This window comes from Acinonyx jubatus, chromosome D2, assembly GCF_027475565.1.
Source record: "Acinonyx jubatus isolate Ajub_Pintada_27869175 chromosome D2, VMU_Ajub_asm_v1.0, whole genome shotgun sequence".
NCBI lineage: Eukaryota > Metazoa > Chordata > Mammalia > Carnivora > Felidae > Acinonyx > Acinonyx jubatus.
This window is the reverse complement of record NC_069393.1, coordinates 49934679-50511394: the sequence shown is the minus strand read 5'-3', so window position 1 is coordinate 50511394 and position 576716 is coordinate 49934679. Positions and strand designations below refer to the sequence as shown.

Genomic DNA, 576716 nt, shown 5'->3' with positions numbered 1-576716 from the left:
TTCAATAGCCTTCAGTAGTCTGGTGGGATGAGTATTACTATCCCCATTGGGCTCAGAGATGTTAACAGGCACAGAGTCACACAGCAGGAAGTGGAAGATTTACATCTGGTCTGCCCAGCCCGAGGCCTTGGTCTTCATCTTTCTACTCTCCTCATCCTTTCTGAGCCGGCCCAGATCTACTCACTTCAAACTGATCACTCCTTGGGATTCCCTGGCTCTTCGAGGATTCTCTCCTACAGCACATGCCACCATGCAATCTATGGTTTTAGAATACATAGGTCCTATCTCTCTACCAGGTGGAGAGCTTAGCAAGGGTGGGGCTGGGCTCTTCTATCATTTCTGTGTTTTCCGTGCTCCCCATGCCAACAGAGCAGAGAAGGCAGTCCAGAGCTGCATTATAAAAAAGCTTAGTGTAGAGTCCTTGGGCAGAATTTTGGGGGCTGACACAAGCAGGAAGGATCCTGGGATCTTATGGGCAGAGCCTGGTAAATTGGGACAAAGGTCCTTTGGCAGGAGTTAGGGGGTGGTGTGGAGATCCTAAGGCTTTGAAGATTAAATGCCTGGACAGGATTTAGGGAGGAATTTAGAGACACGCATCATTCCCACATTCTTGTGCGGACTGCTCTTTCAGGGATGCCAGTAAGGTCAACCCATCATCCCTGCGCCCCCCCCCCCCCCCCCCGTCTGTCCACACAGTGTTTCATCAGTGTCCTGCAGTGGCTTGGTTACAGGCATCAGGCAGTGTGACTGGGAGACAGGAAGGGCAGCCTTCATCCCCACCATGTGCTTCAGTGTTGGGCCACATGGCATGGAGAAGCCTAGATGTAAACACTTAGGGCCAGTAATGATGTGCCCATAGGCCTTGCTGCAAGAGGATATGGCTGTCAGAGCTCCAAGAAACCCTGAAAAGAGGAAGAGTGGCCCAAGGGAGCCAAGGTGGAGCCCAGAGGGCCTGGCCCGGAATGTGTTTGGTGTGGGGCAAGTGGTCCCTTCCCCCACTCCTCCCCCCACTCCTCTTGAAGTCACTCCCCAAGGACACTGGATTGGATGGATGACATTTTCAACCCCGGGCTTTGGAGGGCCTGAGGTTCTTGCAGAGGCCTCGGGGGAATTGCATGACAGAAGCCAAGTAGCCAGAGCCCTGAGTCCCTTGTAGCTCGTTTCAAAGGAAGTAGCTCTTCTCTTAGCTAATTTCTGTGCTTGGATCTCTGGGTGCTGTCTTCTCCTCACCACCTTTCTCTGCTCGTACCCTGGGCCCTGGCCTATTTCAGCTCCTTCCACAGTTCCTAGACAGGAAATCATCAGGCCTTGGGAAGGGAAGGAAGGTGTTGTGATGAGTCATTTCACTCCTCAGAGTGGAGGAAGGAGGGAAGACTGCCAAGATGGTCAGGGCATCTCGGGACCATCTGCCTTTTCTTGCTTTCTGGAACACCCTGGATATTGAAACCGAAATCTGATGTGGAAAAGTGGTCGCTCTCTTTTGCAGACTCCTGGAGCTCTGGGGCCTTATGTGCCATAAGATCATCCATTTCCTTTGCAATCGTGTGTATAAAGCCCCAGATGGTATGGCTGTGTTCCTCACTAGGTGGCCTCTGAGTTCTGACCCAGCTTACAAGATTTCTGCTTCTATGGCCTCTTGTTCCCTTATAGCCGGGCTATGATACTGTCCACAATGAGGAGGAAAGAAAGAAGCTGGCCTTCAACAAATCAACCTTTAGTAGTACACAATGGCTTCCTCATAATCCCCAGGCATTTGAACATAGGAACCCAGAAGGAACAGAATGCTTCCATTGGAAGGTAGAGCTTCCTGGTGTCTGAGGTCTGGTCTCACATGTGCCCTACACTCCAAAACCTGCCATCCTAGATAGAATTCTAGGTGGAAGACCTGGGGGTAGGACGATCTCCACTTACCAAACACAGGCCTATAAGCAATGGGGGGAAGGATGAGGGGCTCTTTTCCTAAGGACCTTTCTGTGCTCTTGGTTGCATAGAAGGACCAGCCCTCTGGCACACAGATTAGCTGGTTGGCTTTCCACACTGATGAATCCTTGAAAATTGGAACTGATGAGAACAACTCTGGAAGGCTCTGGAGGAGATGCTTCTGAATTCTGAGTTGGAGTAGATGCTTCAGTCCTTGTTCACCCCACCCCCATAGAACAAAGCACATGTTTCCAGCTTTCAAGGGAATGTAGCAGTGTAGTAGCTGGATCTATATGGTGTGGCACTGGGATCCCACTTCATTTGAGAGAAAGCTTGGTGACTTTCTGTAGTCAGGCTTTGCTCATAGGTAGTGACACCCTGGAGGTGTCACACAGAAGCAGCTCGGCCCCCTTCACCAATGCTATGTGTCCTTAGCATCTTCCACTGTATGCCTTGTCCTGATAGGAGGAGAGTATGGTGACCACACCAACACTAGCAAAGAGTCTGGTGAGAAAATAGCAAGCAGCATTTCCAGGCTGGCTACCAGCTGGGCCACCTTTCTTCATAGATTTCTGCCAACTGGTGAGCCTTGGAGCAAATGCTACTATATCCTGGGACCTCCTGTCCTGACTCTCTGGGTGAATCTCAGGATTTTCTGCATGTGAATTTTCCAACTCACCTGGTGCTTGGTGGGTGGTGTAAACACCCCCAGTGATTTTCTAAAGCTACTCCAATTTGTCTGCACTGATATTCTCACTGGCCAGAACCATTCTGGGGTCTACGAGCCATAACATATTCAGTTCACTCAAGAGAATGGCTTTGTTGTAAAAGTCTACATTTAAGGGGCCAACGGTTACTTAAGAAATCATCAAGACAGTAGCATTAACACAGATGGTGCTGCTTTGCAGCAGGAGCAGTCCAGCCACCCTCCAGGCTCACCCACCCTCAACCAGCCTTTGACCCATTTGCAACATGTGTATTCTGGGCTAACTGTTTGGGTAACCAATGCACCCAATTACTCCCCATGGTCACTAGTGTCCCAGCCTAAGGTGAAACAGGGCATGAGAGGAGCCATTCCTGCACATCTGGACCCTGGCAGTTCTCTGGAGCCCTAGTTGGAATCCCAGGAAGGGCCGTGTTCAGTATTTGACCAGGGGGCAGTCAAGTGGCAAGAACAAGGCTTCCCAGAGTCCCATAGAGCTCACTTGAATCCCGCACTGCTGCTTCCTACCGGTGACCTAGCTCTGTGTCTCAGGGTACAATGAGGGGCCTGCTTTCAGTGACTTTAGGGTCCTTCTTCTGTCAAAAGCCCTAGGATACTGTCCTGAGGAATGGGAACTGACCTATTTTTCCTGAGTGTACTGAGTGTTTTCCAAAGTATACAAACCCTGGTTACTAATTACCTGACCTACATTCCCTGTGATTGCAATGGTAGGGAACAGATCTCAAATTTCTAATGAGGAATTGGAAAGGAGGTAATAGGAAGTACCTAGAGGTGAGGCCTAAGGTTCTCATTGATTGGGCAGAATCCTGAAGTTTTGGTTCATGCTATTCTCTAGCAAAAACTATATTTTAGGAGAGCCCCTTAGTCTTTAAACATAAGCAAGTACTACCTTATTTTCCCCTGGTTATAAAAAATAATGGGTTTATTACATATATATTGTATTATTGTATTACAGACAATATTTTACACACACACACACACATATACACACTATATATACACATGTATGTATATATATGTACATGTACAATCAAACGTTATTGAAGTTGTATATATGTATATACACATGTATATATATATACATATATATGTGTATATATATATATATATATACACACACACACACACACACACAATCAAACCTTATTGAAATTGTAACTCAGTAAGTGAAAATCTGGAATCCTATTGCCTCTTCTTCCCTGGATAACACAATTAATAGTTTGGTTTATATTCTTGTAGGTATTTGCTCTGTAGAAACAAACACAAATCTGTTATTTTGTGGAACGGGGATCATACCAAACATGCTGCTCTGAAGGTCGCTTTTCATACTTAACCACGAATTTTCGACATCGGTCTATGTTAGCACAAGAAGAGGTCTTCTTAATGCATTGGGGACTTTAGGAAAGGGAGGAAACCATGAAGTATATAAAGCTTACTTTCTTTCATTTTCAATATTATTTGTGCTGTATTTAGGCACAGGATAATATCTAAAATTAGTTTTCAAATACTTCAGATATAGTCAAATAAAAAAAGTCACAAGAATGACACTTGGATCACTGAAGAAAAACAGTGAATGAGAAAGACCTGCTTTACCATTCTGACCATTCTTTATTCTTGTGTCCATTTGGTCTTCAACTGGACTGGTTGAGCAATGGAAAGCTTTCTGTGGTAGGCAGAACAATGACCACCAAAGATCCATGTCTGAATCCCAGGAATTTGTGAATATGTTGCCTTAGCTGGCCATTGGGACATTGCCCATATGATTAAGTGAAGGATCTTGAGGTGGGCAGATTATCCTGGATAAGTTGGGTGGGCCTGATATAAGCACAGGGGCCTTTATAAATGAAAGATGGAGGCTGGAGGGTCAGAGTGAGAGATTAGAAGATGCTACATTGCTGGCTTTGAAGATGAAGGACGGGGTCACAAGCCAAGGAATGTGGGCAGCCTCCAGAAGCTTGAAAAGGCCAGGAAACCAATTCTCCCCTAGAGCCTCCGGAAGAAATGTAGCACTTCTGACACCTTGATTTTAGCTTGGAAGACCCATTTCACACTTCTGATCTTGAGAACTAGAAGAAAATAAAGTTGTTGTTTTAAGCCTCTAAGTTTGTGGTAATTTGTCAGAGCAGCAATAAGAAACTAATACACCTTCATTCATTTGTCTTACATGTTGAGACGTTGTTTGGTCTCCCCTGGATTCAAACATAAACACTGTCTGAAATCATGACACCTCCAGTACTCAGTAAGACATGGCCCTCAGGTAAGCCAGAGTCATCTTGCAGAAATTATTTTAGGTTATCAAAATCAAAAAGAAAGGTGACAAAGGAGAGCTGATTGGCCTCAAGAAGAATGCACACAGAGCCTGGAGGTCTACAAACCCAAGGTTTAAAAAGTCACCAGAAAAGATAAATAAAAATAAAAATCCACCACAGAGGTCGGTGGACTTGATATTCTTCCTCCCCCCCCCCCCCGCCCCATTTGATGGCTACAACATGGAGGCTCTGCAAAATCACTTGCCCAAGGTCACAGAGCAGGTGAGGGCCTGAGCAGGGCTGAGATGGTCTTTTCCTCTCAGTTCTGTGATGGTTTCTCATCTTTTTTTAAAAAAATGTTTATTTATTTTTGAGAGTACTAGCAGGATAGTGGCAGAGAGAGAGGGAGACACAGAATCCTAAGCAGGCTCCAGGCTCTGAGCTGCCCGCACAGAGCCCGATGTGGGGCTCAAACTCATGAACCTCAAGGTCATGACCTGAGCCGAAGTCAGATGCTTAACCAACTGAGCCACCCAGGCGCCCCTCTCTTTTCTTCAAAGGGAGCACCAGACTTAAGATGCCACTGAGGAGTGGCACTGAGGAGAAAGAATGGTGGGCCCAGATTTGCCCATCCCACCACGCCCTCCTCTGCAACCCTCCTGCTCCTCACCCACCTGGGCTGGCAGCCTATCAGATTCCCTGCTCAGGGAGGAGGTAGCTACCCAGGGCTAGTTGCCTATGGTTCTGGATGACCAGACCTGGGTTAACCCAGGCAGCCTCCCTGGCTAGGACTTATGTTTGGCTTGAATTTCCCAATGTTCTCATGTGAGGGATCAAAGAGGAGGGCTTGGCAGCTGTGCTCTCAGCTGTGACCTACACAGAAAACTTCCCAATTCTTCCTTTGACCATTGGAACTTCAGAAATGACAGTCAAAAGAGAAAAGTAGTTCACTTGGTATAAAGTGGGGGATTTATTTCTAGGTTTCCAGATTTCTCTCTTGGACCTAGAAAGTGATCATAGGCCCTCAGCAGCTTGGAGGTCAAGGCCGATGGGCCCACACATAAACAAGGGCAGTTGTGTAATTCAGAGGCCATTTTCATCTCCCCCTTTCACTTAATAAATCACTCCCAATGCTGATAAGCAAGGCTCCAGATGGGGCTGTTCATACTCTCAACGAAGTCCAATGCAGCAGGCAAACCCGGAGACGGAAGCCACATTGATCAGGCACCTTCTGTTTGGGTACTTTCTGGACGTTATTGCCAGGGTTAGGTTCCTGTGCCCATTACCCACCCTCCTCAGGGCTGTAGCAGATGGAGTAAACACACGTGGCTAAATGGAAATCAGACTACCTGCTGTGTCGTTTAGCTCCCAAGTACAGGCCCCTCCTGGGTTTGGAGAACGTGCTGAGATCTTGCCTGACTGTTGGGTATCACAGCATTCTGCTTTCCCCTTTTTTTGGGCCTGGAGCTGGATCACATTTTTCAGACTCCCTGGAAGTTAGGTGTGGTCATGTATGGCAGACACGCAGGTGTGCCTCCAGACACCGCTTCCAGGAAGTGTAGTCAGTAGACAGACTGCAGCTGTCAGCTCCTTCAGGTTCAGCTTGAAGTACATGGAGCCACCTCACCTAATGTCACACCCTTCCCAGGGCTGTCCTGACTGCCCGAGGCATGGAAGAAAGGCCTGGCCATTTTGAACGAAAAAGGACAAGTCTGACATGCAATATTTGCTCCAGAGCTCCCCATGGGTTTGGCCATTGCACTGTCAGATTGTGCTATCATGGCCTGGTTTCTCCCTCTGCCTAGTTCTGCTTCCCCCATTTTCCTTCCATAGGCACTGCTTTCTAAAGACTTTCGTGCACCCCTGAACTTCACATCAGCATCTGCTTCTTGAGAATCCAGCCTGTGGCTCTGTGACTGAGTTCTCTCCCGTGTAGTGTGTGCTATTTTTTGGCCTGGCCCATGAAAATCTTCTGGGTGGATCTGCCACACTTTCTCCTTCAGCCCACTGGATACGGACATCAGTGATGCACTAGGGGATGGTGGAGCCACAACATGGAAGTGGCCTGGGCATCATGATGGTGACAGCTGCCTGATGACCTGATTATCCTCCCAGAACTGTTAAGTGAGTTAGAAATTAACTTCTACTGGGCAAAGCCACTGAGTTTAGGGCATCTGTTTTGTTACTCTAGCTTGATCTTCACTGACCTATCTCCCCTCTGCACTTACTTCCCCACAAATGGAGGAGCTTGAGAATGGTGGGTCTCCATGGGCGTGGCCATTGACTGAGGAGTCTGAAAGCTCACATGCCCATGGTGGCTAGGCCACTCAGAGCACTAGAGAGAAGAACAAGGCCTGGGGAAGCTTTTCCGTGCATAGATCCATACTCCAGTGAACCATGGCCCAATGTGCCCAGGCACTCATCAATCAAAAAGCAGCTGCCCCAGTCCCCTGCCCCCAGAGATTGGAGAGAAGTTCTCATTCTAACACTCCCTGAATGAAGAGGAGAATCAAAGGCCTTTTGTGTGTGTGGGTGTGTTGGGGGGGAGGGTGAGGTGGGTGGGAGGGAGGGGTCAGTATGGGTATATAGGAAAAGAAGCAGGATTTCCCCAACAATGGAATAATTCAGTTGTTTCATAATTCATGGATAGCTAGGTGACAGGTGACAAACAGAAGTGAGGTGGAGAGGTAGATGATAGATGGTATATAGATAGATTTTAGACAATGAATAGATGCAGTAGATAGATGAAGATAGGTAAGTAAGTAGGTAGACAGGTAGGAAATCGAGGCCCAGAGACGTTGAGGTATGTTTCCATAGTCCCATAACTAGTATAGAGTAGAGGAGGATTTAAATCCAGGTCTAGTTTGACTCAGAGCTGGGACTTAAAACCTGGCTCTATATCCTTCTGTCTGCTGAGGATTGCAATGAACATGTCTTGTTTGCCCCATACACAGGGTTTCACTTGCCCCATCAGACATTATGTTTGCTTTTGTTTTCTTACGTTTAGGATTCATCTACTTGTAGCTTGGATTTGCCATCTAGTAGTTTTTGTTCATCTGGTTAAGACAGGCATTTGAAGGGATGCATTCCCTAAATTCTTGCATACCCAAATATGTTTATTGCTCTTTTGTTTGAGGAACAAGTTGGGTGCCGACACAATTTCTTAGTAACACTCTCAGAACTCTTGCCATAGCTTTCCAGCAAGTCTGTTTGGGAGGATTATGGCACATTTGAAGGAGAAGCGTAGGCGTTAAGGTTGAGAAAATTGGGTTGAACAATGGAAAGCCTCCAATCTGCTGCCATGTTTTGACCTTGTGTTGTGGGCAACAGAGAGCTGTTGAGGGTTTTGGAGCAAAGTGGTGATGGTAGCTTGTGTGTACACGGATTTGGGAAGAAAGAGGCCACAGAGAGACCAGGTTGGAGTTCCCAACGTGATTAGGGGGTCGACGCCTGGACCAGTAAACACACACTGTACAGACAAAATTTTCAGGGCTCAGCAACTGCTCAGACAAGGACAAGGACAAAGGGGAAAGCTGGAGTGACCAGGTAGGTGGTGTCATTTCTAGAACCAGAGAAAAAAGGTGGAGGAGAAGAGAGATGAAGGACAGAGGGGGGGATGAGAGGAGGAAGGGAGGATCTGAGATCTGAGAACCAAGTGGCTGCATTTTTTTTTTTAATTTTTTTTTCAACGTTTATTTATTTTTGGGACAGAGAGAGACAGAGCATGAACGGGGGAGGGGCAGAGAGAGAGGGAGACACAGAATCGGAAACAGGCTCCAGGCTCTGAGCCATCAGCCCAGAGCCTGATGCGGGGCTCGAACTCACAGACCGCGAGATCGTGACCTGGCTGAAGTCGGACGCTTAACCGACTGCGCCCCCCAGGCGCCCCCCAAGTGGCTGCATTTTGAAGGAGCTGTTAGGACCCTGAGGGGAGCACTTGGGCTGCTGCTGAAATCTGCAAGTGGAGTTCAGAGGAGAGGTTAGGGCAAAGGACAGAGCATAACCGGAAGGAGTCCCCCGGTGTGATTAGGTCCAATGCGGTTTCTTTCTCCTTAGCCATGTTTCTGGAGGGTGTTGTGAGAACAGTCTCTGACATCTGTCCTGTCCAACCTGTTTTTGTCCAGTGACGAAACTGCAGCCTCTGCTGAGCAGGATAAACGTGGGCTCTATGACACACCTCACCACTTGCAACTGCTTCTCCTGTCTAAGCTGGTGTGGTTTTCTGTTTTCCCTTAACGTTGCTAGAAGTTTATTGATTGTATCAGCCTCTTCAAGGGACCTGCTATTGGGTTAATGTCTCACTCATACTGTTTCTATCTTTTCTGATTTAGTTCTTTATTGATGCTTTTCTCCTTTTCTCTTTATTTTTCTTTGTGCCACCCCCCCAACTGAAATTTTAATTTCTTTGTCAAATCAACTAATTTTATCTTTTGGCAATAAAGATATTTAGAACTATAAATTTCCCCACTAATACTCTTTGCCTATATTCCAGATGATCGGATATACAATGTTTCACTATTGAGGTTTTCCTAGACATTATTACAGACTAAATTTCTTCCTTCACCCAAAGAAAATTATTTTTCGGTACTATATTTTAAAATTCCAAAAATATTTGTAATTTTTTTTGAAGACAAAAAAAAAAAAAAGCAAATAAAGGAATCATCTAAGGTTACCCAGCCATTAAGTGTCAGATTTAGGATGAGAACAGAGACTGACTGACTCCTGGGCCAATCAATGAGGAAATATTTTGTCCACATCTAGCAGCATAGTTTGAGCTTAGGAGTTTCTGGAAAGTCTCACTAATTGGGGAAGTATTTGAAATGGAAAATCATAATGTTTTGAGTCAGACAAACATGAGTTCAAATTCTGCCTTGGTTCCTGTGTGACCTGGGGCAAACTTCCAGACTTCTCTGAGTTTCAATTTTCGTCTCAATTTTTATGTCGTTGTTGTAAAGATTGAATGTGAAATGTATATGTCTCATACATCATAAGTGTCCATAAATATTTATCTCTGTTCCTTCATTTAATATTCTGTAGGCACTTAGAGTACTGGATAGCTGGCTTAGAAAATTAAAAAAGTTTTTTTTCCCCTTATTAGGAAGTATTCATGCAGAGAAATTAAAAACACATGAGCAAAAAGACAAAAGTAAAATTATACATAATCCCAGAGATAACTACTATTAAAAAAGTGCAATATAACACACACATACACAGGCACATACATATTCACACACATACGTACACTCATAACCAAAATTTGGATTATATCACAGAACTAATTCGCAGTCATTTTTTTCTTCCCTTTCACAGTGAATGTATGATGACCACCACTGCTCCTTGGTTTTGTTTCATTTGGTAAATGAACCACTTGGTAATTGCAGGCAGGCAGGCTAAGGCTCTGTGTAGTTTGGTGTGGAAAGGTGGGCCTAGGCTGATGGGAACATGGTGGTAGGTGGGGGTTCAAAAGCTGTTTCTCCAAGGCCTACACACGGGAGTCTTGCCAGCCCAGAGTGTGAAAGGGTTTGCGTGAATCAGGACAATAGGCCACGATTAACGATGAAACTACCCAAGCAGGGGAAGTAGTTTTCTGGTTCACTCCACTGATTTGATGACTGTTTCACCTGTCCAGTCAAGTCAACAAGTCAGGTAGGATTTTATCTGAGTTTACTGACCCAGCACTGTGCTAGGTGCTAGGTGCTAGGTGGGGACATGAGAAATATCTTCCGTTCTCAAGCTGCTGGTATGCACATACTGACCCACACAACAGTTTGAAAACATGAAGCGCCACCTGAGGAATGAAGATAGGTGGGGTGGTGTGAAAAAGAGTGAGATGTGCCTTCAAGCTAGCTTTTTTGTTTGGTGGGTGGGGGATGATGGTTCAGGGAAAGGTTCGGCCGGGGACAGAAAATTCGAGTCTGGGAGGCTATGGAGGACAGGAGACTGTGGAGTTGATTTGGGGTAGAGCTGAGGGAGGACTTGGCTGGAGAGGATCAGGAAGTGCACTTCAGAAGCACTAGGCTGAGCAGGGATGGGACTGAGTAGGGTGTTCAGTAAAGGAGGATCCTCTTGGAAGCTGGTTTTGGGGAATATGCAAAATAGAAGTGGAATGCATGTCAGACTCTGGAGTTGGAAGGTGGTCAGATAAGCACCAGATATATCTTTGACATTTGATGGTGAGGCACGTTAAAAACAGAATTTTATAAAGATTAACTGTAGGAGCCTTAGGATAAATGGGGAAAGAGTGAGCCTACAGTCAGGGAGGCCAGTTAGATGTCAAGGTTGAGTGTCTAAACCAAGGAGGAGGCTGTAGGACTGGAGTAGAAAGAAGGGTGAAATTGGGAGATAAAACATAAAGGTGAAGCTTGCTGATAGGAGGTTGAAGAGAAAGAAAAGTCAAAATGAGACCAATGTTTACCAGTCAAGTCAATCAGGAGAGTAAGAGAGAAAGAGACGAATAGGGAAGGCAAATTGAGAGGTGGGCTATATACAAGTGGAAACACAGTACAAGACTGTGCTTCTGGAGAAATTCTACTGAAATAATTCCTTTTTTTCTCTTTTGTGGTGTGTGTGTGTGTGTGTGTGTTCATACACATAGAAAAAAACAAGTTTTGTTGCTGGAAAACCCAGCAGCTAAACTTGATGGGGACTAATGCTCCTATTGTATGTATACCCATGGGTGCAGTCATAATATCTAAATGGCATGAAAACATTGAGTTGTATAATTGCTATGAAAATCCTGGAGAAGTTTTTTTTTTTTTTTTTTTGCTATAATACATATTTTAATGCTTCATAAATATTTAAAATTACATCTGCTTTGTATGTTTGTAAAGAATAACCAAGAGGTGTATGGAGTGGAAGATCAGCCTCCAGCTGAATATAATAGTAACTCAATAAACAAGTGTTAAATCAACAAATTAATAAGGCTTGTTGCAAATAAGCTACAGAAAACAATGTTTTTAAAAGTTTCATGCATTGGATGGGGTAAAAGAACCAAGGGGCACGCTTATATAGGCTGAGCTGAAATGGAAGAGGCCATTGACTACTGTAAAATTTTATAAATTTTGGAAACGTATCTATAAAAATCTTAAAATATAAATGTCCAAGATTGAAAGGAAGGGAAATCATTAGTTATAGGAAATGAGGATGAAATGAAAAGCTGAAAGCAGTAAGCAGGATTAGGTGACTCATGGGGTGATGAGACCTCTCATGGATTTCCATGTGCATGAGTTGAGTAGACATGCCTCAGGCCTATTCAAGGAGAGGAGCCAAAAACTAACCCCACTTTATAAAGCCTAGAATTTAAAAGGGTTGTTATGTGTATGAAAAGGGGATAGAAAAATTCTACTCATAAACCCACCACAGTTGAGGGTATCCACATTTACATGGAAAGAGAACCCTAATCTAAGAAGTTAACATAAATTGGTGTGGGAAATATGTGCGGCCTTGGTTGAGAATAACATGAAATTACTGTGCTAGGGCACTTGCACGATTCAGGACCCAAAATTAAATAGAAAATGCAAAAATACAAAATTACAAATTACATGAGGAAGCAAATCACTACGAGAGCCAGCAGATGAAGAAATACAAGAATTAGGGGCACCTGGCTGGCTCAGTCGGTGGAGCATGTGACTCTTGATTTCGAGGCTGTGGGTTTTACCCATGTTGATGTAGAGAATCCTTAAAAAGAAAATCCTAAAAAGAAAACAAGAAATATGAGAATTAGTACTTCAAGAACTGAAGAGTAGAACCATCTACAGGAATATCAAACAGGTACGCTGAAAATTGTTAAAGAAATAAAACCATATGAAGGAAAGAACAGTATGAAAAAAGAGTAGGTGAACTTGAAAAGGAACTAAAAAAATTTCTAGAAATAAAAAGTATAGCCATTGAAAAAAAAAACCAAAACCAAAAACTCAGTGAGTTGGTTAAACAACAGATTGGGCACACAGAGAGATGGAATGGTTGAATGAGATGTTCCATTATACGCTTAATAGGAGATATTAGAGAGAAAAGGGAAGAAATAATATTCAAAGAGGAAATGGCTGAAGAATTTTCTAGAATTGAAAGTTACAAATCCATAGATATAAGAACCATAATGAATTCTAAGTGGGATAAAAAATACACTGCATATATATATATAAACATCTCAACATCATTTTAATGCCTCAGAAGCTCTGTGTTTTTATATATGTGTGTATATATATCTATATATGTCATTGATGTTCAGCAGTGTCATGAGAAAATATTAAAAGTAGAGAAAAAGAGATTATCTACCAAGGAATGGCAATTACACCGACAGCTAACTTCATATCAACAATGAAACCCAAAGATAGTAGATTAATATATTAAAAGTCCTAAGAGAAAAAAACCACAGAAAGCATCAACATAAAAATGCATGCTAAATGAATCTTTCATGAATAAAAGTGAAAGAAAGTCATTTTCAGACAAATGAAAAAAGAATTTACTACCAACAAACATTAAAAGAGCTTTTAATAATTGTAACTTAGGAGGAAGAAAATTGATCCCGGAGGTAAGTGTGAGGAACAACAGACAAGGGAATGGTGTGCAAGGAGATTGTAAATACGTGGTTAAATCTAAACAAACTATATAATGTTTTATTTTATGGACTACAGTAACAGTTAAAAATTTGCATCATGAAAGTCAGGCCTCATACTAGAAGATCTCTGCGATGCATAATCTATACTAATAATAGTCATCATACAAACACATAAATGATTATGGGATAAATTCTGACGCTGTTTCTAGAATAAGAAATATTCTTTTAACATCATTTCAATGCCTCAGAAGCTCTTTGTGTTCTTTAATCTGTGGTTGGCCCTCATGTCTGATAGACCAAAACCTCCAGAAGGCTTCAGAAGCCAGGGTTTTAAGATGTTACCCCATTACCACCATGGTTCCTCTTGCACCACATCATACGGTTTACTATATGCCAGGCACTGTGAGTGCTTTACACACATTAATGCATTTAATCTTCCTACAACCCTATCTACGAGGTAGGTAGGTTTGTTAGCTCCATTAACAAATTATTTTCAAGCAGCAATCAAGGTGTGAGGAGAGTAAGTAACTGGCCCAAGGAAACAAAAGTAGTACATAGTAAACCCCAACCCAGGCAGTCTGGCTCCAAAGCACGACTGGTAAACCTAAAGGATTAACGGCTGTGTGGCCATCTGGGTGAACTGATCTTGTATTTGCTCCTGTGAAAGACCACCCTGGTCTTTCTCTCACCCTCTCTTCTGTTATTCACCCTATCTTCTGTTAATCAGTTATCTACCTTCTTCCATTAATCACCCATAATATTCTCCCCTACATTCTCACAATCTCCTCTCTCTTTTCCTTAAGCATAGGAGATGTGGGCAAGGGGGAAATGGCCAAACTAATGGTTTTGGGGAGGAACACATAAGATCTGAAGCTAGCCAATGAAATGCCATACTTAGTTTGTTTCCAGTGGTCTCCATGGCATTTTAACATTCATTTGGCAGAATATCTGTGACCATCCAGACACTGGATATACATTGTTTCATACTGAAAATAATGTGAAAGAAGTTGGTTTTATTTGGTGTCAATATTAACACATAGCTTTTGAAGCTGTATGTATTGGCAGTTTTCCTAAGCACTAGTTTAAGAGTGTAGTGAAAAGAATAGTTTGCTTTTATAATGTATTTTAAACTAATGGTTTTAAGTAATTGCCAAATGTTAAAAAATTGAGCTGAAGCCTGACTGATTGCATAACTTTAATATTTGAAAATTTTTCTTCCAGAAATGAACAACTTAATACAATACAGATTTGTACAAAAAAGACAGACCATTAAAAACTTTTGATCATACAGACAAAAATATGATTAAGCAAAGATTTAAAAAGGACAGGACATTTTGTAAATACTGATAAATACTGTGCAATGCTTTAATTTACTGTGGCGGATATAAAAATCAAGAATTCCTTAACAGATTATATTTAAAAAAGCAACTACATGAATTTTCTAGCTATTTAAATTAATGAAATAGAACAGTAGTGATTTTTTTAAAAAAATGAGGTATTATTACACTGTAAACCAAAAACAGAACATAAATAAATAAAGGCAATGTGTAAGTAAGTGATAAATGGTTACAAATTTCAACTTATTAACAACAGACAACAATAGTTTTCCAGTTATTTATGGACTTTGTCATTTAAAAATTTGGCTTGCTTGTGTACTTATTTAAAAGTGACATAGCTATCGATATACAAGCACATCATTAAACATGCAGACCAAGCCAGCACAATTTTCCCGTCTCTACCAAATAAAAACTGTTTACATTTTATTTAAAACACTTAAGTCTGATTTCTTATACATGATTCTTTTGTGCTTACTAGTAAGCAGTAACCTACATTAAACATCTTACGTTCTATTTCAAGCAGAGTAACCGAGAAGCAGTTTTATTTGCATATGGATAAAAAACAGAGCAAACGAAACAAAACCAACATGCCTTGAACTTTCTTAGGATTTTCCAAGGTTTTTAAGAAGAAAAATCCTTGACATAGTATACCCTATGGAAAAGCAGAGTCACTTCCGTCTTAAAGAGAATAGTAAACAAAGTAATTAACTCCTTTTCCTTGAAGATTGGCGAATTGGCTTTCGAACTACAGGAGAATGAGTTAATTCGTTCCTCCACCCTAAAAGAATTCTGCTGGTTGGGTGCAGGAAGCAGAGCAGTAAGAAAACAGTGTAACTGAGAAAAAATTGGGGGACAGTATTATTTGCCTGTGAACCATATGCTGGTACTAAATGCTGGCTTCATTATTATTGCAAATACATCTTCAGAGTTTTCTGAAGGAAAGCTATTCAAAGTATAATAAAGAAGTCTTGATTCGAAAATATTTGTAACATGCTAATAAAACTGCTTCATTTGCTGTAAATAAAAAGAAAACCATTTACTGTCTCACTTAAAATGTAGTTTCTTTTTACATGCTGCTTTTTTAAGAAACTCCAAAAAGGGAACTTTTGAATTTACTACATTCAGAATCCAGTGAAATACAAACATTTTGGCCAAAATGTTGAACTTTATTTTTACACCAAGCTATATCATTTTGACACAGATGTTATTATTGTATTCACTTTTGTCAAATATCTTATCCTAGCCTTTAGCAAAAATTAGTGTTTCAGTACAACTGGTGATCAAAAATACTAGAAATAAGCCTTGTATGTCAAAGTATGTATAAAAACAGTTCTTTTCTTTTGTGCTTGTAATTGACTTAATTTATCAACAATTAGTTAGATCTGATTTCCTAATATTCTGACCCTTAAGAAGAAATGATCATTATACAAATATTACAGAATACTCTAACTAGTTTACTGCCAACGTGCATGCAGACTAACGTTACTTAAAAGAACATAACCTCGAACCCAATGGTCTGAAAATAGTTAACACTCCTGTACAGTCATCTTTATTGATTTGTAAAAGCTGTATACACATCTAAAACCCTGAATTTACTTTGTAAAAATAAATCTTTTAGCAATAAATGGCACTATCAAAATCCCATTATTCTCAGGCTAGTTTGTAGTTATTTACATGCTTTTCAGCAACAGTTGAAAAGAATCTTATAGGACCAAAGCCAGTATATCAAAAAACCCTGTAAACTGCATTTATACTGCTGTTTGTTGTTGCCCTCAGGTGTATGAAAATATGGCTACATGCCTTACATGAATGAGAATGGAGCTATGTGCGTTGCTACGTGTGCTGGCAGCACGCAATCTGCCACTGGGCTCCGCGACGGGGTCAACGCGTGCTTCACTGTGCTTTGCTTTCCCAGTGGAACACCTGTGAGAAGCTACTTACAGAGAATCATAAAGTGCTATAAAAAAGAGGGGCCGGACCCACACCTGTCTCTGCTGTCTGGTCTCTTCCTTACTCGAGCGATTTCTGTGTTTTTAGAAAATCGTGCCTCCCCCATTGAACATACTTCATACTCGATTTAAAAAAAAAAAATCAGTATTTTAAAGTTGGTGAGCTTTGTCAAGGTGTTGTGAGACAGAGACATGAAAAGGTTAAAGGCACAATAAGAGGGAAGTGAATGCTACATATAAAATATATTTCAAGTCTTCTAGGTTACTCAAGTCCAAAACCTTCTGAATTTGAAATTCCAATGATCAATTTCTGCTTCAGGTCCTTTTTGCTCTTGTAGGGGGGAAGGCAAAGTTGATTGAAGCAGGTGTGGGCCACAGGCAACCTAGGGGAAAAAATGTATTTTAAAGATACTAAGTCTCAAAATACATACAGGATAGCTGCTAAACTACTTTCAAACAGGGCAATTCAAATCTATTTCACTATGGTAGGAGGCGGCTCATCAATCCCTTCGCTGAACAGATACTTACAGAGTACTACTACCTATCGGCACCAGTCTAGACACTGAGGCAGCCTCTGAAGACAAGGCAGTCAATGTCCCCGTGCTCCTGGGAAACTTTCATCCTAGAGGCATTATGTTTGGAGTCAGACTGAATTTGAATGCTGTCTCCCCGACTACTGGCCATGGGACCTTGTTCCAGTAGCTTCATGTCTCCAAATCTTAGTGTCCTTGCCACCATGACAGGATAAGCCATCCAAGTGGGTTGTTTAAAAGATTTAAACAGGCAGGATGGTAGACAATATAACTGTTACTATAATTTCAGTCTTGACCGTCAAAAAGTAATAAAAAGATCACTCCTGGATACTTGATATCTGTACTCTCCATGCCGCAGCCCTCAGCGCAGCACCCCCCCCCCCCCCATCCTCTCCTCCATGACACTGTGTATCTATCTTCACCCTAGAGGCTACGGATTTCTTAGGCCCTTCCTTCAGTCTTTATGAACATCACAGCATCACAAAGGTTGTCAGAGAAGTCCGTGAATAAAAATAGGGAATGTACCAGGGAAAAGGAGAACATTTTAAAAGAAGTTTATATTATTAGAAACTAAACTTTGACAGCCCTCTGTACTGAAAGACTTAAAATTGTTATAGTCAGTTTGCATTTACTGAGTGCTTGGTCGATGATAAGCATTGTGCCAAGTGCTTTTATATGCAGTGTTTAAGACTCAAAGCAATCTAAAAAACAGATTTTTGTTATCCTCAATTTACCGATGAGGAAAACTAAACATGGGAATATACGAGTTAAGTAATCTGTTCCAGGTTGTAGAGCCGGTGAAGTCACACACCCGAAAATCAAATTCAGATCAGTCTGACTTTACACCAATATTGTTACCATGTAAAAATTTAACATTCTTATTTAACAAAAACCTAGTGGGTCTATGACAGTGATGTATACATCTTTGACGGTCACTTATATTTAATCTTTGTGAATGTCTTACTGCAAATCCTAGAGTTGTGGAAGATTCATGCCTAAACCATGGGAACTCATAAAATAATCCCTGAAATAATAATAGGAAAAGTTTAGATGTAATGTCACCTTTGTATTAAATTACATAACTCAGATTACCTTTTTTTTTTTTTTTAACTTTGAGAGAGAGAGAGAAAGCGAGCTGGGGAGGGCAGAGAAAGGGGGAGAAAGAATCCCAAGCAGTCAGCACAGAGCCCAATGCAGGGCTTGAACTCATGAAACATGAGATCATGATCTGAGCTGAAATCAAGAGTTGGACGCTTAACTGACTGAGCCACCCAGGCACTCCTCACCTTAATATTTTTTAATAAAAAAAAAAAACCTTTAAATAAAAATGAACATTACACAATATTCTACTAAAAGCCAGCTAGATTTTAAAAGGGACTACAAAGCAGTTGACTTAGCATTGTAAAAAAGGCAATAGGTTATCAGTCAGCATTGGCAAGTCTCAAAAATTAACAGAGAACTTTAAAGCACACTCTCTCATTTCAGGCTTGTTTTTACTCCCAAGATTTTTCTATGAAAATGACTTCAGACTGAAAGACTCCTCTAAGTCCAAGCATATTATTATTAGCAAACTTTACAGATTAAAAATAAAATTACAATCTGGAAAGTTACCAGTTAGTAGAAGTTTCATTCTTTGAGATTTTAAAGTTCAAGTCAGCCATTCCTCCTACAGGCACTCTGTCACTTCCTGTAGTAAAATGTAGCAACTTCTTTTGAAGATCAAGAGGAAATCCAAGCACAACATCCCAAAAATATCTAAAGAACACCAAAGGAAATTTATATAAAATGTCTTGTCAGAAATCCTGCAGGTCAGAGTAAAGTAACATAAAGTAAGCTCTGAGGATAAAAATTCCCTTAAACATACATAATACTCCTTAATGTGAGATTGACAAATGACAAGCCTCTATGTATGACTTATTTCTAACATTATTATAAAAGTAACATTTTTATAAAATTATAAAAGTAGTCCAACAGGGTATAGTACAAAAGCCATTTCTCTATTATATAACTTACAATTCTTATTTCTTCAGTACAGTGCTATTAAAATTCTACTTATAAGTATAGCATCCCTAAAATTCTAGAACCAAAGTCATTTTTTAAAATTTAAAATCTATCCTTTTATTTATTTTTTAATTTTTTTAAATTTTATTTTTTTAATTTACATCCAAATTAGTTAGCATGTAGTGCAACAATGATTTCAGGAGTACATTCCTTAATGCCCTTTACCCATTTAGCCCATCCCCCCTCCCAAAACCCCTCCAGTAACCCTCTGTTTGTTCTCCATATTTAAGAGTCTCTTATATTTTGTCCCCCTTCCTGCTTTTATATTATTTTTGCTTCCATTCCCTTAAGTTCATCTTTTTTATATCTTAAATTCCACATATCAATGAAGTCATATGATGTTTGTCTTTCTCTAATTTCGCTTAGCATAATACCCTCCAGTTTCATCCACATAGTTGCAAATGGCAAGATTTCATTTCTTCTGATTGCCGAGTAATACTCCATTGTGTGTGTGTGCGTGTGCGTGTGTGTATACTACTTCTTCTTTATCCATTCATCCATGAATGGACATTTGGGCTCTTTCCATACTTTGGATACTGTTGATAGTGCTGCTATAAACATTGGCGTGCAGGTGTCCCTTCGGAACAGCATACCTGTATCCCTTGGATAAATACCTGGTAGTGCAATTGCTGGGTTGTAGGGTAGTTCTATTTTTAATTTTTTGAGGAACCTCCATACTGTTTTCCAGAGTGGCTGCACCCACTTGCATTCCCACCCACAATGCAAGAGATCCTCTTTCTCCGCATCCTTGCCAACATCTGTTGCTACCTGAGTTGTTAATGTTAGCCATTCTGACAGGTGTAAGGTGGTATCTCCTTGTAGTTTTGATTTATATTTCGCTGATGATGAGTGAGTGATGTTGAGCATTTTTCATGTGTTGGTTGGCCATCTGGATATCTTCTTTGGAGAAGTGTCTATTCATGTCTTTTGCCCATTTCTTCACTGGATTATTTGTTTTTTAGGTGTTGAGTTTGATAAGTTCTTTATAGATTTTGGATACTAACCCTTTGTCTGATATGTCGTTTGCAAATATCTTCTCCCATTCTGTCAGTTGCCTTTTAGTTTTGCTGTTTCCTTCGCTGTGCAGAAGCTTTTTATTTTGATGAGGTCCCAATAGTTCATTTTTACTTTGGTTTCCCTTATCTCCAGAGACATGTTGAGTAAGAAGTTGCTGCAGGCAAGATCAAAGAGGTTTTTGCCTGCTTTCTCCTCGAGGATTTTGATGGCTTCCTGTCTTACATTGAGGTCTTTCATCCATTTTGAATTTATTTTTCTGAATGGTGTAAGAAAGTGGTCCAAGGTTCATTTTTCTGCATGTCGCTGTCCAGTTTTCCCAGCACCACTTGCTGAAGAGACTCTTTATTCCAGTGGATATTCTTTCCTGCTTTGTCAAAAATTAGTTGGCCGTACGTGTATGGTCCATTTCTGGGTTCTCTATTCTGTTCCATTGATCTGAATGTCTGTTTTTGTGCCAGAACCATACTGTCTTGATGATTACAACTTTGTAATACAGCTTGAAGCCCAGGATTGTGATGCCTCCAGCTTTGGTTTTCTTTCTCAAGATTGCTTTGGCTATTCGGGGTCTTTTCTGGTTCCATACAAATTTTAGGATTGTTTGTTCTAGCTCTGTGAAGAATGCTGCTGGTGTTATTTTGATAGGGATTGCATTGAATATGTAGATTGCTTTGGGTAGCATTGACATTTTAACAATATTTGTTCTTCCTATCCAGGAGCATGGAATATTTTTCCCTTTTTTTGTGTCTTCTTCAATTTCTTTCATAAGTTTTCTATAGTTTTCAGCATATAGATTTTTCACCTCTTTGGTTAGATTTATTCCTAGGTATTTTATGTTTTGTGGTGCGATTGTAAATAGGATCGATTCCTTGATTTCTCTTTCTGTTGCTTCATTGTTGGTGTATAGGAATGCAACCGATTTCTGTGCATTGATTTTATATCCTGCAACTTTGCTGAATTCATGAATCAGTTCTAGCAGTTTTTTGGTAGAATCTTTTGATTGGTAGAGTATCATGTCATCTGTGAAGAGTGAAAGTTTGACCTCCTCCTGGCTGATTTGGATGCCTTTTATTTCTTTGTGTTATCTGATTGCTGAGGCTAAGACTTCCAATACTATGTTGAATAACAGTGGCAAGAATGGACATCCCTGTCTTGTTCCTGACCTTAGGGGGAAAGCTCTCAGTTTTTCCCCATTGAGGATGATATTAGTGTTGGGTCTTTCACACATGGCTTTTATGATCTTGAAGTATGATCCTTCTGTCCCTACTTTCTTGAGGGTTTTTAGCAAGAAAGGATGTTGTATCTTGTCAAATGCTTTCTCTGCATCTATTGAGAGGATCAGATGGTTCTTGTCCTTTCTTTTATTGATGTGATGAATCATGTTGATTGTTTTGTAGATATTGAACCAGCCCTGCATCCCAGGTATAAATCCCAGTTGGTCATGGTGAATAATTTTTTAAAATGTATTGTTGGATCCAGTTGGCTAGTATCTTGTTGAGGATTTTTGCATCCATGTTCATCAGGGAAATTGGTCTATAGTTCTCCTTTTTAGTGGGTCTCTGTCTGGTTTTGGAATCAAGGTAATGCTGGCTTCATAGAAAGAATTTGGAAGTTTTCCTCCCATTTCTATTTTTTAGAACAGCTTCAAGAGAATTGGTGTTAACTCTCTCTTAAATGTTTGGTAGAATTCCCCTGGAAAGCCATCTGGCCCCAGACTCTTATTTTTTGGGAGATTTTGATTACTAATTCGATTTCTTTACTGGTTATGGGTCTGTTCAAATTTTCTATGTCTTCCTACTTCAGTTTTGGTAGTATATATGTTTCTAGGAATTTGTCCATTTCTTCCAGATTGCCCATTTTATTGGTGTATAATTGCTCATAATATTCTCTTATTATTGTTTTTATTTCTGCTGTGTTGGTTGTGATCTCTCTTCTTTCATTCTTGATTTTATTTATTTGGGTCCTTTCCTTTTTCTTTTTGATCAAACTGGCTAGTGGTTTATCAATTTTGTTAATTCTTTCAAAGAACCAGCTTCTGGTTTCATTGATCTGTTCTACTATTTTTTTGGTTTTGATAGCATTAATTTCTGCTCTAATTTTTATTATTTCTTGTCTCCTGCTGGTTTTGGGTTTTATTTGCTGTTCTCAGTTTTTTTTTTTTTAATTTTTTTTTTCAATGTTTATTTATTTTTGGGACAGAGAGAGACAGAGCATGAATGGGGGAGGGGCAGAGAGAGAGGGAGACACAGAATCGGAAACAGGCTCCAGGCTCTGAGCCATCAGCCCAGAGCCTGACGCGGGGCTCGAACTCACGGACCGCGAGATCGTGACCTGGCTGAAGTCGGACGCTTAACCGACTGCGCCACCCAGGCGCCCCTCAGTTCTTTAAGGCATAAGGTTAGGTTGTGTATCTGAGATATTTTTTCCTTCTTTAGGAAGGTCTGGATTGCTATATACTTCCCTCTTATGATGGCCTTTCCTGCGTCCCAGAGGTTTTGGTTTGTGGTGTTACCATTTTCATTGGCGTCCATGAACTTTTTAATTTCCTCTTTAACTTCTTGGTTAGCCCATTCATTCTTTAGGGGGATGTTCTTTAGTCTCCAAGTATTTGTTACCTTTCCAAATTTTTTCTTGTGGTTGATTTAGAGTTTCATAGCGTTGTGATCTGAAAATATGCACGGCATGATCTCGATCTTTTTGTACTTGTTGACGGCTGTTTTGTGTCCCAGTATGTGGTCTATTCTGGAGAAATTTCCACGTGCACTGGAGAAGAATGTATATTCCGCTGCTTTAGGATAAAATGCTCTGAATATATCTGTTAAGTCCATCTGGTCCAGTGTGTCATTCAAAGCCATTGTTACCTTGTTGATTTTTGATTAGATGATCTGTCTATTGCTGTGAGTGGAGGGTTGAAGTCCCCTACTATTATGGTATTACTACAATGAGTTTCTTTATGTTTGTGATTAATTGATTTATATATTTGGGTGCTTCCACATTTGGCACATAAATATTTACATTGTTAGGTCTTCTTGGTGGATAGACCCCCTTAATTATGATATAATGCCCTTCTTTATCTCTTGATACAGTCTTCACTTTAAAGTCTAGATTGTTGGGGCGCCTGGGTGGCTCAGTCGGTTGGGCGTCCGACTTCAGCTCAGGTCATGATCTCACGGTCTGTGGGTTCAAGCCCCGCGTTGGGCTCTGTGCTGACAGCTCAGAGCCTGGAGCCTGTTTCAGATTCTGTGTCTCCCTCTTTCTCTGACCCTCCCCTGTTCATGCTCTCTCTGTCTCAAAAATAAATAAATGCTAAAAAAAAATTTAAAAAAAACTTCTAGATTGTTGGATATAAGTATGGCTTTTCCAGCTTTCTTTTGCTGATCATTAGCATGATAGATGGTTCTCCATCCCCTTACTTTCAATCTGAAGGTGTCTTTAGGTCCAAAGTGGGTCTCTTGTAAACAGCTTATAGATGGATCTTGTTTTCTTATCCATTCTATTACCCTGTGTCTTTTGATTGGAGCATTTAGTCCACTGATGTTTAGAGTTAGTACTGAAAGATATGAATTTATTGCCATTATGTCGCTTGTAGAGCTGGAGTTTCTGGTGGTGTTCTCTGGTCCTTTCCAGTCTTTGTTGCTTTTGGTCTTTATTTATTGTTTTTTATTTTTATTTTTTCATCTTTTCTCCCCTCCGAGAGTCCCCCTTAAAATTTCTTGCAGGGCTGGTTTAGTGGTCACGAACTCCTTTAATTTTTGTTTGTCTGGGAAACCTTTTATCTCTCCTTCTATTTTGAATGACAGCCTTGCTGGATAAAGAATTCTTGGCTGCATATTTTACGATTCAGCACATTGAATATATCCTGCCACTCCTTTCTGGCCTGCACATAACCCTTCTACCCCTATTTCTCTCTCTTCCTCTTCTAGGACCCTTATGATTCTGATGTTGTTCCTTTTTAATGAGTCACTGATTTCTCTAATTCTTAAATCGTGCTATTTTGCCTTAATCTCCCTCTTTTTTTCTGCTTCATTATTTTCCATAAGTTTGTCCTCTGTATCACTGATTCTCTGTTCTGCCTCATCCGTCCTTGCCACTGTGGCCTCCATTCGAGATTGCAGCTCAGTTATACCATTTTTTATTTCATCCTGACTAGCTTTTACTTCTTTTATCTCTGCATAAAGGGATTCTAATCTATTTTCGACTCCAGTTAGTATTTTTATTATTGTGATTCTAAATTCTGGTTCAGACACCTTTCTTGTATCTGTGTTGTTTAAGTCCCTGGCTGTTGTTTCTTCCTGCTCTTTCTTTTGGGGTGAATTCCTTCGTTTCATCATTTCAAAGGGAGAAAAGGAATTAATGAGGTAGAAAAATTAAAATAAAAAATTGAAATTAAAAACAATATTAAAATTAAAAAATTAAAAACAAGCACACACACACACAAAATCAAATAAATGATGCTAGATCCTAGGTGTGTTTTGGTCTGGGTGTTCAAAGTGGCCTGATAGACTAGAGAAAAAAGGGGGGAAAAAAGAAAAATTGTTTGAATATTTGAAAAAAATGAATACACTGAAGTAGACTAAAATGAAATGACTGCAGTAAAATAGAATTTGAAAATATTTACACAAAAGTAAAAAATACAGTAGAAAAAAATTAAAGAAAAATATTTTTAATAAAAATTGAAAATAGAAATGAATTTTCTTTTTCTGTATTCAAGAAAAAGAAGAGAAACAAAAAAGAGAAAAAAGAAAAAAAACAAAGAAAATTGGACAGACTGGCTAACAGACTGAAATACGACTTAAATTACTTCATTTTCCACTAGAAGTCAAACTATGAAGTGCTTTATAGTCCATAAACTAAGCAGCAGTGAGACTTGTGTTCTTGAAGAGCGAGGTTGGCCCAGTTGGGTGTGGCTTAGTGTAATGGTTCCGTTCTCCACTAGATGGCGCTGCTTAGCTTACTGGGGTGGATTGTTATGGCGCTTGTAGTTGCGTATACACCGGAGTGGTGAAAATTGCGTCACCCAGCTACCCAGTCTCTACTATTGGAACTCTGTTCTCAATCAGCAACTGTGCACCTGTCCTTTGTCCTTGGCTTCCGTCCACTCCCTGCTTTTACACAGTCCATGACCAAGCCCCAGGCAGCACCTCCCTCCCGAGTTTTGTCTCAGATGTGGCTGTTTCTCCTGGCCCCTTTCATCTGAGGGACTGTGCCTTTGACCCGTTCAGCCCCTATGTGGAGGGTCTCACCGAGCAATGGCCGGGTGCTGGCCGCACCCAGGAGCGCTTGCGGGACCGTGCTGCTGCACATGCCCAGAGACTGTGACCAGGTGCCAGCCCGCCCCAGAAAAAGTTTGCAAAATAGTGTAGCAGCAGCATTTCAAGGCTTATGAGAAATCACAACACACATCTGGCACCAGGCTTCACCCTTAATGACCTTGTTCCAGCACCAGTGAATGTGGCTGTTCTCTGGGGTCTGCTGGGACCAGATGGCCTCACATCCTCTACCAAATGTCCTTCCAGCAGTGGAACTGGTTATCCCCGTGTGGCCTGAGAACCTCCCAGACCCCACTCTGCTCCTGGGGATTCGCCCTTCCCAACAGAGCACCTCCAGGTATCAGCTGTGGAGTTTCAGACTCTGTGCTCCCTGTTTATAGTCTTAATGGAATTTAAACTTTCTCCTTTCTCCCTTTTTAGTTCAGTCCCTGTGGCTGTTTCCAATTTTCCACTTTCTCTCCAGCTGCTTTCAGCGGGGGGTACTTTTCCCATATTCTCTCCCATGGTCTCCGCCCTCTCTCTGCATGCAAAAGCAGCTCCCTGTCCTCTGCGGCTTCTCTTTCCCCAAGTTTATCTCTCCGTGTCATGTACCTGCTGAATTCTGTGGTTCAGGCTGTGCAGATTGTTGTGTTAATCCTCAGATCAGTTTTCTAGGTGTGAAGGATGGTTTAGTGTTGGTCTGGCTGTATTTCATGGATGTGAGACACACAAAAAACCTCCATGCTGTTCTGCCATCTTGGCTCCTCCCCAAAGTCATTTTTTTTAAAGTAAAGTCTCTAGGGGGTGCCTGGGTGGCTCAGTAGGCTAAGCATCCTACTCTTGATTTCAGCTTAGGTCATGGTCTCATTGTTTGTGAGTTCGAGCCCCAAGTTGGGCTCTGTGCTGACAGCTTGGAGCTTGCTTAGGATTCTTGCGCTCTCTCTCTGCCCCTTCCCTGTGCTCATTCATGCTCTCTCTCTCCCTCTCTCTCAAAATAAATAAATAAACTTAAAAAAAGAGTAAATTTTCTATAGTCTTATAGAAACTTACTTAGATCACTTTCTCCCAAGGGGATTGCTAAGTGATTTCATATTTAATAGTCTCACCTTACTTTCTAAAGATAAAATAAGGTAGGGTGGGACTCTACAATATTTGAGCTAACTTAACTTGATTCAAAGACTGTGAATTTGACAAATAAGTCACATTCTCTTTCATTCCCTCTCTGCAATCTCACTTTCAGAAGGAAATGAGCTCACCGTATAGTTAAGTCTGTTTTCGCGTAGCCATCATACTGAGTGCTTCTCTGCAGAGCATGCATATCCAGCTCAGGACTTCCACAGACCAGAATTTCAACCTCTTCTGGACGAAGCAGCTGCCAACAGTCATTTCCCCAAAATAATAATAAAAAGTGATGATTAAAAAAGTGAAATTGGAACTATCTTCCCTGAATCAAATTACATAACATGTCTTCTAGTAAATCAAGCCATTTTTGTTAAAGAAAAATCTCCATTTTTATTTTTCTACCGAGGTTAAGATATTTTTGCTTCTGCAAGTTTATAAATCTTGTCAAACTATTAGGCTCTCCCTTTTGCAAATAGTAATTAGCTGTTTGCCAGAAAAACAAGCAGATGACTAAGCATGAATCCAAATTACAATTCTCCCCCCACAGCCTGCTTGAAACTCTGAGTTACTCCAGCCTCCTCCCGATACCCCACGCACCTTCTAGGTGCATGCAGAATTTGGGTACTTGGGTTACAGTCTGTCTCATGTCGCCTACTTGTTTTTTCACCCATATAAATTGTCTCCCACCTAAAGAGATTAAAACTTAAGAACAGAGACCATGCTACGCCATTTCATTCTTATTTTCCCTCCTTCCACCCCCACAACTACCAGTGCGTCACAGCCAAAATCCACTTAGAACTCAATAAAGTGCTCCATTTTCAAAGGTGTTTTTAACAACAAGTATGTGACAAAGGTTACTCTAAAACAAGCTCTCTTCTATAAAAATAACTCAAATGGAAGACCTTACTCCAAACCCTCATAATAAAACCGAGGGGAGATATAAGTGGCATGATGCAGTGCACCCTACGTAGCTTGGGTGGAGAGCAGTGCTTCTTTAGAAAGCTATGCTTTTATCTTAGGATATTTCCGACACAGTGTTCTATATAGCAGCTGACCCATATTCACATAGCTAAGGCAAGCCAAACCAACGAGAGTTCATCATGATTCTGAAGACAAACTATTTCCTATGGGTAAATGATAACTCCAAGCTGCAGCCAGAAGCAGTTTCAATATGTTCCTTAATCAGAAGAAGTTGTGGCTTTCGCCCGGGAGCTTGTGTTGACTCCGTTAAGACCTTGAGCCTATGGGATCTCTTCATCTACTCTTGAGGAAAATTCTTAAAGCCCCAAAAGAGACAGTATAAGACACAGCACAAGGAAAGAAAAATAGAGTTGACTGGCCTTTTTTCCTATTAGAGAATTAAGGCTGAAATGAGAAAATTCTTTTTATTTCTAGCTCTACCTTTAAAAAGTAGAAATTATTTTCTATTTTAGAAGCTTATCTATTAAAATACTTAAGGACTTATTTGTCACTATTATAGTATTACAAAACCTAATTAAAAGCCTAAATTAGTTTTAAACTCACCATCAGGGCATTTGAAGCACACACACTATGAAATCCATAATAAAATGCAGCAAACTGCTTATAGATGGATTTGTTGAGAAGAAAGTCAACATAAAGCTGTACATATTCTGGAAAGCAATTTTATATCTGTTAAACAGTAAAAGTAAATGGTAAACATTAATGCATTTTAATTAAGAAATGGTGTCTAACTTACCTTTCCTATTTTGATTGGTAACTGGAATTTTATCACCACCTGGCTTTAAATTATAGGACTTAATTATTCCAAATTCTTCTTGAAAAACCTGATGGGAGATTCCAACACACGGTATTTATTGCTATGGTTAATTTAATAGTAGGATCCAGTGAACTGGCCTGTGACATTTAAGAACAGTTTTCTTCCTGGTTTTAAATATAGAAACTACAGGGACAAATCCTCTCTGTTGAATACAGTTAAACACCTAACAGCTGTTCATAAACTTGTGTGGCCATTTAGATAATACACAGGTCTTTGGAGCTTTTGGAGCTATGTGGATTACTCTGATTTCCATCTCCCAATTATTGTTAGGGGAATGGAAATGAGACCATTTTGGTCTGAACCATTAGTTCCCGCTTCTAACTTTTTTCTTGTAAATATTTAGTCATTTTTGAGAGGTGGTGGCGGGGGGGGGGGGGAAGAGGGGGAAGGGATGAGAGGGGAAGGGGCAGAGAGAGAGGGACAGAGGATCTCAAGCAGGCTCTGTGCTAACAGCAGCAACAGCAAGACTAATGTGGGGCTTGAACTCACAAACCGTGACATATGACCCAAGACGAAGTTAGATGCTCAACTAACTGAGCCACCCAAGTGCCCCATGCTCCTATCTTCTTGTATAAAGCTAAAATAGAGGCTTATTTTTATTTTTGTTTGAGAGAAAGAGAGAGCATGCGTGCACAAGACAGGGAGGGGCAAAGAGAGAGGGAGAGAGAGAATCCCAAGCAAGCTCTGCACCACCAGCCCAGAGCCCGACCTCATGAACCATGAGGTCATGACCTGACCCGAAACCAAGAGCTGGATGCTTAACTAACAGGGTCACCCAGGCTTCCCGTTTGTTTCTTTTAGTTTTTATTAGGAGAGGCTTATTTTTAGAAGCTGAAAACTGTGAAAAAGTAACTGAGTCAAGGAAATATGACAGTTGTCTAGCAGAGTCATAGGAATTTCTTTAGGCACTCTCTTAACTGCTCATCTACAGGTGTCTACTTCACTGTCTCTGCTTTATCGAGTTAAGATCCTTTATGACAAGGAATGGTGTGTACTGATTAATCCTTGTTCATCTTTTCTAATGATAGGTGTTAAATAACAAATGACATTTTTTCATATATGAAATACATGGTTAACAGAAAGCTATTTGCCTTTAATAGTACCTGGAATGTTGAATAGAAATCTTCTTCAACATTGCCTTCATATGATAGGAGTTCACTTAACCCATGGGCCAACTCCTGTAAAAAGAAATCTGTTACCCGTGTTTTTAAATCAAATAATGTTACCTAAAATAGTTAAGCACGTCTACTTCAGTTAACTTACATGTGAGTAGAGTCGATACACTCCAATTTTGAACTAAAGGTAGTATTTGGGATATATTTTCCAAGGAATGTAATGTTTGTTAGTGATTTCTACGACATAAAAGGCTTGGAAAAACTCACTAGAAAAAGTCATATAAGAGGAAAACATCCAGTTGAGATGATGGAGGCATGACTCTGGGATCTGTTCTTAGGTAGCAAGAGTGCAGTTTCCATAGTAAATCACTGCTTTCTGCAACATTACTACTTACGAACTTGTAGTATTTAAAAAATCTACTGTATTAGGATTCATCTTTTAAGCATAAATACACACAGTTCATATATGTTAAGTGGTTCCTACATTTGTTACAGTGCTCTCCTCTGCCCCCCAAAAGTGAGAACAGTGGAAGAAATAGTTTCCTGTAACTCATGTTATCCATGAACAAATATTTACAAACAGAAAAATTAATGCATTATTAAAAAATGTTTCATGTTTTATGAAAAACATTATAGTTTATTTTAAATTATTAGAAGAAAAGGTAAACAACAGAATAGTTAGATTTTACATACATAATACATTTTCCATTCCATTAAAGTCAGAAAATTTTATACAAATCTAGGCTGGCACAGATTTGGTATGCTTGTCATCCTTCAATTATTAATAAAAATTATGGATGCTGAAAATTATAATTGGGAGTTTGAAATTTTTAAGAACTCCAGGGACTAGTAGGTGAACCCAAGGGAAAGGACTTCTCATCTTTCAGAAGTGAAACTTTTAATGACAAAGTTAATAGGTCATGAAGTTATATATTCAGATCTGTTTTATTTAGGACTACAGGCCCTTTATTTCCAGACTTTGTAGTTTCAAACCCCTATTTTTGTGGAGAATTTTTTTTTTTACCTGTACTGTCAGTCTTAGACTCTTAACTATAATATACTATTTCTAAAATATTAGTTACCCACATAAACTTTTAATGATTTTGTAAACGTGTAATTAAAAAAGAGTATGTGAATACTATTTTTATACACCATTTGAATACCCTGGTCTTGTTTAATACAACATATTCGGGAGTGACTTAAGCAGAAGAGATATTACAGTTGCTGATTCAAGGTTATTCTGGACTCTCTTCTATTCTCATCTAACACCCTCAAGTGTAATTTTCACAAGACTGTGTTGGGAAGATTTCTTATTGTTGCCACTGGACAATTCTAGTGCTTTGTCTAAGGAAACAGTTGAGTATTACTGCACTTATTACTGTATTTATTAACAGCACACACTAGGCTCCATCGTTGAATATTTCACTTACTTTCTGTACTTTTCATCCTGTGTTCACATATACTGTCCTTAAATTAAGAAACCGGTCTACTTCTACATGTTTCTCTTTGCTTTCCTGTTACTCTTCTTAGAAACATACAGTGTACAAATGGGTAAACAAAGATTTGAATAAAAAAGCATTAAAAATTTTTATGGATATATTTACCCCATGTGAAATGGAAATTAGGTAGCAACGTTTAATAGGTGCTATTAATAAATAATCCATTCATAAAAATTAAAAAAAATTACCCACATTCCACTACTCTAACACAGCAGTTTTTCTACATCCTTTTAATCTTGATTAATGCATGTACAGAAACTTAATTTCTTCTACAGCTGATCTCCTGGTATATGCAGAATCTTGATTCATTAAAGAGCCAACATAAGAATATGAAATTAGTGCAGTGAAATCTTCAGCTCCATAATATAAAACAATGTTTTGGTATGGTTATTCATAAAATATCCATTATTATTGACAACAACAATAAAATTGGACCTAAATGAGCCAAATTTGAATAACTTTAATCATAAAATTCGGCAATTTATTGGCCAAAACCAGTAATAAAATGAGAAGACTGGTAACAAATTTGACAAAAACTGGATATGTGAGACAAAAAAAATCACAAAAATCTAAAATGAGACAGTAACTCAGATATCAGTCTACTCCCAACATTTTACAGATAAAAAATTAAGTGAATCATCCAGAGTCATAGCTAGTGTGTTGCAGATACAAGACCATAAAAGGGAGACCTTTCAGTTTCTTAATCAGATCCTACTCTATTAACTTGAGTAAACTCTCATATCATACTTTTTTTTCTAACTACTAAGTCTAATAAAAATGTGGTTTTATGCTCTTAATTGAAAATATCCCAAACTAACTTCCAAAAATGTGCCTTGTATCAACCCACTGAGGAGTATAAAGAGTAGTTTTCTAACCAAACACGTGTTCTGGACACGTTTCTCAACTTTCACAGGAAGGCGCCAACCCTGCACCAAACTCATCGGGCCATTAAAACACCGGGGTATTTAGATAGGAATACTTAGCAACAGAGATTCTCCACATCTAGGCTATTTGCCAAAGACTTTACTGAGAATTTCCTGCTGACCGATAGTTATGAAAACTCAGCTGTAAAAAACATGATCATAGGGGTTTGTCAGAAGGATATGGATAGTATCCACTCCTCTACTAAATTTTAATCTTGGATTAAATCTGATGATCAGAAATCTAATTTCTGAATTGAGGAATGTTATAAGAGACAGTACCATGAAATTCATTTGTTGTCTTCATTTTAGAGACATTTTTGCAGATACTATTAACGATACTGCACAGTATCACCTTAATAAGAATCCACAGAAGTAATCAAGTACCAAGAACTTTATTATCCCATGTAATCCCCCATATATAAGTTTTGCTATCCCATTGTTCACATAAGGAAACTAGAGTTCAGAAAGATTAAACAACCTATCCAAGTTCACAGGACTGTAAGTGGCAGAGCTCACTTCAAAGCCTGTTCCACTATGCTGCAAGAGCTTAGGGGTGCTGCAAAGTGGGTGATGTGTCTCTGAGGAAGGAAAAAGACGAAAAAGGAGATGGGTTCCAAAGGTAGAGAGAAACCATATTTAAAAATAAGAATAGCATTAGAAGGATAAAGGCTTCAGGTAGAAGAGAGATGATTTAGCATTAAGGAATAAGATGCTAATGACTTTATACTTACAGGCATAATTTGACATAAGTCGTCAGTGGTCACACTGCAGATACCTACTGGTGTATTCTGATCACTAGGAATGATGGGAGGGCTCAACAGTTTCTTGTAACAGCAGGGGGGGAAACGAATATCCAAGGTAATGCTGTTATAAACAGCTAGTCCCATAAGCTATGCATACTGAATGTTAAGCATTAACATTAAAATCCATGACAACAAATGAGTTTTGAATTATGCATCAGTATATTTCTTGCACAGTTTTTTCAGATCTAACACCGACTTTAATTAATCCCACATACTTCCTTTCCTTTATTTTCCATAATATAATTCCTTGATTACCAAAAGTCATGTGAAAAGAGGGAAGGGTTCAGGTGGCAGTATTTGACGATTTCCCTAGAAAAATTCATCTAAGATCATAGTAGATAACAACTTCAGACATTTCATAAATTGTTTAACATACAAGGAAACATTTTCTAAATTTAAACAATTTTGGTGATTTTATAAGTAGCAGCAATTTATTCAGAACTCGATGCAGAACACACTACTAATTCTGGTGATCATTTTGCTATTTTAAAACTAACTACAGACTATGTAAAGACAGCTGAACTGAGTAAACCATATGGATACACACACACAAACGCACACACATGCTACTGGTAAGCTAATAAGACGATCAGTTTCCTACAGAAATAGTTGAAAGGGCTTTATTACCTGGGGTTTACTCAAAGCGCTGAAGTTAAAAAGCTAGAGATGTTTTATATCTAAACCCTGCCCCACTATATATTATTTATTACTTATATGGAAGAATTTAACTTATCCATTTGCTGAAAGAGGTTTTTAAAAAATTTTTTCAATGTTTATTAATTTTTGAGAGAGAGAGAGAGAGAGAGAGAGAGAGAGCGCGAGCGCATGCGCATAAGCAGGGGAAGGACCGAGATAGAGACACAGGATCCAAAGCAGGCTCTGGACGGTCAGCACAGGGCCTGACTTGGGGTTTGAACCCACGAAAAGAGGGGTTTTAAATGTCATATTTCAACCATCAAATAAAGACTACTATATCAAGTTATTAAGGAAATCATTAATTTTATAGGTTCAAAAGGAAATCTAAACATATGGGCTGGCTAAATTACTGAAAATCATTTTTAGAAATTGGAAGGGGCGCCTGGGTGGGTCAGTCGGTTAAGCATCTGACTCTTGATTTCAGCTCAGGTCATGATCTCACAGTTGTGAGATCGAGCCCCAAGTTGGGCTCTGCACTGAGCACGGAGCCTGGTTAAGATTCTCTTCCTCTTGTGCATGTGTGTGCTGTCTCTCTCAAAAAAAAAATGTTTAATCGGAAGACAAGCAGTATTTCAATTTACTAAGGCAGAACAAAAGTTAATAACAATTTAAGGAATAGATAAGTTATTTTATAGGTAGCCATATCGACAGAGACTGAGCAGTGTATTCAAGGGACAGATAGTGAAAATGAGCTATAACATACTTCTGTAATTGCGATAATAACAATAATGATAATGACCATAATATACTTATAGTTACCATTTATGATCATCTACCAGAGTGACAAGTTCCAAGCATTTTTGATTAAAAAATTAAAAAAAAATCTTAACTCTGAAGGCCGGTTTTTAAGGGTAGGCTCATAAGATTTGCTACAGGGCACTTTCATATGCAGAGTACAGTGTTTCATTTCACAGTAAGTCAGCTGCGCTGGTTGAAGCAGGGGCGAGACAAGGATAGGGAGGTTCTGCTGGGCCACTGAGGGAGGCATCATGTAGTGCAAACAGGGTAGGGTTTGAATACCATGCGTCAATGCCCTTTTTGGTAAAAGCCATTCTAGTTTTTAAAAACTGGTATACTATGGCTCTTCATGCAATCTTCGAAACACTTTTATAATTATTGTTATAGGTTTCTCTATAACATTTCTTGTAAACTCCAAAGCCTTACTGTATATAAAAATGAACTATTTGGAATGCAATGCTGTCAGAACTACTAGCACAACAAATCTTTGGAATTGAAATTTATAAAGTGAAAATACGTTATAGAATCAACTACATCTTCTCAATTGTCATGTGTGTTCTCAATTTTTACTTCTCCTCACCTTTGGTAGATCTCTCACCTACGTAGATGATCACAATCCATGTGATCTCACAACCATCTCACATTTTTCCTATATATTATCGTGCTTTTTGGGCATCAATCTCACTTTCCATAGTTTTGTCATGTGTGTGCATGTGAGATAAAGACACATAATAATGAGATAGTAGTGGCTATAATAATTTAATTTAGATTTAATAAATTAACTTGAAATATGCAGCATATGTAAATATGCTTACTGTGCTTGCTCTTTTGGGTAATGACTGGATAGAAACTAATGCCTATTTGCCAAAGAAGCTAATTAGTAAGCTCATGACTTAATGTATAATACCATTCTAAAAATGTGATGGCTAAGTAAGCCCTAATACTTCATTATAAATATTAGAAAGTCAAAATATCACCCAAATCTAAGCTGTGATAAGAATGTAAAGTATAATAAACATATATATCAGGGAATTCAAATAGCTCATACTCATAGTTTAGTGAGAAGCATCTGTGACTCAGGCCTTCAATGAAACTGGAACGTGCAACAAATGATTACTGTAGATAATACAAAATAAAACCATAGGTCTAAGAACTGGTAAGTGTTCCATTTTGTGGAACTTGGCACTTCAGACCTTTGGACATAACAACATATACAAAATTTCAAATTAAGTTTATTCTCTTAATGTGTGGTTTTCTCCCTACTACCTTTTCTTCCATCTACTCTCTCAGTTTTAATATACAATCCTCAGGATTTATTACAAGTATAAGAGACATTCCAAGCCCTCTCTAAGGTCATTCCTGACTGCTGAAGGTGTCCTCCCTAACTCCTGGGGTGCCCTCTGCTTCAATCAAGGGCCCCCACACTGCTCTGTAACAAGCCCAGCACAATGCAGCCTGTTTTCTAGCCATTCTCCCAGTCACTCCAGCCCTGTGCTAATCAGATAGAATGGTTCCATTTTTAAATCTCTATCTTGTCTGGGAAGAATACACTGACCCTTCCTTCTCCAAACTCCTTACCACTTCGTGTCAAATAATCATGTGACTCTGAGAATTGATGACCTTGAATTGGTGGTCATCTGCCCATCTAGAGGGTAACCTTCTTAAAGGTGGATATTCTTCTCTCTTTTAAGCTAGTTATCTCCAGTGCTAGCTCACTTATTTACTCTTCCCTCCTTTCTTCCACCGACGATTATATTTCTTAGAATTAAAAGAGCTAATGCGGTAGGTATCTTTTCCAATCTCCTACCCAATGCAGGAATGCCATCTTTAATACACCGGAGAAGCATCAGAGGATGGCACAGAGAATGTGAATTAATTTACATAATTAAAAAAACACTTTAAATAACAACATATACTTTAAATATTCCCACTCTATTCAATTTAAAATTTTTATGGATGTCTCAGGATTTGGGGGAATATTAAAGACGTAGATTTAATTTCCACAATTTCAATTTATTAAACTCAGTGAAATAAGCACAAGGTAAAAGAACAGAAAAATAGTGCATTATGAATGGGAAAGATACTTTTGTTTTAAAAATATCTTAATTTTCTAATAATTTAAATAATAGATGAAACAAGAACTGTTTTTATTTTGAGATCATGTTTTCAGAGAAAAATATAAAAAATTCATAATTCCTTTCAATTAAGTCTGCTGACATATAACTGTGATATACTGTGATACTGCAAATGATTAAAAGTCTATTAGCAAATTTGACAAGAATATTTAATCTGCAAGACTTAATGAGAAGTTTTCCAAAATTCTGATAAAATTTAAAATTTCTAGTCTACTAGCACCTCCTAGTGGAAAGTTTAAAGGATACAATTCCAACCAATCGGAATTCAGAATAGTTATCACATTTAAAACTGCTAAACCAATGGCAGTGTGAATCCTTGTGATATGTAAACATGCCTGGAAAAAAAAAAAAAAAGAAACATTTCATTAACATGACTGATTAAAAAAAATCAAAGTACTAAAAATGTACATGATATCTCAACTATTAGAAGCAAAACATTTCAGCAACAGTTATTGTTATAAACCATCTTTCATGGTAAAATATATAAAATATATACACAAAGAGTGTGTAAGAACCTTTTACTGTTTATTGGTATCCTGAACCAAGGGTATATATGCATTAAAAAGATAGAAACTAAATTAACCAGTTGATTTTCTTTTATAAAAACAACAATGTATAATTTATAAGTTATGATCAAAATTAATTATGAGGATTATCTGGAGATTTTAATTTATCCATGTCATCTCTATTTTCCATTGCCAGAAAGAGGTTATATCTACATATATACAAAATAAAAAGAAAAACACTTAAAACTGTTTGAAGAAAACTATTTTATAGATACTAAGGACTGTATAGGTGTTTTCTCTAAATAAAAAATAAAATTTAAATTTCAAGTTTACTTTTGTCTTAAAAAATTAATGAATTCTTATTTATGAAAATGGCTCACAATCTAACAAAAAAGCCCTCAGCTATTAGTGTAAAGCAAGCTGCCATCTTGTTTCTAATTCTGAATGTTCTTTTTTCAATGACAAATTTTCATGAGTTTGATTTATTCAGGAAAGAGGTGGATGTTGCCTTGCAAATATATACTTACAGTCTTTATACATTTTGTGTATGATTCCCAGTAAGGTAACAAACATTTTGATCATCAATTTGGTCACTTTTAAAAATATAAACAAAAATCCTTAAATTATTCAACATTTTTGGTTGACAAAAAAAAAAAAAAACCAAACAAACCTATAAAGTCATAGGGTAGGTGAAAAATAAGTCACTACTTGAATCTAACAATTATGAAGAAACACCAGTTCATAAAAATTAAATGCTCACCATAATCTGGATGAAAAATTTGGCGAATTAGAAGAAGGAACCATTCTTTGGTCAAGCCACCCATATCCAAACCAGCTTCCCCTACAAACGTAACTTTCAACTTCTTTTTTAAGTCTGCTCTTTTCCGGGTTAACTATTTGAAGAAATTATATTATAGAGAAGAACAAAGAGCAGTAAAAAGGAAATTAACTTTTTTAATTCTGGGAAATGTGGTAAGCAATCTTTATCTTTCTTTACAATGTCATAAAACTCACTCCATTCATCCATTCATCCAGTAATTTGTCAGATACTACGTGAATTAAGCATTATTATGTCTGTCATATAGATGAAGAGAAAGATTAAGAGAGATCAAGTACTTTGCCCAAAGTTACTGTCTCCTGGGTTCCTACACTGCCTCCAAGATTTTAATTTAACAGGTTATATCATAAAATAATTAATTTCCTTTTCTTTAACTTTCCTTCCTGATTTTAAAAATCACATAATGACATCAGCCATTATCTTATAACAGCCACATGAAGATCTGGCTGAAGCACTGTAAACACATGAAGCTCTGTAATATACACACATACATACAATCAAAGTACCTCTGAGCCTGAGTATATTTAATATACCCTGTAGGTCAGACCTCTATAGATGAGTAATCTCAGGCCTGGAGAAGTTAAAATGACTTGTTACCCACCCAACCAGTAACAAAGGTGGGTCTAGAATCTAAGTTACATATTCAGAAACACGAATTACTCATTTTCAGTGTTCAACACAAAATCCTTTTCTGGGGAGTTAACAACAAACCATTAAGAAACATAAATAATGAACATAAGGCTTAATTGTGAATACACGACTGATTTTAACTATGGTATCAAAATATAAGGATGCACACCTACCGACATACAGAAATGAAAAACAGATTACTAAGATTTCAGTAATACACCATGTTGTAGAATTTATTTAAAGTTTTAATCAATTAGTTCCATGTTGGAATAAATGATCTATACCTCATCAAGCGAATCACTAACCAGATGTGTCCGTCTTACTTTCATATTTAGAAATAGCATGTTCATATCAGGTCTCTGTCTTCGAGATACTTTATCCACCAGACTTTGCTGATTAAAAAAGAAAAGCAAACATTTTACTTTTTAGTTTTTACTTAGACTATAATTTCATTTAAAACATTTAAGCACTTGACTAAAAATCAGTTGTATCCTTCTCTATGCCCTCTCTCATATAAATATTTTCATAAACTCAATTATACAAATTATTATTATTATACATTTATATATTTTTTCATTTTGAAATAATGATAACCAAACGGGGTCCAAAAGGGAGGGCCAAAAATAATTCACCTTCTATAGTAAAGTATGTTGCATATCAGTTTCCATATGTCTCATCTTTTAAATGGTAAGTCTTTCTGTCCAATAGATACAAACAAAGTGGGAACATTTGAAATGAGGTACATACTACTGATGACAAGCTTGGCTTAAGCTTTTTAAATAGTACTGAATTTACTCTAAAAGCACAATTAGTCTACTTTTAGAAAATAATATGTCAACATTTATCAGAAACATTAATAAGGTCCATACCCTTTGTCCCAATAATTCCAATTCTGGGAATTCTAAACACAAAAACTATTTTATACAGTGAGATGTTCATCACAGCATCACCTATAAAAGTGGAACTTTAGAAATATTCTATATATGAATTTATATAATGGAATCTAATACTATTAAAATGGATGGTTATAATTATATAAATACCATGAAAATATTCAAGAAAGGTACAAGTGAAAAAATAAGGGAACAAAACTGTGTATACAGAATGGTTTCAACTCTATTGCCTTTTAAAAATAATACAGAGAAGGAATAGCAGAAGAAAATTTACCAAAATATTAACAATTGTTATGTTTGGCTAATGGAAATGTAATTTAAAAAAATCTTTTTTTCATGGTTTTTCAAAATATAAGTAATGAGTATGTAAAAAACATTAAAGATATCTATTAGAAATACATAAATATTTATCATATAGCATCTACAAGCTTGTATAATTTATTTAATTAATTTTATATAATTTATCTAAATAATTTTTATCAGACTACTTCATCTTCTTTGGTAGCAAAGGAAAATTACTCTACAGACTAGAGATGAACATTTCAGATATTTTAAATACATGCAGCAAAGTGCTTTAGTAGATAAAATTTTAATACCAAAAATCTACAGAACACTATACTCACGATTTTATAGATTACTATAATAAAACACTCTAATTCAGAGCACTTCATCTCTGTATTTCCAATTCTAAAGACTTTTACTTTTTATTTTTGTTTCCTATTTTACAAATTTTATTCTTTTTAAAAATTTATTTGTCTAAGTGATATAACGTACAGCATAGGGAATATAGTCATGACACTGTAAAAACTTCATATGGTGACAGATGGCAACTAGACTTATCATGGCGATCATTTCATAATGGGTAAAAATATCGAATTACTATGATATACATCTAAAACGAATAGGATGCCGTTTGTCAGTTACACTCCAATTAAAAAAATTATTATTTTTTTTAGTTTCACATTTACAGGGTAAATATTAGTTAACATACAGGGTAATATTAGTTTCAGGTGTAGAATTTAGTGACTCATCACTTATATACAAACCCAGTGCTCATCACAAGTGTCCTCCTTAATGCCCATCATTCATTTAACCCATCTCCTCCAACCTCCCCTCCAGCAACCCTCAGTTTGTTCTCTATTGTTAAGAGTCAGTTTTATGGTTAACAATAAACCATAAAACCACGTTTTATGAACCACGTTCATTTGTTTCGTTTCTTAAATTCCAAGTAGGAGTGAAATCACATGGTATTTGTCTTTCTCTAAAGGTTTTTAATAGTGTTTTTCCTCCTTCCTTGGGTCTTCCCTTTGATACTCAAAAAGATCTATACTCCTGGGGTAGTATCCTACTGTCCTCTTTCCTATGTTCTGTTCCCAGTCTAGCTCCTGGAAAGCCATAGCTCTGGAAATAATCCGCAAACAAATTTATACTAAGATGCTAATGGTAGACAAGGTTTAGTGGCTACTCCTCCCATCAGGAACTAATATTTAATAGAAAATACTTCAAACAAAAGAAGTAACCCCCAAATGGTAGAATTTGGGACACAGTCTGATGAGGAAGTTATTTTTGTTGGGCAATCTCTTTCGCAACTTCAGATAAGCTCTTGTTTACATTAACTACTTGTAAGGCTGTCTGTCCTTGGGTCAAAATGATCACCAGTCATTAATTCCAAGTGGTGTGACAATTTACAAGTTAAAATGTTGGGAAACACCCATGATAACACATAATTCCACTTAAGTCTTCGATCTCTACTCATTTGTGTCCATTCTCTGTGGAAGACGCCTGTGACAGCGTCTACAGCTGCCACTCTCCTTTTAATTAGAAAAAAGTTCCACAGAAGATACCTGATGTTTCAAAAATGAGTGCCACAGCAGAAAACTGCTCAGAGGAACTAAGGGAAACTTCTAGCTCTTTCAGACTTTTTGTTTTTACAAATGTACAAAATCATAGCCCTAGGCAAAAAAAAGTACTAAAATTGCATAAAATTGTAACTATTGGCTGCATTTATGTTCTGTTCCCAGTCTACCTCCTGGAAAGCCATCACACTGGAAATATCCAGCAAACCAAGTTATATTAAGATGCTAATGGGAGACAAGGTTTAGTGGCATGAAATTGCATAAATGCAACTAATAGAAACTGCCAAAATGAGTAGCTCTATAGACTAATATTTGAACCAATATCTACCCGAGATTAAGTAATAATTCTGATGCCAAATATACCTGTTTAAATTTACTTTTCAGGGGGGTTAGTGGCTTTGGAACTCCCTTGGTACACACAGGCAATAACGTTTCTTCTAATATTCTCATAGTCAGTGTAAGCTGACTCTGGGGTGTCACCAGTCACTCAAATCTTTTGTCCTGCTCTGTGACAGAAAAAAATACTCACCTTCTGGGAACTGAATTACTTAAGAATAAACATTTCTTATTTTTAAAAGCATTTTGAAGTATTATAAATTATACTTTAGAATTGTTTTTATATTCTTGGAGAAGACATGGAAATCATTTCTTTTTATTCTGAGGATCTCTTTTTATCTTTAGAAGACTACAGCCAACCTTTCTTCTAATTTTTAAAGTAGTGTCATGAAAGCAGATACTCCAAATATATGAGCATTTAAATATATAGTCTAGCATTCTAATAAAAGAAAATCTGCTCCTTCAGAGCAGTATCTATTAGATAGATCTGTATCTATTAGATAAAATACGTAGTTTTCCTGCACTGTGCTGAACCACAGGTGGCAGGGGTGGTAAGGATAGGCCTAGAGATCAACTTCATCCGAACGCACGATCTGCCTACAGCCAGTCTGACTACCATCCCAGTTTCTATGGGTCTCCATGCATTTTGGTCCCCTGAGAATCGATAAAATGTCTTTCACTGTTTTTGGACTTATTTCCCAGTTTCCCAACATTGTACATCTTATAACTTTCGGGTTATTTCTGTTGGATTTTCATAAAACCTAGGGAATATTCCAGTGGTTTGAGAGGTTTGCTCGTAAGGACACGCCTGGCCTTCCTATAGTTCCCACCAGTGCTCTGACGGCTGCCATGGAGCTGGAATATGGTCTCCACAGAATGGCATCCAACAAGTTCCCAGTACTTTGGATCTGTGAGAGGCTTCTAATCTTCCTGCTCTACTCATAATACAGTGAGAATTTGATGAGGGTTATCTCTTTCTTGTACAGTGAATAGGTTTAAGCACTTCTGGGGAGAGTTAGAAAATGAATTTTACTTTGAACATTTCCTGATTATGCTAGAACAATTCACAAGACACTTGATTTATTTATCAAATTATGTACTATATTGCTTATAGTCAGCATAAATACGTTTTTGTAGCTGGCTTACCCTTGCGATGCTTATCATCTGTTGCTCTGAGTCTCTTTGAATAATGATTTTTTTTGCAGCTATAGAAATAACGAATGGGTACTGACAGAAGGAAAACCTGCTCAACAAGTGAAAACAGAAAAAGCAAAATGGTGTATTTTTAGCAAAATTATACTAAGGGAATCTAAGGTACCCCTCCTAACAATATAAAACATTACGTTTGTATTGTGTTTTACCATTTACAAAATGATTTTATGTGTATCATCTCTTTCAATCCCCACAGCCTTGTGAAGCATAGATCATTACTAGATGCACTATGCTTTCATCCTCTAGAGCAAGCTACATCGAACGTTCTGAAACGTGCTCATCACTTACATGGTTTATACAGAAAATTTCAGTTTATGAATAGTCACCTGTAGATCATTACCTGTGAAAATATGGCCGACACCAAAACCAGGAGGCAGAAGTGCTAATGAAGGAGGATTAGGACAGAAAATTCATGTGTGGAAATTATTATAAAAATCCATTATTACATGGATATTTCTGATGTGCAAGCTTCATTGTATTTAATGATGTAGTTGAATTGAATGGTATGTATTTGTAAAGACACACAACATTATGATCAAAGGTCATGAATATAACTAACTTCCTTCCTGGATCAGAGCTGATCTTATGTTAATAAAAGAGCCACAAACTATCCCAAGAGAAATGCCTTTAGAGAGAACTACTATGGCAACCGTGACACTTCAGGAGCCAGCCTTTCACCAGAAGTGGCTGCAATCACTCCATCAGTTACAGCTGGAAGCCACTCAAGTACAGTCAAACCCTGGGTGCAAAGAAGGCATTATGAGGAAAAAGGAGATAGCCCTAGTGTGAACCACAAATAAAGCAGCTTTCTCCAAGAGGCGACTGTCAATTAATGAGAGCTGTTCAGTACTAATGTGTAATAGTTTTGAATCACTAAGTGCTAACTAAAAATCTGGAAATAAAACAGGTACAATGAGCTTAGCAGGATATATAACGGTCTTATTCTGTACTTTCAAACAGTGTGTCTCAACCTTGTCCTAGTCATGCACATAAAAAAATGGTACTAAGCAAATAAACTGATGTGGCTGCTCATGGCCAAAGGTGACTTGCTCTAGGGCTCCAGGTCCCCCTCTAAGTCCAGGCTGGCTTCCCCAAACTGAAAGGATCATAGGATCAAAACTCCCCTGTAACTCATTCTGGTACACCAATGCTGTAGCCCAGTGGTTAGAAGAGCTCTGTATTAAAAGATGTCACTGAAATATGCACAGTAACTTTTGGAATTGTTCTGTCTACAACATTACAATTATATTAAAGGTGGAGAAAAAAAGTATCTTTGTAAAATAAGTCAGCTTTGCCAAAAGAACATCCATCAGACAGAACAAGGTCCCCAGAAACAGTTCTTATCTGGTTCTGAGTGTTCAGATATGGACTGGGATATGTCCATAAGGCCAGTCTATAGTTTTGGCCAATTCTAGTAGAAAGGGTCCCTGGTGGACTGAACCAATTTATAAAGTAATCTGGGGTTTTGAGGATACTTATATCCACACTATATCTCTTAATCTCCTTTAGAATAAACACACTCTCCAGGATATCACATGGTCTGGGATTAAATTATGTTTGGGACAGTCTCACTGGTTTAATTCAAATTATGAATGTGGATATAGGTGCAGTGTATTAAAGAATTTGGTCAAGTGTTTAAAAAATCTATTATACTATTGTAGTAAGTACTTTGTGGTGAAGCCCCTTTGCTGTAACACCCCTTCGTTTTATATTGTGTATAAAGGATACATTTTCTGCAGAATAAAGTAGAAAAGGAATGAAATGTATGTGTGTATGTGCACATGTGTGTGATTGCTGTGTTAGATCAGGCACTGGCAAACTCAGGCCCATGGAACAAATATGGCCTACCACCTGTGTTTGTATAGAAAGTTTTCTGGGACACTGATGCATGCATTTATCTATATATTATCTAACACTGTTTTTGTGTTACAGTGGTACACTAGAGTTGGTATAGTTCAAAGAGCCAAAAATATTTACCATCTAGTTCTTTAGAGAGAAAGTTTGTGACCACTGTGCTGGATGATAGCATATAGAAGAAGACGACGTAAGAAACTTGCATACTAAGATACAACTTTTCCCTTCTTAAAAAGATGTTGTTAATCAAACCAAAGCCAAATTAACATGTATATAAACTCAAAATGTAAGAAAAAGATGCCTTAAGAAATATAATAATGTTTCAGGACTGGATATCCAAAGTTTATATATAAAGTCATATGCAGATTTAAATTTACTTTTACAAATTTAACATCCAGTCATTGTTTTGAACAGTATTTCATTTAGGTAAGTAACCAAAATGAGCTTTTGAGCGTACCTGTGAGAGTTTCCAAAGCTCTGCCAGGTGTGGTATTCTTCCATGAGATCAATGTGATCCAATGTAGAATTATAGAAATCAGTATAAGGAATAAGGGGAGGGTGAACCAAACTGTTTGCAGTATCTGTAAAGATAAATTCTAACAATGATCTTTTCCAAAATACACGTGATTCACTCTAATAAGAACACTTGAATGTCCACCAGATAGACTTTATCTAGAAATTCCTATTTTAAGCAATTGTAGTTCCGAAGTTAAAAGGTAGTTTTAAAACTATGGTCCAAATGCAGCCAACAGTTTCTTGCTTTTATAAAATAACTTGTGGTGGGGACTAGAAGACTATAGTAAAGGGAGTACACAGATGGTCACCTTCTCCCACCACTTCCCTGTCAGCGTGTTCTCTCCTAGGAATTCTCAGGAATCAATGCAAGTTCCTGTTTCCTTATGGGTCACTACTTAGCAGGTCACGTGCAGCAGATGGCCATAACACAGAACACTGCCCAATAAAATGCATAAAGCTTTTCCATGCTTATAAATTAACTGTGAAATCTGTTATCAAAACAAGTAGATTACAACTCTTCACTTCAAAGGCAAGTTTTAAAATTTAAGAGAATGCCTCTACAGTACTTTGAGATCCTTATAGAAACGTCCCTAATATTTCACAAAATAGAAGATAAAATCATAAAACCTACTGAGTAAAGACAACACTTTAGATGCTGATGGGATCCACCAGGAGCACTTTGTTATAGGTGGAAATTCTTCAGGCTTTGCAGGAAACAGGCGTAAGGAAATAAATTGCAGCAATCTCTCTACCAATTGTTTGAACCTCTTCTGGGACAATCTGGTAAAGATTTTGAAAGAATTCCAATAAAATTCACATTTTCTATTTTGGCAATATATTTGTTAGATATCAAAGTGCATCTTGTACACATAAAATTTTAGAATATCCCCTCAAATTTTATTTCTTAAATTGCCAAACATTTGAAAAGATGCAAAATCTTACCTTGAATAGTGTTTCTTGGTTAAATAAGAAATAAACACCAAAATTACTATAAAGTTAGTCTTAAGCATTTCATTTTTAAGGCTTTCAATATGCAGTCAATCCTTGTTATTCACACTCAGTATTTGCAAATTCGCCTACTTGCTAAAATTTAATGGCAACCCCCAAAACCGGTATTGGTGGAGCTTTCATGTGTGGTCATTTGCAGATGTGGAGAAGGGCAAAGAATGTGAGTTGCTAGATGTGCATCTTCCCAGCTGAGGTCGAACAAAGAAACACTCTCCCTTCTTGTTTTAGCTTTCATACTGTAAACAGGTATCCTTTATACAATTTACTCAGTGTCATGTTTTCCACACTTTTGTGCTTTTTGCTGTAATTCTGGTGTTTTAAAAGTTCCCCAAATGCAGTGCTGACATTCTGTCCAGTGTTCCTAAGTACAAGGGGAATGTGAGGTACCTTATGGAGAATAAACTTGTGTTAGACAAAGTTTGTTCAGACATTATAGTGCTGTTGGTCATAAGTTCAATGTTAATGAATTGACAACTTATATTAAATAAGATATCTTTACAGAGAATGGAGATAAAGCAAGATTATGTATTCATTGGTTGATGGAAATGCTATGACCAACAGCTCACATGAACCTAACCATGTCATGTCTCATGGGAACAATGGTTCAGTATTTGTTAATTCACTGTTGGCAGCAACTTTACAGAACACGAATATCATGAGTAATGAGAATCCACTGTATTTAAAAATAATTTTGAAAATATTTTGCCTCTAATAGTTTCTCAATCATAGAGAAAAGTCACTGTTTATGTGAGTATAGTTCTATGAAAAAACATACTGTATTTTTAAAAAATTGATATTGATGGCTAATCTATATTTTATGATGATGTTATTAGGTAAGGAAAAGACACTATGTGTCTTTACTGACATAAAGATAGGAAATTAAAAAAAACACACTGAAATAGTAGTATCTGAGCAAATCCAGTCACCATCTTTGAGATATATGAAAACCAATGACAGGAAGGTGAGAGCAGTGGACAGAAATCTCAACAGCTTGCACCAGCAAGTGGTTACCTGCCCTCTCTGTGGTACTAACATATATGTTTATAACTGGCTTTGAAATACTGTTAATTAGAAGATCATTTCTAAAGACCTGAAAACATTTAAATATATTTGGTTATAAAAGCACTAATATCAAACTTGCAACTGTACGATTATAAGAGTTCTTATTAGTATCATAGAATGATTTACTTTTTAAACCAGTGAACTAGGAAATGATGATCAGCTTCCACTAAGGTAGCTATCTGTCGTAGCAAGTGAGCATAGATGACATACGTAGATGTGTTATTAAATTGAGGATTCTGAAAAAGATATTAAAGATAATTGTGTTAAAATTTTGTTAACATGTAAAAGGAAAGACACTATGCTTAATGAGCTAAGTGGTAAATTAGGAAACTACATTTGAGATTAGGAAATACTGGGTGAAATTCTAGAAAACAATAATCTATTTGTTTGATTATTTAATTAACAGGTTCTTAGATTTTGGCTATGGTACAGCAGAAAGAGCATGGGCTTTGAAATTAAGACAGATCTGGGTCTGAGGACTGATTCTACCACTTAGGCATGTTTCTTAAACTTTGATTCTCAATTTCCTCATCTGCAGAACAGGAATGATAATACCTATCTTACTTGTTTTAAGTAGTAAAAAAGAAAATGTATGTAAGGCTCCTAGCTCAGTGGCTGTTATAAGTGATGGCAAAATCACTGTCATCCAATTTAAAAACCTGGTTCTTCCTTGATTAAAAAAAAAAAAAAAACAATGCTGGAAAAATGAAATAAAAGCTGGTTGTGAAACTTTCGCCATTATGAAATGAGTTAGTTGCATATCTCACAAAGAACAAGGAGAGAACCATATAACAGCTTTCGACAACTTTCAGATGTTAAAGGGACACTGAAGGAGTACCTGAAGGCTAAGCAAAACCTCTAGTTATATTTCCAAAATCTAACACTCTTCTCACGATGTGCATTTCAAAACGTCATGGAAGAAAGGATTATTATTGAAAAATAAACTGAAATTGTGGGAAATAAGAGAGCACCATGTATTTTCAAAATTGACTTACTGGCAAGCACAAATTCAAATTCAGAGAATGCCCTCAGTTGATAGCCTCACCTAGTGGTGCTCAAGAGAAGGTATCATGGGCAGAGGGGACTGCTAATTAATATACTCACTTAACAAATCTGAACAAGCTGTCATTTCTCTGGCTTTTACTATCTACATATGTTTCCTCTCTTTCTTCTACCTTTGCCTTTGTCCTCCTACTTCTCTCTTTCCCTTTTTTCATCTCTCAACTACCTCTTTTCCATCTTCCTCTTTTTTTCCATTTTTCCCTTCTCCCCTTTCTTTTAGTCCTACCATGCAGGTTTCCTTTTACTGGACATAAAATTGAATTGAACACCATATCTTATTTAACATAATTTTTTCTTACCTTTAAATGAGATAAGTACATACACAAGCACCTTTTGTAAATTGTAAAGACTATACAAAAGCAGTATGCTTGCTATGTAATAACATATTTCTTTTTCAAAAAATAATACAAACTAAAAATTGCTTTTCATTTGTATCTCTCACGAGGAAAAAGTTCATCACCTTTGTAGAGCAAATATAAGCAACCGCTTTGATTTTTCCATTAGAACTCTAACAGAAGCATTTACTGAAAATACCTACAGAAGTTAGAAACCTACTAGTTGGGAAATACAGTAAAGTTTTGGAGCCCGTTAGAACTAGTGACAAGAAAAGAGGTTGGCTGGAGGAGGAAGAGGTGCTTCCATGCTGCTTGTTACCCAACACCACAGCAGAAAGGCAAGAACTACATTAAAATTTTAATCTCCAAGATAATTTAGCTTCCCATTGTTTATCCGTTATAACTTTAATGTTCTGGTTATATTATAATCTAAAAAGTATCAATAATGTTGCCCAAAATACTACTTAGTACTTGATATCATTTCCCTTAACACATGCATAGACCAAGATCTGAGTTAGACAACTTCGATTCTTGCTTTCTTACCTGTAGAAGTATAAAATATGCTCTAAGATCATCTTTTGTTCGTGGACTGTAAAAGAAACAAGCATAATTGATTACAGATTCATATTTGATCTTATAGCATCGAACAAAAAATGATCACTACATGTTTCTGCGAGAACTGAGTTGGTAAAAGCCAAAAATGAGACTTAAGTTAATATGTATGATTACTGAGACAGTAACATTCACGATATGCTGGGAATATAGGTTCCTCTGTGCTTACCCTTGGCTGGTTCTGAAGATAACTACAAAGTGAATTAAGTAGGCTATAACATTTTTGGGGGTAAATATCATGACTAACTCAGGAAGGAGTTAAAAATCTATGAACAATCAACAATTTTAGAACACTTATGTTTTTGTTTTAATAAAGGATAGCTGATATCTCACTTAAAAATACTGATGCACTGAAGTAAGAAAATATGTTTGTGTTTACAGGTCTATTTCTGAAGAGATAGATCTAGAAATGTCTGCAAATCAAATCACACTTTAAATATATCTAGTATGTTTCAAATTAAATTCTAAATTAAATTCATATTTTAATACCTCTGAAAAATGACTAACTGGTAGTTGTCTTCCATGTTAATCTGGATTGTCACATTATCAAATCTGACCAAGAGTTTTTGATATTCCAAAACTGGTAAGGGTTTCTTTTTCACCCTCTCGGGATCGATTGAATACGTTCTCGCAAATACCCGGAAGTAACTTCTTGAATTAAAAATGGTTCACCTGTATGTTAACCAGATGCAATTCATGATCCTTGACTGGGTCCTTGATTGAAAAACAAAACCCAGATATTAAAGAACACTTTTGAGACAACAGGGGGAAATGTAAATGTGGACTGCATTTGAGAGAGTCCTATTAGAAAAATGTTAAATTTGTTTGGTGCGACACAGTGTTATGGTGATGTAGGAGAATGTTATTAGGGAATACACGCTGAAGTAATTAGAGGTGAAGTGTCTTCCACTTGCTAAAAAAATAATTACGCATGTACTCACATACATAGGGCAAGAAGGCAAAAAGCAAATGTGGCATTAAATTAACAACTGGTGAATCTAGGTGAAAGATGTACGGAGTTTTCATCATCTTTAAGTTTTCTGTGGTTTGAAAATTTTCAAAATTAAATGCTGGGGGAAAAATGGTTCCCCTCCCCGTATCTCCTTGAATTTCCTTTAAGAAAATAAAATCACTAAATAATTATTTACTTTTCTGTTATAGTTACAAAATAAATCTAAAAACATAAACCATTACCCCAAATGTCCTAAACGACCTTTACAAAATGTGAAGCTACATAATCTGAAAATAAATATATAACATATGTATTAAAATGTGAAAAATGTATACACATATTTTTATAAAAATGTTTAGTCAGTAACATTTCTTTGTAGAATAACTATCTTGACTGAATGAGGATTTAAACTGTTTACGCTTAAAACAAATCTAAACTATTTCTGTCTGTAATATTCTAAATAATTGTCATACTATTTTCTGAATGGGGCTATTGTTATGTTTTAGAAATTATATTTGGAAGTATTTTAGGGGTGCCTGGGTGGCTCAGTCGGTTAAGTATCCGACTTCAGCTCAGGTCACGGTCTCGTGGTTCATGAGTTTGAGCCCCACGTTGGGATCCGTGATGACAGCTCAGAGCCTAGAGCCTGCTTTGGACTCTGTGACTCCCTTTCTTTCTGCCTGTCTCCTGCTCACACTCTGTGTCTCTCAAAAAATAAATAAATGTTAAAAAAATTTTTTTTTAAATGCTCAAGGCAATTCATAAATACTAAAATTCCTGGTGACAGGCGAACGCTATTTTTTCCATTTTATGGCAATACCATGCCAATTTCCAATTTTCTGTCCTGGGGACTAGTAATCCAATGCAGTACACAGTTCTGCGCACTCAAGTTGTGGCGGGAGATCACAGCTCTAGGCCAGACTGCTTGGGTTCTAGTCCTGACTCCAGCACTTACTGTGTTAACTTGGGCCATTTATGTAACTTTTCTGTAAATTAGTTTCCTCTACTGTGAAATGAAAATAATTGTATTACCCACTTCACAGGCTTGTAGTGAAGATTCAATGAGAAACACATGGATGATTATTAGAAAGGTGCCTAGCCCATAATAGTCAGCGAGCTTTAGACCTTGTTGTTATTCTAATAAACCCAAAACAAAACAAGATTTTTGGGTAAAGACCACACGCTCTTTAGATAGATCAATGGAATTATCATTTAATGTGTCTCAGGCACGCTTCGGCAGGGCATGTGCTAGGCTAGAAAGCACTGAGTATGCTGAACGCGGACTGAGGCCGGGCAGGGTCAGGCCCCTGGGCTTCCTCATCTCTCCGGAACGCTCCGCATGTGCTAAATCTCTCCATTTTCAGTAAAGCACTACGTGTTTGATCACAACCATACAATCCAAGGAAATGCAAACTTATTACTGGAATGATAAATTAGGAAAAACACTGTTAAGTTAAAAATCACATGAAACTACACAGTGTGATGTCAATTGTTTAAAAAAGGTGACTAGGAAAAAAGATGGCAAAATGTTAACATGTTATACTTTTAAAAAAATGTTTTAATGTTTTATTTTTTGACAGCGTAGAAACAGAGTGTGAGTGGGGGAGGGGCAGAGAGAGAGGGAGACACAGAATTCAAAGCAGGCTCCAGACTCTGAGCTGTCAGCACAGAGCCCGATGTGGGGCTCGAACACACGAACTGTGAGATCATGCCCTGATCCAAAATCTGACGCTTACCCAACGAGCCACCCAGGCGCCTCAACAATTTTATGCTTTTAAATAATACTAGTAGTGCTTTCTCTAAATTTTCTGTAACAACCATGAATTTCTTTGAAAATCAGAGCAATGTTACTTAAAACTACGGAGCACATTTAACATTTAATAATTTTGATATTTTTAAATGGGGCTTAATATAAACATTCGGATTATAATTTAATGGTATTTCTTTGGCTTCAAAAGAAGCTATTATTTATATTATATCCTACTTAAATAATATCATTTTAAATAATATGGACTTTTCAAAGTATATTGTTGTGTTATGCATATCCACAGTTTCAACGTTATCAATCACATGGCCCATCATTCCTTATATAACGATTCAAGATTTAGTTCTAAGAAAAAAATACTTCAGTAGCCAAACTTATATTTCCTTATATTAGAAAGAAGAAAAATTTTGCTCTAGTTACCAAGAAGTCCAAAGCTAAATTTAATGTCCACGTTATTTAATTCTAGATTACAATGTAACTACCCATCCCGTTTTTGTTCCACACACATATCTGTACATAACAAATTTTATATGTAATTTTTTTAATGTTTATTTATTTTTGAGAGAGAGATAGAGTGCAAGTGGGCAAGGGGCAGAGAGGGAGACACAGAATCTGAAGCAGGCTTCAGGCTCTTGAGCTGTCATCACAGAGCCCAAAGCGGGGCTCGAACTCACGAACTGCAAGATCATGACCTGGGCTGAAGTTGGATGCGCAACTGACTGAGGCACCCAGGTGCCCCTATATGCAATTTTAAAGGACTCACAGATCCTCTGAAGCTCACCTATGGACCTTCCTGAGAAGTCACAAATCTCAAGTTAGAAAGCTTTGTCATAAACAGTTTATAATTTCTTTCTGATCTTTGTTTTTATAACAACTAAAATTTTTTTCTGAGAGTAAACCACATACATATATATTAAAGACGTATGGGATGTAGAAATTATCTGTATCAATTCGCTAAATGTAAGTTACAATTACCCTTTCCATTCTCGTAATAGGCTGTTAATGATTCCCTTTAATACCGTCTTCTGAATGTCTTGAGGCTGTAGGCAAAAGAAAATCATAAAATAATTAGGATTAACTACTTAGGTGACTTTTATATGTTAATTATAGTGACAGATCTGTTTCAATAGTTAAAATCTGACTTGAGGACCCAGAACTGCCACTTATGGTGGTATCACTTTCACATCTGAGAGGGCTAGAGCACCAATGACATAAGATTACAATGAGAACGCTCCCCGGGATGGGTCATGCACCACCAACTGCACAAACACATATGGTGGCCCTTTGATGACCAACATCAGTTTTGTATGACTGAAAAACAATTTCACTTTCCCTGGATTAACAGGATAAAATCACGAGCACAAGTCCAAGAGTAGCATGTTTAACAGTATAAAATGGCTGCATATATTTAAATATATGAATACCACCAGAACCAAGTTATAATTAGCAGTTAAACCCACAATCCTATTAAGTGCAATGAAATTATGTTCAATAAAAAAATAAGACTTTTTTTCAGGGGCGCTTGGGTGGCTCAGTCGGTTGAGCGTCCAACTTCGGCTCAGGTCATGATCTCATGGTTTGTGAGTGGGAGCCCCCGATCGGGCTCTGTGCTGACACAGCTCAGAGCCTGGAGCCTGCTTCAGATTCTGTGTCTCCCTCTCTCTCTGCCCCTCCCCTGCTCATGCTCTGTCTCTCTCTCTCTCTCACTCTCTCTAAAAAATAAAACATTAACAAAAAGACTTTTTTCATTGTTGGATTTGGAAAAGGCATTAAAAAAAATTCCTACATAGTTTAATAATTCAAATACTAAAAAAAATCGTATTTCCATTTTAGAGAGTTTTCCCCTTGTGTTGTAGATTTAATTTTTTAGTGTCTATAAAACACTGACAATATTCCAAGTCAAAAAAGGTCAGACAAATGTCCTAGGAGTGGAACTTTTTGGGTCACAGTATATATGTATATGCTTAAGAGTTAGTGAATAATGCCAAGCAATTTTCCAAAGTGGTTGTACTAGTTTATCCGTCCCTCATCAAGGTATGAAAGTTCCATCTGCTCCACAATATTGTCAATTCATGGTAAGGTGCTTAAAAAACTTTTTACTCATTTTGAACAAATATGTAATGCTATTTACATTTCTCTCATGACAAATATTATTATGTACCTTTTTATATATATTAAACAGTAAAGTACTCAGGTATCTATTACTTCTTTTATTTGAAAGTGTACAAGAGGTCCTAGCCAGTGCAAGATAAAAGGACTAAAGAGGTCAAAGTCTCCTTTTTCACAAATGACAGGATTGTCCATACAGAAATCCAAATAAATCTACTGATGCACTATTAGAATTAGTGAGTGAATTTGGCATGGTAAGTAAATAAAGATAAATATATGAAAGTATTTCTATGTACTAGTAATTAGAATATGAATAGCAAATTACAATAGCATCAGAAAAAAATCAAGTACTAGAAATAAATGTAACAATACACAGGTAAGACCTTTATCCAGAAAACTACAAGGAATCACCAAGAAAAACTAAAGACGATCCAAGTCATTGGAGGGATATATCATGCTTACGGATTTAAAAAATGTCAGTTCTTCACAAATTCATCTATTGTACTGTGGTTCTCAAAATGTGGTCCCTGGATCAGGAGCATCAATATATCCTGGGAATTTGTTAGAAACACAAATGCTTGGGCTCTACCCAGACCTACTGAATCTGAAACTTTGTATTCTAAAAAACCCTTCCTGTGATTGCCATACATGGTAAAGTTTGAGAACCACTATAAATTCAATGCAATGCCAGTACAATCAAATAATTTTTAATCTTTTGCTGACTAAGTGAAGCGTGATTTTATTTCAGCAAGCCTTAGATGAACTGGACACAGAAGTATTTTCTGCTTAATTCTTTTTTAATTAAATAAATCTAATTTTCTGAGAATTCCAACTAAACTTACTGTAAAATTATATCAGAATTTCTAATATAATTATGTTGCAAAGTGATTATTACAATATTTCTGTGGCTGCTTTTGAAATACAGAAGAGATAGAGAGTTATGCTATTTGCATCTGTTCACAATCAATACTTACAGTATTAAGTAAGGCATCATATACAGCATTCACAAACTTAGCATTAATCCCAGAGTCTTCAATGGTATTAAATGAGGTGGTGGCATCTTTCTGCAAATTCAATTAATAAGTTTAGTGTATATATAACATTTAAGGACTGTTCTTAGTAATATCTGAGCCCTAACCATTACTTCATAATTTCTTGGTAGGATGTTGAAAAAGGACTTTCAGGGCCAAGTTGCTAAAAATAAAAATGAATGTATGAGAATTATTTTAGTCACTTTCCTTTTTAAAACTGAAAGAGTGGCGTGAAACATCAGCATTAGTACAAATACAAACAACCTTTAAGATATCAGTTAAGTAATATTTATTTGTGATATGCATAATTTCAGAAATTAATACCTATAAATGTTTCTTTAGACGGCTGCTCAAGTCAATATTGGGTAGGGAAAGAGCTGAATTATCGTATCTTCTTTGGAAAATTGAAAACTAGGGGCACCTGGGTGGCTCAGTTAGTTAAGCATCTGAAGGGCTCAGGTCATGATCTTGCAATTCGTGAGTTCAAGCCCCACATCAGGCTCTGTGCTGACAGCTCGGAGCCTGGAGCCCGCTTTGCATTCTGTTTCTCCCTCTCTCTCTGCCCCTCCCCTGCTCATGCTCTGTTTCTCGGTCTCTCGAAAATAAATAAAAACATTAAAAAAGTAATAAAAGAAAAAAAAGAAAAGAAAAAAAGAAAACTAAAATTGAAAAATGTGTTTTATGTGTAATTACCTTAAATGCAGCATTTAGTTCTGGGAAAGAATCAAATGTTGTCAGATAAAAATCATGTACTGCTTTCCAATCTCCTGACGACTTAGCTTTTTCTGTATCTTCCCTAAAAGGAAAACATACATCGACTATGACAGAAAATACTACCCGGATAAAACAGCACTTCTTCTTTACAAATGTCACCCAGCATGTAACTTGAAACACTGAAGCCGTTCAGTATGTTCCAGTTAATGTAAATATAGTTTATGAATCTATAATTCTTAATTAGCTCATGATATCAATTCAGCTTTCCCATCTACATGCTTTTGAAAAAGGTCATTCTTGACACGCTCCTTACAATTAACACTTCCTTTCCTCCACTTCACAGCTAAGCTTCTTGAAAGATTTGTTTACATTCTCTCTCTACTTTCCCATTATCACTCAGCCCTTCAAGTATCCATTTGGACTTTCTTCAGTAGTGACATAGGTTTTAGAGTTTATGTGTTACATAGTAGATGAAATGCTATTTTTTTTAAAAGGCAACATTTTATTATTTTATCACCACCTTCATCTCCTTTTTGTCTATTTTAACTCATATTCTGTTATTTAGTGTTTCTACTATATTCTATTATTTAGTGTTGCTGCCACATTGTCTACCCCTTCCCTGTTATTTATACATTTGTTTTCACCTTCAACTTTTGTGTCTTCCCTCTTGACCAATGCCTTACAAACAGCCACGAGTCCAATTTCTCACACAAAAATGTTAAAACATGGAAAGTACTAGCACGCAGATATCCATATGTCTACATGTAACAGTGAGCTGAAACTTACTGAAAGTCTTTCATGGTCTTGGGCTGGTTAGGAAGAACAGGTTCTGGAAGAACTGGGGCCTTCGTTTCAGATGATGATGATGCTTCTGTAGAGATACGCTGTTTTTGTCTAACATCAAGGCAAATTGGTGGTAGGTCTCTCACTGTGAAGTATAAAAAAAGCATTCAATGTAATTAATGGTAAAACTTTTCCAAATTATAAAATGCCAGGCTACCTCAACGTGAACAGAAAACAAATGAATTATTTAGTAATACATTTGCCTTGGGATCACATAACAGAAAACCCACCACAGTTAAAGGGCGCCTACTGTAGGCTCTATTGCCACCAGTCCCCTCTAACCCCAACTTCACTCACAACAAATATTAGGCCGTATCTTAATTAAAAGTTATCTACAGATATAATCTACTAAATTTAAAGTTTCTTTCCTTGCTCCTTTCCAGAAAGGTGTGTTTCGGGGAGTATTTCAGTGAGACTCAATGTTTTTAATGTTTATTACCTTCTTGAATATATGCAAACCATTTATTTACATCCTCTGTAATTATTGACTGTAGTTTTAGTTTTTTTTAAAAAAAAACCTATTTGCATGACACTTTTCCATATTTTCCTTTTTCTTTTTGCAAATATTTGCCAGCTCACTGTTTGCTTTTTTTGTTGCATTTCATAATCTTTTAATTGCAAAACAAAACAAATACAGAAGAATCTCACAAAAGGAATGCATGGCTTAATGAATTATTAGAAGACAAATAGCTTTGAAATCATGAATCAGTTGAGTGACAGAGTCTTACCAAGCCCCTCCTTTCTCCAATTACCCAGATGTGAGCCTCTGCCTGTTTCAATTTTAGTTAATTTCTGTCAAATTTTTTATCGATTTCTTCATTTCTTTTTAAATTTTAAACATTTCCTCCTTTTCATCTTCTAGTTCTCTTAGGGCATTATCTGGTATGTATGTTTGCTTTTGTGTTCCCTCTGGTTTATTTCTAAAATTAAAAAAAATATTTCTAATTCTTTCCTTATAATTCTGATTTTATCATTATATAATATTTCTCTCTCTCTCCAGGATTTTCTTTGTTCTAGGTCTACTTAGATTATCTGATATTAATACAGCCGCTACTGTATATCTTTTCCCATCCTTTTACGTTTATCCTGCCTGTATTGTTATATTTGAATTGAATTTCTTACAGATGACATACAGTCAGGTCAGATTTTTAATCTACTCTGCCAATCTCTTTTTTCTGATGTATTTTAGACCATTTACAATCAATGTAATTATTGATCCATCAGGGCTTAAGTCTGTTGTTTTATTTTTTTGTTTTCTATTTGTTTTATTTTTTTCCTACCTTCTTGTGGGTTATTTTGAACATTTTTTAGAATTCCATTTTGATTCATCTGTAGTGTTTCTGAAAGGTTGCTCTAGATATTATATACATACAACTTATCATAGTCTACTGGTGTTACCATTTTACCAGTTGGAGTGAAGTATAGAAATGGTACCTTTTACTTCCCTTCACTGTTTTCTGTTTATAGTGATCTTACCCTATAGGTAAGGTGCTGTGTTTGGCTGCTTTTCAGAGGCCTTTAGTTTTCAGAGATGTGATTATCGAATGTCTTGACGTAGATTTCTTTGGGTTTATCCTGTATGTGGTTCACAGTTTCTTGAACCTGTTTATGTCTCTTCCCAAATATAGGAAGCTTTCAGTCATTTCCAAGTACTTTTTCAGCCTACCCTCTTTCTCCTGTCCTTCTAAGACATCAATGACAAGAAAGTAACCTCTTTTGTTACAGTCCCACAGGTCTCTGAGATAATTCATGTTTTCCTTCTAGTCTATTTTCTGCCTATTGCTCAGAGGGGGTAACTTCCATTGTTCTATGTTCCAGCTAATTTATTCCTGTCTCCTCCATTCTGCTTTCGAGCCCATCAACTAAGCATTTTATTTTGGTTATTTTACTTTATGAATTATTAATACTTCCAAGCCAATAGAGTAAATGAATATTTTTCATATCCTAAATTCTACAATAATGAAATGTACACATATAGAATTTAATTCTCCTCTTATGTAATCAGGATATATCTTCAACTAAGCAAACATAGCTGTATCAATCATCACAGTAGTAACATAGCTATAAGGTCTTTCCTTCCTTAACCACTCCCCCAGTCTAGTATCTGCCCTTGCATCTATGACTAACATCAATAACCTAGGATAAATTTCATTAGTGTCAGGGTGCATTTTAAAGTAAAATATCTTTCATATTAGAGGATACTTCAGACATGCCAATTTCTTATAATTAACAGCAATGATTTTCAAACTTTACTGTGTATCAGAACCACCTGGAGAGCTTGTTAAAACACAGGTTACTAGCTCCTTCCCCAAGGTTTGCGATTGAGTAGGTCTGGGGTGGGGCCCAAGAATCTGTATTTCTAACATGTTACCAGATGATGCTGATGCCACCGGTCCGAGGATCGCACAGAGAAACATTGTTCAGTGGGTACTAAGAAAGACCAGTGATGCTGACAGTACGAGACGATTAAATTTCTTTCATTCAGTTCCAGAACTGATTTTTATACACTTTATTCAATATGGAAATACCCAATTTCTAGCAATTTTTACTTTAGGCATATATTGGACTGAGGTTCAATTTATTAGCAAGTAAAATTAGGTATCTCTACAAATGATATCTTGTTGTGTTTGGAAACCTATAACCATAAGAAAGAAATGGGCATCTCAGCAGCAAAGAAACAGATGATAGTCTCCTCTCTCCAACACCGGTCTTGTTACTGTTGTCTTGAGGCTCCTCTACAGTTTCTCTTCTTCTTCACCAGGCTCACCCTTTCCTATCCCTTCCCACACACCTTTCCCAACCTGGGCTATAAACACCCACTATTAGATACACACAGACTCATTCAAATATAAATTAACTTACTCACAAAGCGTATATATACATTTTTATACCCACTCATTTTTATTAATACCATGCTGAGGTGGAAGAAGAGTGAAAAAGTCTAGTTAGTAAGATAGCTGGATTTTGGCAAAGCCCGAGAGTGGGAAGATTCTTATATAAGAGAAATAGTAATGCTGAGACCGAGAGGATTATAGGGTGAGATTAGATCCAGAGGCCCAGATGGGATTTATTTTTAGGTCAGAAGGTAACTTGGACAGAAGAGTAACACATAGAATGTTAATGTACTATGTAAATGGAACTTGAGTCAGAAAGAAAGGCAGATCATTTGCTCACATTAGTGAATGAAAGCCAAACTACAGGATGTGACTTTCAACTATTAAGAAAGGAAGAACAACAGCTCACAGCTGCTCTCATGTCCCTAAATATCAAGGCATTGTTTCCAGAGACAGGCTTTCAGTCTGTTCTCACAGATGGTTATTAAAGTCTAATTCAAGAGAGAAAATCAATAAATGTGGTGATGAGAGATTAATTAAATCTCAAACTGATATTATAAATAGAACAATTCTTTGTTCCATCACATGCAGGCTTTTCTGCAATATAGAATACTGTAATACGCTGAAAAAAGCCAAAATATGTTTATCAGTGAAAACCTGTCATTTTGGTTTCATTCAGCCAATACTTGGGAACAATCTGTGCTAAATTGATAAGCAGTAATCGTCTTCCCTAGCTTTTAATATAGTGCTGCCAATTTTAGTTGGTTGCTTAGAAACATTAAGTGAAACACTTGAAGCCAGTGCAAAAAGATTAAGGGTTCTGGTGGGGGCTGGAAGTATATTGGGGGGGGGGAATGAAGATCATAATACAACTATGTATAAGGGTGGGAGATTATCAGCCAAATTTCGCCAGCTCACTCACTGTTTTCAAGAAGCGATCATAAGCTGACTCTGGTTGGAAACTAGTAATACGTGGTTTGCCACAAGTGGAGCCACCAAAATTAAGACTGACATTTTAAATTGGCCACATGATTAGGACACTGAAGATTGTTCCTGGCCATCCAGCACAGATGGCAATGGCAGCATCAGAGGTAAACACGAGTCTCTGTGGAGGCTGGGCGTTCAGGAGGAGAACCTGGGCCTGTTCCTTATCCCTCTACTGATGGAAAGGAAACACTAGTTTAAAAGGTTTGCTGCTGGTGACACGGTGTTGCAAAATGCCATCCTCTAAGTGTCATCCCAAATAATTTACACTCAAGTAATAATAAAAAAGTAAGGACTTGGTCCCATTGTTGGCTCACTTACTCCTATAATCTTAGACATGTCACTGAAACTCCTTAGACCACACTTTTGACACTACAATATGAAAGACATGGCGGGGGGGGGGGGGGGGGTGGCGCCTGGGTTACTCAGTGAGTTGAGCATCCAACTTCGGCTCAGGTCGTGATCTCGCAGTCTGTGGGTTCAAGACTTGTGTCGGGCTCTGTGCTGATATCTCAGAGCCTGGAGCCTGCTTCAGATTCTGTGTCTCCTCTCTTTGCTCCTTTCCTGCTCACACTGTCTGTCTGTCTGTCTGTCTGTCTCTCTCTCTCTCAAAAATAAATAAACCTAAGAAATAATAATGATAATATGAAAGAGATAACCTAAGTTAGTTATTCCCAAGGTTCCAAAGAACTTCAAGGACCACCTCATGGGACTGGTGCTGGTGGATATGTTTGCTCGGAGCAGCTTAGCTTTTCTCTGCTTTTAATATAATGATGCCCCAAGAAAAATTTTAGTTTTCAAAAAAGTGTTTTCTATGAAAATAAAAAATAAAAATAAGTTTGAAAACCACTAGTTTAATAATTTCTAATGTCCATCTCTACAACTACTTAAGAACAAAAGGGATAGAACTTACAAACCAATCAAAAAAGTTGAAAAAAATTCTCTATTAATAGAGTGAACTATACGATGACATTATGACAGAAACTGAAGCAGCATGGAAACGTAACATGCATATGTCTTCTAAACACCTGATTTTAGTTATGATTTCCTGTCCTACAACAGGGTATAAGAAAAAGTTCTAAAACAAGAGTCAAAAGACCTGGCTCCTCTTTGAGGATTTTACACTCACATGGTGTGGTCATTTTAAAATACATAGATGAACATAGGGGAAGGGAAGGAAAAATAAGAGAAAAACAGAAAGGGAGACAAAGCATAAGAGAGTCTTAAATATGGCGAACAAGCTGAGGGTTGCTGAAGGGGAGGTGCGTGGGAGGATGGGTTAAATGGGTGATGGGCATTAAGGAGGGCACTTCTGGGGATGAGCACTGGGTGTTACCCGTAAGAGATGAATCACCAGGTTCTACTCCCGAAGCCAAGACTACAATGTACGTTAACTTGAATTTAAATTAAAAAAAAATAATAAAATACATCTATAAATCCTTTTATATTTCCCCCATGAAAAGATGGAGTCTTAACTCTTCTCCCTTGGAATACGGGCCAGCTTTAGTTAATCCTTGCTAATGAAAAACTGTGACAGAGTGATGCTGTATGACTAGGTTACGAAAGGTAATAAAACTTCTGCTTGGTTGTCTCTTTTTGGGGTGCTTGACCCTGGGATCCAGTCACCATGCCGTGAGGAAGCCAAGCAGTCCATGAAAAGGCCAGGTGCAGGTGTTCCATCTAGAACCTATTTAAAGTCCAAGACTACAGCCAGCATCAGTCATAGGAGTGAACAAGCCTTCAAGGGATTCCAATATTGTAGAAACCAAAACAAATAAACAAAAGCAACCTGGAAGAGTCAGAAATCATGCAGGGAGGGGAAAAATTTAAAAGCCTATCACCAGCCTTTCAGCTGGAACCGCCATCTTCTAGTGATTCGCTAAAATGACCAACTCAAAGGGAACGGGGAGAGGCACCTGCCATATGTTCCCTAGGCCTTTTAGAAAACATGGAGTTGTTCCTTTGGCCACATACATGTGAATATACAAGAAAGGTGATGTTGTTGACATCAAGGGAATGGACATTACTCAAAAAGGAATGCCCCACAAATGTTACCAGGGCAAAACTGGAAGTCTACAGTGTTACCCATCTTGCTGTTGGCACTGTCGTAAACAAACAAGCTAAAGGCAAGATTCTTGCCAAGAGAATGAATCTAAGTATTGAGCATATTAAGCACTCAAAGAGCCAAGACAGCTTCCTGAAACCCGTGAAGGAAAATGAGCAGAAAAAGAAGGAAGCCAAAGAGAAAGGTACTTAGGTCCAGATGAAATTTCTTGCTGTGGTATCTGAATCAGCTGAGGGCACTCAGTGTACCTCACTGCTTTAACCTGGGGAACTGGTGACAGCTGGAGAGACCATATTTCTGCCAGACATTTACTACATAGTCCAAATCACAGCTCTGTCAGATATGCCAATGGTTCTTTTGTTTCCCAGGGCTCACTCATGACCTGGAAGCCCACTGACTTCCCCAGAAAGGACTCATAAATTCTTGGGGAAGTTGGAGCCAGATTTGATTCAGAGACTCTGTTCAGACTATCATCTCCTGGGAATCTTCACCTAATAGTGGCAATATTGTCCCTTAAACATCCAAGGTTTATGCTCACTATTCAGTTTTTCAGAACTAAGCAGTGTGTGTGTGTGTGTGTGTGTGTGTGTGCGTGTGTGAGAGAGAGAGAGAGAGAGAGAGAGAGAGAGAGAGTCTGTATAATTATATAATTTAGGCAGTATATTGTTTACAGGAATGTATAAAAACAAAACTATTTTTTTTAAATCAAGGGAGGGTGCCTGGGTTTGTGAGTTCAAGCCCCATGTCAGGCTCTGTGCTGACAGCTCAGAGCCTGGACCCTGCTTCAGATTCTGTCTCTCTCTCTCTCTCTCAAAAATAAAAATAAACATTAAGAAAAATAAATAAAAATTTAAAAAAATCAAGGGAATAGTAGTTACCTCTGGACACAAAGGCAGGGCAATGCAACTGGGGTGGGCTCAATGGGGCTTTTAAGGGACCCATAATGTTCTTTTTCTTGATTTGAGTGCTAAGTTCGCGTGCTTTCCCTTTATTATTATCAAAACCATACACAAATGTTGATGACATTTTTCTATATGTGTGATGTTTCAAATTTTAAAAAATTTGTGCAGTTACTCATGAAATAAGTAAAGGAAACGCCTGCCCATTGTAATCCCTTCCCTCCGATGTAACTGCTTGTCGTATTATCACTCACACTTACTGAATTTCATAAGGCACAGAAGTGAATGCTTAAAAAAATTTTTTTTTAACATTTATTCATTTTTGAGAGACAGAGACAGAGCGTGAGTAGGGGAGGGGCAGAGAGAGAGGGAGACCCAGAATTAGAAGCAGGCTCCAAGCTCTGAGCTGTCAGCACAGAGCCTGATGTGGGACTCAAACCCATGTACTGCGAGATCATGACCTGAGCCAAAACTGGACACTTGACCAACTGAGCCGCCTAGGCGCCCCACAACTGAATGCTTTTTAAATGCTTTTTTTCATTAATCCTTACAAACTTATGAGGCGATTTCTTTATTACGCTATTTTATAGATGGAAAAACAAGCACAGAGAGGTTAAATAACTTTTCCAGGATCATACAGCTGGTAAGTTACAGAGCCAGGATTCAAACACACCCTGATAAGTCATAACATCCATGTTTTTTCCACTGTCCAATAATGCCAAACCTTCTACCATGCAGGAAAACAAGTAGCAAAACTAAAGCCTAAAGTGCATGAAGTAGGGGCTGGTAAACTACGAAATGTCAAACAAAACTCAGCAAGGACCGAACAAAATCAATAGGTTAGAAAATTAACCCTTTAAATCATAAAACTTCGAGGTAGAAGATATTTTCAACACATAACACCCCATTTCCTCACTCTATAAATGAGTAAAAGAAGGCTCATGAGCGCTATGTGTAATGTCTAAGGTCGCAATGACAATTACTGGTAGTAGTTAACTCAAAAATTCAATTCTTATTTAATATCATAATTTACAATGTGTGGATACCAGGCAGTGATAAATGAGCTACAATTTGAAGGATCCCTCTCTCAATTCAGTACTTTTATTGCTTTTGATTACTTTAGTAGTGGCAGGCAACTGAAACAGAAAGAGACCAGAGTGGATTAGTCATAACAGGTGGTGTTTACATCATTGTCTATAGGATGACTTTTCTGAACATTTGGCAAAAAATAAAATGGAAGGTGGGAGAGAGAAAGGAAGAGAGAGGGGGAAAAAATCCTCTGATTCATAGGACTTTAGCCACCAGAACCAAATATACTGCAATATATTCATTAGTTTTTAGAGATGTACTTTTTACTAAGTTCAATGATGTTTATGTTTGTAAAACTGCAACAAAAGCATAGGCGAAATGTTCTCTTGTGGGTCTACTTATAAAAATATTAAAAAGTCCTTTTGATGTGCTACTGGACATATCTTTGAAAATTTATTATAGGGATGAGTCTGACATTCCAACAGGGAAAACTGACCAGAAACCCAGAAAAAAACGGTCTCCCATGTATTTCCGCACTGAGTAAAGACACCATGTACCGTGGAGGCTGGATCCTGATGCACAGATGTATTAAAAACTCAAGGAGATTGTAGATGCATTTGCTCTCAGACCCAACAATCCCACTTCTAGGAATATCCTAGAAACACCGGCCTATGAACAAAAAGACACGTACAAATTCATTCAGTGTGACATTGTTTACACTAAAAGAATGGACACAACTCATTAAATTTCTTTTAATATCATCTTATTAAATAAGCTATAGTATAGTATGTCCAATACAGGGGAAGAAAACTATAAAAAAGAATACGGGTGCTCTTTATGTACTGATACAGAAAAACACACAGGATACACGAACTAAAAAAAAATAAGGTGCAAGACAATGCACATGCAGTTACTTTTTCTTTAAGAAAAGGTAGGAAGTGAAAATGTGTATTTGTATTTGATTTCATTTCCATAAAGCAGCACAGGAAAGAATACAACAGACAGCAGGGAGGAATGTAAAACTGAGACGTCCAAAACATAACTTATTTTTTATAGTACCGATTTTTGAAACACACAAATGTGCTTGCTACCTATTCAAAAAATTACCTTCAGTATAAAAAATAGAAAGGATAGATAGCCCTTTCCCTCTCCAAAATAGAGGCTTAAGAAGCCTACAGACTAGTAAAGAGACAGATGAATAAACAAATAAATGCAGCAAGGTACTCTGAGTTCACGATAGATGTACTTCTCCCCTAGGTAGAGTTAGGAAAAGTCAAGTCCGAGGTACGCACTCTGACCTAGGGAAAGATTTTGGAGATTTAGTCGAAAATCAGTTCATTCTCCCCAGAAACCTGGAAACGGGGTCATCTGAGGCTTTGGAGATACTTCTAGGGTAAGATTCCGAAAGCAGCTATTTCAGATCCTTTTCTCTCTCCCAGATGGCAAGTCCTGCGCTGGATTTCTCCTAACAGCTTGTGGCTTGGTCGGCCTCTGAAGCCGCTGTTGGAGAAACAGTGCAAACTCTGTGGTGCTTCACCTGTTCACCTGTGTAGAGGTCACAGGACCCTGCCACACACGGCTCCAGCCACCATTTGAGCTGAGGACCACTCTGTGTTTCCCAGAGCTATTTCAGAGGGGCAAAGCTCACAGGACGCCTTTCTCCGGAGTTACGCCTAAAACTGCAGAGCTCACGGTGTCACCTCAGGGCTCTTCTAGATTAAACTCACCAAATGCACTGAGCCGGGAGAGGGACAGTGACCCTGAGGGAAATGTCAGGGTTCCTGTCTACTCTTTTCTGAATTACCGGAAGTGCAAAGACATTTTAAAAGATACGGGGAGGATACTGCTTCATTTCTTTTAAATCTTTCTGTGTTTAAAGATGTTTTAAGTAAGTCTGAAAGGGGACATAACCACTTTAGAAAGGAAGATACAAAAGAATAAGAGAGAAGGTAGTGCTAATCCCCCTCCACCATTACTTACCACTTATATTGTTTCTCTGAAGATGTATCATCCCCAGCAGCTGTTGTAGTAGGTAAAACTCCTACACTTCCCTGATCTCCAAAAGGACAGCCAACTCGACACACATACCTAGTCATGTGATCTCCAGGGAGGAAAGGCATCCCTCAGCTGTTAGGTAAACCCACGCTGGGCTTTTGCAGCTTCTCTAATACCACTTGAAGATCAGATGGGGAGACAAGCTGTTAGAGAATACCCAGCATAGGTCCTGCTACCAGAGGGAGGAGATTGTAATAACTGCCAAGAATGATGCATCTTTGAGGAAACCATCTTACTGGCAAGTAAAAGAGGCTTCCCAAAAGATCAAGGAATTATAAACATGCTTACATTTGTCAGACTTAGTCTAACTTCCCATTCAAGAAAGTAATTCTGTCTACAGCATCCCTGACATATGAACTCCAGGTCATGCCTGAATCCAGCCGGCATCCAGACAGAACAGCTAGAAGTCAGCACTAGGAATTCCAAGAGGGTAAAAGAAGTCTGCTAAGAGGTCTTTTCCTCTAGAGTGGTGCATACAAATACTCCAAGTTCAGGTTGGGGCTGAGCCCAGATTCCACACGACTGGCACAGATGAGAGGGCCTCAGACAAGCAGTGGGGGCTCAAACACATGGACCATATTCAGAGTCAACGCACCCACCCAAGGAGGAGGCAGGTAGGTTGTGGGCAAATGAGTTGGTTCAGACATCAGGATTTTAGTATGGACAGAATGGAATACAGGAATCAGTGTGGAAGCAAAGGCTAATGAATTTGAACAAACAGTCCAAACAAAGAAGGTCACAGCTAATCATGACTTTCTTTTTGACTGTCATTCTCCACAGCAGACATTTCAATGTTCTTAAGGTTCTTGACACTGTTGTGGACTGAACTGTGCCTTTCAAATAGATAGGTTTGAAGATATACTGAAGTCCTAAATTCTAGGACCTGTGAATGTAACCTTGATTGGAAAAAGGGTCTCTGTAGATGTAATCAAATTAAGATGAGGTCATACTGGATTGGGGTGGGCCCTAATTCAATGACTGGCATCCTTACAAGAAGAGGGAAATGTGGACACAAAAAGGCATACACGAGATAATGCCATGTGAAGACAGAGGCAGAGATTGGAGACAGGCATCTCCAAGCCAAGGGACACCAAGGATTGCTGGTAACCACCAGGGGCCGGGACAGAGGCATGGAACACATTCTCTCTCAGAACCTTCAAAAGGAATCAATTCCCCCAATGCCTGGATTTGAGACTTCTAGCCTCCAGGACCTTGAAAGAATAAAGTTCTGTTGTTTTAAGCTATCATGTTTATGTTCTATGTTACAGCAGCAGGAAGAAACTAATATACCCTCCACAGAGAGAAGTGAATTCAAGGCGAGAAGTGAGTTTCCTACTTCCATTTCCTCTTCCTACTTCCTCTCTTCCTTCTAATTCCACAGTGTGAGTAAGAGGTGCTCTTCTCTCCTCACTGGAGCTGACGTCTCAATCCCTACGCTTTGCATTTTTCCTTGATCCCATCCTCATACCGCTCACTTCTCTAGTCTACTAGTTCATTTTATTATTCTATGTTCCTACTGAAACTTTAGTCTCCCTCTGTATTAGATCCTTGCCCTTGACAACACTACCCTGCAAGATCCTGCTTTTCTTTCAGTTCAAGCTACTCTAAAGGCAGTCTACGTTGCTCTTACATCCTCGCCACTAGTCCACCCCTTAACTTTTACAATTTGCACTGTCCTCACACCATCCTACTGAAACTGTTCTGTTAAGTCACCCATGCACACATTAACCAACAAATCTTTGGCTTTGTCTCAGTGCTTACTCATCTTATCCTCACTTAGCAATGACACTATAGACTATATCCTCTCCTTTAATTTTTTCCCCCTTGATTTCTAAGTCACAGCGCAACATGATTTTTTCCCTCTTTCAGGACTCACTTCCTTTTCTTTCACCAACTCTTCTTTCAATGAAGGCATTACACAAAACTACTTTTGGCTTTCTTTTCCTTTTTCTATTTCTGCCATTCATTAGCTATGTACATTCAAGCAGGGCAAGTCACTTAAAAGTCTCTGTGGCTTAAGTTTCCTTAGCCTTGAAATGGGAAAAGAATTCCAACATCAGACTGCTGTAAGGACTAAAGGAATTCATACATATGTACAGTGCTTAGAACTGTGAGTGGCACACAGTAAGCACTACATGAAGTTGCTGCTGTGGCTGCTGCTGTTACTGCTTGGGGACATCCACTCCGACAGCCATTTCCTCTGTTCTGAATTCTCTTTTGTTTTACTCTATGTAGTATATACAGGTGACCACTTAACAATGTGGGGGTTAGGGGCAACCAACCCCTCATTCGGTTGAAAATCCATATATAACTTTTGACTCCCCCAAAACTTAACTACTAATAGTGTACTGTCGACTGGAAGCCTTACTGATAACATAAACAGTTGGTTAACACATATTTTGTATGTCAGATGTATTATATACTGTATTCTTACAATAAGATAGAGAAGATAAAACGTTAAAAAAATCATAAGGAAAATATATTCGCTGTACTGTATTTATTTTAAAAATCTGGGGGCGCCTGGGTGGCTCAGTCGGTTAAGCGGCCGACTTCGGCTCAGGTCATGATCTCGCGGTCCATGAGTTTGAGCCCCATGTCGGGCTCTGTGCTGACAGCTCAGAGCCTGGAGCCTGTTTCGGATTCTGTGTCTCCCTCTCTCTGACCCTCCGCCGTTCATGCTCTGTTTCTCTCTGTCTCAAAAATAAATAAACGTTAAAAAAAATTTTTTTTTTAAAAATCTGCATATAAGTGGATCTATACGGTTCAAACCTGTGTTGTTTAAGAGTCAACTCTACTTGCTAAGAACCTCTAATGGACAAGGGAACTGCCTAGGGCCTGTGGGGATTACAAAGGTATTTATTCCCTCATGGAACATACAGTCTAAGAGATTATAGTATACAAGTGATATTTCATAAGACTGGGAGACTAATAAGAGGAAACAACAAAAGAAAACCTAAATGGAGCGTCAAAGAAGGGAAGAACTGTATCTGGTTGGAGAGAATCAGCAAAGGTTTGGTAAAGAAGTAGCTTGGAAGGACAGGATCTCTCTCAGGTGGAGATGAGGGGAGAGTGCATTCCAGGCAGTGGGATCAAACTGGCAAAAAAACCCCTCTGAGGTAAGGTGTGAGGAGGCATCCAGGAGAAGAGTTGAAATGTAAGTTATATGTAGGGGAAAAGTGGGACATAATGACGAAAAGCTGTCATATTTTGAACATCCTTGAGTGTCATGGTAAAAAATTTTTTTAATTTAATTTTGGAAGCGTTAGGGAATATGAAGATGATGTAATAAGAGTTGTATGATTAATGTGATATGATTAATCAGGCAAGAGAAACAAGTCAATCAGGAGTTTCCTCTATCTGTCAGAGGAACAAGAGTTTTGTTGTCAGAAATTGTGGACTGAATTTTGGTTCTGACACTTAGCGGTGACCTCGGCCTAGTCATTTACCCTCTCTGAGCCTGTTTCCTTACTTATAAAATGGTGTTATAAACAGAAACTAAGATGGCCCCCATGAGTCTCAGCTTTCTAATATTCCATCGGGATTACATGACAAAAGGGACTGCAGAGAAATAAGTACTTAAGGTTACTAATTGGTTGACCTTAAAATAGGGAGATTATCCAGGTAGGCAAACCTAATGACTGAGACCTTTAGAGGCAGAGAGTTTCCTCCCACTGGTTGCAAAAGATAAAGTCAGAGAGACTGGAAGCAGGAAGAGGATTCAACACAAGGGCGCCGGCTGCCAGCCTTAAAACAGGAAGCTGTGATACTCCAGGGTCTATGAGCGGAGGTGGAGGGTGCAAGTGGTCTCTAGAAGCTGAGAGCATCCCTGGCTTATGGCCACCAGGGAGGCGGGACGTTGGCCTTACAACTGCAAACAATGAATTCTGCCAGCAGCCTGAAGGTGCCTGAAGGATTCTTCCCCAGGGTCTAGCCCAGCCAACACCTTGTGAGGCTCTGAGTAGAAAACCCTGCTCACCCACCAAGACCTCTGACTTAAAGAGCCATCAGCTAATAAATAGGTGTTGTTTAAAACAATTAGGTTTATGGTAATTTGTTATACAGCAATAGATAACTAATACAACAGGGATTCTAATATCTATTCTATTTTATGTGACTGTTGTGAGGCTCAAATAAAATAATGTATACACAAATAATACACAAATAAAATTTATAGCTGGTATGCAGTTAACATGTCTTATATACATATCATTTCTCTCAACTCCACTCCCTCATCAAACAGGCTCATTTTCTTTGTTTGTTTAATGGTACCAAACTACAGGTTTATTTTATTTTGTTGTGGGCTAGGGGACTGTGACATAAAGGGCACAAGTGCCTCCTTGGAGTAAGCCTGAGATGACAGAATATGAATTTATGTATGTGTGCACACTGTTGAGTATATAAATAAAGGAAAAAAGAAGTTATCAAAGGCAAAGGTTGATAAATCAGATAATGTAAATACTAACCTGCAAAAGTGTAAATTATTGTGTAAATTAAGTAAAAGTGTAAATCAACAGGTCGAGCACTAGTGTGGAATGTCACCTAAAAATCTGTGTAAGAATAATTTACGCCAGGGGTGCCTGGATGGCTCAGTCGGTTAAGTGTCCAACTTTGGCTCAGGTCATGATCTCATGGTTCATGAGTTCGAGCCCCACGTCGGGCTCTATGCTGACAGCTCAGAGCCTGGAGCCTGTTTTGGATTCTGTGTCTCCCTCTCTCTCTCTCTGCCCCTCCCTGGCGTGTGCGCGCGCGCTCTCTCTCTCTCTCTCTCTCAAAAATAAATAATCATTTTAAAAAATTTAAAAAAAAGAATAATTTATGTCACATGCACCTGATGGACACAATAATTTACCAAAAACTGTGTCCTTAAACATTTCTAGGTTTGTTTTCTTTTGTTTAGATGCAAGGGACATTTAAACCTTTGCAGATTTCTTTTGTTACAGGCCAGGGGAACTCAAAATTATGCAAGTAATGGATGTTTCCTGTGACAAAACAATACAGAGTTGTATAAAGAAATAAAGCATATTTATAATATACACCCAATTCTACTTTTCTGAGAAAACCATTAACTGATTGGTGGGTATCCTTCCATGCCTCTTCATATGCTCAAAGAAGTAAAAAAGGTTTCCCTATTCTTAGAAAATTGGAGTCGTATTATGTGTAACTTGGGTTTTTCATTTTACAGTGTATTGTGTGGCTCTTTCTCCTAGACACTTTATATACATATCACATTTTTCTTAATAGAGGCATAGTATTCCAAGCCATCCATTCATAAAAGTGCCAATTTTCACACTCCCTAGACAACATCACAGATATAAATCCTTTCACTCTTTGCAACTGAAGAGGAAAATGTTAAATTCTTGTTATAATTTGTACTTCTTTAAATACAAGTGAGACTGAGCATCCTTTCACATGCGTGTTAACTGCTCATATCTCCTCTTTTGACTGGTCTGCTCATACCCCTCGCCTTTTTTTTATTGGAATATTCCTTTTATTGATTTATTCATAATCTTTATGATTAAGGATATGTTTTTCACCAACTGTGACATTTATAGACATTTATATTTTAACTTTATGACTTTTAAAAATTCCTACGGAAGTTTTGAATTTTCTTATGTACTCAAACTTGTCAATTTTTTGTTTTATGGCTCTTGGCATTGTTGTCATGCCAGGAGACCGTATAGAAACAACCTCCTGCCTTTTCTTCTGGTATTTTTTAGTTTTAAAAATCTCAAGTTATTATTTTTGATAGGTTAACCAGTCATCCTGATTCCATTTTTTGAACAGCTGAATACCACTTATACACTGCATTTTTACTGTCCATTTGGCTACTTTTGATGCAAGTAGAATAGCTTTATAATATGTGTCCTCTGGAGGAATGGGCTTCCTCAGTGTTTTTGCTTGCATTTTCTTGGACAATGACTCTTCTAGATCACATAGGGTACCATTTTCTTAAGTTCCCCCCCCAAAGAACTGCCCAAAATTTGATTAAATGTAGAGAGTAAACCAGGTATACCTGACATCTTTATGATATTCATGACATTTTTCCATCCCACGACCTTTTAGTCTTTTGATAAAGTATTACACTTTTCTCCACGTAGGTTTTGCTTGTTTCCTTTTAGGTTTATTTCTAAGTATTTCATTGTTTTCCATCAAGTCTTCTAATTGATTATTCCTCAAATAAAGGAAATCTAGTGAATTTTCGTGTATTTGTTTTGTGTCCGGCTGTCTAGCCAAACGTTATTATTCATGAGATTTATATGTCATTCATACCTTACCCTATGTAACAATCACCTACAAATAACAATTTTGCTTCTTTCTGTAAATATTTATACAGCTTATTTCTTTTTCATACTGTATTAATTAACTTCACCTACCAGATGACTCTTTAATAGTTTGATAATATACTTTCAACCAAAATATCCAGACTATGTGTACTTTCAATTATTATTAATTTACCATTCTTGATGTTAGGGAAAACAAGATGTGTAGGTGAACTTCTGTTTTCAGCAGCTTCTTTCTTCTGGTTAACAGTTGAAATAAAACTGCTAAAAGTGGAAATTTGGCCTTTGGATCCTCTGTCCAAACCCTAAAAACAGAAAAATTAACATTGCAGCACAATTCCCACTGGCTATATTTAAATTATTTTATTGCAGAAATCATAAACACTTATAACAGAGATTTTAATTTGATGATAGATGTATGATAATAGACAAAATATATAACATCGACTTACCTTTTCTAGGACCAAATTGTTTTAAATATACAATGAAAATAGTCATATCATGCTATAAACTGACAGAGTTTGGAAACAGGGGTATTAACAGTATCTTCCTCACAGGGTTACTGTGCGGTTTCACTGAGATAATGCACAGAAAGTAACCGGCATAGCTCCTCGCACAACACGCTCCATTCATGTTAACTGCTCTTTTCATTTTGTATTTAGATAACTTTATTTTTATGAGCTCCACAAATATTATTTCCAATAGGTAACATGCATGTGATACTTCACACATCAATTCATTGAAGGTTTTGTTGTCTTTTGATGCAGCAACTTGAAAACTTCAGGCAAAAAGATAAACCTTTTATTAGAGTTCATTTCTTTTCAAGCACTGTGACTATACCTTGGGTGTGCCAGAATTTAAAAAGATAATGCTAACATAATAAAGGTCACATGTGAAAAACTCACAGCTAATATCATCCCAAATGGGGAAAAACTGAGAGCTTTTCCTCTACGGTCAGGAACAAGAGAGGGATGTGCGCTCTCACCACTTTTATTCAACATAGTACTGGAAGTCCTAGCCTCAGCAATCACACAACAGAAAGAAACAAAAGACATCCAAATCAGCAGGGAAGAAGTAAAACCTTCACTATTTGCAAAAGACATGATACTATATATAAAAAACCTGAAAGACTCCACCAAAAAAACTGCTAGAACTGAAAAACGAATTCAGAAGTTGCAGGACAGAAAATCAACATACAGAAATCTGTTGCATTTCTACAGACCAATAATGAAGCAATAGAAAGAGAAATTAAGGGATCGATCCCATTTACAACTGCACCAAAAATAATAAGATACCTAGGAATAAGCCTAATCAAAGAAGTGAAAGCCTCTACTCTGAAAACTACCAAACACTGCTGAAAGAAATTGAAGATGACACAAGGGAATGGAAAGACATTCCATGCTTGTGGACAGGAAGAACAAATATTGTTAAAATGTCTGTACTACCCAAAGCAATCTACATATTTATGCAATCCCTATCAAAACACCAACAGCATTCTTCACAGAGCTAGAACAAACGATCCTAAATTTTGTATGGACCCACAAAAGACCCCAAATAGCCAAAGCAATCTTGAAAAACAAAGCAAAGCTGAAGGAGACACAATTCCAGACTTCAAGAAAACCCAGAAATGAACCCACAACCATACGGTCAATTAATCTTCAACAAAGCAAGAAAGAATATCCAATGGGAAAAAGACTGTCCCTTCAACAAATGGTGCTGGGAAAATTGGACAGCAACATGCAAAAGAATGAAATGGACCACTTTCTTACACCATATACAAAAATAAATTCAAAATGGATTAAAGACCTAAATGTGAGACAGGAAACCATTAAAATCCTAGATGAGAACACAGGCAGTAACTTCTTTGACATCAGCTGCAGCAACTTCTTTCTAGATACGTCTCTGGAAGGGACGCAAAAGCAAAAATAAGCTATTGGGACTGTATCAAAATAAAAAAGTTTATGCACAGGGAAGAAAATAAACAACAAAACTAAAAGGCAAGCTACAAAATGGGAGAAAATATTTTCAAACAACATATCTGATAAAGGGTTAGTATCTAAAATACATAAAGAATTTCTAAAACTCAGCACCCAAAAAATGAATAATCCAATTTAAAAATGGGCAGAAGACATGAAGAGGCATTTTTCCAAAGAAGACATACTGATGGCCAACAGACACATGAAAAGATGCTCAACAGCACTCAAGATGAAGGAAATGCAGACCAAAACTACAATGAGATACCACCTCACACCTGTTAGAATGGCTACAATTAACAACACAAGAAACAATAGGTGTTGGTGAGATGTGGAGAAAGGGGAACTCTCTTGTACTGTTGCAAACTGGTGCAGCCACTCTGGAAAACAGTATGGAGGTTCCTCAAAAAGTTAAGGGGCTCCTGGGTGGCTCAGTCAGTTAAGCGTCTGACTTCAGCTCAGGTCATGATCTCACGGGTTGTGGGCTCAAGCCCTGCGTGGGGCTCTGTGCTGACAGCTCAGAGCCTGGAGCCTGCTTCAGATTCTGTGTCTCCCTCTCTCTGCCCCTCCCCCATTTGCATTCTGTCTTTCTCTCAAAAATAAACATTAAGAAAATTTTTTTAAGTTAAAAATAGAACTACCGTACGATCCAGCAACTGCACTATGTATTTACCCAGAGAATACAAAAATACTAATTCAAAGGGGTACCTACACCTTGATGTTTATGGCACATTATCTACAATAGTCAAATTATGGAAAAAGCCCACGTGTCCGTTGATTGATGAATGGATAAAGAAGATGTGGTGTATATATACTATGGAATATTGCTCCTTTAATTTGTCTTTCAGTTTCTTTTTTTCTTCTCCTCCTTCCTCATTCACCAAACTGACCTCCATTTGCCTTTTCAGAATCTGCTCATATAACACGTAGCAGAAATATTTACAATTACCATGGATTCACGCTCCCACTTTCCCTACTCTTTTACAGACAAGTGGGGCCATCTGACTGATTCTAATGGGGACAAGTAGAAATTTTACTTCCTCATTGCCTAGACTTAGGTTCAGTGAAGACTAATTAGTATTTCTGAGTTAGGATTAGTCTATATAATCCAGCCCATTAAACATATTGCCTAACTAAAGTAGTCTTCTTTTTTAATGTTTATTTATTTATCTTGAGAGAGAGAGAAAGAGAGAGCACATGAGCAGGGAAGGGGCAGAGACAGAGAGAGGGAGAGACAGAATCCCAAGTAGGCTCTGCACTGTCAGCACAGAGCCTGACACGAACCATGGGACTATGAACTGAGCTGAAATCAAGAGTCAGATGCTTAACTGACTGAGCCCCCCAGGCACCTCTGTAAAGTAGTTTTCTAATGGATGTAGGATATGAATCTGTTTTCAGAATCATAAACAGGATCATGTAGGGTCTTGTACAAAACCTATGATGTGATGAGTGGCTCAAGAAATGACTATTCCTGTGATAACATAGTAAAATAAGTCATTTATTGAGTACTTGCTATAGGCTTGGTGCTGTATTAAGTACCTTAATATAACATTCCTATGAGGTATGTATTTACACCCCACTTTGTGAATGAGGAAACTGAAGTGCCAAGCCCACAGCCACAAAGCTGGTAAGTGGGGATTCAAACTCTGAATGACTCTGAACTCTCTACCCTTAAATCACCTTATATCAAAGTCTCTCAGTATAGTAGCTATCACTTATTAAGAATCTATCCTGTGACAGTAAGTGTGTTATACCTAACACAGGCTGTTTTCACAACAACCTTTTGTGGCTGACATTATCTTCTTGACTTTTACAGATATATGCTGAATGAAATTCAATAGCTTTAGGAGCAACTCACCTAAGCAGAGGAAATTAATGTTAAAGAGAAAAACTAAGTGTACTTTAAGGAAATATTTGATGTCCTAGCAATTCAGGAAAGACTCAATATTTTATTTTCCTCTTGCTTCCTCTACCCCTTCTCAATAATAGAAGGTCCCAAAGAACATTGCTCAGTTCATATGTGGAATCTCCAAATAATAAAAAATAACAACTAACTGATCCTATCAATAAAGCCATTTAACAGTTATCAATTCTAATCTCTATAGAATTAGAATACAGATTCCCAAGGAGAGAGAAAATTGGATAAAGAGATAAGACAATGATATCCAGGGGCGCCTGGGTGGCTCAGTCGGTTAAGCGGTTAAGCATCCGACTTCGGCTCAGGTCATGATCTCACAGTCTGTGAGTTCGAGCCCCGCGTCAGGCTCTGTGCTGACAGCTCAGAGCCTGGAGCTGCTTTGGATTCTGTGTCCCCCTCTCTCTCTGCCCCTCCCCTGCTCATGCTCTGTCTCTCTCTGTCTCAAAAATAAATAAAAACATTAAAAAAAAAAAGACAGTGATATCCAATATTTTTCTATAAAACAGTCTTAGTAAATTACATAATTTGCATAATCAAATTCACAAAACTAGTATGTTGATTAGGAAAATAAAATAAAAATAAGCTATATATTTAAAAAGTAAATCATTCCTTACTATAAATATTAGGATACTTAAATAAGAATTGTATTAACTACTAGGGCCAAGTTTGCTTATTTGTATGTTTTGTTCTATAGAATATCTTAAAGGATAGTGGGAGCAAATGCCAAATTTGATGCACTATATATTTCATTTACACATAGTAAGCAATGTAAGTAACCAATTTGTACAATGAGATCAATGAATGGCCTCTCAATAATGGAGCTTTGTTAACTTAGCTTTAAATATCTCTAATAAGTTAATATGCAAAGGAAGGTTTTTGTTTTTTCCACTGATAACTGTCAAAGATAGCCGTTATTTAAGACTTAGCAATAGTAGGATTTAGGGAGCAGTGTGGTTGAAAGAGAGAATCAGAAGGGGAGAATGGCCCAGTAAGATGAGACTGGAAAAGCAGGCAGAACCATCTCATGAAGGCTTCAGGCTATGGAGTAGAGATGATGTGCTGGAAGGAGAAAGGGAAAAATCACTGAGGACTTCTAAGCAGGGAGTGACATGATCATATCTGTATCTTAGAAAAATCACTCTGTCGGCAGTGTAGGCAAGAGGCTGAAGGGAATAATACTAGAAGCTAAACCAGGCCTATCAGAGGAAATCTGAAGTCTGAACCAAGGAAGTCTGAACCAGGACAACAGGAACAGGGAAAGAAGAGGCATGGAGGGCTGGGCCAAAACAATGGCAAAACGTAACAGCTATTTCAGTTCCAAATGTGAAGCATAATGAGAATCACAGAACTCTTCCATAAATTACAAAATAAATAAGGAATGTAAAATGCTCTGTTTCAAATTTCAGGAGAACAGGCATACTTTGACAACTCACCAAAAACTTGAAAATTCTAGACTGGGTTTTATAAGACTATGATTCATGAGTGACCGGAAAAGGAATCAATGCTCGCTGCTAGGCAAAAGCATGTTTCTCATGTCAAGATAATGGATATTTTACTAATTGACAGGGTTATCATTATGCCACTGTTGTGTAGCCATTGTTATGCACAACTAATATAAGGACAGAACTGTGGGAAATACAGGCACACCTTTTGTTATGCTTTACTTTATCCTTTTTCACAGATACTGCATTTTTACAAATTGAAGGTTTGTGGCAACTGCATCAAGGAAGTCTATCAGCACCATTTTTCCAATAACATTTGCTTACTTTGTGTCTCTGTGCCACATTTTGATAAGTCTTGCAATATTTCAAACTTTTTCATTATTATTATGGTGATCTGTAATCAGTGATCCTTGGTATAATTGTTTTGATCTATTGTAATTGTTTTGGGGCACCACAAACCATGGCCATATAAGATGGGAAATTTAATTGGTAAATGTGTGTGTTCTGATTGTTTCATGGATTGGCCTTTCTCCCATCTCCCTCCCTCTCTTTGGGCCTCCTTGTCTCCTGAGAAACAACAATATTGAAATTAGGCCAACTAATAACCCTACAATGGCTTCTAAGTGCTCAAGTGAAGGCAAAACTTGCATATCTAACTTTAAATCAAAAGCCAGAAGTGATTCTGCTTAGTGAAGAAGGTATTTTGATGCATGAAATAAGCTGAAAATTAGGCCTGTGGCACCAAACAGCCAGGTTGAAAATGCAAAGGGAAAGTTCTTGAAGGAAATTAAAAGTGCTACTCCCATGAACACATGAATGATAAGAAAGCAAAACAGCTTTGTGGTTGATATGAAAAAAGGTCTAGTGATCTGGACGGAAGATCAGAGCAGCCACAACATTCCCTTCAACTAAAGCCCCATCCAGAGCAAGGCCCTAACTCTCTACAATTCCATGAAGACTGAGAGAGGTGAGGAAGCTGCAGGAGAAAAGGTGGAAGCTAGCAGAGGTTGGTTCATGAGGTTTAAAGAAAGAAGCTGTCTCCATAACATAAAAGTGCAACGTAAAACAGCAAGTGCTGATGTAGAAGCTGCAGCAGACTATCCAGAAGATCTAAGATAATTCATGAAGGTGGCTGCACTAAACAACAGATTTTTCAGTGTAGACGTAACAGCCTCCTAATGGAAGAAGATTCATCTAAAACTTTCACAGAAAGGAGAAGTTAATGCCTGGTTTCAAAAGACAGGCTGACTCTCTTCTAGGAGCTAATGCAGCCGGTGATTCTAACTTGAAGCCAATGCTCATTGACCACTCTGGAAATTCTAGGGCCCTTAAGAATTATGCTAAGTCTACTCTCCCGGTGCTCTATAAATGGAATAACAAAGCCTGGGTGACAGCACATCTGTTTACAATATGGTTTACTGAGTATTTTAAGCCCACTGCTGAGACCTACTATTCAGAAAAAAAAAGATGCATTTCAAAATATTACTGCTCATTGACAAGGCACCTGGTCACTCAGGAACTCTGATGAAGATGTACAAGGCATCGAATATTGTTTCCACGCCTACTAACACAACATTCTACAGCTCATATATCAAGGAGTCATTTTGATTTCTAAGTCATATTTAAAAAATACACTTCATGAAGCTATAGCTGCCATAGACAGGATTACCTCTGATAGGCCTGGGCAAAGTCAACCGAAAACCTTCTGGAAAAGATTTACCATTCCAGATGACATTAAGAACATTTGTGACTAATGGGAAGAGGTCAAAATATCAGTATTCACAGGAGTTTGGAAGAAGTTGACTCCAACCCTCATGGGAGGACTTTGAGGGGCCCAGGACTTCACTGGAGGGAGATGTGGTGGAAAGAGCAAGAGAACTGGAATCAGAAGTGGAGCCCAAAGGTGGGACTGAACGGCTGCGATCTCACGATAAAACTTGAACAGGTGAGGAGTTGCTTCTTTTTTTTTTTTTTTTTTTAACATTTATTTATTTTTGAGACAGAGAGAGACAGAGCATGAACGGGGGAGGGGCAGAGAGAGAGGGAGACACAGAATCGGAAACAGGCTCCAGGCTCTGAGCCATCAGCCCAGAGCCTGACGCGGGGCTCGAACTCACGGACCGCGAGATCGTGACCTGAGCTGAAGTCGGACGCTCAACCGACTGAGCCACCCAGGCGCCCCGAGGAGTTGCTTCTTATGGATAAGTAAAGAAAGTGGTTTCTTGAGATGGAATCAACTCCTGGTGAAGATTGCTGAAATGTCAAGAAAGGATTTAGATTATTATGAAAACTTAGTTGATAAAGCAGCAGCAGGGTTTGAGACAAATGACTCTCATTTTGAAAGAAATCCTACTGTGGGTAAATGCTATCGACCAGCATCAGAGGCCGCAGAGAAATCATTTGTGAAAGGAAAGCCAATCGATGCAGCAAACTTCACTGTTGTCGTAAGAAACTGCCACAGACACCCCAACCTCAAGGCAAGACTGGGGTGCTTGGGTGGCTCAGTTGGTTGAGTGTCTGACCCTTGATTCTGGCTCATGGGATTGAGCCCCATGTTGGGCTCCACACTGAGTGTGGGATTCTCACTCTTCCTCTGCCCTTCTCCCCATCCTTTAAAGAAAATAAGTAAAAAGGCTTTGCTTAAAAAAAAAAAAACAAGGCAAGACCCTCCACCACAAAAAAGATTACAACTCACTGAAAGCTCCAATGATGGTTAGCATTTTTTAGCAATAAAGTATTTTTAATTAAGGTATGTGTATTGATTTTTAGATATTATGCTTTTATACACTTAATAAGCTACAGTATAGTGTCAACATAATTTTATAGGTACCGGGAAACCAAAAAATTCATTTGACTCACTTTATTGCAATATTTGCTTTATCACAGTACCCTAGAACTCAACCTACAGTATCTCTGAGGCATGTATGATTAAGCTGACAAAGAAGAGAAGGAGTCAACAGCCAAAGAGATATGAAATCCAAGAAAAGGTAATGTGTTAAAAACTAAGGGAGGATAAAGTTTCAAGAAAAAAGTGATCAACGATGTTAAATGATGGAGTGGTTAGGTCTGAAATGAGCCTACTAGAATGAGCAAGTGTGAAATCTAGGGGACACTGGAGACAACAAATTCAGGGAAGGCAGTGGCAGAAACTATATGAAATGGACTGGTGAATGAATGGGAAATTTGGGATGTAGGCAATGAGCAGGGATTGCTCTGTCCAGAAGCTTCATAGCAGGGGAGAAAGGCCAGTGGCTGGAAAGGTACAAAGGTTTGAGGGAAGATACACCGAGCATGTTTCATGGCTGCCAAATCCAATGTTTGCTTCTGTTGACCCCATAGCATTACTGCTATTCTTTGTGCAGGAATGGCCAAGGATGGGAGCGGAGACAGGCACTCAACCAAAAGGCAGCCATCTGCAGCCTATGTGGCTACACATTAGGTTACCTGACATAAAGGGCATCAATGCTTCCTAGCATTTCATCAGAAGGTCTTTCCAGATTTCAGATAAAGGAATATGGAAAAGAGAGCCCAGCCAAGAGTAAGAGAACAGCAGAGGCACAGAAAGTAGCCAGTCTCTCTTCCACTTTGCTTTCTGGTTCTGATATGCATGCATGTATCATTGCAATAAACCCCCTTTCTCTTTTCTTTTTTAAAAAATTTTTAATGTTTATTTTTGAGAGAGAGAGACAGAGCATGAGTGGGGGAGAGGCAGAGAGAAAGGGAGACACTGAATCCGAAGCAGGCTCCAGGCTCCAAACTGGAGCCCAATGTGGCACTCAAATCCATGAACTGCGAGATCATGACCTGAACCGAAGTCGGATGCTTAACTGACTGAGCCACCCAGGCGTCCCCCACCTTTTTCAAAAAGGAGGCATATTTGTCCTTACTTTCTGCTCCTTCTAATCAAAAAACCTTAAATGACACGAAAAAGAAATCCTTGGTCTCGTAAGTCTCTCGTTTGTAAGACAGCTGTGTTCTTGATACCTTATACTTAGATGACATGGGATAAATTGTGGACCGTTTTACAGGTTGACAGTACACTACAGATTAACAACAGCCAACTCTCAAAACAGCCGCTGCCCCACACTCTTGTCCAAGACATAAGAGAACTCTTACACGAAACCAATACTTTCATGAGAAGAAACAGGGCAGCATATTGTGCCGTGTAAACTAAAAATCAGAGAAACAACTCAACAAGCTATTGGGTATTAACTGACATCAAACATCAGACTAAATTAAAGGTTAGAGATCATTACTTTTTGAGTCATCTAAGAATTGGACCTACCACAATTACATCTGGTTTCGTGAGGAGTTTCGGAAATGCGATCTGTGAGTCCTACAGAAGGAGAACATTAAGGATGAAGTCCTGGAATGTGGCCAGCCTGCAAACAGTGGGCTGGATGTGTTGAAGAACACAGAGTAGCAGGATACCCAACCAGCTGTTACAGATTGAAGATAAGCACAAATGGGGGGGGGGGGGGGCAGGGAACAGCAAGAATTCATTGAGGAAAAAACTCAAAATATTTAAACCTGGTATAGCAAATAATAGACTTGACTCTCTAGGCAGAGGCAACTGTGAGTTCAACGAACAGCAGAAAAATTTTTACGCAGTAATTATATAACTAACCAAAGATTACATTTCACAAGTACCTAACATTGACCTCAGTGGTCTCTATAATCACAAGCAATTTCAAAAAATGGAAATAAAAAATACTTAGACAAATAGACAAAAACTGCTCTGCTCCTGTTAACATATAATACTGTCAACTTTATTTTAAATTTTATTTTAATACAAATTCCTATTTTCAACTTTTACTGAGGAACAAACTACCCCTGAGTTAAATTTCTGATTTCTTTTCCATATTTCTCATCAGATACTAATAAAAGGGACATTCATAGTTTTCCATAATAGCTTTTGTGCTGAATACCAAGTTCCACCATATTCAAGATTGTGATAAAATTTACCTTGCTCATCCTCTAATCCCCAAAAGCTGCTGTACAATATAAAACATTTTTGTTCACATTCTAAACCAATCATTGATAAAATAATCCTTGCTGGCTCTGTTTCACCATGAAACATTTTCAAGCCATAGCATCTCACCACTATGTTAGACTGAATTAAAATTGAATTTCTCTATCTACAAAACTCATTATTCATTCATAACATGGTTCAACCTACTAGTTTTGTGAACAAGCTGGAAATGCTTGCATTTTAAACTGTATCAAGTGAAAATTAATGTTACATTCTAGCTATTTGGATGGGTCAACTGGCCGAAATTTTACTCACGGAAGAGACCAACACTGCAAATGTACAGCTAGATGAACTTGACACAGAGCTCCGCGGATACGTAAGCTCTGGATGCAGAGCTGTCGCCGGGGTCCAGTCAACAGGACATGCTAGATTACATTCAGTATCGTCTGACATGTACATGATGTATTTTAGAAAATGCTCCATACAATAAACAACATCTGGACATTCTAAAATGTGCAATAACACTTCGTTAGTTGGAAAACACACTTATGTAGAATACCTGTCATCAATAATGCCAAATAAAGAACCAAGGGAATTCAACCTGTGTCTCCAACTTTCTGGTCTAAGAATCCCTTTACCCTCTTAAAAATTATTGCATGTATTAATTCCTTTCAAGAGAACAATAAACCCGTTTGTGGAAAATATTATTTTCCCAAACAAACAAACCTCTTAGTGAGAACAGTGCCATTGTTTTGCATTTTGCAAATCTATTTTTTAACATCTGATTTCACAGAAGACAGCTGGATTCTTCTACCTGCTTCTGTGTTCAATTTGTTGCGATACCAAGTGTCATGTATCCTCTAGAAAACTAGGCTCTACACTCCGATGCTACACTTAGTATCATCATAGAAGTAGTTTCCACCTCATGTATCTCTATAAGGAGGAGGAGGAGGACACTCTGAGGATTGCAACAATAGGCATTCAAACTAAGAATGAATTTAAGGAATCTTGGGAGGACAAGAAGATATTCTCTAGATCTGCACTGCTTAATATGCCCATTTGCTGGAGCATATACTACATTTGCTAGAGGGAGCTACTGAGTACTTGAAATGTGCTAGTCCAAACAGATATCTATGAAGTATAAAATACACAATTTTCAAAGACTTAGTACGAAAGAGAGGCAAAGTCTCTCGGGAAGTGTCTATATTGGTTAAATACCGAAGTGTAAGTTTCTGGATATGTTGGGCTAAATAAAATATATTATTAAAAGTAACTTTTCCTCTTTATTTTTACTCTTTTTAATGTAGCTATTAGAAAGTTTTTAATTACATGTGTGGTTCACATTATATTTCTATTCGACAGAGCTGATCCAGACAGATGAAAACATACTTTCCTAAACTAGACTCAATACAACATACAACCTTAGGAAAAAGAAAAGAACTATTATTCGGATTCAGAATATCCCTGCATCACTTTTGGATGAAGGGCTTTGCTGGAAAAGTGGTAAATATAAATGCAGTATAAAACAGACTATAGAAAAAGAACGAAAGATTATCTAAATGGATAAAAACTGAGTTTCTTGCATTGGTGATTTCTGATACGCATGTAGGGATAATAGCAATCTATACTTTGGGCCATGCCTCACTGAAATTTATTTTTCAAATCCAAAGATAAATATTTCAGCAACAGTTTAAGTGCTCCTAAGGTAATGCATGTATCATTCAGTATTAAGGAGTCCGGGGACTACCTATCATGCATAGAAAAACTACTTTACGAAAGATTAAGTGACTTTCTATGATACTGAGTAAAGGTCACTGTATCAAAAGGCAGGTGAACATATGTACATTTATATGTTTAAGTTAATGGGGCGCCTGGGTGGCTCAGTCGATTAAGGGTCTGACCCTTGATTTTGGTTCAGGCCATGATCTCACGGTTTGTGAGTTCGAGCCCCATGTCAGGCTCTGTGCTGACAGCTCAGAGCCTGGAGCCTGCTTCGGATTCTGTGTTTCCCTCTCTCTCTGCCCCTCCCCTGTTCTTTCCCTCTCTCAAAAATAAACATTAAAGTTTTTTATATGTTTAAGTTAAAATAAAAAGCATTTAAGATTCTCTGCTTTATCAATTTTTTTTTTTTTAATAGAAACTGACCTAAACCACCAGTTAGGGACACATCAGATGAGAGGCCTCAATTGTATTTAGTCTACAAAGGAGACTATTTTAAGCCCTGTTACTGGATAAAGACATTTTGTTTTTCTTTTTTTGTTTTTTTTTTTTTTCACAGTTCCCTATTAGGATGCTGCGTTATAAAATCAAAAGTGCTAACTTTGCTCTGTAGCCTTCTATTAAGATGTGAAAAGTTAGCTACTTGCAAGGTGTGAACTTCCCTCCCAAACTAAGTAGCACCAGTCCAAGTGGAATTGCTTTTCTTAAGTGACATAAACCAACTCTTTCAAAGGAGACTAGGAATAAGGATGTGGATTCTGAAACAAAATCTTGACACCAGAAAAGTCACAATGCAATTAATTAATCTTATAAATAACTGAAAAGTAATCCGACTTAATATAAAAGAAAGGTTAGTCCTGAAGCTCAGAAAATTCAGTATTCACTTATCAGGAAAGCAAGGTGGCATGGGAAATTTTATTCACATATCTTACAACATAGGAATAGAAAAAAATTTTTCATCAACAGATTATCTTTATACAGTAAAATACTACTTCTAAAATGTCTGATTTGATGCAATCGCAATTCCTCAACCAATTTGCTATTCTTTAATAAAAACATGTGGATCAAAAGCAAGGTAATTTGAAAGAGAGCTCTTTTTAATGACTAGGCTCAGACTTCAGACAGACTTTTCAATTCAGTTGAATTAGTAAAATTTCAATAATTTCTAATTTTAAAATTTTTAAAAAATGTTTTATTTATTTTTGAGAGAGAGAGACAGAGTACGAGCAGGGGAGAGGCAGAGAGAGCAAGAGACAGAATCCACAAAGCAGGCTCCAGGCTCCCAGCTGTCAGCACAGAGCCCTACATGGGGCTCCGACCCATGAACCACAGGATCATGAGACCTGAGCCGAAGTCGGACACTTAACTGACGGAGCCACCCAGGCACCCCAATAATTTCTATTTTTAAGAGGCATATTCATTTACTACAATCATTCCCCCAAAGATGTTTTTTGATTGCGTACTAAAATGTCACTAAGTTACAAATATCAACTTAGGAACAACTTGTTATTCATATAAGGCGTAGCAGTCTAACATTTTTGCAAGGCAAGACCAGAGAAAAAGTAGGCAAATCAAAGCTTCCCAGAGCCTTCTCAGCTCCACCTACTTCCTCACTTGTCTTCTGTTGATCCTTCTCTACTCTCTCTTCCTCAACTCAAACTCAAAATAAGTTAATTTCCAAACACTATGCCAAAACAAGCTGCTGCTCTGGCAACACTAGCTGTATCCCTTTGTGAAGCTATTTCTTTTCCTCTCCAAAAAGAAATTCACGTGAACCCAGGCATACACCAGCCCTGAAGAGTTCAGAGGACGCGTGAGGTCCTTTAATTCAGTGTGTGTGAGTGTCTGTGTGTGTATGTGTGTGTGTGGTGTCTACGCACAGAAGGAAAGGAGAAAGAAGACAGGGTGGTACGGGGCTGGAGGCTTGATACACAAAGTTGTGAAGGAGAGTACCAAAGCCACAGGATGGACTTAGAAAGGGCTGGCTGGCTTACAAACAGCTTTCCAGCGACAGATGTTGGTTTGCAAATAATAATAATAATAATATCATCCAACATTTATTCAGCTCACTTTGTCAAGCCTCTTTCCTAAATGCTTTTTGTGTATTAATTTAGTCTTCTCATCTCCCCTGTGAAGAAGATTCAGAATCATATAAGGCACTTTTGGAGGTTCCCTGGTTCACAACGCACAATGACCACTTTTCTCCAATTGTTAAATATAGTCAAATTACTCACGTCCTAACATTCTGAATTAGTTATGAATGAGAGAGTAAGCAGGCAACTACATAATGGCTGTGCAGTTAAAAAAATTGACAAACAGACTTTACAACCCACTCAAAATTAGAGACACCCTGGATATGTGTTTATATAGCTATAGCCCTTCCTTTTTACATTGCAAGACTCTCAGATTATTTTTCTCTAATTAGACTGCTTTATTTTACATAGAAGTTAATGATACATTCACACCATCACGAAAACTGACACTATCAGATATCCTTGAACACATCTTTCTCTTCCATAATAGTTCTATCTCCAGTAACAAAGTTTTGAACAAACTTGTCACTGGACCATAACCTCTTTTCAAAAATAACAAATACTGCTGTAGGTGCAGGTTTTTTGAACCACACTGCCCCTCACCAGCAATATAGTATGTGGAAAGAGCAGACTATAGAGTTTTTGAGTCAGAAACATCTCAATTTTAAAACCAACTCTGCTCCTAACCGGCCATTTTACCCTCCAGCAAGGAACAGGTAACCTCTCTGACTCTCAGATTCCTTTTCTGTGAAATAAGAAGATTATCTTCCTCACCATCACAGTGGTTGTGGTGACTGTTTTTGGTTGCAATCTGACTAAACAAGAGACACAGGGAAAATGCTTAGTGTAGAGTAGGTACTCAAATACTAGCTATTATTTATGATTTATATGTATTAAGCATACACATATATGATGTATTTTTGTAATATCTGTTGTTTATTCAATTGCTTAAAATACCTTCGGCACCACAGCCTTCACTCTTTCCTGTCTCACCTCTTGTTTAGAACAAGATGGACAAAGGGCACAAGATTCTCCGTATGTTAGATTGTTCCGAACACTAGATGGGACAGAGTTTATGTGAGTTTATACACATCATTTGGAATGATGTTGGCTGGATTACCTTTTTATGTAAACATGTTTCTCTGAGAGAACCTGTCTGGAAACTGCAGAATCCTTTTATGTATCAATCTTCCCTCTTTTTCATTCTGTTCTCTAATAAGGTTCCACATCACGCGGGTTCCTCCACCCCTTACCCTTATCACATGGCCACCACCTGAGTGGATGCACCTGTCATCTTGGGTACTGACTACAAAGCTCCTTCCTTTACACTCTTCCTCCTCCTGTCCATGCTATTGCTAATCACCACCATGGATTTCATTATGCCATTCATTCTCTATTCAAGCAACTCCAGTGGCTTCCCACTAACCATGGATAAAAAAAAAAAAAAAAAAAGTCCATACTTCTGTGCCTAGTGATCTGACTCCAGCCCCCATGCAATCTTACTTACCTCCCACAAGTTCCCAGCACGCTTCCATTGGACTCGTTGTATGGCTCCCTAATGCTTCTCTGTAAGCCTTGTTCATGTTGTTTTCCCCACTGGAGTACTTTTCCCACTTTCTTTTGCCCATCCAAATCCTATCATCCTTCAATGGCCAGCCAGCTTAAATAATTACCTTTACTTCCAGGCCTTTCTTCACAGTTCTGCACACATTGATTTCCTTACTCTGGTCTCCTATGGGGCAAATTGTTTCTATGGCTCACTGTGACTTCTACACATTGCTTTGCTTTGTTATGTTTCTATGTGTTAGCCCTGCCTACCCCGAGGCAGGCATGTTTTTAAACCTTGTTTTTATGTTTTCTTAGCATCTAGCCCAAAGCTAAACATAATAGGTGTTTAATAACTGGTAGTTACATTTTGGCTAGTGGTTCCACTAAGCCCATTTATACATACCTCATACAATGTGTACAAACTTCTCATTCCTGCTACTGATTTCCTATCAAATCTTCTCCACAAACTTTGTGCTTTCCCTCAAAACCTTCCCTCACCTTCCACCTACTTGACAAGTCTCCTGGCCCTCACTGTGGGCAAACTTCTCTTTGAAATCCTGAACTAATTTCCCCATTTCCCTTCACCTTCTTGACCTGATTAAAGCTAACTCTTGCTAGAACCCATTCCACTCCTTGCCACCCTATCCTGTGGAGAACCTCCTCCCTTTTCCTGTTCATCTGATTTAAATGTTGAAGTAGACAAACTCATCCTCACCACCACTCATTTCTGCTCTTCCTTTGACCACTTTCTTCTCCCCCATTCACCATATTTTTCTAACTTCCGTTAGCAACTATAGTAGCAACTAATTTGCAATATTCTCCTCCACTCTAATCCATCAGTCTCAGCAGCTTCAGTGTTCACACCACCAGCCTTTCGTATCCAAGCACTATTTCCAATTCCTTGGGCTCCTCACCTCTGCAGATCTGCACGACCTCGCCACACAAACCACGCACCTTGATGGTTCTCTCAGGGCTCTATCCTGAGCCTCTCGAGCATCCTAGAGCCACTTTAACCACCTTTTCTCTGAGTTCTCCCACCACCCCTGGTTTCTGCTGTGCCCCATTCATTTAATCCATACCTTTCACCAGTCCATTTCAAATACTGCTCTACCAACTAAGTAGACTTGAAGCAATGTAGTTAAAACACAGATTCCATGGAGCCCTTAATTCAGTACATAAAGCATCAATTTTTCAATCTTAGCTACATGTGAGAAGTAAAAAGAAGCCTGAGATCGATTTCACTGGCTTGCATTTGAAGCCGGGCAATGATGGCTCTAACAGCTCCCCAGGCGATTCTACGGTGCAACAAACGTTGAAAACCGGTGCTGTGGAGGGAGACCTGGGAATTAGGATTTTGACGTGCTACCAGGGTAACTCTGGTCAGTCAGGTTTGAGACCACTGTGTTAGGCACTTCCTGGCTAGAATGGGCTTCCTTCACACTTCAGGGGTCTTAGGATCAATCACTTTAGGGTTCTCTTTCCAGCACCCTGAAGCCCACTCCTGCACATTTCTTTAAACTTCCAGGATATAGTCCCAACTCTTCAGGCTTCATTAGGGTCATCATAATCTGACCTTCTACTTATTCTAGGGAGCTGTCACTCTGAATTATTTCCAAACTCTCACAAAAACGTGATAGAATGATTTTTGGAAAAAGCCAATAATGGAGGGTTACATTAATTGAATCATGAACTCAGTCTACACAGACAGAACTGATCACCTGGGGCAAAAAAGAATCACGAAAGTAGCCCAGAGAAAAAAGTTACTGATGGCAATCAGGTTCCTAAGCAAACTTCCAGAAGCTCCATCTAATCCACAATAGAGGCTGAAAAAGAACCAAACAGGCCACAAACTGTCTTTCCCTGCCCCTCCACACCAAGGCCTTCCCCACTTGCTGGTGAACTGAGACATCATCCCAGCTCTCTTGCCCTCTGGAGAACCAAACACATATTTTCTTCAATTTTCTTTAATTTCTGTAATTCAAGGTTAAAAAAAAAAAAAGCTTACTGAACTCTATTCTTCTGTTTGACTAGTGGTAAAAGTCCATAATCCTTTATTCACACTTCCGAAACCCCATAAGCTATTAAAACGGAAAGGCTTTTGTAACTCATATGGTGATGAAACATGTACCTGACCTGAACTCTTTGACAATCCAACCTGATCTGAACTGATCTGATGCTATTTATACTTAAGTCTGACTTCACCTCACTTAGTGGGAACAAACATACATTACACTGCAGAACTACTGACATGTTGATTATAGGGAACTGGCCAGGACCCCACTTGTGGATATTATACATGACCTATATACCAAATTACCTTCCTAAAAATCTGAAAATTTCTGAATTCCAAGGGTTTCAGGCAACAGTCTGTAGTCCTGGGTCCGTACTATCAATTTCTCCAAGTTTTTATTACAAGCCTTCAATTTTTCAGCCACACTGAGATAAATATGTTTTGGGGAGGACACTCACTTGAGGACCCACATTCATGTAACTGTTTCTCATAAGCATATGCATTCATTGTTTTAAACAACCGATTTAGAAATGAACTTTTAAAACACTGCCTTTTTGCAAGTTCAGAAAGTCCTGGATAAGCTCTGAAAGTCCAGGGTACCAACACAGGAACCCCAATGGGTCTGCAAGCAGTTGGATGACAAATTCCTTCAAAGCATTTCCCAAAGTGATTCCTAACCGCAACTCCAATTTACCACTCAACTGTAGCTATATTTTACCATATGTGTTCTTTTATTACTGTCCACACAGCCACAATGATTTAATGAAGAGAGCCTGTTCTAACAATTTCCAGTTATCACAGTCCTTAGACATTTTTGAAAAACCTACAGAATCAAAACATTATTCCTAACGCTTTAAAGAGTGAGCTATTTTAGTAACTTCTTAGTCATTTAAGAGGGAGGTTTTAAGAAATGAATTGCAAGTAGGAATAAAGAAAATGTATCATGTTCTTTAAACTTTTACTATTTTGTCAAGCACAGATGCATGACAAGTCATGGTCTTTAAATGTACCAAAGCAAACTTTCAGAAAGTACATGTTATGTCAAATAAAAATCCCAGAAGTTAAAGATTAATTTTTGTGTGTGTGCTCCAAAGTACCAGAGTCATAACCATCAGTAAAAACAGGGAAGGGGGGGGGGGGGGTTGTCCCATTACATCATCTGGCAATATGTAGTTTGAAGCCGCTGAGCGCTCTCCAAATAATCCTTAAGAAAATCCAGCTGGGAAATCATCCCTGTCAAGCTTAGATAACTTGAGTTTAAATAAAAGGTTAAAAAAGCCTCCCCACCTTACGTCACATGTCTGTACCATATGAAAACTAAAACCATCACCGAGGCATCTACCTCCCACTACCCTGACAGCCACGGAAAGGTCACAATTAAGTGGAAACTCGCCGCCCAGCCTGTGCAATCCGAAGGGGGGGAAGGGAAAGAAAAGCGAAGCCAGGGGGGAAATCTCGGCGCCCCTAAGGCAGGCAGGCAGGCACCTCCGTGGAAAACCCACTCCTCCCTGCCTGACACCTTATCCTCATCCAACAGATGATAACGTCGCCTCCGAGATGCTGGCCATTTCCTTAGACAAAGTGGGCCCCTCAAAGCAGACAATAACCGCGAACAGCCAGCGGACGCGGCCACCCCAACATTTCCCGAGGGTGAAAGGTGCAGCTTTAGAGGTGTTCGCGGCTGTCCACCAGGCACACACTACTGCGGTCCGGGGAAGGGTGGCCCGGGCGCATCTCCGCGGCGGGCCCCGAGGGTCTCCGAGCGCCCCCCGCCCTCCCTCCAGACGCCCGCCGTCGGGGCGCCCGGCTGCCCCCGCCCGTCACCTACCGCAGTCGCGCCGGCGCCCGCCGACACGATGGGCGGCAGCTTCTCGCGCTCCGGCTCCTTCCCTTTCCTCTCGTCCGGAGCGGCCGCCGCCACCTCCGGCGGCGCGGCAGGCGAGGGCACCCGACCCGCCTCACTCATGTCGGGCCGGGCGGCGGGAGCGCGAGGCGGCGGCGGCGGCGGCGGCGGCGGCGGCCGGGCTGCGGCTGGGGCTGGCGCTGCTGCCGCCGCGGCCGCGAGAGGGCTCTGGGCCGCCGCTTCCAACCGCCGCCGCCGCCTCCGCCCGCGCTCCCCGCGCCCGCGCTCCCCGCGCCCGCGCTCCCCGCGCCCGCGCTCCCCGCGCCCGCGCTCCCCGCGCCCGCGCTCCCCGCCGCCCGGCCTGGGGTGCGAGCCCGGATGCCCCGCCCTGCCACCACCCCCGCGCGCGCCCGGGCCCGCGGCCGCCGCTCGCCGCTCGCCGCGGCCGCCCCCGCCCCGCCCCGGGCTCGCGGGTTGCTGGTCGGGGCGCCCGCCGCTGCCGGCCGGGCCGTTCTCGGGGTTGGGAGAGGAGGCCCCGCGGCCGACGCCGGCCGCCATGTTGTTTGCCGACTGTCGCCAGGCACGGCGAGGAGGGGTCTGCCCTTAAGGGTCTGGGCTCGGGGGGACAAGCGGAGGTCTGCAGAGGGTCGGGCCGGGATAGAGAGCGCCCGAGTTGGCGCTGGTTAGGGCGGGGCGGGCGCGGCCACATGCTTTACATGGACAGCCCTGACCTTGGGCGTCCGGGACCCGCGGGACCTGGCTGGTGGCCTTTCCCCTCCCCTCCCCCGCCCAGTGCCCACCAAGCCTTGGGGTCACTGCTTGTCCCTGCCTGCCCGCCTGCTCCAGGAGAGGCGGTCTCGAGCCTGCGCATCCTCAGGCGACAGCCTTTCCTTTCTTAGCCCACCGATCCTTTCCAGATGCCCTGAGAGCCCCCACCTACAAAGGAAAAACCTGGGGGTGGGGGGGAAGTGAGACGCCGTGGGTTCCACCTTCTCCACCACAGCGCTGGACGGCCAGGCCACACTTTCCATTCCTGTTCGTTTCGTCCCCCCTTTGACTGCCAAATCCGCCTCTCCCTTCCCGTCCCCACGCGCCTACATCTCGCTCTCTCCCTGCATCCCTTTCCTGCCTCCTATCCCTGCTTTGTTCCTTTCCTTTTATAAGTTACAGATGGACAGGCTCAAACTCCGCTGCTGCGTAGACTCATATTCCTTAATGTCAGATCATTAATATGGGAAAGAACTTTCAAACAGAAAAGGAAAGCTTCTTAATCATGATATTACAATCTCTCCCCCACCCCCAACCACAAAGACAATTTCCTTTTCTTTCTTGTCGCCCCCTCTTTTTTCTTTTCTCAGTCTACTGGAGCAGCGGGGACACCTGCAGATCTAAGAGAAGGGAGAGAGTAAGAATGCGCTGTTTTGCCTATTAAATGTAGGCAATTTCTTGGCATTCAGGTCTTCGGATTTTTAGGTTGTGGCTTTGCTGCTTTGAGGTTGAGTGAATTGTCAGATAAAGGGATTCCCAGATCCAAGAACCAAAAATATATCTGAAACAAAGCCAAAGATGATGTTTGGGTTATCTGTTGTTTTACATAATTCAGAATTAGTAGCATAACTAAGTACTAGTTAAAGTGCAGAAGTTGCATGCTTTTCAAACCCCGAATTTGTAGCAAGCAGATCTGAAGCAACCAATGTAATGAGTATAACAATTAGTATTCAATTAATTTCTAAATTACAAATTATGACTCATTTATAGAAAGGCTTTCTAGTTATCGTTGCCATTATCATCAATTTAAGTGTTAATTAGTAAAAGGTATGGGGCAAGTGTAATAGAAAAAAGTATTTCTGTGCTAATTAGCCTTGGGGGAAAATAATGTATACAGACATCACTTTGAAGCATTCTCCCTATTTTTCTTGAATTCTTTCTCAGGATTTTCTTTCCTTGTTAAACCTCTGAAATACCTTCTAGGGAGGAACATATAATCACATCCGACTTTTAGCAGGCCAGCTTGCTGATCTTTTGATATGGCAACAACTTAGCTGTTGTTTTGTAAAGGGAAGCCTTTAACTACAATTCAAGATGTTCTGAGCTGCCAAGCTAGGTTGGTAGAACACATACTAGAGGGGGAAAAGTATCCTTTCTTACTGTTTTCAACTAGATTTAGTAATTTGTGATAAAAATGCTTAGATGAGAAATCACTTGAGTTACATGCCTTATGCTTTCTCTTTTCATGTGTGAGACTAAATAAAAGTGTGTCTGTACATGCAGTCCCATTCAATAGAACAAAATGCCTAAATATTGGCAAAACCAGGCAAGTCAGAAATTTTCATTTCTGCTACTGCACCAACATAGATAATCCATTTCTAAACAAGTCCACTGATTAACTCACCTGTGAGTTACATACCCCAAACCATAATTCATCGATGTTTTCTTTTACATCCTATTAAGTACATTGCTCTCCAGGCAAAACTCCTTCCCTTCTTGATGCACCTGAACTCTAGGATGGGGGTTGGAGGCAGGGAAGGGGATGCTGGAAAGCTTCAGAGTGATGGCTCCCAGGGAACTAGTGGGCTTGAGGGGCTCATTCCCAATCACCACGAACATGCCTCTGGGGCCCAGGTGGGGGAGAGAGGGTTGTGGAGCAGGACGTGTTTTGGCAGTTCCATACAAAAGTATGAAGATGCTTTTTGGCTATGCAAGTGTCAGCCAGAAGTGCAACAGTGATGGCATCTAAGTATAAACTCATTAGCCTTGGAAAAACTGGGAGTGAGGCAGGAGAAACATTTCACCTTCCTAAATCCAGATAGAAAACCAAGCCCATTAATTATACCTATGGGGAATAGGAGTTTGAAGAGTGGAAAGGTTAGAGAACTGGTTATTTCCATGGAAGAAAAGGAAGGACCAAATTACAAGGTAATGGAAGGTCTAATTATAGACAACATTGTATTATAATTACACAGAACAATAGTAATCTAGTGAACAATAGAAAAGTAAATTCTGACGGGTCTTTCAAGAGTGATTTATAACTAATACCTTAATTATAGAAAGTATAGCTGTGAAATAGTAAACTTGTTTTATTTTTTTAAGGTGTTTTTTTTTTTTAAAGAAAACATCCTTTTCACATTTCAACTGTTGTCCTAAAGTAGTAGTAAACTTGGTGAAAGAAACTATTTTAGCCATGTTGATGTCGTTAAAAACATTGTTAGAACTCTTCCCTAGGTTTAATGACTGTGGCTTTTAAAATTATTATGTAAAGGGGCGCCTGGGTGGCTCAGTCGGTTAAGCGTCCGACTTCAGCTCAGGTCACGGTCTCGCAGTCTGTGAGTTCGAGCCCCGCGTCGGGCTCTGGGCTGATGGCTCAGAGCCTGGAGCCTGCTTCCAATTCTGTGTCTCCCTCTCTCTCTGCCCCTCCCCCGTTCATGCTCTGTCTCTCTCTGTCTCAAAAATAAATAAAAACGTTTAAAAAAATTAAAAATAAATAAAAAATAAAATTATTATGTAAAAAATAGCTTTTCTTTATTACATAAACAACACATTGTCATTATAGAAAAAGAAAGTACAGGTTAGCAAAATGAAGAAAATAAACTCTGGATCCTACCCAACTACAGATAATTGCTAAGACCTTGGTCTGTATCTTTAGAAAATTTCTCCATCCATACACATGCACACACAAACACACACACACACAGTTTCTTGGTTTGTTTTTATAACAGAACATACTGAAATACGTTTTGAATCTGTGCAACTTATTCTTTAGAATACCCCCAAGATGGCTTTTTTTTAAGAATTGCTCAGGTTTATGTAGAGGCAAAACTGAAGCTTTGAATTTTGAATCGGACCTCTGTTGAATGTGTTCTTTCTCTCTAGATACCATTGGCCATTGACCTAGTAAGGGCCCTCAACAACCTCTAACCCAAATTATTTCCATAGCTTGCCACTTGGTCTTGCCTTCAGTGTTTACTTGCTCCAATTCCTACTGGAATGACCTTTTCAAAATACGTAACTTCTTGTCAGCCCTTTGTTTCAAAATTTCAAAGCAAAACTTTGAAACCCCTTGCTCGTGTAGCATTTACTTGAATTCTTTACAAAGAAGGCATTTTCTTAATGTCCTAATTAGAATCAATTGTCTCTCTCTCTCTGCTCCAAGAGCATATTGTACATACTTACATTTATACACCTATTACCTTACATCTTAGTTATTTATTCCCCCCAGTAGGTCATGGCACAGAGCAGAAGGGGCATGCCTAATTACTCCTTGCATCCCTATTCAGGGAGCGCTATCTGGAGTGTGCTGTTAAGGAGGCTCTTGATCTGCTCAGAATAAATGAAATAAGATGTTTTCTTAGTGTGGTTTGTAAAAGCTTTGAAGACAGTTTTCGAAGAGGAATTAGAAAAATGCTCTGAGTGATGGGCTGTACTCATTCAGACAATTTGGTCTTGAATGCTTCTTGAAAGTCCAATACTGTCCAATGGAACTTCCTGCAATGGTGGGAGTGTTCTATATCTGCACTGCCCTGTACGATAGCCGCTAGCTACATGTGGGTATTGTGACTGAGGAACTGAATTGTAAATTTTAGTTAATTTATATTTGAGCAGCCACATGTGACTAATGGCCACCCTATTGCATGGCATAGCTCTGGAGTCACATCTCAACTTTTTAAAAGTTTGGCATCTTTATTAATGAGCTTTACTGCCTCTCAACTTCACTCTTTAGAATGTCTGCAGGCAAACCTTCCCCGATAATGAGGGCAGATCTTAAAGAGTCCTGATAACAAGCCTAACACTCTCAATAATTTCTTCTTTTTTAAGTTTTTTTTTTTACTTGGTTTTCATGGGAGTCTGCACTTGTGGATGAAACAAACATCTTGTCTTAGCCCAGTGCTACGTAGAAGAAAATGTGAATGGCAGTAAAATGGAGTGTTTCAAGTTGGTTTTGGATTCCATCTTTCGATATTTCCAAAGGAATAGCAGTATGTCAACACACACATACACACACATAGACACCCCTAGATACCTCAGTATAGGTAGATAAATACTTCTTTTAAATCTTTAACCCCAATTTTAGATTTGTTTTCTACTCGTGAGACAAAAAACAACAATAAAACAATGGCACAACAAAAACATAACATGCATGATGCACCTATTTCAAATTTGCATGAATCTAAGTTAAACTATATGGAGGCACTTGGCTGGCTCAGAAGAGTGTGTGACTCTTGATCTCAGAGTCAAGTTTGAGCCCCATGGGGCGTAGAGACGGCTTAAATAAATAAAACTTTAAAAAATTGGGGCACCTGTGTGGCTCAGTGGGTTAAGCGTCCGACTTCAACTCAGGGCATGATCTCACAGTTCATGGGTTCGAGCCCCGCATCAGGCTCTCTGCTGTCAACACAGAGGCTGCTTCAGATCCTCTGTCCCCCCCCCCCCCCGCTCTCTCTCTGCCCCTCCCCCACTCACTCACATGCTTTCTCAAAAATAAACATTTAAAAAATAAAAGAAACTACATGTTCTAAGGTTGCTGATGACATCAAAATAAGTCAAAGTGGCAGACGCTGCTATTCATTCTTCCCCTTTGTCTTGCTAACGGAACCCTGATTCAATTTGAGATGACAGTATGCCCAATCAAAAGAGGCTTTTTTTCTGGACTTCCTTGTAGCTACATGTGGCCATATGACAATTTAGGCCAATGAAGTGTAAGCTGAGTGTTTTAGGCAAAGTTTTGCTACCTTTTTCCCGCCTGAAATTAGTGTATGATGTGTGGATTTGGTGCTACAATCTTGTAACCATGAGGATGCAAGTATGAGGATGAATGCCAAAATACTGACAGTGTAGTGGCAAGATGGAAGACATCTGGAACATTCCTGATGTTGTGGAACTGATGCATCAGCTTGGACTACCTATATCTAAATTTCTTGTTTTATGAGACAAGTCCTTATCTTGCCTAAATTAGTATTAATTGCTTATTCTGTCATTTGCAGCTGAACACATTCCTGTTACACACAGTGTGTGTGTGTATACGCACTTGCACACGCGTGCACGTACACACACACACACACACACACACACACACGGTTTGTTTTGTTTTGTTTTCGTCTTAGTTGATCCCCAAACTAGTAAACTTTGAATTTCTATCAGTTTAACCTTTCTTTCAGTTATGAAAACACAATCCTCATCAAGTAAAATGTGTCGTCTTAATTCTAAGATGAATAGTTCGGAAATTGCAATCACGTCTGTACAAGTATGAACATTTCCCTTCAGAGTTAGAAAAGGTGCCTCTATATTTCAATGCAAGGTATTGGAAAGAGTAAAATTAGAAGTTTTGAACAGTGGATTTTCTGTTTCTTCCAATGTTTAACTAATTATGTGGCCTCGGCAAAATCACTCTGTCTTTGAGTTAGTTTCCTTATCCTTGCATGGGTGTTGTGAGGCAAAATGAGAAAACATACAAAGTGCTTTGTGAATTGTGATGCATTTTAATAAATCTAACAATGAGCACGTACTGGGTACCAGAGGCTGTGCTAAGCACTTTCCAAGGATTGGCTCATGTATTCTTCTCAGGAACCTACTTTTTTTTTTTTTTTAATTTTTTTTCAACGTTTATTTATTTTGGGGACAGAGAGAGACAGAGCATGAACAGGGGAGGGGCAGAGAGAGAGGGAGACACAGAATCGGAAACAGGCTCCAGGCTCTGAGCCATCAGCCCAGAGCCTGACGCGGGGCTCGAACTCCCGGACCGCGAGATCGTAACCTGGCTGAAGTCGGACGCTTAACCGACTGCGGCACCCAGGCGCCCCACAGGAACCTACTTTTAATATTGCTGTAGAGTAGGGACTATTGACTTTAAAAGTAAAACAACCAGTTTACTTGGGAATAGCAGAAGAATTGCAATCCAGGACATGTAAACTGTGGCAAAACATAGGCAAGTCTGGAGTTCAAGAGAGAGGAACTTCATAGAGAGAAGAAGGAAGCTGGGAGCAGCTGCTCTGAACTAAAGTCCATTGGAGGAAATGGAGAGTTCAGGCTAATGACAGTTTCTCATTGGCCGAATTGTGGTATTTTCTTATTGGCTGAGCTAGTTGCTGGGCAAGGAGAAATTCTTTCTACCTCCTCCCGTGGGAGTAGTAAAGTAGGATTCTTCCAAGTTTGCATCCGTGATTGACTAAGTGGTAGAGTATGAGCGCTCCCCGCTTTGGCCTCCGGATTCAATTTTAAAGTTTGTTTATTTATTTTGAGAGAGACTAAGACAGCGTGAGGGGAGGAGCAGAGAGAGAGAGAAGAGGAGAGAATGCCAAGCAGGTTCTACAGTGTCAGTGCAGAACCTGACACGGGGCTCAAACTCAGGAAACCATGAGATCACGACCTGAGCCTGGATCATGACCTGAGCTGAAACTAAGAGTTGGAGGCTTAACCAACGGAACCACCCAGGTGCGTCCAGACTCTATTTTAAATAAGGTTTCCTTTATTCTGTTTCGTAGAACTCAAACCCATTGTACAGATGGGGAAATTAAACAATCATATCTAGTAAATTGTACAGATTCATCTCTTAACTCTCCAAAAAGTGCAGAATAGTTGCTCAAAAAATGTTTGTGGCAGGAATAGAGGTGCACTCTATTCCTTTTGAGGAATTGCATACCATTTAGGATGTTGTAAACTCAGATTTGGCCACGATGAAATACTGCTACTGAAGGCCTATCCAGCACCTCCTTGTTGCCTAACATCTTAATAGAACATTTTCTACTAGAGATATTGAAATAATCAGCTCTTATTGAGGTGGTGATTCAAGTTAAGCATCTTTGGCTAATAATTTCTATTGCCTCTGGAAGTTTTTTGGAACAGATACAGAGAATCCCTTTTGCAACCTTCTGGCCCAGAGGCTCAACAAATATTATTAAACAGAAGAATGTTAAATGCTTCACAGAGACTCTGCCTTTGTGGTCTTTGCCAACGTATTATGTTATAATCAGATTTTGATCAAGAAAGCAACAGAGGACATTTGGGAAAGATTTTTAGTAAATCCTGTGCTATTGAAACACATCAGGTATTAGAGTTCATTATTAAAGGGCAGACAGATAAGGAATTGGGGCTCCCAGTATCACTATTTAGGCAGACTCATTAGCACTCACCTGGTAAATTTCCTCTAAAAACAAAGAGGGTGCATTAAACCTTCCTAGGTCCACTCTATTTCTACTGTATTTTTCTTCATAGGGAGCTGAAGTACTGACTCATTTCATCACCTACAAGGTAACAGTATCCTGTGACTTGAGGATTGCTAACATGAGGACATCTTCCAGAATTTCAAGGGGTTCCTGGCTTCAGGGTCTGTACTAATGCATTCTGATGCATTGTTTCTTTTTTTTGACCCTTCTTTTCACCATGCAGGAGCTTTGCTTAGTGACAAAATACTAAATGGCACTAGAACATCTTCTTGGGGGGGGGGGAGTGCTATCAACATAGAAGTAGTAATAAATTGGTAAAGAAGCTCATGGTGAAAGTCAAGAAGTCCCATGACTACCTTGATACTCATACACTTTTATCATCATGATTACAAACCTCTTTTGGAAAGCCATTTCTAAGGAGGAAGCTGCATTCTTAGTGATGGCCTTATTATGATTTTAGGCTCTTTTGTCCATTGTTGCTGATGATACTCTAGTTTTATAAGGCCAGGAAAGCCAGGTTCGCTGCAGTCACAATGACAACAATTGTTATGCCTCTTACAGGGTGAAGTGGAGAAAATGAGTTTTATGTAGTGTTTAGTGTAGAGTTTACTTAGTGGAAAGTGACCTGTCACCTGTCAACCAGTCAACAGTCAGATCAGAACACTTAAACAAAACTAACAGTTCCTTTACTCTTCCAACTCCACAAAAGTAAAAAATGTTCTAGAACAGGGATCTGCACATTTATCGTCATCTTCCTCTCTCGGGTGCCAGCTCATCACGTCTGTACTCTGCCGATAAAAATAGCCAAATGCTAAAATTTAATGAGTGGCAGATGAAAATAGCCAAAAGAGAATTGTATTGTTTATTAACCCCTATCTTAGACGATTAGGCATAAAAAGACTTCTGTAAATGACACCTCATGAATATGAATATTCTTTTTACTTGAAGCTGCTTATTGTATCTGTGATTAACCTATTATCTCCCTAAAAAGGTAATGTTTTCTGAGGAAATGACATGAAGGAAAAGGGACCAGAACAATCTTAGAAAGGATTCTATAAAATTCCAACAGGCACTTTTACAAGACGTCCATTTAATTAAATAAAATAATCTTATATGATTCTGAAAACCTTATCTCTGGCGTGGGTGAAATCTTCCTGTCTGGCAGCAAAGGTGTCCCCGTGACTGACCGCTTGAGGTGGAAATTCCATTGGTCAGTATGGAAGGCAGAATTTCTGAAATGATCCTCAAAGAGGTCCCGCGCTGATATCCAGCCCCCATGAATGTGATGAGATGCCACACTTGTGATTGTGCTATGTGGCACAGTTGACCTTAAATAGGGCGATTATGCAGCTGGCTCTCATCTAATCACATGGGTCCTGAAAAGTGGAGCGCTTTCTCTGGCTGGTGGCGGAAGTCAGAAAGATTCAAGTACGGGAAGGATTTCACGTGCCATCGTGGCCTTCCCCCACAAGAAGGAGTTTTAAGTGGCCTTCAGGAGCTGAGCAAGAGGACTCAGTGACTGCCAGCCAGGAAACAGAGACCTCAGCCCTACAACTGCAACTAACTGCATTCTAGCAACAGCTTGAATGAGCTCCTAAGGGGGTTCTTCCCAGGGCCTCCACGGGAGGGCCAGCTGGCCAACACCTTGACGTCAGCCTTGTGAGACCCCAAGCAGAGAACTCACCCAAGCCTGCCTAGACTTCTGACCTACAAAACTGTAAGATCAAAATGGGTATTGTCTTAAGCAGCTAAGTTTGTGGTAATTTTTTGCCTTGTCATAGAATTGATACGGTCGAGAAAAATGCCAGCATATTTAAGGTAGAAGGGACCACAGAATGCCTCTAGTGCACTGGTTACCTAGACAAAGAGGGTCTCTAGACACAGGAAGCATTTTGAAAGCCTATATTAAGCTGTAAGCTATTTCCAAATTTTAAAGCCTATATTAAGTCACGCATTTATTATTAAGTACTGCTACACAGGTTTACTTAATCTTGATAACCATCAAGTTTCTCCATTTTCAGCCCCCCTAGAAGTTATTCCCGTTAGGCCCAATATTAAGAACAAACCTGAAACAAATAAATGACTTGAGCTAGAATTATATCAAGTCTGTACTATAACCACAGTTATTCAACGGTTTGCCAATTATCTATGTTTTGAATACATTAGACAATAATAAACTTGTTTGTATTTCGAAATGCAGTTAGATTGGCTAAATCATTCAAACCACAGCTTTAATGGGCAGGAGACAGTAAGAAAGGGACATTAGTTATTAACTTGTTTGTTTTTTTTAAAAAAAAAAGCTATTATTTTTGTCCACACCTCACCATTAAATATACAGATGAGGGAACTCGTTAGGCCAAATAAGTATGTAACTGTTAATTAAATCTTGGACCGGTTTTAAATGTTTGTGATAAAAAATTTTTTAATCAAACAAGCATCTATCCAAATTTAAAATTGACAGGTGCTGCTGCTAAGTCAGCTGTGTGAAAAGAAAGTGGAAATAGACTTAAAAAAAAAATCAGGCTTTAAAAAAAATTAAATAATTAAAAAAAATAGGTTCAGATTCATGGTTAGTGGAACACAAACTTATTTCCGTTTGGTTTAATGAAACAAAATGTACTGAACGCCTACTATATGTAAGGTATTAACAGACACTCTTTGGACTATGAGGATGAAGAAACCCGCCTTGGGCCTACAGGAGTAACAGTCTAGGAGGGGGGGCAGACGCAGGTACCCGCGTAAATACAGTACAAGGTGGAGTGTGACGGGAGCTCTCACGGGGAGCAAACACTATGGGAGCTGAAAGGGTGGAGAGCTTCCCTGTGGTGGAAGAGACCTGGAAAGGGTTCCTGGAGGTATCTTCTGACACCACGGCAATGGTCACTGAGTGGAGTTTCCTCCAAAGCATATTACATTTGACAGAGGAGATGTCTCATGAGAAACTTGCCCCTCGAATTCTTGTCCTGCCAAGGGCCTGAAATGAGAACAGGAGGAAAACCAGCTGTGGAATTGCTATGCCTCAGAACAGACATGTAGAAACTACTTAGACTGAAAGTTGCGCTCAATTTGTATCCCCTCAGCAGGCACCCCATAAATGTAATTCCCTTATCCCTCAGATTTCCCTTAAATGCAGTGATGCTTAACTTCACCCTGGGGTTAATGTGGAGGATCAAGCATGTAAAAATGTGAAAAGATGTAGCAGCAGTGTTTCAGATCGCCGCTTCACGTCTGAGAGGGCTAAGGAGCATCTCTAATCCCATTTGTAGTCGGTGGTTTCTTCTTGCCAGGCCAGGGACTTAATCCCTAGACTCCTTGGCACTCCAGCACTTAGCCTCTATTTCAAGTGTTCTTTTTACACTTGTGAAATGTTTGCTCACCCTGAAGTACAGAATTCATTAAAAGGCATGGCCAAAACAAAACAAAAACAAGAAACAAATCTATTCATCTGGAACTACAACAGTGGTGTTCTGTAATCTTGATTACATTGCCCTCTAGTGGTGAAAGAGGGTATAAAGTGCAGTAAACATTTCCTTTTAGGTCGTCTTTCTTAACATTTATTGAGCATCTACTGCATAGCACTCAGAGATCACCTCTGAGAACAGAGAGATGCTAAGACCTAGTCCTTACTCTTGTTGATTTCTTGGTCCAGCAGTAAGGACATTAACCATAGCACAGTGTGAAACGGAACTACAGCAGAAGTATGTACAAAGATACATGAGCACGCAGAGGAGACAGTAGTAACTAATTCTCCCTAAGTATGTCTGGAAGGGCTTTTCAGACACATAACACTGGAGCAGCACCTCCAAAAATGCATAGGAGTTTTTGAGGTGTGTGTGTGTGTGTGTGTGTGCGCCTTCATGGCTGAAGGCGCAGCCTGAGTAAAGGAAGCTGGTCCTTTATTAGTTATTAGAATACACAGGATGTTCTGGTGATGGCTAGGTGCCTTCCATGTGAGGTTCAAACGTGCTTCAGCCTGATGTTAAAATAATCCTACCTCCCCATGTAATACCCACAAAACATTTCCCAAACTTACTGCAGATTTTCTACTGGAAATGTTAGGACATGCTAATTAAATAGGCCTATATATCATAGTCAAGATTTTGTTCTACCCTGATTATATCTATCATGATTATAATAATATATATAATATTATATATAATATAATACAATTAATATAATAATATGTAAGTGACTGTGTTCTTAATAATAATCCAGACTATTGTTATAACACGTGCTATGGTTCTCATCCTCCCCTTCTTGGATATATAATACTGACTATGTTTTACCATCCCCCCCCCTTTTTTTTAATATATGAAATTTTTTGTCAAATTGATTTCCATACAACACCCAGTGCTCATCCCAAAAGATGCCCTCTTCAATGCCCATCACCTACCCTTCCCTCCCTCCCACCCCCCATCAACCCTCAGTTTGTTCTCAGTTTTTAAGAGTCTCTTATGCTTTGGCTCTCTCCCACTCTAACCTCATTTTTTTCCCTTCCCCTCCCCCATGGGTTTCTGTTAAGTTTCTCAGGATCCACATAAGAGTGAAAACATATACCATCCCTTTTTTAAAAATATTTTTTTAAATGCTTATTTTTGAGATGGGGGGAGCAGATAGAGGATCTGAAGGATGCTCTGCACTGACAGCCCAGACCCCAGGACTTGAACTCACAAACCTTGAGATCACGACCTAAAGTCGGATGTTTAACCAACTGAGCCACCCAGGCACACCTGTTTACCATCCCTTTTAGAATTTCTAAATTCTAAACCCTGGAGCGCCTGGCTGACTCAGTAGAGCATGTGATTCTTAACTTCAGGGTCTTAAATTCAAGCCCCATGTTGGGCTGGAGACTACCTGAAAAATAAACAAAAATTCCTATGTTCCTTAATTTGTGGGATAAAAACAGAGCTTGAAAAATACACTTATTTGACTATCAGACTCCAGTGGTTTGTGGATTTGCTGATTTACCCTATGGGTGAATACCTTTTCTTTTTGCTGTGCAAAAGATGCAGTACCTTCCTGGCTTCTGGGCATCAACACTTGTGCAGATTCCTGGGCCATCCCCATCTCAGACACCACTGGGTTGCATGCCTTCAGCAATTTTGCCCTTGGGTAATTTCCCCCCCCCACCTCCCACCACCTCCCCCCCTCCTTTTTTTCCAGATCTGTGGAATGGGGGATGGGTAGGATAGGAAAGAGCAAGGTAATTATGAATGGCCCAAGATTCTTTCCTCTGCAACAGCATCATCCTGCAGGAGAGCAAATGTGGGTTCTGAAGGCAGACAGATGGGGATCAAATCCTGGTTCTGCCACTTATTAGCTGTGTGATGTTGGCAAGTGTCTTAGTCTTTACGAGCTCCAACTTCCTCCTCTATAAAATGGGGATATTAATATCGCCTCCAGGATTGCTGAAGGGATTAATAAGAATATGTGAAAAAGTGTGCGGCACAGGGAAAACGATGAGCAAAGATCCGTTCCCTTCCCAACTCCCTTTATTCATTGTAACAAGCATAGGCTGTTAACAAACTTCCACTTAAACATGAGCACAACAGAACAACTTTTTTGTGTATTCCATTTTGTCAAAACTATCTAACACTTAGAAAGGGCTTTGCCATTTGAAACTCAATCTCCTTTGCCTCACTTCATTGGATCTTCGGCCAATCCTGTGAGGCACAGCATTTTAACATCTCTTGACCATCGTTTACTGAGAATCTACTCTGCGCCGAATAAAATGCTAGGATTAAAGCATCGATCACTGCCCTCCAGAAGCCCTCCAGTCAGGTGGGAGGAGGCAGATGAGGAAACCAGATACGATTCAGCTTAATGAGTGCTGATATAGGTGGGGGTGCTGAAGGAGCACAGAAGGGCACCTAATTTAAGTTGGTCTTTGGGATGCAGTGGGCACGTAAAGTGAATCAGGAAGAAGAGTTTCTCTTGTGGGAAATGAAAGGAAGTATGCATGGGGGCTGGGGGTGGAGGGAAGGTGGAAGGTGAGGGAGGGGCCAGAGAGTGGTGAAGATGGAGAAGGGGACTTTTCCAGAAAGAGGAAACACAGAGTATCAAGGCTAGAAGACAAAATCCGTATTTGTGATCAAATGAATCTTCTAAATCATCATATTTTGGTCATTTATTTATGTGCCTGGTGGATGTGATGTGAAATGAGTGGGTTTTGTAGCCCAGGTAACTGAAGCTTCTTAGGAAAACCATCACCTATACCTGAAACAACTTAGCCACGGTCTCGTTAAAGCCAGATCAAAGTTATTAGCTAAACCACAGTGTCTCTAATCCTAATCAGAGTAGCGATAATTATTCATGAAATCGTGGTGCCAATACTATTTCATATACATGAATATTCCTGCGATGTAGTTTTCCTTAAAGAAAGTCATGCATTTTCTAGACTATGACAACTGCCTTAAAAAGAAGAAAAAGTTTCTTAGCTAACAATATGATTTATTCACTGTGCATTCCATCCCTGCACCCCAGCTACTCACCAGATGTGGACATCTTGGATTCACTCCTCATTTTGCTTAGCGAAAGAATCAGAATGCCAAAGAGAGGTGAAGGAGCACACACAGCAGCATGACGAGCAGGCTTCCAAGCTGCGATGGTAACAGAGTTGTGCTTCGAGAGGCACAGCAGATATTTTTTTCCCTCCCTAACTTGGGCAGGGATGAATTCACTTCTTCTCCAGCCTTGCTTCCTGGCAAGAACAACCCCAAATTAGCATTTTTAGAGTCCTTTTTTTTGGGTAACGTTTGGTGTGTAGAACTTTTCCTCCAAGGATAATTTTAGCACTGAAAATGCATCAAGTTATTTCAAATCCTGGCAAGTTTCAAAATATGAGTGGGTGACTTAGGAAGGATCTATTCTCAAGAAATAACAATGGTGTCAGCACAATCCAAGAGGCTTGGAAAATGATTTACACACACACACACACACACTCCTTCATTTCCCAGAAATTGAAATTGATTTAACCCATTGAAACTATGTTACTTGAGTGTTTCTTTTAAGTGCCAAGGAATAAATTCATTTGATATTACAGACAAACATTTCTAACCCACGGAAAAGAGGGCAGAGAATTTGGGCTTCACAAGTATTACAGCACAATTATGATCACAAATGCAACCCCATCCCCAACATACCACCCCTCTGTCTTTCCTGAGGCTTTTCTTCCCGGAATGCCAAAATCAATAAAGCAATTAAGGTAGAGATTCAGGGTATACACTACTCATCCTGTGTGGTTTCAGAATACACATTTGCAAGGGCAAATGAAACACCCCAAATGCATAAGTAACTACACATTTGCATATATAATTACTCCTATGTGCTTGCATTCCATATTTCTTTTCATTTCTCCTCCCACGTCCCAAGTTTCAAGAAAGAAATACAAGATGTATTTTTCTGTGTACAATATCCTCCCAGGTGGGCTGCTATTGTCCTTGGCAGCAGGTAAATAGACTTGAAGAGCCTGCTCTGTTTCTGTATATTTCCATGTGTTCCAAACCAATATAAGAGCTCAGTGTAACAGTTCTATGCACTTACATGAGGAAAGTTAACCTACTGATATATACCAGCTTAACATGGAGAAGTTTTCTTTCTTTAATTAAAAAAAAAAAAAGGTTAGTTATTTTGAGAGGGGGTGGGTAGGGTCAGAGAGAGGGAGAGAGAGAATCCCAAGCAGGCTCTGTGCTGTCAGCGCAGAGCCCAATGGAGGGCTCCGTCCCTGTGAGATCATGACCTCAGCTGAAATCCAGAGTCAGACACTTAACCAACCGAACCACCCAGGTGCCCCAGGGGAAGTTTTCTTTCTAAAAGACAGGAGAAAGATGATCTTTTGACATTTGAGAATTCATACCTCTTTTCTTCGGCCTTGATTCCTGACATATATATGTAATAGTAAAATACAAGTTACCCATAATCCCACAGCATAGAGAGAGTGATTGCCGACAGGTGCACACGTCCCATGTGTGCGCACGTGTGTATATGTCGTGTGTGTAGAACATACGCCATGTTCCATCAGGAGGGCCACCACAAGGTGGTCACCAGGCTAGGGGTGTGAATTTGTCAAGCCATTGTAGGTCTGGGCTCTTGGCTGGGGTGGAATGCCACGGATGTTCCACACTCCACAGCTCCGTAGGTTTTGCAGTGCGATCAGAAAGAAGCAGATGGAAGCATATTGGATGTAGGCAGAGAAGCCTCTTTCTCCTCGAGTCCCTCCAATGTCCTATGCTGATCATGTGTAACACCGTGCTTGCTGCAATGGAAAAATGTTTAGAGGGCCCACCTGAATGATCACAGAGCAGGCAATGAAGCGTATATTTGGAACTGAGAGCCAATAAATTGATAACTTGCCCACTACACAAGCAGAGGGGAGGCAGGAAGCCTTTCTGGACATCCACTTTGGGTGATTTGAGGGAGGCCAACTTCAGACAGAAGCAGTGCCCCTTTGTCTGGTTTCCCAGGGAGGAGTGATGGGACCCTGTGAGCTCTCAGCCTCTCACCGTCTGTTCTGGGAAGTCTTGTTTGGCTGGAGTGTCTCCCCTATAACTCTCACCTGTTCGGTCGCTTACCGAACTTGCCCCAGTCTCTCCACAGGCCAAAAAATGGCTCTCCAGAGGTTGTGATCCGGGAGGGGAAGGCCGTCTCCTTTTCATTGCATGAAGCAGGCGCCTCTCCAGTTGCAGTGGAGACTCTTAGAGCCACTTGGCAATCCCTGCCTCTTGGTCAGATCCTGATCAAATCCCCCACAGCTATTCTTTTCCAGCTCACCTACTTCTGCGGTTTCCCGTGATCTTCTCAGAGGCCCTGGTCTTGGCAGGTAACCATTTTAGCAAGATTTCGGGCCACCTGATTTGAACTCCTTAGAATACTTTTCTCTCTGCCTCACCCACTCTTTTTCTTCATGTCTCTGAGGGAAAAACCACTTCTGCCTGCCACAGCCCTGCTGAGAGGACTATGGGTAGGGTCTTGCCCTCTGGCCATAGTTGATTACAGTGGGACTCAAAGCCAGATCATTCATTGGCCAGGACTGGCCAATCTGGGTCTCCCAGCACCAAGATTGCAACAAATGCCTATATACAGACTTGGACCATAAACCATGGGCCAGGAGTGGGATCAGGGTTGGGACTGGGAGCCTGGGCCATGTACTGGGAAAGCAGAGTGGAAGGAGGAGAACCAGCAGGTGAGCAGAGAGAAGAAAAGGGAAGCCTGTGACCCCAAACTGAGCAAGATGGAGGCAATGGCCTCCAAATCACTCTCCAGTTCCCACGAGGCTGTGCCTCCACACCTGAGTTCTGGGAAGTTCCCCTGAATCCTGTCAAATGCCCTCCATTTTTCCTTGTGCTAGTTTTAGTGGGTGTCTCTCTCATGCTAACTTTCCATGTTGCCCTTTTCTAGGCCAAGATTTCTCAACCTTGGTGCTACTGACATTTCAGGCAAGGTAATTCTTTGCTGTTGAGGGGCAGGGGGAAGGTGGGCAGGCTGTCCTGTGCATTGTAGTAGGTTTAACAGCATCTCTGGTCTCTATCTACTCAATGCCAATAGTTCACACTGTCATGTCCTGACAGTCAAAAATTTCTTCAGAAAGTGACAAATATCCCCTGTGGGGCAAAATCACCCCTCGTTGAGAGTGCCTGTTCCAGGCCAATCTCTGCTTAGGTTCTTTTTTTTTTTTTTAAATGATATTATTTTTTTAATGTTTATATTTGAGAGAGAGAGTGAGCAAGCAGGGGAGGGGCAGAGTGAGAGAGGGAGAGACAGAATCTGAAGCAGGCTCCAGGCTCTGAGCTGTCAGCACACAGCTGGATGCAGGGCTTGAACCCATGAATCTTGAGATCATGAACTGAGCTGAAGTCGGATGCCGAATGGACTGGGCCACTCGGGCACCCCACTGCTTAGGTTCTTAATGCTGGCACCTGTTGTCACCCTTAGGACGCACCACAGAGTGCCTTTCTTTTGATCTATAAACTTGCTCCAACATCCCCTTTGCTTCCTTAGGGCAGTTTTTCTCCACAGGGTCTTCTCTTTTCTTCTTTACCTTCTTCCTTTTAAGTGTGAAATGGGCTTGCTGCCCTTGGCTTACAACCCTTAACTGCAACGAGTCTGATTTTCCCTCTAGGAACCTCTAAGACCTGAACCGTTCTTCAGAAAGCCACTAATGGCCTCGTTCTACATTACATGCAGTGTGCTCGTGGGGCCTCACCTTTCCCCTGCAGCCTGTGGTCCACCATTCCTGTCTACTCAACTTTGCTCTCCGATTAGACCGAGGAAGGATGGCAAAGAGGCAAACATTTGCATGTCTACACTCAGTGAATCTATGGCTTTCGTGGTATAGCAAAATGCACCCACAAAACAATGGCAAGTCCCGAAGGAAAAATATGACAGAATTCTAAATTGAGTATCATCGAAGGTCAAGTAAAGGCAAATAAGAGAACAAATTAATAAATATTACTTAAGCAATTATGACATGCTCAGCCCCATTTTTGATGGTATATGGAATAGAGAAAAAGCAGAATTGCTTTCAAGAGGTTTACATTCTAATGAAAAATCCAATGCATATACATATGAAAAAATGATTGAATAAGATAGAATGGACTGCTTTTGCAGCATAGAGATAGCAAATTTTACACAAAGTTGACAGAGAACTAGCATCAGATTACCTCATGTGTATATACTGTTTTTAGCATTCATAGAGGACAGCCACGTAAAAATGACCACTTATTTTTTTTTTAATTTGTTTTAACATTTATTTATTTTTGAGACAGAGAGAGACAGAGCATGAACGGGGGAGGGTCAGAGAGAAGGAGACACAGAATCTGAAACAGGCTCCAGGCTCTGAGCTCTCAGCACAGAGCCCGATGTGGGGCTCGAACTCACGGACCGCAAGATCATGACCTGAGCCGAAGTCGGCCGCTTAACCGACTGAGCCACCCAGGCGCCCCACTTATTAAGTGTATACCATGCCAGGCTCTGTGGAGAATTTGACATTATTTGTTTTGTTCTACATGGGATGAATACTGAAAGGGGCTTTTCCTCAGGTCTTGGACTTAAAAAAAAATTTTTTTTTTTTTTAGTTTATTTTTTGAGAGAGAAAGAGAGAGAGAGCAAGGGAGGGGCAGAGAGAGAATCCTCCGGAGGCTCTGGACTGTCAGTGCAGAGCCCGATGTGGGGCTCGATCCCATGAACCGTGAGATCACGACCTGAGCCGAAATCAAGAGTCGGACGCTTAGCGGACTGAGCCACCCAGGCGCCCCTCAGGTCTTGGACTTCTAGATGAAGCCTCCAAATCTGAGAATGGTGGACAATAGTAGCCCCACATTTTTTTTTTACTGGAGTCGTTAGCTATGTCCCTGCGAAGACTCACGGACAGGCTGGTCTTTCATCTCTCGCTGTCATTACCCACCTTTTGTGGGAAAGACTGGAAGAGACAGATGATGGAGAATGTCATTGAGGCAGAGATTTGTTGACTCGTTGACCTACTGGCAAGCTCTGGGCTCCACCTTCCCCTAAGCCGGGTGAAGTGAGGTCCCAGAACGATTAGGGGAGACTGGCATCTCTTGCCTTAACTGACTGCTGGTTATGATGTGAAACAGCTGCTTCTTGCTTCAACATCCTGAAGGGAGAAGCTGGACTAGAGCTGCCCACCATGGCAGGGAAAGAGAGAGTGTGAGGAGGGGAGAGCCTGCATGACTGGTATTGAGAAGGCAAAAATACGCAAAGGTTTCCTGGGTCAATCAGACATTGGGGAAGATAACCGGGCTCTGTCCATCTTATTGGGACCCCACTAAAAGGGCCTTCTTGCCAAGAAGAGGCTACGTGCTGTGTGCTGCCGGGCACGGGATCAAGAGGCCAGGTGAAGAATGCATTGACTTCCTTTGGGAGCTGTGCAATGCAGAGCTCCGTCCTCAAGGGGCCACCCAAGAATCCAGGCATCTGCTACCACAAGACCCAGGCTTTCGTTTCCTGTCATGAGAGAGGGCCTCCATGGTGAAGACAGTGCCAGCTACGTAAAAAGACGGCCACCTTTCTTCTGTTTCTGCCTCCCCTTGCTCTGACTCTGGAAGACCCAGAAGCAGGCAGAAGAGGGATGGAAAAGCAAGAAGGAATAAAAAGGGCAGATGCCAGCTGGTCCCCGAGCCACCAGTCAAGCTGAATTGGTGGAAGGGGAAACGTGAGGGCAGGGGAGAAGCTTTTAGGTTTGCGTTTGGGTTGGACTGGACTTTTTAGTATTTGGAATTGAGATTTGTTCTTAAGACCCGAAGTTTCCAGAAACCTGTTGTTCAAGTTGATATAACCTGGTGGAAGGCAGGAAGCTGGAGCGAAATAACACCGTATCCTGTGTATCCCTCATCAAGTTCAGATTGTTAACAAACTGGTTCAAAGTACAAAACCCTGTGAAGTATGATTATCATCTAATAATGCTGCAGTTCAGAGACATTAAGTTACCTGCCCATAGAGGCCTCTTTTAGGCAATAGGCTTGAGCAATGGAAACTTAAGCAAGGCCAAATGGCCCACAGTGACCACCAAGCTGAATATAAACAGGCTCATTAAGCGGCCCACGTGGAAACAGCCATAGGCCCTAACTGACCAATTACAACCAGCGCAGTTCCTAAGATTACCTAAAAGGGAAAACTCCATACATCCCCATACTCTCTCACTCCATCCTGTAACTGTGGCCCCTCACCACTGCCTTGTCGCAGACAGTCATTCCCTTGCGATGTATTTAACAAACTCTTTTGTTCCGCCCTGGGTGAATTCTTTCACTGCCCATGCTGCTGGTCCCTATCCAATCGGGATGCCCCACATTCGGTGGATCCGCATCCAATCCAGGCTGCCCATGCTCACAGGCTCAGAAAGTGGTCTCAAAGCTGGCAACCCAGGACCTGTGACACCACGCCCAGTGGCATCTCATCCTATCCCAGTGGCCCACTTGAAATTGCAAGGTTTAGGGCATTTGGGTGGCTCAGTCAGTTAAGCAGCAACTCCAGTCATGATCTCACAGTTTATGAGTTCGAGCCCTGCATCGGGCTCTGTGCTGACAGCTCGGAGCCTGGAGCCTGCTTCAGATTCTGTGTCTCCCTCTCTGCCCCTCCCCTGATCACACTTTGTTTCTCTCTCTCTCTCTCTCTGTCTCAAAAATAAGCAAAATACATAAAAAAAAAAAAAACTGGAAATCACAAGGTTTGTAGTGGGCATTTTAAAAAGTGGTAGAATTTCAAAGAAAACACAGGTGAGGGCACTGCAAGCCGATATGAATGTGAAGTTTTGCACACTGGACCAGAGTGGGTCGGACTGCAAGCAGGGAACACGTGTGGGAAGAGGTGTCAGTTCAGGTGGAGCCAGGCTGTTGAGATCTGGGAAGGGGCAAAGGCTCCACCTCCCGAGGAGGGCTCTGAGTCGCCGAGAGGGATGGTGAAAATGCTGAAGATCGCTTGGGGGGGGGGGGGGGGGGGCGTAGGTCATCACAGAAGCCAGACCCTCTCCAGAGCCAGGATGTGAGGAAATGAGGATTAGAAGGACGGCGGCAGCAGAAATCGGCAGGGCATGATGACAAATTCGATAGAGGGGAATAAAGGAGAAGCTTAAATAACAGGTTACCAAAGGAAAGAAGCTGTGTGAGGCTGTCCCTAATCTATTGAGGTAAATAGCTTGGAGGGCAGCCTGTCAGTCATGGCCCCTATTAGGACACCGCCCCCCCCCCCCCCCCCCCCGCCCCCAAACAGAACTGCCTGGGAAGGAAGATTGGTCTAATCTAGTGGAGCTTTTCTTCTGTTCTTTTCCTTGAATGGTGATGCAGTGTGAATGCTAATGCGCGCAGTTCAGGCAATTCACAGGGGAATCGCCCAGGAAAGCCAGCTGGCTGCCAAGACGGCACAGGGTGACATTCACTGTAGTGAGTTGAACACAGCCAAGGGGCTGGTTCAACCCTCTTGGCAGCTGAGTCTGCCCCTCCTCCCCTCCTCTGCCTGGGGCATGACGCACACCCAGCCCCGCTCTGGGGTCCGGCGTGCACCGGGGTCCTTGCACTGGGCGAGGCTGACAGAAAGGGGTCTTTTGTTGTGCCAGAACTGCCGCCACCAGCAGGGGCTGGAAAGTAGCTGCGCGCTACAAAAAGCAGAGGGGAAAGCAATGGTTGACAAGACAGACCAAGAGCCGAGGAGGGGAAGAGATGAGATCAGAGAGCCAGGAGCGGAGGGACTGAAAAGACAGGAGGTGGTAGGGAACTGGAAGAACTCGGTAAAGGGGGGAGGGGGCTCCCGGGGGCCCCGGGAGGGGAGCGACAGTGTGGGTGGCCCGGGAGTGGAGAACAAAGGCCGGGCGGGGGCGGAGCGCTGAGCGCGGTGGGAGCTGATGGAATTCGAGCAGATGGTTCCAGCAGGAAGTTAGTGTTCTGAACGTTCCTCTGGACCTGTCGGGGTGTGAGACTGATCAGCTCGCTCGCAGTTAAGGCTCACTTTCTGTAATGGCAGAAAATGGTTTGCGCCCGCACCGTGAGAGAAGCTCTACTTTTCAGGAGCGGCCTGTAGTAAACAAAACCACAGAAATGAACAAGGAAGCAAATGCCCATGTATTGATTTATAATGAGAAAGACGGCTGTGGACAGTGTTCATGTGGGCAGATCTGTGGGTTATGTCCCCATGGGCAAGCGACAAGGGAAGTCAAATTATGATGAGCCCACAACCAGAACAAGGGTAGTTTGCTACACAATTCACAACAGGGTTGCAGCTGACACGGAATGACTATCCCCAGGGCAGTGCTTAGATGACCCCAGCAACTTCAGATTTAACTTCAGGTTTAAATTCCCTGTTTTGTCATCTGGACAGGGTCCTGCATCCAAACTCAGCGAGGAAAGTAATGTTCAGATACTCAGGTATCTGAGATTTTCAGAGCCAAAACTTCAAGGGAGGGGCCCCAGAATCTGCATTTTAGAAATTCTTCATAGGATGTATAAAGCCTGAATGTAGTTTTAGGTTGACCATTCCCTCCCCCCCTTTTTCTTGAGAGAGAGCATGAGCAGGGAAGAGGGACAGAGGGGGAGAGAGAGAGAGAGAATCTTAAAGTAATTTTTTTAAAACGTTTATTCATTTTTGAGAGAGAGGCAGAGTGCCAGCAAAGAGACGGAGACAGAATGTGAAGCAGGCCCCAGGCTCCTAGTTGTCAGCACAGAGTCTGATGTGGGGCTTGAACCCACAAACTGTGAGATCATGACCTGAGCCAAAGTTGGATGCTTAACCGACTGAGCCACCCAGGTGCCCTGAGAGACAGAGAGAGAGAGAGAGAGAGAGAGAGAGAGAGAGAGAGAGAATTTAAAGCAGGCTCTACACTGAGCATGGGAGCAACATGGGGCTCGATCCCAAGACCCTGGGATCATGACCTGAGCTGAAATCAAGAATCAGGTGCTCAATTGACTGATCCACCCAGGTACCCCAGACCATTCACTATCTTTTCAGTCTTTCTTCAAGTGAAGTATTCTTGGTTGATTAGGTTTGCCCAGTTAAACTTATTGAGTGACATCTAGGAAGCCAGGAGCTCATCTCTCCTCCCCTCTGGGTTCTAATTCATTGAATAATCAATATAAGAAGTCAAATGAGGATCTAAGTGTTGCTTTTAGTTAGCACTCTCTGATCAGGCTTAGTTTGACAAGTGGGCTGGGGCCTCCCAGCTCTCTATTAGATCTTAGATTTGGGGGCTTTCAGAATCTGAAATGAAGAACGGCAGGGAGGCCCTGACTAGGAGGCCTTTGTGCACCAAGGGTGGGGCAGGGTCAGGTACAATTGGGTAGGTCCAGAGGAATCAAGAGACAAGAGGTTGGGCTATGCTGGAAAATGGTAACTCTGCCTGGTAGACAGGTGTGAATGAGAGTCCCTCATTCTAATCCTTACCGTCTCTGAGAGGACAGGTGCTGACAGAAGAGTTCCCTTCTAGAATCACACTATATTCTGCTTCCCTGAGCTACTCTCAGTTGGATTCCACCTGACTTCTCCATGAATTTCAGATTTCACCTATCAAGCCCGATTTCTGGCTTAGTTCTTTCTACTAGCTCAGTTTTTTCCCCGTTGTGTCTGGTGAGGACTTCCGCATCTGGCCTGCCTTCAAGTAACCATTCCAGGTTCTGAGCCCTCAGCCAATTCTCTGGGCAGATCACTAGCAATGGGGGAAGCCACAGAGAAAGTCAAGTGCAGGTGGGACCTTGTTCTCAGTCACCTCTTCTTATGCCTCCTCCGAAGCCGCCTTCCCAGTGGAGGAGAGTTGTAGGGTGATTCTCAAGTCAAGGGAAGAGGCCCAGTAGCGCTTGCTTGCTAGATGCTCCACAGAGATGTCAGGAGTTCTGCCATAGTGTTCATGGTGAGCCTAGAACAAGATACGACCTAAGTCAGTCTGAGAAAGTCAGGATGGTTTCACAGAGGAGCTGTCTCTCCCTAGTGGAATAGGAACAGGGCTCCTGGGGTTATGTGGTTATGTGCAGGTTATGTGGCAGCCCATGGTAGGAGCTTGCTGGTCAGTAAATCCCTAAACTGCTGAAACAGAGAGCAGGATAGGGAACTACAAGGACATAGATATAGCTAGAGCAAGGGGGCCCGAGGCACGGGACAGGCTGAAACAGGGGCAGGGGCCACATTCTGATGGTCTTTCTGTTCTGCCAAGCCAAAAGATTTAAACTTTATCTTGCAGTCAGTGGTCTCCAAGATGGGCTCTGTCTACTCGCTGGGGATGTGTAAAGTGAGCTACTGGAGTATGAAAAGCAAATTTAGATATACCTATGCTCATTAAAAAATTAGCTTTATTAAAAAAATAAAAAATAAAATTTAAAAATTAGCTTTATTGAGGTATCTTGTATTATATTTTTAATCTAAAAATTAAAAAATAAATATTTCTAAACTTCAATGTATGCATTGGCCGTGGCCCCCTCACTTAATTCCTCTGTCCAAAGTGTCACATATAGAGCATGAAGTATCACAAGGACAGAGTGAGATGGCAGCTCTATAGTTCAAAGTCTATCACTTGGGCCTTTTAGCAGTATCACACATTTAAATGGATATTGCCTGGTTAAGTGGACTGATAGATTATATTACATTTTCACTAAACTGACTTTACAAAATGGACAGGCACATGGCTGAAGGTAGTCTTAAAAAGAAACCATAGCTTACGAAGAAGCTTTTTGCACAATGGGCTGGAATATAGATAGCAAGTGGCTTTTAACCATGTTAAAGACCATCAGTCTAACTCATGGCAGTCAATGGAAATGAAAACTGCACAGGGGTGTTATTTATCACCTATCAGATTTCTAAATATCCAAGTTTGACTCAATGCTCAGTTGGTGAAGCTATGGGGAAACCAGCACAGAAGCCTGAAATATCTTGTGAAGCCAAGTGGCAAGGAAGCCATCAAAGACTACTGGGGTCACGTCAAAAGACCACAAGCATTCACTTGAATAGGCTCCCACTGGTGAGAAATGGAACAAATCAAGTATTGACAAGAATAATGAGTGCAATGGATTTATATACTTCAAATACATTTAAATCCATGAGTTCCTAATGATATAAAAAACTTTGGTTACATATGGAGCATCATAGGAAAACAATTATTTAAAAAACTGGTACATGAAGGGAAAGGATTGAGCATATATTCTTTTCCCATACAATTCCTAACCCTTGGGAAAAGGAATAGTTGAAGTTAAGAAGTACTAACCTTATAGAAGTATTCAATTTACTGAATGAAGAGGTCATGATAGAATTAGAATATAACCATGAAGAAAAGATTGCCTTTACACATTTATTCCAGCTAATAAATGAAGAAAGAATGATAAGATTAGACTAATACCATATCCCTAATGAATTAATGGATTTATGCAATGATTATCCAGGGCTGCTAGCATTACCAAATGTGCCTCCTGATAGAATCACACATCACTCATGAAGTATTCAAATAAATTGAACCCGAATTTGATAAAATCTTTACGTATCGTTACAAATTTAAAAAACTTTTTTTAATATTTATTTTTAGGAGACAGAGCATGAGTGGGGGAGGGGCAGAGAGCGAGGGAGACACAGAATCTGAAGCAGGCTCCAGGCTCTGAGCTGTCAGCACAGAGTCGGAAGCGGGCCTTGAACCACTGAACTGCAAGATCCTGACCTAAGCCAAAGTTGGACGCTAACTGACTGAGCCACCTAGGCACCCCTATAATTACCAGTGTTTAATTGGTACAAGGAACTGAAGAGTTTGTTAAATAACACCTGACATTCTACAGGACAAATGACTCTGTTTCTTTAACATATAAATTAGAGGGGGCGGATAAAAAAAGATGGAGCAGAGACTATAAATTAAAAGACACTTTAGAGATATATGATCAATCACCATGTATGAATGTCATTTGGATGCTGATTCAAATAAATAAACACACACAAAAAACAAGAGGTCTAAAGTTATCAGCAAAGTTTGAGTCTGAATTGTATATTCATGATATTAAAGAGTTATTGTGACATTTTTAGGAATGGTAATGGACCTGTGGTTTGCTTTTTGGATGTACACACTGAAATCATTATAGACAACATGATGTGATACCTGGGATTCATTCCAGGATAATCCAGGGTTAGGAGGATGCTATGAGAAGTGTGTGGGAATATAGACGAGACAAGATTGGCTGTGAATTGATAATTGTTGAACCTGAGTGGAGGGAAGATCAGGGTTCATTATGCTCGCCTCTTACCTTTGTATATGATTGAATTTTTCTGTCATAAATATAAAATAGATAAAAAATGACAGATTGAAAGAATACAAATAATGCAAATACCAGCAAGAAAATAGCAGAGCTGACATATTCTTCCTAGTATGAGCCTTTTATCAGCCATCTAATGATTAAGATAAAAACAATGATAATCTCATTAGAGCTGACATGAAGCTGGGGAAAATCTTCTAAGCTACCAAGACTCTTTGAAATATGTTTAAAGGTGAATCCTGACCTAACCACATATTGTGCCTTAGGTAGGATATTAACCACTATTTAAAGATGGAAGCCACTGTTTCATATAACTCATCTGTTTTGAGTTGACTAAAAATACAGCCAGAATATATGGCTTTCAGACATTGGGTGACAGGCAGTGCAAAAGAGTGATCCCTGAAAGGAGGAAAATGAATGAAGTGAGCCCTACAATAACCCCAGTTTACTGCTCACAGAGAGTTTCCAGTCCAAAGCACAGGGAAGGAAATCCCAAACTGAGGCTGGCAGGGCCTTGTGTTTAGGACAGAATTGAGAATTTAGAGAAGTCAGAGTGGCTAGAATCCACCATGCAAAGTATTGCAGAGGAGAAGCATCACAAGGGTCCTCTCACCATTCAACTGAAAGACTGATTGGCATGTATGTATGAGGAATCTACCCAAGGACACCAGAGGGAAGTAGGGAAAAGAATGCTTGGACATCCCGAAGAACCTGAACTAGTTCACCTTTCCAACAGCCAGAACGGGGAAATCTCTTAATAAATGGGGCATCACATAGAACATTCAGAAGGGTACTATTTCAGTAGTGGAGCCCCAATAGTCTAGACCATGGTTTCTTAATCTTGGCACTATTGACATTTTAGGCCAAATAATTGGGGGTTGTCCTGTGTATCATAGAATGTTTATCAGGATCCCTAGCCTCTACCTACTAGATGACAGTAGCACATCCACTCCTCTAGTTGTGACAACTGGAAGTGTCACACTGCCAAATGTGTCCTTCCCTTAGGGTCAAAATTGTCCCTGGTAGAGCAGTTGCTAAGATGAAAAGTGGCTCTGGTCCTGCCTAAGATAGCTTAAAAGCAAGCTGCAAAAGGATTAAGTTGTTTCAAAACTCTGTTGCATTCTAGAACAAAATTTAGGAATATTGAAAACACAAATAATCTAGCATACCAACATATAAAATTCACTATTTCTGACATCCAATCAATCCAGACATGCAAAGAAGCAGAAAAGATAACCCACAATGAGGGGGAAAATAATCAATTAGAAGCAGATTCAAAAATAGCACTGATGATAGAATTAAGAGAGAAGAATGCTAAAATAACTATGATTAATATATTCCATATGCTCAAACATGTATATGGAAACATGAGCAGCTTTAGGAGAGATCTAGATAATATAAAAAAGACCCATATTGAACTTCTGAAGGTGAAAAATACAATGTCTAAGATGAAAAATACACCAAATGGAATTAACAGCAGATTAGATATTTCAGAAGAAAACAATGAGTGAACTTGAAAATAGCACGGAAATTGCTCCATTAAAACACTAAAGAATATTGAAGAGCTTTGGAACAACTTCGAGTGGCTTACTATGCACATAGCTGGAGTTTCAAAAGGAGAAGAAGGGCTGGGGGTGAAAATTTTTGAGAAAATAATGTCTGAAAAGCTTCCAGATTTGATGAAAACTGCATATCTACAGATTCAAGAGACTCAATGAACTACAAGCAGATGAAAAATGAATACTACCTCAAGGCACTTTCTAATCAAATTGATTAAAATTAGTGATAAAGAGAAAAATCTTTTAAAGGAACCAGAGTAAAAACATAAGTTAAATACAGAGGAACAAAGTTAAGAATGACAGCAGACTTCTTGTTGAAAACAATGCAACTAAAAAAAATAACAACAACAAAAAAAAGAGTGGAGCAACACCTTTTAAGTATTGGAAGAAAAACACCTCTGTCGACTTGGAATTCTATACCCAGCAAAAATATCTTTCCAAAATGAAAACAACACAAATGTTGTTTCCAGACATAAAAAAGCTGAAGAAATTCACTGACAGCAGACCAGTACTCCAAGAAATCTCAAAGGAAGTCCTTAATGTAGAAGGAAAATGGAACCAGATAGAAATCTGGATCTATACAAATGAATGAAGGGCACCTGAAATTGTAAATATGTTGGCTAATACAGAAGACTCTTTTTTTCCTTATTTTAAAATCTCTTTTAAAAGTGCTAGGATATTATTTTAGTGAGAACAGAGTTGTTTTTTTTTTCTGAAATCAATAAATAACTTTTATTTCACCTTTATCTTACCCTTTGAACATTTCTGTTTTTATATTAGTGTAGTAGGCATGAATACTATTTACAAATGAAGAGATAATATTTCACTAATATATATTCTACACAGGAGTTGCATGCTCATTTTTTTTTCAGATAAGGAAGAATGATTAAAATCTTGGAGATGATTGCTGTGGCTTATAAAGACCAATTGGAGTGTTGCAAATGGTGATATGATATTTTATTATTTGATTTGGCTCATGGAAAAATTAACCAAAGGGTTAACAATATGGACAATTTCTTGAGGCAATGAAGTACCTGGAATGATATGAAATGGCTGAACATGATATCTCAAAATTTGAGGTCATTCAGATGATGTTAAGCTAGCTACACAATATGTGACTTTGGTGACTAAATTAAAGCAAAAAGACATTGTTGTTTTGACCTGTTTGCCAAAAAATACAAGGATTTGAACTATTAAACATTTTTTAGAAGTGAAGCTAGTGGGGCACCTGGGTGACTCAGTCTGTTAAGTGTCTGACTCTTGATTTCTCAGGTCATGATCTCACTGTTTGTGAGATCAAGCCCCACACCTGGCTCTGTGCTGGCAGTGTGGTGCCTGCTTGGGATTCTCTCTCTCCCTCTCTCTCTATCCCTCCCCAGCTCACTCTCTCTTTCTCAAACACACACAAAAACAAAATAAATGAAGCTAGCATTTGCCTTACGTTTTATGTATTTGGAAACTGAGACCAACTGAGATGAAGTTACTTGTCTAAAATCAAACAACTGGTTAATTGGATTGTATTTGGTAGGCATTCACTTTATGGACTGGATATGAAAGGATATCAACCCACATCAATTTCAAGTAGCAGGATCAATTCTAGCTGTAATATCCTCAGGGCTTCTTGTCTGCTGCGTGGAATTTTGGTCACTAGATGGCATCCCAGACAACAGCACCAACTGATCCTGTGGTTTCTTCAGTTTTGATTACCCCTTAGGCAAGCTAATGCTATTGACTCTTTGTATCACAAAATAAAGAAATTTCTTGAAAAGTTACCTGGCTGTAACAGAATTAAATAAACATAATATTCAGGGATTGATAACAAACAGGATGGAAAAAACCCTTATACACCTTTAGGAAGGATTATTGGTTTTTCTACTATATTAGCATCCCTTCCCCAATAAATTGAACAATTTAACATTTTAATGTACTCACCAGAAGTCACTTAGAAACTTCGAATTTCTCTATTTAGCACAGTTACAATTGTTTACCTTGAAATAACCCGCTTACCACAGGGGAGTCATTCAGGTCAATTCTACCTCATAAACCTTTCATGAATCTCTGCTTCCTCACCATCTCCACTGTTCTTCCCTGGCCCAAGTCAGACCATTGCTCTCTTGGACTCTTACAATATCCTCCTAATTTGACTTCCTGCTTTTGCTTCTAATGCATTTAAAACTCATTTCCCACAATATTTTCTGAGTAGTCTTTTAAAAATATGAATCTAGCCATGTTATTTCCTTGCTTAAAATATGTAATGGTAATTTCTGGATTATTTACCACTATTTTGGAAAACATAAAAAGTGATTTAGATAAATTAATAGCACTACAAATTTATCAACTAGTATTATTTGGAATGAAGCTCTGAGTCAGAAGCATGTGGCTACAACTCTTATGTCACAGACAGAAGCATTGAACGAGAGTGAGAGAGAGAGAGAGAGAGAAAGAGAGAGAGAGAGCCTTTATATACAAGAGCTGCTTTCCAGGGTTGCCAGACTCATGTCCATTCCCGTTCTCCTCAACGCAGATCTACAGTTTCAGGTCATTTAAAATGCCCAGGAGCAGTTATATTTGGGTTGTGAATTTGGTAGTGGCAAGGGACTGAATGCAAAAGAATGGTTTCTGGAAGGGAATGAAACATAGACGGTTTCAGAGAATTCTGGAATAAGCTCCACTCCTTATGGAAAGGTAATCAAGCAAAAAGATCAAAAGATATTTTCTAAGGATGCAAATTTATACCAAGTAAAAGGCACAAAAATCTGGAAAGTTGTCTAGAAATGACCTTCTAGATTATGAGGAAAGAGAAAGATTTTGATGGTGGCTAGAAGAATAGTGAAAAGAGACAAGGAGAAACTACACACTTTAAGGACAAATGCTGGGACTCTCCTCTTTTAGGGATGAGTACAGTTAATATTACAGGAAACAAAACTGAATGTTTTTGTAGAGTGAAAAATGATAACATAACACTCAACTGTCTGAAAAAGAGCTTACTTTTGTTGAAGATTTACTTCAAGGATGGGAAGCCTGGGTGGCTCATTCGGTTGAGTGACCGACTCTTGATCTCGACTCAGATCATGATTTCACGGTTCGTGAGTTCAAGCTCTATCTATGTCAGGCTCTGTGCTGAGAGTGTGGAGCCTGCTTGGGATTTTCTCCCTCTCTATGCCCCTACCCAACTCATGCTCTCTCTCTCTCTCCCTCAAAATAAATAAGCTTTAAAAATAAAATTTAAAAGCATTAAAAACGATTTACTTCAAGGAACTAGTTAATTTTTAGAAATCATCTATATTGTACTCTTTAAAAATGTGAAAACTGTGGACTTCACAAAGCAAAAGATCAAAGATGAGAAGATAAAACATTAAAATGGAAAAGGAACTGACTAATAAGCAGAAAAGGCCTTGGATTAAAAAAATGTCCAAAGGAAGTAAAAATGTAAATTAAAAATACAAAATAGAATCAACACTAAAGAATTAACACTACAGAAAATCAAATCCATGCTGTAGGCTAGAGAACCAATGTGAAACTCTTCCAGGATACAGAGGAAAAAGACTCAGAGAAGAACATGATAAAAAAAAAAAAAAATAATGAATGTCAGGTGTGGAGGGTAAGGAAGACAGATCTGAAAATACAGACAAGAAAAAAAAAACTAGTGAGTCTGAAGCAACAATTGCAAACATATATGACCTTAAGCTTAAGAACCACTAGAGTTTGAAAATGAAAGTGATTGATTCATAGCAGTATAAGGGAAATACTTTATATAAAGTTAACAAGACCTGTATAAATCCTGGTGAATCTTTTTTAACTGAAATTTTTACAAAGAAAATTGTAAATTCATATGCAGTTGTAATAAATAAGGCAGAGAGATTTCATATACCCTTTACCCAGCTCTCCTAATGGTAACAATTTGCAAAATTGTAGTATGATATCATAACGAATATATTGACATACAATCTACCGATCTTATTCAGATTCTTCCGGTTTCACTGCACTCATTTGTATGAGTTTTGATCAATTTGTATGTGTGTGTATTTTGTACACTGTTATCATGTGTGTGGTTTTGTACATCTATCACCATAGTAAAGATGCTGAACATTTCCATCACCTCAAGTATCCCTTGTATTACAACCATACCAGCATCCTTCCCATCCTCACACTCTGCCTTCTATAGGTAACTCCTGGAAACTGCAAATCCATTTTCCATGTCAATAGTTTCTTATTTCAAGAATGTTGTACAAATGGAATCATATAATATGTAACTTCTTGGGAGTGGCTTTATTCACTCAGCATAATTCCTTAGAGATTTGTCCAATTTGTTGTGTGTATCACCAGCTCCTTCCTTTTTGTTAGTGAGTAATATTCTCTGGTATGTATGGACCACAGTTTGCTTAAACATTCACCTATTGAAGGCTGGTGATGTTTAAAAAAATTAAGTATAAAGAGTTAAGAAAAGATTATCCTCCAAGTGTTTCTATTGATTGGTGTTTTTTGTTTTGATGTTTCAAACCACTAGTTAAAAATTTCATATGGACTTAAATACCTGTGTTATTAAACACAGTGTCAATTGCTAGTAAAAGTTAAAAAAGAAAGCACATCATATCTATCTTTCAGATTACAAGAGAAGTGGGGTGGGGGAAGAAGCAAAAATAAACCATAGAAACCATAAAAACATAGAAAACAAAGGAAATAGTAAGGAAGCATTCGAAAAAGACAGTGAAAGTGAGAGCGAGCATGCCAATTATGACAATAAGTATAAAAGAGTTAAATTCTCTAGTTAAATAGCAAACACTTTCAGATTTATTAAAATCTATATGTGCATTTATTAGAGGTAGTTCTAAGACAAAACTTTATTTTTTTTTAATTTTTTTAAGTTTTATTCATTTTTCAGAGACAGAGAGACAGAGCATGAGTGGGGGAGGAGCAGACAGAGAGGGAGACACAGAATCTGAAACAGGCTCCAGGCTCCAGGCTCTGAGCTGTCAGCACAGAGCCTGACGCGGGACCTGAACTCACAGATGGCAAGATCATGACCTGAGCTGAAGTTGGACGCTTAACCGACTGAGCTACCCAGGTGCCCCTAAAACAAAATTTAAAAAAGAAGTTAAAAAGAAACATGGGGGTTTTATAACAATTCCTGTTTTTTTTGTAATTAGGTCTAGCACCCACAGCTCCTCCCTCTAGTGGAAGAGTCCCACCAGTTAATGTGCTAGCCATCTCCTAACAAGACTTGCTGAGAAATTTTATTTCAGTAGAACTGACACTCCACCTTCCCTATCCCCTAGCCCCCTGACAAGAGGGCTATAAGGTGGAGGAGGGGTATTAGAAGGTTTACTTTTAGGAATGCCCAGTGTTTGTAAAGGTGGGGAGTACTTAACTAGGTCCTCTTCCCAAAGCCAAAGGAGAGAAGCCCAAGGTGGAATTATTTATAGAGCTTGAGATTTCTTTTTTTTGCATGAAAGGGAGACATATCTTGCTGTCCAGTTGAAAGTCCAGAAAGCTACAGTGATTGCTGACCTGCCCTAGGTGATAAAAGAGCCTAACTAAGAGAGGACAAGACACTTCTGGGAGTCCTCCCCTTGAGTTCCTGAGAATCCAGAATATATAATCACTTATTCCCAGAGTTGGGGGTGAAGACTGCAGGGAGGCTGGGAGCTGCAGCTTGCTAGAGACTCCATAGCTTGTGTCAAAGAGGAACATGCCTCACAAGAATGTCACATGCTATGAGGTCCCATCTTGGGGCCAGGGGAAAGTGCATTTGAATCTAGAAGGGCTCACCTGTGCCTAGGGGATGTTCTTGGGATTTAAACTGTCACCAGTGGGTACCCACCCATACCCACCAACTCAATAGTTAATGAGTTTGTTCAGTCAGGGGCTTTGTCACCACTGACTGGTGATTGCTCACAAAAGAGAATAACATTTACAGCCAACAAATCAGAGGCCATCTACCTTGCCTTGAACAGTCACACAAGAGAAAATCTTTCTCCTTTTATCAGTTGTGGGACAGCCACAGGAATGAGGAAGAGGGCATGAGGGCATAACTCCTATTTTGCAGACCCCCCTCCTTCCTCCACTTTCAGGGACTCTTTTCACCAAGCTACTGCAAGTACAGCTCTAGCCTGGGGCTGGAAGAATGGGAGACATTAGTATTATGACTGGGGAACTTCAGTAATCTAATGCGCCTGGAAAGCTATGAGATCAGACTGAAATATTGAAAAGAGTCTATTCAGCTTAGCTGATAATGGGTTAATTTGTATAATAAAGCTGTTCCATGTTTATACCCTCAATGAGTCAATAAGCTTTAATCAAGTGGTTAAGAAAAAGGAGTGATTGCAATGTTAATGTAGAACTCAAGAGAAAGTGCAATAAATGGTAAAAAAAAAAAAAAGCCACTGAATACTTTTACTTTGAACATGTATAATTTCCTCAATGAAGATATAGTCATTGGTCTTTATGAACCAAATGACATTCAGTGAATATTTACAATAAAAATTTCAATGAATGTAAACAGAAATTTATAAAACCACTGTAGATCTAAGAGCCTTTACTATATGATGAAACAATTGAAACTTGGTGAGGGAATTTACTTGCCCAAGGTCACACAGCTGAGTCAAGTCTAGAACCCAGGTCTGGTGACCACTGGTCTGTGTTCTTTGAGCCCCAACAAACTGATTTCCTTCCCTGGGGTATATACTCTGTATACATATGCACAAAGTGAAACATCCCCCTGTGCAAAGCCGGACACTAGGGGGATGTTTTTTGTTAACTGAATATACAGGATAAGTCTCAAAAATTGTGTGAGAGAGAAAAGTTTCTTGGGACTATGTTTAGAGGTATTATTGTTTCAATAGCTAAGATAACTTTGGAAGCTTGAAATTTAATAATATTTGGCTTTCACAAAGCAGTTTTCAGTTCTCAAAGCAAGAGCATATAAATAGCCAAGCAGTAGACAAAGGTAAAGAGAATCTTACTGCAAGTGAAAGTGACTGGCTTATGACAATTTCATTCTCTCTTCCTTTCCTCCTTCTAAATAATTAAGGTAATACATGAAACTACAAAGGGAAAATTCTTTCACTTACTCGACTCTCCAAAAGCTTGGAATAACATTGTAGTCTGGCAGTCTGCTACAGATCACATGCTGATAGACACACTGTCTCTTCAGCTGTATCCAGAAAATGCCAAAAGAACAAACAGCTCTGGATGTAACAAAAAAAATGTTCACGTTCGAACAAAGCTTTCTCATTGTAGCTCTTTTTGCTTCTATAGAATTAGCAATGAAAATCATATAAAAATGACATAAGTTTCAGTAAAAGAAAGGGAGGAAGATAAAAAAGGAAGGAAGGGAAGAAAGAAATGAAGGAAGGAAGAAAGAAAAAAGAAAGGAATTTCATCATTTAGTGTATAAGACACTGGACAATATCAGAAATGATCATTGAAAACTAAATGGTATGAAGTGAAATGAAATATGAATCCCACAACCCCATTGTAATGTTATTAATAATGAATGATCATAGATTCAATTCCAGTTCATTCCATTTCTTTGATGTTTTATTTCCTGGGGGAAAAAAAAAACAAGGAAGAAATTATAACCCCTGTACTTTAACAGAAAGTTAAGAATTCCCAGACCCAAGTTCTGTTTTTTAATCCTACCATTCACCTACAATAATGTTGTGAGTCTATGTTTCTCATTATTTTGCCAGAATGGGGGTGGAGTAGGACTGGATTTGCCTAGAGTGGAGAGGACTTAGAGCTGCCATCTATAATAGGGTGTTAATGCCTAGTCTTGTGAGTGTTCGTTACTAAGTCTTAGTAGTGAAGTTGATCTTATAGACCAGCAGCACATCCTTTTTACTGATAGGTCTGAAAACTCCCTGCTTGTAGACTTGGTTAAATTCAAACTTTCCCTGTTATACTACTACTGTATATATTGCTATATGCCAGTAGCTGGACTCAGCTCTATGGCTGTGTGGTGGAGCATTGCATGTCCTATAGATTAATATTAACAATAAAATAAAATAAGACACTCAGTCTATTTTAAGCACAGGTAAGTTATCAAGTCAAATATTTAAAGTGACTGAAGAGAAAGCACCCAAACATATAAACTAGAATCTACAAGGGCTCACCTGTGTCTGTGTATCTATCTATCTATCTATCTATCAATCATCAACAATGGTTTAAAGAAACTTGTAGTATATTTAGAAATTCACAAGAACAAAGCATTGAATCCCAGTTAAGTGTTCCAAACCTGTGATTCAAGATGCATGAATTACATGCTCTCTTATAGGTAGTCATTGGATCAGAAGCTTCGTCTTGATATATGATATGATTGGTTTTGATTCAAGAAGGTTAACTTTAGTAGCTTATTCCTAAAAATACCCTGTACTTTGGTTGTGTAAATCTGTCCCTGTTACCTTACAGGGGGCAAAAGAGGGGTGTGTGACTCAGGCATGTGGGAATAGGAAAGAACAGTGACATCCTAGAAATGAGAAGTTGAAATAAAATCCTTTGAGTCAACGGGGAAGATGCCATAATGGTGTGCATGCACATACATGCAAATCTATATTTAGAGATATGATTCACAGTCAGAAAGAATAGAGATTTTATATTCATACCTTATAAAATGTCCCCTTTCCCAGCTCTTCATGGATCAATATGAAAGAACAGATGCTTTTGTTTCTTGTGATGCTGTACATTATGCATGCAATATTGCTCACAGTCTCTAATAGGTGGTAGAATTCCAAGATTTTGTCCAAATTATGTTGGAAAGGTAATACTGGATTTACTAACTCATCACATCTTAATGCAATGATGATGATTTGCACAATGTTAATCCTGTCTACGGTGGAGGTTATTGATCTTATTGTTTCTAAGATAACTTGCCCACGTCCCAAAGATGATAATTGCACAAGAACCTTTGTAGCTTGTGTTATTCTGAGTCTATTTGGAATCTCTATGGAGTGAATTCAACCTGAGGAAGGTTAAAGAGGTCACACCCAGGACACCCAGGACACTGAAATTGGTCAGGCCACAACCAGAAGGTGGAGCAGGTTTAGAATCAATGAAGGACTTCAGAACCCATTGCAGGACTGAGGGAAGACATGGACGAAACTTAAGCCTGGACTCAGAAAGACTATAGACTCTGCTTTAGCCAGGCCTTCCCAGGTTCTTTTGGCCAAGGACCAACCAACCAAGGAGTGGCATGTATTTCCATGGAATGTCTAGATCAGCATATATCTTAGGGTAGCCCTATGGTTGCTGCCACACTGTCAGTCCCCAATATGCATCATCATGGAATTTGTGGAATTATTTTTTGAAGGAGAAACAATATAAGTTAAAGGAAAGAAATAAAAGGTAGGAATATGGGCACATAATGGAAGTCTAAATAATGGAATCCGGAGGGCTCAGAGCAGAATTAATTATTTCTCATGCTTAGGAACATTACTGGCAAAAAAACACCTGTAGTGAAGCTTCAAAGTTTACAGGAGATATTAAGTTGTTTGAGGGAGTGAAGTGTCAACTAGCAAAGATAATCACAGAGCCCTCACAAGGAAATGAGCAGTTGAGTGTTAGTGAGGGCAAATGTAGAGTGTGAGAAAATATAATGGTTCAAATTTTGCTTATGCGGATGGACCCTGAACTATCAGATATGCTCAGAGAAGTAGAGCCTAGTTGGATATCTTCAGTGAGACTTCTGGAAGCAAACCAAAAGAATATAGTCTTACCTGGTTTCAAAATTCTAGTTCAGCCATGTGTAGAAAATAGGAAACATATAGGATCACGAAGACTCAAAAATTCCCAGCAGAGGTGAAGAAATTCCAAAAAAAGGCCATTAGAATGACTAAGCAGTTGGGGCAATGTCTACAAGCAGACAGTTTGGAGACAAAGTATACTTTTATTGGGAAATATAAAGGCCAAAAGGGGATATCATCTTTATCTATGCAAAGGTCATCTTTATCTATGCTATGGTCATAATGGGACCATGAGCGGATAGTGATTTGTTTTCCAGTTTCTGAAGTACGAGGTTGGGAGACTCACTTGAAATACCAGTTAGTAACAACAAAGACAGATGACAGTGATGATGGTGATGACAATGACAATGATGGCAGCAATAATTTTGTGTTCAATGAAGAGGACATACTCGGTGAATGTTTGTTGAAAAAAACGGATCAATTTTTTTGCTGTGGTTGTCTAATGTCTGAGAAGCTAAGCTTCCAGGACCTCCCTCAGGAAAAAAGGAAAACTTCTTTGGGCCCCTTTGGGTTAATTAATGTCATTGAGCCAAATTTCCCAGTTTCAGCCTAAATGGTACAGTAGGCAGCCATGTACAGCAGCCCAAGACATCCTACTCTTTTCATCTATGTAACAGTGTAGGATGTGGTTATCTTCATCTCGGACATTGAAGCTTCCCAGCTTGGTTATTGTAGCTTGGGGTCTCCAGGATGCAGACCTTGAGAAGGAGATTGGCATGCAGATTTTTTAGGGTGTACTTTTGAATTCAACTCTTTTGAAAGACAAGGAAAGAAAATTGGACTGGGCAGAGGTTGAGCTATGATGCAGTCTTAACAGATGCCTCAACCAACCAAATGGAGAGTTGTGAAGATGGAATGAAACTGCAGAAGTGTCATGGGTAGGGCTTTTATCCCATTGCATTAATTGGTCATTGGATGTAGGATCCCTTGGGAAGGAGAGGTGATCTTGGTCAGGCAATTTCCTTCAGCCAAGGCAATTCCTGAATGGCCTAGGGTAGAGTCCCAGCCACTGGGAATAGTTGGGAGTCTTGGGAGGACATCCCAGCATCCCCCACATGCACCTCCATCTTGACCTATAGTTTCCATTTCTGATTTACATGGTTGGACAGCAGGATGCTGCTCAGGTTCTGTTTAGTGAGATACTATGGCTTAGGTGCCAAGTACAAGACCATCCCTTGGGGAAACCAAAGAACTGACAGATTTGTCATCAGTGGTCCCAGCTTCTCTTCCTGGATTCTTTGCTCCCATTGCCAATGCCTCTTCCTCTCCCTGCTCCTCCCTTGCTGATGCTCTTCTGTTCACCTCATCTCACCTCTACCACACCCACCTTGCCAGTGGAAGTGATTTGAGAAATTCATTCACCCAAACCTGTCAGTTACAGGGACTGGATTTGCATTTCAATGTAAAATGGAATCTTTGCCCCAAAGAGTGAAGCCCTCTGAAAATTTCAAGTTGTCTTGGTTGAGCAGAAACATTGTTTGGAGAAGAAAACACTTTTCTGAACTGTAGGAATGAAGTGGTTTTGGGAGTCATCGATCCCTGGAAGTTAAGCATGGTCCTGCAGAGATCCCACAAAAATTGATGTGGATGTGACCAGCTAGAGAGAGAAGAAAAATAAGCTTTTCGTGGAGGCACTTGCTTGGTGCACATGATTGACAACTACTGATAAAAGCAAGAGCTGGCTCCCTCAGCGTGGGAACAGCTGCTGCCTAGCAACTCAGGCTAAAGAATCAAAGCAGAGGTTTTTCTACCCTGAACTAAGAATTCGTCCCTTGTCAATTCTGATGAGTCTGTTAAAGGAAACCCAAGTAGAGAACTGGAGAAGATAGACCTCTGTTAAAGACATGATGGTGAAGAAAGTTTGCACAGGACTGGAGGTAGTTTCTCAGCCCTCCTCCCCCTCAGTGGTCCCCACTTGTTCTAGCTGCCAGCATTTTGCTTTTTAGTAGTAAGAATCTCAAATAACCTAAGAGAGGACTTTATTTATTTTAAAGATTTTTATTTTTAAGTAATCTCTACACCAGATGTGAGGTTTGAACTTCCGTGGCAACGAGTTGCATGCTTTTCCAACGGAGCCAGCCAGGTGCCCCTAAAAGAGGACTTTAAAAAAGAAAGAATCTTAGAAGATTTTTTTAAAGGTGGGGCAACATTCTCAAGATTTTATGTGCTCCTGTATGCTGGAAAATCTGTGTATTTATAGCTCCACCAGATCCTATGTTATTATTTGGGAGGACTTCTCAATTCCTCTGATAGTCTGTAATTTCTACCAAAAGGTTGGTGTTGTATTTTGAAACATTTCAGGTTACCTACATTTTATATATAAGTGAGTTGTTTCTGGAAAGAAGTATGTGGGAAATAAATGAGTTACTGAGGAAAGAATAGATTTGAAAAAAAATTCAACTGAATTCATTTATAATTCTGCTTTATATTGTTTCTCTTTATTTTAAAAGTAATTCTGTATCATCATCAATGCTTTCTTATATTCTACTACAATGTAAATTCTATGAAAGTAGGGTGTTTTTTTTTTGTTTTATTCATAGATAGACTCCTGTACTTCTAATGGTGCCTAACATAGTTAGGGAATTCGTTAAGTATTTGTAGAATAAAGTGAATATTTCTCATCACCATCTTGGGTTTCAAAAATTCTCAAGTTGCTCTTTTTTAGCTTCTCAGAATATCTTATTTTAGATTTCATCAAAATGTAACTGTCTTTGCCCCAATTTCTCTTTTTGCTGACAATGGCTTGGCCAGTAATCCTTTGTATTAATATATTGTAAGAGTTGATTAAGAGTAGTCATTACCAGAATTAGTCAAGAATCGACTAATAATTATTTGGGGAGCCTTGGGTAAGTCACTTAAATTTTCTGGATCTCCATTGGTTCATCTGTAAAAGGTGGTTTAATGATGCCTTTATCTTTCAGACTTTGGTTTGGATCTAATAGCATAGCAAAGAGTTTAATGGTTAAAAGCAAGAACTCTGAATCTAGACTCAAATCCTAACTTTTCTACTTTCTAATTGTATGACCTTAGGCAAGACATTTAATCTTTTTATACTTTAGTTTCTTCATACGCAAAATGGAGATATTTATAGTACCCTTCTTTTAGAATTATTATATAGATAAAAATAGTCAAAATATGCAAAACACTTAAAATAGTGCCTGCCATATACAGAGTAACTCATAATAAATGTTAGGTTTTATTATTAAAGGTAAATCACATTTGGAAAATTGTGAATGGCTGTACAAATGCAAGGTAATTAGATCTCCATTTTAACACTGATGGTTCAAATTAAAATGAATGACTAGGGCACCTGGGTGGCTAAGTTGGTTAAATACCCAACTTTGGCTTGAGTTTGAGCCCCACATTAGGCTCTGTGCTGACAGCTCAGAGCCTGGAGCCTGCTTTGGATTCTGTGTGTGTCTCTCTCTCTCTGTCCCTCCCCTGCTCATGCTCTGTCTGTCTCTGTCTCTCAAAAATGAATAAACATTAAAAAAATGTTAAATAAAATTAAAACAAAAAGAATGACTAATGCTGACATTTTACGCTCTGTGATAAGTTAGGGGGTGAATGATTTGGCATTTCTTAAATTACAATTTATAGTTGGCTATGATTTCCATCCATTTGCAGGTCTGGCCTGAGGTACCTATGTATCAGGGCATAAGTTGCAAATTTACTCACAATGATTTTGCCTTTCTGAGTTCTGTCATCATCTACTGATGTGATTTTGGACAAGTCAATGAACTTATTTAACTCATAGTTTTCTCCTTTGTAAAATGGGAGTGATAACAGCTTATTGCCTTTTTCAGAGGTTACTGAGAGGTCCAATTGAGATATTCATTATTCAAATATGAGGTAGTATTATCCTTTTGTTTATTCTCCTTGAGATTTTGATAGACCATTAACTCTCCTATTCTACACAAATCGTAGGCTGTTGGAGGCTGTGCAACTTTAGGTGTATCCTTTTATAGACTCAGATATATTTTATTTTTCTATCTAGACTCCTCCATTATACAAAGTTAAAACAGACCCGATTAGCCATCCAATAAGCTAAGGTTCAAATTCAAATGTACTATATGAGCAATGGTGGTAGAGGAGGGATTTTGACTAGTCAGTTATTCAGCCTTAATGGCCAATCTCAAAGCAGCTCAGTGTTTGCAAATGGTCAAGTTGGTTTAATTGGTTGTTCTCTAAGTTTAATATATTAAGCTTCTTAATGTATTAAAGAACTTATATTCACGTTATGGGCCATAAAAATGAATATTATAAAGTTGGAAAACTGGATGTAAATTATGCAAAGAAATTCAGAAAACATTTTCATTTTTGGTCTGGTTTAAGTCCTGGCTAGCTTTTGCTTTTAGCTATAAAGGAATGACTGGTATTGGATTATGCCTCCTGTAGTAAACAATCACAAAACTGTAAAAAATATATGCAACAACTACTGTTAAACATTGGAAAATGGGCATTGCAAAGGATGAGGTAAGCCTCACCTCGATGCAGTTTTTTCCCCGGGGATGTGTTCCCAAACATGGTATGAAAAGCTAGGATCTAAGAAGAGCACAGTCATAGTGTTGAGGAAACATAGATCTGAGTCTGGGGTATCTGAAGCAACTGGAATCTGCAAAGCAGGGCACCAGAGAGAAGCTGTACAGAGTAGGTAGGAGGTTTGGGAAGGAGTTCTCCCTGAATTCTTGGCCAAGTACTGCACTGTATATATGCAGGGCAAGACTACACAAGGCTCACCAGAGAATTGTTGCACAATTGCTGTTCCAGTTATGGAGCAGAAATAATAAAGGTTGAGCAGGACTGGGGGATGTTGGAGATCCTACACAGAGTTGAGAGACACCATTAACATCTTGTTAATACCTCAAGCATCCAGCTTTGAGACAAGAAAGGCCACATCTTAGAAGTACGACACCTTAGAATAAAGCCTAGTTTCTCAACCTTATCTAAAAAACAAAACAAAACACCTAATACCAATCCTCCACAAGACCAAGTTGAGGGTTTTTTTTTCACAGATCCAATCCAGTACAGTGAAAAGCCAACCTACACAAGTTCAAGGTGATCAGCCAGTAACACTGCCTACTAGATCTGCCTCCTAGCACAAAAATAAACACGCTTTTAAGAAAGATAACAAAATCTAGAATCTCTATCATGAACAATACCCAATATACAGTAAAAAAATTCCCAGATATGCAAGGAAACAGGAAAACATGGCCCATAGTTAAGAACAAAAGAACTTAATAATTACCAACTCCAAGATGACTCAGATGTGGGATTCACCAGACAAAACTTTAGAGCAGGTATTATAAATATCTTGAGACAAAAAGTGAAAACTATGGAAAAGTTAAAGAAAATTATGTCTTTTTTTTTAATTTTTCTTAACGTTTTTATTTATTTTTGAGACAGAGAGAGACAGAGCATGAACGGGGGAGGGTCAGAGAGAGGGAGACACAGAATCCGAAACAGGCTCCAGGCTCTGAGCTGTCAGCACAGAGCCCGACGCAGGGCTCAAACTCACGGACCGCGAGATCGTGACCTGAGCCGAAGTCGGCCGCTTAACCGACTGAGCCACCCAGGCGCCCCGAAAATTATGTTTTAATGAGTAAATAGCTAGGGAATTACAGCAGAGAAAAGGATATCTATCTATCTATCTATCTATCTATCTCCAAATAGAAATTCTAGAATTGAAAAGTACATAACTCCTCTAATCTGAAGCACAGAAAGACAAATTTATGTGAATAAAAAAGATCGTTAGGAAGGTGCCTGTGTGGCTTAGTTGGTTAAGCCTCTGACTCTTGATTTTGGCTCAGGTCATGATCTCATAGTTTGTGAGTTTGAGCACCATATCTGGCTCTGTGCTGAGAGTGAGGAGCCTGCTTGGGATTCTCTCTCTCCCTCTCTCTCTCCCTCTCTCTCTGCCCCTCCTGCATGTACTCTCTCTCTGTCTCAAAATAAATAAATAAATTTGAAAAATAAAAGATCCTTAGGGAACTGTGGGACAAATGGTCTAATATACATGTAATAGAAATATCAGAAGAAGACATAAAGAAAGGCACAGAAAAATTTTTGAGTAAATAGTGACCAAAAATTCCTGAAACTTAATGACAATTACTGACTTAAAGATCTAGGAAAAGACGCAAACTTCCAGAAATGTAAATATAAGACAAATCACACTTAGACATATTGAACTGCTGAAAATCAAAGGTAAAACATCTTGAAAGCAACCAGAAACAAAAAGCATATTACATAAAATAGAATATAATAGAATGGCATGTTTAAACAAACAAAAAGGAAACAAAGAAAAAGCCTGTCAACCCACAATTCAATATCCAGTGAAAGTAGTTTGCAATAAAAGAGGATGAGATAAAGACATTTTCAGATAAATAAAACCTTAGAGAATCTATCACCAGCAGACCTACTCTGTGAGAAATCCTAAGGGATGTTCTGTAGGCTAACAGGAAATGATACAGAAGGAAACTCAGATCTGAAGGAGGAAAAAAGAGCCCCAGGAATAGTAAATAAAAGGATACATTTATTTTATTTTTTTAATTTTATTTACTTATTTAGAGAGAGAGAGAGAGAGAGCACATATGTGTGAGCAGAAGAGGGACAAAAATAGAGGGAGAGAGAGAGAGAATCCCAAGCAGGTTCGGTGCTTGCAGCATGGACCCCAATGCAGGGCTCGAACTCACAAACCATGAGTTCATGACCTGAGCCGAAATCAAGAGGGAGATGCTTAACCAACTGAGCCACCCAGGCACCCCAATAAGACGATACATTTAAATGACAATATTATTTTTTTTCCATAATCCTTAAAAGCAAAATTAATGTTGTAAGGGGATTTTATAGCATTTGTAGAAGCAAAAGATATGACAGCATTAGCACAAAGGACAAGGGTGGATGAATAAGTGGAATCATATCTGTGTACATTTGGGAAGTTTATGTAATGTTTATTACATTTGGGGAGTGAAAAGTGGGAAATGAAAGGTATCAGGTGTAAATTAGGAAAGATAAAGTAGGAAATGCAAAGGTCAGATATGAAGTGTGAAGTCTGAAGTACAGTATGGACTTTAAATAGACTTTGTTAAGGATGCACATTGTTAGCTTTGGAACAACCACTAAAAATTCAAAATAAAAGAGACATAACTAAGCGGCCAATGGACAAAATACTAAAAATATTCAATTAGTCCCAAAGAAGACAGAAAACAAGCAACAGAGGGACAAAAACCAGAAGGGGCCAGTGAAAAACAACTAGAAAGAAGATATGTTAAAATCTCATGGATCATTTCATTAAATGTAAATGAGCTAAACTCCAATTAAAAGGCAGAAATTTTCTTGTTGGATAAAAAAAACACAACCCAGTATATGGTATCTATAAGAGACATACTCTGAATATAATGATATGAATAGAACAGAAAGAAATAAATCATGCTAACAGTAAGCATAAAAAAACTGGCATTAATATATTAATATCGGATAAATTAGACTTCAAGACAAAAAGAGAAGAGAGAAAGAGGAGTAACTCATCAAAAAGTCAAATGTGTATGCATCTAATAATAACTTCAAAACTCATAAAGTAAAAACTGAAAAACCAAAAGACAAAAACCAAATACACAAACCCACAATCATAGTTGGTGATTATAATATCCCTCATTCAGTAATAAAATATAGATAAAAATTAGTAAGCGACACTATCAATCAAAGGTACTTAATTGACATTTACCAAACACTACACCCCCAAATTACAAAATACTCATGCTTCTCAAGTGCATGTGGAACATTTACTAAAATACCCATCTAGTGACCCATAAAGTAAATCTTAAGAGAAATTTAGAAGAATTGAGATCATATACAGTCTCAAGCAACAGTGAAATTAGAAATCGATCATAATAAGCTACTAGAAAACTCCCAAATATTTGGATTTGAAAAAGCACATTTATCAATAATTAATAGCTCAGTGAAAAAATCACAAGGGAAATTAGAAAATATTTTGAACTTAATGGTAATGAAAATATAATTTATCTCCTGCGTGAGCAGGGCAGGGGCATAGAGAGAGGGAGATACAGAATCTGAAGCAGGCTCCAGGCTCTGAGCTGTCAGCACAGTGCCAGATGAGGAGCTTGAACTCATGAACTGTGAGATCATGACCTGGGCTGAAGTCAGACGCTCAAGCAACTGAGCCACCTAGGTGCCCCAAACTCTATTTCTTAATAGATAATTGTTTACACTATCTACGTATTTTCTATTATGGTACAGCAGGATTTAACACACATAATTTACTTTGCCCCATGCTTCCTATCCTCCTTCCAGTAGAAACATGTCACAATTTTTTTTAAAGAATATTGAGTATTTTTAGTGTTATGACTAAAATATCATTTCCTGCTGAAACATAATCAGAGTATACCATGGTTTTGTTTCTTTCTTTCACAACTTTTTATTAGCTCTGGCATTAATAATTGTCCAATTCTTATCATCTGTTTCATTTTCTCTGTATCTATTGCTAATGCTTCCCACTTGCTCCACCAGCCTCTCATAACAATTTTCTACATTGTAAACTTCTCCCCTGGAGCTTCTATTCATTTGCAACTCCTGCTCTTTAGAATGCTGCATTCACTACTGCATTCTGGGGTTTCTCTTTCCCATCATCCAGAGAATTCCTCTCCCCTGTCTTGTGCGTTGGATCCTAGGAAATTTTGAACCTCATATAATACTCTTCTTCAGTTGCTTTGTTGTTTTGCTGGTGAGGACATTAAAGAAGCTTCCTGACAAAGAATGGATCATAAGTAATTTTGTCTGTGTTGCATATATCTGTAAATTTTATTTCATCTTCTTGATTTATTGATGAACAGGATATAGAATTTTAGTTGGAAATCATTTTCATTTGGACTTTTGATAGCATTCTCTATTGTATTCTAGTCTCTAGCATTGCTGTGAGAAGTCCCAAACCCTTCTAATTTTCATCCTGTTTGTATCTTTGAGTTTTTTGAAATCTCTGTTTTTTGCAATATCTATTTAAAAAAAACAGCTTTATTGAAGTATAACTGACATGCAATGAACTGTAAAAGTTTAAAGTGTAGAAATTGATAAGTTATTCCTTATGTATGCTCCTGACACTATGACCGCAATCAAGAACACGTCCATCGATTTGGATACATCAGATTGGAACATTTGAAGTTTTCTTGTGCCCTTGTATCATCTCTCATTTTTGCCTCTTTGCTACCTCCCTTCCATGACTCATATCCAGAAAACCACTCACCTGCTTTCTATCAGTATAGATTCTTTTGCATTTTCTAGGATTTTATATATAATGGATTCAAAGAGTATGTATTCTTTTTTGCTTGGTTTTTCTCACTCAGAATAATTATTTAGAATCACCCATGTTCTCACATGTATCAATATTTCATTCATTTTTATTATTCAGAAGTTTTTTTTATTGTGCACAGCTAATTCTAGACTTTATATGGAAATGCGAGTGAGCTGAAATAGTCCATTTGTTTTAGGCAAAGAGCAATGTTGGAGGACTTACACTATTCGATTTCAAGACTTATTTACAAAACTGCAGTGATCAAGAGAACATGGTATTGGCATAAAGGTAAACAATTTGATAAATGGAATAGAATCAAGATTCCAGAAACAGACCCACACATATATTGATTTTCAATAAAGGTAAGAAAAGAATATTCTTTCAGCAAATGATACTGAAACAATTGGGATATTCATATGGACAAAAACGAACCTCTACTGTCACTTCATACCACACACAAATATTTATTTTAAATGGGTCATTTATCTATATATAAAAGCTAATGTAACTTCTCACAGAAAACGGAGGAGACTATCTTCCTTATCAGGGTATAGGCAAAGATTTCTTAGATAGGATATGAAAAGAATAAATAGTAACATTAAAAAAATCTTATACACACACACACACACACACGCACACATATATTGGATTTCATCAAAAATTTAAAATTTTTCCCTTTGAAAGATTCCATTAAGATGACAAAAAGGCAAGTCACAGACTGGGAGAAAAAATTCATAATATATATATGTGATAAAGGATTATATCCAGAATATAGAAAGAACTCTTACAGGTCAATAAGAAGAAGACAACCCAATAAAAAATAAGCAAAAGATTTGGATACTTCACAAAAGAAGGTATACAAATAAGCCCATAAGCACATGGGAACTTGCTCAAAATCTTCTATCATGAGGGAACTGCAAAGCACAGCTACAGTGAGATCCTTTTACAAATGTACCAGCATGATTGTAATTAAGAAGACTGACAACAGCAACTGTTGGTGACGATCTAGAGCAACTGGAATTCTCATGCATTGCTGGTGAGACTCGAAAGTGACACAACCTCCTTGGGAAACAGTTTGGAGGTTTTTCATAAAGTTATTCATCCACTTACCAGCAATTCCTCTTGTAGGTATTTACCCAACAGAACCGAAAGCCTATGTCCACATAGAGCTGTACACATTCGTTTTAGCAACTTGATTTAGAAGAGCCAAAACCTGGATATATAATTCATATGTCTATCAAGAGGTGAATGGATAAACAAATTATGGTGTATCCATATCATAGAATCCTTTGCAGCGATAAAAAAGAACAAGTATCGATACTTGGAAAAACATGGGTGGTCTCAAAAACTTAGGATGAGCTAAAGAAGCCAGGCACAAAAGATATATCCTGTAGAGTCCATCTACATGACATCGTAGAGGAGGCACATTTCATCTCTGCTGATGGATCAGTGTTTTCCTGGGGCCAGGGAAGGGAGAGGTGATCGCTAAGAGACATAAGACAACTTTTAGGGATGATGAAAATGTCCTATATCTGTCTTGATCAGGGTGGAGATTACAGAAGTGTATACACTTATCAAATCTCATTGACATGGGCCCTTAATATGAGAGCAGTTTACGTTATGTAAGTTACAGCTCAATAAAGTTGATTTAACAATTGACATGATCACTGTATTGTGGGTTGCTGTCAGGTGGCATTTCTACTCTTGCATAATTTCTCTAGTTTATGTCACCCACAAATCCAAGCAAAGGGGAAGGGGAAGCAACATGACAAAGGAAAAAGAAAAAAAGAGAAACTAAAGTCCGTGGTTTCTAAATGCCCACTAGCTTAAAAATACAATACTATGTTTTCGTAATTTTTGAAGGGTAGGAAACGGCCATTGAATGGTGATGAAGTTAGTTTATTCAAGTGAATGTAAGAAAACTCATTCTGGAAATGGAAAAACTAGCATCTGATCCTGGTTTGTACCATCACACAAAAAGCAATAAATATGTGGATTGTCAATTTTCTGAAAATTAGAAGGCATCTAAATGCATTCAATGCTAAAAATCTGTTAATTAGAGTTGGCTCTTGATAGCTTACCAGGCTGTCCTCCCCTGGGCCATCATTTATACACATGGTTCTGGCAAAGAACTCAGAGATGAATATCAGAGGTTAACAAATTTCCTGTTTATAGAATGTGAAATACGTGGGGATTTAAAGCAGTTGTGTTTTATTTACTTTTTATTTTTATTTTTTTTAATAGCAGTTAGTTTCTTTAAAAATTTTTTTTTAAATGTTTATTTATTTTTGAGAGAAACAGACAGAATGTGAGTGGGTTAGGGACAGAGGGAGAGGGAGACACAGAATCCGAAGCAGGCTCCAGGCTCCGAGCTGTCAGCACAGAGCCCGACGAGGGGCTCAAACTCACAAACTGTGAGATCATGACCTGAGCCGAAGTCAGTCACTCAACTGACTGAGCCACCCAGGCGCCGCAATTTCTTTTTTTTTTTAATGTTTATTTTGTTTTTGAGAGAGAGAGAGAGAGAGAGAGAGAGAGAGAGAACATGAGCAGGGTAGGGGCAGAGAGAAAGGGAGACAGAGCATCCAAAGCAGGCTCTGTGCTGATAGCAGATAGTCTTGATGCAGGGCTCAAATTCATGAGCAGTGAGATCACGACCTGAGCCGAAGTTGGATGCTTACCCCACTGAGCCACCCAGGTGCCCCAGTGCAGTTGTGTTTTAAGGGAGGCCTTTTAGAAGTATAAGGGAGTGAGTCTAATGAAGGAGATTTCAGAAATGATGGGGGACAGTGAGATGGGACCAGTTTTCTATCACCCTTGTCACCATATCACCTGAAACAAGATTTCTCCCCTACGCAGGCCTGAAGCTATTTTTCTCAGCTGACATACAAGTTGAAACAAACAATGCATATTTTCTTGGGAAGATTCAGTTGTAAAGAGGTCTTAGATCTTACTTTGCTACACTAAAAAAAGGTGTGGCGGGGGGAGACTTACAAATGAAAAGAATTATCAGACAAATCAACCAATTAAAACGCATGACCCTAATTATTTGGACCTGATTAGAAAAAACAAAATGTAAAAACAAAAAATTATGGGACAGAGCAATTGTGGATAATTAGATAGTGAATGATATTAAGAAATCATTAAAGGGGTGTCTGGGTGGGTCATTTGGTGAAGCGTCCGACTTTGGCTCAGCTCATGATCTTGTAGTTCGTGAATTCAAACCCCACGTCAGGCTCTGTGCTGACAGCTCAGACCCTGGAGCCTGCTTCGGATTCTGTGCCTCCCTCTCTCTCTGTCCCTCCGTTTTGTGTTTAAATGCATCCTGACATATTAATAGATGAGAGGACAAGACATCAGTATTACAGCTTTTGGAGCGTGTCCTAAACAAGGCCACCAAAAGAGGATTAAGAGCCCCTACAGCTTTTTACTCTTCAGTTTGGGAATTGCCTTATGTCCTGCTCCCTTTTCCTTCCCTGCGTGATTTTCACAGCTTGGATCTTACTTGGCCTTCTACCTGATTCCCTCTTTGGTGCTGAATCCAGGTGGATTTGGTTAAACTCTGGTGCTTCCTTGGCATGTTGTTTCCAGTATGGACTCCTACATGTCTACACACACCACGACCACAGGTAAGTGGCACTATGTCCCCCAATCTTGCTGAGCCTCATGGGTGTAACACTTTGAAAGGAGGGCCCAGAGACCCTGTGGGAGGGCGTAGAAAGAGTCTGATTTAATTATGCAGTTTTTACAGCTGATCATCAGAATTGGAAAAGTGAGAAATTACGGGCACATTAAATGCCACCAAAGCAATGGATGAGCAATATTACTGATCCCACAGAAAAAAAAAATCCTGAAAAATGCTAATTCAATTCACTTTCTAGTTACAGTTTGTATTTCAGCAGAATGCTATAAATTGTCATTCTTTAAACCACAGTTTAAGTAATACGATATTTTTAAGCTGCAGGTCATGTCCCTTTAATGTATTGTGAAATTAGCTTAATGGGCAGAAAAATGCGCTTATAATAGACTAGACCAGGTCTGAATGGAATACAATAGAATGAAAATACGAAAATGAATCACCTATAGTAAAAAGTGAATTTTTTTGTAGAACTTTTTTTTTTTTTTTGCGTATGTGTGTGCACACGTGTGTGTGTGTGTGTGTGTGTGTGCGCACACGTGTATGTGCTGTGTCAACAACGTAAAAATCAGTTTCTTACTGTGGTCGTTGCTTAAAAAGTTTGAAAACCCCTAGGTCATGAAATTTGTACATAAAATATATAAATTAAAAAAAAAACTCAAGGGGAGGAAAACAAGATAACTCAATGAAAATTTCTTTCCAACCAATTTCCGATAACCAGTCACCTGAATCAGGTAACTAAAGCTATACTGAGCCAGCCAGTCAGAAATCAGAAATAACCAGACAGAAGGAAGAGGATACTAGGTGTCACTTGATCTGTTGTTCTTCTTGTGTGGTTTTGCTTATTATGCTTTTCTATGGATTTTTAAGGGCCCTATGCACTTTTGTTACTTGATAACTGCCATTTCCAGCCTGGAATTTGTCTGTCTCTGGATGTAGCTATTGTGATACAGCCGAGTGGAAAGATGAATAAGGCCACACAACTTGGCAGTCGGTCCACCCAGGGCCCAAATGGAGAATTCCGTCCTCCCTCCTTCCCTCCCCCACCCAACAGTTTAGGTCATGATATGAACAAGGTGAGAGGACATTAGTCACTCAATCACACACGGAAGCTGCAACAACCAAGGCTCCTACAAGGCTGGCTTATGTGGCAAGGCCATATTTGGCCAAAGAATGTGTGCCCTTTGAAATCCCAGCAGGCACATACCTACAGATTCTCAGCTGATGAAAGGTTTGTCTATTCCTGCAGCCCCAGGATGGAGCAAACAATCTTCTCCTTGCCAAATTTTTCAAATATAAAGCTTCTAGAAAGAGCTACAAGATTTCATAATGCCTACACACCTAGAATTTTTTTAAATTTTTAATGTTTATTCATTTTTGAGAGAGAGAGAGAGAGTGCGGGAGCAGGAAAGGGGCAGAGAGAGAGGGAGACACGGAATCCAAAGCAGGCTCCAGGCTCTGAGCTGTCAGCAAAGAGCCTGATGCGGGGCTTGAACCCACGAACCGTGCATCATGACCTGAGCTGAAGTTGGCCACTTAACCTACTGAGCCACCCAGGCGCCCCATACACACCTAGAATTTCTTAATTCAAATACTCTAAAGGTTTGTGGTACGAGCAGCCTCTCACTCTTGTCTCAGAGCCGCTGCAGGCTGGATTTGCATGTTTCCATCCCAGAAGAAGTAAGTCCTATTACAATAAAGAGCCCCACTGATAAAGGGGTGACTTCCCCAATGGAAAGGCATGTTGAGAGGGCATAATTAAGTCAGAGACTCTCTCTAAGGATGAGATGATCCTTTGGGAAATGAAATGTTCACACTTTGACTGAGGGGGTCAGGAGGAAATAAGCCCAAAAGTCTAAAAGGGGTTTGGGGTGGGGACCACATTCAGATAGAAATGATAAGAAATTTAAAATGTATTTATAAGATGTTTCACAATGGGATCTAACCGGTGGTGCATTCCTGGGCATGGAAGAAGCCAGGCCTACCATACTGAAAGCGGAATGAAGGGGAGCTTGGCATGGCTCTCCGAGCAGTCACCAGTGATTCATCTGGAGGCACAGGTGGGGCCCAGAGCAGAAGGCAGAGGATGCAGTCCGTGTGAGCACCGTGGGTTCCCAAGACCGCCGGTAGCCCCAGCTCCAACCCAACTCTGATGCACACTGGGACTTTGCCAAGCTATCTTTTCTCAGAGAACAGAGTCTGCTCAGGTTTATGTTCTTACCTCATTGCAAATTTCAGACGAGGTGACAAGAGTGGTGTCTGGAGCCTTTCCTGGCAGAGAGAGTATTTCTCCCCTCCACTCTCCCAGACCCTGTCTTCCCTTTTTACCTCTCTCTGCTCCTGTTTCCCAGGGTAGGAGCCTGGCAATGGGGAGAGACTGAACTATGTTCCAATCCAGCCTCCCTATTTGCTTGCTAGGTAGCAAATCATTGAACTTCTCAAAGCCTCAGTTTCCTCAGCAATAAAATGGAGAGATAATACCCCTTTACCTTATAGGGTTGTGTGAGGATTGAGATAGTGTACGTAAAATGCCTTGCAAACATTCAACACTCAAGGTCAGGGGTTCTCAACCTCAGCACTTTTGACCCTTTGGCCAGATAAGTGTTTGTTGTGGGGGGCTCTCTTGTGCATTTTAGGATGTTTAGCAGCACCCTTTGAATCTGCAAATGAGATGTCAGTAGTACCCCACCCCCTTGGTTGACTTCCATCCTGTTCTCCTTTCTCTCTGTCTCTCACTTCCTCTCCTCTTCCTTCCTTTACTCCCCCATCCCTCCATTTTGGGAAAGCAAACTTCCCCGTTAGGAATAGCCCAGATGGCATGGAACTAATGTCTCCAGCAAATAGCCAGAGAGAACCCGAGGCCAGCCTGAAGCCAAGTGAGTGAACTTGGAAGAGGAAACTGTTGCCCTAGGCAATACCTTGATCACAGCTTTGTGAGTCATCCTGATTCAGAGGCACCCCGCTAAGCCATGGCCAGATTCCTGCTCCACGGAAACCCAAGATACTAAATGTGATTCTTTGAAGCTGCTACATGTTGTGATAATTTGTTAGGTAGTGATAGATCACTAACACAAGGACCAACAGTGTATCAAGTAATATACTGGTTGCTGCATTGGGAGCAGATGAATGAGATGGAGTCTCTGCTCACCCAGAGGTGGCTCCACAGGGCAGGCGTCCATGGCATCATTTCATTGCATTGCATTGCATTTTTCTTCTCCTCTCCTCTCCTCTCCTCTCCTCTCTTCCCTTCTCTTCTCCTTTACTCTCCTTCTCTTCTCTTTTGCACATACACATTCATTGCATTAGGTCCATTCAATATGTATTGCTTGTTTGTCCTGAACACATTCAGTGCTCTCTCTATATATGATCTTAGAATTCACAATCTCTTTACCTTTTTGTAGGACTGAGGTTTACCTTTTAAAACGTGTATTAGGGAGGCACCTGGGTGGCTCAGTGGGTTAAGCATCTGACTTTTGATTTTTGCTCAGGTCTTGATCTCATGGTTGTGAGATCAAATCCCACATTGGGCTCTATCCTGGGTGTGGAGCCTGCTTAATATTCTCTCTCTCTCTCTCTCTCTCTCTCTCTCTGTCTCTCTGTCTCCCTCTGCCTCTCCCCAACTTTCACTCTCTCAAAAAAAAATTCAAGCAACTCTCCACGGAAGGGGGGGCAAAGAGAATGTTAAGCTAAATGTCCATTGTTCTAAATTTATCTCCCAATTTTATTCAATATATATTTGTACATTTTTCTTGGTTATCATCAGTGCTATACTATTTTGTGTTCTCCTTTTCCTTAATGTGTTTTATTGCAAAAGTAACAAATAATTGATATAACGAAATTAAAATAATACAAGAAGGCATAAAGAAAAAGTATGCCATTTACCAGAATTAATGACTGTTACCAATTTTACATGTATCTTTCTAGATAGTTTCCATGGAATATAATATACCACACAAATAGATATATATTTTTATTGCTGAAATTCTTTGGTTTCAAAGGATAAGAACAAAAGCAAACTGACTTAAGCAAAAGGAGAGACCTAATTGGCTCAGAAACCCCAAATTTTGGAAGGATAGGAGTAGAATTGGCCTTCATAATGATTGAAACCAGGACTAGAACATCATCAGGAATCACTTTTTTGTCTTTCATCTCTATGTCTTTTTGCATGTTAGCTTCAGTGTCCTACCTTGAGTTCTCCATGAGGCAGGAGATAGGACCATCAGTAGCTCCCAGTTCTGAGCCTTAAAACTTTGCGCCCAAAGAGGAAAGAACATTGTTCTTTTGACTTGAAAAATCCCAGGGCATGTTTCTACCTGGTTCACTCTGTTGATTAATCAATCACTCTAGATAGGGACATGAGATATCACGAGTGGCTCAGCTGGAGTCACATGCCCAACCCATTGCTGAGGAAAGTGTCTGTTACTAGAAAAGGCAAGGGAAGGATGCTCGGCAGCCAAGAACAATAGATATTCATCCCATTTTTTTAATCCAAGTAGGATCATAACATGAATATTATTCTCGTATGTGTTTTAGTCAGTAAATTATGTACCATGTGTCTCTTTCCAAACCAACATATATTATGGTAAACTTATCAAACAAGATATATTCAATAGAACAGAATTATGAAAATGCTTTGGTTTTCTCTCCAATCATGTCTTTCCATCATATTGCATGAAATCTCTCTGACATTTCTGACCCTCAATGATATCTTGAGCAGATCTTATAGCTTTCTGACCATTTCTATTACTAAAATGTCTAGAGTAGTCTAAAACTAAATTTCACATCCAATTTTTTAAAAATTAAAAATACTTTTTTTTCTCATCCCATATAATGTTTGTTTTCTTCCTCAAACCCACCAGGTACAGGGCAGACCTCAGGGAGAGGATGTGAAGTAGAGTGTGGGTCACCTTTCACTTTTTCTGCCCTCCTATTTCTTTCATTGGGATGAGAAGGAGGGAGAATCAGAGAGACAAGCATCTCTTATTTATAGGATTGTTACAGGCTGAATTGTGTCCCTTTTCAAATCATTTGTTGAAGTCCTAACTTCAGAATGTGACTGTATTTGGGAACAAGGCTGTGAAAGAGATGATTAGGTTAAAATGAGGACATTAGGGTGGGCCCTAATCTAGTCTCACTGGTATCCTTATAAGAAGATGAAATTTAGGGCACCTGGGTGGTTCAGTCAGTTGAGCGTCTGACTTTGGCTCAGGTCATGATCTCATGGTTTGTGAGTTCAAGCCCCACATCGAGATCTCTGCTGTCAGCATGAACCCGCTTCAGATCCTCTGTGTCCCCCTTTCTCTGCACCTCCTCCACTCATGCTCTCTCTCTCAAAAATAAATAAACATTAAAAAAAAAAAGAAGAGGAAATTTGGACACACAGACACCAGTGGCTCACGTGCATAGAGGGATGATGATGTAAAGTCAAGGAGAGAGGCCTCAGAGAAACCAATCCTATAGGCTCCTTGATCTTGGACTTCCCGCCTCCAGAACTATGAGAATATAAATTTCTGTTGTTTAAGCCACTTGGTCTGTGGTATTTTGTTACGGCAGCCCAAGCAGAGGAATACAGTGATGATTGTTGGGGTGTTCAGATGCTTCTCTTTGTATTCTAAAGGCTGCCTTGTTCATAGGTCACATATGTGGCTTCTCAGTGGGCTCCCAGAAAGTTCTCCTCAGGGCACAGTTCTTTGGTATGGAAAATATTCTGGAGTTCAACTTTTTGCAATTCCCTCTCAGTTCCCACCCAGGATAGTTCATGTTGCAGTCTCATGTTTGAAGAGGGGGAAAGGGGAGGTGGGGGGAGAGCAGTTCTCTCCTGGTGACCAAGCCTCTTGTAAAGGGTACCCAGTAAGGTGTCTGGAGTCCAGCTACATTCCAAAGATCGTTTCACTCTCAGGAAGCCCACATGTCCTTGTCACGCCCAAGAGTGGACAGGCAGACTGCTCCGTAGCTGTGGTCTCCTTGCCCAGCTCAGTCTCCTTTTATTTCCTGCTCAGATAGACACAGAGGACAAATGAGAAGTTCTACTGAATAAGCAGCTATGCAAACAGAAAGTAAAGTGTGATGACCCCTGTCTTGCCTGCACCTCTAATCTCTATGTGTTTCCCCTTACTTAATTCTTTTGAGGGACAGTCCCCTCACGAGGAAAGAAAGAGAAACCATAGCACTTCCCACAAGCCTGACATCTGAAGACTGAAAATTCTCCTTGAATTTGTTTCCCAAAGTGGTTTGCATATATATGTATAGGTTAGAGGCAATTATGTGCCAACACTTGCATAGCTGAGCCAATCTAGCTGTTTCTTATCTGCTCTGAAGAGGTACCTGACCTCTAATTACTTCAGACACCCTTTAGACAGCCCAATCTCTAGCCAATTCTGAAACAACAGCCTATTACTTGTCAGTTTCCTTTAAGTTTATTTTAATGACTTGCATGCATGAAAACATAATTTATTTAACTCATCCTCTGCTGATAAACATTTGGGTAGGATCCAGATTCTTGCTATTGCTTCAGTGAGTATACTCATTATTTTTGTGAACATGTGAGTGTGGGTATGGATATGTTTCATGGGCTAAATTCCTAGAGTTAAAACTGTTGGATGAAAATAGATGAGCACAATTTTTTTTCCATACATTATACACTAAGCTCTTACATTATTGTAAAGTAAAATTGACATTTTTATTTTGGCATACAGTTCTATGAATTTTAACACATGAAGAGATTCATGTAGCCACTGCTATAATCAGGATTAAGGACTTGAACTCCCAAACCATGAAATCATGACCTGAGCTGAAACCAAGAGTCAGACTCTGAACCCACTGAGCCACCCAGGTGCCCTCCCATGTTTTTTATTAAACAGTTATGAGCTAAATCATATAGTGGAATAATGTGTAAGCACAGTGCAAATAAGAATAATAAAACCTATACCCTTATATCTGTTCCCCAATTTAAGGTCTAGAATAGTATATGCCCTTGATACCTTGTGTTCTCATCTCTTAATGATATCCCCTCTTCCTAGGCTTGAGGGTGCCTCTTCAAACCAAAATTCTTTAAATGTTGTTTAATATTGATTTGGGAGAGGGATAGAATTGTTTCTCTGTACTGAAAACTGAATTACTCAGTGGTGCACAGAATAATGGCCCCCCCCAGAGACATTCTAACCTCTAGGATTTGTGACAAGAGGAATTTTGTAGATGTGATTAAGGACCTGAGATGGAGAAATTATCCTGGACTATCTGGATAGGGTGGGGGGCTCAATGTAATCACAAAAGGTTTTTAGGAGAAGGAAACAGCACCAGTGTCGGGAAAGGAGACATGATGATGAAAACAGAGGATGGGATCATGTGAAATGATGTGGAATGCAGGCAGCCTCTAGAAGCCAGACAGGCCTGTCATTTACTAATGATAAACTAGTGTTGTTTCAAGCCACTAAGTTTGTGGTACTTTGTTACAATAGGAAAATAATAGGAAAGCAATACACTCTTTATCTATCTTTTTTAAAATGTTTGTTTGCTTGTTTGTTTAGAGAGCATGCATGTAGTGTCGGGGGGGGGGGGTAAGGGGACGGGAAGGGGCAGAGAAAGTGGGAGAGAGAGAGAGAATCCCAGCCTACAGGGGTCTGATCCCAGGAACTGTGAGATCATGATCTGACCCAGAATCAAGAGCCAACTCCTAACCCAGATGACCCACTTTATCTATGTTTTTAAAAAGATTTATTAAATTCTCTAAATATGACATTTAAACATTTTAATTTTAATACAATTTCAAGTTTACACAGGAGTCAAAAGAATAGTATAGGAAACACCTTTATTCCCTTTACCTAGATTCACCAATTATTAATATTTTGCTCCATTTGTTTATTATTTGCTCTCATTCTTTCCCTCTCTAATTTTTTTAAAAAAATTTGAAAATACTTTACAGACATTATGATTCGCTATCCATAAGTTCTTTTCTGTGTATTTCCTAAAAGCAGGAACTTCTCTTCTGTAACCACAACACAATGATCAAAATCATAAACTGTAGCTTTGATGTAATACTATAACCTAAAAGTCCTATCTATATTTGCTCCCAGGGCCCCAGTACTATTTCTATAGTGATTACTTTCCTTGACCAAGGATCCAATCTGGGAGCACGTGTTGCATTTAGCTGTCATGTCTCTTTGGTCTCTTGTAATCTGGAATCGTTTCTTCATCTTCCCTTATCTTTCATGTTTTTGACAATTGTGAAGAGGACAAGCTAGTTATTTATAGGAGATTTTTCTATTTTACTTTGTCTGACGTTTCCTTGAGATTCAATTTGGGTTATGCATTTTTTGGCAGAAACCCCACAAATGTGATATTGTGTCCTCCTCTGTGCATCACCTCAGGAGGCACGCAGTCAGCTTGTCCCATTATCGATGATGTTAATCCTCTGTACAGTTACTGTTTCCCCCTGTGTAATTAATAAGTAACCTGTAAGGGGATACTGTGAGTGGGATTACCTTCTCAACCTTATGAACCACCATGTTGATTCTAGCCTTCCTTATTTCCATTTTTTAACTCCCTTCTTGAAACATTGAGAATTCTGGATTCCATGGGCTAATATGATATTTTAACCTATTTGAAATGGTCTCTCATCTCACTATTTTCCCATTACTTACAACTCAGGGTCATAAGTCATTCATAGTCCTTATGAAAGGACATAATTTATGCACATGCAGTCACAGATCCTGTTCAAATTATGTTTAAAGTTTCTTTTTTGGACTTTTGTGTTGCCAAAAATTTTTCCATTTTTCTATAATGTTACTTTCACTTTCACTTTTTTATTTTTGGGGGGCAACTTATTGAAATAGAAAAGGTTTATATTGTATATAAAAGGTTTGTAATTTAAGTAATAAAATAAACCACCTTTCAGTTTAAGAATTTCAGCTGACCTACAGTCATTATTACCCGGCAGGTCCCATGGTTGGTGGCACAACTGATTATTCAAGTTCCAGAGAATATCTCAAACATAACCAACACAGGTAAGTCTCTGTGTGGTAAATGTTTTTCTTTTTTCCACATGAGGGCACTTTGACTTCAGTGGCAAACATGACACAGACTTCTGATTGATTCTAGAGATGTCTTAATGACTATTAGCGATTGCTCTCGGGAAACTGACTGGCCTGCACTTCTCCCTAATTCGGGTTCAGGTTGGGTCAGCCTTGGGCAGAACTGAGTTTTCTAAAGGATCATCTAAACTGATCGGTAGTTTTGCATTTTCTGGAGATGATCAATTTAAGATCAGAGTCCACTATTTAGTATTCTAGCTTGACGTGATCAAGGACAGAAGGGTCAGGGAAGACAGTGGTCATGAAGATTAATGAAGAGTCTCTCAACTATGGGAAGAGTTGTTTTGATAAGAACATTCTGTGGAGGAGACGATAGCCAAGGAGAAATATCAATGTACCATGAACCCAAGAAACATCAGAAAAAGTTCATAAAAGTATCTGACATGCATTCCCAGAAAAAGTAGAGTGGTTATACAGATGGGGTTGGCCCCAGACAGACTTTGGTTTGAGTCCTGGTTTATTGAATGACTTTCAATGATTTGTTTATCAAATGACTGGCTAAGCTGCTTAACCTTTTTTAAGATTTAGTTTCCTTCTCTATAAAATTGGGATAATAAAGGTGCTTATATTACATGATTATTGTGAGGATTTATTAATATGTGTGCCAAGCTCAGTAAATGTCAGCTGGCTATAACTGTACAGAGTCTATCCAATAAAGTGTTTAATTTGTCAATTCTTAGTTTTTTGAGTATCAAGAGAAAGGGTCAAAAGTGATTGCTCTTTAAATGGCAAGGTAGTCTTTAAAACAACAGGATCATGACTAGCAACCATGTGGGTAGAGAGAATATGTGAACATCCTAGTGGTGATGGTGGTAGAGCTGAAGAAATTTTGTCACCTCAGTATAGCACAATGGACTTACTATGATGTCGTATATTGTGTGGACATATCCCAGAACACAGTGAGCAATACCCATTATGGCATAATTAGGTGAATATTAATCACAGGTCTTTTTTTTTTTTTTTTTGCAATAGTTGGTGGAACTATGATGTCTCCAATATGTAATTACATAGGAAAATGATTAGGAAATGATGGTAAAAGGGAAAAATCAGGATCCTATAGCTGACACCCTTAATCACTATCAGTAATTAGAAGGCACATAAATTCAGGTCAGAGACCCTGCCTACATCCCAATAAAGTACAACCCATGGGCACTGAGCCTGTAGACCTGGTGTCTGTCCAGTACTTTAAATCTGGGGACTGTTCTTGTTTTTGGCCACGGTGGTCACGTTTCCTCCCAGCTTAGTCCCTGAGCTTGGTCTCTGCCATATATTCTCAACACTGACTTCTCTAGTGTCTACGGGTGGCATCCACCATTGGTCTCTGAAGCCAGATGCTCCATGCTTTAGGTCTAGGACATCAGACATGTTGAAAGGGTGGGATTTGTAACTTCTCCAGGGGATATCGAGAAAGGATGGCTTGTGGAGGGAGGCTTCTGGATCAACAGGATCACCTCAGGCCTTGCCCAAGATGCAAAATGGGTCCAGATCACTGGACTGAGGGATGGCCATACTCTAGGACTTGACTGGAATCTAGGACCCAGGACCATAACTCACTGTGTCTTCTTTGGCTGCCTGCTACCTGGATTTTAACTTCCTAGCCAGATCAGTCAGTTATACAAAGCAGATTCAGCTCCAGCCCACATCTGAATAACAGACATTATCATCTACGCTTGGCAAAAACAGAAGCGTGAAATGTGAGTCAGTTGTTTTATTCCACTTCCTGGTGGAGAGAGACAGTTTCTCATCCCGTGTGAATCGAGTCATTCAGGAAGAAACTCTATTCCAGAAAATTATTCAGACAGTGATTGTGGCTGCTCCCAATTAGACACAGGCTGACTCAGGAGGCAGGGTCCTGACATGGTGGGAAGGGGGTGTTACCCAGCTGTTCCTGACCATCATGCCAGGCTGGCCTCTTACTCAATCTCCTCGCACCTGTATTTCTTCCTGTAGCTAATTATTCCAATTATAATTACTGCCTATTTTAGAGTAGCACAACCAGTTTTTGCTGTTATGTACACCCTACCCGAACACACATGCTCTCTTTTAAGGAGGTGGATTCCAGCCAATGGAGGGCATTTTCTTTGCTGTGCCCGGATATGATGCCAGTGAGAGAGGCTGGAGGCAAACTCAGAAGCAGAGCTGAATTGCTCACCGTGATGGGGGTGGGTGTGGGGGGCAGACAAGAAAGTTCCGGGGTAGGAGAACATACAGGAAGATGGAGACACAAGACAGCAAGGTCCAGAACTGCTTCACAAAGGACAGAGAAAAATGCAGGTTGGAGATCAGACACATCCTGAGAGAATCTGGAGTATTCCCTGAGGTGCGTAACCACAGAAACCAAACCCCTTCCTTCATCTCCTATACAGAATCTTGGTCGACACTTAACATCGCTCATTAATGCTTTCGGTGCAGCGAGGATTTTCTATTTACTTACTAGAAAGAAGACTGATGCTGTGTCCAGTGTCAAGGTTAGCAGGAGTCCAAAAAAAGAGAAGCCGTTTGCAGGGACAGTGACATTGGAGTTACTCGTATAATTACAGTATCTTTTTAATGCCTGTTTCCCTGACTAATCTATAAGCTCCAAGAAGATAGGACTTACATCTCCTCTTGACACAACCCCAGTGCCTAGCGCAGCATTGGCCCATCAGAGGTGTTCCAATATTTGTTGGATGAATATACAAATGGCCGACTCCACTCGATGGCTCCATACAGCTTCTGATCCCCAGCTGAACTGAAGTCTACAAGACAATGTTGCTTTGTCCCTTTGCCCAAGTTCTGCAGGGCATCAGATCGATGTTTGGTGGATGGTGGCTCTTAGCACTTAGTTCAGGGCAGTGCTTTTAGAAAGTTGTGCCTCCATCCTATTAGGTGGTGCTGTTGGCTGACAGCATAACTGACCACTACACATGGGAAATAATACAAGCCATCAAGACATCCACTGTATTTAAAGTGGAGGAGGCCAATCTGATTTCCATAAGTATTAAAGTCACAACACTGCTCTGGGATTTTGCACGCTGACTTATAAGGAAAAAAGAAAAAAGAAAAAGAAAGGTCTGCTTGAAGAATTGCCTAAGTTCTTTCCCTGTGACCCTCTGGGAACTTCCATTGTGAAGAGGAGTTGAACTCCCAATCACGACACTTAGGAGGGAATATAAAGTATATGGAGTTGCAATAACCTTCCATTTTTTTTCCTTAGGCTAAAACAAAACGTATTCAATTGAGAAGGAAACTCTACAGTCTGCAAAGCGTCACTAAAAAAGAATGGTATTTTGAGTCAGAAGATGTGGGTGGAAAGCCCAGCTCAACCACTCACCAGCTACGCAAGCTTGGAGAAGCCAATCTGAATGCTTGGAGCTTCAGTTTACTCATCTATCCGATAGGAACATCACTATGATGTGTGTACATGACATGTTGACTCAACAGTTTTGATGTGGCTGCTTCGGCTTAGCCATTTTCATGTGGCCTAAAAAATAACAAATCTTTTACACTTTACTTTTTTTTTTTTAAGTTTTAAATCAATGTGTTTATGAGAACCTTTAACTCATTCCTGCGTTCCACTCCAAGCCTGGCCCGGCATGGAAAATTGGGAGTCAAAAGTGAATCAAAGGACTATGATATGTGCTACATACAGAACTTGAAAATTAAGGGGGGAAAATGATTGTTTCCGGGGGAAAAACTGCTACTTATTACAAGAAAACCAACAGCAGCGACTTCCATCTACATGAGTAGTGACATAATTTGTATGAGGGGAGCTTTGTTTAGGAAAATACATTGAAGCTCCCTTTGGGAGTGGGTTTGGTCTGAAAGGAAGGGGAGACAGAGAGAGAGAGAGAGAGGCAGGAGGCTGAATTTCTTTGCAAAATAAATTAAGGAAATTGTGGGGTTTCTCAGGAGCAGTCTCAGAGACGGAAAACAAATGTAGGGAGAGAAGGGAAGAGACCCAAGATGGTGGCAAACTAAATCCTAAAGAGGAATTGCCTGTGACAGAGAAGGGCAATTAGTCAAGAGGTGTTCCGAATCTTCTTATTTTAGTAACTGATTTTGTTCAGAAAGCAATTAATAGAAAGTATAATTTTAACAGTATAAAACCAGTAATACCAGAAATGTGGGAAGATGAAAACAATAAAGAGCAAGAAAAACGTTTCTAGTTAAGAATATTTCCTCGTATTTGCAGTTTTGCTACCCTGTGTCTAGGTATGGCTTTTGTTTTGTTTATCTTTATTTGGGACTCAACATATTTCATAATGTTGAGGACTTATGTCAGTTCTGAAAAATTCTTGGATTTTATTTTGGGCAAATTCCCTCTTTATTCTTTCTCCACTGTTCTTCTGGAACTCCTATTCGGCAATGTTGAACTTCATCTGCGATCTGTGTTTCCAGAAAGCAGGACGCTTAAGAGCCGCCCACCCCCAATTCTTTTGCATTCAAAAACAGCTAACCTTGAAGGACCTCCCTGCCCTTGTATCCTCGGATATGACACCTGTCTCTGTTTTTCCTCATGATTCCTACAAGTCTCTCCATGACTCTCTTGTTTATCCGCCTCTTTAAAATTCCAGGCCCCCTTCCTTTTCACAAGACGTTCCCCATCAGTGAACATTCACTTATCACAATATCCTATTTAAAGCCATCTCCCAAATTCTCTGTTTCACTTTGTTGTTGGTATATTATGTATATGTAGGATTAATGTTCTTACTTATCTCTCCGTATTTCTATTTCTATTTTGTAATTGTCACCTTTTTATCTCTCTGTGCTGCATTGTTAGTAATTTGTTTAAATCTATCCACTAGTTCACTTATTCTCTCTACAATGCCTAGTCTGGTATTTAAACAGTTTTTCACTTTTAAGAGTTCTATTTATTCTCTTTCTCTGTCTTTGCCTATTCTTTTCATATCCTATTGTGTTCTTTCATTATGATGTCTTTATTTGTTTTAAGAATACTTCTGTTTTAGCCTTATAGATGGCTCTACAGGTGGTCCCCACCGAAGATGGTTTGCCTTAATGATTTTTTGACTTTATGATGGCACAAAATGTTATGCGTTCAGTAGAAACTGTACTTCGAATTTTGAATTTGGATCTTTTCCTGGGCTGGTATGCTGCTATATGATTCTGTCTTGTGATGCTGGGTAGGGGCAGTGGCTCCCAGTCAGCCTTTCAATCATGAGGATAAACAACTGATACACTTAGAAAGATTCTACATCCATACAGCCATTCTGTTTATCACTTTCAGCATAGAATTCAGTAAATTACATGGGATACCCAACACTTTATTATAAAATAGGCTTTGTGTTAGATGCCTTTGCCCAACTGTAGGCCAATATATGTGTTCTGAGCATCCTGAAGGTAGGCTCAGCTAAGCTGTGATGTTTGGTCGGTGAGGTGTATTACATGAGCTTATGACTTTGGATACTTCCAACTTATGATTGGTTTATTGGGATATAACCCATCATGAGTTGAGGAAGATCTGTACTTTCTCCAGATCTTGAAAATGCTGCTTCTCCTGTTTGTTGCTTCTGCCAGTTCTCCCTCGTGGTAGATTGTCCACTTGTATCGTTTGTGATGTCTTTACTCCGAAGTTATCTTAGTTTGTTTAGAGGTGCTGATTCCTGTGTGCTCTGAATTATACACATATTCCTTCAGAACCAGTTTGAGTTTGCTTATGCTTCGGTCCCAGTGGTTTTACAAATCCTAGACCAACTGTAATGTTAATTTATCACTTTGTTTTCCTGCAATCTAAGGGTAGTAAAACTTTGGGTCTTATACCCTTAGGTATGTGTATGAGCTTTGATTTCTCATGGCTTATGTAAATGTTTTCCACCCAGTGTTCTGGTTACCCTCAAGACTCATGGACGCTTTCCCAGGATAGTGGATGGTGGTTTTTCTAGCTGCATTTTCATGATAGTTTTTCAAATTTCTCAGCTTGTTTTGCTAGAGACGTGTTACCAGTTCCTTTTTCACTTGAGCTGCTCACACATATAGGCTTTTAAAATTAATAAAAACAAAAGATAAACAAACAAACTTAGAGATATGTTCCCGTAAGGCTTAATTTGCCTGTAGTCTTCCATGGGTCTCTATACAATTTCCACCATTCTCCTGTTGTCATAATATGGAACGAATCATGCAGATAAACCTAAATTTCCAACCTTGATTTCCATGGTAGAGCCTTCTTCTATTAACTGAGTTTTAAGAGGTGCTGGCCCAGTTGTAGTCAGTAGTCGCAAGAGCAAACTGAAATTTTCTAATGTTAAGCAGTGGAGGAAGAACATCCATGTGGGGAGGGAATTTGGAAGCTTATAATTAAAGTCCCAAGAGATTCCCCTTAATTTTGCTAATTACTGTTGCTACCACCCTCCTGACTTAGCAGGTGGCTGCTGTCCTCCATACGTCTCTAGGTCGTTTAAAATGACCTTCACTTAAAATGGAAGGGAAAAGAAATCAGGGACATAAAATGGAGCTAGGAATGAGGTTTTTACAAGAATGCATACAAAGAAGTCCTCACGCTCTTGCTATGGGAGGGACCTAAATTTGTCTCTAAGCTAGCCAATTCAAAGAGGGAAACATACTTGGTTACGCATTTCATAGTGACTAAGAGATAAAAGCAAGTAAGTTGGCCAACTGAAGCTTGGGGTACCAATATATAAGGAGAGCTAATGTGAGGGGGAAGTTGAAAGAAGTATTTTGATATGTGTCTTAGTCAGCTTGAGTGGTTATAACAAAATACCATAGACTGGGTGGTATAAATGACATTTATTTCTCACAGTTCTGGAGGCTGAGAAGTCCAAGATCAAGGTGCCAACAGATGCAGCTCTTGGTGAAGGCTCACTTTCTGGCTTGTAGATGGCCACTTTCTCCCTATATCTTCACATGGTGGAGAGAGAAAACTCTGGTGTCTCTTCCTCTTATAAGGGCACTAATCCCATCATGAGGGCTTCACTGTCATGATGTCATCTACACCTAATTATCTCCCAAAGATCCTACCTCCTAATGGCCTCACACTGGGAAGTTGGCACTTGAACATATGAATTTGGCAGGGTTGGGGGACACAAACATTCAGTCCATAACAATACACTACTTGGAGTGAGGAATATGAGACCCCAAAATTTATGCTTGGGAAAGAATAAATGCCACACTGCTTTTAAAGGAGAATGGGTCTTAACAGATATTTTGTTTTGTTAACGTAGAGTTTGCAAGTTTGGGGCCAGAGCTGAAGAGAGACTAAGAGCTACTCCTGTGGTCTTTTCCTGCCTTTCTCCCATATTTTACTTATCCTTCTCTCTAAATGAAAGTAGTGTTTGCAGTGGCACCAATTTTTTTTTATTTATTTTATTTATTTTATTTTATTTATTTATTTTTTTAGCCTGTATGGAGAATCCACATATTTCCATCCAGGTTTGTTTTGACATGAAATTTCTCCTGGCACGGGCCTTTTCCTGTGTTCCTCGCTAATTCTTTTATTATGTCCATATTTGCTTTCCTCTTCTATTTTTTATTTCTGAGTCTCTCAAACCTTCCATGTTCACATTACTCCTTCTTGTCGCCCCATACATAGGGTTGAATAAACAATTCTTTTCATGAGTGGGACAGCTTCACAAGAATTCCATGAATCAAGGGCAGGGCTGTCAAGAAGTGGGTGATGTGGTCCTGGGAATTCTAGCCCAAGGCAGAATTTTCTCCGGTCATAAGGAGCAATTAGGTTGAGTAAGAAATTTACTTTCCTTCTTCAATCTTCATTTTCATACCTGGGAAAAAAAAAGACTTGAAATAGATGTAAACTTTCTAAAATGCTGTCTTCCAAAGAAACTTTAAAAGGTAACCTAATAGATAAAAAGAGAGTTGCTATATCCAAGTGGAGGTTGTGGTTGTGGTAATGGCAGGTGCTGTCTTCTTCCCTTCATTCCCCATGAAACCCCAGAGCACCACTGTAGATTGCTCCAACTTTAAAGAACAAAGTTGGGAAAGTGGCCTAGGTCAGAGATCAGCAAATTTTTTTCTATAAAGGGCCATGTAGTAAATACGTCTGCTTTGGGTACCATATCATCTTTTCTTGCGAACACTCAACTCTGTCATTATAGCATTCAAAGGCCATGGACAACACTTAAACAAATGAGAGTGACTGGATTTGGTTCACAGGTCATAGTTTGCCAACTCTTGGTTTGCAAAATCCCTTGATGACTTTTGAGCTTGTTCCAAATATGTGTATACACATCATAGATTTCAACACAGATATATGCATTCTGATTTATCCAAGGGGGAAACAGCATGCATTCAATTAGTCAGTTTTCAGAGGACATGGGTAAGTCTTCTCATCCTACTTTGTCTCCATTGAGGCTGCCAGTTTCATGAGCTTGGGTATCATCTTCAGTAGAATTTCTTCCTGAGTCTTCCAGCAGAGGGCAAAAGGAGATTTTTTTTCCATCTGTTTTATCTCAGCAAATTCACACTAGCCTGGATTTGGGGCTAAACTTTTGGGTAATGTAGGCACTGTGAAATGACATAGAAATGGCACATGTGATAGAATTAGTAGACAAGAACATTTAAACACTTATAACTGTATTCCATCTGTTGAAAAAATTAGAGGAAATATTGAACATAAGCAGAGAAAGGAAGGATAAAAAAGATGCCCAAATCAAGATTTTAGACATGAAAATTATAATGGCTGAGGTGAGAAAAAAATGCACTGGCCAGTAATAATGGCAGATTAGACATAGACTATTGGACCTGAGGACACAGTAATAGACATAGTCAAAATGAAACACAGAGAAAGATTAATAAAATTGAGAAAATGAGTGAAATATCAGACCAAATAAAGCGGTTGAATATTTGTGTAATTGTAGTCTCTGGAGGAAGGAAGACAGAAAAGTATTTGAAGAAGTAATGGCTGAAAATTTTCCAAATTTGATGAACCAGTAAACCTTTACATCCAAGAAGCTCAACCAACCCCAAGTACAAGAAACGTAAAGAAAAATACACTAAAAGCACAATAGAATCATAGTGCTTAAAACCAGTGATAAGGAAGAAATCTCAAAAAGCATTACGAGATGTTTTTAAAAAGATTCATAGACAGAGGAACATAGATAAGGATGCCAATACATTTCTTGTTAAAAAATGCATGCGATAAAACAATGGAGCAATATCCTCAAGTGCTTTAAGAAGAAAAGCTTTGAAAGTAGAGTTCTTTGTTCAGGGAAAATACCTTCCATGAAGGCAAAATAAAAACTTTTCAGACACACAAAAGCTGAAAGAATTCATCACTAGCAGACTTGCACTATATAAAGTGTTAAAAGTAATCCTTTAGGCAGAAGGGAAATGATACCAGTTTGAAATCTGGATCTGAAAAAAAGGAATGCAAAGCTCTGGAAATAACTACATTAGTAAATGTAAAGACTTTTTTATTATTATTCAAAATAATTAAGAAATAGTCTACTGTTGGGGCACCTGGGTGGTTCAGTCGGTTAAGCGGCCGACTTCGGCTCAGGTCATGATCTCGCGGTCCGTGAGTTCGAGCCCCGCGTCGGGCTCTGTGCTGACAGCTCAGAGCCTGGAGCCTGTTTCAGATTCTGTGTCTCCCTCTCTCTGACCCTCCCCTGTTCATGCTCTGTCTCTCTCTGTCTCAAAAATAAATAAACGTTAAAAAAAAAAAAAAAGAAATAGTCTACTGTTTAAAGCAAAAATAATAACAATGTATCATGGAATTTATAACACAAGAAGTAAAATGTAAGACAATAATAGCACAAAGGCTGAGAGCGGAGAAAGTATACTGTTATAAAGTTTTTATACTATACATAAAGTCGTATAATATCACTTAAAGATAGACTTAACAAGTTAAACATTTTTTTTCCTGTAAGACCTAAAGCAACTACTAAAAACACAACAAAGAATTATAGCTAAAACACATTTTACAAACATATTATTACAAAAACACATAGGACAAATAGAAAACAAATAACAACATGGTAGGTTTTATCCCATCTATAGCCATAATTACATTAAATGTAAATGGCTTTAATACTCCCAATTAGAAGTCAAAGATTATCAGACTGTATAAAAAAGCAAGACCTAGCCATATGCTGTCTATAAGAAACCCACTTTAAATATAGACACCTGAGGGGAGCCGGGATGGCTCAGTCAGTTAGGCACTTGACTCTTGATTTTGGCTCAGGTCATGATCTTGGGGTTTATGAGTTCAAGCCTGGTGTGGGGCTCTGTGCTGGCAGTGCAGAGCCTGCTTCAGATTCTCTCTCTCCCTCTCTCTCTGCCCCTCCCCTCCTTGTGCTCTCTCTTTCAAAGTAAAGAAAATAAACATTAAAAAATATGTATATAAAACAGATAAGCTCTTGAATAGGTTAAAAATAAAATGATAAAAAAGATATCTAATTCTAGCATTAACAAAAAGAAAGCTGAAGTAGTTATATATGTATCTGACAGAGAAGATTTTAGAGCAAATTATATTACCAGGGATAAAAAGTGTCTTTTCATAATGACAAATGTCAAGGGACATATGCTAATGAACCCGGTAACAGAGCTTCAAAACCCATAAAGCGAAAATTTATAAATTCTGGCCAGTACACTAGCCAAAAACAATACAGAAAAGGAAAACATTATCCAGAGGATTTTACAATATTTATTTTCCAATATTTTCCAAAGGAAAAATATCCAGATTGGAAAGGAAGAAATAAAATTTTCTTCACAGAGGACATTATTGTCTCTGTACAAAATCCAACGGAATATACAAAAATCCTACTAGAATTAATAAATGAGTTCAGCAAGATCAATAAGCAAAAGTCAATGGTATTTCTATATCCTAGCAGCAACTGGAAATTGACGTGATAAAACAATACCATTTACAATAGCATAAAACATAAAAATGTCTGACAAAAGATACTCAAGACGTATAAAATAAAAAATGCAAAACTTCTTGAGAGAAATTAAAGAAGATCTAAATAAATTGAGAGATATATCATGTTCATGGGTTGGAAGACTCAATATTGATAAGGATTCAGTTCTCCCCAAATTGATCCAGGGATTCAGTGTAATTGAAATAAAAATCTCAGCAGTCTTTTTGGTGCAAATTGACAAGCTGCCTATGGCAATTCTGCCTTTGGAAGGTGGGGAGAGTGGAAAAGAATGACAACAGGGCATGAGGAAACATTTGGAGGGTGATGGATACTATATACATTATCCTGATTCTGATGATGGTATCACAGCCTGCAAATTTAAACACTTATCAAATTGTACATTTTAAAGATGTATAGTTTGTTGCATGTCAATTATACCTCAATAAAACTGTTAAATGTCATAGCATTTGGAGAATTACTAGGCCTTCGTAAGTGTCACAGAAGAGTCATTGCAATCAATTCTTTTTATTGAATCTATAAACTCTCAGTTCTAGAATTCAATTTAAACTGCAGTAATTTTGGGGGCGCCTGGGTGGCTCAGTCGGTTAAGCGGCCGACTTCGGCTCAGGTCACGATCCCACGGTCCGTGAGTTCGAGCCCCGCGTCGGGCTCTGTGCTGACAGCTCAGAGCCTGGAGCCTGTTTCGGATTCTGTGTCTCCCTCTCTCTCTGACCCTTCCCCATTCATGCTCTGTCTCTCTCTGTCTCAAAAATAAATAAACTTAAAAAAAAAATTTTTTTTTTAATAAATAAATAAACTGCAGTAATTTTCAACAGGGCACAGACCCTTGGGATGGAATGATGCAGTTAGCCTCCATTGTCTGTACGTGTCCAGTGTCACTTCTTCCCTTTTTCTGTTAACAGCATCCCCTCCTCCTTTGGAGAATCTTCCTCTTTACGGTTACCCATCTATGAGCTTGTGGTAATACTACCAATCACATTGCCTTAGCCATAGGGGTCGTGTCAACCAAAGCTAGCCAGTTGTGGTGCCCTATCACTTTTCATAGTCAGTGGTCAAAGAGGTTGATACAAGACTCAAGAAACACAAACCCATCCTTAGGAGATTTAGATATAGATTTGGATATGAATAGACAGAGATATCAAGATATACTGAAGATAGATGACAGAAGCTTCCCTTGCTTTTCAGGTCAATAGCTTGATTTTATAATCCAAGATTCAACTGTGGGAAGCTGTATGGAGGAAGCATGACGACATTAGGAAAGAACTTATATATTCACTATCTCATTGTACGTATATTTTGTTACATCCTTACTATATGCCAGTTACTGGCCTAGGTGTTGGGAATATAGTGGTGAACAAGCAGAGAGCAGCACACTTGATGATGAATAAAGAAAAGGAAAGTCTAGGTGGCACTGAGATCTTAGGTCTAGTCCTACCTGAGATCATATCCATTTTGCTCTTCCCAATCACATAAAGTCATTAGATTTTCTCTTTTGCTAAGATGGAATTTGTTTGTTTCTTGCATGTGTAAGACTCTGATCAATGTAGAGGGTGAAAAAATACCTTGGCAAGAGTATAAAAAGGGCAAGTATAGTTTGAAATGGTATATTAAATATATGTACTTTTTTTTGTAATTCAAAACACAGAAAGTGGAGCTTAAAAAAAGATCTCAGCCAGTGGGCTGAGATACATATAATGGAGAGTGAGAGCATAATGTAAACCATTGTTTTTTATTTTTGTGTGTTTTTAGACATAGTATTTAAAAAAATTTTTTTTTAACGTTTATTTATTATTGAGAGACAGAGAGAGAGAGAGCATGAGCATGGGTGGGTGGAAGGGCGGGCAGAGAGAGGAGGAGACACAGAATCGAAACGGGCTCCAGGCTCTGAGCTGTCAGCACAGAGCCCGATGCAGGGCTCGAACCCATGAACCGCGAGATCATGACCTGAGCCGAAGTCGGACGCTTTACCGACTGAGCCACCCAGGTGCCCCCACGTCATCTCTTTCAATCCTCAAAACTACTTCAAGGGAGATAGTAATAGTTGGTTAGGATCTTGACAATGTCAAATAAATAGCACCTGTCTTCTTTACCTAAGTTTTAAATAACCTGGGAAGTAAGAAAAAGCATATAGAAGACAAATATCACTTTTCTTACTGTAAAAGACAAAGTCAGATAATTTTAGATTCATAGGAGAGACAAATGCCTCCTTCGCTGAACCCATCTAGTCACTTGGATGCTGGACCAGTGCAGACCTCCCAACATGGGAGCTGTGCAAAAAAGACTTACAGCACAGAAGAGTTCATTCCTAAGAAGGAAAATGGTGAATCTGAGCTATTTATTCTTACTAAATTTACTCAGATAAATCATTCACCTCCCCCTTAGAGAAAGGCCAAACACATCCCTGCTTGAGCTCCCCCCAACTAGGAAGAAAACTTTGAGATTGGGGAAGTGTTTCTGAAACATAGTTCAATCTTACAGATCAGGAAAATGAGGCTCAGAAACGCTAAACAGTTTGGCCAAGAGCACACATTTAATAAGTGACAGAACCAGAAATCAAGGTCCAGTTGACCACTGAGTCCATTTCTTTCCACTACACTCTTGACTCTTTGTTGTACTTTAAAATGTTTGTGTGCAATTCCACTTCTAGGAATTTAGCCATACACCATCATAAGGGCACAAAGATTTCTCTAGAATATTTGCTGCAGGATTTTTCAGCGAAAAAAAGTAAAAGCAACTCAAATGACCTTCAACAGGGGAATCATTAAATAAATGATGGCACATCCACAGAGTAGAATGCTTTAGAGCAATTAAAAAAAAAACAAAAAAAAAACAAGGACAATCATCTCTGTATTAAAACGGGAGAAACCTAAGCTATATTTAAGCAAAAAGGCACATGACAACAGTGTGTGTTGTGGTCCTCTTTGGCTAAGTTTCAGAAGTATATACTTACCTCTACATAAAACATTTGTGTAGAAATAGAAAGAAACTTAATAATGGTTACCACTGGGTGGTGGAAGGAGTAGTGGTCAGAGTGCATTGTTTTCCACTTTATATATTTTTTAGAAGTATTTTCCTCTTTTCTTTTTTTGAGATATATTTCATATACCATAAACATCACACATTTACAGTGTACGGTTCAGTAGGTTTTAGCATATTTACAGGATTGCAAAACCATTACCACCTATTTAATGTTAATTCCAGAATATTTCATCACTCCAAAAAGGGCATACCCATTAGCACTCATTCCTTACTTCCTCACATCCCCAACCCTAGCAACCACTGATTTACTTTTTGTCTAAAAGAATTTTTATAATATAGACATTTTATATAAATGAAATCATAAAATGTGTGGGCTTTTGTGTTTGGCTTCTTTCACTTAGTGTAATATTTTCAAGGTTCATCCATATTGTAGTATTGACAGTATTTCCTTCCTTTTTATAGGTGAATAATATTCCATTGTATGTGTATATACCATATTTTATTTATGCATTCATCGGTAAATGGATCTTTGAGTTATTTCCATTCCTTATTGGTTATAAACAATGCTACTATGGACATTTGTGCACAAGTTTTTGTGTGGACATATATTTTCAATCCTCTTGGGTATCCAGGAATGGAATTGCTGAGCCATATAATAACTCCATGTTGAACTTTTCGAGGAACTGCCAAACTGTTTTCCAAAGCAGGTGACCAATTTTATATTCTCTCATTTTTGGAGGATCATTTTGTTGGGTATAAAATTCTTGGTTAACAGTCTTTTTCAGCACTTTGAAAATATCATGCGACTGCCTTTTGATCTCCATGGCTTCTGATAAGAAATCATTATTAGTATCTCCTGTGTGTGTTGCATCACTTCCCTCTTGCTGCTTTCAAGATTCTCTTTTTGTCTTTCAACAATTTGCTTATGATATATTTAGGTATAGATCTCTTTGAGTTTACCCTACTTGCAATTCGTTTAGTTTCTTGGATATATAGGTTAATATTTTCCATTGAATTTAGGAAGTGCTTCTTTGAAATATTCTTTCACTCTTTCTTTCTTTTCTCTCCTTTTGGGACTTCCATTATATATATGGTGTTATGCTTGATGTTGTCACACAGGTGTGAGGCCCTTGGGTTTTGTTTTTCTTCTTCACTGTTTTCTTTCTGTTCCTAAGACTGCATCATCCCAATAAGCCTATTTTCACATTTGCTTATTTTTTCTCCTAACAGCTCAAATTTGTTGTTAGGCCTCTCTAATGAATTTTTCATTTCAGTTATTGTACTTTCCAATGCCAGAATATCTCTGTGTTTCTTTTAAATAATTTCTATATCTTTAATTAGTGTTCTCTATTTTTATTGATATTTAGTAAAATATACTTATCATCTGTTCCTTTAGTTCTTTAAACATAATTTCATTTAATTTTTTGGACATATTTTAAATAGCTAAATTAAAACCTTTGTCGACAGTTTCCAACATCTAGCTTTCTTTAGCAACAGTTTATGTTGAATGCTTTCCCCTTCTGTGTATGGGCCAATGTGTCTTATTTCTTTGCATGTCTGATAATTTGTCTGCCTGAAACTGGACATTTAAAATAATGTAATATGACACTTGAAATCATATTTTATCCTTCCCCAGGGCTTGTTGTTGTAGCTGTTTGCTTGTATAGTAACTTTCTTGAATTAATCCTGTAAAGTCTGTATTCTTCATCATCTTTGGGCAATGACATCTCCCCTTGGTTAGTGAATGATTAACCAGAAATTTCTCTACATGGCTGGAACCAATAAGTCTCCCCACTTTTGCCAGCGGGGTCTGTGTGTGTTTTAAGGAACAATTTTAATGCTCAGGCAAGTAGTTTACAATTCTGCCTTAGTCTTTACTTCCTGCTTACAAAGACCTTCAAGATCAACTAGTGATGAAAGCTTAGGCTGGGGCCTTCTTAGGTTTATCCTGGGCATATGCAAGGCCCTGGCGTATGTGCAACTTTACACATGTACATGGCTTTCTTGATTCCCAAGAATGTGTTGGAGCTTTTCAAAGCTCCCAATGGACATCTCATTCCCCACCTTTTCCTTTTAATTTTTTTTATCAGCTTCTTGTTAGCTCCAATTGCTATTACTGTCTTAGGCAACTGTATTGTTAAACAACTGTGACTGATTGCTATCAACACACACTCCCAGGAAAAAGGCTGTTTGAAATGAGAGAGGTCTGAGTCATGTCAAAAAACAACAACAACAAAAAAAGACAAGCCTTGGAACTTTGGAACTGAGCATTTCTAAGGAAATGAATGACAGTTTTCTAAGAAAGGTGTTTTTGGGGAGCCAAACCCATTCTGCCTCTTCTAGGAATTGGTTTACCTGCTGGTTTTCACCATGTTTGGGGCAGATCTTTCTCTTCAAGTCTTCTAAGAGTTTTGCAGGGGAGAATGAGATAGGGCAAATTAAAATACCACAAATCTTGCTGTTCTTTCTGAGATTCAGCCATTTATCTTGAAAGAACACTTTTTGGATTGTTGATAGTCTTGGGTTAATTTCTAGAGTTTTGAAAATGTTGATTGTGATAATTTTTTTTGCCAGTGTTCTTTTTGCTTTTATGAAGGAGCAAATTTTTGGATGTTCTTACCCTACCATTCCTGCTGATGTTATCCTCAGTGGTATCTAAACTTTTTAAAAATCATAAACATGTATAAATTTAAAATCAAAACAAATAATACATCAAATAAAGTAAACAAAAATATCAAATAAATGTTGGCAAGGTTCTAGAATATTATAAATACTGTTTCTCTTTCTATGTAAGTTGGGAGTAGACAACAAACTCTAATGTTTGGAAGGTAGTTGTAGATTCATGTGTCTCAAATATAGTTTCCAGTTAGAATATAGGATTCCCAGTTAGAATTGAATTTCGGATAAAGCAAATCATATTCTAGTACAAGTATGTCCCAAATACTGAATGGGATATAATTATACCAAGATTTCATTAGTTACTTATCTGTAATTCAAATACAACTGAGAATTCTGGGTCTTGTTTTCTTTTGCTAAATCTTGCCACCCTACTCACAAATAATACAAGTTCTGGGATTGCAGGGAATAGGAAATTCTTCCGGGCTTATGTGTGGGTCTCTGGGAAAGTTCTCAGAGCGTGTCTCAGTTGTCAGCTAAAGCCACTGTGGAGTTAAGAGAGCCACCGATTGAACATTGGCCTGAGGACAGGTGATTTTCCAGCTGTGGGGAAAAGGAGGAATAATGAGACCAAGAGTAAAGGGGGGGGGGGAGAGAGAGAGAGAAAGAGAAAGAGAGAGAGGAGAGAGACAATTATCTGGGAAGCTTTCACTATCTATTTTAAAATTTTCTGTGCTACTTGACTATCTTACAGGTGAGCATTCCTATGAATTGTTTTAAAAATTAAACTTTTTTTTGAAATTAAAGTTTGCATTGAAATACAACATATGTAGAAAAGTGCACAAATCATTAGCATGTTACATCTCAATAAAGTCTCATAAATGAATTCTTCAATTTGTGTTATTTAAAACTACACTCATGTTTTAACCAGATTTGAGACAGAGCATGTGGAGTTTGAAACCCATTTTCCTCTTGTGCCTTTCCAAGGATCCTTACCTCTCCTCTTAGAGACCTAGCTGCCTCCCCAGCCCCCAGGATTTCACTAATCTAAGTCACTAGAGTATTGTTTTTCCTTTCCTATTATATATCAACTATCAAATGCTGGTTTGACTCATGATCTATCTTGACATGGATGTGCCCTGTCTCCTCAATTTTATTGTGATTTCCTTGTAGGAACGAAGTGTGTTTATCTTTACACCCCCACGCCCCAGCATTGTGCACAACAGTTCACTGAGATTTGAATGATAATGGTGATGACTGGCATTGATGCAAAATATATAGAATTAACTCCTTAGGTAGTCCTTGGATTGTCCAAGCTTGATTCTAGTTGAATCAGAGAATTCTTCCTGAGTTCCTTTTAGCCCTAGGATTGTTTTCTATTCTTGTGGGACATGAGGCAGAGCCATGGGTTTGAGCTGCTCCTAAAATACTTCCTACATTGTTGCCAATGCCAACTTCCCATCTTCCCCCAACCTCACATGGGAAGATTGTTTGTGATGAAGCAATAGGCAATTTCCAAATACTTGAGGCTTATTCAGAAAGCTTTGTATCCAGAGAACTAAAAGCTCCCGACCAGTTGAACCCTTAGATAATGAGGGTTCCAACTCTTGTTTGATTTTCAATTTAAAATGATTTCAGTAGGCTTTCTTACCACAGCGTCCCAGTGCCTTTAGAAGATAAATAGCCCTAATGAAAATGCACTAAGAGATTTTTGTCTTTTTTTTTTTTTAAATGGAGAGGGATTTTTGTCCTGAAACTTCTGAAATTTTGTCTTGAACTTTTAAGATGGTTCTTTTTAGTTTTGTTTTATTTTCATATAAATTTATCCCAAGTTTTATTCTGTTCTTATTCTCAGATCCCTCACTGCTATCAGTATAAAGACTACTGGGAATTGTGTTATCTCTACGCCCCTCAGGTATTTTGCATTTATTGAAACCAGAGGTTTACCTCAACCCTGACTGTATAGAATATCTTTCCAGCTAAGAACTGGGGAAGAAGCTCAGGGATAGGGCATTTTCGGCACAGTAATGCAGAGGCTGTTTTGCTGTTGTTCATAACCCATTATATGCAGCCCCCCCCCACCCCCCCACCCAAACACACACACACAGGAGAATTTTTCTTTCACAGGGCTCCTTGTCTGGACACATCTTTCCAATCAGGTTTATTCCATAAATCGGGGGGGGGGGGGGCTTTGCTTATAGTGATAAGGAAGAAAGTTTTTCATAGAGTTGTGTTGTTGGCTAAACGCTTCTAACTCCAGTGGAAACCAGAGTGGCTTTTCTATAGAAAAACCCAAGTTATATTCGTTTGAATCTTTTTAAGAGCAACAATACTTCCTACATATTCTTACAACCTCAGGAATCAGGCTCTCTGGATCCAAGAACATCTCTGGAATTTAGCAACTCTGTGTCCTTGTGGTGAATCTCTTAATCTCTTCTGTTTTCTCCTCTATAAAAAGGGGATGATACAGAACCAATTGCATAGAATTGTGGTGAGGGCCAAAAGGAATACTGAAGTAAAACACTTAGCACCCTCCAGGGCACACAATGAATTAGAAGGTCAACAGATGGTAACTATTGTTTTCACCCTATTTGCATTCCTGTTCATGACCATGGAGTTTTCAAAGTTGAAGAAGTTCAGAGAAATTCCATAGTTACAGAGAACTATCACCGAATCTTTGAAACCTCTGTCCTTTGCAATACTCATATTTCTGTTCAGGCCTTACTGTTTTACCAAATAAACTGCAGTATGTTTTCCCACTCGTATCCCACAAATAAGACCCTTCTCCCTTTCTTGTCGTCAAATATGGCAAAATCCTTCCAGCCGAAAGCTAGGAAGAAGGGTTGGAAGGGAACAAGACCAAAATAAACAACCTTTGTCTCCTTTCCAAGTATTTCTGGCAACTCAAGACCAGTGTTAATACTAGTTAAACTGAGTGTATTCAGAGAGATACAGGGAAATGCTTATCTTCACACTGAGTTGAAATTTTCATCTCAGTAGGGAGTACACACATGAAACACTGTGACATTAGGGTGAGCTGCTGGTGCTCTCCCAAGATTGGCCTTCATGTTAAAAGAGACCGAGGAGTTATTGTAAAAGCCTTTTTTTTTTTTTAATCTGCATAAATTCCAGGCAAGATACACCCTGGGGGTGAATAGAAATGGTCTGAGCCAGGGGGCAGAGAGTGTCTTTGTATGACCACAGAAGTTAAATGTACCAACTAATATCACTAACAATAACTAATAAGCACCCCTGGAAAATTTTCCCAAAGGTTACCCAGACAACAAATATGTAACAAGGTTTATGACATATGGCCCAGCAGGTGTGTGAAGTCTGTCACATCCTAGGGCAATCATCCCAGATGAAGAAACCAATGGCAACCCGCAGCTCTTACATATTCGAGTTTCTCATGCAATGACAGTGTTGTCCATTTTGATTCTAATGGTTTTAGTCCGTCCTTCATTTTGTAGAAAAATTACTTGTTAAGGGATAGCCAAGATTGACTCTGATGAATTTTCTCTTTGGATACTTTGCTCTTCACTTGCCATCTTACAAAATTGTGAGAAATCAATGAAATTGTTGACCGTGACCTGTGAAGGCTTCTGGATTTATGGTTAGAAGGCACATCAAAATGCATAATAAATGGTATTGTCCACAGTTGTGCAGTGAACAACATATGCAGCTGTACATGACGGCCCTGGGTGATTTATTTGTTAGTGAGTTTGAGAGAACGGAGTATGTGTAACTAGCCCCTTTCTCCTACTTAGTTGGGATCTGCCTTTCTGCAGAGAAATCCTCTATGTTGTAAATTGTACAAGGGTGACCTCCTTCCACCAGAGGCCCGCAGATTTCCATCTCTACCTGTGATTGAGTCGGTAAGTTTAATTCTGGGATACAAAATCAGAAAGCCCTCTTTTGCCACAGAGCTAAACCTCATTCTCTGAACAACTTGCTCCTTTTGGCCTTTATCTGGCTGATTCTCATGTCTTTTCTCAGTTGACTCAGAACAAAGGTAGAGAAAAAGACAGTAATATTTACCGACCCCTTAAAGCCCCAACCTTCATCATTTATTGAGCAACTGCCATGTGCCAGGCTCTCGGATCACATCACCTTAGTCCATCCTCACTATGCCTGTGAATTTGGCATCGTTATCACCATTTTACAGAAGAGTTAAGGTCAGAGACAGTCCGTGTCTGTAAGGGGCAGAGCTGGGATTTAGGCCCATAGCCCTCTGATTCCAGAACGCACCTTCTTTCTACTCTGCTGTGGTTTCCAAATAATTTTTAAGGGTAGCACTTTTTTCCCCCTAAAACGGAACTATTTCAAGCCAAATAAGTGACACAGAAAAACGGAGGCGCTCTGGCTGTCCTGTGGATGGGGGCTCAGAGCCACACTCAGCTCCGTCTCCCACCCTCCGCCGGTCGTCTCCCTGGGTCGTCCAACGCGGCCTTTCTGAGTAGTCGGCAGACAGCCGCCTCTCTGGATTGCTAAGGGATCTTGGCGAGGAGGTTGCTCAAGCCGGGTGGCCGGAGGGGGCTGCTGCCAAGAAGGGGGTTACACTTCTGAGTTGTCAGGCCCAGGGACAGCCACAGGGAGATGCCCACCGAGCAGGAGCCTTGCTGGGAACCAACCCCCTGTCTCCTGTGCTCTGCGCGCTGGACCGCCAGGCTGTGAGCACAGCTCAGCTCTCCTTTAGGTGGCCCTCAGGTCAGGCTGCGCCAACCCCCGCCCCCCACCCCACCCAAACGTGGGGTGTCCTGAAGGGCCCACAGCAGAAAGGCGCCCAAGCTTCAGAAAGCCTCTTCCTCAGCCACAGGTGGATGGCAAGGGGAACGAAGCAAGGAGGAGCAAAAGGTCCCGTGGGTGCTGCGTCCCTTCTGAGCGAGTGAAAGCTCTGAGTTACGAATCCTGCCAACCCGTGGAAAGATTTGGCGGGGGTGGGGTGGGGGGGGGTGGGGGTGGGGGGGTAAGGTTTCCCACCACGGCCTTGGCTGGAGGGAGTATTAGGAAGTTTGGATTCATTGTCGTGAGATCAGTCGCGGGGACGCTGGAGAGGGTGAAGCCAGCTCTGCGTCCCCGCCTGGGGGCAGAACTGGCTTCAATCACAAGATATTTCTGTGAATTTTTTTTTTTTTTCCTTCCGTTCCTTTCAGAGGAGAGTAATTTCGGAGCCTTTCTAGTAACCAAGTCTTTGTTCAGTAACTGAGAAACATCACTTCCCGGAAGCCTCGAATAATCACCCTAACGACTCTCCTCTGAATTTTTGCATTTCTTAATTAAGCAGCGACTGCTTCCATTCCAGAAGTCCTTTGTGATTTTAATTTACATGTTGATGGGTTCTACGTTTGCAAGCTCTGAAGCTGCTCTTCTGGGCTGAGACAGTCGCCGATACATTGTGCGCTTGTATGTCCTCGTGCATGCTGGGTCTGAACGTCGACAGAGGGCTCAGCTGCCCCCTTCAGGAATGGGAGGAAATTTCTGGGGTTTTCTCCAGTCGGAATCCTCGATGTGGAGCAAACTGTCCCCACATTTAGTGGTTTAAAACGATCGCGATATTTTGGTCGTGATTTTGCGAGTCAGATGGAGAAATGTTCATCAGAGTAGCCCTTGCTGGGGTCTTTGGAGAGGTTGCCATCAGACGTCCGCAGGGGTCAGTCGTCCCAAGGCTCCGGTGAGCCAGATGTCCCAGGCGGCTCCCACACAGGGCTGACAACGGACTCCGGCTGTTGACGGGGAACTCAGCCAGGGCTGCCCAGAGGCCCACAGGTGGCTTCTCCAGCATGGTGGTCCCACCTTGTCGGGCTTTTACGTGGTGGCAGGGGCAGGCTGCCCCGGGGGTGAGCCTCCTAAGAGAACCAGGTGCAAGCAGCAGACTTTTCTGGCTTAGCCTCCGTAGCGATTTTCTATCACTTCCATTGCCTCCTGTTGCTTACAACCAAGTCACCAAGAGAGGCCCAGGTTCAAGGGGAAGGAACGGAGTAGACCCCCGTGTCTTGATAAGAAGAGCGTCAAGAGCTTTTCGCGTACTGGATACATTCTCTAGAATAACAGCCCAAGGAGAATTAGACTCCTCTTCCCTTTCATTGGTTTTCCACCGAATTAAGTCCTGAATTTCCCTAACTTTTGTCCCTTCGTGCCATACAAAAGAAAGACATTTTCTCGGGCTTTCCTTTTTGGCCTTTAAATTCTCAGTTCACAGAGAGGAAAACAATGTATCTCCGCTATTTATTTATTTATTCATTTATTTATTTCTTCTTTCACGTGACAAAGGATGCGCTCAGCACTGTACCGGTCGGTAGAACGACAAACGGGCGCCGCCCGCAAGGAAGGCCTGACCCGGCAAAGCGAGAAACAGCCGTGTGTTTTCAGTCATTTTACAGTCATGGGCGTGCGACTCTCAGTAATAACGACTCTTCCAGCGGTGAGGACAAAGTCGTGGGAATTGGGAGGCAGCAGTTACTTCTGAGAGTGAGGGAAGAAAGAAGGAGAGGCAGGGTTTAAGGAGTCTCGCTGGGGCCAATCATCGTGGCTGTTTCAGGCCGAGACCTCACAGCCACCTGGCTCAGAATCAGGAATTTAGGGTGGAGAAAGAAAAATGTAGAAAGAGATTCATTCTGGATTTTTTTTTTTTTTTTTTTTACTTTCTGCTCTCTGCCTGCAGGTCTGCCTGGGAGGGAATGGATGTGAATAGGCAATATCTGACAAGAAACGCAAGACTCCAAGTCTGATGAAGCTATAAAAGATTTCAGATATACAAAAACCTGGCTTTGCCACGTCCGGTTCCTCTTTGCATTGTTAGTAAACTGCAAACAACTGCATGTGACCAGTGAAATGTCTGAATGGGCGTGTCTCTTTCCTTTCCTTTTTTTTTTTTTTTTTAATGTTTAATCCTTTATATTGAGTGAGGCAGAGAGAGGGAAAGCGCTGGGGAGGGGCAGAGAGAGAACCCCAAGCAGACTCCACACTGTCAGTGAAGAGACCAATGCGGGGCTCAAACTCACGAACTGAGAGATCATGACCTGAGCTGAAACCAAAAGTCAGATGCTTAACTGACTGAGCCACCCAGGTGCCCCCACATGTCTCTTTTCAGCTAGTCATCTGTTATGCCCAGAATTCATGATCCCCAAATACCGCCAGGGAGCCGAGTCCGATGTAAAAGCAAAAGAGCCTTTATTCGAGCTAGCTCGAGCTCAATCCCCTACCTGCACCGACGCAGCAGTGAGATACCAGGGAGAGAGCGAGTTTCAAAAGCACAAAGGTTTTATTGGGGCCTAGGGGCAGTTGGTGAGGTAATGGCTGTGGCCTCAGCCGATTGGCTGGGGAAGGGTCGTGGCCTTGGCCGATTGGCTGGGGAAGGGTCGGAGTCCTGTTCCGCAGGTCGCTGGGCGTGTTTTGATCAGGAAGTTTGAATGGGTGAGCGGGAGGTTACTCAAGGGGAGGAGGCGCGGTCTGAGGTTTCTGCGATTTTCCCGGAAAAGGGGTCATGTCGGGGACATAGTCACTGAAGGTGGAGGACACAGAACAAGATGGAGTCGGCTGGCGTAGGCCCACCCTTTTCACATCGACACAGTAAGTACTGTTGAGCCCCTGCCATGTGCCAGGGACATGCCAACCATGAGGGATGAACTGGCGAACATGATATACTGTAGCCACCTTGCTTTTGGCACATGGCTGTATTTTCGACAAATGTGCTGAACTTGTATAAAGTGGTAGAACTGATTAACATTCAATTCAAAACGGGGTAGGAGTATTCACTTTGGGTAGGGAATTTGACTTGGTTTGAATAATGTCAAAAACTGTCAGGGGCGCCTGGGTGGCGCAGTCGGTTGAGCATCCGACTTCAGCTCAGGTCACGATCTCGCGGTCTGTGAGTTCGAGCCCCGCGTCGGGCTCTGGGCTGATGGCTCAGAGCCTGGAGCCTGTTTCCGATTCTGTGTCTCCCTCTCTCTCTGCCCCTCCCCCGTTCATGCTCTGTCTCTCTCTGTCTCAAAAATAAATAAACGTTAAAAAAAAAATTAAAAAAAAAAAACTGTCAAACCCATGTGTGATGAAAATTATGCCACTAGAACCATGTGGTGAGTCCCAGGATGCTGGTGTTAATGCTGGGAACATCCCAATGCCGTGGGATTCAGTGTGCCTTCCCTGTAGGCGCAACATGTTTCCAGGTTAGATGCTGGCTTTGATAAGAGTGCCGAAAGCAGAAAGTTCCATGGGGCACCGGCACCAATCTTTCTCCCAGGGCTCATGGAGGAAAATGAACTGGCCATTAGTGGAACACTGATGAACACAAGCATCCTTCTTTAAAAAAAAAAAAAAAAAAAAAGCAAAGTTTTTTCTTTATTTTAAGAGAGAGAGAGAGATTGAGAGAGGGGGGAGGGTCAGAGAGAGGGAGAGAGAGAATCCCAAGAAAGCTCAACACTATCAGCACAGAGCCCGATGCAGGGCTTGCTCCCACAAACCGTGAGATCATGACCTGAGCCCAAATCAAGAGCCAGATGCTCAACCGACTAAGCCACCCGGGTGCCCCAGACAAGCATCCTTCTTAAAACAAAAGCTAACTTAGACTTTGTGTCGTATTTTCCAAAAGAGAAAAATCTCAGTGGACAAAGAAACCCTGTTATAGTCCCCTTCCTTCTTCTGCTCAAAAGAATGATTCCCCTCTTTTATTGTAGGAAGTGTATCTTAATCTGTTTTCAGGTGTATATTTTCCATTGTTTGCTGTGACTCACCTTGTTTTCAGAATGTGGATTCAAATCCTTTTTCAGAAGGGTGGCTTTTCAGAAAAGCCTCCCTTTGCTGTAGATTCTGAAAGAATATCTGGAAACGTGGAGTGGGCAGAGAAAACTGGAGTTCATTCATGCATAAAGAGGAAAGATAGAGCTGGTACTTCAAGAACTGAGGTTTGGTAGTACGTGGCTACCGCTGGTGGTCAGCTCCTTGACTTCTTCCTATAGGAAGCATTTATACATTTTGTAATGGCAAAAGGCATATTTCAGAATTTCTGAGTCTGAGGTCTTTTGACCCAACTCTCACTTGTTGGACCTCAGGCTCCTGATCATCTGCCTGTAGAGACTATAGGATTAGAGGTAATGGTAGGAAATTTGGGGATATTGGCATGTGTTGTCTATTTCTTGCAGGCTTCCAGAAAGAGAAGTCTTGGGGAAAAATTAGATGAATAGAGGCTTGCTTGAATGCAAAAAGGGAAGAAAACAGAGTTTTCTTTTTTTTTCTTTTTTTGATTTTTTAAAATTTACATCCATGTTAGCATATAGTGCAACAATTTCTAATATAGACTCTTTCGGCTTGTAACCTGCAATCTAAGTTGACGTTAAAGTTAGAAATTCCAATTTGGTCCAAAATTGATCTGCCTTCTTTCCCAAAAAAAAAGTAGGGAAGAAAGAAATGTAGAAGGAAATAAAACTGAAAGGGTTGAGACGAAAGCAAATGTGATTCTCCACACCTCCCCTTAATAGCCCTGCTCACATCTTCATAAGAAAAGAGGCACAGTGTGGCTGAGATGTGCCTGGGAGGGCTGGGATTCCGGTGCTGCCTCCTCTCCCCACCTCTGCCCTGCTCCCCCAACCAGCACTGGGTGATTGTACCAACTGTCTCGAAGTGAAGGCCATGCAACTTTGGGCTTGAGGTGGGAAAGCGCAGAGAAGCATTGTGAGGAGACAGGGGTTGTGGGACACAGAGACCTCATTCAGACAATATCATTGGCTAGTACTGATCCCTAGAGTGAACCAGAAGTTATTTCCAAACTCGGTTGATGAAAGTCTGGGACATTCAAGCCCTAAGGTGGTCCTGAGGCTATAGAATTTGTACCTGTAAGAAGTGGGCTGCTAAATCCAGCAGATTCAAGAGAACATCTTCTTCAATGATTATCTCAGAGGTGGCCATAAAGGCCAAGGAGGCAGGGGAAGTCCTCCAGGAGAGCAGAACCAGGGATGGTGGGATTGGCTTGGTCATGGGAATTGTATTTGCTGTATCTCTCCTGCGGGAAATAATATATGCCTTAGACCAGTGGTGACAGTTTTTATTGGATTTACCTTGTTTGTTCTCAGTGAGATTAGGTTATGTTTACTTATGGAGGGACTCTTTGTATTTCATGGTAGTATGAGCATGTTTTGAATGATGTGTTGAACATGGGGTATGTATAGATGTTGGAAAGCCAAAGAGGTGGACTGTGGAATACAATAGTTGGGTTGCTGGCAGACCAGTGATCTTCTCCCTTCCTTTGTTGCCAGCAGGACCATTGTTTGCTTGAAAGTGACTCAGGTAAGAGGACTCTATTCCTAGTTTTAGGGATAACACTGCTGTTATAGGCTAAGTATAGTAATCCCATTCCCTCTGCCTTCTGCCATTGGTTAGTTTTACCAATGGGTCTGAATGTAGTTCTAGCTGATGAGGAGTGGTAGGTTTCTTCAGAGACAAAGAGAGAGGGAGGACGGCAGGGAACACAGCTTCTTTTGCTGCTGGAAGTTGTTGTTTCTGGACATAATTCCTGGAGTAGCCTCAGTCTCCGTGGATCTGTGGGGTGCTCTCCTTTGGACAGTCTGACTCAGAAAGAACCCAGGTCCTTATCAGTTTCATTGGGTCTCCTTAACCTAGTTCCATATTTCTTAGGATGGAAAATAATAAATTTTTCAAGTTGAAAAAAAATTTTTTTATCTGAGAGAGAGAGCACAAGTGGGAGAGGGAGCGAGAGAGAGAATCTTAAGCAGAGCCTGACGCAGGGCTGCAACCCACGTGCCTGGGACCATGACCTGAGCCAAAATCAAGAGTTGGATGCTCACCTGACCGAACCACCCAGGAGCCCCTAAATTTTTCTTAGTTTTAAAACCAGCTGAAGTAGGGCTTGTAATTGTTTGCATTCTAATTCCCATGGAGCATAAGGATGGAAAACTACAGGACTGATGGCAATTATATTCAGAATCTGTAACTCAGGGCCGGTGAAGGAAGGGCTGACAGAAGGGCCCTGTGGATAAACTACTGTTTCCTTGCTTGGTAAAAATGAGGATACTGTTGTCTTCCAGAAATTACGATACAACTTGCAGTAAAGGGTTATTTGTCTTGAGAGTCACCATACGCTATTTCTGAAATAAACAATATGCGGTCTGATTAGGCTTTTGGAAGGGTCACTTCCAAGGAGAGCTGTGCCATGTTTTTCTTTTAGAAGCTCTTTTCCAACCAAGGAGGATAGGAGCCAGGTCATTTGTTGTTTTCTCCTCCTTCATAAAAAGGAAGCAGCCCGCGTCCTCACCTGAGCTGAGCGGGATAATAATCTCAATAAAACTTTCAACTTCTCAAGACCAGTTTCTCTCTGCTGCGAAGTTCCAGGCAGCTTGCCTGACGTAGCTCTTTCGCCATCGCAATCCACAAGTCATCGGGAGAACAAACAGCCACTTCTGCTAGATGACCCCATATAATATCTGGTTTCTTTATGTACGTAAAAATCAGATTTAAAATTCAAAGCTGGGGGTACTACTCAGCAAAGAATGGACTACCTCACATGCATGGATGTGTCTCACGAGTGAGACAGAAACCAGACATGAAAGAGAACATGGTGTGTGATTCCTTAAAGTACCAATGCAGGCAAAACTAATCTCTGAGGTCAGAAGTCAGAAGAGTGGCTGGCTATCTTGGGAGGGCGTATCCTGCTGGTAGTGGGGTACAAGGGAGCCTTCTGGGTCACTGGAAAGGTTCTGATTCCTGATCAGGGTGTTAGTTACATGGGTGGATATATTTTGTGAGAAGTAGTGATTGCAACTTTGGTGTGTGTGTGTGTGTGTGTGTGTGTGTGTGTGTGTGTGTTATAATTCAATTAAAAAAATTGCTTAAAAAAATTACAAAACTCGCCCTTCGAGGATATCTACTGAAATCCATATGTTTAAAATTAAGAAAAACATGAGGCAGCAGAAAATGAGAAGTTAGAGCTACGGCTTGATTTCTGTTTTGTATTCATTTTACTCACCCGAAAGCTGCTCAAACATCTGCTTTGGTCAGAGCTGTTGTAAAAGTGATGGAATCAAAATTCCAATCAGCTTTATTTCAAAGGGGATTTGACAGAATCACACAGTCTAAGGAAATGTTGAAAAACCACATCTGGGAAAGAGCAGGGATGCAGACCAGTCTCAGGAATGACCAAAGTCAGGTTCTCAAAGAGCAGGAGGACACTCTCCCTCGTCTCTGCTGCTCTGTCTGTAGGTTGTCAGGTTCCTTCTCTTTGCTTGCAGACTGGATAATTGCACATGGCCAGGAAAAGTGTCCAACTTTGTGCTGTGTACCTTCCAGCTTTGGTCACCAGAGGGAGACTGTCAGCGTGGAGTCCAAAAATTCCCGAGCATGGGAGTTAATAGCCCACTTTGGATTGAGTGTCAACTCTTGTACAAATGAACTGTGATTACTTTTGTTGGGTCATGTAAATACACACACACACACACACACACACACACACACACAGTAGCTCCCACGAGAGACATGGATGGGGTGAGTGGCAGTTTCTAACAGAACAAGTATGGGCAGGCAGTCCTACAGATCTTCAGTATATTGGTTTCCACAATAAAATGGCACTTCTATAAAGAATAACTAAGAATTAGATTAATTATCGAACATGCAAATATTGTTTCATACTTGTAAATATTTTCCATTCTTTTTAGCAAATTTGTTGAGAAGGCAGGCACGGTGTAGAGGTGGTTGTGATTTTCCTCTTGGTTGTTGTGCCAGAGGGAGCCTTGTTGTTCGGGATTCCTAAGGCTGAGAGCCTCTCTTAGATGCCAAAGGCGGGACAGAGCCGACACGAAGCCTGGTTCCTGTGCACCAGGAAGAACGGCTGAGGATTCTTTAAGCTGGCATTTCTGACCCTCTTCTAAGCTCCAAGCACTCTGCAGGTGAAAGGGTATGAAAACTCAACACCTGGTTTCCTCTGGTTTTCTTAGTCTAACCGGAAGCTGTTTGAATCCTGCCATTGTCTCAACCCATTTGCACAAACCCTAGGAAAGTTTCTTTTTTTAGCATTGGCTGGGAAATGTTCACCAAGTCTCTCTTATACCCTCTGCCTGTTACAAATAGCACATGTAGGGACATGATTGCCAGGATTGAAGGGCCGACTTGCTAACTGTGTCCCCTAACAATGGAGTCACTCTTTGTAACCCTGTCTCCTCATCTATAAAAGAGGAGTGATACTAGCACGTAAGTCTCAGTTTGTTGTGAGGATTAAGTGAGGTTTTGTGAGGATTTACACCACCAGCCCTCTGCGCTTGACCTGGCCTAGAGGGCACTCAGTCAACGCTAGCTATCATGTGATCTTAGCATTGCTATGTCTCTCTGAAGTCCCTGGTATTCTGCCTTTTTTTTGTATGTGTGTCTTGTGCCTATTAGACCATTTGCTCCTTGGGGCAGGGGCTGAGATTTACCTGTCTTTGTTTTTTTTTTTTTTAATGTTTTATTATTTATGTATTTACTTTGAGAGGGAGAGCACATGAGCGGGGGAAGTGCAGAGAGAGAGGGGGACAGAGGATCCGAAGTAGACTCCATGCTGACAGCAGACAGCCCTATGCAGAGCTCCAAGTCACAAACCGTGAGATCATGACCTGAGCTGAAGTCAGATGCTCAACCAACTGAGCCACCGGGGCGCCCCAAGATTTACCTGCCTTTCTAATACCCTTAGCAGTAGCCTGATGTCTCAGTGAACATTTGTGCAATTATTACTTGGGGAATTGGCTGTGTGTGTGTGTGTGTGTGTGTGTGTGTATGACCCCTAGTGACCTCTGCTTCATCCTCTCATTCCAGAAGCCAGCAGCTCTGCAGAAGGACTTTGCATACAAATGCCGTCAGAGTCACCCAAGCTGTGCCACCGCAGGGCACATGGGCATCTGCACACTGGAAGACAGGAAACTGATACCTTCCTTTCGTCGGCTTGTCTAGTTAATGGAGGTGATGGTGATGGTGATGGTGGATGTGGAAGCCATGGAGATGTGGCAATCAAGAGCACGGAGTCTCGAACTTGCGTGCATTAGAGTCACCTGGAGGGCTTGGTAAAACACAGATCGCTGGGTCCCGCGTTAGTAGGTCTGGGGTGGGCCTGAGAACCTGCATTTCTAACAAGGGTCCAGGTGATGCTGATGTTGTTGGCCACGACCACACTTCGAGAACCACAAGGCAATCAGAACAGTGGTTCTCAAGTCTAGGGCAACATGAGAATCCCTAGGGAGCCCCACCAGAGACATATCAGAATCTCTGGGAAGTGGGTCCCAGGCTGTATTTCAGCCTTCCAGATGATTCCACTGTACATCCAGAGTTACGACCTGTACATGACATCAAACAAGACAAATGGAAAATTTAAGGGACAGAGATAGGGGCCTGGAGAGAACCTTGCACCTAGGGAGTATAGACTGAAATTCCTGTATGTCAAAGAGTCAGTGATGGGTACCCAGTGATGGGTACTGACTGCCAAATAGCGAAAGAAGACCCCCCCCCCCATGTATCTGTGGGGGCTCAGGTGTTGAGAGTAAGGAAATTGTTCAATGAGGTAGTTTCCAAATAGGTGCTGGGCACATGCAGCTGTGGGGGACGCCACCAGTGAAAACACTTCGGCCTAAGTGGGAATATCTGCGCCGGCCGCAGTTACCGCTGAACGTGGTAAAGACAGAGCTCTGGTCGGGCCCAGGTCACTCTGCCCGGACTTTGCTAACGCAGACAGAGCTCCAGCTCGGAGACCAGAAGGATTGGCCTGAAGTCTCCGCACAGGCCTGTATTCTGGCTGCTGTCTGAAAAGGTAGCAACTTTGGTACCGGTAAGTTTTCTTTTCTTTTTTTTCTGTTGTTCAGTTGCTAAATGTAGTTCTTTGATGGAAATGTATCTTTAGTGGATTAACAATCATCTACAGTTATGGTGCACTTACATACGTTGAGGTGCATACGTTGAGGTGCTTTTCATGCGTTATTTTACTTAACCCTTCTGAAAGCCTGTGAATGAGGTACTCTTTATTATTACAGTTTGACAGGAAATTGTAAAGGTCACATATTTAGCAAGTAGCACAACCAAGATTCAAACGCAAGTTCAGGCACCAGGAGTGTTCCTGACATCAGCAGTGCTCACAGTGGTGTGGTCTGGGGGCCTCTGGGGTCTTAGACCCTTATGGGGGGAGGGGGATCAATGAGATCAAAACTTTCATCATAAGACGAAGGAGTTATTATATGTCACTTTCCTTCTTACAGAGGAATTTTCCACAGAATATGTAATGGATGATGAGAGTTCTGCATGTGTAGTTATGTATTCCTGTTTTAAATTTTTCTCAGCTTTAATTGGATAACTTTTGACTTCCCAAATCGCAAATCAAATTTGAAAAATTCTCAAATTTAATACGATAGCTATTGACAGATTTAACCCGCAGACACAAAAACTCCTGGGAGTTCTTGATACTTTTAAGAGTTGTGATGAAGTGTCAAGAGCAAAATGTCTGAGAACTGGTCCCGCTTCCGTGGTGAGATCCCCCACCTGAAGTGCCGCCCTGGGGGGACTTTGGGTACCATCCAGCCCAGCTCCGTCATTTTACAGATGGGGAAACTGAGGCCCATATTCACGTGGCTTGTCCAGAGATCACACAAAGGGCAACGGCAGAACTAGCACTGGACCAGCTTCTATACTTTTTGATTCTATTAAAAGACCCATTCACTGAGGCATAGTCAACGCTTTAAGAGCAAAAAACTGATTTGGAACAAGCAGCATCCAATCCGGCAGAGAGAAAGGAGCTCTGAGGAGCTGTACGCAGTAAATGACTTGCATAGACAGAAAGGAGCAGGACAAAGTAGTTATATCGGGCCAAAAAGTGGGTTGTTTATTGCAAGGCTACTTGCCTTTAGGGGATGGCAGGAGTCTATCAGGCAGGTTTCCTAAGTAGTGTTGATAGGCAGGTCCTGATGGACTGGTTTAAGATTCCATTTCTGGGAGGGCTGAAACTAATTGGGTGCCTTCGGTTTGGTGCGTGGGACCTAGCATAAGGGACTCCAGTTTGGGCCTGTTGGCTTGTCTTTTAACAATTTACACCCGTGGGCTTGTGACAAGGAGACGATGTAAAGCCTTTGTTACAGGGGTTCCTAAATTACTAGAGGCTGCTGGAAACCCTCTCATGCTTTCTGTGGCACATTCTCGCTCCACATTCTCGCTCGGTAAGGAGCCTGACCTCCTAGTGGTTTTGGAATCTCTCCGTAATGTTCATTGTGTTCACCCGCATTTCTCCTTCCAAGTAACGGTCCTTTTCTCAGAACATTTCAAATGGAATCAACACACATCAATCAGGGCGGAGTGGCAATCAGCAATCAGCCCTCTATTCATTCAGGCTGGTGACCCAGAGGCTCCCTGTAAAAGCAGCTGGGCGGCAGGGACACCGTGTGGGAGGCCTGGCCTCACTGCTACCTGCTGTAACCGGCTTTCAGAGTTCTTTCCCTTGGGGATACAGATGCCTGAGATACAGAGGATGAGGTTTCTCATTCTTTCCAAAGTAAACGGGGCCCACAAATTACAGCCATGATGAAAGAACTTGGGTCTGATGAGATGGACATGTTTATCACCGCTAGGGTTAACGAGCAGGAAATCAGGTGCTCCCCTCCTAGTAAGCACCTCTTTCTTGCACGCCCCACCCCTAAAGCCGGTGAGGTGGTTGGGGGGTGGGGGGGAAGTGCATCCTCTTAGTCTTCACTCTCCGGATCCCCCGGCTTCCTCCCAACTTGCCCCCAAGGCAACACTACTATTGCGGGCTGATGGCGCCCCCTGGAGGCCAGTGCGGGGAATTGTGTGACCGGGCGTGGCAACCACCAAGGCCTTACCCCGCCTCCCAGGTCAGAAACTTGGCCTGTTCTGTTTCTTCCCGAGGATATTACACAAGTTCTCCCTCCCCCACGTGTGCACCAGTTATTTCGGGGGGGGGGGGGGGGATTCCATCTCCCTTTTTCATTCCATTTGTGTTGTCCAAATTTCACTCCAATCATCTCTGACAAGACTCACAGGAGCTTTAGTGAGATTACCAAAGGAAAGAAAGTACTGGCTTTGAAGTAAAATTGGGTGCAGACAAGAGCTAATCCCACAGGGCTTGATCTGGGTGCCGCCGCGCAGGCACCCGGGTGAACAGCCGTCTCGGTGCACGGGACTGAGGGGTCTCCTCGGCTGCGGGGCTTTACGTGCTAACACTGGGGCAGTTCTGGGAAAGCTGGGACCTTGGTCACCGTACTCCCAGGATTCCGGGGCAGTGCAGGGCCTTCTGCAGAGAGGAGAGGCAGAAGGGCTCTGAGAGAGGCCGGAAAAGAGAAAACAAGCAACTCCTGTAAATTCTGGGAGTTTGGGGGACACCCATGCTCCCACAGTCGGGAAGGTGTGGCCTTGACTTACATTTACGCTGGCCTAGTACTGACTCCCTTTTCGAATCTCTCATGGTCAAATTCCTTAGACAACATAAAAGCAACCCAGAATTTTTGTCAAAGAAACATGAATACTTTTTATTTATGTGCGTTTTGTGTAATTCCTTATGACTCTAAATAGCTTATGCATCTCATAAAGCTAAAAAAAAAAAGGAATGGCTACTTTTTTGTTGGGAAATAATTGACATATAACATTAGTTTCAGGTGCACAACATAATTCAATATGTGTATATATGCGGAGTGACCACCACAGTAAGTCTGGTTAACACCCATTACGGTGCGTCGTTACACATTTTTTTCCTTGTGATAACATTTTTTAAGACTGGCTCTCTTAGCAACTCTGAGATACGCAGTGAGGTATTGTTAACTACGGTCACCATGCTGTGCATTACATCCCCAAGACTTATTTATTTTATAACTAGGCGTTTGTGCTTTTAGACTACCTTTACCCATTTTACCCACCCCTCCCCCGGCCCACCAATCTATTCTCTGTATCTATGAGCTTTTTTTTTTAATTTTAGTTTTAATTTATTTTTAGATTTCATATGTAAGAAAGATCATACAGTATTTGGCTTTCTATGTCGGACTTACTTCGCCCAGCATAATGCTCTCAAGGTCCATCCATGTTGTAAAATGGCAAAATTTCCCTTCTTTTTATGGCTGAGTAATATTCCATTTTATGTGTGTGTGTATGTATGTATGTGTATATACATATGTGTATATATATGTATACATATATATGTGTATATATATGTATACATATATATGTGTGTGTATACACACACACACATATACACACCACAGCTTCTTTATTCATTCATCCATCGATGGACACTTAGGTTCCTTCATGTCTTGGCTGTTTAAATAGGGCTGCAGTGAACATGAGGGTGCAGATATCCTTTTGAGTTAGTGTTTTCATTTTCTTCAGATAAATACCCAGAAATAGAATTACTAGATAATATGGTAGTTCTATTTTTAATTTTTTGAGGAACCCCCATCTGTTTCCATAGTGGCTGTACCAAATTATATTCCCACCAACAATGCACAAGGGTTCCCTTTCTCCACATCCTCACCAGCATTGTTATCTCTAGTCTTTTTGGTAATATCCATTCTAACAGGTGTGAAGTGACACCACATTGTGGTTTTAATTTGCATTTCCCTGGTGATTAGTAGTGTTGAGGCTTTTTTCATGTACCTGTTGGTCAACTGTGTGTCATTAGAGAAATGTTTATTCAGATCCTCTGCCCATTTTTAATTGGATTATTTCTGTGCTATTAAGTTGTATGACTTTATTTCTTTGCTATTAAGTTGTATGGCTTCTGGGGTGCCTGGGTGGCTCAGTTGGTTGAGCGTCCAACTTTAGCTCAGGTCATGATCTCGCAGTTGATGAGTTCAAGCCCCGTGTCGGGCTCTGTGTTGACAGCTCAGAGCCTGGAGCCTGCTTCGGATTCTGTGTCTCCCTCTCTCTGCTCCTCCCCCACTCATGCTGTGTCTCTCTCTCTGTCAAAAATAAACATTAAAAAAATTTTTTTAAAAGTTGTATGGCTTCCATATGTATTTTGGATATTAACACTTTATCAGATATGATTTGCAAATATTTTCTCCCATTTGGTAGGTTGCCGTTTCATTTTGTTGATGGTTTCCTTTGCTGTGCCTTTACTTTTAGTGTTAAATCGAAAAAAAAAAAGATCATCGCCCAGACCAATGTCAAAGAGCTTACTGCCTATATTTTCTTCTAGGAGTTTTATGGTCTCAGATGTTATATTCAGTCTTAAATCCATTTTGACTTAATTTGGGGGTATGGTATAATGGTCCAGTTTATTCTTTTGCATGTGGCTGTCCAGTTTTCCCAACACCGTTTATTGAAGAGATTGTTCTTTCCCCGTTGTATATCCTTGGTTTATTATTCAAGAATATATAATTATAAATTACAATTATAAATCCGAATTGTATGTTCAATGTGTTTTCTCTGTCATTATTAATTTACTGTATGTGCATGGGTTTATTTCTTGGCTCTCTCTATTCTGTTCTCTCTCTCTGTTTTTAATGCCAATACCAAACTGTTTTGCTTACTATAGCTTTGTAATATAGTTTGAAATCAGGGAGTGTAATGCCTCCTGCTTTGTTCTTCTTTCTAAAGATTGCTTTGGTTAGTTAGGGTCTTTTGTGGAGTCATACAAATTTTAGAATTTTTTATTCCAATTTTGTGAAAAAATGCCATTGGAATTTTGATAGAGATTACACTGGACCTGTAGATAGCTTTGGGTTAATGGCTACCTTTTACTGAACACTTGGATGTACTCCTTAGAAAAACACTGTCTTTTTATTATACCTAATTGGTAGGTAAGAAAACTGAGTCTTGGGCAGATAATTTGCCCAAAGCAAGGGGCAGGGAAACATTTGCACCCAGGTCTCTCTGACCACCAAGCTTGTGTTCTTAACCACACATATTCGCCTATCGAAATAACATACGGCTTGAAATTGAATAAATATCTCCCTCTGCTCTCATCCCAGTACTTTTTCCATAGTCTACAATTCATTGCCCTCCAGTTTCTTGCCTGTGGCTTAAAGTTTCGTTCTCTGATCAGTGCACATATCCCTTGTAAGTTACCCAGCCTGCCCAGAGAGATCAGACTTGAGCCGAGTGTTAGGGAGGCCTTTGGAGAGAAGCCACATACGCTGGCTTGTGCTGATGGGGCAGGGGAATGATGTCTTGGGAAAGGACTCCAAGTACCTTATGGGGCAATGTTAGCTATAGCACTTGGAGAAAATTATAGATTTTATCCGCTCTGAATTCACTTTTTATTCCTTTATGTTTGCTATGTGTTTCCTGGTCCTTGACACGAATTCAAATAACCTAGAACAGAATGAAGCTAAAGGTGAACATTTCTCTTGCTTTCTCTCCACCTCAAATCGCACACCTCATTTAATTTTCCTGTAAATATTTCCCTCAAAATAAAATTGCTTCACGTCCTTTTCTACTTCTAGGACTTATTCTTATAAGCTTACTTTGTAAAGAATATTTAACTTTCACCCATATGGGAGGAGGTTGCATTGAGCTGCTGCTGCTGCAGGGAAAGGACAAGGGAAAGACAACAGTTTTCTCTTTTATAAATAAAGAAAGACAATCAGAGATTGAGTTGGAAATTCTTTAAGCTGTTAGCATTTTATTTCCAGTAGGTTCTAGAAGTTAAATTAGCAAATTACCTTTTTCTGTAGTTCTAAATGGGGACTAAGTGTGTTTATATTCTTCCATTAAGAATTCATTGAGTATCTTCCTGGTTGGCCATAGCCAGACTGTGTACTGACCTCTCCAGTAGCCTGTCGACGCAGGAAGGAAAAAATCAAAAACACAGCAGTCATGGGTTCTTTGAATGTCATGTGCGAGACCCAAAACTATTAGGTCCAGGTGATATGGACCAACAACCTCCTTTCTCCTCCCTGCTTGTCCAAAAGGTAGATCCATAGTGAGTTTTCGGGTACCATGACCTGACCAATTTCTCTCTCTATGCTGTGGCCCCCAAATGTTAGGAGTGCCTCTGTGGAGAAAAGGGGAGAGAGCCCATGTGTCCCGAGATCATGCTTCTCCTTTGCCCTGCTGTGTGTTCTGCAGTAAAGCAAAAGGCAGGTTGAAAAGAAACTCTAACCCCAGAACACTGTTCAGGGCATATTTTTGCAGATTTCCTCCTAATCTATAATCTGTTATACCTCTGTGGTTTTTGTTTTTTTTTTTAATTCTTCTAATTAGCTTGGTGGTGAAGCAGCTGTGACCTTTGAATGACTGAGCTTGTAACATGACAACACATTCTTTGTTACTCAGTGTGTTCTTTTTTTTAGCTCTTATTTTTTGAACGGATCAACTTTGTTCCGATATCAATGTTTCTCTTAAAACTACTCATTCTTGGTTACTTTGAAGTGTCCTCACTTGAAAACTCTGAGCGTGTCAGGGTTTTCCACACTTGTAACTGGGGGGACGTTGTGGGTTTTCAACTCACTCGTGGGGAAGAGGCCAACCTTGATTCCGGGCCTATCGCAGGGGTGCAGAGAATTTCAGATTTCTCAGGACCTGATCAGTTTCACAGGTAAAGACGCCCAGCAGGAAAATACATGGAAGGCCGCTTTCGTGAAAATGCAATTTTCTTTTTTAAAAATAGATTCTTCATTCATAAAAATGGGTATTGAGTACTTACCATGCGTCAGGTACCATTCTAGGCATGGGGGTGGGGGGTACTACACTGAGAAAAGATGGACAACGTTGCTGACCACGTGTGGTTTACTTATTAGCAAGGACAGATGATAAACAAATAAAAACGTTATTTATATTGTTGGAGTTCTAAAGGTAGAAGGGTAACATGCTTTTGTCACAAATTCAGATAATGCAGAGTAGTATAAAGCAAGAAACGAGGTCTCCTTCCCAAGCTTCCTCCAACTTCTTCCTGACACGTAACCACCGTTGTGCTTTAATGTGTGTCCTTCCAGATTTTTCCCAAGTTCAGACAAGCACCTACTCATATATTTATTGTGGGTGAGGGATCATGCTGTACATATTGTGCTTTAACTTTGTTCCTCCTTGTCAAGATATTCTATGCAACTCTCCTCATCAGGACCTATTGTGTTCTTCATGGATTTATTAATCCATTCCCCTATTGGTGGTATTTATATTGTTTGCATTTTCCTGCCATTACAAAAAATGCTGCACTGAATACCCTTTTGCAAATGGTAATATCATTTGCAGTGGTAATAGTATTTCTATAAGCTAGGATCCTTCAAACCAGCATGTCTGGATCAAAGGCCATGCATATTAGATTGATTTTTCTGATGGTGAAGTCATTTGAAAGTCACCTAGGAGAGAGATAGGAAAGGATAGGTGAAGAGTCCTAAGAACAGAATATCTGGAAAAGCATCTCTTGGTGAAGAAGAGGAGAGTGTAATTAACCACAGAATGTAATTATCCAATCTTCTCTCATGAATTTCTCATAAATTCCACAGTTGGGCCAAATTATCCGATCTGAACACCATGAAATTATGGTTGACCCTTGAATAACGCAGAGGTTAGGGGCACCAGTCCCCCACACAGTCAAAAATCTGCTTGTAACTTTTGACTCCCCCTAAAATAAGTAATAGCCTACTGTTGACCAGAAGCCTTACCAGTAACCTAAACTGTTGATCAACACATATTTCTGTATATTGTATACACATATGTATGATACACCATATTCTTCCCATAATACATAAATTTTCTTAATTTTTTGGATGTTTATAAGCTATGTGGTTCTGCAAGTTTTTTCAAATTGTTGCACCTGTCCAAAATTTTTCTAGTACATTTATTGCAAAAAATCTGTGTATCAGTGATCTCTGCAGTGTGGCCCATTGTGTTCAGGAATCAACTGTGGTATCAGATGGTTCTTATTTGCCCTCACTCAGACTGCAGCTGACCCTCGAACGACATGGGTTTGAACTGCATGGGTCCGCTTCATACGTGGATTTTTTTTATATAGTTGTGTAAATATATTTTCCTTATGATTTCCTTTTTGAAATTATAAAGTATTTGAACTTTTTTAATGTTTATTTTTGAGAGAGAGCGAGAGTGTGCATGCGAGCATGAGTTGGGGGTGAGGCAGAGAGGGAGACATAGAATCCGAAGCAGGTTCCAGGCTCTGAGTTGTCAGCACAGAGCCCGATGCGGGGCTCGAACTCACGAACTGCGAGATCATGACCTGAGCTGAGGTTGGATGCTTAACTGACTGAGTCACCCAGGTGCCCCCAAATTATAAAATATTTTAATATTATAGAAAATTATGGTGCATACTAAACCCAGCATTTGTTTTGCTATTGTCCTGTTTTATCAATTCTGATAAATCTTCCACATTTTCTTCAGAACATGTTTACAAAATAAAATAGTGCTGAAATGGTTGAAAACTTTGCATCCCAACTTTGCCTGCAAGAAGTAGTTATCACCTTAAATTTGTGTTTTATTACATTTATACAAAAGTACATATCTCATCACATGTCTGTGTATTCCAAAATGAAAGTATAAAGTTATGCAAAACAACATGACATAATTTTCATTTTTGCGAATACTTCTCTGTAATGCTTTTTTAAAAGTTTATTTATTTTGAGAGGGTGAGTGAGCATGAGTGGAGGAGGGCAGAGAGAGAGGGAGAGAGAATCCCAAGCACCCCTGTAATGCTTTAAAAATTTTTTTTGAGTATTGTTAGCACACAGAGTTATATTAGTTCCCAGGATACAATATAGTGATTCAACAAGTTTATACATTATGCTGTGTCCACAAGTGCAGTTACCATCTATCACTGTAGGGTACTTCCTTACGATTTTCTTAATAATGTCATCTTTTCGCCAGCCACTTTATTGTAAGAATATAGTATATAACACATATAGCATACAAAATATGTCCATCATCTGTTTGTATTATGGGTAAGGCCTCTAGTCAATAGTAGACTGTTAGTAGTTAACTTTTGGGAGAGTCAAAAGGTGTACACAGATTTCTGACCCTGGGGTGTTAGTGCCCCTAACCCCTGTGTTGCTCAAGGGTCCACTTGATATGTTTTATGGAAGCCCAGTAAACACTGATGAATTCAAACTGTCAAACATGTATTGAATCCTACCGTCCATTACACTGAATTTATTTCATTCAAGCATTCAGTAAATATTCCTGGAGTGCCTTCTGTGTGTCAGGCACTGTGCTGGGCCCTGGAGATGCCACAGGGGATCCATCAGACAATATCACACTTAACAGGCTAGCATGGGAGAGAGCTATTAAACTCATCCCGCAAACATCAAGTTGCCCCCGTTACATAAGGTATCTGATACCTACCGGAGTTGGGAAGAGCCCAGCCGTGGAAGTCAGGAAAGATTTCCCTGAAGTAGGTTCTCCCTAGTGGAACTGGGAAGGGTTGGTTCATTAGGTAATGAACTGAGCGAAGGGTTGTTGGGAGTTACTTAGGTCAAGGGAAGGGGAGATGTGAGCAAAACCTCAGTGATGGGGAGAAACTAGCAAGGCTAAGGGGCCAGGTATGCCTGGATGGACCTTGTAGATCGTGACTGTGATATTGCAATTTATGTGTTTGATCTTCATCCCTGTTTTTGGCACAGAGCCCTCCTCCCCCAAAATTCTTGGAATTTCCTAAACGATAGGAGTGATAAGAGAGTCTTAATATCCATAACCCCTTTCAACCACATCTGAGTTTGTTAATAAGGTGACTTTTGGAAAGCACCTGAATATGGTGGTTGAAGGGTTGAAACTTTCAGTCCTACCCTCTAGAGAAAGGGACAGGAGGTTGAACTGATCTCTGATGGCAAATGATTTAATCCACCGTGCCTGTGTAAGGAAGCCCCAGCAAAGCCCCGATAGGTGGGGTTCAGAGAGCTCCCAGGTTGGTGAACCTGGAGAGATCTGGGGAGAGGGACATGCTCAGAGAGGGCATGGAAGTTCTATGCCTGTCCCAATACTGTGCCTTTGCAACTCCTCTCTCTGGTAGTTTCTGAGTTAATTCCTTTTATGATAAACTGGCAATTTAGTGAGTAAAATAGTTCTCTGAGTTCTGTGAGTCACTCGATCAGATTAATTGACCCCAAGGAGGACATTGTTGAAACCTCCAGTCTCTGGCCAGTCTGTCGGAAGCACAGGTGACAATCTGGACTTGTGGTTGGCATCTGAGGTGGGGGGTAATCTTCTAGGACTGAACTCTTCACCTGCAGGATTTGACACTATCTCCAGGTAGAAACCTCACAGTTGAATTGTAGGACACCCGGCTCACGTCACAGAGAATTTGTTGGTGTGGGGGACTCCCCTCCACCCACACATGCACATTGGAATTGGATTAAGAATCATTAATGACCAAGTGGAGGCACAATGAGGCTGGAGAGGTAGGCAGAGCTCAGAATATGTAGGTCCTCAGAGGCCATGTTAAAGGATTTTGATTCTCCAAAGACCAATGAGAAGCCTTTAAAAGGCTCTCAGCAAAAGTGGGGTAGGTGTGGAGGATAGGGAAACATAGTCAGATTTGCAATTTGTAAATAGTGTTGCGAAAACCGAGCATGGGCACGGGACAGGGTGTTGGTGAGAGCCACTATGGGGAGCCGGAAGAAAAGGCTTTTACAGCTATCCAGCTGAGAGAACATGGCGGATTAGACTATGGTGACGGCGGACTAGATGTGCACCACATTGAAGAGATATTAAGGAGGTAGACCTACTGGGGTTGGTGGATTTGATGGAAGAGGATTGTGTCTAGGATGACCCCAAGGTTTCAGGCATGGGGGACTTGACAGATGGTGGAAACATTGACTGAGTCTGTGAGTACTGGAAAAGATGGTTTGGGGAGAGGGGACTTTACATTTTACTTTGAGAATGTTTAGTTTGAAACAACCAAGAGGGACTCCCGGGTCGGCTACTGGATATTTGGCTCAGGAGCTCAGAGGAATGATGGGGTTTGCATGTCCTTGGAGCGGATGGGGTCAGCGAAGCCGTGGGCTTGGGTGAAATCACCCAGGGAAGCAAGTTAGGCTGACCGGAAGAGAGAACCCAGCCTAGACATTCCACCTGTCCCCCCCCCCCGCCCCCCCCAGTCCCTTTCCTGCTGGCCAGAGAGGAAGAGAGAAAATCAGGAGAGTTGCAAGGGAAACCAGGAGAAGAGAAATTGTTTTCAAGAAGGAAGCAATGGTCACCGTTGTTGCATTGTGCTAAGGGGACAGATCATCTCGGCACTGAAAAAAAAGTTAGCCTTTACCTGTGTGCCTAGGCACTGTGTCCTGTGTGAGATGGAGGGGTGAAGATGTTGAAGGTCACCTCATCTTGGCTCCGTCCTCTTTTATAGATGCCCCTGGTGCCCTTCTCTTTCCTCACCATTCCCCACTGAGCAGTCCTAATGGCCCATATCTCTCCTAGCACGGCCTCCCCCCAGCCTCCCACCTTAGTCATCTTATCTCCCTTTTGGTGAGGGGGGCTCTTCATCTGTCACAGATTACCCTCCTACTGTGGTTGAAGTTGCTGGATAGATCTTAGCAGCTAAGCGTGTGCTGTAAGGTCTCCCCTCTGGAATAGTGAACGCCTGGCAGATCCTTTTGTGTGCATGACCCAGCACGGTGCTGGGCACACAGACAGTGCACGAGCCACGGTGGTTAAAGACATAGACTCTGGAATGTGACAGACCTGGGTTCAAATCCCAGCTCTGTCACTAGCTGTGTGATGTTAGGCAAATCACTTAACCTCTCTGAGTCAGAGTTTCCTTCTCTGCCAAATGAGGGCCATCACCACACCCTGAACGGTCACTATGAGGATTAAATGAGCTAACCCGTGGAAGGGGTCTAGCGCAGTGCCTGGCCCAGGTTCCACTCTGAAGAATCACAGCAGCAGTTTTTGCTGCTGTTGTTACTATTTTTATTTGATTTTTTTTTTTTTTTTTGGCTTCTTCTAGCTTTTCCAGGAAGCACTTGGATTCCAGATTGGCAGTCTAATTTGTTCTTGACCTGTCGGCTGGGGAGGCACTTAAGTCTAAAATAACCTGACCCCTTCCTGCATTAGACACTTTTCTCCGTGCTCTCCCTGTAGCCTCTATGCATCTCTATCCCTGCTCTGGGCACACAACATTATAATCTACTTATCCATGTGTCTGTCAACTTCACCGGACATTGAGATCTTTGAAGGACCTGGTACTAACACAGTACCTATTGCATAAGGAGTGATGGCTCCTGACTAATTAACCCTGAGCGTTGAGCAACCACACAGACACAGCCCTAAATTTGCAGGGTTTGAAGCCAGAGTACAAATGGAGGCCACATGGCACATGCCTAAATATCTTACTTATTTATAGCGTCTTACTACCCAAGCCAGCCTCTGTTCTCATTCAGGACCCTGCAGACGGATCCCCAGAGGATAGAAGAGGCATTGTTCCCCCAGGCAGTCCTGCTCTCTGTGAGCTTGAGTGGTTTCTTGGGCCCCCTGGGGCAGGGGGGGCAGAAGCTGGGTACTGGTCCGGGCTCCCACGTTCTCTGGACCCACTGGAACCCGCCTGAACCCAGGATGGAGACTGACTCGTCAGGATCCCCAGGGAGCCAGGGCCTCTCAAAATTATTCGACCCCAGCAGAGGCGAGGGAGAGGACGCCACTGTCCGCCGGGACACTCACTTGGGGGTGATCTGGGGCCTGTGACTTTAACCAGGCAGCACCCCCCTTCCGTAGTTCCCAGAACAGAGACCATGACCCTTCCCCCAAGCATCCTGTGGCTGGAGAGACCAAATCAGATGGCATGTTCCTCTCCCCTAATTCCTGTTCACTCATTTGGTCCTTGAACCTTCAACAAAGTTTCCTGAAAGACGAAAAAAAAAAGAAGAAAAAAACCTCCAAAACGTGTTGTGGAGCTTGTGATGTGCAGGGCTTGCTAAAAGGCAGGCACGGAGTAGGCCCCTTCTCGCCCCAGTGTAGGAGAGCCAGTGGGAGGGCACCTCCTTCGTCTCCACTAAGAGCAGCATGTGTGAGTTCGAAGTGTGGGGGAGTCCCCGCCATTCTCCAGCTGTGCCGGGGACTGGGCCACGGGGCAGAGCCACATAGACTGCCTTGTCTGCTCAGGGAGCTTGTGGCCTGCCTGCGGAGACAGATGCTGCACAGGTCACTGTAGCTGAGATGTGCTCCAGGAAGGGAGGCCCAGGGCAACGGAGCCACGGCAGAGACCAGAGAGGCCAGGTGGCTTGCCCGAGGTCACACAGCTAGTGAGTGCCGAGCTAGAAATGAAGTCTTCCTTCATTATACTTCTGGATCCCTTCTCATTTCCTTGTCAGCACCCCACTCAAGCCCAGAGCTCTGGGGCTGCCTCAGGTGCAAACCCCCCCCCCCCCCCAGTGGCAGCTCTGAGAGGTACCTTCAGTGTGTACATTTAAAAAAAAAAAAAAAACAGCTTATTTTGAGAGGGGCAGAGAGAAGGAGAGAGAGCATCCCAAGCAGGCTCCACGCTGTCAGCACGGAGCCCAGTGCGGGGCTTCATCTCGTGAACCAAGATCATGACCTGAGGCGAAATCAAGAGTCAGACTCTTAACCGACTGAGCCCCCCCCCCCCCCCCCCCGGCGCCCCTCAGTGTGCACATTTTTACGAATCAGCAGGCAATCCTGTCCTTGGGCTGTTTCCATCTCCCTTCTTGATCAGCACCCTTGGGAAAACTTCGCAGAACAGCCCTGCCCTTTGGCTTTTCACCCAACTGCTTCTACGTGGGGAGTTGAGAAGTAAAGGCAGTTTGATGCCAGTAGATTGTATCGACCAGCCCAGAACAGCTGGCACCGAGTCCATAGTCAGGGAGCAGAGCCCTCTGCATTGTGGGGATCTGCACAACCTAATGCAGGACTTGCTTGTTCCTACCTGGTCCCCGGGTGGGTCACTGCTCTCAGTGACCAGGTCAGTCATCTTGGACTCTGGTGGTTCAGGTGGGATTCGGCTTTCCCTTCCTTCGGCCGTGCCCTCTGCTTTCAGGGGGCCGCTGTTGGAGAGGCTGGCCTGGGCTGGCGCCAGGGCTCAGTCCCTCGGTCTGGGGGGTGCACTGCAAGGCGCGGTGCAGGTGGGTCTCTTTTTATCTGCTGGTGCCATTCAGGGCTATATTATGGCTGGACGAGATGACCAGGAGCAAGCTGTGTTCTCTTGGGAGCCTGGAGAGCCTCTGTTCCTTGGGACATGAAGGGCATGAAGTAGAGGGAAAGCAGAGGGAGGAGTCTGCTTGTGCCCAGTGACCATAGACTGGCCAAGGCTTCTGGTTACCGGGTGGGCCATCCTTCACCAGCTGCAGGAGTCAAAAGATTTAGGCAGAGGTCTTCTGGGGAGTGAGCTGGGCTGTGAACTCCATTCCTCAGGGCAGAAAGGTGGTGGGCGCTGGGCCCTGCCCCCAGGTCTGGTGAGGGTGGGACAGCAATAGCACCCCATGGAGACGTGCTGTGTGTGCTGTGGCTGTGGGGACATTTTGCCTGGAACTGACACACAGGAATCTAGAGGCCAGAGGCTGTGACTCTCAGTCCTGAGGCATCTAGACTGGGGAGAGAGGGGAAGAGAGAGGGAGAGAGAGGGAGGGAGAGTTACTGCCAGGCTGGTAAGAAACAGAGTTGTCTTTGACAGTGGGGTGGTGTTGCAGGGCTGTTCAGGACGCCCTGAGGGATATCAGCTATGAATATCAGCCAGGAGCCACTAACGAGGGATCCCGCACAAGATGGCAGCCTGTGAGAGGAGAGAACTGCCCGGAGTAGAAGGTGAAGGCCACCAGGAGCAGCCCACTGAAATCAAGGCATGGCCCCTGGCAAAGCGAGTGGTGGCTGAAAGGTCCAAGAGGGATCCTCCAAAGAACCCAGAGAGATGGCTGGGAGAGGGAGCTTTAAATGTCAGGCCTGGGTGGCGTGGAGCTGGCTCACAGCCTGATCTGTTGTGCTGTTTCCCACTCCCAAACCAGAGAGGGCAAGAGGAGGAGGGAAATCGACCACCCTCTATTTCTGGAAGGAAGGTGACTTTTCCAAGTCTTGGTGAGGAACAGAGAAGGGTCATCTTGCAAAGAATGTTGAAGCATTGATTAATATACTTAAGTGGACATTCTGGTTGGTGAGTTAAGACAGGGTTTGGGATTTAAAATGCACCAAGAAAGTTGTGGGGACTGCTGATGTTTATCCAGTGGAAGGGGACTGGAGAGACACAAGTAAGTCGGTTGCAGTTACATCGTGTGAGTTCTGCTAGTGGAAGGTCACATTTGCATCAGGGCCTCGGGCACCTCTGAGAAGAGATGCTGCCATTTACCCTCTTGCAGCTCATCAGTGGGACGCAAGTGGGCGTCGGGCTGTGTCCCTCCAACCCCTGTGACAGGACAGGGTTCCATAAGGGCTGGGTGGAGGGCAGGCGAGACCACCCCCAGAGAGGGAGGATGGGTGATGGCTCCTGGAGAAGCATCTCCGCAGGTGCTGGAGGCTGGGCCTCGAGGGCTGAGTAGGGGCCTCACTGGACAAGTCTGGGCGCTTGGCTGGGAGCAGGTCCCGTGAGAGTCCTGGGGGCAGGCCCTGGACTGGGCTGGTAGAGAAGGCTTTTCGGGATCCTTTCTCTCCTTGCAAACAGGACCGACCTACCTCCCTGCTCCCGTCCTCTGCCCACCCCAGGTTTCCTAAGGAAGAGTGGGAGCTCGGACATGGCCGATACCCTCTGGTTCCAAGGTTTCTCCCCATCCTCTTGTTCTGAATCCCCCACCCCCATCCAGAGCTTCACCCAAGACCTGAAAACTTAGGTTACAATGAACCTGGGCCCCTGGGATGGGGCGGATGTGTGTAAAGAAATCTGCTTTTTGGGGCACCTGGGTGGCTCAGTCAGTTGAGGGTCTGACTCGTGACTTTTGGCTTAGGTCATGATCTCATGGTTCGTGGGATCGAGTCCCACATCAGGCTCCATGCTGTGAATGCAGAGCCTCCGTGGGATTCTCTCTCTGTCTCTCTCTCTCTCTCTCTCTCTCTCTCCGGCCTTCCCCTGCTCGCATGTACTCGTTCACTGTTCACTCTCTGTCTCTCTCAAAGAAAAAGAAAACAACAACAAAAAAAAGAAACCAGCATTTCTTCTGGCCACTTAAGTTCACCTCAAGTGCCACCAACACTGGCTTGGGCCCCTTCTGTTTTTCTTACCTGCACTACTGCTCTGGGCTTTTAACCTGTTTCCATTTCTGTTCTATAGTCCTACGCCCGTAACACTCTAGTCTCTGCAACGCTCCCAGAGTGATAATTTTAAAATATAAAAAAGATGTCAATCCTTTGTTTAAAATTCAATCCTCCTCTTGTGCTCAGAGTAAAATACAAGCTTCTAAATAGGGCCAGATGTGTCTACCGACCCGGCCTCTGCACCTTCTCCGGAATCCTCTCTCCTTGCTCTCTGCCTTGTCGCTCCTCTCTGGCCACACCGGCTTCCTGCAGCTGGCTGTGCTGCACGGAGCCCTCCATGCTCGCTCTTGCCCTCAGGGACACGCTTCCCCCTGCACTTGGCCTGGCTTGCTCTACCCTATCTTTCAGGTCTCAGCGTAAACATCATTTTCTCAGAAAAGTCTGGACCTTGCATTCTTACATGAACACTCTGCGTTCTTTTTTTTTTTTTTTAATTTTTTTAATGTTTATTTTTGAGACAGAGAGCATGAACGAGGGAGGGTCAGAGAGAGAGGGGAGACACAGAATCTGAAACAGGCTCCAGGCTCTGAGCTGTCAGCACAGAGCCTGATACGGGGCTCGAACTCCCGGACCGTGAGATCATGACCTGAGCCGAAGTCAGATGCTTAACTGACTGAGCCACCCAGGCGCCCCTCTGTGTTCTTATTATTGTGTATTTATTTATTGTGTGTTCACTATCTCTCTATTCCCCATACTGGAGGCTCCATTAGTGTCAAGGGTGGCACCTGTTCGGCTCACCACCTACATCCCCGCGCCCCGCACAGCACCTGGTACACAGTGGGTGCTCAAACAGTGTGTCGAACACAGGAGTGACCTGCCTGCTGTGTCGTCTGAGGCACACACTGGCTGGCAAGTGCTTACCCTGTATGTGGGCCATCCCGGAGGGGCTCCGAGGGCCTGAGCACAACTTCCCTGCATGTCTCAGCCCTCAGACCCAGGCCGTGCCTCTGAGAGCAGAATCCCCCTCGGACAAAGAAGTCCTGTGTTGGAGACCCAAATACATTCTGTGGATGGTGAGTTATTTAGACTCCCTTTCACACCATTAAAATTGGGCCAAAATAGCTTTGTTCTGCTGATTACATGGGTGTGAGAGAAAAGGAAGACATATGTAAAGTGCCTACTATGTGCTAGATTCTGTGCTGGATCCTTCGTGGATTAGCACATTCAGTGGGAATGAGTTTTGTGAACTACCGTGGGATTGAAATAGCTCTAGGTAAGCAAGATGTGAGGTTTTTTGTTTTTGCTTTTTTTAAGTTTATTTATTTTGAGAAGGCAAGCATGTGATCAGGGAAGGGGCAGAGAGAGTAGGAGAGAGAGAATTCCAAGCAGGCTCCGTGCTGTCAGCGCAGAGCCCGATGTGGGGCTTGAACTCACGAACTGTGCGATCACGACCTGAGCCAAGATCAAGAGTCAGATGTTCAACTGACTAAGCCGCCCAGGTGTCCCAAGATTTGAATTGACTGCATTATACTTGCAGTCAACGGGGAGGACACGGATGTAACCCAGGTTGATCTGCACGCGAGCACATGGAGAACTGTCCCTGTTCCTTCTGGGGTCGCTCTGAGCGCCAAGGCAACTCTTCCTCCACAAACCGATGGGGTGAGTTGGGGCGGTTGTGCTTTACCCCAAGGAAACAAGAGACTTGGCCGGGTTAAGTAAATTGCCAAAAGTTACACAACAGTGACCCTGAATTTGAACCCCGGTCTGCGGGCCGCCACATGGCTCTCTGAAGGGTGTCTTCCCGTATTCCTGTGTGGAAGCCCTGTCCCCCACTGCCTTAGAATGTGACAGTCTTTGAGATAGGACCTTCCAGGGCTGATTAAGTTAAAAGAGGTCATGAGGGTGGGGCTCTAATCCAATCAGTATGACTGGTGTCCTTGTAAGAAGGGGAGGGACACCTGGAGACTCTGTCAGCAGCATTGCCTCTTTCTAGAATCTGGATTCTTCCACTGTGGTTTGGTGGGTGCCAGTTACATGGGGTGGGCGTGTCGCGCGGGCGTGGGGCTATCCAACGATGGCTGTCAACATCCCTCCCCATGCTCGCCATCTAGTGGGACGACAAACGCCCATGGCTGTGCTTGCGCTGGGAGCGCTGAGTGGTAGAGAAGAGGGAGCGGGTCCGGATAAGGCCGCCTGAGTTGCTGGATCGGAACTGGGCTTTGTAGGAGGCGCAGGGCTTTGGTGGGTCGGAGCTAGTGGTGGTCATTTGTCGCCTGTTTCTCTCTCCTGGACAGGATTCTGTGCTTGGCTGTTACGGCGGCGGTCCTGGCGCCCCACATTCCGTGGCAGGGGGTTGGGTGCCCGGCAGGGTTCTGTGTGGTTTCCAGCCAAATACTGCCTGCAAATCCCCCGGTCACGTAGAAAGCAGGGGCTGACCCCGGCTTCTCAGGCCTCGTGGGAGAACAAGACGTCTCCACACCTTTCTAAACCAGTGGGAAGATCAGAGCGGAGCCTGTGTTGACAGAACGCTTCTAAGAGTTGGGAAACCGTGACCCCTTTTCTCACACGGAGGTTTGCCAGACCCCGATCAGCAGGTTTCTGATCTCTTCCCTTTGGGACGTGGCTTAGCCGCGTCCCCCGGCCTTCCCGGAGGCCTTCGCCTCAGCGAGGGGGGGGCTGTGGCAGTGAGTCCCGGCCAGTGACACGGGACCGAAGTAACCTGTGCTGCCTTTCTGAGCACTTCCCACGCACGGGGCTCCGTGTTTGTTCCCATTCTGCAACGGCCTCGGAAGGAAGGAGTCCAGCCTTGCTCAGCGGGTGCCACTCCCCATGTCTCGCTGTGTGCCCGGTGGCGCCGGGGAGCACCACGGTGTAACAGGAGACAGAGCTCAGGCACCACAGTAACGACGGGAAAGAGAGCGGCGTCACCGCAACCTTCCGGACCTGAATGTCTGACGGGAGCCTAACTAGAACTCCTAGGGTGAGAACCTACGGATGTATTAATAAAACAAAACTCTTCTCTAACTGGCCGACGACAGCAGCTTTCAATTCACGTGGGCCTTTCTTTGACAGTTCCTTTCGAAGGGTTATTTCGATTGGATGAAGCTAACAAAATAAATTGTTCTAAAGTGTGCGTGTGTGTGCAGGCCTCAAGTATTACTTGGGGACAGCCCACCTCTCAAAACTAAGCAGCTCGAGAACCTCTAGAGAAGATTTATGATCTCAGATACTCAAAACTGTCATAAAATTTGCCACAGCAGTAATTAACGGAGGCTGCGGTCTACAACCACTAATATTAAGGATGACAGGCAACAAGAAATTATGCAATCAGAATTTTAATAACAAAGATACTATTTTTAACATGGTCAAATATACTCGGCTAAGTCCAGATTTTAAAAAACAAAAGAATCTAGCCCAACGGTACAACCATACAGCTTTATACAGAACATTCCATAGATCAACAGAAAATACATTTGAGCACAAAAATAAAAATATTTAAAGAGAATCTCTAAGCAGCATTTTATTTCTGCAAAACAGACATATATCTTGTACTGATTAAATATCTACAAGTGCTTTTCCTTTACAAAAATACATATATTCTTAATAGACGAAGTCATTAACAATGACCTGGTAATCTTTCACTTCAATTTGAATGATTTATAAGCTAAATCTTACAACCACAAAAAGGTTTTTATTTGTATTAAGATGTTACCACTTTTGACAAAAAAAGCTTAAAATATTTTATATTTCAAAGGAAAATTAGCAACATAACTATACAGTATATCCTGTGACGGTCTTGTCTGACGGGAGGGCTACTCTACCAAACTCTGGTGCTTGCTGTTGTCGCCAAGTACAGGAACGCAGCTGAAGGCTGGCGCTCTCCCACAAGCTCTCGTCGTGGGCCACAGCTTCGTAAGGACACTTAGGCCCCCATCCCCATTCTAAAAAATACAGCAAAAGAAAACCGACCCCCCAAAATGTGAGGCTGATCCCATTACATTTCTAACGTGTAGAACTTCTGCTCCAGTGGACTGAGGTGCAGTCTAGGGATAGATGATCTGTTTACTGTCTGTACAATGTGCCCAGAAATATTTAATCTTCGTCTGTACTAGATTAGTTTCTTACTCCATGAAGCTCTGAAAGATGGAAGAAAACTAGACCCAGTATTTTAACAGATCTTTCATTTGATTCTATATTTAAAGACAATTAAAATTAAAAGGCATTTCTGAATAATGTCTCAGTACTGAATCCTAGAAAAAGGGGCACAATGAGTATACATATTTGAGCATTTAAAATAAATTATTTTAAAGTTTTATAACTTTCTGAAAAGGAAGTGCTGAAGCATTTTAATTCTATTTGCAAATACAGTTTAAGGATAGTGAGTAAATATACCATTTGTGAAGGCTCTTCCCTAGGAAGAGAATCATTTTAAATTATTGGGAAAATACCTCTGTTTTAGGAAAAAGAAAACCATGAAAACCCTGTAATGTAGAAGTACATTTTAATGACCTTTCAATCTGAAGTTTTTCCATCAAAAATACTACAGACCTAGGTACGCCAAGTGAATCCAGAACTGGATGGTGTTTTTGTGCTTTCGAAGGGTTTCTGCATCTCTAGTATATGTCATCTTTTTTGACTTTTCCATAGACCAGATCTGGCGGGCATGTTACGTTTCTTACTGTAAGGATCTATGTCTTACAGTATTAATAGCATTTTCACGTTTTTGTTTCTAATCCAAAAGATTAAAGTTATGGCAAACGGATTCATTTTTGCAATTCCTACAACCAACATCTTACTGGTATAAAGCTTAGCCGGAGGGAAGATTCCTTACGATAAACCAGAGTATGTGGCAGACTGCATCCAAGGAGGTTGACCCAGTGGCCTATCAGGCTGCATCACGTGAGTTTGACCTTCAAGGTGGCCACAGCGTAAGCTCCCAGGGAGAACGGCGGATGGGCAGTGCCTAACTTGATGTATATGCTCTTGATCTGGGACTTATTTTGCCAAATTTGGCCGTATGGCTACATTCTAATCACAATAAGGTAATCACTAAGAAAGAAGACAAAGAGTTGCTTTTTAAGAAAAAAAAATCAGCCTTTATGAAAACTTTGCTTTTGAATACAAAAAAAAAAAAAAAACCCCACTTAGGTAAGTCCAATAGAATGTACTATTTCTTATACAAGTAAGCATGTCAGCACTTCTACCAAAGTCTGTCTGTAATGAAATTTCTCCTTTTACTAAGAACCCAGGAACCAAATAAGCATAAATTTTGTTTATATGGACTCTAATGAAGTGAATTAAAGAGCTTCTCAAATTAAACTTTAAAATCTCAATTTCAATATTCTCTTCAAAGGATGTATTTCTCCCACTTGCATCCAAAGGGGGAGCTAACTGTGGTGCTTTATCTCTTTCTCACCTTTGAGGATTTCCTAAGACCTGTCAGATGGTGCTGGAAAAACAAGGGCCATTATTGGAGAGGAAGTGTGCTCTGATTATTGCAAGAAAAACCTACATTTGATTGATCTCACCACAAAAATCAGTTTAAAGCCTTTCTTTGGTGATATTGTAGCAGTTAAGGTTACTTAAGGTTATTGCCTAACTATATAAAATTAAATTGCAACCTAAAAAATTCCACCCTCCAAACTGTTAAAACTGTCTCTCTAGCATGATTGTTAATCAACAGTAGAATGTCTTTGGTGATCTCTACTTCTTATGAAAATCTTTCAAAAAGAGATTACTCTCACTTATGAGTGCCTATTTGGATATAAAACCATTCATAAGAGACAGGTACAGAGAACTCAAAAGTTATGCAGCAAATCTAAACAGAAATGCACTTTTAGCAAAAGAGGCACTTTCTCTTAAATATTTCACTAAAGCTAAAGAGTTGACAATATTATGTAACACACTTTTCCCCCTTCAAGAATCACTTAAATTTGGATTTCGTTTTAGTGAATAATGTAGTTGAGTATGGGACAGATTTTTCAATGGATAAATAATACACTTTTCTAAAAGTAGTTAAAAGACCTTACCCAAAGTACCCACACCCCAGACTGAATGACCTTATCTTACCTCATCAGTGAGCCTTTTAGTTTATTTTTTATACCTCTTAAAAGTATTCCATTCATCTAGAGAAAAGGCCATATTCTGATTTTTCTGTTAACTGATGTGATTACTTCAGTTAAAGTGGTATGCATGAACCACAGTCCTTCTTTATATCCAAGCTTCCTTGGCCCTCTTATATCTCTGACATCCTAGGGCAGAGAAAAGCGATTACAAAGTCCTTTATGGAAGGTAAAGTTCTTTCGGTTTCTTGCTTAAGAGACAACAAATTTAAACAAATTTAATTGAGTTTTCTCCAGTTTTGCAGATTCAGAGGATTATTCCTACAGTTTACTTATGTAAGAGCTTTATTAGCACCCTAAGTTTATAAAACTAACTGCAAAAGTCACCTGTATATGTTTCTTGTATCTGGTTTCTTGCAAATTCCTTAAGCTGACTTAGGGGATAATTAGTGTATTGCTCAGACATGAAAGCAGTCCCATACTTAGGAAATTATAGCTGAATATACCACAAGAGGCGGGTTGAAGAAGTCTACAGTTCTGAATAGTAATGCTGTATCACTCAGGATGGTCCTAAACTGTACGTTTCCCTAAATGCCAACTGATGCCCTGCTTCCCTTATGGTTTCCTTTCACATGTTTTGGCACATATTCCACTGCATTTCCATAAAAATGTTAACATGTGAACAGTGAATAAAGGAATTTTACATAAAACGATTCTCAATTCCATAATTGCTTCCTACATATTTCCTTGGAAAACAGTAAAATTACATGTGATGAGGCAGCAACAGACCCAACTTAAAGAGCTCATGTGTCTAAAACTCACTGAAGGCTCTAAGTTTTGGCTGGGGAACCCAAAACACACAGGTCTCATTTGTGGTTTTACTTTAAAATGCACTCCCAATTCATTTTGAGTTAGTTAACTTCCATATGTAAAACACTATTTTAATCACTGACCTAGATGTGACAAATTTATAATATTAGAATTTCCTAGGGATGTCAGGGAATTGGATTTCACAGCACAGCAAAATAATTTCTGTAGCTAGAGAGTAGATGCTGTTTTTGGTTGAGTGTAATGGTCTGTTCTAACCATCTTGAAAGAGTTCACAATAATCTGCCTTTTAAATTCTGCTTCTGAGTCCCTCCAGGCACAAACAGAATCTAACAGAATGAAATTAAGAAAGCACTGCCATAACCTTTTTCACAAAAGTCCAAACAATAACGACAGAAAACTGTGATAGAGACTTCCTGACTTGAAACAATGACACATGAAAAGGTAATTTAGGAAGTTTCAGCCTTTTATAGTGTGAAATGCATCAAGATTTAGCTGTATTTTGTATGTGTTTTTTAGAGTTGTACAATGTTTTATTCCTAAGAAGCATTTTGAGATTCAGAAGGCATTAATCCGTGATACATTTTACTGGAAAATGTAGCACGTCTACAATGTATACAGTATAAAAACTATGTGTGTAACACACAGATTGTGCTCGTGTCAGATTTCTAAAACAGTTTTTCCTAGCTTTCAAGACTTTTACTAAGTTTCGGAGGTTAACTTGTTTATTTTGAGGCAATTAACAAAACAATTTCCAAATAAGTTTGTTTGAAAACAACTGTCGATTTAAAGGTTTCAAACGAAGTTCTTCACATAATTTCAGGTAATGAGACTTTCTCTGACTTGCAGACTAATCTCAAAATGAATGGAAGACTTAACAAAACTGCAAAATCAAGGACATTATCCCAGCTCTGACCTTAACGAGTTTATGTATAAAACAAGAATCCCATTTCCCCCTGCTGACTACAGGATCTAAAATGGAATCTCCTCAAATCATTAATTTGGGTTAGCATGTTCACCTACTACACTGCAGTTACTCTATTAGACGCATGTGGTTTTGGAGCTGCGATAGGTAACAGTTTTAATTTATAATTGCCTTGAGACTTCTAAAATCCATAAAATAGCTAATGTTATCTGCTCTAAAAATCCTAATATTTAAAATCATCATAACCCTCTGCATGCCACAATGACACACACCTAAGGCCAACTTAAAAAGAGAGACATTCTACTCATTAAATGAGAGCCACAATAGAATGACGCATACATAGAACGGGCTACACAGTGATGTTTCACGAAGCAGCACCTGCTCGTCATAAGGCATTACGAAAGACTGACCTTGCTGATGCAGTAATTTTGTCAGAAGTAAGTGTGGCCAGCTGTCGACCTTTCCAATGGTTCTGAATCGGACTTCAGTGGTCCACCCGGTCACACACACTTTCAATCTGGAGGGCTAGCATGCCTCCTTGTGCAATGGTAGGTAGACCACACAGCTGGAGGACTTAACATGTCTACAACTATAATGTGCTCTAATGACGAGAATAATTGGAATTCTTCCCCCAAAGTCTTGCACACTCAAAAGTGAACTATTTCACACAGAAAAAGCTTAGAACAGGACCGTGGCTCAAAAACCACTCTTCTAAATACTTTCCCATACAAAATAACTTCAAGATATAATAATTATTTCTTGTACAGTACTCTATTTAAACAAAAATTAATAAAATATTAAGTATGTGAAAACTGCAACACCACACAGATTGAGTCATATTACTAGTGTAATCAAACGTTAGAACGGTCTTGGAACAGGCAAGCAAAATATCCGGGAGGCTGAATCGTGGCTGCACCCGTAGCTGATTGCAACCACGACTTGTACACTGAGACAGCACAAATACCGTATGCGGATGATTCAGTAGCAGAATGGCACTTGGTTCACTCTTAATAGAAACAACATAAATGCAACTGACAATTTAGAGACAGACAATGGCCTTATTTGCATGCTGAAAATCTGGTTGTGTCCCTCTCGTCCACACACCGTTCCCTGTGCGATCTGCTGATGAGTAAACAAAGAGTGCAGGAGTCATCTCCGTGGGATCTAGGCCCCTTGGTCTAACCGAAATCAATTCTTGGTCGATACTGCAATACCATGGGGTAGGACTATAAAATAAAAACATGATGATGAGTAAGACTGTGTTTATATGAAAAATGAAAACAATATAGATTACATACAAAAGCCTTTAAGAATGCAGGATTATTTACAGTATTTCCTAGTACTACTAGTGATTATGACAATTAAAGACTAGTTACCATTAAAATGCTTTATTTTTAAATTACCATTATTTTTCTAGAATCAGGCAAGTTTTCTCTGATATGTAACAAAGGTCAAGTTCAAAGGCTCACGAGGTCACGCTGGCTGGGTATGAGTCGTACGAAAGTAACAGGGAGGACTGAAGGCTCTGTGCCCTGCTTGAAGGTGTTCGTTCAATCATGTACCTCGTGGGGCTGCATTCCACCCAAGCTGCTGTTTGTGCGCTGAGTCACAAATTAACAGAGACCTCTTTCTATGAATCTATGAAACTGGGGTAGTTTTCACAAATCACATTTGTTTTTCGTAAGTTTGACACTTTTTTTTTTTTAGCATTGAAACTTTAATGGTCCTTTAAAAACTGAAAAACAAGTAGCGAATTGTTACATGGAACATTCAGGTTGCTACCTCCTTTCAATAGTCAGTTGATACTATTATATATTCTGGGTGGACGCACAACTGAAAGGTATGGACTGTTCTTCATTGCTGTGACTACAGACAAGGTATCCCTACATCAACAGACTAGAGAGGAAACTACTTCCTGGGCATAAAAGGCATAGGCCACATTGCCACTTCAGTATCTCTTTTCACCTGCTATTGTACCTTTTCATACAGAACCTAACATCACAAAGTCAGGTCTGGAGAACCACTGGTTTTCCCTTCCCGAAAGCTTCAGATTCCCCCTTTTAAGTGAAATTTCATTGAGAAGCTCCTTTTATGAAACCAAGAAAGTGCTGAGACTGTCATTGATGGTTCCCCTTCATCTCAGTGTAAGTGGACACAAAAATCCAGGCCACGAAATTGTGTACTCTTTCATACAGGTGAAAGGGGTGGGCTGAGGCTCTATAATCCTAAAAAGGACTATTTCTGCCCGTATAGCTAGGTTCTATCCTGAGAAAACTCCTCATTGGTCTTTAGCCATTCAGCTCAGGATGGGACTGGAGGTGGGAATGGAAATTTCTAGGTCTTGCTCTTCCTAGCTGAGGATGTAGGGGGATGCCACCACCAGTTCTGAGGGCTGGAGTAAAAGTCACAGTGCCTCAAGATTTCCACGGTCTTAAATCTATTTTGGTTTATATTTTGTTTACTTGGTTTTATTTAAACTTTGTTCCCTCTGAATGACAATATCTGGGAGAAACAGGAATGTGCATTTTAAAAAAGTCCCTGGGTCTTGTGAAACTGAGCCAGCTGTGGAGACGGCTACCCAGACTCCCTACACTCTGCAGTAGGGTAGGATCTTCTTCCTGTTCTGGCCCAGCCCACGGCTTGCCCTCCCTCCGCCACAACAACCTTCCTAGCTTTGTTCTCCATCCCGGACTCTGTGGAGTCTGCACGCTTTCTGCAAATGATTAAGGCACTCATTCTAGAATTCCTTCATAATATATAGAAGAATCCATCAGCAGTTCTACTGGGATGAAGGCAGAGAGGGAAGTAAAATGGCTTGTCGGTGGTCAGGATTTTCTGGTTTTGGTTGAAAATGGTTTGCTTTCTCCAAGTAACCATTTGTGTTTGTTCTATGATGACAGCTGAAGTTTAATCTTACTGAAGTGTTTTACAATGCTGGGAACCACTAAGATCTACTTTAAGTTCTATTTGTATTTCAGTTTGCTTTCTGAAGTAAAACAGCGCTGTGCTTAGTATCAGGGAATGTGGCGCACCACCCCACAGTGTTGAGCGACTGCCCCAAATGGGCCTACTTGGAGAGTTGCTAGTCGTCAGTCCCATCATGTGCTAAAATAAAAGATACTCCCACAGTATCCATTTCAAATGTGATAACTTTGGAAAGTGATAAATCACATCGACCTTGACTGATGTACTGCTTTTCATAAAAAATCTTTATCATAAAAGTGAATGTGGTTTCATGATAGATTTGGAAAATACAGAAAAGCACCAAGAAAAAAGGAAACTCACTTAAATACCACCATCCAAAGATAACTACCATAATTATTTTAGTGTCTATCCTTCTGGGCTTTCTGTCTGTATACATATTTTTTTTTCAAGACTGTAATCAAGCTACACATATTGTTTGGTAAATCATTTTGTCCGTGTAAAATTTTAATTTCTATTTAAAAATTCCATAACTCATTTTGACACCATTTAATATCCTTGATCATTTTTAAAGGAAGAACATAATAGCTTTGTAGAAAAGAATCATAAGTTACCAAAAAATTTCCTTTTGCTGTATATTTTAGTTAATTCCTTTTTTTTAAAAAATTTTTTAATGTTTATTTGAGAGAGACAGAGTGCAAATAGGGGAGGGGCAGAGAGACAGGGAGACACAGGATCTGAAGCAGGTTCCAGGCTCTGAGCTGTCAGCACAGAGCCTGAAGTGGGGCTCGAACTCACAAGCTGTGAGATCATGACCTGAGCCGAAGTCAGATGCCCAACTGACTGAGCCACCCAGGTGCCCTCTCCCCCCCCGCCTTTTTCTTTTGCGATTATAGATTAATCCTGCCCCAAGGATCAGGGCTGGTTCCTACAGTGGAACTGCTGGTTCAAACAGCATAAATACTGTCACCCTGAACTTCAGGGAAGTTATTCTATCTTTACGTTTCCAAAAGAAATACAAATGCTCATTCTTCACTGCTCTCATCAATAATGAGTACTATCTTTTCTTCCCTCTTAATATGGCAATTTAATAAGCATAAAATAGTATTTTATTTCTTCTAAAGAAATTAACCATTTTTGAATGCTGATTAGCCAGTTTTGTTTCCTTCTTTTGTGACTTTCCTAAGCAGGTCTTTTGTTCATTTTTCTGTGATAAGTTGAACTCTGTCTTACAGATTTGCATGAATTCTTTCATGTATTAAGGCTATTAAACCTCTCTGCGTATACTGCAAATATTTCCTTAGTTATGATATTTTTGCCATGTACTTTTCAATATTAACAGTCAACTTGCTTTGTCTTTTTTTCCTTTTGTATGTACAGTGAAAAAGGCCATCCCCACTCTGAAATTATTCAACTATAGTTCTTCTTGATCTTTGATGGTATCTATTTTAATATTTACCACTTTAAGCCATGAGAATCTCCTATAATGTGAGGTATGAACTGAATCTCCATCACCACCACCAAGTCTCAGTAAAATTTATTGAAAACTAACCCTACTAGATCACACCCTCCCCCCAAAATCTATACTCCGAGTTCACCGATTAGCCCTGCTGACTGCCAAATACTGTCTCCGGTCCAGCCCTGCTGGCCTCCTTGCAACCCTCAACCAACCAGGTATGACCACTTCTCCAGATCTTTCCACTGTGTTCCCTTGGCCTGAAGCATCCGATCCCAGATACACACATAGCTATTTCTCTCACTTGCTTTTGATCAAGAACCTCCACCTCAAAGAAGTCTTCCTTTGGCTATCTTACCTAAAATATTCTACTTCCCTACTTTAATTTTTCTTCTAACACTACAAATCTGACTCATTTATTTTTCATCTGTTACCGTCATTAGAATGTAGGCTCTGTGAGGAACTTGTTCATTTTTACTTGTGTCCTAAAAGAGTACTTGGGCCTAAAAGAGTACCCAGTGCATAGTTAAGTGTTCAGTAGGTATTTGCTAAATAAATCTTTTTTCTTCCACTAACGTGAAATACTCTCTTTACAGATTCATACAATACTAGAGTCTGTCCCTGAGCTATTCTTTTGACTCATATGTCTGTGTTTAAGTCAGTGCCCTATTTTAATTACTTCAGCTTACAAATGCATTTTAGGATGTGGCGGTGCACATGCCCCCTGATTACCCACCGAAAACTGTGACGGACCAGGAGCACTGGCTCGTACTTCCTGATGAACTTTAGAATGACTGATTCTGTTAAGTTAAACAAGAATCTGGTAAAAAGTGTGTCTGGAACTATATCAAACTTGATAATTTAATTATGGGGAGAAATGACATCTCTAATATTTAATTTACTATTTAAATTTCTTGTGTGTGAAGTGGCATTTTGGTTATTTATGAGGAAGTCTTTGATCTTAGAAAGTATATGCTGAAATATTTGGTAGTCAACTGTCATGATACTTGCAATTTACTTTCATATAGTTGCACAAAGAAACAATAGACAGAATGATAAAGAGATTCATAAGATAAGGAGAAGGGAAGAGAAGGAAAGAGGGAGCATAAAATGTAGCAAAATGTTAACTGGTAAAATCTAAGCACAAGTAAAGGATATCCCTTTGTATTATTTCAATTGTTTTGTTTTTTGGAAAACTTTTAAAATAAGCTGGTAGGAAAAACTGGGACTTAGTGAATTTTATCAAATGCCTTTTCAGTATCTACTGATGGTTTTTATTCGACTCTGTGTGTGTGTGTATATATATAAAATATGTTTATATTACATAATATATATTACTTCCTTCCCCCCAATATTAAGCCATTCTTCCATTTCTCATAAAAATACTATTTAGTCTTGGTTTATTATTCTTTTAGTATATTACTTATCATCTTTGTACTTGTATTCAAAATGAGATTGATACTGGTTTTCTAGTTGGGGGTTTTCTGTCAGTTTTTGGTATCATGATTATGTTACTTTTGTAAAATAAATTTGAAAAGAATTCCATCTTTTTCAATAATTTAAAACAGTTTACAATGGGAATGATCTATTGCTTGAAAATTGGTGAGAGCATGACCATCAAGCTATTTAGGCATCCTTTGAGGAAGTAATTTTTGAATAATTATTTTCTTTCATGGCTTACAGATTTAAATTTTCTTTCTTCGTTGGTGAATTTTAGTCCACTGGTATTTTCCTAGAAAACTGTCCATTTGGTGGAATTTAAAAATTTTTTTAATTTAAAAACGAAATAGTGTAAAGAGTATATACATAATATTTTCTTGAAATAAAAAAGTGGTAACTTTTCCCTTGAAAACTTGTAGCTGAATTTTGGCTAAAGGTGCATCCTGTTAATCACAAGTTCAACTCTGCGACAGGACCATATACTCCATAATGAAGTGTTGAAGGAAGAAAAGGGAATTTGAGAGGATTTTGAAAAATCCGATCTTATTCCGGTTCTTCTCTGATACTTTAGATGGGAGTTTAAGAACATCTTTATTTCTAAGGAACAGACATCAGTGCCAAGAGTGAAAGCATAAAACCACACATGTAGGAGTTACGGTTAAAGGCAGAAGCATCACTACAACTCATCATCCCAATATAAGATGTACTTTTATTAGATAACTGGGGTGTGCATCTGAGGAGAGTCTTTGTCAGTGCGTTTTAAAACTTGTCCACTATCATCTGTAGTAAGTGACCCGAGCAAGCTCACAGTTACATGTGGCTGTTGCCGCTGCTGAGCCTCACCTAACCCGGCGTTGCATCTTTCGCTTGTAGGGGACTGATTAAAACACAAAAAACAAACAAACAAAAACTTCCACAAAGAAGTGTTAAGTATGGAGCAGAGATCCAATATGGAGCAGAGATTTCTCAAGGGCTGAAACTAGTAATTATTGAAAATTTCTGACTCCTAAATAATGGCCTTAACATTTATAATTTCATTTTTTAGTTCTGTGAAATTAAATAGATAATGCAAGATGACTAAAATAATGGGAAATTTGGGGACGTAAATTGAAAAATGACGTTTTGTAGCTCAAATAAATATTAGTTTGGCAAAGTGACATGTCTTAGAAACTTGAGTTTGGGATGAGAGCGATCACCATCTTGGCGGGCATCGTCAGGGTCATATGTACAGTCGTGAGTGCCTCTTACCTGATACAAAGGGCCATCCTGAGAGCAGACTTGCGAAGCTGAGCAGTTCAGACACCGAAACTGCGGAGGAGATGAACTCATCAGATAAGAGGCATCCACAACTGGATACATATTTAAAACTGATTATTTAAACTATCTTAACGTCAAACATGAGTCAACATGATTAGTTTAAGTAAACACTTTCCAAAATATGGTAGTTGTTTTTGGGAAAAAAAAAAAAAAGATTTTAAGAACTTAGTGGCTGGTAAAACGTAGCTTGAAACAACTTTAGTACCTAAAATATCAGTTTTGTTACTATTCTGCAAGTATTTACCAAAATGGTGGCTATCCTTTCCATTTCCTCTTCAAATAATGATTTCTGGGAAAACCCTCACATCTTCAGTCCAGGAGGGGTATTCTCTTTCTTCCACCCCTTCCTGTGATTGATCTCGCTTAGCTCTCCTTTCCACTACCCGTGAAAGGAACACTGCTTAAGGACCTCAGGAACTCTGAAAGGGGCATGAGGCTTGCCCCAACCTGTAAGAGGTCCATTTTATGTATTAGGCTAGGCTCTTCATGTTGCTCAGATGAGGTGTTTAGTCTCTGTCTCTATTTTAATAGCATGAGATTGTGAGCTCCTTGAGCGGCACACAGCAGCTTCTCACGGAAGGTTTTGTGAGTAAATCAATGAATGAACACATCTTAAAACTACTGAGTGGATTCATCTGTAAACCTGCTAAGTTCTAACAGTTTAACCATTCATATTTAAAGAAAGAAATCATTCCCAAATCTTGATTTTTCAATACTGGGTTAAATACTTATTAAATGTAAACATTACAATTGAGATTATATACTTTAAACTTATGTATATATGAGTTCAACATTGTATGCCTCTTCAAAATGGGGGAAAACGCATAAAAAATATGTGAGGTGTAAATTAACCAGGATAAATCTAGCCAAAGCAAGCCACCTTTTTGAAAGAATATTAAAGTAAGCAATGATTAAAACAAATGTATTGGTGGCCTTTTAAATAAAATGTTAGAAATTATCCATTTCCTCAAAAGACTAGCAATTTTTTCCAGAAGTGAGTTCTTGACTTTGTGTCCAGGGTTCACCAACATGCTGTAAGGATATGCCCTGGCAACCTTCCCTTTTCACTCTGGAGTCCCCATGCTCTGGCCTATCAGACCTTGCACGTCCTCAACTGTGCCGAGTCCCAAACAGCATTTAAGGGAAGAGTTCAGGTAAAAAGAGGCTATTTCACTAGAGTGATGATTATTTTTTCCTATTAATCTCTTTTGGTACCAGCCATGAAGGATGTTTGTTTTTCCTAAAAGTGCTTAATAATGCAAATAACGCAAAGTAAGACAAATGTGGTACAGTAACTGTAGGTACGTCCTGGCAGGGGCTTGCTACAAGACCTAAAATCAACCAGGATCATCTGGGAAAGATGGGCTGTACTGAGACTTAGTATTCAACCTACCCAAGAAAAGGAGAGCAGGAAGAACACGAGCTCATGACGAAAGCTGAGGCCAAATGGGAAGATAGGAATAGTAAGTAAGCTCTCAGGGATGAGAGGCGGTACTAGAGAGAGTTACAATAATAGTAAAATGTAAGATACATAAGCTATTCGTAAACTTACTAGCATTTATTATGTCAGGCATTCTGCCACGTACTTTATTACATAGTATTTCATTCTTACTAAGACATTTCGAGACAAGTATTGTTACTCAAATTTTAGGGATCAAAAAACTGAGTCAAAACTAGGAAGCAAAACACAACTGGGAGGAAATGGCTACAACACATATGACCAGAGATTCATTTCTAGAATTCATAAGGAGCTCTTAGAAGTTAGTAAGGAAAAGACAAATACCACAATAGAAAAACAACAAGGCAACTGATATGAAAAGAAACTTCACAGAAGAAATACAAAATTGATAATATGCTGTGTTGGTGAGGGTGTCAGAAAATGGGCACTCTCGTGTATTACTGGTAGAATTATACACTGCTAAAATCTTTTAAGAGGATAGTTATTACCTACCAAAAAGTTAAATATGCATACTCTTGTAAATCCCACACCTGGAATCTAACCAATGAATATGCTTGCACATGTGTAAAAAGATCTATGTACTGGAGTAACTATTGCTTATAATGTTAAAAAAAACCTTGAAAAAGTCTAAATTTCCACCAAAGGACTGTGTTAATCAGATTATGCTACAGACACACAAATGGAATACTATCAATGTGGTATAAAGAATTGTATCAAAGTTTGTTGATTCTCCATAAGACACATCATCAAATGATAAAAAAAAGTTGCAGAAGAGTACATATGAGTCCGTTTATGTTTCAGAACTGTGATGAACCCTGGATATTATAACAGGATCATGTATAATTGGTGATTAGTCTAGATAACTAAGTCCCTTCTAGATTGAGATCAGATTCTGTGATTCTATACCCTCAATTTACAGATTTGGAAGCCACAGGCAAGCCAGTGGTCATGGATCACGTTTCCTAAAGTTCTATTACTCAAAGGATGGTCCAAAGATTGGATGCACTGGCATTCCCTGGGAGCTTGTTACAAATGCAGAATTTTGGGCCCCACCCCAGACCTACTGAGTCAGAATCTGTATTTTACCAAGATCCCCACATGATTTCTATTCACATAAAGTTTGAGAAGCACTGGCTTTTAAAAAAGGTACATTTTCTCCCATTCATAAGCAAAAGATGAAACACCAATCCTGAGTATAACATCTTCAGGCGGCAGTATCGTTATGAACTGAAAAATCTCTTAAGGATTTGCTAAGTGCAACCAGATGTTTGATTCCTAATGATAAAAACCTTTTAAAAATGCATCACACTGAAGAATTCAGAAAGTGCTAGGACTTGAGAAAACAGACCGAGTCTGAAGGGGAGCTGCCCCAGGAGGAAGAAGCGGCACCGAGGCCCTGTGGCACCGGAGGTGTGCTTCAGCCCTGGAGAAGCGGAGGCAAAGCTGGCTTTTCTGAGATTCTTCCTGGGAGTCTAGATGTAGGTCTAAAGTCAGGAGGTGACTGGAGTATGACTGGCCTTGCCTGAGGCAGAAGAGCCAGGGGGCAGGGCAGCATCCCGTGTGAAAAGGGAAGACAGCCACAGGGTTTACTCAGAGACCCAGGAGAACATAGCACCTACGAGAAACACCCCACGGCACCGAAGAGAAGAAAACAGTTGCCAAGATGCCAATTCGAGCCAAGTCAACCTAAAAATTTATTCCAATGCCAATCACAGTCCCATTCTAGAGCTCATCTGAAAAAACAAATGCGTAAAGCGAGCCAACACAATTTTTAAAAGGGTAATAAGGAGCAACCTAGGATAGAAGCAACCTATTTGCCTTATAAATTAGTCTGAACTTTATTCAAACTTATCCCAAAGAAAATGGACAACTTAGGGGCTTTAAATTAGGGGTGGTATGTGATCAGATTTTTATAAAAGCTATATATGATGTGTAATGTGGTGCAGGGATAAGACCCACTCAGAAGAACAAAACTGTCCAGGAACACAATGTACATACCTGTGTGTGTACAAACATGTACAGGTAACCTCTGCATAGATAATGCTGACAGCTCAAAACACGGAGATAAAGTATGGATTATTCAATGAATGATATTTTTGGCAAAAAAATCTTAGAATAATTTAGTCTTGGTTTATTTTTTTTAATAGAAAATTTTTAAATGTTTGTTTGAGAGAGCGAGAGAGCACGTGTGAGCTGGGGAGGGGAAGAAAGAGAGGGGGAGAGACAGAATCCCAAGCGGGCTTTAGGCTATCGGCACAGAGTCCGACACAGGGCTCCATCTTGTGAACCATGAGACCATGACCTGAGCCAAAACCAAGAGTCGGTTGCTTAACCCACTGAGTCACCCAGGAGCCTGAGTCTTAGCGTAGTGGTAGGTATGTGTGTGTAAGGCAATAAATCCCAGGTAGATCAAAATATTGACCGTAAAAAAGTACCAGAAACAAGTAAAAGAATCACAAGGTAGGAAATCAGCTGACCCCAGCAGGAGGCACAGCCAGGTAGCAAAAGCAGTAGATAAGGTGAACTTTTCAGACCGACATCCTGGCATCCCGCTGGCAGTGGGGACAGAGTGGGGGCACAGATGGGGACAGATATGACTGCAACAAGTACACTAGTAGGGGCTTGATCAAGAAATGACTGTTTTGTTGCTTATTTTTCCATTCACTCCAACTGTCAGAATTCACCAATTATTATTATGACTCCTAATTAATTGGAACATGAGCCAAAATTTAAAATCTGTTTAACAGAAAACAAATGGGAAATGGAGATCCAAATAAATGAGATGATCTTTAGGATATATTTTGCATAACTATTACCTTATAAAAGACAAACTCTGCATTTAATTTATTCTTTGAACAAATATTTTTTGAGTATTTGTACTAGGCACTGCTCTAGCTACTGGAGACTCAGCAGGGAACAAATAATCATCCCCATCCTCAGATTACATTTTAGTTGGGGGACAGATAATAACATAACTAAGTGGCATAGTGTGTCAGATGGTATGAAAAAAATACTACGGAAAACAGTCAAACCTGAAAACGGATTAGGAGAATGCCAGAATGGGAGTGGTGGTTGTGATATTAAGGAAGGTCAGAGCCCTCACTGAAAAGGTGATATAGAAGCAAAATTCTTTTAAGTGAAGAGGGTAAAGAAAATAGGTGGATACCTAGGGTGGCAGGAGAAAGCCTGGCATGTTAGAGGAAACAGGAGTGAGTGGGGTCAGAATGTGATGAGCCAACGGAAAGTAAAGCATAGGATCAGAGAGATGTCTGGGGAAAATGATGGGGGTCAGTATCTACAGGACCCTGGAAGGACTTCGGTTTTTATCTAAGTGAGATTAGAGGTCACTGGAGAGCTCGGAGCAGAGAAGCGACATATTCTAACTTGTTTTAGGAGGATCACTATGCCGGCCAAAAACAGTATGTGGACCCCAGGTGGAGGCAAGAGTGGAAGCATGGAGCTCAGGCAGGAGATTTTTACAGATGTTCTGGAAAATGGTGACAGTGGCTGGGACCAGAGTGGCAGAGTGGAGGTAGTAAGATATAACTGGATTCTGATGGTGGTGTTCTGATAGCAGAGGTCACAGAATCTGCTAAGGATAGAAGAAAGAAAAAGAAACTGATGAGGACTGACTTCAAGGATTTTGGTGTGAGAAACTGGAAAAATGGGATGACAAATTTTGGAACTATTGAGATTGTGAAGACTGAGGGGCAAACAGGCTTGGAGGAGAGCAAACAAAAAACAGGGTTGTCGTGCTGAAAAAATTAATTGGGCTAATACATTACTTTACCATTGTACTAAATATAAAATGCGGTTAACTTTTCTATTTATTGCTTTCGTTTTTACTGGAATGAAAAATCATAAGGTACCGAACCATTTTTCCAAGCAAGCTTTTATTAAAATATGCCTTAAACAACCAAGGAATTTAAACTGTCAAACATGTGTAATCAGAAACATAACTGTAGTAAAGACTGATTTAACTGATGGTCTATTAATATCAATTTCTATGCATTAGCTCCTTCACACTTTGACATTAAAATAACTGGCAGTGTGGGCGACTGCTGGGAGGGGGGTCGTGTGAAGGACAAGTGAGTGCTGGCAGAGGTCTTGCAGTGGATGACTTCTTACATCTCTTCAACCCTAAGGCAAACCCATTCATAGTGTCTGAAAATCATTAACACATACTTAAAATGCCCAATGACTTATCAAAGAAAGAAAGCTGCAATTATATCGTTACGAAATTATATGTACTATCACAATGTCTAGGCCCCAACTGTGCTGGGTAAGAAAGAACTGACTACCTCTGTTTAGCTGCACCTGGGACCTGAAACACTTTGGCTGGAAGGATTCAGTGAGGGTGGTGTATGTAGAACCATTTTTTAAAAAACTATAAAATACCCTCGAAAGTCAAGTAGTAATTTACCAAATACAATTAGATTTGGTTTTTAAAAGATGAGGCTTAGAGAGGTCTAATATGTTTTTCTAGGGCACACAACTCTCTGGTGACTGGTCCTCAAACATCATTTCTTCTTCCCGGTCATGAGAATTCCGCCTCAAAAGGAAGATTTTACCCAAGTAGGACTCAGAAAAAAAAAGTCTGACCTTAGAAGTTAGGTGCTTCGTTTATCGTTATATCAAGACATTTCTGAAAAATGTAGCCAATTATCCTATCCATTGAACAGAACACACAAAAATGATTTTTTGAGGTCTGTTTCATTAACGTTCCATAGATGTTTCCAATCCACACAAGTATGTTTTTGAACCACTGGAATATGGCAACCCTCATTATATTCAGATTCTGTATCACTTGTCCTTGACTGAGGTTACATTTCTTTAGTATTCTTTCATAACTCAGGTTTTCACAAAAATGTAATAAAGCCTAGTTTATTAGAGAGATTAAAACTACAGAGAGTTTAGAAGTATGACATATTATACCATAACCACCACAGAGTCTCAATGTCTGAGAGGACCTTGTAGGTCACCTAGCACAACCTTCTAGTCAATCTCAATGTGTATTCATGTACTCAGATTATGAAGAGAATTTCTGGTAGCATCACCACTACATTCCTCACTGATCTATATCAGTGTCATGATCCCTAGTCCCTTGGATTTCTATAATATCAATGTAATATATAACTCAGGTAGGATATGCTTGAACCTTCTCATTAACCCTAAGCAAAGATACATTTCAAAATATAAAATTCTCCTTTGGGGTTTCTTGGATTTTTCTCAGGTTTCTCCTTTTAAATCATTTCTCCTGTATTGTCTAGGGTCTAACTCACAATAGTCTAATTCTGGCATCAGAAACCACTGCAAACTCACTTACCCTTTGGTCCGATTTTACACTTTCACGAAAAGGAGGTACCTGAAAAAAAGGATTACGTAGATTCTACCCTATCTGTCCCTTCTAGCACAACCAAAAAATAACATCAATTAGACGTACTAATCATGGCAAAACTTAGTCTCCCCACTCAACTCCATATAGTTAGAAATTCCCATATCTTACTGGGGTTTAAAAGCATTTACATGCCATCTTCTCTGTCTTGAGGTTAGTAGCGTTCTGAACATATTTAGATGGGACTTTTAACTCACCTTCAATATAACAAAACCATATTTAACACAGACCTTGGTCTTGTACTTGGGACCAATTAGCATGGAGTAGCTGGGTGTAAACAGTAAAAGGAATCAGTTTCTTCTCTTTCCCAAGCTAGTTTTTTGTTTCTAAGTAATACTGTTAAATATGAGTAATAAAATGACATAGAACTAAATATACACATAGGTAAATATAAAAGCAATTTACGTTTTCGCCTCTTAGTCGCCATCTTGTCATGTAGATGAATTCCATAGTGTGATCCTTCCCCATAATTTCACCATTGCACAGCACATCCAACTTTAAAAAGAATACAGATCCATTAACGTAAGTAGTTCGTGTCTTACACTTTTTTCCAAATTTCAAAAAAAGATTCAAATAGTTATAAAAAATAGAGGTATTATCCATTATTTAAAAAGAGCATTGAATATTTTTATTAAAAGCACTGGTCCATTTCATAAGTATTAACAATTCAGATAGAAGTAACATGAAGGACTGCTTGTCTTGTCCCACATACCTGTCACTCAAGTCTATACACATAATTTTGAAATGCAGTGTAAGATTTTTTAGTCCATGTCTCTGTGCACTTACAGGTTTAGACATATTTCCATGATTGTCTCTTACAGAATGAGGAGGAACTGTGGAGACCTCACAGCACCTGGGGCTTATGAGCTCACCTCTCAGAATCCTTTCACCTTCCCAAGATTTAGAGGACTTGCTTTCCTCTCATTAGTTTGTATTCCAAGAGGGTAAATGAATGAATGTGGATACAAGATTTTTGGGGACGTCAAGGCATATGAGAACTTCTGGTAATTACCTGTAGCTAAAGTCGACAGAACAGTTAGGACCACGCCACAGGCCTGTGTCTTCTAGGGCTCTCTGGCCTGTTTTGCTTGGTTGGTAACTTGCATAATACTTCCAGGACCCTCTTCTCACCTTGCATCAAACTTCAAAAAAGGTTGCGTGTTTCAAAGCTCACTTTTGCTCTAGAGTTGCAGGAACCAAACAACCCCCCAAATCCTTAATTAAGAAGGCCCCAAGAACTGTGGCTATGATTTGCCAATTCAACAAAACATAAACAAACATTTATCATAGGCCCCCAAAGTAAAACATTTCAGTTCTTTAGCTATTAAAAGCAAACTGATAAGAGTTTAATTTAAAGTGTGGAAAGGGGGAAGAAGAATGGGTTTTAAATAATTCTGTGTTTGGCTAGATAGAGATTAGAGAGTCCTGAACTTTAAAAGTCTAAAATGAGTAGAGTTCCAATTGTATTACACAAATGTTTAGCTAAATTATATTGATTTTTTGATGATTTATGGTGACTTACATGGACCTCAAAATGTTTTTTAGACATTTTTAAAAAGACAAAATAGTTTTATTTTTATTTTTTTAAGTTTATTTTATTTATTTCAAAGAGAGACAGAGAGCACAGGAGGGGCAGAGAGGGAGAAAGAGAGAATCCCAAGCAGATTCTTCACTGTCAGCACAGAGCCTGATGTGGGGCTTGAACCCACGAACTGTGAGATCATGACCTGAACTGAAATCAAGCATCAGATGCTTAACTGACTGGGCCACCAAGGTGCCCCGATGATTTTTTTTTTTTTTTTAATCTTGCCTGTAAAATAAACTCATAAGCAAAGAAGTAAAGAGATTTAGGATGCAATCCCTAATTCGGTATGCTGCTTCTGTTGTCATTTACAAATGAAACTATCTCCCCCAATGAGCAATGCTGTTGCAAAAGGCTTCAGCTCATAAGTATTTCATTACTACATCCTCCTATATGTTAAGACAGCAAAATAAGGGAGGAACCAGTAAATCCTTCTAAAAATCACAGGAAAAGTCCTTTACACTGGGATAGACAAGGAGCTGTCAGTGGACTGAGTCTCCTGCCTTGCTGTTTTCTATGGAGAGAGATGATAAGTGCCGGCAGTAAGACTGTGAGAGAAATCATCCTCTCAGCTCTAACAACTTCCTGGAAACTAGAAAATAATTGAGTCACACCTGAAAGTAAGGAAATAAAACTGCATGTGGTATTTTGTAAGAAGATAATAAAGTACAAAAACAGTTTCATTTTCTATTTTCACTGTTGTATCTGTATCTTTTACTTTACCAAGTACATAGGGCTTTGATTAACTCTCATACTTTTTTTCCCTAATGTAAAAGTTGATGTCTCTGGAAATGTTTTAATATGTGTGGGACCAAACCATAGTAAGAATTTTTAATCCATAGATTAATTAGTTGTCTGAGAGAAGTTTTTAAATAAATTTAGGATCAGAGGCTTCCTCATAATACAGTCTTAATACCTGTCAATGCCTATGTTCAAATCCTATTTTATTTCTACTATGATAAACTATTCATATTAATATTACTATACCTAAGCCTGAAGAACTATGTTGCCTTTGATGTCTTTGTTTATACAGAACACTAGTTTGGTCTTTAGTTTTTTCAGAAGCTATTCTCAGAACCCAAAGGGGAGCAAGAGAAAATTAACAGAAGTTGTAAGACTGCCATTTGGGCAGGTGAGAAATGGTAACCGTATCTCCTCATTATGTTATAGCTGTAATTCTAGCATCTTAAACATTCTCTAAACATTGAACACATTACAAGCTGTGCTGTGATCAACATCAGGGCAATTTACCTCTCCTGTAAGGAAACTGGTAGACCGCATTTATGCAGATGCAATTACATTGGTTTTACCTTCTGCTAAACAATATCACTTTTGCAAATCACATAATTAAAGGAACGCTATTTGTAAAATCCCTTTTCATAAAAAGACAATGTTTTACATTCTGAAAAAGAAGTCTATAAAGAATTGGTAAAACTGGATCTCAAAGGTCTCAGATTAAAAAAAAAAAAAAAGACCCTAAAGCATGTTGGCATTAAAGTCCAGTTAGCTGAGATATTTATTTTTGGATCACTTAATATTATTTAGGTATCTCCTCTAATGATAAAACACTAAATGCATTTGTATGTTTTAGTCAGGATGTTAAAAAATACACATTACATAAACAGAATATTACATTCTCAAAATTAATTTTTAACACAAAAATAACCCGTTTCCACAAAATTATTGTTAATTTTTACTTCTTTTGTTAGAATTTTACTTCAGATTAGAATTATCAAAATGATCAAGATTGTATTGTTAACTTACCTCATAAGAACTTGGAAGTTTTAGTTTTAAACTTAAAAATTTTTTAATAGTTCCCACAGTTACACGGGTAGAACATCGAATGAATTTCTTCATTAAACCCTAAAGGAAACAGATTATTAGTTAAAATATATCTTGTAATGAAACCACAGGTGTCATTTCCCACTATCATTTTGAGGATTTTCAAAATATATTCTGAAAATGTTTCAAATTATACTCTTTAGTATTACTAAATAAAAAATGTTTCTAATTCTTAGATACTTACATGGTATTCTTCAAGAATGTACTATTATGTACACTCAGAAAATCCTGGGAAATTGAAAATCTTCATACCTCTAGACATGTCTAGAAATGTCTAGAAGTATGCAGATTGTCAATTTGTTTAGTTAACAATGCATTATGAATTTAATCAAAAATAAAGGTCACAAAAAGAATATAAAATATTTTATTAAAGAATGTCACTTCTAAAAGAATTAGGGATATTTTTTAAAAGTCTCATAAACTTTTAAATATTTTTTAAAAGAGCAGTGATCTCAGATGGGGCCATAAGGAGCCCCAGAGTTCAGTAGAGGCCAGTCAGGTGACAAGATCCCTAGCAAGTAAAAGTCATGTGGAACGGACTCTGGTTCTGGAGAAACATGTCCCAGTCAGTGTCTGATGGGCTGTGACTACTTTACTGGAAAAACATGTTCTTTGTACCTGGATTTTTCTCATTTTATTAGCAGTACTGACTTACTCTTTTAGCATGAACATCACTAAAATATATGAACCAATCCAGAATGAATGCTCAAACTAAAATTAGTCAAAATGAGGTATGGAGACATGATAAACACGAACCAGTGTGTGAAACAAAATTACATCTCCAAACCTTAAAAGTTTTCAACAGTAAAACAAAAACCAGCAACTGAATCTTTTAAAGGTATAAGGTATTACTTCTACTTATATATACAGGATATTCTTAAATTCACTAAGGCCAAAGTAGAGCCATCCAGTCAGTATGTATTCTTAGCAAATGTGTTCCTGGCAAAATATATTTCCTAGCAAAGACCGACAGAAACAAATTTACAAATGATACTTGGTCACTATTTAGATGGTAAAGTAACCATTAAAAGAAAACAGAAGTCAAAAGTTACATCTAAAGCAAAACACACACTAGACATTTCAAATGGAAAGACTGATACTCTAGATAGCGTGAAAATGAAGGGATAAATATTCACATAGATCTTCCCTGTTATCTATTCCCATCATCTAAACTACCCCAATGTTTCCAGTCTATTGTTCCAAACGGTTTATAAAGAATTCTTGGTACATTTTATAGGTTCTAGTTAAGTTAGAGTATAATGTGAAGGTACTAGAAGACCCTCTAAGTATATTATCATCTGCAGAGAAATCTCAGCTTGTTAAAATAACCTACAGAAATGAACATGGCATCACTACTTTTTGGAAATTGTTAATAAGGAGAGAGCTGTCAGAAGAGTTAAGAGAAGATTTTAAAAATTGGGCAAAAGCTTGTCTCTGGAATTTATAACTCAATAAACTTTGACATTATTCTCTAACAAAATTCCAGCCTGAATTATTTAATATTTGATTTGTAAGTACTTAGAAAATGACAATATAACAATTATGCATTCTCCCTCTACAGAAACATTTTACAATTATACCAAATTAATCTTGCTGTTTCCTAGATAGGTACACCTAGAAACTCCTATACAGACCTCTGAATCAACAAGTAATCAACACGTTTTAAGAGAGGCAATGACAAGAGTGCTGAGTAGATGACCAGGAAGAGATGATCCTAAGAGCAGTGCATCTTCCCGGCATTCCCTTTCAGAACACACAGAAAATGGAAACATCTGGACTACACACAGGGGGTTAACGGGAGACTGCTGGCTGGGACAGCAGCTGTGTAGTCAGCTGCTCTGGTGGGATCAACATTTCAGGCTCCCCTGTATATCTGAAGAAATATTACCTTTCTCTTGCATGGCACAGTGCCTTGCCTTCTAACCTGCTCCCTAAACTCAAACCAGAAGAGGAACAGTTAAAAAAAAAAAAAAGGCTCCTTTCTGCTTCTAAGGTGGTTACCCTAGAGGCACTTTTACTTTTTTTTATCTCTTGGTTTTAAAAGATGTAAGAGACTAGATTTGAAATCAGCTAGTGGTCAAAATCATGAGTTATACAGGTTTCCAGTTATGTAGAATACAATGCAACAAATTCTAGTTCTTATGATAATGATTATTTGAGGTTATTTTTTTTAAACCCAACCCCCTGTTTCTTCTGTCATCTTCGGAATGGTAGGGCTAGTATCTTCACCAGCTAAAACGGCTATCAAGCTTGACTTTGACTTTTTTTTTTTTTTTTAATTTGTAACTAGGTGTGGTGATGGATATATATACTTTTAAAGTTTTTTAAAGTTTATTTAGAGAGAGAGTGTGAGCAGGAGAGGGGGAGAGAGAGAGGGAGAGAGAAACCCAAGCAGACTCCGCACTGCCAGCACAGAGTGTGACATGGGGCCTGAACTCACGAACCGTGAGATCATGACCTGAGCCGAAACCGAGAGCCAGACGCTTAACCAACTGAACCACCCAGGCACCCCGACTTTAACTTTTTTTTAAATTGAAATTCAAATACCATAAAAGTCACCATTTAAAATGTACAATTCAGTAATACCAGTATATTCATGAGGTTATGCAATCATTACCATTATCTAATTCCAGGGCATTTCATTACCCCACTAGGAAACTTACTTATTAGCAGTCACTTCTTCCTTTTCCCTAGACCTGACAAAAGCCAATCTACTTTCTGTGTCTATGGACTGCCTTTTCTGGACATTTCATAGCAATGAAATCATACAATATGTGGCCTTTGTTTCTGGCTTCTTTCACTTGGCATAATGTTTTCAAGGTTCATTCATGTCATAGCATGTTACAGTATTTGATTCTAGCTTATAGTTTATTAAAAACTATCATATTTTCCTTTTTGTAAAAAAAAAATTACATGCATCCTAGTGGGTGTGAAGTGTCATGTGATTTTGGTTTGCATAGCCCTAATGACTAATGATGTTTAGCATCTTTTCATGTGTTCATTGGCCATTTGTACATCTTCTTTGGAGAAATGTCTATTTAAATCCTTTGCCCACTTTAAAAAAATGGGTTATGTTTTGTTGATTGGTAAGAGTTCTTTATATATTCTAAATACTAAAGATTTATCAGATACCTGATCTGCAAATACTTTCTCCCATTCTGTATGTTGTCTTTTCACTTTCTTAGTAGTTCACAAATGAGATCATGACCTGAGCTGAAATCAAGAATCTGACATTTAACCAACTGAGCCACCCATACACCTCCCCCACCTTTTTAAGTAGGCTTCATGCGAAGCTCAAAGCCCAGTGTGGGCCTTGAACTCAAAACCCTGAGATCAAGAGTTGGATGCTTAACTGACTGAGCTACCCAGGGGGCCCTGATAGTGTTCTCTGAAAAGCACAAAAGTTTTTACTTTTGAGAGAATCTAATTTATCTATATTTTTTCTTTTGATGCTTTTGCTGATGGTATCATTTTTAAGAATCTACTGCCAAATCCAAGGTCATGAGATTTTATCTCTATGTTTCTTCTAAGAGTTTTACTGTTTTAGCTGTTACATTTAGGTATGGGTTCATTTTGAGTTAATTTTTGTATATGACATGAGGTAGAAACCCAACTTCATTTCTTGCATGTGGATATTCAATTGTTCCAGCACCATTTCTTGAAAAGACTATTCTTTCCCTTGAGTTAGCTTGGCCCTCAAGTCAAAAATAAATTCATAATCGACACGTGTGTTTATTTCTGACCTTCAATTCTTTTCACTGACCTATATATCTACCCTTTGTCCAGTACCATACTCTCTTGATTACTGTAGTTTTGAAGCAAGTTTTGAAAACGGGACTTTGAGTCCTCCAGCTTGTTGTACTTTCTCAAGATTGTTTTGACTGTTCCAGGTCCCTTGGATTTCTATAAGGGAAATAGGATCAGCTTGTCAATTTCTGTAGAAACAGCAGTTAGAATTTGGGTTAGGGGTTTTCACTAAATCTGACCAATTGGGGCAGGACTGCGGTCTTAACAATATTAAATCTTCTAATCTATGAACATGGGATATATTTCCATTTCTTAGGCCTTCTTCATTTCTATTAATGTTTTGCAGTTTTCAGCATATAAATCTTATGCTTTCTTAAATATATTAAGTATTTCTCTTTTTGATACTATTAGTGGATAAGGGTTCCAATACATCTGTCATCCTCTACATCCTCACCAACACTTGGTATTTTCTGTTTTGTTTTTGATAGTAGCCATCCTAATGGGCGTGAGGTAATATGTTATTGTGGTTTTGATTTGCATTTCTCTGATGATTATTATGTTGAATATTTTTTCGTGTGTCTGCTGGCTATCTCTATGTCCTTGGAAAAATGTCTATTCAGGTCCTTTCTCCATTTTAAAAAATTGGGTTGTTTGGTGGTGAGTTGCTTAAGTTCTTTATATATTTTGGATATAAACTCCTAACAGATACATCATTTGCAAATATCTTCTATTCAGTAGGTTGCCTTTTTGTTTTGCTGGCAGTCTCCTTTGCTGTGTCAAAGCTTTTTATTTTGGTATAGTCCCAACAGTTTATTTTTGCTTTTTCCCCCTTGCTCAAGGAGACATATCTGCAAATATGTTGGAAGAATGATGTCCAAGATATTACTGCCTATGTTTTTTTAGAAAACATAGAATTTTATGGTTTCAGATCTCACATTTAAGTCCTTAATCCATTCTGAGTTTTTGTGTATGATGTAATAAAGTGGTCCAATGTTATTCTTTTGCATGTAACTGTCCAGTTTTCTTAGCACCATTTATTGAAAAGATGATCTTTTCCTGATTGTATATCTCCGTCCCCTTTGTTGTAGGTTAACTGACCTTGTAAATATGGGCTTTCCATTCTGTTTCATTGATCTATGTGTCTGTTTTTGTGCCAGTATCACACCATTTTGATTACCATAGCTTTGTAGTAGATCCTGAAATCTGGGATCGTGGTGCCTCCAGCTTGGTTATTCTTAAAATTGCTTTGGATATTCAAAATCTTGTGGTTTCATACAAATTTTAGGATTATTTGTTCCAGTTATGTGAAAAATGCTATTTGTATTTTGATAGGAATTACATTTAAATCTGTAGATTGTTTCAGTAGTATGGACATTTTAGCAATATTAATTCTTCCAATCCATGAAAATATCTTTACATTTGTGGTATCTTCAATTTCTTTCATCAGTGTCTTCTAGTTTTCAGAGTATAGGTCTTTCACCTCTTTAAATTCCCTAGATAATTTATTATTTCTGGTACAACTGTCAATGAGATTGTTTTCCTAATTTCTCTTTTTGCTACTTTATTATTCATGTACAAAAATGCAACAGATTTCTTTATATTAATATTATATTAATTTTAATGAAACTTTACTGAATTCATGTATTCTATAGTTTTCTGGTGGTTTTCCATATATAGTATCATTCATCTGCAATTAATGAGTTTAACTTCTTCCCTATCAATTTGGATGCCTTTTATTTCTTTTTCTTGTCTGATTGCTCAGCTAGGATTTCTAGTACATGATGAATAAAAGTGGTGAGAGTGGACATCCTTGTCTTGTTCCTGATCTCAGAGGAAAAGTTCTGTTTTTCATCACTGAATATGATGCTAGCTATGGGTTTTTCACATATGGCCTTTATTATTTTGAAGTATGTTCCCTAAAATCCATGTTGTTGAGAGTTTTTATCGTGAACAAAGGTTGTATTTTTGTCAAATGGTTTTTCTTAATCTAATGAGATAATTGTGGTTTTCATCCTTCCTCTTGTTAATGTGATATAACACTGATTTGCCAATATTCATCCACCCTTTAATCCCTGGAATCCCACTTGATCATGGTAAATGATGCTTTTAATGTATCATTGAATTCAGCTTGCTAATATTTTATTGAGGAATTTTAAATCTATGCTCATCAGGGATGTTGGCCTGTAGTTTTCTTTTTCTGTAGTGTCTTTTTGCTGGCCTCATAGAATGAATTTTGAAGATTTCCTTCCTCTTCTATTTTTTGTAATAGTTTGAGAAGAATAGGTATTAACTCTTCTTTAAGTGCAGGTAAAATCTGGGGCGTCTGGGTGGCTCAGTCAGTTAAGTGTCCAACTTCAGCTCAGGTCATGATCTCACAGCTCCTGAGTTTGAGCCGCACATCGGGCTCTGTGCTGACAGCTTGGAGCCTGGAGCCTGCTTTGGAATCTGTGTCCCCCTCTCTCTTTGCCCCTCCCCCGCTCGCACTCTATTTCTCTTCTTAAAAATAATTTTATAATTAAAAAATTATTTAAAAAATTTAAATGTTTGGTAGAATTTATCTCTGAAACTATCTGATCCTCTGTTTTTTTTTTTTGTTTTTTCAATTCTGTTACTATTAACCAGTCTGTTCAAATTTTTTACCTTTCCTTGATTCAGTTTTGGAAGACTGTATGTTTTTAGAAATTTATTCATTTCTTCTAGGTTGTCCCAATTTGTTCGCATAGGATTTTTCATAATATTCTCTTATAATTCTTTGTATTTCTGTGGTGTTAGTTGTTATTTCTCTTTTTTCATTTCTGGTATATTTGAGTCTTCATCTTTTTTTTCGTGATGAGTCTAGCTAAAAGTTTATCAAATTTTGTTTACCTTTTCAAAGAAACAGCTCTTGATTTCATTGAGATTTTTTTTTTTAATCTCTATTTCATTTACTTCCACTCTAATCTTTTAGTTTCTTCCTTTGCTAATTTCAGGCTTTGTTCTTTTTCTAGTTCCTTTAAGTATAGAATTAGATTGTTTGAGATTTTTCTTGTTTCTTGAGATAGTCCTGTATTCCTATAAATGTCCCTCTTAGAACATTTGCTGCATCCCAATAATTTTGGATAGCTGTGTTTCCATTTTCATTTGTCTCCATGTATTTTTTGATTTCCTCTGTAAGTTCTTTAATGACCCAATGGTTGTTTAGTATCATGTTGCTTAGCCTCCATGTGTTTGTTTTTTTTTTTTTTCAGTATTTTTCTTGTAATTGGTTTCTAGTTTCACACCATTATGTTTATTTTTTTTAATTTGAGAAGTCCTTTTTTCATATTTTAGTTATATTTTAATATACAGTGCAACATGGGTGTCACAAGTAGATTTCAGTGATTCATCACTTACATACAATATCCAGTGCTCATCACAAGTGCCCTCCTTAATACCCATCGAACCATGTAGCCCATCTCCTACTCTCCTCCTTCGTCAACTCAATTTGTTCTGTATTGTTAAGAGTCTTTTGCGGTCTGTTTTCCTTTCTTCTCTTTTTTCCTCCCCCTTCCCATATGTTCATCTGTTTTGTTTCTTAAATTCCACATGAGTGAAATATATATTTGTCTTTCTCTGATTGACTTATTTTGCTTAGCATAATACATTCTAACTCCATCCACATTGTTGCAAATGGCAAGATTTCATTTTTTGATGGCTGAGTAATATTCCATTGTACATATATACCACATCTTCTTTATCCATTCATCAGTTGATGGACATTTGGGCCCTCTCCAAAGTTTGGCTGCTGTTGACAATGCTGCTATAAACATTGGGGTGCATGTACCCCTTTGAGTATTTTTGTATCCTTTGGGTAAACACCTAATAGTGCAATTGCTGGATGGTAGGGTAGCTCTGTTTTTGGTTTTTGAGGAACCTCCAGACTGTTCTTCAGAATGGCTACACCAGTTTGCATTCCCACCAACAGTGCAAGAAGGTTCCCCCTTTTCAACATCCTTGCCAATGCTTGTTGTTTCTTGTGTTGTTAATTTTAGCCATTCTGACAGGTGTGAGGTGGTATCTCATTGTGGTTTTGATTTGTATTTCCCTGATGATGAGTGATGTTGAGCATCTTTTCATGTGTCTGTTACCCATCTGGATGTCTTCTTTGGAAAAGTGTCTATTTATGTCTTCTGCCTATTTCTTAACCAGGTTGTTTGTTTTTTGGGTGTTGAGCTGGATAAGTTCTTTATTGATGTTGGATACCAACCCTTTATCAGATACGTTGTTTGCAAATATCTTCTCCCATTGTGTAGGCTGCCTTTTAGTTTTGTTGATTGATTCCTTCACTGTGTAGAAGCTTTTTATCTGATGAGGTTCCAATGGTTCATGTTTGCTTTCATTTCCCTTGCCTTTGGTGATGTGTCTAGTAAGAAGTTGCTCTGGCTAAGGTCAAAGAGGTTGCTGCCTGTGTTCTCCTCTAGGATTCTGATGGTTTCCTGTCTCACATTTAGGTCTTTCATCCATTTTTAATTTATTTTTGTGTATGTTATAAGAAAGTGGTCCAGGTTCATTCTTTTGCATGTCACTGTTCAGTTTCCCCAACACCATTTATTGAAGAGACTATTTTCCATTGGAGTTCTTTCCTGCTTTGTTGAAGATGAGTTGGCTGTATAGTTGTGGGTCCATTTCTGGGGTTTCTATTCCATTTCATTGATCTATGTGCCGGTTTTTGTGCCAGTATCAGACTGTCTCAATGACTACAGCTTTGTAATATAGCTTGAAATCCAGGATCGTGATGTCTCCAGGTTTTGTTTTTCTTTTTCAGGACTGTTTTGGCTATTCAGGGTCTTAAGCGGTTCCACACAAATTTTAGGATTGTTTGATCTAGCTCTGTGAAGAACACTGGTGGTATATTGATAGGGATTGCATTAAATGTATAGATTGCTTTGGGTAGTATAAACATTTTAACAATGTTTGTTCTTCTAATCCATGAGCATGGAATGTTTTCCATTTCTTTATGTCCTCTTCAAAGTATATAAATCAATTAATGACAAACACCCAGAAACCCAATAATGATACAATAATAGTAAGGGACTTTAATACCTCACATACAGCAATGGACAGATTATCTAATCAGAAAATCAGTAAGGAAACAATGGCTATGAATGACACATTGGCCTGCCTGGATGTACTTAACAGATACATTGAGAACATTTCATTCTAAAGCAGCAGAATACACATTTTTCTCAAATGCACACGGAACATTCTCCAGAATAGATCACATACTGGGTCACAAATCAGCCCTGAATAGGTACAAAAAGATCGAGATCATACCATACATATTTTCAGATCGCAATGCTATGAAAATTGAATTCAACCACAGGAAAAAATTTTGAAAGCCCTTAAATACATGGAAATTAGAGAACATCCCACTAAAGGATGAATGGGTTAAACAGGAAATGAATGAAGAAATAAAAAAATACATGAAAGCAAATGAAAATGAAAACATGACAGTCAAACCCTTTGGGATGAAGCAAAGGCAATCCGAGAGGAAAGTATATAGCAATTCAGGCCTATTTCAAGAAGCAAGAAAGGTCTCAAATATACAATCTAACCTAAAGCCAGCAGAAGGGAAATAATAAAATTAATAATAATAATTAATAATAATAATAAAAATAATAAAAATAATAAAGATTAGAGCAGAAATAATATAGAAAACAAACAAAAAAACCCCAGTAGAACAGATGAATGAAACTAAAAGCTGATTCTTTGAAAGAATTCACAAAATTGATAAACCCCTAGCCAGACTTACCAAAAAGAAAAGAGAAAGGACCCAAAGAGATCACAAACAAAAGAGATCACAACCAACACCACAGAAATACAAACAATTATAAGAGAATAATATGAAAAATTATATGCCAACAAATTAGGCAATCTGGAAGAAATGGACAAACTCCTAGAAACTCACAAACTACCAAAACTGAAACAGGAAGAAATAGAAAATTTGAACAGACCCATAACCAGCAAAGAAATTGAATTTGTTATCAAAAATCTCCCAACAAACAAGAGTCCTGGGCCAGATGGCTACCCTGGGGAATTCTACCAGACATTTAAAAAGAGTTAAACTTATTCTCAAACTGTTCCAAAAAAATAGAAATGGAAGGAAAGTTTCCAAACTCCTATGAAGCCAGGCAGCATTAATTCCAAAACCAGACCTCACTAAAAAGGAGAATTACAGGCTAATATCTCTGATGAATCTGGGTGCAAAAATTCTCAACAAGTTCCTAGCAAATTGAATTCAACAGTACATTAAAAGAATTATTCACCATGAGCAAGTGGGATTTATTCCTGGATTGCAGGGCTGGTTCAGTATTTGCAAATCAATCAGTGTGATACACCCCACTAATAAAAGAAAGGGTAAGAACCATATGATCCTGTCAATAGATACAGACAAAGCATCTGTCAAAATACAGCATCTGTTCTTGGTAAAAACCCTCGATAAAGTAGGGATAGATGGAGCATACCTAAACATCATAAATGCCATATATGAAAGACCCACAGCTAATATCATCTTCAATGGGGAAAAACTGAGAGCTTTCCCCTATGGTCAGAAACAAGACAAGATGTCCACTCCCACCATTACTATTTAATACAGTACTGGAAGTCTTAGCCTCAGCAATCAGACAATAAAAAGAAATAAAAGGCATACAAATTGGCAATAAAGAAGTCAAACTTTCACTATTCACAAATGACATGGTACTATATGTAGAAAACCCTAAAGACTCCACCAAAAAAATTGCTAGAACACATGAATTCAGCAAAGTTGCAGGATAAAAATCAGGACGTTGCATTTTTATACACCAATAATGAAGGAGCAGAAAAAGAAATCAAGGAATCAATCCCATTTACAATTGTACCCAAAACAATAAGATACCTAGGAATAAACTTTTCTAAAGAGACAAAAGATCTGTACTCTGAAAACTACAGAAGAGTTATGAAAGATAGTTTCATACCATTATGATTGAGAAAGATGCTTGGTATGATTTTAGTCTTAAGTTTATCAAGACTTGTTTTGTGGCCTAATATGCAGTCTGTCCTAAAGAATGTTCCATGTGCATGGGGTGCCTGGGTGGCTCAGTCAGTTAAGCATCTGACTTCAGCTCAGGTCATGATCTCACGGTTTGTGGGTTTGAGCCCTGCCATCAGGCTCTGTGCTGACAGCTCAGAGCTTGAGGCCTGCTTCAGATTCTGTGTCTCCCTCGCTCTCTGCCCCTCCCCCACTTAGTGCTCTGTCTCTCAAAACTAAACATTAAAAAAAATAACGTTCCAGGTGCACTTCAAAAGAATGTGTATTCTATTTTTTAAAACATTTTTTTTTTTACATTTTTTAACATTTATTTATTATTGAGAGACAGAGCATGAGCAGGGGAGGGGCTGAGAGAGGGGGAGACACAGAATTGGAAGCAGGCTCCAGGCTCTGAGCTGTCAGCACAGAGCCTGATGCGGGGCTCGAACTCACAAACTGCGAGATCATGACCTGAGCCGAAGTCGGACACTTAACCAACTGAGCCACCCAGGTGCCCCTACACCTTTCTATTTTATGTATCCCTTGACTAATTTTTGTAGATAGAACTGATTTTACTACTCTGTGTAAAGCAATACAGGTTCCCCCTGCTTTCATACTTTTCTTATTTCTAGTTATGGCCTTTTTTTTTCTACTTAAAGAGTTTCCTGTAGTATTTCTTATAAGGTTAGTTTAGTGGTGATTAAATCTTTTAACTTTTTTGTCTGAGAAACTCTTATCTCTCCCTCATTTCCGAAAAGACAGATTTTCCAGGTAGAGTATTCTTGGCTGTAGGTTTTATGTTTTTTCCTTTAGCACTTTGAATATATCATGCCACTCCCTTCTGGACTGCAAAATTTCTGTTGAAAAATCAGCTGATATTCTTAAAGGGTTTCCCTTGTATGTAACTCAGTTTTTTCACTACTTTTAAGATTCTTTGTCATTACTTTTTGCCATTTTAATTATTACCTGTTGTCATGTGGACTTCGTTGGGTTCACCTTGTGAGGGACTCTCTGTAATTCCTGGATGTGGATGTCTATTTCTTCCCCGGATTAGGAAAGTTTTCAGCAATTATTTCTTCAAATAAGTTTTCTCCCCTCTTCTCTCTTCTACTTCTGGAATCGCTATAATATGAATGTTTTTATACTTGATGATGTGGCAAATTTCCCTTAACCTTAATTTTTATTTTTTATCATTTTTTTCTTTTTGTGTTTCAGCTTGGTTGCTTTCTATCACCCTTTCAGATTGCTGATCCATTCTTCTGCAGCCTCTAATCTGCTGTTGATTCTCTCGAATGTATTCTTCATTTCAGTTCCTGTATGCTTAGCTCTAACTAGTTCTTTTTTATATCTACCTCTTTGTTAAAAAGTTCTCAGTGAGTTCCTCCACTCTTTTCTCAAGTCTTATGAGAACCTTTATGACCATTATTTTGAACTCTTTATCAGGGATGTTTCTTATCTCCATTTCATTTAGCTCTTCTGTGATTTTCTGTTTTTTTGTTTTGTTTTGTTTTTTTTCATTTGGGACATATTCCTCTGTCTCCTCATTTTGTCTAACTCTCTGCTTCTATGTATTAGCCAAGTCAGCTACACCTCCTGGTCTTGAAATAAGTGGCCCTGTGTAGAAGAGGTTCTGTGGTGCCCTGTAGCACAATAGAACAAGGTGCTCCAGGGGTGTCCCTGTGTGGGCTGTGTGCACCTTCCTGTAGTGGCTGAGCTGTGATTGCTGTGGACATGCTTGTGAGTGAAGCCGGTCTTCAGCCTAGCTGACCACAATGACCCACTTCACTTGCCGTGGGCACACTGTGCAGGGTTTGTTCCCCATGCTGTTAAGAGGTCTGTCTGAAGCTGTCATGGGCTTGCTGGTGGGTGGAGCCAGCACACAGGCTAGCTGTCTTCACTTAGCTGCAGGGAAATGTGCAATGATGGGCAGGGCTTGATTCTTGCATGGCCAACTCAGAGGCTTGGCTGCAGCTGCCATGGGCTCACTGGTGGGTGGGGCTGGTACTGACCTAAGCCATCTGCAATTAGTTTCTGCATCAGCTGCAGGTGCACTGACAGGCAGGGCTTGCTCCCCTGGTAGCCAGCTAAAAAGCCTGGCTGTAGAAACTAAGGGTGTGCTGGTTTGTGGGGTTAAATGTCCCCCTCTCCAGAGCAGGAGTCACTTTGGAGTGGTGCCAGTCCTGGCTGGGGTTGCTTATTGGGCACGGCAGGGCAAGTGCCACTTTGGAGGGATGTCTGCAGAACTGAATGTGTCGGGTGGGGCAAATCTGCAGGGGAATCCTGGGGTGTGTCTTGTGGTGCTAGCAAGGTAGATGTAGAGTGTCAGAACTGGCTTCTGCAGGCGTCCAGCTGCCTAGGCTGGGAGAGGGCAAGAAATACGGCACCTGCAAGCAGTTCTGTTCCCAGAGAAATCTTCTGCAGATCCCTCTCCTTCTGGTACAGGTCCTAAGATTAGTCAATAAATATCCTTCACGTATACCTCAAATACTTTTCAAAATGCTGTGTGCTGTGCTGTGTCTCAGGGCACGTTATTTAGAGAGCCAACGCACTAAGTGTGGGGACTTGGTTTCCTATCACCCTCTGGCTCTCCTAGGGTTAAGCCCCACTTATTTTCAAAGGCATTATAGGGACTCATCTTCCCAGTGTGCATCCCCAGGGCTGGGGTGACTCGTTAGGGGTCTAATCCCCTTGCTCCTCTGTGCTTGTGATATCCCTCTTGTCTGTGGTTAGCATGGTTCCCAACAAAATCTTCACTCCTTTTTTACCCTTTTTGATGTAGCCTTCTATGACTAGCTATGGAAGATCTGTTCTGCCAGTCTTGAAGTCAGTTTCAGAGTTAGTCATAATCAACGTAGTGGCTGTCTTGGTGTGTCTCTGGGACGTGGCAAGCTCAAGATCCTGTTTGGCCCTCAGCTTTGCTCTGCTCTTACACTTTCATTTAAATGTTTACAGATGGTTTCTTTTAGTTCTATGTACACATTTAAAATGGATTATTTAAAATCTATATCTAGTAATAAGTCCAATGTCTGGACTTCTCCAGGGGCAGATTTTTTTTTTTTTAATTTACAGAGAGTAAGTGTGTGAATGGGGAAAGGGTCAGGGGTGGAGGGGAGAGGAAGAGAGGAAGAGAGGAAGAGAGAGAGAGAGAGAGAGAGAGAGAGAGAGAGAGACTGACTGACTCTACACTCAGCATGGAGCCTGATGCAGGGCTTGATCCCATGACACTAGGCTCATGATCTGAGCCAAAATCAAGAGTCGGATGCTCAAGTGACTGAGCCACCCAGGCGCCCCTTCAGGGACAGTTTTAATTGACTCCTTTTTTTTTTTTTTTTTGCCCTGTATATGAGTTGTGCTTTATTTCTATTCATTTCGTAATTTTTTGTTGAAAACTTGATGTTTAAAGTAATAGAATGTGGCAACAATGGAATCAGGTTCCCATCTGCCTCTTAGGGTTTGTTATTGTGTCTATAGCTTGCTGTTTCTCTTTGTTTAGTGACTTTCCTAAACTAATTCTGTGAAGCTGGTATTCTTTACAGTATGTACCCACTTAAGTTTCCACCTAATGGCTGGCTAGTGATTGAACAGAGATTTCCTTATACACTTGGAACCAATAAATCTCCCAATCTTTGCTAATCGACTGTTTGAGGGCACACCTTCAACATTCAACCAGGCTGTTGACGATTCTGCCTTAGTCTTTCACATCCTGACTCTGTACAGAGCCTCAAGGTCAGCCAGAGGTGAGAGCTTAAGGCCTACTTAGGTCTTTCTTGAGCATGTACACAGTCCTATCTACATGCTTAAAATTGTAGATTGTTAGAGCTTTTCAAAGTCCCTATAGACTTTGATATCTATGGACCTCTTATTCACCAGCTTTTTCTTTTAAGCTTTTTGGTTGTCTATGGTTTGCCCCAAATGTCAGCTATACCTCAGACAGCCATGAAGTTAAAGTATTTGTAATTGGTTCTGAAAAATGCTCCACCCTTCCCAGACCACAGAGGTGTTTTCTACTGGGCAAGGTCCGTATCAGGTCTAATATGGACAGCCTTGTAAGCGGGGTATTCGAGGAACCACCAGTCTGGTCAAATAATGATAACTATTTGGCAATTCGGCTTTGAAAGAGCTCCACCTTTGTTTTGTCCCTTTGGTGCCTGAGAGGTTGCAGTGGAAAAGTGGGCTCTTCTTTCTCAAGGCTACTCCTGAGCTGGAGAGCAGGGGATTGGACTAAGGCAAGTTAAAATGCCACAAAACTCACTGTTCACACTGTTTTCTTGATTAAATGCTCCATGGGCTTCTGCAAGCTTTTGAGAGGTAATTTCTTTTCTTTCTTTCTTTCTTTTTTTTTTGGCAGTTTTTTCACTGCTTTTATGGAGGAGTGAATTTTTGAAGGTCCTCACTCTACTATTTTCACAGTCTTCCTGCTCCCGACTTTGATTTTTGGAATTACAAAAACAGCAGGTATACTATATAAACTGTATGTGCAACTACATCACCCCCACATTTGAAAAGCACAGCCTACTCCACAGAAGTGAGGTGGCTGAGAAGGCTATCAAGAAACACAGACAGGGTTTCTTGGCCTTTAAGGGGTTTACAATCTAGTCTGAAGGATAAGACATATACTCAAAAGATAAAAGTATCAGTACCTGAAAACTTCAAGAACACGATAAATGCTGACTGGATAAATAACAACCTGAGTTATAAATGCAAATCCTACAGAACCTCAGAGAAGGGACTGAGTAGGGCTGAAAACTGCATCACAAAAAGGAGGTCTCTGCTTGGGTCTTGACAGAAACATAGCAAAGTGGTGAAATGAGGCAAGAACGTGCCAGAAAAGGAAGTGTTTCTCAGTTTGAGAGGGTTTTAAATATTCTTAATACGAGCCTTTATGTATTCTGGATGCAAATCCTTTGTCAGATATATGGCAATAATCATTTGTCTTGAGACGAGGGTTCACTCATAGGTATAATGGGAGATAAACTTATCAAGATGGGGTTTAGTTAGCGGAAGGCCCTGAATGCTAACATAAGTGAGACTTGATTCCGTAGGCTGGAAGGTGGCAAACGACGGCCACAGACCTCAAGCCAAAATTACCTATTTTTGTAGGTAAAGTTTTATTGGAACACAATCATGCCAGTTCATTCACTATGGTCGAAGGCTGCTGTAGTGCTACAATAAGTAAGCTGAAAAGTTGCAAAAGAGAACGTATTTCATCTCTCCTTTTGTATCTTTGTTGGGAGTTCCACAGAGCCTAAAATATTTTCTATCCGACCCTAATATTGGCCATGACTCTGGCCCACACCTTCAGGCTATAGCCTCAGCCATGGATGATAAGACTGCTTACAAAAATCTAGGAAAAAGGTGAGCAGCACTAGATGAGGCAAAGTTTTCAGGACTTACGGCTTGTTGAAGGGAGACAGTAAAAAGTGAGACATGACTCCAAGGTTTTGAACTTGTAGGACTAGGACAAAGATGGCAGTCCTAATTGAAATAGAACGTTTGGAGTAAAGTTAGGTGAAAGTATAATGAATCTGTCTTTAAACATACTAAGTTTCAGGTGTTAGTGAAACTTTCAACCGGGATATTTAATAGTCAGAGACTTAATACTTCAACATGGGAGGGATGACAGAGTTGGAAATGGGGATTTAAAAGTTCTCTGTAGAGTTGAAGTCACAGAGAATCGTACTGAACTCCTAGGATAAATCCAGAGAAAGGATAACTGAGTGGAAGACTAGTATTAGGAAATACTCACATATATCAAGTAGAGGACTGGAAGAAGTGGAGACAGTGGAGGAAGGGCCAGAGAGAAAGGTGGGAATCAGGGTAGCAAAAGTCATATAAGCTGTGAAAGCTGTTTTATGAATAGAAGGCACAAGGATGAACAAAACTCTATAAAGGAAAGAGTGAATGGATAGAGGGTCAACTGGAACGGCCAAGTGTCAAAGTTGTCAAAAGAGAGTATCAAGGCAAGGGGTAATTTTTCAGGTGAATCTATTAAATGCAGTGCTTTATAACTTTCATACTAGAAATCCTACAGGAAGTAGACTTCACATTTATTTATGAAAAGATATTCAGCTTTTCTACTGATTTAATTTTCATTACAAGACAGTAACTCATGTGTCAGACAGCTAAAGGATGATCACAATCGCTATTAAGAAGAATCTCTTAAAAAGAGGATTACAGAAATGATTGGCAATAAGAGAGAAATGTAAGGTTATTAAAAAGACTTACAAAAAGCAAGGAGTGCTGCACCAGGACATAAGAAACAACAGAGAAGCCTGGAAGGATAAATAGGTCTGGTAACCACTTCTCTAAAGACTGCTGCTGTTGATTACATGCCTTGTCCAACCAGCCCCTCTTAACTAAACCCATTATTTTATTATAACTGTTTGGCTACATGCGTAGGTCCTAACTAAAGTTCCCTGAGTGAAAAATTGTTTTTCTTATCACTTATATCTTCACTGAATCCCCATGCTCCTACATACTTTCTGTTGTAAGATGCTAGGAAAACTTAATCTGAGTTGAAAATTATTTGTTTTTAATTTCCTAATAGGAAAATATCATTAAATGTATTAGTGAAGAATCTAACCCACTCACCTACAGATTTATACAGAGCAAGTAAGTAAAAGAAAACAAGAAACAATGAATACAGATAGGTATTTGAATAAAATATGGAGTATAAAGAGAGAAACAATATTCTCAATCACTGATATTTGCTAGGACAAATGGACAAAAATCTATTTAAGAGCTAAAGTAGTGAACATTTATGATGAAAAGGGAAGTGCCTTGCAATAAAAAAGCAGAAAACAATATTTAAACAACACCATGTAAAAACCAAAGAAAATAAATAAAACTGAATAGGGTGTTTTAAACTCTTCAGTATATAGATTTTTTTAAAAAAAGTTTGAATTAGCAAATACAGGGAGAAACAGAATTAGAAAGAGATTCTACAGGAAATGTCTGGGAGACTTCAAGAACTTTAAAAGTTCGTAGGCACTTTATGACACCCAATTTTACTTCAAAACTAATTATATTATGTATGAAATGTATTAGTCATGTCATGGATAGCTTTTTGAATTGCAAATAAAAACAGAAAAATAGGAAAATGAAGAGGGTATGAATGAAAGAGTTGGAGGCAGTGCCCATGATGTAAGGATGGGAGTCTGAATTGGTTACTACACATAAGAAGGGAGAAACAATGTATATGAACTCCCAACAAAAGTATAAAAGGAGGTGACAGAGAAAAGAGGCGTGATTCTTGAAATTAGCCACTAGGTGGTGGCATTGGCCCAGGACTGTTCAGTTGTGAGGGCTGGAAATCAGGCGCCTGGAGTAAGCAACCGTGTGGTCCCTTGTAGCTACGACTGTGAGAGAATGACATTCTACTTGATAATGTTAACAAAAATTTTGAAAGCAAACACCAGCTAAATTCATCAACAAATTATGAAAGGTTTACTATGAAATGATTACTAAAAAATATAACTTTGCTCATCCACTCACCTTTACTACATTGTCTCCTGACTGTCCATTATTTCGTAAACAATCTAGACATATAGCAATTTGTGGGTCACTTCTGTGATAGTCTTTATCATCTTGATTTTCATCACCTTCTTCATCTACTTTAGGTTTGTCAACTTTTGAAGTATCATCTGTATAATTTAAACAAAACTAAGTTAGATGGAACTCAAAGTTGATTTTAGAGTTAAGCAACAGTATATTCATCATCAAAACAAAAACAAAATCATCAAAACAAAAATGTTTAAAAGACATTTCTTAGTTTTTGATTGAAGAACTAAAAATTTTAATATCTTTAAAATGTTCCAACCAATTCAACAATGGAGATATTTTTAAAAAGCCATCAGTGACTCATTAACATGGCCTAAAATTTCTAGACTTACTGGGACATCCAAATGAAAGATTCAGGACTAGCTATATCTGGCCACAAAAATGATCGCAATTGGTGATTAGATCACTTAGAAAGTAGGCAGGACATAAAAATATTCCAACTTCTATATACATTCAAATTTGAAACTAAGTACTCTTTTCAAAATATAAAATATTCTTTGAGTTCTCAACATTTCAAATTATTAAATAGTCATAAAATCAGTTAGTGAAATGACTAGAATGAGTTAGCTTTCGAAACATGTATGTAGCTGTGTAACATTAACAATCCATTAGGGAAGTCTGGATAGCATACGTCGTGTTATACACAAGTGTATTTAGCCTATGAAATACCTGCAGCCTACACTGCAACTCCATGTGCTGACTCCCTTATTTACAGAGTCCCTTTAACTCTGTGGTGGATATGCATTGTGCTAGGCTTGAGGGAATATTGAAACTATTATCATCAACTATTATCATCCTCACCCTCATAGTGGTCAGGGTACAGGAAGAGATACAGGCAAGTAAAGAAAACAGATGGAGAAATATGATAAGGACTTTGGTGGAAGAGGTAAAAACAGACTATGTGGAAACATGTAAGAGAGGTAATAAATCCAAACTTTGGGGTGAAGCAGAGATTCATGGAAGATTTCCAGATAAACTATCTCTAAGCTGAAACCTGAAAGAGCTAGCCAGTTAAGCATTACAGTATACAAAATCCCAGAAAGAAAAAATGACAGGTTAGCTCCTCTTTAATGACTAGTAAAAGCATCACAGTTGTATCATAAAGGGCAGGTGGGTTCTCTTTCTTCTGCATTCTTTCTTCTACATATTTATATGGAGCCCAAGTAGACAGGGTGGGTTTTTATGAACCGACCTCCCAGGCTCCAAGAAAAGATCCAAATTCTCTACCCAAACTAAGAGCAAACATTGTAAAATACTTTAAAAAGAGAGAGAGATGGGTAAAGGGAGGTCCACACACAGGAGGCTGTGCTCCTTTGTGAGTCTTGTAAGATACAGAGTTATCGACTAAACCTACTACGTAAAAGCTTCTGATAACAGTCCCTTGGGTTCCTGCCCTCTTGAAAAGACAGCCAAAAATTGGAACATTTAGTCAACTTTAAATTATTTGCACTTTTATTAGAGCACTACTGTCTAAAGTGCAATGTACACTTGGTAAGACAAAGCCTTTAGTGAAGTCTTTTTTTTTTTTTTTGTCTGATTTGGCTTCTTTGCCCATTTTGTTGTTATAGATAATAAGCCTTTACTATCTTATTCCAGTCATTGAAAGCTATTCTCAAACCTCCCCTGCTTTGGAAGCCAGCCTTGAACAGTTAATAAAACTATGATCCTCAGTTTACACATGAAAAGAGAAAGAGAGCATTTCCTCACCCATACTAATGATGTATAATTGACAATCCTATGATCTTAAGGGAAAACCAAGGGTAAGAGACTGAGCTCACAATGAGCCTATAAAAACATACATCCTTAAAAGATTTTAGTGGTATTCAGGCTCTCCTGAAATAAATATCATATTAGAGAACAATGGGAAAGGATACTAGTTCCTTCTAATTTCAGGTATGGTGTACTTTTTCCCCCCACTTTGTGTGAATTATACATACTAAAAGCCTTTTCTCTGCCCAGTAATGTTTGCTATTTTGCTGACATTATTAAAAATTACTGATGGCTGAGTCTCCTGGGATCCAAAAGAGAAATCTGGACACTCAGCATAAGTGATGGAGAAAATCCCCATAAGCGACTAGAAATATTTTTTAAATCCCAAAATATACAAATCTGTATCATCTGAGTTCCACCTATAAAAACTTAATTCCAGATTATCAGAGCATAGAAAGACCCCCTATTTTGGCACTCAGCCACATCTTGGTTCCTTCTCTTACTAAAATAAACACATAAACTAAAATAAATAAAACAGAAAACCCCTCCATGTTTAGCTGCAGACTATGGCTACTAGAGTTTCCTTCAGCTCTCCAGCAAATATTGCTATAATCAGTAGTCAGTTTTTAGTCTTAACTCCCTTTTCTCTTCCCAAAGTCCAATTTCCTCTATTTCCAATTACCTTCAACTGCCGTAACTCCAGATTTACATATATGTATATAACATCTCATGATTTTATGTAAAAGGTTCACAATATAAATAAAGGGGGTACATGAATTTTGTACAGGATAAATTTGAGCTTGAAGAGATATTAGTTCACCAAAGCTACATAAAGCTAACCGATTTGAGAGATTGTACCAGAGAAATAAGAAAAAGTCACCTTGTCCATTTTCTTGAGGCTTATTTTTCTTCCAAAATTCAGATTCACGCTCAAGTTCTTCTAATTTAAAAGAAAAAAAAGGTATAAGAATAACAGAAACAATCACAAAATGTTTCATAGAAATGCTGACTTCACAGAACACAAAAATCTGCAAGAAGCCAAAAAGCAACTTACGTTCTCGCAGTCCAGGGACCAGCTTAAATATAATTTCCTCTAATGTATTATCCAACCTTCCAAAGAGGAAAAAAGAGAATATACTAACAATGAAGATATCAAAATCCAATATGTAAAGAGTTTGAGATCTGTATCTTACATGTATTGCAAAATTCAGAACATACACAATTTTAGCACATCCACTATACCAAACTCCTCTGCATTTAGAGTGCACCCATCTCCAGTCTTTCCCACAGTGTCAGATCCATGACAAAAATGGTCCCAGAGTCCCCAGCTCTCTACATCTCCACCCTCTGATCAGGACTTTGAAATCCCTCCCTTGATTAAAGGATGGCATCTATCTCCCCATCTCAACAATCTATATGGGCTAGCCTTGAAACGTGCTTAGGCTAACGGAATGTGGCCCAAATGACACTGTGCTGGGTTCTGAGCCAAAGCCTTAAGAGGCCTCCTGTGCTCTGTGCGCTCTCTCTCTTAGAATCCTGCCATCATGAGAACAAGTCAGGAGGACGGGACACCACGTACGAGCCAAGCTGCCCTGATGAGACCACTTTTGACTCATTCATTCACTGTAGTCTTCTGAGTGAGTCCAGCCAAGACCAGAAGAACCACCTAGATCTATGAACCACACAGGACTGTGAGGAATAACAAACGCTTTTATTACTGCTTTAAGCATTAAATTTAAGGCTCGTTTGTTATGCAGCAATAGCCGATACACCTGTTCTCAAACTCTCTACCACAATTCTGGCTCTTTGCTGTAACGGAAACGATGTCCATTCCTTCCTTCTGAGCAATTTAGACCTTTCAGTCACTCTGTCTTCCTAGATAATACATGTAAACACTTATCTTGACATTTTTCTTGTTTCCTTTTCCTGCCATGTAAGAGTGAAATGCCTCCTTTCTGTGACTGTTTCTTCACTCTCCCCCTGCTCCCACAGCCCCTCTGCTCCCCACCCCCACATCCTGCTCAGCAGCATGGCTCTTCTAGGATACAAATATGGACAATCTTCTCACATCTCAAAACCCCCCAAACCTTTCCTTAATCTACTGTCTTTTCAAGCTTTTGGCAGTTTCTCAATATTTTCTTCTAACTGGAAAAGTCTGCAAGCATAATCGATGTTAGTTCTGCCCCATACTCTGTGTTTTGTTTCTTTTACTCTCCTGGACTCCTGGAATCATCCATAGCTTCCATAGTGCACAGGTTTAAATTCTTGCTTTAGAATTGCAGTTTAAAGTTTTAAAATGGTTTTTAAAAGTCATTTCTCTCTTATATTGCAGCTTGACACTGTTGCCAGATACTGCCTCCTTGAAAATTCCCCCTCCTGGTTTTCCTTTTTTCTCTCTACTTCTCTTTGTCCCTAAGTACTTTCTTTTCCCGACTACCTCGCAATTTGACTATTCTTCATTGCTGTGCACTCTTGACCTCTTCTACAGGCTGCATGCCCTGACTATCACATCCACTCTGTGGCTTGAAAGCTAACATCCAGGCAGATTGTATGTGCACGTGTGTGCATGTGTATACACAAACATAGATGCATATCCATTACACTTCTCTGCTGAGCTCAAGTTCCATTTTTCGAACTGATGTTGAATATCAAGCACCTCCTTTTGCTCATCAGTGTCAAGACTGTCTCATCTATCCCTCAACAAAATACTGAATACCTCTCTCATCGTCTTACTTTTTAAAAATGAAATTTAGAAATACCATAGCTCTCCCAAACAGGCTCAAAATGCAAGAATTATCTAAGCCTTCCCCCACCCCCCCTCACAATGCGTACATTGACTCACCAAGCCCCGCTGGCTGCACCTTCTCCATGTCTCTCCCACCTGGTCTTTCCATACCTCCCATGCTCCCACTGTCAGTCACCACCCTACTTAGAAGACAGCACATAACTACTTCTCTTTAAGTTGACATACTCTCAGTGAATTTTCCTTAAGCAGTCACTTGACCATTATCTGCCTGCTCAAGGACTGATTTCTTCCCACCAGCTGGTTTGAGTGTTTATCTAACTTGAATCCAACCCACAAATCGTAACTGGTGCTACTCTCTTACTGTCTCTCTTCTCTAGCCAACTGGCTTACTTAACTATCCCTAAGAATGTCTTGTCAATTCCCACCTGTTTTCTCCCTCATGCTCTTCATCCTGGCTCATACACTCTTTTCTTGCTCTCCAACCCAACCAATGTCACCTTATTCTTCAAAACTTAACTCAAATACTAACTTGTTCACAAAGTTTTCCCAGACTATTTAATAGAAATAATACTTGAGAAGCAGTATTTTTCTTGATTTTTTTTTATCAGAGTACTATATACATGGGTAAATATACACATAATTGTATATATACACATACATATATACACATCTATTATATATACATATACCTATGTGTATATATACACAATTATACACATTATATATGTATGTACACACACACATATACACACACACACACACACATACACACATACAATTTCCAAATAAAACTTCCCCATTAAACTTATATTAAAATACAACATTTTGATGAGCCACCCTTCCATTTCTGATGCTCACAACGGAGGAGGCAGCCACTTTTAAATCCAACCTGTTTCTTCTGGTAGCCACGCCTTTTCTGCTGTCTAGATTCTTTTGACTTCCTTTTATGGAAAATAAAGATTTGGTTCTCTGCTATCATCTTGCCAGCTCCCTTTCCTCCAAACTACTCTCATCTCCCTGATTTACTCTTACTATTATTTTTTGGTTTAATAACCAGTTTACATGGTTATATAAATATTTGCAGTGTACTCTGATTATAGACATCACCTCATGCAACTTTTTTCTTTCTCTAAAGCTAGAAATTGCTTTCTTTTCTTCATTTTCTAAGTACCTATTCCCAAATTCTTACAAGAATTTGTTCTCACTGTTCAACAAACAGATCCGGAATCAACTAGTTTCATTTCTGTTCCCCTGAGACATCCCTCATCAAATTGATGCCCTCTGTCCTCCTATCCAGTTTAGGACTGATTTACTCCAAGGTCAGTCATTAAAACCACACCTTTGCATGTACCTTTGATTCCCCTGTCTGTCCCTCTCTCACTTGCTCAAAATTATTTAGTACAACCACAACACTGGCTAAATCCAACTATCCATCAACTCTATGCCTGTATCCGTGGCTGGAAAAAAACACAACCACACCCTACAAATTCATAACTACAACCCAAATGTTCTTTTAAAGTCGTTAGGAATCCTACTTCCCTTCCCTAGTCAACTTATTCTCTCACTTTGGTGGATTCACCGTTTTTTCTCTCCTCAAACCATTACATCCCCCTCTCCATCCTTCCTCTTGGCCGATAAACATTTTCTCCTCAATGAGAAACCTCCACAGACTCTGACCGCCGTATCTACCTACAGTGTCTGTACCCACATATACTCCGCCCTCCTGCCTGTTGCTACAGATGACCTGTCAGTGCTCCTATATAAAATCTGTCTCCTCTCTTATACTAGGAGATTCCATTCCCTCTCATCTATCCAAGAACATTGTTTCACCAGTCCCCCCTCCACCCTACTCTCCTACATTAACTTTCTGCTGTCTACTGGACCATTCCCTTCAAACATGCCATCTTTTCTCCTGTATCAAATCAAACAGAAACCTTCTCGACTGTATTTCCCCTAACAGCTACTGTCCCATTCTTTCCTCCTATTTGTGGCAAAACTTTGGAAGAGTTGTCCATATTCACTGTGTCTAATTATTCTTTCTCCCTTTCTCTCTTGAAGCAATCCAGTTAGGTTTTTGCATCATGGCCCTACTGGAAGTGCTCTTGTCAAGGCTGGTGACCTCCATGTTGTGAAATCTGAGCATCAATTCTGTGGTCACCTTACCTGGCCCCAGGAACAACATCTGACACAGCTGATCCTTCCCTCTTCTTGGATATACATTCTGCACTTGGCTTCCAACCCACACTCCTGGATTTTCCTTCTATGTCAATGACTGAACCTTTTCAGTTTCCTTTGCTGGTTCCTCCTCCTCTCTCTGATCTCTTGGTTTGCTCCAAGACTCAATCCTTGGTCTTCCACTCTTCACTATCTATATTCCCTCAGGTGATCTCATCCTGTCTCACAGTTTAAATACCTTCTATATGCTGAAGACTATCAAATATTTATCTCCAGCCAGACCTTTCCCTTGAATCATAGATTTGGATTTCCACCTGCCAACTTCCTTTCTTCTCTGAAATGATTAACTCAACATGTCCCAAACCAAACTCCCAATCTACCCCTCCCCCAAAGCTGCTCCATCATTAGTCTTCCCTGTCCCAGTTAGTGACAGCTCCATTATTACAGTTGCTCAGGTCCAGAATCTCAGGCCAGGGTCTGCTCTTCCTCTCATACTCTAAATCTAATCCACCAGCAAATCCTGCTGGATCTCCCTTCAAACTATACCCATCCCTTGCACCCTCTCTTGCACCCTCCGCTGCTACCATCTCTTACCTGGATCACTGCAATTGCCTTCTAACTGCTCTCCCTGCTCCTCCCTTTGCCTTGTGATGTACAGTGTATTCTCAACATGGTCATCAAAATGATTTAAAACAAAACCAGATCATGTCCGTCCTGTAACCAAAACCTTGCAGTGGTTCCCCATTTCACTCAGAGTAAAAGATAACGTTTTTTACAGTGGCCTACGTGGCCCCTGGGCTCCCATTGTCTCTCTGCCCTCATCTCCCACTATCTTCTCCCTCCCTCACTGTTCTCTGGCCACACTGGTCTCCTTGCTGTTCCTCAAACAAGTTTCAGGAGCACTCCTGACTTAGGTCCTTTGCACTGGCTTCTCCCTTTATCTGGAACAGGCCTGCTTTCCCTAGATTTATACACGGCTAACTCCCTCATGGCCATTAATTCTTTGCTCAAAGCTTACCTTCTCAACAAGGCCTATCCTCACCATTGTAATTAAAATTGCAATCTGTCCCTCTCTTCACACTCCTGATCCCCCTCACCTGCAGCACCCCCTCCTTTTCCCCCTTTGTACTTTCTAGTATACCATATAAGTTATTTATTATACAGTTTGTTGTCTGTCTCTCCCCACAAAAATATTAATCCTACAAGGGCAAAAATCTTAATCTATTTTGCTCACTAATGGACCTCAAGCACCTAGTACGGTGCCTGAACACAGCAGGCATTCAGTAAATATTTGAATGAATGATGCCTCATAGAGTACTCCATCTTCCTTCTGCCTTCTATATCCGGTAGAAATAATTTTAAATTTTCTAGTAGGCACAAGAACAAAAGTATTTTACATGTTTTGTGTAAAGGTAATTCTAATAAGGTTAATGCATTAAAATATTTAACAATGCGCTTGTTTAGTAATCTGAATTTCCTTGACAATAAGGTTCCATTTCATGTGAAAGTATTCATACTGTTGCAGTGTTCCATTTAAGTAAAACTTAAAATTCCTTTCCTCAGGTGTACCAGCAAAATCCCAAGTGCTCAACAGCCACATGTGGCTAATGACTACCAGACTCTACAGCATGGACACAGACTTGTCCAGGCCTCCTGCACAACTGCCATACCCCCTCATCTCCCTCCTATGTTAGACTCCCTTCCTCCTTGGTTTATGCACCAGCACATCCTCCAGCAGCCTCCTGAGAAAGTATGTAGGAGAAAAAATTGATACCTGTGTAACAGACACAATGTTACCTACTGAAGAAGGCTTGATCCCTCTTTCTTCTTGCTAACAAAATATGATTATGTTCTGGTAGCAATATGTCCAGCCTTAGGCATAAATGAGAATTTACTAAGGCACCTGTAGACCCACCCCGCCCCCCCCCCCCCCCCAACTCCTTTACCGAGGGTTTGCATGTTTCCTAGTGTTGAAGCTGCTGAGGGTATCCTTTGGGGAAGATCTTCTGCCTGCCACCTCATTGTTTTGGGTCTGCTGGACCATCACTACCATCAATCTGCTTTCCAATTCCCATTTCCAATTCCCATCACTTCTCATCCTTTCAACAAGCATTTACTGAGAATGTATTGCGGTCCAGGAGTTATCCCGAGGTGCCAAGAATACTGAAGTTTTCGTTCTTATCATTTCTGTGAGTTTACATCTTTAAAGTTATTCCTTTGTAGAATAATTTTAGTGGGATAGGAGGGAAAAAAATCTATAAAGGATATCATTAGATAAACTGACAAAACTGGAATATGGAGGATAGATTAAAATATTATGCCCCTGTAAGCACACTGTGGTTATGCAGTGTGCATAATATCTCTAGTCTTAGGAAATACATACTAAAGTAGTTAGGGGTAAGGGGCCATGAGGTATGTAACTTACTCTCAAATTCAGAAAAAAACAGACGGCATGCATGCACGCACACGATAAAGCAAATGAGATAAAATGTTAACAACAGACTAACCTGGGTAAAGAGAGTACAAGTGCTCCTTGTACTACTTTTGGGAACTTTTTGTTTTAAATTTTTTCCAAATAAAAATGTAGAAAAAAAATGTGCTATCATACTTTAGCCACGGGAGTACATTTGATTAAATGGTGACTGGAGTCCTTTGGGTATCTAACAGTCAAAACCAAAAGTTAATTTTTCTTCCAACACAGCACTTTAAAATGGAGTAGGTAATAATTAACTTTTGACACAGTTTTTGATAAAAGCATCAGGAAAAAATTTTAGAGAAAGAGTTTGCCCTATTCTTCTCTGAGTGACTTAAATCAGGGTTTCTTGACCCCCGTACTGTTGACATTTTGGGTTGACTCTCTGGTGTGGGAGGAGACTGTCCTATGAATCACAGGATGCTCAGTAGTGTCCAGCCTCCCCAGCCTATACCTACTAGATGCCAGCAGCACCCACCCAGTCCTGACAATCAAAAATATCTCCAGACATTGCTAAAAGTACACCAGGGGTGGGGGTGGGGGGAAAAACCATTGGTGCTTGAGAAGCACTGGTGTAAATCCAAGTAGGAGAAGCCCTGCTCAGGACTACAGGCCACAGTACAAGAGTGTATCAGAAACATCTGGAAGGTTTGCTAATTAAAATGGGCTCCCCTCTCCAGTTTCCGTTTCAGCAGGTCTGAGGGGGGACCAGTCACTATCATTTCCAACAAGATACTAATGGTTTGGGGACCACACTTTGAAAACCACTAGGCTTGACATTTACTGATAGATAAATTACTCCCAACTACAGACTCGGCAATAAAATTTTAAAAAGTCTTGGGGCGGCTCAGTCGGTAAAGTGTCCGACTTCGGCTCAGGTCATGATCTCGTGGTTTGTGAGTTCAAGCCCCGCGTCGGGCTCTGTGCTGACAGCTCAGAGCCTGGAGCCTGCTTTGGATTCTGTGTTTCCCTCTCTCTGCCCCTCCCATGCTCATGCTCATGCTCTGTCTCTCTCAATAATAAATAAAGGTTTAAAGAAAATTTTTTTTAATTTTAAAAAGTCTGAGAAGACTCGCAAATCCAGATTTACAGAATGATGGCAAACATCACACAGATCATGAGGGTTACAGAAGGGCTATTTAGGGAGTATCTAGTACTGTTTTTAGATGTGTGCTTCCCTAAGATCACACAGGCAATCTGTGGTGGAGTTAGGGCAGGAAAAATAGGAAGCAAAGGGGTTAGGTGGTACGGACACTGGGCTTGGGAAAGGACATTTGAGTTTGCTGAAGCCCTAGGAAAAGCTATGTCACTTCTGTAAGTTTCAATTTCATCTGGAAAAAAAAAAGAGTTTAGGATCTTATGGACTACTTCCAGCTTTAAAAATAAAGAATTATACCTCTTTTTAAAAAAAGTTTATTTGGGGGCGGGGCAGAGGGACAGGGAGAGAGAGAAACCCAGTGCAGGACTTGAACCGACGATGGTGAGATCATGACCTGAGCCGAAGCCAAGAGTTGGATGCTCAACCGACTGAGCCACCAAGACACCCCTAGGATTACACTTCTTAAGTAAATGGTAGTCTAAGTTTACATAAATGTTTGTATACTTTTTGATATAATTAGAAAAGTAACAGTACCGAGGTCAGTTTCCCTCACTGTTAGGTCTGCCCTCTCTTCCACTACCATGTTGCTCAGTAAAAGCAGAGTATGTGTGGAATATTAAAACACCAAAAATAACTACATCTAAAGTAGCTATGAGATAAAGTTATAATTTTTAATTTGGAAATACATTTCTTAAGTATTTAATATACACAGCCTTATTTTTAAATTCCTCTTAATAAAATGCTTTAAAGTGAAACAAAATACTTTGAACGAAAATAAAAAAATTCATAAAAACTATATTAACTGAGTCAAGTGCCAACAAATATTATGATGCACAATAAAACATATTAAGAGTTTATATAACTTAAGTTAGACAAACTATAAAATACATTTACTTACCTCAACATTTCTAATGGATTTGTCTCATGCACTTGGTTGCCACACCTTGGACAATCATTGCTGTCTTCAAAGTGCTGGACAATACAAGTCTTACAGACTAAGAAGGAAGAAGATGTTAGGCTGAAACATATCATTTGAACTTAAATCAAATGTAATTAGAAACAGTCCTTAAAAACTGCCTACTATGGGTAGAATACTATTCTTTTACCAAATTTTATAAAACCTTAAAAAATTTTTTTAACACCCAAATAATAAAATAAATACCCAACTGAAATGAAGCTTACAGTCAACAACATAAAAAGTATATACTACTTTGCTGATTGCTTTTCTTAAATATATTCACAAACCAAATAATTTGTTCATAATACTATGAAAAAGCTGGTGCGTTTACGTAAACAACAGTTTTCTCATTTAAAGAAGGAAAAGAAGCACAAACTGGTAACTCTGCACTTCTTTTGAATGCAACATAAATAGTTCTTAATAAAACTTGAGAATTTTCAACACATTTGAAAATTCCCGGGACAGGTGGGGAGTTACAATGGAACTGCCGGCCGTGGCAGAGCCTGGTGAGTCTGTGCTCCCAAGTGCCCTAACTCCACGGAGCACAAAGTACAGTAGTGGCATCAAGTCGGTTACAAAGGCATGAGCGTTAAAGTGGAAGAACTGAGAAACGGACAGGTGTAAGTAAGATTTTAAATAAAAGTTCTAAACAAAGACAACAGAAATACGATTTGTGGATTTCTGGCCACAAGTCCATATAGCCTATGTTTCCTCTAACAGTACAAATCTTTCTGGCTATGAATCTCTCTCACCTTTTCCCTAGGTTTCTATTACCTACTATGTCAACTGTTTTGCCCAAAAACCTTAAACATATTTATAGCACCTAAACTATATAAAAAAAAAAACTGATCTAATTCCCTGTCTCAATACCCCCTCCTCCATTTTATTACCCTGTATAATCTGAAATTCTTACCCAGTACAGATCAGCTCCCCCAGCTCCCTTTTTCAACTCCACTACAAACTACTACTTTTCCCCCTCCTCATGCCCCACACTAACTAAAAGAAGGAAAAAGTTTATGTAAACAATTGATCAAAAGTACACACCAGGATTCCTCCCACTGAGATTAGGTCTGAAAATTCAAGCATCTCACATACGTCGGTCAGGGCATCAACGGTCAAGGAAGAATTCTACTAGGTCTCTAACTTTAAAGTCATTAGTACATATATAGAATGATATCTTGGTACTTCCTTTCACTTACTCATTGATTCAATAGACACCGAATGCCATGCATCGTACTAGGAGTTGGGGATGTGGGGGCAAACAAAACAAAGCCCAGACCTTTACGGAGCTTGTATTTTCTTTGGACAGGCAAGCAAAGAATTTTAGTAATAAATGATATTTATATATAAAAAAAAAAGTAGCTAGAGTGCTAAGAACTATCAGCTATTTTAGACAGAGTGGCCAGGGTAGGGCTTTCTAAGAAGATGACATATGAGCAGATATTTTTTGTTAGGTAAGTACACCTGATTCCCATATTCTCTCTTTTTCCCAGCATATAGCTATTAGGACAATACCTCTTCACTAAAATTCTCCCCAAATTTGGATGAGAAAACAGTATCAAAAAACCTTAAAAATAAAAGAGCTTAGATATGAATACTTCCTCTGTATTCCAAATCCCTTGGCCCCAAGAAGGTTCTAAATGTCTTTTAAAAAGTCAATGTTTGGGAAGAAAGGACTTTCTTGGTAAGCTATATTAAAGTGGAGAGCAGAGAAGCTGAATTCTTTCAAAGCTTGCTAGTATTTGCTCTTTTCCCAGGGACACAAGATAAGTCTCTGAAAGTTGGGAAAGAAGCAAAAAAAAAAAAAAGATAAGAGGCAAGAATGAAGAGTATTACAAAGCCTGATCCTATCCTAAATCTCTGATCCGACCCTGGAGCTCTGATCCTTGTGGTTCAAAAGGTTTATCAAACTCAAAGAGTTCAGGAATTCCTGGCTGTCTACCAGGAATGTCACATTTTATTTCTACTGAATGAGTGCTGTTTTAGAGGGATGCAGAAAGCCCCATCAGGAGGTGAATTTATTTTTCACACCAACATTTGAGATAAAGTACTTTATTCTACTTTTGAATACGAAGAAGAGGTTTCCACAGGCCAAGTTACCTGCCTACTCTGATGAATGGCAGCACAGAGACTTGAATCCAGGTTTTCTGATATGAAATCACAAATTTTAAAGATTTTTTTAACTTTACAGAGGAAAATACCAGGTGTACCAGGCACTACCCTAAATGCTTCAACCCTACTAATTAGGTAATATTATTAGGCCTCTTACAGCTGAAGAAATAGAGTAGAACTTTAGTATAATTTGGCAAAAATCATAGAGTCAGTAAGTGTGAAAAGCCAGGGTTTGAGTCAAGAGCCCATTTGCTTAACTAATGCATGTCTACATGATATAGTTTCTTCTGATTTTATTTCTATGGACCTATAATATATAGAAAAAGAATGCCTTACCACTTAATTTGGAAACCTTAAAAATGTCTATGTATAGAATCAGATCTCCTTTTAAGCTGAATATTTCGCACAAAACAGCCCCTTTAATAGCTCATTTATTCCTTAAAATAAAAAAAAAAAAACTCCAGAAAATACATTTCCTACATGCTTTTAAAAACTGCTGAATAAAGCACAACCTTATATGAATTAGAACCTGAGAAAATCCAGGCCAGGATTTTAGCAAAACTGAAAAAAGTAAAGGGAGGATTTACTTTCCTTTAGATGCTTAAAAAATCCATCATTACAAAACTGACCTCTCTTACTTTATAATTGTTTATATTAGGTGGAAAATACATTTTAAAAATATCTTAAAGATTTCATACCAAGCTTTCTAATTAATTGCTCAACTGCTGTACTGGTTAAATCAGTGAGTCTGAGAAAGATGTTGAAAAAGTCCCGGCCCATGGTTAAGACTGTGTATGGAGACCAACTAGAGTCTTCACTCTCACCAGCCCCTCTATGGACAGATGTCCTAGTCACAAGAAACACCTGGGTGAGAAAGGGACTCAGGCTCACCAAAGATATCCCCAGTTGGAAAACACTTAAACAGCAACAAGCGCTAACATTTCCTGAGCCTAACCAAATATAGGCTCTGGGCTCAAGGCTTTGTGTCATTACAGGATGGACTTTTTTACCACCCCCTTGGGCAAATGAGAAATGCAGTACTGGAGAGCCGGAGCGGAGCGGCTGTCCGCAGCTGGTCGGCTGCCTAGCGCAGACGACATCCATCCTCAGGCCGTGCAGCCCCAGGCCTAAAATCCAAGGCGCCACACACCAAATCTTAATGTCTGTAACACTTGGTCCTTGACATAAAGATTTCACTTAAGGCATTTAAGCGTTTTTTTAACTGATGCTTATATTTCGCCCAGCACAAATAGCCTTAAACTTCTGCCTAAAGCTTTCTAAGCAAAATTTTTCTTTTCACCTAGTTCAAATTCTTGTATTTGAACTAGGTTGTTGCACAAACAGAGTAAAAATCATTGTATCATCTAAAGCTGTGGTTCTCAGGGTGCTTAGGTGGCTCAGTCAGTTAAGTGTTGGACTCTTGATTTCGGCTCGGGGCATGTTCTCACACACAGTTGGTGGGTTGGAGCCCCACAGTGGGCTCAGCACTGACAGCAGAGAGCCTGCTTGGGATCTCGATCTCTCTCTCTCTCTCTCTCTCTCTCTCTCTCTCTCTCTGCCCTTCCCCTGCTTGTGCACACCTGTGCTCACTCTCAAATAAATAAATATTAAAATTTTTTTAAAAAAGAGCAGTGGTTCTTTTTTCTGGGGTATGTATATATGTATATATGTGTCTGTATGTACATGTATGTGTGTATTGTATATGCATGTATAATATGCATACATATGAATATGAACCATAAAAAAGAATGAAATCTTGCCCTTGGCAACAATATGGATGGACCTACATGGTTAGTGAAATAAGTCAGAGAAAACCAAATTCCACTTATATGTGTAATCTAAAAAGAAAAAAAGGGAACAAATAAAACAAAGAGATTGATAGAGAACAAACTAATAGTTGTTAGTTTGTTAGGAGGGGATGAATATGGGGGGGGGATGCATGAAATAGTTAAAAGGGATTAAGGGCTACAATCTTCCAGTTATAACATAAATAAGACATGGGCTGTAAGGTAGAACATAGGGAATATGTTTATATAATATGGTAATATATATATAGTAATGTATATATAATACAGTAATATATATAGTAATACAGTCAATATTACTGTGTCAACTTTATATGGTGACAGATAGTAACTAGGCTTATTGTGTTGACCATTTTGTAATGTAGGTAAATATAAAATCACTATGTTGTATACCTGAAACGAATATAATATTGTATGTCAATTATTCTTCAATAAGAATACGTTTTTTTTTTTTTTAAGTAGTGGTTCTCAAATCACCACAATCACCAGTGAGATTTTTTTAAAAGACAGATTGGTGGACCACATCCAAGACCAATTAAGCCTGAATCTCTGTGAGATTAGCACCAGAGATTTTAACCTTGCAAAGCTCTCTCACTGAGGCAGCCAAAAAACAACTAGGAAATCCTGACCAAGGATTCATTTGGAAGTTACTTTCTTATTCACCATAAGGAAATCACTGTCACAGGACAAAACATAGTCAAAAGAATGTGGGATTAATTCACTCTCCCCATAATGCAGATCTACTTGAGAACCAGGTAGTATACAACACAGTTGTTCTAGATAAAAATGGTCTTGCAGCAGACTGCCTGGAGCTGAGTCCCAGTTCTCTCATTTGGCAAATTACTTACTTTGCACTTCTATGTACGAGGAAGACAGCAAAGGTTCCTATCTCACAGGGGTCTTGTGAAGATTAAATGAGATAGTATATGCAAGGTATGGAAATGCGTGTCAGAGAGCTTGTAAATATTCAGTACATGTGAGCTACCACTATACATTGATCAGTGGATGAACATAAAATGAGGAGGAAGAGAATCAGAGAAATTGAATATTGAATGGCATCAGTTTCATGTGTCCATCTTAAATACCAGATGACCTTGCTAACGAAACTTGAAATGTCTATCATGTAGTGGGATCAATCCTCTGCAGCCATTTCCACCCTAGAGTCTTGCAATTCAGGTATGATATTTATGACACACTCCTTCACCTGAATGGGAACTGCCTATCTCTGCATGTGTGGTATTTCTTTTTCTGGGGTGGAGATTCCAAGATTTACCAACATTTCTCCACTACACATTTCTTCCTTAACTTTATATGTTTAATATAATTCCAGCACAGCCCCACTTGCCTAGGCCTTACCTTGTTCTGTCTCTTCCCAATCACTTTGCACATACCTGCTCTGAAGCACTGTCATCTGTTGATTTCACAGTTTATTCAAGGGCTATTTTACTTTATTTTCAAATTCTTGAGGGAGAGAGTTCTTCACAACAGGTACAAGGACCATTTGTTGTTGCTATCTTAGATATGTGGTCCACCCACATCTCTTATGTATCACAGAGGGCTAGCTTCCCAGTTTTGATGACACAAACTAATCTGCACAAATTTCTCTTCTTGAGCAGAGTCTGCTATCACTGATAATAAAACAATAATATTCTTTTCTCTCATGTCCTTGGTGTAGTCATTCATTAGTAATGCCCTGTTTATTGAACGTGATCAAATGCTGACTTCCTTTGTTAAAATCATCTGAATGTGTTAGTTTTATCTGTTAACACAGAAGCATGTTTTTTCTAGTTTCCTTAAACACATCACTATCTTTATATGCCGTTCTTGATAGCACTCATTTGATACTTTTTGCCTTTGAAAAATTTATCTATTATCTGCTAACAGTCTGGAAGTAAACCGTGGTCATCTGCAAAGAGAAGAGGCATCAGTTTCCTGCTTTTGATGCATACTCTTATGTGTGAAACTGACAGTTTTTAAAAAGTTTCCAGAATATCTGCCATTTGCTTCCATGAGATGGTATCTTCTGGTTTTACTTCCATAAGGAACTAATAAACATCTTTATTTCTCTCATGTCATACATAGCATATTTCTTTCAAAGGCCTACATGAGTTGTGGTTTCATGGTGAACACTAAGGACAGCATTCCTTTCTACTGAGCAGAATGCCTTATTATTATTATTATCTGGCCAGGACAGAGGAACAGGTAGCAAAAAGAATTTTCTGAACAGGATCAGGATAGAGTCTTGGGATTTAAGCATGGTAGGGGGATCTCAGACCAAGTAGTCCAGGAGACCAAAAGGTCCAGAAAGGCTAGAAAGGGTACCCCACTTCCACAGAAAGGTTTAAGGAGTCAAGGAGGACTCCAAGGTCAGGGTAGAGTCTGGTAGTTCAGTCAGTGCAGCACTGCCCTCGTCCCCCTCCTTATCCATATAAATTTCGTGATCAATCAAAATAATTATACTTCCTCATTCATGCCCTTGAATAGCTCTGCTCTCTTCTACTTCAGTTCTTCTGCCTCTCTTTTTCGACATACTTGGTTCATTTAAACTATTATACCCCCCACAAAATCCACCTCTCTACACACTCTGCTTCTACAGGATTACAGTGGGACACTGTGGGACAAACACACGCACCATGCTGACTGGTCTCTCCCCTTAAACTCATGACCGTGAACGTCAGTGGGTCGTGCATCTGCCCCAAGTCCGTTACACTCTTTGCTAATACTTCATAACTTCTCCTCTGCTCAAATCCCCAACATTTCCTCCCCCATCCTCACTATCCACCGATGGCCTTCCTTTTTACTGAAAGCAAAAGGGAAAGAAAAAAAAAACAAAACTGAAAGAGTTCATACCACATCTGTTTACTTACTAGCATCTTTACTTTGTGCTCTTGCCTGTTTCCAAACATTCACGTGTCTATCTCACGCCAGTCTCTGCTTGTGGACTAGATCCCCTCCCAATGGCCCAAGAACACTGCTCCAGAGCGTCTCCCCTTTCACCTACATTAGTCTTTGCTGAGATTCCCGTCAACACGCAAACATATTATTTCAACACCTTAAAAAAAAAAACCCACAAACTTCTGTTGACTCTACTTCCCTTGTGAGCTATCACTCCATTTCAGAGGTACCACACTTATTCTCCCCAGTTCCTCTCTTCCCGATTTTTTTCACCTTTTCTTTACCTTCATGAAGGTTAAATACTTACAGAATCCTACTACAATCATCAAAACCAGGGAGTTAAGAAATTTCCATCCTTTCACATCTATCCACACTTTCACTCCTGACCCCTCCACTGAAACTGCTTGATGAGATGATCTGTGACCTCCAGGTAGCTAAACTTAGAGGTCTACACTTCAGTCCTGTCTACCTCAACCCTGCTGACTCAGCTGACTCCTCCTCCAGGTGACGTGCAGTCTTCCTCCTACCTCAGGCCTCCTCTTCTCCTTCTCAGCGTCCCCGGGTCAGTCCTTGCTCTTTTTCTCTATCTACACTCCCTCCCTCGGTGCTTCCATTGTTTACATACATCTATATGCTGATAATCTCTGGACTCCTACGTCCACCTCCCAACTCTGTATCTCTGGATGTCTCCCAGCTGTCCCTCACAGCTTTTTGTTCAATTTCCAAAAAACAACCACTTGATCTCCCACCCTCAGTTTGTCCTACATGCTTTAGTGACATCTTTATCCTTCAAGTTTCTCAGGCCAAAAACCTTGAAGACATCCTTAATTCCTTTTTCTTGTATGACCCACCATTGGTTCATTAGCAAATCTGGCTCTGCCTTCAAATACAAGCAGAATCTGACCACTTTTACCACCACCACCCCATTGGTGCAAGCCATCACCACCTCTTGCCTGGCTTATTTGCAATCATTCCTAACGGGTCCATTTTCAACAGGAGTCTGAGTAATGCTCTTAAACGTTGTTAGATCATGTTATTCCTCTACTCAAAAACTCTGCCTGAAATGGGTCTTGTTTTTCTCAGAGTAAAAGCCAAACTTCTTAAAGTGGCTCTACAAGAACTGTGCACTGTGCCTGTGGCCCACATCCACCCCATTACCTTCCTCAACTCTCCTTTACCCACTGCCATGTGGCCACACTGGCCTCCTGACCATTTCTCAACATGGCAGGCACACGCCTGCCTTAAAGCCTTCGCTCTTGCTCTTCCTCTACCTGAAATAGTCTCTCCTCGAATATGTGATTGGCTAACTCCTTCACCTCCTTGTCCATTCAAATGCCACTTTCCTTTTTTAAATTTTTTTAAATGTTTATTTATTTTTGATGGGGGGGGGAGACAGGGAGAGGGGGACGGAGAGAAAGCACACACACACAAGTGAGGGAGAGGCAGACAGAAAGGGACACACAGAATCTGAGCTGTCAGCACAGAGCCTGACACGGGGCTCAAACTCATGAACTCATGAACTCATGAATTGTGAGATCGTGACCTGAGGCGAAGTCAGACGCTTAACACTGAGCCACCCACGCACCCTTAAATGTCTAAATGTTACTTTCTTAATGAGGCCTACCCTGAACACAGGTTTATTTTATTTTTTTTGAGAGAGAGAGAGAAAGAGAGAGAGAGAGAGAGGGAAAGAGAGCAAAAGAAAAAGGGTCAGAGAGAGGGACAGAGAGAGAAAGAGAGAGAGAGAGAGAGAGAGAGAGAGAGACAATCTGAAGTAGGCTCCACACAGAGTGGAGCCCAACATCGATGGGGCTTGATCTCACAACCATGAGATCATGACCTGAGCCTAAATCAAGAGTCAGATGCTCAACCGACTGAGTCACCCAGGTGCCCCCAGGCTTATTTTAAATTGTAACATGTCACTGCCCAATTCCCTTTACCCAGTTTGACTTTCCTTTTTTCTAGAGCACTTACCACCTCCTACTACTATACACTATGACTTACCTATTGCCTGCTATGCTGCCTGATGTGTCCCAGGTGCCCAGAATAGTACCTGGAGGAGGAGGTGCTTGGTAAATATTTGTGAAATAAAGGAGGACACAAGGGTTAGGAATAATAAAGGGAGCCAGCATTTCAGGGCCTATAGTGTCCTATTGTAGTCAAGTCAGAAATCAGCCTACATACTTAACTAGAGCAAGGGAAGAGATTCTGAGTTTACTAGTGATTTTTTTTGACAATTAAAAAGAGTTAATTCAACAGAAATTAAAATCTATTTTAGTTTTCTAAAATACAATGATCATTTTCTGTTAACTGAATAAAGAAATGTCAGCAGTTGAACATTCTGAGAGAACAAAGCTTTGTCTATTGGTTTTAAATTTTTTGATACAATATAGTAGCCTGGTAAAAACCAATCGGGGCGCCTGGGTGGCTCAGTCGGTTAAGCATCTGACTTAGGCTCAGGTCATGATCTCACAGTTCGTGGACTCGAGCCAAGCTCAGAGCCTGGAGCCTGCTTCGGATTCTGTGTCTCCCTCTCTCTTTGCCCCTCTCCCACTCATTCTCTCTCTCTCTCTCTCTCTCTCTCTCTCTCTCTCTCTAATGAAGAAACTTAAAAAAAAAACCAGTATGTTATAAAAAGTTAGTAGTTATGAAAAGTCTTCAAAGTATCCAAATAGAAATTGTCTTCTGCCTTTTCTACATGTTTGGACTGTACTTACTCATAATGGTTACATTCAACCATTGTGTTCGACTCTTAAACATACCAGTACACTAACCATGATTTCTAACTCTGAATGCTTACTTATTTTAGGGTACATATTTTTTTTTCAATCCATCACTGATCACAAACGGTTATGACCTAGATATAATTTATTTTCAGAAGGCAACATAAGACAATTTCATTTTTAAATTTGTTACCCCTAGTTTTGTCTTTTAGTGTCCACTATGATGCTCTGCTCAACTGTTTAAACATTCTTTATTATCTCATGCACAGTTTCAAAAGCTAAAAGAACCATAAATTTAATGATTTTTCTTTAGCATTATTGCTAGTAACACCTAGATTAACACCTATAATTATTTTATTTAAAAAGAATCATCAAAATGAACACTATAATCACTTTCATAAATGAATGTCTAGTTTCTGCCAAAATATTGTTTGAAACATGTAACATCAGTATACCATTGACCTCACCTCATTTCTAGTACAATCCTGAAACACTGTACGTGCAACCTGTTGAGACTTTAAATATAATTCCTAATTAGGTCTTTGATTTTTATTCTAAGAAAAAGTCTTGCCTCAAAAAATTGAAATTTATAAAGAATACCTTATTGGAAAGTTCAATTTATATCTTTCCTTCAATATAATGGCTATTTAATATTAATAAATTAATAAATTCAGATCATGATTGGGTGCATAATGACAGGTATACTGTCATGCAAACATAGTTGGGAGAGCCGTGTGTGTGAGCTCATGTGCACGCGTGTGCACGCTCTCTGTGTATACGTATATTTAAATTCACCTCTTTGCTTAAAGAAGCTTCAGAAACAAAGCCAAGCAGAAAGAAGAAAAAATAAAATTAGGAAAATATCATAATTTATTATGAAGATATGCCAGAGTCAGCTGTCCAGGATTCCAAACCCAGCTCCAGCATTTATCAGCTTCATTACTTAACCTTTCTGAGTCCTATTTCTGTGAAAAACACTGTGATAAAATCTGAAATACTCTCCCCTCAACCGTTCTCACAGCTTGCTCTTTCCTATTATTTTGGTCTCTGTTCAAATGTTAAGTCCCAAGAAAGACCTTTCTCTGTTTTATTGTTTCTCATAGCTGTTGTTATACATAGCATCTGAAATTATCCTGTTTACTTGCTTATTGTCTGTCTCTCCAATTAGAACAGAAGTTCCAGGAGGGTGCAGACTAGGTCTGTCTTGTTTATTGCTGTGTTTCCATTGGCTAGAATAATGATTGGCACAATGTAGGTGCTAATAAACATCTGTTGAATGATTAAATAACACCACCTAACTTGAGGGGTTCTTGGGAAGATTGAATAAGATAATAAATGTAAAGCTCATGACCCCAAATACAACAAACACTCAATAAATAATAGCCATTAGCTTAATCTTTTATTAGAATTTACGTTAATTATGGTGTGATTTAATTGCAGTATGATTACAGACTGCCTAGTTGAAGTATGCTACTATTATAAAAGTCTGGTCATGAGCTGTGCTTTTCAAACTAGCACATCACAGAATCACCTGAAAGCTTGTTATTACACAGATTTCTGGCCTTGTCCCCAGAGATTTTGATTCAGCAGGTCTATGGTAAGGCCCAAGAATTTGCACTTTTAACAAGTTCCCAGGTGATGTTGTTGCTGGCAGATGGAGACTGTGCTTTGGATATAGCCAAGTGGATGTAGCCTAAGATTTTTAAACATCGAGTATGAACATATCAAGAAATCTCTGTACCTTAAAGTACTTATATATTTATGATACTTGTTTAAAAACAATAAATGGTTGGTTATACTTAAATTTTACCACCTTCTGATTGTGTTGTTCCTTCATTTTTACTTATTACCACATAAAATCACCAAGTCCCTTAACTGTCACATCAACTATACTTAATTATCAATTAACCCTTCTTCTTTGCATAAGTTAAATACTAAGTACAGCAACACTTTTCCAAAGAATTTGTTCTCTGTGCAGGGATTACTGCCACAATCTCTGAAAGGGCACAAAGAAGAAAGCTTTCCTTTCCTGTACCACAGATTTCTATGTCTATAACCTTCTTTTTCTCCTGGGGAAAGAATCATCACTCTTACAGGGGCCGCTAACCACAAGAGAGTTAAGAACCAATGCACTGTATTCTCCACATTTTAGCTGCCGGAACAAAGCTCCTTTGTTCTTAGTTGAAGTGAAAAGTCTTTAATTTTAAGTCAACAACCTATACAGCCACAAGCAAATACACCCTAAGCAACCTCAAAAAGTTTCTGAGGATCCTGGTGCAAGAGACAGAGCATCCTTTAATCTAGAACTGCCAATCTCTGGTCCCCAATCCAGTGTCTCTCTCTCCCTAAGACCCACGACGCTTCCCCCTAAATTGTAGAGGAACGTTTTTCAAAATATGTAATTCCTAATTGACATTGCCTACATGCCTTTCAAGCTACCTATTACTGCGTATGAATCTCTGAAAGAAAAAACACAATAAAATAATCAACAAATTGGCCATTTATTTATTCATTTAATCCTTTACCAAGCACCTAAGTACCAGGCACTAAGGTACACGTAACCCAAAGCTACCTATGGTAGCAAGTCGGTGGCATATCTTGGAGGAGATGAGTTTTAAAGGATGTGCATCTGCTCACTGGGCATATGGGTGAAGTGCATTCTAAAGCAGAGCACACTGCTGAACCAAGTATGTGCATGTATGTGCAGTAGGCAGTGAGGGAGGAAGATGTGGGCACAGCTAAGTAGTTTCAATTTATCCCGAGGCACCTGGGTATCTCTAAGAAATTCTGGGTCAGCTGATGAGTGAGCAGTGAAGACAGTAAACTGTTTAAATGATCATGCTTTGACACAGGTTAGAAGCGGGTTGCAGAGACTTTGGGCAGAAGTAATGAGGGCCTGAACAGTCACAGGGGGGTGGCAGTGAAGGGACAGATTTGAGAGGGATTAAAGAGAGAGACCAGACAGGACTTGGTCCCCATTCTGTTAGGGAGGGTAAACAGAGTCGAGTGTGGAGCTTATTTCCTGCTGGAATAACTGAAGATCAGTATCCCATTCACTCATTTTTAGACATGCTGAGCTCCAGATGGCTTCAGGACATCCAGGTGGACACCAGGAGGATTCTGAAACTCAGAAGAAAGGTTTATGCCAGAAATAAAGATTGGGAGACATCAGCACATGCAGCTGAAGTCCCAGAGTAGGTGAGCTCACATGGAAAAGAAAAAGATCCAAATACACACGTAGAATTTTTTTCTTGGCTTATGAGAAGTTTGCTTGATAGAGTTTAAGTTCTACATCAATCTTTTTTTGTTTACCACTCTACTCCAGTGGCTAGCAAAGTGACTGACAACTAAATATTTTAAATAATTCAATAATTATTTGGAGGGACGTTTACTTCCTTAAGTTTTGGGTTATTAAAAGGATCTCATAGCTCTGCAACCATGGTTAATGTGGATTTAGCTCATCTAGCATGAAGTGACCAAAGATAAAACTCATTTGTATGTTAATTTCCACCTAATTTAAAAAATTTATCTTTTTATCAAGTGTCCTTGGCCTGCTTTAGAGAAGTGGTGTTAGTAGGTGAGGTACAAACCTGCTTAAAAATGGGGGCTTTTGTAAGCTTTGTCTGTCTGTTTGTTTTGGCAATTCCTTGCCCAGAGCCTGGGACACAGCCTGCCCTGTCACCTCTGCCTCCCACATCCTGCTAACTGGCTTGCCCCTTTCTCTTTCTTCCACACAGCTGGCGTGCGAACATCGAGGGCTGCTGCAGTCACTTATCATGCTGGTTCTGTTGGCCCTTCTTTCTACATCAATAGGGAAGCCGGGCAGTGTTAGCTCCAGAACTTACTGGGAGAATGGGAGAGCATCAACCTACCTGATCTGAGGAGGAGAGACAAAGAGGTGAAATGCATTTGCAGAGTATCCCAAAGGAAAAAAGTAACTTCATGTATCCATATGATAGCGGGGAGCATCATGCATGATTCCCACCTCCCGCCCTGCTGCATGCATTTCTACCGCAGCCAGGCCCAAGCTTACTCACATCTCTGCCTGAGAAGGCCAGGGCCTATGGCTTTAGGAATTTCAAAAAACACTCTAGTTTCTTATCTTGCATGCCATTCTGCTGCAATATCCCGACACATACCTGCTATTGTATCATTCCGTTTCATTAGTTTCACTGCACTTATCAGCATTCAAATTTCATATATTTCTTAACTTGATTACTCTGTCCTTCCTCATTTGACCAGAAAGTCCAGAAGGGCAGATTCCATGTCTGGTTTTACTCATCAACGGTAAAGCTCCATTTATATATTTTAATTTTCAAAATTCAAGTAAGACCAGAATCTTATATCATGAATTTTCATAGTAAGAACTATTTTTTTACCCATGCTTTACTTAAAGAATCACAAAATCATAGTCTTTGTACAGAGTTATTTTAATAAGATATTCTTTCTATATTCTATCAGTCAAGATAAAAAATACGATGATGTACTGCAGCGTCACTTAACATTTCTCACTTTCCTCCTGTCCCATTTGGCCATCTTACTTTTATATTTTATACTATCTCAAATCACAGCATCATTATATCTGACCCATATTATACATTAGAAAACTGGGTAAGGGCGCCTGGGTGGCTCAGTTGGTTGAGCATCCGACTTCGGCTCAGGTCATGATATCATGGTTCGTGGGTTTGAGCCCCGCATCGGGCTCTGTGCTGACAGCTCGGAGCCTGGAGCCTGCTTCGGATTCTGTGTTTCCCTCTCTCTGACCCTCCCCCCGTTCATGCTCTGTCTTTCTCTGTCTCAAAAATGAATAAATATTAAAAAAAAAAAAAAACGTATTAAAAAAAAAGAAAACTGGGTAAGATCAAAGACCCAACCAATGACTGAGAAACGCTGAGTTGCAGTATTATCTTATCGTTACAAATAAGATACTTTGCAAATGGGATAGTTTTTGCCTACAAGCTCCAATATAAATACAAGCAAAATAGTACCCAGAAATCCAAGGACCAGAAAGTGAATAAAGATGAGTACTACAGGATCCTCAGCTCTCCAGAAACACTGGGTTGAGTATCTGACTCCATCATTTACTCTACTATTTGGTATTCTCTGCTGATGATAAAGGCCACATTTATGATTTATTTACCACTGTCTTTTAATCCCACTTCTGCCACATACATTCTCTTTCAGCAAAGGGGCTTGATGATGGCCAAGGAGTTTTTCAGGCCAGAATGACTTGTGCAGTTAAACTGTCACTTACCCCTTTAGACTTTAAACTGCTGTTGCCAACATAAACATAGCCCTTGCTTATAACATGACTGTTTATACTTCTGGAATCTTTTGTTTTCCATCTCAATTTAAAATTGGGATTTTATTATGTCCCAGAGAAAATTTTCTTTCAGAAAAACAGATATAAAATCTGCATTAGAAAGGCAGAAATTGGAGAATTTGTGCTTTCTTCTTATCTCCCAGATTTGGCAGTTTTTGCTGGAGAAATCCAAATATGAAAATAATGCACAAATGTTAGAAGAAGTAAAACAAAATAGACCGTGGACCAGGTCCGGGTACCATGCTTGGTGTAGTGGGAAACATGTAAGTAGAAGATTGAGTCCTTGCCCTAGAGTATTCACATCCTATTGGCTCTTCCTCCAAAATACATCCACAATCCACTCTTCCCCGCCTCCACTGCACACCTCATTACCCTGGTTGAAGGCCCTATAATCTTTCAGCTGACAAGCAGTGATAGCCTTCTGACTGCTGTTCCATAAACCTGCCAAGGGCATTCCCACCTCAAGGCCTTATACTTGCTTTTCCCTCCATCTAGAATGCTCTTCCCATATATACACAGAGCTCAATTCCTTCAGGTTTGTGTTCAAATGTCATCGTATCAAAGAGGCCAACCCTGACACTGTATATAAAATAACCACATCTCTCCTATCCACAACCCTTCTTTATTTCTCTTCATAGCATTTATCATTATCTTACATGGCACATATTTATTATTAGTTTCAGCTACTCGAATCTAAGCTTCTTGAGAGCCCAGATGTTTGACTATCCTGTTCACTGCGGTATCCTCCGTGTCCAGAATGGACAGTGCCTGGCACACAATAGGTATTCAATAAATATTTGTTCGATGACATTTAACTGGTAATTATTCAAGTTAAGTAATGATACAGGGCAACAGCAAATTAGTATTTCAAGACAGTTCATAGTTAATTGCTAATTGAATAGCATAGGCCAGTAATACCCAAAGGTAATACATATCTCCATCACTTGGAGAGGTTTTCCAAAATATACATACACAGACCTCACCACAACTGATTCACCAAATCACTCCAGGTGGAAATCTGAGCGTATGTATTTTATTTTATTTTTAATTTTTTTTAATGTTTATTTATTTCTGAGACAGAGGGAGACAGAGCATGAGTCAGGGAGGGGCAGAAAGAGAGGGAGACACAGAATCAGAAGCAGGCTCCAGGCTCCGAGCTGTCAGCACAGAGCCCGATGCGGGGCTCGAACTCACCGCGAGATCGTGACGCGGGCTGAAGTCGGACGCCCAACCGACTGAGCCACCCAGGCGCCCCTGAGTGTATGTATTTTAAACAGCTTCTTAGAATGATTCTATTTTGCTTTTATTGTGGTACACTATATATTACATAAAATTTGCCATTTTAACCATTTCCAGGTGATTCTCTATTTTGTACCTATCTAAAACTCCTGGTGTAGTATTATGTCAGTTCCGTAGCAGGAGAACAGGTGAAAGGGAGGATCTTAGAGCACGAGCTTTGGAGTTGAATAAGGTTCACCACTCATTAGCTGTGACACTGGGCAAGTTACTTAACTCAAGGTTTCCACACCCACAAAATGAAGATAATCTCTATACTCTCTTTCCCAATATCCACTCCAGACTGTTTCAAGCAAAGCTAAAATGAAAGCAAGTATATAAAATATATATATATATAAATATAATATAAAATAAAGTATCTATTTGGTGCACATAATAGGCATTAAACTAGAACTTACTAGAATTACTTTCACTGAAACAGGAAAACAGTTTCATATGGGCAGAAACACAAAAAGTATGTGGAATCCTGGCATAAGTGGCTAGAACAATGAAACTTCTACTGATAGGCCAGGTGAGAAAGAAACTTGACAGGAGTTCCATAGACATGACCATATTAGAACAGAGGTTTTCAAACTTGATCATGCTTCCAAATCACCTAGAGGGCTTATTGAACACAGATTGCTGGGTCCACTCCCAGACCTTTTGATTCAGTAATTCTGGAGTGGGGCTTGTTAATGTGCATTTCTCATAAGTTCCCAAGTGACGCATAGGCTGCTGGTTTTTTGGTCAAAGGGTAGAAAATTTCAGTTCAACAAGACGAAGAAGTCCTAGAGATCTGCATGGCATACAGCCTATAGTTAATATTACTGTGTTGTATGCTTAAAATTTGCTGAGGATAGATTTTATATTCAGTGGTCATATCACAAAAAAATAATAAGAGCATGGGAGGAAACTTTTAGAGGAAATAGATAGGTTTATGACCTATGGTAATGATTTCATGGGCATATACTTACCTCTAAACTCATCAAGTTGCATACACTGAATATGTACAGCTTTTTGTAAGCCAACCATACAATAAAGTCTTAAAAAGCCAAAGAATTAAAGCAAGCATACCCAAACAACACCTGTGAGATTAATTCCTGCAATATAATTTTTTTAAATCAAAAAGCTAAAATGGTTCGCTTTTCAAAAAACTATATCCAATAATATGTTTATGGTTTTTAGAACATGAAAATTAAACAAAAGTCAACTATTACATAATAATACAAGAAAAATGTCATGCCCCTGGTATCTTAATGACAAATTCAATCCTGAAAATAGATTCAAAGTTAATTCTTGGAATACTCATTGTTTTGAAAGCTAAAATTTAGATAAAAACAAAATGTGGTGGTTTTAAAAGAACAAGGGTAGCCCATAACTTCTGAGGCATAAATGACAAGAATACTCACAGGTATGGAGGCATTCTGTCACTGTAGTTGGCTTGATCAGGTACCCTTTACAGATGTAGCAGGTGATATAAGGATTGAAATCTTTCACCAAGTGTTTCCTTTGGGTAGCCATTCGTGGTTAGCTAGGACTGGCTTTAGTAGTTCAGGCAAAGAGGGGTAGTAAGCGGACGAAGTCCGATCCCAAGAGCCGGCGTGGAGTTCCCAACTGGATGTCCTGAGGCATGAGAACTAACATCCAGATTTATCATGAGATCGCTGGTCATCACTCCTTTTGGTGGTTCTGCTTTCCCATATCTGTTTCCACAGTCATTTTAAAAAGATAAGAGAAAAAGAGTGTCAAATTCCTCACACGGTGTTAATAACATAGTAGCAGCAAGTGTTATATGCTCCAAATTGGGTGTATGGGTGAACAGAACACTTCATTCACTGTCACATTAATTTGTAAACCTGCTATGGTGTCATTCAGGAAAATGACAAATTCATCCAATCCTGGAGCCTTAACTCCCAATTCTACAAGTGACACCCAAAGCGGTTAACTCCAGTTTTGATATCTTTACCTCTTCAGTAATGCAGTTTAACTACCTGCTTGACTTCTCTATTAGGAGTCCTTACCAATACAAGTTACAAGATTCAAAATTGAAATCATTATCCTATCAAAGTGCTTCCTATTTCCATTTTGTACCCTGCATCCAGTCAGTGAAATCAAGTTGATGTCCTTTTCCGTTCCATCCATAGCCACCCTATTTGAATAACACCTCTCCACCTGCAGTCCATCTTACATTCTACCAGATTTAGTTTATTCTATCACATTCGGGTCCTCTTTTCAAAGATTGTCAGTGTTCCCTCTTTACAAACAGACAGACATTTACATTCCTTAGCTTTCCATACAAGACCTTCACAGGCTGACCTTAGCATACCCTTCAACACTTTTCTTCAGGCAAAGTGAAAGGATCTCTCATAGTCCATTTTGCAGGCTCTATATACCCACTGTCCAACAAGCCCTTCCTCTCCTCTAAATCCTACTGTATCCTTAGAAACCCTTCTCCAAAGTTATGCTCAGTGTACTCTCTTCTCGGGTTTAACCCTTACTGCTCTCCTAGCACATCTTTCTTTTAATTTATAGTTCCATTCATTCTTTATCTCCTCTATTAGACTGCAAATTCTTTGATAGAAACTGGTCACATTTAGTAAATGTGTAACTTGGGCAATGTTATTTATCCTCTCTAAATCTCAGTTTTTAAACTATTAATGAAAAGAGGGCGCGCGCCCTAGAGAGTGGTAAGGATTAAATAAGACCATATACATAAAGCTAGCACACAATAAGAACTGAACGTCATTAACTTTTTTTCCAGAAATGTTTAGCACAGTTGGCTGGTCCGTGGAGTTGCTGGAAAAAAAGTTTTAAAGGTTTCTTACAAACAAATGTGTTCTAGGAGAAAACAGCATGAAGGAAGGTACTGATTTCCTAAGTTAATCCTATGAACAGGAACTTTTCTCCTATCTTAGCGGTTAACTCACAGGTGAGTATAAAGCAATGGGAGAGGTCAAAGGCATCACTCCATTGACACATCGCCATTAAGAATGTGCATGGTACAGGTTCTGGGGGTGTCATCCTAACCGCTCAGGAGAACTGTGTCGAGGGTGTAACACAAAGGGAGCATAAATAACAGCCGGCCGGGGCGGGGGGGGGGGGGGGTCTGGTCTGCGGCCCGTTATGACCTTCTGCAAGGCATTTAATATCCGTGCCTGGGTTTCGGCTTCTCCTGTACACATTGGGACTAAGGGCCTTGCCTTGTCCACAGGTTTGCCAGGAAGCTCCAAAGTTAAGAGAAAGTCTTCTGAAAGAGGAAATGCACGGTCCCGATCTCATACCACCCGAGCCACAGAGTCCTGTCACCACGACGGTTAAAGGAAGCAAGTATTTGCAGTGACGGGGAGGAAGGGAACTTTTCCGCGTCCTCCGGCGGGACCCGGCAGCACGGCCCGGGGCGGTCCAAGCACAAGTCCGCCCCTCCCGCCTGGCAGGTGCGCGGGCCCGGGCCCGGAGGACGCGCCGCTCGGGCCGGGCCGGGGCTGCGCCGGGGAAGACGCGCCGCCTCTCCGCGGCCGAGCGCCGGCAGCTCGCCGCCCTCTCCGCGCCCGAGGCCAGGACGCGGCCCCGAAGCCCCCAGACCCTGGCCGGACACCCCGCCCCCGGCTGCGAGAGACTCCCGGCTCCAGGCGAGGCCGGCCGCGGCAGGTGCCTGGAGGTGCCGCTCCCGCCCCGGGCGCAAACTTAGGCAGGGAGCGCGGGGCGGCCGGGGCCCCTCGGCCGCTCTCAAGCCCGCCCGGTACCTACCCCGCGGCCGCCGCCGCCGCCGCCGCTCCTCGCCCGCCAGCGCGCCGGCCTCAGAGGGAAGGAAAGTGAAAGAGAAACAGCGCCCGCCGCGGCCTGGCCGGTCCCCGCGCCCCGTCCGCCCTCCCCCTGCAGGCGGGAGCGCGCCGGCTCCGCGGGGCCACTCGGCTCGGGCCCGATAGGGCGCGGCGGGCCTCGGGGCCCAGAGCCGGTGCCGCCTCCAAGGGCAACTCCACCCCCTTCCAACCGCCGGCGCCGCCGGCCGGCCACGCCCCCGGCCACGCCCCCGGCGCCACGCCCGCAGGCCACGCCCGCCTGCCCGCGCTCCTCGCAGGTGCTGCGGCCTGCCGCCCGCCCTGGCCTCCTTGGCTTCAGCGCGACTCGCAGCCTTGGCCAAATTTCATCTCGGTTCTTCTTCTCGCCACCCCTCCCGGTTGTTTTCATCATAACAATGTCTGGTACATTTTCCCTGGTGCGTTTAAAAGCAACGGTCAGTGCTGATAATGAGTCACCCTGTGAAACTGTCTACTCAACCGCGTCTTCCCCAAGCCAGTCCCACCTGCGCAGCAGCGGGGACGAAGACATTCCTTGATTTACACCTTATGTAAAAATCACTAACGAACTTACTACTGTGGGGTGGGGATCGTGGACAACTGAGCAAGGAGCGCGGTGGGGGTGGGGGTATTAGCAGAAAGGTAAAGAGTTACTACTATTTTCAAGGTTCAAAACAAACAAAAACCCCAGTTCTCTTCGTAGTGGCTTTGAGACCTGCAAGAGACCACTTACTGCAAAAATGTATTCAAAACCATGCATTAAAGGATTCCTTAAAGTCATTCAATCCTATTCTACTGCATTCCAAAAATTTAACAAATTTCTTCTACAACCACTCTTTTGCTAAACATTAAATTAGACCTGGTTCTTTGCTTCTTAGAAGACTGCAACCCAGTAATCCTACGGTGGCAGGCAAATCCGTGTGGTCTCCACCAGTAAAACAAAAGTCAAAGCGAACATCCCAAAGGTAATCAGCAAAAGGTGGCTTCAATTTGTGCATAAGAGGGAAAGGTGTTGCAATTACATCATCTTTGCTTCTGCAGAAGTGAGAGCAGTGGGGGTTAGGGAACTGACAGTTGGGGGGGGGCGATTAATGCAAAGTTATTTGTTTGATCTCCTGTTGACAGGACTAACCTTCCTTATCACCAGAGGGACAGACTGTGGAAATGGTTCTAGTGGCCAACAAACCCAACAACCACCGGTCCAGCAACCATACAGGTGTTCAAAGATCTATTTCAAATGTGATTACACCAAACAAGTAGACAAAGACAGCTTTTAAAAATATCCAATTTATCATAAAACTTATGTAGAGTGGACATAACATTTAAAAAATACCACTGTTAATATTACAGCAGGAGCAATACATTTTCTCAAACAGCTTTCAATGACATTTTTATCATCCTTATAAGAACCTAAAATATATATGCCAATTTCCATGCTAGGATCAACTTCAATAAGTCACAGCAATCACAATGGGCACATTGGTCAAATGACTTTAGAGCGGAAGGATTACTTTCAAATCTTTCATCTTAGAGACAAAACAGATGAATTTGTGAAAAGTCGCCCTATTTCAAGTGCATGTAAAACATGTAATGGAAAATGTATATATATACACACACACACATATACACACATATATGTATATGTATACATATATGTATATGCAATTGTATATGTATGTATATGTATGCACATGTATATACATATATGTGTGTGTATATACACATATATGTGTATATATGTGTGTGTGTGCATATATATATATATATATGTATATATATATATATATACACACACATACATACCACTTACTGAAGGTCCAGGGGGGCTTAAATGTGATTGGTGGTCAATAGTAAGTGGGGTTAATCAGCATTCCCTGAGGAAATGAGCTTGAGGATGGATATTAGGAAGGCTTCTATTAGCAATGGAAGAGGGATGATGAATATGCTAGAGCAGTATTTGAACACGGATGTAGAGGTGGCATTGCCACAATCAGAACCACAAATGGTGGGCTTGGGGGTAACAAAGAATTACAACCTTGGTAAGGAAATCTGTGCCTTGTGTACCCAGAGGTAGCACAAGATGTAGTAAAATGCTCGGTGGTGCCTCCTTTCCCTTCTTCAGCAACCACCCACCTTTCCCAGCCCAAGAAAAAAAAATGCACATATGAAAAAAATAAAAAAAAAAAACCTCAAACATTTGTCTGGTTAAAAAAATTAGTATCAAAAGAAATGGTAAGAGAGAATGTTACAAAGAGACAAGTTTCCGGACCTACGTGTAGGTTCTGAGCATCTAAACATAGGACTTTCGGTGGCTGTTTCCTTTTCTTCCCTGGGAACACTTGCCAGTAACTTACCTCTTAGTTCTTTGGTTCTGACATGGGGTTGGAACAAACCACAGAAGCTTCCATGTGAGCAGGTGCTCTGATAACAAATCTCAAGTACCAGTGAGACCCTCAAATAAACAAAGGCCTGGAAGCAATTGGATATACAGGACTGGGGGAGAAAAGGCAGATAAAAGAATCATCGCTGAGAGTCCCCTTATCACTAATCTACTTCAGCTTTCTCATTTTACAAACGTAGAAACCAAGATCCTGGGAAGTGGCAAGTTCGTAATCACAGACCTGCTTTTGGTAAAGCCAACACCTAAACAAAGGTACCGGTTCCATATCATTTACATCTCTCAAAGGGAATTTCCTAAGTCCAGGATTTTAGGGGAGGTTTGGTAAGAAACAAATGAGCTTACAAGAAAATAAGGAACAAAGGGAGAGAAGAATGGATGAAGGGAGAGAGGGGAATTACTGCCGATATGGCATGCAGGAGGAACTGCCACTGGTGATTTCCTATCAAAGAAGCATCATCCCAAAGCAATAACTTGCTTCATTTCATCATTGATCCAGACTCTTCCAGGGAACCACAAATGGCTCCTGATAACTCTTGGAACTATTTGGAGGTACCTGTATATCTGACAAATGTTTTCATTACTTTATATTTTATGTCTAGATTTTTATTTCAGTCAAGGCCCGGTAATGGACAAGTAATTCTATACTGAAAAGTTCACATTCTGTCCTTGGCTAATAAATATATTATCAATGAACTGACGTTTAATAGCATAATGTTTAAAAATCGGGTTAGAACTTTATTTACATTTCCCCTGGGATATTAAATAAGATGGCTTTTTCATTATTGTAAATTATTTTATCTACCTAAGTATGCTATTGAATCGTTTTATACAGAATATCTCTAACATAAAACTATCCTCTGTAATCTAAAAGTCTTCCTACAGAGATTTTAGGAAATATTCAAATTGAATGTCCCCTTGGGACATTTAAAATAAAATAAATAATAAATAAAAATAATAAAAATAAAATAAATGGGACATACAAAATAAAATGTATTTATTTTATAACCATGGGTATTACAGCTCAAAATCTATGATTACCTAAAGTCAGTGACAGTGGAATGAGAGGGGAACAGAACTGAAGGACTTCCAATCCCCCTCAACCACGTCTCTTTTCCTGTTAATGCAGCCCTCCCTTATGATCAATAATTGTCAAGGACTCTCTCTACTAAATGCCTTTGAATCCTTCCACTTACCCTGGTTGAGATTGCTACCATGTCTACCTTCCATCACTTCAACGAACTCTTAGAAAGCTATGGCTCTTGTCTGTCAAACCCTTCTCCACAGCATAACCAGAGGACTCTCTAACTACAAATTGGATCGTGTTGCTCCCCAGTTAAAAAACAAACAAAGAAAAAACACAACTCTCTTCTTAGGCTAACGACCCAAACACTTAATAAACCCATCCCAGATTCCCATTCCTTCTACAGCCTCTCCCTTGAAGTGTAGGCTGTAGCCTTAATGAACATTTTTACCTTCGAACTACAGAGGTGGGCCTCCTTTCTTTCAAATGAGCATCCTGTCCCAGTTCCCTCACCCCTCCCCACTCTTGCTAAATCTGGTCAGCCCTTGTTTATCCTTTAGGTATCGGGAAATCTCAAAGGCCACTTTCCAAGACACCCTGAAGGTGCTGAAGAACTTCCATGATATACATACACCGCGTACCTACATGACAACTCAGCTTATTCTCTCAAGTCTCATATCACACTGTCTTGGGTTACCTGGTTGACGTGGCTGAGCCCCCTTCTGGATCCATTGCTCGACTGTGCTTCACTAGCACTATGGATGGCAAATGGTAAGCATTCAAATAAACACTGACTGAAAGCTGAATATTTGTAGGCACTCTAAGACCTATTCTGTGTACTCTTTCTCTGGTTTCTTCCTGGAGGGACCTTTCCAAAGATATGTTAGGCATAATCCCTGCCATCTAGGACTACTAAATGAAATCACAACAGGCAACAGAGACTTATCCACAAGAAACAAGTAGGGAGCAAATACACCAAATTTATTAATAAGGTGTTAAATGACAAAAACTCCAGCTGAAAGAGGCACTGCTACTGGAGGTCAAGAAACTAGTCCTACATGCTTATGACTGTACCAGTAATAAATACAGCAAGGCAAAATACCAAAAGCTATGGATATGAAAAATAAATGAGAAAGCCAGAAAAAAAAAGGGAAATTAAGTCAATATGCTAAAAGTGAGTACAAATAAATAGCAGTAGGTATAGGGACAAGATTAGTCTGTGAAACACAGTGCAACTAGCTAAATATTTTAAAGTGCCTTAAATACACTATGCTAAAGAGACAGACCAACACAACTTGTTTTTTTCCTCTTTTGAGAGGCAGAAAAAACTAGCTGTATTTTCTTTACTGCGATTTCAACAGTTGGCTAGAGCAAGTTCCATTTATACTGGAAGAACAGAGATGTAGCTAAAATAGGTACAGACTATAAGGAAAAGCTGCATTTACTCCAATCATCAGGGCTATGGATATTTTAAAACATCATGACAAAACCACAACTGTTATTTTGGGAGGTCAGATTAAATCCCTGAGGATTATAAATGGACAAGTGACTGACATGCAGAAACTAAGAATATTCCATCAAATCTGAATGTAGATGATTCTAAATTAGGAATGATTATAGAAAAGTTAGAAAAAAAGCCCTACCAAAAAAAAGATATGAAATTCAAATGGGGCAAATGCAATATGAAAATTTAGTGATATAAACACTCAAATACCAGAGGAGACTAGGCACATGATTTGAAAAAGTCCTTATTTTACAGGTAGCTGTGGTTTGGAGGAAGGGACACTAGACCTAATAAGAGAACTTGATTTTCGGTCAGGGCAAGTCACTTAACTTCCCTTGGCTTCATTTTCCTCCTATAAAAACTACGATTAATATTATCATCTTAATCACTGGTCTACAGGGAAGATTTTCTTTATATACTTCTGTGTTATTATAATGAGCATATAGAAGATTAAATGAGATGGTAAGTGAGAAATGTTTTTTAAATTATAAACCAGAAAGGACTATAAACATGAAAGGTATAAGCGGTAATCTTGTAGGCCACCAGCACTGAACGGTACCTAGTAATCTTGTCCCACCCAGCAGAGGTCCTGATGCTGAGATATATCCAAAGAATGTTTGTAGGATGAATGAGACACTTCAGGCAAAGCAACGGATCTAGGACACAGCATAAAGTAAGGCACGCAATGGCCACAAAGTATTCCTTCCTCTGAACTCAGTATTTCTCCCACCCAATGCTTAAAAACAAGACGGGAAACCCTAAATATTTCACACTAAGCAATTCAGTGACATACAAAGAAAACTAAATCCCCAAATGTTTAATAATTTGGGTTAGTTGAACATCTCAGAGGTGTTAAATCTTTATTCACTCCCCTCAAATGAAGGGGTAGCAGAAATTTAAGGTTTTCCACTAAAATGCAAAATATCCGGGGGGAGGGGGTGACAGTTAGGCTCTTATGAGCCACCTCTTAAGCTATGGGTTCCCAGCTCACCAGGATTAGTAGAAGGGAGAAAGGCCATAGGAAGGAAGAAAGGCCAGGGAAGGACAGGAGGCTTTAGTTATTACTTAACACTTTAGCAGGATATTAACTGTAACACTTTGCTGGCTGGGAGGTGGGGGAACCAGTAGGAGGAAGGAAAGCCTAACTGCAAGAGGAGGAAAGCAAACCACCAAAAACAACCTTCTCTCTTGTACTTCACACAATTCTGTCTTGGATCAAAAACAAAAACAAAAACACTCTTGAAAACAAAAGGCAAATTGGTATGTTCACAATGTCTTCAACTATTCAGAATTAATGACTAAGATGCCGATTACTTTGTATTCAGGTATGCAGGAAGATAAGAGAACATTGGCCTAAATTAAAGCAAGGGGACATTAGCTATTAGATATTCTTAATTCTTTACCTTCCGGGTGATAAACCCCACAACAGTCTCAGAAGCCATGATAACTTGTGATAGTTCGAGAAGAAAGAAATGATACATTTGTCTTCAATGGTTTCTTAATTTCTGTCTGTTGAAATGGGTTATTCTAGCTGACTGGAAAAGCTTCTACCAGTTACCAAAGCTTCCTGATATCTTCTTGATGAGAAGCTGAAAAAAGCACCAGCATCTAAGCATCTTAGACTAGATGATGAAGGAGAATGCAAGATGGTTCACAGCAAAGTGGTTAACAGCATAAGCTCCATGAGAGCAAGGCTTTTTATCATGACTGCTGTAGCCCTTGAATCAAGTCTAACACATAACAGGCTCTCCTTAAATATCTGTTGAATAAACGAATGGACAAATGAACAAGCAAATAAGTGAAATCTGACTTTGCACTCAAGAGTGCCAGTGTTCAAATTTTGGCACAGTCTCTTCCTGGCTATATGTCATAGGGCAAAGAACTATTCTGTGTCTCAGCTTTCCCATGACTTAAATGGATATAATAAAAGCACACATTTTAGGAGTTTTTAAGGGGATTATAGGAGACAATTCAAGCAATGCACTTAGTAAGCAAGCAAATGCTGACTTAAGTTTAAGAATTTCAGATCTATACGCTTCCTTGCTATTTAGACAAAACAACAGTAAAACAGAAGACAGAATTTAAGGCCTGATGACAAACAAATACTTTGAACAAATGCCTTGTACAATTTATTTGCTTTTCAGTCACCTAACTTTCCTGCCAGTTGCCCTTCCTTGCCCTGGAAGAATTTTAAAACAAGCTTACTCTCTAAGCGGCAAATGAGTAAAATATGAAACTCACAGCTTCTATTACTCAAGATGAAATCAAGAAATAGGATGTGCACAGAAGTCTGAAGAGTGTTATGAACACTCAAAATTCCAACTGAGTGATCTGCATATAGTCTTAGGGAGGCAGAACTGAAATGTGACAGTTAGTAAACTAAAAATCAATTATAGTTTACCTCATCTGGAGTAGCTTTATGTAAATAGACAAAGGATGATGAACAAAGGGCAAGATGTGACCTGTGTGTAGGCAGCTCTGTCTAGGATAGGGAGACACTGAATCTGGCAAACTCTGAAACAGTCACCAGAGAAGCATGCTCTGATCCTACCCAGCAGTGGTTCCTAAGACCTGAATTACCACCCTTCATCTTTGGCCCTGATTCCAATGCCCACAAAGTTACTTTCTAAGTATGCACTTGTGTTCTCCTATACCAAAATTCTGGAAGCAAATACTTGAACTGTAAAATTAATATTTGTGACTATTCCACTGTAAAGTTTAAGATCTTTTTTCACTGTAACTGACTAATACCATGAATGATACTGTATTAAATTCTTCATAGATAGATCTTAAAAGGTGCCATTTTAGAGTTGGGGACATGAAGTAAGGTTGGCCAGCTTACCCTGGGCCAAGTCAAGTAAGGGGTAAGGATAGAATTTTGTTTCTGTAAAGCACATTTCCTTCAATTAAAAAAAGTTATAGATGACCCCATCACAAACGGACAACTATTATATGATTCTACTCACATGAAGTATCTAGAGTAGTCAAATTCATAGAGACACAAAGTACTGTGGTGGTTGCCAGGGACTAGGGGGAAGGGGAGGGGAGAGTTAGGTTAATAGGGACAGAGTTGCAGTTTAGGATGGTGAAAAAGTTCTGCAGGGGCGCCTGGGTGGCTCAGTCGATTAAGCATCCGACTTCAGCTCAGGTCACTATCTCGTGGTCCGTGAGTTCAAGCCCCGCATCGGGCTCTGGGCTGATGGCTCAGAGCCTGGAGCCTGCTTCCGATTCTGTATCTCCCTCTCTCTCTGCTCCTCCCCTGTTCATGCTCTGTCTCTCTCTGTCTCAAAAATAAATAAACGTTAAAAACCACTGATGCTTGGGGGTGCCTGGGTGGCTCAGTCGGTTAAGCGTCCGACTTCAGCTCAGGTCATGATCTCGTGGTCCTTGAGTTTGAGCCCCACATCAGGCTCTGTGCTGACACCTCAGAGCCTGGAGCCTGCTTCAGATTCTGTGTCTCCCTCTCTCTCTGACCCTCCCCCGTTCATGCTCTGTCTCTCTCTGTCTCAAAAATAAATAAACATTAAAAAAAATTTTTTTAAAGAAAAAGTTCTGCAGATGGATGATGGAGATGGCCACACAACAATATGAATGTATTTAATGCCACTGAACTGTGCACTTAAATATGGTTAAAATGGTAAAATTTGTTATGTATGTTTTGCCACAATAAAAAAATGTTAGGGGAAAAAAATCTTTGTTTTTTTAAAAAGAAAAAGTAAATCACAGCAAATAGTTAAGACCCTTGGCAAATCACTTCATGAGCCTTGATCTGCCCATCTATAAAACTGCTCTAGACTTGGGCTACATGATCTCTAATGGCCCTTTGGAAGCATTACCTAGAGCAGAGGTTGGCAAATTTTATCAGCAATGGACAAGATGGTAGATATTTTAGGCTTTGTGGACTACATAGTTTCTGTTGTAACGCCACTCTGCCTGTATAGGGTAAAAGCTGCCAAAAACAATATGCAAATGAATGGCTGTAGCTATGTTCTAATAAAACTTTATTTAAGAAACAAGCAGCAGGGGCACCTGGGTGGCTCTGTCAGTCAAGCGACTGACTCTTGGTTTGGATTCAGGTAATGATCTCGAGGTCTGTGAGTTCGAGCCCCACATCAGGCTCTGCGCTGACAGCGTGGAGCCTGCTTAGGATTTTCAATCTCTCCCTGTCTCTGCCCCTCCCCCATTCACGCTGTCTCTGTGTCCCTCAAAATAAATAAATAAACTCTAAAAAAAAAAAAAAACAGGCAGCAAGCCAGATTTGGCCTTTGGGACTGCTGTTTGCCAATTCCTGACCTAGAGCATATATCTGTGAATATGTATAGAGGACAGCAGTTAAAATTCTTCTGTGTCCCAGGGTTGATAATGTTTACAATTCCGATAAGCTCTTGTTTTAGTGTAACAGTTTAATGTTATGATTTCTATTTTCCAGGCAGTGAGTAGAATGCAGTGGCTTAACTACCAAAAGATGGTGGTAGTATCATCATCTTCATCACCACCAACACCACCACCATCAACAGCTCAGAGAGTTAGAAACTATCTTTCATTCCTTGTAAAGGTTTACCATAATCATGGGGCACCTGCGTGGTTCAGTCGGCTAAGTATCCGACTTTGGCTCAGGTCATGATCTCATGGCTCCTGGGTTCAAGCCCCGTGTCGGGCTCTGTGCTGACAGCTCAGAGCCTGGAGCCTGCTTCAGATTCTGTGTCTCCCTCTCTCTCTCTCTCTCTCTCTCTGTCCCTCCCCCGCTCATGTGCACGTGCTCTCTCACTCTCTCTCTCAAAAAAAAAAAAATTGTTTTTTAATTTAAAGGTTTATCATAATCTGATCTTTCTCCTATGTCACAGTGGAGAAAATCTACCAACAAAGAGAAAAAGAATATTAAAAAAACACATTCTGTCCTGTTTGCTGAAGAGCAGACTTAGTCTCTCACCTCTGACTTAAAGACACCATATAGTCCCAGTGGCATTTAAATAAAAAATATTTAAGGGGCGCCTGGGTGGCTCAGTCGGTTGGGCGTCCGACTTCAGCTAAGGTCACGATCTCGCGGTCCGTGAGTTTGAGCCCTGCGTCGGGCTCTGGGCTGATGGCTCAGAGCCTGGAGCCTGCTTCGGATTCTGTGTCTCCCTCTCTCTCTGCCCCTCCCCCGTTCATGCTCTGTCTCTCTCTGTCTCAAAAATAAATAAACGTTAAAAAAAATTAAAAAAAAATATTTTCCCATTTTACCTGAGATTCTAGAGTACTGATTTAAGAGAAAACACAGGGCTTCAAGGGGTAAGCTATCTGCTTACATACTTAGAGACAGTGCTGCAAGCTAGCCTGACCTGGGCAAGTCACACTGCAATGTATGTGTATGTCACCGCCAGCCTCCCTGTGGCCAGCTTTGGCAGCCTGGATCCTGGTCTGAGAAGAGGCCACGAAGGACCGGGTGGGAAGAGTTCACCATCCCATCTCCTTTGAAGAACAGCAGCTCCAACGAGAGAGGGCACATTTATTTACTATTATTTTAAATGTTTATTTATTTTGAGAGAGGGGGAGAAAGCGTGCATGTGCATAGGGAGGGGCAGAGAGAGAGGGAGAGAGAGAATCCAAGCAGGCTCCATGCTGTCAGTGCAGAGCCCCAGGCAGGGCTCGATCTAATGAACCATGACAGCATGACCTGAACCAAAATCAAGAGTCAGTAGCTTAACCAACTGAGCCACCCAGGCAGCCTGAGAGGGCACATTTAAAATGAGGATACTGTGGGAACTAGATCTGGCCTGACAACCTAAGGAGAAGGAGGGATGCTTCTATTCCTATGATGCAATTGATAGGTCAAGATGATATTCTCCCCTTCTAGCTTTTTTGGATGACTGTTACAGGCAAATCAAGAAGAATCTGCGAAAAAGGTAAAAGAGTTTAAAGTACTTTTCCCATAAGTCATCACAACTGAGGTCCATTCACTACTATACTGCTGAATTACAAGAGGAGGCTTTGCTATTGGATCATTTGAGTACTGGCATTTTAATTTACTAAATTAAGAAAACTGCAGAAAAATCAGAAGAAGAGAGGTAATTACATGTATTCACTTAACGCTTTTTTTTTCTTCCTCAATAAGAAAATTACTCTTTTTATTAAAGGCAACCTGTCCCTCTTTTTTCATCACTACAATAGCAGATTGTGCAGAAGCAGAACATCATAAATAAGGCTAAATGGTGGTCACACAGAAAAGAGGCAGATGAATATAGAACACAGAACTCTCTTATCAGAGATATCAGATCAGGCTCCTAGGCTCAAGTCATGATCTCACGGTTTGTGGGTTCAAGCCTCATGTCAGGCTCTGTGCTGACACCTCAGAGCCTGGAGCCTGCTTCGGACTCTGTGTCTCCTTCTCTCTCTGCCCCTCCCCGACTTGTGCGCGCTCTCTCTCTCTCTCTCTTTTTATATAATTTATTGTCAAATTGGGTTCACTTAACGTTTTTCAAAGGTAAGTTTTGTCAAGAATTGTTCTTGATTTGAACAACTTACAGTGGTACTTCACTTCCTAAAAATTTTGGAAGGATAATGCTGATCACAAATACTGACAAGGAGGTTAATTGAAACTTGATAATTATAAATTAGTAGATCACCATTTCCTTTACAGTATTTCCTGAACAATTTATTTTTTAATCATTTTTTTAAACCAGTGAAGTCTGAAGTTTTAAGTGGAGTACTCATTTCTGCTAGAAAAGGAAAGAATTTCTGTAATTAGAAACCGAACTTACATGCATAGGCATGAATGCTTGCATGAAGACTTTACGTTATGTAAGTTAATTCACGTTAGAAGTATCCAACAAGAAACTAGTCATTGATAAAATTGAATAAATAGAATTCGTTTTAAAAGTTAAAAAAAGTTTTAAAAGTTAAAAGTTGTATGATACTACAACGCCCATACCCAACACCGGTGTGAATGCTTCACACTTCTGTACCTTGTTTCCTGACTTCGTGATCTTTAAATGCCACATTAAACACAAACTCTTAACACACATGTTAAGGATACATGTTAAATATTACACACATTTATTCTAAATGCCTGTTATGGGTTGAACTGTGTGCCTCAAAAAGACATGTTGAAGTCCTGACCGGGGTACCTGCGTATGTGGCTTTATTAAGAGGTAAAGTCTTTGAAGGCATAATGAAGTTCCAAGGAGGTCATACCAGAGTAGTTGGGCCTGTAACCCCATAGGACTGGTGCCCTTGGAAGAGCAGGAGAAAGCCAGGGAGAACTCCGTGTGCAGACACAGATGCACAGAGAAGGAGGGAGGCCATATGACGACACAGGCAGAGACTGGGGTAGCGGCACCACAACTAACACGCCATAGGGGAAGCCTCCTCCAGGGAGGTTTCCGCCAGAAGGGGGGACTGCGGCTCAACTACCTCTGGGTCAAAGGATTTACGGACACTGATCGAGTTTACGATCACGGCTATGGGAAATGGGAGAGAATTTGTCCCAGCACATATAGAAGAAGAATACAAGCAAACAAACAAACAACCTTCCCACAAAAAACCAAAACCAAAACCAAACCAAAATAAACAAACAAACAAACAAAACCCCAAACAAAACCCAGCAGCACTGAGAACCCAGTTGAATTGGATAACACACTTCTAGCGGTACAGATTTGCAGACAGCCGTGGTGGTAGAGAAGCAGCACAGATGGATAAACGGACCGGCCCAAAGGGTAAAGGATTGTGGACACAGTGGGTAGAAGGAAGGAGCTAAGAGAAGGGTCAGGATGATCACACTGGGGGCTGAAGAAGACAAGGAAGGGAGGGATCCAGACAGGGTTGGCTGGACTAAACAGAAACGGAGGGGCAGTGAATACCCACTTATATTAACGGACTTTCCAAGCATATAAGCTAGAATATGCTTATTTTAAAACCAATTTATACTGTACTTAATTCTAGACATTCTTTTGGATCAGTTCAAAGGAATCTGATATAGGTTAATACTTAAAATACCTGGCATAGAACTACTCTGTGCTATACAGAGCTAAGCAGTTACAGAGATTACTTGATACATATATACGTAAACATACACATATATACGTATTTGAATACACATATGCGTAGTATGTATTAAAGACTGCACGAGCAAAGAACTAGAGAGATGTGCTTCTTCAAACGTACAGTCACACTCATTTTAACTGATTATCTCTTTTCTTTTGTAAGGCACAAATATCGTCAAGACTAATCAACAACTGTACATGTCAGTACACACCGGGCATTACACTTGGAGCGCTGTACCCGAACTACCAACATTTATGCGCCCTGACTCCTGAAACCATTTTTAAATTGCACAAAAGAGCACTCCCAACCATAGATGGGACCATCTGTAATATTCAGAATCAAAATATAGACAAGTAGCACTTAGGAAGTAAAACTCACTGTGATAAGCAAAAATGTAAATGTTTTGTAATGCTATCCTTTGAAGATTCTGTTTCTTCATGAAGCATAGTGCTCATGTTGTACGTTTTTTTCATACAACTTGCCACCATGATGGTAGGGCCAAAGTGCAACTTATTCATACCTGTACAAAGACAAGCTGAGTAAAAACGCAAACTTCCGACTAGATGAATTAAACTTACTTCAGGCTAAAAACCTGACGGTTAGAAGAAAGAAAAGCTTCAAGGAAAGGTCCGAAACAGAATTCCCGTCTTTACAGAGAGGCCTGCCTTCCATTTTCTCGTCCACCCAAAGTGTAAATACGACAAGCAGAATTAGCATGCATAAGTTATGGACGTTAGGCGCTGCAATTCTTACAGGGATATTCAGAGTTATTTTCCATTTTGATTTATTCAGATTCAATTCTCTATCTTATCCCTGTCAGCACAGCAGCCTCTGGGTACACACTATAAAATATTAACAAAAAAAAGAGCAAGCAAATAAACTTCCAGTTACCTCTGGCTCAACGATTCACTTCCTCTAACTGACCAGCATTAGGAGTTCTCTGCGGTTAGTTATTCAGGGGCATTGCCAATTACTCTTACCAAATCATTTTTGAAGGATGAGCAAGCATAATCATTCCTAAAATCTGTGAAATGGAGATGCAGTGGAAGCAGAAAGGCTTTGCACAGCACATCACCCTGTACCCTTCCCTGTGCCTTCCTGTGAAGGCTGGAAATGGTGGGGACAGCTCTAGAATTCCATCTTCAACTCCGTCCAGGCGGGAGGCAATTCTACCCAGCCTCCAAGTTTCAGTCCTGTACCAAAGCTTTATCCTCTATCAAAGTCAGCTCTCTAAGGCATAGCTGCCACTATTTCTCCCCTTGCCAAGAACTAATGACGTCATAAGCCCTACCAAGTACCCAGAACGGTGCCAAGCAATTTGTGTGATTATTACTTCTTCTACTCCCAACAGCAACCCTGCGTGATAAATAAAATCACTGCCCTCATTTTACAGATGAAGAAGCAGTGGCCCAGAGCTTGTGGGACAACGGGATCACAAAGCTGAGGACTGATGGAGGCAAGGGCGGAAGCTAGCAGAGAAGGTCCTGGTGCTGCTGAAACCACATTCCAGACTACTCTGCTTTGTGGCAGCATAATATCCCTGGAACCTGGACCCAGACAAGCTTTACTACCTTATCTCCGCTCTTTCCAACACAGAACCTCTATGCCACAACCGGACCAAGCTCTCGCTGACCCACAAATACAATGGGAATGCCAACCTCTAGCCTTTGCTTACACTATGTGCCACTAAATGGAATGCTCTCCCTCCTTCTCCTCCTTTTCACCATCCATGAAGGCCAATGGCAATTACACAGCTTTCCAAACTGTTCCTTCTTCCAACCTTTCTACCTCGTTGGAATCTCTGTTTCCTGAAACCTGTGCACCTGATATTTAACTAGTTTAGTGTGAGTTTTAATGTTTTGTGTTTATGTAGTCTGTCAGGTAAGACAGACACCTGAAGGCATGGACAGACGGGGCCCAGCACAGGTCTGTGAACCTAGCAGATGCTCAGTAAATGTTGACTGAATTTATATAACCTCTCTAGCAACATGGGAAGTAAAATTCATGCAGCTCATGCTCATAAAGTAACACTCTAGAAATCATCTCAAGACTTTTTGGGTAAAATTAAAGGCACATATTCACTTCCAGGGTATTCTTCAACCTAACAGCCAATTTCTCCAGCTAATCACATCAACTAAGTTAAGGCATTTCTGTATTTGGATACAGAGAGTCAGTGTATGCATATGTGTGCACATAAACAGCCAGGGACAGACATTCAAGCAATGTTCAAATACAGCATTAGAAACATAATGAGGGATCCAAGTTTGTTGGAATTAAAATGATGTTTTGAAAAAATTGATAAGATGGGAAATGGAAATAAAAGGCACTCAACTGGCCTTTTTGCTTTGGATCATTTAACAAGCACTTCCCAGTACCTACATGTTAAACACTGTTTTGTACATGGTGAAGGATGCTGCCATCGTCCTGCTGAGGTTTTGTGTGTGTGTGTGTGTGTGTGTGTGTGTGTGTGTGTGTGTGTGTGTTTGTGTGTGTGTGAAGCAGCTCACCTGAGAATTTTTCAATGCTAGAATGAGATATTCCTCTACATTTGAAGGAGAGAAGAGGTGAAACTTCTCTCCTACTTACTGCCATCACCAGAATTCAGTTTCCAGAGGTTATAAAGATACACAGAGATCTGAGTCAGAATCTGAAACATTTCTGGTTTTCAGTGATTTGTTTTTTTAAGAGTAGCTCACAAGAAGGGCACTGGGTGGCTCAGTCAGTTAAGCATTTGACTCTTGATTTCAGCCCAGGTCATGACCTCATGGTTTATGAGTTCGAGCCCTGCACTGGGCTCCACACTGATGGGGCGGAGCCTGTTTGGGTTTCTCTCTCTCCCTCTCTCTGTCCCCCTCCCCCACTTGCTCTGTTTCTCTCTCAAAATAAATAAATTACTTAAAAAAAATAAGTAGCTCACAGGAGAAAGGGAGAGACCCAACAGCAGAAAGCAGGTGCGGTCCAATTGGTACCAGGTGCCTAGCATTTGAGGTGCTGACGCAGCCTCTCTGCTTTCCACGGGGCCTTGGCACCTGCCATGACCAAGCCCCTGAATACCCTGAAAGTGGCCTGCACAGACCACAGTTCTTCTGGCCCTGACCTTCTATAGCAACCACTGACCCTCTGTAGGGCAATCCATCTATCACCAGGCTAAGTCGATTATACTGTTTGATCCTAGAAATCTTCAGGTTGCATCCTCTAACAAAGAAAACACTAAAGTTGCTTACTTGTTGGTTTATCTCACGAGATTTTCAGGTTAGATTTTAGACGTAATGTTTTCATAGTGGGGCCATATTAAACACCCTCTATAACATATGTTACTCAGACAGGGGGAATAAAACCCCCTGTAGCCCCACCTAATTCAATGGACATGTTAGTATGTGCTGTGACCAAGAACAAGATCGCAAGAGCTGTAGCACTTTCTTTTAGAGAAGGAGGCTCTGGGAGCAGACAGATTCTTTGCAATAAAGGTAAGAGTGTCCTGCATCCCTTAGCAGGGAGGTGGGGACTGGCCTTCTGAAAGGAAGTGGGCACTAATAGCACTAATTGGGACGTAGGAAGCTGTGAATCATTCCTAAGCCAGAAACTGCCCAAGTTTTACTCAACTCTACTATTATTATCAGCTATCTATTTAAATGCCAGAGACAGCAGAAGATACAAATGGCAGAGATTAAAACAAACATACAGTCAGAAACAAAACATTGACTTTAGTAATTCTCAGCATCCTGTTAAATGAGTTGCTATGTGCCCATGGGTTCCACACTCACTCCCCAGTGGTGATTGATTAGCAGCATACACACTCAGTCCCTAACACTAGATGGCCTCGGATTTCGGACGCATCCTCTATAACCTCCGCAGAGGGATTCCCTCAGCTGTAAAGCTCTCTTCTTCTAAGGAAGATGCCATGCATTCTTAATAGAAGAAAATAAGGGGAAATAGAAAAGTCAGATGACAGATGGGTAAACGAAATCATGCCAAGGGAAGAAAGGATTACTGATTTAAAAAAATGTAAACAGATTAGACAATATGACTAAGCAATACCAAATTCCATGGACATTTGTAATGTTTATGAATGCGGTGGTTGCAAACTGCAAAGGGCCAGAGTGCCAACAACAATCTATCTAAAAATGGCTTTAAAGGGGGAAAAGGAAATTATTTGAACAAAAGCCATCGAAATCTTCCAATGACAGAAAACTCACAGCTCTTGTGGAAGAAAATAAGTAAATAAATAAATATTTATTTTTTGAGGAGGGGAGTTCAAACTGCCTAACTTCCCTGGGTATCAATAAAGTTGGGTCTGACTAATGGAGAACACTGTTAGAAACATCCTCCATGAACGTTGTCACTATTGTCCCCTGATCCCAGGTGTTGGATCCCAGCCGAAGACAGCTTCCTGAAAGGTCAGGATTTCTAGGGAAATGCAAATGTGAATGGGAATACAGTGTTTCACATTATCATGATTTCTGGGAATCAAGTAGCTGGGGTGTACCTCCTCTCTCTCCATGCCTACCAGAGCTCATACACTGTTCAAAAGATCAGTCTCTTCCATGCTAATGAGGTGAATTTTATGGGGAGAGCAGGATGTATTTAAAGTCTTCCAGATCAGCCTACAGACTGCTACAACTGTAGTCCACAGACCATCATCATCAGCATGACCAGGGACCTTGCTAGGAATGCAGAATCTGGGGCCCTAGGTGATTTGTATGCAATTAAAATTTAAGAAGCACTGTGAATGTACTAAAAATATTTCTTACTCCTGTGATTAGGTATTTCTCTCCCCACATGTGAGGGATCAATGCAGTGAGGCCATTTCTAGGACAATCCAAACATCAAGATGAATGACAGTAATGAATTATCACACATTGAATTTAAGGAAATCAATGCTTATAATAAGCATGAATCCATGCTTATAATAAGGAAATAAGCAAATGGGTGAAGTGGATGCTCTTCTTTACAATGGAATGTGTAATAGAATTCACGATTTATAAATATATAAGGAATGAAAGAGTCAGGAACCACCATTTTGCAACAACCACGGCTGTAATGGATTCAGGCAAGAATCTCCAGAGATCCTAAAACCATTAGGTGAAAGTTTCTTGAGGAGTAGGATATATACATATACATATATATATATATATATATATATACACATATATATATATACACACACACACACACATATATGTATATATATATATATGTTTTGCAGTTATCTCTCTGCAGATTACTTCTAAATTACAAAGGGAAAACAGTATCCTGACAGTGGAGAATTCTGTTGGACATTTCCTAAACCAAGTGATTAAATTTAATGTCATCAGTAATGAGACCACCTGACGTCAATGTACCTGCTGAGGTGATACACTTAGGAGGATATGAGTCCTGAGATCTGAGATAGGAGATCACCTGCATAATACTTCTGCCAGAAATGCATAACCTGACTCTAATCATGAGGAAATATAAAATAAGCCCATACTAAGGGGCATTTATTTTATAAGACAAATGGCCTGTACTTTTCAAAAATGTCAATGTCATGAAAAACAAAGAAAACTGAGAAAGATGAAAGAAACTACATAACTAAATGTAATCTGTGATTACAAATTATAGTTTTAGGACTGTTTCCTGGATTAAGACTTCCTTCCTGTTGTTAGATGTATATTGTTATAAAGACATCATTGAGACAGGTCTGCACATTAGGTAACACTACTATTGTATCAATGTTACCTTCCTAAACATGGTAACTGTATCTCCTTTTGAGGTGATACAAACTGAAACATTTAGAGGCCAAAGGTCATATCTGCAACCTACTGTTAAACATTGAGTAGTTCAGTGAGAACTGTAATAATACATGCATATAGAGATACAAAGCAATATGGCAAAATGTTAACAAACAATAAATCTAAGTGAAAGGTATATGGATATTCATTGAATGACTGTAGCAAATTTTCTGTAGATTTCAAATTTGTCAAAATAAAAAATTAGAAATGGAAAAAAAAACAGTGAAAGACCAAAAAACAATTCAATCACAAATGGCCCCCCAACCCACAACCTTCTGGTAGAAGGATACAGAATATCATAATTACCTGTACCCTCTCCCCACACAGAGCAGTCTTGAAATTGAATACAATGAAATGTCAGGCTGCAAAAAATCACTCTTTAAAAGATTTTTAGGAAAAATCACTTTTTGGGCTAAAAGCCCACTTTCTGGAAATGCACCACATAATTCTTCTACAATGTGCCATGGCTTGTTATCATCACAGGAAATAGAAAGGTGAGGCAGACCAAGAGCCTGTTCTTATGGAGCTTGCATTTAAGTAGAAGGAAACAGACAATAAACAAATAAACGATGTCAGATAGCAGTTAAGTGCTATAGAGAAAACTAAAGCTGAGAGGGACTGCAGGGGAGTGCTGTTTAAAACAGGGTGGTCAGAGGACTGCAGCCAAGGGTCACTGAGCAGAGACCTACCTGAGGTGAGGGACTAAACTATATGAGTGTCTTGGGGGAAGAGTGTAACAGGCAGACAGCACAGCATGTGCAAAGGCACGGAGGCACGATCACAGAGTGAGGTGGAGGGTGTAGGAGATGAGATCAGAGGTCAGTATCCCTTACAGGACAGTATCAAGGCCTTCTTGTTTAGTCTGATTGCTATCTCCCACTTCTCCATTTGTCCAGTGAATGTCCTCTGTGCTCTGGCCAGCCAACTTTGCAGTACCACCAGGAAGGGGCCACTGTGGGTAAACAGCTAAGTTTGCTCTGCTCAGTGTGTAGAGCTCCATACAAGCTCCCCTTCTCCATCTCAGGTTATTTCTTCCACGTCCGAGGAAACATACTCTGCCTAATTCCTTCCTCCCTTCACTCTCTGTTAACCCTCAAAGGCCTCAGAAATGTTCTCTTTGGTTTGGGGGGTTAAAAAAAATGAGCCCTATCACAGCTGACAAGCTTGAGAGTTGTATTTACAACATCCAGTGCTGGTTTTCACAGAATCATCGCCCTTTCCTGGATGTGCAGTTTTGAAGGGGACTGAAGCACAATAAACCATTGGTGCCATCACTATAAAAAAGTCTTTCACAACACCCAGAAAAGGCTTCAGAAAACTGTGCCTACCTCTCTATTTGCCTTTAACCAAACTCGCTTTTCTTTAAGAGTTCTGCTGTTACGCTACTTGAAGGCAGGGATCACCCTGTTCGCTCTTTTTTTCCCAATGACAAGCACAAAGTCTGCCACATAAAAGTTCTTCTGTAAATATTTGTGGAACTAGTTTATAGATTAAAAGATTAAAAAGCCAATTTCTGGTTAAGCTTGTTATGAGGGCTGCCAAAATGTTAATACTGTACCTTTCCTATTAACTGTAAATTATTCAGATGCAGTCTGATGCAGGGCAAGCTGCTTGGCACATAGTAGGGACCTTGCCAGGCATTTGGTGGATGGAGGGATGGTTAGATGGACGACTGACCACACATCAGATAGGAGTTGTGAAACCCATCACTTATAATATTTATAATAGAATTTTTAGAGGAAAAAAAAGTACTTTGAGTTTGGTTCATAGCAATTAGTTCATAAATGAACTTTGGATACAATACTGTCACTTGTAATATTGGTATCTGAGACCACAGGTACGTTTTTACTCACATACTATTGGGGAGGGGTGGCAGAGAGGTGTGCCACATAATTTGGAAACTCAGAAAAAAGAAAATTAATTCAATAATATCCTTTCAAACTATTTGAGAGCAACCGTGCTCAAGAATGGATGACAGAGAACGAAGGAAATAAAGATTCTGCCCAACTTAGTGACTCTAATGAGGGACAGAAATACATTTGATGTTTTAAAAATGATTATATTTAGGGGCGCCTGGGTGGCTCGGTTGGTTAAGCGTTCGACTTCAGCTTAGGTCATGATCTCATGGTCTGTGAGTTCGAGCCCCGCGTCGGGCTCTGTGCTGACAGCTCAGAGCCTGGAGCCCGCTTCAGATTCTGTGTCTCCCTCTCTCTCTGCCCCTCCCCTGTTCATGTTTGGCTCTGTCTCAAAAATAAACGGTAAAAAAAATTTTAAAAAAAGATTATATTTACAGATCTAATCTCACTGGACTGGAAGGACTAGGGTACTAAATCTGTATTCGTTATAATTTGGTTTGCCCACATAATTTTAAAGAATAGTTTTGGGATGCCTCGGTGGCTCAGTCAGTTAAGCGTCGGTTAAGCTCAGGTCATGTTCTCTGGTTTGTGAATTCGAGCCCCGTGTCAGGCTGTGTGCTGACAGCTCAGAGCCTGGAACCTGCTTTGGATTCTGTGTCTCCTCCTCTCTCTGCCCCTCCCATGCTCATACTCTGTCTCTGTGTCTCTTAATAATAAATAAATGTTGAAAAAAATTTTTAAAAAGAACTGTTTTTAGAAAGATTACAAATTTAATACATAATAGATCCAATTACATATACATAATATAGATATTCAATTTAAATACACTGAACACACATTCTGAATTTTACAAAAATCTTCACTGCTGGCATTTTGTGAGAAAGAAGTTAAAACTTGTACAGTTAGAAACTTTTAACACTGCGCCCAGATAAAGGCAGTCTGTTACATTTCTCAAACTTGGTGGCCTACACAGCACTAAATCAATACCCAGAGCACTCATTTTCAGAACCAGAAACTGAGGCAGTTAACAGGGGAAGGAATTTGAGGAGGAAGAGAGAAAACAAGGACAGAGCAACCATCAATTGGGACTGGGGGAAATTTTGCTATGACAACTCATTGCTTTTATTCTCTGAGCTTTCCGTCTTTGTATTTTTTGGGGGTTCTCATGCTAATCATCTCCCAAGATTTTTGAGAACCAAAAGTGTGTCTGGATAGAGCTGGCTCTACCATTTCATATCCATTTGTTTCCGATGTTGGTAGTTGCCAAACAGGCTAATTAAACAACAATGACAACCAATGCTGCAGAGAATAGAGGGGTTTGAGACGGAGGACCATGAAGAGAACTTGAAGGGTGTGCTGTGTCTCCATGATTCTCACTGCTGGGGAAAGCCCCAGACTACATCTCTAGCCACATTCAGCATGTGGATTCAGCAGGAATTGTCTATGATCGCATTCTAAATCATTTTATAATAGAGTGTATTATAGAAATATAGAAATATTTTTGCTGAAGGCCTACTGTATATCAGGTGCTGTGACAGGTGTCTGAGAACAATGGTAAATTACACAGACATGACCCTTTCCTCAGGGAGCTTATATTCCAAAAGAATTAAATATTAAACAAATATCTGTAAAGTAAATATTAGTTAAGGTATCTAAGACAGTTGAAAGCAAACTTCTAACAGAAGGAGAAGAGACTAACATGAGAAATTTTTCATGAAAAACTTAGGGTCACATAACGTAAACAATCCAAGTGACCTTAAAGGTCACACATTAAATTTATTAACCAATCCTGGCACCCTGTCTAAGACGTCCCTAACAATACCTCTCTTCTATACTGCAAAGCTAGTCAGAATATTTTATAAGGAGTAAAGAGTGGGCAGGAATGTATGTAAATGAAACATTATATTGGTAATTCTAAAACATTTCTTTGTAAAAGAGAGTAACTATTTAAAAACGCCTTCTCTAAATTTAACACTATTTCATTTGTAGTTCTAGTTCCATAAAATGGAACATTTTTACAATTAAAAAAACATTTTTTTTTAATGTTCACTTATTTTTGAGAGAGAGAGCACACGTGCTCGGGGGAGGGGCAGAGAGGGGGGAGACACAGAATCCGAAGCAGGCTCCAGGCTCTGAGCTGTCAGCACAGAGCCCCACATGGGGCTCAAACCCACGGACTGTGAGACCATGACCCAAGCTGAAGTCGGACGCTTAACAGACTGCGCCACCCAGGCGCCCTGAACATCTTAACAATTTTTGATGTCATGCTCCACAAACTCAATCGACTACAACAAACAGCAACTAGTTGTACAGTCACATGAAAACTATAAAAGCATTACATCAGCTTACACACACTTCAAAAATGTGGATCTTACTGAAATTATTAGATTTGCAATTAAACTTACCCCAAAAGAAGGTTTAAAATTTTTTAACTCCTACACTTGCTTCTGTTCTTCACATGATGCCTTCATTAAAAAAATAAAAGACAGGGGCGCCTGGGTGGCGCAGTCGGTTAAGCATCTGACTTCAGCCAGGTCACGATCTCGCGGTCCGTGAGTTCGAGCCCCGCGTCAGGCTCTGGGCTGATGGCTCGGAGCCTGGAGCCTGTTTCTGATTCTGTGTCTCCCTCTCTCTCTGCCCCTCCCCCGTTCATGCTCTGTCTCTCTCTGTCCCCAAAATAAATAAAAACGTGGAAAAAAAATTAAAAAAAAATAAATAAAAGACATATAAAATATACTCGAATTTTGAAATTACAATGAAAAGGAAACAAAAATGTTAGGGAAAGTAAAAAAACAGTAAGAAAGAAAATTTCCATTAATAGGTAGTTTATTTGTTGGCATATAGTTTTCAAGAAGTTAAAAATGTGACTTACACAAATATAAACTGAGCATTTGTCAAATATTTATTTAAACTATTAATGAGAAAACCAGCAGGATGATACATCTGGTTCGGTGAATATATGAAAGACTGGAGTATATACAGTCAATGAAAGAATACAATAAGCTTTAAAAAATAGTTTAGATATAAAACTAGTTAATGTCCTATAGGTCAATAAAACTCTAAACTTTGGGGATTATCTTCTCCATCAGACAAATAATTTGCAAGTTATCTACAATTAACATCTAACTTCATAAAATCTGGGTCTCAATCAACAGCAAACAGTAAGTTACATAAAGGTATGTTTCCCTAGAGAATGATGTGATCCTTGGCCGGGTATGTCTGACAATGTTCCAGTCTAACATGGAAAGGGCATGCGACATCCTTGTGCCTTATTCCTAAGTACTGGATAGTTTTTCTTACAACCTGGATATGCAATAAAACCTTGGGTATACAACACCCTCGTGCAAGGGTTAGTCTTGAAAGTGACATGCTCTACAGACCTTAATTTAGACCTCGCAATGCTGAGTACTAAGGGGCACACTGATGGTTGATGGCTGAACAGTCTCCCTGCCCCCCAACCAAGGCTGCAAAATCAGTTTATCCACTTCCCTGCTTTTTAGCACATGGTTAGTCTCTATTCTTCTATATCAGAGAATCTGCTGCCTATCATGTGTTGCTTCTACCAACACATTTCTTTTCTGTTTTTCTTCCTTTGACAGTATCCCTTTGTATGAATACTAGTCATATCTACCTTTATTTCATTTTACTTTATGTTAAAGATTTTATTTTTTAAGTAATCTCTACATCCAACGTGGGGCTCAAACTCACAACGCGGAGATCAAGAGTTTCATGCTCTACTGACTAAGCCATCCAGGTGCCCCAATCATGTTGACCTTTTAACCAAAAAATATCTAACTCCTTCAACACAAATACATCTAAACGTTCTAAGTCAGGGTTTAATAATAAACACCACATTACGCAGTATCAATGGTTAATCCCTTTGCCCATGCACTCCTTGTTCCAAAATTAAGAGGCACATTGAAAATGTTTATTGTTTAAGATTAACAACCTCTACTAACTGAAAACCAATTGAGTAACAAGAAGGAACTTTCAAAAGGCTTCTAAGGAGTCAATGTAGTAAAAACTTCCGGCTCTATATTACATTACACGTATACATTACATGTTATACTCAGTATCCTTCATTTAGAGCCTTAATAATTAATACTAATTATGGCTATGACACAATGTGCCAGACACTGTGCTAATAGAGGCTTTACAAATTTTATCCAATTTAATCCTTACGACAATCCTGTGAACTGGTTTGTGTTATTAACCTCGTTTTTCAGATGAATAAACTGAATCACAGAAAATTGGTGAACTTTCCCCAGATCACAATGGTGGTGGGAGTCAAGTTCAGGTTATTTAGCTTGAGAGCCCATAGGCTTAACCACTATGGCTACATCAAAGAAGACAACAGAAGGATTCTAAAAACAGGTATCCTCACCATCATCATCATCACAACAGCACTTACATAGCATTTTCTTAATATGCAGGCATTATTCTAACAATGGACATACAAAAACTTGTCTATGTCTCACAATAAACATATGGGGTAAGTAGGATTATTATTCCAAATTTACAGAAGAAAAAATTGAGGCGAAGAGATGTTAAGTACTTGCCCAAGGTCACTATGTTAAAAAGATGCAAGGCTGGGGGAGAAACCCGGGTAGTCTGGCTCCCAAATCCAAGACCCTCCCTGAAGCCATGGTGCTTCTTGCAACAATTTAAAAAGCAAAGTAAAGTAAACAGTCCTAACTCTTCAGAACCTCTGAGGTTGGAAATCACCACATTAAAGCACAGAACCATAACTAAATGTTCATTACTATAATCAAAAATCATCAAGAACAGATTAAAAGGTTTTCACTCAGCCTTGTTAAGAAGGCAAAAAAGTAACACACTTAAACAAAATTTCAACCAAGATGAGTTTCTAAAAAAATGTTTTTCTGGAAAGCTAACTCAATACAGAACAAATGAGGTGTTACAGTAGCTTTTTAAAAATCCTTCTGTAGAAATTGTTTTTGTTCTCATAGCTTTGGGGTTTCTCAGAATTCCCTCAGGGGCTGTGGGTGGTTGAGGGAGGAGGGGAGAAGACAGGACCTTGCTTCCCCACTCCACCTTCAAATGAGTAGCTGTGTTTATATATTTAACATACTGGGTTTCCCCATAAACTTTCATTTTGATGGGACCTAGGCTCCCATGAGAACTCAGTCTGAGTGGGCAGCCCTTCTCGACCTTATAAAGCCTTCCCCATCACTTCCCCCAGCATCCCAGAGGCTGTACCTCATGGCATGTCTCTTCTTGCTTCTTGAATCTCATGCCCTAATAATTTTCCCACTTGACCTTACCTTACCATTCTTCTCTGTCAACAATTATCACAACCACTGCCAACGTTTATCAAACTCCTTCCCACATGGTAGGCTCTTGGTTCAGTGTGTTTGCATCAATTATTTCATGAATATGCTCTCTATGAATTAGGTTCTATTACTGTCCCCATTTTATAGAGGAGGAAACTGAGGCTTAATTTGCCCACCATCCATGACCAAGAGTGATGGAAGCAGGATGAAAAACTAGACGGCCCACTCCAAAGGCCCCTGACTCGTCACCAGTATTCTACCCTGCCTCTCAGTCCACATCAATCCATGTGCAAAATTTTGACTGAGACTCGTGCTTAAAAACAAACAGCAAACACACAAACAAACAAAAAACCAAGAGGCGCCTGGGTGGCTTATTCAGTTAAGTGTCCGACTTCGGCTGGGGTCATGATCTCATGGTTTCTGATTTCCAGTCCTGCACTGGGGTCTGTGCTGACAGTGTGGAGCCTGCTTGGGATTCTCACCCTCTCTTCTCTCTCTGCCCCTCCTGTACTCCTGTTTTCTCTGTCTCTCAAAATAAATAAATCAATTTCAAAACAAAACAAAACAAAACAAAAGAACACCTTTCCTTCTGAGGCAGTGATTCATAGCAGCTTCCCAGCATTGGCATGCGCACCACAGCTTTGGATACAGTATCATCCGCACACGTTGCTGCAGATGCCTGGGAACTTCTGTGCTCTCCCCGACATGCGTGTGTGCTTGGCCCTCCAGTTAGACTGTTTCTCAAAAGGAGGGACTATGTCCCCTGCTCTTTCTGTCTCTCGCTCCCTCCTATGTCCTGAAGGCTCACCTCTACATGTGGCAGGCAGCTTTCTGGGAACACCTGTGGCTTTTCCTCTGGCTCCAGGAAGAGGCTGGGCCCACTCACTGAGTGAGCTGGGAATGCAGGGAAGTTAGTGCCATCCTCCGTCAAGGATGGATGGGGCAAGCTGCTGAGCAAATACCCCAGCTTCCTTGCCCTTTACAGAGGGCAACTTGGAAGCGTGTGCGCTGTTCTCCCGAGTTCCCCTAAGGGACTGAGCTCTAGGCGCCCACAGAAGTCGACTCTTTCGCAAATGCACCTTTGTTGCCTTCCTTCTCTTCCCTGTCCCACTTGCCCACTTCCGGGGAGAACCTCTCCAATAAACCACTTCCTCTTCAAAACCCTGCTTTAGGGTATGTTTCTGGGGAAACCAAACTGAGATTTCCTCTCCTTTATTACTGCATTTCTCCATTCATTAAACAAGAAGGCTGGATAGAGGATCTCTATGGCCTCTTCAGGCTCCAATATCCTATGCTTCCAGTTGAAATAAAGCCAATTTCGATCACAAACTAAAAGTAACAATGGAGGTTACTTCTTAATGAAAACATTGCACCAGATCCTGGAGCTATTGCCGCACTGCACCTCCGTTAATGTGGAAGGAGCTGAGAGGCACTGCCCAGATTCCCCTTCAGTGAGGTCCTCTTAACATACTTGCCGGGGGTGCTGTTGGCCTCTACAGGGATGACCTCAGCTGCAAGGGTCCTTTTTGCTCAAGGTCACTTTCCCAAGGTGGCCAACATGCAATGACTGAGGGATACTGGCGGGTAAAGGCCTGACCATCCCAGCCAAGTCAAGACAACCCTGAAGAGCCATTCTAGCTCCAGAGAGAGATGCCCATGGGGCTGACCAAGGTTGTCACTGGGACTGCACCGCAGCCCAACTTCTCCTTCTTCCCCTTCCTTCCTACCCCCTAATACACATTCTGAATGCCAAGCTCCACCTCAGAGTCTGTTTCCCGGGAAACCCAACCCATGACAATCACATTTTAAATTGTGTTTATTATGCCACGAAAGTCATAGACTTTTGAACTTGGCCTGTGGAAGCAGGGATGTTCTTTTTAATGCTGTAAGACCAGGAAGCCAGAGACAAGGAGGGAAAGAGCTATTTTTTTTTTTAAATAAAATGGGAATGAGGCAGATATAAGCCAGTCATGTATGAGATGCAGTTTCGGTTTCTGAACAAAAACAAGAAATATATAAAAGGTCAGCATAGTCAGTGAAACTGGAAGCTGAGGACTCAGATGAGGCAGTCACAGTGGGTGACGAGAGAGAGAGAAGCAAAACAAGAACGGCCTCGCCAAGGAGGAGAAACAGACTAAACATACCAAACACACCCAGTCAAAAATCATGGGGTAGAAATAATCCATCTCAAAGAGGGCCCTCTATTTCAAGAGACTACAACTAATGCATAAGAGGTATTATGCCATGGTATGACAAAAGCAAGTGCCATCCTGGGAATTCCCACTAATTAAGCTCAGGGTTGGATCACTGCTACTGAAGAGGCCAGGGAGAGTCCCATGGTACTGCCCCTAGGGGGGCCTTTGCTGAGAACTCTCCAACAACACTGAAAGTCAGAGAGGGCTCTCCGACCACAGGCAGATCTGCCTCTTGAGAGGAAGCCCGTGATGCTGTTTGGCCTATGGTGGTGCCCAACTGGTGGCATCCAGTCACCTCCTCTGCTGGACTGTGACCTCCTGGACAGTACAGAGTGCAAGGGGTGGGTAAGGAGGGTGACTAAAACTTAAAACAAGGAAGGCATTACTGAGAAGGTGACGCATGAGCCAAGACCAAAAAGAGATGAGTAGTTAGTCTTATGGTTATCTGAAGAAAGAGTGGTGATGAGCAGCGACATGGAAGGGCCACTAGCAGGAAGGATGCTGATGCCCAAGGAGCAGCAAGGAGGCCAGAGTGACTGAGAACTGAGAAGGCGCTGAAGTCAGGGAGGATAATGGCCAGATCATGCAGGGCCTTCTGGGCCACCATAAGACCTTCTACGTGGGGAAGATGGGAAGCCAGGGAAACATAACTAGCTACAGCGACAAGCTCTGACACTCCTATTCCCTCCTCTGGATTGATTTTTCTCCATAGCGGTTCTATCTGACAAATTATATGTTATATACTTACTGGCTGTCTCAACACATTAGAATCTGAGCTCCATGAGGGCAGACAAATTTTGTCACCTGGATTCATTGCTGTAGACTACCCCTCTTCTCCATGGCCACACCAGTGTCTGGCACTTAATAATCAATATTTATTGAATGGATGAATGGACTGTCTTGAGAAGAAGCTGAAGATCTCTTTTCTAAATGGCAATATGAGTCCAAATCCATACAAGGAGAATAATATTTCTGCTTCCTCGGAAGGTGTGTGTTTAAATCAGTCCTGTAAGGCCAAAATACCAAATAACTATTTATTAGCTCTTTTAGGCACCTAGGCAAGGCCCTAAAACCAAATATGTTTCTAATTTCTAAGAACCGGATGCCTAGATGCAGGAGGAAATGACAAAAGCATCAACAGTTTGGGAGGGGGAGGTTTTACATTTATGGAATTCATTCATTAAATACATATTGAGTGACAGTGTCTATGAGATGCTCAATAATGAGGTTTAAAAAGAATAGGATTGGAGGGTGCATGGGTGGCTTATTCGGTTGGCCAACTGACTCTTGATTTAGGCTCAGGTCATGACCTCATGGTTCATGAGTTCAAGCCCCATGTCAGGATCTTCTCTGACAGCGAGGAGCCTACTTGGGATCCTCTCTCTTCCCCCCCTCTCTCTGTTCCTCCCCTACTCATGCACTCTTTCTCTTTCTCTGTCTCTCAAAATAAATAAACTTTAAAAAATGAAGGGTAAAATGAATAGGATTTCAGAGCCACTGGCTTTCTGGGTGCCATAGGCTGACAATTCTCAAGGCAGGAGGGAGGAAGTTGGGGTGGGGGGGTGGGGTATTTCCAAACTACACTAGTTCCCAACCTGTCAGGATGGAGATTCTTCTTTGAAAATCACTGACCTAGACAATTTTCAGGGGTGCCTTCTGGATGTAAAAATGTTTGAGATTCACGTTTAAGAAAACGTGTCTTTTTTATATATAAAAGTTTTCAACATACCAATAGTTTATGATCCAGAAAGTTTTTTTTAAATCAGTTTGTGTGCCTTTTCATAATACTTATGTTTTCAGATCAATCCACAGACTCAAACATAACTAAAATGATTTACATGCATAGTGGGAACAAGGGTGTACGAAAACATCTCTGAAATTTAATGAACACAATGAAAATATGCTGATGCTGGGAGGAAAAGTGAGGAGGGAATGGGGGTGGCAGAAAGCTGTCCAGGAGGTGCTGAAGGAGGAGTCAATCAAGGGGCCTAAGGTTCCGTTTCCCCTCTGGAAGCAAGGTTCCCACACACTCCTTACAACTATTCGCCTTTTCATCACTAAATTTAGAAATTCTTTGTGGACTTACATCAGTTGTTTACCCTCGCAGGGTCTTCCTGTTTCACTGTAAAATGGGGGCTATTTTACAAATCACACCTGCCAGGAGTTAAATAACAGAATACATCCAGCATGTAGAGCTCAATGCCTGGACCTCAGTAAGCTCTCAATAAATGTCAGCAATTGTGATGATAATACTGCCCATGAGACCTTATTTTCCCAAGATGTGGCACTGACATACATGTCCCATCCCATAGGCTCTACTTATAGTGTGATGCTCCCCCAGAGAGAGGTGGGTCTATGATCCTTCCTCCTGAATCTGGGCAGGCCTCTGACTAGGCAGAAGTGACCCTCTGTGACTTCCAAGACTAGGTCATGAAAGGTGATACAGCTTTTCTCTGATTCTTTCTCTTTTGGGACATGCTCCTTGGGAGCCCTCAGTGGCCATTAGCAAGTCTGCTTCCCATGATGCTTCTGTGCTGGAGAGACCACATGGAGACATCACACAGGGTGAAGAGCATGTTCGAAGAGCCCAGGTGTCCCAGACCCGGCACCATATAAGTGAGCACACCTTTAGGTGGTCCCAGCCCCCAGTCTTTGAGTCTTCCCTCCTGATGCTGAGTGGAACAGAGGCCACCCGGCCGACCACAGTCTAAGTTCCCGACCCAAATAAACCATGAGAGATAACAGATGATTGTTGTTGTTTTAAATCATTAAGTTTTGGGGTGGCATGCCTCTCACCATTAGATAACCAGAACACTGCCAATCAACTCCCTCGTCTCCTTCTAATACAGCAACCATACCAAGTGATTCTTCTGTTTAAAAAAGGATTCAAGTGGGGCTCCACCTCATGCGTGGGATAAAAAGAACCCGGAAGCTCCTCAACAGACTGTGAGATGTGAAGACAGGGACTGCGTCTTGTCCACCAGTGACTTCCCAGAGCCCCAGCAGCTCCTCGTCTAGCAAGTACCTTCACTGGGCAAGAGGAGCCACACAGCATGGAAAAAAGTACACAGGAAGATGAATGACGAAGCCATGCACCCAACGAGTAGAAACTTAGCTCCTTCCAGGTAGTCCTGGTGATACTGCTGCCAAGTTCCTCTCATCTCGTCTGTAGGAACCTGCTGAGCATTCTGACACAAGCATGGTCCTGTGATGGACTTTACACCCCCTGGGCAACACCTGACCAGGAGGGGATGGGAGCAAGGGATGAAAATGAATTACCCCTCCCTCACTCTGTCTTTCCATCGGGCAATTCTAAGGCATAATCTTGGACCATCAGTCCCCTGTGAGATCACGCCCCAGCTGCCCACAGTGGTGACCAAGTTACTAAATGAACCTTAAATTGGGTTTTCTTCTTTCCTTGTTAAGTCTTCCCAGTCCCCAAATCCTGTTCTTTGAGATTACTCCTCAAATAAACAAATTGTCCCTAAACCCTTGTCCACATTCTGACATTCAGAGGAACCCAGGCTAGGACAGTGTTTAAATTTGATTTAGCAAGATATGACTTATATTCAACAACTTAGAAGTATTAATAACCCTTATAAGGCCAGCTATCTTATAGGAATCTAGGTGCCAATAGAAATGATAAGAAAATAAAGAAATACTGGGCTTTCCTTACATGATTCCACTTGGAATTTTCCTTTAATATTTGGCTTTTCTTTTTCCTTTGGAGGGAGGAGGTATCTAGCTATTAAGAGGCATTTTTCTCCAATGTGTGTGGTGGTATTTACTCCTTTGAATTCATGACCATAAACTTCTAATGGGCTTTTAATGCTGCCAGGTAATCCTGCTACATGTCCCTAGTCTGTTAAATCACCCAAACCATCTTCCCCATCCTCATTCTCAACTGTTTCTTGTTCCTCTGAGAAAATGGAAGCATCAGAAGAGAACCCCCCACACTCCCACCACATTCACCTACTCTGTACTCTCTGCCTTCTCTACAAACACCATAAAGAACTCACCATTCTCCTATCGAAGTAGGCACCCGACTCAAGCCCTCAGACCATCCTTATGCCTCCTCTCCTCTGCAGCAAAACTCTTCATTAGCGTTGCCCCACTCTCCACTTCAGCTAACCCAGCAGCAGCATTGGTCACAAGCAACCACTCCCTCCTGCTTGATACGCTTTCTTCACTGACTTTCCAGGACACAGCCCTTTCCTCCTTGGTTGATCGTTCTCGGTGTGCTTTGCTATTCCCTTCTTTCAGTGCCAACTGTTGAGCGCTTTGTCCTCCTCTTCCCAGTCTCTGTTCATTCTACTGGAGATCTCATCCAGTCCCACAGCTTTAAGGACCATCCCTATGCTTTCAACACCTCCAGACTCATATCCAACTGCTTACCCTGTATCTTCATGTTCTATGGCTGTTGTAACAAAGTACTATGAACTGAGTGACTTAAGGCAACACAAATTTACTATCTTATAGTTCTGTCGGTCAGGTATGGGTCTGACTGGGCTGAAATCAAGATGCTGGCAAGGCTGTGTTCTTTTCCTGAGGCTCCAGGGGATAATTCATCTTTTTCCCACTTCCAGCTTCTAGAGGCCACCTCTATGTGCCTTGACCAGTGCCCCACTTCCTGCATCTTCAAAGTCACCGCATCTCTCTGACCATTCTTCCAGAGTCGTATCTCCCTCCTACCACCACAGAAAAGGTTTTCCACTTTTAAGGCTGGGCCCACCTGGATAATCCCGAAAAGTCTCTCTGTCTCAAGATCTTTAACTTAATCACACTTGCAAGGTTCCTCTTGATATCATATTCACAGGTTCCGGGGGTTAGGGTGTGGACATATTTGGAAGCCATTATTCTGCTACCAAACTATGCATCTTCAATTGGATGTCTAGAAGATAAGCTATCCTTGGTGTGTTGAAACTGAACTTGAATTCTCCCCTCCACCCTAGATCTCCTCCACCCACAGCTTCCCACCTCTTAGTTGACAGCAATTTCATCTTTCCTGTTATTCAGGACCTAAATTATAGAATCATCTTTGACTCCTCTCTCTCTCATCTCACATATAAGTCACAAAGAAATAGATTTTATTTTCAAAATATGTCTATAATCTGACCACTTCTCATCATCTCCACTACCACTGGTCTAAGCCACCACCACCTTGTGCCAAGATTTCTACTATCACTTCCTAACTGGTCTCCTGACTTCTCCCCTACAGCCTATTGTCAGAGCAGCCAGCATGATCCTCTCAACAATTAAGTCACATCAGATCACTTTTCTGATCAAAATGCTGCAATGACTCTCTAGCTCACTTGGAATTATAGCCAAAGCCCTTCGTGGTCTCCATTCTCCACTCCAGTTGCCTTCATGACCTCATCTCCTACTGTTCATTCCCTTGTGCTCTTCACTCCAGCCACACTGGCCACTTGTTCTGCCTCTACCACCTCAAGCGGACCTCACGTTAGCACTTGGCTCTCATTGTTCCCTCTGCCTGGAAGATTCTTTTCCCAGCCTGGCTAACTTCCTTGTCCCCGTATTAGTTTTCTATTGCTGCCATGAGCAATTACTACAGATTCAGTGGCTTAAAACAACACTCATTTATTATCTCATAGTTCTGTAGGTCAAAAGTTCTGGTACAGCATGGCTCAGCTGAGTCTGCTGCACAGAGTCTCACAAGGCCAAATTTAAGTTGTCAGCGGGGCTGCATTCCTTTATGAAGGCTCTGAGGATAAATCTGCTTCCAGGATTTTCCAGGTTGTTGGCCAGATTCAGTTTCTTACAGCTGTAGTACTGAGGTCCCATGTCCTCACTGACTATCACTGGGAGGTTGCTCTTTGCTCCTAGAGGCTCCCTCCTTCCTTCCCATGCTTTCCATGCCTCCGCCCTCCAGCACTGTGGGTTCAGTCTCTCTCATGTTCCAACATCAGCTACATCTCTCTGATTCTAACCATTACTCTACTCTCCAGGGATCTCTGAGTAGATTGGGTCATGCACATAGCCAGGATGGTCTCCATATTGCAAAGTCTGTAACTTTAATTAAAGGTTGAAAGTCCTTTTTGCTATGTAACCCATCTACAGATTCTAGGAATCAGGGAGTGATGTCTTTGGGGGCCATTCTGCGCTCCACACCTCCTTTCCTGACCATGGTATTTACACTGCAACTCAGCTCTCCACTCATCACCCACCTTTCATTTCCCTTTTCCTACTCAACTTTTTCTGTTTTCCATACCTCTTATCACTTTATAACAAACCGTATAATAAATACTTATTATGCTTATTGATTATTACCTGTCTTCCTTTGCTAGAAAATAAACTCCATTAGGTCAAGGATCTCTGTTTGGTTCACTGATAGTCCAAAGAGTCCCTGGTAGGCACTCAGTGAATATTTCTTGAATAAATAACTAAACTTATTCTATCCGGAAATATTCTCAAACCCCACTTCCACAGACTGTTTTTAGCTTCAATGGTTTTAAAACACTAATTAGAACAAAGATTCTTGATTTATGGGGAGGAATATGGGTAAGTATCAAATAACTGCTCTCTTAATATTCCCGCATCTAATCAGCCTAGTTCTCACTAACAGCTCAGTTCTCACTAACCAACTCAGTTCTCAGAGCAATGTTGCTGAAAAAAAAAGTTGGTTATTTCCATAAAAATAAGCATGCTTTACTTTTATGCCAGTATATAAGTACACAAGTAAAACAACTGAGTTGTTGACATCATCTGGTCTTAAACCATACAAAAAAATAAATGGACTAAAATCATCCTGGATGCTCTTTAAAAATCTCTACGAATGCCTGTGGGTGGAAAAATGAACTGTTCTGCACCACAAAAAGGACTAAGACTTACTGGAGTTTAAGAATACAGATTGCCATCAGTCAGTTTAGGGCTAGAGGGATGATGACAAAGCTATAAAGAAAAAAAAAGAATTTTGGAGCCAAAGTCATTTTAGAAATCAAATCCAAACTTTATAGGAGGAAACTGAGGCTCAGAGAAGGTAAATGACTTCTCTAATCTCACAGAGCTAGACAGTGATGTGATTCTTTGGATATATATTATTACAGAATATGGTGAAAATTAAATTTCTGTTATCTCTCTAGGCATTGAAAGTGTTCATTTAATGAGCTGATTCTCTGCTTCAAAGGGCTGGATCCAGCACAGATGCTCACAGACAGGGAGATTCTGCCTACCAGCACTGTGCCTAGCCCAACTAGGTCAAGATATCTTAGTTCAGGTGGAGTGCTCCAGCCTGGGGACAGTCCCTGAAGGGCACGGCATGGCCATAGACCTTGCAACCTCAGAGTGAGTCCAGGAGGGCCGCTCTACACATCACTGCACTGAGGACAGGCTTATCATGCTACATATCAAGATATTAAAGGGCTTCAGGAAGAAAATGTAATGATATCTAATGAGATTATCTACGTGTTAGTAGAGAAAAATAACTGTTACCCAAAGACCTTGAGGACATCTATAAGTATAAATGCAAAAATGAAGGAAAGTGCGTATTTTAAGGGAAGAATAGGCAAGACATATTTTGAATGAGGTTCCCACACAAACACAAAAGGCAGCAGGAACTGATGCGAAATAGTTTCTAATTTACCAAATCACCACCTTCTGCTTTATGAATACCTGCAACAGGAATGCAAAACAGCATAATAATTCAGATCTATATTTAAAACAAGAGACAAGAGCTTGTTTGGTATTTCTTCAGATAATCTTTCATTCACTTTTGAGCGCTTGGCATCAAGAAAAAAACATCAAGAAACTGGTTTATTATGGCAATGTACACAGAGTGACTTATTCAATGGGAGAGCATCAATGTTGTACAGAAGGAGAAAATAAGTCTATTTTTGGAATCACCAATCAACTTTCCTCACCATGGTTACAGGCCATGTTTCATAACTTTCCAGAATCACAGATGATTCAAAATGACCTTGGTAATAATTTAGACCAAATCTTATATTTTATCCACGGGAAACTGAAGCTTAGAGAGGTGGTAAAGATCATCCGACAACACGGCCCCTTCATGGCACGTCACAACAGAACTCAAGTCCCCTCATTCATAAGGAAAAATGTGAAACCATTACCTCAGAAAAAAGGTACCTCTTAATTTCTCTCTGGGTTTTTTCATTTGCAAACGCTATGAAATTGTTTTGGCAGTTAAAATCTCCATGTTTCTACATGATTGGGAAAAACCTTTTCAAAACTACATTTTTCTACTCGTAACTTCAACGCAACTTGAAAATACAGATGTGCTCAACCTGTTCCCTGCTAGCCAAGGGGGCAGATAAGCCATGTGTATTGTATAGGCCTCTATGAACTGTTACTTAATATTTATTCATACTCTTTGGTCTCTAACTTTCCTCCATTTTTATGTAGTTCATGTGTGTGTGTGTGTGTGTGTGTGTGTGTGTGTGTGTATATACACACACACACACATGTGTACATACATGTGTATATTTGGACAGATCTTATTAACTTGGATATTTGGTAGAGATAGATCAATTAAAAATTAAGGCAATAAAATTTTTCATGTCATTTACTATTAAGCGAAATTCATTTTTAAAATGACCCCCAATCCAAGGGCACCTGGGCGGTTCTGTCAGTTAAGCATCCAGCTCTTGATCTCAGCTCAGGTCATAATCTCATGGTTTTGAAGGCGAGCCTCATGTCGGGCTCTGTGGTGACAGCACAGAGCCTGCTTGAGATTCTCTCTCTCTCTCTCTCTCTCTCTCTCTCTCTCTCTGCCCCTTCCTCTCTCTCTTGCTCTTTCTTCTCTCTCAAAATAAATAAATAAATAAATATCTTAAAAAAATAAAATGACCTCCAATCCAGTAGGACTTCACAGAGAAAGCTTATATGAATTCATCCAGCATTTATTATACGTGTCTACTATGTGCCAGGCACTGTGTTACGAATTGGAATCTCAGAAGACTGTGTCCCTGCCCTTGCTGAGCTCACAGCCCAGTAGACCCAGGTATGAGCAGGTGGCGTAGGAAGTGCAATTAACAGGGACTGGTCAAGGGAACAGTGGGGGCAAAATGGAGGACAATGATCAAATACCACGGGAATGAAGGGAGAATATCTGGAAAAAGGAGAATACTATTAACTGGGGTTTCTCAAAGGAGGAGAAAGATTGTTCTGGGTAATGAAGATACGAGGAGTATTTTAGATGGAGGACCCGGCATGCACAAATACAGAGACAAAAAGTAGAATGGCTTAGTCAAGGTGCCACTTCCTGTGCATCTGGAACCCTGCAGCTGTAGGCTAACTGGTCTCAGTCTATGTCTATCATCCCTGTCAGCAACCACACCTCATGGCCCTCATGCCATCTCCTGTCCCCCTCTCCTAAACCACTTGTTCATGCCTTTCCCTTTCTCTTCAAGCCTCCAATACTTCCTCCCCAGTCCTCAAACTCAGTTAAGGAATGCATACACTGCCATCCAGAGAAGTGACAGGGGATGAGGGCAGAGAAAGGGGAGGGCCAGGTCAGAGGCTCTACGTGACACTCTGGAGATTTGAACTTTATCCTCAGACAAAGGAGACCCATAGATTTACCTCCACGAGAGAGAAAGGGGCAAGACTCGAGGGAGTGAGGTCCAGGGAGGAAATTAAGGTGAATGAGAAGTAATGACAATCTGACTGAAGTCAGGAGCTATGAAGCAGACAAGGTAATGTTAAGGAAATAAAATCAAAGGCCTACTTTATGATTGAATGGTGGGGAGGTAGAGGAGAGGATTCCAAAGTTTCAGCAGCACAATTATATTTAACTTTAACCCACTGGTTTTAAAGCTTATTGTTTCCAAGAAATTGTAATCATATAATTTTAATGTACATAAAACTATATTATTTGCTTCTAGGATCATCCTTGTAATAACAATAAAACAACAAAATTTGAACTGGGCTAAGGCCTATGAGTTATGAGCAAACTGAATCATTAATCTGCCATTAGCATTGGAAGCTCCTGAGAATAACAGTCCCTTCATCAGAATGCCGTCACTGAATTTTTTAGGACAAATTAGGACCTAAAAGTAAATGCATAGAAAATACTCTAAATTTTTCTAAATAATTGGCAAAGGAAAAATATAAATACATACTAGAATTCTGGCTATGCAGGAACTTTGCAAGTACATATATTTATAGACAAACATATACATAGAAATAGTAAGAAGTAAATTTATAGACTTCTCTGAAGAAAACACAAAGCATCAAAGTTTATAACATACCATTCCCCAATCTCTTACTGAAAGGATGTAGAAAACAGAAAGATCCGCTAAATGAAGAGACTCCAACTTTGCATTTGTTCATCACTTCAAATATCATTTTGGTATCAGGTGACAACTGGATTTCAATGAAAAGGCCACTTTTTTTTCTTCCTAGATATGTCCTCCTCTGATAGGCACCTCCACCTTATCTTCAGGAACCTAGCAATCCAAGAGGAATCTCTTCTTCATGGACTGTATCCACAAAGCAAGTGAATCTACCTCATAAAGGCTATTTAAGGTGCTTCCCAGATTGCTACAAAAGTCTATCCATGAAGATCGTTACCTATGAGTCACAGCAAAGGTGGGCAGAACTTCTAACAGTGGTTCTCAACCCTATTTGCACATTAGTGTCACTTGGGGAGTTAAACTACACATGGACACACACACGTGTATATCATGTCAGGGCCCCACCGTAGACCAGTCAATTCAGAATCACTAAGGATAGGTCCAAAAGGCACCCAGGTGATCCTCATGAGCAATGAGGGCTGAGAACCACTAGCCAGGATCTTGCTCCTCTACCTGTGGTCTGCAGACCAGTGGCATCCCCTGGGAGCTGATTAGACATGCGGAAGCTCAGGCCCCACTTGAGATCAACTGAATTGGAGTCTGCAATGTAATGGCATCCACAGTGACGTGTGTACACGGTCAAGTGTGAGAAGCCCTAGTCTAGAAGTCTTGCATCAAGTGGGCAAGCTCTAAATAAGACTTATTGATGAGATGAACCCATCCTTCACCTTAAAGATCATTCTTTGGCCTAGCTGTATAAATGTACTAAATGTGAAGTGATCCCTCAGACACCAGCTAAAAAGCTCTCTACACTGGACAGAATGCTAGACGTAAGTCCTACCACTCTATGGAGCAGGGCATGAAATGCCTTACTTGATGTGACGTTACTTGACGACTTACTTGATGTGAAATGACAAGTAAGTCATGGACACACCCGATTCACAGGAGTGGTTGAGTCCAGGGAGGCAGGGAGTAGGACTGGGGAAAGGTACAAAGGAAACCTCAACTCTCTGTAATTACTGATATTTTTATAAACTTCAAGTTAGTCAGGTGTTTTTTTTTTTAAGTTTTTCCCTGGAGTCTGAAATGTTTCTCTCCTCCACACAACAAACATTTCTTCTTTTAGATACACAAATCCTCTGTAGTCAAAGATCCAATGCAACAAGACCTCCACCCTTGGGAAATTATGTAATTTTTACATTCCTTCATCTCTTGCTTGCTAACCACTCTTCTAAGAATTCCCTCACAGAAAACTAGAGAGCCATGAAAATTACTGTTGATTCCAGGTGCAAAATGGAAATGCTGCAATTGGTGAACATCTGGTAGACCACAGCTGGGAGAGGCAGGGGCAAAACCCAAGGGAGGTAAAAGAACTTGAGGGGAACCTGAAGGTGCAGCTGATTTACCCCCAAAAGGCAACACTAAAGGTACACAAATAACAAAATGCTATTAAGTTCAAATTTACTTCAAGTTGAGCTCCAAAATTACTCCATAGGAAATTCAAGATAAGGTCATCAATTTAAGTAGTTTCAACAAAACGAAAGGAAATAAATATTGGCTCTGTGTGCAGCCACTCTCATTACTTATGGTCATCCAAATGACCTCTCCCATGTCTCCCTTTCTTTCCTCCTACTCTTCTGACCTAAAATAGACCATATCAATTCATAACTGGGAGAGAGGGAAGATCTGACTTGAAGCAGAAGCAGAAGCAGAGAGACAGAGAGAGAATAAGAAGAATACAAGAAACACTGAAGAAAGCAATAAAGGTGTTTAAACTATTTGACTAGGAGTTAGCCTGAGCCACATATCAGAAGCTGCTGGAGTTCTTTTAAAAATGTCTCCTTCCCAGGGGTCCACCCAAAGCCAAATAAATAAGAATCTTGGGTTAAAGGGAATCATGTGAGTTTCTGAAAAGCTCCCTCAAATGATTCTGAGACAGACTGAGGGCTGGAATCCCAGTTGTGATGGGGGATTCCAACATCAAAACATCACTTCTTAACTTTTAATATTTATCTTTTTTAACCTCTGGATACATGTAAATCATTCCCTAATCCACTTACTGGCATAACACTAGTTTTTTCTTACCGATTTTATTTCTGTCTGGGGCATCTGGGTGGCTCAGTTGGTTAAAGATCTGACTTTGGCTCAGGTCATGATCTCGCGGTTCATGAGTTCGAGCCCCGCATCGGGCTCTGTGCTGACAGCTCAGAGCCTAGAGCCTGCTTTGGACTCTGTGTCTCCCTCTCTCTCTGCCCCTCCCCTGCTCGCTCTCACTCTCAAAATTAAATAAACATTAAAAAAAAAAAACTAATTTCATTTCTGTCCATCTCATATAGATTACTTTAAAATTCATATACTACTACCATGTTTAAAATGAAAATACAGCAGTAGCCTGTCTTACCTCTTCGTCACCCCCAAACCCACTTCCTAAAGGTAAACTACATTTAAAACTTCTAGCTATCTCTTCAGATATTTAATTTCATATTCCTAAATCCACCTATAAATCATAAAATAAGAATGAGGCTGTACAAAATAATCATCAGAGAATAAGAAACAGATATTAGAAATTAAAAATCAGATGGCAAAAAAAAATCATTGGAAGGAGAAGATAAAGCTGAAATAAAAGCAAAACGATAGAAAAACAGAAGAGATACAATGAGAGGATCCGTTCAGCAGGCATTACATCATACTAGTAAGAGAATATATAGTCTAATTGGATTCAAGAGTAAGGTCCTAAAAAGCTGGTTGCAAGCTGCAGACTCATGGAGTTGAGGGAAGAGGGTTGTTGCCTGGTGGGTTCACTTTAGGAACACTGGGTAGTAAGTCAGTGTTTTCATCGTGAGGCCTCAGATGTCGGTACCTGTACCGTAGGTCTTTTGCCTAGGGCTGTTCTTTTTACATCCAGAGAAGAGTCCTTCAATATCCTACCTGGGTTGGTCATCACCTTGCTCTCCTAGGACGAGGCAGGGGGAAAAAGAGCATAGGGTCTCACTGCTTAGTATGCTGAATTTCATTACATTCGTCTGTTTTCATTGAGCATTTCACCCTTATCCTCTTTTTTGCCTGGTATCTCTAAATCCAAAACCGCTAATTTACTTCAGCTTCTCCAGAGACAAATGTCCAGTGTCCAGCAAGGATTTCATCTTACCGCACAGGATGGGGAAAGTCACCTGCGGCTCTGGTTCCTTTCACAGGCTTGCAATCACCCCGTTCCAGAGCCTCTCATTCCAGAGGCTTTCTGGGATTCTGGGAGATTAACTGGCTGTTTCTTCCCAGGATCTACTCCCAAATTCCTTTCAGGGCACTTGAGTACCAACTTTCTCCACTGCACTAAGTCCATTGCCACAGGTCTGTTTGCTTTTCATCCTCCAAAAACTTGTTGGTGTTGCCCATCTGCTGTTGCCTCTTGTGTTCCCCATCATTACAGTGGTGTTTTGGCAGGACTGACACTAAACACATGTTCAGGCCACCAAATTCTAACTCGAAGCTGCCATATCCAAATCTTACAACCACAGAAACTGCCCCAAAAGATGAGCCTCTTTTTTTTTTTTTTTTACCAATTTTCAAACACCCATAGCTTTTGTTTTTATACATACACCAGATCAGCTAAGATATTTTTCCAATTAACGTTTATCATCATTTTCTTTTTTTAGTCATAAGAAAACCTTATCCGAGAGAATCCTTTTCTGGATGCCATAAAAGACTCTTTGTTTTTAAATGTTTATTTATTTTTAAGAGGCAGGGAGGGGGAGAGAGAGAGAGAGAGAGAGAGCAAGAGAGCATCTGAGCAGGGGAGGGGCAGAGAGACAGGGAGACACAGAATCTGAAGCAGGCTCCAGGCTCTGAGCTGTCAGCACAGAGCCTGATGCAGGGCTCAAACCCACAAACCACGAGCTCATGACCTGAGTCAAAGTCAGATGCTTAACCAACTGAGCCACCCAGGTGCCCTGAGACTTTTTTTTTTTTTAAGTTTATTTATTTTTGAGAGAGGGAAAGAGAGCATGAGTGCCCATGCAAGAAGGAGGGGGGCAGAGAAAGAAGGAGTGAGAGAATCCCAAGCAGGCTCCACAATGTTAATGCAGAGCCTGACTTGGAGTTCAGTCCCACGAACTGAATCGTGAGATCATGACCTGAGCCGAAATCAAGACTTGGACACTTAACTGACTGAGCTGCCTAGGCACCCCTGGTTACCGTAAAAAAGTTTTTATTTATGGACTCATTAATTTAGTCTCAAACCAGCAGATTTCTAAATACTAGATTATAATTGAACAAAGAAAATAGAGATATTTCCGGCAATAAAGCTGTTTTCGTTAACTTCTTCTTGTGACTTCAAATCTAGCCTATGGTGACCTGAATTGAAAGGTATTTGCCTCAATGGTCAGGTATTTTCCAGGAAGACCTTGACTACTGTCAGTCATCAGAAATACTGGAATCTTTGCTGTCTGGCTTCTAAAGACAGGCAAAGGAGGGATGATCAGAAAGTTTAAAAAATAATTAAGCATGAGAACTTTTCTCACAACCAAATTATCACATTTTCTTCACTCTCATCCCAAAGACACAAATCTGAAAACTCTTAACCTGAAGATTTTTATCTTTAGGCTGAAAACTCAGGACTTGTCCTAAACACTAAATTCATAGTTATAGAAATAAGAAATTACTATAGGGTAAAATACCAACATTGCATTTTTTATCTAATTCCACTCAAAAGGAGACATATTGGGGCACCTGGGTGGCTCAGTCAGTTAAGTGTCTGACTTCGGCTCAGGTCATGGTCTCACAGTTCGTGAGTTCGAGCCCCACATCAGGCTGTTTGCTGATAGCACAGAGCCTGGAGCCTGCTTTGGATTCTGTGTCTCCCTCTTTCGTCCCCTTCCCCACTTGTGCTCTCTCTCTCTCTCTCAAAAAAAAATACACATTAAAAAAAAAATTTTTTTTTAAAGGAGCACATATTGCCTCCTGCTACTACTTATGACAGCCCTGGAAAGAAAACCAAGCATCTAACAAAAAAGGTTCCGATAGGGGGAAAAATTAAATTGTTCTATTTCTCGAGCTGGTTGGTAGTTACATGGATGTTCACTTTTTAATAATTTATCGAACTGTACATTTTACATTTCAAAAGTTTCATGTGATATGTTTTGTAATAAAAATTACTTTTTTAACAGTTAAAAGAGAAATGGATAAAAAGTCAAATTTCATTTGTCATGAAACACCGTGCTATAATCTTACTTGTCTAAAATTATCATGCACACTGACATGGAAAAGGGAGAAAAGTCATCATGATTTACCTTAAGTGCCTAAACTGGAGTTTCCCCAAATTTCAATAGTTATTGTCAGATGAAGAAACTGAGGAACTTAACAGTTAATTAGTAAGGTTACTAATAGTGATGGAATTAGCACTAATTCCAAGTGCTGTATGTCCAGTTAAGGGCTCCCTTAACACTTTACGAGGAGAAAGAACTTTCCACTTTTCCAAAGTTTTGAATTTAAAAACAGGATATCAAAGCTGATGGTCTCTGTTCTGCTGTCTGTGAGTTTCCTGAGATCCCCAGGGAGGAAGCAGAGATCCACCAGGTATGGCTGTGAAACTGATAAACGAAGGGTGGTTCTTAGTTATTTCACTTACTTCTAGTTAGTTTAAAAATGCACCTGCTGCCTCAGAAGTTACTTTAACTCAAATGCAAATAAGAAACCTACGAGTGGTTAATAACCTCATGTTCAAAGGGAACATCTCTTTCCCATTCACAAGGTTTCCAAAGGAGGGATATTCCCTGTCCACCCCCATCTTCTCGCCCTACACCATATTCCTCCCCATAGAGGTGGAACAGTTCATTTGGTTAGTACGTGACAACCGTTTCTCAGTTTTCAAATGGACAGAGTTTTTCTACAAAAGATATTAAGCATAAGACATTCAGCTTCTTTCTCTGTTTCTCTAGCTGGACAGTGAAAGGCAGGAACCCGGGTAGTTCTGCTCTGCAGCCTCAAATTTTGTTCCAAAGCCTACACCAGGTGGAGGTTGCACAAGACCATGTTCACCTTCACACCACACTATGTCTTCCCATCTAGACTTCATCAATAATGAAGCAAATATTTTGTCTACCTGCTGAGGCGTGTATCTGTTTTTTAATTAGCGGGGAAGGGCTGGTGCTTTCCATGGGTCCTCCTTAAAGACGCCACCACTGCCTTCGGGTTAGAAGTCAGAGGACATGGACCTGATCCCACAGATCTCAGTGGGTTCTTGTGCCCACAAACACTGGTGTTTTAACAGCAGTATGTAAGCAAACTGAGTGGTGAGGAAGCTTTCTAAGGTGTTGTTCGGTGGATACTTTAATTACTTCTGCCCTAGAGGGCAATATTAAACTGAGATTTAGGGATTCTGGTTCCTCCCAGAGCCAACCCTTCCACACATGTCCATGATCTGGGGCAAGACACAATCTTTCTAGCCTTCGAAAGACTTTAGCTTCCTCATCTTTTGAAGGAAGGGATAACTTCCCTATTTTTTAAGGTACTTTCCAACTCTAAAGGGCAGACAAGGCTTTAATAAATGTATTCTGGGATTTTAAAAGCAGACGTTGACATTGTATACCTGGGCCTCACAGTTCCTGAAGGTCAATGACCTTCCACCTCATGGCTGGGGCACCTCACCCTTCTCAAGCTCAGTGACATTCTGAATGTACATCATCACTCAGAACTGATCCCCCGCATAGCGACAAGACACTCTAAAAGTTCCCCGTGCCCTCTGCCACCAGCCACACAACCATCCCCTGCACATCCTCTCTTATGTCTCCCTCCTTCCCTGCTTAACCAGCCGCTACCCTTTAACCCATTCCATTCTCCTGACTGTTGCCCACTGTCCCAGCCTGTCTGTGCCAGTCTCCTGTGCCTCTCTACTCCACCGAGGGCCCAGATGGAATTGGCAGTGCCAGTGATACTCATATCACCACTTCCAATTCTCTGAGCACTGCTGGAGAGAGTCAGGGAGATGGGGAAGATTCCTTTTACCACTGGTCAGGCCCAGCCACCTCTGGCTCCCTATGATGCTCAGATGTGCAGCTACTCCAAGCTCTTCCCCTTCCCCCTCTCCCAACTTTACCCCTCACTCCCAACTTACTTTGACCAAATCAACTAGCCTCGTCTGTTGTTGCTCTTACTTCCCAACAGAAGGCAATGGATCCATTTCGGATCCAGCCACCCTCCCTCCCAGCTCCCAACTTCCCTTTCTAAATCTTTTTGCCTTTATGTAACCTCTTTTCCCCTCTAGGTCACGTCTGTTTTTCCATGAACAATTATCTGTGCCATGACCTGGGCAATCAAATAATTTATTTTTCAAAAAAGGACCTTCTTGTAGAATGAAAGTGAGGATTATTTGTCCAGGTATTTGTAGTATCTATCCAAACATTATCCTATAAATAAACTGGGGTAACAGGTGTGAACCGAGGCTGTCCTGGGTGATCCGGACATAGAGCCACTGTCTCTTGCTCCTACCACCACCACCCCCCCCTCCCCGCCGACTACTTGTGGAGGGCCTGGTGCAGGAATCACCCTCCCACTCCCTCTCCTGATCTTCAGTCCCTCCCTCTCCACTGGACAGCCACCACACTCTCAGGCTTTTCTTATGCTTTTTAGTCACTGGCCTCTCAGATTTTCACAGTGCAATCACAGTTTACGCTCACTCCATTTCCTTCCCATTCAGGGACCCCTCAGGCATCTATCTGGCGACTTATCTCTGACTTATCTCCACTGCCCAACTGACTCCATCCTCAAAGGCTGCTGACAATGGTCTCCCAGATGAGTCCAATGGCTTCTTCCCAGTCTTTGATCCTCCACCTTCCAACCTTATCAGCCTCCGCCAATCTTCCTCTCTCACCTTTCCTGACCCAGTCCTTTCCTTGTTCTCTTGCTTCCCTCTTCTCAGCATCCTGACAGCCTCTTTCTGTCTCCCTCCAAGCACACAAATACTGGTTTTTCCAAGGCTCTGCCCTGGCCTTCTCACCCACACCGTGAACCCTTCTCACAACTTAATCCCTTCACAAGGATGCCCCAAATCTTCCTCTATTTGCAATGGTCCACAGGCACACAAATGTGAACATATCCAAATGCAAACTTATCGCCACTTCCATTCATGAGACAAACACTTATTGGTTGCATTCTACTACTAGCAGGTGCCTTTACTAGTGGTTCTTCTTGACTATTTCAATTCCTGCCATTGCCATCCAGTCCCTCCGCTTCCATCTTTCATTTGTCCCTCAACTCCCTCATGTAATTAGTCAACAAGTCCTGTCGCATTCACTTCTATGGTGTCACACCCAACCCACCTGCTCCCACCCTAATTTATATTCTCTGTTGCTTCTCTTCTGGAGAGTATTTTAATAGCTGCCTAACTGGACTGCCCGTGGCTCCTCTGATTCAGATTAATTTTCTTAAAGCATAGCTTTAATCACATCACCTCCCCCACCTTAAAATACCTTTGATGGTGATATACTGCCTGCAAAATGGGCTCCTTAGCCCAGCATTCAAGACCATCACAGTAGGGTCCTAGCCTTGCCATGCAGCCTTCTGGCCGACTATCCTGCCTCCAGGTTCCTCACCCTTCAGCGTAAGCATGTCCCTCTCCATTTCTGGATATGCTCCTACATCCTTTTATTCAGGTCTTAGTATAGGCTGGTTCCACCTCTCTGCCAGCTGAAGTCTTACTAATTGTTTAAGGCCTTGCTCAGGATGCCTGAATTCGGTCTTATTTAAGTTTTTCCTTCTCTGAAATCACAAATAATTTTCTTTGTGCCTCTCTCACAGTTCTTCCATGTAATATAGCCTTTGGTTACCTCTCCTATGCTCCTTGCATGACTCTCAAACCTCTTAAGGAAAGGGTGCCAAGGCCTGATTAACCTGTATACTCTTTATACTGCTTTATATATAGTAAGCTGAGAGGCTGAAATATTCAAGTTAACTTGGTATCCATCATATATCATGTAAAAGAATGAAAACGCATTTAATATCATCAAAGTTAATTATGCCATATTCTTAGGAAGGCCTAGAAACAAACCATTTCTGCTGTTGGTTCAAGGATACATGAATGTTAGATCAAGGATATATGAATCATTTTACTAACTTTGCAGGAGAATTGTGCATTCTTTATTGGTTCCTTAAACTACAGACAGGTACAGAGATAGACCAGATCTTAGAGAACATTTAATTCCTCCCCAAACCACACCTCCCCCTGCCCTTGTCCTATCCCAGCTACCAAGGCTCCAGTTGAGAAAATAAAAGTTTTGAGAGAGGAAGCTGTTCCCATTGGTCACATAAATCAGAAGTCATAATTGTAGCCATTCCATTTATTAAGGACCTAGTGTACATCAGACATTTTACAAATGTTATCCAGCCCCATGACAATCCTTCGAGGGAGGTGGTACTACCCCCTTAGAAGATGAGAGAATGCTCAAGAAAAGTGAAGTAAGTTGCTACAGAGGGCCCTGCTTATTAGGGGCAGAGTTGAGCTTCAGCCCTAATTCTATTTGGTTGTCAAATCTAGGCTTTTCTAATTGGACACTGTGGCAGAGGCAAGACCTACCATATGTCTTGACTCCTGTCCTACTGTTTCTCCAGTGAATAATTATGCCAACTAAGCAAGCACACATACTTAGAAGTTGTAAGTCATTTTGTTTGAAACTGGAGGCATGAAAATTAAATAGTAGCTTCATTACTATGAAAGTTCTAAGGTTAATAACTGCCAACATCCTGACTCTTGTCAAAAAACTTCCCCAATCTGGAAGAGAGATATGTTTTCCTGCTTTTTCAATTCATAAGTACATTCCTTGACTTAAAATACATTTGCCCAACCACATTCAGCAAGTATTTTTGAGCTCCTAGATGTCCAAGGCACATGGGAGGGCACAAAGTTGAAGACGAAACAGTTTTACTTGGAGAGTTTACAAGCAACAGGCAGTCAATAATGGATTAATGGTAGGAACCTCTCCTCCCCTACTTAGGGGAGCTCTGGTTAATTTAGGGACTTCCCACAAGAAGTCAAGACACTTAAGTTCTAATCCCTGCTCTGCAGCCTTGGCAAGTCTTCTCGCTGTGTCTCAGTTTCCTCAGCAAAGGGACTGGTACAAAGGAATGAATTGTGCTAAGTAGTCTCAAGGTCGCTTCTAGTTTTAAATTTCTATTATTGCCCAGCTTACTCTTGAAATTAGATTACACTTTTGAAAGCGATCACAACTACTGTCAGGGAAAGGGACCTGCTGGATGCCCACTCCTCTTTAACTTTGGGAGTACCGAGTTCTAAAAACATTGCTACAAGAGTAAAGCTGACTAATATCCTTCCAAAGTTTATCATTTATAATAATAAAAAGTATACTAAAGTTTACCCTCCAAGGAGGGTACACTACATTTGAATTCTTCCATTACATCATTGCCTGATTATAGCTTTAATTCTTTATAATACATTTAAGATGTTTAAAATATAATTTTAAGTATCTTCTCCTTCCATCTACTCTTCTGTAGAGTTACTGACATTAACGACAACAAAGAAGAGAGATACGGCCTCTTGTATTCACTTAGTTAAACTGAGACTTCATATTAAGTGCTACTTCCGATGGACCTTCCCAAGCTTCAGCTAATGCTGAAGTTGGTGAAAACAGCAGGGAGGGAGGAATATAGAACTATGGGTATTTAAAATATGAGTTTTAAAACATATAGGCCTTTGGGAACTTGACCTTGTTGATTCTGTTTCAATATCCTGCACTTGTTTTCAATTAGCACAGGTAATGTTTTTAAGCACCCAGTCTTATACCATAATATGCTTTCTCTTGACAAGGCTCCCTGTGCCTTATCTTTCTTCACACTCAGCATCTTAGGATGTGATGCTCAAACGCATCTTGTGCCATCAGTTAAACAAGCACAGAGGAGGAAATGAATCAACCAAAAGAAAACTGGAAGGAAAAAAAAAAAAAAACTGTACCATCTCAGTGCCTTGCTCATAAAAGGCACTGACTTTCAACTGTCAAAGATAGCCCTACCAAGAAACGAGGAAAGAGAATTTGTTCATTCGCCAGTCAACAAATACTGAGTGCCTAATATATGCCAGGTACTGTGCTAGGTGCTAGAGTTACAGCGGTGAGCAAAACAGGCAAAAATCCCTGCCACAGTGGAGGTTACACTCTAGTGCAAAGAGACAGGACTTAAAGAATACCTAAACAAAACCACTTCAGATAGCGATGAAGTGCTATAGAGAAAATAAAATAGGATTGGGTGTGGTTCCTGGGGTGAGGGGTGAGAAGCTATTTAAGATGATCAACAGGGCCTTGCTGAGTACATTCAGGACGTGAGTCCTGAACGCTAAGAAAACTTTACTCTTAATCCTACAAATGTGGAATGAGGTGGGAATGAGTCAAGTCAGTCTTTAAGGGTGGTCACAGTGGTTCAAAGTTCTGTATTAACGGCAAACTAAGTTCCTTTTTGGTTTGCCTTAAAAAAAAAAAAAAAACCCAAAGCCTAAATCTTTAACTGGGACTTCTACTTAGGGGCCACTTGTTTTTCTTTTAAGATCCACCAACTTTTCAAGTTTGTGCTAATTACTTTAGCGGTACTTAAGTACAGGCAATTACTAGAAGGACTCCTTCAGAACCCAGTACCTCACCTGACACCATCCAAATTCTGAATGAGACAGGACCCAGCCTTGCAGCGAATCAGCGCTCCTCCGCCGACTCATTAATGCAGCCAGGTGGAATCCTGTAACCTTTCCAAGAATGGGAAACGAGCTTCGGGAAATCTGGGGAACCTGACACCCCAAAGTTCCCACACATTGAGGCAGGGGCAAAAAAACAAGCCGCCGCTCTTTTGCGTGAACTCTCCCCCGCCCCTCCAGGCGTCATCGCTGCAGAAGGGCCGCTGTCCCCGGGTCGGAGGCACACTGCGAGTACGCGCGCGTGTGTACCCCGCATGAATCATCGGCGCCCGGGTCTGCGGGCGATGATTCATTCACCGCCCTGGAGCTCACGGCCACACGTTCCGGGCGTACTATGACGGCCGCACACGCAGCTTCCTTAATATTAAACAAATGTTTCAAAGTACGAATGCCCGGAGCCAGAAACGTGTAGACCCAGGCGAGGCGGCGGGGAGGAAACGGCACGTTTCGGCCGCTGTCCGACCGTTCCCGGGGCCGGGAGGGGAGCGGCGGGCACGTCCGCCCCCTGGGCCCCCCGTCCGCCTCCCGGGCCCCCGGCACCCCCCCCCCCACCTCGGCACGCGCGTCGGCGGCGCCCGCAGGGGGCGCGGAGGGCGCACAGGTGGGTCCCCGCCCGGCCCTGCCTCCCGCCCCTCCCCGCCACTCGACGAAGGCCGACGCTCCCTCGCCAACGCGCCTCCCGCTCGCCCCTTCCCTCTCCGTGACATCTTATATAATAACCCGAGCTAATCAAAACGGAAGCGACGCGCGCTGCCGGGGCCCGTCTCGCGGCCGGGGCTAGATGCTCGCCCCCCGAGCCCGCGGCCCCCGAACTAGGCGCCCGGGCGCGCGGCTCCGGGGCGGGGGGGAAGGGCCCGAGCGCCGCCCCGGCTGGTCCCTCCTCGCAGAAGGCGCCGCTCTTGCCGGTCCCCGTCAGGAAGCCGCGAGCGTCACAAACTGCGTCAGCTTCTTCAAACACATTTCATGGTCTCCCTCCAGCCCGGGAGCCGGCTGCTCCCGAGGCGGGGCCGCGGCCGGGGCTGGAAGGAGCCCCTCCGGGGAGGAGAAAGTTCCTCGGGGCCCTCCCCTCGCCCGCACCGCGCCCGGCCCCGCCGCGCCTCCAGCCCCTCTCCGCGCGACGCCCGCCCCGCCGCGCAGCCCGCCAGCCCGCGCCAATGTCAGCTTGGGCAACTTGTGACCCCCGGGCGCCGGGCGGCCCCCTCCCGCCCGCCGGGCTCGCCCGGCGCCGGGGGCCTCCCCCTCCACTCCCCCCCGCCCCCCCCCGGCCCAGCGGAAAGCGGCGACGCCAGAAACTTCCCCGGGCCGCGCCGGGCGGGGAAGCCGCCCGGGTCCCCGTGCATCGCCCTTACCTTGCTCTCGGGAGGCCACGATCCGGGCGGGCCGCGCGGGGCGCGTGGTGCGCGAGCGCGCGCGCGTGGGGCGGTAGGTGAGGGAGCCCGCGCCGGCGGGGGCGGGGCGGGGCAGCGGGGGTGCGGGCGGCGCGGGCGGGGGCGGGGGGGCCGGTCCGGCGGGCGGGCGCGAGGAGAGCGGAGCCGGCGGCGGCGGCGGCGGCGGCGGCGGGCGCGGGGCGAGCGCGCCGAGGGGGCGGAGGAGTTGCCGTGGGTTTGTTTACGCATTGCTGCCCGGCTCGGGGCACAGCCCGCACTCCCTGATTGGACACAAACTGGGGCACAGCCTCTCGCCGCCGCCCGCCAGGCCTCCTCGAGCAGCCGCCGCGCAGCTCCCGGAGCGCCCTGCCCGGCACGGCCCGCGGCGGCGCCCGGGCCTGGAGGGGACGAGCCGCGGCGGCCGCCGGCGGCGGGCGCGGAGCCACTCGTCGGCCCAAGGCTCGCCATCGCCCACCTGTAGTGGCCCGACCTTGGCAAGGAGAAATTCGAAACTTCTGAGCTGGGGACTTCGTGTCATTCAGCTGGAGAAGGGGCACTTTCTTCCCCCCCACCACAGACGGAGGAAGCTTGCCCTTGAGTGGATAGAAAGCAGCGGCTCAAATGTGCCCCTTCGGCGATGGTCAAGCCGAACCTTCCTCTGTAAGCTATCCCTGGGAGCTCAGTTTCCTCCCGGGCCTTCAGCTTCTCGGCTTGTATTCTGTCCTCACGCAGCATTCAAAGTTGCCATCCCAGAAATGACCTTGCCTCATGATGCCTAAGATCCCAGATGACTCCCCATGGCCTCAACCTCCGATTCCTCAGCCTCAGAGTATTCCACACCTGGGCCTCCACTTGTCCGTCTCCTCTCCACTGACAACCCTCACCCCCAAAACCTTTGCCTGCAGACAACACCTTAGGCGCCCCCGTTCTTTCCAGATGGATTTTGATCCTGCTCCGTTCTCTGCCACAAACCCAGAGAACCCTGTAGCTCCCACGGCTTGTCAAACCCTCATGGACACAGCTTGTCTAGCATCTCCTACCGTCTCTGTGCAGTCTCCACCAGCCGGGTGCAGAACCCACCCCTTGTGGCCGGCATCAGTTTGGCTTGAGGGTCAGTCATGTGCCTACTCTGTGCCCCCAACCAGTCTGTGGATTCCTTAAGAACAGGAGCCTGGTTTTAACAGGGCCCTGGGGATGGGAGAGATGAAGGCTGTAAGAATAAAATTGTCACTGAATGTCTGCAGCTCTGCTGGTGCCGGAAGGACTCAAGAGAGTCTCTATCAAGAGGGTCTCCTGATAGTCTGCAAACCTCATCTTGCAAAAAGCAAATACTTCCAAAACCCGAGAATGCCCTCCATTTCCCCTGTGTCTCTGTCTTTTCCCTGCCACACGTAGCTATGTGCCCTCTATACTCTTAATGGGCACCTGATAACCCTTGGGGGAGTAAAACTGAGATGTTCCCTAAGCTAAAGCTCAAGGTGATTAAAGTGAATATAGTAAATCATGAAGGAATAGACATGAATGCCCAGGAACCCAGTCATTTTACAGATAATTCCTGGGGCTAAGAGTCCCTCAACCCTGACAGCTAGTATGGATTTGCCAGTCTCCAGCCAAACACTAGGGAAGTAGACCCAGACCCTCCCCGACTCCTGAGACGGCTGGATTTCTTTCTCTCTTTAGATTCACTGCTTCCAGTCCCACTGGGAAAGCTGTCTTTGAATTCTGAGGGTAAATCCAAGTGAAAGTAAAGTTTTCTTTCCCAGGCAGTTCCATAGTGATGATTCAAGGCAGCAAATTAGTTACAAACGTGCTGAAAGAACTGGAAGTGCAACCAGGGGAAGGTGAGGCAATCCTGAGATTAGCAACTGCTGGATGCATCTCTCCCCTAGGGCTGGAGGGACAAAGGGAAGAGGCTGCCGGAACCTTGAAGGTCTTGCCCAGTGCGAGCTGAAGCCATGAAGGAACTTACAAAGAATGCTGAAGATGCCTCCCATAGCAAAGAAATCCCTCTCACCCGCCAGGGCCACCCAGTGGTAGAAAGTAGAAGCCAGGGGACAGGATGACAGAGAGCAGGGGTCAGAGCCCCTACAGTGCAGATCAGAGGAGGGAAAGGAGGTGGATCAGAGAGCACAGTGGCAGGCCACTGACATTCCGGGCATGGGTGCAACATCTGGTTACCCCGGGGACTCTTCCTTCACAGGGATTCTGCAGGGACAGAGCACACTTTGTTTCTGAGCCCCAGCACTCCCTTCCTCCTTCTGGTCCCTCTTTGCCCTTTTGCTTCCATTTCTCCTTCTAGCTTCTTCTCTACCATAATTCCCTTATATTTCCTTTTTCTCTCTTATTCTGTGGCTCCCATTTTTCTCTTTGGGTTCCAGTATACTTCCTCCTGACTTCTCTTCTCTCCATGGAGTCTCTGCTTCCCTCTTTGTCCTACTCCTTCCTGAGCAGGATGGCAGCCTTCTTCAGCATGAAGGAGATCAATGGGTTCCTGTGGTAGGTCATGGAATCCGGACCTATCGTATAGTTCCCCTCCAGACACCGTGCGCGGCATTTCACATATGTGATCTCATTTTATCTTCACCTCACCTGCTAGCTGGGCACCCTTGAATAAACTCCGGTGGCTTCATTATTTTCCATCGGAGGGAAGGCTTTGCTACTACAGGTCACCAACGTCACTGCTCTTAGCTTTCCTCCTCTGTTAGGTGCCTCCCTCCCCCCTTTCTTTTTCTTATCCCACATCTCTTCCTTCCACTAGCTCAACTATTTTTCCTAAATCTCAACTCTCAACAGCCTAACAGATCTGTAGTCTAAATTGGCATTTCAGCTGACTTTGGCAGGGTGGGGAGAATTCAATAAATGGAGATTGAGGAAAAGCATTCTTCGTGGGACAGTGAATAAAATGGTCCAGTTTGAATGAACAAAAGGTACAGGTAGGATATAGGACCAGATTTCAAATATTTGCCTTTAGAGTTCAGCTAAGACAGACTACGCAGAAACACAAATTCACCTTAAGTATATTCAGCGTGTGTATAATTCATAGAATTAGAATCATAATATTTTAAAGCCAGAAAGAAATCAAGACCTTGTCTTGATTTGTCCATTTTTAAGTGAATGAACTGAGGCCTACCAGGCTTAGGTAGCTGGAGTATTACGGTAGTTAACCACGGACATTAGAGGGGTGCCTGGGTGACTCAGTCGATTAAGTGGCTGACTCTTGATCTTAGCCTGGGTCATGATCTCATGGTTCATGGTATTGAGCCCCACATTGGGCTCTGCACTGGTGGCATGGAGTCTGCTTGGGATTCCCTCCCTCTCTCTCTCTCTTTCTTTCTCTCTCTGCCCCTCCCCTGCTCATGTGCATGCACATGTATGCACCTTCTCTCTCAAAAAGATAAATAAACTTTTTAAAAAAGCAAAAAAGTGTGGACATTAGAGTTTGAATACCTGTGTTCAAATGCCCCCTTTGACAAATGTTAGGTTATTTGACCTTGAACTTATCAGTGTTTAAGATTCCTCATCTATAAGATAGGAAAATGATAGAATCTATCCCAGTGGGCTGGTGTGAGAATTAAATGTTCTTACAGGTAAAACACATAGCACAGTGCCGGGCACATAGTCAGTCTTCACTAAATAGAGGTGAATATTATTATGATTTCCCACGGCTATTTGGCTGGTAAATACCAGAGTCAGAAATGGTCCCCAAACCTTTTAAACAGTAATTGAGTGTTCTCCCCATTTCTTAGAAGCCATATCTTAAGATGCTGTCTGTGAAAATATGGCGGCTCCTCTGGCCTGGTGTTCTCAGTTATCCTCCGGGCTACCATTCCTCTACACCTCCTGCTATCTGCTGTGCCACCGGCCTCAGCAATCCCACCATACAATCAGTATTGCATCCTGTGAAGTTCTGGGTGGGGGGCATGAAAAATTAGCAATGGGCACATTCCACATTAAGCAATGTAGTTTACAAGTTCCGATATCCTCAAATTTTACTCATTTAAATTTCAAAGGACAAAAAATAATTGTTGAATTAAAGGGGTTTGAGTTATCTGTCATCCTGCAGCCTGTAGAGTGTCAAACTTACCGGCTTAAATTTTGATGGTTCCTTAGAGGAACTCACTGGGACCAAGAAAAAGCCTTGGTTTAAAAAGTGAGTGTCCAATCCTTCAATAAATTGTGATGGAAGAGAATTTTCTTTCTCTCTCCACCTTTCCTTTCTGAGTCTCTGGCCCCACTTTTCAAAACTCCCCAACCCCATGATCTTCATGTAGTTCACTCTCTGAAATGAACCGTGTTACTCACCTTTTTAAAAAAAATTTTTTTTTTAACATTTATTCACTTTTGAAAGGCAGAGAGAGACAGAGCACGAATGGGGGAGGGGCAGAGAGAGGGAGATATAGAAACAGAAACAGAAGCAGGCTCCAGGCTGTCAACACACAGCCCGATGCAGGGCTCGAACTCATGAACCGTGAGATCATGACCTGAGCCAAAGTTGGCTGCTTAACCGACTGAGCCACCCAGGTGCCCCATTTTTTTTTTTAATCTCTTAGACCTAGCTCGGTATCTGGGGCCTTCCAGGTGCCCACATGCTGTTGAGTGGACTTGAGCAATGCCACATGTACCGAAAGGATGCCCTCTTCCTCCCCCTTCAAATCTTTCTCTCTTCAGTTGACATCCTTAGCTAGTTATCAGCCTGTTGCACTAATTCACTGGAAAGCACGACAACAGCTGAGTGTGAAATAAATGTGCATTTTACAACATAAACTACATTCAAAGAGGGGTATTTTAATGGTGTAAATCCAGGCAGTATTTTAAGAGGGGCGGGAAGACATTTTTGGGGGCAGCTGGACTTTCCTAACACCTTTGCATCACACCGCACAAAATGGAACTTACCTCTCATATAAATAAAAGCTCTTTGACTTTCATTGTAACACATTTCACTTCAGATTTCTTAGGCTAAATTGTAGACGGCCTCCATTCTGCATATGGCTGTATTAATTATCCTGCCTAAGTCATTTCCTAAAAGGCACAGTTTTCTTTAATCTTTAAAAAAGTTAATCGTCGTCCGTTTTTCTCTTTTACTTCGAAGCCAGAGAAAGACCCAATGCCCTGACCACTCACTGACCACTATACCAAAGACTGCTACATAGAGAGCATTTAGTAAATGGTAGTTATTTTATTATTGTTATTTACTATCAGTGTTACCACCATACAGAGAGTACAAAGGCTCATCTTTGCTTTCCTTCCAGATTTCTTTCAAAAGTTGGACTTTAGCATCACTTTAGGAGGAGAGGATAATTCACAGAAATCCAGTTTTCCGGGTACCACTTGCTTTTGCTTCTGAAAGAGAGGCTGGAAGGATGGTTGGGGTTAATTGTGCTGCTGGGGGCCTATAATCAGCCGGGCACTATCGATCCCTAGTCTGCCCTCCATAATATTCACGATAAAATGGGGATCACACAGGCAATCTCTGGCCCAAGAATAGTTCATAATGACAGGCCAAAGATTTGTTCTCTGACTGTGCTGACAATTCCTTTAGGGCTTTCTCCTGGTTGGACCAGAACATTCTCTGTGTCTAGCTCTGTTTGTTTTTATGCCTCAGACAACAACTTAGAAAAGAGAATCTCCCCAGTGGCTTCCCAGCAAATAATTCTTTTGGTCTCGACTATAGTACTTCATTTCCTTCCCTTAGGACACTTTTTGCACCATGATCATCAAATGGTGTGATTTAACCGTCTTCTTCTCTTTGATGATGCCAAAAACAAACAAAACCTCTCATTACTGGTTTTGATGTCCTTTTCTGGGTAGGTGTTCTTCTGTGGTCCACTGTATTTCTGCACTGTACTTGACTTACCAGGCTTTCCCTGCTCCCTTGCTTTCCTCAAGTGTCTATTACCCCCTGAGCATCTGGTCGTTTATATTTGAACATCTGGTCTTTTTGATTCATAGCAAAAATTGACTTTGGCCTTCTAATAATGAGATTTTTCAAGCATCACGGAATCATAAAATGTTAACGGTGGAAGGACTTCTGCAGATAACAGAGGCCGATCGATTCCTTTTATAGTATAAAACCAAGACCCAGAGAAGCCAAGTGTCAGATGCAAAGCTACACAGCCTATGGTGGGGGAAAGCTAGAACCAGACCCAAGACTTCTGCTTCATTTGTTTCTTGTGAGTTGGATTATGATCCCTGGAAATAATACTATGAGGAATTTATAAGTGTCTTCCTCCAACATGTTTACCTTTTCATATAAGTGGTTTTCCTAATACATTTCCAGGAGGCTCCGAGAAATAAGAATTCCACAAGTGAAAAAAAATGCAGCCACAGGAAGGCATGACTTACAGAGTTGGGACTCAGTGATGATGATGACGACGACTGACGATAACCAGTTCTCACATTTCTATGCTGTCAGTTCTACTATTTTGTTCTCTATAGTCTCAGCTATTTCTGGGTTTCAAGCCTTCTGGAAGCCTAGCTCATTTAGCTTAGGGTTCTTGATGAGGGTGATGGGTGGGTTTTCAGGAGCTGCCTTCCATAGGAATGGTGATGACTTTAAATAGTTAGAGATCTACCCCTAAGTACACATTTGGAAACTTTTCTAAAGTTGAGGAGGTGTGTTCCTAAAATAACGCCAAGTGTTGCATACAAAAAGCATTCCCCGGTCAGGCAATCTGAAAAATACGAAATGAATCAGAATTAAATAGCTTAGGGTCAGCTGGTTCAATTTTACCAGAATTCACAGGATCTTTAAAACAGTAATGTGAATCCTGAATTTCTAAGGGAGGGTGGTGAAATGTGTAGAATTTCCCAAACATATTTGACCATCAGATCATTTATGGGACTTGGGTAACATGGAACAAACTTTAGGAAATGTTAAATATCCTTTGAGGTTCAATTAGAGTCTATGGTACTCCCTTTGTTCCAAAACTATCTGTTTCAAATGTTAAGATACCTTTCCCTGGGGTTTGTTGTCTTGGATATAATGACTTACCCTGTGCCTCTTCTTCTCATTATTTATCATTTTAGGACCCAGGTGCTATTATTTCTCAGCCTGAATTTCTCCACACAGAAAAAACGTAGTTCATTTAACTCTGACCTCATACCTGAGCTGCCCAATTCCTGTAATTATTTTCAACTGTCTTATTCTTTTCTATAGTTTTCAAGGTGCAGGGTCAAAAAGGTAATAATAATTGTAGTAATTACAAATAGCATTTCTGAGTGTGTGCAGTGGGCCAGATATTGTGCTAACAGCTTTACATGTAACATCCCATTTAATTGTCAACACAACCCTGTGAGGTAGATATTATGGTTTCCATTTTACACATGAGAAAACTGAGGTGAGCTTAAGTAACTTTGCCCAAGAGGGTCTCAGCAAAGGAGGGGAAGCTGGGATTGAACCTGACTGTGTTCAACTCTTAAGGATTCCAGGCCCCTGCCCTTCCAGTGTTCGTTCTGTTTTTTAATGTATGCGCTACCTTCCCAACCAGAATCCTTTAAGAGCAGTGGCCACACGGTCCAGACCACAGTAGAATCTTCTGTGCTTGACACAGCGCCTGGCATGCTGTAGCCAATACTTCCTTTGAAGAGAAAAATTAAGCAACTTGCCCAAGCCACTCAGCTAGTAAACGGTGGACCTAAGATTTGAACCATCTCCCACACCTTACGCATCATGGATTTCCCACAAGAACCCTGCTCTGTGTATCAAGTGAGCTCTTTTTCCCCTTGGAGGTCACACTCACCAGGCTTTTGATCATCCCAAACAAGGCATTTTATGCTCCCATTCACTCTACCCCACCCCCCTACCTGCCACCTGTAACGCATTCATTCTGCCCTCTCCCAAGCAGACTGTGGTTCTAGACCTAGGGAACTAAATGGCTAATACCCTGGTAAGCAAGAAAGCACTTTTATAGTTCTTGTATGCTAATTTTGCCGCAGGTGTTCTGACATTGGTTGTTCTCAACCCCAGACTTTGCATTTGGAAGCCCTTCCAGATGTTGAAATCTTTCGGTGTAAAATGAGAAGGCATGCACGGCCTGGAGGGGGTGGTGGGGCACCCACCGTGGCCCCGCTTCACCGTTGGCTCCACACGTGGTCCCAGTACCCCGCTGAGTGCCTCGGACACCCCTCACCCCCAGGCCGTGGGACGGTGGATGGCCGGACACAGCTGGGCAAAGGCATTAGCGGCGGTGTCTCTTTCCTTGACCTTGGCCTCTGCGGCCGTCAGGCTCAGCAGCTGCCCCAATGTCTCCCCGGTTGGAGCCCATTTTCCTCACTTGGGTTTCCTCCAGGCTTCAGCATGTCAGATTTGAATGGCGCAGCTGAGCATCCCCACAAGAAGGCCAGGACATCTCTGTACCCTGGCTCTAAAGTGGAGCAAAGCCAGGTCCCCAACGAGAAAGTGCCTGGCTGGTCGAATGGCCAGAGTACAAACCTGTCGAGGACACTGCTGGCTCTGTCTTGGCCCAGCCCATGTGGGCAGACCCTGCAGTGGGGGAAAGGAACTTCTTTCCTAAACTCAACGAAAGGGATGGGCATGTTGAAAGAAGGAGCCAGAATGGCTTGTATGAGCTTGAAAATGGCAGACCCAGAAGTCCTGCAGGTCAGACAGGGCTTGGCTGGCAGAGGGCTTTTAAGGCCGTGGGTCCCAAATCGTGTCTGCAGACCCCATCTCAACCAGGTGGAAAAAGGATAGCACCGGAAATAAAGTTACCCATCCTGTTTCTGAGAGAAGCATCCTGCAATTTGTAGCCATCAAAAGGAAGGACTGTGGAGAATGGGCCATCTCAGGGGGAATGGTGGAGCCAGGAGAGAAAATTAGTACCACGCTGAAGAGAGAATTTGGTGAGGAAGCCATGAACTCCTTACAGAAATCCAGAGCAGAAACACAGGAGTTGAAGAAACAACTTCACAAACTATTCAGCCAGGAACACTTTGTAGTCTATAAAGGCTACATGGATGATCCTTGAAACACAGATAATGCGTGGATGCAGACGGAAGCTGTGAACTACCATGATGAAACGGGTGAGGTGATGGACGAGCTTCCTCTGGAAGCCGGTGATGATGCCAAGAAAGTGAAGTGGGTGGACGTCACTGATCAACTCAGGCTTTGTGCCAGGCATTCCCAGTTCATTCAATTTGTGGCTGAGAAACGAGGTGCCCACTGGAGTGAGGGCACGTGTCCCAGGTGCCGTGAATACCGACTTGGAGTCTCATGAAAGCTGGGGGCCTTCAAATGGACCTGGGGGATGAGAACTCCCACTGAACAGGACAGGGAGGGATCTTCTTCTGGTGATTACTTACAAAACTGTTCACAGTATGAGGGCTTTGTGTCAGGGAATAGTATCAAACACAGGAGATCAGGACCACAGACTTTTGGGTTTTCCAGTCAGAAGAAGAGGAATATAGTCACCTGTTGTATGTGTTGTATACATGACTCTTAACCACATGATTCAACCAGTGCTCTTGGGAGAATTGTAGATGGTACAAAGATAACTTCTCACCAACCATAACCTCTGCTTTTCAGCTAGCTTGCATTTGTCACTCCTTTTTTTTCTCCTGATGTGTTAGATTGTGGTCTGATCTAATGCATAACCTGGTATTTTGCATAACGTTTGTTTTTCAAATTGAGCTTTATGTGGTCTCATAGTCATTGTTTTCAAGAACGAAAGCTCTCTGGTTATCCGTGTGTTTAGGATCTTTCATGTTGTGGGAAAGTTTCCTTCTTTATTTTATTCAAAAGGATCAAGTACTTACAAACCAGAAAAATAAAATGCAGTGACAAAATGAGCTTACTATCTAGCCCTCTGGTTATCAGAACTATTTCTGAACAGAATGGACGAAGCTCAGGATATTTGTTTCCTCTCATCTTAGAAGACCCTGTAAATGTGAATTCCTGTTGCGAAGAAGTCTTTGTCAGGAGATGTATGTAATCCCAGCCTAATAAAAATACAAATCAAGGGCGCCTGGGTGGCGCAGTCGGTTAAGCGTCCGACTTCAGCCAGGTCACGATCTCGCGGTCCGTGAGTTCGAGCCCCGCGTCAGGCTCTGGGCTGATGGCTCAGAGCCTGGAGCCTGTTTCCGATTCTGTGTCTCCCTCTCTCTCTGCCCCTCCCCCGTTCATGCTCTGTCTCTCTCTCTCTGTCCCAAAAATAAATAAACGTTGAAAAAAAAATTAAAAAAAAATACAAATCATGCTTAACTTTTCTCAGTTGAAAATATATATGTATATGTATATATATGTACATATATATGTATATACACATATATGTACATATATATGTATATGTATATATGTACATATATATGTATATACACATATATGTACATATATATATATACACATATATATATACACAGAGAGAGAGAGAGAGAAGGTTTTTAATAGTCAGTTTGCAAACACAGAGATACTCCCCTGACAATCAAGAATGAGGGGATTCCAGGGTTGCCTGGGTGGCTCAGTCCGTTGAGCATCTGACTCTTGATTTTTGGCTCAGGTCATGATTTCACAGTTTGTGAGTTCGAGTCCTGTGTCGAGCTCTGCACTGACAATGTGGAGCCGGCCTGGGATTCTCTCTCTCTGTCTCTCTCTGCCCCTTCCCCCCCTCAAAAAATAATAAACAAACATTTAAAATAAGAATGAAGGGATTCCAGTAGCAACAAATAGGTCAGAAATACATTTCTTTCCTTTCTTGTCACCTAAAACAAGCCACTTAGCGTTATTCGTATATAACACAATGCACGGAAAATTAACTCAAACCACAGCAATGAGCTTTTCATGGCTAGGGTGGAAAAGACTATTGCAGGTACTGATAACTAAGGAAACTCTTCGACAACAGTAGCTAACACTTCTATCCACTTACTATGTACCCACACTCTTGGAAGTGTTTAAGAGAACACCAGGGTTCTCTTATGTCACAGGTTGGGCTCCCTGGGGAGCAGTCTCTGAGTGGGAGGGAGATCATTAACATTACAAGATGTTTCTTAGGGACAGGTGTTGGGACCAACTCCTGGGGGAGGGAGGAGAAGGAAGCAGGATTGGATAGAGTGAGACACTAAAGTTGAAGCCTGGTGAAGGCATCAGCCAACTCCACCGGGAGCTCTGGAGCTGAAAGGCCCTTCTAGCTGCCCTGAATTGGGAGTTCACGCCTTCATACCCCTGTTGACCAGCCACTGGACACGGGTTGCCCCTGGAAGGAGGTGTGACCTTAGGAGAGACAATTTCTTCAGCCAAGGCAATTACCAAAGACGGCTGACAGCTGAAGTCCATCCTTTGGTAACACTCCTAGTAGTTAAGAAGGAGAATCTGGGAAAGGGGAGGGGGCAGGCATTACAGGGTCTACCACATATTGTTATCCCAACTTTACAGATAACATAACTGAGGCACAGAGAGGTTATAGAACTTGAACCAAGTTGTACAACCACAAGTAAGTGATGGTGGGAATAGAGCACAGACTGTGGGATCCACGGCTTACCTCGTTGGCCGCTATACCATAGTCCTTCCTGTAGTTACACTCTCAAGAGTCCCCAGGTTCCCTGTGCACTGCTCCTCTAAAAAAGAAAAGAAATGACCATTATATCTCTTCCTAGATGCACATTTGGTCAGAGTTCCCTTTTCTAAACCTGAAAGACATGGGCATGGTCTCTACTGTTTTTCTCTTAAAATATGTTGTATTTACATGGGTGATGATGATTATAAAAAGGTTCGGGGCGCCTGGTGGCTCAGTCGGTTAAGCGGCCGACTTCAGCTCAGGTCACGATCTCGCGGTCCGTGAGTTCGAGCCCCGCATCGGGCTCTGGGCTGATGGCTCAGAGCCTGGAGCCTGCTTCCGATTCTGTGTCTCCCTCTCTCTCTGCCCCTCCCCCGTTCATGCTCTGTCTCTCTCTGTCTCAAAAATAAATAAAAACGTTAAAAAAAAAAAAGGTTCACCCCTGGATGCCCAGCATCAGTTCATGTTCAGGAACAAATTTAATACATTGCTTTTCTTTGTGAATTCTATAAGTGCTTGTTGATGGGACCATTTGTCCTATATTCCAGCAACTTTTTCCAGGTGAGGCATGCTCCCTGTCTATTTGAATAATTGAGGTACCTGGTTGGTCAAACATATTTTGAATGTTCCTCAACTTATTTTTTTTTTCAAAATGTAAGTTCCTAAAAGAAATACATTTATACTTACACACACACACACACACACACACACACACACACACACTAATCATTGCAAAAAAAACTGAAATAAAGAGGATCTAATGTCTCAAATTTAATATATCTAGACCAGAATTCTTGATTTTTTTTCCCCCAAGAAAACTATTCCTCCATCATTCTTCCCTGGTAATTGGCACCAAAATCCATGCAAAGTTGCACAAGAAAACAAGGAATTATCCTAGATTCCTTGCTTTTCCTCACTTCTCACATCCAATCCATCTGCAAAATTTAGCCCCATCTCCAACAAATGATATCCCAAATCGTTTACTGCTTTCTGCCTTCACTGACCCTCCCCAATAAAGCCACCATCCCTCGTCCCCTAGACTACTGCAAGTGCCTCCTTGCAGGCCCCTCTCCTTCCACTCTTGTCCTCTTGCAGGTCAATTTCCACCCCTCCCCCCCCCCCAAATTAAATGACATCTTAAAGAATGTCAGTCATATGATGTCCCATCTCTCTCAAAACCATCTGATGGTTTCTTTTTTCATATAAACTAAAACACAAACTCCTTACGCAGGCCGACCTGTTCTGAATAATCCCTGCATTCTAGTCTGACCTGGTCATGTTCCACCCTGGGCCAGTCTAGCCTTTCTCTTCCTACTTCATATGTGCTTCTTCCTCAAGGCCTTTGCTTTGCTTTTCCCTGCCTAGAATGTCCCTTCCATATCTGCACCAAGTGGGCCTCTTAGGTCAGTCAGGTCTCAAAGGATACGTCCTCAAAGAGAGTTTTCGGGGCCACCTAATCTAAAGTAGCCTACCCATTCCGTTTTTACTCCCTCACCTTGTTTTATTTTCTACGTGGTATTTAGCACCAGCTGAAATTATCTTGTGTATTTCTGTCCACTTACGAGTGAGTCCAGGGTTTTTTTCTCTCCTATTAACTGCTATATCACCAGTATCTAGAATAGTGTGTGGCAGGCATGTCCACAAATTATTTGCTGCTGCTAACAGTTTTCTATATACTCTTGTCTTTAAAATACAAATGCAAATATAGATATAAATATAAATAAATATAAATGTGATCACATTACCCTTGGTCTCACTTTCTTATTTAAAAAACACTTTGTCTTGAAATAATTTTAGACTTACAAAAAAGTTGCAAAAACAGTACAGAGTTCTTGTATAATCCTGCGCCCAGGTTCTACAAATGTTGAGAACTTACTTACATAATACAGTTATTGAAACTTGAAAATTAACATTGATTTAATATTTTTTACTATTAATTCACCTACAGATCTCATTTAAAATTTGCTAATCATCCCACTAATGTCCTTTTTCTGTTCTAGAATCCAAGGATTCCACATTTCGTTTGATTGCCATGTCTCCTTTATTTCCTCCAGACCTAGGAAAGTTCCTTGTTTTGTCTTTCATGACCTTGACAGTTTTCAAGGCGCTGACCAATTGTTTTGCTAGAATGTCCCACAATTTTGGATTATTCTAACATTTTCTTAATTTTTTAAAAATGCTTTTATTTGTTTTTGAGAGAGAGAGAGAGAGAGAGAGACAGAGTGCGAGCTAGGGAGGGGCAGAGAGAGAGGGAGACACAGAATCTGAAGCAGGCTCCAGGCTCCAAGCTGTCAGCACAGAGCGGACACGGGGCTCGAACCCACAGACCATGAGATCATGACCCAAGGTGAGGTTGGACACTCAACCAACTGAGCCACACTGGCGCCCCTAAATTCTGTATTCTAAAATGGTGCCTGTATTCTAAAATTTTCTTTTAAATTTTTTAAATGTTTATTTATTTTTGAGAGAGAAAGAAAGAGAGAGAGAGAGAGAGAGGGGAAGAGTGTGAGCGGGGAAGGGGCACAGAGAGGGAGACAGAATCTGAAGCAGGCTCCAGGCTCTGTGCTGATAGCTCAGCTATCAGCACAGAGCCCGACACGGGGCTCGAACCCATGAACCGCAAGATCATGACCTGAGCCGAAGCTGGATGCTCAACTGACTGAGCCACCCAGGCGCCCCTAAAATTTTCTTATAAACAAGTTGAGGTTGTACATTTTTGGCATGAATACTACAGATGTGATGTTGTTTGAAAAAATGAAGATGTATTTTTCAATGTAATCACTAGTATATATTAAATAGTATGTGCTATATTTTATCTACAATGTTTTTAATTTATCATTTTATTTACAATTTTTCATGCCCAATGTGGAGCTTGAACTCATGATCCTGAGATCAAGAGTTGCATTCTCTACCAACCAAACCAGCCAGGCCCCCAGTATATGCTATATATTGAAGTGTCACCATCGAATTTCCAACCACCTTGTACTACTTTTAAACAGCATTTTTATATTTTTATGCACATACACGTGCACATACATACACATATAATTGAATATACGTATTCTAACCCTCCAGCTCTTTCTCTGTAAGAGAAGGTATCCAGGAAGCTCTGGATTTCATTCACTATACTCTCTCTCCTCCTTCTTGAAGTTCATAAAATGACACTTGAATGCTGTATTATACCACTTTGTCAGTTACCTATTTCTACCAAAAAAAAAAAAAAAAAATCCTGCAAACTATCCCAAAACACTGGAGCCTAAGACAAAAACCATCTAGTTTATACGTTTGAAGGTTGACAATTAGGGCTGAGTTTGACAGGGTGGTGTTTTCTGGTCATGCCTGGGGCTCGCATCTGGGAATTGGGTGGCTTTTGGCTAATCTAGGATAACCTCAGATAGGATAATGAAAGAGAATCTTCTCTGCACCTCATGTCTCCCATCCTCTATCAGGCTCATCCAGATATGTTCTTATGACTGACAATGGCAGGGGAGCCAAGATCTAATGGAAACATGGAAGGATTCTTGAGTCCCAGGCTCAGAACTGGCCCTGAGCCATTTCCCTACATCCTAATAGAAAAACCAAGTCACAAGGTCAACCCAGATTTGATGTGTAGGGAAATAATTCGACCTCTTTAGTGAGAGGAAGTGCCAAGTCCCCTGTCCAAGGACATGGATACAGAGTCACATGAAAAATTGAGACCATCTGAGCGCTCAGTGATCCCACATCTATTGTGGCTTTTTTCCTCTATCAGTTTTATTGAGATACAATTCACATACCATATAGCTCACCCATTTAGAGTATACAATTCAATGGTTCTTACGATATTCACAAGGTTGTGCAACCATCATCACAATCGCTTTTCGAACATTTTCGTCACCCTTTAAAGAAACCCTGTACCTTCTCCAAGATGCTTTCTCTGACCCCCGTGCTAAGTTAAATCTTTATTCCTCTGTGTGGCCTTGTGAATACCGTTCCACTGCAGAGCTCTTTTACAATTTATTTTTGTTGGGGCCAAAGATTGTACTCTATTCATTTTTCCATTCCCAGCGTCTAGCACAGTGTCTGATTGACAGTAGGTGCTCAATAAATATCTGCCAAAGGGAATTGAAGAGACTCCAGGTTTTGCCAGTTCAACCCTGCAGTTTGCCCATGGCCGTTTCTCAAGCCTCTGGCAGAAGCCCAAAGTATTTGTTTGTACTGGCGCAACTTTCAGTCACTTTCCACACCTGAGGATGGTTGGGCAATTGTTCACGTTGATGAATCATTCCGGTTGCTCTCAGCATGCTGCTGAACATTTCTTTCTATCAGGGTCGTTATCAAATAAGATGACAAACTATCGAAAGTAAAATCATGGGAATGACAAAGGAATAGGGCGAGGAGGTTTGCGTCATCATTGGCTGAAAGTTTGGAACACACCGTCCCCATGTCCCTCCCGTTTCCTTTCTGTCTAATAACAACAGGTACTTTACTCTGTGCCTGGGACTGTGCCTGCATCGTCATTAATGCTTTCTTATCAGGATCAAATGAAACATTTTAAGACAGTCTTTTCCTAAGCCAAGATAGATCTATCTGTGTATGCCATAGACACCACTTCAAACCAGCAGCTTTGCGAGAGCGGAGGCTGTGTTCTCCCCCTTTCTCGGCATCTACTGTGGCTCGTCTGTATTTAATAAGATCTCGAATGAAATATAAAAGCCAAAAAAACATTTATCATGAACTAATTTAGCGTGAAGTAGGGAGTCAGATACAAGTAAAAGCCATTTAATTCAGCTCTGATGGGCTTTAGAATGCTAAGTTTACATATGGCAGTACACTTTCTAGGTGAGAGAATTTTTGTCTTTTGGGCCGTTCTTGAAAGATTTTGGTAGGATGTGCTTTAAAAATGGAAGATTGTCAAGGCTTTCCTCATGGTTACATGTGCTGTGAATGTTAAAATCACAGTTCAATGTGGTAAGTTTTGCTCCCAGATTTGTCACTAACTGGCTGTAGGAACTTGGGTAAAGTTGCTTCACTTCTCCGAATTCCTTGTAGCTTATAATTCTAGAAGTGTTAAATTGACAGATATGTGCAATACTTCTATACATATGTATCAAATGTGTATGGACTTACACATTTCTAAATATTATACATTTATAAAAAGCAACTTTTCCAAAACAGCAATAAGGATGTTTCTATGGGAGAAACCTGAATCCTGTTACAATGATCATTTCTTTTAAAAAATAGTTTAAGAAAATTGGTTTATTAGTGACTTATTTCTACTTAGCAATATTACCTCAAACACATAGCTTAAGACAACACACATTTATTATGTCACAGTTTCTGTGGATCAGGAATCTGGGGACAGCTCAGCTGTCTTAGGGTTTCAAAAGGTCACAGTCAAGGTGTCGGCTGGGCTGCGGTCCTATCTGAGGTCTGACTGGGGAAGGATCTGCTTCCAAGTTCGTGTAGTTGTTGGCAGTATTCAATCTGTTCCAGATTGTCGCACTGAGGGACTCAGCATTTTTCTGGCCGTTAACCAGAGGCTGCCCTCAGTTATTTGCCAGTTGGCTCTCTTCTCAGCCAGACTACACCATGAGAGCTTGCTTCTTGCTTCTCCAAAGCCAACAGGAGAGAGAGTTTCCTCACAAAATGGGTGACAGTGTTACATAATACCATATACATGTACCATCACATTTGCCGTATTCCATTGGTGAGAAGCTGTATTCCATTGTTGACAAGCAAGACACAGGTCCCATCAAGGGGAAGGGGTCACACAAAGCATGAGCACCAGGAAGGTGGGATCAAGAGGACCACTGTGGAGTCTATCTGCCGCAATTGGAAAACTACAAAATGTATGTGAGCAGTAGAGTAGGGTGAAATTCTAGGAGCCACACCATCCCCAAACAAGCACACATCTAAACCTTCCAACAAGGGAAGCACCCTGCTTCTCTCCTATCCTCCATTTTGGAAAATGCTGCCATCCAATGCAAAGCCTTTAAACCCGAGAGGTATCCTTGGCTCTTGGCAATCTCTAACCAGCCCACTCCCAACCCAATCCATCAGTAAGATATCAAACACGACTCTTCTGTCTATTTCCACTATTTCCCCACCATTCAGTTACCAATGTCTTTCCCCTAAACATGGTTTGACCACACCTTTCAACTCATCTTCCAGATTCCGCTCTTGCCCTTCCTTATGATCCACTCTTCATACAACAGCCAGAATGCTTTTCTTAAAACAGAAATCAGATCATGTCATTCTCCTGCTTAAAATCTTCCATTAGCTTCTTCATGAATGTGAGTAAAGTTCAAACCCCTTTATCTGACCTATAAGACCCTCCATAAACTGACCTCTGCTTATTTCTCCTCTGTTCTGCTGTATTTCTCTTTATATATAACAGCATTGCTAATTTGTTTAATAACATAGTTCAGATCCTATAATCTAAAAATAAATAAGGTTAGTATTATTAAATCTAACATAGAATATAATGTCACTTGAACAGAATAAAATAAGTTTTAATAAAGCTAAGAATTTGAAGCTAAAAAGTTTTTGAATTGCTAAACATTATTTAGCAATTATGGCTTTATGGGTGATGTATTGCATCACATATCAAATAATTTGATCCAAAATGAGATATCTTAAATTAGATGTTCTTTTGAAATAATATAAAATCCAAACTTAAACTACTAATATATATTGAAGCTAAAATAAGAGAATGTGTTTATCTACACAGTGGTGAGTTGTTTTTTTTTTTATTTTGGGAGGGGGTCAGGAAAAATTTATTATATATGTGGTTTATTAGTTCAGCTTAATCAAATTTGGAGTTATAAAATCATGTTAATAATAAACTCTAAAAATATAATTACACATTCATACAAGTTAGTTTTCTTACATTTCTTATTAGTTAAAGCCAAGAAAATTCACTTTCTAATTATGTGGGTCTGGATGATTCATTTATCGTTGACTACCCAAGCCACCTGGGTGTGTTCACCCAGATTAATTAAATCTGAATCCTGCAGCTCGGTAGCTGAGTGACCTTGTTCAGTACATTCAAACTTTCTGAGCCTCAGTTTGCTCATAAGCAAACAGGGATAGCAATATATACTTGTCAGAGTTATTTTAAGGATTAAATGAGGCAACATATTTATTGGCACACTTTAGGGACTCTGTATATGTTGTTCTCTCTTTTCCATCGTTGCTTGGCTGATCAATCTGAAAGTACCATAAATTGATCTATTTTCGATTTCTATTCCCCTTATGTTAGACCTGGGTTCGACTTGGGCAGAAGAAAAGAATTAGAAAAGCATCATAGAGGCAGAATCATTGAGGAGTGGCTGACATAGAGAAAGAATGAGGCGGAAGTCACACAGGAGTCTAAGATTTCAACTGGACATGGGAAGTTACCCAGGGACGCTGAAGAAATTTGCATTTATTTGTGGATAGGCAAATCACAGACCATGACGTGACACTTTGGTAAATATTATTTACATATTGAATCATCGATACCGCTGTATCCCTCCCCGGCATCTTGAGTATAATGGGTGTTAATTTGAAATAGAAAATCTGTGTGGTTGTTCAGGGTATTTTAGAAAAATTGTCAAGTATTCAATGTAATGTGAATTTATTACTTCTATTTCTCACCAGAAGTAGTTGTTTTATCAGATGAGTATTATTTCATTATTATTTCATTTCCAGAGCAACAGGGCCTTTTGAATTTTTCAGATTTCTTTTGGGAGAAAAGACATTGCAGTTACTTGCAATTTAATGAAGAAAATTCTTTTATGGCTTCTCACTTTGGGATGCTGTTAGATTGTGTTGGCATGGTGTAAGGAGAATCTTATGAGTTCTACAAACTCTTGGTGGTTTTAACTTTGTCTTAGATTCTAAAATACCACTGTATAATTTTTAGCAGGGAGAGGCACTGTTTCATTACCTAGCCTGATTTGCTTGATAACCTACCACAACAAACTCAACGAAAACTCTGTCACTTTTCTTTTTTAACCCTGAAACCAATAGCTTATTCCTTGGTTGTGCAATAATGGAAGATATATATTGATCTCTGCCCAGTTTCTGGCACAAAGCTCCTAAAACCCTTATAATTTCCTAAGTGAAAAGAATACTATGAGCATTTTTTGTTCTAATGAAGTGACCTTGGGTGGGGTCCTGGATGGGTCCTGGATGGTGTCTGGTCACCGGAAAAACAAAACCATAATTAGAAGCTAGGGATTTTCAGCTCCACCCCCTCATCCTTCAGAAAGGAAAGAAGGGCTGGGAGTAGAGTTAATAATTGATCACGCCTATGTGAGGAAGCCTCCATAAGTTCCCAATAGTATGGGGTCTGGGGAGCTTCCAGGTGGATGAACATGTACACATCAAGAGGGTGACATACCTTAACTCCACAGGGACAGAAGCTCCTGTGCTCAATTCGCTCCCAGACTTCTCTTTATGTATCTCTTCCTCTGGCTGTTCATCTGTATCCTTTATCATATCCTTTCATAAACCAATAAACATAAGTAAGTGTTTCCCTCAGTTCTCTGAGCCACTCTGGCAAATTAATTGAACCGAAAGAGGGTTTTTTTGGAACCTCCAATCTATAGGCAGTTGGTCAGAAACAAGGTGATAACCTGGGCTTGTGACTGGAGTCCGGAGTGGGGGATAGGAGTGGATGTGAGAGGTAGGTGGGACAGTCTTGTGGGACTGAGCCCTTAAGCTGTGGGATCTGAGCTGTTTGCTGATAGATAGTGTCAGAATTGAGTTAAATTGTAGGAGACCGGGCTGGTGTTGGAGAGACTTGCTTGGAGTGGGGAAAAACCACATATTTGGTGACCACAAATGAGTTGTTTTGTGTGAGTAGTAAAGGAGAGTCACAGGGAAGACACACAGTAGGGAAGAAAGGGTTTCTTTCCCTGCAACAGAGGTAGACCGAACTGAAATTTTCAGTACACAAAGACCCTCAAATTCTCTCTTTCCTTTGACTTTATTGACAGGTAGGGTGACCAGCTGTCTCAGCTTGCTCAGGACTGTCCTGATTTTAGCACTGAAACTTCCATGTCCTCGGAAGACTCTCAGCCTCGGACAAACCAGGATAGTTGGTTACTCTATCAGGTTTGTTAGGCAAAAATGTTTATTGTGGACCCACTATGTGCTAGGTATTACAGTTACGGTGTTGAGCAAAACACATACTATCCCTGCCCTCATGCAACTTGGAAATCTGCAACTAGTCCATCCATATCTCATGGTAATACAGCTAGGATGATTAAGCAGACAGGTTAGACTGGGCTTTGACCGTGGCGATTATTATTTTTTCAAATTTAATTTTCCAGTTGGTTACCACTGTTCTGTAGGAAAGTCCTATTGATTTCTGGGTATTGGTTTTGTATTCTGCCACTATGCTTAAATCTCTTAAACTTGTAATATTTTTTACATGCGCTTGAATTTTCTCTATTACACAATCATATTGTCTGTGAATGACAATTTGTTTTATTTCTTCCTAATTCTTTCATATCTTATTTTCTTACTTTATTACACTGATTAGGACTTCCAGAATGTTATTGAATAGAAGCAGTGATAGTAAACCTCCTAATCTTCTCACTTTAAAAGGAAAATTCTACGTTTTATCATTAACTTTGGTATTAGCTGTGTTTTTAAGAAGACAATCATTATAAAATTTCCTTCTGTTCCTATTTGCTAAAAGTTTTATTAGAAATCACTGTTGAATTTTATTGAGCATTTTTTTCTGCATCTATTAAGACAACTAGAAACATTTTCTCTTTGTTCTGTTGACAGGATGATTTAAGTGGCAAATCCCATATATTCTTGAGATAACCCACGTTGTCCATGATTCTATGTTTACACATGGCACATGATTTGTTAATATGTTATGTAGGGCTTTGCATTTGTAAGGTATAATATGAATCTAAATTATTCTATCTGATACTGTCATTTTCTGGTAAGTTCTTGTGTATCAATTAGTTTTTGCTGCATAAAAGAAAGAAACAAAAAAAACCACTTCAAAACTTAGTTGCTTGAAACACAAACATTTATTATTCTGAATGATTCTAGGTCAGCTATGGGTGGTTTTTCTGATCAGAGCTCAGTCAAGTGGCAGCTTGGCTGGGGCTGGATGATCTGAGATAGCAACAAACATGTCTGGTGCTTGGTGGGATGATTGATTTAGGAAGCCTTGGTTGACAAGGCTTGTCTCTGCTCCATATGGTCTTGAACCCTCTAAGAGCCTGGCTGAAATTGTAATCTTTTCACATGGTAGTTTCAGGGTTTCTAAGAGCTGCAAGGAAAAAACAAGCCCAAATATGCAAACATTTTCCAAGTCTCCGTCTGTGTCCCATTGGCCAAAGCAAGTTACATGGCCAAGTCTAAAGACACATGAGAGGATAACACAAAGGTTGGGAACTATGGTGGCCCTTTTAACATCTTGACTCTTCCCTAACTCTGAGACGGTTCTAGGGCTTCCAAGGCCAAGGACCAAGAATTTCTTACAATCACTTTCCATCACTCTATAGCCTTGTGAACAGACAAAACCAAGACCTCTTTAAGCAGCAACTGATGTGAAGAGTGGCATAAAAGTAATATTAAAGATATGCAGATAGCAGCTAATAAAACAATACATGTACTGTAGTGCTTAGCATTTGTCCCTCCTTTCTTTCATGTGCCTATCGGGTATCTATTATGTCTCAGGCATCGTGCTAGGAGTTGGGATAGAATGAACCCCCATAGCTAAGAGGTCGGCAAACAAAGGGACAGAGAACTATCAGGCTACAAAAAACTCTTGAGGAAAGCCAGGGGTGGACACATAGAAGAGGGTGAAGCATCTGTGTGAGGAGCAGCATGATCGGTAAGAATTTTAAAATCTTGTTATTTTGGTGTTATCTATAAGAAATGTGCACGTACACAATTGGACATACAAGATGCTAGTTGTAGAATTGCTTGAAAAAAAGAAAAGATTGGAAATAATATACCTACATATGGGTATATAAATGATTATACAAGTTATCATGCATTCATATTATGGGATACCAAGAATACCATGAAGAGAAAAATGTAGGGTTACATGAATCGACGTGGTACAACAGTAATATATTATTGGTAAGAATTCAGTTGTAAAATCATATGCATAGTATAATGTTATTTTGTTAAAAATCTGCATGTGAACAATAGTGTGTGTGAGCACGTGCGTGTGAGTGTGAAAACAGAAAAGACACCAGATTTGAAATGATAACCATCTCTGAGAAATGAGATCAGTGGGAGGGTACAATGGGGACCTTTTTTACTTTATATATATTTTGTGTACAATTTTAATTTTTGAAAAAGAACATGTATTACTCCGATAATGAAAAAGTCTTGCTAGAAAAGCATTAACAAGAGGATTGAGGATTGGTGTGGGGGCCTAATCTGAATGCTAACCTCAGAAATGCTGTAATAGCCAGGCAGTCCCTCAAGACCCCCGTTTGTATGGGGGACGCTGTTCCTGGGATAAATGCTGAAGGGACTTTGAAGGTGTCAGATTTTAGAATACCTTGGTCATGTAGCTCAACAGAGAGGAGATAAAGAGCTTCCCAACCTCTGGGATCAGTATGCCTCCGGGGAGGTGAAATATTTATGGTGAGGAGAAAAAAAATCATACGTATGAGTGCTCAACACACGGATGGTGTGCCTCTGAAGTCTTATCTCCCACCTCCCCCCTGCTTTGCAGGGCTTTCACCAAACCCCTCTCCTGATGGGGCTAAGGAAGAAACAGACCATCCTAAGAGCTTGAAAATAACTAATCAACCTTTCTGAGACCTCAAAGACTGGGTAAAAGTATTGTCCCAGCTTCTAGAACTTTTCTTCAGTGATGGCAATGAGGGCAGGGGAGCCCAGCACCAAAGGCACTGGAAGTCAAGGCCACAGTGTTGCGGTGGAGTGGGGTTCCAGAGACGTGTTAGAAGAAGCAGTGAAGACTGACCACAGTTGAAGAACCCACCAGAAAGGAATACACCGGGAAGTACAGGGTGTTGGATATGATTTCTCGAAGTGGGTGGATGCAAATGCCCTTGCGCTTATAACCCTAGCCTCATAGATGCCAAGACTGGTGTAGCTCAGGGATACAAGGGCTGCACCATGTGGGTGAAGGAGAACCCTAAGGCAGAGTTGCCTTCAATAATGCAGCTATGGTAACGGGAGTCCTGCTGCCCTCCCAACACACTTGGTTAGTGCCCGTTGGAGTTAACTCCTGTCAGCCTCTGTCTCCCCAATTAGGCTGGACTCCTGGGAGTTCAGAAACCATGGTGTGTCTAGTATTTTATATTGTCTTTCATATTTCTATCCCACAGCACTCATTTTATTGTACGCTCTGGACGCATGTTTATTAAATTGAATGATGAGTCTGAGCTGACAGTTTACAGTAAGAAGGGAAGCTACACAATTAGACCAAATAATAATAGCCAGGGACTTACCCTCAAGACGGATTTGTAGAAATAAAGAGTCTGGGGCAAAGAAAAAAAAAATTTTTTTTTAAGCTAGCCTTTAAATCCACAAGGAAAGGAATACATTGTATTTTGTCCTGAGTGGTGGTCAGGAATAGCTACAGAAAGTAGCTGTGGGGGAACTGTTACATAATAGTGACAACATGATTGAATTCGGAATCTAGAGGGAGAGGAAAGTAAGAAAAAAATCCATCAAGATGCTTGATTTTAAAAGGGAAATAAAACCAAATTGCCACATTGAAATAAATACCTGTAGTTCATTTAAAAAAATAATACGAAGACTTTAAAAATACCTTCTTGAGAAATGAATGTCACCAATTTTGCAAATTAGCTGTTGGAGGAAAAATCATATGTTGTTCACCGGAGCAGTAAACGAAATCACTGGCAGTAAGAGGGTTTCGTGGGAGAAGGGAAACATTCCACAAATGACAGAAACAGGAAAGCATATAACTTCTGTCAGATCAAACTCATATCAGAAATTAGGCAGAAATTCAAGGATCATATAGAATAGGGAATACCATTTTAATATGAGCCATCTCTGAGTGGCTAGGATTCTACGGGATGAGTCCCTCAAGCTGCAAGATCAAGGAATACTGAATCAAGCAGGAACTGTTTGGGGAAATGGTTCTGTAAAGAGAAATCATGCCTGAAAAATGCCCCAGGAATCCTCGAGGGGCTACATACATCTACAGCAAAGGAAACATATGGATGCGGTTGAAATTGACTATTATCAGCCCCATACCACAGTCAGTCCCATTGTTGAAACCTTGTGAAACTGAGGGCAACGTTTACTCAAGGGCAGAGAGTTGTTTTGTGACAGAAAGCACATAAAGCAAAATGGGTACCTTTTAGGGGTAGTAAGTACAGAGGGAACTCCTACTCAATATCTTTATGAATGATCTGGAAAGGCAAATCTTCCAAATTTTCAAATAGCACTAAGCTCCTCGGAGAAGCGAAATACAGGATGTTCTTCAATCTTGCCATGTGAGCACCATAAATGCCACCATTAACACCAACTGGGAGCCTCAGTGTAGGCAAGGATCAGATAAGACGCGTGGATAAAAAATAATCCAGTTTACATTTTGAAGATGCTGGGTTTATACCTTAAAGATGTAACTCCCTGTTAGTCATGTTGGTAAGTTGTGACCAAAGAAGAAAACCTACAGGTTGAGTTATCCCGGACCAGCAGTTCTCAAACCTTTTGGTCCCAGGACCGAAAGGTTAAAATCTGAGGATTTGGGGGGCGCCTGGGTGGCTCAGTTGGTTAAGCATCTGACTCTTGATTTCAGCTCAGGTCATGAGCTCATGGTTTGTGAGATCAAACCCCATGTGGGGCTCAGCACTGACAGAGTGAGTGGAGCATGCTTGGGATTCTCTCTCTCTCTCTCTCTCTCTCTCTCTCTTTGACCCTCCCCCCCTCAAAATAAATAAATAAACATTAAAAAATATACAATTTATAGAGGATTTCAAACAGCTATTTATTAGTTCATTTTAAAATTACAACAGACCGGTGCGTCTGGGTGGCTCAGTCTGTTAAGTGTCCAACTTAGGCTCATGGCGTGATCTCACAGTTCGTGAGTTCGAGCCCTGCGTTGGGCTCTTTGCTGACCACTCAGAGCCTGGAGCCTGCTTTGTATTCTGTGTCTCCCTCTCTCTCTCTGCCCCACCCCTGCTCTCAATCTGTCCCTCTCTCTCAAAAATGAATAAACTTAAAAAAATAAAATTACAACAAACCCATTACACGTTAATATAAATAAAACAATTTCAATTAGCTACATTTTCCAAATTAAGAAACTGGTGAGAAGAATGAAATTATTTTTATCTTTTTTGCAAATCTCTTTAATGTATGATTTAGGAGAAAAGAGTGGATAATTATATTTGCTTCTGCATTCAAGCTCTTGTAATACTATTTTAATTAAAGTAGATGAAGAAAATCTGGCCTCGCACAGATGAATAGTTGGAAAAGGTCTATATTTTCATAGTCTTTTTAAGGTAATTATGGATATTGCTAAGGTAATTATGGATACCACACTAAAACTCACCCGGTGGTGGCTTTTTAGAGGTTGGTCGCATTGTGGAATCTGAAACCATGTTATCTTTTCATGTTCTGTTATAGTAAAATCCACTGATTTACCCTGTGCTTTGATTTTTTTTTTTTAATTTAACTCCCTGCATCATTTGTGTAGCATAGTGAATTATTCATTTGGAAATTATTGATTGGCTGAATTTGGGAGATCTTTCCAATGTTGATGTTTCACTCTAGAATAGAAAACAACGCTGTTCATATTACCCTGGAACTCATCAATTTCTTTAGGCATTGAGAAGAGAGGTCCAGTTCACAGTGAGCGATACGAGTTTTCTGAAATTGTAGTTTTTGTTTGAAAATGCAAATTTTATCACTGGCAACAAGTACTGTCAGTTCTATTTCTTTGAAGTGATGGGCTCACTGTCTTCATTTTGGAGAAGGTATCTGTCATGGCCATTGTCTGTCATTCTTTCAAGTAACATGTTGCATGAAGGAAGTGAGCATAGCGCAGAATTCAATTGCATGAGTGTTTTTCCTCAAGACAATCTTCATATTTATAATGCAGACATTATTTATGTGGTTCTTATTTCACTACACAGGATATTGAAAACATATGTTCCCAAGGGTTCAAACTTAATAAAGTTAATCATTTTTGCTCCTTCATGAAGGACATTCTTAAGTGAAATTGCCTTTTTTAAAAGTTTATTTACTTATTTTGAGAGAGACAGAGAGGGGCACACAGAGAGGGGCAGAGAGAGAGGGGGGAGAGAGAGAGAATCCCAAGCAGGTTCCACACTGTCAGCGCAGAGCCCGACGTGGGACTCGGACCCACGAACTGTGAGATCATGCCCTGAGCCGAAATCAAGAGTCGGAAGCTCAACCAACTGAGCCACCCAGGCGCCCCATCTTTTTTTTTTTAATTGCTGCTGTATGGTGGCGAAGAATACAGTGAGCCCGGCAGCTAAGCGAACTGTGGTTTTACCTGCTGTCACTTTTGCACCCTCAGTGCTAATCCGGGGAAGTATTCAACTGCATGTAAGTGCATGCAGGAATGCAAACAATTTCTCAGTATTATTATGGAAACAGTTTTTACTTTGCTCACTCCCTGAGAGTGAGAAGAATGAAATTATTTTTATATTTTCAGGGATCTCAGGGTCACTGGAGTTTGTGGACCACCCTTTGAGAACCACACTCTTAGAGGCCGGTCCCTGAATACATTGTCTCACCTTAGATAGCCAAGGAAATGCTTTGTGTCATCAGCCTAATATTAGAAATTAAATGCAAAATATTTCATAAAAAATAATTAAATACCTGCTTCTCTAAAAACTTGACTCTCTGTTGCTGAAATACCTTTCTTTGCACATAAGGAATATCATTTGGAGATTAGTAACTGTAAATATTCAGCCTTGGAAGAACCACTTATCAGAGAAGAAAGACTACAATAATTAGGATCTTACTTCGGAAAGAGAGAGGGTTTGTTTAAAGTTTTAAGAGTCATGATTTATTTTGATTGGTATTTATCAAGCACCTGTAGAGTTCCACGGGTCATATAAAGAGGTATATATCCAGGTTCCTGCTCTTATAAGAACTAGAGTGTCATTGGTGAGGCAGGATATATAACTGCAATAAAGGAAATGAGAATCAAGAAATAAATGGAGATGGAAGACAGTAATATCGCAATCAATGTAACGCAACGTGTGATCCAAAGCCAAATGGGTGGGACTGATGGCCAAACTCCTTCAGTCCTGGGTGTATTTCACCAGTCCTCCCCCTGAGCTATATCTCACTGGCCTATAGCCAAGGGCCTGCTACACCCCACTATCCCAGTGCTGCCTCCGGTGAAATGTAGACCAGTAGGATAGAAAGAGATTTTTCCTGACTGGTGTGTCAGAGTAATTTATGGAGCGTTTGTTTGTTGTCACTGTTTTTCTTGGTGTTCCTGGCCTCTATGGTGTTTGCAGGGCTGTATTTAAGAGGCTGCTTGACATGACGCTCTTTTCTGTGATTTAGTGAAAGCCCAAGCATTTAAATTGAGTGGATTATACCAAGTGCCATGTGTGGTGTTATAGACTGAATGGTTGTGTCCTCCCCAAATTCATATGTGGATACCTAATCTGCAGTGTGACGGGACGTGGAGATGTGGCTTTAGGCAGGCAAGTAGGTCATGAGGGTGGAGTTCTTGCGAATGGGATTAATGCCATTATGAAATATACCCCAGAAAGGTCCTTTGACAGAACTTTGTTCTCCATGTGAGAACACAGTGAAAAGATGGTCCTCTGGGGACTAGAAAGCAGGCTGTCACCAGACACTGAATTTGCTGGTGCCTTGATCTTGGACTTTCCAATGTCCAGAATCATCAGAAACACTGGTTTGCTTTTTAAGCCACCCAGGCTATGGTATCTGTTAGAGCAGCCCAAATGGACTCAGACAGGCAGGAAAGGAAGAAGCCAAAGCAGGTGAGAGGAAATGATTTCTGAAATTGCAACGGGGCTGACGTTGGCGAGGAAGACCCAGGAAGGTGGTGGAACCACGGAGGGGCTGGCTGTGGGGGCTCCTTGGGAGGCTTCCTTCTGCTTTTAATTGACTGACGTTTATGTGACGGTATGTGACCGCTACATGCCAGGTTCTGTGTAGAAGACAGCCCTAGCAAGGATAGCATCGTACTGCCTTGAGGACCTTCTTGAACCGTTTCTAAACATTGCTGTTTAACTTTCTCACTATGCATGTCTGTTATTACTGTTATTATGGCTAGCCGAAAACTCCCTCTTACTGATTTTTATTTATTTTGAGAGAGAAAGAGAGAGAGCGTGCACTCACACCCTTGAACGGGTGGGGCAGAGGAAGAGGGAGAGAGAGAGAGAGAGAGAGAGGGAGAATCCCAAGCAGGCTCCATACTGAGTGTGGCTCAATCCCATGACCCTGGGATCATGACCTGAGCTGAAACCAAGAGTAGGACACTCAACCAACTGAGTCACGCAGGCATCCTGAAAACTCCCTTTTAATACTCTTCGTATTCCACAGTAGCTATACCATGTTCTCCACCTAGATGGCAACCCCCATATTGCTTTTTGAAATATCTTAGATTCATACAGAGTTGATAAGCTTTTAGAGATTGAGGAAAAGAACTTAAGATCACTCTAAGATTACCCTGAAGTTCAACCAGGAGAGTTCAGAGGAGATAAAGTTTAATGCCCCCAGTGCTGAATACAAAGGAGAAAATGAACAAAACCAAAGCCAGGTGCTTCCCCAAGTGGAATGCTCTGAAAAGATCCAAGTCAAGGCGGGTCTTCAGGCTGTGGAACAGCAGGTATGTCGAATCCTAATCAAACGTTCCCACCAAGGTTCTAGTTCAACACTTGGTTTATTTGTCAGTGTGATGATGAGATGTCTCAGGCCAGGCTGCCCTGGACCTGCCATGGGCTATGAACAGCACCACCCTAATGGGAAGAGAAGTAAAGGTATGAGGACACGAGGAGAGAGGGGGAGAATGAGAGAGTAGAAAAAGACAAACAAACAAGCAAGACGGAAGGGTAAATGCGAGAGATGGTTTTCCAGGGCACGTGCGAAACTCAAGCTGAACCTGGTCTTTCTTCTCACATCATTCTTGCAGCTCTCTGCAGGCTGAATATCTGCTAATCACCCAGCCGTGGATCCAGAAGGCCTTCTTACTCTATCGGCTAACTCCATTCACTGACCCCATTAGGGGCTTGTGTGGCCCATTCCTGGTGGCATAACTTGGAAAACTAAGGGCCTTGTCCAAAAAACTAGGATTCATATGTTTCTGGGCATGTCTGGAGGTGGTGGGCTATGGGAGTCCGTGGTGTCACATGGGCATCTCTAGTATGATGGGAAGGAGTTTTACCCAAGAAAGAGAGTGGAGATGTACTCTTTTATTTCTTTTTAGTTTCACTAATAGCTGAACACCATATACAAAGCCTCTGTGTGTGTGTGTGTGTGTGTGTGTGTGTGTGTGTGTATGGCAAAGGTTAGGTTTGAGGATTGAAAATAAAAGTGGACACCATCTCATGATATGGAAAGGAGAAAGGGGCAGAGGTGGAATATCTGGGGTGTCACCGCAGTCTGGGCAGCCGCCAACAATGGGGAAGCAGTAAGGAGCAGAGATTGTCCAGGAGGAAGGTTTCCATGAACTGTGAGAGGCCGCATCCTCTGACTTCCGGATCTCTGGGGGGAGAGAGCTGAGTAGAAAGGAAGCCTGCGAGGCCTGAGCAGTTCCAGGATCCAGCTATGAAAGTGGTGGGGACCTCATTGTGGGAGAACCCTGGAGAGTCAGCAGGAGGAACATAAGCAGTGGGGAGCGGCGTGGGGCAGGATGTGTGGGGCAGTGTGAATATTTATTAGCGACTCAGCAGGAAACAGAGGGCGCACTCAAGTTGGGTTTTTAAGGAGAGTTGAACAAAGGTTGGTTTCCACCTCTCAGGGAATGTGGCAGAAAGGGTGCAGGGCTCTGCAGCCGTCACAGTGGGGACCTTACCACTACCAGGCCTGAAGACACAAGGGGAGAAACCAATTATCAGGACTTACAGAGAGAGGAGTAACAGGGACAGGTAGCTGTGGCTTTTGGCCAACGCTGCTGCCCTCAGTTTCTCTGCTGGCCTACACCCTGCCTTGAGGTTGGCCGAATCCAACGGATCCCAGAGGACAAAGGAGGCTGGTGATGCAGACCCGTATGCGTCAGTCTACCATAGCACAGGGCAGAGGAAAGAAGAGTGTAGATCTGGAGAAGCAAATGGAAGATGGCAGCACAGAGACCATTTCCAGGCTAATCAACACGGCTTTATCCCCCGCTGCAGTGAGGCTCCACCTCCCATATAGAAGAACAGAGAGAAGACTGGGGGTGGGGGGAGGGGGGCAGCAAGCTCAGGAATGATATCTGGCATGGTTATTATTATTATTTGTAAAAGAATTCCACGGAGGAGGGAAAACAATTTCCCTCTATGCTTCTGAGTTCTTTGCCGAGGCCCCTAAAATACAAGAGGAGAAGTTTGTCAACATGTACACCTCATGTATACACGGATGATTCTTAGACAAAAATAAGTTACTCCCTGAGGTGGCTTTGAATTCAGGCCTAAATACCCTGTAACAGGGAAAGGGGTGGGGGTATGTAGGCCTCTTAGGGGAGAGTAACTGATTTTTAGGAGAGATGAAGAAGACCTTAGAAAAATAGGAGAATGGTATGATAGCTGGGGACACAGTAGAAGTCCACTTCTACTGTCCTGTCCCGGGATAACAGTCAATCTTCCTTGTTGATGAAACTGCAGATAGGGGCCTATGACAATGGAGCTGCTTCTGGGGGATGAGTCTTTAGGCAGATAAGGGGAGTTCAGAGAGAGTCTCCCCCCACTTTTGCTGTTTTTTAAGTGCCTATGGCTCAAAATAATCAATGTGCCAAAGCAGCGTATTTTGGGGTGCTATGTCCTGAACTCCTTCAGTCGTATGTTGGTGTTCCATATTCTGCTACCTTTCAATGGTTTTCCTTTTAATCTTTAAAAAAATGCTTACTGTTTATAACTATAAAGGAAAGACACTTTTATTGCAGAAAATCTACAAAATACAGAAAGATATAAAGAAGGAAACAAGCCACAGCAGTAATCCTATCACCCAGAGGTAATGACCACTTGCCTTTTGGGGTGCATCCTTCAGTGGTTTTCTCTGTGTGTGTGTTCATGTGCAAAAATGTATACGTGTGTATGTGTTACGCAGCTACAGGTTGCTGAAAAGATAATTGAAAGAATTACAATACTCGTGATATCTTGCAATTTCTACTTGTAGGCATGTGTCAAAAACTTTGTGTTGCTACCACTTTTCTTTGTAGCCTTAAGGAAATGAAGGAACAAATCCTGACTCCACTTGAACTGTTGGAGCTATGCTTGGATGCATCAGGCTGTAGAACTGATGGGTCCTGCGTGGCATTAAGGGGGGCACGTACCAAACATTTGTAAGGGTAGAGAAATAACTTCAAGAGTTTCCTCACAAATAGGTTTTGATGATATGTACATATATATCTTGGTTCCTGAATAATTCATTTTTTGTAAGTATCTTTTTCTTTTTGAATAATTTTGTATTTTAAAAATTAAGATCTATCCTATGTACTGTTTACATTCTGTTCTTTTCACTTGCCATTACATTGTGGATATTGTGTCATTAAATATTGTATGGAAAGTATTGTGTCCCTAACCACAATCCCCGGAGGGCGACGACCTTGATTATCACATGACCCTGCTCACCTCTCAACCCTTGTAGTCATAGCTGATTGGACCAGAGATAGGCATCAGACACAGGGGCGGCAGGAGGCGGGGAGGCAGGGGGCAGAGAACCATAGGTCCAACTATGGCAAGCGATGAATCTTTCTCTCAAGAATTTGGTCTGAGGGACACAGGCTGTGATGAACATCTTGTTCATAAATTTTTGTGTATGAGTATGGTTATTTCCTTGGGGCACATTCTTAGAAGGTCAATCACCCAGTCAACAGCACTGGCAACATTAAATACCTTGATAGATGTTGCCAAGTCACTCTCCAGGAAAGTTGTATGAACATCTTCACGCATTGTAAAAAGCCTTGCCGATGTCCCCTTTCCAGTTTGCAGTAGGATAGAAATGTTAATTTATTTGAGAGCTCATCAGTGAACACAGTTTTGATAAAAAGATGGTAATGAAAGCCCACCAAAGGGAACTTTTAGGGAGTTCCCGTTGCTTGAAAGGTCAGTTTCAAGTAGCTACCATGGGATCTAGGTTGGGGAGGGAATCTGTGGCACTAGGAGGCAAGAAACGGAGTGTGAAGATGCCCTTAGTAAGGAAGCAGGCAGGATTTGATGGATATGTTGGGAGAGTAAGGGGGCAGGGGCCATCAGCTTTCCCTGAGTTTACTCTTTGCCTCTCTAGCAGAATCGGAAGCATCGAAGGGCAGTCCTTTTTCCGTTGCAACATTTAGCACAGTGGGGGCACTTAGCAAAGATATTTTTCATTTTGTGGCTGAGGAGAAGCAATGAGATGTTTAAGAGGAAAGAGAATTCTGGTGACAGGGTCTGAGGCCTGAGCAGCCTCACTGGTACCTGCTGTGGAATGGAAGCACAGGTTTTCTGATTGCTGGAACAGGAGTCATAAACTAGGGCCCACAGACTGCGAGCAAAACAAACAAACAAACAAACAAACAAAAAACGGTTCTTGTCATTCTTAATAGTTGAAAAAAAATAAAAGAAGAGGAAAATCGTAGTATGATAGGTGAAAGTTTTATTCCAGTCAAATTTCAGCGTCCAGAAATAAAGTCACTGGGCTGTGGGATAGTTGTGACAGAAGCCATACGGCCCACAAAGCCTAATATTTGCCGTGTGGCCCATTAGAGAAAAAGTTTGCCCACCCGTATGAGAGAGGAATAGTTTCCATTTCCTGAGTACTTATTGTGTGCCAAGTACTATAGAGATAATTTTACATGCATTTCCTCATTTAATTTTGACAACTCTTCGTATTGTTAAAACATAAACTGAGCCATATTTAAAATTTTTAAGAGTTTGTTTGGGCAAAAATCAATTTGGATCTGGCAGCATCCAATCTTGCAGATAGAAAGGAGCTCCGAGGAGCTGTACGGAATGAAACAAGGCAGTTAGTTACACCAGGCAAAAAAGCAGTTGGTGATACAGTAAGGTTACTTTCCTTTGTGGGATGGGAGGGTCTATCAGGCAGATGACCTAACTAGTTCTGATCGGGTGATTCCTGACTGGTTTAAGACTCCATTTCTTGAAGGGCTGAAACTGTAACTGAGTTAAGTCTCTACTTGATGACATGGAGTTTACACAAGTGACTCCATTTTGGACCTATTGTCTTATTTGTTTGTTTGTTTTGGTTTCTTAATGTTTATTTTTGAGAGGGAGAGAGAGAGTGTAAGCAGGGGAGGGGCAGAGAGAGAGAGGGACAGAAAACCTGAAACAGGCTCTGTGCTGACAGCAGGGAGCCCCACATGGGGTTCAAACTCGCAAATCGTGAGATCATGACCTGAGCCGAAGTTGGACGCTTAACCGACTGAGCCACCCAGGTGCCCCATTGTCTCCTCTATAACACTGTGAAATAGTGGATATATCATTTATCCCTCATGTTACATCTAGGAAAGCTGAGGTTTTAAGGAGTTAAAACTTTTCATACCTGTAAAATAGGGGAGCCTAGTTTCAAAGCCAGGTGTCTGACCAGTGAATCGGAACGTTTAATTGTGTAATCTGAAGGGTGGTAAATGGACATCTTTCTACAATGCTCTTTAGGCTTTCCTGTCTTCTCTGATCACTTTATCATGCCAAATCTGTACCTTATATGGAACACGAAAGAACATGGAAAATGTCTGGTACAGCCCCTGTCACCGAGTAGGCATTCAATAAACGTTTAGCTAATACTACTATGAAAATATAATGATTAATAGCGAAGTGGCTAAATGACTTATTTTGTCCCATACCTGATAAACTGTAATTAGTTAACTCAGGTCAATTCCCTTTGCCTGTTTCATGCACACGCGTGTTCAAACACACAAGCATATACATATAGATGTGGGTACCTGTGTCTTCAAGGGCTTTATCTCAAGGAAAGCTTTTTCCACCATTTTGCCCCTTCCAAACTGCAGAGTGGCACTGTTTTCTCGCTTCTTTCAGGGTATCTGTTCCTTTTGATTTCTATTGTGGCTCTAATTTCTTCCAGCTGTGGCTGCAACGCCTCCCCTCCCCCCTACGTTCTCCCTCCACCACTTCCCTGATCCATCTCCCTTCTAATCTCTTTGTCAAACTCAAAAGGCTTTCTGTCCCAGGAAAAAGGAAGGCTTTCAGCCTCAGGAGGTTTGACGTGCCCATGAGGCCATAAGTGGGGCAATATAATGACGGCATTAAGTTTTTGACATTTAGATGCCTTTTATGAGCCATCTAGCTTTGTGAGCTCTGTTTTTTGTAATCAGAGATTCTTAAAGGTGGGAGCGAGTTTATGAATCATTTAAGTCAACTTCTTGGCTATTGTTAGTCTCTTCTAGTACATCTTCGACAGATGGGTACCCAGGTTCACTTGGATACTTTCAGCTAGTAGGGGGTAACTACCTCCCAAGGTAACCTGTTCCCTTGGGAGAAACCCCATTGTTAGAAAGTTAGAAAGTTTGCTACTCTGTTACATCTAATCAGCGGAGCCAAATAAAAGAAGTCTACTTCTTCTTCTTCCACTGGACACTTGTTCACACGTTTGCAGAGAGTTATTATGTCTCCCTTGTGCCCTCCTGCACACATGTTGGTTTCCAGTCCCCATGTAGTCCAGATGGCTGCCCCCTTGGTAGGCATTTATTGTGTTGTCATACGTTTTCAAATCACCTGGGGTAGCACTGGACAGAAGGCACCTGTCGCAGTCTGCCCAGAGCCACATATTGTAGATTTGGAGTATCCGCATGGCCTTGTGGGTTGGGATAAAAATTAAGGCAAAATCTGGAGAGATATCCAGAATCTAATTGTATGTCTTATTACTGATTACAAGAGTTGTGTGTGACCCTAAAGCAATCACAAATACGTGGGGGGGGGGGGGGGGAGAATTGGACTGTTCTGTTAAGCACAAGGGCTTTTAGAGTTAGAAGAGAAAAACACTTCCCTTGAGAACCACACAAATGCAAAATCCAGTCAAATGGTCAATTTAGGTAGGAATCACAAACATCTGTGACAAGAATAAAAACGAGGTAATGTATGAAACTTGAATCCAGGGAAATAGGTTACTTTTCCTTTCTTCTTCCCCTTCTACCCCGTAAACCCTTTGAAGTTATGGAGTAATTTCCATAAAAACTAATTGGATTCAAAGCATTCCATCCAGCTTTTCCAAGAAGAAAATGCAGACAGCGGCCCACTGAAATCTCTGGTCATTTGTCATCTCATGCAGAAAAGGCCACTCCCCATATTACATGAGAAAGTAAACACCTAAACTGTGCAGTAAAAGTAAAATAGTTAACTTAAGGGTTAAACCTTGGGAAGATTTAAAATTGTGTAACATGTTTTAAAAATTAAAACCCAAGATATTAATCTTTTTATATCAAGGAATCGATACATATTTAGTATTTACATTTGAAATATTTAGAAATTGTTTTGAGAGGCAACCTTATTACTCCAGTTTCAAATGTTTAGGGTCGCCTGGGTAGCTGGGGCACCTCGGTCGGTTGAGTGTCTGACTCTTGACCTTAGCTTGGGTCTTGATCTCAGGGTCATGAGCTCAAGCCCCACGTTGGGCTCCGTGCTGGGTGTGGAGCCTACTTAAAATAAAATAAAATAAAATAAAATAAAATAAAATAAAATAAAATATGTAACTGAGGATGTGACTTAGACTTACGATTTTAAGTGCAAATCTTACTAAGTGTATAATAGTATTGGAACATTTAAGAGAGTTTGAGTCATGTTTATAAATACAATTTATTTTTATTATAATTACTTAAGCACTTGGGAAGTTTTGTCTTCTGTTAAGTGAGACATTAAACAGTTTTTTTTTTAATATAACGGACTATATTAAATTTATAAACATAGTTTAAATGTCTAGAGATCTTTACATTTATAATCAGGGTCAAGTATTATTCAAAGTCCATTTAAAAATGATTGTTAAATTTACTAGAATTAAATGATAGGGTTTGTAAGTTAAGTTCAAAGCTTAAGAACTAGAGTTTAAAACGACATATCTTAAAGCATTGTATTATTTTAAAACCAAAATCAGCCCCCTAATAGTCTTCAAAGATCACTTCACTTGATCTTGTCATAGCCTCCTAGGCTGGGTTAGGAATTTCAGCCCAGACTGAAAAAATCCCGCCCATATTAAGCTTGCAATCAGTCAGTTGGCCCCTAATTTCCTTCTGGATTTTTTTCACATGAACTACTGACAGTTTAAGGTTACCTACTCCTCAACTTGCGTAGCTGACATTTGGGGCATGGACACAGAACTTTGCTATCAATTGCCATCTTGTTGGCTAGGGACCATTATCTCTTCCCCATTAAGATTCAACATCGGCTGACTGAGCGCCCTCACTCTCTCTCACCGACTTAGTCTCCTGTACTAACCCTTCTGGTGATGCTCAGGTCATGGGTAAAATGCTCAGCCCCCTCCACATTTGTCCAAGGCACAGTTAGTTCCTAAGGCATCTGTCCTTCCTGCTCTCCTCTTTTCTGACTTCCTGTAGCAAGTATGGTCGACCAGTCATTTTGTCCCTAAGTTGCATGATAGCACGCACTGACGTAACTCTCCCTTCCAAGCTGTTAGCTCTGGCAGGGTGAGGGACCGTTAGCACACGGTTAGTGGGTGATCAATAGGCATTTGTTGAATGAAAGGACTTCCTCGGAAGCACCATTGCACACAATTTACATAACTGCCTGTATGCAGATACCCCCTCAACCGTACAGAAGACTGACTTCTCAAACACTTGCTAGGGCATCTCTCTAAGTATAGCAGTTCATATCTATTAAGTATTTAAAATATGTGCTAGACACTGTTCTAAGTGCTTTCCTTGCAGTAACTCATTTGTTCTTTCACGTCTCTGTGAGCGAGACACTACTATTATTTCTCTTTAGTCAAGGAGCGGATGTGTAATGTTACTCACACAGAACGCACTGAGAGCTGAATGTCGATCATTTGGCGCCAGGATTTGCACCTCCCAGGATGCCCAGACAGAAGCTTAAACTCAAATCATATGGAACCTTATCACTGGAAAAACCTTCAAGTATCCTGCAGTCCCAGTGATCTCCAATCTGGAGCATTTGTATGGGAAGATTTTTCAAGGGGTGCTTACCTATGGGTGTTTGAAGAGAGTCCATTTTCAGATCCAGAATTTCTGCATTATTGTTATGAAGCTTGATCTTTTTATTCAGTTTGATCTGCCTGAGAGGTGGCTCATTTTTCCACAAAAAGAATGACCTGGTCCTTGTTCCCCTACAATTTTACTTGGGTGCCTTGCTCTAAGTCGTAAAACCTCCTGGGCACCAAGCCAAAGGGAAGCCTTAATTGGGGAGGGCTCCAGGAAGCCCAGGACAGCCAATCTTTGGGGGAGCATTTCTATGTAAGCATTTCTGGTTAATTGCCTAAAAAGATAGAAACGTAAGAGGCTTGTCCACCATCCGAAACTAGTTACTGGCAGAAGTGAGAGAAAGAAGCTTGGTGTCTAATCATGGAAGGAAAGGACACATTTTGACAGAGAGGAGCCGAGAGGAAATTTCCATCAGAAGAGTGGTGCAGGGGAAGTTTAGAGACAGATATCAGTAGACCCTATGTCAGAGACCTACAGATTTGCTAGTCTAGGTCTGATCTTTGGAAGAATGCGAAAATGGGCTTGTTCAAGGACAGCGAAGGGATTTGGTACCTATCCTTGAAGAGACGTAAAGCTGCAGTAGACTCCTAAACAGAAGAGTCCTAAATGCTTGAGCAGGAGAACTGAGTGGGATGGAGATCTTAAAGGAGAATGTTCAGGAGACTGCTGCAATAATTTAGGGGTGTCGTGTCAGTGTCTTGATCTGACAGAGGCTGCAAAACTGGAAAAGAAAGAACAGGTCTGAATGAGGGTGCAGAGAAAAAAGCCAACAGGACTTTGGAGTAAATATTGAAGGAAGAGCAAATATGGCTCCCAAGAATGAATCATCAAAGAGAACAATCGTAGGAAAAGAATGTGGAATTGATACTGGAAGGACTGTAACAAACAGTGTAAAGAAAGAGGGTTTGTATCTATTTTCAGATGAGTACAGGTGTCTGTGTTGAACAAATCCTAGACACTGAAGGAAACTGGAATTGTAATATAGAGCCACTGTCAGAAACCTCTGAGAAAGCACAAGGAACACATTAGAGATGAGGAGATGTACCCCCTTTAAAATCGAGGTGGGAGCAGTAGCTCAAGGAAGAAATGGATCCGTAGAGTTGACATTGATCTCCGAGCAAAATTCTGGGTGTGCTTGCCAGCAGAGAGGCTAAGAAGCCAAGCCCTAGCATCAGACGGACTTTAAAGGAGCAAATCTCTGTTCCTCCAGTTAGCTGTGAACGCGGCACTTAACCTGTCTGAGCCTCTGGTTCTTCATCTGCAAAAGGAGATGATAATGACCACTCCATGGGGCTGTAGTTATGACGTAATGAACTCTTGTATGTAAAGTATTCTCTACAGTGCACTGTGGAAGGAAAGCATTCAATATGTTACAATAATTACAGTTACAATCTCTTAACTACAATAATTACAGTTACAATCTCTTAACTACATCACGGCTCAGATGACCGGCAAACGCTCGGAAAAGGAAACAGTGAGAGTCAATCAGTCATTCATTCTACAAATATTTATTGAGTGCCTACTAGGGATCTTTCCTAGGGAGAAGAGAGAAGATATAAAAAGGAATGGTGATTTATATTCTATCTGAAAAAGAAAGATTTGGCTTATTCATTAACTATCCCGAGTTTCCATTACTGGTTACACTGTATACAGTTCTTTCTGCTTGATCTGGCAGGGCGGTTGTAATTCTGCATTTTTGTGTGTGGCATTGCAATCTATCTGTTGCCATGGAGAGATAAAGTGAAAAGAAGGCAAACCCTGGCTTCAATACAAACAGTGTCAAAGAACAAATATAGAAAAAAAGTAATGAAAACAAATGGAAAAAGCAAAATGGCTTTCTGCTTGAATGTGTATATGACAGCATGAAATCTCTTTTGTCACCAGGTAAAATAGGCAACAGAATCGATACCCCATATTTTAAGTATTGGTTTGAATTCATATTTTTAAATGTGTTAAACTAACCATGGAGATATCAAGAGCAGAATGGAGAATACGTTAATTGTAAATTACTTCTGTACTTTATTTTCCTACATGGTTAGAGCTAATTTTATAGCCAGTTATACTCTGGGAACCCAACACCTGGGCTGCTTGAATTGTAAAAACGGCATAAGGATGTGTGGTTCCTCTTCGTTTAGACTTGCAAAACACAATTTAACAAATGTTAGTTATACCGTTTTATTTCACTCTCTCTTGCTGTAAACACACACCCTCCCGTGGAAAGGCGTAGTCCAAGAAATGGCATTAGCGCCACAAGGCCGTCAACGTTTATTAAGCGCCGACCACGTTTTGTGCATTTGCAATGTATGATTTCACTTAGTGCACACAACAAGCCCAAGAGACAAAGAAACAAAGGTTCAGAGAAGCTGTGTGATTTGCCCGAGATATCGCTGCTAGGAAGACGCACTTCAGGGATTTGTAACCCGGGGCTTCTGACTCCAAGCTCGGTCTCTGTCCACTCCACGATGCTTCCTCTTACCAAAGTGGTTTAGAGGAATCAGGTCTGGGAATCAGGAGACCCGGTTCTCATTCCTAATGTTAAAAGCTATGGGAGAGTGGGGAAACTACTTTTCTGGGGCCATTTTCTTATTTGTGAAAGAAAAAAACTGGAGTGCTGTCGTACTTGGGCTCACCCTACAAGCCCATCCACAACCCTATGAGCTACACCCAGAGGTGGATTTTCTGTGAAGCTAATAAAGCTTGAACTTCAGAGACCCTCACCTGCGTGGCTCCCGCGAGTACCGCTTGTTGCAGGCAACAACCAGAATGTTCTAGGTAGAGAGGAAAAGCCAGGTTGCCATTAGGAAGCAATGCTATGTAAGCATTTCTGGTGAATTGCCTGAAGAGATCTCAGAGGAAGGGCACTGAGTTTCTATGATTCTAGGACTTCAAAGTCTAAATAATATGCCCTTTTCGACTTAAATTGTGTTCACAACTGTTTACCCTTTTTTCTAAAGAAGCCCTCACATGTTGTGTGAGCGTCAGAATGTGTCTCTGTGTGGGGTGCTGTGGGGCAGTAGGAAAAGTGACAGGAAAAAGAAGGGAAACTAAGGCAGGGGGCCTCAGAAGTCTCCCTAAGCTGCCAGGTGCCAATGAGGCCGCTGGCTTGCTTTGTACACTCACAGGTTGGCCTGGAGGTTGTGGCAGTATATACCCTCCTCATCCTTCCTCAGACACCTGATCGACTACTTTGGACAGCTGCTATCCCAACGTAGAAGTGCCCTGATACGTCACTCATGGCCATTGAGCACCAGCTCACGTCTTCCCTGAGTAGAAGTCTTTGATTAAAAATACCTCGTGCGGCGCGTAGGTGGCTCAGTGGGTTGAGTGTCCGACTCTTGATCTCAGCTGAGGTCGTGATGTCATGGTTTGTGAGATCGAGCCCTGCGCCAGGCCCTGCGTTGACCACGTGGAGCCTGCTTGGGATCCCTCTCTTTCTCTCTCTGCCCCTTCCTCGCTCACACTATCTTCCTCTCTCTCTCTCTCTCTCTCTCTCTCTCTCTCTCAAAGTAAATAAGTAAACATTAAAAAAGAGAGAGAGAGAGAGGGAGACAAAATAAAAAATACCTTGTAAAAAAATCTAGAAATCCCATTTGGTCAGGACTGCATGTGGAAACCTTCCAGAGACAGCGGCAAAGAAAGGCCCAGAGGCAGGGGGCCCTGGAAAGGCAGGATGCCTTTGAGAATCCATTTTGGCAGCCTCGCCAACTTCTAAAGAACCAGTGGACGCTCAAGATTCCATTCAGCGAACTCTGCCATTGGCCAGACCACGTTTGCGAGCACATCCTACTGACTGCGGCCTTTCTCATCTCCTGTGGTTCTCACTTCACAGCAGGAACAAGTCACAAGCAAGCGTGGGCAGCAAATTCTCAGATTACGTGCGCGTAAGAATCAAAGCAATAATCCGGATAACTCAGGGCAGAAAGCTTACTTGTTGCATCAACCTTGCTGATAACTTATTTCACACATTTTTCTCTTTGAAACGTCCTGATAATTGCTCCCAACATCTGCTCCACTTGAAAAGGCAAGAAATGATCTCAGAGTTCCTGTCCCAAGAGGTTCGGCCCCAAGAGCTAGACTGGTTGAGGTAGAAGGAACCTTTTCAAGGCATGCTGCCTTGTTTCTTGGGAATCCATCTTGATCTTGGGCAGACTAGAGCTTGCAGAATTTGGATGCCGACCTCGAGTCTGTCTTCTTTTTCCCACCGTCCTGAGCACTGCCCTGGGCCTCTGCCCTGATATCCAGCTGCAACAGTCTTGGACACCTGGGGGCTCGGTTTCTGCAGCCGAGCCCTGGAGGCTCCAAAAGGGCTGAAATGCTCTGTTTTATCTCTCTAGACACACCAGCGCCATCCAGTAGAACTTTCTGCTGTGGCAGAGAGGTTCCATGGCCGTGCTGCCCAGTGTAATAGCCATTCGTCGTATCTGGCAGTTGGGCACTTGAAATGTGGCTAAAGTGCCTGAGGAGCTGAATTTTTAACTTTATTTAATTTTAATTATTCCGACTGAAGTAGGCTCATGTGATTAGGGGCTGCTACGCTCGACAGTCCAACTGTGGAGCCTCAGACTGCGTGTGCCTCGAGCCTGTGCGTGTTTGTGGTTCTGGTTTTCAGAACCCAGATCATCAGGTAGGTGTATTAACACACTGTGAAGAAATTGGTGGTATCAGACTTCCCATGAACATCTGAAATGGGTCACTTTGCCTTTGTTCTGTAACCAATATTAAAGAGCGAAGGGAACTCAAAGTTATGGAGTGCCAACTAGGTGCCAAGCACCGAAAATATGTAACAGTGTGTGTGTGTGTGTGTGTGTGTGTGTGTGTGACAAAAGTATCCTATGACCTGCTGCCTCTCCAGGCCCTTGACCACGCCTGTGAGGCTGACAGGAATAAAGAAATGAGGCAAGTAGGGAAAGGGGTCCACCATGTTACCTGAGGAGGAGCTTCAGCCTATGGGGATGGGGGAATGTGAAGATGTTTGAGAGGCAGGTGGAGGGCGTTAGCCAGGGAGGCAGGACTGTTAGGGAGAGAAAGAGATGAGAGACTGGGGCAGCTGCCACCCGATGTGGGACCTTGGGGACTTACTTGGGTCAAGGGTTTTAAGGAAAATTACCATGGCACTTTCTAGACTATGTCCCAGGCACTGTTCTTTACATCTAGTGATGCATTGAATCCTGAGACTCTAGGCCTCAGCTGTACAAAAAGATGGCCCTCCAGAATTCCAGACCGGTGGAACTGGATGTTGGGACAGGGGTGAGGGTGGTGGTCAGGAAAATAGGAGGGAGGAAGAGGTCACACACAGACCATGCATCTAAATTCCACAAGCTCTGTCCAGCCTACTTACAATTGAGATAGGTTTCCAGGAAGCAAGGCAACTGGCCTCGAAAAGATTTGTTCTATCTTGGCTGTTCTATTTCTCGTAGTTTCTAGGCCTCCGAGGTAAACACTATTATTACCTTCATTTCACAGATGAACAGACTGAGGCAGAGACAGGACCTACAAACACGTCCAAGGACACACAACTAAGAAACGACAGAGTCAGGATTTGAAGGTAGGCAATCTGACTTTCAAGTCCATGGCTGAGTCGGATGTGTATTTGCCATTTGTCGGCCATGTTTGTCACCTTTGAAGAGACCTCAGATGTACATTTATACAGATATACATTGCTTTTCAAGGTTTTTTTTTAATTTTTTTTAACTTTTTTTATTCTTATTTTTGAGACAGAGAGAGACAGAGCATGAACGGGGGAGGGTCAGAGAGAGAGGGAGACACAGAATCTGAAACAGGCTCCAGGCTCTGAGCTGTCAGCACAGAGCCCGACGCGGGGCTCGAACTCATGGACCATGAGAACATGACCTGAGCCGAAGTCAGCCGCTTAACCGACTGAGCCACCCAGGTGCCCCGCTTTTCAAGGTATTTTTGGAGATGATTTCTATTTTCTCTGAGTATGATGCTCTGGTGTCAGTTCTATCTGAGGCCCTTCTGCGATCCCCCAACAGCTCCAAGAGGTATCTGTGATTAGCCCTATTTCATACGTTCAGAGAGAGTAAATTACTTAGCCAAAATCAAGTCACAAGGATTTCAAGAAAGGTCCGTTGACTTCTCATGTTCTTTCAATTATACGGATGTGTTTTGCCTCCACAGCTACACCTACAGACCTGTCTTAGCTTTAGAAAAAGTTGTTGATTTTTTTTTTTTTTTTTTTTTTACCTAAATATTGAATAAGCGAGAAGACGTTGAGGAGATTCGACAGGAAGGAAAGTGGCCACAGTCCTATCCTGGAGCTGGCAGTCTCTTCCAGGGCCACTCCACATTAATTATGAGGGATGAGTCCCAAGGCAGCAAAGGCAAAGTGAAGATGGTTTGCAGGAAATGAGATTTGTGAGAGAGGCCAATGGAATTGGGTTCATAGATTTCAAGCGTGTTTCTCAACTCTTTCTTCCTACCCAAAAAACGGCTGAGGAAGGTTTAAAAAATACAGATATCCATATATTATTAATCCCGATCAAATAAGACACAGTGGTGCTTCTGTAAACTCGCTTTTTATATCAGGATTGCTTTCACTGAGCAATACACACTACAGACCCAGCTTCTAGCAGCAGGCCTGAAATGAGCAACTCTCTTAGCATAGGGACCGGGATGAGAAGAGACAGGTGTGCACAGGACCACAGCGGGTGACATTTCCACAGCTGCCCCTTAGCAAAGCAGGTGCAGCTTGACTGTAGGCTGAAGACCTGGGTTCAAGTTCTGGTTCTGGCCCTTACGGTTGTGTGATTTCAACCATGTGAACTGATTTTTCCAAAACTTGCATTTGCTCATCTGGAAAGTGGGGGGTCGGGGGGCGTTTTTGCTACTTTACTACAACCTGTTGTGTGGAATTGGTTTTGCAGATTTCAAATTAATGATTGCCAAATTACCCTGGCATACAGCAGGTGCCCAGTGGCCTTTCAATAAATCTGATTCAAGGATAAACTAAGAAGATCTGGAATGAAAATGTCCGTTAGATGCAGGAATGTGCCATTGGGAGAAATGATGAATTTCACTCAGGAGATTTTAAATAATTTGTGATTTTCCTGGCACTCAGTACTGTCCTATACTTTAAAGTTTCCTTATAATTAAAGAAATTGGCCATGATATTATTTTCTGTCTACAGAAAAAAATCAATTATAAGACATACCTTTCATTTTTAAGGGATTTTTCATCAACTTTTATCAATGAGTAATTATATTTCTTAATTGCACAAATGTCCATCAAACACGATTCCTTTCAGATACTACAAAGCATTGGGCATTTCCTGAAAAGTCTGTTATCTGTTAAATGGCTGCCATGGAAATTCTTTTAAAGGCTGAGTTAAAACCAGACCTGCATTAAAGCGCTTTAGAAGTATCAACAGAAGAGCTAATTAATTCTCTTCAAAGATGTTAAAATAGTTTAGAGTTATGACTGTAGCATAGAAGGAAATGAATGACTGTCGTTCTAGCAAGTTATTACTCCCCCTGCAAGTAGAGGGTAAAGTTATAGAGTGCTAATCCTCCATCCTTTATGACAGAAACACCAAAACCTGCAAGTCGGCACATACATTCTTGGGTTTCACTCATTGAACAAAAAGGGCTCCTAAAATGGAGTAATTAATTGTTTGTCCTTCTCTTTCGGATTGTGGTCAGCCGATGTCCATGGGTGACCACCAGGAAATGTCCCTGTTTTATTGTGAATTTTTGCAAGAAACACAAGGGATCCTTTTCCAAAAGAGCAGTTGAATTTAATAGGCCCTGAGCGTGCTTGCCCACGATTTCCTGTGAGCCCGTCTTAGGGCTGATATAGTTGCTAGTCAACTTTAGTCAGTAGAGCTCCAGTTGATGATGACATCTGTCAATTTTCTCTAAACCAACAGGGCAGAGCCGGTTCTGCCTATTAATAAGCCTGTTCAGTTGCCTCAGTTTCCCTACTATGCTTAGGAGGAGGCTCAGCAGCAGAGACTGAGGTGGGCCTCCATCAGAGTCACTCACACCAGATGCTGACGATGGGCCCCATGGTAATGGCGGGTGGGTGCTTTCTTTCCCAGTCCACATCACAGGATCGATATTGCTACATTTTCTCCTACCAGTTCAGGGTCAAGTTGCAGCTCATTGACAGATCGACAGTTTGGAAAGAAGTTGATTTTGATGTCAGACATCAGAGTGGACCTGTCAATTCCCAGCTGTGTGACCTTGGGAGGGTGAACTAACCACTCTAACCCCAGGTGTCTATAGCTATTGGAGAGTGATAAAATCAACTTAATGTAAGGATTAAGTGAGATAATACATTTATGGCACCCAGCACATCATAGGCAGACATTAAGACAGAAACCGAATTTTAAAAAATTTAATTCTTGCTCCTGATGGTCCCTTGTTCAGTGATGCATTCAATTACAAAAGGTTAGAGAGTGTAATAGGGGAAGCTGTATTTCTGCAGAATGATTGAACTATACCAAAGCCCCAATGAACAGTTCCTTAGAAAAGCAGTTTACAAAACTACGTACTTCTTATGCTTGTTATAAAAACACATATGTAACATACATAATCACATTAATGGGAAAAGCCTTGGAGAATATGCAATCAGAGATTATCAACGGTTCCCTGTATGTGTGGTGAGATTTTATCTTTTTGCATAAATAGATTTTCCAATTCTTCTTCAATGAATATGCATTACTTATGAAATTAAAATCCATTTCTAAAACCATTTTGTAGTACTTAAATGGCATCGTTCGTTTAAAATATACCTTTATCCCAGTTCGCTCTTGCACATTAGAACACTGACATGCTTGGTACCCTTGGACTGTCCTCTGGGCACAGAGTGGCCGGTGACCAGGCCTGTGTCCTATGGTTGTGGCTCTGAGACTAAGGGAGAAAACGAAGGAAGAGTGCTTTTCTATCCTGCTAAGTTGGGTGGGGGGGATTGCATTGCTGGTTGGAGCACTGACAGAATATTCAAGTAGCAAAACAAAGGAACTATTCCTGAATAGCATCAGTCAGAAAAGCAGAGGCTAACTCAACGAATGGTTTTCCAGGCAGGAATCTATGCGGAAGACACGTTTGTAAAGCGTGCAAGGGCAGTGAGTCAGGTCTGCTACCGCCAGGTTTCCCCCTGTATCTCTACCTACTTTATCTCAACAGGACTGCCCCCTCCCATGCATTACCACGCCACTCCACACCTCCAGATGCGCGCGCACACACACGTACACGCACATGCATTTCCGTGTAGTTCAAATCCTGTTCACAGAAGACGAGTAAACCCACCAAGATATGAGGACCTCTTCCTGGCCAGGTTGGAATAGGTGGAGGATCTTCCTGGGGAAATCTAGGGGCTGAATGGAAAAAAGAATTCTAGACTCGGTTGAGAAGAAAAACAGAGGTCTGAGTCAGGGAAGAGGTGTCCCGGTATTGTGCCAGTGGGCCAGCTGCGGCTGAAACAAGAACTGTGTAGCCGCGAAGCCAGAAGCAGGCAAGACGGGGAGCCTGACCAGACAGAAGCTAAGTGGGTGATCAGTCCAGCGCAAGGATGCATTCACGAGACCTTCACCGTTTGAAGGTCACCCCCCTCAGCCCCGTCCCTAAGCTTGTTTCCTCATCCCAAAAAGGAGCATGATCACAAGACCTCCCAGGGCTGTTGGGACGATTCAGTCAGATAAGACAAGCATGTTAATGAGGCCTGGTTTAATGGCATTAGCCCTATGGGGCTGTCTGGCCTGGGAGCTTAAAGGCAACAGAGGGAAGGGAGCCGTGGCACCTCAAGGGGGGATGGGCATGCTGCCCCGGATCCAGGCCTTTCTGTAGAGAACGTAACCGCAATAATAACACAGAATAAAAAGCCTTGTTGCCAAACCCGATCAGCAAATATCAAATTGTGCAGGCGATTCTAAACAGTACCTGTGATAAAACACTCCTCCCAGCTAGGGAGATCTGCTCCCCCTCCACACCCCATCCCGCCCCACCCTAGCCTGCAGCACACTGCGTCCTGAAGACACAGTTCCTTAGCAAAGGAACCCCGGGGTTTCTCACCACCCCACAAGGGTTGCTACTGGCCGGCTCCTGGGAGAGGAGAGAGGAAACCGTGCCCCGCCCCCCCAGAGATCATCGGTACAGAGCTCCCCCAGATGGATCAGCATCTCCCCCAGTGACCGGCAACGGAGAAGAGTCGACACGTGCAGGCTCCTCTTCCAGTTCCTGGTACCATTAACAGCGAGGCTTGGTCTCCCCTGGGTGTGTGCGTGTGTTAGGGAAGGGGAAGGATGGGGTACCTGCAACAAAACAGTCTCTTTTTTACCCAGAGCCTTTCTGCCAAGTTCTCCCTATAGTCCCCCTCTTCCCCCTTCCTGCCTGTGGCTTCTTCCCAGAAGTTTGGGGCTCCCAGGTTCCCAGAAACTGTCTTCTGGTGTATCCGCGGCTCCGTCACGCTCTGCAGAGACACTCAGCCACTGATAGAAGCAAGGCCTGTGTCTCAGCTGGAGGACGAGAACGGATGCTGGGCCGGGAAGGGGAGAAGGCGTGGGTGGCAAGGGGCTACACGAAACAAATGAGCAAACAAAACAGAAACAGACCGATAAATGCAGAGAACAAACTGGTAGGTGTGTGTTGGGGGGTGGGTGGGTAGGGAATAGGTGAAGGGGATTAAGAGGGGCAGACTTGCAGTTATAAAATAAATAAGCCACAGAGATGAAAAGTCCAGCCTAGGAAATACAGTCAATACCGTAAGAACGCTGCATGGTGACAGATGATGACCACACACATCTTTGGTGAGCATTGAGCAATGTATAGGATTGTTGAGTCGCTAAGTTGTACCCCTGAGACTAACGTAATATCGTATACTGACTGTGCTTCAATTCAAAAAATTAACAAAACCATTTAAATCAGGACATAGAAATTAAATGGACGAGACTGGTGGGTATCAGAGGAGAACTATCGTAGAGTCTTTCCCACTTGTTTGAAGTTCTGGCCCTCTCAACATAGCATTCATTTTCCTACTCTTGCTGGGACCGCGGCTACAGGTAAATAATTCTACTACTTGTGTTAGAAAAACAAAACACTTGGCTTCTGCATTGGGGAGAAAATCAGGAGGATGTGGGACACCGTAGATGGAAGGAAGCTTGTCCCCTTGCGGAGGTGCTGACCTCTGACCACCACTCTGGATTCTGGTTGCTACAGGAATGAAGGTGCATTGAGGCCCGGGTCCTGTTTTGATCAGAGAGCCCAGAGGTCTGGGCTGTTCCTTGAACTTTTCTAATATTTGAATGTCGGTTGAATTACAAATGGGTAGCAGCAGCACTGGAGGACCAGAGAAAATAGACCAGATGTGGCCCTAAGGCCACTCGTTTTTGATGTCTGCATCAAACAAAGCTTCCTCTTTGTTCCCCAACGGAGGCAAGATAACAATTTCCTGTGTAGGCTGTGCCTTCCTGGAGTGGGTGCTGATGTCTCTCCTCTGAGGGGGTGGTCATATCTCAGGGCTGCTCTCGGGAGATAACCAGTCCCAGTCCCGTGCTGGCAGCCCCTGGGGAGGAGTCCAAGGCTGCAGATGGTTATGCCACTTTCTGCATCACTTCCACTCCTATCTGGGTGGAAAATCCTTCTTGTCCTGAAGGCCATGGCCAAAAGACAGCTCCAGCGTGTTTATTTACAAGGGATGAGGGTTGTCCATCTGGTTGGATGGAAGGCGGGACCTGAAACTCCCTTAGCATAGCACTTTGTATCAAGATTGAGAAAAGGCTGTAAAAAGAAAAAGAAAAGGCTGTCCTTATCAGACTTTGAAAAGAGTGTTCCCGGAGGTCATCGGAAAGTCCCCATGTCCCCAGTGGAAATGTTCTTAGGATCGGATCAGTACAACTGTTCACACAAAGGCATCCATACACGAGGAGGTTTTATTTTTGTGTCTTTCTCAGGAATAGTTGTATTATGGCAATTTTTTAAAGCCAAATCTTTATTAGTGAAATGCTGATCATCGCACCCTCTGTTGAAAATCCTGTTAGAATTACGTACAAAGACCTAAAACCATTCTCAACCAGTTTGGTCTGGCCTCTGCTTGCCTCACTGCCCTTACTTCACACAACTGGTCCTTTCCCTCATACTGAGGGGGGTTTTTTTTGTTGTTGTTGTTGTTGTTTTTTTTAGTTCTGCGAGTATGTTACACCCTGTCTGGCATGTCTTTATTTGGCTACCCACCCTGCAGGCCACTTGAAATGGTCGCTTCCTCCCTAAAGCCCTTGCTGTGCCCATCCCCTCCCACTTCTCCAAGACTGGGCTGAGTCCCCTTCCTGTGTACTCTTCCTAATCATACAGTTTAATTGTATCCTATCATGCTGTTGCAGGTTGAATTCCCCAGGAAGCAGACGCAGCATTGTAGTTAGGCATGGAGAAGACTGGGAAGTGACACCCATGAACAGAAAAGGGGAGTGTCTGAGTTTCCTGTGGCTGCCACAGCAAATCGCCACAAACTTGGTGGCCTAGCACAACAACAATTTATTCTCTCATAGTTTCAGAGGCCAGAAATTCAAAATCAAAGTGCCAGCAGGGTGGCATTACCTCTGAAGGCTTTAGGGGAGAATCCATTTCTTTCTTCCAGGTTCTAGGAGCCCTAGATATCCTGGGCTTGCAGCTGCATTGGTCCAATCTCTGCCTTCACGTTCACACTGCCTTCTCCGTCTCTCTCCTCTGTGTGTCACTCTTGTAAGGATACATGTGGTTACATTTAGGGCTTGTTGGGGAGGATGAACTTTACTATACCCTTCAAGGTTCTTTTGGCTGGTCTGAGAAATTGGCATGAGACTGATGAACAGGGAAAATCAAATCTAATCATGTACACACGGGAGCTCCAGGAGACTATGAGCCCCACAGGCAGTCGGTCAATTGAGGCATATATGCCATCCAGAGCTAAGGAGCAGGGGGTAAGGGTCTGGGACTTCAAGAGGAAGGAAGACATTCACAGGAAGATGAAAAAGAGGAAATGTTTGGTAAACAAATGTTTGCTGGGCCATACAGAAACAATAGGGACACAGAGAGGAATTTTAACAGTGAAACAGCTACGTTCCTCCCTGTCTACCACACCTAGTTCATATTATGCTGTAGTTGTCTATGGTGACAGCTCCCTTCCTGGAATGGGTCCTCTATCTACATTCTCTCAGGCAGTTAGGGGGAAGGTCAAAAGTTCTTCTTGAACCTGCTGTTTCTTAAAAATAACCAGCCTAAAATAATCCACATGCCAAAGAGATACATTTTGGGGTGGCAAATTGTGCTCCCTTACAGGCCCATCTGGATCATCCAGAATGGTTTCCATTCATGACTTAAAATTCCTTAATTTATTCACCTTAGCAAAGACTCTTTTTCCAAATAAGGTAATTCTTGCAGATTCCAGGAATCAGGATATGGACACACATATTTGGGGTGGCAGGTGGGGGGATATGTAGGGACTGCGGGAAGGAAACAGAATTAGATAGGGAGGGCTTTCAGATCATGATGCAGGCCTCACAAAGTCCCTGCCCGCCATCAGGGATCTCTGGAGTGAGGGCTACCCATCAGAGGAGTTATGTATTGGACGGAAAAGACTAAGGCTATATGATCAGTTCTTGTCTAGGGGCCACCCTGAGAAAAGAATAGCCTTGACTGGAAAGCTGAGGTAGACTCTAAAGGAGCTCACAGCTGAAAGTGGCCAGCGAACCGCAGTCCTCACAGCCACACGATGAATTCTTTCTTGAATGGGGGTCTGAACAACACATCTGCATATCTGCCACAACCCACCTCTTACGCTGTGCAAGGGGCAGCATTCCAAGGCTCCGGTGGGCCTTTTTCCCTGACAGGAAACGTAAAAGAGGAAGTTAGTGGGATGGACTATAGCTCCTCATTGCTGAAGTTTGTCCTGGGGCTACAACTGGTACTCATCATCCCTTCTTTCATGATCCATTCTGAAATCTTGTCCTCAGTGGCCATCTTTCCTGGTCTAGGTAACCTATCCAATGCTGAGACTTGAACTTTGAGCCCACGTTAACTATTCTTTCTCAAGCCAGGACTGCAGCTCTTGTACATTCACGGTCACAGTTGGTCCAGAGAGTACTGAGAGATCCCTAGGCCCATCCGCTGGGTTTCTCCTGCCCCCATTGTGTAAATGCATCACCTCCTCCTGATGGGCACAATCTACACTCCTGACAAGATGATGGTTCCTTTTCTTGCCTATTGATCTCTGGACACAAGAAGCCCACAGTGCCCATGTGGCAACCATAGCTTATAGTTCAACAAGACCCTTGTGGTGTCCTAGTGAGAGTATATCCTCTTTGGGTACCATTCCTAACCCTGCAGAACCTGGAGACGCAGGAATATGGAGTATAAAGTCCCCCAGTGGGTCACTGGGAGTGATAGTAAGTGAGGCAATTTCCACGACTACTCTTTGGCTCCCCAAGTCATGTATTCTTCCTAATTGGAACCTAGTATCATATAAAGGTCTCTGCTTTAATGTGTATGTTGTGTTCTGGAGGATGACACCCCATCCTCCTGGGCTATCATTGCCTCTGAGCTGGCTTATCAGAATGGCAGCTTCTGGGGAGTGGGATATGTGATACAACCAGTGAATCCCATGGTCGTGGGCCCATTCCCATACCTTCTGTGGTGTAAAGTGAGTTCCCTGGTTGGGTGCTATGCTGTATGGGATTCCATGCAGTGGGTCAGGAAGTCTGCAAGCCTCTGGATAGTGGTGCTGGCTGAAGCTCTGTGAGCAGGCAAGGCAAATCTACATTTAGAATACATATCTATTCCTGTGCAAAGGAACCACTTCCACTTCTAGGAAAAAAGGAGCCCGGGTAGTCAATTTGCCCACAAGTAGCTTGGTGGTCTCCCCTAGGAATAGTAGCACACTGGCAGCTCAGTTTTTGTCTCTGGCTGTTGGCATATTGGACATCTATAGGCAGTGGTAGCTAGATTAGCACGGGTAAGTGGAGGTCTATGCTGTTGGGCCCATACACAGCTTGAAAGGCAGGCTTCTGAGAAGGCTACCAATGATCCCTGCCTTCTGCTATTCAAAATCTTGTGTAATCTCATCTCCTTGTGTGTGGGTTGGACATAGTGACTCACTTCTAACAAACAGAACACAGCAAAAATGATAGGATGCTACTTCAGAGATTAGGTTATAAATGACTATCACTTCTATCTTGCTGTAATTCTCTCTCTCTCTCTCTCTCTCTCTCTCTCTCTTTTTCTGGCCTCTACCTTGTTCACTCTGGTGAATCCAGCTTCCATACAGAGAGGTCCATGTGGCAAGGAAATGAGGCCTTTAGCCACACAACCTGTGAGAACCTCAATCCTACCACTAACCATATTGAGTAAGCTTAGAAGCAGATCCTTCCCCAGTCGAGGCTTGAAATGAGACCACATACCTGACTAACAAACACCTTGATTAAAGCCCATGAGAGAAGTCAGCTAAGCCATGCCTGGATTTCTGGATCTACAGACACTGTGAGATAAGAAATATTGTTGTTTCAAGCCCCTAAGCTTTAGGCTACACTTTTAGCGTGCCCATGTGCCAGGTCAGGGATGGCTGCTAACAAGGCCTAACTGACCAAGATAAACTGAGTCATTTTGTCTACTCGGTTGTTTAATGCCTCTTCCATGGTGGATGTTCTTTGGTGCGCATTCACATACAACGCAAGAATGTTCATAGTTTGTGCTCATTCCATATTTTCATCCATCTACCTCTATCCTACTCTAGACAATCTTGCTCAGTTTACCAATCTTTTTTCTTCCAGTTCTGTGCCCAACAAGCCAGGCCATTTGCCACTGCCCATGAGTCCATCTGTCTTCTAACCTCAGGCCAGTTCTCCTTCCAGAGTGGATGAGTTCTTCCAGCAGTGGGTCCTGCTTGCAGTGCTCCTTCCATTGTCATTCAAGGCTTGAGTGAGGTTTGTAGTGCAGTTGCCATCTTTTTTGGTTTGTACCCACATACTGAACTAACACCCACAAATAAAGGTCAGGCTTTTCCTTCCTCCTTTAGCCAGCCTTAAGGGATCACCTACATAGCCATAGTTATAAGCTGAAGTAGGGACATCTGTTCAATTATAATGGGTGGCATGAGTTCTGAGATACCTGTTTAAACTTGCTTGTGCAGCTAACCTGTGCTTGAGGTAGCCCGGACCTGCTGCAGAGCCCTCTTTTTGTTCTAGGCCCTACTCAATGATGGCCCAATCTATGGGCCGGAGCAGTATTTTTAGGTGTGCAATATGTTGCCCCCAGACTCTGAAGAAACCTACCAGGCATTGTGTTACCTTGTTTTCAGCAGGGATGCAAGGCACAGAAATTTGTCTTTTCCTTTGGAGTGTCTACCATAGTCTGAACCCAGATCCCTAAATGCTTTACTGAAGTGTCAGGTTCCTGAATCTTCCAGGATGTATCTGTCACTCTCTGAAGCACATCTGTCTTGCCAAGGCTTCCAATGTGGTAGTCCCCTCTTACTTATCATGTTATCAATTTAATGGGTCAATATTGATATTATATCAATATCAATGTGATATTTTTCATATTATCCAGATGGTCTAGATCTCTTTGGCCTGTATTATTACAGAAGGCAGGAGAGTTAGCATTGCCTTGGAGCAAAACTGTAAGTGTATGATGTTGCCCATTCCATTCAAATGTGAACGGTTTTTAATGGCCTTTTTTGATTGAGAATGAAAAGCATGCATTTTCCAAGTCAGTGGTCACATACCCCATACCTGAGGCCATGTTTATCTGCTCTAGCACTGGTACTATATCTCATTCAGCAGATGTGATCAGGGTTACTACTTAGTTGCACTTGTAATAGTCTCTAGTCATTATCTAGGATTCATTCAGCTTCTGTAAGGGCCAGGCTGGGGAATTAAGTGGAGATATGATACGGACCACCATCCCCACTGCATTCTGAGATCTTTAATCTCCACTATTCCCTTCAGGATATGATACTATTTTTGATTTACTTATTAAAACTAGCAATTTGGGGGCACCTGAGTGGCTCAGTCGGTTAAGCGTCTGACTTCGGCTCAGGTCATGATCTCAAGGCTCATGAGTTTGAGCTCCGCGTCGGGCTCTGTGCTGACAGCTCGGAGCTGGAGCCTGCTTTGGCTTCTGTGTCTCCCTCTCTCTCTGCCTCTCCTCCGCTTGTGCCCTGTCTCTCTCTCAAACATAAATAAACATTAAAAATTTTTTTAAAAAACTAGCAATTTCTGAGACTTCCACTTAACCTTCTTCCTTATGATAGTGCTTACCCAAGAGACCAAGGACCCAATGTAGGAATTGTATCAACTGTCAATTATAATCATCTTTTTTAAAAAAATGTTTATTTATTTCTGAGACAGAGAGAGACAGAGCATGAGTGGGGGAGGGGCAGAGAGTGAGGGAGACACAGAATCAGAAGCAGGCTCCAGGCTCTGAGCTGCCAGCCCGACGTGGGACTCAAACTCACAAACCGTGAGATCATGACCTGAGCCGAAGTCGGTCGCTCAACTGACTGAGCCACCCAGGCACGCCTATAATCATCTTAATTATACATTTGGGATCAGGAAAAGTGACCACTATGTGGATCCATGGAACAGTGGACTTGCTATAAGCCATTTGGTCAGGAGTCCATTTATTACCTTACACTTATGTTCTCCCACTGAAAACGGGGGCCCATGATGGTGTTTCAGTCTTTAGGCATCAATGACAATTCAGATCCTGTGCCCAACAGTTTGGGGAAGGCCTGATATTTCTTTCTCCAATGCATAGTCAATTAAGTAAACGCTAATAAGGCTCTTGGGGAAGGACTTGTGTATCATTACAGTGTATACTTGCCCTGGTACTGTAGAGTCCTTCTTCCTAGAGATCTAGCCACTTTTCAGCCAACAGATTTTGAATCTGAAAACTGGCTCAGGTGTGGCACCTTGGCAAGGTTATCCCGACTTTGCACCGGTGAAACCGCCCTCAACCTTCTGCTCATTCATTCTTCCTCCCTTTGATTATATATATTTAACAGGCAGTCTAGTTGGCTGCCTATCCATTCTGTTCCTAGGAATGCTGAGTTCTATTCACCGTCCCCATGATGCTCTATAGGTTAGGCCCTCTTGGCCACCATTCTGTTCTTGTCAGTTGTCATGATAATTACAACCACCTGGCTTCCGATGGTTAAGTACCACCACCTGGCCTTTGGAGGAGCCCAACATCCCCGTTGCTATCAGTGAGCCAAGTTCTGTGACAGACTCTCCTCTTGTCAACCTCAGAGGAAAAACCTCAGTTCATGATGCTGGTCATGTTCCCCTCACCAGCACATTCTCAGTGGCCTTGGTAAATGGTGTATCTTCTGATTGGCCTTCTGGCCTCACGTAATAAACTCATTTCTGCAAGCCCACTTTCCTGAGGCTTTTAATTTCTTCCCCTATGTCTGCCATGGCACTCAGGCATTTCAGCCTTTCAGCATGGGTTATCATTTTCTTCAGGCTTCTAGGAGCCACCCTAACAGCAATTTTGTATTGCTTCTTGGAGTGTTTCCTGTATCTCAAGAGCGTGACCCAAGTCCAAATACGCTCCATTATTCAGACTTAAGTTCTAGCCTTCTTGATCAAGCACCTAATCTCATGTAACAGCTTCTTATGGTCGCCTTCTTCCCTTAACAGGCCTAGCGTATTCCTGGCTGGGTTAAGCTGTGACTTAACCCTAATGGTAGACATGATGTCCAGGAGAGGAAGAGGGAAAGCCACCTGCCGTATTTTGGGGGAAAACCCTCGGTGTCATTTTTCTGCACAAGCAATGTGCTAGCTCTTCACTGGTTGAGGCAAGCCAGCCCTGTGGGCTCAGAAGGTTCAGAGGAGTCTAGGGAACCTCCCATGTGCTGTGTCACAATCTCAGGTTTTGCAAACTGCGGTCTGATTTTGGCACAACAGCCCTGCTTTGATTGAGCATTGAATGGTCTTTGAAGTTTTAGTAACTGATTAAACCCTGTGCTTTACTTTCAGCTTTTCTGCTCACTCACAATAAGAGGGCTTCTTTGTAGAGACTCTCTCCTTACTTAGTTTTAATTGCTAATAGTTCTCAACTTTTCAGTATCCTCCTATAGGATATCAATGCAACGTAGTGATAATCATCCAATTCCATTATCTTTATATGTACAAGCCTCAAACTACATTTCAAATGCTTGAATCGGTGCATTTTCCTGTGTCTAAATGCCCTCCCAGCTCGCCATTGGTGAAACTTTTAACAACTGGACTGTCATCTCATGCCAAAGGCTACCTTCGTCCCACCTACCACCAGGGGTAGGGAGTGGTCTTCATAATCAGCTGGGTGTGAGCAATACTGTCTCCAAACCTTTATCTTACCACTGGCTTTCTCAGATCATTCTTGGCACCAACTGTTGCGTGTCAAGTTCTCTGGGAAGTAGATGCTGAAATGGAATTAGAAGTGCAAAGTATTTATGGAGGAGTAACACCTATGAAAGGAAAACGGGCCAAATCAGGATTATGTGGAGAAAGCCATCAGACCAGGATAACGACATGACAAAAGCCCCACCAACCCAGTAAGAGTTCTGGAGCAAAGACCACCTATGAATACAGTCTGAGGTTGAATGGAAATGGGAAGGTCTTTGGACCACTGTCTTGCTTAGTCACTAGCTGGGGACTGAGGTAGGCAGAGAAAATATAGGATGTTCAGTTAAATTTATATTTCAGATAAACAATGAATTTGTTTTAGTATATCCCATGCAATATTTAGGAAATACCCTAAAAAATATTCATTGTTTATCTGAAATACTAATTTAACTAGATGTCCTGTGCTTTTATTTGCTAAATCTGGCAACTCTAGCTGGGGGTCACCCCAGGAAGTGCACACTCTCAGCTACTGCTGCTTCGTTCGGTCATTGTCTGGATCATCCTGAGAAGAGTGTGACCTTAGTTTGAAAGCTGAGGAGGCCCTGAAGGTGCTAAGTGCTGGAGGCTGTTGGCTCACTTTACTGCCGATAGATGGGCAAGTCCTTTCTTGAAGGGAGAACTGGGCAGAAGATCTCTGCCTCTGACATGTTTATTTTCAGTTTAACTGTTGTCTCCTGTGCTAGAGGTAAGCCCAGTGAAGGTGAGAAAGTGGTCTCTCTGTATTGTTGTGTCTCTAGTGCCTAAAGGAGTGCTTGGTTCACGCAAGATGCTCAATCATCACTTGCCAAATTGAATTGTACTTCAAGACTTCAGGGATCTGGGGGTATTTGGGGAAGACAGAAAGAAGTCCACTTGTTCTGTCTCTAGAATCACACTCTGAATTTCAGCTGACCCCTCGATGGCTTTCCATGCTGTGTGTGCAGTGAGCAGAGGTGAAAGAACAGCTTTAAGCTGTAGAGTCTGAGTTCACAGCCACTAAATTCTACATCAGAGCTAATTATTTGTGGAATTAATTAAATGCTTTCTAAGTAAGTAAAGAAGGCTCTAATTGAGGAATTTCAAGATTATACATCAAGGTAGGTATTTGGTGCTAATGCCAAACAGCTAATGTCGTGCTGTTTCTCTCCATGTATGTGTTCCACATGGGGCCCCAACCCGATAGAACCGGAACAGAACTCAGTATTGTTCATTCTAGTACTGACTCTCTCGCCATATCTCTTGTATCATATAAGCCAGGAATCCTTGTCCCAACTGACTCCAGCATGCATTTTTTAACCACTGAGTAAGTTCTGCAGATTCCACCTCTTTGCCTCTCTCAAGACCATCTCTTCCCTCCCTATCCTCACTGCCACTTCTGTGGTTTAGATCTTCATCTCTTACCAGGATAAGATTATGCCAGTTGGCCTCCCTGCCTTCGGTGTAACCCTTTCTCCAATCCATCTTCCACGCTATTCTCAGGCAGTTAGGTATAAGATTTCAGATAAATCACATCAAATCAAATCATGTTATTCTCTGTCTTGAAATCTCTCAGTGGCTCCCCTCCTTTGGGGGTCATGTCCAGACTTCATCTGTTACTCTGCCGGCCAGCAAGTTCTCTTACTCCGCTTTTAAGTGTGCGGCTGAATGAGGTCACACTCTTACTTTGCGTACTTCTGACTCTCCGTGGATGATAGGATAAAGTCCAGCCCTCTGTGCGTGGATTGCAAGGCCCTCTGCGATCTGGACCTGCCTTCATTCACATCATATCCTCCCTCACACTCTCTGCTGTGGCTTACAGTCCCGTAAATGCATCATGCTCTGTCGTTTCTGCCAGCCTCTGTCCAAAATGGTTCCTCAACCTGAAGTTACTCTTCCTCTACCTTTCCTGTTACCTAGATCAGCACTGCTCAAACTTTCACGTGGTACCAATCACTTGGGGTGTTAAAATTTGGATGCTGATTCATTAGGTCTGGAGTGTGGCCCCAGATTTTGTATTTCTAAGGTGCTGCTTGTGGTTGATCCATGGACCACACTTTGAATAGCAAAAGCCTAGACTGCTTGTTTTTCAAACCCTAGAGAAGGGTTATCGTCTCTCTGAAGTCTTTCCTGAACGTTCCAGGAAGAACTGACTACTTTTTTTCTTCCTGCACCTATAGTTCCCCATGACTTTTGTCAAGGCACTGGTGGCATCGCATTGCATTTTTCACTTAATGCCTATCTTCCTCTTCTAGACCAAAGGCTCTGTAAGGGTGGGAAACATGTCTTCATCCTTGGATTGCCATCCCTCAGCACAGGCCTAGCATGTAGTTGGCATTCAATAAAAGTTCATTGAATGAGAGTAGCATCACCCTCAGAAAACTAAAAAGCAGATTTACATTTAGGATTCCCTTTCTCCTCGACTCTCTGATGGAGGACTTAAGTATACTAAAATAGAATCCTTTGGCTGCAAATACCCAACCCAAATTTGCTTTCTTAAACTGGCTCAGGTAGCTGGGAGGGAGGGACACTGCGAAGCTCACAGGATTGAAAAAGAGATGAACAACTAGCCTTCAGGGGGGCACGGCACAGAGATGCCAGAGATCTCAGACACAGGGACCTGATGGCCTTTTTCTTGGGAGGGGCCATCGGTTGACTTGACCTGAATTGCCTTCTGCGTGTCTTTCATTTCTGCTGCTCTTTGCTTCTTTTTCTGTTGGCCTTTTAACTTCCTACTGCAGACAGGCCTATTCCAAGCTGTCAGGCTCTGGGCCCTCAGAAGACTCAATTTAGCATCACTGCGAAGAAAGCTCTCGCACCCACCCCGTGGCCACGGCAGAGTGTGTGTGTGGGGGGGTGGGGAGGTGGAGCTGAGTGGTGAGAAGTAGTGTGTGTGTGTGTATGTGTGTGTCCATGTGTGTACGTGCATGGGGGAAAGGGGCATGAGCAACAAGGCCTGTTAACAGAAGAACTGAAATGAAAATGTTCTGCTTTACAAGGAATAGCTTCTTTAGTCAACTAAACCACCTACAGTTCAGAAGAACTGTCGTCAACCTGGGGGGGGGATGGGGAGGGAGACAGATGTAGGGAGGTGACAATCCTCTTCTTCCTTCTACCTCCCACTCGTGGTGAGTACTGGAGCCCTGTGTTTGGAGCATGGAACCAAATTTCCATGCATGTCTGTATCCTCTCAGGGTTGGCAATCCATCATCATCTAGGTTGCCTTCAGCAAGTAGCATGGCCTTACTTTTGAATCACTTAGTAGCTTTGGTGTTCTCATCTGTAAAGTATGACTAATAATAATACCCACCTCACAGAGGTGTCATGAGCTTAGCATTTATTAAGCTAAAAGCAAGCATGCAAAGCCAGGGCCATGTTCCTGCTTAGAGGTTCTTAGAGGTGAAATAAGTCTTGCCAGTCATAGAGTAGGATTTTAAACAAAGTCTGTCTGATTTCTGCGCTTTTTCTTTTTTTCAAGTTGGCTTGCTTGCTTATTTATTTATTTATTTATTTATTTATTTATTTATTTATTTATTTATTTAGAGAGGCAGAGAGAGAGAATCCCAAGCAGGCTCCACACTGTCTGCACAGAGCCCGACACGGGGCTCAAACTCATGAACCGTGAGATCATGATCTGAGCCGAAATCAAGAGTTGGACGCTTAACCGACTGAGCCACCCAGGCACCCCTGCACTTTTCCCAGTAGAGCAATAAAGATAAGTCCCTTCTCTCACTGGGAGGAGGAGGGAGCTGTAGTGAGAAAGGTGTCCACCAAGAGCCACACACGGTCATTCTAGCATTACAATGAAATCTTCGCCTCTAAAAGAAACTACAAACGAGGGTATACTCCTGGGAGTATAGGTTTGTTTTTTTTTTTTTTTTTTAAATACTGGAAATAGTTTACCTAAAAGAAATGCTTCCCCATAAAAAGGAACCAAACTAGCAATATTCCACATTTCAATGCGGAACGATTTGCTCTGTGGTTGTTCTGTTATCAGTTTTAAAACTCGGAGCCCACTCCCTCCCCATGTCACTATCTTATACCAATCACGTGACTGGCTCAGGAAATATAGGCTAGTATCAGCCAGAGCACACACATAGCTAGCAGGACAAACTGGTTGCTAAAAAGAAATAACGTGATGCATACTTAAACAACTGAGGGAAACTTGGTGGGGGCGGGGGGGTCATCCATCCATTTATATTCACCCCCTCAGGGCATTCTTCATGTTCACATGATCTATATACAAGTAATATGCTGTTCTTCCATCCCTCCGTTCGTCCGCGCTTCCAGAGGACAGTGGCATGGCTGGTCCCCTTTGGCTAATAACCCCATCATCGTCTTTGCAGCTAACTTCACGATCAGAACAAACAAAACAAAACCCACCCAGGAAAAGGTAAAGAAAAAAAACCCACCAGTCCAGAAATGTTTTCTTTCTCAAACCCTGAACCTCGTTCTAAGATTATTTTTATACATTTTATTTTTTTGTTTTAAAGCTTATGTATTTATTTTGAGAGAGACAGAGAGTGTGAGTGAGGGAGGGACAGAGAGGGAGAGAGAGAACCCCAAGCAGGCTCCACAGTGCCAGCGCAGAGCCCAATGTGAGGCTTGGACTCATGAAACTGAGCTGAAACCAAGGGTCGGATGCCCAACTGACTGAGCCACCCAGGGCCCCCCTACGCATTTTACATATTTTAAAACCATTTTGTCTTTGCCATTGTCTTAATCTCAGTAGCCATACAGGAAAAATAAATTGAAAATGAACACATACATCTCTCTTAAGCTCCTTTAGCTACTCCAAGATTGCTTCTGGAAACGTCTAAGCTGAGTAGTTTGTCAGTGTGACTGATGACTGAAAAGACTCTTGAGTTCTTGCAGAAATGACAAAAGTAGCCACCACACCCTGGGCACACACAGGTGCCAGGCAGAGGCCAAATTCTTTATGTGTTTCAACTCATTTGATCCTAGCAGCAATCCTATGTATCAGGTAAGGTTTTTTTCTTATACCCATTCACAGATGAGGAAATCAAGGCCAGGTGATCCTGCTAAGGTCATCCATCTAGTAAATAGGGAGCTGTGATTTCAATTCATACAGCAACAATGAAAGAATAGTTAGTACTTATTAAGCCCTCATCATCTTCCAGGAACTCTTAAGTGCCCTACATGTATTAACTCATTAAAGACGCTGCCATATTAAAATGGCCTTTGGTGGCCAATTTTCTGCTTGGAGAAGTGGAGGAGGCCATGCTCGGTGCAGGGGATCAGGATCTCTGAGCTTGTTTCCAAGTGGAAAATCAGTATGTCCTGGAGGAGCAGGGGCCTAAGGGCCCAGAAATTTCGGTCAATAACGGAGCAGCACAGGCGTGTCTTTGGCTGCTACAGGACGTCACTGACCCTTGTGGATGTTAAAGGCCAGTGCATACCAGCGCTGGTTATATTTACACAGTGGGCTAAAATTAGCTGGCATGCTCTCCTGGCAAGCAGGAGGATAGAAGTCTCCCATTTTATCTAGCGATACTAATTTTGGCAAAACCAAAAAGGGTCCTTCTGCTGTTCTCAGTGGATAGGCATTCAGCAACAATAACATCCTTTTCCTTCCTCTTCCTCTTCTCTAACATTTTAGGAAATTTCAAATATAAATCCAGGCTGACTTTGGGTCAGGACAAATACTCACAAACAGAAGCCTAATAGGGGGTGCTTTAAGAGGAGAGTTGAGGCACTCTTCTGGGATAGAAGTGGAACAAAAATAAAATAAAAACATGTGCCTGGTTATTTTCCATCAACACTGGAAGAGCAGTGAACTTAGAAGGGCACCAGTTGGAGTACTGGCATCGTGAGTGCAAATGGAACATTCGGGGGAAGGCTGAATGAAGACCCTAGGCTCCATGGGAGAGAGAGAGAGAGAGAGAGAGAGAGAGAGAGAGAGAGAGAGAACAGATGGGGAGGGTCAAAGAGAGAGGGAGACACAGAATCTGAAGCAGGCTCCAGGCTCTGAGCTGTCAGCGCAGAGTCCGATGTGGGGCTCGAACCCACAAACCATAAGATCATGACCTGAGCTGAAGTCGGACACTTAACTGACTGAGCCACCGAGTGCCTCTAGATCATTTTTAAATCCTACAGTGTAGATATGTCAAGTAACTCCCTCATTCTTGACATTCTGTCTCCCCAGTTGTCCTTGATTCCCTCCTCAACTCTTCCTTACCCTCATATCTTATCTATCATCCACTCCCCTCTACTGGTGAATTCCACTCTTTTTCATAGTCCCCTACTCCTCTGGCACTTCCCATGTCATGCAAATTGCTTCCTTAAATTTTAACTGGATTTTTTTTAAGTATGTTGGGCAATAAAATTAGGTGATTAATTCAAACTTTTTATTTCGTTTTATCTTTCTTGTTGCCTTATTAGTTATAATTCTTGGCTTTGTTATTTTAGTGATTACTTTAGGGTTTATAGAATTCATCTTTAACTTACCAGGGTCTACATCCAACTGATATTATGTCATGTCGTGTATGGCATAAGAACCTTAAACAATATACTTTCATTTCTCCTTTCCCAGACTTTGTGATATAGTTTTATACATTTTACACACATGTGCACACACATACACACACACACACATAAATCCATACTACATTGTTATGATTTTTGTTTAAACAATTATTAATTAAAAGAGATTTAAATAATAAAAAGAAACCTATATGTTGACCCATATAGCTACAATTCCTAAAGCTCTCCTTTTTGTACATCCATATTTCCATCTGGTATAATTTTTCCTAATTTTTCTTATAGTATGGGTGTGCTGATGATGAATTCTTTTGTATTTCTTTTTCTGAAAAAGGTATTATTTTACCTTTGTTTTTGAAAGATATTTTTTCTGGGTATAGAATTCTAGTTCAAAAGTTTTTTTTAGTATTTTAAAGATGTCACTCCATTGTCTTCTCAAGCACATTGTTTCTGATGAGAAATCTGATGTTATCCTTTTCTTTGTTCTGCTGATTTGCTCTGTAACACCGAGCCTGAGCAATTTGAATATGATGACCTTGGTGTACTTAAAAAATATTTTTAATTTTATTTATTTTTGAGAGAGAGAGAGAGAGAGAGAGAGCATGAGTGGGGGAGGGGCAGAGAGAGAGGGAGACACAGAATCTGAAGAGGCTCCAGGCTCTGAGCTGTCAGCACAGAGCCCGATGTGGGGCTCGAATCCACAAACTATGAGATCATGACCTGAGCCGAAGTAGGATGCTAAACCGACTGAGCCACTCAGGCACTCCAACCTTGGTGTACTTTAAAAGAAAATTTTTTGTGCTTAGCATTTATTGACCTTCTTGGATTTATGGGTTTATAATTTTCATCAAATTTGGAACATTTTGGTTATTATTTCTTCAAATTGTTTCTGTTCCTCTCCTCCCTTGGGGATTCCAATTAAACTTATATTACCTTATTTGGACTGGCCCACAGTTCACTGATGCTCTGCTCGTCATTAAAATTCTCTTTCTTGCTCTATGCTTCATTTTGAATAGTTTATATTGTTCTGTCTTCACATTCACTAATCTTCTCTTTTGCAATGTCTGATTTGCCATTAATCCCATCCAAAGTATTTTTCATCTCTCACATTGTGGTTTTCATCTCTAGAAGTTGGAGTCCTTTTTAAAAAATCTTCTACGTCTCTAGTTCTTGAACATATGGAATGTAGTTATAATAGCTGTTTTAATGTCCTTGTCTGCTACTTCTAACACCTGTATGAGCTCTAGGTTGATTTTAATTGGTTGTTTATTCTCCTCATTACAAGTTGTATTTTCCTGCTTCTTTTCATGCTTGATAATTTTTTATTGGACACCAAACACTGTGAAATTTACTTTGTTGGGTGCTGGATATTTTTGTATTCCTATAAATACCCTTAAGCCTTTTTTCTTTCCTTCCTAGGATCTAGTTAAGAAATAGTTTGTGCCTGGGATTCACTTAGAAGTACTTTGATCTTCTTGGCTTGCTTTTAAGACTTATTGGGCAAGACTGGAGCAGTGCTAAGTCAAGGGCTAATTTTTCCCGCACTACAGAAGAATCTTCTGTGTACTTTAGCAAATGCTTCATGAATCATGAAGTTTCCAGTCTGGCTTGTGGGAACAGGTATCATGCCTATATGTATGCGATTCTTGGGCACTATGACCGCTAATCCTCTGGGGCGTTTCTTTCCTCAGCCTCATGTAGTTTCTTCACATGCACACACTGATTATTATTCAGTTCAATACTCAGAAGGGACTCTCTTAAGATTTTCAGAATGCTCTCTGCATGCTGCTTTCTCCTCCCCAGGGTTCTGTCTTGCAAACCCCAGCTGCCCTGGTCTCTCAGACTCTCAGCCCCGTCCTCAAACTCAGGAAATCTATCGCACTCTACCTGTGTCTTCCTTACCCCTGAACTGCAACCTGGGAAGTCTCTTAAATGAGTAAGCTGAAACGATCATTATCTTGTTTATTTCCTGGCTCTCAGGAATCCATTATTGCCTGCTGTCCAATGTCTTGAAAACTTACTTCGTATATTTTTGTCCATGTATTTTTGTTTTATGTGGGAGAATAAGTCTGATCTCTGTTCCTCTGTCTTGGCTAGAGTCAGAAGTTCCAATCTAATGTTAAGATATTTCCAAGACATAGTTATCATGGAGTTTACATGGCTATGAATTATCTCAGGTGAAGGTCTGAAGGAGCCTTTGGCAGCATTCTTTGGGGAGGGCAACCAAGGATGGTCCCAAACTCCTCTTTCAGAAGACTTACTTTCTCTGTACAAGCCATTGCTCTGTTGTACTCATTCTGAGCTAGGCTTGGATGAAAGTGGTGCCTCAGCGGAGCTGCGGCTTTATTTAGAAGTGGCAAGTTACTGTAGATTTATAGAGACACTCTCCCACCCACCTTGGGAATTTAAAGGGAATGATAAGATCCAAAGACCATCAGCCGGCTTCAGTCAGGAAAGCTCCAAGTCATTTCTGAGGTAGTGAACTATAAGGGATAGAAATTCATAGGCTTTCGAGCCAAGATGAGATTCACATTCAATGTAAATAAGAATTAGTCTGTGATTCTGCAGTTTTGCTTCCTGACCTGGCACCTTCTGCAAAAATAGAAATGTCAGCGCCTGGTGGTGGTGGAGCATGCCAGCTGATATTGTGACCCAAAGGACCAAGAAGGCGCTGGCTCCACAGCCAGCTGGCAGGCTGCCATTGCCAATGGGAAAATCATTCCTGTGTGATAAGACGGCAACAAATGCTTTCCCTGTGGCTGCGATTAAAGCAGGCTCTGCATTATGACAACAGTGCTTCGAGCTTCGCATAGCAGTCATTTTTGCTAAATATTCATATGCTTATTTATACTCTCCCGGCCTTGTCTGAAATCAGGGAGTTTAGAATTTCAGGCACAAACTATTTCCCTTTTTGGGAAGAAAAATTAGTGGACACAGGCATGCAGGAGTTGAGAAAGGGAAAGGTGGATGATTCCATAATCCATCTTTGGAAGAAATGCTTATTTTCTTTGCACACTTGGTAGAAAAGAGTTGCTAATTGTGTAGGGCATGTAACAGTATAAGCTCCAGTCCCAGGGGGCTGTATTTTTCCTAGCCCAGCAACTCATAAATGTGTGTTGAATGAATGAGTAAATGAATGAATAATCTATACAAATGTGCAATGTCCTCTAGGGCAGAGACCAAAGGTTGTCTTTGTAACCATAGTGTCTAAGCAGTGTTCCTGGCACATATAAGGAACACAAATACATGTTTTGGGGTAAGTTAATGAATGATAACAGGAAAGGGAGGAAGAAAGAGAATATGGGAGAGAGAGGGAGAAAGGGAGGGAGGGGCTTAAGAACAGACAGCTGGGCTGGCCACGCTACTTCCTGGGACCACTGCACCTAGCCGCCAAGGAGAAGCTTTATTTGTCTTCTCCAGTTATTTGTTACACCTGCTTTGGGGCCGTAAAATCTCAGGCTGTTATGGTGAGACTCTCCACAAGTTGGTAGCCCTTTGTAACTTGCAAAGCCTCTCAAGGGTGTCCAGGTGGCCACGAGGAAATTTCAGTGTTTTACCTTGAGAGGGATCTCATCCCTCCAGGCTAGTCTGATTCCTGTCACTTCTGGTTCTTCTTGCGCCCTTCCCTAGCTGAGGATGGTTTGTACGTCTACGAAAGGGAGAGGGGAAGAGAGTGAGATGCTGGAAGTCAGCTTCCCTATGAGTTCTCTGGAAGGCCCACCAGTCAGCATCTTTTGGCTTCCCTTCCTACATTCTCATGGAGCTCTGTTTCTGCTTATGTCAACATAAGAGCTTATGGGCTTAAGGCTTCAAGGGTTGAAACGAATACTGAAAGTTTACAGCTCCTCGGCAGGATTATGGAAGGGGAATATGGGCATTTAATTCCCTTTTATATTGCCCTGGTAAAATCAATGGAAAAATTCTCTTTAGGTTCTTCCTATGTGTAATAAACTCGGGACTAGTCTGAGAATCAAGAGCCTTCGTCTCTATCTTATCTCTGCCTCCAACTAGCTGTGTGAATGTGAGTGAGTGGCCTCCCTCTAGGCCCTGCTTGCTCATCTGACTAATGGGAAAGTTATGCTGTAGGGTCTCTAGAGTCCTTACTGGCTGTGGCTCTTCTGCAATCTTCTGTGATCACCTGTCTGATGATGCCGATACCCTGGAACTCACTGCGCCAAGAGGAGCTTGAGATGGAGGGCACTCTGGGAAACCACTGTCCCCAAGCTACCCTATTTGTTTGCATCAAGCTGAGCACTCGAGGAAAGAGAAAGGTAGCCTGGTGGACATCAGAGGCAAAAGAACTAAGGAAAAGATTACTCAGCCCCAGAGCCATAGTCCTCTGAGACCATGACAGTTTCTCCTGCCTTGCCTCCCCCAGTCCTCCTCATTTGTCGACACTAATACCTTCCCTCCACAAATCAGCCTTAGCTGGTCCCTGAGCCAAAGCAGGGATTACCCTCACATAAATACAAAATCCAGTGTGGCTCTTGGTATAATAATAAAAAATGAGGATGAATCCATCTGAATCCATACCTACAAACCCACCCGCATTTCTGTATTTTCTTTAAAATAATATTAAATCTATCTCAGAGTCCCCATCCTTCCAAGCTAATGGGAAATACGTGTTAGTTTTTACTGAGGTTCCACCCAAATTGCCATTGGGCAAAGGGTTCCTGGGTCTTCTGATGGTAGAGTGTTAGCATGACCCCTTTGCTAATTGACTGGTTACCGCTAAGACCTTCTTTGTCCCAGGCATCTCTGTTGTCCCATTCACGGTATTCTATGATGAGACCCAGAGCCAGGGAACCAGGGTCCAGCCTTCCTGGGGCAGCAGACAGTCATTCCCCTTAATACTTGCTACCTCCTGGGATTCTGCCACAGAGTGGGCTTAGGGTTCCCACCATTCAGGGATCCTGAAGACCTCGGTCCTCTTCTCTGGAAGAGAGCTCTCTTTCTTCTTGTTCTCAAGCCCCTCCTCAGTCTCTCTTCATGGTCCTTCTCTCTTCTCCTCCACTGGTCCCTAGGATGTTGTCCTCATCTGCATGATCAGAGCTGCGTGAGCTCTATGTCTGTGACCCAGACCACATAAAAGAGAAGGAGAGGAAGCCCAGGACCTGTAACTTATCTTTCAGAAAATGATCTAGAAGTTCTCATGTCATTTGTACTTCTAATCCACTGACCGAACTAATTCATAAGACTACTCCTGGCTGTAAAAGAAAAAATAGTATTGGCAGGGATGCTAGTACTAAGAAGAAGGAAATAATATATATTGGGGACAATTGGGGCCATCTGCTTACAACATAATGGAAAATATAAGAAAAAGGCACCATAAGCTAACATTTTAACATGTTATCTTATTAGTCTCATCAACAGCATTATCATTCCCTTCTCATTATCGAGGACCAATTATATGTCTGTCACTCTGTGAGATTTACATGCACATAGTATCTCCAGTTCTTTACAGTAATTCTGCAAGGAAATTATAGCACTTTTATTATCTGGGGCTCTGTGGTGTCTTTTTATTGTGTATATTGAGAGACGTGAAGTTACTTCCCTATATGATTGGAGATTAGGGTTAGCTGCAAGAGAAATTTGGATGAGATTTGGAAGGCAAACAAGGCCTCAGCCATTTCCTTTTTTTTTTTTTAAATGTTTATTTATTTTTGACAGAGAGACAGAGCTTGAGCAGGGGAGGGGCAGAGAGAGAGGGAGGCACAGAATCTGAAGCCGGCTCCAGGTTCCGAGCTGTCAGCGCAGAGCCCGACGTGGGGCTCGAACTCACAAACCGCGAGATCATGATCTGAGCCAAAGTCGGACGCTCTACTGACTGAGCCACCCAAGCGCCCCGGCTTCAGCCATTTCTATACAAGGCACAGTGGCAGCTCTTCCACATTGCCACTGGTCCGCTGCTCCCCTTGTTGGTGCGGGGCAGCATCCAGGCTTCTAGCTCCTCCACTTAGTGCTGAATTTTCTCCTTCAGCTTCTCTGAGACTTGGGCCAGGTATGTATGCAGTTCGATGATGAAAGATACTGGCTTATCTCATAGGTCACTGATGTTAACAAAGTTGAGGTAGTCTGTCCTCATGGGTTCCATTTCAGGGGTTCTAGATTGTCCTTTCTCTCCCCATTTCCTGTCCTTCCATCCTTCCTCCCTCCCTTCCTCTCTTCCTCCCTCTTTCATTTCCCTTCCTTCCTTCCTTCCTTCCTTCCTTCCTTCCTTCCTTCCTTCCTTCCTTCCTTCCTTCCTTCTTGCCAGCCCTGCTGATCTGTATCTCTGGTCCAACATCAGACATAGAGGCAACAGCCTTATATAAAATTCTCCAATACAGCTTATCATTGTAGAAAGTCTAAATACTATAATAAATCCCTTAGCCTATAGAACTCATGGTAATACTTCTCTGACCAAATCCTGACTGATACAGACCCTTTAGTTGCAAGCAATAAAAAGCACCTTCACATAGCCTAAGCATAGAAAGGCTACTTTATTTTAAGGGTGTGCAATTATCTCATGGAACCCAAGGATGGGAAATCCAATGGGTCACAGGGAAGGAGATCTTTCAGAGTGTAACGAACAACAACAACAAAATCCTTCACTTATCCCACATTCCATTTTCTAGCTTCTACCTCATTATTGAGCTCCCCTTCAAATAAAAGAGTCATGTGCACGTCTTCCTGAATTACTCCACTTCCAGTAATTTTCCAACACTTAGAAAACCAGCCTCGAACCCATAATGCCGCCATACTAACATAGTCGAATGCAATGTGCATTTCCACACCCTTGACTTACTGGAACCTTCAGCACTGCTGGCGACTTGCTGTCTGGATGGATGCTGTGATGTACTACCCAGAGCCACCTTCAGTGAGGGACTTGTTTCCCCAGCTGCTAGGAGTGATGTAGGCAGAGACTTCAGCTGTGAGCCTGTTCAAGGAGGCCCTTAGCTGCAAAGAGCCCCTTGGCCAAGAGCACACGTCTTTTGTGGCTCCCACCCAATGTGACTGATGTGGGGAAGAGTAAAGGCCTGGCTACCCTAGCTGGGTTCTGAACAGCCATTCTACTTCCAGAGCCACCTGTGGGATAATCCAAGGTGCCTTTGGTCCCGCATTGCAGTTCAACTTCTTTCTCCCTCCCTTCCTTTCTGTGTGTTAGACCTAGAGAGACTCCTTTGATGCGGAGTTTTGTCCCAGAGTCTGCTTCCTGAGGAAACCAACTAAAAACACCTTCCTCTTCAAATGCTCCTTCTCTGGCTTCTGGGATCCTACTTTTTCTTGGTCTTTCTCTCACTTCTATGTCAGTTCATATCTGCTTCTTTTCAGGCTTCCACTCTTCTCTGCTTTTTCTAAATCGGAATTTCTCATTTCTCTTTCCAGGTAAATTTATCCATTCCTGTTTTCAAATGCCATCGATGTGTTCATGACCTCCCCGTGACTTACATTTCCAACCCAGAGTACTCTTTAGGGCTATAGACTTGTATGTCCAATTTCCTCCTTGACATCTGCACATAGATGACTTATAAGCATCTCAAATTTGATGTTTCCAAAACCAGACTTTTTTGTTCCTTCTGAAATCTGTTGCTGTGCCATAGTTTTCCAACTCAGTAAACTGCACCCTTCCCATGGTTCAAGTCAAACAACTAGCTCCATCCATGACTCTCCCTATCCTTCGCTCCCGACAACTAAAAGTTCAGCAAGTGTGTCTCTTACATGTATCACAGCCATGCAGGTAGTACCAAGGTCCCCAAATTTCTGTAGGCTTCCTGCCTCCTGGTTCCACTTAAGAACAGTAAGGCAAGATCTGTCTTGAGGCAGGCAGGTGTTGAACACCTGGGCTTAGCACAGTCATGGACATAGCCCGGGTCAGCTCCCAAAGTGTCCTACTGAGTTTCTAACAGAGGCACAGATAAATGCAACAGGTCTGAAGATACTTAATGCCTTATTATCACTCTGAAGATAAAAGTATATTCCTTATAATGAAATATATCTATATAAATACCTACTTTGTACTAATATAAATAATGTACACTTCTTTTGCTGGGGGGGCAGGGGAAAGGGTGCTCTGTTTGAACCACACTCTTTAATCCCCGGGAACCAAGAATAAGAAAATAGTACAGATTTACAGCACCAAACCAAACAAACAAAAATACAGTGCAAACTTTTTCTGTAAACAACGTAGCGAATCAAATATTTGCTGAACATCCACTTCATATCAGGCACTCTGCTAAGTGCTTTGAAGGAGCTCACTGATAAATAAGACATGACTCCTGAATTTTCACAAAACAGTTAAGAAAACGAAGCACAATAAGGGAACAGTTAAGTAATAAGAAGGAATTAAGCATTGAGGGTTTGTTTACACAAAGCAATGCAAAGAAACTACATATTAGGATTGCTTCTAAGCAATGCTCTGCAACTAATAAGTGCAAGGACTGAGCAGTGTGAAGAATCCTCGAGCTGTTCTCAGTCCATATGCATCTAAGTGAACATCAGCACCCCAGCTATTCATTTCCATGGTAACTGGAACATCTAGGGAAGTGATCTCATTAATACTTATCAAGGTAATTAGAATAATAATAGCACTTGTTGAGGCTAACTATGTTTCGGGCATAGGCTACACGCTTGGCTAGTATTATCTCATTTAAACCTCACACCAGTCCTCCGAGGTGGCGACTATTATTACTCAGGCTCTGAGACGGTAAATGGCCTCACATGTTGTAAGTGGTATTAAATGGGACTTGCACCCAGGTCTGTTTGGCCATGACTCACAGTTCAAAGTCAGGAAGGGAAGCTGCCTCATCTCTTAGCACCTCCTTTTGAGAGAAAAGAATGAAGAAAGGCTGAAGGTGAGTCATACGGAGGAACAGGCTGGCTGGGGACAGGGGAAGTAGCGAGATTTCTCTCGGGTACATTCCAACAAACTGAAGGGGAGAAGGAAGAGTTTGTAGTCGTGTGTGTTCACACACGTTGCTGGACAGACATTTTTACCCAAAACCACTTCTGAATATGGGGCTGGTGTGTGTTTCACAAAATGGATAAAGAAAGGAATGTGAAGGGTTGTTATTCCTGACCCTTGGTGGCAGAGTGCACATAAGAGTGTTCTAAATTTTAATGCTGAGCCTACAAACTTAAAGAATGTTCCAGAAAATGGAACTCTATTTTCTAAAAAGAGTGAACTCTTCCATGGGAATCCATTATCCTTCCAGCAGAATGTCTTAGGAACCCCTGGGAGCAGCTGTGTGCCGCAGCTGACTTGTACAAGCTTGTGAGAGCTGACTGTTACATTTGCAGGAACTTCTCGAGCAGGCTGACATTATGTTGGTGTTGGGAGTATTTCACACTACAGAAATCCATAAATGCTATCAATCCCCCAGAGAGCTGGTCGTCAAGTACTCATTAGCACAACACTACCTAGAGGCAACAAAGGTTTTAATTAGCACCCTTTCACCTCCCCAGGGACCTTGGTAGACCTAACGTGGACGCTTAACGGGAGCAGAGGGGGTATAGGGAAGGAAGATGGAGAGTATAGAAACAGAGTTAGAGTAAGTGCTGATTGTGGTACAGATAGTGAATCTTGCATCTGGCTGCATGTAGGAGGTTACCTGGAGAGCTTTTAAAACATAGACCTCTAGATCCAGCGAAGTGCCCAGCACATTTGACAACTGGAACGCATTAACACCCCCCCCCCCCTCCATTTGGGGACAAAATTATTTTAATAGTAATTACGCAATGATTGGTAGTTACTATGTCATATAAGATACATAAGTCATGTTACATGTAGGTAAAATGTATGCTGTACATTATGTGTATGAGATAAAACAAATAATGGTATATATAAAAAACATTTTTGCCTCACTTTTATTTTATAGTTGACAATTTAAAAGAAGACCTTTTAATTTTAAAATATTGTTCAAGGAGCGCCTGGCTGGCTCAGTCGGTAGAGCACGCAACTCTTGATCTCAGGGTCATGAGTTCAAGCACCGCTTTGGGCATTGTAGCCTACTTTAAAAGAGATTATTCAGGGGCGCCTGGGTGGCTCAGTCGGTTAAGCGTCTGACTTCGGCTCAGGTCATGATCTCGCGATCCGTGAGTTCGAGCCCCGCGTCGGGCTCTGTGCTGACAGCTCAGAGCCTGGAGCCTGCTTCAGATTCTGTGTCTCCCTCTCTCTCTCTGCCCCTCCCTTGCTCATGCTCTGTCCCTCTCTGTCTCAAAAATAAATAAATGTTAAAAATAAAAAATAAAAAAAATAAAAGAGATTATTCAATATGATAGTTCACGAATGGAATAAAATGTGCCCATCCCAAAATGTACGTGTACTTAATAATTTACACTCTATTCCACCATCTTAAATTTGGAACACAAATAAAAACTCTAGATGATTACATAGAATTTGAAGTAATTCAAGTTCGGCTTCTTTATCTTGACTAAGACTATTACCATGGGTCATTCTTATTTATTTAGAATGCAGGAAAATGTAGCACTACAGGTATTGAAGACACAATTTGAACCCAAAGCAAGTCTCCGACGTCAACTGTTAAAAACTTTCTCTGGAAATGAATATATATAGGTGAGACCATGTTGGGGGCTGGCTGAATAACTATGAGTTCTGCAAATTACTTCCATCTACGATATGATGTTCACTAAAGGATTAGTAATAAAAATGTACGATTTGAGGCTTGAGTATATATCACTTAAACTTAACAGCAAGTGCTTAGAACTTAGACAAAGAAAATAAAACAAAATAACAAAAATGAAAACAACCAACCCACCCACCAATCAAAGAAGATTTTGAAGTATTTTATCACTGACAATGTTTAGAACTGCTAGCACATGGTGATAATAAAAAGCAGGCTGACTTATAGCTGGTTCTATTATCATTCTTTAAATTCTCTAAAGACAACGTGCCCACTAATTGCCTGCACCTGTCCTTGAGGGATCAAGGGTGCATTGCCCTCCTGCCATCTAAGGGGCTTAGATCCCACCTCAAGCCAAAATATTCAGTCTTTCGAGGGGAGGACCCCAGGAAGCTCTTCCATGTGATTCTAGTGATCAGCCAGGCCTGGGAACCACCAACATGGGAACAACAGAGACAGAAATACGTAGGACTCAACATCACGGCAAGAGAAGGGTGGAGGCTGGGATGGCCAAGGAATTGCTCCTGTCTCCAAATTCTGGAAACGCGGCAGTGTAGGGAGGCAGACGGACCCTCTTTGAAAGCAAGCATGCTAAAAGAATCTCCAAGGACAACTCTAAGGAAGTTCTTCCATCGTGTCACGAGAGATATTTAGCCCACAGATATTTACATGTTAAAACAAGAAAACATACCGTTTTTATTTAATGATAAATTAGGCGGCCTATTTTTTTTTTGTCTTTCTTTATAACTTAAACAATGTTTGTCCACTGTCTTCCCTCCTTACTTGTTCTTACCCCCCCAACAATCTGAAAAGAGCCTGTTATTAAAAATGTCAGATTTGTAAAAACTTGTTAGATGCTACTCTTCTGCCGGAATACCTTCACTGGGTTTCCCATCTCACTTGAGTAAAGGCCAAAATCTGGCTATTGCTATGAAGCCTGTACCGTGTCCTTGCTCCATCCCAACACCACTGCCTCCGGGGGTGCCTTCTCATTCCTTCCATTCCGGTTCCATTGGCCTCTTGCTCTCTCTCCAACTCATTAGGCATTCCTACCTCAGGACCTTTGTGTTGGCTGTTCCCTCTGCCTGGAACAGTCTCCCTTCAGAAAGCCACATGGCTCCCTCCCTCTCCTCCTTCAAGTCTGTGTTCAAATCTCTCCCCTAGGTGGACTTTATCTTCCTCAATCACACTAACATCATGTGACATGCCTTATATTTAATTTATTTATTTTCTGTCCCCTCTACTACATTTCTGAGGGCAGGATTTTTGTGTATAATGTTTGGTGCTCTATCTCTAGGGACTGGACTGTACCTCGCACCTGATGGCCACTGAATAAATATTTACTGAATGAACAAATGAATCAAAATGCACATGATTAAAATCAAACCTTAATGATAATAGTAACAGACTTATTTAAAAAAAGAAAAAAACCTCCTTTGCCTCAACTCTTCTTACTCAGTCAGAGTTCCAGAGGTAACCACTTAGAACTTTCTAAGCTATATTTTCTGTGAGTTTAGTCCTAGATCTCTAAATAACATGCTTCTACTTACGCAATCTGCTCCCTGCCATGGTAAAGCTGAATTTGATTCTCTTGTCTTTCTACTTTCCTCACCTAGGCACTTATTTAGGGCAATGTGGTTGCTATCACTGTTGTTAGTTCCTTCTTCATGGATGTTATCTATTACAGAGTAGTTACTATTGTTATTTTTAGTTCTTACGTTGATAATTCGTTAACTTAGTTATATTCTGCCAGGTTTCCATTCAACTCTCTGATACAGTATCTTCTGTCTCCTCAGTTTCTGTGATGAGGACATTAGCTCCTTACTCTTTCCTTCTACTCTCCTCCTTGCTTTCCTCCCAGCTGCCATTGCCTTTCCTGAGGCGGTAGTTTTCATCATCACCACGATGTGACTTGAATTTAACGTCTCATAATGGAAATCTTCAAAAGGATCTCTAGGAGGGTGTGGCTAGTTGTAACAAACAAGTTACTTGAACGGGTCTCCATTTTAAATCTGGGCAGAGACCGCGTATAGCTGGTTGGGATTTTGCCAGGAGAAGGGGGATGGCAGGCCGTGCCTCAGGAAGCTTGCCAGGGCAACCCGTAGTGGTGGGTGTCCCAGTCTTTGGGGCTGGCCTCAACTGGACACATCTGTCACCTGATTCTAGACATGACCTGGGTTGGGGGGGTGCGGGTAGGAGGGGCATAGCTCTCAGGAGAGGACTGTGGTCAGCCAGTTAACCAAGTTCCCAAAACCCATGTGCCAATGCAAGTCTTTCTAAGGAGAAGCAACTGTCAGGTCCAAAGGGACATGCATATTGGCAAGATTAACATACTGCCTCCCAGTAGACAGACATAAGAAACCAAATTATAATCAAAGGTAGCTTGGTGAGCATAGAGTCAAAACAAGAAGATGAAAAGGATATTAAATCACGATAGACACAGATAGCCTGCTCAACCCTTTCTCAAGGGAGAAAAGGTTCTGCCAATGGGACCATAGTTCATCGTGATCTGTTGTCTGTGACGTCCTTCACTCGTGTTGCTTCCTTTCTATATCTCCATCACTGATGAATCCCCTTTTGGCCAATGGATATTTAAAAAATTTCCATAATTCTCATTACAATCAAGCCTCGTTGTTCCAAAAGTCATTTCCCCTAAGGTAAGTTAGCATATCTCTATTAAAATAATTTTTCTGAGAGCCGTCTTATTTCACTCACTCCCAGAATCACAGCCAGTCACATCACTATTGCCTTCAGGTAAGAATATAATGTCCATTTTCTATTGATTGAAGGCATCCTGGAAATTCAGTATCTCATAAATATAACAAACTGAGCCTCGTATTTCTGTAGTAAGCACATTTCTGAAATGGATGGAGGCATTTCTGCGACAGCCAGAAGACTGGTCGGATGTCAGACCAAGTTCATGCTGGGCCTAAACATGTTTATAGCTGTTGTGACTTAATGATTTAGCACCAGATGCTCTATCAGATCTTAAGGGGAAGTGCACAAGGAATTTCAGAGTTAATCAACTATGTACAGGGCTTAGGGTTTCTTTTGAGTTGTTTTCCATTGTATAGAACTCCATAATAGTGTAGCTTATGATACAGAAATATGGAAGGAAGGGATTAGATGACTAAATCTAAAATGAAAACAAAATTAATTACATTAATTCACTTATTGAACATTTGGTTAATATTTACTGAGCACCTACTGTTTACTGGGTCCTGTACTAAATCCTGTAGGCATTGTAAATGATGAACAAGGCAGATTCCAATATCTGACCTCACGGAGCCAACAATCCAGAAGACAAGGTAAAGCCAAACAATAGTTACACAAGTAATTAAGGTATTATCACTGTGAAAAGAGCTATGAAAGAGAAGAGCAGGGGCTATGAAATTATAAAACAGAAGGACTGATCTAATCTGGGTTAGGTGGAGTGGGTTGGAGACGACATTCGTAAGGAAGTGGTGTGTGCACTGAGATCTGAAGCATGTGCATGGGCTAACTTGGTAAGAGATTGGGAAGAATGTCTCACGTAGAGGAAACAGCCCGTGCAAAGACTCAGAGGCAATCAGGAACATGGTATATTGAGGGAATTGCTAGGCCAGGATGGGTAAAGAGTATCCACCAAGAGACTTAGATGGGTGAGACAAGCACTGGGAAGCAAATCATAACATTCCTAGCTGGTAACAATTATACCACTTACTGGAGACAGGCGTTATTATTTAGTTCATGGGTATGTAGTTCGGTTACTTTTCAACATGGAAAAAGTCATCATGCTAGTCCATCAGATGGTATATCTTTCAGGTAAACTAATAGTTCTATCAGCTAGGACTTCATATATTTCTTCCCATAACAATTTTAGTAACTTTGAAATAAGTACTTGTGCAAACCAGAGTGCCTGAAATTTTCTTGGTGGATGAATGTCAGTGGGACAAATCATCCTGGCTAAGAAGGGCTTCCTTCCCCTTTTTGATCTATGCCCTTTGGAGCTCTTCCCAGTTGTCAAGGCCATCTTTACAGTTCAGGTCTGCCTTCGAAGGATATGTGTCATTTGTGAAAGCCTTTTGCCGAAAGACGAAAAGATCAAAGGAAACAAAGCCTCGATTCCCAAACCACTGGTGGTCTCATTGGATTTTTTCTTTTTCTTTTTTTTTCCTGTTTTCAGTTAAAAAGTGTCACCCCAAATTCACTTTGTTTTACGACCCACCCATATCCCTCTTACACCAGGTCTTCCTCTGTCAAATCTCCCTGTACTGACTCCTGCACTATTTCTGGTTTCAACTTTCGTCATTCATACCCTCGTATAACAATAGGAAAGGGTCTGTTCTATGAAGCTGTATCTAGTTGCGTCTATGTGCACGTTGTCGAGGAATGAGGGTGTAGAATTATGCGCAGACACAAAACCACTTATGTAGGTGTGTGTACATACACGTGTCAACAAACAGACTCAGGTGTAAGTGTCCCGTGATTATAGCACTGTGGGTCTGTGCCGTCTGCTCTGCGTATCCTATTTAACTAAAATATAGCGTTCAGTCCCTTTGTCGAGTTGGCCATTTGATGCGCTCAACAGCCACGCGAGGCTAGTGGCTACCATACCGAACAGAGCAGATATAGAACATTTTCACCGTCCCCCAAATGTTCCTTGGGTAGTGCTGCTCTAGGGGTCTCTTTTGCTCGGGAATGCAGTTCAGATTTCCGAGTATGGCTTTCAAGGTCCAGACCCGGCCCCTCCTGACCTCTGTCACTGTCTCTCGCCATGTCTCCCGTCAAGCACTATTCTTCTGTCCTGCTGAACTTCCCTTGATTCCTTGAGTGCTCTTCGCTGCCCTTACCAGGTTTCCAACACACTCTTAACGCTTGCTAGAATACTCTTTCCCCCTTCCTCGTCACCTGTCTCCTTCCATCCTCAGCTTAAGTGTCGCTTCCTCAGGAAGTCTTCCCTGATGGGGAGGCTCCGCAGCGAACACCTTATTTTTGCCCTGGACGAAAAACGATACTTAAAAAATCTATTGCTTGTTTAATTGCACCCAATTTCCTGCTAGAGTTTAGGCTCTCTGAGGCCAGGGCTAGGTGCCTGTGACTATACTGCTTAACTTCTGCATTGTCAGACATGCGGCTTACACTCAGTAGATACGTGTTAAATAAATACATGGCTGGTTCATCCATGAGTACATGAGACTGTATCTAGAACTACAATATACGTTAGGACAACTCTGTGTTCACGTGACACAGGACACAACCAGTGTGCATGCAAAGCAGAAACGGGCACTCAGAGTCCAAAAGGAGATGAGAAGACAGAGAAGGAGAATGACAGATACAGAAGAGGATTCCCTGGGAAGCAGGGCGGAGATCCTCGGCAGTCACTCCTGATACGTCTCCTCAGTATCCAGGGAGTCCAGGACAGGCATCAGAGTCCAGGTGGCGGACTCACATATCAATATAAGTCACACAAACATGTGGCCTTTGCAGTCCTGCCGGGGCGGTGGGGGGGCTTGGAGTTTGGTGGCACGGCCTGTACAGAAGTTTCAGTTTTTATACTTCACTCTCCCAGAAACATTGAAGCAGATATAATAACTTAGTCTTTAGAAATGCATTAAAATCTCTCGTCCCCTTCTATTTTTAGAACCCCTAAATTCCTCTTTTGAAATGTTTTATTTATTTGAAAAGAGAAAGCATGAGAGTGGGAGGGGCAGAGAAGGAGAAAGAGAGGAGAGAAAGAGACAAAGAGAGAGAGAGAGAGAGAGAGAGAGAGAGAGAGAGACAGAGAGAGAGAATCCCAAGCAGGCTCCACGCCATCAGCACAGAGCCTGATGCAGGGCTCGGTCTCACCAACCATGAGATCATGACCTGAGCTGAAATCAAGAGCCAGATGCTTAACTGACTCAGCCAACCAGGTGCCCCCTCTCCCCCACCGCACCAAATTCCTTAGAGTTTCTTTCTTCTGCCCTGTGTCTGCCACTCGGTCCTTTGGTCTCCCAAAGGTCTTCCACACAGACTCCAAATGAGTCTCACACTCTGAGGACTGAGGTTTGAGTTCTACTCTAATTGCTTTTCTCACAAGAGCAAGATTTCCCCCCTTTTTGTTCACAGAAAGTGAAGGAGGCATGAGGGGTTGAGTGAGCAAAGGTCGGGAAAGAATGCCGGGAACACCAAACATGAATCATTTTTATCCCATCACATGTAAATTTAAGTTTGTAAGTTAAACATCTACAGAGTTTATCTATGGAATGGCTTTAGTTCCAATTGTCTTAAAAAGGATTGAGCTAAAGGATTCTCTTTAGATATTAGGGGAATAGCTTAAGCAAGTTTATAAACTATAGTTCTTATTCTTGCCCTGTGCCCTGACGGTATAGAGTTAACAATGAGGGCTTATAAAATTGGTTCCCTTCTGGGGAGCAGACCAGTCCATGTAAAATGGATGAGATACAATTCTGTATAAACAAGATAAGGGAAGAGACCGTGCTTCCCACAACACCTGTCACACAGTAGGGCTCCATGAAAGAGCTCAGGGAAAGGAAGAATCTAGCGCAGTGCTTTTCAATCCTGGCTGCACATTGAAAGCATGTGGGGCCCTTGAAAAAAATATCATTCTCTGCTTCCTGCCCTCAGAAATTCTGATGTAATTGGTCTCAGGTATGGCCTGAGCACTGGAATTTTTAAAAGTTCACCAGGTACTTCTATTGCACAGCCAATGTGTGGAAATACACCTGGGTCTAGAGAAAAATTATGAGTCCTTCTCTTATATTTTCCTATGGATCTTTACAAGGTTGCCAAATCACCTTTGGCTTAGCCATGGGGTTGAGAGGTCTGGGGCCAATCAGTTTAAGATAAAAATTTCATTACTCAATTATTCCACGGGATGTGGTCTGCTAGACGTGTGTGTTTGTGTGTGTGTGTGTGTGTACACACATGCGTGCATAATAAATTTCTTCTGAGCCCTTTGAAGTTTCATGTCCCCAGCAGACATGTCCCCCATGCTAAGAAATTTGGGAGCTTTCCCTCAAGTGACACTGTAGTTTTTCATCCACATCCAAAGCGAACATGGCAGTAATTATTAGCATAAATCAGCAAGCAGAATATAGTAACCGGTACAGAAAGGCTGGCTTGATAGTCCTCAGTGACATTTTTATTTTCATATATCCACTAGGTTCAAGATTTGTTTATTAATTCTGTAGCAGGTTAAGGGAATGGAGGCAGCTGGTATCATTTATTCATTTATATTTTCATTTAAGAGCCATCTGCTGAATGTCTTCTGTGTTCCAAGCTCTGGTTAGGGTTGGGGATATACTGGTGAATAAAATTACACAGTCTCTATCCTCTGTCCAGTAGGAGACAGAGACAAGTGAATGGCCACTGGCACTGAGTTAGAATGCGCAGGATACCATGAGAGCACGTAGTTGGGACATGGTTAGTAGGTTGGGGGTGGTGGTGGGGTAAACGTCCTGGAAAAATTACTTTGGGGAGAATGGCAGCCATGGAATAAACGTCTTGGATTTCTCTTTAAGAAAGAACTTGCTGTTCAGCTACTGGGAGTGCGCTTATCTGATGGCATCCAGCTGTTAGGGCTGTAGGGATTTGCTCCAGCTTTCAAGTTGAGGCCATGCTCTTCCAGGGAGGAGGGTGATGCCACAGTGATGCCGCTGTGCATAGAATGGAGTGAATGGTAGTAGGAAAAAGAGAAGAAAGAGATAAGGGAGGGAAAGAGGTAAGGGAGGGATCACAGCCAAATCATGCAGTCTTGGAGGCCATCATGAAAATGCTGGCTTCTACTCAAAGTATATGGGGTGAGGGAGGGCATTGGGCAGACAGTGATATGAGCTGATTTAAGTTTTACGGTATCCTTAGCCTCTGACTTTGCTCCAGCCCACTTCCTCCCCTCCAGGCAATAATACCCATCCCTGCAAGGACCTGGAATCTAGCAAAGTGATACACTTTCTGGGTGGCTCCTAGTCTGATAGCTCTGCGCAGTGAGAGTTCCAAAGAAGTTGCAGATTTTATTTCTGACTTCAAGAATGTTATATTCTCAGGATGATATTAAATGTGCTTTTGTGCCCCAAAGTTGTGGAGGTCATCAAGAATCAAGGCCAGGAAGCATGGTGGGGGAAAGTCCAGTCTTTCTAGTGACAAGTGAAATGATTGGTTTTTTATCCTCGGTAAAGGAACCGACATTCCTACCTGTGCTCAAGCTACAATTGCCTTCCCTGACTTGCCCAATCTGGTGGTCAGTGAACTTGGTAGGCAGGTGGCCCTGGAAAGGTCCTGGCTGGTGTATAATCCCAAATTTGGAGCATGGGTATCTATTTCCCATTCTCTGCTTCTTCAGATTTCCAGGTAGAATTGAGCTGAGCCTAGCAGTAAAGAGTTGGGCTAAAGGGAGCTGTATAGAAAAAAATTAATTCTTCCCTGGAGGAATGATTTCTCTGTGTTGAGATCACGAAGATTCCATGCCTTATTCCTCATTAATTATTCTTCTTAGGATTTCATTCCCTTAGCTAAGACTAGAGTTGTCTTGAGAAAGCCCATGACTTGGTAGCTTCCTATTTAGCTCTAGGCCCCACACCAGTCCTGGATGTCCTTGCAAAACCACTTTCTAATAGATTTCTTGGCAACAAAACAACTCTTTTCGATACCAACTGTTCCCAGGCAATGCCAGTATCGGAAGATAAATGCTGGGAGTGAGATAAAATCTGTTCTGGTATCTTCTCTATCCAAGAGTCTGAGTTAACCTGGCCTTGACCATTCTTGGCCCGAAATGCTATGACGAGGACAATGATGGTGAACAGTATCATTACTAGGAAAGTGGCTGGAACTGACAATTCACAAGTATCTATGGTGAATGAACATGTAAAAATATTTAGAATTACTAACAATCAAAGAGGAAAGAGGAGAAGGGGCATAGAACAGACAAAATCGACAAAATTACAACCAAAATGGCTCACTATAGGCAATTGGTTAAATCTGGATACAACGGAATATCTTTAAATTTTCTGTTTATAAAAACGTTGTTTATGGGCATCATAAAATGTTCACAGGACACAAAACTGTACCTTCAAATATGCTCTTAACTGTAAAAATAAAAGCATTTACAAAGAGGAAAATATTAAAAAATAACAGTATTTGTTTTAGGGAGGTATAATTATGGATTACTTTAATTTCCTCCAAATATTTTTCTCTAATTTCCTATTTTCTAAAATAAATGTATAGTCAGGAAAGCCAAATAAAAATAAATTTTAAGAAAAAATAAAGAAAAGGGATATTAAAATCATACGACTCACATTTTTTTCCTATAGTGTAATTTTTACAGAAAAAAAAAACACGTTTGAGAAAATACTTTCAGAAAGTCATCTAATGTTGCTGTTGGCTTTTCTTGCAAGAATATGGTGTGATGGCAATAAAACATTTTTCATGAAGTTATGATTTAAATGGTTAGGCAATCTTAGTTAACCTCAGGCCCAGTTATAGAGTTTAACCATCCTGTCTCTTTTGGCCACCAATGCTAGGAGAGTGTAGGAACAGCCACTGTCATTCCTTAATTAGTACAGGTTGGCCTACTTAAAGGACACAGGTCCACCCTCTTCCCCGCCCTCTACCACTTTCAGTGCAAATGGGAAAAAGAAGTGAAGGCTGAAGAATTATTCAGTTAAGATGAAAGAAAAGAAGGAAGGCGAGGAGAGTAGGGGGAGGGGAGGGAGACTTAGGAGAGCATTTGTGAACACCACATGAGGGAAGGCCCATGATGGATGCTGACTGACATCCACTAAGTTCTTCCCCTGGGCCAGGCTCAATCCTAAGTGCTTTGCCTAGACGACGCCATTCATTCTTTATGGAACTTCTTGAGGGAGATGTTCTTTTCTCCACTTCACAGATGAGGACGTTGAGACTCAAAGAACTAACTTGCCCAAGATTATCTGTGTTAGTAAACAGTGGGGTTGTAATCCAAACCACCTTCGTAACTCATTCTGAAAACATGCACGCATGTGTGTGTGCGTGTGCCTGGGGAACACGCCTTTGCCAGTGGAGTTTTCCCCATCCAGTCACAGAAGTCTGGAGAGGTAAAGGGACTCCTCTGTGGCCGTGGAGACAGCACAAGAACATAAATGACCTAATTATTAGTCTACATAGATGAATTGTAATTTAAACTCACACTGTCTGGGCAAAAGCCTTGAAAAAGAGTGCAAGCTTTAGGTGCTGGCAGCCATTACAGGAGAAAAGAGAGTCCTGAAAAACAAGAGAAAGTATGAAGACGGTACCTGTGAGGAGCTGGTTCAGGAGAGAATCTTGGGGTGCGCTGAGCAGAAAGCATCAACATCCACCTGGTAGCTCCTGAAGGACCCAGGATGCCCACTTCCCCAGGGTCTAGGAGTGGTTTCTGAAAGGGCAGATCCAATGATAGAACTGCCTCAGGACAAGGAGAGCTGAAAGTCTTCAGCTGTTAGAGAGATCTAGCAGCAAATGGGATTGGGCAGAAACATTCAGACTCGGGGAGCCAGACAGAAAATACCCGGGCTAGGAAGGGCTGGACACGGAAGCTTCAATCATTCTGACCCAGGGTCCCTTGAGATTTGTCCCAATACTCCCACATTGTAAAGTCACTTCTCCAAGTCGGTGACCTGAGTGTGAGGCTGACCAGGGTCAGCCTGTAGGAAGAGAGATGGAAAATAAACAAGCAACGGATGCAACCCCATGACGGGAGTCTCACAGAGGGTTCATTTCGTCTTTATATCTTTTTGATTGTTTGTCACAAGACCTGGCACTCCCTTCCACATGAAAGCACTCCATGTTCACGAACGGTAGAAGCATTCCAGAGAACGCTCTCTAGGGAAGCTATGTGGTGAGGATAAAAATCAGAACATTTTTATCTCAGATGATCTAGCGAGTCATTGTCTTCTGTAATGTTACAATGCGAGGAGTTCCTAGAGGACAAGGCCCATATTTATTTTTTAAATCTCCCATAGGGCCAAATATGGCATCTTGCTCACAAATATGAGTTGAATGAGTGACACCAGGTGCCTTTCCAAGGTTGTGTTGGAGAATCTACAACCAATTATCCTTCAGATATAGTCTGGTTTAGTTCTTCCCAGGTGATTTCCTTGGATGTATCACATTGAAATGCCTCAGTCTTCCATTTGCCTCTTATCTGTTAAGTCCCAAGAGATTTCCCTTTGGTTGGTTTTCATCTTCCAAGGCCACGTCTAGTCATCAGAGAAACATCCCTGAGAAACTTAATAGGGTTTGCCACCTCTATTTGACGCAGAATGTTGGAGAAGTGGCAGAGCTAGATATGTCCAATAACAAACACAACTCAGTTGCAAATATGTTTACAAATGGGTCACTTTCTACTTTTTGCATGTTGTTATTATTTTTTTTTTTTGTATGTCAAGTTGACACTATTGGCCCTTCCTCAGGAAGACATAGATTTCAAGTAGTTTTTACACAGAGTGATAGATTGATCTGGCCAGATAGAAAACATAATGGACAGGAAACTAGACCATGGACAGAATCACTGCCACTTCCTGCCAATCTTCCCAGGGGCTGTGGAAATGACATCCACATTCTAAGTTCCCCTATTTGTTCACTGTAAGTGTAAATATAGATTAAAGGCCATTTATACTTCTTTTTCTTTTATTAGAGAGTCAAGAATTTCTGGAACACCTACCATGAGCCAGCTATTATGTGATGCTCTTTGCATGTGACCCCTTACCTTTGCGTTATTCTATTTTGTAGTAGAGGAAGCAGAGTTTCACAGAAATTACATAGATTGTCTGAGGCTAAACTGCTCTTAATCAGCAGTTAGGATTTGAATGCAAGTCTGTCAAAGTCCAAATTCTTGCTCTTTCTCCTAAACCACAAACCTGTGGTCACATTCCTACTGGGATGGAAGGACTTTGCCATGTGAACTATCCACCCCCAAATTGCCTTCCTTATGGAACCCTATCAAAGGCTTTTGCAAAAATCTAAATAAGTCATGAAGACTGTATTATGTTTTTTGGAATCTTTATTTTATTCCTCAGAGGACCCCATGGAGCCAAGAGATGGTCAATGGAATTCTCTGCTCATCCCAACTCAGCCTCCGTTCCATTCAGAATCAAAGCCCCCCAAGAAGGATTGAACAGAAGGTCGCTTTTCCATAAGATTAGGATGCCACACAACTATTTTCTTGCAGTAATGGGACAGGTTTTCCCAACATCTCTTTGAAATCACTCTGAAAATATGTATCCAACAGAGTAAACTAGATGAGAGTGTCCAACATGTGGAACATTTATTATCTACCACACTCTTTTTTTCCTTTTAAAAAGTATCTTGAATTTATAAAAAGAATATATGTTTAGTGTTAAACACTAAAACAATACAAAGGTACAGAGATATAAGAAGCGAACGTTCTCATTGGTAGCCCCTTTTGCTCACTCGTACCTCAGGAGGTAACATTGGTGACATTAGAGTGAATGCTGTTATTTTTGGCCATGTTTTAACAGCCCGCCCCACCACCCCCTACATATGTGCGCACACACACAGAGCTGTGTGACTTTTTTTTTTTTTACAAAAATGAGAGCACACTCTATATTTCATCTGCAATTTGCAATTTAATACATCACACATAGGTTTTTATGTCTATCACTCATAATTTTGTTAGCTTATCACTCACAAGTGGGAATAACACTGCTTTCCCCTCCTTCACCTTATAAATTTGCTGTGAGGATTAATCATCCATTAAAAGAAACTCAAAGATTTTTTTTTTTTAATGGCACCTGAGGTTTTGAGATGGCCACTGAAGTGTTATTTTATAGGGAGACACTGCACAGATGAGGTGGTAAGTTCCAAAGAGAGGAAGGACAAGGAAGTAATTTCTCGTTTTCCCACTCTGAATGGGACACTTCGTGATCTGCATATTATAAAAACATGAAAGTGAGGTCAGGCTTGGCAGGGAAATTGCTGGCTACAAGCTTTTAGGACAATTAAGAAACAGCAGGATCATTCTGGCACGAGCTTCAACCAGTTGGCAGAAAAACGCCTCTTCGGCTCCTACGGTGACTGGCAATTCCAAGTAAATGGCTAAAATTGCCTTTCACGTCTGTCGGCAACTTCTTTCTCGAAGTCTTTATGTCTTGTTGAGTTCTCGTTGATAATGGGGTATCTTCTCTCTTAGGGCAAATCTGATATCTACAAGGATGATTTCAGCTCTAACAGGACAAAAATTCACTTGTTTCCAGGATTAAGAATCCTTGAACCTGTGTTCAAGTCTAGAAGCGAAATGTTTCTCTAAAAGTATTCTTCTTTAAGGCTTTGTTACCATATACAAAGACTGTTTTCTATGATGAGCGCCATAATAATAGACATTCTGAAATATTAAAAAGAGCCCCTACACCGCTGTTATTATCTTTGGTGAAGTCCAAGGACTTGGAACCCTAGGTAGGACATTATTAACTTAAAATGTCCTTATTCACAGAAATTCTAAGCTGTCAATAAATATTATTTTTCTTCCGACTTCAATTTACTGTTCTCTCTGAAGCTACATTTCTCCTCCCCTCCCTAGGACCTAGCAAGAGCATGCCAATAATTGCATGTCAGCTTGCTGCTGAAAGCCTAAAGCGGAGAGTGTCCACAGCACGATGGTTGAGTGTGGTCTTGGAGCCCCGGTGGCTGGTCTGAAGCTGGGCTCTGCCACATGCTCACTTAGAGCCTCCACAAGATGGACAAAATGGTACATAGCACCTTCCTCCTAAGCTTACTGAGAAAATCAATGAAGCCACATAATAGAGCACCTAGAACACCGCCTGGGCCATGAAGTGTCAGTTATTACTTTCTTTTTTATATTTCAGGCCACCCTCTTTAACTTTTGTCATTGGAATGAGGCTAGTAGCTATTTATGCTACTAGGGGCAAATCTCCTCATCTCTTCGCCTGTGTCAAAACAGAAACAAAGAAGAAGAAGATAAGTTCTGCTCACTTTCTCTCTTCCCTATTTTAGGTCAAGTAAGGGTGGGGGTTTGGAGCCAGGCTGCCTGGCTTGGCTACTCGCCAGGTTTTACCGAGAGCGAGTTTCCTGACCTTTCTAAGCCTCAGTTTCCTTATATGCATAAGGGGGTAACAATCCCCCCTGGTCATAGGGCTGTTGGAAAGATCTAGACAGTGTGAATAAAGTACTTACACATAGTAAGTGCTCTATGAATTGGCTACCGGGTTGATTCAAATGCAACCAACTTAAATCCACCTACTGAGCACCGACTATGTGTCCCCTTTATGTAGGGAGTTCGTTAATCCATAACCCTACAAGGAACACTCATCATCTTCCCTTAACTAATGGGGAGGTAAGGCTTTGAAACATGTAGCAGTGGTCAAAGATAGAAAGCAATGGAGCGGGAATGTGACCCAGGTCTTCTGTACCACGGACTAGCGTTCTTTCCTCTGTACCCCTAGATACCGCCATGCCCCATGAATATCTGATCAACCTAAGACTCCCAGGGTCAATAAACAAGGTGGAGGGATTGTTAGTCTCTGCCTTCTGCTTGCTGTCAGAAACTTTCCCAATTATTTTTTCATGACTGACACATATGTGAACGCACAATATACTTGTAAGAGTTAAACACTATAACATAGATTTTCCATAATCATACTCTTGGATTCTTTCCCCTCAAAGTTTCATGGACTCTCTAGAATGTCCATATGACCCTGAAAGTTTTCAACCAGGAGAGATTTACCTTTTTCATTGATTCTAAAACAGTGAGTTGACTCCTCTCCTTCCTGGAAGCCTTTTTAAGTCATTACAAATAACATTTATCCTTACAGTTCTCAAGTGACCTTTAGTGCAAACATTTCTTTCTTCTTCCTGGGATGGGTTCTGACATCATTCTCCAGGAACACAAAGGCCTCCACTAGATTGATTTATCCTGCTGAGGCTTGGGAAGGGGTCTCCTCTTCTCTGACCATGTCTTAATTTAAACTTTGGAGGAAAATATTTAACAATGCTTCTCTTTTCCTAGTTTTCCTTGGAGTTGTTTTTTAAAAAGGCAGTTATTCTAACATCTGCTTGGAAAACTTTATTGTTCCCAGTCAGAAGTATGGCTTTGTATCTTTTAGCCAATTATTTCTTATCTTTGGTTACTTCTGCTCTTTTTTAATTCAAATCAGCCGGCATCTGTTCCCAGGATTCTGTGCCAAGGTGCCACCCAGCTTAGAGAAAGTAATCTTTGATCTTTTTCTTTTGCTTCGCCTTGGTACCACGTATTAGTTACCGTCCCAAAGTCTCTCACGTTCTCGTGATTCCCTTTGCAAATTTACTTGGATTTAAAAAAGAACACTTTAAAAGGAGAGCTGTGAAGCTTATTCACATTACATGCTGAACTAAGGTAGCCACAAGCTGTGTGGTCCCTGAGTTTGCTCTCTTCTGCCTGGATGTTGGATGGCTTAATGGGGAGATACCTGCCAACTTAGCACAGAGCAAAGCGATTTTCACGATTGGCTCCTCCCGTATCCTGGGTCCCTGATAAGTTTCCCAGGTGGCTTTTTCATGTCATGGGCATAATAGTGGAGGCCATCTCCAGGGGTAAAAATTAGCGTCAGGAGGGAGGCTCAGGTGGGACCTGCCTTACCGAGAACAGTCTCTGATATTTGCAGCTACTGGTCTTCAGCTTCTTGGTGCAGACAGGTCCTCTCTGAAACAGAACTCGCAGTGGTTTTGTAATTTCACACTGACATGGAATTTTGGTCCAACTTTTGAAGAAACTCTTCTATTTATGCATGATGAGTCTTCTGAATCCTAAATCACTGGTACAGGCATTTTTAGAGTGAGAGTTGTATAACTCGTGTAAGTTGGAGTAAAACAGTGCTGAAAAGGGCTGCAAAGGGCTTTCCAATCAGTCATTCAATCAACAAACATTTGTTTAATGCCTACTCTGTGTCCGATACTACCTTAGACCCCAGCAATATAGCAGCAGGGAAAGCGGACATGAGCCCCATCTTCCTGGGGCTTAGAGCCCAGCCGATACCTTCTGCCAACACAGTAGCAGCTTGAATGTGAGTTGACCTAAGTCAGGTGTAAAGCTAGTCACTTGCCTTGGAGCTACTTAAGAAGGCCGATCCCCAGAGAGAACCCACGAGACAAGATTCTGTAATTTCCAGGGTGATGCTATCTCCTGGGCATTTTGCTAAGGAATCAGACCGTTTTACCCAGAGCCATGAACGTGCATAAATTAATCCCTTCCCCGTCGGGAGAGCTGTGGTCAGTCTGAAATGAGGGTTGGTGAACCACTGCCTAGGGGCCAAATTCCGCGCGCCACTGTGTTGGTATGGCCTGCAAACTAAGAATAGTTTTTACATTTTTAAACACTTGCAAAAAATCAAAAGAAGAAGAAGATTTTGTGACACGTGAAAACTATATGAAACTCAGAGTGGCGTGTCCATAGTAGAGTTTTGTTGGCACACGGCTGTGCCCATTCACGTACGCATTGTCTACGGTTGCTTTTGTGCTATGGTGGTAGCGGTGGAGGGTTGCAGAGACTGTCTAGTTTACAAAGCCTAAAATATTGATTGCCTGGCCCTTTAAAGAAAATATTTTCTGGCCTCTCATCTAGAAGACTTTCTGGTGCTGTTACTTCACACTGCATGACCACAGTCACATCCTGAGACGCCGGGAGATACACTAAACCCAAACAGCTGCTTCCCTCTGTGTGACATGAAAAAGAGGGAAAGGTATAAGAGAGAAAGAGAATGGTGCAGGTTCTACTTTTCGTAAGCCACCAACTCGGGTGTGCAAGAAATATCACATTCTTTTCTGTAATGAGACTTCACGTGCTTAATGTGAGAACATGCAGTCTTGGGGCGCCCGAGTGGCTCAGTAGGTGGAGCATCCAACTCTTGATCTCGGCTCAGGTCATGATCCCAGGGTCGTGGGATCGAGCCCCATGTTGGGCTCCACGCTGAGCGTGGAGTCTGCTTAAGATTCTCTCTCTCTTTCTCTGCCCCTGTCCCCAACTCGCACTCTCTCTCTCTCAAAATAAAAAAAAAAAAATACTCAAAGCACACGCAATCTTATTCATTGCTACAAAACCTCCGTGTTTCTGCCTTTTCACCCAAGTTCAATTCAATCCAAGTGAATTCTGGATGTTCTCTCTTGTTTTCCTTCTCTGCTAGCATGGGGAACCTAGAGGGCATCTCCGGTTACCGGCATTCTGGGAACGTCAACGACCCTACTCCGTCTGGCTGCTTTCTGCTGCAGGGTCTTTCTGTCACTTCCGTCGGGTACCTCCAAAGTCAAAGAGTGCTCTGCGATTCCTGAGCCCTTCTTGGGCTTAGAGAAACTTGCCCTCTTCTGTGTTTCTCTGGGGCTGCTGGAAATAAGTTGACCACCTAGCCTTCTCTGGCCCTGGCAGCCCAGGACTCTGAGAAGGGAACCAGGTCTGTGTGACAACGTTCTTGCACTTAATGACATCCTTCCTTTTCACACAGCCAGCTTCTTGGACGGACACTCCCCCAGGCCTGCTCCTGCTCCATGTTCTGTTTCAGGGTTAGGCTCTGAGGCCGGCGGGGAGGAGGGAGGCCCAGGTTTCTGCTTGATAGGCCTTTCAGAAAGGAGCCTATTTGTCTTACCCGGTTCTGTCCCAGCCAGTTCAAGTCAGACCTATCGGCTCTGCTTGATTCAGCAACTTCAGGCTCTGGTTAGGCCAGATGGAAAATCAGTCCTGGAAACACGAAAATGTGAAAAACCAAGGCAGAGAAGGTCATTCACCCCCTCATAAATCTAAACACACTAAGTCCATTGAAGGACTTGCCAGGAAAATGCTATTTTCAGTTTTCTCTGTGGGTTCAATTTATCTTTACTGCTAAGTAGTCAAGTTGAATTAGATCCAGAACCAGATACAATTCGACTCTTTTTCCTTGAAGGGAATTACCCCCACCTTCCTGTCAGGGACCTGGCTATTCCGTCCTAAGGACTGGCATTTCCCAAGTTAGGATTCATAGAAGATCTTCCTTTAAGATACTTGAATTAAGTGCACTTAGGTCTCCCTTTCTCAGATGGATGAGCAGTTGCTTCTTTCCTGCTCTATCTCATTAAGGATGAAAAAGAGTTACTCAGGATTGCGCTTCACATCACTGGGTTTGGCTTTTTGGAATGGCAATTTTTCTGCATCTTATGATCTACGTTGGCCTGAAGCATAGCCTCATCTATCATCCTGACCATTCAAGTTTAGAGTTTTGCAAGACACGTAATAGAAAAATGGAGTGTGAGGAAGGACACGCCTGTCCAGGCAACTTGGGTGGCCAAATTAACCCTCGTGTCAATGAGGCGGTTGGAATGGGGACTGAAATGCCCACACCTCCATAATATTAACACAATTGCGTGGAAAGATAAGACACACAATGCGTTAAAGCGTTCCCCAAGCTTTTATTGGCAAGAATCATAGCTCCCGTCCTACAAAGATATGAGCAAGCAGAAGAGAGCATTCAGGTCTACTTCCCATCTGAATGGCAAAGTGGAAATCTGATTTTCCATATGGAAGTGACCTGTTTCCCCACACTGGTTGCATGAATAAAAACAGCCGTCCTGAGACAGATCCCTTCAGGACAGAGTGACAGGAACCTCTCCTTCAAACCCCCTGTGGTAGTCTTAATATATAATCACAAATTCTTTGATATGCCTCCCTTCAAGAGGTGGGCCCTAGCTCCCCTCCCCTCGAGTCTGAGCTGGACTTAGTAACTCACTTCTAATGAACAGAATGTGGCAGTTGTGACCTGGTGTCACTTGCAAAGATCTGAACATAAAAGGCACGATGGCTTCCTCCTCGCTCTCTCTCTCGGATCGCTCACTCTGGAAGAAGCCAGCCGTCATGTCACGAGTACACTAAAGCAGTCCCATGAAGAGACTCACATGTGGAGGAACTGAGGTCACCTGCCGAGAACCAATAAGCAACTGCGGCCTCTTGCCAGCAGCCAAGTGAGTGAGCCATGCTGGAAGCGGATTCTTCAGCCTCAGTGAAGTCTTCCGACGACAGCCCTGGTCAACATCTTGACCGCAACCCCATGAGAGACCCCGAGCCAGAGCCACTAAGCTGCGCCGTTCGCAAATTCCTCACCCACAGAAGCTGTGAGATCCCAAATGTTTGTTGTTTAAAGCAACTGAGTTTTAGACTAATTTAGTACACAGCAATAGATAATTAACAAAGTTCCCCTTTGAGACCGTCTCATGTGTGGTGGAAATTTTATTAGAAATGTTATTTATGATGCACACTTTTACGTGTACTGGTCGTAAAAAATAACCGATCAGCTTTCAAAAGCAACAGGGCTGATAAAAAGAATTACCATGTTAGTTTAAACCCGAGTTACCTGAACTTGACCAGATATGTTCCCAGATGATTTAGCGGATATACTCAAATGGTCCTCCATGTAGATCACTTGAGTGGACAAAGAGGAAGTGGGGTCCGGGTTTATCAGTTTCACTTTATTGTAATAGCAGAGTTGAGAGGATACTGTGAGAGTTTTACCATATGCCTGTAAACTCTTTGACACCCCTTTTATTGAGAGTACTGTATCTCTGTCCCCTCCCCTGGAATCCAGGCCAACCATAGTGACTTGTTTCTAACCAGAAGGTACAACAGTCCAGCTGAAGTCTCAGGTGACAGCCAGCATCAACGACTGGACACGTGGGCAAAGACACCCCCCCCCCAGTGATTTCCATCCCCTAACCAGCAAATTACTTCCACCTGCCAAGGCACCCCCCAGTTTAAGTCTTCCAACTTGAGGCCCCACCTATCATGGAGCAAATTTCCATGAGCCTAATAAAATGGGTGTTTCATGCCACTAAGGTTTGGGGTAGTTTGTTATGTAGCAATAGTAATCAGAACAGACAGGCAAAATGGTTTTTCTACATCTTTCAAATTAGTTGAGAGCAACCCAGTTTGGAGACAAGAACTAATTAGCCAACTGAGTTGAGGTGCTAACCTTTTTTTTTTTTTATTTTTAAAAAAAATTTTTTTTTCAACATTTATTTATTTTTGGGACAGAGAGAGACAGAGCATGAACGGGGGAAGGGCAGAGAGAGAGGGAGACACAGAATCGGAAACAGGCTCCAGGCTCTGAGCCATCAGCCCAGAGCCTGATGCGGGGCTTGAACTCACGGACCGCGAGATTGTGACCTGGTTGAAGTCGGACGCTTAACCGACTGCGCCACCCAGGCGCCCCTAGGTGCTAACCTTTAAAAGACGTGACTTCAGGGGAAAAATGTAAGGTTCAGTAGGAAGGTGGCAAGGGGAGAGACCACACGGAAAGGCACTGTATGGTTTTTGCTATGGTGTAGATTCTGTTGCAAATTGCAGCTTTCTGAGGAAAACATTGAAGAGCTCATTAGGGAGCATGTGTAGAGATAGAAACCGTGACTGTAAATTTCATCTTTGAGTCTTTTCCCTCACTTTAAAAAAAAATGCGAGTGTGAAAATTTTCAAACACGGAGAAATACTCGTGCATATTCACTACTGCTACCCAGAATTACTCCAAGGTTGACACTTCTAGACATATTTTCTTGGAATCTATTTTGGAATAAGTCAGTGGTTAGACACATTTAGAGCTCCCCGCTCCCACCCAACTCCAATTTATCCCATCTCCAGAGGTAAGTGCTATCCTGAAGTTAGTGTTTCTCCCTTGCTTTTGCCTTTCAGTTATTTTAAGCACAATTAGCTCTGAAAGTTGTCTTACAGTTGCATTTTTGAGAGCTAGTTTTAATAAGATTGTCATTAACAAATAGGTTGATTTGGCTAAGACACTATAGACAAATGTTTGCTCTATCACTAATGGATTAAAAATCCTAGGATACATGCTCTCCATCTAGTGGTAAAAACTGGATAACCGTAGGTGCACATATGTCTGCTGTAGAGGAATGAATGCATATAAAGTGACTTCTAGGGACAGGACACTCTTCTAGTCTCTGTCAGGAATATGAAGATGGACAAAACACAGACTCTGGCCCTCAGGGTGCTCACCATCCATAGAATATTTATCATGTGCTCAACAACCATATAAGGAATATGGAGGCTCAGAGAGGTCAGGTAACTCACTCAAGGTCATACAATGAGTAAGCTGAAGAACAGGGATCTAAACTCTTAGCGGTCTGACTTCCAAGCCTGTTCTTTAAGCTGCAAGGACCTTTAAGGCAAGTACCTGTTCTTTAAACTGCAAACCTTGATAGTAGTTTAAAACATATTTTTTGTATGAAAACAAATAGAGATTTTTTTTTTTATGAAGAATACACATTTTGATGAATTGTAAGGCTTAAAGAAGAGTCTTGAAATAAATTTGGTCCACAACCTCAAAGCTAGAAATTTCTACCTTTATAGGTCCCTGGGAGGAAAAGGTTGAAAAGTTCTGACTAGGGATGGCATTCTAGCGTAGAACAGGAGATGGTTCAGAAAGGGAAAGCAGGACACTTGAAAAGCCACTAGCAGCCATGATATTAAAAATGTTAACACTTGGAGGAGCTGGGCACTGACCAATAAGAACAGGGCACTGACCGATCAAATCAGACACTGAATATAGCAACCAGTTTAGCCATAATGGGCTTACCATCTTCTTTGTGAAAAAAGGCTTATGTGTTCTAGATAAAGGGGAGGATTTAAAGAAAGACAAGTGTTTATTAAACTATCCATTGGAAGTTCCTTTAACATGTCCCAAACCTCTTCTCTTTTTTTTCTCCTGCCTCCATTAACCTCTCAAATTAGAAACCTTTAGGTAACTCTCCACTTAATTTCTCAGACTGGAACCCAATGTTGATTTCTGCTCCTTAACTCCTTGGTTCATGGTCCTACTTTGAGGGAGAGAAAGAGAATAGGAATGCCTAGGGCAAAAAGCCCAGAAGACCCATGTCATTGGGAAGGGAATTTTCTAGATGGAAGAATAGGAGGGCTATGGGCATGGTTTGGGACAAAAAAGGTGGTAATCACATCGTGGATGAGGAGGAGAGCACAAGTTGACAAGGTCAAAGAGATAATCAGAGATCGGGCTATGGAAGCCACCAGCTATGTGGTTTATGTTTTTCCAAGTGCAGTTGGGAGCCATTGGAGGATTTTAGGTAGTAGGGGAGAGGCATGTGATAACATATGATTTGTATTTTCAAAAGGTTACTCTGGCTGCAACAATAAACTCTAGGATGGCAAAACTGGGAGTGGGGAGACCAGAGGCTTTACCGATGCTAGAGGAGCAAGCTGGTGGTAGCTCGGACAGGAGTAATAGTGAACATGGAAACAAGAGGATACATTTGAAATATAATCTGCAGGTAGAAATTATGGGGAGTCACCCGATAGTATTTAGTCCAATTTTTCACATTGCAGGTGAGAAAACTGGGGGGGGGGGCAGGTTCAGGGAAGTAATGTTGAGTCAATAAACCATCTATAAATGTCAGAACCACAACTCTGACATAGGCTCTTCATTTCCAGCCTAAAACACTTCCCATTGTACCACACTACTTTGTGTATCTTTTTTTTAATTTTTATGTATGTATGTATGTATGTATGTATGTATGTATGTATGTATTTTGAGAGAGAGACAGCGAGAGACAGAGCACAAGCAGGGGAGAGGCAGAGAGACAGAGACAGAATCTGAAGCAGGCTGCAGCCTCAGAGTCCAATGTCAGCACAGAGCCCAATGCTGGGTTTGAATCCACAAGCAGCGAGATCATGACCTGAGCCGAAGTTGGACGCTTAACTGACTGAGCCACCCAGGCGCCCCTGGGTATCTTTTTTCATGTGTGCCATGCCTTTATCTCTCTCACTAGATTCCAAATTTCCTGAAAGGAGAGCGGTTGCCTTATACTTGAATGATTAATTCAATTTTTATGTTGCAAAGGCTATCAACAAGCCATATGGTAGCTGAGATGTTGTATGACATAGTTCTACACTTCCAGGATCACTCCATACCAGGCCCAGAGACAGAGCTCCTTGACATGTCTTAAGTTAAAATGAAGTTGAAAAACATACAAGGGTTCCAACCTACATAAAGCAAAATCCCACTGAAATTCAGACCCCAAGAGAACTTCAGGATCTTGTTTGAATTAAGAGAAGGGACAATGCTAGAGGAAACTCACATTAGCTCTTTACACAACATGAAATGTCCCAAATGAAAGTTGCATTCTCTCTTTCCCCGACTCTGAACTTAGGAAGGATTTTACATGGGCTTAGCTGAGGATCAACACACCCTTCCCAAGGCCTGGCAATAGAAATCCTGGTGGAAAGGGTGACGGAATGAGAATTAATCCTGGGGAAACTCTCTTTTCACTTCTGCCTTTAGAAAGGTAAAACAGTGTTGGCTGAGCCTGCGTCTTCAGAGGTGTTTTTATCCAGAGGGGAATTCAGGGCCAGGTGGAAGCCCAGGAGAAAGCAAACCAAGGAGCTGATTTCTCATAATTAGTTCTGGCTTGGGGTTCAGGGTAAAATAAGGGAAAAGGGGGAGAGACTTCAAGTTTACACGTTGTTTGATCTAATCCGATAAGATGAGGGATTAAGGACATCACCAGGAAGAAACCATAACCAGAGAGTAAGTCATAACCAGGAAAAAAAAAACATTCATTTAACTCAACCATATCCTGTGTTATCTCATTTAGGAGACCACCGTTGACAAGTAACAAGAGAAGGGATATGCAGATTCCTCCAGGTAAGGGAACCCTTCCCATCTGTGTGGCTGGCAGAATTGAATGCAGCCATCTGGAAACCCTCTAATAAAAAGATGCCACTTGGTTTCAGAGTGAATGCCAAACACCTGTGTCTATTATTAATCTGAAGTCACTGAAAATTAGCTTTGAATAGCTCAGGTACTAGTGACAAGTGAAAGTAAGACCATTCCCTGTACCTTATATTTATCCTTTCTCTAGGTATGTGCAGTGTTGGGTAAGGCCCTCCTCAGGACAGATCTGTTTCATGTGCTCTTGGCTTCTCATTCTGTGTCCTTCTCCTTCCTTTTCTGGCAAATAATGTCCAATGTTCTCAAAATGTTCCTTTATTTATCGAGTCCATAAATCCTCTGACACTGATTTCATGTGTCTGTTTGGAGGAAAACAATGTGATCGAACTTACTCATGGTGGATGTCTTAATGTGCTAACGCATCCATCCTTCAAATGGGAAGATCTTGGGGCGCCTGGGTGGCGCAGTCGGTTAAGCGTCCGACTTCAGCCAGGTCACGATCTCGCGGTCCCTGAGTTCGAGCCCCGCGTCAGGCTCTGGGCTGATGGCTCAGAGCCTGGAGCCTGTTTCTGATTCTGTGTCTCCCTCTCTCTCTGCCCCTCCCCCGTTCGTGCTCTGTCTCTCTCTGTCCCAAAAATAAATAAACGTTGAAAAAAAAATTAAAAAAAAAAATGAGAAGATCTTAATGGTGGAATGTGGGGGAAACGGGGGCTGTGCCATAGCACTTCTGACATGATCACAGTTGCCCTTCTCACAATTTGTAGTTATATACTTGTATAATTAACTAATTTCTTTCTTTCAATTCGATGACAAGACTCATGCCCATTTGCATTTCTCAGCCCAAAGCACCATGACTGACACAAAGGAGGAGGCTCTTAAATACCTGTGTGAATGAATGAATGAACGAACAAATGAATGAATTGAATTTTGCAATACAGGTGAGACAAACCTTTTTTTCTATATGTGCACAAAAGGGCAAAACTTAAAAAAAAAAAAAAAAAAAATGATGATGATAGAGTCCCAAAAAATGGAGATTCTTATAGGGAGCTGAAAAATTACTAATACTTTGTTTAAAAAGATAACGCTCAGGGGGCGCCTGGGTGGCTCAGTCTGTTGAGCACCTGACTTCGGCCTCGCGTCGGGCTCTGTGCTAACAGCTCGGAGCCTGGAGCCTGCTTCAGATTCTGTGTCTCCCTCTCTCTGCCCCTCCTCCGCTCATGCTCTGTCTCTCTGTGTCTCTCAAAAATGAATAAACATTAAAAAAAATTTTTTAAAGATAACGCTGAGTACAAATTTCTTTAAATCAAAAAAAAAAAAAAAAAAAAGACGAGAACTCATTGAGGCTGGCAGATAAGTGTCAAGGAAGCAAATCCCAATTAGTTAATATCCTGTGCTTGCAGGGCATGACCCCTCAGCTCAGAAAATAAATCGGTGCCAGTCTTTCCTCCCTCCGTCCCCTCTACTCTAATGAGACGAAGGATTTGGAAACAGAACAGCCAGCCCGAATCCCGTGCGTTCAGCTCTCCCGCCGACACCTGCGTCCCCTGCCCCACGCACACCCTCTCTAACTACATGCTTTCTCTTCTCAGGCTTGTCTTAGGGATGAGGTACAGGAATGAAAGGTTGGATGTAAGATTTGCCAGTTTTGCACAGGCTCGGCCCACAATGCAGAGGTGTCCTTGTTCCGCTTGGGCCACCACGAAAATGAGACAAAATAAGTAAAAGTGGCCGGTGTCTGGTGGCACCCAGAACATGCAAGTTTTTCTCTCCTCCTTCCTTCTCGGTTCATAAAACACTTGTAAACCACAGCTGTCCAGCAGGGATCTCTCTTTATCTCCTGGCCTAAAAAGGAGGCTAAAGTGTTTGTAATTAATTAAGCTGGAAGACAGTGAGCTGGGGTTGGAAATGTACACAAGTGGCAGAAAGCTAAGAGACTCTAAGAGGCGATAGGCTGTCGCTCCCCAGAGGGAAGACTTCTTAAAGAGGGTGATTTATCTTTAAAGCATCACTCAGGTGCCTTTTTTAGACTCCTACTGTTGCTATGGAAATCACCCCTGTAAGAATGTGTGCAAATGTGGAATGTGTCGCCAGATGCATAAATAGGGGGGTGCGAGCAAGTGGCAGGCATGTTGACATTTGTCGTCTCCAGCTTTGGACCCGAGGAAAAAGAACTAGAATCCGGTTGGAAGAAGGAAGGAGTGCTGGGCAGTTGACACCACCACAGGTATCCCAGTGCCTGATAGACCCCAAGGGCTTCTAGAATATCTGAGTCTCTATTCCTCAGGCTGACCATTATGTCTGTCGTCTCAACATTTCCACTGATGGCATCTCTTTTCATTGTCAATATCATCCTGATTTAGTTGATAAACCAAATATACACATATAATAAGAGTTCCAGGAATATAATGTCCCCCATACAGAAGAAGAAGCATCGCTGAAGTGATCCCATCAGATCTAGGATTCTTTTTTAGGCACAGGACTTAAGTCATGTATAAAGTTACTTTCCAGATAGAAACCATCTCTTCCTTTCTTTGTACTTCCTTCACTTCCACCACAGCTTCCGTTGATCAGCTGTATCTCCCCTTTGCGTTCCCACCCCCCCCCCCCAAAAAAAACCAGCTGCCTGCTACCGTTTCATAAGAGAGAGTAAAGCTGAATCGAATCATGGATGCTGGAAGTCAGTTCAGCTCACTCATCGGTGAAGCAACTAGATCTTACGTGTGTTACCCTTTCAGATTATATATCTCACATTTGTGCTACGAGAAAAAAATAAATTTCTCCCTATCAGGAACACTTTGAAGGTGCATTAATAATAGTTTCTAGCTATTAGAGACACGTGGGTGGCTCAGTTGGTTGAGCGTCTGACTTCAGCTCAGGCCATGATCTCATGGTTCATGAGCTCGAGCCCCACATCGGGGCTCACTGATGTCAGCACAGAGCCTGCTTCAGATCCTCTATCTCTCTCACTCTCTTTCTCTCTGCCCCTCCTCTGCCTGTGCTCACTCTCTCTCAAAAAATACACAAACACTAAAAAAATAATTTCTAGCGGTGAGAAACTTAAATGAAAAAAGGGTACTGGGGACATTACAGAATCCTTGGGAAAGGCTGGAGAACCACATTGAGAAAATGGAGCTCGTGTAGCCCATCCTTAGCCAAGATCAATGCCAAAGAAGTTGTCCAACACGGACACTGCCGCCATGCTACTGGGCATTGGAGCCCACTGGAGGCCCCAAGGCCAGGGCTGCCCCTACAGACTGGATGTTGCTGTCTTTGCTGCCACCAACAGAGTGGATAATCCATGATCCCTTCTTTGACTAATTAGTTTCAGATTCTCAGCCCAGATACACACATCTCCTGGGTGCTTAGGCTCTAGCTGCACGTAAGGCTAGAAGAGTGACTATCAACCCTTAATAGTTCCCATAGGAGAGCTTTCTGTCTCCCACTAATTTCACAAATATAGGAAAGAAATTTAGATGCTCTGCAGCCAAAAAAAATGTCTGCCATATGGGGAGATGGTGAGTATTAAATCTGAGAATGAATGTTAAGGGCCTCTATATATCATCTTCAGAAATAAAATCTTAAAGTCTATTGAAATCAAGGTCAAATGTTCCAAAATGAAGCCTTAAAGCCGGCTCCCTTAGGTTTTTTGTTTTTGTTTTTTTTTTAAGGGAGATAATTTTCAATTGTCCAAGGGCCTGGCTGTAACGCTAACAGAGGAAAGGGGGAGGAGGAACATAGGATGTTCATTAAAATTCTTGGAGACAGGAAGAGTTCACAGTCCTGGATGGATAAGGGGGCATAGTTGCCAATTTTGCACACTTATCTGCCAGAAATCCCAAGCAATCACGGAGGCAGGGGAATGTAATAAAAGGATGGGAAGGTACTGAGCCAGGAGACACAGAATTCCATGCATAGAGGGAAGATAAGGATGTGGACTATGGCAGTGGACAGGAATGCCAAGGTGAACTTTGGGTCACAGGAATGGTGTCCTCAAGAAATCTTGAACACCTGAGTGCCACATACAACAGGTTGAGGAAAGAGGGGACAAATGGATGATTTGTCACACACACACACACGCACACACACACACACACACACACACACACACACACACAGGGTCATCTAATTGTGGGACAGGTCAGCTGTCAGGAAGAGAAAATTTGCCAATATGTCACGCTGGCCTCAAGTGATAGAAACCCAATACTACTTAGCTCAGGCAGAAGAGAATTTATTGGAAGGATAAGGGGGTGCCTCATATAACTGCCAACACAAGAGGGAAGGAGCTGTTGGGCCCAAGAATCAAATGTCTCCAGGACCCTGGGTCTGTCCATCTCTCATCACTGCCTTGAATGGAAGACCAGCATCTCTGGCTTGGTGGAGGATAGGATTGCTCACAGGGCTAAGGTCCTGACCCACGGTTTCCACCCCCAGAAGAGAGACGACGCTCTTTTAGCTCCAACTTTGTAGAAATACTCAAATGAGCCTGGCTCACCCATGCCAGGTGGACCCATTTAAGTTTCATTTGCCTTCAAAGGGCAATTGATAGTTGTGAGCAAACTGCTAACATTTATTTTAAGTTTATTTATTTATTTTGAGAGAGACAGAGCATGAGTGGGGGGAGAGCAGCTACAGAGGGAGAGAGAGAATCCCAAGCAGGCTCTGGGCTGCCAGCACAGAGCCTGATGTGGGGCTTGAACCCATGAAGCCGTGAGATCATGACCTGAGCCGAAACCAAGAGTTGGATGCTTAACCGACTGAGCCACCCAGGTGCCCCAACAAACTACTAACATTTTTACCCACCCCTGTGGATAGGAAGGTGGGGCCCTGATCTGTCCATTGTAGGTTTATTTCCCCTGGATCTGACAGGTATGTAGGGAAGTGGGCCATGTAACACAGGACTGCTGGGGCCCCATCCCCATGAGTCAGGGCTGTTCTCAGCGAAGGGAGAATCTCTGTAAGCCCCAGTCGGTGGCCGGTACATCTGAGAATGTGGATGAGAATCTCAGCAGTCTTTTCCGGGGAGGAAACATGTAGGCAGAGCAAAGGCCTCATAATTGTGGTGATGCTTAGGGTGGTCAGGTGCTTGTTCCAGCGCTCAGCTGATTATCCCGCCTTGCACATGGTCCTCCCTGATGCTGTGGCTATCTCCTTGGTTTTACAAGGAGCGGCTTGGCATTGGCTAATACAAAGCGAGTTCATTGTTCCTACCCACTGCCTACTCCTCCAGTACCTAAGGCCACACAGGGCACATTGGAAAAGTAAAAAAAAAAAACAAAACAGTGACTAGCCAGTCTGTCATTATGTTCCTCCCCGAGAGATTCTTGACCGAACTGACTTAATCACACAGTTGTTTTGATGTTTTACAAACAGAGCCATCGTTTGCAGTCTGCAAGAAAGTCAGTGTGCATTTACCAGGCTGATGTTAGCGCCGTCTCCCAGCCTGACCTGGCCTTGCTAAAACAAAACCCTACAGAGAACATTGCCAACATTATACATGTATTTCTTAGTGCTGGTAAGATTTTCACAGTGACTTTCTAAACAGAACTGGATAATTGGAGAAGGACAGGCGATCCTGAGAAAGTGTAGTCAAGTTTATCCTTAACTGCTCATGGGAGCTGAGATGGGCATCTGCAGGCCAAGTTATATGTGCTAGCAAACATTTCGTATGGAGTGATGTTTTAGGCTGATCCATGTTCCAGCCAGCTCTCTGTACTGAGTCATGGTCCACCAGCCTTCTCCTATGGAAAACTAAAGCCACACAGTGGATTCAACTGTCATTTGTTACTAGAAAATGCCTCAGGTTCATCCTCTCCCATTTCTACTTTCACTCAAGTCTCTGACTTTTGGACACATTCTTATTTTAAAAAATTAACGCTCTGTCCTTTTAGGGATATATGTCAACATGTCAACTGCCTTGTCACATTCTTTGCTAATGCAAAGAATGTCATGGAATTTAAAAAGTTGAAGCAAGGAACTGCATTTTGAAATGAATGCCACGTGAGCAGTAAACTAGAGAACCAGGACCTTCTAGTGAAGAGAATGAAAGCAGAACACTGGCGGAGAGCATTTAAATCCTCCTTACGGTTCCAATCTTCCTCACCTTCTCCCAGCCTCCCAGGCCAACTGGAACAAAGGTGGTGTCGTATTCCCCCTGGTGGGTGGCGGGGAAGGGGGCGTGTTCACTGCCTGTTGGCGCACTTTCAGTGCAAGCACCAAACTTTCACACTTCCCATCCCCATCCCGACAAAGCACGCATCTCAGAATCATTTTCCTGCCACCGACTTCCCCCGTGTGCATGAGAGAAAATCAGATAGCACACGAGAGTCTAAACACCATGCTTCCCCATCAGCTTCCTGGCACTCACTGTCCTGTTCGGGCTGAGGGATTTCCTGTTTGCAAACCAGATGTGATGGCCATCTCTTAGTCTGTATTCTTAAGTTTAGTTTTCACCCGATATTATCGATAAATTCAGAGTGTAGGCCTATGAATGCAAGCACATTCCATGCGTGTGTCCTTGCTCCGGATTCCTTTTCCACGTCGACAATAATGGCTAAAGTTAAGAAGCTATTCACATTGGACATTTTTACATCAGAAGCAGCACACAAATGTCTCTCCGAGCCCTGCATTTCAGAACAGTTAGCAGCAGCATGTAGAAAAGTATCCAAGAAGCGATTTCATTTCCATGGCAGCCAGGACCCAGACGCCAAAGCTTTATAGATTAAAATCAATGCCTGAATTGCATTCAGAAAGCCTGAATTGCCTGTCAGCCTTCAGGACCAGCAACGCAATGTGATAAATGAGGTGAAGAGCCTCATCCAGGCAAGGGAGTGCGTGCCGCATTAGTGAGCACTTCTGTGTCGTTTTCAAAGCAAATACCAAATGGAATGAATTACTGGGAAACAGCAAATGAATGTCAAGAATTTGAGATGCAGGGGTTGTAATTTACTAATTACTGGGAAAAGATGAACACAAAGTCAATGTGTGAAAGAATGGGGTGGGGGAAGGGTGGAGCACAAGAGACAAAGAAAGTGAACAGCACACATAGGAGGCTCCTATTTTCTGTCCCGGTAAAAAGAGATGGATTTTCCAGGCACAGATACCTAGTTCAGCCCCCGGCTTGGTCATTGCCAGTCTGTGTCATAAACTGCAATGAGTGTTAAATAAGATAAATATATAAACACCTAGACCGCACCTGGCACATAGTAGGCAGACAGGAAATGTTACATCTCTCTTTCCCCAGCCCCTACTCTTTTCCTTTTTCATTTAGCACAGGAATCACAGCACTGAGACGTGACTGATTTTGCTCAATGATTCAGGGTTAGAGAGTGAGCCTCAAAGCCTCCCATACCAGATCATCAACACTGGAAGACAGGAAGGCACTGATGCAAGGGTAAAGCATGGAGAAATTCACAGAGAAGCATTCACAAAGAGTGGGTTGACGTTAAAATTGCATGAATACTACGACTTTTGATGCTGTCTTCTGCCTGTTGGTGCAAATCTGTCCAAGGGCAAAATAACGACGCACAGTTTCATTCTCCAGTGGCCTTACCTTTCTTCTGTGACATTAATGCATTCTCCGAGCCCAGGGGGGGCTAGGCATGTCATTCCAATCAGCCAGGTGCTCCTAAAAGGTCTGTAGCTTTCAGCAACCAACATAGGGACTCCCTGGGGTCTCTTCTCTGCCATAAGGGATAGGAAGGATGCCATCTAAAGAGGAACCATAAAGTAATTGAGTATGACCTGGAATGGGAGGCAAGAGATACAGATGCCTATCCTGGCTCACTTACCACCCAGATATGGAAAACAGTGGGCTCAGACGAGAGTATCATTTCCCAAACTATTTCACTAGTTCTTTAAGACACTATGACAGAAAGAGCTTGCTTTTCTTCAATACCCACTGCTCCCTTGTTGGCAATAGTACTCTTAATTTTTAGCTGGGACTCTGGCGGCTCAGAATGTAGAGACATTTCCCAGCCTTCCTTGCATTTTTGCCACATGGTAAAGTTCTGGCCAATGAGCCAGAAGAGTAGACAGTGTGCACAACTTCTTGGAAGTGTCACTGGAAAGAAGAGTGTGTGTCCTTCTCCTGCCCTTCCTTCTTCTTGATGGTGTTTCTGTGTTTGTGGTGGCTGAAACTGGAGCAGCCGTCTTGGACTCTGATGTGAAAACCATGTGCTGAGCAGAGTGCAACAAGATGACCAAAGGCAACTGGGTCTCTGACATTGCTAGGAGCCATGCAACCCTAGACTATTAAGACCTCTTTTACGTGGAAGAGAAAAAGTCACTGCCAGTTGGGATTTTCTATTCATAGAAACTGAACCTAATCTTAACTAACAGAAATGTTAAGAGATATTCTCCCAAGAAAGGGTCTTTGGGCAAATAAAGTCTGGAAATTCTGTACATTATAGATCCTTCCTAGAGACTTGCAAGTGCACTCTAGCACATTACAGGTTGTAAGAAGGCCTTTATAAAGAACCGTAATATCTTGTGAATGTCTCTCATGGGGCTAGTGTTCTATAGACCCTTGCAGCTTGGAGCATGGTCCACACACCAGCAGCAGCAGCAGCAGCCAGGAGTTTGTTACAAATGCAGAATTGCAGGCAACATTGGACCTACTGAGTTAGAATCTTTTTTTTAAATATTTATTTATTTATTTTGAGAGAAAGATCGAGCATCAGCAAGCAGGGGGAGGGGCAGAGAGAGGGAGACAGAGAATCCCAAGCAGGCTCCATGCTGTCAGCACAGAGCCCAGTGTGGCCTTGAACTCACGAACCTTGAGATCGTGACCTGAACCGAAATCAAGACTTGGACGCTCAACCGACTGAGCCACCCAGACACCCCAAGAATCTTCGTTTTTACCAAGATTCCCAGATAATCTATCTGCATATTAAAGTTTAAGAAGCACCGCTACAATGATCACAGTGTGGAAAATGGTCTGTGATCCTAGATTCTGGTACAAAAGTAGGCACGTATTGTCAGGGGATATGTCTGGAGCCCCAGGAGCAAATGAGCAAGCCTGGGTGATTCTCACCGCCACAAATTGGTCCTGAGCTCTGCAGGCCTGAGGCTACCACTATCAACCCTATGAATCCTCTGGACAATTTCAGCCCGAAGCCTCGAGTATTTGCAAGGCCAAGCCTTTTTGATTGACACTGAAGAGCCAAGAGTCTGCGGCAGACATCCTCTTCCTCTGCTCCCAGCTGCCTCTACTTCTGCTGGGACTGCTGGGCCCCCTCTTCAGTCAACCAGTGCTTTTCTCCACGAGTCATACCTAGATCTATAGGAAAGACAGAAGCGACCTCCAGCCCACCCAAGGGTACCTGCCAGGGCCCACTCAAACGGCTGGGGGACAGAGCATCTATCAGTCCTTTTCAATCACGCACAAGTTCACACATGGGCGCATAGTCTAGCCAATCGAGATATCAGCTGAATTAAGTTATATTGTTTGTGAAACAGAAATCAACTGGATCAATCCCATTTGCTTCCTGCTTTGTGGTTTATCTCGTGATAGTATGTTAGAGGCTGTGCTAGGCAGTGGTAAAGATCTTGTTCTCTGGAGCCGGGCTTCCTGGGTTTGGATCCAGGTTCACCACGTGCTAGCTGCATGATCTTTAGTCAAGTTACTTAACCTTAACCTCAACAAGCCTCGGTTTCCTCATCTGCAAAATGGCATCTACGTCATAATAATAGGTACCTGTGCCAGGAAGTACATATGCATCTTTAACATACATTATTTCTTTTGATATTCAAAACAAGCCTACGATGGCAGTATAACTCATTCTCATTTTACAAGTCAGTGGGTGGAGCTTCAAAGAGCTTCAGAAAATTGCTAAGTTCTCATAGCTGGTAAGTCAAATCCACTTCCCAGATTTGTTGTGAGGATTACATAATGACTAAATGTAAAACACCTGGACTTGTTCCTGGTCTATAGGAAGCACTATAAAAAAAATGAAAAAATTTAAAAAAGCAGGGCTCCCGGGTGGCTCAGTCGGTTAAATGTCTGACTTCAGCTCAGGTCATGATCTCACAGTTCATGAGTTCAAGCCCCACGTCGGGCTCTGTGCTGATAGCCCAGAGCCTGGAGCCTGCTTTGGATTCTGTGTCTCCCTCTGTCTGCCCCTCCCCTGCTCGCACTCTGTCTCTCTCTCTCAAAAATAAACATTAAAAAATTTTTTTTAATTAAAAATACATATATTTACATAAGTAATAAGTTATAATTTGGGGGCTTAAAAACTAAATCATGAGACTAAAAATCTAAAAATGAGGAAAGAAATCTAAACATTGTATGAGTTGACATAAAGTATTTCAGCCCTGTTTCTCTCATGGGGTATTAGCTAGACCAATGATTGTCAGTTTCATTGAAACAGAACAGATCACTTGAGCAAGCACCCATTTAGTACATGTCTACTGAATGTCAAGGTAGGAGGTCTGTGCTGGGCACAGTGGGAAATGCAGTGATGTAATACATGAGGCTCTTACTCTGTGACTCCGTAGAAGAGAAGGACATTTGCATAAATATATTCACTAAAAGACAAATGTTGAAAACGCTATAGTATGTTCTGTGAAAGCAGAAAAGCACATCATCGTAATAATGTGTACCTGTCCCAGGAAGTACATATGCACCTTTAATATACATTATTTCTTTTGATATTCAAAACAAGCCTGCGATGGCAGTATAACTCATTCTCATTTTACAAGTCAGTGGGTGGAGCTTCAAAGACCTTCAGAAAATTGCTAAGTTCTCATACCTAGTAAGTCAAAGACCAGGATTCGAATTCAGGTCCGACTGATCGTCCTTGCTATCACGCTAGACCGTGAAGAATAACAAACCCTTCACAAGGACGGTGACCTTTCAGCTGGGCCTTGAAAGACGAGTTGGGTTTTCAGGCAGAGTTGCAAGTTGAAGGAGAGAGGGTTGTGGTGAGCAGAAGAGGGTCCGGGCCCCATGCAGAGGCGGGCAAAGCTGGCAGGAGAGGAGACCGGGGCAGGCGGAGGTAAAAGAATTGTGAGACACAAAGATGGGAAGGTTGACAGCTGTGACATGGCACAGGATCCTGAGTTAGAGACTGAGGAGCTTAGACTGCATTCATTGGACCAGTGTTAACAACTCAGCTACTTACGGGGCCTCAGAGAAGAGGAAGGAGTGTCTGTGGGGGATGGGCCCCAGAGGGCAGAGCCAGAGGGAAGAGGGGCGCTGAGGTGCAAGGCAGCAAGCACACAGGCTCCATTTAAAGGCATTCAAACCTTAAAACTCCAAACCAAACAAAATAACCCGTGTACTTGCAAAGCCAAACAAGCCTGAAGCGAGCCTGGCCTTCCAACGACCAGTTTGCAATGGCTGGTCAGCGGTGGTAAACCCCCGCAGAAGGGGTGTGAAACCGGAGTCAGGGAGACCAATCAGGACGCTGTGTGTGGAGGATGATGAGGGACAGAATTAAGACATTGGCAGTGGGGCAGAGTCTGACGCATGGTTAAGAAATTTAAAAACCCTCCTATAGATTGCTAAACAGCTGGATTTTACATCTGGCCATATCACTTCCTTAATTATCACTTGCAGTGGGGGAAAGAGGCACATGAACTAAGCATTATCCATAGGTCTGCTTCTGAAGCTTCTAAAATTCAAATGGGTGAAATTACTTTCTGTAATGCTGGTGATTTAACTGCGCACAGCCTTGCAGCCTGCAAGGGTGGGGGCTGGGGGAGAGGAGAGAGGATGGTTAAATAAAAATAGTTCTATTTTTGGCATGCTTTAATGACAATCTCCTCTTCGAACTATTTTTCGTGCAATGCCTTTTCTGTTCGGTGTCATTGAAAGGGTTTTTAATTCCAAAGAGAGGCTGTGGCACAGGATGTTAATCAATGAAATTCTGGCATGCTTTTCTATGAATGTGGCTCGTTATTTATATTTACCGCTGACAGAGATGAGCGCTTAAGCCCAGGCAATATTATCATTCAAGCCTGGTTAATAAAGGAAGAAACAAATGCTGTAGGAAATTCATCCTGATGCTGGAGGGAGGGAGAAGGACCTATTTTAGGTCTCTGGGATATTTCATTGTCCCCAAGGCCTTCCCTGTGAGTCACAGGACAGACATTTGAGGCAGAGAAGGCAGAATAGCACAGTCATCTGGACTGAAAAAATAAGTTTTGGCTGAAAGGCCGGATAATGGTATTTATGTATTCCTTGCTTGCGGGTTTCTGCAACGCTTTCTGTTATGTATGCACGGGGTGCAGCCGGCAATGCCCGAGTTTTTGTTCCTCTGAATTCCTGTCGGTGGACACTGCCAGGATTTAGGGTGGGGTCAGCCCGGGGCCATTTTAGCCCCAATAAAGGTCTGTTCTATTAAAGGCCTGCTTGTCCCTTGCCTGTTTACTGCTGCCTAATACAACACTTTCTTTATCTCCTTTTGGCACAGCCCCAAAGAAAGCAGGGAGACTTGTTGCGGCTGGGATTCTAGTTTCTATCTTCGGTCCGGTCGCATGGGGTTCAGGGGCTCCAGTGGGGAAAAGCTAGAGCACAGGGTTGAGGACAAAACTTCGCACCTTCCGTAGTCCCATGCAAAGCCACTGCGATGATGATGGGATGCTTGTGATCTACGCTGTTGAGCTGTTTCTTCCCCTTGAGGCTGAAGAACGCAGCTGTGTCATTCACATGTCCCCCCCCCCCCCTCCCTGCTCCCTGTGACAAGACCAGGTGCTGATGGACTGTGAACCTGGAGGGTGTTTCCCTGGGAAACCTAGCTGCTGACTTGGGAATGCACGCTCTGATGTTATCTGACTGATTAGCACGTTCTCACCCACTTACCTGGTCTGGACAGTCCCTGGGCCGACAGGGCGGGTCACCCACAAGCAAGGCCGGCTTCCTGAGCGTGTGGCCTGTGCCATTGCACAGGGCTCTACGCTGTCAAGGGTCCTCCAGGCACTGGGTTTAAAGTATGTCAGTATTTCTTAATCCTTTTAAGATAAGGGGACCCCTGGGGCACCTGGGTGGCTCAGTCAGTTAAGTGTCTGACTTCAGGGTTGGTGAGTTCAAGCCCCGTGTCAGTCTCTGTGCTGACAGCTCGGAGCCCAGGGCCTGCTTCAGATTCTGTCTCTGTCTCTCTGCCCCTCCCCTACTTGCCCTCTGTCTCTCTCTCAAATATAAAACATAAGAAAAAAAATTGAAAACAAAGAAAAGATACAGGACTCCCATTTTCATGCGGCGCGGGGCGCTGCAAATTGGGTAGCCGGCGTCGACCGGAAGACCAGATCTTTGAGCATTCCTGAGTGGAGAAAGTCCTTTTTTTAGGTTCCCCGGTGGAACTCCAATTCTCAAGGAAGCATCTGAGGCAGTGACAAGTACGAATGCCTGGGAAATCCTGAGATCTGTTCATTGCAGAGGGGCTGGGCTCATTGATGCGGTGGAAGGCGAAGTGTGGGCTGACCTTGATATGGTCGCCCCGCCAGAGCCAGGAAGTTCAGAAAAGAGGGTGATTGGCAGTGGCAGATGCAGCTGTGAGGTCAAGGAGGGGAGGAGAAAGAGGCTTTTGAGTACGCCCTTGAAGAGGTAATTGGAGACCTAGAGAAGCTGTAGAAGAGAGGGGCTGGCTGGAATTGAGAGAATTCCAACAGCAGAACTGGAGACAGCAAGAAAGAGGACGTGTTTGGGAGAATTTAGAGATGAGAGCTGGTAGGGCTGAAGATGTGCGCAAGGGTGGCCTGCACCTGTCGGCCGGTCACTGGGAAGGCGGGGAGGGAAGAGGGAAGGAGAACTCCACCTGGACGCCGTGGCCAAGGGGAGGGGAGAACAGGGATGGCTGTGGCAGAGGATCCCAGGATCCAATACACCGGAGTCCTGGAGTCCCTCCCCCCCCCCCGCCCCCGCCCCCCGATTGGCAAGCTCCTGAGCAGTGACAGGGAAGCAGAAGGAAGGTGTTAGGCAATGCTTCTGAAAATCTGGTCTGGGAACACCTGCAGCAGAACCACTATCTGGTGTTTGTTATTAAAGTATTTTCTGGATCCTACCTTGGACCTCCACTATCAGAATCCCTCAGGGCCCCTGATGTGGGAAGGCAGGAATCAGCATTTTATTTTATTTATTATTTTTTAATGTTTATTTATTTTTGGGGGAGAGAGAGAGAGACAGTGCGAGCAGGGGACGGGCAGAGAGAGAGAGGGAGACACAGAATTCGAAGCAGGCTCCAGGCTCTAAGCGGTCAGCACAGAGCCCGATGTGGGGCTCAAACCCATGGACTGTGAGATCGTGACCTGAGCCAAAGTCAGACACTTAACCAACTGAGCCACCCAGGTGTCAGCATTTTATACTAAAGTTCCCAGATAATCCTGATGGTCCTGAACATTTGAAAACCAGGAGGAGGGAGAATCCAGCTTTGGGGGGATACTGGAGGCTGAACGGCATGGTATGACTGGTGCAGAGGTTGGGTCAGAAAGTGAGGGATGTGGGCATGGGTGGCCCAGGCCCTCAAGTGTAGATGGCGTGACCTGACTGATTGTAACTCACATCTGTCACAAAGGGAGGTTTCTCCTGGCAGGTTCCAACCACCAGTCCCCAAAGGAGAGGCCAAGTTCCCACTGCTTCTTGACTCACTGGGAGTCACTGTCTCCTGCCATCACCAAGGAGGAGAAAGAATCTCCAGTGAAGACCGTATGCTTGTAAATTGCACTCGGGTCTATCTTGTTTTTGTTTACAGGTAGTCAGTCTAAGGAGGCTCCAAATAACGCCAGCCCTAGGATGGGGTTCTTAGGGAAGATCAGTGAGCTGGGTGTATGGAGCAAGTCCGGTACTCAGCTCTGCCCTCAAGCCAAGCACCTCCCACTGCTCCCTTCCTCCTTCTCCAGCCTTAGCCTTGTTCAAACTCTCCTTGCTTAAATATCCAGAAAACCTCCAGGCGTTGGCTTAGGCAAAGTTCCTTATTCCGGGTCCAGCCTCTCAGCCCTAGATCCATTTGATCTCCTTAGGCTACTGATTCAGCCAGCGTGAATAAGCTGACAGGATTTATGTGTGTTTCTCACGGTCATCCTCTTACTCAGTTTCCCTAACCTCCGGCTTCCTCTTCTCTCGGATTCCTTTGCAAATCCGTATTGATTAATCCCTGATTGATGTCTCACTAATCTACTGATGATTCCTCCCAGGCAGATGGGTTTGCCTCTCAGCTGTCTGATCCCCAGAGAACTTCTCAACATACCAACCATCCCACGGTTCCTGAATGTTGTCGAAAGCAGTCTTTCATATGCAGACAGGGCCCCCGGGAATGCGCATTCTCATTTAGTGGGTCTAGGGTGGGACCTGAGACTGCTTCTGGGCCCCAGTGGTGTTGATGCTGCTGGTCCATGGACCGTACCCTGAAGAGCAGGTTTTATAAATGAGTAGCTCCTAATTCCCTCCCCTGTCCTGCCCTACCTGCTCCAGTTTTTTTTTTTTTTTTTTTAAATCATCTCTTCATCTGACTTTAAACACAGGAATGGAAAAAGAATCTACCTGCAGCTAATTTAGATTTAATTTTCTTGCTTCTAGTCAAATTGATCTCTCCAAACCAGCTTCAAATTGGCATCCCACACACAAGTTTCTACCATTCTCTTTGCATTATTTGCTCAGGACCCTATTGCAAATGTCTTGTGCACAAGGCAGATTGGATGATAGAGAGAGAAGGACAGTGAGCTGTAGAAAGGGGCTGGCAGGCAGACTTCCTCCAACCACTGCATAGCATGGTGGATGGAGCTCCCAAAGGTTGGGCTCAGAGGGGCCCAGGTCCCCCTGCCCTGGGTCATTTGCAGAGTTGATCTCACACACTTCTGCCTCCATGGCTTTGGCACCTAACGCTCCAGGCCCCTCCTCCTCTGCATTAGCATTCTGAAGCGAAAAGGAACCGATTGCTAGAACTCCTAGTTTTATAGAAAAAAAATCATATTTTTTCCACTTTTATCTAGGCTCTGAAAACATTTATTGCTTATAACATTTGCATTTTAGGGGGGCCCGGGTGGCTCACTCAATTAAGCATCCAACTCTTAATTTCAGCTCACAGATCATGACCTCACAGTTGTGAGATCAAGGCCCACATGAGGCTTCGTGCTCTGTGTGGAGCCTGCTTGGGATTCTCTCTGCCCCTCCCCAGCTTGCTCTCTCTCTCTCTCTCTCTCTCTCTCTCAAAAAACAAAATACATTTTAAATAAGGATTTCTTTTATTTTTGCACTAGGTGAGTGAATTGAGTCAATCATCTCTCTAAAAATAAAGTTTGGGAATTGTAACAAAAGTTTCACAATCGTAGTATTTGAGGATGGAGAAGTGGTTATTATTCAACGTACACCTTAGGTCTTTCCCCTCAGTGAAAACCTTCTACTTATTCCTCAGGCTCCCCCCTCAAACCACTGCCTGGATGTTTCTACTTTTCACAGCCAAACTCTTAGAATGATCCCTACTTCTTCAGAGACATCTTCCTCTGCGTTTTCTCAGGAAGTGTCTGAAGTGGGCTTCTGTTTTCACAGTTCTACTGAACTTGCACTGTTACAAGGACATAGGCCATGTCTCAGTCACCGGATCTAATAGCTCCTCAGTCTGTTTACGTTCCGTCTGAACATGTGATGCTCTCAACCCATAAGATCAGGAACAAAGCAAGGATGTCTACTTCATCTTGTCTGTCCAACCTTTGTATTATATGTATATAATATATAACATGTAATACATAATAATATATTTCTGTACCTTATAATGTCTCGATATCTTAAAAAAAAAAAAAAGACAAAAGAAAAAATGGTTCTGGCTGGGGAGAGACTGCCACTTCTGGGACTGGCCAGTTCTTAGAGATAACAAAGCGCTCAGCTGAAGGCATGCATTTGTATGCAAACTAACCAATCTGGAGAGAAACCTCCTCTGTCTGGACCAAGCTCCCCAGAAGGCAATATTCCTCTGCCTTCATCATCCCAGGGCCAGGTGCGAGACAGCTGGAGACCATCCCTACAACCCAGAACCTGCTACAATTATTCAAACTAGGCGGTCCTAAACTGTTCGCCCTGCCCTGCCTTGTCTTTGCCACAGAAACCCCCATAAAGACTTTAGCCTCAGTTTTCTCCTTGCTTTTGCTTTCTGTCTCCTGACTACCTGAGGCTTCCCACATGGCCCTGCATGGTGTGCCAGGCCTCCTGTTTCTAGGACTTGTAAGTACAATAAACTTAACGTTTGTCGGAGCGTCTCCTGTGTTTTCTCTTGTGGTTGCATCTGACTGATCATCACGTAAAAGAACCAGAACACGTTGTACTGGGGCTTCTAGCCAGAGCCATAAAGCAAGAAAAAGAAATACACAGCATCTAGATAAAGAAAGGAAGAAATATGCATAGATGACATGATTACCCATAGATAATTTCTACACGAAAAGCTACCGAATTAATAAGTGAATTTAACAAGGTTACATGAAAAACTGGAAACTGAAATTCCAAAACAAAACCATTTACAATAGCACCAAAAAGATGGGATATTGAGTGATAAACCTGACCAAAGGTGTTCAAAGTACGTAAGCCGAAAACCACAAAACATTGCTAAAAATGACTAAAGAGGGCCTAAATAGTATGATCGTGGATTGGGTGTGGAGTGGAAAAATCAATATTGTTGTCATTTCTCCCCAGATTTACCTATAGATTCAAGGCAGTCCAATTGACATTACAGTTGGCTTTTATTTTTGTAGAAATTGACAAGCTGCTTGTAAAATTCATAGAGAAATGCCAAAAACTTATAATTGCCAAACCACCTCCCCAAAAAGGAATAAAGTTGGAGGACTCACACCACCTGACCTCAAAATTTATTATAAAGTTACAGGAATCAAGATGTGCTATATTGGCATGAAGACAGGCAAATAAATCAATAAAACAGAATAGAAAATCCAAAAGTAGACCTGCACATATGTGATAAGTGATGTTCAACAAAGGTGCAAGAAATGGTGCCGGAACGATTGGATATCTGTATGCAAAAAAATTAAAGTTAAAAAAAGGACCAAAAAGGACAAAACACAAAAAAACCTCTTCAGTCCGTAGCTCATCCCATATATAAAAAGTAACTAAAAAATGGATTGTGGACCTAAATCTAAAACCTAAAACTGTAGAAATGTTAGGAAAAAACATAGGGTAAAACCTCCATGACCTCAGTTTAGCCGAGATTTCTTAGTTATAACGCCGAAGGCATAATCCACGAAAGAATACATCGACAAATTGGACTTTATCAAAATTAAGAACTGTTCTCTGAGTAACACCGTGAAGGCAGATGAAAAAAGAAACCACAGACCAGGAGAAAACATTTGCAAACTGCGTATCCGATACATGACTTCTGTCGAGAATTTATAAAGAATTTCCGGATCTCAATCCAGAAGTTCACGGACAAGTACGTGAATAAACAAATGGCAGTATATCCACATAATGAAATACTACTCAGCAGTAAAGAAGAATGAACTATGGATAGAAGGACATAGAAGGATATCAACACAATGATGCTAAATGAAAAATGCCAGTCAAAAAAAAATGAATTGATAGGGACTGAAAGCAGATCATGGGTTGCCTCAGAGTGGAGGTGGAGGAGGGAGGCAGGGAGATAAAAAGGGATCACAGAGGAGGATGAGGACAGTTTGGGGGAAGACATATGTTCATCTTTTTTATTACGGTGATGGTCTCCAGGGTGTACACATTTGTCAGAACATCATCTCTTCGAATCGACCTCTGCTGCCCTCTCTCTCCCTGACCTTGAAGGGACTCCTTCGTCTATTGTTATTGCCTATCATTTCTAGCGCATCCGAACTTTGGCGAGGTTCCGCTTCATAAAAGAAAACGAGGGGTGACAGCGTTTCAGGCAAAAATCTTTCAAGCAAAGAAATATGGAAAACCCGCCTACTTGTGTGGTATTACTGGGGTTGGGGGCGGGGGGAGATAGGAAAAACTCAGAGAGCACAGTGCCGACTGATATCCCCCAAATTATCCTACCCGTGTGAACGGTACCATTCTCACCATCCAGACGCTGGATGCCATGCCGTTCACTGACCCCCTTGCATTTAATTTTCATGTTCTGTCACTTCCTCATTCAAAATGCCTTTTGTAGCCTGCGTATTTACTCCTGTTCGCATCTTTATCTCACAGGTAGCTTCTGGCTCCTATCTCCTTCCCTTCTGGTGCCATTCTCCCCTCCCCCAATTCTTTCTACAAATGAGCACGGGGGTAATTTTCTTAGAAAACCACCTGGAACATTCTAGTGCCCTGCTTAGACGCTTTTCAAGACTCCCAATTGTTAAGACAATACCTGTGAGCCAAGGTGCAGATATCTTAGCCAGGCTTTCAAGGCCCAATCCAGTCCTACCTAGACTTCAGTCTCTTTCCTCCCCTGTAATGAACCCTCTGCTCCAGCCAAGCTGGTCTCCTTCCTCTTCCAAACAGCTCTTTCCAGCTGTTTGACTGATACTTCCCTTCTTTGAGGCTTAGCCCCAGACCTTTAGCTCCCCAGAGCCTTTCCACTTCTAAGTCACCACTACCTTTTCCTTTTTGGATTTCAAGCTGTTTATTCCATTCATGCCAAACGTTTGGGCAGTTAACCCCAGCTTGTTTTATGAAAGTTTTATTTTGCTATTTAACTTTCCACATATGTATTTATGTTTCTCTCTCCATTTGGGCTATAGCTTTCCTACATATGTTGCAAAGACATTAATTCCTCCAGCTGCTCAAACCAAAAAGCTCACTGTATTCAAATAATTTGGGGAAAAGCTGCATACCATGGCCTTCTCTAGAAGATTTACATTGCATGTGAATATATTAAAAGATCTAAAAAGTCCTGTACTGATGAAACGTGGCTTAATATCTGATTAGAGTCTTTGCTTATTTTCTGATTCTTGACTATTGAGAAAATATTTCTTGTCTTGAAACAGTATTAATATTCCTTAGAATTCCTCTCAGAGGAGACTTTGGGAAGCACAGAATTAAATTCTGAATGCCTTATCCATCATTGTTACCCTACCATGACGCCTAGCTTACTGACCTAGCACTTAGTAGGTGCTTAGGATGTATTCGGGATTTGGTTGAATAATTGCTTCATGTTTTACTCATTGATCTAAACTCTTCTAAGAATTTCATTCTGTGCAATCTTGAGATTGCTGTAAAACAAAACAAAACAAAACAAAATAATCTTGCTTCCATTTCCTATTAAATTTATTGGCAGTAGACTCTGAAACTAATGGGATTTCCAAGTCCTCTATATGCTCCCACGTCTGCCTGAGAAAGATAGTCTGTGCTTGTATACAGTGGGAACATCAAAAGTTCACTGAGTTTTCTACTTCTAGTACACCAAACCAGGCTTTGCTTGTTGTCACTTAAATGTCTGCCTTATCATCTCATTTCACTCAGAGAAACGATTCAGGGAAAAGCTCAGGAGCTGTCTGGACTCCTGCAAAGGAACTTCACGGAATTTTTACACAGACAAGAGACACTTCTGGATCTCATTTTTTCACATTTGTGGGTTTGGCTGCACTTTCACCAGCATGTTGGGTAGAAAAGCTAACAATTGGAATCTGAATCTGAGATAGCAAAAGAAAAATACCTACAATTATTTCAATAGCCAAAGTGGTGGTAGAGTTATCAGCACTTTGAAGCCAAAGTTTGACCTTGGGATTCAGAAGTAATAGGAAACCTTAGAAAGGATTGACAACATTAGTGATTTTTTTTTTTTTTTAGTTAGTAGGACTTTTTAAAAAATTGCTTTTAATAGGTAATATAAATAATGTATCTTATGCATTATAGCATTCATATTATTACATTATCCAATATATAATACATTATGTATATATTTGTGTGTGTGTATATATAAAATAAAAATTGAATATATACGAATTAGTATATAACAAAAAGCTAATTCTCTCCCATTTCTGCTTCCTACCCAGCCTGCCATCCCCAGAGGCAACCCTTTTTATTTGTATATTTTTTAAAATGTTTATTTATTTATTTTGAGAGAGCAAGAGTGTGGGAGAGAGAGTGCGGCAGGGTCAGAAAAAGAGGAAGAGAGAGAAAAAACCCCAAGGAAGCTTCACACTATCAGTGCAGAGCCTGATGTGAGGCTTGATGCAGGGCTGGATCTCACAAACCATGAGATCATGACCTGAGCCAAAATCAAAAGTTGGACACTTAACCGACTGAGCCCCCCAGGTGTTCCTAGGTAACCCTTTTTAAAAAATTATTTTTAAACCTTCCAAAGACATTCTATACATATATAAGTACATATGGATGCAATCCCAAATATTACTATACAGTTTATACTTCTTAACCTTGCTTCTTTCACTTAATATTCAGGGGACATGTCCATTTCAGTAATGTAGGGCTGCTTTTTGCTAATGGCTTCAGTGTTGCATTTAGTGTCCATCATTTCCATTTTGATGGATGTTTCGTTTATTTCAATATTTTTGCTGTTATAAGTGATGCTATAATGAATATTCATATATATGTATATATATTGGGAGTCAAAAATATTTGGGGGTCAAAAGGTATACACAAATTTTTAAGTTTTGGGTTTTTTTATTAAAAAAAATTTTTTTAACGTTTTATTTATTTTTGAGACAGAGAGAGACAGAGCATGAACAGGGCAGGGGCAGAGAGAGAGGGAGACACAGAATCGGAAGCAGGCTCCAGGCTCTGAGCCATTAGCCCAGAGCCTGACGTGGGGCTCGAACTCACGGACCGCGAGATCGTGACCTAAGCTGAAGTCAGACGCTTAACCGACTGAGCCACCCAGGCGCCCCTTAAGTTTTGTTTTTATGTTGAGAGTGGGGGAGGGACAGAGAGGGAGAGCGAGAATCCCAAGCGGGTTACCTGCTGTCAGCACAGAGCCCAGTGTGAGGCTCAGTCTCACGAACCATGAGATCATGACCTGAGCAGAGATCAAGAGTCAGAGGCTTACCTGACTGAGCCACCCAGGCACCCCTGCATATTTTTAAATTTTAATGGATCCTGCTAATTTGCTTTCCCTCACAGCCATGCGGAATGTGGAAGGTGAACTCCACCATCAATGTATGATAGTGTCATTTTCCAACACCCTCATCTATACAACTTGTGACCCAACTTTAGTTCTTTAGCTTTTTCCAATATTGTAGGTAAAGGACATTGTCATAATTTGGATTTCTTACACGGTAAGTGAAATAAAGCAAAGCATTTTTACAGATGAAAAACCTACAATACTTCCTTTTCTGTGAATTGTGCACATTTTTTATCCATGTTCTGTTGGGGTACTGTCATATTATTGATTCACAGGAATTCTTTATATACTGTCTGTGATATATATTGAAATAATTGAATTTCACTGCCAGTACTAAACTCCTACAAGAGACGTTAGACAATCATGTCTTCCAAAGTGTCATTCTCTTAAATTCTGGCTTTTTAAAGATGTGTTAGAGGGACTCCTGGGTGGCTCAGTTGGTTGAGTGGCCGACTCCTGATTTCAGCTCAAGTCATGATCTCAAGGTCATGAGATCGAGCCCCACATCAGGCTCTGCACTGGCAGCAGGGATCCTGCTTGGTATTCTCTCTCTCTCTCTCTCTCTCTCTCTCTCTCTCTCTCTCTGTGTGTGTGTGTGTGTGTGTGTGTGTGTGTGTGTGTGTCTGTCCCTCCCCAGCTCATGTGCACATGCTCTCTCTCAAAATAAATAAATAAACATTTAAAACAAAATAAAATAAATGTTTAAAAAAATAAAGATGTGTTAGAAACTACTTCAGAGATGATTGATTTCTTTCCTTCTACCTCAGCATCATAAAACCCTTCCTACCAAAACAAGACCACACTTACATATCAGCACATTCAGTATCAGCTTTCCCAAATTAGCCAGTAGATTTAATAGATTTTTTTTTTTTTTGGAAATGATACATGCTCATGACTTGTCTATGTTCCAGCAGAAGTAGGCCGCATATACGACATGGCTAGCAGACTTTCTTTTCTCCTGTTCCCTCTAGATCAGAGGTTACAAAGTGGCCATCCAAGGGCCACATGCAGCCGTGATGTGTTTTACTTGGCCAGCATGGCGTTTAGAAAAAAAATTGGAATTAGTTGCCGCATTAAAGACAGTGGGTAATTTTACAGGAATATCTCGACTTCTGGCCTCTGCTGACAAATCACAAGATCTGGCAAACCCGGCATTTCCACATGACAACAATTGGCTGGAACTTGTGGGTGTCTGCCCTTTCCATGGACCATGCGCCTCTGTGTTCTTCAAACAAGCCTGCCTCATTTTTGTCACCTGCCAAGTTCCCAGAGGTGTTTACCTTTGTAACACCTGACCGTCTGTCCCCAGAGTTCGCCTCTCTCCCCACCCCCCTCTCGTCAGTCAGAAAAAGAAAAAAAAATCCCCCCAGTGTCTTGTCTCACTCAGACTCAGGTCTGTTCCTTTTCTCCACCCCAGCCTTCCTTCCTCCTCTCCTTTGAAGCGTGGTTTCCCTCCATCCATGGAGTGTTTACTTGCTCTTTGGCTCGAGTCCTCACGTTTTCCCTTTCGGCCTTTCCCTTAGCTGGGCTCTTCCCCAGGATGTCTTCCAAAAGAATTTGGAAAGATAAAAAAAAAAAAAAAAAAAGACAAAAAAACTGCTCGACCAGGGCATGAATTTTAAAACACGTGTAAACAGACATTAGCAAGGTTTTGAGAAGGATGGATACGAGCGTGTTTCTGAGGCTTCCTTTGGGAATGAAAATGTTTTCGAGGGTGGAGCATAGTGACCCGGGAGTGGTTCGCTCCTCGCCACCCCTACCTGCATCTCATAGTTCAAATTCTCGTCAGCTTCCACCTGAACTGTTGCCTCAGCGTTGCCACGAGTCTCCCTGCTGCCAGACTCTTACTCCGCTGTTCTGCTCTCCAGGCATCATTTTCTAAAGTGTGAATGAATCTATTTTATCACCCCCTACCCCCTCTTCAGAATCTTCAGTCAGTCCCTGTGGCCTAAACATGTCTTTGTCAACAAGGCTCTCCTGAGGTCCTTTATAATTGGCCTTAAGGACCTCGTTTCCAACCATTTCCCTTGTAACCTAGATAAGCGGACCCTGTGCTAGGCCCTGAGCACACGTCTGGAATGCTCTGTCCCCAGGCTGAAGCAAATGGGGCTTCCTTTCATTGAAACACTGTATTCTGATATTTTATGTCAAATACTCCCATTCATCCCTCCAACTCCAAGGCAATATCACTTCTGATGAGATCTTCCGTTTTCTCCTAGTTGGTCTCTGCTCTTTTGTATTTCTAGAATACTGTGTGGACAGGACAGCTCGGAGAAGGCTTCCCTGGCTTCCCCAACCTTGGAAGCAGATTAGGTGTCTCCTATGTGTTCTCACAGCACTTATCCTACTGAGATCTCAGTCACTTCTGCTGTCCTGGCCGCACCCCCACTCTCAGCTCCTCTAGAACAAGAACTCTTTTTCTTCTTTTTACCAGTGACAGACACATAGGCTCTGGCACAGACTAGATGCTCATTCAATGTCTGATGAAGAGAAAAATTAATGATAAAGGGAAAATAATGTGAGGTATATAATTCACATGACTATATGAATGCTTAACCCTCAGTTGTATTTGAAGAGATTTTTTTTTAAGTTTATTTATTTTGAGGGGGTTGCTGAGAGAAAGGGAGAGAGAGAATCTCAAGCAGGATCTGCATCCTCAGCACAGAGCCCAATGTGGGGCTTGAACCCATGATCCATGAGATTGTGACCCATGTCGAAATCAAGAGTCAAATGCTTAATCGACTGAGCCACCTAGGTGCCCCTGAAGAGATGCTTTTAAAACTAATCCTTGTAACAGCATAATCAGGAAAACAGAAACCATGCTAAGTATTACAAACAGAGGAGATTTAATACAGGGAATTATTTCACAGATGTTAGAAGGAAGTCTGGAAGCAAAGTCTAGAAGGAAGTCAGGCCAAAAGCAAAACGGGAAGTTGAGACAACCTAGTTATTAATAACTGTGAGAAAAAGCTACTGACCCCAGGACTGAAGTAAACTAGCCACCATCCTTGGGACACGTGTACTAATTGATGAGGAAGCAGCAGCAAATAGTATGGACACAATCTGCCTTACTGTGTTTTCAGCCTGTCCCGGAGGAGAGACACGGAGGGGATATTAGCAATAATGTATTTTGATAAAGTGTATAGAACTCTAGAACTACAGAGCTGGAGGATTTAATTTAGTCTAGGGGTAGTTGTTCCCAAAGTGTGGTCTGCAGAATCAGGATTACCTGGGGGCTTATTTAAATTGCCCTCATCCCAGGGCGCCAGGGCGACTCAGTCGGTTGAACGTCCTACTTCTCTGACTTTGGCTCAGATCATGATCTCAAGGTTCATGGTTCGAGCCCTGCCTCAGGCTTTGTGCTGACAGCTCGGAGCCTGGAGCCGGCTTCAGATTCTGTGTCTCCCTCTCTCTCTGCCCCTCCCCTGCTCCCACTCTTTCTCTCTCTCACTCTCAAAAATAAATACATATTAAAAAAAAAATTAAATTGCTCCCATCCCAGACCTACTGAATTAGAATTTGGTGGAAGGGAACAGAGAATAGAAGGAATCTATATTTTTAAAAAGCAGTCCAGGTGGGGGTGCCTGGATGGCTCAGTTGGTTAAGCATTTAACTTTGGTTCAGGTCATGATCTCACGGTTTGTGAGTTCAAGCCCCACATCGGGATCTCTGGTGTCAGCACAGAGCCTGCTTCAGATCCTCTGTCCTCCTCTCTTCTCTGCCCCTCCCACACACATTCTCTCTTTTATTCTCAAAAATAAATAAACATTAAAAAAAAGCTCTCTAGGTGATTCTTATGCATACCAAAGTCTGAGAAGCCCAGCTAAGGATGTCTGCATGACCGAGATAAGGAAATATCATTCATTCTGAGATTGGAAGGGTGAGCCTACTCAGGTCAGATACTGGAGGGGTGGGATATGATTATTCAAGGCCAAAAGAACAGTACGTGTTAAGATCTAGAAGTCCAAGAAAGCCAGATCTATGGCAGAAACCAGCAGATAAGGGAAACAGAGTGGTTAGAGATGAAGCATCATAGAAGGAACAAAGAGAAATCCGAAGGTGGTAGAACAGGACCCTGTGAATTCTGATGAAAAATAGGTTGGGGTAGAAATAATAAGATTAACTTTGAGTAACTAATCTTACACCAATCTTACAGAAACCTGGGGTACAAGTAACTTCATAATTTAGCAGACTAAAATCAGTGAAGCCACTCTAAAGAAAATGAGGACCCAAGTTAAGTCCTGCTGAAATTTGTTATCTGTGTAATGAGAAAAACTGCCCACCAAACTCACTCCATTGCCTACCCCCCCCCTCCCCAGATAGGTTGAGCCTAAATAATTCTATCCAGTAGTCTGGAGTTCTTCCTGGCCTTTTAAGGGGTATCTGTTAAGGAGTGGCCTTGTCCCTTTCTCCATGCTGTTTGGCTCCTGGTGGGAAATCTGTTGTGCACACTAACGGGGCTCCATTGTCTTGCTGGTGAGAAAACAGGTCTCTCTCAGTGAGGATTCAGATCACATTATCCCTGAGATTGTGTATGTGCCTGATTTTAACAGGGCCATGCTTAAAAGGCTGGTGTGCCTGTAGCTCATACTGGGAAATAGAATTGTGACCAGAGAGATCCACAACTACCCATGATGATGATGGTGGGATTTTTCTTTGCCTCCCCTCCCCTCCCCTCCCCTCCCCTCCCCTCCCCTCCCCTCCCCTCCCCTCTCCTCTCCCCTCCTCTCCTCTCCCTTCCCTTCCCCTTAATTTTCTTTGCCTTTTTCTTTTTTCTCAAAGATCGGGATGGCCATAGACATTTCGGAACATGTAGCAGTGCTTCTTTAGACTGAACAAGAGACGCGGAATCTTACGCGGGAAGGAAAGAAGAATGGCCTCCTGCCGTAGGTAATGGTGGGGTTTTTCACAGGGGAGAAGGGTAAAGATTCAGACAAGAGCTAAGGAAGAAAGTGCTTGGGAGGGTCTAAAACCCCAGGTGAGCTAAGGCAGCAGCAGGGGAGAAGCAGGCAGAGGACCTCATCCCAGAGAGAGGACTAAGTCTTCAGGTACCTCCCTGGGAAAGTCAAGAAACTTCCAGCTGGTGAGACCTTTAACCTTCCTGGATGCCGGGCTCCATGCCAGAAGGGCATCAGAGTGAGGGAGAGGATCCTTACATGTAATCCCTTCTGAGACTGACTCACTGTTCAGGACACTGACGTGTTTGTGTCTGCAAAGAGTGGTGTGGAGACTGAAGAGGCAGGAAATGGAGCGCTGTCCACCCACATCCGCACTGGATGCAGAGGAGAAGGTGCCTATATCTTTACGTCTCTTTATCCTGTGGATTCTGACTGGGAGTCCTGAGGAAGCCGGACGTTTGGGCACTCGGTGCCAGGCAGAGCTTGTAGAGGGAGCACTGCAGAGTGGGGCAGACGCAAGGAAAGGTCACCGAATTTTTTCCTTACCCCACGGTTTGGACGAGCTGCCTTCTGAAAGTCAGTAGAGGAGGCTGGACATCCGGGTAACAGCTGACTGCCTTGTCTCTAAGAGGAGGATTCGTGGCATCCTGGGCCGACACAGACATTCGTCTGAAAGGGCAGAACACACGATCCCAGAGATGTGAAGCTTGTGCAAGGACCTCACGCCTCATCCTCGGTGGTCATTGGCTAGCTGCTTGTGCAGCATCCTTAACTGAGCTCTCAATATGCCCAGAGCAGGATGGCGTCCTGAGACTTTGTAAAGATACATAATAAGAGGACATTAGCTACTCTGGGAAATCTGCCCACAGGCCTAGTGGTTTGTGGCTGTTTTGTTTTTAATCAGTGACATTCCCTGGGGCAGTCCCCTTGCGGGAGTCTAGAATCTGCTCTTTTACAGCTCTCCCCTGGCCCCCCACCAGGGGCAGATCCTTTATCACTTTACCCCTAGGTAGGATTGCCAGATCAGATTCAGAACACTCAATTAACTTTGAATTTCAGATAAACACTGAATAATTTTTTAGTACGCGTGTGTCCCAAATATTGCACAAAGAATCCTAATTTAACAGGGCATCCTGTATTTTTATTTGCAAAAGTCTACCCCCTGGGGGAGGCCCTAAGGGAGCGACACCTGATTTCCAAGCCTGTGAGCCATTGGTTTTGGTCCTTTCTCCTACTTTGAGATTGCTCCCCGATCACTGGTTTTATTACATATGAAAGCTTTCCGCGTGGTCTTTAAGGAGATGGGAGAGAATGAAGTGAATGTTTCTCAACTCTACAGACACATTTTTGTTTGTTTGTCTGCACCTAACCCGGCAGCCCAGTAAGGAAACTGAGAAGAGAAATGCACTGTTATTAGTTCTCCAATGAAACCTCCCACGTCTTCGGTGTATTGGGCTGTAAACTGAAGATACCAAGAACAGCGCAGAGATACCACGGCAATGTGATCTGAAACTGTCAGAGAGGTTTGTTTTACAACCACCTCTCACGCCACAGAGTCCTTTGTTGGTTAGTTGTGAGCGGGTTTTTTATAGCACTGATACTGTACTTTCATTTTGAGAAAGCAACTTGCCCCAAGCCAGAGTGAGAATTAGATAAATTACTCTCCTCACATCAGATTATTAATGATTAAAACTCTGTGCCTGGAGATTTTTGAAACTTCGATGAGGGCAAACTGAAAAAAAAAAAAAAAACAACCAACAAAAAACAGTCACTTGAGTGCTGCAGGCGATTTTCCACCTCGTAGAAAGTGGAGATTCAATAATTCTTTAGGGTAGAATCTTCCTTTATTAGAACCACCAGCTGGTGGTTAATAAATCACCTTTATTTACACAAATGTAAAGCAAGTATCTACCATTCGCTTCTTGTTGAAAAGTGTAACGTCATCCTTAACCTGAATGTTGTTTAGACTAGAAGTTCATTGTTCTGTTTGGGAATATGAATTGTTATGTGTGCCTGCTGTGTTAGACCTGCTTCTCTGTAGATTTGTTTTGGTTCTACAGATTGCTTGTAGAAGCCTAGGATCTGGGTACAGAAAACAAAGGAAAAACATGAGATCCAAATCTCATGCTAGAGGAATTGGGTGGGGTTTGGCACAACCCCGCCCATATTGGGCCATACCTGTCGCATACACACTGTTAAGACTAAATTGAGGTCGGACTCCTATATGAAATTGTTAGCTTGAGGCATATAGGGCAAGGCCACCCTCTAGTGGTAGGGGTTGGGATTGCTCCTTGAGGAAGGAGAAATTCCCGCTGTCAATCATCCCAGGAAAAACCAATTATATCAAGATTAGATTAAATCCCAAATAAGGGTAGGTTAAACTCCTAAGTATTTGTTTCCCTTTCTTAAGGAAAGTCTAGAAGTTGCCAGTCAGAGCTGTTAGGGTAGTTCCTTGGTCTCCAAGGACTCAGGCTTCCGTCTATTTTTCTGCTTAATTTACCTTAATGAACAGCTTCTGTTCTTAGGGTCCCAGGAGGGCTGCTGAAGCTCCAGCCATCATATTCGCATCAGAGCCTAGAAAGAAGAAAAAAGGGAAGAGGAAGAAAATAGTGTGTGTGAGTGTATGTGTTTTAGGATAAGACCTCCCAGTGGATTCTCTTTTAAATAGCCTTTCTGAAGTCCCCTCCACCTTCCCCCCCACAAACAGTTCCAAAGCTGGTTCTTACATGGGCACTTTGTCACCCTAAATATATGGAAGTGCTATTACTACGCAGGCAGGAGGATGGATATTGGGGGGCGTCAGTAGTGTCTACCTGCCTGGGAAGGACGCCTGAACCTGGAGGGGCAGAGACGTACTTTCTCAGTCAGAGCTATTTGGCAGTTTTGCCTGAAGTTTCTAGCAGCAGGTGTGAGCAGGACTCTGCCACATGGAGCCAAGGCCAGGTACCAGGAATAAGGAGACTAGGTCTGGGAGGCGGGCTTCCGGGAGCTGCCTCTGCCAATAGCAGAGATTTCTCTCGAAGCTGGGCTTTACTTCCGCTATCCCCAAACCTTCCGGGAAGTTTTGTTACACCTCTGTGGGGCTGTGAGCAATTCAGGGGTGGAGTGGGGAGGTGTTCATGCCTGGAACTGAGCGGTAGTAGGAGGGCCTTTTCTCCTTTCCCGAAGCTGCAAAGCTTGGTTGCCCAGAGCTGCCGGAGCCCATGAGATCCTCTCCTGGGGTGTCTGCCTGAGATAGTAGTTTATGGCGTGGCGGCCGGAGTGGGGGCCTGGGTGGACAGACAAGAGCAGGTCGGACATATTCCTAAACACACTTTAGGACTGCCACCGTGGTTCGCCCTGGACTGAGGGTTTCCTGGGCTGTAAGAAAGTTCTGGGGAAACAGGGATGAGTTAATTATCTAATAATACAGGTAAGAAAGCATCTTTTAGGGAATCTTAGCATTTGCCCGGAGGGGTGCCTGGGTGGCTCAGCTGGTTAAGTGCCGGCTTCGGCTCGGGTCACCGTCTTGCAGTTCGTGAGTTCGAGCCCCGTGTGGGGCTCTGTGCTGACAGCTCAGAGCCTGGAGCCTGCTTCAGAGTCTCTGTGTGTGTGTGTGTGTGTTTCTCTCTGCCCCCTCTTCTCAAAAATAAAATAACCATTAAAAAAAAATTTAAGAATTTGCCTGGGAACGCTTGTAAGCCTAGGGCTGAGTCCCTGCATTGTGCGACTCTGCGCCTCGCTGGGGTCTTTTCTTTTATTAATATAGTTTATTTCTTAGAGCAGTTTTAGGTACACGGCAAAATTGAGAGGAAGACACAGAGATTTCCCATATACCCTCTGACGCCACACAGGCATACCCTCCCCCATTAACATTCCTAACCAGATAGAACCTTTGTTATAATTGATGACTCCCCATTGACACATCAGGATCAGCCAAAGCCCATAGTTTACATTAGGGTTCCCTCTTGGTGTTGTACGTTCTGTGGGTTTGGGCCAACGTATAACGACATGAGTCCATCATTGTAGTATCAGCTGGAGTAGTTTCACTGCCCTAAAAAATCCTATTTGTCCCTCCTTCTCCCAGCCCTTGGCAACCGCTGATCTTTTTGCTCTCTCTATAGTTTTGCCTTTTCCAGAATGTCATATAGTTGGAATCATATAGTATGTAGTCTTTTCAGACTGGCTTCTTTCACTTAGTTTCCTCCATGTCTTTTCCTGGTTTGAGAGCTCATTTCTTTTTAGCACTAAATAATATTCCACTCTCCGTACCACTGGGATCTTATTTTTACTGGTATCAACCATGGGAAATCAGTTTTAATGATTCCCAAAGATTATGATTCCATAAACCCTACCCCTCAGAATAAAATTGTGTCTGCATTAAAGCCCAGAAGAGCAACAGTTAAGCAGGTCAAACCAGCTTGGCAATAAATAAATGAAAGAATCGATGGCAAAGTCCAAATCCCACAGCATCGCATATAGACCTCCCAGAGTCTGGCCGGTGCTTTCTCTCAATCTCGTCTCCTGCCTGCCATGCCCCTCATCACACCCTGCCAGGTCACCTCTCTAGCTCTGTCATGTCCCAGATGCAGCTTGCGGTTTCCATTGCCTCTGCCTGAAACCCCCCCTACCTTTCCCCTCCCCCGCCTCGTTTCATGTGCCTGGTGAACCCCCGCTCTTCAATCAAGTTGCAGCCTAAGAATCAGCTGTCTGTTTGCTGCCTTCCATGGCCCTCCACAGGCAGAGATGAGTCCTCCCTCCCTCTGGCCACCAGTGCGCCCTGACAAGTCCTTCCTGCCCTGGATCCCAAAGGCAGTCGGGTACAGCCTGCCTCTCCCACTGACCAATGAGCCCCCCAAGACTAGAACGCCCTTACCATACAGTAAACCTCCAAACACATGATACACATAGTAGGTGCTCAGTTAATGTTGCTTGCAAAAGTCCCTCAGTGTGCGTGCATGTATTGATTTATATTTATATTTACTTGACTTTTCTATTTAGGGCATCAGAATATTGACTATAATTCTCAGGTGGAGACACTCTGCTCAGATTTATTTGTCAAAATACCTAAATGGTTTATTTAACTTGGGACCATGTAAATACATACACACACACAAGGGTTCATTGGAAATATTGCCCCTGAGAATAACTAAAATTTACAAACAGAACAAAAGCGTTTATTAGCAATATTATTTTTGAGAACAGCAAAACCTACAATGTGGGACCAACAACGTTATGCTTCCCTAACAGTTGACTTAAGCAGACATAAAACAAGCACTATGTACTTTATAGTATATTCAGGTACAAACTTGTGGTTCCTTCTCCCTCTGGAATTAGAAAAGTTTTTAAAGAGTATGGCAAATGCGTTAGCTAAGACAGGGTAAGATAGAGTTTGTTAAGAAAACAAATGCATCGGGGTGCCTGGGTGGCTCAGCTGAGCATCTGACTCTTGATTTTGGCTCAGGTCATGATCTCATGGTTTGTGAGTTCGAGCCCCACATCAGGCTGTCTGCCGAAGCCTGCTTTGGATCCTCTGTCTCCCTCTCTCTGCCCCTCCTCTTCTTGTGCGGGCGTGCTCTCTGTTTCTCTCTCAAAAAATAAATAAGACATTTAAAAAGAAGAAGAAGAAGAAAACAAATACACTAACAAGAACAAATCCCAAATGGCAGAGCTTTAACACAGCAAAGGCTGATTGGCCACATGTCCCAAGTGGTGTCTGTGTCACCTCACACAAATGGCCTCCAAGAGCACTGGGCCACTTCACTCTGCCTACTTCCCAGTGGCCAGAACCCTGTCACGTGGCCCTAACCTACAGGCCAGGAAATGCAGAGGAGCCCATGGCTCATTAGGGGAGCATCATGGGTCTGCAGGGAAGGAGATTCTGAGGTGGAGATTACCACTCGAGGCATTTCTGAGGGAGCGCTCTTGGGGTCGACATCTCTGGCAGAAAGCAGGATCGGGTAGAGCGACAGGTCAAGTGTCTGTGCCGTCTCCTTAGGAGCTCTAGCTGACTTTGGGGTGGGGGAGGGGGCGGGGATTCTGAAGACGACTTTCAGGGCTGTCCCGATTTGGGGCAAAAAGGCCGGACCTTTGTGCCTCTGCATCGGCTGGCCACTGGCTCGGGCCGTCCTGGGAAGAGGTATGACCCTGAGTGAGGTCGCCGAGCCAAGGCGATTCCAGAGAGGGCTGACGCCTGAGGGCTGCGTGCTGGCAGCTGAAGAATGAGTCCTGCTCACATCCCTGATGGGGGGGCCGGGGAGCTCTTCGCGGCACCCCTCTGGTGAGCACGACAGCCTCTTCCAAGCAGATATCTCTGCACAGACCGTATCTGAATCCTTTTGCGTCATCCCGGCTCTAAACCAATCACTGGCTTGACCTGGGAGCCCCACCAGTTGTCTGCCAGCAGTTCCACTAAGCTGGGGCATTAAAGCACATTCTTCATCCCTAGCTGCTCTGGCTGTCCCTGCTGGCTACTGCACAGATTTGAGCCCTGCTGAACCCCCAAAGAGCATGCTGCAGAATTCCCGCTGCCCACTTCGCCAAAGGACAGCCTCTCTCCATCTGCACCGGGTCTTTGCACTGTGAATCGGGGACATCTGTGTCTCTTTGAACTGCCTGTGGCTAGGTGGGCCAGGACTCTTCCAAGGAAAATAGCCTCTTTCAGCTGGACTTGCTGTTCAGGGTCGTCAGACATTCACTCCTCCAATAATGCAAGCCGTACTTCGTTTCTCTGTTTAACGGTATCCTGCCCATTCTACACGGGTTACGCTGCACACAGCACAACCCCGCGAGGAACACCTGTGCAAATCTAGTGTTCGTTTGTTGGGGTTCCTAGGACCCCACTTCTAGGACCCCATTTTTACTGGATCTAGCAACATTCTTTCTGGAGAAACAATAAGAGTGGCCAGCGTTTATGGTAAAAGCACTTCTCACATGATAACTTACTTAATGTTTGCAACTGTCCAATGCCAAAGTACTCTCATTTTTCCTGTTACAGACAAGAAAACCGAGGACACTTGCCCGAGGTCACATGAGGTATGAATGGTGGAACCAGAGCTGAAACCCAGGGAGTCCGGCTGCAGAGTTCTGGCTCTTAATCACTATGTCATACTGCTTGTCAATGTCCGGGGTTTCTTAAAACTCAGGTTTCTGGGAGGCAGGCCCGTCGATCAGCAGGCCGTGGTTCCTGGAACTTCTCATAAGGGCTATTTAATGTGCTCCAATATTGTCCACGGAAAGGCTAATGAGGAACGAAGCCTTAGCCGGGAACGCCCTTCACAAGCCAGAAAGATGAATTAAAAGTGAGTGTGAACTTAGGAAGGGGGTTCTCCATAAAAAATTGGAGCTGGTATGAAAATACAAATGTACGGACTTTGATCTTTGATGTGCGGGATAACCTAGGAGACGTTTTTGTGAGTATGTATCGTGGCAGCACGAAGCATGAATTAGTAAAACCGCATTTAGATTTGGGGAAGAGACAGCAGCCAGGATCTGTGGGTGGGGGAGGACTGGCAACCGGAGTGGAGCTGTCCCTTACGCGCACGGAGCCTCCTTGTGTGTCCCCCCCCCCCCCCCCACAGAGATGCAGAGACGCGGGGCTCCAGCCCCTACCGCCCTCACCCACCTCCTTTTACGCAAGAGGCCTGTCTACAGAGAGTCTCCGAGTTACGCGGTGGTATCTTCTTTATCAAACGCCCTGAGAGTCGGGGGGTACCTGGTAAACCTGATCTGAACGCTGGACAAATGTCTCCTTCATCTTGAGGCTTGGTAACGTGATGGTCTGTCTCCACACCCCGTTACCTGGGAAATGAGGCTGGAAGGCAGCTCGGTGCCACGCTTCTTCGACAGGAATTCCACCCTGTCATGTTGGCTCCCCCGTTTGGATACAAATAGCTATAATGAGGCCATCGACTAAGCTTCCCTAGTCCTGCCCAGTGATGAAATGTGCTTACAACAGGCAGGGTCTGGAGGTGATTTGGGCCTGACAGCTCGGCCTCCAAACCACATTTTCCATGTGTCAGGAAAATGAGCACCACATCCACTGCACATGGTTTTAGCAATTAGACCTTTATTAATACCACGGAGCAGCTGGAACTGGAAATAGTCTCAAGTGCTCACATTCTTTCAACATACACATTTCCAGAGTGGTGGCAGCTGCCGAGGCCAGGTTTATTCATCTCGAGCCAAAATTCTCATACCCTTGACCCCATGTTTTGGGCCTGGACTTGGTGGCCCCGGGAAAATATGGCTGCCAAGCACTGCTCCGGGGAGTCAGAGCCTCCCCATTAGAGTAAGTGTCTTCTCCCCCTGCCCCCGATGTCTCCCCATTGTCTCTGGTTCAGGTTTTAGAAAGGAGCTTCCCGTCTTGTGTGTGGGGTTTCATTTCTCCCCCAATGGGAGTGTTATCGTTTATAACACCTGCTCCTTTCCACCTTGCTCACAGGTTTCTCCCTGCACACCTATGCTGGGCTAGACTTCACAGGAAGACTAGAATTGCTCTAATCCAGCTGCCTACCCAGGAAGAAGCCTTCTGTGGTCTCTGCCTCAATCTCCCCCAGGCATGCCCTCACTGTAGAGTGGCCCATTTCCACTGTGGAGCAACTCGGGTATTTGTAAGTTCTTCCTTGTGTTTATCTTAGATCTACTCCCTTAATCTGGCCTTATCAGTTCAGTCCCAGTTGATGTTCACTGCATGCAATGAGACATTTATTTCTAGGCAGATAGACCTCCTGAGGGTCCTGCTCATATATAAGCCTCATTCCCAACATTCATTTTTCCATCTTGTTCCAGTGAAAGAAGGGAGGAAAGTGTGAAATCGACTCCTTCCCCCCATCAAAGGATGAAGGATGATAAAAACCCTTCAGGAATGAGGTCCGATGTCACCTCCTGCAGAAGCTGTCTTCATTTGCCTTATTTATTTTCTCTACTTCTATGAATTTCTGTCATATGAAATACTGTTATGGGTTAAATTGTGCCCCACCCCCAAACCAAGAAAAAAAAATGTGTTGGGAGTCCTAACCTCCAGTATCTTAGAACATGACCTTATTTAGAGACAGAGTATCTACAGAGGTACTCAAGTGAAGTGAAGTTTTGAGGTGGGCCCTAATCCAATGTGATCAATGAGCTTATTAAAAGGGGAAACTTGGGTACAGAGACACTCACAGAAGAAGATGATGCGAAGAGGCATGAGACGAAGACAGCCATCTACAGGCGGAGGAGAGGGGCCTGGAGCAAACTCTTCCTGCCCTGCCCACCTCGTGTCACACTTCCAGCCTCTAGAAGAAGCATAAGACACTCAGTTTCTGTTGTTTAAGCTGCCGAATGTGTGGCACTTTGTTAAGGCGGCCCTAGCAAATTAGGGCAGGTATGCTATGAGGTCTTGTGTTTTATACATTTTCTTCCCTTTAAGTTTTATCGATAGAAAAGTATAAAGAAGCAAATGAGCCAGAAAAAATGGTATACAGTCTTCCTGCTCAGAAAATTCCTGCTGTTTATGCATATATGTGTGTGTGTGTGTGTATTTATGCATATATACACACACATATATCTGAAAATATGTATCTTCATTATATATTATATATGTAACAAGCTTTCTGATTTATATAATATTTATATATTTATATAATATACATTTATTTTATTTATTTACATAATATATATTATATATAATTTATTTATGCAATATGTTATGCTATAACATATAATTTTCTGTTTTATATAATGTATACTATATATCATATATGATCTCAATATAGTATATATAGTATACGTATAATGTATATATACTCAAGCATACCATATATTCATAAATATACAACATATATGTATATATAATATAACATCTGCTGAGTTACACAATTTAAGTACTTCTGAAAAGTGCAAAAGAAAGAGAGGACTCCCACTCCCTAGTTTCTCTTTCTGTAACTGTTAACCACTGTGAACAGTTAACCACTGATTCTCCTCACCTCAAAATTGTTTATATTATGCTATCAATTATTTATCTACCTTTTTTTAAGTTTATTTATTTATTTTGAGAGAGACAGAGACAGCGCCAGTGGGGGAGGGGCAGAGAGAGAGGGAGAGAGAGAAAATCCCAAGCAGGCTTCACGCCTCCAGCGCAGAACCCGATGGGAGGGCTCGAACTCACCAAACAGTGAGATCATGACCTGAGCCGAATCCAAGAGTGGGACGCTTAACTGACTGAGCCACCCAGGTGCCCCTATGTATCTATGTTTTAAAAAAAATTATACCAAAGGGATCACATTTTACACATGCTTCTTCCCCTTGCTGGTTTCCTTCCTTCTTTCTTTCCTTCCTTCTTTCTTTCCTTCTTTCTTTCTTTCTTTCTTTCTTTCTTTCTTTCTTTCTTTCTTTCTTTCTTTCTTTCTTTCTTTCTTTCTTTCTTCTTTCTTTCTCCATGTTGGAAATCCACTGAGATCAGCACTGTGACTCATGTAGCCCAATCTACCCACAGGCCTGGATTTTCTGCTGGGTGCCTGCAGGGCAGCTCAGGAATGCGTTGGGAGCATCTCAGGGGCTGGGAGGACCAGAGCGTGGGGCAGAGCGTGGAAGTGTTTTGCCTAAAGTGACACACAAAACTAGCAGAAGTGGTTCCAGCTGTTAGGGATGTCAAGACATTTTCCATAATCATATGATTTTTTTTCTTACCAAAACAATGTAAGGGTGTTGCCTGTGAAGGGAAAAACATCTCATAGGTGCACATTTACAAAAAAAAAAAAAAAAACAAAAGAACAAAAACAAAATTTGGAAGCAGAAATTTCTGATCCATTCACAGTTCTTCCAAATGAAGAGTTGTAGAGGGTTGAACATATATGTTAAATATGCAAAAATGCAACAAGTTCCAAATAGTGTGTAAGAATAATTGCTTGACATTAGGGAAAATTAAAATATAATAGTTGAATTTAAACAAAATGTGTGTGATTGATAAATGGGGTTTGAAAATGGGTATCATGACTTAGTAAGTGTGCCTACGGTTATTATCATTTATATACGTGTGTCTTTGTGAGGTATCCACAGTTTTTGTGCTTGCTATTAATACTTAAACTGCTAACTTCTTACTAGCATAACAGAAGTTGGTAATGAAACAGTAACATCAGAAGGCTGAGGGAGAATAATGGAAACTTTAGAATTCTATTCTCAGCTAAAGTAAAATTCAAAAGTGAAACCAAGCTAAAGACATCATCAGACAAGCAAAGACTGAAATAATCTGTTATTCGCAGCCCCCTGCTGAAGGAATTCCAGAAGCTCTACCTCTCTGGGAGAAGCCATGGGAGGCAGGAAGCAAAGGCGAGTGGAGAGACAGATAGAGAAAGACATGGGCAAATCTAAATGAGCACTGATCACAAAACAGTATAATGATGATTCGTTTGGGGTTATATTCGTAGGGAAAATACTAGACAGGGCAGCTTGTAGTACAAGAAAGCTGGATATGGACGAAGGTAATGTTCAGGAGACAGGAAAAGATGCTGATTAAACTTGGGCTTCATTATGGAAAAAGCCCAGCATGAAGATGGCAGAAAAAACTGGTATTGCCTGGAAACCATCCAAAAGCAACCAGAAGAATAAAAAATAAAATTCAATCTTCCATATTAGCAACACTGGGGGACAGCTAAACGTTGAATCATAAAACAGGTGGAAATGCTCCCCCAAAGCAGTTGACATCAGGAAAGGAGGTATGGGGGGGGTGGGGGGGGGTGGAAGCATGGAGAGTATACTCTTGCTGCAAAGCCCAGAAAAACTTAGGAAAATCTGCATCTCAAAGGTGGGGTATAAACCTTAATCCAAGAGCAGTGGGGATGTGGTCTGGGCAATGACGACAAAATCCCCTGGATCTGTTTTAGGTCCAAGAGGAAGAAGTGGGGGCAAAGGAGGACTTTCACACAGATAGACCAGAAACTATCCATCAAAAGGATTAAAAAAAAAACTTCAAAAATTCTGAAACTGTCTACTTTCAAGAATGTAGTCTTAAACCATATGAACTACAAATGGCCAGAATTACACACACACACACACACACACACACACACACACACACACACAAGAAATTCACAATCATAGTGAGATATTTTAAGACAATGCTCCATACTAACTAGCGTAAGGAAACAAAATAATTCACAAACATACAAACAATAGAAGCAACACATTTAGGGACACCTGGGTGGCTCAGTCAGTGAAGCATCTGACTTCAGCTCAGGTCGTGACCTCATGGTTCAGTCTCTGAGTTCAAGCCCCGCGTTGGGCTCTGTGCTGACAGCTCAGAGCCTGGAGCCTGCTTTGGATTCTGTCTCCCTCTCTCTGCCCAGCCCCCATTCATGCTCTGTCTCTCTGTCTCTCAAAAATGAATAAATGTTTAAAAAAAATTTTTTAAAAAGCAACACATTTAATAACTTGAAAGTAGCATTTCCTTTAACAATTAGCGAATACACATTGAACTTATTTTTTAATGACCACATGCTTGGCCACAAAGCAAGTATCTAAAAGCAACAAATGAATCAAAATCATATAGACCACAGCCCCTTCCAAAATGCTATTCAATTGGAAGCAAATTACAAAATGTAACTACAAAAAAGGAACCATATGCTTGGAAATTTAAAAACACTTCTGAATTATTAATTGTTCAAAGTAGAAATCATAATGGAAATTTAAAAACATCTAAAGCCGACTGATGAGGGGAAAACTACATATCACAATTGTGAAATTGTGGCTAAAACAGTGCTTCAGAGAGGAAATGACAGATATGCACACACACATACATACAGACCGAAAGAAGACATTTTGAATATGAATGAACATATCTAATTAAAGAAGCTAGAAAAAAAGAACAGTGTGAACTCAAGAAAGACAAAGGAGAAAAGATATAGACAAGAGCAAAATGAATGAAATAGAAGACAACTGAGTAGATTAACAAAGCAAAAGAGCAGGAGAAAAAAAGATGGTACAAATGGACCACACTGGGAAAGAAAAAGATGTAACTCTAGATACAACAAAAATTCACAAAGTCATGAGACGATGGTGCGGAACTTTGTTGGAGTAACATTGAAGTGGAAACACCAAAAAAAAAAAAAAAATATATATATATATATATATATATATATATATATCTCAAAAAGAAATAGAAAAGCTGAAGAGATTTATGGCCTTTTAAATATTTAATTGGGGGGTTCGGGGGGGGGGCTCAGTTGGTTAAGCGTAGGACTTCCACTCAGGTCATGATCTCACGGTTTGTGAGTTCAAGCCTCACATCAGGCTCAGAGACTGCTTCAGAACCTCTATCCCCTTCTTTCTCTGTCCTTCCCCTGCTCTCTCTCTCTCTTTCTCAAAAATATACATTTAAAAAAAATCGGTAATTTAAAATCGATTCACAAAAAAGTGTGGACACCTCAGAAAGCTTTACAGGTAAGCTTTTCTCAAGTTTCAAGGGAAATTCAATTCCTATGTTATTCCAGAAACAAGAAAAAGAGAAAGCTTTCCAACTCATTATATGATATTAATATAACCTTGACAACAAAAAACGGAAAAGACATTACAAAAAAGGACAGTACAGATGAATTTCATTTATAAGCAAGTACATAAAGTTTTGCCATAAACATTAGCGAATGGAATCTGGTAGTGTTATAAATAATACATTATAACTAACTTGGGTTACAGAAAACAATATTAATGTAATTTGCCACGTACGTGATAAAGAAAAAATATGTGATCACCTCAAAAGATTGAAGAAAATGTATTTGATAAAATGTGGTACCCATTCATAACTAAAATCTCTTAGCATACCAGAAATAAAAGGATAATCCAATAAAGTTTGTCTACTATTTTTTTTTTTTTAGTTCATTTACTTTGAGAGAGAAAGAGAGAAAGAGGGAGGGAGGGGCCGAGAGAGAGAGAGAGAAAATCCCAAGACTGTAGCACTGTCAGCATGGAGCCCAATGCAGGGCTTGAACTCACGAACTGTGAGATCATGACCTGAGCCAAAGTCAGATGCTTAACCAACTGAGCCAGGTGCCCCAAGTTTTTCTACTATTAATCTATAGTGAAAGTCACACTTGGTGCATCTCTAAAATAATTTCACTGAAGTTCAGGAAGAAGGCAGGGATGGCTACTATCAAAAACCCTTACTCAACATTGTGAGTCTTAGCTGATGAAGTAATGACAAGAAAAATAAGATGAATATTCAAAATTAAATAACAGTATCATTATTTATGGATGCTATGATTATCTATTTTTAAAAATCCAAGAGAAGTAATCAACAACTATTAGAAGAAATAAGGAAATACACAAGTTGCCTGATTTAAAACTGATTTTTAAAAATGGTTCCTGAACACCTGCAGCAAATTGTTAGAAAATATAATTTTTTAAAAAGATACTAGTTACAGCTGCAGCAAGCATTATATAAACCTCATAAGAGAGCTAATAAAAATGTGTAAAATCTTTACAGGGAAAAGTATAATCTATATTAAATAATATAAATGTGGGGGTGCCTGGGTGGCGCAGTCGGTTAAGCGTCCGACTTCAGCCAGGTCACGATCTCGCGGTCCGTGAGTTCGAGCCCCGCGTCGGGCTCTGGGCTGATGGCTCAGAGCCTGGAGCCTGTTTCCGATTCTGTGTCTCCCTCTCTCTCTGCCCCTCCCCCGTTCATGCTCTGTCTCTCTCCGTCCCCAAAATAAATAAACGTTGAAAAAAAAATTTTTTTTTAAATAAATAATATAAATGTGTAATTTATCAAGAAGGCCTAGGTAGAAAGATATATCACATCTCTGGTCAGGAAGACCCAATGTTGTACAAATGGCAAAAATTTCCCAAGTTAATCTATTAGATGCATTTCCTTTATCAACCCTATAGCGTTTTTCATAGGGATAAAAGCCTAAAATATTGGAAGAGTAAGAACTAAAGAAAGTCAGAATAAATTTGAGTCTATAGACAATAGGTACTTTATTGCATACTTGGAATTTGTTAAGAGAACATCTTAAATGTCTTTAACACACACACACACACACACACACACACACACACACAAATGGTTAACTGTTGAGGTGATGGATGTGTTGACTAACATTATTGTGGTCATCATTCACAGTATATGCATATATCAAATCATCACATTGTATACTTTAGACTTAGAAGAAAAAGAAAATAAACTTAGAGGTGTTATTTGTCAATCATCTCTCAATAAAACTGGAAAACAAATAAACAAATTTGAGGACAAAGAATGAGGCGAATCACTGTCCCAACTGCTAATATAGCCATTAGCTATAATGATGGTCAAATTACGGTGTGGCACAGGTATAGAGAAATGGGCCAGCCAAATGGTTTGGAGAGTCAAGGGAGTGATCCACTTGTGAATGGAAACTTGTATTTAACAGAAATGGCATTTCAAACACTGGGAAAAGCTAGCCTATCCTTATGAGGTGCTGAAACATTTAACTTTCTATTCGGAAAAAGATAAAATTAGATTCCTCCTTCACCACATAAGCAAAAGTAAATTCCAGATGGACAAAAATTTAAATGTGAAGAGCAAAAATTTAGAATTTTTAGAAAACAATGTGGGAGAATATCTCGAATGTAGAGTTATGAGCAGATCTATTAAAGAACAAATACCCACAAATCTTAAGGAGATTTATGAATCCGACTACATCAGATTTTTGAAGTGATTTGTGACAGCGGTGTCATATACAAAATTTTAAAAGCTGGATGCAGGTTAGGACAAGATACTTGCAATTTAAATAATAACTTCCAAATAAATACAGAATAGTTACAAATATAGTAGAAAAGGAGAAGCCAGGGTTTTTTTTTTTTTTTAATTTTTTAAATGTTTATTTGTTTTTGAGACAGAGAGACAGAGCATGAGCAGGGGAGGGGCAGAGAGAGGGAGACAGACTCCGAAGCAGGCTCCAGGCTCTGTGCTGTCAGCACAGAGCCAGACGCGGGGCTCGAACCCATGAACCATGAGATCATGACCTGAGCCAAAGTTGGACACCCAGCCAACTGAGCCACCCAGGCAACCCCCAAGTTTTTTTCTTTAATGTTTATTTTTGAGAGAGAGAGAGGGAGAGAAAAGTACGAGCGGGGGAGGGGCAGAGAGAGAGGGAGACAGACTCCGAAGCAGGCTCCAGGCTCTGAACTGTCAGCACAGAGCCCTATTCGGGGCTCGAACTCATGAACCACACTGTAAGATCATGACCAGAACTGAAGTTGGATGCTCAAGTGACTGAGCCACCCAGGAACCCCTAAACCAGTTTTTTAAGGGAGCAAAGGATTAGAACTGGTCTCCCTCCCTTTTCCTTCCCCCCCTCTCTTTCCTGCCCTCCCTCCCCCTCTCTGCTCCCTTTCCTCTGCCTCTTTCACACACATACACACAGACACATAAACAAAACTGGCTAGTAGATATGTAAAAATGCTTAAGCTTGTGAGTAATCAAGGAAACGTAAATTAAGACGACAACATGCCTTTCACGCCTATCACGTTGGAAAATTTTTAAGTGTCACAATTGATGGTGAGGATGCAGGGAAACAGGACTTTCTAACCTGGTAGGAATGTGAATTGGTACAACCACTTGGGAGAGCTCTTTGTCACTACTGAGGAGAGAGAAGAAGCACATTCCCTACCACTTAGCGTTTCTCCTCCCCAGGTGCCTTACACTAGAGAACTCATATACATGTGCACAAAGAGACGCTCACAAACACCTTCACTCTGACAACAGCCAAAGCAAGTAACTGATTGTTCTTCAATAGGGAAACGAGTAAACTGTGATATGCTGGGCTGCAGTTAAATGAATGAACTAGGCTTACATTGTGTCTGAACAACATGAATCAGTTTCTAAAATATATTGTGGGGCACCTGAGTGGCTCAGTTAAGCATCTGACTTCGGCTCAGGTCATGATCTCACGGTTCGTGAGTTCGAGCCCCGTGTCGGGCCCTGTGCTGACAGCTCAGAGCCTGGAGCTTGTTTCAGATTCTGTGTCTCCCTCTCTCTGTGCCCCTCCCCAGCTTGCACTCTCTCTCTCTCTCTCTCTCTCTCTCTCTCTCTCAAAAATAAATGAAACATTTAAAAATATTTTTTAAATAAAATATATTGTACAGTAAGAAAAGCAAATCTCAAAATAATATATACAATATGCCATCTGAGTAAATTCCAAATGCACGTAAAATGACAGCAAACATTGTTTTGGACATACAAATGTTTAGTGGAAGTACAGAATCATGCATGGGGATAGCATGTAGCAACTTCAGGCAGAGATACCTCTGCAGAGGGGAGAGGTAGAGAACAAGAATGGGGGTGGGGGTTGGATGTATTCTTTTTTCTTTTGTTATGAGTCATCTCAGTAAAAATGAGAAAATGTTAACAGCTATTTAATCTGGATGGTAGGCATGTTGGTTGTGTATTTTATTTTCTACACTTTTCTACATGTTTGAAGTATTTCTTAATTAAAATACAGAAACATTGTTTAAAAGCTGGAGGGCCAGGGGCGCCTGGGTGGCTCAGTCGGTTGAGCGCCTGTCTTGGGCTCGGGTCATTATCTCGCAGTTCGTGAGTTCGAGCCCCATGTCGGGCTCTGTGTTGACTGCTCAGAGCCTGGAGCCTGCTTCAGATTCTGTGTCTCCCTCTCCCTCTGCCCCTCCTCTGCTTGCACTCTCTCTCTCTCTCTCAAAAATAAACATTAAAAAAAAAAAAAAAGAAAGAAAGAAAGCCAGAGGGCCAGAATTCAAGATTCCTTCTGAATCTTCTTTAATATGATGAACATTTGTGTACGTCTCATGGGCCAGGCATGGGGAAGCTGGTTGTCAGAGATGTGGTCTCGAATGTAACGACTCCATGCCTTAAAGGGAAGAAAGGTAACAATTATTCCTTATTCCTTTTGGTTATTGTTTGGTGCCTGTCACTAAGGCAAACAGTTGCGGTTTTTTATTTGAGCTAAATATAAATGCAACAAGGAAAGACCCGTGTGAAGGGCTTTCCCCGGGACCACATTCTTGGCTGTCACGCCTACTGATGGCAGTCACAAGTTCCCTTTGACTGCCAAAATGTCATTGGATGGTGGCGCCTATCTTTGTGCACATGGCATAACCAGGGCTACTGGGGCCCTAGGCCACTTCACAGACTGCAGGTAGCAGGGTGCTTCTGCAGAGGTCATGTTCTCCCAGGACGACCTTGATCGTTGTTTATTGGGATAAAAGGATGAGAAAGGAGCCAGCTATGGAGACAGGGAAAGGATCAGTGGTTGCCAGGGAGTGTGGGAGTGTGGAGGTGTGGGGAAAACACCAATAGGCAAAGCACAGGATTTTTAGGGCAGTGAAACTACTCCATATGATACTATAATGATGGGCACGTATCATTATACATTGATCCAAACCCGGAGAATGCGCAACGCCAAGAGTAAACCCTAACAGAAACTATGGGTTTTGGGTGCTTATGATGTGGCAGTGTAGGTTCATCAGTTGTAACAAATGTAGCACCCTGGGGGGAGGCGTTGATAACGGGGGAGGCTATGCAGGTGTGGGGGCAGGGGGTACATGGGAAATCTCTCCTTCCTCAATTTTGCTATGAATCTAGAACTGCTCTAAAAAAATAGTCTTTAAAAACAGGGCCACCTGAGTGGCTCAGTAGGTTAAGCACCGACTTCAGCTCAGGGCATGACATCACAGTTCATGAGTTTGAGCCCCATGTCGGGCTCTGTGCTGACAGCTCACTGGAGCCTGCTTTGAATTCTGTGCCTCCCTCTCTCTCTGTTCCTCCCCTGCTTGCTCTCTCTCTCTCTCTCTCTCTCTCTCTAAAAAATAAACATTTTTTTTTAAAAAGGGTGCTCAGAGTCTAGTGAGGAAGATAAATATATAGATCAACATACATGGTCCGTAAAAGAGGTAGAAACACTATGCTAAAAATTTTGAGAAGAAATGAGATTGCAGAAGATTTCTTGGAACCAAGGGAATTTCAGATCGGCCTTATTTCGAGTCAGTGAGTATGTGAAGATTGCTTTCAAATCCCTATCTGATGGGTCCTATGGTATCATCCCAAGTTGACATTGGCAGAGAATGCTTTGTGGAGGTGACACAAGAATCTGCCAATGAGGCTTACGTCACTAGTCCATTCCCCTCCATCTCCTCCCAACCGAGGCCATGGCGGGCTGGAGAGTGTTATTCCAGCGTAGACAATACAGCTGTCACAGTGACTGCAGACACAGAACTCGATGGCTTTGAGGCGTAGAAGGGAAGAAAAGGAGGGTCAGAGGCAGAGAGAGAAGAGAGACAGAGAACCAGTTCGAGCACTAGCAGGTAAGACATAAGAATTAGTCGTGTTTCATAATAAAGGCCTGAGCCAAGAAGTAGTTTTCCCAGAGGACACCAGCCTTTGGGACAACGGTAAATGCTTTGCCAAAAGAAGATCTGGGGGCCTCCTCGCTTTTAAGCAGAAACTCCAAACTGAAACCAGAACGTATGCCCCCTACCCCGAGTTTGCTGTATGACCTGTATCGGGTTAAATAACAGTCTGCAAAGATACTCAGGCCTAATCCCCAGAATCTGTGAAGGTTGCTTCAAATGGCAAAAGAGAGGTTGAGGGTATGTGACTAAGTCAAGGGTAGTTCTTGAGATGGCAGAGTATTTTGGATTATCCACGTGGGCCCTAAGTGCAATCACAAGTGTCCTTTAAAAGGGAGGCAGAGAGGGGGCGCCTGGGTGGCGCAGTCGGTTAAGCGTCCGACTTCAGCCAGGTCACGATCTTGCGGTCTGTGGGTTCGAGCCCCGTGTCGGGCTCTGGGCTGATGGCTCAGAGCCTGGAGCCTGTTTCCGATTCTGTGTCTCCCTCTCTCTCTGCCCCTCCCCCGTTCATGCTCTGTCTCTCTCTGTCCCAAAAATAAATAAACATTGAAAAAAAATTTTTAAAATAAAATAAAAGGGAGGCAGAGGGAGATTTGCCACAGAAGGCAATGTGGCCATTGATGGAAGGTGCCATATTGCTGGCTCTGAAAATGGGGCCAGGAGCTACTGGCCAAGAAAGGCAAAGAAATTCAACTCTAGAACCTGGAGCAGGCAAGGAAGCAGTTTCTCCCTCAGAGCCGGCAGAGGGATCCCAGCCCTGACAACACCTTGATTCTGACCCCTAGATTTTAGGCTTCACACCCACTGGGTTGGTTGTGATTTGTTACAGCAGCCAGAGGAGATGAATACAGATTGCTTTGGCTATCTTGGTTCAAGAAGACTCCTAGGCATTTTATATGCAGAAGTTGATGTCCATTAGAAGACAAGAGTCAAGATTCTGGCCCTAAGGGGAGCAGGGGGCAAGGGGAGTGATATTCTGGGACAGAGGTTTGCATGCAGGTGGCTAACTGGGAGCACTCTGGGGAGGATCATCATGCAAGGGAGCAGGAAGCGGGCCTGGGCAGAGGATGAAGTTACACTTCGATGTAGCAGCACAGAGGCCCCAGCTGATCTCATAGAGAGCTGTGGAGTTGGGGTGGCCCTGCAGAGATGTCCTGAGTTAAGCAAGGGGGCAATCCTTCATACCCCCTCATTGACTAGCCATCAGATGCAGGCTTTTTCCAGGGAAGGGGTTAAATCTCAAGTGAGACCACAACCCTTATCAAAAGGCGATCCCCGGAGAGGGACTTAGCTAGGGTCCAGGAGCTGGCAGCCCTGTGGACAGCTGGGAGGACGCACCTCGGTCCTGAGCGGGGTCAGAGCAGCACGTGCAGCATCTGCTACACCATGTCAGCAGCCCCTAAGAGAATTGTATCTCACCAAGTTCCTCACACAGAGATGTAAAGGGCAGTTTCTTATTGACCCCCGCGTCAGGCCATTCCTTCAGAGACACAGTCCAAGTCCCGAGTCTCCGGGATTCTTTTAGAAGCCTGCTGAAAGCAGCTCAGGGACACCTTGGACCAAGAGGCTGACCTAACTCTAAGTGGCTTGGTCTTGGACCGAGGTTTGAAAATCAACCTCCCGATGGAATATTTGGAAAGCCTTCTGAGAGAGCCCCTGAATGAAAACCATAGCCCTTTGCGCCATTGGTCAGGATTGTTTTGGCGTGGTTTTCTGGGACTCACGCTGTGCCCTGGCTGATAAATGAGGCCATGTGGAAAGCACAGGGAACCCGGGGCCAAACCCTGTCCCCGCCATCACACCACACCAGGCACCAGGCAACTCTGGCTTCACACTCCAACGCTGAGGTTCAAGGGCGAAGCAGAGTTGAAGTTGATTTCTAGGCAGCCTGCGCTCTGGAGAGACCCGCTGTTGGAAGAATGGCCTTAAGCCGCAAAGTCTTTGATTCCAGTCTTCTCTTGCTCTAAGTCCTGCTAAGAGGCCTTACTGCACTTGTCTGCTTAAATGCTGCACTGAGCCCAATTTAGTGGTGCTTTAGTGACTTGGAACCATCCAGAGGCTCGGAAGTGTCACTCTGAACGGACTGTGGTGTCTGAAGGTCTGGGGTCTTGTCATACTCCTGACTTGAATGGTGCGACCTTGGGCAAGGCACTGCTCTCTGAAGCCACTTTCCTACCCTGGAAAATGGGGTTGATAAAATGATCTCCAAGACTCTGTCCTGTCTTCACGCTCAAGAAATCTGTGGTCCTCCTCTGTGCATGGAGGTTGCAGAGAATGACACGCATTTGTACAGATGCTGGCACATCCTAGAATCTGCTTTGTTGGAGCAAATTCTTGCCATCAGATTTCTTTCAAATGGATGAATATATGAATATATCATGCTTATTTGCATTGGCTGCTTTTGCTCAAAATCAGCAGCTCGATATTCACTTGCATCACCAAAATAGACCCCTTTCATCAGCCTGGGAATTTTCCAGGGTTTGCATATGAGTGGCGATTATATATTTTTTTAAATCCATAGGATTATTTTAGAAGTTTCTCGGAATGGTAGAATAGGAAGCCCACTGACTTCTTTGTCAGAACCTTTGCATTGCAATTTGTGCCAACTACGCACCTTGTGACATTGGCAGGCCATTTAATGCCACTGTGCATCTGATAGGGAGGCCGGTCAAGGTCAGCCCTGCCTACTTCACGTGGTAACTGCAAATATCAAATGAAATGGAACTCTTGAGAGAACTCTGGAATCTGTAAAGCTTATCAAAATGAAAGCAATTATTACTATTCCTTTAGCACCTCCAAAGCCACACACGGGGAATCTATTCCCCCAGTTGCATTTGCTTGGGAAAAGCTTTCCTTTTCAAAGCAGAGGTTTGTAGTGCTGTCAGAATATAAACAGAGTGAATACAGAGATTTATTTTGCCAGCTTCTGAGGTTCCCAAGAGAATGATTCGCAGCCGTAAAAGTTGCTAGAACAGTTTGTGAGGTCACCTGCTCTTAGCAACCGAGACTGGTAGAGAAGGAACTCGCCAGAATCCACCTAGAGGATGGATGCTCATACAGGACCCTACAATGGCTAAGGGCAATTGCTCCTGAAGCCTGCAGTGCCCTGAGCCGGTTTCTGCATTAGAACAGACAGTTCTGTTCGCTCCTTCAGAGCACACGTTAGTCACGTGGTCCTTCTGGTTACAAGGACTGCAAATGTGAATCTAGTCACAACACAAAATCACAATCCTTTAAGACTCTGCTATTTCTTCTGTGCAAACCTTATTCTTTCCAGATTGCAGTAAGCCCACAGAGCAACGCCTCACCTCTCCTCTCCCCCAGATTTGGTCTCTAGAAAAAAAATCCCTGCAAATGAAAGACTAACCCTCCTCCAAAGTATCATTGCCATAAATGCAACATGCTTCTGCTTCCAGATTTTGAAAACACCTTGAATTCCACTGTTCTTCAGGAAGATTTTGGGAAAACATCATAGTAAGCCAATTGATAGCTGACTTCCTAGTCTTGCTGCAGGCTTCAAAGAACGTAGGTAAAGCACAGTGAAGGAAAATTCAAACTATCAATCGATGCCCGGATTCGAATGGTTTATAAAAGCTCTGCTTTTGTTTGCTTATTTACTGAGCCTCCATTTCCTCTTTCCAGTTTTGGGAAAAACTGATGCTCAGTGCTGGTGGGAACAGGCATGGCTGGTCTGGAGGGGCCAGGCTGAAGGCTGGGTTCAGTCAGCATGGATTGGGAAGCGGCCTCTGCACACCGAGAGGAAACTCCAGGGGGGTAGGGTCTGTTGTTATAGAAACCAGAGTCTTCCTGGGTGCACACAGGTAGGGGCGACAAGTCATTTGGAACACAGTGCAGATGGTAAGACCTGGAACAGTGCTGTAGGATTCAGCGCAGGCTGACAGGCAGACCCATGTACAATGCAACTGAGCGTGACAGCTGAGCATAAAGAAGAGGCCGGCGCTCTTCTGCTCAGGGTTGAAGCCCTGTCTGTCCTCCCTCCAGGCAGGTGTTGGCTGGCAGGTGCCTCTTGGTCTCTCCTCAGCGAGGCAGAGCTTTGCAGGTGCTTGTTATTGCACAGCCAGCAAGAGTTAGGTCTTCTGGGAGGTTCTTAACAGTCCTAATGTCAGTCACTTGTGGGTTCCCATTTCTCTTTAGCCAACTACCTACAGTTTCACAGAATGTAACGTAAAACGTGGATCTACGTGAACTGCCTTCCTCCGTCTTGCTCTGAATTTCACACAAACACACACATGCACATACACTCACACAGAATCACACAGATACCTATTATACCTAGACACACTCTAACACAGACACATCCTCCTAACCCACCCTCATGGGCCCTCCCGAGTAGACATTCACATCTTTGAGGTCAAAAAAGACTTAGTCTTCAGCTAAGAGAGCTTAGCTAGGTTTCTAAACATTATGGCTGGCCAAGGGATGTTCCTTGTAGAATACGGTGGTTGGAAGCTCACAGGAATTCGGAGTCTGAATTGAAGTCATGAAGCTTTAGCTCTTTCAAAACTAGCTGGGCTGCCTTGGTTATGATTGTTTGTTTGTTTTTTAACTTCCTTGAGATTTGTCATGGTGTGTGGTTTCCCAAAAGCCCTGCCGGGGACCCTGAAGTTGACACTGGTTCCCTCACTAGTTTTTCCAGGATGTAAGAGAAATGTGTGGCATGCCAGACAGAAACAAGCCTGTCCAGGGTGACCATTCTTTTTGTTTTGTTTTGTTTTGTTTATTTTTGAGAGAGAGAGAGCATGAGCAGGAGAGGGGTAGAGAGAGAGGGGGGTGGAGGATGCAAAGCGGGCTCTGCACTGACAGCAGAGAGCCCGATGTGGGGCTCAAACTTGCAAACCATGAGATCATGACCTGAGCCAAAGCCAGACGTTCAACCGACTGAGCCACCTAGGTGCCCCCAGGGTGGCCACTCTTAAGGTGAACTCCTTCATGCTCTGTGCCCCTAGACCAAGAATCTTGACCTCAGATGTCAGTAAGACTCTCCTTATCCAGTCATCTCATGTTAGAAATACTGTGTAGGGTTCTTTAACCCATGGCTTTATAAAGATAGTAAAGAAGAAGAAGAAGAAGAGGAAGAGGAAGAAGAAGAAGAAGAAGAAGAAGAAGAAGAAGAGGAAGAAGAAGAAGAGGAAGAAGAAGAAGAAGAGGAAGAAGAAGAGGAAGAAGAAGAAGAAGAAGAAGAAGAAGAGGAAGAGGAAGAAGAAGAAGAAGAAGAAGAAGAAGAAGAAGAAGAAGAGGAAGAGGAAGAGGAAGAGGAAGAAGAAGAAGAAGAAGAAGAAGAAGAAGAAGAAGAAGAAAAAGGCCAACTGGGAATGACTGACTCCAGCTATGAAATGAGAATTATGTACAGTTTGTTACACAGCTAACCTTAACACATTTCTATGCCCCACAGGCCATAAGTAATAGACAGCATAGTTCTAGAACCTGTATCCACATCCTTTCGTACCAAAGATTTGTCTATAGGCAAATGTCTCTATCCAGTCCTGTTCAGATCAAATTTCCTTTCACTGTCCCGGTTCTCATATATTTATTACCCACTTCTGTGTCCCTTACCATTTGAGTTCAGATCATGTTTATGGTGATGGAGCAGAGAGGCCCCCATGTGTTCACCCAGATCCTTCTTTTTCTCCTGAGCACAGAGGAAGATTCCCCAACCTCCCGAGCAACGGGAACCCTCTGCATCACGGCCAGTGGACTTCGGGCAGAGGTGTTGGACGCCCTCCTGTGACCACGTGGAACACAGCACCCGTGGCCCCTTCCCCATACACCCACCAGCGGATCAGGACATGGGCAAGAAATAGACTTCACTGTGTTCCTCTAGTAATATTTGAGGGTGGTTTGTTACAGCACGCAGGACGGACTCTTCCACAGATCAAGGTTGAAGTACTAGCTTTCAAGAATTCTTGGTTTCTTAGTCTACTATGGCTCTAAGTCCAGGTTTTGAGTGAATTTCTTGTTGGCTATACATATAACCAGAGTTGCTTTCATCAATCTAATGCCTGTTGTCCGGTCTTCCTAGAGTGGCTTCTCCGTGTACGATGGGGGAATTCTCTATTCTGTTCTACGTCACCCTGAGTTGCATTGCATGGGAGGGGTTTTAAAGCATTCATAGCAATTTCGTGTACACAATATGAGAAAAATTTTCCCCACTGTATAAAATCCATTCCCCTCTGGTTCTTCCTGGGGAGTAGTATCAGACTTACCTATTCCCATCTTGGCATGGGAGCCACATCAGTTTGTGGGCAAGACTGGAAGTCATCAGCTTTCCTGAATCTCCCTTGTTTGAATCTAAGATCAGAAACACTTAGATTTGCACCACAATTTTTAATGCCTGAGAGGTCCCCTCGGTTTATCTTCAACATCTGTGAAGCATCAGGACAGACTCCAAGTAGCAAGACAGTCATTGGCAGTCCACAAACTGAGACCTCTCCCGGACCTCGTAGATTAAGGAACAGTTCATCTATTTTTGAAAACTGGAGAGAAACGACAATATAGATTAGTGGGAAAAGCGCAAGATTAGGTCATCGATCTGGATCCTAACCCATACTCTTCCACTAACTTGCTTATCAAACAAGCTGCAACTTCTCTTGGCCTCTGTTTCTCTGTTTCCTCACCTGTCATATGTAGGTAATATCTTTTCTCTGGCTAACGTGTGGGGTTCTTTAGTTGTTACATTATAAAAAAGATATTATATATATAGAAACATGGGTAAATTCCATTGGGGAAAATGTAAGGGATTATTTAAAGAAAACTCACTGATAGTCAGGTAGTTATGTGTTATGGACTGACCAGACCTCTGCCAGAAGGGGTTGCTCTTTGAAAATGGACATTATTGTTTTGGGGTTCATGCAATAGTTTTCCTACTTTGGTACACATAGCCACATGTGACACACTGACTTTTGAGTGGGATACATATCATCATTTTTCTGGCTAGCTTGTCACATTAGAGATCTTGCTCAGTTCTAATGTCTACTCAACAGTAGTAGGGTTAGCTTTGCGTGTGTTGGAAACTACTGGGATAATTGTTAGAGAATTTCATGTCGGGGAATTTATCCTATGAGTAGATAGATATGAGAAATGACACGTATTCAAGACTATTCACCATTTGGAAGAGTAAAAGATCAAAAGCACTGATATTTGCACCACAAAGGGGATTGGCTGAGTCAACTATGGGCTATCCATGTACTGGCAAAATAGGTAGATATGAATCTAGAACTCTGATATACTGATATGGAATATTCCCCAAGAAAGTTCATTAAGGTAAAAAAGCAAATTGCAGAAAAGTGTGTAAAATTTGGTACTGTTTGTGTCAAAAAAAAATTTTTAATGTACTTTCTTGTTTGTACATAACATATCCCCCCAAATGTTGGTGTTACTGTTTGCCTTTAGAAAAGAAAATGGATTGGCTAGGGAATAGACTGTGGAGAGGCCATTGTGTTTTTAACATTTAAAACCATGTGCATATATTAATTAGCTCTTGAAAACAAAGCAAAATAAAACCAAAAACAAGATTAGATCCAGTTTGTTTGTTTTTAATTGTAGTAAAATATATCTAACATAAAATTTATCATTTTAACCATTAAAAAAATTTTTAACACTTCTTTATTTTTGAGAGACAGAGAGAGACTAAGCACAAGTTGGGGGGTGGGGGTGGTGAGGGGTGGAGAGAGAGAGAGAGGGAAACACAGAATCTGAAGCAGGCTCCAGGCTCCGAGCCATCAGCACAGAGCCTGACTCGGGGCCCGAACCCTTGAACTTCAAGATCATGATCTGAGCCAAAGCCAGATGCCCAACTGACTGAGCCACCCAGGCACCAATTTTTAAGCAGTAGCATCAAATATGTTCACACTGTTGTAGAACTACCACCATCTATCTCCAGAAATTTGGATGCAGTTCATTTGTGATCCAGAACTGCCACACATTTCCATAAAGGACAAGAAACTTGTGTTTCCCTCCTAAGGAGGGAAAAATATCAGTGGAGTGCTTTTCTGAAGACTCCTCAACCCTTCACTCCTCCTCCCCAAGTATAGGTGAGTCACCAAGCTGCTTGGTGATTTGGAAGGAGGTCTACAGTTAAGGTTTTTTTCTGGGCTTTCTCTTTGGTAGCATCCTGCTTCAGGACACACGCATTTTCTGCCCCTCCAGCCAGTAAACCCAGGCAGACCCTGCCCCTAAATTGGAAGGCCTGTAGCTCTGGGAAAGTGAGGTCAACTTGGAAAGAAGGAGTAGGAAGCTCTTTGGGTGAGGCTCCAAAAGGTATGCCTTAATTTGTCCAAGATTGACTCTTCCTCATCGGCCTTCTAGAAAAGTCGTTGGCTGCAAAGCTCTAAGGAAGTGAATTACAGCCCAGGGTTGAAGCAGCCAATCCAGGTTAATCTCTAGGCTGGACCCAGCCTCCTAAACAGGCCAGGACACAGGCAGTACTTCCCCAGTTATGAATGCTGGTGGGATGGTGCCCCGTACATGTACATACAGCTGCAAAGGCAAGGCTTGGATCCACCTCCTGCTTACTCAAGGGGAGGGTCCAGCCATCCCCCCAGCCACAAACCAAGAGCAGGCAGGATAGGGCTGAAGCCAAGGTTCTGCCACGCCACGATTTTTATTGTGCTATGACCACTAATTACTCCAGAGGAGGGCTCAGTGATTTCTTTGATAATGTAGCTTTAAAACTTCACAGCCCAAGGGTCAGGGTCCATTTCCTAGAATCTGATGTCTGGCCCCACAGATCACTTTGTTTTGCCCCAGAAGGGTGGGGAGTGGGGACCCACACACCTGCTACTGTTCCTATCTTTGCCTCAGTAGAGCCAGTGGGTCTGCTGTCTGGTCATTTGACGGCAATGTCCAAGCCCGTGCTGGTGGTAATAAAACTGATATTTTCATCTTTAGACTCTTGTGTCTAAACATCTATTGGTTCTAAATTCAGAGTGGGGAGAAGGGACTGATTTATTGTGATCTGCTTAAGCCCCCAGATTTTTCATGGAATTGCCAAAACATGACTTTGGCCATTACCTGTTCCTGTAGAGTTTCTCCCAGTTGCTTCAGAGAATCCTCTATGAGGATAACTAATGTCTTGCGTCTAGTAATAGTATTTCCCTATGAAGCCATCACGCCCCTGCCCAAGGTCTGGAGAAATCACTACACAGTGGCACATAGCAGTTTGTATAATTCTTTCACCACTCTGGCCTCAGGAAGAGGCTCTGCTCTGTCCTTCCTCACCAGGAGCCAAACCTGTCCCAGGAATGTTCTCTCCCCCAACCTTGCCTAGGTTGAACTTGACTCAAGGTTTAGGGAAGCATGGGAAGAGAACGTAGAACTTATATAAGACACGGTTTCTCTGAATCTTCAGGCTAATGTACTGTCTAAATACTGATCTACCTACAAAGAAGTCACTCACGCTTATGCCTAGAAGTACTCAGAGCATAGCCCAGCGCATCACCTGAGGCCCACAGAAGGAAAGGAATGTTTCCTCCTCTCTAATCTAAGGTCTATCTTCTCAATCCTTATTTCCTGTCTGAAGATATACTTCTTCCCAAGGTGACTGACAGTGGGTATTACCCTGCAACAACACCATAACACAACAGTCTAATAATGGTACTTTCCAGGCTAATTGGTCTTCAATAATACTATGGGCAGGATATCTGCAGAGAGGCAATTTCTGAATCCAGATGAAATTTTTAACTGTAGGGACTTTATAGTCACAAGAATAAAAAGGATTACTTTCAGTTTACAAAAGTATATTTGCTCAAGATAAATATCAATAAAAGACCTTCAGATATAAAAGCATGTTATATTAGAATGAAATTCTATGGAAGAAATGGAATAGAAATGCAAGTCAATGGAGAAAAGGAGTGAATTAAAATTTGTGACTTTTAGAGATGAACCTGTTTGTACGTTTTAAAAATGGATAATAGCCATGTAAATAAAAAGAGTTGGTTTGACACACAAAGTGCTAGAAACCTGGCTTCCCAGATTACATCCAGAGAGAAAGTGTTATTAGGGAATTTATAGATGCATCCATCTCAATAGGAACAGAAAACCTTTAGCAGACATACTTCCAGGGTGCAACTATCTATCACACATTTCACTCACGCGTGTTTAGAACCTCCTTCTGTGAGCAAGCAGGCGCTGTCTGAATGCCTTTTAACTCCACGGTACCTACTTCAGTGCGGAAATTCATTAGATTAAACAACAAAGCAAAAAGAACCCAACCTCGTGTCTCTGTCAGATCGCAGGCAGGAAGGCTCCTTTAATGTAGAAAGGGATTCCTTCTAGGAAAACTAGGTGGGAATCTTCCCCCTCATGACCCACTCCCTCATAAAGAAGAGAAAGATGAACACTCTCTTCTTTGCATATGACTTGGTTTCATGGAATCAGTAAAAATGGCTTTAATAGACAAGGATTCACCTTATGACCATACAATAAAAGACCCAGATGAGCTTCCCAAAGCAAAGGATTTTTAACTGGTTTATAGCCCAAACCATTCAATCCCCTAGAGGTACAGTTTGTAGCTTGTTCATCCTGCTGGGGTCAACTTGTTACTCAGCCATCCCAGCGGACAGCTGCATATGGGACCAGAGCCATTTCCCCCACTTTAATTCTTTTTAATGTTTATTTATTTTTTGAGAGAGAGAGAGAGAGAGAGAGAGAGAGAGAGAGAGAGAGCATGAGTGGGGGAGGAGCAGGGAGACAGGGAGACACAGAATCCGAAACAGGCTTCAGGCTCTGAGCTGTCAGCACAGAGCCTGACGTGGACCTCGAACTCACAAACCGTGAGATCATGACCTGAGCTGAAGCTGGACACTCAACCGACTGAGCCACCCAGCTGCCCCTTTCCCCCCAGTTTTAAAGCTGCTCTTGTCGGATTGTGTTTGATGTTATGTCACAGTCCACGTTGCAAGATTTTAGGAGAAACAGTCTTATGAAATTCATTAATTCATTATTGTACTTATTGTAAGAATATTATTGAGGGTGTGATTCACTGTTTTATACAGCATCTTTTTTATGGAGAGCTCAAGGTAGAAAGCCCTTTCAATTTTAACAATCAGGACTAGTAATAGTTCTCCTGAGCACCTTGCTTAGTTTTAACCTTGTGGGTCCTCTAATTAACGTAACCGAGCGGGTTTTACCTCGCCTTAACTGCTGTGAGTGAGAGCTGAGTTTGTGGCCCTGTGCTGGCAAGTGCACTGAATTCGTGGCAAACATTTGTGTTTTTTGCGGGGGGACGGGGGGTTTGGGGGGAGGGGAGTGCTCGCCTTACTACTAGTCTCATTTGTTGATCTCCTCTATGCTTATTCTCTCTCTCTCTCTCCACTTTTCTCCTGCGCTGAATTAATCAGAATCCTCTGTTGAGACTGGTTGGAAATTCAATAAGAATACATTATGTCTGTTAAAACACAGTTTGGAACTTGGTCTCGCCTCGGCCATGGCTACATCTAGGAATTCAAGATGTCCCAGCAGTGTTCAGTGTCCTTCCACCTCTCAGCTCTCTCTCTTGTCTGTAGCCTCCATTCTCAAGTTCCTGCCTCCTCACCAGGCAGCTCCTGGTAGCACCAGGCTTCTATCATCCTCCAGAGAGCAGTACCAGTGGAAGAAGAGCTGCTCTTTCCCCATAATTCCAGCAAAGTTCCCGGAATTGAATTTCCATGATAACTTGGCCAAGCCACGGAGACGAGGTGGATGGAATTCTCAGACGGGCCAGGTATGGGTCACACATCCTCTCGATCCTGTGACGAGGTGATGCCAGTTCCACCCAAGAGGCAGCTCATTCCCCCAAAGAAAGTGGGAAACAACACAGCTAAAATGGTTATGAAACAGGCAAAACCAAAAAAACCCACTGTGTCAATTTATATCAAATTTTATCTTTTAAAAAAAAATTATGTTTATTTTTGAGAGAGAGTGAGTGAGCACATGAGTGGGGGAGGAACAGAGAGAGAGGGAGACACAGAATCCCAAGAAGGCTCCAGACTCTGAGCTGTCAGCACAGAGCCCAATGCGGGGCCTTGAACTCACGAACCGTGAGATCATGACCTGAGCTGAAGTCAGACACCCAAGTGACTGAGCCACCCAGGCGCCCCTTAAACTTTATCTTTTAAATTGAAGCATGTGCATCTTTGTAAGCTCTCTTATGTCCTTTTTCAGATCAAACTGGGGTATTAATAAATACGTGGGCAATCAAATTGTAATTTGTCAGTTGCTCAATGAGCATGAAATCACAACAATGGAAATTGCATGTATGAACAAATATTTTATGGCTTAAGCCTCTGAGAGCTGAATCATCTGTCTGCACAACCAGGAACAGACAGGCCACTGTCTGGAGACACATTGCAGGTGCTTTCTCCTTTGTCTCTTTTCTAGAGCTACCATCGTCTAACCATCCTGAACCTTCTTGGCTATGGTAGTAACCCTGCACTCCATGCAGCTTTAGACAAGTCATTGGAACCAGAATTCCTGGTCTTCCTGCTTCAGGTCCAGAAGCCAATCCATCTTTTGCCTGTCTATATATTTCTCACCTCATGACTTATGAGCTGACTTTATAGCATAACTCTCAGAACTTGGGGAGATACTGAATCTACTAAATATTTACACAGGAGGCAAAAAGTTCCCTCTTTTCTTTTCACAAAACGTTGTGTGCGAGGGGTAGAGGAGGAGGAGGAAGAAGTTGGTGAGGTGGGGGCAGCCTTTGCCATCAAATGGCTCACAGCCTATGGCGGGAGTGAGGAGAATAAAAAAATATACACTGGGTTGTGTGCAGTACTCTCAGTATATGGAAAAGTGTACATCCAGCAGTTTCTTTAGAAATCATGGAGAAGGCAGTGCAATTTTTCAGGGGACCCACGTTGCTGTGGATTCCTTTGTAAGGACCTGCTTGAATTGACCTTAGTGCTTGTATATCATTGTTGTGAGGTTGGCTGAACCTCCTTCTATTCTCCCACCCGGGAAGGGGGAGAAAACAGGGATAACAGGCATTCTTCATTTTCAGTTAGTGCCAGGAACCTCAAAGTTCCCCAGAACATGGAAGGCACAAGTATTCACTCAGTACAGTAAGGCCACAATTGTTATTCCACCAGAAATAGGACCAAAGTTCTGTTCAGAGGAGAAATCGGAACTCCTCACACAGGCCACATTGTGGGTATTATCAGAAGAAAGAGAGTCCTCTGGCTGCAAATTGTGAGTGATTTTAGATTTTAGATTATTGAGGGGGAAATTAATGGCAACCTGAAGAAAGCCCACCTTTCCTTCTCTCCACTTCCACCCGTTCCTGTCCTGTGGCATCCCTCTCCCTTCAGCCATGGGAACAAAACTCATGCTCCTCCAACCTCCACCTCCCACCCAGGAAGATCAGGGAGAACTGGTAGAGGATAAGGAGGTGGGGAGGAGGGGGAATCCACAAGAGAGGTCCTTGACTCAATTAATGGAACCTTCCCTGAGGCAATTAATGGAATCTTCTAGAAAAGAATGCCATTGCTTCTTCAATGTCTGCTATGTATTTGTTTTAGAAAAGAGGGGTGTCTAATGAACAGCAGCTCCCTCTCTGTGTCTGCATGGCCACCAGAAAGCCAGAGCTGTCTATCCAGACAACAGCTCTGTCCCCAACAGTTTGTACTCCTAAATGGTTCCCTAGAGTCCCACATTGTGGGAGAGAAGAGGAGAGAACTACTAGGTAAGTTTGCAGCTCCTCCAACAAAGTAGCCAATCTCAATGTCTTACCCCAAGTGAAATTTTAATAAATGACTATTAATATTTTGCCAAAGTCAAGAAAATGATAAACATTTATTGAGCACAGGCACCCAGCTCGGCACTCTGCCAGCAGAGGCACAGGGGACAGCACAAAGTATTATATGGGAGAAACATTGCCTTTGAAGAGAGAGAAGTAGAACAAAAATGACACATCACAAGAAAGCTAACAATTCAAGTCTTTATGAGAATAACTCAGAGAGGCTAAGTGCATTCCCAAGGGCACATAGCTGGTAAGTGATGGAACCAGCATTCTAGCCCTTTGTAAGACATCAACTTTGTAGCCACTGAAGGCAGCAGGGAAGGAATTCTGTGCCATTCATCAAACTCCAGGCTCCAGGAAAATGGTTTCTGAAAAATTAGTGTCAAAAAGCCTGGATTAGGATCTGGGACTCTAACTTTTGGCTCAAATTGTTGTGAGGTCTGGAAATTATTTCAAAAAAAAAAAAATGGCCAAAGATGTCTGAGTGCTAAGCAAAGGTTCACTTTTTCTTATTGAAAGTTAACTCTTTGTCAGACCTTAACATGGATGATAGGTTCTGATGCTGTCATTATTTCTAACCCATCCTTTTTAATGATAGCTTTGAGTCAACAGGTCACCGATCTCCAGAATCATGAACTAGGGACATGGGAGGCTTTGTGCCTTGTTTAGATTGTTCAGGGAGTTGACAGTTTTCAATCAACTCTCCCTTTCTCTTTACCCAGTGCTTTATCACTTTGTTTCCTTACTAGTTTTCCTAAAGCACCCCAAACTTAATCTTCCTAGGTACCCCAGCAATGAAGGCCATTAAAACTAAATGCATGAGTAACTAAAACTCAAGACTCAATTTCATTAGAAAAAAAGTCTCACTGAGATATGCACATTTTGTAGCAGGCTTTTACATCCAGTTGTCAACCCTGCCCATACCTCCTCCCCAGTAATAGGGAAGTAGATATGTGGAGAAGAGCCAAGATAAGAGACTATGTGCGCCTGGATCACTGGCAAGAAGGGGCCAGTCCCGTGGAGCCTGCTGTCCTGCCTGCCCTTGGGTTCCAGGAGATCCCCATGTGTCCTTCCAACAAAGCCACCTCTCAGTCTTCAGATCATTTTAATTGTCCTGGACAAAAGACACCCTTTCTTGCTCCTTATCCATTTGTCACTGGACTTCTTTAACATATTCTGTGAGTGTTAGTTGATGTCTTTGCCATGCCTTTCTAATTTCATGAGTTTACTTACTGGCTTGAAGTAGTTACTTGATTTTGCTTTTATTTAATCAGGACAAAATATATCTGGCTTAACTCACAATGGAATATAACAGTAAGCCAGAGAGTAAATTGGGGATATTTGAGATAGGAAAAGATTATTTTAGGTTATAAATCTGAATTCTATCTCTAGTCACAAATTGCACAGGGGATTTCCAAATAGCTTTTAAAAAAACGCTTGTTTCTTTTATTTATACAACACCAGCACATTCCATCATCTTAACTCTTAAAAATCTGAGCTGGGAAAACCATGCAGGCTAGTTCAACTCTAATTTTACAGATCAGGAAACTGAGTCTTAGAGAGGTTAAATATCCCATTAGAATGTTTTGCCCAGAAAAGGTTACTTTAGGCCAGAATTTCCATCGCTGGCCTTGACATCAGTGGGAAACAAATATTTCCACATCTCTTCTGTTGGTAGGAATTTCCCTAGTTGCCTTGGGCAGTGGCCCTCATCTGTGATATAAGTCCTTAGGGACAGACAGGGGTCTCTTTATTGCAACAACTCATCCTGTATGTAATGGGATGCTGTGAATAATTGATCGAGGATGTTTTCCTGCTCCTTTGCTTTATCGTGCAGATATAACACACTATTGACACATGAATAAGTTCTCAGAGCTGCTGGAATTCAAAGAAAGCCCCACTCTGAGCCCCTCTCACCTGCCACTACCCACCACCTGTGCAAGAGAGGCCACACTGGGGCCATGGAGAGAAGAGATATAAGAAGGGACAGGAATCTAGAAGGAGATTGCCTTTGAGGTAGCCCATGATTTTCAAAAAGAGGATGCCCTTCTCTCAGGAAGAAGGCCACCACTAGTCCCTCTCGAGAACTATGGTAGTGAGGCCCAAGAGAGTTGTCCTATAAACTCTGATGGGTGGACTGCCATTTTGATCCCTAGTTGAATGTCTGCTCAGCTTTTTGGTTTGCAGATCCACCCCAGGGGTATCTGGGCCCTAGGGAGAGAGCAGAGGCAGGTGTGGAGGCAAATAAGGTTAATGACATCACCCTCAAGTTCTCATTTCCCTAAAGGCACACAAAACGAGTTTTTGTTCCCAAAGTCTCCAAAGGATAGATAGGATTGGGCAGAGAGGAAGAGCAGGGCTGTGCTCGTTGTCAGGGACCACCACAGTCAAAGGCACAGAAGAGCTTGCCCCAGAGAAACGGGGCATGAGGTCCTCAGCTAGTGGAACAAATGGACTTTTGCCAGGGGCTACTCATGCCTGGGGTTGCTACCTGGGGCTGAATAACTGCACGTTGCAGGGGTCCCTGAGCCCACCACTTCTCTAGCTCATGGAGAAAGGGCCCAGATCCAGGCAGGATGTTGTCAGAGCTGCCGCATTTGGAGTCTTTCACCTCCCTGTGCCATATCCCAATACCAGAGAAGCAAGCGCAGAGAAGAAGTAAGAGGGCAGATCATCCTCTCACTGCACCCCTGCCCCATCCCAGGCAACCAGAGAGGCCTGTGCTGAGCAACAGGTTTGGGAGCAAGAGAGCTTCGAATTGGACATGTATGGATGTTTTAAAATGAATGGTCCAAGTTTAAGGACCCGCCTAATGAGGTTGTTTGAATGACTGGAAGTGATGGGAAGGGTATAGAATCAAAATCTGATATTCCTCACTGGCTGGAAAGGACGGCTGGAAGGAGCTGCTATTTCCTGAGGGCACTTCATGGGCTTTGCACTATGTTAAGTATTTTATGGGCTGCAGCAATTATAGTGGTTTATAGATTGGTGGGCAAAGAAAAAGTCGGTCCAAACCTACTATCTGCTTCTATTATATGCCTGATTTATTGAGTCAAGGATCCAGAAACTTTGAGAAGCAGGTAGCTCCATAGGGGAGGAGCAGAGGAAGTTTATACTAATAGATTTGCCCCTGCTCTAATAAGGCGTTTGAGCTTCTGGTGACAGTTATCTACACAAAGTAGAGTCTTAACAGATGTGAGAAGCTCACATCTGTTGCTCTGCTGTTGCCCTTTCACACCTGGGATTGTATTACTCTTCTGGAAAAACTGGCGCTTACATCTATGTGTTTATATTTAAGAAAATGTTTACAGACATTGGGTTCTTCTGCTTCTTGACTAAACTTGCTGGCAGCCAGGCCACATGGGGAAAAAAAGCAAGAGTGTGATATTACGATTTATAATAGGAAATAGATATTTGGTATTCATCCCATTCCTGGCACAGAGCTCCTAAAATCCTTAGAATTTCCTGAGTGATAAGAGTGATAAAAGTGTCTTGATTTACAATAAACCCTATTTCAACCACACCTGAGTTTATGCTAATGAGGTGAGTTTTGGAAAGAACCTAAGGACGAGGGCTGGTTGCCAGGGTGAGCAACCCTGTGGTTGGAAGGTTGGAATTTCCAGTCCCAGTCCCCTTGACCTCCAGGGAGGGAACATGGGCTGGAGGTTGAATAAATCACCAGCGGACAATGATTCATCAACTGTGCCTGTATAGAGAAGCCTCCATAAAAACTTACAAGGATGGGGCTCAGGGAGTGTCTAGGTTGTTGAAAGCACAGAGGTGCTGGGAGCAAGACACATTCAGAATGGGCATGGGAGCTCTGTGCCCTTTCCCCATACCTAAGTATCTCTTCCATCTGGCTATTCTTTTTTTTTTTTAAATTTTTTAATGTTTATTTTTGAGAGACAGAGCATGAGCGGGGTAGGGGCAGAGAGAGGGGGAGACACAGAATCTGAAGCAGGCTCCAGGCTCTGAGCTGTCAGCACAGAGCCTGACGTGGGGCTCGAACTCACGGACCGTGAGATCATGACCTGAGCTGAAGTTGGACGCTTAACTGACTAAGCCACCCAGGTGCCCCTCCATCTGGCTCTTCTTGAGTTACATTCTTTTATGACAAACCAGTAATCTAGTAAGTACATGTTTCTCTGAGTTCTGTGAGTCACTCCAGCAAATTAATCAGATTCTAGGAAGGGGTCATTGAAACCTCCAGTTTGTAGCAAGTCATTCCAAGCACAGGTAACAACTTGGACTGAAGTGTCGGAAATGGCAGGGGCTAGTAGGGATGTGTCTGCTAGGACTGAGCCCTTAACCTGTGAGATCTTATGCTATCTCCAGGTAGCATGTCAGAATTGAGTTAACTGCTTGGTGGTGGTGAAAAACACACATATTGTACAGAATTAATGCCCATCTGTCCCTGATGATTACCTCTTCCTCCCGCCCTCCATTCCTTGACATGTGTATCATCCATGGAAACTCATTATCCCAAACAGATATCATTTTGGTAGTGTCTACCACAGACTCATGAAGTTGGGCAAAACTGAGGCTTAAGACATTACATAAGTTGCCCCAAATCACACAGCTAGTAAGTGGCCAAGTCAAATTTTGAACAGTGGTCTGACTCTTGGCAAATACTCCTACTGCCTTTTTCAGAAGGTGGCACAGGGCTTCCCCCCCACCCCCGCCCCATCTTCTCCATCTGGTGACTGAGTCAGAGTGGAGCCGATGAATTGTAGAATGTTGCATCTGAGGGATGTGGGAAGCTAAGTCCCCAAGTCCTGCGAGACCTCTAGATGTGGCCAGTGTGGATCCTCAAAAGCCAACCCCCAAGACCAAGTGGTGAGGGAGAGACTTTAGCTCTGGGCTACCTTAAGGGGTCATCCCCAGAGCATCCTGACTATATATAAGTAGCAAAAGGCCTATTAACCCAGATATACTCTTCATAACTGGAGCCACCAATTTTTTAAAGTCCCTCATGTTTCAAACACTATACTAGGCACCTTACATACATCTTATTATTTGATCTTCCCAATAGCCTTTGAGATAGATGCTACTGTTAAGTCTATTTTGCAGTTAGGGAAACTGAGATGTTACTAAGCTACTAAGGTTTGGGGTGGCTTACTACATAGCAATGCTGGGTTGCAGTTCTAACCACAAACCTGTATCTTTTCCTCCCTAAATCTCCTGAATTCATAACCTTATATTGGAGGCTGTTGAAGAGGGACTTTACGCATCAGGGGAAAGGATGGATTAGATGGCTTCCAAACCACCCTTTCTAAAGTTTCTTAACCTTCAGTTTAAGTTAACCTTAAGCTTCAGTTTCTTCACCTATAAAGTCAAAATAAACCTTACACTAGGTCCTGATATTAATCTGGCAGAAAAACTTCCTCAATTAACATCAATAAGAGGACAAAAAATAGTTTGCATTCATTTTCATCAGAGAGCGGTACACATCCACTGTCTTGTTCTAGGATTATATCCCAGGAATATCTCTATTCTCTGTCATGATATAGTTTAAAGAGCCTTGATCACCTTGACATTCTACAGAACCTCACCCAGACCCACCATATTGATTGGATTCGAAGCGCAGGAAGTGGTAAGTAGTTTGGATGCTGTTGTAAAAACTATATATGCCAGAGAGAGGTTGCTACACCTCGTGAAGACCTAGCTACTCTCCACATCCACCAAGTTTTGGGGTCCAACAGTCCAGATTATGCTGGAACATCCTCTCCAAGATAAAGGGCAAGTCATTGTATTTTGCATTCCTTTCCACTAATGACAGGCACAGCACTGAGTGGGTTTCATTGGATCCTGGAGGTAACATGTACTCCACTTGGGGATACTTCTGTACCACATTTACCAAAGGACTCAGAAGGCTATCATTTTTGAGTGGCACCCAGAGCAAGAGAGTTTCAGGAGATTCAAGCTGCAATATAGTCAAGCTGCCACTTGGGCCATTATGACCCATTAAGCTCAGTAGTGCTAGAGATAGTTATGGTAGATATCAATGTTGTGTGGAGTCTCAGCCAAGGGCTAATAGGAGAGCCACAGCACAGAGCCCAGCCACATCATCTGTGGCAGAGAACTAATTACCATTTTCAAAGCAGCATCTGTGGTAGTACTGAGCCTCCATAGAGATTGAGCACCGAGCATGGAACATAAAAGTACTAATAATGAAGTAAGTGTTATCAGATCCACCAAGTCACAAGGTCAGGCAACCCATCATTTGATGGAAAAGTACATTCAGACTCGGATCCAAGAAGACCCCAAAGGTACAAATATGTTTTGACGCCAAAGGTAAAAACAAATCAATTGTTACCCCAAAGGTAACAAAGACGTTCATGTCACCTCCATCTGTTGTACCAATGCCTTCACCGCAGCTCTCACCTATGGCCTCATGGGGAAGCCCCTGCAACCAACTAACAGAGGGTCACAGATGGGTGCTAAGTGAACGTTTTAGAACCACAACACAGAGGGAGTTCTAAAAGTGCAGAAGGAAAAGCCTCCCAGTTACCAAGGCTTCCAGCAGCGCACTTAGTCATGCACTTTGTGAATAGCTTGACGCACAGCTATACACACAGAAGTGAAAAGAGTATGGCTGGATGGTCAGGACCCAGGAAAAGAAAGATTAGAAGTCCCGAGAAAAGGCAGTTTGGGAACGAGTCATGTGGAAATGACTTGTGTCTTTGAAGAGGAGTCACCACTATACGTAGGGAGGATAAGTTGCCCTCTGGATGTTGCCACCTTCTCCTCTCAGTCACTGCAGGGCTCCAACAATGTGCCCACGAGTGGCTCTTGTGGCGGGGGCGGGGCTGTAAGTGTGCCTAAGATCATGGGATTCCTCTCATTAAGGCTCTTCTCTCAGCTGTCACTCATGAATTTCCACCCTCACGACTGAAGAGACTGACACTGAATACTTGATATGGCACTCTATCTTGAGGAAGCAGACTAGCCATGTGGGGGGCATTGGTTAATGATTATTGATTATTGATCACTAGATTGCTTAAAGGGGTTAGTTTGGTCTCTTTCTATCCCGATAGAGTAATGATTCATCCTTACCAGAGTTGATACCTACTTCTTCTGTGTAGGGGTTTGCTTTCTCTGCCCACTGCACCTCTTCCTGCACCACATCCAAGGTCTTATATAATGCCTGATTTACTGATATGTGATCCCTACATAACTTTGTATCAGATCAATAGATCTATTTTACAGTGAAGAAGAGGTGACATTCGGCATATAACTATGGAACTCATTTTTTCTACTATATATCAAATTACCTGGAAGGCACCAGCATGATATAATGATGAAATGGCCAATTAAAGACTCAGCTATGGCATCATCTCAGGAAAAACACCCTGCAGAATTAGGAAACTATCCTCCAGGATGTAATATATGTACAGCACCGATGGCTGATATATGGTGCTGTGTCCTCAACAGCTAGAATAGATGATTCTAGGAACCAATAGGATAGAAGTAGGATTGTCCCCTCTCATCATAATTCCCAAAGACCCAGTTGTAAAATTTGTACTTCCTATCCCTTTAATCTTAGGTTGTTTTGGATTAGATATCTTTCCCCCGGTCATACTCCCCCATGAGTGGTAGGGGAAGAATATTTTCACAAGAGGATTCTCTAAGTGTCCCACTGAACCTGAAACTATCATTGGCATCTAGTTATTTTGGTTTCTTAAGCCAATTAGCCAAAAGGCAGAGGCAGGAATCACCATATTAACTCATTTCCCTGATTATCATGAGGCTCTGGGATTACCGCTATATAGTCAGGGCAAGAGAGAGTACATCTTGATCAGAGGTGTTTCTTAGCACCTCCATGTCCAGTGATAAGCATAAATGGGCCATTTCTGGCTTCATGACCCAACAAGGATAAAGCAACTATGAGTTCTAGACCCTCAGAGATGACGTTCTGGACCACCCTACCAGGCAAACATCCTATACCTACTGTAGATCAGCTGAAGGTGAGAGATATATAAAAAGAATGGTGGAGGAGGAAAAGGATAACTATAAATCATATCAGAGGACCAGTTGCAGCAGCAGAGACTGTAGCTTGTTCCATTTAATCTTCCTGGATTGAGTATTTAATAGGCCTTGAGACTGGTCACCACTTTGTAAGCTCTCTGATGGGCTGGACTGAACAGAGTCCACAAACAGATCCAAGCAGTGGATTGGATTGAGCCAGATTTGCTCCTTGTCTCAAATCCTCTTGGCCCACCTTTATACTCCAGTCATTGGTGCCAAAGTCTGCGGGTATAACCCCAAAACCCTATTCTCTGCCACTCTATTCGTTCCTCTGGCTGCTGTAACAAATTACCACAAATCTATGTGCTTGTCTCTTCCAGCTCTAGAGCTGCATTCGTTGTCCTTGGCTCATCGCCCCTTCCTCCATCTTCAATGCCAGTCATGTAGCATCGTCTCTCTATGATCCTGTGTGAAACACATGACTTTCTTTTCCAGTGTGTAGTCAAATGTCCCTCTCATAAGGACGCTGTGCTTGCACTTAAGGCCTACCTAGGCAATCCAGGATAACCTCCCCATCTCAAAATCCTTAATTTAATCACATCTGCAAAGCCCCATTTTGCCATATAAGGCACACCTGCAAGTTCCAAGGGTAAGGACTTGGATATCTTTAGGAACCATTATTTACCCTACTATAGCCACCATCATACTCTAATGCCTAAGGGAATCTACTCTGATGTTCTGGTGCATACACAAATCTGGAAGTTTGAGGACTTAACACCCCATGGAGCAAACTTCGACCAAGGGGGACTGAGATCCGGTGGCTTTTCCTCTATCCCACATCTCCGACAGACAATTCTGAGGCATATTCTACATAGCTCTTCAAAGTACCTTCAGCACAATGGGGGCCTAGTTGCCTACGGTGATTACAGGCCAAATAATGCAGCCAATTTTATGACTTTAAATATGATCTCTATGCTGACAACTCCCAAGTGTATCTCCAGAGTGGACTACTCCTCTGAACTCCAAGTGTCTATGTCAATACTACCTTCTCTACTGATCTCCTAGATGTCTAATTGAAAATCTCAACATGTTAGAAACAAAAAACCAACCACCCTTCCCCTTCCCCGCCCTGATTCCTTTTCCCTCAAAACATGTTTATTCCAGAGTCTTCTCCATTTCCATACGTGGCAGCTCCATCCTCCCAATTACTCAGAGAAGAACCTTGGTGTCATCATTGACTCTTTTCTTTTTCTCACACTCAACCACTTCTCCACTAGAAAATCCCGATTGGTTCTACCTTCAAACATATCCATCATCTGAACATCCTTTATCCCTTCTACCTCTACCAAGCCACAGTCACTTCTCACCTGTGTTATTGCAATAGCCTTTGAATTTGTTTTCCTGCTTGCATCCCTGCTCCCTTGTAATCTACTCTTGCCATAGTGGACAGACGATCCCTTTAAAACCTATGTCAAAAATTGTCACTCCTCTGCTCAAACTCACCAGTGGGTTCTCATCTCATTCCGAATAATCTCAAATACTGCCTGCGAGCTACAAAATCCCATGTGATCTGGCCCTGACAACCTCTCTGCCTTTCTCATTCTGCTGTAGCCACACTACCTCTTTGCTATTCCTTAAACATGCTAAGCATACTTCTACCTTAGGGACTTTTCACATGCTGTTCCCTCTGCCTGGAAAACAACACGTCCTGCAGATATCCCTAGGGCTCCATCTTCCTTCAGCCTTTGGTGTAGCCTTACTGGCGAAGGCTTTCCTGATCACCTTGTGTAATATAGCAACTCTTAACCTTGTTTTATTTTCTTTCCTGGCACGTATTGACTTTCTGCATGGCACATGCAGCCTACATGTTTGCTTGTTGATACATTTATTGTTATCTCCTCTCATTGTAGAATTTTATCTCCTTCATGAGGATCTTCATGAGAGCAATGACCTAATTTTATTCACTGCTCTGTCCCTAGAACAATACCTGACACACTGTTAACATTCAATATATGAACGCTAGGTCATGGTCAGGTATTACTAGGTACTACTATTGCCATGTGGCATGCTACGTAATATTCTATTTCTCATCTGTGGAGAAGAAAACGCCTAAGGTGACACAACATGAGAACCTACATCTTTTAACTGTTAATGTTTTATTTGTTTGTTTTTTGGGTTGTTTTTTTTTTTGAGACAGAGAGAGACAGAGACAGAGTGCAGGTGAGGGAGGAGCAGAGAGAGGGGGAGACGCAGAATCCGAAGCAGGCTCCAGGCTCCGAGCTGTCAGCACAGAGCCCATCACAGGGCTTGAACTCACTAACTGTGAGATCATGACCTGAGCCGAAGTCAGACACTTAAGAGACTGAGCCACCCAGGCGCCCCTACGTCTTTTAACTCTTAACTCAGTGATGCTTCAGATAACCTTGTGGGAACTTGGCTGCTGTGGTCAAGGCAGTAGCTCTACGTTAAGTGGGAAGATTCAGACCCAGGTTTCCCAGATCTCATGAGTCCCAGCTTTCATTGTTAGAGGCCGGAAACCACTTCTGTGGTTAGACTATGGCTGTGTCTCCTGCACAGGAAGTCAGCTAACCATGGCAGTCCTCAGAAAGCAAACTGATGCAGCGTGTTTCGTCTGGGTTTGTCTTGCAGCAGTTCAATTCTGTGAGCAGTGAGGAGTACACAAAGGGAGGGAGGGAGCTTTTGTTTGCTGTTTTCAGGCACTTTTGCCAGAATCATAGGCTACTAGTCACATAGCATGAAATTCAGAAAATTGGTTTAGGATGAAATCCAATGTAAACCTGAGGACATCTAATATAGTTTTGGGAAGAGTTTTGATTCGACTAATTATTTGCTCCCTGTACCATGAGTTAAAAAAAAATAATTACCTGAAAAATTACAACCGTGCATGTGAAAAAAAAAAAAAACAAAAGAGGTTTGAGAAGGTTGGTTCAGGTTCCCAGTGGGTTAAGAGATTGATTTGTTGTTGTTATTTTTGCCTGCTGGTTTTTGCAAAGACAGACACGTTTTGTTTTGGTTTCATATTAAAATTATTTCCTACTTAACTTGAAGTCTGATGCAGAAGTATTTTGATTATCTATTGTTGCATAAGAAGCCACACTCATGCAAGGATTTGTTCTCCTGCTCCTGTGGGTAGGCTGGACAGACCCTCTGCTTGCTTTCCTTTGGGCTCATTCACGCAGCTGCATTCAGCTGGAAACTCGGCGGCACTTCAGACAGGGGTCAGAAAACCTTACCTATCAAGGGCCAGATATTAAACATTTTAGGCTTCAATGGTTATATAGTCTCTGTCACAAATCCTTGAGTCTGCCATTATAGCATAATAGCAACCACAGACAATATACAAACAAGGGAGTGAGGCTATGTCCTAACGAAGCCTCATTTGTGGACTCTAAAATTTGAACTTCATATAATTCCCATGTGCTATAAAATAGTACTCTTCTTTTGATATTTTCCACCCATTAAAATGGCTAAAACCATTCTTAGCTCGTAGGCTACACAAATATAGCTGGGCTGGATTTAGCCCATGGGCTACGGTTTGCCAACTCCTATTTAAAAGGTCCGGGATGGTCTCACTCAATGTCTGGCATTTGTTGGTGGTTGTTGTCAGGGGCATCTTGGTTCCCCTCCACAAGGCTTCTTCTTTAGGAAGCTGGTGCGGCTTGTGTTCATGGTGGTCTCAGGGCTGCAGTCCAAGGGGCAGAAGGCAGAGGCTGCAAGGACTCTTGAGGCCTATGCTCCACACCTCATGTAGTGTCATTACTGTTACATTCACTTAGACACAGTAAGTCACAAGTGCTGTCCAGACTTAAGGGATGAGACAATAAACTTCATCTCTTGACGAGAGGAGCTGTAAAATATTGTGGCCATATTTTTCAACCTCTCCCAATAAATAACTGTTACTGGTTGAATTGTGTCTCCCCAAATCTTAAACCCGGTACCTTAGAATGTGACCTTACTTGGAAATAAGGTTGTAGCAGATATAATTAGTTAAGATGAGGTCATGATGGAGCAGGGGATGGGCCCTAATCCAATATAACTTCTGTTCTTTATCAAAAGGAGAAATTTGGAGACACACACACACACACACAGACACACACACACACACAGTATGCCACGTGAACTTGAAGAAAGAGACAAGGATGTTGCATCTCCAAGCCAAAGAATGTGAAAATTGTGAGTCCCTCAGTTTCCTGGGGCTACCATAACAAAGTATCACAAACTGGGTGGCGTAAACAAAAGAACTGTATTGTCTCACAGTTCTAGAGGGTAGTCCTGGATCAAGGCATTGGCAAGTTGACAAGTTTGGTTCTTTCTGAGGGCTATGAGGGAAAGAGCTCTGTTCCAGGTCTCTCTCCTTGGCTTGTAGACATCTTCTCCCTGTGTCTTCACATCACCTTCCTTCCGGATGAGTCTGTGTCAAAATCCCCCTTCTTATAAAGATTCTAGCCCCATTGGATTAGGATGCACCCTAACGACCTCCTTTCAATTTGATTAAAGACCCTGTCTCTAAATAAGGTTACAGTCCAAGAACTGAGGGTTAGGATTTCAACTTATGAATTTGGGGGGAACGTAATTCAATCCATAACAGCCAGCAAACGACCAGAAGCTAGGAGAGAGGCATGAAACCGACTCTTCTTCAGATCCCTCAGAAGCAGCCAACCCTGTTGTTTAAACCACCTTGTCTATGGTACTTTGCTGTGCCAGCCCTTGGGCACAAGTACAGTAACTGTAAGTAAAAGGCAATGTTCCAAGAGCTGAAGCTGCAACTAAAACAATAACGAGAGGTTATAACACGTTGAAGATCTGAAGTTCGGCACTCGGATGCCTCTATCCAAATCTGCCGACAGATAAAAATATTCCAAAAGTCACTGTGAGTGATTTTACATGTGTTAGTTACAAATACCAAGGTTTGGAAGTCCTCACATTTCACACTTTTTCAAAATAGAAATCCAGGCAGTAATATTCCTGATCCTAATTTATATTCCTACACAAAAATGGAAACGTAAATTGAAGCAAACCAACCATCAAGGCCCCAAATATTTAGGGATCAAAAGAGGACCTTTAATTAATTTCATTTAAAAAAATTAATTTTTTAAAAAAATATATGATTCATCTAAATTCAGGGAGTTAGAGCGCTAGGTCACTTACTGAGACCCACTATGCAAATACTGTGATCTCTTTATTCTTCACCAAGCGCTCTTTCAGCCAGCCAGCTACCTCCCTCCTTTGTTTGAACTCAACACAGAAATATCATACCGTATAATTTAAATGTAGGGTTTAAAAATATTTTTTACGTATATATATTCTCATCTTTGTCCTAAATGGTAGGATTTGTTACATCAGTTTCATAGATGACAAAATGGGAGCTTAACATCACTCAAGATAATCAATTTTGATGGACAGAACCTGAACCCTGGTCTTCAGGTTCCAAATTCACTACACGTCAGCTGCCTTCCTAATACTAAACAAAGGTATCAGAACTCAAAGCCAATTGGTTCACATAATCGAGGAAATCAGATCTTGCCTTAAGTGGCGAAACTAATGCTTCAGTATGAAAGTTTCTGTGAGTCACTATTTTCTTTCTTCTTTTAAATGTTTTTTTAATGTTTATTTATTTTTGAGAGAGAGAGAGAGAGTGTGAGCAGGGCACGGGCAGAGAATGACAGAGACACAGAATCTGAAGCCGGCTCCAGGCTCTGAGCTGCCAGCACAGAGCCTGACACGGGGCTCGAAGTCACAGACCGTGAGATCATGACCTGAGCTGAAGTCAGACGCTTAACCAACTGAGCCACCCAGGCGCCCCAACATGAAACATTTTGATTTAAACATTTGAACCCAAGAGACCTGAGGCTCTCAGTTCAAGTTCCAGTGCAAGTCCAAAGGCCTGAGAACCAAGAGAGCTAATCTTGTAAGTTCCAGTCTGAGTCTGAGTCTGAAGGCAAGAGACCAATGTGCCATTTCAGAGATAGTCAGGCAGAGTTCAATTTACCACTTATTCAGCCTTTTATTCTACTCCAGCCATCAAAGAACAAACTGGATGAGGCCCAGCCCCTCTGGGGAGGGCAATCTGCTCTATTCAGCCCACTGATTCACATGTTAATCTCATCCAGAAACACCCTCACAGATACACCCAGAGTAATGTTTCACCAAATATCTGGGCAACCTGTCCATTACGGTTGACACGTAAAATTAACCATCACCAGTGGGGAAAAGGAGAAAGGGCAAACTTGTCTTTACTCAACCGGTTGAGGTCTTCCCTTGCTGTATTGCTAACTATCCAGCTCATGCCAGTCAATGACCACACCTCCAGTATGACAGATATTCATGCGGAGGTTCTTTGAAGCTCCTGAAGCCCCCCTCCCTCTTCCTACTTTACAAACCCCTCACTAGCAGATGTTGCTCCAGCTCTACTTCTACTCCTGGGCTCTCCTTCCACTTCAGTTCCCAGCAAGGGTGGCAAATGCAACATCAACTTGTTGTTGGGTGTCTGCGCAAGAGATAATCCTTTCAGTGGGATAACAGCAAGATGGCTCAAGCCCAAATCCCTGCAATCCACTGTGTCCAGCTTTCCCATGGGAAATTCAAGCTCATTGCCAGGCCCAGTGGTGGGCGGGCACGCAGCTGCTCCAAGTTGTGGACAATCTCTCTGTACCCTCCACATCTCTCCAATTCTCCTCAACACAGATGCAGAAGAGGCAGTCTGCTGTGAACATCCAACCTGGGGAGCGGGATGTCAGTCTCCTTTTCATGGTGGAAGCCCCAATCTCTATGCCCAATTCTCTTGATGATGCCCCCACCTCCCCTTACTTGGCTTAGGTAGGAAGCCACTCCCTCGATCTCATCCAGGGAAATGCAATAGTAGCCATGCCTGATAACACTTTCTTAGACTTTGATTTCTTTCTTGGTCTTCTGTGTAGAGGACAACGTCTGCAACAAGGGTAACACCATCTCCAAGGGGCACTTTGGAAATATGTGAAGCGATTATTGGTTAACACAGTGAATGGGAGACTGCACTGACACTTAATGGGCAAGGCCAGGGATTCCACACTGCCAGGAACGCATGGGACAATTCCATACCATGAATTGTCTCATAACCAGCATGTCTTTCCAGTTCCCTGCAAGACGTTTTATAATTATCTGAGCCTGGAACCTAATTCCATTTTATAGAAAAACTACGAAGTATTTTTGTCAAAGTATTTTTATATAGCTTTAACAGACCTTGAATTTTCCAGAAATGTAACTACCATTGTGAATAAAGGGAAGATTATAGAGTGCTTATTTTTTTGGAATTTTACCAAGAACTGTTGACAATTTTGGACCATCAAAATCACTGATGGCGAGGCCATTTGTACTGCCTAAGTTGCGAATCTATCGATCCACATTTTATCTGTTCCTTTGGCAATAAATCTATACAAAAAACCAAATTTACTTATTTAGGTCTTATTTCAATATGTTAAGTATAAAGACAAGGTGTTAACAATATTCAACTTTGTATTGGCTTCCTTTTTTTTTTTTTAATCCAAACTTATTCATTATAAGTACGCCAAGCAATCGACTACTTCATCATGTCTTCTAGTGTTCTTGTGCCCCAGGAAATAAGTACTAAAGCAGATTATTACTTTAATTACAAATTATGTCCCTTTTATTTATATTATTTCTGTCAGGTTAGGGCATTATCTTGGGTGTTTAGGGGAAATTGTATGTATATACAAATTATATTTGTCAATTACATTTTGTGATGGCAACTTGGCATTGCATAATATTTGTTGCTAAAGGAGGTGTATTGTCCGAGGGACCTGACAGTCATTCAGATAGACCGAGAAGGTACACTGGGAGGAGTGGTAATGGGGCTTCTACAGGGCTGGTTCTACCATCTCTTCCTTGTGGTAAGGATTTTGGCCCCAAATCTTATAGTATGCAGATGCTCACTTCATTTTTCAGCCATAGGTCATACATACCAAATCTCAACATCTTATTATAGGTGTAAATTAATTAATAAAATTTACTATTATTAATTTATTGGTGCTTTCTAGATATTGGAAATGTGGGATAGGGCGATGCTTTGTATTTTCTTTCTCACCAATTCTAGCTGATTCCTCTTTTATTTAAATATTTCATTGTGTAATATATCGATCACCAGGCCTAACATTATTATTTTGGTCCAGGTACATTAGTTTTTCACTTCAGTTCATTCAATTCTGTTCCAGTTCAATTGGAATCAACTCAATTCAAATTCTGAGTATTCTCAGAATTTCTGAGATCAGCCTTCATTCCTTCTTCTGGAAGATTTGAGATTGTACAAAATAGATCAGAAATGACATAATTATGGTAAGTGCACTGCCACACCCCACTTTAGTGTCCGTGCAGACACGGCTAATCAATCATGACAATTTTTCTCACCAAGTCTTGATCCATCCTGAGACTATTTTTCAAAAATATTTCGGAGTAGTCATGATCAATTGACTGGAGTTGGCCCACATTGGTCAAAGGTCACTGGACAAAGACTTAGGTGGACTTGGCCCAAGCCTTGGCTCTGAAGTTACCAGATATGTGACCTTGAGTAAGTACCTCACCTCATTAGGTCTTAGTCTTTTTTTCTGTTAAAACAGGAATGACAACCCCTAAGTCATAGAGTTCTAGAAAAGGTCATCTGAGATAACAGAAATCAGGCTTTGCAAGTGGTAATAGGGCTTGATGAACCTGGGTGGTTCTTCCTACAATGATCCCCATAACATTCTGAGATCTACTGAACAGGCCTAGGGAGGGTGAGCAGGCTCCCCATCTGGGACATTTATTGCCACTGGTGCTCAGAGCCAATTTTCTCTCTGTATCTGGACTCTTATGTGGCGAGTCTGGCCATGAGACAGGTATTTGAAAACATAGACTGTAAGGTTAGCAGATGTGGGTTTGAATCTGAGATCTCTTCCTTCTTAGCTGTGTAAACAAATTTCTTTAACCCATTAGGCTCCGTGTGTTCATCTGTAAAATAGGTAAAATAATCATATCTGTATTAAAAATGACTATGAGATGTATGCGAACTAATTAAACACTTATCCCAGGGCGTGGCATATGGTGAGTGCTCAATAAATGGTAATGAATAGGTTGGACTGAGGGAAAGTCCCAGTACAGTTCAGAATTTGTCCTAGGTGGAAATTTTCACACCCTACATAGCCCTTCGACGAGACTTTAAATGCCTTTTCTAATCAATTTTATGAGCCATGAATTTAAGGGATAGGCTTCCCAGCTTTTCTGACTTGGACTCCCCTTCAAAAAAAAAATCACAAAAGGGAAATCTAGAAAAATGAAGCTGTACCCTTTACATTCTTCACAATTGCCTGTCTTCGCTCACCTTCAGTGACGCTGTTTTCTGCAGCTGAAATTGGTGCCGTCCATTTTGGAGATTTCCCGCATATTCTAGAAAGATTCGGTAAAAATAAAATCCCTAAAGTGCCATGGAGGAATGACTGATTAAGCACACCTCTTTAATAAAAAAGTTTTTTTTTTTCCCCATAGATCGGCTTGAAAGTTTTGCAGCCAGTCTTGACCTTGAGGAGCACCTTGGAAAAATACTTCTCAGGTGGGTTAAATCTCAGGCAAACAATCCTCTATCCTTCATTGTAAGGAATGAGCGATTGTAGTGTTCTAGAATGTTCCTGGCATTAACTCCAGCAAGAAATGAGAGGAATTCTTGACATTTCAGAACTCTGATGTGGCAATTTCTTTGAACATTCTTTTAAAAGGAGGGTGGATTAAAAAAAAATCTTTCAATAGTTGCATTGTTGTATCTGAGCATTCCTCTTCCAGTGGATTTACTCTAATGATCTAAATGTTTCTAGGGAAGATGGTTTCCCCTCCAGTAAGGGCACAGCCTAGTGATCATAACAGAGACATGAATGTAAATTGCTTTGGGATGGAAAATTGACTGAATTATAACAAGTGGCAGCTGCCAGAAGAAAGCCTCTGCTGCCTTTTACAGACCAGGGTCTGGCTGCATCACTCTGCTTCCTCTGATCTCAGGAGGCTGGATAGAAGGTGGGCCCGTGTTTGTGACAGTCCTGAATTTCCTGAGCACTGCCTGAGCAGGGTGTGAGCATTGCCTTGCTACCATGATCTCAACCCTGACTGAAAGCATTACCATATTTGGGCATCCTTAATGCTCACTCCATCAATAGAAAACACATCATAGCAGCAGCAGCCATGGCCAGAGCAAAAGGCAGGAATAAGGAAGGGAGGAGAACAGAGAGAGGAAGGGAGAGGGGCAGGCAGCCAATGACCAAGAGAAATACACTGAGCCCCATGGACAGACACTCAGAGACAAGACCTACCTACCAGCAGACACACAGGAAATGAAACAGAGAGTCAGATCAGGGAGGAGAAAGAGAAAAGAGGAGGCAAGGAATGGAGAGGAGGCAGAAAGAGACCCAAGTTGATATCTATTTCTACCTACCCTTCCTTCCTTCCTTCCTTCCTTCCTTCCTTCCTTCCTTCCTTCCTCCCTTTTTAAAAATTTTTTCTTGATTTATTTTGAAAGAAAGAGAGAAAGAGAAAGAGCATGAGGGGGGGAAGGGCAGAAAGAGAGGGAGGGAGAATCTCAAGCAGGCTCCCCGCTGTCAGCAGAGAGTCTAATGTGGGGCTCGATCCCATGGCCCTGGGATCATGACCTGAGCCAAAATCAAGAATCAGACACTCAACTGAGCCACCCAGGCACCCCTCTCTCTCTTTCTATCTGAAGTTATATATAGAAATATATACACATGTTACGTGTGTGTGTGTGTGTGTGTGTGTGTGTGTGTGTGTGTGGTTAACCCTTTCACAGCCAACCTTGCTGGTCAATGACCTAGTAGGGTCTCTGGTCCCTGTTTCTACAGAGTTCGGAGGTATTCATTTGGTTTGGATGTAGAATGTAAGGTCCTAGTGACCTCAACTGCATCAAATCCCCTTCAAGTACGGGGATCTCACCTATGTACCTGACATAGGATCAGGAGGAAAAAGTCCTCTTCTCTTGAAAACTATTAGCATTTCTAACCAATTCCTTGTCTAATTTATACTTACCAGAATATATAAACTCTAGATTAGCACGAACTAGTTCTTGGGTTTTTCTTCAATATCAGTTCAAATTGTGTCCCTTCAAAAGACATCATTTAGAATCCTAGAGGCCCAAGGTTGTCCACAGACAACCTTTTCCCTCATTAGTTTCTTGGCCCTTTTCCTCCATTGCCCATGTCCTGCTGGAGAAGATGAGATTTAAGGATTGACTGCTTTAGTTACTTACTTTTGCTAGGAATTTCCTCTCACCTGTGAGAAGCTCTAACTGAATCCTTAATTCTCTTGCCCAAAATATGGCAGATATGAATTGAAGTAAAGTAACTGGTTTTCTTTCTGTCTTTATTTCCATTTTTGGCAGGAAGGGGTTCAATAGTCTGGCATAAATTCCTTTCCTGGATTCATGCCCACAGCCCTGGAAGAGTTTAGCTATCAATCCTCTAAAGTTTGATTGATTTGTCATGTTCTGATGCTGGAATGAGTTTGTTAGGGGAAATTTATGAACACATTACCCGAACTGCCAAGAGCCTTAAATGCTTGAGGATTTCCTGAAGAGACACTCCAAGAATCTTCTTTGGCTTTTTTGTTTTTCCTTAGGATGTGGTGTGATTTTCACGGTCTATTTGTCATAATGCTTCCCTGACGTAAAATACTCATACAGCATAAATAAGCTCTCCCTGAAATACTTCGAGTCTTTCCAATCTGGAAGTCTGAGCTTAAGTTCCCTGCTTTAAATACATGGCAGACACATTGGCCATTGGAAGAGATGGCAAGTTTCTATCAGGTCTAAATGGAACTTTTTATTATGTGTACCTGTTTTTAGCATGCCTGAGTACACAGATTTGGTCTTTCAATGTTTCCAATGTTATGGTATCGACTGCATGAACCTTAATTATCACTAGAACTTATTGTTGGGTGGAGTTTTTCATCTCTCTTTCTCCCACTTGGTGCGTTTTGCTTCAAAGTTATTTTGTCTGCTACTAATATTTCCCCTCTGCATATTTTGGTAGCATTTACACAGGATCTCTTTGCCCATCCCTTTAGTTTCACCCTCTCAATCTCTTTCTGGCACACGTGTGTCTCTTATAAACAGCAGATAGCTTGCTTTGTATTGTTTCACCCCATATAAGTGTATTTGTCTTTTAAAAGAGGCATTTAACTCATTCATATGTATCCATTTGGATGTATCTCCTGCCACTTGATTTCAGATTTATGCCCGTTCGTTTGTTTAGCAAATATTTCCTCTGCTTTCTTGTTGTTTCTCAGATATAGAGACTTTGTCCATCGTATGTGAGTTATGGTGTAACCACAGTGATGTTGATGAATAATGGAATTGTACCTTTTGGTACCATGCCTTGAAGAAGGAACACTTGTCTCCCAAGTTAATGAGACCCAAACTTGGCAAATCTTGATAGTGACTGCCTTCAGAGACAGGCTTAGTTCTGATGGGATTTAACTACAATAAAGGTTCTTTGGACTTGGAGTCAGCCCGGGCTTTGAATTTTCATGCTCTCCCTGCGCGCGCGCGCGCGCGCACACACACACACACACACACACACACGCTTGCTATGTGACTGTGGGTATTTAATTAACCCCTGCACCTACTAATTTCCCCATCTGTAAAAATCTTGAGGTGATTGAGGAGATTTACTGGAGCAACATGGGGAAGCACTTGCCATAATTCTAGGCTTACTGCCGTCTTAACAATGTCTCTATAAAAATAAAACTCCATCTCTCTTGGTTTGTGGTGCGTTTCCTTTTCGGAGCTGGGGTCTGGTTGGTATGCAGGAAAAGGAGAAGGCATGTGAGCTATGTTATCTGCTTGTCATCACAAGAGGAGCCAAGTGGCAGGCCACGGATTGAAGCACATCCGGAGCATATCGGGGTAAGCCGCGGAATTCCACAGTAAAGACTCTGAGATAAGGAAGTGCCAAGGGTGGGGGCTGCTGAATGGCCTGGGCTTCTGCTGACCAGGGCCAAGTCCTTGTGAAAAAAGAGATGAGGAGGGAACGTGGCTTCTAGAGCCACCAAATAAGGAAGGACATCATCTCTCTCACCTTTATCCAAGGGCGGATGTCAGCCACCAGAGCGAGTCACCCAACACCGTCTAGTATCCCCCAAACACCGGTTTCAAAGTGACAAGGGAGCGTGGGGAAAGCTGAGCGCAAAGTGCAGGCTAACAGCACCCGTGTCCCCGCCAGGTGGGATATGTGTGCTATTCCTCGGACACTCCTGGCTGCCCAAGAACAGGGGAAAGGAAAGAGAGCAAATGGCTGACGGACAGAGGTCACAGTCACACAGGACAGGTGTCTCCTTCAGTTTATGGATAACTTAGTAAACTGCAAGAAAAAAAACAATCTTATCCGTAGGCTAATCTCCAGACACCTATAGACTCCGTTTCCTGGAGCCCTAAGATCACCCTCATCAAGATGTAAAGGGGTTTAAGCGCTTGCCATGGTGATGTGGGAAACAAAGGCAAATGGAAAATTAAATTCCCTTACTGCCTACAGCCCACTGACAAGTCCTTCAAACAGGCAGTGTGACCTTCCTCTAGGAGCTGAGCTGCCTCAATGATGACACTTTGCTAGGCGCAAAAGAGAATCTTGGCTTAACATTATCCTGGCCCCCAGGATCCTGTAAGTCTACTTTAACATATAAAAATTCCTCTGGAAACTTCCTTTATCTCAACTCCCCCAAGATATATGTTAGCAATCATACTCCCAGCCATGGCCCCCTGATATACATCTGAAGGGTCTCATGACTGAGGCTTTACTAAACGGTAATAAATGCCATTTTCCTAACAACACCTAGCCCCTCGAGGTCCTGGAAACCTCGCTTCCAAAATTCCTTAGAGACTTAACTCTATCCCTGACCCCTCCCAACCTGAGGATATAGAATCAGTTACCCACCACAACCCCAGTGCAGCTCTTTCTGCCCACAAGCGCTGTCCCCATGCTTTAATAAAATCACCTTTTTGCACCAAAGACGTCTTCAAGAATTCTTTCTTGGCAGTGGGCTTTGAACACCACCATCACCCCACAAGGACCTAGGTCAAGCTCTGAGCTGAGTGGTGCAGTAGGGAACACTTTCACGAACAAATCAAACATTTCTTTTATTTCTCAAATGATTTCTAACCTCTCATTGTGTTTTCCTTTTCCTTCATCTGCCATGCAGAACCTACCTAGAAAAGAGGACAGCTGTCCTTTGAAGCTCCTGTAACCTCAGCCCTCTCCCCTTCCCTTCCCCACCCAGCACGCTTTGTCTAGGTCGGGGGTTCTGATCAGTTACCAACCCAAACTGAGTCCCCAGGGAGCAATTGGGTTGTGCCTCCAGAGGTCATTTTCTTGCCAAACATTCCTTTTCAGTGAGAGGACGTTTTCATCCCCTGGTAAACAATCCCCAGCCTGCACAAAGCAGAGAAGGGTGCCTGTCCCTCTGCATGGCTCTCCACTCAGTCCTGAGCTGATTCCAACCCCAGAGGCGTCAGTCTGCTCTATAAATTCCTTTGTGAAACCTGAGAGCTTGGGCTCCGAAGGAGAGCTAAGATCTTGGAGGGGTTACAGTTTCCCTCCTCCCTTTTAAAGGTCTGCTTGTGTTGGCAGCAGAAGAGTGTGTTTTTCCAAACAGGCTCTTCCCTTTCTTATGGGAATTCAGTTCAGAAAGCCCTGCCAGGCTCCTTCTAAGTGGGAGAGGTAAGATCACCTCCCTTGCAGGTCTACACAGGAAAGAGATGCCATGCCTGGGGCCGGGCTTTCTAGTTACAAGGGTCTGAACCTCTTTCTGAAACAGGCACTTATTAGGAGGGGCATGGCTCCACTTACCAGGTGGTAGGGGGTGGAGGCTGGGCTCATCTGAACTTTACCCCTGACTTTAGTTTCAGTCCCTGTTGTTTTTGAGAGAGACAGAGAGACAGAGACAGAGAGAAAAGAAGAAAGCAGGAAGAAAAGAAGGAAGGTAGGAAGGGAAAGGAGGGATGAAGGGAGGAAAGAAAGAAACCTTTGGCCGGCCGCCCTTGGGCTGAACCACTGTGTCAGCACCTGAGTCCCTCACCACCGCCTGGTACTCTCCTCCTCCACGAACCTCCAGGGCCATTTTTGTTTTATTCATATTCTAGCCATTAGTACACATTCAACCCCAGAATTTGGAAATGAAGTGAGAAGTCATCAGCTGGTGGAATGTTAGAAAACTCATCTTTTGAAAACAATACACGGTTTTGGTGGCAGCGAAGGGGATAAAATGGAGAGAGAAGTCAGCTGCTGCCCTCTCCTAAGCCTTTCAATTTCACCACCTTCGTGGGGGCTCTCGGACCTCACGACCCCGGAGGGTCAACAGACAGAAAGTTTTCCCTTGATCCACCGGGTGCCTGAGCAGGTGTGTGCTGACAGATGCCGCATTTTTAATCTCTCATCAGAAGCATCTCCTTGCCATTTCCCGCTGGAGGGTGGTGGGAAAAGCGGGTCATGGGCAAGCCATTCTGGCTGAGTGACGCTTTCCCCAACCAGCTGCCCGGCTGGCTGCTCGGAAGCAGATGCAGGCAGAGGGCTCCGAGCGGGGCATTCCTGAGGCTGGAGGTCTACGAGTCGCTGATGCGCAGGGCGCGGTGCCCGCAGGCAGCCTGCTCCTCCCTTCCGCCCCCTCCCTCGGGCCTCAAGCCTGCCTCCCTCTTCGTGTTTGCTTTGCATTAGACACAGGTTTATTGAGTGCCTACTGGGTGCCGGGGTCTGGCATAGTGCCTGGCATAGATCGGTGAGACCAACAGGCAAACAGACACCCCTTGCTTCACGGAGCTAATGTTCTAGGGTTCCTATTTCACTAAAAGGTAGTATTTATTTAAAAATTTGCCAAGGTTTCAGAAAAATTGAAACGACGACAGTGAGAACCCGTACACACTTCACCCAGATTCAATTAATATTTTACAGTTGTGTTCTTTTTTCTTTCTCGGTCTTTTTTCTCTATATATACATGTACACACGTAGAGGATTTTTGTTGAAACCATTTGGAAGTAGGCATCATGACACCTCACCACTAAATAATTTAGAATATATAGGGACACCCTCCTACATTACCTCAAAACCAGTTACTGCACGTAATGCTATCATTAGCGGGACCTGGGTGGCTCAGTCGGTTAAGACTCTTGATTTTGGTTCAGGTCATGATCTCACGGTTGGTGGGATCCAAACCCCCATCGGGCTCTGTGCTGACAGTGTGGAGCCTGCTTGGGATTCTCTCTCTCCCCCTCTCTCTATCCCTCCCCTGCTTGTGCACACTCTCTCTCTCTCTCAAAAATAAATAAATATACTTAAAAAACACTTTCATTAATAGTGCTTAAAATACAAGTTATATTCAAATGTTTTTAATTGTCCCCAAAATGCATTTTATGGCTTTTGTTTTTTAGATAACAGGATCCAACGAAAGTTCATGCATTTTGTTTGATTGTTATGTCTCTTTCAGTTTCTTTTAATCTAGAACACCCAATTCTTTTTTGTTTGGCTTTTCAAGTCATTGACCTATTTGAAGAGCCCAACTGGTTTTGTTTTTGTTTCTGTTTTGAATGTCCGACATTCTGGATTTGTCTGAACGCTGTCTCGTGACTGGATTCAGGTTAATCATTTTGGGTAGGAAGAGTTCATAAGGGATGGGGTGCACTTTTGATTGCAACACTTCAGGAAATGCATAATGTCAGGTTCCACAGGCACAGGCTAACTAAACACTGAATGAATAAATTGTGTAAAAGGTGCATTTCTTTCCCATAGTCTTACTGCCACAATTCTGAGACTGCGATCAGGATGGTTTCAGTTTACTACAGCTTCAAAAATACATGTCTATGTATATAATACACACATACTCGTGTAAATCTCAACCCTACGATGGTATTCTCAACTCTAGACTGGAAAAGAGAATCAGCTGGGAAGTTTAAAAAATTACCAATACCGAGCCCCAGCACTTCCTCTGATAATCAGTTTGATCATTCATGAAAGTGGGGTTTGTTGGGTCTCTCCATTTTAAAGACGCCTTTTGTCTTTATTATTTATTATTATTTATTATTTAATAAATAATCTCTGTGACCCAGGAGTACTAGGAGAATATCCTGATGCCCAGTGGCCTTTCATAAAATCACTTTAGCATTCACTGATGATTTTTGCTTGAATCAATTATTTTACAGGGGTGAACTTTCTAATTTTACCCTTCTCTCTACATTAACTAGCTGGCATTCCGCGAAAGGGGAAGGGCTTCCCCTTTCCTGCCCTTTCTCTATTTACTTGTCTATATATTTATATATAAACATTCATTTATTGAATGTTGCCATGGACCCAATAGATTGTTTCATACGTAAGTTACCACCATTATTCTTTTTGAAGCTCAACATATCCCAAATTCAGACAGCAGGAGCCCCTTATGGCTGCTCCTTTAGCAAGTACTACATTAGCCCATGAGCGCCTTTTTGCTTTTTGGCATCAAATATTCTAAGTTCATCTTGTATCTTCCCTGTCCCAAACCTGGAACCAGCAATTACTCCAAGGAATGGGAGCCAACACAAACACACACACACAGACACACACACACACACACACACACACACGCATCTGTATATATATATTTAAATATATATGTTTAAAGTGACAGAGATATAAACTTCTGTATAAAAGGACACAGAAAACATGAAATAGTACATATAGGAACATTAACTTTGAAGGGAACAGAGCACCAGATATTAGCTAACATATCTTTGTGAAGAAAAATACCTTTAATCTGAGGATGGAGTGTGAGCCTGGAAGTAGGGAGACATGGATTTGTATCCTGAACCTGCATGCAATTTGGGACAAGCCACTTCTTCAGGTACCACTTGCCCCAAGGCAAGTTTAACTAGGGGACTGGGCTAGACAATACTGAAGCCTTCTCTACATTCCAAAAGTCAGTATTCAAAAGAACTCGACAATACCTAGTTATAAGAAGCGCTTTGAACCAACTGAAGGGCCTTAGTTCCTGTAGGATTTCAGTGGCAGGAACTTCACCTTTTAGCTCTGACTCCCTTGATCTAGTAAGACTCATTGTAAAATGTGTTCAGTGAATGTTTTTGTTGGTGATGGTCTTTTCTGAAGCTAGAATGAGATAAACAGATAAAACTGCCAAGATTTTAGGTAAGCCACGAGAAACTATGTTGCAGTGAGATTGTAACTATCAGGATTTTGACAAAGGGAGGTTTCAGTCTTTAAAATAAGGGTCCTGCCTACCTGAGCCTGGCCTCTCCTGATGGCCAGACAGTGGACTTGGTGACCAGTCAGTGCTTTTACTGGTTTTTACTAAACCAGCTTCCCAAAGAACCCATACCTAAGATGTTTTGCAGCACTTTCTCTTTCATTAGGAAACTCCAAACTATACCGAGACACTTTTTTCCAATTCTCCTTACCTGAAGTCAAAAATTGCATTTAAAAAATAATTCTCCCTTGCTTTAATAAATTGGCTAAAAAGGTTAAATGGATTTTCCTTCTATGTTTGCGGTCACAGAAGCACTTATCTCTCACCCCAAGTGGATGCCCTATGTAATTGGATGTGAAGTTGCATCAAAATCTTTTCAAAACATTACTATGACAATCAGACTTCTTTTTTTTCCCCCCTGAAATGGCTTCAATGCAAACTCGCCACCATCCCGCTGTCCATTCAGTGAAATTTCATCTTATGAAGTAAGTTTAGCTTTTCAGAAACTTTAGGGGCAGGAAGGGGTATCAATATGCATTCAAATTAGCCGATTCTCCCACACACCCACTCTTCTCCAAGTGAGAGACAATCCACTCAGCCTTATCACCCTCTGCGAGTTTGATTGTTAAAGGCTCTGCCTTACTAAGACTGTGGAAATTAATGCAGGGGCCTAAAAAAAGAATCCCTGTTTGGGGGAAAAAAGACTTTTAATACAAAGTCTCTGACAGTCCTTCCTGTCCATTTATCAGCCTTTTTTCTACATGGATTCCAAAAAGGCAAGAAGTTGTTTGGGCAGAGATTCTCAGAGGGGAAGAAGGAGGGACGAAGCTTTATGAAGATCTCTAAGGTCTGGGGAAGATTGGAAAAGCATATTCAAAATTACTATTGCTTTGATTTGGTTTTGGCCCCAAGTTGATCTTGACATTTCTATTCATGTTAACAGAAGGTGTGAGATTTTCATGTTTATCAAATGGGGGTATGTCTTTAAAATGGCTGAAATACCCAGGGCTAGTGAAGGCTTTATGGACTATTTTCCCATTTTAGAGGCTTTGGAGAATCAAATCTGCCATCTGCATAGAATGCTGTAGTCATGAATGTTTATTTCTTCTACCTTTTGATTCAGTGGTTTGACGACCTCAATAAAATTTTAGGGCCCCAGAGATCATTTCATTGAAAGCTCTCCTTTGGTAATTGGAGGATTTGAGATTCTAAGAGGTTAGAGGGCTTGCTCAACTAGACACAGAGCAGGACCAGGATTAAAAGCCAGGCTCCCTATTTCCTCATCCCACACCCTCCATACTTTGTGGCAGAAGCAGCATGTCATATGGTCTGCAGTTTCCTTTAAATATTTCAGTAAAACTGTAAAAACTCCAAGAAGACAGGGGAATTTGTCTTCTGTGAGATTTGGTATATCTCAGTTCTTTAAAAATGCCTGACACACAGTAGGGCCAAATAAATACTGAATGAATAAAGTGTGTGTATGTGTGTGTGTGTGTGTGTGTGTCTTCCATAGTCTTAGCAAAGGCTATGTAAAACTCCAAGAAGACAGGGGAATTTGTCTGCTGTGAGATTTGGTATATCTCAGTTCTTTAAAAATGCCTGACACACAGTAGGGCCAAATAAATATTGAATGAATAAAGTGTGTGTATGTGTGTGTGTGTGTGTGTGTGTGTGTGTGTGTGTGTCTTCCATAGTCTTAGCAAAGGCAGAGTCTTTAACAATCAAAATTCAGAGACTGGGATAAGGATCGCTTAACTGCCTCCTCTACCTTCAAGAAGGTATATATGTAGTGGGGAGGGGCCAAGATGGCAGAACAGTATGGAAGTTTTTTTTCTTTTTGCATCTCTCTTCCCTTAAATGTAGCCAGATCAACACTAAACCATCTTGCACACCTAGAAAACTGATTTGAGGATTAGCACAACAATCTGCACAACCTGAGCCACAGAATTCAGCAGGTATGTGGCGTAGTGAGGTGAACTGGGGGAAAGAAAAGCCACGGAGGACAGGAAGCTGTTTTTGCTTGTGGAAAGAGGATGGAGACAGGGAGAATATGGGAAAAGCACCTCCCCCCAAAGCAGCTGGCAAGAAAGTGGAAAACTGGAAACAACAGCAGGGACTGAACAAAAAAGGGAGAAAGGAGAAAGGTGAGGATTTAAATTCCATTAAGGCTCTATAAACAGGGGGAGTGCAGAATTGGAAACTCCACAGCTCGATACCTGGCAGTGCTCTAGTGGGAAGGGCAAATGCCCAGGAGTAGAGAGCGAGGTCCTCAGGGTCATCAGGCCACATGGGGAGAGGTGGTTCCCTTGCTGGGAGGACATTTGCTAGAGGCTGTGCAGCCACCCCACAGGCAAAGTTCGCAGAGGACCCTGGAAAACAACCACATTTGCTGGTGCTGGAACAAGGACCTTAAGTGAAGCTTGGTGCCAGATGTGTGTTGTGATTTTCCATAATCCCTGAAACACTGCTGCTACACGATTGCGGGAACTTTTTCCTGGGGTGGGCTGGCACCTGGCCGCAGTCTCTAGGCATCAGCAGCAGCACGGTCCCACAAATGTTCCTGGGTGCAGCCGGCACCCCGGCCATTGCTCAGTGAGACCCTCCCCCAGAAGGTCAAAACAGGTCAAAGCCAGAGTCCCTCAGAAGTGAGGGGTTGGGAAACACAGCAGTATCTGAGATAAAACTCAGGAGGGAGGTGCAGCCTGGTAAACCTGACGGATTATACACGGACAGTGTAAAGGCAGGGAGTGGACGGAAGCTGGAGACTGGTGCGCAATTGCTGACCAGGGAGAACAGAGTTCCAATACTGGAGACTGGGTAGCTGGGTGACACCATTTTCACCCCTCTGCGCATGCACATACACATCTACAGGCGCCACAACAATCCACCCCAGTAAGCTATGTAACGCCATCTAGTGGAGAACAGAGTCGCTACACTAAGCCCCGCCCAACTGGGCCAACCTTGCTGTTCAGGAACACAAGTCTCTCCACCTGTTTAGTTTACGGACTATAAAGTGCTTTATAGTTTGATTTCTAGAGGAAAACGATGTAATTTCAATCGTATTTCAGTCTGTTTGCTGGTCCATCTATTCAATTTCTTTTTCTTTTTCTTTTCTTTTCTTATTCTTAAATACAGAAAGAAAAAATTTACTTTTATTTGCCATTTTTATTAAAAATATTTTTCTTTAATTTTTTCTACCATAGTTTTTACTTTTTTGTAAATTTTCAAATTCTATTTTATTTCCATCATTTCATTTTCTTCTATTTAACTGTCTTCACTTTTTCAAATTTTCAAACATTTTCCTTTTTTTCTTTCTTTTTTCTTTTCTTATCTTTCCCTTTTTTCTTTAATCTATCAAGTTCCTTTCAACAACCAGAACAAAACACACCTAGGATCTAGCATCATTTATTTGACTTTTTGTGTGTGTTCTTTTTAATTTTTTTAATTTTAATTTTTTTTACCTTATTAATTTCTTTTCTTCCTTCAAAATGATGAAATTAAGGAATTCACCCCAAAAGAAAGAACAGGAAGAAACAATAGCCAGGGACTTAATCAACACAGATACAAGCAAGATGTCTGAACCAGAATTTAGAACCACGATAATAATACCAGCTGGAGTTGAAAATAGATTAGAATCCCTTTCTGTGGAGACAAAAGGAGTAAGAGCTAGTCAGGATGAAATAAAAAAATGTTGTAACTGAGCTGCAATCATGAATAAAAATACCACGGCAGCAAGGATGGATGAGGCAGAGCAGCCAATCAGCAATACAGAGGACAAACTTATGAAGAATAATAAAGTATAAAAAAAGAGGGATACTAAGGCAAAAGAGCATGATTTAAGAATTAAAGAAATCAGTGACTCATTAAAAAGGAACAACATCAGAATCATAGGGGTCCCAGAAGATGAAGAGAGAGAAAAAGGGGTGGAAGGGTTATGTGAGCAAATCATAGCAGAAAACTTTCCTAACCTGGGGAAAGACACAGACATCAAACTCCAGGAACCGCAGAGGACTCCCATGAGATTCAACAAAAACTGACCATCAACAAGGCATATCATAGTCAAATTCACAAAATACTCAGGCAAGGAGAGAATCATGAAAGCAGCAAGGGAAAAAAAGTGCTTAACCTACAAGGGAAGACAGATCAGGTTTGCAGCAGACCTATCCACAGAAACTTGGCAGGCCAGAAAGGAGTGGCAGGATATATTCAATGTGCTGAATCAGACAAATATGCAGCCAAGAATTCTTCATCCAGCAAGGCTGTCATTCAAAATAGAAGGAGAGATAAAAGGTTTCCCAGACAAACAAAAATTAAAGGAGTTCATGACCACCAAACCAGCCCTGCAAGAAATTTTAAGGGGGACTCTGAGGGGAGAAAAGACGAGTTAAAAAAAAAAAAAAGACCAAAAGCAACAAAGACTAGAAAGGACCAGAGAACACTACCAGAAACTCCAACTCTACAGGCAACATAATGGCAATAAATTCATACCTTTCAGTACTCACTGTAAACGTCAATGGACCAAATGCTCCAATCAAAAGACATAGGGTAACAGAATGGATAAAAAAAACAAGATCCATCTATATGCTATTTACAAGAGACCCACTTTAGACCTAAAGACACCTTCAGATTGAAAGTAAGGGGATGGAGAACCATCTATCATGCTAATGGTTGACAAAAGAAAGCCAGAGAAGCCATACTTATATCAGACAATCTAGACTTTAAAATAAAGATTGTAACTAGAGATGAAGAAGGGTAGTATATCATAATTAAGGGGCCTATCCAGGGACGCCTGGGTGGCTCAGTTGGTTGAGACTCCGACTTCGGCTCAGGTCGTGATTTTGCAGTTTGTGGGTTTGAGCCCTGTGTTGGGCTCTTTGCTGACGGCTCAGAGCCTGGAGCCTGCTGCAGATTCTGTGTGTCTCTCTCTGCCCCTCCCCTGCTCATGCTCTGTCTCTCTGTCTCAAAAATAAATATAAACATTAAAAAAATTTTTTTTAATTTTTTTTAACTTTTATTTATTTTTGAGACAGAGAGAGACAGAGCATGAACAGGGGAGGGTCAGAGAGAGAGGGAGACACAGAATCTGAAATGGGCTCCAGGCTCTGAGCCATCAGCCCAGAGTCCGACGCGGGGCTCGAACTCACGGACTGCGAGATCGTGACCTGAGCCGAAGTCGGCCGCTCAACCGACTGAGCCACCCAGGCGCCCCCAAAAAAATTTTTTTTAATTAAGAGGTCTATCCACCAAGAAGGCCTAACAATTGTAAACCTTTATGCTCCATATGTGGAGCACCCAAATATATAAATCAATTAATCACAAACATAAAGAAACTCATTGACAATAATACCATAATAGTAGGGGACTTCAACATCCCACTTACAGCAATGGACAGATCATCTAAACAGAAAATAAGCAAGGAAAATGAGCACTGGTTCTGAATGACACACTGGACTGGATGGACTTAACAGATATATTCAGAACATTTCATCCTAAAGCAGTGAAATACACATTCTTCTCCAGTGCACATGGAGCATTCTCCAGAATAGATCACATACGGGACACAAATCGGCCCTCAACAAGTACAAAAAGGTTGAGATCATATTGTGCATATTTTCAGACCACAACGCTATGAAACTCAAAATCAACCACAAGAAAAAATGTGGAAAGATAACAAATACTTGGAGACTAAAGACCATCCTACTAAAGAGTGAATGGGCTAACCAAGTAGTTAAAGAGGAAATTAAAAAGTACATGTAAGCCAATGAAAATGATAACACCCAGCCCAAAACCTCTGGGATGCAGCAAAGGCGGTCATAAGGGGAAACTATATAGCAATCCAGACCTTCCTAAAGAAGGAAGACAAGTTTCAGATACACAACCTAACCTTACACTTTAAAGAGCTGGAAAAATAACAGCAAATAAAACCCAAAACCAGCAGAAGACAGAAAATAATAAAGATTAGGGCAGAAATCAATGCTATCGAATAAAAAAAAAGAGTAGAACAGATCAATGAAACCAGAAGCTGATTCTTTGAAAGATAAACGAAATTGATAAAGCCCTAGCCAGTTTGATCAAAAAGAAAAAGGAAAGGACCCAAATAAATAAAATCAAGAATTAAAGAGGAGAGATCACAACCAACACAGCAGAGATACAAACAATAATAAGAGAATATTATGAGCAATTATACACCAATAAAATGGGCAATCTGGAAGAAATAGACAAAGCCTAGAAACATATTAACTACCACAACTGAAACAGGAAGAATAGAAAATTTGAACAGACCCATAACCAGGAAAGAAATCGAATTAGTAATCAAAAATCTCCCAAAAAACAAGAGTCCAGGGCCGATGGCTTTCCAGGGGGAATTCTACCAAACATTTAAAGAAGCGTTAACACCTACGTTCTTGAAGCTGTTCCAAAAATAGGAATGGAAAGAAAACTTCCCAACTCTTTCTATGAAGCCAGAATTACCTTGATTCCAAACATAGATGAACATAGATGTAAAAACCCTCAACAAGATACTAGCCAGATGGATCCAACAATACATTTAAAAAATTATTCACCACAACCAAGTGGGATTTATACCTGGAATGGAGGGCTGGTTCGATATCTACAAAACAATCAATGTGATACATCACATCAATAAAAGAAAGGACAAGAAACACATGATCCCCTCAATAGATGCAGAGAAAGCATTTGACGAAATACAGCATCCATTCTTGATAAAAACCCTCAAGAGTGTAGGGATAGAAGGATTATACCTTGACATCATAAAAGCCATATATAAAAGACCCAACGCTAATATCATCCTCAATGGGGAAAAACTGAGAGCTTTCCCCCTGAGGTCAGGAACAAGATAGGGATGTCCACTCTCGCCACTGTTATTCAACATAGCATTGGGAGTCTTAGCCTCAGCAATCAGACAACACAAAGAAATAAAAGGCATCCAAATCAGCCAGGAGGAGGTCAAACTTTCACTCTTTTCCAGATGGCATGATACTCTATATGGAACACCCAAAGATTCCACCAAAAAACTGCTAGAACTGACCCATGAATTCAGCAAATTTGCAGGATATAAAATCAATGTACAGAAGTCGGTTGTATTTCTATACACCAATAATGAAGCAAAAGAAAGAGAAATCAAGGAATCAATCCCATTTACAATTGCACTAAAAACCATAAAATACCTGGGAATAAACCTAACCAAAGAAGTGAAAAATCTATACACTGAAAACTATAGAAAGCTTATGAAAGAAATTGAAGAAGACACAAAAAAATATTCCATGCTCCTGGATAGGAAGAACAAATATTGTTAAAATGTCAATGCTACCCAAAGCAATCTACATATTCAATGCAATCCCTATCAAAATAACACCAGCAGCATTCTTCACAGAGCTAGAACAAACAGTCCTAAAATTTGTATGGAACCAGAAAAGACCCCCAATAGCCAAAGCAATCTTGAGAAAGAAAACCAAAGCTGGAGGCATCACAATCTCAGACTTCAAGCTGTATTACAAAGCTGTAATCATCAAGACAGTATGGTACTGGCATGAAAACAGACACTCAGATCAATGGAAAAGAATAGAGAACCCAGAAATGGACCCACAAACGTATGGCCAACTAATGTCTGACAAAGCAGGAAAGAATATCCAATGGAATAAAGGAAGTCTCTTCAGCAAGTGGTGCTGGGAAAACTCAACAGTGACACGCAGAATAATGAACCTGGACCCCTTTCTTACACCAGACACACAAAAAAACTCAAAATGGATGAAAGACCTAAATGTAAGACAGGAAGCCATCAAAATCCTCGAGGAGAAAGCAGGCAAAAACCTCTTTGATCTTGCCCGCAGCAACTTCTTACTCAACACGTCTCTGGAGGCAAGGGAAACAAAAGCAAAAATGAACTATTGGGACCTCATCAAAATAAAAAGCTTCTCCACAGCGAAGGAAACAATCAGCAAAACTAAAAGGCAACCGACGGAATGGGAGAAGATATTTGCAAACGACATATCAGATAAAGGGTTAGTATCCAAAATCTATAAAGAACTTATCAAACTCAACACCCAAAAAACAAATAATCCACTGAAGAAATGGGCAAAAGACATGAATAGACACTTCTCCAAAGAAGACATCCAGATGGCCAACCGACACATGAAAAAATGCTCAACATCACTCATCATCAGGGAAATACAAATCAAAACCACAATGAGATACCACCTCACACCAGTCAGAATGGCTAACATTAACAACTCAGGCAACAATAGATGTTGGCGAGGATGTGGAGAAAGAGGATCTCTTTGGCACTGCTGGTGGGAATGCAAACTGGTGCAGCCACTCTGGAAAACAGTGTGGAGGTTCCTCAAAAAATTAAAAATAGAACTATCCTACAACCCAGCATGGCACTACTAGGTATTTATCCAAGGGATACAGGTGTGCTGTCTCAAAGAGGCACATGCACCCCTCCGCCCAATGTTTATAGCAGCACTATTGACAATAGCCAAAGTATGGAAAGAGCCCAAATGTCCATCAATGGATGAATGGGTAAAGAAAATGTGGTATATATATATACAAAGGAGTATTACTCGGCAATCAAAAAGAATGAAATGTTGCCATTTGCAACAACGTGGATAGAACCAGAGGGTATTATGCTAAGTGAAATCAGTCAGAGAAAGACAAACATCATAAGACTTCACTCATATGAGGACTTTAAGATACAAAGCAGACGAACATAAGGGAAGGGAAGCAAAAATAATATAAAAACAGGGAGGGGGGACAAAACATAAAAGAACCAACAGAAGGTTGCTGGAGGGGTTTTGTGGCGGGGGATGGGCTAAGTGGTAAGGAGCATTAAGGAAAATCATTGTTGCACTATATGCTAACTAACTAAATTATTTAAAAAAAAGAATTTATGTACTTATATTTACATACACATTCACTGAAATCCGTATCTTATGCTGGTATTCTCAATGCTGGCTGGAAATTAGAATCAGCTAGAGAATTTTTTTTAATGCCCATACCTGGATCTTGGGGCAAAGACTCAGATTTCATGTACCTAGGGTGAGGCTGGGGTATTAGCATCTTTTAAAAGCTTCCTAGCCAATTTTAAGATGCACCCAGCCCTGAGAACCACTGGGGAATACTAATTTATACCCGAGGTGCCCTAGCTGGCACATTACACTTGTTGTGGTTAGGATTTATAAGATGCCAATCAGCTGTGCATGTTCCAGAAGAGGCTACCCCAAGCACTTTATCTTTACCTCTCATTAGTACTGAAGAATTCTTTGTTAATTAGCATTAGAAATGGTACAGATTATTTGTCATTGAAAGGAGGATTCAAGACATGCGGTTTGGCTAGAAGAGCATGTAGCAACCCTGCTAGGTGTCAGCTAAATACGGCGCTGCTCTGTGTCAGACGTTCTCTTATGGCCTTTGGAGACCTAGCCCCACAGTGAGTACGAGGACTCTGTCAGATCGTGTGTTGGGCCATACCTGAAACGTTCTGTCATCTGATTGCACCAGAAAATCGGCCAAAACGTGCTGCTAGGATGCAGTTTCATTTGCCTCAGCTGAACCTTGTATGCTGTTTGTTGTATGAGGGCCTAAGATGGGACTGGCTTCATTGAGCATGCAGAACAGTCCGTGTGGCTGTGTGAGCCTATTGGTTGACATGGATTCATGTGTGTAGCAGAATTTGGGTTGCGGCATGTAATTTACTAGAACAAAGCACCTGCTCTAAGGTGTGGCAGTGAGAACTACAGCCCTCACCTACCTCTCTCGCCAGGGGCCACCGATACCCACAAAAAGGAAGCTTGTGCCCTGTTGCTTACAACAGGGTGCATGCACTTTGTATCCAGAGCCTGGGGTAGAAGATGACTTTAGTCTTGACTTTGTCCTTTGAGAGGAGGTGAAGACAGATACCACAAGCCTGCTCAAAACGTCCCCAGGCTGTTCAGCTTTCCAAATACAGGTGATTGCATTCCCCGTTGGTGGTGGAGGGGAAACAACCTTGAACCTTGTTTGCTTCACTTTTATGACCTCCCTTTGGCATTTTCAAGTGTGTAACTGAGCCATGGCTTGGCTGTAAGGATACTTGGATTCCTAGTTAGGCAAAGTCAGCCACTTCTCTGAGCCAGGGGAGGTGAGTAGCAGCTGGCTCTGGGAAGGCTATTAAGAGGGACAGCAAAATGAGCAATTATAAGTGCAACAGTGGAACAAGGTGTCTTCTGAGCCAGAATCTGGCCACAGTCCTTGGAGTGCTTCCTTTTAGTATTGAAGTGGGGGTTCTAAGGACAAGGAGTGTTAATAACAATAAAATTTTATGTGCCATGAAATGCCTTTGATTGTAGCAAATAAAAGTGACTGTTTTGAAAAACAGCCTAAATATCCATAGATGGGAGAGTTGGCTAAATGAGCAACGGTCTGTCCACACAAGGAAATCCATGCGGTTGATTAAAATAATGAAATAGGTTTGTTTATGCTGGTAGAAGACAATCCCTAAGACATGTTATCGAGTGAAAAAAAATCAAGTATCAAATCAACACTCAGTGAGACTGCAATTAAGCAACACTCTGTGTCATTTTTAATTTTTAACAATAACATGCATATATTACTTACATAGTGGAGAAAATATAATAAGAGAAAAATCTTAGTAGACATATGATGAAGTACATAGAGGTACAGTGTCCAAAAATTTGGAGACATGAAATTGGCCTTGGAGCTGAGCTCTGGCACCATAGCCAGGGTGGTGTTTAGGCAAGTTTTTGGAACCCTGGGTGACAGTAAATGCTGTATATGCTCTGCTCCCCTGCCTCACTTTCTCCAGCTGTAAAGAGGGCTATAATTCTGGCCCCACTCAAAATGCATAAACTCTGCAGAAACTGGGGAAAAGGTTCATGGGGGTAATTCTGGCAAAGCTCAGGAACCATTCCCCTGTTCATTCTGTCCATAGATGGTTGACACTGGGTTGTGAAATAATTGTAGAACTAACTTGAAGGTTTTTTGTCTTAATTCATCTTGGATAGGAGAGGTTATGCCTAGTTTGAGAGTACGATCCAGCCAAATATACACTTTTCAGAACTTACCCCACTAGGTGAACTTTTACAGGAAGGAGGTTCTTTAAAAACTTGCCTCTAATTGAGAAGTTCTCAATTTTGATGAAAAGGAATGATTTGAAAATGCAATTTTGTCTTATGTGTTATTAGGGAGGTAAATGTATCTAGAATTGCTTCTTTTTTTTTTTTAATGTTTACTTATTTTGAGAGAAAGAGAATCATCTGATGCAGGGCTCAACCTATGAACTGTGAGATCATGACTTGAGCTGAAATCAAGAGTTGGAGGTTTAATTGACTGAGCCACCCACGCGCCCCTAGCATCACTTTTTGAAGAGACAATCTCATCTTGGTTTATAATGCTGACTGGATCAACATGGGGGAAAGGGGAGTGGAGAGGTCCGACAGGGATTTTGCTGACCTGACAATAAGGGAGGATCTTCCCAGCTCGCTCCTTTCTCTAGGTTCAGCCTGTTCGGTCAACCATCCTCAACTGTCGGCCTCTGTGAAGTTCTTTTCAAGACTTCCTCGAGCTTCCCAGACAGAATCAGCCAGGCTTGAGGGGAAAACTCAGTAACTGGAGGAAGAGCAGAGCTTGATGAGCCATCCCCCCCACCCCCACCCCCGCACTGCTTGCATTTTTTTGAAGTGACTGAACACTGAAGAGCCTATTACCTACAGTTTTGGTTGGGCCCTGAGTGGGTCTAGGTATGAACTTTCCTTGAAAATCTGCTCTGTGCTTAGTGATTCTCTGTTCCTATTGGATGCAATCAAAACTCTTCAACCCAGTATCCACCAACCAGCTGTGTATCTGCAGCAAGTTACTCAACATTTCTATGCCTCACCACCCTCTGTAAAATGAAAGCACTGGTCTTGCTCAAACTTTGAGGGCACAAATAGCTGTGAGATTCCATATTCTAGACCCTTAAACAACCCCTGGCCGTTCCCCAAAGATGTCTCCTAATACTGTCCTCAGTTTGGGTCAAGCCTGGAACAAAAAGCCATGAGAAATGGTAGGAAAAACTAAAATGGCCACTTCTCACTTAGATGAAGAAATCAATGAAGACAGGAATAGCTGTGTCCACCTCAAAGAAAACACCAGGAGATTTCCTTTAAGTAAAACCCCTTTTAGGAAAGAACATTAGATACCAGAACAGATACGGGAGTTATTAGGAGGGTTCTTTACCATTGCTTTTCCTTTGGGGGTCAATGTCTCATTCTGACAGTTCCAGAAAATATCCATGGGCTGATCAGTTCAAGGGGAGAAGAGACTGGCAGCCATGTTTTGTGGGGTAGGTAAGTCTGAGGGGTGACAGATCCAGAAAGGTCAACATAGATCCTAATACTCCCCTCCATTAATAATACTTTTTCTCTCATTCTTCCCCTTTTTTCTCTTACTGAAAACACTAAGGTTCTGGATGGCTTTGAAGGTACAATCCCAATCTCTTCTTGAACCATAAAAGGACCTAAATATTTTTACATGATTTAACACCTCAGATGAGAAACCAGAAACAGAGGTCCTCTTCATCCCTCCCTAGAGCAAAGCTCTCTGCCCCTCTAGCGATGTGTCTCAAAGCGTGATGCATCAGAGTTATATGGGTGCTTTGAAAAATGCAGATTCCTAGGACCCATCATAAATCAATTCAGAATGCCTGGAGTGGGGCCCGGGGATCTGCATTTTTGACAAGCTCCCACAGGCGAGTGTTTTACCGATAGCATCTGAGAACTTCGGCTCTATGACCTAATCGACACCATGCCATTGCTAATACTGATCTCCTGTAATCTTTCTTGGGACCATCTGAATCAAAAAGGCTCCGGTAAGTATGCAGTTTTAGATGACAGCGAGCACGTAATGTGCTAATTATGGCCAGTGACACCATGAAATAAAAGTGCATCACTGAATGCTTTCAATTTCTTACAATGATGGTAAGATGGCATGTCATGGGGCCTTTTTAGCCCCAGACATCACTCCAGAGAATTCCAAACAGATATAGACAAGGGCCATTAGAACCCCGGATCCTTTCCTCTCAGACTGTTTACCCACGAATAGGATGTCCTGAAGCAACACTTCCCCCAAGTGAAGTGTTGATAAGTCTGGTTATCAGCAAGATATTATTGGCAGTGTGATATGCAGGGCATTTACATTTTCTTGATAGGGTTAGTCATATGAAAGCTGACAAAGAAGGAACAGGAGCAGTGCTGTGGTGCAATAGCAACAGACAGCTGTCCCCTGGCTTCCCGATAAATAGATGGCTCGCATTGCTGAGCGGTGTGGTCACCGCCAAAGGAATGGCCCTCTCACATTTCTTCCTGATTCACATATTAAGTGGGGTTACTTGTCATCCCCTCCCTCTTCGGCTTCCCAGACACTGAGTCTGGAATGAAAATTCACCTGCCTCTGAGTTGGCCACGGGTGGGGGCCGGGGTGTTACTTGGGTTCCCAGGTTGGAAGATTATCTCACCCAGCCCTCGCTATATAAGCTGAGCGGGGTGGAGGGGCTCAGCAGGGCCGACTCAAGGGATTCATTCCACGGGGGAATAGACACACAGACAAACCGAACCTCAGGCAGACATGATGGTGATGAAGGTAGAAGAGCTGGTACGTAAGACACGTTATCATTTCGCAGTGAAAATCAGTTCGGTCTTGATTTGTATTTGGAAATAGAAATGTCCTTTTATTCAGGCATGATGCACAGGGACTCGGATGTCATCTATGGAAAATGGTTGGCTTATGTGATGAAATAAGTGAAACTGGAAAAATGGAGCTGGTAGTAATGGGTTCTCTGTTTCCTATTTATTATTATCTTCTCCTTTGGTTTTCTTACCAAAGCGCAGCTTCACAGGCAGGTATGAGGATGCCTCAGGGAAGAAGTGTTACTGTGAGGCTATGTCTGGAAACTTCACAACTCAAGGCCAAATGTCATGGAAGAATTGGAAGAAATTATGAATGGAGGGATTTTAAATAATCACTGAAGAATTTTAAATAATCATGGAGGGGTGGCAGTTTTCCTAGGAGAAATGGGATTGAGTGGGTTCAAAGTGGGTTTAAACATATCAACCTAATCTAAGCCTTGATTTAGCTAGAGAAGAGGACGATCACCTGAAGGTAATCCTAGAATCCTGCCGCAGTGTGTCCCAGCCCGGGATCTGAAAGCACATCTCACAGAGGAGGCTGTCACCAGCCAGGGAGGACCAGAGCCCTCCTGCAGCATCCTCTTTGAAGAATGACTCCAGGACCGGTCTTGCTCCTTCTGACACTACACTTTTCTTCCCTCATAGGTTACGGGGAAGAAGAACAACAGCGGAGAGACTGGGGAGTTCCTTCCCGAGGATTTCAGAGATGGGGAGTATGAAGCTGCTGTTACTGTAGAGAAACAAGAGGACCTGAAAACACTTCCGGCCCACTCCCTGAGCCTGGGGGAACAGCAGTGGAAGATTGAGAAAGAGCGAGAGGCAGAGGTAAGGAGATTCCCTGGATTCCACTAATGGGAAGTTGGGGACGGGACAGAGGAAAGAGGTGCCAGGCAGGAAGGAGAACCAAATAAAAGCAGCCGTTCCAAAGATGTTTCTCTGCCAAATTCAAATCCATAAAGAGGCAACTTTTATAGGACAGGTTGTAGGAACTAATTCTTTAGCAAGACTATGACCTCTGGATTCCAAATCAATGACAGACTGTTCTATGATCATCTTCTGCTTGAAAGACTTGGAAAGAGAAACATGTCCAGGGACTTTCTGATGTCATACACGGTCTAGGTAGTCCGAAGCAAGAGAGACCTCTTTTTCTCAGTAATGTGGCTTGTGGTCCATGAATCGTTGTTTGGCTGTGTTTACGATCTGTGTTGACAAATTCTGTGTTGCTGGGTGAATTTGCATCGCTTACTAATCACAGAAAAAGCATGCATTAGTTAGCAGTAGTCCCAGGACAGGTGGTTTCTTAGTAAGCCACCTGAAAGAGATTGGCATTGATATTTCAGGGCTTAATGCTTACTGTTGGATTCTTTTGAGTTAAATAAAAAAGTCTACAGAAATCTGGGGTTTGTTTATGGAAAGGGTTACAAGATCGTCACTTATACACTAGATCCTATCTCCAATTAGTCAAAAACTACAAACAAGAGATACAAAGGTGAAGGCAATTAGCTGAAAGATTAGACCCCAAATACTTGAGTAAGAAGTCACTAAGTCAAAATCAAAGATTAGTTTTGAAGTTGTTTTGTTTCTTCTCTTTTTTTGCTCAAACTGTTCACATACTTCTCTCAGACCTTGCAGAATTTTGTTTAGACACAACCAGAATGCCTGTCAGTAGAACTCACCATATTTTGAAATATGGATTTCTTTTTTAGCTCAAGAAGAAAAAACTAGAACAAAGATCAAAGCTTGAAAATTTAGAAGACCTTGAAATAATCATTCAGCTGAAGAAAAGGAAAAAATACAGGAAGACTAAAGTTTCGGTCGTGAAGGAACCTGAACCTGAAATCATTGTAAGGACTGTCTGCTTTTTGTGGTGCTACACGTCTGGCATTATGCTACCGGGGAAGGAATATCTGCGGAGGGTTTGGGCGAATGCTGGAAAGCTCGCGGTAACTCTCACGTTATTTTTTTGGCTTTAGACGGAACCTGTGGATGTACCTAGGTTCCTGAAGGCTGCCCTGGAGAATAAGCTGCCAGTAGTAGAAAAATTCTTGTCAGACAAGAACAATCCAGATGTCTGTGATGAGGTAAGGCTTACACAAAGCGCTGCAAAATCCAGCTCATTAATTTTGTGTTTCTTATGCTTAACTTCAGCCTTGCTAACATGATGCCAAAAACCAATCCACCTGAAACAGTTTCCCCAGCTGTTACCACATATGCCGGTAGCATATTAGGATAGCACGGCAGTCCAGAAAAAAGAGGCTGGATTAGCGCTGTGGATTGCATCTTTTTTTTGGTACTTCTCACTGATTTTTCAGTTTGTCTATAACTTTTTATATTCTTGGGATAGTCTTTTAATAAGGCAGGGCCAATGAATCCCTTTTGGAGAAATACATAACAGCATCATCTTTTTTTTTTTTTTAATAACTTTTTTGTTTATTTATTTATTTTGAGAGAGAGAGAGAGAGCATGTGTGCAAGTGGGGGAGGGGCAGAGAGAGGGGGAGAGAGAGATTCCCAAACAGGCTCTGCACTGTCAGCTCAGAGCCTGATATGGGGCTCGAGCTCACAAACCATGAGATCATGACCTGAGCTGAAACCGAGAGTTGGACACTTAACTGTCTGAGCCACCCAGGCACCTCAGCATCATCCTTGATTGGACCCAAACACATCAGCCTTACACAAGGAATCTGTGGACTGGAGTTCAAGTGGTGGCTCTTTCACTACTTGGCTATTTGATTTTTGGCAGCTAATTTGCTTTTTCTAGACCTCAGTTTCCTTATCTGTAAATAGAGCACACTGGAGTGAATAATGCCAACAATTGTTCTAGGCCAAATAGGCTATTAATCCATTCATACAAAGCCTTCATCTACTCCTTTTTGCATCCTTTCCCGGCTGGAGAATCATTTCAGAAGGTGAACTAAAAATGACTCCTCCATTCTCTTTTTTTTTTTAATTGTTTTTTAATGTTTATTTATTTTTGAGGGAGAGAGAGAGAGACAGAGCGTGAGTAGGGGAGGAACAGAGAGAGAGGGAGACACAGAATCCGAAGCAGGCTCCAGGCTCTGAACTGTCAGCACAGAGCCTGACATGGGGCTTGAACCCACGAACCACAAGATCATGACCTGAGCTGAAGTCAGAGGCTTAACCCTCCCCCCAACCTCTTAAAAAAGAATTGAATGCTTTTTGATATTCAACCTAGCCACAGTCCCAGATGGAAGAAAGCCATCTGATCTGCATGGCAAATTCTACACAAACAATGAAGGCACAGAATTCAAGAAAGGGAAATGTCAGCATGTAGGTAGTTTTGAACTTTAAATTCATATCCCTCCACATAGACCTCTGAGGGCTTAGAAATGTACCTGTAGGAAACTCAAACCTCATTTGTAGGATAATTGTTCTAGTTCTGCAATTTTAGTAAATTTGACATTTCTAATTCCAAAAGAAGCACTCGAGTTTCTATTAATTAGGTCACTGGAGTCCCCAGCTCCACAGCCCTTAGAAGGATTTATGCTCATTTTTATATCCATCGCTGTCTCTCTTTTTAAATCTCTATTCTGACAGTATAAACGGACAGCCCTTCACAGAGCCTGCTTAGAAGGACACTTGGCAATTGTGGAGAAGTTAATGGAAGCTGGAGCCCAGATCGAATTCCGTGATATGGTAAATATATTTCTTTGTTTGGAAATGAGCCAAAATAAGTAGACTATATGAAGCTCGTGAAAACCTACAATGAAAAACGGGGTTGATTGGATTGAAAATTGATCTGAGAGAACAGGGCGAAAGCTCATTTCTCCATACAAAGGGAAGTTGGGAGATGGGACTAGGTCATGTGGAAAGTATTTTCCATACATACTGAAAAGCAGAGGAGTGTTCCAGGGAAAAGAAGGAAGTGAAAGCCTCTGCACGGAATTCAATATCCTCATCAGACAGAGAGTTGGGTCAGTATCAAGTCAGTAGCATTACTGAGAAGTAATACAGTCAGCACTTGCCTCTCAGTGTCCCTGTCCTTCCATTATCCACGGCAGTCTGCTCATGGCCCCGTGGCTGCCAGCAATGTGTCAAAATTCTCTAGCTGTACACCTTATATGATAGATGCCATCAGTGAGGTTGGGGGCTAAACTGCCTGCGGAATGAATTGCATCTATGGAAAGTAGCTGCTATTCAGACCTCAATAATTCAACCACTGTGATTTCTACAAAGACCAGCAGACAGCATATTTCATGAACTGCAGATTGAGCTGGGAATAGGCTTTATTTATTTAAATGCAACTCAATTTGACTTTATAGCAAAGTGGAAAAGGGATATTAAAAAAAAAAAAAAAAGTCCAAAGAACTTGAATGAAATTGAACCCAAAAGACGAACACACAGAAAAACAATAAAAAATAAATACAGTTTGCATGAAAAGACACTCAAATTCTTGAGTGTGTGATTTGGAAGGCCAGGAATATACCAGAGTGGGGAAGAGGGCAGTTCCTAAGAGTAAGGGCAGTGTGCAGTGACCACCGGCGGTGGCAGCTGAGTTACAGAGGCTGTGCTGTGCAGATGACAGCAGAGAACCAGCAAGAGATGAGACAAAAACAACAGGGACACAGGAAGAGGTGACAGCTCCAGATTAAAATCTTGGAAGGGACTACTTGCATTATGCCAGAATTTTAAAATGCGTTTATCTAGAACTTCTGAGTCTATTTGGCAAAAGTGGCTGAAAGTTCCGGGCAGATGTGGGTTTGAATATCTATTCTGATACTTGCTAACTGCATTTCCTCGGGCAAAAAACTTGACTATTTGGGAGACTTGGTTTTCTCACCTGTAACATGAGGGCAGTCACACCTGCTGGGAGGACCAACCCATTGAAAGTGTGTAGCACCTTTCTGGCAAGTGGAAATTCTCCATAAGTTGTAGTTTTTATGCTTTTACCAAAAAAAAAAAAAAAAATAGAAAGAAAAAAGATTTGTTAGATTTGAGTTTTCTAACGATGCAAATACATGCACACAGATACACACATAGGACTGCATACACTCACGTCCACACACATCCAGTTTAGCTAATGCATCAGGCCAGAGCCTTCTGCTACAATACTTGGAATTAGCAACCCAGAGGAGGACAATCCAGTGTCACCATGGATGCCTTAGCAAATCGGGTATTTCTGGGCCTCAGAACCAAGCACTAATTCCTCTGACCAGTTCTTCTTTACATTAAGTCACACCCCTTTACCTTCTGCCATAGCTTGAATCCACAGCCATCCACTGGGCAAGCCGTGGAGGAAACCTGGATGTCTTAAAATTGCTGCTGAACAAAGGAGCAAAAATCAGTGCTCGGGATAAGGTATTTCCCCTCTTCTTGCTCCTCCCCTCCACCACCTTCTTCCCCTTCCCCTTTCTTTCCCAAAACCACCTCACCGTTTGGGTCAGCTGGAAGCTCAGGCTGTGTGGGACACCAGAGTGGCCACTTGTTCCCCTCCCACATGCTTTGGGGTCTGGGATGGCCTCTGTCCCCGCACCCAGCGAATCGGTTGCATTCTTCAATTTCCCAGTTGCTCAGCACAGCACTGCACGTGGCGGTGAGGACCGGTCACTACGAGTGTGCAGAGCATCTCATCGCCTGTGAGGCGGACCTCAACGCCAAAGACCGAGTGAGTACCTGGGCAAAGCTCCGCCTCCTGCAACTTCGTCCCTCACTTATCTGGAATCCCTCCCCAAGCAGGTGCCCTTGTGGGACTCACTTCCTGGCCTCAGGTCCACCTTTAGCCTGTTGACTCTGCTTCTCTAGGAAGGAGATACCCCTCTGCACGACGCCGTGAGGCTGAACCGTTACAAGATGATCAGACTCCTAATTATGTACGGGGCTGACCTCAACATCAAGAATTGTGTAAGTACCTGAACTAAGCCGTTCCTGCTTGGGGGCTTTCTTCTTAACAAAAACATATCTCATGTACTTGAAAATAGTCCCACAGCTGTAGGATTTCAGGGTTGGGGGCAGCCTTTTGATGTTTAAATGCCCTGTAACAACATTGCTAACGTTGCCATGACGACATTGCTAACCTTGGCAAGGTCACCTGGTCAGAGATGGGTGTAGCCCGCCATGACTGTTTTGGCGCTGGTATAGTGTCTGGTGATTCTTTTAAGATTTGGTCTTGAAAATACAGGTCAAATTGTTCCCTCTCCCAAGCCCAAGCCCAATCTGCCTTGGCCACCCCTGGCTGAGCCAGGCCTGGGGTAGTCGGGTATAAAGACAGACGCCATTCCTGAAGTGATAAAATTCCACATTGGTCAATGTGGCCAAGAGCCAATGAACTGAAATTAATCAAGATCTAATAGGAGTAATTCTGAGTAGTCTCCCCCACCCCCACCCCTTACAACAGCATGCCATGCTACCCCTTTCTTCCAAGGCTAGACATGCTGTTGCCTATATTTTTGAGATAATTTTTATCCATTCTCCACTTTGGTTTATCTGCATATCCCTCAAAATAATTTCCTATATTTAGGCCCTGAAAATGCTCGTATAAGTCCCTTCTACAAGTACGTGTTAATTTAGCTTCATCTGCAAGCCAGGGAATAGAACCAACTTTTTCTCATGGTCCCAATTTCCAGACAAACATCATCTAATATAAGCTTTAAAAATACCACTGAGAGGAATGGATATAAATTACTAAAGAAATAATTTGAAAGATTTGGTGGAGAATCACTTTACAAAGAAGGAAAAGAAAACCCCAGTCATCATATACTGTGAATAATTTCTTCCCCTTATTGTGTTACTATGAGACCGAGAGGAATATTTTATCATTAAAAAAAAAAAAACCCACAAAACTGTCTCGGTGATAAGAACAAAAGATAAAAGCAGTAAATAGAGACTGCTTGGATGGGAAAGCCTTAATAGTAGGCTCCCTTGATAGTGAGATTGGTCTTATCTAATAATGTAAATAAATTACCAGAAAAAGAGATTTAATGAGATCTCTGAAACTGCAGAAAAAATGATTTCGTTTAGGCAGTGAGACACTACCAGCAGAAAGAAATAGCGTACATATTTGGGGAGACTGTGTAAGTAGCTAGAAAATTAGGAGATAAATTCTAACAGAGAAGAGTTGAAGGAACTCAGGAAGAATAGCCCAAAATATACCAACGGTTCTGAATTATCAGACCACAGCATAAGCGCCCAGAAACGATTAATGTCATTGGCCCAATGGCTGATGTTGCCCAATGGACCTGTGAGCCTTTGGACACCATCTTGAAGGGAACTGGAAACGACACACAATACATTACTCTATCGTTGTCCAAAACTCCGCCATCACGTGTCCTGAGAGTGTTTCTCAAGGAAGATGCTACAGAGGTGGGAAGTTCCAAAATCAAGGTTACAGGGCCACTAGTTCAAATAAGTACATGGCAGCAGAGCACCTAAATTCCTTAAATGGCGGCTGCAAGGAGTCTGTGCACAAAATTTTAAAGGGCTCGTCCCTAGCCCAGTCCATTGCTGCTCTGTGGATCCACAGGGATCATGCTACCAATTCTTCTGATTTCTTCAGAGAGCTCACAAAGTCAGTTGGGAAATCTAATTTCCAACTGTTGCCAATTAAGTCCAGCTTTAAAAAAAAATCTAAACTCTGGTTGGGCCCAAACAAAACAGGTCTCTAGACTGATTTGCATCTCAAAGCTGCCAGTGTCTGAGTTACAGTCTCTGAGTTAGAGAGACTTCCAAATGAATAGAGGTGGAAAAATTTAAGACTTCTCATATTTAAAGGCAAGAATTGAGAGGTGACATGGTTTTCCTTTTTATAAATGTCTTGAGACACAAGCATAAGGGACAAAGAATTTTGGTCTCAAAAGTTACTTCCACACTGTTGATGTCACCTCCAAGAAAAATGAAATTTTCTGGGAGATCCCAATGTAACTTCTGAGCAGTTGTGAAAACTCTACCCCTCTGAGCAGTAATCGTTCTGAAGGGTACCTGAGGACACCAGCCAGGGTGCCGAAGCAGCTCACTCACCACCAGTTTTTATCAATCGGGAATCATTTTCCAAATTGATTGGAACTGGTTGTTGACTACCACTTCCCCGTGCCCATTCTGCAGGATCCTGAAGATGCATAGAGCCATTTTGTGAATTTCAAAATGACTTTGCATGCTCTTGCCATTTACTACCTAGGGACCAGGGATTTTTACCCAAACCTGGGATAGTCCCACAGGGAAAAACAACAACAACAACAACAACAACAACAAACATTGCTAATCTGAAATGCCAAAAGCATTACTGTGAGAAACAGTGAAGGGCTGATTTGAATATAAACCGCAAATCACTCATAGTGGAAAGCATAAAACAGTTCAATAAAGCATACACCTATCCATTACCTCATTAAACACACACAGAGGATGCAAATTTACAGATGCCTCCCATCTGAAAGTCAAATTTCCTCATGTATTTTGATTAGGCTGGGAAGACCCCGATGGATCTGGTGCTACACTGGCAGAATGGAACCAAAGCAATATTTGACAGCCTCAAGGAGAACTCCTACAAAACCTGTCGCCTGGCCTCCTTCTGAAGGAAACCACGCCTCTTTCATCGGTGTTCACTGGCATTTTGAGGGCACGGCCCCAAAGAAGAGCAACTAGTCATAAAACCCAGCTTCTATCCACCTGTTGTAAAGCTGCACCTAATGAGGTTTTGAGAAAGCACGGGGCTAGAGGTATAGACATGTCCCTTAGTGAAGCACACTCTATTTTTATTTGTTCCTGGTTATTTATTTATTTATTTACTTCAACACCGCTGATGCTCAGATCCTTCACAATCATCCATTTGGTGAGCAAAGCTTCATTTGTATAGAACACTTCAGATCCTTCCAGCAGATCTTGAACCATGTTAACGAGCAATGTGGTCAGTGTCTACTTACGTGCGCCTCGCTCGTGGAAGCTATTTCAAGGTGTTTTTAAAAGACAGGGGTGATCATCGCAGCCCTCTTTTCTCCTGAATTTTCAATGCTGAAGTTCGAGGCAACGGAAGGCATGACGTGACAGGAAAGGAAACCGTAGAATGAAAGGGATTCTGTGAGAAGGGCGGTAAAGCCAATTGTTTTATGCCTGGGTCTGGTATTTCTTACCAAGTCACATGTGGTACCAAGGTGAAGAGAATGTTGTGAGTGTAAGGGGCGGGGTGTAGTGGCGGGAGTGGACCGCTGGGCCGTGCAGAGTTGAATCTGCTCGAAAAAGATGAAAGGGACTGCGAAGTGTAAATGTGTAAATGTACATTATGTTGTATGTCTATTTTATATTCATAATAAAAGCAAATTCTGAACCTCTAAGTACTTCTATGAGTGTGGTGAGAAAGAACCAAATGAAAACGGCCATTTCGATGAAGTGGTTTTTTCTCTTCCGAGTTTTTCAGATTAGAAATGTCCTGTGAAATAGGACCTCTCCGTATTTAATGTGTACACAGACCGCCAGTGGTCTAAGCAAGACCACCTTGCTAGAATGCAGATTCTGATCCATCCCGTTGCGGGCAGGGCCTGGGACTCTGCATTTCTGATGAGCTCCCAGGTGATGCAGAGGTGGGGGTACACCACAACAGCATGTAGAGCAACAAGGCTGTGAAAACCATCGTCAAGATACAGGGGTGTTCCAGAGTTCTTTTGGCCCCAGTGATGGGGAGAAAGAGACCCCTGGTGGGCAGAGTGATTACTGCAAGCTAAACAAGGGCTCTTTAGGAAGTTCCCATCCGGGCTAATCTGGGGTTTAGTGATTATTGTGGACACCGACTGTTGGTGTCAGAGGCTGCCCACGGGGAAACACACCTGGTCAATGCTATTTGACCTTCAAGGGGAGCCATTTTGTTGCCAGATGCTGGACCAGGTGCTAAGACCTGTGATGAGAAAACCGGATGGTCCTTGCCCTGACTTCCTGGAACAGATGAATATTAAAGAAATAATCCCAGAAATATATCGGAATGGTCTGAGGTAAGTACAGCGAAGTAAAAAACAGAGTCCTGTGAGAGTCTCAGCTGCAAAGGGCAGGGATGTCTACAGACTTTTCAGGGGAGTCTGAAGGATAAACTGAACCATTCAAGCCCAGTGTTCCAGATAGCAGAGAGACACAGGCAAGGGCAAGGTCATGGGAAAAGTCGGGCCCTTTAGGAAATGTATGAAGGCCAACGTGAAACGCTGGTACTGGTACCCCTCCCCTCAAAACTCATCCGAGATGGGATAACTAACACACGGCCTCAGCTTTGCCTCTAACACTGAGAGTATGTACTCGCACCGTCCACAACCAGAAGGTGTCCCAGTTAGCTGGTCATGGGCACCTAAGTTGTGAGGACAGTCTGAAATATTTTTGGGTCTTTTGTATCTAGTCTCCTAACCTCCAAGGGCATCAGGAGCTTCAGTCCCTCCGTTGTCTCCCTCCCTCTCAATCAATCCCCTTTTGCCATCCCTCTGCCCTCCTGCTAGGGTCCTGGCTCCAACTAGTCTTGCCTTAAGGCTCAGCATCCTCCCATTTCTTCCTAGTAAAGCACCTACGACGAGAGTGACAGTTCTCTTGCTGGTACTGGCGTCTCCCACAGCATAACTTAGTGAGTTATCATGTGACCAAGTTCTCTATGATGCCTTCAAGTCCCCCTCCCCGCCAGAGCTGGGAGGGGAGAAGAGGGTAAGGGTTGAAACACTTTCGTGTCACCACACAGAGAGATTTCCAGTAGCACAGAGGTAGAGAGCATGAGAAACAGCATGGGTAAGTCCCACTGGAACAAGGCCAGCTCAGTCACCTTCTGTTAATGGAAAAGATAAACACTTTAGGCAAAACTTTCAAGTTTCTGTCACACAGGTGGTCAACTTGTAAGCTCCTCCTCTTCCCACCTGACCCAGCTCCTTGCCCATAATCTGTCTCTCGTCTTGTGTTTTCCTCAGTGAAGGGAATGGCCCATTGACCGACAGACTTCTGCTAGTTCTTGATTCTCTTTTCTTCACCCCTCTCTTCCAACCCACCTCCAAGTCTTCTTACCAAGAATCCTAAGCAGCTCTGTAGTCTGCCCACTTCCCCCATCCCAGGAGCCACACGTTCAGACGGCCAGTGTCCCCCGGATTACTCAAATGGCCCCTTGCCCGGCTCCTGGCCTCTGGCTCTCTTCCCTCCAGTCTGTTCTTGAAGTTTCGGCCAGAGTGATTTTGCTAAAATGCAAATCTGGTCAAGTCATCCTCTTTAAAATTCTTCAGTGGCTTCCCGTTTCCCTTAGGATGAAATGAAAACTCCTTAATGTTTTCAAAAATCCTTGAAATCTGACTGCTGTTAACTCCCTCTTCTCATCTATTTCTCATCACTTTCTTAGCTAAACTCTGAATTTCAGCTCTGGAATTTTCAATTCTTACAAAACCCAGGCACTTGGTTTTGTTTTCATATACTGTGCCAGCTCCCTGGGAGGCTCTCCTTCCCACCCCACCCTACCCCACCATTTCTCCTCATTCCTCCCCTTCGGGTTAGCTGTCTTCTTTCCACAAACCGTCCTTGACCCTTACTTACACTGTGAGTCCCCCATCCCCACCTGGGTTCCTGTTGAACTTTGTTTTTAGTCCAGTGGTGTCTTAATCTATGGGATTGCCTTTACCCGTCAAGGGGAAAAAATCTCTCTCCCCTTGAGGAAGTAATACCTACTCACCAAGTATTAAGCCAATTAGAGAAATGAATAATGAAGAAAGCAAACACCCCCAATAATCCTTATTTCATGCTATTTCTGTGCACATTACACATAGGCACTGTACATTTAGTTTTGTAACTTTGGTTTCAATTGAACAATTTATTCTACACATCTATATAGATGGTATCCTTATGTTTCAATTTACGATGGATCACTTAACTAGGCCTATATTGGGCATTTAGGTTGTTTCCACTTTCCCATTATTTTAATGTTTATTTATTTTACAGAGAGAGAGAGAGCGCGAGAGACAGCGTGAGTGGGGGAGGGGCAGAGAGGGCATTTCCCATTATTTTAGACATTGTCCAATGAATGTCCTGACTCAGGCACCCTTTACACCTAAGCAGCTATTTCTGAAGAAATACATTTGTAGAAGAAATTTCCCCAAATCATGAAGTTTCATTTTATACATTTTTATCTTTTTTTCCATTTTTTAAATGTTTATTTTTGAGAGAGAGAGAGAGTGTGAGCAGGGGTAGGACAGAGGGGAGACACAGAATCTGAAGCAGGCTCCAGGCTCCGAGTTGTCAGCACAGAGCCAGATGCGGGGCTCAAACTCACAAGCTGTGAGATCGTGACCTGAGCCGAAGTTGGATGCTCAACTGACTAACCCACCCAGGCGCCCCTACATTTTTTAGTTTTCAACCTGATCAGCAAAAGATCTACTTTTGGTGGATTTTCCTTGATTACTTAGAAAGTTCAGCAGCTTCATGTTTATTGAGCGTTTTTCTGGTTCAATCTTTGTTGCATTTCCTATTAAGTCAGGTTCCCTGGAAGCAGCCCTTAGAATGAGGATTCTTACGTAAGTGATTTATTGAGCGTGCTCTAGGAAGGCAACAAGGGAAACACAACAGGGCAGAAGAAGAAACAGGCAAAGATGTGCTTTCAGGAGAAGTCTCTCCTCAGCCTTATCCCAGCTCAGGAGCATAAATCATGCCACAGAGGCCAGAGAGCCGGCTAGGAATGCCCTGCGTCAGGCATTGGCCTCGGGCCAACTGCAAGGGGTGGGGGGTGTAAAACCTCCCAGGCATCCCTGGGTAAGGTGACTTCCATCAGCCCAAGGGCAATGCTCTGGGGAAGAGTGAAGATCAACCATTAGTGCCCAAATCTGAAGCAGCCGGAGGAGGGGTACATCAGCCTGGTCAAAGGGACCTGTCGGACACTAATAGCATTTATCATGTTGCATATGTTTTTTAAAAACATTTTTAAGCTTTTACTAAGGATGCTAGACCTCTCTGCTCTATAAGATGCATTATAAATGCACTTTCCTAGTTGTTTGCACATTTCTAACAGAACATTATATTTATAGGTAAATTAATCAAGCTTCACATTTCTGGCTTTGATGACCTCATTTAGGTTTCTTCCAACCCAAGGTTGTTTTAGACAAAAAATGTACTCACCTTTTCTCTAGTATTTTACAAGTTGTTTTGTTGTTTTTTTTTTTAATTTCTTTAATCCGCTCGAATTTAGTGTAGTGTATATTGGGGAGAAGATAGGGATTAGGCTTTTTCTCTCCTAAATGATAGAACAACAGCTGATACTTAAAGAGTAGGTAATTCTGTCGACCGATCCTCCTTGGAGCCTTCTACAAATATAAATCTACTTACTCCTTGCAGTAGCACCACAGGTATGAAAATAGATGAAGAAAGTGAGGCACAGAGTGGTTATGTGATTTATGCAAGGTCCCAGGCACTAAGTACTGGCAAGTTCAGATTTTAACACAGGCAACGTCTCGTCTTTGCACTTACTTGGTATGCCGCGCTGCCATTCCCACATAGGGAACCAGTTGTGCCAATGCCACTGAATTGAAAAGTCCCTCATTTCTTCTTACATTTGGAGTCATTCTGAACTCCCGACTCTTTCATTGACCTACATGAATTTTTGCACCAGTCATGCAGTTTTAATCACTAGGGTCCTGCTGTAGTCTTTAGTATCGGGGCATACAAGTCCCTCCCAGTGTTTTTCTAAGAAACTTCCTAGCTATTCTCATATTTATTCTTTCAAAATGTAGCTTAAAACCCAAACATATACAGAAGCAAATATATGCAGACACTATTTTGGATTTTATTAAATTCATACTCTGGGGGAGACTTTGGTGAACAATGCCTCCTCATGCAAAAAAAGAGTGCCTCCCTCTGTCAGTTAAGCATCCGACTCTTGATTTCAGCTCAAGTCACGATCTCAAAAGTTTGTGAGTTCGAGCCCTGTGTTGCACTCTGTGCTGACCACGCAGAGCCTGCTTGGGATTCTCTCTCTCAAAATAAGTAAGCTTTTAAAAACATTGCATGTAAAGAGTTTTCTTCACAGAGGTCCTATATATATATTTTTATGTAGGCATGATCTGTGTCTTTGTGAAGAGAGTCATCTTAAAATGACATTTTATAGTAACTTACTAACTAAAACTATTACCTTTTGGTGCACTTAGTTCCTAACTGACCACTGCGCTGAACATTTATTTATGGTATTGTCATTTTGTTGCAATAAATCAGTAGTGCGTCATGTTCTGACGAGAATAAACCTCAAGAGGAAACCCGCCTGCTGTTCTTCCGGCAGGACCGGCCAGCACGCCCTCCGATTTTGCAACAGGACGAGCACCTACGCGTAAGTAGAAAGTGGGCACAACTGCAAATGCGTAACAAACGTGCAGAAACAAAGAAGTACCTGCATTTCTAATCTTTCCCCAGTCGCTTCTTTTATGAAGATGACAGTCACATCTGCAGTAACTTCCCTCAGTTATGATATCTGGTGCAACTGGGGCACATAGACACACGTAACTAGTTGGCTGAAAAAGCAGACTAAGGTGGGGCATCAAAAGAGGTTGAACATACGACCCCTTAAATATTTTGAGTTTAAAATACATAAATGCACACTCACATGCTGGTCTGTAAAGATGAGCGCCTGTTCTTGGGAGTATGGACCCTCCGATGGGAAATCTACAGCTGTCTTCTTGAGTCCCTGTCTCTTTGAAGAAGAAAGAGAACTTAAGACTTGAGCAAAGCAATCCAAGTGTGGAATTTTTACTGGATCCCCCCAAATCCTAGTTGTCCTGTTCACACCTACTTTGACAGCAGGTGTTTTTTTTTTTGGTTGTTTGTTTGTTTTTTTTAAGTTTATTTTTGAGAGAGAGAGCAAGCACGAGCAGGGGGAGGACGCAGAGAGAGGAAGGCACAGAATCCAAAGTTGTCTCCAGGCTCTCAGCTGTCCGCACAGAGCCTGACGTGGGGCTCAAACTGAGGAACCATGAGATCATGACCTGAGCCGAGGTCAGACGCTTAACTGACTGAACCACCCAGGCGCCCTACAGGGTTTTTCAGTGGCTCACCTTTTGTTATGTATGTTATATATATATGTTAACTAAAAATTGTGATAACTGTTGCGCTAGGATAGACAAAAAAAGAATTCCTGGGAAAGCATCACCTTGGATTTCCTGGGAATTCTTTTTTTTGTTCCTCATAGTGCAATAGTTTTCATAATGTTTAGTTAGCATATATTATTTTACAACGCTACCCACAGTGGCATAAACAGACTTGTGAAGAAACACACACCTAACTTTCGGAGAATCCAAGTGGGTGGAGGGAGGCGCAAACTGGCACTGGAGGAAGTGGCCAACTGTGGCACGTGGGCTCAGCGGCGGCGGCCATCAGTTTTACGGAGGGGAGTGGAGGTGACTAATCCATCAAATTGCTCAAGAGGAAGTCAGACAAAAATGCTTTGTCTTTAGAGCCTTCATGCTTAATATAAACAATATATAAATATATATGGACACACATACATATGTGTGTGTGTGAAATATTCTTTTACTTGTGTTCTGCCATGGTTATGATCACAACCAGGAGTGGGTTTTAAGTTTTATCAAATGTCTTTCTGGCACCTGTTAAGACAACTCTGATTTTCCTCATTTGACTAATAAATATGAAAAAGTACATTAAAAAGAACTGAAATATCCTCATGTCCCTAGAATAAATCTCACCTGCCATGGTATACTGTTTTAATAGTCTCTCTTTACCAATATTTTACTTTAGCAACTATATTCATAAGTGAGACTGACAGAAAGCTTTTTTTTTTAATTTTTTTTTTTTAACATCTATTCATTTTTGAGAGACAGAGACAGAGCATGAGTAGGGGAGGGGCAGAGAGAGAGGGAGACACAGAATCCGAAGCAGGCTCCAGGCTCTGAGCTGTCAGCACGGCCCGACAAGGGACTCAAACTCACGAACTGCGAGATCATGACCTAAGCCGAACTCGGACGCTGAACCGACTGGGCCGCCCAGGCACCCCAAAAGCTTTCTTTTTTTAAATTTATTTATTTTGAGAGAGAGAGAGAGAGAGAGAGAGAGAGAGAGAATAAACGTGAGTGGGGGAGGAGCAGAGAGGGAGACAGAGTCCCAAGCACGCTCCCTACTGTCAGTGCAGAGTCTGACACAGGGCTCAAACTCATGAACAAGAGATCATGCATGACCTGAGTCAAAATCAAGAGTCAGATACTTAACTGAAGGAGTCACCCAAGCACCCTGAAAGCTTTCTTTTTTTAAAATTATCTTTCTTCTTTCACAATAGTGTTCTTTTTCTCACTTATTTTCTTCATATCAATATAACATAAATGCAGATATTTGTAAAAAAAAGGCAACTTCTTCTTAATATAATGATTCTACTACTTAAAAAAAATTATTTCCAAGGTTGGTTGGGTACAATGGTTAGATATTTTTAATACTGCTATTAGGAAAATCAGTATTAGGTTTTTAGGGACTTTCAACTTAAAGGAGGGAATTCTATTTCAAGAACATCATGGAGGTAAGAACCAGCAAAGGAAGAGGCTGTGATTTTACATGCACTTTCTCCTTCCACAACCTTTACAGCAATTTCTTTTAGGAAGAACTTTGATTTGATGAATATAATGAGAAAGAGGCTTACAACAAGAATAGACTGACTAACAGCCAACCCCTTAGTATGGCTTAACAGGCCTCAAGATAACCACTTTTTGCATAAGACTGAAAAATAATAAGCCATGTATATCAAGTAAAGCAGCAAAGCATGTACTTTTAAATGAAGAAGAAACATTTTTCAAGAGTCTTGAAATATTGAAAACATCTTCAAAAAAAATTTTTTTAATGTTTGTTTTGGGGGTGGGGGATGGGGGGAAAGGGAGAGGCAGAGAGAGAGGGGAACACAGAATCCCAGGGAGGCTCCAGGCTCTGAGCCGTCAGCACAGAGCCCGACCTCACAAACTGTGAGATCGTGACCTGAGCCAAAGTCGGACGCCCAACAGACTGAACCATCCAACTGCCCAGAAATACTGAAGCATCTTACTCAATTATACCTGCTGTTTATCCTTAATACAAATAATAAATAAGCCAGTCTCTGTTTTTCTCTTAAAGTATATCAAAATTCTATTAAGCTGGTGGTCTTCTTTTTTACTGCTTCACTAGGTTTTGTTATTTTAATGGCTTGAATATAAAATTGTTTTCATAGACTACCAATTCCTAGCTCCAAATGAAAACAGTAAAGCATACAAAGCTTTTATTTCCATTGTGGTGGACGGACTACCAAATGGAGGAAGGGAGCGCTGACAAGGACTGGGGATTCTTTTCAGCCCTCACACTTGGCTTTCTTGCAAGCTGGAAGAGAATCATCATCTGCTTCTGATGGCCGAGGTTTCTTCACTGTGGAAATAATTCCAAAAGCAGTTTTTCTAGTTTCTATAAAACAAACAGGCAAACCATAGTGTTTAAAGTTAAGACATGAGTGAAAAAGAGGTGGTTTAACAAGTTTCACACCCTGTAACTTTACCTTACAGTATCTGTAAATGATAAAACCAGAATGAATGGCTATGGATTCTGATGCCATTCACCATTACTACCTTCTCCCCCCAAGGTAGATAAACATCAGTATATTATTTACATCTAATTCCCTTTGAAGGGATTACTCAAGGGTAAAACTGCAGGGCAGGTTCTCCTTAACGGTGCATCCATGGCATCTTCTGTAGCCAGGACCCAAGTCACAGACCTTGGCGCAGCAGACGCTTTATGCATGGTAGAAAAATGAATCAAGACAGCAAGGTCAACAGTCAACTGAATCGCTCCCATGGTGATTACGTGTGCTCACTTCATTTGACAGCACGTACCATATCTGGGTCCCTCACTAGGTCATCAATGTACCTCTGAAGAATCAATCGTATTGTACGGTCAAGCTCCCAGCAATGCCTGTTATCTAACAGGTGTTCAATAAATACTTGTCGAGTGAATGAAGAAAATCAAGCTCACGTGTTTATCGATCTCTTGTATATTAGTGACAACAGAAAAGAATGGGAATTATGAGATGTTAGGTCAGGCTGGCAGCAGAGTTCGACTTAAATCTACCCAATTTCGGCTCAGAATATACTACTGGGCCAGGCAGAGATACCTACCTAGTGTTTCTTCCTACCGTACACTGAGATAAGCACATTAGGGGCAAATGTAATAGAAATGGAGGCACCCAGAAGAAGCTGCATCTGCCTGGATGAATCAGGAAAGTATTGTAACAGAAGTAACACTAGGAATACAAAAGAAAGAGAGAGAGAGAGAGAGAGAGAGAGAGAGAGGGGAGAGGATTCCTTTGCAAAAGTATGAAGAGAGAAGTAGGAAGGGCCTAGTATGTTTAAGAGGCAATAAGCTGGTGTGAAGGAGGAGTGTGAAAAAAATTAGGGGGAAACAGGGCAGGAGGGGGAGCTTGTGAAGAACTACCATGCCATGAAAACACAGATCCAAATTTAATCCTTATGAAATAAGGAAGGACTAGGGAGGAGAGAGATCCATTAGCACCAAAGAAGGCGGAATCAAAGTAACTTCATGAACATAAATTTAGTTAAGAATTATTTCTTGTTTGAAGTAATAAAAGTAAAGTTAATTCTAAAGAGTTATGCAAGCATTACTTTCTCATTTACCAGGATTAATTTACCAGGTCTACTAGATCTTTGCCAGTTATTTAAAGCATTTTAGTTTATAAAAGGGATAGAACTTCTGTCAAGGTCATTAAAATGCCAACTTCCCCTGTCCCTTCTCTACAACCTCCTTAGAATTGCTCTTCACTGGTTTCTGGAAGCCCACAGGACCCACCTAATTCTGATTCCCCATAACAAGCCTTCCAGTGTTGAGTGGCAGCTACTACGTGTGCTAAGTCTTCTGTTTTCCAGGAATGCATTCCAGCACTGCTTTTAACACTTTCTCGTATGAGGTTTCCAAGCCCTTTCAGAACCTACTAACCATCTTCTAGAAGTGCTCCTGTGTACTGCTGCCCTTCTGACATGTGGTGCTCAGGATGCTACACATCAGCTGGGACCTCATCTATGCAGAGGGTAATGAGACTTTGAATCCTCTTGCTTCAGATTCCTTTATTTCTTCTAGTGTAATCTGAAGCCGAATTAGCAATCTTAGGAACCCACCACACCACAATCTAATACTGATCTCAATGTCAACTAAAACCTGGGTAACCATACTGTCTCCTCTAGATGTGTTGATAATTCTGCAGGGACAGCGGGCATACACTGGGACTGTCACACTAGGGTGAAGATGACTGCTACCTTGAAGTCCATAGGGCTTCCTTTAGTTTAGCTTCTAGAAAAGCCGAGCTTTATATATGACCCATGTTGAATAGTTGAGTTTTTTAAAGTCAAAGGCAGAACTTCATATTTTTCCCATTATATGTTCTTATTAGTTTCCCTTTCTTGTTTAATCTATTTTGGAAAACCAATTGTTATCCAAAATCTCAAGGATTCCTTATGTTCATTTAAAACAGACAAAAATAATGGCAGAATAACCAAAGCATGAACCAACTGTTCCCTAATTTCAAGCAAATCTTGATGAAGTCCTAATTAATGTGGCCATTCCCAGAACTAATGTGATGGAGTCTAGGCCATATAACAATCTCAAACTAAAAATGTTGAAAACTGAAGGAAAATCATCTAATTCATGGTAAGGCAATACAGTACCCAGTTCTCCCAAGTGGAGATGAGATCATTAAAATCTAGACACAACAACACGGGCCTCAGTAACTCACCTATTCATATGCCACATAACTTCATCTACATGTAGCAACCTATTTCTGAAGTTTAAAATTCATCTAGGTGATATCAAGTAAACTGGCTCGTGACCACTACTACTAATGCTAAAAATCACGAAATGAAGATAGGACAGCAGATCAAAGTGTACATTTTTTTCTTTTAATAAAACCTCATTTTCATTCTCCAAAGTCTTGGCATATCAAATACTTGTGGTTTAATTTTTATCATCTGATGAATAGGAGGTTCCGTGGCTTCAAGTAGGGACATTAAGGTGAGGAGGTAGATATAGGTAAATGAAATGTGAGTAAAGAGTATATATAGTGAGCACATAGGTGAGCATGTAAACAACACGTGAGAAAAAGAATCACGAGTTGTAATACGTGTGAAAAATGACTCTTTGGGTTTGTTGGTTGGGTTTCGAAAATGCATCCACTGTTTTGTGTTCCTAATAAATGGCTTAACATCAATTTTTCATGTTTCAGTTCTCTAAAACAGTGATTTTCAGCAGGGAAGCATGCCCCTCTGGAGAGAAGGCGGGGGAGAAAAGGAAACTAGAAGCCTATCGAACTGTAGACAGGGATACACACACACAGAGCTGGAAAAACACATTCCGTCCTTATTTCTGTAACACAGGCTATATTCATTCCACAGACTACACAGAGTAAAGCCCAAAATGAACGGCAAAAAGCGTTGACAGGTATAGTTAAAACAAGCTGAGCGAAGGCGACCCTGAAGGAACTCTGCAGAGCAGGACGGTAAAAGCAAATATGGCTCCGCTGTCTGATAACAAAGACTGGCTCCTAAAATGCCCATTTGGTGTCTTTATTGGAAGAACCTGCTCACCTCCGTGTAGAAGCGCTGCTCGGCAGTTGGTGGACACGGCAGCCCTGGCATCACTCTCAGCCCGAACAGCAACCCTCTGGTGGGGCCATTAAAGCTTTCAACCCAGCATCAGCCAAAGACAGGAGATGAACAGAAACAGAACTGCCAAGGCCAGCCCAACCTGCTCACGCCAAGAGACTCTCATTCTACAGCAGCTCTCAGCCTGAACGGAACAGGCATCTGCAAGGAGACCCGCTCTAAGCTTCAAGAGTCCCTCGTTCCCCTTTTTCTACTTCACCCTTGACCCAGAAAACAAAAGGATGAGGTTCTCTCTGGCCTGATGTAACTTGCTTTTGAAGCTATTAATTGGTAACCTTATGGTAAAAGGTTAAAAAAAATCTTGCTAAACCGCAATAGCACATCAAATTCCAAATTTGCTAAAAGAACATTTCAACAACTTCTAATTCAGAAAAGGATACAAGTTCGCCACATCGTATGGGCCTCTTATTTCTAAAGGCTAAAATAAAATGAAAAAAAAAAAATAGGAGAGAAGTTATTCATAACATTTCAATGCTTTTACCTGCAGTAAATTAACAGGATGCTTAAGCATCCAAAAATACAGAAATCAATTGCATAAATTTCAGTTCTTATAATTTTGATGGTTTTCTTAAGTTGCCAAAAGTTTCTAAAAGACTCTTGAAAGCATTTTAGAATAGCATAAAAACAAAATTTCATATAAACAAAAACCGTAGCCCAAAAGGAATGGGGATACATTTTACTCTTCAGCAATTATAATGAGCAAATGCAGTTCAACATGAAAATACACAATAAAGATTCATTACACGACTATTTTAAATTTTCCTCCAGATTTGTAACTTGAAAAGTGAAAACAAAGTACTCAAAAGCAGACTTACCCTTTCCGCAGCACTAGACAGAATTACATTCTACAGGACAGAAAGTGACCAATATTATTAATCTTAGATAAATGTAAACCAGAAAAAAATTGAAATCTTCTAATACAAGTAACCAGTAATCACTTTATAACATTTTAAGGCTCTACAAATACCAACCGCTTTTAAAGATAAGGTAAAAAATCAAAGTCAAAGAATAAAAGAGCTTATCATTAACAGCAGCCTATATATAACAAGAAATAGAATAAGCCTTCCCACCAGATCTTAGAAAAGATTAATTTGTTTAAAAAACTAGTTGAAAAGGTCATATAATCTTAATTCAACTCACTGATGACAAACTAGACCATTCTTTTCACAGTAGGTAAACTGCAAATTCCTTATTGGAAGATAAAGGGTTTCAACACATCTCACCACCCCACCTCATGTTATTTTCCTTCGATATTTTTCTTTCCCTTAAAATTTTCAGGGCTCAGTGAGATGAGAGAATTTGTTTCTGGGCCTCAAGAATTTTGTGCTTTAGGGAAAAGGAATTCGTTAAACAATTCTAGTGTATTAATAATAATTAACCGCTAGATTTGAAAAAACATCCGAAAATTATGGAACCATACCTTTCCTTTGCAGACCTGCATCAAATTGAGGGCATTGGAAATTGTGTACCTTCTCATTGTGGAATCTTTGATGGCAGGGCTGTAGACAAGTTCAAAGCCCACACCTCGGTCAATTGCCTTCACAGGAAATAAAGAAAATAAACCGTCCTGGATAAAAACACACTGCCCTACTTTATTTTCACTAAGATTCTCCCTCATCTTCCTCCTCAACCCCACTGCCCACCTCCTGCATGTCAAGGTACAGCCTTAAACAAAGGCAGATTTATGCCCGGATGGCACCATCCACAGGAGAAGGGAGGTATGTGGCTCTGTTTGATCAACAGTTCATCTTGGCTGTGGAAAAGCTGACTTTATATTAACAGGAATCATGGGGAGGCTATGGAGAGCAAAGTCCCAGGGCAGGTAGCAGATGGGCCATTCCTCCATGAACTATTAAAAGGAAAATGGAGACATGCTCCCTATACTTAGGGTAAATAAACTATTTGCAAGTATAATAAAACCAAAAAAAAGTAATTTGACCCATTAATGAAGAGACAAAGAAATGAAGAGCTGAAAAAAAGCTCCAAGAACAGGGGTGGGAAGACATCTCAGGTAAGTCAATTATTACATACGCTGAATGAAGGAAGTAGTGTGAAGGAAGTGCCAGGCACTGTGCTAAGAGTCTTCTGCATATATATTTAACCCTTATGATACCTTTATCAGGCCTCGTGGCACAGACTGCTAACTGCCCCAGTATCTGTTCTCCCCTACCTTTTTTTTTGTGTGTGTGGTTCTCTCCTTTTTATTTACTAATAGAGTCCCTGAGTTTTTGCTGGGCTCATGGATGCTCAACAAAAAAGACAGAAGAAGGGGCACCTGGGTGGCTCAGTCGGTTGAGCGGCCGACTTCGGCTCAGGTCATGATCTCGCGGTCTGTGAGTTCAAGCCCCGCGTCGGGCTCTGTGCTGACAGCTCAGAGCCTGGAGCCTGTTTTAGATTCTGTGTCTCCCTCTCTCTCTGACCCTCCCCCACTCATGCTCTGTCTCTCTCTGTCTCAAAAATAAAGAAATGTTTAAAAATTTAAAAAAAAAAAAAAAAAAAAAAGATGGAAGAAACCTGGGCTCTTGACGATTTCGCCCAGATCACCAGACAAGCTTGGCCTCCCACGCAAGGAAAAGAAAACTTCTTTCCAACTTAAGGCATTCTCAATAGATAGGCATCCACAGGTAAGAAAACAGCCTGGAAGGAGTGGGAACAATTGAAATCCACCACTATACTGTTTATCTTTTCTGAGGAGCAAGTCAGTTATCTTCATCCATTCACAACAGATATGTGTTAAGCCAACCACGTGTGGAAATGGTGAGCAAAAGCTAACATGGCTCCTCCCTTTTCCGAGCTTATAGTTTAGTAAGGGGACTATCAAATAATTACACAACAGCACAAAACTTCCAACTCTGAGAAGTGCGATCAAAGAGAAATTTAGGAGTCGGTGAGGAAGGAATTGAGGCAACAGTAGAGAAAGGAGCATTTTCAGAGGGAGGAGCACATGGAGAGGCTCTGGGTTGGAGGGAGTACGGGAGCACTGGGAGGAGGCTGTGGGCTGGGGAAGACAGAGTGAGGGGGCCCCTATGGCAGGAGTGGAGGCTAAGGAGGATGGGAAGGGCCAACTGTGCAGGTCGTTAGGACTGGGGACAGGACACAGCAGTGGGAAGCATCTGAAGGATGCTACCACGGGCAATGGCAAAGTCACTCGGTTGCAGCGGTGTTCTGAATGAACAAAGGAACGACAGCAGGCACAAACCAGGCAGTATGGTCCAAGCCTGTGTGTCTGGCAAATGAATTTCTATCACCCAGAGGATGAGTTGGGGGTGGTGGGCTATGGCCGCTGGAGGTCTACTCCTGAGTGTCCACAGGGAATGGAAAAACCTGTCTTCTTCCAGAACTGGGAGCCCACCTTGATTTAATTCAGGCTCCTACTTTCTCTCCCTGAACAGACACTGCCTTTCTCCCATCCCCCAATCTTCTCTTCACTTAACTTGGCCTCCTGCCTTAAGGCTCTGAGATTTTATTTTAGATTTCCTTACATATCTGATATTAGTTAAAATTTACATGCTCTTTTCCATACTGCAACCTTCGCCTCTCCCCTTTTCTGACAACTTTTTCCCACTCCTAATCCTTGGGCCTGTGTTGTTTATTTCCAGGAATGATGTCTGTTATGATAGTCTTTGTGCCATAGTTAAATATACACCTCACTCCTCCTGCCTGTCTCATACACTTCTTTGAGAGCTGGTGTCATGGTACTGTGTAAAACATGTAACTGTCTTTTATATAAAAAGTGTTTAATATATGTATATTCTGAGTACACAGTAGCTTACAGAAAAGAGGTTATGTGATAATGCTGCTCACCAAGGATTATTCATATTAAAAGGAAACAGGGTGAACTTGGCTAATTATTCAACAGAGAAACCAAAACACTTCCGTTAGCCATACTTTCAACTATCCCATTGGCTACTTCTTTTACCAGAACTACTAGTTAGCCAAAGAAGCTGACATTTTTTCTTCATCCTTCTATTTGCTGAACTAAAACACAACGCAGTTGAGTAGAGAAGAGGGGAAATAAAAAGATGTGGACGATACACACAACTGGGTGATCAGGTCATAAAGTATTCCTAACTGTATCTAAAATTTTAGCCCCCACTGGGGATAAGATCAAAATTAAAAACTCCTCTTTTTGGGGATGGGAGGAAGAAAAGTGACAATTATCAGCTTAATTAGTTTCTAAGAAAAAAGTTGCCTTTGCTCTTAGTACATTAATCAAGTTTGCTTTTATTTTTTATTTTTTTTGGTTTTTTTCAAGTTCACTTTTAAATAGCTAAAAGTCTGATATAGGAATCATACATAGTGTGCTATTGAAGGCTGTGAATATTTCCTTCATAATACTACCGTATTTTAAATTTTTAGATAGATAAAATACAGACTCATTACCTGGGCCTGCTTCTAAGACCATTCTAATGTAAATTGCCTTCCGCTCATCAAATGATTGTTCCTAGCAGCCTCTTTTATGAAGAATGACATTGCCTACTTGATTGGCTTTTGTTCATATCTCTGACCAAGGTTCTGGAATAGGCAGATGATTAGATTTCTTTACTAATGAAAAATAACAGTCATAATGACACTACAAACCAAGGGCAGGTGTGTGATACTCAAATCGAGAAATACTGGTGGTAAAATTCCAAGAACTAAGCAAAGCTTAAGATGACAGGAAGAAAACAGGCAGTTGATTACTAGGACAATATACGGATTCTCTGTTAATTTCATAAAAATTCTTAATTGAATTCAAAAGGATTCAGCACCCCTTTGGCGTGTCATTTATTTAAGACAGGTAATTTGTTCATATAATTCACAAATGAAAGGAACATAAGAAAGCAGTATAAAGGGGCGCCTGGGTGGCTCAGTTGGTTAAGTGTCCAACTTGGGCTCAGGCCATGATTTCATGGTTCATGAGTTCGAGCCCCACATCGGGCTCTCTGCCATCGGCGCAGAGCCCACTTCAGAAACTCTGTCTCCCTCTCTCTCTGCCCCTCCCCTGCTCATGCTCTCTCTTTCAAAAATAAATAAACATTAAAAAAAAAAAAAAGAAAGAAGACAATATAAAGTCTTACTTGTACCTCTGCTCCCATCTGCCCCATCCCCACCTCCCATAATTTCTATTAATTTCTGTGTCTTCTTCCAGAGTGTCTTCATACAAATAAATATGAGCAAATATGAATATATGTAATCTTTCCTCTTACTCAGAAGGTAGCCTACCACATTCTTGTTCTGACTCAAAGGGTTTTCCAGGTCAGCTCATAACTTCTGCACTGTTTTATAGCTGCATAGTATTTCATTTTAGAGGTATGGCATGTAATTAAACAAGCCTCTACTGACAGATGTTGGGTTGTTTCAATATACCTGTAGAATAAACACTAAAGTGGATTGCTGGGTATTATGGGTTGACAACATACCATAAAAGGTATGTTGAAGTCCTGGCCTTCCGTACCTCAGAATGTGACCTTATTTGGAAACAGCGTTGTTGCAGATGTAATTATTGAAGATGAGGTCACTGGCATCTACTGGATGACTGGTGTCCTTACAAAACGATGACCATAGGGAGAACACACTGAGGACAAAGGCGGAGACTGCAGTAACGCAGCTGCAAGCCAAGGACTGCCAGAGATTACCAGCAAGCCCCGGAAGCCAGGAAGAGGGAGAAAAGGATTCCCCTACAGGTTTCAGAGGGAGCATGATCCTGATGGCATCTTGATTTCAGACCTCTAGCCTCTAGAAGCGTGAGACAATGAGTTTCTGTTGTTTTAAGCCACCCAGTTTATGGTACTTTGTTATGGCAGCCCCGGAAACTAAGACACAAGGTCAGAACGTAAAGCATTTGGGATTTTGATGGTTGTCGCCAAATTACCCACTTCCCAATAGCGATCGTTCCAATTTACACTTTTCGAAGTAATGCTGAGAATGCCTGCTTTGCCTCAACCTTACGACACAGCGTATCATCAGACCTCTGGGTTTGTGCCAGTTAGGTGATTTTAATGTGAGTTTTTCCTATTCTGATGAATTCAAGTAACTTTCGTGTTGGAGAGCCATCTGTATTTCCTTTCCTGTGAAATGTCTTTTTCATTTTCTTAGTCCATTTTTGAAAAGGGATTGTTCATCTGGCTTTCTTAGCTTCTCTTCTAGGAGCTCTTTATATATTAGAGAGATTAGCCTTTTGTCTCTGATCTAAGGCCAGTCTGTCATTGGTCTTCTAATTTTCTTTCTGGTTTTTATGCCACACAAAAATTTTTGAGACCGGCACGTTTGCTAGCACTGGTGGAAGCATTGGATCGATAAAGCACTCAACACACTTAGGTTCATAATATGTGTGATGAAAAAGAAAGTTTACAGAGCACTCTCACCCAGCTCAAGAATATATGGCATGATTCCTGGAACAACTTCACCGCTTGAGACACTATTTACTGGACATTTCTCAGTGGGGACTAATGGGACCACGAAGAGAGAAATGTATTACAGTTAAAGGAAGTGCTGAGAGGAAAACATCAGAGAGCAGAACACATACAAGCACCGAAATAACTCCATAGACTGGAAGTCATTGTTGAATGCCAATAACATTGAAAAAAAAAAAAAAAATCAAAGCGAGGGTAAAAGTATGTACTGCTTAAAAAAAATTCTTCTCAAAAACCTGAATTCCTAAAGATCACATTTTGAACTATGAAATTATTCTATGCTTAACAAAGAGCTCTGCTGTAAAGTAATTTTAAATAGCATTTCCCAGTGGGAAATGATAGCAGATTTAGAATCAGAGCTGAATACAATTCCTAAGTCAACTTTTGAGAGAAGAGCCACAAACTACCTGAGTCTCAATTCCTTATCTGCATAACAGAGGTCACCAACATCTACCCACCCTGCAGCTACTGGGCTAGAGCAGGTGAGTGCGCCTACACCATAAGTTAATTACAAGTCATCTGATTGTCCAAGAAGAGGAGCGGAATTCAATTTTTTTGAAATCCAACTATCACATGGTAAAGTTGTGGTTCCCATACAAGTTACCCAGGCTCCAGAAGAGGTTTGTAGATTTTAGAGGAAATCACATAATTGATATCATGGTGCCCTAAGCATGTGGTGAAGACAACTGAGGGGTTGTGAGCTGTAAGTTGTACAAATGGAGTGCTCTGGTGTGCTGCTCTAGCCCCTCCTTCATAATCCCAACCTCCTTCTTCTTCTGTCTTTATTGAGGAATAACTGACAAATATAATCGTACATGTTTAAAGTGTACGATGCAATAATTTGGTACACATATACATTGTGGAATGGTTACCAAGATCCACATAATTTGTACAGCCCTCACCTGACAGTTAACGTAGTCAATACTTTTTTTTTGGTGAGAATGCTTAAGATTTACTCTCAACAACTTTCAAGCACACAACTCCATTCCTATGAACTGTAGTCACCCAAGTACATTAGATCCTCAGAACTTACTCTTCCTATAACAGAAAATTCGCATCCTCCAATCATCCCAGCCTTTTGAGCTGATAACTGTCCCATGGCTTAAAGCCTCTAGGTAAAGGACTAGTGAATAAAATATCTTAATGCTTTTCACCACCACAAAAAAAGAGTACAAATCCTATCCAAATTAAGACCTGTGCCCCATAGAGTGATCCTTATAAAGCCAACCTATCAACTTCTCATGGCCAAAGACAAGTTTACTCTCAAGTCCAAAGAAGCATGCAAGGATTAAGACTTAAGACTTAACGGTTACCCACATACTACATGTTCCATACTTTCGTGGTGAATATTATTTCCATATTTTGATGTAAACACATTGCTCCATATCTAGAATAGCTATTATGAGATACAAATAACACATACACATCCATACAACTCTCATTCCCCCTGAACAATAAGCTAGCTACCTTATTATATGTTTCCAGTTCCCTCTTTCAAATGAAAAATGGGTGGTGAATAAATTAATAGGGACTTTTCTGCCTCCTGACCAATTCACACCACAGCCTACTCCTACACTAGATGAAGACTAAAAATAATCTTGCACAGCCTTTCCTTCCACTCCATCATCTAGTTTTTATTAAACAACATATGTAAAATGTTCACACCAGATTTTTTAAAAAAGCAGACACTATGTTAAATACTGCATATCCCTCTCACTTGTCAAATTTTTACTTTTCAGAATTCTTAAATTGAAGTATGTGGGAATTAAGCCAAAAATATCCATCAGTTTTCCTGAACTTACAGATGGAACCGGACAGTGGACTGTCCTAGTGCCACTGTCCCCAGTGCCATCCTCCTCGTGCTGCCCCAGTGCCCCACTTCCCTCCTGGCCTCTGCTTCCTGCCACATACTGACAACCTGCTCAAGACTAATGACGAGCAGGATTTATCCATGTTCCATGAGCTGCACCTTAGGAAGCTAAATTAGACATATATTCATTCCACTGACAAATTTTAGGAAGTATCCAGCATAGGCAAGATATTAGGGTAATTTCAAAAAGGCCCAACCCACAGGTGGTTCTCTCTAGAGGCTCACAATCAGGGTTGAACAGTAGGGCACATTCCAAAGAAACGAAGTGAGGGGCGCCCGGGTGGCTCAGCTGGTTGAGCGTCCGACTCTTGATTTCGGTTCAGGTCGTGATCTCACAGCTCATGAGTTTGAGCCCCACGTTGGGACTCTCAGCTGGAAACGTGGAGTCTGCTTGGGATTTTCTCTCTCCCTCTCTGCCCCTCCCCCACTTGTGCACACGTGCCCTCAAAATAAACTTAAGAAACAAAAAGCAAAAAACAAAAAACTGAAAGCCTTTACCAAAACAGCCACTGAGAAGCTTTCCACTGTCATGGGGCGTGAGGAACTGTGTGTGGTGCACTGCTTTCCAGACCACAGACCTGGCCTTAGAATCCACCACATGCTACTACGTCCTCCCAGCGAAGGACACGGTTGGTAAAACCATACGTGGGTTTACTCAGGCCAAGGCCTCTGGAAAATGGCCTTCCTTGTTCATGAAGACGAAGAGAAAGGTAAACGAGTTGCAAGCCGAACAGCAACGGCTGCACCTCCTAACTCTAGGGGGTGCCGTTTACGTAGAAACTGGACCGGCGGGTTGAAGTTGGTAAAAAGCCTTGGCAAACCTCTAGAGAGACCGGTACCTCTGGAGAGGAACAACAGGTGAGGCCAACAAGACTGCCGTCACCTTGGGTGCTGTATTCGTCTGTGCCTTTTACCACAGGTAGCTGGGGCAGAGAGAGATCTCATCTGACGGAGTATCGACCAGACCAGTGCCAACCCCATGACTGAAGGGCTGCACACCTTCTCCGTGCTGGCCTTCATTCTACCACACTTCATAAGCGAGCTGCTAAACAATATAGATCTCCAGCTCTAAAATGTGATGATTTGGGGTTTTCTCTTACGGTCTACTTATTTATCTATAAGTACCAGTAAGAACATGGGAAACAATGATTTGAGCTTAATAAATACTGTATGTTCAGTAGCACTCTCTATTTATCAAAAAAGCCATGGTTTATAGCTTCCCCTTTACATATATGACTTTAAAATTCTGAGTACTTTTCAAGTTTTTTAGTAGCATATTTTTAGGGGTAGAACATAAGCCAACTGAAATTTTTCCACACGGATTCAATTTTTGCACACCACATAGATCAATGTTCTCCTCTCACTGTCTCCCCCTATTCTTGGCATTGAGCCAATTCCTTAGCAGCGGCGACAGCAAAACAAAACCCAACGAAGTTGTGATTCTACAGAGACAAAAGAATAGGGGAGTTATCGATCTTGAAAAAGTGCATACATTTTTAATTTTCCAATTCTGACAGGACTGGGCATGTCATCTGGACTGTCTGCTGAACCCTTTTTCTCCTTCAAGAGTAGTTTTGGAGAATGGGAGACAGGTTTCGAGGGTGCAATTCTAAAATAACGTCCTAAGCCTCCCGCAGGATCTGGCTGCCCAGGCAAAACAGCTGAGAGCGTGCTGACCTGCCGGCTATTGATATGAGCTACTGCCACCTTTATGGTGAGAGAAGACGGACAAGAAGGTGTGACAGACGGAAGATAAACGGCAGGGAAAAACAAGAGAAGCTACGTAGAAAGGGAATGAGAAACCTTCTATCGCAGGGGAAGGAACAAACTTCCCTGCACACATGGCCACCCTCTTAGGTGATTATAAAAGTAACCCTGGGGCTTTTGTGCGAAACAGCAGGCATCAGTGCAGATTTTCATTGTGCTTGGACTTTGCCTACGGTGCTTTCCGTGCCCTGCTCCTTCCTGTTCCTACCCGTCCTAGCTCACTGGTGCCTCAGGAACCCTCGATGTATTTTTTCCCCCCTACCTCTTCGTTCTCAACTGCCCAGTCCCCTTCATGTTCCACGTTCAGGCTCTAAGTGTCTGTCATTATGGCTATCCTTTTAAGAAATATCCTTCATAAACTCGGGTTTCTAAAGCCTTTTAAAAACATCTCAATAATTTACTGGACAGTTTTTAAGTTCCCTTTCTACCTTTGGTCAGCTTCCAAAAATAAAATCCTCTTTTCTAAACCGCGTTTGCTTTTTCCTTCTAAAGAACACTAGTTCCTTTTGCCCCTTTTCCAGTTTGTTAGTGCAAATTTGTACAGATTCACATGTGGAATGGAAAGTATGACACTTACCACATTAATAGGGGGTCTTTTGAAGTAAAATGGTAGTTTCTCTGTTACAGTTATGCAGACTAAATCCACATCTAAATGTGTACAAGCAACCTGTCAAGAAGAAAAAAAATAGGTAAAGCCAAAGGAAAAACTGGTTCATCTTAAGAAATATGGTTGTACTTGATTTAAAGAATATAAATAGACGTGGTTCACTCCAGAGGCATCATAATGGTTCTGTGTTGAAATGTGTCTGTCAGTGATTAGCCATTCCTTCACGTTTGGGTGAAAGGTCTAATTGTAGTCTAGCTGAAGCAGTGATATGTCCACAGACCATCTCAACAGACGGAGCCTAGAGACCCTCTAACTCATGGTCTGCTACATAAGGATGGGTTGCTAAGAGAGGCTCAGTTTTTGGAAAGTAACTTCAGATTGTTCCAGAAAAGAAGCAATTAGTTGTTCTGAAATCCAAGGGGGAAAAAAATAAGCCAAAGGAATATAGGCATGGTCCATTTATTCCACAGATTTATTTTTGTGCCAGGAATTACCCCAGGCCTGTGGCTACCGTCAGTCTACTGAGTGGCTGGAGGAACACTAACATGGCCCTACCAACAGCATTCTGTTCAAATTCTAACAGAAATAGTCTGCATAAATGGTCCAAGCAGAGCTGTTACAAATCAAATGATACTGAATCCATTTTTCAACTTTTAGTTTCCTTTCCCTTTGTTCTAATTTTTGCTCTTATTTACTGATCAATAGTCAGCACTTACTTCCAAAAGGCTTTAGAAATGGCTTACCAAGAACAAAACAAAACAAGTAGATAAGGAAAACAGGATAAATGGAAAATCAGGGAAGCAAACAAAGCTGGGGAAAGGTTACGAGCATGAGTATAAGGCCAAAACCACTGCCAGAAGATGCAGATCTGGCTCTGACTTCACCATGACTTGATTTACGGTGACAGAACTGGCCATTTCATACCGTGTTAAAAATAAGCCTTACTGACAGTGTGGTGCATATAGGCTTGATGAACAAATTCAAACTGCCAGGATGGCTATGCTGGCAAACCAACATCAGGGACATGCACGGAGGGGAAGGACAGGGTAAGGAAGAGGGGTAAAGAACATGCAATAATGTCCCCGATACGACTGGCCTGGCCTTCTGCCAGTGACAGGAATGTCACACCTTGCCTTTTTTCTCCAGAATTCCCACTTTGGTCATTCCTACCCCCACAGCAGGGCTTTAGGAAGCAAGCAGTGATCAGAGACTGCTTGGCTTTAGACAGTCGTAGTAACTTAGTAAGCCTGGGAAGTAATGCTGTTTTGGCAGAAACATTTGGCTTATAAAGAATCTGCCCCATCCCAAATGCTACAGCTGTCCAACTCATAAAAGACTCATTGAAAATTTGATAAGAATGGATGAAAAGCTCCGAACAGAAGACAAAACAAGTTCAGCTTCTGGTCACCATTTTCAAACTACCAGAATAGCAAGGATCAAAAAGTTCAGTAATCCATTGCTAACAAGGGAATGAATAAACAGGCACTCGCTGGGTCTTTAAATTAGTACGGGGTCTTGAAAAGCATTTTAGCAAAAGGTATCAAAATTTTAAACACACATCAGCAATTTCACCTGTAGGAATATATCCTATAGAGACCCTCTAGAAATATATTCTATAGCCATCTGCCCTACAAATGCTCGAGAATACTAATTAGTGCAAGGACAGTCACTGCAATATCAATCACAAAAGACGCAACTAAATATCCCTCTATATTAAATAAATTACAGTCCCTGTAAACAATGGAATATGCTGAGTCCTTCAAGAGAATAAGGTACATCTCTAATTGATATTATGGAACCATAGACACTGTTAGATGAAAAAAAAAAAAAAGCATGGTGTTAAGAAGGGAAGGAGGGAGCGGAAGGAAGGAATAGGTAAATATCTATTTCTAAGATACACAAAAGCTGTTAGTAGCGGTTGCCTCTGGAGACAAGGGACAGAGAATTTTAGGTAGGAAGAAAGCGTACTTTTCACTGCACACTGCTCTATATTGTTTGAGTTTATTATCATTATTTTTCATTTAAAAAGATTCACTTTTTAAAAGTCTGTTAAGCATTCTTCCCCACAATAAAGCTAAATTAGGTTACATTTTAAGTTATGTATTGCTTTTTCCCCCTCTTATGTAACAGCAGCTAATTCAAAAATATCTCGTGTTGGTGTAAATACGTGTATTATAATAAACGCTCAGTTGCTCCATCTAACACCTCAAATGTAAAATGTCTCAAGCTGAATTCTTGTTATTTTTCTATTAATACAACTGTTTAATTGATACATTTCGATAACTATAAAATAAGAGCTAATTTCACATTATAATGAAATACTTTCCAAATCATTAAAATGGGCTAAATTTTGTTCAAGTAATATTTGCAATTAAGAACTCTATTATGGTGGTTTTGGCAAGTTGCTTATGAATTCATATCAACTGTTCTTCACCTTTTTTTTGGCCAAGGACTCCTACAAGGATTTAAGGGGTTTGCATGTACCCCCAGATACATTTACCTTTGATTCTATGAAACAAGGGAAACAGGAGGGTAGAGAGTCAGTCTTCCCCAAATCCCCTTCACGGGTGTCAGTTTAATACATGGTGGTACTTTATGATAAGTAACATGCAAGAGAGAGCCAGACTTGCCCAGGGAAAAGAGAGATGTCCATAAACAGTACCTCTCAATCTAAAGTGTGTGTGTGTGTGTGTGTGTGTGTGTGTGTGTACATATATGTACGTATATATGTAAATATATATATATACAAACTCCATTTATTTAAAATGGAGATTACCAGGCCTTCCTCCCAGTAATAAAGTCAGTAAGTAGGGCCTAATAACCTGCATCTTACAAACACCCCTATCAATTCTGAAGCTGGTGGAGTCAGGCTACAGCTGGAGCAGCACTGCCTCACAAGGTACTCTGTCTCCTCAAGGGCCTCAGGTGTTGGGAGCAGACTCTGCAACACAGCTCTTCAAAGGGTAAGGCACGGATTTTGGAAGGAAGAACTAAACAGAACTTCTATTTCCATTTACTTTTAATTCATTCTCTTAAAATCTGTTTTGTGTGTGTATATTCTTTCATAAATCACACTGATATAATGGAACATACAAACAATTTATACGAAAATAAACATACATGTACTGGGGATGAAGGTTCAGTATCTTTTTAAATTGATAGGGAGACCACTTTGGTGACCACTGCACTAAATAACTTGAATTCTCCTCGCCTCTCCTCCAGTTACTTTAAATCTCAAATGGGAATAACTAACTCAAAAGTTCCTGAAGCTTCTATATAACACTGTCTGCCAAATTCCACTGCCATCTCCCATCGCAAGAAGCCTCGGCTAATGGACTCCCCTCACAATCTTTCATCTCTGCCTTATCCCCTGGGGTAACTATGGAGAGGGAGGGTTTATCCATGAGACATCTTCCAGACACTCAGAATGGAAAATCATATGTTATTTCCCATGGAAACAATGCTATTTAAGGTGGTTAGGTTTTAAACTACTAATTGTTAACATATGTGTGTGTGTTTGCTTTTATGACTCATTTTAGAGACCTCAGTTTTAGAACATTACATCTACAAAGACGCTTGTTTAAATTCTAGATAATCAACTTAAAAACCAAACAAATAAAATCCCTTATAGAATACAACCTGTTAAGGAACAAACTGCTTGCATCTGACCCAATTCCAGACCGTGATATACCTACGTTATGATTAAAAGAAAAATGTCTTTTTTAAATTGATTTTCTGTGGAAAACAGGGAGAGTGCTAACTTCAACTCTGTCTTAATGAATGGGTAAGATCTGGACAGAGAAGAGGAAGATGTTCCAATTTCAAAAACTGTCACCACGTCACTTTCTGAGTATATCTGTATAGTCAATTCCAAATATCTTGCATGTTATTTATAGCTTTAATCATCTCCCAGAGTATTTCTGACAGTTCTAACCACCATATAAAGCATGTGTTCATGCTTTTGAAGTCACACTTTTGAATAATCTGAGAAGAACAAGGATAGCTGAACCTTGAATGTGAGGGTTAGGGGCGCCAACCCCCCACTTCTGACTCTTTAAAAACTTAACTACGAATAGCCTACTATTGACTAGAAGCATTACTGATTACATCAAGGCCCGATTAACAGGTTCGTATGTTTTATGTATTAGATACACTATTCTCATAGCAAAGCTAGACCAAAAAAAAAAAATTAAGAAAATCATAAGGAAAATACATTTACTTATACATTTATTCAATGTATTTATTGAAATTACACTGTACATTTATTGAATGTATTTATTGAATTACATTGTACATTTATTCAATGTATTTATTGAAAAACCGCATACAAGTGGACCCGTGCAGTTCAAGTCCATGTTGTTCAAGGATCAACTGTAGTAAGATAAAATGGCTAAATGAAATTTTAATGTACTCTAAAACCTAGAGTCCTGGCTTTACCACATACTACCTGAGATTAACAGCAAATCATTTAGCCTCTCAATTTTCTCTTCTAAAAAATGATGATAATAAAATATATCTGTCCAGTTTACTCCCGGGATTGTTGTGTTAAAGATAATACATAGAAGTCTTTGGAAGTATATATAAGTGTATGCCTTTTTTAAGTGTTTTGTTTGTTTTTCCAATCACCAGTAAATGGCTATGGAAATGAAAACCGTGTGCTTCAGAATCAGTTCAACAAACAAATGGACAACACAAAATGAGGTACACAGCCAACTTTCAGTCTACATTATAACTAAGTTGCTGTTACTTAATAACAAAACTAAGTTGCTATTTAAAGAAGCTCCACGCACCCATGCCTCCTCCTTAGGGTTTCAACACTGAATGAGAGTCTCCTGTGGAACCTGAAAAAAAAGATACTCAAACCCAAGACCTACTAGATCAGAATCCTGAGTAGTGGGAGATCTGACTTTCCTGATTTTTAAAAATTCCACAAGGGCCTCTTGAAAACAGAACCACTTGATCCAACTCATCTTTTCCTGAAACAAAATTCTTGGGAATTACTATAATTGGGTATTTTACGAAGGGAATCGTCAAGAATTTTTTTAAAAAGGCATTCAAAGATAATTTGTGCTGTTTCATTCATTTGTGCTAATTCATTTTGTGTGAATTAATATGAATAATTAAGAATTGATAGTTGCCTTAAAAACTAAATGTAATCACACATCAGCCTCCCTAGTCAACAGCTCCATCTACTGGATAAACTTAAAGGAAAACTTCCTATAATTTTAGAACAGACTTTGCTTAAAAATTAACCATGCTATAAAATTAAAACATCAAATACCAGTACATTTTTTTTCCCTACAATATCCGTTGGGTGGATATAGGTTTGGTAGATGGCTATTTTCTTGCATCTAGATGAAGACAACATTCAGAACTTTCTGCTGTACCTATTACACACAGTAAAACATATTCCTGGAAAAAAAAAATTACAGTTGGATTTTTTTTCTTTCCTGTAATCACTTAAAATGCCCAGTGTGAAAAAAAATAAAATAAAATGAAAAACAAAACAAACTAAAATACTCAATGTATTTGGTCTCAATTTGACTAAATGACCAGACATGTTTAACAACCTTTCCTCCTGAGAAGTCATGGAAATGGCTCAACTGTATACTCAAATGGTCAACTGTATACTCAAACGGTCTCTGAATTTTAAAAGTACAAAGGGAATTAAATTCATAAAGGCTCTCAGAACAGGAAGGGTAATAGTAGGAGCAGATGGCTGATGCTGAAGGATTTCAAAGACTAAAGGCTGACTAATCGTGCTGGCATATGGACCACACCTCAGAACATGCAAAGGAGAAAGCTAACAACAGAGAGGAGATCTTTTATGCCATAGTAGAACTTTGCACCTTTCTCTCCTCACAGACAGCAGTGAGCAGCATGGAGAGCAGAAACTGAAGTGATTTCTGAGCTAGAAAGAGACGGACCAATATTTACCTAAGGGCAGTTTCAAATGGATGAACGAATAAGTGAATGAAGCAGAGAAAAAGAAACAGAAAAAAACCCAGAGGGACTCTTTCAATCTGAGCCCATAAAATATCCAGCAAGATGAATAAAACCAAAACAAAAAACCACATGCCACCTAAGCACCCTCTCATGAAATTCCAGAATTCCAAGTGTAAATGAAACATCTTAAGTTTCCAGACGGAGTGAAACAGGGCACCTGCAAAAGCACAACATCAGACTTCTTACGTAAAATAACAAATCCTATTTTCTTTCACTAACTGTTACTTACATGGAATAGTTTTTCTGTCTTTGGAAAAACAGCAACGATATCATACAGCCGGACCCTTGAAGACGTTGCTCTCTGGCAATACAAAAAGAATGTTATTGTACAAGAACGACGAGTACACACATGGAATTCTGACTCATGGCCTAGCTGCACTTACATTTCAATCACGCAATACTTCTTATATGCCATTTCTGCTCTGTTTTGCATGCTGACAGAAAAGACTGCCTAAGCACATGAGATTTTAGATCCCACCAATTATTCTCCTTCCTACATTGTTACACTGTGACTGGGTACCAAACTGTGCTTGAGATAGAAGAATCAAATTGGATAGCTCTTGCTCCTACAAGGGAGTGGAGGAGCCTGCCACACAGTGAGCATCTACTGTGTGCGGGGCACGAGGGATACAAAATCATTTAAGGTGTACCTCTGCTCTCGATGAACTCACCATTTTTTTGTGAGACAAGAAATACACGTACTAAGTATGATAGCATCAGGTTCACAATGAGAATACTCTTAACTAGAAATTGAAATGCTAGATGTGCAAGAATATACCTGACAGTCCTAGGACAGAAAGGGAAGAATACTGCGGTGCCTGGGCGGCTCAGTCGGTTAAGCGTCCGACTTTGGCTCAGGTCATGATCTCGCGGTTTGTGATTTCGAGCCCTGCATCGGGCTCTGTGCTGACAGCCTGGAGCCTGCTTCAGATTCTGTCTCCCCCTCTCTGTCCCTCCCATGCTCATGTTCTGTCTCTCTCTGTCTCTCAATAATAAATAAATGTTTAAAAAATTTTTTAAAAAAAGGAGGAATATATCAGTTAAAGAGTTACTGCTTAAAAACGAAAATCCCCAACTTAAGCTGTATGTGTGTGTATATGAAAAGGCTGGAAATCCACGCAGCTGACCCCTGAACACGGGTTTGCACTGCACAGGTCCACTTACACATGGATTTTTTTTTTTTTTTTCCAATAAGTATACTACAGAATTATAAATGCATTTTCTCTTTCTTGTGTTTTCTTGATAACATTTTCGTTCCTCTGGCTTATTTTACTGTAAGAATATGGCGTATAATACATATAGCATACCAAATGTGTGTGAACTGTTTATGTTATCAGTCAAAAGTCATACACGGATTTTTAACTGTGTGGGGTAGGGGTGGGGTGTCGGTGCCCCCAACCTCAGTGTTGTTCAAGGGTCAACTGTATACTCAAACGGTCTCTGAATGATGGGATAATATGTGATATTTATTCTTTGCCTGTTTGCACCTTTAAAATGTTTACTTCTTACTTTGTAAAAAGAAAAGGCATTCTAAAAATCAGAAGACGAAAGAGGAGGGGTGAAGAGAAGCTGAAGCAGACAGGAAAAGCTGCTGGGAAAACCCATGCTAACACAGGCGAGCTCCTGGTCTTAGGAAAGTCCAGATCTAGGATTCTTTGCCCTCTACTTGGCCTCTCCCAATTGGAAACGGGACAAAAAGGGGCCACCAGGATATTATGGTAACAAGAAAAAATGAACGTGTTTGTGACCCACCAAAAGTCAGCTCCTTTACACCTACCTGGGCCTAGAGAACCAGAACCCTGCCTTGCAGCTGCATAAAATCCCCCAGTTTGACTTTCCACAATTTCTTTAGCAACACTAATCATTATAAAGGAGGCCAGCCTTTCCCTGATGACTCCTTTTCTATGGCAAAGGAGTCTGTTCCAGCTCCCGATAAAACTCAGTTTCTCCGGGATCTCTCTTGCTCTCTCCTTCGTGAGATCCTTCCCATTCGCAGGAGTACCTCCCTCTCCCACCTGACTAACCCAGACAGCAGGTTCTCATCCAAACTTCCCTGTGCCTTCTGTTCCCCTGTGGAGTCAGTTTCTCAAGCAAAGTCAGCATCACACGCCATCTGCACTTCCTCACATCCCTACCATTTCCATGGAGATGGTTTTTACTAAGGCAACCAAGGAGTTCCTTGGCAATAAATCCAAGACATGTGTTAGCCCTTCTCCTGCTGGACTGCTTGGGCCCACTGATGCTGCTCACCCTTCCTCACTTTGCTCACTGTCTTCCTATTTCTTACAGTCCCTCCTCAGTCTCCAATCCTAGCTCCTCCTCCTCTGCTCTACCACTAAATGCTGAAGTTCCTCAGGCTCTGTCCTAGAACTTCTCTTTATATACATTGCACTTGGACCAGGGATTCTCATCCATTGCCATCACTTCATTTGTTCTCTACAGGGTGACCACTTCCAAATCAGTATCTTTAATCAGACCACTCTTCTGAAGGCTACACCCCTTTTTCCAACTGCGCATTTGACCTTCACAATAATGTTCCAAACATGATGCCCTCACACCTGCTCTTTGTACATCCCTTCTCAAGAAAGGGTACCTGCCATCTACCTAGGAGGGTGCTTAGGCCATGCCTGGGGAGTCATTATTCTATATCCAATCAACCATCAAATCCTGTCAACCACCCCCCACCCCATCATTTTGTATCCAATCAGTCATAAAATTCTGTCAATCCCCCCCCCCCACCACCTCACCAAACCTCTCAAATCCACTCAACCCCTCTGATCCATTCCCAATAATGCAAACATCATAATTTCACTTCCTCAGTTAAAACCTTCAAGGGCTTACCCAACTGCTCACCCTTACCTACCTCCCTAACCTCATCTCAGGTTAACCAGCTCACTAGGCTCAGCCCTACTGGTATTGTTTCATTTCCCAGAACACACCATGTTTTCCTTGGATCCAGGACCTGTACATAATCCATCCTGTGTGGGAACACTCTCTCTTCTGCTCAGTACTATGTAACACTTACTGGTTCTTCTGGCCCCAGTTGGAGTATCAACTTCCTTAGGTTGGCTCCCCCATTACACACTCCCAGAGCATCCTTTATTTACTGCCTCCACCTTTTTTAAATATTCCTCACATTTTAAATTATTTGTTTAGTGCCTGTCTTGCCCATTAAACTATACTTCCTAAGTTCAATAACTGTGTATTATTCACAGCAATATCCCCAGCACCCACCTTAGGTCTCATTCATGTAAATTCAGCGAATAGCAGTTGTCAAAGGATTCTTTAATTATGGTATCCCTATATATGTGCCAAGAGTAGAAGAGATTGTTATGCTATGTGGATTCTGAGGACAGGGAGAACAGGCAGGTGTCATGCCCGGGGGCAGGGTATGTCAGAAGGGGGTGAGATGGAAACACTGTTACAACACTGTTCAACCAATACAACTTACAGGGTCAAAAAGAAGCAAAATTAACTTACCAAAACATTGCAGTGAGATGGATCCGAAACGATAATTGTCAATCTAGTTAAAACTTTAATCGGTCTTGATTTTCCCTATAATCAAAAACATTCTATCAAAAAAAGCTCAAAATACAAATGAATGATTTTCCATTTTGGAAAATGGCCATTAAAAGGCACTAGCAATAGGGGCGCCTGGGTGGCTCAGTCGGTTGAGCGTCCAACTTCAGCTCAGGTCACGATCTCGTGGTCTGTGAGTTCGAGCCCCGCGTCGGGCTCTGGGCTGATGGCTCAGAGCCTGGAGCCTGCTTTCCATTCTGTGTCTCCCTCTCTCTCTGCCCCGCCCCCGTTCATGCTCTGTCTCTCTCTGTCTCAAAAATAAATAAACGTTTAAAAAAAAATTTTTTTTAAATAAATAAATAAAAGGCACTAGCAATAAAGGGTAGGAACGATCAGTAAAACCTATTCTTCCTTCTCAAGGAATTTATAATATAATAAGTGAAATAAAGACATACATATGTTAAACTACACAATGAGATTCTTTAAAGGTTATAGGACTTCAGGAAAAAAGACCATTAAGGAAGTATTGACTTGATAGTATTGACTTGATTCCTTCATGAAAGGGCTGAGTCTTGATGGAAAAGTAAGGCAGGTAGGAAGGAGCAAAGCAGGTTAGAGAACCCTACATAAAACTGGGCATGTCTGAATAGGTATTATACTTCTTAAGCAACAAAATACCCACCTGTACAATTGGCAAAGTTGTAAAGAGCTCAGACACAGCTATTGGTTTTTCAATTTCCTACAACAAATGATAAACAGTTACCCTAGATTTTACATGTGAATGGAATGAAGCGTAATGGAAAACTTACAAGGGCTTTTCAGAAAAGTTCATTTCTGGCATCCAGAAACACTAAATATATTTTTTGTTTTGTTTTGTTTTGTTTTGTTTTGAAAGGAAGAAAGCTGATAAGCAGAGAAGCAGCTGAGAACATCAATGGATGAAAGGGATGAAAAATCGTTTTTAGACTGGAATAATCTATAAGGTACAGCTGTTGGCCTAAAGAGAAACATACATATTTACTAGCATGTTTAAGAAGGAAATCAATTAGTAACGAGTCCAAGTCAGTAAAATAAAAAGGACTAAATACTGTGATTACCATTCAGTTAATAAAATATACTTTTAAAAGTTATTGCAAGTTACTTGATTAACATCAACTCAACTTCAAGAATCCTTCCATCTGCCCTGGTACTTGACAGAAAACTCTGCATCTCCCCCACTGTTAACATACAAAATAAGATAGTGCCAAAGAGCTTGCATTTAAGAAATATGCTCATCTGTAGCTTCTATGTTACCAATATAAACAAAAACAATTGTAAAAACTGATTATTATTAACTTCAGAAAATGTTCTTTACCTACCTGTTTCTTTTCCTTAAATTCAACAACATGATTGATGGCAACAACTGAATAGCCCACTGAAAAGAAAAACTGAACATTCTTGTTAAATGTAACAACCTCTTTCCTGTACACATAGGCTCAGCCTGACTCAGGTCAAGATTAGGGGTCAAGAGGGACCATGTGAGCTCTGGCTTCAGACTGCCTTCTTCCCAATCTAAGCATTACCACTTACAAGTTACTCAACCTTGAGTTTCAGGTTCCTCAACTATCAAATGGTGCTAACAACAGAACTTCTCTTACACGACTGTCATGAAAATTAAGATAATAAGCAGAGATGTTTTAGAGCAGGTGCAGGCACAGAGGCAGGGCTCTGTTTGACCTCTGTGGTGTATTATTAGCGTGACAGCTTTTTTCTCGCTCATTTCTTTTGCTTTTTACCCTTACTACTTCCTGCAGAGGCCCTTTTTCTAGGGAGAAATGGAGTAACAACTCCCTCACACCACTGCTCACTTCCCCTTTCCAGCTATCCACCATCAATAGATTGGGAACTCTGTGAGGGCAGGGCCTACTTTTATCAGCCTCAATGCGGCACTGTTATGGACATTCAGACAACCAAAAATACGTCTAAATCATGACTCCTATCTTCAAGTTATTTAAACACCAATGGGGATGACAGGATACCAATATTAAAAGATAATGCTTATTAATGCCAAAAGAGTGGTTCTCCCTCTCATAAGATTTGGTCCAATTCCCTTCCTTCCTTCCCCTCTCAAATAGTTATTGAGCATCCAGTATTTGACAGGCTCTGCAGAACCTCTTTATTTTTAAACCTCTCTATCCTCACACTTTACAGTGGAAGGAAGAAGGCAGCAGTCACGATTAACTCCAATAATTAAAATAGGATCTTATCTCTCAGGGCTTCTGCTTCCCTTGGATTCAAATATGAGTAACATTCTAACACTCTGGCCATGCTGCTTCCCTCCCTAGTACGACCCCACCACCCTCCCCTTTTTAATAACAGTATTCCAACAATGTCACCCTCAAGTCCCTGCCCCCTTCTCTGAATCTCCACAGCATTCCCCATCAGTGCACCAGTTTCCCATATTGCTGCGATACTGCCGTGAGGCAGGAAGGTGCGGCGGGAGGTGATACGAAAAGTACAAGCTAAGCATTATGTATATACTCGGAAGCCCTGGCTTCTTCCATCCATCAGCCGTGGGGCTCTACACAAATCTCCCATCCTCTCAGAGCCTCAGTGTTCCTCAATGTGAAGGAGAGAAGGAGCTAGACTGGATAAAAGCTCCCAAGTGCCTTCGAGTTTCCCGCTCCCGGGATCAGAGCAACGCCGCGGGGGCATCAGCTTCCCGGGACATCCCAGAGATCCCAGGAGACCTGGACGAGGACAGGCCCCGGGCTCCTCCTGATTGTGGCCGATGGTCTGAGGGGCAGCGAGGCTGGGCAGGCACCGCGGCCCGCGCCTGGGAGACTCACGGTGAGCGGCGTTCTCCACCAGCCCGCGCAGCGCCTTCAAGTCGGAACCCGCTCTCAGGTCCAAATCCGCGAACACCGCCATGCTGAAGTCACATGAGCGCCGCGCGCCCTTTAGCGCAGTCGCGGGGCCCGCCCCCTCTGGCATCCTGGGAATTGTAGTTGACCTGCACAGTCCGCCCCTCCCTCCTCCTAAGTAGTCACTTCAAGGTTATAAGGCGCTTGCCTCGCCTTCAAGTACCAACAAAAGTTAGTGTGTCCGAATCAGCAACCTCGCTCCAATCCTTTGCCTCTTTCCGAATGAAAATGTTTGGTTCCCCCCGGAGGAGTTCACAACTCCCACCATTCCTCCTAGAAAATACTGTAGAAAGTGATTCTTTCGAAATGCACGCTTACAACGTTTACTGAGCGCCCGCCACGAACCAGACCCTTTTGCCAAGAGCTAGAAGCGCTTTTGAAACACTCGTGAGAAACCCTTTTCCCTCCTCCTTAAGTCCATTCCGTTGTTTAAAATGGACTTGCCGAGAAGAGTGAGAACTGACCAGAAGACCTCCGAGAAAGCGTCATTTTGCCAATCAGAACGCGTGGTGCCCAGCACGCTGCTTAGTCTTGCGGTCGACATCTGCAGCCACGAGATGGCAGGGCTCTCTGGGACGAGCGGTGAGCTCCAGTAGTGGTTTAGCCAGACACGTTCGACAGGGGAGGTGCAAAATTAAAATGGGTCGGTTTTCCATCTGCTAAGTGTACAAGGTGGTGTAATTCCCACACATTTGATGTTTCCACATTTTTGGACCTCGTGTAAATGAACTTTTGAAGACTGATAAATCAATTATCCGACAACGTAAAATTGTGGAACTATAGTTTACATCGGTGCTTCTCAAACCGTGCGGAAGGGCCAGTCTAACTTCCACCCCATCCTATGGTGCCTTACCCCACCTCCTAATTCTTCGCGGACCAGTCGTGGTGCCTTGTGAATTACCGGTGAGGAGCTCCTGCCTCAGAAAACTAATTTGACAACAACCGAATTGCCCTACACTCGACTGAGTAAGAAGACACCACTGATTGGGGGCTTGGATATCCAGACAATACTGAAGTGCTGTAAACGTTTCTAAACATTTTCAATTTCAGTACTTAAAACAAGGTAGAGTCAATGGATCACACCTTGATTAGTCCTCTTTTACATGATTTCTTTCCTGATTTCAGAAGGGAATTTTAAGAGGGATCTGTTCCATGTAGTAGCACGCAATTCTCCTTTTGTTTAAATTTTATAAAGAAGAAATATTTTGCTTTTTCTCATACTTAATATTTCCTCAGAACAGAAGAATTTTTTACTTCTGCAACTAGAACAAGGTCATACAAACTGTTTTTCATCAAAAAATCTAGTGTTAATTTTGCAAGATCATACAGGCATCTTCACCTATGACCACAAAATCTAGATTGGTTAGAAATAAGATTCTTTGATGCCAGCATTAGGCTAAAGAGGGCTTCTTTGAAACTCATGGTGTTCTTATTGTGAACTGTACCATTAAGACTTTTTCACCTTCATCCTGGGCCTAGGTGAAGAGGAACAGAAGGGGAGGGGAGAAAGAAAATGAATAGATAACAATCACTGAACACTTTACAGAGGGCCAGCTAATTTGGCCAGCCAGTTTGGTAAGTGTTACTTATATATCTTACTCAATTTTCAAAGCAACTGTGAATTAAGTACTGGTGTTTTGTTTTGTTTTGTTTGGTTTGGTTTGGTTTGTTTTAGCAACATCTGCACTTTACATCTGAGAAATCTATGGCTCAGGTAATAGTGATAGATAGAACTACATGTAGATACGGGCAGTTTGGTTCAGTTTTCACTTTGCATACAGTCAGCTGGGCAGAGCAAGCAGTGGGGAGAGTTGGATGGTGGGAAGGAGGGAGTGAGAGAAGAGAAGGGAAAGAAAGAAGAGAAAGGTGGGTTGGAGGGGAGAGGAAAGAGGAAGTAGGGAGTGAGAGGGAAGGGGAGGAAGGAGGTGGAAGAGGAGCCGGAGGAGTGGGAAGAGGCAAAGATAGGGGAGAAGAATAGGGAAGAAGGGTCGGACGTTGGCCTGCAGGGGAAGCTGAGGCAGCAAGGATCTGGAATCTGAAGAAGACCCTGAAAATTTCTGCCTGGAAAATAATAGTACTGCATAATTTATGTACTTTGTGTCCATTATCTGACTTATCCAATTTTATCCACTTCCACTTTGTATCCATTATCTGATTAATACTCATAACCAGCCAATGAGGGAGATATTGTTATTCCTATTATATCTGGAGATGGATGGCTCTTAAGTCATTTCCTTTTCTTTGGGGAGTTTAAAAAGAGGGGATGGCTTTTGACATCCAAAGCAACTTTTGCACCCTTCTCAGTCTCTCCAAAGACCTGTCTTTCTCAAGCTGGTCTCTAAAAGTCAGTGTGTGTTCACTAGCCTTTGACTCTCTCTTTTCATTTGTTCCTCTTTCCTGGGTGAGCCAAGAAACACTCCACTGGGCCCCTGTCCTCTGACAGCTTATGGCTGAGGTGGGCAGCAGGGGAAGAAAACAGTACTATAACATGATTTGTACAGGTGTATCAGGAGCATCTGGCAGGGTGAGGGGGAGTTTGGGGGATTTGGAGGAGATAAAGGATGGTTTCCTGGAGAAAGGAATGCTTGATTTAGATTTTGATACATGGAATTGAGAAGTAACAAGATGCAGAGGTCTGGGGTATATCCAGAACTGGCACAAAGTTGGCGATGCTCAGTCAAAATTTGCAGATTTAATCAATGAACCCATGAGCTCTTGTTCTCCTTCATACCCACGTCATTACAGCCATAGCTGTCGGATGTATGTGGTTATCTAAATACATGGCCAGAAATTCACTGAACTGTGCATCTAGTGCACTGGTATGATACACCAGCAACCCCCAAAGAACCCCCTTTCTTGTTCCCAATGATGGAGCACTTACAGGAGCTCCTATGCAGTCCTTCCTCTAGGTAGACTTGTATTTGCCCCCATTCACCACATGGCTGGTAAGTCTGTGCAGTGAGCAATCTGCCCAACTTTTCACAGAAATTTTGATAAGCCATACTAGAGGAGGTAATTGCTAAACCTAGAAGTCTAATGGGACTCCATAAGACATCACCAATCCCTGAAGGCTGTATCAATAATTCCCTCTCATCTTCTTGTCTTCCCATAGAAAATCCCATTACTGACCTGATATCTTCAGAATTGGTCCATCTTCTGAGCTGGGGTAGTCTATCTCTGTTTGCAATGTTAGTTAGTTTTTTATTTGTTTATTTTAATGTGCAAGTGAAATGAAAGAGAAAAAAATTTTTTTTATATCTATACTTCTATCAAAAGTTTGGAAATGAAAACCGGATGGAGAAGGCTGGTATATTATAAAAATTAGCATTGTGAAAATAAAGAATATTCTTATGTCTTTAAGATGCAATGTATACCTGTGACCAAAAAAAATACAACTTAAGAAGACATTAGGAAAGAAAGTGAAGGAAGAACTGGTATTTGGAAAAGATGTGTAATGATAAACTTAATGAATGGAAAAAGGACTTGAAATTTCAACAGGATTGGTTTTTTAATACAAGTAAAATAAGTGATTGTATTAGTCAAGGTTCTCTAAAGAAACAGAACCAAAAAAAGTGTGTGTATGCACGTATCACATGAGGAATTGGCTCATGGGATTATGGAGGCTGACAAGTCCCCACATTGGCAAGTGGCAAGCTGGAGACCCAGGAGAGCTGATGATGTAGTTCAGTCTGAAGGCTGGCAAGCTCAAGGCCAAAAAAGAACTGATATTTTAGCTTGAGTCCAATGACAGAAAACAAACAAACAAACAAAAATATTGTCCCAGCTTGAAGGCAGTCAAGCAGGAGGAATCCTCCCTTATATGAAGAAGGATCAGAAGGCCTCCAATTCAGGCCTCCAATAGAGGATGAAGCCCCTCTATGTTAGGAAGGTTAATTATGCTTTACTCAGCCATCTGATTCAAATGCTAATCTCATTCAGGAAAAAAAAAAACCTTCATACATACCCATAATAATGTTTGCCCACATATCCCGTGGCCCAGTCAAATTGACAGATAAAATTAATCATCACAGTGATGCTGCCTTGAAATTGTTGCATATTAAGTGAAAACAAAAATTTCCCTGGCAACAACTTTTTAACCAAAGGCAAGTTTACAAAGAATATTTATTGAAAACAAAAGAACAGGTCCTGAACAGAAATTAGCATTTGCAAACATAATAACTATAAATTCTATTGCTCAGTATGTTGGAAATACAGCTTGGAACTTGTAGGATAAATTACATTTAAAAATCAAGTTATTTGGGGGGTGCCTGGTTAGCTCAGTCAGTTAAGTGTCCAACGTCGGCTCAGGTCATGATCTCACGGTTCCTGAGTTCAAGCCCTGCATCGAGCTCTGTGCTGACAGTTCAGAGCCTGGAGCCTGCTTTGGATTGTGTCTCCCTCTCTCTCTGCCCCTCCCCTGCTTGTTCTCTCTCTCCTCAAAAATAAATAAACATTAAAAAAAAATTTTAAATCAAGTTATTTGGGGCATTTTCTATTGCAGTTGATAATCAAGTAGATATATAAAGGCTATTTGTGTTGTTGAAAATTTCGATATGACTAAATATCTTCTGGAAATGGTGTCCCAAAAAAGGCACATCATTAGGAAGTGGCTTATTTTTATGTTTGGAGAAGAATTTTGAGAATTTTTAAGTAGATTTGTCAGAATTGGTAACCATGACTACAGATGGGATTCCTGCAGGGGTCATTTTTAACATCAGACTTATGAAACATAAGCACAATGTCACAAGATTTTCTCAAGACATAGAATTTTAGCCAATTTATTGTACCATTGACTAGAAACCATTTTGAGCTCTAAACTTAAATACTGTACAAATAATGGCTATGGTAGTTAACCATGGCCCACACATAGTTTGTGCTCCAAATAGCTGTAAATGGTTGTAGTGGACACTGAGAAAATCTTGAATTGCAGAAAGACATCTACTTATTAATGTTATCAAGGAAAATCTCTCCTGGCTCATCAGTGAAGACTGGACCAGATTTAGTTCTATCTCCTTTAAATATTCTGATTCCCTGCTCCCACCCTTCTCCTTTTTAAAAAAGCATATAGGGGCACCTGGGTGACTCAGTGGGTTAAGCATCTGATTCTTGATTTTGGCTCAGGTCATGTTCTCATGGTTCGTGAGCTCGAGCCCCGCATCAGGCTCCATGCTGTTAGCATGGAGCCTGCTTGGGATTCTCTCTCTCCTTTTCTCTCTCTCCTCCCCCTCTCAAAATAAAGAAATAAATAATTTTTAAAAAATAATAAAAAAGCATGTAAACTGATTTTTTCACGTATAGCAAAATTGTGCTTTTGGTAAACTCATCTGGCTGGGAATAATCTAGGTCATTTTCTGCATAGAAACTGGTTTCCTGGTATGAAAATTATGGGCTAACCTCATACTGTAGCATCGAGACTATGATCCAAAAAAAGTACTCTGATGCAAACATTTAAACTTTATGATAATACCACTTAACTTGTCCTTTTCAATTAATATCATTAGTAGGAATGAAAATTACACAAGGAAGTTTTGCTATTTAAGGACCCATATTACAGCCTCAATCTGGCATCTTGGCCTAGAAAACTTAAAATACATATGTGATATTTTACAGAAAATGTTTGATGAGCCCTTCTTGAAATCAGTGTTCCACAAGGGTTGATGTCCTCTCTTCCATCTCCTAGCCAAACCTGGGGTCACTTGAAAATTTGTGTGTGTGTTTTTTTAGGCTTATTATTGTCACAATAATTGAGAAATGGGATGGCTGATACTAGCTTTAGCAGGAAGGGTCCAGGGACGCTAACTACCCTGCAGTGTACGAGAAAGTCTCGTACTATGAACACTTGTTCCTCGCCTGGCATGGGTAAAGCTTGTTTAGCATTTTTTTTTCCATCTAGAATCTAAATAGGATTTATATATAAATGCACAGCAATTTTTTTCACAATTTTTATATGCACAGAAGATTCCAGGAATGTAACTATTGAGTAAACAGAGGGAAGACTGTACTTTACTTTGCTTGGAATTAGGAGTTGTTGGAACTGCAAGAGAACTCTAAGAGCTGTTACTAATTTCAAAAAATCATGTCATTGCAGTAACACTGCTTTTGTTATTTGGGTTGACAATGCAGCACACCTGTATCACTCCACACTTATTTTTTTTTAATTTTTTAATGTTTATTTACTTTTGAGAGAGAGAGAGAGAGAGAGAGGGAGGCAGAGTGCGAGTAGGGGAGAGGCAGAGAGAGAGAGGGAGACACAGAATCTGCAGCAGGCTCCAGGCTCTGATCTGTCAGCACAGAGCCCAACGCGGGGCTTGAACCCACCAACCATGAGATCATGACCTGAGCCAAAGTCGGGTGCTTAACCAACTGAGCCACCCAGGTGGCCCTATCACTCTGCATTTATAGCAGTTACATTTATAGTTACTCACTTATATACATATTACATATATTACCACACATACCCTTATATACATACATATATGTATATCATCATCCTATATATAATATCTAATATGTGTTAAATAAGTTTATATATTTAGCCTAAAGGCTAAATTTTAAGTAAAATTAAAAATATTACATGTACATTAGAAGTGCTGATGATATTCAGTTAGTTATCTTAATTCTAAATTTAAATATATTAGAATCTAAACATAATTATTAGAAAAGTGTCCCACATATTTGTGGAACCTTGTCCCCTTTCCTCCAGTCTACTGATGAAATTTGTACTTGAACTGCAATGTTGTCTCTGTGAATTCTTTGGTTTTCCCAGTCAGATCCGTGCCTATTTCCTATGGACTCCCACATCTTCATTTCAGACCTATATTATGAGGCTTTTCATATAGTACTACAACTTGGAGTATTAGACACTTAATAAATGTTGACTCAACCAGAGTGAATGATGCTTTTATGGGTTTTTCTTTAAACTTCTTTAGATTAAAGAACTTCATTTTTCTTCTTTTGTATATTTTTCAATATTTATTTTGAGAGAGAGAGAGAGAGAGAGAGAGAGAGTGTGTGTGTGTGTGTGTGTGTGTGTGTGTGTGCACGAGCTGGGGATGGGTAGAGAGAGGGAGAGAGAATCCCAAGCAGTTTCCATGCTGTCAGCACAGAGCCTGACGAGGGGCTCGATCTCACCAACTGCGAGATCATGACCCGAGCCGAAATCAAGAGTGGACGCTAAACTGATTGAGCCACCCAGGCGCTCCCATTTTTCTTTTAGTTAGTCCTTCAGGTTCAGCCCATGAAAGACAACATTGTTGAATTCGTTCCCTGACAGAAGCTTTCCATGGAGGTTTTCTCTTTGTGAAATTTGTATTGAGGAACAGATTTCCCACTAGGGGGTGGGCATGTACCGCTTATATTTCAAAATGGTCCTAGTATGAAAAATTGAGCAATTTAAAAATAAACAAGTGTTCTTGGATCTGTCTGTTCTTTGATTTTCTATTTATCTTTTTTATCACAATTTTTTAAAGTTACATTTATTTTGTGAAGAGAATGAAAAATTTCTAAATGGAAGGAACCAAAGAAATAAAGTTCATTTTAGTATTCAGCATTAAGGAAAAATACAAAGGTGGCATCATTGAAGGATGCATATATCTAAAATAAAACCCACAATTCACTTTTAGGCTGAGGAATTATTTTAAATCATGAATGACTTGGCTATAGGCATTATTCTACCCTCAGTTTATTTGACAAATGTTTATTGAACACCTAGCATGTGGCAGAAATAAAATACCCTTGCCTTGAGGAGTTCGCAGTCTAATGGGAAGATAGTCATGTAAATATAAAGCATACTGCAAAGGTAGGTGCTGTAATAAAAATAGGAAAAAAATGCTTCAAGAGTCTAGAAAGGATGACACTAGCTACGGTAAAGGGGGTTGTCACAGAGAAAGGGGAATTTCTGGTCCTAAACTAGCTGCTTTTATCCCAACTGAGCCTCCCCGATGTCTGTTGACAGACTTGAGTCCTTGAGTGAGGATGTGTGTTCTGTCTTCTCTCTCTGTGCTACTGCTCAACAGACCAGCTGGTAGCCACAGGGTATTATTTGGATATTTATATGTACTAATCTTAGCACTACATTTGCCCAAGCATTCTGGTTTTCCTAGTCTTTTCTCATCCAATTCTGGGATCAAGGGACACCCAGGCAAATCATTTAGTTGAGTGAGGCAATGGGGTGTAAAAGTGAGTAGCTGAAAAACTTTGGGGAAGTAAAAGAGTAGCTGTAGGAAGTCAGCTGTGTCGGGCATTGGACGTTACTGGAACTCCAGTCAGCATGACGTTAATACGCTTAATCGATTAGTGAGTTGCCAATGGGTCCTGTGGCATAGAAAGGTTTATTTTACTTGCGTCTTAAAGTAAATCTACATTGTCAGAGTATGCTGGTTTTAGGGCAAAAGACTCTCCCAAGCTTATGTCCTATGGTTGGGTACGTGTGCGTCTGTGTAGATATGAGTAAGCATGTGCATGCAGATGAGCTAGATGTGTACCTAGAGGGAAGAAGAGCTTATAAAAAGATGGTAATGCCTGTTGTAGGACTCAGCTGATCTTCTCTGCTACCCTTGAGCGGTTCTGAAAGAAGGAGATTACCAGTTGGAAGCATCAGAAAGCTATAGTCTCAAGTGCCCTCATTGACAATTTTATGAGACTGCTGTTATAGGAAATGAGAGTCTAGACAACGTTTGGTACTTTTTAAAGCAGCAGAGTTATTTTTTAAATGAGAGAAATAAAACGGATGAAGACTAAAGACATGATTTGATTTAAATGCCAACGCTTCTCTTACTGTCTTCAGTATAACTGCCAAAGAGTGGGTAGGCAGGGGGAGGGGGAGGGAAGCAACACCTTGAGATGGATTTTAAAACGCGAGGAAACAAGGGGCAAAACCCTTTTTTAGGTGAATGCTTAGGTATTTTATGAATATTTTGTGAAGCTGTATCTTTAGCTTTTCTTCATGAGGAGATTATGGAAACGTATACGTGAGATTGTTAGCATTTTTATGAAGAGAGGATGATTTGTTAGTCAAGGTTAGAGGGAAACAAGGAATTCCAGATAGTTCTGGCAGGATTTTGGAATAGTGATGGATGAAATTTAAACTCAACATAAGCAAGGTAATGCTGCAGAAGCTGAGATTTTCAATAACTATGTTTATGCATTGTGACAGCTTATAAATTAAAAACTTAGCCACTCTAAGAAAATACACTCAGCCATCACCGAGGATAATGTAATAGAGGTGACTGCTCTATAAAAAGGGGAGTTTGGACCTGATGCTATATGGAAAATGGAAGAGGAAGTAAATTTGAAAGTAGTATTTTACTGAGTATTTGGTGCATTTATATGTCCTACACTTAAAAAACAAACGTAAAAAACATCAGAAGCTGCTATGGATTGTAAGCGGGCTGGGTAAGAGCTGGCAGGAATGTGGGTGGCAAATTATATCGACTGTAGATTTAAATAA

General features: G+C 41.5%; 4 protein-coding genes, 2 long non-coding RNA genes and 1 pseudogene across 12 annotated transcripts; 3 read left to right on the top strand and 4 right to left on the bottom strand.

Annotated features, from left to right (window-relative positions):
* Positions 1-14626: 14626 nt before the first annotated feature.
* HECTD2 (HECT domain E3 ubiquitin protein ligase 2) lies at positions 14627-92441 on the bottom strand. 3 transcript variants are annotated; one of them, XM_027062613.2, is made up of 21 exons: positions 92148-92441; positions 72879-73008; positions 56500-56641; positions 55693-55795; positions 54943-55032; positions 52835-52899; positions 49074-49119; positions 47260-47369; positions 45695-45843; positions 45005-45128; positions 42628-42724; positions 38681-38788; positions 37689-37821; positions 36669-36757; positions 32782-32940; positions 29617-29691; positions 28433-28520; positions 28240-28346; positions 26850-26965; positions 18881-19024; positions 14627-17119 (listed from the first exon to the last, which is right to left on the bottom strand). In XM_027062613.2, the coding sequence occupies exons 1-21, from the start codon at positions 92283-92285 to the stop codon at positions 16999-17001; spliced, it is 2334 nt and encodes a 777-aa protein (XP_026918414.1). In that variant the 5' UTR covers positions 92286-92441; the 3' UTR covers positions 14627-16998. The 3 variants fall into 3 exon arrangements, with proteins under 3 accessions (XP_026918414.1, XP_053062853.1, XP_014917410.2); XM_053206878.1 differs by lacking the exon at positions 92148-92441 and adding an exon at positions 83324-92118 and having other exon boundaries at positions 38702-38788; XM_015061924.3 differs by lacking the exon at positions 92148-92441 and adding an exon at positions 83324-92117.
* An 80151-nt stretch (positions 92442-172592) lies between these two features.
* On the top strand, positions 172593-175629 carry LOC113600112 (uncharacterized). Its single transcript, XR_003421067.2, has 3 exons — positions 172593-172686; positions 175082-175232; positions 175473-175629. It is a non-coding gene; the product is annotated as an uncharacterized LOC113600112 (long non-coding RNA).
* Positions 175630-203159: 27530 nt separating this feature from the next.
* Positions 203160-326006, bottom strand: PCGF5 (polycomb group ring finger 5). 5 transcript variants are annotated; one of them, XM_053207560.1, is made up of 10 exons: positions 325858-326005; positions 272103-272396; positions 254501-254597; positions 246164-246219; positions 245990-246049; positions 243334-243482; positions 224991-225089; positions 222050-222139; positions 214722-214781; positions 203160-208881 (listed from the first exon to the last, which is right to left on the bottom strand). In XM_053207560.1, exons 2-10 carry the CDS (start codon positions 272212-272214, stop codon positions 208834-208836), a joined length of 771 nt encoding a protein of 256 aa, XP_053063535.1. In that variant the 5' UTR covers positions 272215-272396; positions 325858-326005; the 3' UTR covers positions 203160-208833. The 5 variants fall into 5 exon arrangements, with proteins under 5 accessions (XP_053063535.1, XP_053063536.1, XP_053063534.1 ...); XM_053207559.1 differs by lacking the exon at positions 203160-208881 and adding an exon at positions 209349-214350 and having other exon boundaries at positions 325858-326006; XM_027062610.2 differs by lacking the exons at positions 203160-208881; positions 325858-326005 and adding exons at positions 209349-214350; positions 324461-325000.
* LOC128312683 (ADP-ribose pyrophosphatase, mitochondrial-like) lies at positions 325800-335821 on the top strand (annotated as a pseudogene).
* A 1525-nt stretch (positions 335822-337346) lies between these two features.
* On the bottom strand, positions 337347-453210 carry LOC128312612 (uncharacterized). Its single transcript, XR_008292104.1, has 4 exons — positions 453128-453210; positions 451174-451296; positions 431299-431456; positions 337347-337422 (listed from the first exon to the last, which is right to left on the bottom strand). It is a non-coding gene; the product is annotated as an uncharacterized LOC128312612 (long non-coding RNA).
* Positions 453211-523345: 70135 nt separating this feature from the next.
* Positions 523346-532867, top strand: ANKRD1 (ankyrin repeat domain 1). The gene is made up of 9 exons (XM_015061889.3): positions 523346-523552; positions 524233-524412; positions 525294-525431; positions 525561-525668; positions 527145-527243; positions 528807-528905; positions 529114-529212; positions 529350-529448; positions 532001-532867. Exons 1-9 carry the CDS (start codon positions 523526-523528, stop codon positions 532109-532111), a joined length of 960 nt encoding a protein of 319 aa, XP_014917375.1. The 5' UTR covers positions 523346-523525; the 3' UTR covers positions 532112-532867.
* A 7454-nt stretch (positions 532868-540321) lies between these two features.
* Positions 540322-567336, bottom strand: RPP30 (ribonuclease P/MRP subunit p30). Its single transcript, XM_015061888.3, is given in 12 exon segments — positions 540322-540941; positions 544124-544183; positions 544186-544199; positions 544582-544619; positions 545017-545046; positions 545622-545738; positions 554811-554900; positions 561076-561147; positions 564327-564401; positions 565048-565104; positions 565724-565779; positions 567194-567336. Coding segments are annotated over 12 exon segments (801 nt in total). The 5' UTR covers positions 567276-567336; the 3' UTR covers positions 540322-540831.
* Positions 567337-576716: the final 9380 nt, after the last annotated feature.

Coding starts and splice junctions, on each gene's coding strand:
- ANKRD1 (XM_015061889.3), top strand. CDS start 523,526: ATGATGGTGATGAAGGTAGAAGAGCTG. Junction 523,553..524,232: donor TGATGAAGGTAGAAGAGCTG/GTACGTAAGACA, acceptor CTTCCCTCATAG/GTTACGGGGAAGAAGAACAA. Junction 529,213..529,349: donor ACCTCAACGCCAAAGACCGA/GTGAGTACCTGG, acceptor CTGCTTCTCTAG/GAAGGAGATACCCCTCTGCA.
- PCGF5 (XM_053207559.1), bottom strand. CDS start 272,214: ATGGCTACCCAAAGGAAACACTTGGTGAAAGATTTCAATCCTTATATC. Junction 243,483..245,989: donor GCCTCAAGAAAATGGACAAG/GTGACTTTTTCT, acceptor TAAATTATACAG/ATGATACTTCAAAAGTTGAC. Junction 214,351..214,721: donor AGGATGGCCCTTTGTATCAG/GTAAGAGGCACT, acceptor TGTTTTAATCAG/TCCCCTACAAGCGAAAGATG.
- HECTD2 (XM_015061924.3), bottom strand. CDS start 83,491: ATGGAGCATTTTCTAAAATACATCATGTACATGTCAGACGATACTGAA. Junction 47,370..49,073: donor CATATTTTATACTTCTACAG/GTAAGAAAGCAA, acceptor TATCTTTTTCAG/AATCCTCAATTTAATAACAC. Junction 19,025..26,849: donor AAAACAGACTTAACTATACG/GTGAGCTCATTT, acceptor GGTGTTCTTTAG/ATATTTTTGGGATGTTGTGC.